At 44.4% G+C, this 500,908-nt stretch overlaps 2 protein-coding genes across 2 annotated transcripts; one reads left to right on the top strand and one right to left on the bottom strand.

Moving 5' to 3' along the window:
• Nucleotides 1–27,098: 27,098 nt before the first annotated feature.
• On the bottom strand, nucleotides 27,099–389,055 carry POLR1A (RNA polymerase I subunit A). The gene is made up of 34 exons (XM_069204279.1): nucleotides 388,639–389,055; nucleotides 382,455–382,659; nucleotides 362,169–362,318; nucleotides 356,987–357,094; nucleotides 356,162–356,247; nucleotides 355,149–355,261; nucleotides 335,954–336,040; nucleotides 333,024–333,132; nucleotides 315,555–315,717; nucleotides 292,965–293,138; nucleotides 268,039–268,161; nucleotides 224,216–224,443; nucleotides 213,993–214,247; nucleotides 209,990–210,181; nucleotides 193,270–193,419; nucleotides 169,901–170,084; nucleotides 168,363–168,445; nucleotides 163,634–163,792; nucleotides 162,559–162,657; nucleotides 161,911–162,063; nucleotides 157,769–157,851; nucleotides 152,488–152,653; nucleotides 115,886–116,107; nucleotides 96,179–96,393; nucleotides 75,221–75,388; nucleotides 69,787–69,922; nucleotides 69,287–69,444; nucleotides 67,196–67,322; nucleotides 63,271–63,387; nucleotides 58,220–58,531; nucleotides 50,357–50,557; nucleotides 45,647–45,764; nucleotides 44,142–44,306; nucleotides 27,099–27,564 (listed from the first exon to the last, which is right to left on the bottom strand). Exons 1-34 carry the CDS (start codon nucleotides 388,713–388,715, stop codon nucleotides 27,464–27,466), a joined length of 5,187 nt encoding a protein of 1,728 aa, XP_069060380.1. The 5' UTR covers nucleotides 388,716–389,055; the 3' UTR covers nucleotides 27,099–27,463.
• Nucleotides 389,056–389,452: 397 nt separating this feature from the next.
• Nucleotides 389,453–409,582, top strand: MRPL35 (mitochondrial ribosomal protein L35). Its single transcript, XM_069204291.1, has 5 exons — nucleotides 389,453–389,608; nucleotides 396,454–396,503; nucleotides 400,910–401,069; nucleotides 403,213–403,357; nucleotides 409,232–409,582. Exons 1-5 carry the CDS (start codon nucleotides 389,526–389,528, stop codon nucleotides 409,418–409,420), a joined length of 627 nt encoding a protein of 208 aa, XP_069060392.1. The 5' UTR covers nucleotides 389,453–389,525; the 3' UTR covers nucleotides 409,421–409,582.
• The last annotated feature ends 91,326 nt before the right edge of the window (nucleotides 409,583–500,908 follow it).

The raw sequence follows: 500,908 nt of genomic DNA on the forward strand, positions 1-500,908 counted from the left end.
CTGGGTAGGCCCTGCCTCTCCATCCCTCACACCCTAAAGAGGTGCTACTACAGTATCTCAGTGGAGGTGCAATAGGGCACACACATGTATATAAGCCAATATTGAACACACTTTAGGCCTTCTCAAGTTGCGATTTGGATGTCTTGATTTTATATGGGGGTGCTTGCGGACTCCCCAGTATTTGTGTGCAAGCTTGTTGTAACTGGTTATGTGTTGCACAACATCACCATACAACGGAGCTTACATATAGATCTCAACTCTGATCAATACCCAACATCCAGGTCAATGGGGTGGGGTGCAGAACAGAGGTGAGGGTCTGCAAGTGCAGGATCAGATGGTCCACTCTTTTTTCTTGAGAGGCTAGATTAGTTACTGCATTTATGTGGGTGGACAGTCTGTTGTCACTGAAGAAATGATGGACAACTAGCACAAAGTTCATAAATTCCATCTTGAGACAATTGTTTAATGTGTATCATGTCATCAGCTAACATGCTATGCTCAACGATATTGTTCTAGTTCACCAATATTGTTACACTAATCCACATCAACACACAGCCACTTAATTTTACATACTACATCCATTGTAAAGTAAAACATAAAAAGCATAACTTTACGCAGAAATAATCATTTCTTGACCCTTCTAAGCTGCATGGAAGACCCTCCATGCTCAGCTGGAAGAGTCTGAGCAGGAGAGAGAGGGTAAGAACAGGTATATTTGTATTTGGAAAATAGGTGTACGTGATCTTTGCGAGGTCTCTCCGATCATGTGTTCACTTAATCTTGTATTATTCTCTTTGACATGTTTTGTGGTTGTCTGAAAGTGTGGATCGATCACATTTCATAAGATGCATGTTTATTGTTTGTTTTCTTTGTCTTCAGTACTAATCGTGTTTGTCATTTCAGAAAGGCTTACATTGCACCTTTACGTCCAACAACATACGTTTACAATGTTTTATTACATACAATTACTGAACAATGTGATTAACGTTATTGCACAACTTGCAAATGCCATTTCAAACACCTTCACAATGTTTTGTAGGCTGGTGGCAACAATGTTACATTGAGGGTAAACAGTGTGTGTAGCCTGTTGTGAACCTAAATTTATATTAGGTGAAACTTATTTTTCACATAACAAAAACTCTTCTTAACCTTACACATACTTTGAATGGCGTATGTCAGCATTATTTTGAATCAGCAATTTAATGGATTCTAATTCACATAATTTTCATATGAAAGCAAAGGATAGTGAGTAATTTGGTAAAGTGTACACATTGTCAGCTATAATTAAAGAGATATGCATTTCTACCCAATGATTTAACAAAGTCTCTATTTCAGGGGACTGGGCTGGCCAACTGATAGTAAAGCAGGACCAGGGGCAAGAAAATAGATCCTTCGCTTGGAGGTGGGCAAGTTACCTTGATATATTCAGTTATGAGGAACCTAATATCAACATGGGCCATGTACCTGCTTGGAGAATACACTATCTTCCACCAAGAGACTCCGTGTGGAGGCTGAACAGTCTCCTGGGAGATCAGTGGAAGTGGGCACCTCAAACCAGCGGGACAAAGATGTAGATTCCTGGCCCTGACGAACAAGTGATGCCCCTCCAGCACCATATGGGCCTGACCCCAGCCCCTCCTTAACTCTTGAGGCCCCCCATTCCATCGGAGCCTCCCAGCTGCACCCCCTGTATCTACTTCTCCCAGTGCCTGCCTGAAATAACAAGAGTCGAGGGACAATTCTGTTCCTGATATGTAGCACCCCTCTTGCGATGCCCAATCCCTTCCAAATGAGTCTGTGCCAGTGGCTTCATTCAAGGAAGTGATGATGTCAAACTCGGGACATCAATGACTATATGGAAGGAGCCAGAATGCTCCCTGAGATAGTCTCTGGTCAGTTATAAACTTTAAGTGGCGCCATCACCTCCATAACTGCAACTACTATGCCATGTCTGCCTCTCCATCCCACCTCTGTAGTCTCGTCTCCGTCGTTACTTACTGCTTCGCTTGCTACTCCTTGTGTTCTTTCTTTCGGTAGGTTGTCTGGTCCTCCATCAGCCAGCCAATTTATATCCCCGTTGGAGGAGGATTTGAACATTGTAGTCAAAACTTAGAGCAAGGATGGCCATTGACTTTTGGTCTGTAAACGAGGACCCTGATTTGGACCCATACTCTGGCTTTTGGGGAGCGTGGGGTCTGACTGTTTTATACTTTGACTCTGGACTCTTCATTTTGGCCTACTGTGGAACTATGGCCATTTATTTTTACCCTTTGCATATAGACTGGTTTCCTTCATGCTTCCTGATTTTTTTTTTTAATTTGACCAAACCAGTTCAAATTTGCATTTCTCTTCTGGTGTAAGAATTAATTATTCAACTAGATAAAAAAATAGAACTCCAAAAAATACCTTTATTGAAGTTAGTAAACATGCTGAATGTTGCCTTCCATGCTCTTTCAGGGAAATGTCTAGTTGTTGTGAAAATGCTTTCTATATCTTTATTTTATTTTTAAAAGGGTATACTTTGAAAATGTACATATCGCAAAACTTACATACTACTACCTATGATGAAAATGAACAAAAACAATCTAAGCAGACGAAAAAATGACAGGTTTGTGGGGTAATAAGTGTTCTTTTTTATTTAAAGAAAATGGTGTGAATAAGTGAACACACTTATTAGAGGGTTTGTCTCCTGTTACTCTGCCAATGCAAAGCTGGTGGTGTGAGTCTTTGAGACTGTGAACCTGTTCCCAGTAAAGGCATTTGTCTCTGAGCCCTGGGAGCTCTGTCTTTCACCTTAGGGGGTCAGAAATGTGTCTGAACTGGTCAGGACCAGTCAATAAATGCACTAGCTGCTGGTAGGTTTTCAGGCGGCACCTCTAAGATGCCCTCTGGGTGCATGTATTGGTAATTCCAACACTGGCACCAGTGTGGGTTCACCAATAAGAGATGTTTGATACAAAACATCCATATCTTCACTGAAGCCATCATTTAGCTGGGGAACTTGTAGGGACCAGTGTCCAGCACATGTATTTAAAATGGCTTCCCTGGCCACTTACTATGTCTGAAAATTGACAAAGACATCGCAGGGGCATATCTGCACATGCAGATATGCCCTCACATGTAATATAATGCACCCTGCCTTAGGGCTGGAAGGCCGGTTATAAGGGTGACTTACATACATTGCTGTTGTGTTAGGGGGGCTGGACACACATGCTGTGTGCCATGTTGTGTTTTCACTTTGGTCTGCACCAAGACATGCAACCTGCAATGGCAGCCTGTCATGTGCTTGGTGAGGGGCTCCTGAGGGTTGCACAAGTCGTGCTGCAGCCCAGAGGGACCCTCTTTAGTAGCCCAAGCCCTAGGTAGCAGGGGTATCATTCACTAGTGACTTACATAGGGTGCTAAAAGTTTTGCTAGTTGGGGAAACAACTGTGCAGTTTTGAGGCAAGAGATGTGGTACTGGAGACCTGGATAGCAGGAACCTCAGTGCACCTTCAGTCAAAATTACATCAGATACCAAGCAAAAAGTGGGGAGCTAACCATGCAAAAATGGGTGCTTTCCTACAAATATTTTCCTGCAAATCATAATTAAAGCTATCAATTTGTTAGTCTAAGTCAACATATGGTTTGAAGGGCTGAGATTCTTAAAGCCCATGATATCAGCAGCTAAACCACCTTGGTCCTTGTAGCGGTATTTAATAAAGAATGTTGAGATCCAGCAGCTAGAAAAAGAAGATGTAAGTTCAACTGATGAAGTCAATAATTCTTCATGCACAAAAAAGCAGATATATCCAAGAACTTAGACATCACAATGAAATGCATAAGTTAGTGATTGTCTAAATTATGAGATGTAGAAGTTATGATCACAGGTTCCCAAACTTACCCGACAAACAGATCGTAGAGAACCTGACTGCCCCTGCTAGGATGTCCCTTGATGTCCTAGTTAATGATTTCTTCAAGGTTGACACCAGAGGTTGTTTTATGACAGACTCTGATAGTAGAAAGAGAGACATACTTATGGAATAAGCCCTTATAAGAAAAACAAGAAGATACTAGGTACTAGAGGCACACCAAATTATATTAGGCTATCTTGACCAATGCCTAACACAACTTGTATTCCTCCTTTCTCACATTGTCATAATTCTGCAAACAATTTAAAAACAATACAAATATCTGAAACAATAATGTGGCATACTGAGCATGTTAACAACAGGGATGTGTGAAAAAGACATAGAGCTACCCTGTCAGGAATAAAGGCAAGAAATTAGAGCCTTATGTAAAAGAGCTGATATAGAACTTACCAGTTTCAACCATCTGTCGGCTTGCGGTGCCAGTCCTGGTATGAGAGAACCACCAGAAGCAGAAGCTGCTCTTGTGGCAGATGATGGATGGGATAACATTACAGGGACTAATACATTTAAAAAAATAAACATTAGCATATATTATTGCACCACTATACACATAAAGGTTAGTTTTTACTGCACTTTAAAGATATGGCTAAGCATATATTGACATTTCCTTGTAGGTTTAGACAAAACATACACATTTTGTTAGCACAGGTTGTTGGTGGTATGCTTGCAAGACCTGCTCCGAGGGTTGCCCTGCTACAGTCACACAGAGTTCTGCACAGCAGAAGTATTCACCCTGGCTGTTTGAGGAATAGTAAAAAAAACTATTAACACAGCATGTAAAACATTAACATGTGTTAGAGGGTGTGTTTGAGAGATATATGTCCACAATAAATGGAAGTATCAGTGAAGCGCAGCAATGGATGCGTGCAAGTTGGTTCAGTTATAGAGAGATTGAATTACAGCTGGAACATTATCAAGGTCCATGAATGACTAGCTAGGCTATTCGCAGTTTTCTACTTAGAATTATGTGATTTGTAATGTTATCTAAAGTTTTTTTAAATTCAGTGCTACACGTCACATGCAAAACAAAAAAAAACATGGATTGGCTTACCTTGTCACACATGAAACGCAGAAAGATTGAAGTAAGGGAGAGTATGGGATGTGTGGGGCTAATATCTTACCTGGCACCGTATTTGTGTTGTCTGGAAGAGGCAGCCCATATAACAAGAGTGGAGAGGACATCCTTCTCTAGGTAACCCCAGGCCCTAATATGCCTTTGTAAAAAAAAAAAATGTGGTCAATAGATTTTCATTTTTGATTTGTGTTTTTGTATCATTAGAGAAGTTATTTAGCTTGGGTAGACATTGCTGATCCAGGTCAAATTTTTCTGGACGACATTTAAAAAAATGGTGGTTGTGTTGCAGTGATGATGTAATATTTCAGGAACCATGAGACCTATATGCTTCATTTTGGTGCCAAAACATAGGTTTTGGGGGTCAAGTAGTCTTATAGACACAGATGCAACAGACAGAGCAATCCTTCCACCATTTTCCAAAATGGCGGCTATAACAGAGAAAGAAGAGACATACGTTGAAATGAAACACATAATAATGGTTTTTAATCCTTTTATGTATACAAACAATGTTTATGATCTAAATATGAAAATAAATACTGTTTATCACTCCTGTTTTACACATATTTTCATAGCTCACTTTATTTATTTGTTTCAGCAATTGCTCGTGGTAAATTTGTAGAATGCTGAACATTTGAGAAGAGCATATCGACAGGGACATCTTTTTCTAGCACAGGTTTTGCAAATAAAAGTTCTGTGGGTAGAGGCTTTAGAAATTTCATAGGTTTTAGCACCCCATCAATATCTTCCCAACCAAATTCACACGGTTCTTTATCTACACATGCATGATTCAAAACATTTGCACATCTTCTGATCAAGTAGAATGCTTTTTTAATATGTCCACGCACAGAATATGACGTTGGTGGAAGGTCACTTAGCTGGACTGATCTGTTGAACTCACTATATTGAAGACCGTCAAATGTGTGACAGTCAGAACTTGTTTTCCACACACGCATAAGGTATTTTTCTATGTCTTTAAAGTCACATTCTTCTTTTGTCCCAGCAAATCATTTTAGAAACTTCACATGTTCGGCAGTTAAACCTCAAGCTGTGTTCCAATTTTGCTCATAGTGTCATCACCCATAAGACAATGTGACTTTATAAGAACACTGGGCATCTACGGATCAGATTTCTTGAACAGATTATGAAGCAGGATTAAGTGTCTTTTCTCGCATGTTCCATAACATATCAATAACTCTGATAATCCTTGACTTATGAACATTGCAACAAATCTAAGTAGGACAATAATAACATTTGTGTCATTTGACAGTACGAGTTGATTGGAACCATTTCGACATGTGGCACATCACGAAGGTCAGCTTCCTCCAGCTTGCTGTTAAGTTCTTGAACAATATGGCCGGTAACTTTTGAATATATCTCTGCAGGCACCAACTCCTCATTGAGAATCATTCCACTTGCAATATTTGGAAATTCAGTGTTCACTGAAGCATCAGCAATGTTTTTGCGAGTTAACATCTCCTAGTTCATCTTGCTCGATGTTGATGACCAGAATCTATCAAGTTGCACAGCTATAGTGGTCAAATTTTTGATGCAGGCAAGGTCAATTGTTCCACTTGTAGACATTCATCTAATTCCCTCACATTCTTTGACAGATAGTTCAAGCTAACTGTCAAAGATAATGTGCAGCTCTTCCAAGGTGCACACTGACTTTGACTCTATAGAACAGTCTGAACGACCTCTCCCAAGTTTTGCATGGATGAAATCTTGACCATTCGCAACTGTAACCTATAGACCACAACAACAGCAGTTTTCAATGAGGACACCTTTTCCGAATTGAGATTCTTCAGGTGAAAGTTTTTTTTCAAACTCTTGTAATGGCCTACATTTTTAGAAAGAGTTGTGCATCAGCTATGATGCACCAGTTTTATTGCGCCCCCCCCTTACTGGCACCTAACAACACCATGGTTGCGTCATATTTATAATACAGTGCACCATGGCGGTCGTTAGCACAATAGCATCAACATTTTTGATGTTATTGTGGTGCTTTGCTACACTATCGTCAATAAGTTTGACACTAGTGCAGCAATGTGCAAGGAGGCCCATAGGTTACTATGGGAGCGTCGTTTTAACGCCTGCTCTGAGCACAAATTAAAAATGATGCCAAAAATGGCGCAGTGAAATCTTTTACATTTCACTGCGCCATTTGTGTGGGCCTCCTAGTGCCAGAATGCCCCCCTTGCATACAGTATGCCTGGCGCAGACATAATATGGCATAGAGGGCTACAAAGTGGCGCAACGCATGCATTGAACCACTTTATAAATATAGTGCAGCAGAAAAGCCACTTTAGCGATGCCTTAGCATAAAAAGAAATGATGCTATGACAGCGCTAGGGTAGCGTTAGGGGCTCTTAAATATGCCCCAATGTGTTTGTTAGAAGAAGATCATGCAACAGAATGTCCTTGATAAATTCACCCCTTTCTTTTGCTATATCTAATGTGTGTTTGCAAAAGTTGTTTTTTTGTAACCTGTTTTGTAGTGGCTGGTTGGAGGAAACTCTTACTATGGCAATTAAAGCGTGGGAGTTTAGTTTTAGTGTTTAGGTCAAACAGCTTTTCTCTCCCAATAAAAATCTCTCCTGCTTCAGTTCTGCATATAGCTTCTATCCATGTTCCAGGACATCTAGTAGACGTGTCTTTATATCATTATCCACATATTGTTTGGTCACGAAGTTATGTAGTCGCACAGGCTCAGTCATTTCAAAGAGGTTTCCTTGCTGCTGCATGAAATGCAGAAGGCTGTTGATGTGTTTACTAAAATGTTCCCCTCTCTTTCCTACAAGTTCATGATGAGGAACAGTTTCACAGTGGCCCATTCATTTTGAATTTGTCATCTCTCTGAAAACATTGCAAATAGAAAGGACTTCATGGTAAACTAGCTGCCATTGAGAAACATATTCACTTTTACATGTCTGACCAACAATTCCCTGGATCTCTGGATCATCTGTTCCAGTCTCATATCTGGAGCCACAGCATTGAACCTTCCTTCTAAGTCTTTCACCACAAAATGTCTTTGGATTAATTTTCTGTAGAAGTATGGTTTTTCCACCTCTAGCTCCTTCACTCTTTCCAAATACCAGGACCCATATCTCAGGTAGTTTATGCAATCGATTTCTCGATATACAGTAATCAGTGACTCCACAGTCTTCACGTGCAGCTCCCAATCACCTTCCCAATCAGCATGTACCAAGTTTTTCACTAGAGCTATCACGTGTAAAACATTTCCCCAGTACTTCCAAAATTCTGATATTTCTTCACATTATTTGACAAACTCTACAAATGTGGTTTTCAGGTTTTCTGCCTGGCTTTGCATTATGTCTTTTGAATGAAGAGCACCCGGTGCCTTGTTCACCTCATGCGATAAGATATGCAAAACCTAATTTGTCATTCTTGTTCCATTCCAACACGTTTCTGTAGCCTCAGATATGATGAGCATATCTTGTAACAAATGAACATCATGACAAGACAGTTTTGCTTCCAAAGATTGCAGCCTTAATAAGTGGCATCGTCTATACCACATCTACTAAGATAACTTCCAGCACACCGCACTTTTATCATGTGGAAAAAGCCCATCATTGGATAAAGATCATCAAATTCTACTGGATTGCTCATAAAAATATTAGCTAAAATACAAAAAACACACAAAGTTGGCAGGACTGGCTGGTCTTCAAGCTGAGCACGCACATTTTGGAAATTCTTTAGAGCTGTGTATATTGTTGCATAGTTTGTGACTGGAGATGGTATTACTGGTAAAAACCCAACCTTCTTCAGTAGGAGGGTTTTCTGGGAGATCAAAGCATGAATTCCAGCCCATGGAGGAACTGGCTTTTCTTCATTCTTCAGTCTGCCCTGAATAAGCAATATGATAAATTCAGTTAAATCAGCTTTGTGGACTGCAGCATCAGGTAGAAGAAGAGCCATGTCCTCAACCACTTTGAAACTTTCTGGTAGACTGGGACATGTTGATTGCTTGTAGTGATTTTGCACATGTTGGCAAGGCAGTTGAGTTATAATTTTGCAGCTTCGTTTGTGTATGCTGGATCTTTCAGACAAAGAAGAGCTGTCTTCAAAATCAAAATTATCAAGAGCAGCAATTGTAAATCTTTTCCTGGTAAAGACACTTGAAAGTGGTGTGCTGTCAGATTCACACATTTTTACAACATGAGCTACTAACAAGTTCCTGCTCTGTACTATGTCATTATAACTTCTTGATCCACCAATCCTATTCATTGAAGTGATTAGCTCTCTGCTTTTGCACTTGTCATAAATTGCGTTGGCAGTCATCATGTGTAGCAGAGCTTTCTTTTTACTGTGATTTAATTCATAAAACATGATTTGGAAAATACAGTACATTTGCACAGCATATGCCTGTCTGTTCATGGGATTGTCTTACACTTCTTCGCTTATATCTTCAAAGCATCATCAATGTTGTCGGCTTCTGTTCCGATCTCAAGAACTTTAGTTTGTAACAGTTTTGCTTTGTTGATATTAAGCAATGATGTAAAAAAATTTAAGACAACATCAGTCATTCTTGTTGACAAACATGATTTGCAGAGCTCTGGGTCATTACAAAATGTGTCAATAAGTCCAAAATCTAAATCTTTCAGGACGTTTCTTAAAAATGGTTCCTGATGATTTTACTGCATCCTGTGATCTTATTTTGGCAGAAAGAACTTCGGAAGTCAAATCATCTGAGAAGACCATAAGTGGCTAATTCTTTTTGTTAGACTGACAAAAACGAATGCTGTCATTGTACATTCTCACCAGAAAAATCTTAATTTCATGATTATGGATCAATACAGTTTCATCAGTGTTGACAATTATTTCTCTGATCTCAAAAGTGGCTTTAAAACTTAATTTGCTTTTTCAAAGAGTGCAAACTTAACTGAAGGCTGGCTGTTACATTGCTGCTGGGAACTCATTGTACATCCATATTTTCGAATGTATGCATGCGTGCAGTTCAGGTGGGCATACAAATTCCTGCAGATACATTCACCTCACTGTTTAGACCAGCTACTCGGCTGAAAACGTCATCTTGGAAGCAACCAGCTGCAGATAAAAACATGTTTGCCCCTTGAAACTCACACACTCTTTTGTCAGTCCATTTGGCCCTTGTTCTGGCTAACCCGCAAATAACACATTAAAGATCCTCTGCTTTCTGATCAGTTGTTGGAGGTGGACGAGGAGTAGCCATCAATCTTCTAAGTGGATGGGCATTGGGTTTGGTTGTTGTCGCTTTCTCAGAAGACTCAGATTCTTGTTATGATTCACAGGTTTCTGGTATTTTTTTACTGTTTTTTTTCCAGGCTTTTTCCATTGTATACACCTTGAGGCACTTGTTGTTACAATAATAAAATATTTGATCCTCTTCACCTATCAGTTTCAATCTTTTGCGAACTTCATCTTACTGTATTTCTGCAGCATCTCAAACTCTCTTCCTCCAGCTGCAGTTGATGCTAGCTTTTCTTTCGACGCATGACATTTTTCTTTGTTGAAGGAGTCCTCACATTTTGTAGTTAGCAACACTCTGTCATGAGGTAACTATGATCTGCTACCACCTGCTTCGCTAGGTTTATAAATTGAATCAACAGAAAACCTGAAACAAAAACAATATTAAAATAAATTACCAATATGATGGCTAAAACATCATTATAGAGCCACCATTTTGGAAAATGGCAGAAGAATTGCTCTGAGGAGTTATTTTCTGTCTCTATACGACTACTTGACACCCAAAACATATGTTTTGACACCAAAATGAAGTATATAGGTCTCATGGTTCCTGAAATATTACATCATCACTGCAACACATCTGCCATTTAAAAAAAATGTGTTCCAAAGAAAAAATCAGCCTGGATTAGCAATGTCTATCCAAGCTAAATTACTTCTCTAATGAAACAAAAACACAAATCAGAAATGAAAATCTCTGGACAACACTTTTTATGGAGGTATATCAAGGGTCCAGGAGCTCAATCCTGGAGAACTGCTCTTTCACCTGCCTCCTCTCATCTGGCCATTTTTTCTTTATGTCCTCTGCATTCCTGACCTCCCTTCCCAATGTGTTTACTGCATTGGTCATCTAATGTCATAAGGCTGATTTCTGGGCTCCACTGAGGGAGAATGGCACCATATGATGTAGTTGTTTGCGGTTTTTCACCACAAATGAAACTACAAGAGCAGTCTACTCCCCAGTGAGATTTATCTTCCTCTGCAACACGGGCAGCATCCTTGTTTGAGTAAAGTTTCCAAACTGAGCTGCACACTAAGGAGGAGGCAAGTGCTGAAGAGCAAAGACCAAGATCCTAGGTTGTGGACAGTATATACGTTTTTGCAAGTGAATGTGTGTTAGGTGTGACTGATTTCTTTCAGGTGTATATCATTTTCCTTATCATTGATATGTGTAGGTCTCCTATTCACTACTATTTGGAGTTCCACATCTGCTGAGGTTCCGCCCCGCGTGCTAAGTTCTCCTAGTCACTGCCATGCGTGCGGAATCTCTGCCAGACATAAAATATGGTTGAACATTACTTGTAGTAACTCTATGGTTGTAACTTACGAGTATTCCGTTCCGGCAGTTACACTTTTGTACTAAATTTACACCTGGATTTTGTGAATAGCAAAAAGTAATAAATTTACTCAAAAGTGTAATTTACTCAAAGGTGCAAGTCACTGTTGTGAATCAAGCCCACTTTGCTTATTTTCACACACGGGGGATGATTGGATGGTAGATGTTTGTATCAGGCTGGGCATGCAAGGGTGAGCTTGTCGAGTGTGTTGATTAACGTTTTAAGAGCAGCACTGTCATTATCAAAGCATAATTCTTGTTACCAACACTGCAAGAAAGACCAAATGCTGTGTTTAGCTTTTGTATTTGTTTAGAGAAACAAAATATCCTGTAAATGAATTCAGCATTGTGAAGGATACCAAAAAGGGGATGGAGGGACAGACCAGACACAGTATCTCAGTCTTATTTCTTTCAATTTGAGATGATTGGCACTCATCCAGTGTTCAACTTAGATTAAAATTGGCTAAAGGGATCATGCATAAATTAATCAACAAATGAAGATAGAATAATCCCTGTGGAACACCACAAACCAAATGAAGACAATGAAAACTGGACAAACCTATCAGAACGAAAGAACACTGGAGAACAAGGGGAGTGCACGGCCCCTGGTTCTGATTTCAGAGTCTATTGAGGAAAGTGTGAAGCTCGACCAAATCAAAGGCTGCGGATACGTCAAAGAAAAATCGGGGGAGTGGGTAGATTTAGATCAAGACATCAACATAACTTGTGTAGCGCAGAGACAAATTGACGTTTCGTGCTGAAATCAGAACAAAAGCCAAATTGAGAAGGGGGCAGTTCTGCCTCTGTAGTTACAAGTTCATGAAGTTGCACTAGAACTGCACGTTGTAACTTTTTGCCCAAAAACAAGCGCTGGGATATGGGTCGTTAATTGGCCAAAACATCAGTGTCCAAAGAAGGTTTTATATTAAAATACGAGGAACGAGAGCACATTTGAAAAGACTAGGGACCAGATCGAAAGATAAAGATAAAAAAGGTAACGTTCAAGTAGAAGAAGCTGCATACTCCAATTTAGGAGGGAGTAGCTCTAGGGCATATTTACAAGCCCCTTTCGCCTCCTTGCGTCACATTGGCAACATTTTTTAATGCTAATGTGGCGTTAAGGAGTCATTTTCGTTGCACCATATTTACAAATTAGCGCAATGCATGCATTGCGCCACTTTGTAAACCCTTGCGCCACATTATGCCTGTGCCAGGCATAATGTATGAGGGGGGGGCGTTCCCCCACAGGGCGGCCCAAATAAAATGAGGCAATGAACATTACAAGATTTCACTGCGCCATTCTTAGCGTCATTTTTAACACCTAGGCAGGCGTTAAAGTGACGCTCTCATTGTTTGCAATGGGCCTCCCTTGACCTTGATGGCTTAGCACCATAATTTATGGCGCTGATCCACCAAAGCATCACAATAGCATAAAAAATGTTGACACTATTGGCCTAACGTGCGCCATGCCGCACCACATTGTAAATAGGGCACACACTTGGTGTTGTTAGGGGGACGGAATGGGGCCCAAGAAAAGTGACGCATCATCTATGATACGCCACTTGCTTGTAATATGCCCCTAGTGCTGAGACCGTCGCTTGATGCTTTGGAGAACTTACACTGCTCTTCATCAACAGATTTATGGCTGTCTCAGTATTGGTGGGAACATCAAGAGGCTTGAATAGACTCATACGATGATTGACAGCTAGTGAAGTGCCAGAAATGTTGTCAATTCAAAATCTGCACTTGCATTCCACTTCTCCTCAGAAACCTTCAGATCACGAGCAGAGTTGCAGTTTTGAGGTCGTCTATGACTGAAAAGATAGCTTTGATCTGGTTTAAGGCAGTAATCATTTTCTTAGCAAAAAAGGTGCTTTTACGTTTTTATTGGCATAATTCAACCTTGCGCATTCCACTTTTAAGGTTGGCTTATACTCACTTCTCCAGCAGAGCTCTGCGGCACAAAAGTGGTCCTTCCACGGGAGAGCAAACGGAAACGAGTATTGACGATGAGGAGTGTTAGATCCACCAAAATCAAGTGAATGACCCAGATAATGACTAGGGAAGAGGAAGTTCCAGGCAAACACAAACAGCTTTAAAAGTGCAGGAAATTTACCAGCCAGAAGTAACTTCGAATTTATAAAATGAGAATTTAAATCCCCCATAAGTCTCCCGTGAATCATCAAACGCCACTTGTGAGAGGACCGAAGCTACATGAGCCGAGGCCATAGTATCTCTGGGGGAGGTCTACAAATTACCACAAACGTCCAATAAGGTCCAGCTGAGCTTCTAAATGTCATCACCAGAGCCTCTAATGCAGGGCTACAGTAGGAATCAAGTTTACAATTATTCAAATTGCCTTTACCTAAAATACCCAATCCTCCACCCTTTTTACCTGTACAATGTGAGGTTAGTAAAGGAATAGTTTAATTGCATAAGATCACTGAAAATATATAGCATTTCGCTAGCCAAGTTTCAGTCAAGCAGCTAATGTCAAAACTACGGCCCCAAACCAGATCTTTAATAACAATCCAGTGTTTTAGAAGTCCTGACCGGACACTCAGTAAAAACGATTACGTCAGCTGGAGTTAGCAGAACACACAAGTGCGTGTGGAACAAGCATTGGCAAAGCCAACAGGTCTCGCCTATGCAAGTTAGTGGCATAGAGAATGGCCTGGAGTGTCAGAGTGGAATTGTGAACAGTGGAGTAGATTGGAGTGGCAGAGTGTTATGTACTGGAGTGGCATAGTGTGGAATACTGGCATAGAGTAGAGTGGCACTGAGTGCAGTGGCACTGAATTAAGCAGCGTAGAATGCAGTGGCATAGATTATAGTAGATTGCAGTGGTACAGACTGGAGTGGCACAGAGTAGCAAGGCACAGAGTAGTGTGGTGTAGAGTGCAGTGGCAGAGTGGTGTGGAGTGGCGTAGAGTTCAGTGATTGAGGGCAGTGGCATAAGTTGAGTGGCATAGAGTGCAGAGTAGCATTGAGTGGCATAGAGTGCAGTGGCGCGGAGTGGTGCAGAGTAGAGTATAGTGCCATAAAGTGCAGTGGGATAGAGTGAACTAGTGCAGCATAGAGTGGCATAGAGTTCAGTGACAGAGAGTACAATGTTGCAGCACAGTGTCAGAGTGCAGTGGTGTAGAGCGGAGCAAAGTGGCGTAGAGAGCAGTGGACAGTGACGCAGAGTAGAGTTTAATGGTGTAGAGTGCGGTGACAGTGCAGTTGTGGAGAGCGCATTGGTGTAAAGTGCAGTGGTTAAGAGTAGAGTGGCACAGAGTGCAGTAGAGTGGTGTACAGTGCTCTGGCATAGAGTAGATTGTTTCAGAGTAGAGTGAAGCGGCATAGAGTGGAGTAGTGCAGGGTAGAGTGCAGTTGTGTAGAGTGGCAGAGAGTGTAATGGTGTAGAGTGCAGTGGCACAGAGTGTAGAGATGCAGAGTAGATTAGAGTGGTGTACAGTGGATTGGTGTAGAGTGCAGGGTCACATAGTTGAGTCTTACAGAGTAAAGTGCATTGGCATAAAGTGTAATGGCATAGACAGCAGTGGAGTGAGTGGCGTGGAGTACAGTGGCATAGAGTTGAGCTGTGCAGAGTAGACTAGTATGCCTAGGCTGGAGGGGTGTAGAGTGCAGTGGCGAAGAGTGCATTGGTGTAGAGTACAATGGCGAATAGTGCATTGGCACAGTCGAGTGTTACAGGGTAGAGTAGAGAGGCATAGTATCAAGTGGCATAGAGTGGAGTGGTGCATAGTGCCTTGGCGTGGAGTGGTGTAAAGTCGAGTGGTGCACAGTAGAGTGCAGTGGTGTTGAGTGGTGTAGAGTGGACTGGAGTGGAGCATTCATGTTGTGGTAGCACACTGCCATTACAAGTAACACATTTTCAACTGAAATGACCATTACATTTGCACACATACAGTTTTATTAATAAAACTACACAGTGCACAGACAACAATGTATGGAAATTGCATCACCTAGTTTAATGATTTGTTTTGATAAAATTTAAGTATTTGTTTCCAATACACTTCAAAAATAACAAAAAATGCTTCATTTGTGCATTCATAATTCTGATATATTCTGAAATACTTACACAGTTCATTTAAACATTGTTGTGTGCTAGAAAAAAACTGTTTACATCCCCAGTATCCAGAAAGATTGTCACATAAATCTGCTCACTTTGAAGTCAGAGAAAGAAAAGTAAACAAGTGCCTTTGGAAGACAGCGCCTGACATTTGACCGCGGTATCTGAATGCACCACAAATATGACGAGATAAGAACAAGATTTAAAAGCATGTTAACAGAAAGCAAGTTTGTGGAAAGATACAGAAAACCCGGTTTAGGCAACGGGAGGGACGAACTGAACCTGGAGAGCCTAAAAGCAAATAAAGCCAGCAAATGGAGAGCCAGAAAATGTAAGTTACAAACCAACGAGCAGAATGCATTCCTAAGTCAACTTTCTGAAAGACCCCAATCTGTCTTTAGCTAATTTGAATTCCAAATACTTTATCTCTGGCAGCCCCATGGCCCTATGGCTGAAGACCTGGTAGAGAACCCTATAAACATAACCAATAGATTGAATGATGCCCTCTTTCGTCTGATTTCTGTGCTCTGTCACATCAGAGCACTGGCATCCACATTAAAACTTTCAAGGTCTGTTTGTGGCACTCTAAAAACTAAATTACTGCAATCATGTGTGATCTCTGCTCCTGTTTTGGGTTCTGGAGTCAAGAGATAACAGGACAACAGTGAATTAAAGTCATTGGCCATTCTAGCCCCAGAAACAGTAGGACAAAGGGCTGTAATATCCAATCGGCTGTATTTTGTCACTTTGTCTGGCACACCTGGAACAGTCACTGAGACCCACAGTACAATCTTTAGAATAGTTTTTGATCCTCAAGCCATAGACATTAGTGAACTGAAGTTGTCCAACGTTTCACCTATTGACTAATGTTGGAAATGGCCTTTCTACAGGGTTATCCCCAGACTTTTTGCTTTCCTCCCTCTCTTTTTCTGACCTAATTTTTGCTGGCTTTAGGACTCTGTGCACTTGACCACTGCTAATCAGTGCTAAAGTGCATATGCTATCTCCTTTAAACATGGTAACATTAGATCATACCCAATTGGGCAATTTAATTTACTTATAAGTCCCTAGTAGAGTCCACTATATGTGCCCAGGGCCTGTAGATTAAATGCTACTGGTGACCCTGCAGCACTGATTGTGCCAACCACTTCAGTAGCCCCTTAACCTTGTCTCAGGCCTGCCATTGCAAGGACTGTGTGTGCAGTTTCACTGCCAATTCGACTTGGCATTTAAAAGTACTTGCCAAGCCTAAAACTCCCCTTTTTCTACATATAAGTCACTCCTAAGGTGTGCCCCGGGTAACCCCTAGGGCAGGGTGCTGTGTAGGCAAAAGGCAGGACATGTACCTATGTAGTTTACATGTCCTGGTAGTGTAAAACTCCTAAATTCGTTTTTACACTGCTGTGAGGCCTGATCCCCTCATAGTCTAACATTGGGGCTGCCCTCACACATTGTTTGAGTGGTAGCTGCTGATCTGAAAGGAGTAGGAAGGTCATATTTAGTATGGCCAGAATGGTAATACAAAATCCTGCTAACTGGTGAAGTTGGATTTAATATTACTATATTAGAAATGCCACTTTTACAAAGTGAGCATTTCTCTGCACTTAAATCCTGCTGTGCCTTCCAATCCACGTCTGGTTAGGTTTAGTTGACAGCTCCCTTGTGCATTCACTCAGACACACCCCACACACTGGATACTCAGCCTCACTTGCATACATCTGCATTTTGAATGGGTCTTCCTGGGCTGGGAGGGTGGAGGGCTTGACACTTATATGTCAAAGGACAGTAGCCTGCCCTCACACAAAGGACTGCCACACCCCCTACTGGGACCCTGGCAAACAGGAAGGAACTGAAAGGGGATCTTGTGCACTTCTAAGCCACTCTTTGAAGTCTCCCCCACTTCAAAGGCACATTTGGGTATTTAAGCAGGGTCTCTGACCCTACCAACTTAGACACTTCTTGGGGTAGACACTATACCTCCCAGACACTTCATGGAGAATAAACTTGTAACCAGAACCTGCATCCTGCGAAGAAGAACTGCCTGGCTGCCCAAAGGACTCACCTGACTGGTTTCTGTGAAGGACTGCTCCCTTGCTGTTGCCCTGCTGATCTCTGGCTGAGGTGAAGAAGTGCTCTCCAAGGGCTTGGATAGGAGCTTGCCGCCTGTTCCCTGAAGTCTCAGGACCAAAAAGACTTCGGGCCTGATTTTAACCTTGGCGGACGGCGGAGGCCGTCCGCCAAGGTTCCACCGCCAAATGACCGCACCGCGGTCACAAGACCGCGGCGGCCATTCTAACATTTCCTCTGGGCCGGCAGGCGCTCTCCAAAAGAGCGCCCGCCGGCCCAGAGGAAATGCCCCTGCAACGAGGACGCCGGCTCAGAATTGAGCCGGCGTAGTTGCAGGGGTGCGACGGGTGCAGTTTGCACCCGTCGCGTATTTCAGTGTCTGCATGGCAGACACTGAAATACTTTGCGGGGCCCTCTTATGGGGGCCCCTGCAGTGCCCATGCCATTGGCATGGGCACTGCAGGGGCCCCCAGGGGCCCCGCGGCACCCCCTACCGCCATCCTGTTCCTGGCGGGAGACCCGCCAGGAACAGGATGGCGGTAGGGGGTGTCAGAATCCCCATGGCTGCGGAGCGCGCTCCGCAGCCATGGAGGATTCCCCCGAGCAGCGGAAAGTCGGCGGGAGAGCGCCGACTTTCCGCTTCTGACCGCGGCTGAACCGCCGCGGTCAGAATGCTCGTGGGAGCACCGCCAGCCTGTTGGCGGTGCTCCCGTGGTCGGTGGCCCTGGCGGCCACCGGCCGCCAGGGTCAGAATGACCCCCTTCATCTCTTCAAGAAGGACTCCTTGTGCAGCGAAATTCGACGCAGAGCCTGCCAGAAATGACGCACAGCCTGCACCGCGGTGAAAATTTCACTGCATGCCGAACCGGAACGACGCAGCCAGACTTTGCAACGAGAAGATCGACGCAGCACCAGCGTAGCGACCGGAAATTCGACGCAGCCCGACTTCCAGAGAGGAATCGACGCAGCGTCTGCCGTGCAGCAGAAAATTAGACTCAGTGCCCACCGGATCGACGCAGCTCCTGTGACTTCATCCTGCCAGCGCAGGAAATCTATGCACCGTCCCCAGGGTGTCTGAAAACCCCGCAACCTGAAGGGGGACCACGCGCTGGAAATCGACGCACAGCCGTCCCTGCGTGAAAACTAAATGACGCATCGCCGTGTGCGGCCCGAGAAATCAACGCACACCCCTTTGTTTCCACGCTTCTCCTCCTTTGCGGTTCTTTGCAGAGGTTTTTCATGCAAACCAGGTACTTTGTGCTTGAAAGAGTCTTTGTTTGCTTTTGAAAGACACTTCATATCACTTTTCAGTGATATCTCAACATATACTTATTGCATTTTAATCGTTTTGACCTGCATCTTATCAGATAAATATTATATATTTTTCTAAACACTGTGTGGTGGATTTTTATGGTGCTATATGGTGTTATGGTATGATTTATTGCACAAATACTTTACACATTGCCTTCTAAGTTAAGTTTGACTGCTCAATGCCAAGCTACCAGAGGGCGAGCACAGGATAATTTGGATTGTGTGTGACTTACCCTGTGTCTAGAGTGAGGGTCCTTTCTTGGGCAGGGAGTAACCTGACTGCCAACCAAAGACCCCATTTCTAACAACTAACATTGGCCATAGGGCCCTATGCCAATGGTGCTTAACCTTTTGACTTCTGTGGACCCCCGACTTTATCATTACTGAAACCCAGGGACAATCACTGAATCATAATTGGAATACCTTGGACCCCCCCCTCCCCTCCCCCCCTCATTACAGGAAGCCGGGGCCCGCGGCCTGGACATTGTCGAAGATTTCGAACTGAAAAACAATACACAAAAAGACAGAAACAAGCATTTATCACACAAATAACTCATTTTATTTAATTTGCAAACAAATAGAAATAAAAAATAAACACTTTAATTTTAGTAGGAAGATTAGAGCTTTTCTAAATTCAGTTGAAGGCACACATCGCCCATACTGTTCTTCTGTTGGATGCACCTGCACACTGCTCCCATAAATCAATCTGAGGACACTAGTTTAATTTTAGCCTCCAATTTCAAATTTCTTGATATTTATAGTATGTTTTAAAATGTTCAGTTGTACTTGTAGGCACTCCCTGTATACACACTTTATTAAACTGTTAATATTATTTCATTTTCTAAGCAGTCACTGAACCCCTGAGGAGGGTTCTTGGACCCCCAGGGGTCCCCAGGACACATGTTGGGAACCACTGCCCTATGCTATTTTGTAGCACCCAGCGATTAAACAATATGATAATAATGTTTGCTAACAACGGCACCTGCCAGCATAATCTGCTTTTTGTGTGCGTTCTAACTGCAAGTGCCTTATTTTAGTTACCTGTACATAAAGACCTTCCTATAAGCAATAGCTCCAACAGATCAATGAGTTTGCCTGTTGTTTACAGTTGGGATGAACTATCTGTGTTTCTGACCCACCATCCCATCCTAGGGTGTGCCTTGACTGCTCTATTACTCTACCTCTGGAGGTTGTAGTAACCTGATCATCAAACAGGAGAGCCACAATATTTGTAGCATTGAGGCACCAGTGACAAATGACACTATTTGCTGGGAAATTACCCAGTAATCACTGACCGCCTCGCGACCCAAGGACCACTCACATAAGCATCCGCCAGTCCTCTGCCTTTACTTTCCATCGGATCCCTGACTACCTTTGTTGTGGGCAACCCCATAGAGATCTGGTTCTCTCTGATCTGATCACTCCCTAGACCTTCAGCTGTTATTCTCTGTCACACCCTGTGATCTCTGCTTATCCTGCCTCTTTGATGCTGACATACCTAACATCCATGTTTGAAGAGCATCCTTCTAAGTGTCTGATGGCTCATGCGTCAGCTTTAGTGCCCTCAGCATGCTCCATCCTCAAGCAAAAAATAAAAGAGTGATGGGAGGAGCCCAGGAACTCAAGTCTGGGCATACCCATGGCACTTAGGGAATAAAACTAAGAAAACATAAAAAGACGTAAGGATTGGTTTGGTTAATCTCAGCCATAGGCCTGCAATCCACTACACTGTTTTTTTTGCCCATCATGCCACCTCGGAACGGAGCCATCAATATGCAAATGAGCCCTTGTCTTGCTCCAATAGGAACAGTCCAGCCTGAACCGCCAGCCCACGAATGGGAGCAGAAGCAACCACAGGCCTATTCCAGGCGTATTCGTCCCATAAGGCATCAACCTCTGCAGACTTCTCATGGCTTTTTCAGTTTGTGGGGCACTAAGAAAGCACATCCGTAGCTGTAGAATAAGCATGCAAAGTGCTTGTTTACTTTTTTCATCACAAGTACATATTAGCACAGACACATCAAAACAAGTGTCAGTGTTCTAGTGTCTGCATTATTCACGCCCACTGCGATCTGCGCTTAAAATATTTCTGTTGAAAGGTGGAAAGCAGGGGTGTTTGTATATAGCTATGGCTTTTGCAGTCCCTGGGGCTAGGAGCCAAGAGGTGAAGTTATTTTCCTGCGTTGCCTGCACCAGCCGACGCGTCCGTGCACTTCCCACGTGGAAGGGTTGACTGATGACTCCATCATGCTGGATCAGTGCCACTAATTATAGGATGCTGCAGTGTACGAGGCCATGGAAATAATGTTTCCAATGCGGGTGGATGCAGGTATGATTTGGCCCACTTTTTGGAAGGCGGCCACTCTTTCAAACAGATGCACGGGACGTGTAGGGAACTTCAAAGAGCCCCACAGTTAAGAGAGTAGTAACTTCACAGTACAACAAAAGACTCGATAAAAAGTGCACCTGCTTAATTGTAAACGATCCTGAATTATAAATCCCTCCCTTGGCCAGCCCTCAACTGCTCTTCCTAGCAGGTTCACGTTCAGCAGCGTGCATTCATGTATGCATACAGGGTATAGAGCTATTTCTGAGACCTAGGGGTCTCAGAAAGTATAGATGGCAGTCACCTGCATCAAAATACAGGAACCGATGAAAACATGTCACCTCGTTTTACAGGTGTGTGTGTGTGTGTGTGTGTGTGTGTGTGTGTGTGTGTGTGTGTGTGTGTGTGTGTGTGTGTGTGTGTGTGTGTGTGTGTGTGTGTGTGTGTGTGTGTGTGTGTGTGTGTGTGTGTGTGTGTGTGTGTGTGTGTGTGTGTGTGTGTGTGTGTGTGTGTGTGTGTGTGTGTGTGTGTGTGTGTGTGTGTGTGTGTGTGTGTGTGTGTGTGTGTGTGTGTGTGTGTGTGTGTGTGTGTGTGTGTGTGTGTGTGTGTGTGTGTGTGTGTGTGTGTGTGTGTGTGTGTGTGTGTGTGTGTGTGTGTGTGTGTGTGTGTGTGTGTGTGTGTGTGTGTGTGTGTGTGTGTGTGTGTGTGTGTGTGTGTGTGTGTGTGTGTGTGTGTGTGTGTGTGTGTGTGTGTGTGTGTGTGTGTCCCCTCCAAGATTCCCCTCCCTGCGGTGTAGCGCTCCTGCCTGAAACTGCTCGATTTTGGACACTTGGGGGATTCCTGTACTGTCGAAAGCCTGGGCGTTCGCGATGTGTGTAATCTGAGGTACCTTTGACGCTTGAACCCCGTTTCCTGTCCTGTCTGGCATGCAGGAACTTTGAACCATATCTGGTGCTGCACATTGGAATATTTGCCCATCAGTCTTCCAGTGATGTCAATTCCACTGGACAGGTAGGCATGATTTACATATGTCCAAGAGTGAGTGTTATCAAGGCTAGATTATGGCAGGTTTCTACATGCTGTTGTGGCTAATGAACTCTAGTCCCCCTGAAAGGTGGCCTTCACATCATCACAGACCAGTCACTGGACTAAAACTGTCAATCAACCATACCAAGCATGACCATGTCTGGGTCTTCTTGGACCAATATGGTATCTTCAACTTCCTGTGCATTACCTACAAAGCCCATTGCCAAATTCTACCAATCTAACCAGATTACAAGGTTAGTGCAGAAGTGAAAAACCTGCAGCTAGAAAAAATAACAGCCTAATATAGAACTAGATGGCAACAAAACATCCTAGGGTTGTATGTATGTAAAGTTAATTATATAAGGCAAACCTACCTAAGGTGCAAACGAATGATGAACATCACCAAGAACCCCATGGTACAATTCAAAGTAATTTACAATAGCACAGATACCAGAGGCATATCCTGCGAGATGGCTGTGCTCCTTGAAGAGAATGACTCTCCAACTTATTACTGAGCTGCATGAGAGAAGAAGCAGTTCTGATATCAGTGGAAATGTTGTTCCACATCCTGAGTGTCAGATGGAGAAGTTCTGCTTTCTGTTTTTTTCCTTCTTGTATTTCTCCATCACAAATCTGGAAATACCCCGACTCTTAGTACATAGGTGGCCACTTAAGGTGGTCATTTTGTCTGTCATTTATTCAGTGGTTCTGCTATGGAGAGCCCTGCAGCTGAGGCAACAGTTGTTGAAGATGAAGGAAGCTTTAATTGGGAGCCAACATAGTTGCTTTAACGTTTGGGTGATATATAGGGGTGGGCATAATTAGAGTAATTTAGTAATTCTGTGTTACTCATGTAATGCAGAACTACTAATTAATTCCACTGTTTCGCCAGGCGGAATTAAATTAGCACTGTAAATGGTTTTGAAAAAGGGCTGGAAGAGGGAAAAATCCCTCTGTTTAAAAGCCCCTGCAGATAAAACTTTATTCTGCAGTGATTTTTAAACATAGAGGGACTGCACCTTCTTCTACCCTTTAAAGTACAACTGCAGTGCAGTGCATGCCCCTTGGCGCCCTTGATAAGTAGGTAAGGGAACTGAGCAGTTGACCTGGCAAAGGTAAGTTTGATTTAAATTTCTTTTATAAGGGAGCAAGGTAGGGATGCCCTGACCCCCTAGACCCTAATAGGCGAACCCAGAGGAACCCTCCCTGGGGCCAAAACTAAAAAAGCAGCAAAAAATGCTGCAATCCTGCAGCCAAGCCCTGTGACCAACCCCCTTCCGTGCACGGCTGAAGCCAGGCGCAGTGTGGGGTTGACTGCTTTCATGGGAGTTGGCCACAGGGCCTGGTCGGGCCGCAGGCCAGGCCTTGTGGTCAACCTCTCACTGTGCATGGCTGAAGACTGTGCACAGCGTGGGGTTAGACCAGGCCCTGCAGCCAGCTCCCCGCATCACTGATGACATCATCCAATGAGTGTCTTAGTTTTTTTTATGGTTTACACAGTGGCAAGTAACTACCATATTACTATTCTACCTAATATTGTACAGCATGTGCCCAGCTAGTGGGTATAAGTGTTTACAAAAATGCATGTGCTCCTAATACATCTTAGGTGAGTAGAGGTCTTGAACACATTATAAATCTGTGTATTGAAGAGTAACTGTGGTGCAGGTGACAGTTGACGATTTGTGTTCATTATGTTCCACATAAATTTTCTTTATTAGTGCAGAAAAAGTTTCCAGCAAAGGAAATATTCTACGTACTACATATTGCAAGCAGCCTCGAGGTATTAGCTAACCATCTCAGCATGACAATTTCAGAAGACTGTGTCCACTAGGTACTGAGCTATGTACATGTGCTTGATTTCCTTCAGAATATGGTTTATCTGTAAAGTTTTCATCACAGTTTGGAAGCTGCAGGTAGTATAATCATTAGCACCTTCAGGAGTTAATTATTTTAAGTGAATATTGTTTTTTTTTGCCAAGTGTCGCAGAGTGTAGACTCTTCTTAGCAGATACTATGTAGTGTATTTTTCATTAGAATCTCTTAGTCTTCAAACAGTCTGGTATAGGGTAAACTCTCTCCATACAGTGAATCCTGTTTACAGTAGCCATGTCTACTCATATTAACTTCATTTCTCAATGTAGGTTTGGTGAGGGGTTTGAGAGAAATAAAAGCTGCCCATTGCAGGCCAGTCCTTTTGGAACAGACGTTCATTATTTTTAGGTACCTGGCTTTCTCTGAACAGTTGTCTACAGACTGAACACTGTATGCAAAGAGGATTTCCAGCATATATGTGGTTAGTTGTTAATGTGAACTACGCTACCCTTGAAGTGTATGGTATAGGGTCAAGGTTAACATAAACAATATCAAAGGGTTGACTGTAAGTTAATCCAGTCACAAATAAATCAATACTAACAATAATATTCAGAGATATGGGTGCAGTACAATAATCCTTTAAGTACAGATTACACTTAAAGCACTACAGAAGGATCTACAATAGGCACTACTGCTCTGTGAAATAAAGTGATCACACAGTGCAAAAGGATGCAGTGATTAAAAAACATAAAAATAAAAATAAACTGGGTAACAGACAATAAAGTGGACCGTTGAAGGGCTAATACAATGAATGGCTAAACACAATAATGGAAGAATCCATCAATTTCTCACTAGCTCCTGGTTGACCAACTTGTTAGCAAAATGTCTTTATGGCCCCAGAAATCAATGGCGTTTCGACCCAGAGGACTGCTTCAGGGTCCTCATCAGGACAATAGTCAACTTTTGGAGCACAGGTAGATCCTATAAAAAATAATAATGTACTAGTGAGGCATATAAAAGAATGGAATTACACTGAGTTCAGGTCTGAAAGAATTTTCATAGTTACTCCATTCACTTGAAAGCTGGCAATATTGATTAGCTTGAGGACTCTCTGCATGTTTCCCCTGCTAATCAGTGGTAACGTGCTTGTGCTTTCTCTTTAAAACATGGTAAAATTGGGTTAAACCTAATTGCCACAATTAATTTACTTGTAGATCCATGGTGAATAATACTACAAGTACCCAGGGCCTACGAGAAAAACAAGGAAAAGGTGAAAATCGTGAAGTTTGGGCTCTTTGTGACCTCAAATGGGCCTGTTCACGCCTAAACACTGCCGCCCGCAACAACCTCCAATACGAAACTCCAGAGAGACCAGATATTTGAGGGGACAGCGACCGTCTGTAACAACCGGCAATGCAAGACATGCACTTTGCTTTGACAGCAAACATTAGGGGTGATCAATCAACCTGAAGCTAAAGCAACAACCGCCTCTTCACGCTACAGCAATTACCACCATCCGTGCCCCTTGACCTGCTCTTTATGCCAAAAGCCTTCTCCTTGCAGTCTTGGAACTCTTCTCGTGGGACTTGGGAAGGTATCTCTATAGCAGGACTTACTTGGTCCCTGTATCCAACCCATGCTCCACTGCGGTCTGAAGTTGTGACTTTCTCTCAGTCTTGCGTAACCAGATAACAGTGAGCAGCGCTTCTGCTTCTTGGTGCTATTTTCACTAAAACTTTAGAATTCAATATCTCTAATTCTACTGATCGGATTTTTGTCTTTCTGGTATACTTTTGTTTATTAAAATGTAATAAATTTTTCTAAATTGGTTTGGAATTTTTCTTATACTTTATTTTCACTTTATTACTTCATTGGGTGCTGCATAAATACACATTTCCTCTAAGTTAAACCTAAGTGCTTGTGTGCCACGCTAGCAAAGAGTTAATTTTGTGAATTTTATGGTTCAACCTGATTGTGGTTGTTGATTAAGCGGGGCTTTTATCCCCCTCAACGAATAAGCCAAATTCATACAGACAAGTTTTTATTGGAAGATAAACATCTGGATTATTTCATTGTTGCAGGAAGAGTTAGCTTGCGGGAACGCCTGGAAGCATTATTGCATTTGTATGACACTATGATGTAACTGGAACCAGACAATTAGGAATGGTCAAGTCAGGTTGTGACCTTTTTGGGTCTACAACTGGACACAATGAAAATGGAACCAAGAATGCCAAAATAAATCTTTGAGGTGTTGCAGTTGCTGAAGCAAGTAGTTGGTGCTAAGACGTTGGTGTTCAGGAAAGTTTGTTTTGTTGGGAAATTTAAATTTGCTTATAGAGATTTACGTCCAAGGATGACATTTTACATAAACTTGTGTTTTCTATGGCAAGAGCTATTATGCTGCATCACAAGATTCACTTGGGTGCGGGTTGAGTTGAGAGACGATTTAAGGATGTGAATAACTTTCCTGAAGCATTTGCAAGGTCTATTCTGATGCTGAGGGCACCAGGGGATATGATGTTTTCTAGGATTGGAAGTGGTGTGCTAAGAATGTTTATTGCTATCCAACTCAATGGTACTCATTTATCAACATCAGAAGGATGTAAGGCAGAGTAACATTTAAAATTCAAAAACAAATAGTGGTGACAATGATAATAACTTCCTTTCTCCTGCAAAGCTGGTCTGCTCACTCCTTGAAACTCTCCAAACAATAGCAATGAATCAGTAAAATAAAAAGAAACCTGGCTTGGGCAGGAACCATCTTTGCCTTTTTGAGCGTTTTTTTGGCCAATCCACAGTGAGAATAAATTCGGAAGGCTGAATGTAATAGACAGGCTTTCTTGGCAGTTTTGTTTATTTATATAGTACAGTCTGCATGTAATTTAAATATAGTGCTCCAAAAAAACACACATACATTTATTTGTCAGTTGTTTTTTAATAAAAATACTTTACTTTTCTTGGCAAGCCACTAACTGGTATTGGTTTGCCACTACCTTTCACATCTGTTTAAACATGTCCATTGTTCAAAATTGGACTCCAACACACTTCCCACCAGTGTGCCCAGCTTCATTTGCAAGTTCTGATACATTTTAAAAGGATTTAAACTGAGTCATTAATCTATACACAGGATACATTCATTCAGCTTTCAATTCATCAGAGATTTTGTTTATAAATATAATATTTAGGTATATGGTACATACTGGCATGTACATATGGCATATATAATATATCTTTGAGGGCTCCAGATAATCTTCCAGTCATATTGATTTTTATGGGCAACCTATTTTAAAGGTTGTTTAAGGTCAAACAAGCCAGTGCCTCCTTTCACGACTTTTCCTACAACAATACAAGCAGAAGGGGAGCGAAGCTCATCATGGGCACCTAAAAAAATAAAAAAATAAAATCAACAGAAGTGAAAACTTGAACAACAACGGAATAAGCATGCATTACAAGTTAGATGAACATTTAAAAGGTGTTTAGGAAACCAGGACAAAATTAGGATTTGTAAGACTTTTGAAATACAATGCCATATTTTTACTCTAAACTCGTCTTGCTGAAATATGATTGTGGTTAGGGCTTGAACTCAGATTTCTTAATGATCAGAGGTAGGAGAAAGTTCAGTTACTAAGTAAGAAATATTGGCAGCTCTGTTTCCTCAGTTCCTAATTTTATAACAGATAGGCATCTGGTTGTTCTTGTTGTGACTAAACATGATACGTTAATGGCTTAGAAGTGCTCAAAGTCCAATTTGTGCCCAAGGCAGGTGGAGCTTGGGCACTAGATAAGCTGGAAGAACTATAAAACTCAGTGTTGAAAGACAAGGTGAGACATCATTAGAGCAGGCCATGTGACAACTTGGAGAATTTGTACCCTACCTAGGAGACCGCAATACTCCATGATTCCGCATAAAACAGATAAGCCTAACAAATGATCACTAAATATTTACTCTTATGCCAGAAATAAATTTACAGCAACTAAATCTAAAGCAACTGTAGCAGGAGTTCACATTCCTTTGAGGACACATTATCTACAAGACAGTCAGCCCTCTTCACCGCTTCCAGCGAAACCTCCAGGTTTGAAAGCAGAAATGTGGGTATTTCAGACATTGATGTTTTTTTCAGGATTCTCAAACTGCAAAGGTCGGCCGTACGCAGCTTGATGTGGATGGCTACACAAGAGCATCTGGTGGGGGGAGACCAAATACTGATGACGGTGGCAAACAGATCGCAGTAGGAACTGGTAGGCACCTGATGAGTGATAGCAGTCGGTCTCTGTTACTTTGCCGAATCCAAAGATTACGGAAAGTTAATGACAGCAACCTTGGATAATTTTCTTATGGATGAAGAAAATTTGTTAATTACCTGTAACTTGAGATCTCTAGTATTGGAAGCTTTCATAGATTCACATGTTTGAATCATTCCCTGTCGTCGAGATGGGAGCCCCGGTACATTTAACCAATAGGTTTAAACCTAAGGTCCCTTAGGCCTCTTAATTTAACACTCTATCAGAGTCATTTTGAGGAAAAGGACCAAACTTCATAATCTACCACCAATCAGGCGATACCACCCTTTAGAACCTGCCTGAGAGACGCTCCAACACCTCAGATTTTCAAAGCACAATTTCGTAAAATATGTAAAAGAAAAAAAGAGAGGTGAAGGTGAGCTTCTCCGGGAAGGCAGGCGAGTCACATGTGAATCTATGAAAGATTAGAATACTGGAGAACTAAAGTTACAGGTAACTAACTAATTTTCTTACTCCAGTTTTGGAACTTTCATAGATTCAAATGCTTGAATCAGAGTAGTAAGCAGTATAAATGTACATTGTAAAACTCCTCCAATTTGTTCAATGCATACATTGAAAGCATGTTAACATACACCGATATATAGATTTTTTTTAAAAACATTATAGGGACACCGCAAAAAGAATTTAGCATGAATCTCAGAAGTCTAGTCATAGACAATCTGCATACCTGAAATTAGGATGGTGGGATGAAAGAAGTAGCTCACCTTCAGTGGAAAAGATTCCTGAGGACTGCTTGTCCAACCGGTACCTCTCCATGAGATAATGCTTCCAAGCAGAAATGTCTGGTAAACGTACGGCAGCTCTTCCAAGTTGCTGCTCTACAAATGTCTTGAAGCGGTACACCAGCAAACAGCGCTGCTGAAGAGGAAATTGCCTGCGTTGAGTGCGCACGGACAGATGAATGCAGTGGCTTACCCGCTGCCTGATGGCAAAACTGAATTGCTGAGGAGATCCAGCTAGCTATGCTCTGTTTAGAGAGCGGTTGACCCCGTCTGGGTGCACTGTAAGCTACAAATAGTTGGTTGGTTCTGCAAGATGGTTTAGTCCTGCCTAAATAGAAGTGATTACATCTTTTAATGTCTAACAAGTGTAATGTTCTCTCCGCTAGAGGAGTCGGATTTGGAAAGAATGTCCTGAAAACTAAGGGCTCATTCAGATGAAAATCCGAAGGGACCTTTGGAATAAAATGCAGATTAGTGCGCAAGATTAGTCTATCCTTTTTAACCTGCAAAAACGGCTCCTGTATGGAAAGCGTTTGTATCTCACTGACTTGTCTGGTTTATGTCAGGGCAACAAGTAAGGCATCTTTCCAGGGGAGGAATTTCGTAGAAGCTCTATTAATTGGCTCAAAAGGCTGCTTCATAAGTTGCGCAAGAACAATATTTAAATTCCAAGACGGAGAAGGAGGTCTGAATGGTGGAAACACTCTGAAAAGCCCTTTCAGAAATCATTTAATCAACCTAGAGGACCATAACAAAGATGAAGAGTCTGAGCTTCTATAAGATGCAATCGCCTCCAGGTGAACCTGTCAGCACCAGGACAGTGCGCGCTCTACGGGCATCTAGAATGCAAAAACCCAACACTTGCAAGATAATGTAATTTATGCATTGTGATGATATGTTATTGTTTAACCGTTTGCATTGCAGAATTCCATCCAAAAGATTAATTTTTAAGGTGCTTATAAATACTGTACATTTGCAATGTATTGCTGCAGACATTCAGAGTGTGTTAGGGTGTGGTCCCTTTCCAGGGCCTTCTAGAGACTTTCCCTGCAACATGCCTGGTCGTGGTTCTAGGCTGGGCCAAGACTCTATAAAAGAGTCAGCCCAACTTCCAGTGCTCACTATTCAGAGGTCCCGGTGCAGAGCAGCAGCTTCTTCCTGAGCTCCTGTCCCGGTGGCCTATTTGGATTTTCCAGTCTTCTGCGCTCATCTCTCATTGGTGATCACTGTTTCCAGGCGGTAGGACGGTGTTTGGACATTTCCCAACACCGTAATTGAGAATTTTCATATTCTTGATTTTAATTCTTAAATGAATAACAGATTACTTGTGTGCTGCCATTTTTTGACATTTGTATGGTGGTTTGCAAATAGGGAGGAGGCGCAATTTATTCCATAAAGATTTGACTTCGTTATTACATTGTTGTTTATTGCGCGCTGATATTTCTTGACATTTACATGATGTTTTACGAGTTGGCAAGACGTGCAACTCGTTTCATGAGCATTTAATTTTGTTGTTCATTGCGCGCTACCATTTTCTGGCACTTACATGGTGGCATTCGAATCGGCAACACGTGCGATTCTTTCCTTGAGTGTTTTTTCATGTTATTCATTGTGCGCTACCATTTCTTGGCATTTGCATGGTGGCATTTGAATCTGCAAGACGCGCAATTCTTTCCCTGAGTGCTTTTCATGTTGTTCATTGTGCGCTACCATTTCTTGGCATTTGTATGGTGGCATTTGAATCGGCAAGACGCGCAATTCTTTCCTTGTGTATAAATAATGTAAATTACTGTGTGCTACTATTCTAAGACATTTTCTTGGTAGCATTTCAAGTTGACACGTTGTGTGATTTATTCCTTGAATCTACGTTGTGTGATTTCATGGTGCATAATCCTTTAATGGTGTTTAATACTCATATAAAAATCTGCAATGTGCGCAATTCACTTCCCAATGTTTTTTCTGAGATGAACACAACAATACCAGAGTTCTAAATGTAATGCTGTGTGTTCCTGATATATATTCTTAAAAGGAGATTCATATGGTTGTTTAGAAATTGCTCAGAGTGTTTCCTGATTCTCATGCTAAAGAAAGTACTCGAATCTGAAAGTCCTATTTAACTTTTCCTGTTTCCTCCTCAGGCATTCTGTCATCTAAAGCCTAGTCAGTTTTAGGACTATTCTAGGGTTGTTCATGTTTTTCGGAAAAGACCAAGCTTAGAGTTGTAGCATGGTACTGATTTCATGAGATGTAATTTTGATGTTGTGTTTTAACCTTTTGCTTCCTACAGGTCTCCTTCCCAGCTGTTCCCGTCCTAATCCCCTTTTCCCCACTTGGACTCTCTTAGACTCTGTGATAAATCTAATCAGAGTATTGGAGCGGTCTTGTGGTGGAAGTGTTGGGAACGTGCACAGACCCCGAGGATCTGGTGACGCTGACAGAATAGTGAGCCCACAAATTATTATCCTCCTGGTTTGTGTATGTTCTCAGCATGGCCACACTGGACGAGCTAGTCAAGGCAATCACCCAGCTCCAGTCAGAAGTGGTATCATCAAAGGATTTGACAAATAGTCTAGCTGAGAGGGTGAGTCAGTTAAAGAATAAGGTTGAGAAGAAAGAACAAAGTCCCACAGGTGTGTCTTGGCCAGGTACTTCTTCTCAGACTTCTGGAGGTAATCCGACTAACATTTCCCTCAATGTTCCTTCAGCCATTCCTTTAGATCCCCCAGAATGCTTCTCAGGTGATCCCTTGAAAGCGCAATCGTTTCTGGTTCAAGTGGAACTTCACTTCACCTGCAGACCACATACTTTCCCCGATGGGCTATTCCTCTTGTGCGTAAAAATAGTCCCCTGTTGTACAACTGGAAAAAGTTTGTTCGTGAATTTGAGAGAGTTTTCGATCGTAGAACTGTAACACAGTCAGCAGATCGTGAAATATTAGACTTACGCCAAGGGAATCAGGACTTAGTGTCATATTTAGCCAACTTTAATCGGCTGGTCGCTGAGACATCCTGGCCTGAAGAAAAACAAGCGGCCTTGTTTTACAGGGGACTCAAAGAGGAGCTAAAAGACATCTTAGCGCAAATCGACCCACAACCTGAAAACTGTCAAGATTTAATAAACCTTGTCTTGAGGCTTGATCATCGTTTAAACGAACGAAAAGGAACGCGTAAAAAGACTGAAAAACATTCTAGGCATGCTCATGATAACAAATACTCAAGAACTCCGAGAGAAAGAACGTCGGAACCGATGGAAATTGGAACCATCAGGAGACCTTTGACCAAAGATGAAAAGGACCTACGCAGAAAAAATGGGCAATGTCTCTATTGTGGGCGGAAAGGTCATTTCGCCAAAGATTGTCCAATCAAAACATAGAGCAAGCGAGGCCCAGTTCAGAAAGTTGCAACCAATGCATCAGTCGAGTCGGAAAATCTAAAGCACCCAAGTTGCAGAGAAGGGTTGCTCTTGGGTGTCACCGTGGATCCTTCACAATCCAAACATCAAAAATTGGGAATAAGAGTTCAGGTCAATAAAAAGACCTATTTCAAGAAGGCTCTAGTCGACTCTGGGGCTACCGGAAACTTTGTTGACGCCCAATTGGTTCGTGCATGGGGGATCCCATGTATTGAAAAGAAGACCCCAGAAACCATCCAGGCAGTTGATGGAAAACTCTTGACTGGAGGTCCGATAATTCTTCAGACTGTCCCCTTGACAATAATTTGTGAAGGTAAAAATCAAAGAAAGAAACATAAAGAGGAACTCATCCTTGACGTGATCCATGCTCCCCAGTATGGGATCATCCTTGGCTTGCCATGGTTAACTCATCACAATCCAGAGATTAATTGGGCAGAACGAAAGATTGTGTTCTCATCAGTGCTATGTAAAGAACATTGTCTCCAAAGGACTCAAGAATCGGAAGTTCGCCATTCTTACATAGCTACCGCCGCAGAGAAAGAAGTTCAGTTGCCCAAACAGTATTCGTCTTATGAAGATGTATTTGATGAGAAGGAAGCAGAGAACTTACCTCCTCATAGATCTTATGACTGTCAAATTGATCTAGTCCCAGGGGGGATACTTCCCAACTGTCGTGTGTATGCCCTGTCAGAACATGAAAATCAACATTTACGAAAATACTTGGACCAATTCTTAGAGAATGGTTTCATCCGCCCCTCTAAGTCTCCCACAGCTTCTCCTTTGTTTTTTGTTCCAAAAGCGAACGGAGAGCTTCGAACTTGTATCGACTATAGGGGCTTGAATAAAATCACCATCAAGAACAAATATCCTTTGCCTCTAATTCCGGTCTTACTGGAACAAGTAAAGAAAGCAGAAATCTACACGAAGCTTGATCTTCGAGGTGCTTACCATTTGGTCAGAATGAGAGAGGGTGACGAATGGAAAACGGCATTCAAAACAAGATATGGCCTTTTTGAATACACCGTCATGCCTTTTGGTCTGTGCAATGCTCCAGCAGCATTTCAATTTTTCTTAAATGACGTTCTTAGAGAGTACCTCGATATCTTTGCCATAGTTTACATTGATGACATTTTGATCTACTCAGAGAATGAACATGTTCAACATGTCAAAAAATTTTTGGCAGCCCTTCATAAACACCATTTACATTGCAAGCTAACCAAGTGTGAGTTTCATGTTACCACAGTTGAGTTTTTAGGGGTTATCCTTACCCCCCAAGGTATGGTGATGGCAGAAAGGAAAGTAAAAGCCGTATCAGAATGGCCCATCCCAAAGACTGTTCGTGATGTACGTTTCCTGGGCTTTGCAAATTTTTGCCGGAGGTTCATCAATCATTTCTCCCAGACAGTGGCTCCAATTACTAAGTTATTAAGAAAGAAAGAAAAATTTGTATGGTCCCCAGAAGCAGACCAAGCCTTTTCAACTTTGAAAGAAGCTTTCTCCACTGCCCCAGTCTTGACTCATCCAGATGCGGATCGACCTTTCATAGTGGAAGCTGATGCTTCAGATGTGGCGATAGGAGCAGTCTTGTTACAACGAAACAAAGACACTGGTCAGCTTCATCCTGTAGCTTACATGTCTCGGAAGTTGAACGAAGCCGAACAGAACTATGTCATTGCTGAAAAAGAGCTTCTGGCGATTCGTGATGCCTTTAAAGAATGGAGACATCATTTGTTGGGAGCTAAATATACTGTCACAGTATATACTGATCATCGCAATCTTCAATTCATGAGTTCTGCCAGACTTTTGACTCCTCGGCAATTACGCTGGATGCTGTTTTTTGCCGAGTTTGATTTTGTGGTAACCTTCCGGCCTGGTAAAGATAATCGCAAAGCTGACGCCTTGACCCGCCAAGAGTCTACCACATTGTCTGCAGTTCAAACCTCCAGAGCTATCATTGCTCCTGACAAGGTCCTATGTATTGTAAAAACAGAAGATTTCTTTGAAGACATCCGCAATTCATTCACTGTTGAAAAATGGCAGACGTGGGCCCAAGCAGATCCGAAAAGATCAATCAAGCAAGGATTACCCTTTCACGATGCTCGTTTGTTCGTGCCCACTACCAAACTTCGCAAGATAGTGTTTCATTGGTTGCATGTTATACCTACAGCAGGTCACCCTGGTACTCCTAAAACTCTTGAATTAATCCAACGCTATTTTTGGTGGCCTACTTTAACAAAGGATGTAAAAACAATGGTAAAAAACTGCAAAGTCTGTGCTCGCACTAAAACAAGTCATTCAAAACCGAAAGGGTTGTTACACCCACTCCCAACCCCAAGTCGTCCGTGGGAACACATCTCTTTAGACTTTATTACAGGTCTGCCAGTGGTTCAACAGCATTCAGTATTTCTGGTGGTAGTAGATAGTCTCACGAAATATGGACATTTCATTGCCTGTAAGAAATTACCCACCTCTAGTGAACTGGCAACTATCTTACTGAATAGAGTGGTTCGTTATCATGGACTGCCAAAAGTGATCCTCTCCGATCGGGGATCGCAATTTGCCTCCAACTTCTGGAAGACATGGTGTAAAACACTCCAAGTGACATCTACCCTATCTACTAGCCACCATCCTCAAACAGATGGTCAAACGGAGAGACTAAATCAGACTTTAAAGCAATACCTACGTGCTTACGCTGAAAAAGCACTTAATTCATGGACATCAATGCTCTCGTTAGCTGAGTTAGCCTACAACAACTCCTTCCACACGTCTACTGGCGTTACACCCTTCGTTGGTTTGTTTGGCTATCATCCTGACACCTTGCCCATCACAATTCCTCAAGAAAGTTCTCTCACTCCAGCTGTGTCAGAAATCATTCAACATTTGCATCAAACTCAGAAATCGATTCAACAACATTTAGAAAAAGCCCCCAAAAAATACAAAAAGCATTATGACAAGAAACATTGTGAGGGACCGCAGTATCAACCTGGTGACAAAGTGTGGCTCTCCACAAAACATATAGACTTCAAGAAGAAGCACATGTTCAACCCCAAATTTATAGGTCCTTACACTGTTCTTCAGCAAATCAATCCTGTGACCTATAAACTACAATTGCCAAAATCATTACGGATTCATCCAGTGTTCCATACTTCCCTCTTAAAAAAGGCAGTCCAAAAGGTCCACCCTCATCCAGCTCCTGTTCTAGTACAGGGGGAAGAAGAATATGAAGTCAAGAAAGTGTTGGACTCTAAACTGAGAGGGCGTAACCTATGGTACTTAATCTCATGGAAAGGTTATGGCCCTGAAAGTAATTCATGGGTTTCCGCATCTGATGTTCATGCTCCAGTACTTGTGAGACGCTTTCATCGTCTCAATCCAGATAAACCAGGCCCTAGAGCGCGCCTGGGAGAGGGGAGTACTGTCAACACCAGGGCAGTACTGTCAACACCAGGACAGTGCACGCTCTACGGGCATCTAGAATGCAAAAACCCAACACTCGCAAGATAATGAAAATGTCACTTACCCAGTGTACATCTGTTCGTGGCATCAGTCGCAGTAGATTCGCATGTTTTGCATAGCTCGCCATCTGGTGTTGGGCCGGAGTGTTACAAGTTGTTTTTCTTCGAAGAAGTCTTTCGAGTCACGGGACCGAGTGACTCCTCCTTTTGTCTCCATTGCGCATGGGCGTCGACTCCATCTTCGATTGTTTTTCCCCGCAGAGGGTGAGGTAGGAGTTGAATTGTAGTAATAGTGCCCATGCAATGGAGTGACTAAGTATGCACCTATTTAAGGTTGAGATGATACATATACAAATAGTTGAAGGTAACTTCCAAACTGCTACAGGCTCCCGGGGAGGCAGGTGGGCACATGCGAATCTACTGCGACTGATGCCACGAACAGATGTACACTGGGTAAGTGACATTTTCAGTTTGATGGCATCTGTCGCTGTAGATACGCATGTTTTGCATAGACTAGTAAGCAGTTATCTCCCCAAAAGCGGTGGATCAGCCTGTAGGAGTGGAAGTAGTCTGAAATAATGTTCTTAATACGGCTTGACCTACTGTGGCTTGTTGTGCGAATAACACGTCTACACAGTAGTGCTTGGTGAATGTGTGAGGCGTAGACCATGTGGCTGCCTTACATATTTCTTGCATTGGGATGTTTCCTAGAAAGGCCATGGTAGCACCTTTCTTTCTGGTTGAGTGTGCCCTTGGTGTAATGGGCAGCTGTCGTTTAGCTTTAAGGTAGCAGATTTGGATGCATTTAACTATCCATCTGGCTATACCTTGTTTTGATATTGGGTTTCCTGCATGAGGTTTTTGAAATGCAATAAATAGTTGTTTAGTCTTTCTGATGTTCTTTGTTCTGTCAATGTAATACATCAATGCTCTTTTGACATCTAATGTATGTAGTGCCCTTTCAGCTACGGTATCTGGCTGTGGACAGAACACTGGAAGTTCCACTGTTTGATTTAGATGGAACGGTGAAATAACCTTTGGCAAAAATTTAGGATTGGTCCTTAGGACGACCTTATTCTTGTGTAGTTGTATAAAAGGTTTCTGTATTGTAAACGCCTGAATCTCGCTTACTCTTCTTAGGGAAGTAATGGCGATGAGAAATGCCACCTTCCAGGTTAGGAACTGTATTTCGCAGGAGTGCATGGGTTCAAAAGGTGGACCCATAAGTCTAGTTAGGACAACATTTAGGTTCCATGAAGGAACAGGTGGTGTTCTTGGTGGTATAATTCTCCTAAGGCCCTCCATGAATGCTTTAATGACTGGTATCTTATATAGGGAAGTTGAATAGGTAGTCTGCAGGTATGCAGATATTGCTGCAAGGTGTATTTTAATGGAAGAGAAAGCCAGGTTAGATTTTTGTAAGTGAAGCAAGTAACCCACTACATGTTCTGGAGTTGTGTGTAATGGTTGTATTTGATTAATATGGCAGTAGCAAACAAACCTCTTCCATTTACTTGCATAGCAGTGCCTGGTGGATGGCCTTCTGGCTTGTTTTATGACTTCCATACATTCTTGGGTAAGTTCTAAGTGCCCGAATTCTAGGATTTCAGGAGCCAGATTGCTAGATTCAGCGATGCTGGATCTGGGTGTCTGATCTTTTGGTTGTGTTGTGTCAACAGATCTGGCCTGTTGGGCAATTTGATGCAGGGTACTACTGATAGGTCTAGCAGCGTTGTGTACCAGGGTTGCCTTGCCCAAGTTGGTGCTATTAATATGAGTTTGAGTTTGTTTTGACTGAGTTTGTTTACCAGGTAAGGAAGGAGAGGGAGAGGAGGAAAAGTGTAAGCAAATATCCCTGACCAGTTCATCCATAGGGCATTGCCTTGGGACTGTTTGTGTGGGTATCTGGATGCAAAGTTTTGGCATTTTGCGTTCTCCTTTGTTGCAAACAAGTCTATCTGAGGTGTTCCCCAGAGTTTGAAATAAGTGTTCAGAATTTGGGGGTGAATTTCCCATTCGTGGACCTGTTGGTGATCTCGAGAGAGATTGTCTGCGAGTTGATTTTGGATCCCTGGTATAAATTGTGCTATTAGGCGAATTTGGTTGTGAATTGCCCAACGCCAAATCTTTTGTGCTAGCAGGCTTAACTGAGTGGAGTGCGTCCCCCCTTGCTTGTTTAGATAATACATTGTTGTCATGTTGTCTGTTTTGACGAGAATGTATTTGTGAACTATTATTGGTTGGAAAGCTTTTAGTGCTTGAAAAACTGCTAGAAGTTCTAGGTGGTTTATATGCAGTTTTGTTTGATGTACGTTCCATTGTCCTTGTATGCTGTGTTGATCGAGGTGTGCTCCCCACCCTGTCATGGAAGCATCTGTTGTTATTACGTATTGTGGCACTGGGTCTTGGAAAGGCCGCCCTTTGTTAAAATTTATGTTGTTCCACCACAGAAGCGAGAGGTAAGTTTGGCGGTCTATTAACACCAGATCTAGAAGGTGACCCTGTGCTTGTGACCATTGTGATGCTAGGCACTGTTGTAAGGGCCTCATGTGCAGTCTTGCGTTTGGGACAATGGCTATGCATGAAGACATCATGCCTAGGAGTTGTAGTACCATCTTTGCTTGTATCCTTTGTGTTGGATACATGCGTTGTATGATGGTGTTGAAATTTTGAATTCTTTGTGGACTTGGAGTGGCTACTCCTTTTGATGTGTCTATTATGGCTCCTAGGTATTGTTGTACCTTGCGCGGCAGAATTTTGGATTTTGTGAAGTTGACGGTGAACCCTAGTTTGAAGAGGGGTTGTATGATATGATTTGTGTGATTTGAGCACTCTATTAACGAATGGGCCTTGATTAGCCAGTCGTCTAGATATGGGAACACATGTATTTGCTGCCTTCTTATGTGTGCAGCGACTACCGCTAGACATTTGGTAAAGACTCTTGGTGCGGTTGTTAATCCGAAAGGCAGTACCTTGAATTGGTAATGTATTCCCTTGAATACAAACCTTAGGTATTTCCTGTGCGATGGGTGTATTGGTATATGGAAATAAGCATCCTTGAGGTCTAAAGTTGCCATGTAGTCGTGTAGTTTTAGCAATGGCAATACTTCTTGTAGTGTGACCATGTGAAAGTGGTCTGATTTGATGAAAGTGTTCACTATTCTGAGGTCTAGGATTGGTCTCAGCGTTTTGTCCTTCTTTGGTATCAGAAAGTACAGTGAGTAAACTCCTGTGTTTATTTGTGTGTTTGGCACTAATTTGATTGCATTCTTTTGCAATAGTGCCTGCACTTCTATCTCCAGGAGATTGGAATGATGTTTTGTCAAATTTTGTGCTTTTGGAGGTATGTTTGGAGGGAATTGTAGAAATTCTATGCAATAACCATGTTGGATAATTGCTAGAACCCAAGTGTCTGTAGTGATTTCCTCCCATGCTTTGTAATAATGACTTATTCTTCCCCCCACTGGTGTTGTGTGGAGGGGGTGAGTGACATGTGAGTCACTGTTTAGTAGTAGGGGTTTTGGGGCTCTGAAATCTTCCTCTATTCCTAGGGAATTGCCCTCATCTATATTGTCCCCGAAAACCTCCTCTATACTGTCCCTGGTAACTGGACGGTGTTGCTTGTGAGGTGCTGGCTTGTGTGCTCTGACCCCGAAACCCCCCTCTAAAGGGTGTTTTACGGAATGTGCTGTAATTCCCTCTGCTCTGCGGGGAGTAGAGTGAGCCCATGGCTTTGGCAGTGTCCGTATCTTTTTTGAGTTTCTCAATCGCTGTGTCCACTTCTGGACCGAACAGTTCTTTTTCGTTAAAAGGCATATTGAGTACTGCTTGTTGAATCTCTGGTTTAAATCCAGACGTTCGGAGCCATGCATGCCTTCTGATAGTTACAGATGTATTAATTGTCCGTGCAGCTGTATCTGCAGCGTCCATGGAGGAGCGGATCTGGTTGTTGGAAATGGTCTGTCCCTCCTCAACCACTTGTTTTGCCCTATTTTGTAAGTCCTTGGGCAGATGTTCAATGAGATGTTGCATCTCGTCCCAATGGGCTCTGTCATAGCGCGCAAGTAGTGCCTGGGAGTTCGCGATGCGCCACTGGTTTGCAGCTTGTGCTGCGACTCTCTTACCAGCTGCATCGAACTTGCGGCTTTCTTTATGTGGGGGTGGTGCATCTCCAGATGTGTGGGAGTTGGCCCTTTTCCTAGCTGCTCCTACAACGACAGAGTCTGGTGGCAGCTGTGTAGTGATGAAAACCGGGTCTGTAGGAGGCGCCTTATACTTTTTTTCCACCCTTGGTGTGATTGCCCTACTTTTGACCGGCTCCTTAAAGATTTCTTTTGCGTGCCGGAGCATACCAGGGAGCATAGGCAGGCTTTGGTATGAGCTGTGGGTGGAGGAGAGTGTGTTGAATAAAAAATCATCCTCGACCTGTTCTGAGTGGAGGCTTACGTTGTGAAATTGTGCTGCTCTAGCCACCACTTGAGAATACGCGGTGCTGTCCTCTGGTGGAGATGGCTTCGTAGGGTATGCCTCCGGACTGTTATCTGACACTGGGGCGTCGTATAGATCCCATGCGTCTTGATCTTGGTCACCCTGGCTTATGGTGGTGTGAGCTGGGGAGTGTGATGGAGTTTGTGCTGGTGAGACGTTAATCACGGGCGGAGGAGAGGGTGGTGGGGTAACTCTTTTCACCACTTTTGGTTGTGGTGTCTGTTCAGTTTGGAACTCCAACCTTCTCTTTCTTCTAATAGGGGGAAGGGTGCTTATTTTTCCTGTCCCCTGCTGTATGAAAATACGCTTTTGCGTATGGTCCACATCAGTTGATTGTAGCTTTTCCTCAAACCTATGCTTTTGCATTTGTGAGGTTAGCGAGTTCTCTTCTGTATAAGAGCCTGAAGCTGGGTCGGTTGCAGTTTGTTTCGGGACCGAAACCCTGTCTGCGTCCTTTTTCGGCTCCGAGGTGACTTTTTTCATTTTCGGGGCCGAAACCTGTCGGCGCCGATCTTCTTCGGGGCCGCTGTCTCGGCGTCGAGCCGTGTCTACACCGGCATCTCGGTGTCGATGCTTGTCTCCAGCACTTTCTCGGTCCCGAGAAGGCTGCGTGCCGGTGTCTCGACCGGAGTCGGACGATCTCGGCACTGTTTGGGCCTTTTTCGGTGCCGACGGTCGGTCACCGAATTTATGGGTGGAGCCATGGCCTGGTGGCAGTGGCGTCCCCTGGGCCTTGTAAATCTTCCTCTGAGTGGTTTTAGACGTCTTACTCACGGTTTGTGTATCGTCGAATCCTTCGGAGTCTGAGTCTTGGATCGAGAAGGTACCTTCCTCTTCTTGTTCCTCGAACTCTCGGTGGGCTGTCGGCGCGGACGCCATCTGAAGTCTTCTGGCTCGACGGTCTCGGAGTGTTTTTCGGGACCGGAACGCACGACAGGCCTCGCAGGTGTCTTCACTGTGCTCAGGTGACAGGCACAGGTTACAGACCAAGTGTTGGTCTGTATAGGGGTATTTATTGTGGCATTTGGGGCAGAAACGGAACGGGGTCCGTTCCATCGGCGTTCTTCAGCACGCGGTCGGGCCGACCAGGCCCCGACGGGGGATCGAAAAAACTACCCCCGAAGGGCACCGGAGCTCTTCGATCCTTTGACGCGGTGTTGAATCTAACTACGCCGATCCCGAACGCAACAATACCGACGGCGGAAAAAAAACAATCGAAGATGGAGTCGACGCCCTTGCACAATGGAGACAAAAGGAGGAGTCACTCGGTCCCGTGACTCGAAAGACTTCTTCGAAGAAAAAACAACTTGTAACACTCCGGCCCAACACCAGATGGCGAGCTATGCAAAACATGCGTATCTACAGCGACAGATGCCATCGAACTGTAATTTATGCATTGTGATGATATGTTATTGTTTAACCTTTTGCATTGCAGAATTCCTTCCAAAAGATTCATTTTTAAGGTGCTTACAAAAACTGTAATTTTGCAATGTATTGCTGCAGACATTCAGAGTGTGTTAGGGTTTGGTCCCCTTCCAGGGCCTTCTAGAGACTTTCCCTGCAACATGCCTGGGCATGGTTCTAGGCTGGGCCAAGACTCTATAAAAGAGAGTCAGCCCACTTCCAGTGCTCACTATTCAGAGGTCCCGGTGCAGAGCAGCAGCTTCTTCCTGAGCTCCTGTCCCGGTGGCCTATTTGGATTTTCCAGTCTTCTGCGCTCATCTCTCATTGGTGATCACTGTTTCCAGGCGGTAAGACGGTGTTTGGACATTTCCCAACACTGTAATTGAGAATTTTCATATTCATAACCTATGTACTGTTAGGATGCATCTCAAAAATACCAGTTGCAGGCAGGTCACAGAATGATCTTCTTAATGAATATTAATTAGGCAAATGGTGCAAATGTTTGTGGTCTCAAGCCACTGATACATACTATAACGAATCGCAATTTGGAGGGGACGCCCTTACCCAATTGTAATTCAGTACAGGTGGGTAAACTCATTTTGCGAGTTGGAAATGTTTTTCCGCCTCAGAAAGTGGTTATGATACAAATCAAAAATGTATTTTGTTGCTGCAAGCTCTGTGATTTTGCGAATCCCGGGAGTTGAGACCACAAAATGGCTTACTACATCAGGACCACAGCACATTGTCCGATGCTTGCAACAGTTTTACTTAACCAAGCAATAAAGACTGAGATTGATTTATTTAGTATGTCAAGTATTTTATTCTCTGCTCTTATGGACTGTGGTCATCTCCAGCAAGTGGAAGGATGGAAGAGGGTATGTAGCTGCGTATCCGAAGTGATCAGCAGCAAGTACATGCTGAAAGTGTTAGGCAGGAGGAGCACTAGTACCCTGGTGGTAGGTAGCAAGAAGAAACGCACTGGAGGAAGTGGAAGGATTGCTGGAAAGTTGAACGCGGAGAAATGTACTGGAAAAAGTGCAGAGCAGGAGGTTGCTGGAAGTGCAGGGAGCAAGTGTGTGCTGAAAGTGCTAGTGACTGTACATAGCGATAGTAGGAGAGTCTAGCCATAGAAGGATGCAGAAGTTGGCAGAGGGTGGAGGCCACAAGATGAAGATGGCGGTCAATAGTCGAGGGGTTGGCGCATAAGGAGGCGGGTGAAGTATGCAAAGGGTGGGAGAGTGTCAGGTGCAGTAAGTAGTGAAGAGACTAGAAGCAGTCAGCAGCAATCAATGCTTTAAGGTTGTAAGCAGCAAGGGGATGCTGGGACCGTGAGGCTGCAGGAGGTGGGGCAAGGAATAGATGACAAACAGAAGTGCAGCAGGGCGAGGCCAATGGTACATGCGCAAGGCAACACTAGGCGCTAGAAAGAATAGGTCACAGCCATATGTGCCAGGCAGCAGCCACGTGTCAGGAACAGGACCGCGCAAGGTGTTGTAAAAAGGATAGTGTAAAAACGTGTGTATGTATCATCAGGATGTTGGCGGTGAAGAGCAGTAAAAACAGTGCTGCTGGCAGCAGACAGATGAAGATAATAGGAAGCTTTGTCACTGCAACTCAGCCAAGTGTTGTTTGTGGAGGCAGGAGGAGGCCCAGTGGTTCCAATGGTAGGTAGATGGGGTGACATCTGTGGTTAGTCATAGGCGATGCACTGGTGACAGCTGGCTGGTGGTATCCCAGAGGCAAAGGGCAGCAAGACAAAGCGAAAGCTGCAGGAGCCAAGCACTCCTGTCACTCAGATGTCTGTGGGCCCTCACCGTGGAAACGCAAGCCCCAGCTCTGGAATATGGCAGCGCGGGACATGAAATAGTAATGCGAATTTGACAACAATATAGTGGAAACGGTAGAAGAGAAGCCAAAGGAGCCTGGACTCGATATGAATGTACCTAGAGGTACTAAGTGAAACTGAGCAGTGTGTGCTCCTCCCCCGAGGGGCAGCACTGTTACACTCAAGCACTTCTTCACACTATTCCAGCACTTAGAAGTCATGCGTTAGGCTATCACTTACGCCAGCTATTCATTCTTTACAATGCAAGACACTGTAGAGCGCTCAAAATATTATCCCTGCAGAAAGGGTCCTCATTCCACACACAATATAAATGAAGCAAAGTTTATTTACCCATCATGGTCGCTTGCTTCAGGAACTTGTAGCTGGTTTCAAATGTCATCTGCTGCAGAGGAGAGGAGTTGGATTGCATTCCCAGGCGATTTAATGGCTTATAAACACCTTCGAAGCACATGTAATCTGCCACAAGCGACAGGTGTCGAGGATCTACTTCAATACCTGTATTAAATAATAAAAGGGAGCAGTGAAGCAGAGCAGGAGCTGTGTGTCTTGAATTTCTGCACTTGTTCTCCTCACAATACAAAATCCTCGAAGTTATCATCGATCCCAGTCTGGAAAACATCAGGAGTTTTCACACTTTGCAACATCATTTTATTTTGTGACTAAGGTCATGTTTATGACCAGAAACAGGATATACATAAACCATAAATTTCACATTGGTCTTGAAACAGTTCACCTACCAAAACATCTTCAGGCAGCTGCCAACAGTGCACCCGTGAAGAGTAAAAGACCACTGGAAACATGAAATGCAACGGGCCCACAAGGGCTTCTGGAAGTCTACACACAGGGCCCAGATTACACAATAGTTCAGATAACACCATTTTGGGGCGGGGCGCCAGGTGTGCATTATGGTGCTTGGTCTGCACACTCAGCAGCTCATGCTAAACATTTGCGCGCAGTGAACTGGGGAGGGTGGGTTTCTGCCTTTTGTGATTGGCCGCTGAAAACTATCCGTTATTTCTGATGCAAAGTGCTTTTTTGCAACCTTTCTAAGTGTAACTGCTTTGAGACATATGCAAAGCTGAAGCGTCACTCAAGCACAAAGATTCACATGTTTGAATAACCTAATAAACAGGCAATAATTCTTGAGTTTTGCCACTGTCATGAATTAACAACAAAATAAGACAGCATTCCATTATGGAGGGCAAAGTTAACACGTAATAACACACACAACACCCCTCTGCTGTAATCGTGGGTTTCGATTGTTTACGTCTAACGCAGGGTCCAAGAAAATCTTCAGGAGTAGAACACTTCTGGAGAAGGAGCTCAATGACCTTAATTTGTAAGAAGCACCTCTCCTTCTTGAGAGACTTGCCAGCTGCTGGTGCACACATGTGTATATAGGTATGGGGATTTACAGAAAATGAACCCTAAAAAAAACAAGCACAATTCAAAGCAAAGGGAACATTAGAGGGACGGCTGTCAAAGGATCATAGCAGAGTAGCAAAGGGGGTAGGGAAGGTTGACAGCCTATCAAACCTGGAACAGGAACAGTACGTAAGGCCAATCGCTCTTAAGGCCGATGATCCGGCATTACACATCCCGAGGTACAGATTAGTAAGGTGCTGCTTGAACAGCTGTCATGAACTCTTTTCTGAAGTGAAGACGTGGAGCCTGGCACTCACCTACTGGGATGAGTGTGGGTATGTGTGTGTGTCCCACCCATGAAGGACATGGGCCACTCAACCCTATCTTCTCTTCAGAGTCTCTGCAAAGAAGGATGCTGTTTACCGTTTGAAATTCCCAATGGTTTTAAAAGAGCTCAACAGATGACTTACCATAAACAGCAAATACATCTTTGATCTCCTTTTCGATAACCCTGAGAGCCGCTTCGATTCCATAGGTATTGGCCATGGCGTGGATGTCATTGGTATAAAGTCGTCTGAGGTCCAGAATCTAGAAGCAATATGGAAGGAGCTGTTAAGTGAAGCTTTCAATCTTCAACACCCTGCTCAGCCAAAAGGTATCCACAGAATTAGATGTGCTCCGGAAATACTGTGACTACACAGACTTGTGGACCTCTAAAGGTAACTATATAAATAAATATAGTTTAATGTTAAAATATATATAAAATAGGACATATTTATTATTTAATTATAAAATATTTAATGATTCATATAATTAAGTACATACTATGTAATTCTAAAATATGTAATACATAGTTTTTTTCCACACTGCCTAGTCCGAATTTAAGAGAGTAAGACTCATATCGCAAGGGGCCACACAGACTCAAAAGCAGTCAAATACAAAAAGGACACATTACTTAGCTTTGGTAATGCTCTTTTTGGTGGCTAATCCTCACCTCAGAATATTGCCTAACCGCCAGCCTGGATCTGGACACTTTTTCATAGAAGTGCTTCTGCACACCCCTACATGCTGTTAGTTTCTTATCTTTTTACGTTTCCCTGTCCTCAGACGCATAGTGTGAACAACTGGAGGTTAATGTGTGCTGAGCACTAGGTGGATGTGAGGGCAGTGAGGAATCTACGTAACTTATCCTTCTAACGAATACTTCTAACCACAGATTCCTCACCTTAAAATAGATACAAAAGCAGTTCATGCTCAAGGAGGAAGGTCTGTGGAATGGACTCTGGCCAAAACGTCTTACAGAACTGTGTGGGCAACGTGCCCTTTCTGCAAGACCTGGCTGTCATGGCAGTAATATTTCAAAATGTATATCAAGGATAGATGCTCCTCCCGCCAATGCAGTGGTAGCAGCCTTAGGCCTGGTGGAATGGGCTTGTAGACTTTCCAGTGCTGCTTCTTGACCAATGATTAGCAGACCTTAAAGCAAAGGACTAACCTCTTTGATAAGAGATAAAAGAGATTCCTTTCTTTGCTCTGGAGAGCCCCACTCAAAGCTACTTTTCCACCCAACAATCTATGGTATGATCTTATGGAAAAGCTTAGCACATTTTTAGGATCCAACCGATGGCGCTCCTTCCTCCTGTTTGAGAGATAAGTGGGAGCAAAGAAAACTGGTAGAGTAATGGGTTTACAGTCACAACTTTAGGGAAGAAGGCCATCCGAGACCCTAGCACTAAATTGTTGGGTAAACGGTTTTCTATGAGGTTTGTACTGAAACTGCTTGTCATTCACTCATACGACAATCTATCGCTGTAAGGAAGACAGTCTTCAACATCAGGAAATGCAAAGGGCAGCTATGCATTTGCGCAAAGAGGTACACATGAGAAATGTCAAAACCAAGTTAAAGACCCACTGTGGCATCACAACGGCTTGGGAGGAACTGTGTGTTAAACCTTTAATGAACCTCATCACAGCAGGTGATCTGAATGAGGGCGGCTGGTCAGGCAAACGTAGAAAGGCAGAAAGGGCAGACAAGTAACCTTTTATAGTGCCCACCGCAAGGCTTTGCTGGGCCAAAGACACAACAAACAAAAAAGGGGCATATTACAGCTTTGTCAGTAGGAGGCCTGTATGTTGGGCACCAGGTCACAAATGTATCCCAATACCCGGGAATAACAGATTTTCCGGAAAGGCATCTTGGTGTGAGGATGACATCCACCACTTCAGGCAGCAAATCAAAAGCAGTTAATTGCTGCCACTCATTCTCCATGCCTGGAAGTATAGATTGTATAAATTCAGGTAGATGGCCCTGCACTGTAGCTGAGGCAGCAGGTCTTCTTGAAGTGGCAGCCTCAACAGAGGGCAGATGCTCAACCTCAGGGGGTCCGTATACCACACTCTCTTGGCCCAAGGCCACTAGGATGATCGTTCCTGTTCTTCTCAGAAATTGGGTCGGGAGAGGAAGTGGCAGGAAGGGATACAGGAGTCCCTGGTTCCATTCCAGACAAAATGAGTCTCCTAAAGAGTGCACTTGCTGAAATGCCAATGTGCAAAACTGGTGACACTGCTCTTTGACGGTGGCAAACCGATCTAGCCAGGGGTCTTCCCACTGGCAGAAGATACCCTGCTCCACCTCGAGATGCAGCTTCCACTTGTGAGCTGCCAGAATACACCTGCTTAGTTCTTCTGCCCTAGAATTCATAGACAATATCAGGTGATTGGCGACTAAGAAGAAATCCCGGGGCTCAAACCATCTCCAGAGACATAAGACCTCCTGAGACAGGACTCCACCCCACCCTGCTTGTTGCAGTACCATATGGTGGTGCTGTCAGTGAAAATCTGCACCAGCCTTCTATTGATGGCAGGCCGGAAGGACCTCTGAGCCATACAAATGATCCACAGATCCAGAATACTGTAGTTAACCTAACTCTCCACTGGAGACTAGATTCATCTTTTCTCCCCCAGGTCACCCCCGCCCCCCCCAACCCAGCAGTGATGCATCCATCACCACTATCAGTTCCAGGTGGGAATGGGAGTGCGAAATGCTGCAGGACAACCTATGGTTGGGCAACCACCACTGGAGTTCCTGAACTATCTCCTCTGAGTCCTGGTTGTTGTTGGAAAGACGACCTCAGTGCTAGGCCCGCTGGGATTTCCGGCTCCACTACAGGGCTTGCATATGCCAAGAAGCCTCAGAGCTACTCCAACCTGGAGCCTGAAACATTGGGATCATAGCCCGAATGCCCTGGACTCACTGCTCAAAAGGGAAATCTCTGAATTCCTCTGTATCTATGTATCTATGTATCCAGGATTGCCCCAATGAACTGAAGCTTCTTAGTCAGAAACAAGTGGATCTTCAGCTCGTTTACAGTGAAGCCTATCTATGTCCAAAAAATCCACTGTCGTCCGGAGATGGCCTATGACTGACTGACGCAAACTTGCTTTCCTCAGCCAGTTACTGAGCTACAGGAATACAGTGGTTCCCCACCTCCAAAGATGGGCAGTAACTACTGCCAGTGCTTTAATGAACACCTAAGGGGCATTGGTGAGGTCAAAGGGAAGAACAAAAAATAGAAAATGCTCCTGGCCCACCTTCAACTGAAGGTAACGCCTATGGGACTGCAAGGCATTTACATGAATACAAGTGCCCCGTAAGCCCAGGGACACCATCAAGTCACCCAGGTCTAAAGCAGACAGGATCTGGGATAACATCATCATCTTGAATCTGTCCTTTCATACAAGGCACTGAGGGAACAGAGGCCTAAGACCCTGAGGATAGCCCTGAGGTCCCCATCCTTTTCCAGACAAGGAAATATTGAGAATAACAACAATACCTTTCTTTAAGTTCGGTACCATCTCTATAACACCTTTGGAGAGCAACTTGTGCACCACCACCTGTAGGAAGATGGACAGATGCACATCTGAAAGTTGTTCTGGTGTATGACGGACACTGAGCGGGGAGGAAATAACCATTTGGAATAATTTTTATGACCCATCTGTTGGATGTAATGGACTGGCAAACCGGGAGGAAGTGCTGGTCCTTCCTCCCACTGGGTGGGCATGAGCCACTGAGGGCACTCTAGAGTGGTTTGTTGGTGGTGTAGCAGGTGAGGAATTTTTGGAAGACTGGTACACTTGCTGACCTGCAAGTTGCTTGCTGAGTCTGTCTATTTACTAGCCCTCTGGAGTTGCTTCCAAATGTGGTGTCCACTTTCTCACTGAACCCACTGGACCTCATCCAGACTTGCCAATGAAGAATCACTCTGTTACCAACTGCTCTGCCAAAGTAATCCCTGGTATATACGCCTGGACAGATAACATATTTGGCAACGTCTTGCTCATTATATATCATCTGGTCCAAAGAGACCCTCAAATCTTCAAGGACTGCCAGCAAGATCTCACTAGCTATGTCTAAAAGGCATCAGTGTACTAGCCCAACAAGCAGCCGTTTGACAAACTGCAGCACCAGATTAGAAAACCTGTTTGCCGAAAGTGTCAATTCTCTTAGATTCCCTCTCTGTTTTTCATTCACTTTTTACTGTTTCTTTGATGATGATTCTTCTTTAGCACATCAAACAACGCTCGTGTTCCCTTTCCGCAGTGAAGGATGTGATTTTTCCTCACCACGGAGAGGAGATATAGCGTCCTTCACATGTGCTATAGAAGAAGAATCATCAGAGAAACAGTAAAAAAGTGAATAAAAAACTCTGAGGAAGTCCCGTCTAGAGGATGAAACGCATTGGCTGAGCTGATGCTGAATAATCATTAAAGGAATAAAGAAACAATTTTGGATTGAAACACAATATCATGGCTCCCACGTCATTGGATTTTTAAGAAAGACTGTATTTTTAAACAATAAGAATTAGAAGTCATGTTCTAGTATTACTAGAGTTTTTTTTAACGCTCAAAGAAATTTCTTTGAACTATCTTAGCAATACCTTTTATGTGTGGATTTTGGTATCGGGTATATGTTCTCTGAGCAATAGGACCATTAGGAGGTAGAGTGCTGTATCCTTACACTCTAAGCACTAACACCTGTGCAGCTGTTTGTTGGCCAATAATGCTCTTCCAGTGGTTTTTGTAACTAAAACAACATTGTGAACTGTCAGACTCAAAGGTGGTAATTCAGTTGCAGAAGGATCTTGCAAACTATCTGTATTCAACACTTAAAACCCACTTACATCAGCATATCTGAAGAGTTCAGGTAAGTTGATTCCTTCTGTGTTTAACATGAGTTCCCGGTCTCCAGTTTTGTCGGTAGATTCATTTAAAAGGCACCTGGTGATTCCCCTGGTCTCATAGACAACAGCAGTCTGAGCAAGCGTGAAGACAACAGAGGAAATGTCAAAGTGAACCTTTATCAAGGGAAGTTTCAGTGTGATCTGCAAAAAGAAATTGAACATTCGTAAGGATCACTACCAGTGCTTCCACTAGGATAACGCAAACCATGACTAGATGATGCATTCGCTATGTTACACACAAAGACACAAGTTCTTTATTTTGCAAGTACTTTACTTTTGTCCCCACCTCCACTTGATGCAGGGGAACACGCATTAATCAGTCCACAGCCCTCCAACACTAATCCCCAGCACGCTTAGTCTTCATTAAAATATTGATGCATAAAGAGATAGTCAAGGAATGGGTGGACATTAGTAATATTACTAGTGTACTCTACCATTATTTTATAGTACATATTCCTCACATTTCCCATGTATCTAAGAACTGATGAAAATCCTGTTTTCCCCCAGAACCCATACCTCAATAGGGGGAAGGAAACTAGAAATAATCTGAAGGCCTAGAGAAAGATTCCGAAGCATGGCTTCCCCAATGTGACGCTCACTTCTGTAAAAAAAATAATAATAATAATAATAATAATTCCTTCATTTTAATCACAGACATGGTGGTCTGCTGAGCCCAACAGGCCACCATCCCTGTGTTTTTAGCGTTTCCTAATGTGTTGCAAATTGCGACCTACCTCATGAATAATAATAAAGTAGGTCGCTTTGCAACCCATTAGGAAACGCAAAATGAAACTCCATGAGTTTCATACATTTGAATAGCGATTCCCTAATTGCGATTCACAGGGAATCGCAATTTTATAAAATGATACATCTGGTCCTTTATTGCTCCCCATGAATCAAGAAAGACCCATGTCACAGATAGAGTTGTGGTAAATGAAAGCTAGAATCCAATTGGCTGCTATCCCAAACGTATTCTTGTGAGGATCACAGCTACCAGGCACATCATCGCAGTGTGATGCTTGCCATATGCCAATTGTTATGTTATATTAAGAATGTTACTCTAGGCAACATTTGCAATAAGTGTCTGTTTGGTGCTGGTGGATGGAAAAACTGCTTTGTCAAGAAGGGAGGGCCAAGATGGAAAACAGTCTGGTGGACTACATAAAGAGATTACAATGGAAGTCTTTTATGAGTGCATAACAAGTGGTTCTGTAATTTTAACGCAAAGCAGGAATGGTATTTCTTTCCCATAAGTCACATTCTGTAGAGAGGGACAGATATGGGTGGCTCACTCAGACAGGTCAAGGAAGAACGCACGTCAGCACTTCATGGAGAAAGACTAAGGGCCTGATTTAGATCTTGGCCTTGTTACCACCAAGCTGCGTCAACAGCAAACTCAAGAAGACGGTCAAGTCGAAAGTGTTCTGCCCGCTGTATTTAGATGTTATAGCTCTGCAAGCGGAGGACTGGCGACGGATATCTGACGGAGGGAGATGGCGGTGGGCGCCAGGGGACTTTGTACAATGGCAGAGGCTATGGAATAGAGGTGACACACACACACATACACACACACTGTCCCTTAGCCATAGGTGTCCCCCTGCACTACACAACACACCACATACACACCATCATCCATTATAATCCCAAAACAACACGTTCCCTCCATACAGAAAACAGTGACATACATCCATTATACAATATACACACACCATTAACACTGCACCCACACATGACACAACCACAACAACCAACACAACTACACACTCACACAACTACACACATCACACCAACATCCGCCAAACAACAACCCTCACCTGAATGTGTCACATGGCAACACAACATCGATCTCAATTGCAAGTGACACACATACAGACACAACCACACCACCCATTCCCCCTCCCTCCACCTCAACCAGCCAATACACACACACAGACACACAAATAAACGTACTGACTCACATTCACAACAGAGAGCAACCAACCTACCTGTACAGGTCCCCTTGCAATGCACACACATGGACACCGTTTGTGCGGAGAGCCAGGTGCAGTGTTTTCCCTCCTAAAGCTAGTATCACTCACATTGCTGCCACTAGTATAATAGTTAGCATAGTTTCAATCTCAGGGATTTGGTGGATCAAGCTGATGGATAGGACCGACTCAAAAGGATCACATCAGTCTCATCCACACTTGTACCATAAAGGTTAGTGATGGCACCAGTTTGCTATTGTATAGTTTGTAGAAGGTGGCCACACACAAAACCATTTGTAATGGACCCCTCTGTGGTCCTACTTCGTCCATTCCTATAGTAATGTGAAATTTAAATTGTTGTGGAATATTGAGAGGCCTTTTAACAAAACGTCCTCCCTGGTGTAAAGCTGTTGGTGTTTGGTTCGAACAATGGCATATCCCACTTTATCCCACCCCAGCCCTTAAGTCTAAATTTGAGTGCCTGAATTTTGCCCCTTAATTTACTGGAAGTGGTCCTTTAATGTTCTCTCCCTACGTCTGCTCATGTGCTTTCCAGAGAGAATCAGACGTCAGCCTGCACCCTCCTGGATCCCTGCTATTGTAATGAAGATGCCTCTAGTGTAAGGTTTGCTTTCAACGAGTGAAGGAAGACTGAAGGAAGAGTCATCCTGTGAATTGCTCTCAGTCCATATTTCATTATTTTCTCCCTCACCTTCAATCTGTTAATTTGGTTGTGAAGATGATAAACTGAGGCCAAAATGCAGTATCAATTGTGAAAGTGATCATATGTCTTATGGACTTAGGAGAAAAACATAAGGTCTATATAGTTTAGAAGTATCTCTTTTCATAAATTCGCAAATGCCACTTTCCGTGAGCCACTCTTGAAAGTGAGGGGTGGACCAACTACCGCTATCAAATTGTTGGTGTGATCTGCCCTTTATTGGGTCCATCACTATGTTTATTTCATTGCCAACACTTAGGTCACCCTGAATGTACTCCAAAGCTGTGGAAAGGGTTAGAAATGGTTCGTTAGTAGCATATAGCTTAAATATATTATACTCTCTCAAGCTCATTTGTATGATCATCCTAAGAATCCTGCCAAACTTATCTGGGAAAACTGCCTTTGATGTCCCCATAAATGCAGACTACAAAATATGGCTGCTACCGCTCTCTTCGCGGTTGGTGAGGAAAAGTGTTTGGCTGGTAAAAACTAGGATTTCTGTCTATGCCAATCCATCATTAGTAAGTGGGTCTCCTGCAGTAGACACAGGTCTGCACTAAAATATTTCAGGATTGCCAATCTTTTAGCCGGTGTGTTCTATCTTTTGACATTTAGGCTGATTAGCTGAATTTGTGTTGTGGTGTGTTAAGAGCTGTGACAACACTGACCCACATACTCCAAAACCTGTTATGGGACTGGTTTAGGAAAGTGAAACCTCCTCCGTCTGCTAGGGTGTTATCTGAGTGTGTCGACCTTCCCCTCCAATCCACCCTCGGGTCTAAGAGGCTACTGAGTGTAGCAGTATACAATAAGCCAACCAGAACTTAAACCCTCCTTACCTGAGCAACATCCTGTTGAAAGCAAATGATACTGGAATTTCCTGCTTATACCAAAATCGTGTTTGTCCAGATCTACTTGTAACTCTTAATTGAACCCCATCTTAACACAACTGCTCCTGGCACACCTATAACCACAAAAGCATCAGTCATTTTAAATCGGGTGTCTGCAAAGCTCTATCCTGCCATCATCTACTATGCCAAGTGGCCACCAGGTGGGCCTGTCATACCTACCACGCTCACTTTGGGCTTGCTGTTGCTGCCAGGAGACCAGTGTCTTTCTTCACCTCCCGCATTGCTCCCTGTTTAGCCTTTTCAATGTCCTGGTGTGAGGGTGCCAGGTTTTTCCAGCCTCTTTTCACCACCCTCCACTGTTTTTGGGCATTTTTCTCTGGCTGAACAGAAGTGTTGTTGTCCTCTGGGCCCGGACTGTCAGGGATGCCGAGAATTCGTCTAGCCTTTGGTACAGTTTTAGTGAACTGTTTCGGCTCATTCAAATTAAAGATAAGTCAGAAATGGTGGTCCCATTGAAAGGGATTATTATTTACTCTGAGGTGCTCTGTTATATGTTAAATTGCTTTCCTGCGCTGTAAGGCAGCCGTTGCCAAGTCATTTTACAGTGACTGTCTATGACCCGCAAAGCTGATGCAATCTACACAATGAACCAGGACCTTCCTCCTCACTGAAAAAAGAACCAGAGTCAATTTATCAGGAGCTATTCTGCTCATATTTGTCTGATGGGTTCAATCTAGGCAGATAGGAGGATCCTCTGGGCGAATGATGAGGGAGTCTCTGGGGAAATGCATGCAGATCTGGACCTTCTGCTCCTCTTGGGCCTCAGAATCTAATATTTTTACGCCCTGATCTGTTTTCAATGTCCTCCTGTTTCAAGGCAAGATCATCACAGCATTCCTCCAAGGTCAACACACTGATGCTTATGTAATTGATCTCCTCAGGCTTTTCGTCCACTGTCATCTTTAGACTATGGATTCTGGTGCCTCGCTCTGTAGTATCTTGTTGCACCTCTTTTCTATAACCCTACAGGTCTGTTCTACTTGTACCCACCTCTTCTGTGATCTCTTTAAGGAACTGTGCAAGTACTCCTGTGACATATTGAGCCTCGAAGAGGGTTCTGCCATCCTCTTAGGGGAGGATCTTATTTATCTGCTCTAAGGGGTTTATTAGTGAGCGTCTCCTCAGCTAAGGATTCTTTTGGACACATACTGGCAGGTATGCCCAACAAGTGCTGTGAAAGCTTTTTCTCACCTCTGAGCAAGAACGGCTGACAGATCAGCGCTTAATTTGTAATAGAATAACTGCTGGTGCCAAATACTATGCTGAAACGCACATAGCAGGTGCTATTAAATGTCAGAGCGCTGAATACTAAGGCTGAGTAGCCTTGAACCCACTTCTTTAATCACTGCCAGGTACTCTCTGTCCCTCTACCCCTCTCCTGCTGGTTCCTTCTTTCTCCCTTTGTAATGGTTTTTCCATCTTTCTCTTCTTCCATCTTTCTGTTTTGTGTGTGTTTTCCCTCGCTTGTCTTCGGAAAAGTCTGAAAAGGGGAAATAAGTGCCGGTCCCCCAAAATGAGTGCTGGTTCCCCCCACCGGCTCAAATTAAGCACTGGTGACGGCTGGTGAAGCCCGCCAGATCCTGGGGTCTAGGGAGTGACTCATTGGTAGTCCCTTTTCCTACTGGAGTAGCACTGTCCTTGGGAGTTACACCCTTGTATCTGCTGTGTGACGCTATCTTGCCAGGAATTAGTGAGGGCTAGTTTAATCACTTATGCTTTCTACAATCTGTTCTGGGACGTGACTATTAAGGTAAAACCTGGCTATCACTGCAGTGCTATTGTCTTCAGCAGTTTGAAATCTCTTTTCCTTCTTTAAAGGTCCTGCACCTAATGTGTGGGCACCCTGTGGCAAAGTGTCAGATCTCTTCTTCTGGAACCTTCAGATGCGCCGCCGTCAGGATAGTCTGTCCTCTTCCTTTTCAGACCAGACTTCCTTCAATGTCATTCAGTGGTCCAGGATCTGGTAGCTGTGGATCCAGGATAGTGTTCCATTTGCCCTTGCACCCCTTAAGTGTTTCCTTAAAAAAAAAAAAAGTGGGGGGTTCAGAGGGAGAGCATGGCACTGCTTGGTTACCAAGCAGTGCTGGGGTCTGGGCACCACTGGTGTGTACTCCATTACTGGGCTGCTAGGTCTGGAACAGCATTGAGCCCTGCCTCACCTGACTTGAGCCAAAGCTCAGACCAATTTCTCAAAATGGTGGCCGCTAGTGGCCCTGCTGAAGCCCGCAGTAAAGTGCTGACTCCTCACTATCCAAAATAACAAGGTGATGGATGGAATGCTTGAATTAATCTCAGCCACTGGCAATCACTTGCAGCTGCATCCTAATCGTTTTTTTTTTTTTGGTCACTGTGCACCGTAGTTTGGACCCAGCCATATGAAAATCCTTCTTGAGCCTGTTCCCCATGGGAACAGTCCAGACCAAACTGCCAGGCCAAGTCCTCCCTGAACCGGAAACAAGCATCCTGGGACCGGTTTTAGGGGGTCACCCCTCATCAGACAGTCTAGTTTGAATCAAGTGGCACATTAAGCCCAGGTCCCACGCCTGAGCATACCCAGTGTACTTAGGGCAGCAAATGCAAAAACAACAAGGTGATGGATGGAATGCTTCAACTAATCTCAGCCACTGGACTGATTTGTAATTGGAATAGCTTGGCAAACAAAATAACAATGGATTTAGGCCCAGATCTGTGACTGTGGTGAATTGATATTGTTCATCATTCCGTCCATCATCTGATCTTTTTACAATTGTCGCCCTAAGTGGGAAGGGTATACCCATGCTAGCTATGCCACTGAATTTATGCTAACCTGGGTGATGAGGGGTGATGTCCTGAAACAAGTCCCAGGATGCTTGTTTTTGGTCCAGAGAAGACCTGGCCTTGCAGTTTGGGCTGGACTGTTACCACGGGTCAAGACTTATTTGCTGGGTCCAAAGTGGAATGACATGGTGAGCAAGTAAACAATGGATTTAGGCCAAGATCTGTGAATGGGGGCGAATATTTGACATTGTTCAGCAATTGACTCCTCACTATGGCCAGGTTTTACCCGATTGCTTGAACTAGTATAGTACATCCGTCATTTGTAGGGGACACACTGGAGTACCAAACACAAAACTGACAACGTATAAGTCAACATAGATGACAAATGCACCACAATAGCCACTCTAGAGGAAAATTCAAGAATATGTATAGAGAGATTTAAGTAGGTTGTGCACTTTCATGTGATAATTGTATTGCCCAGCCTACCTCAACAGACGACTCAACTTCTACACCCCATCCTGCCAACTCCGCTCTCGCTACCGTCCCCCGCATCCGAAGAGCCACTACCGGAGGCAGATCCTTCTCCCACCTCGCCGCCAAGACCTGGAAAAACCTTCCCCTGCCCCTACGACAGACCGAAGACCTGCTGACTTTCAGAAAGCGGCTCAAGACCTGGCTATTCGAGCAGTAGCAGCACCTCCCACCCCACCCCACCTTAGCGCCTTGAGACCCTCGCGGGTGGTAGCGCGCTTTACAAATACACTGATTGATTGATTGATTGATATTGACCTAGTGAATCAGAGACCACAAACCCTTAATATCTTATCTTATACCTGGGCTGAGTTCTTCCCACTCTTTTGAAGCTAGCTCACCTGGTGAGAAGAGCTTCGCTTAAGACAGGACAAAGTGTGGGTAGGCCCTGCAAAATATCTCATCATTCTGATGCCAAATTCAGTGCTCATCTGGCCATTGTGTTTGATATAAAAATCAATATGGGTAGCTGCAAGATTTGTCGTGCACCGTATCCACCACTAAAGGAAATACCATGTTATCTATGAACAACAGGTCCCAATTAGTCAGTTGGTGAAAGCAAGTGATCCACTGTACACCTGTTCATGGGTTCACAGCCTAAATTACCACTTCTTGGCAACCTGGATTCTTTAAATCCAAGCATCCTGGTTACAGAACACCTATTTGCATGTTGAGAAAAAGTTATATAGAATGAAACTCAACAAATATGTAAGAAATCATGAGGCTATGACCCAATTCTAGTCCAAAAAAGCTAATGAAGGCACATTCAAATGCTATGTTGAGGGCACATGCATGCATCGCGAGAAAATATCAACTGCTGATTGGGTCCTCATTCCCGTCTTCGCCCACCTGTACTATTGAGAGTACAGACTTTTGAAAAACAAGATGTGGAAACCCATAACACTGCTCCACTTACCTCGCACCACAATCCGTTTTCTGTGTCATAAGTATAGCTCTCCACAGCCTGCAGACCGCTCAGGACAGCATTTATTCTGAGTTCCTTTGCCTCTTCAGTGTGAGCTGCCCTGGTGCCCCCCTTCTTTGTTGCTTGACAAAGTAAAGAAGTGGTTTCAAGATGCTCTTCACTAATGGCTGCACCATTGTCCTCATCTCCATTCTCAGCATCGGAGCGGGCCCGCCTAGTATGGGACGGTGGGTCATCCTCATTCAGTTCTTCTGCATTCTCCTCATTGCCATCATTCTCTTCTTCCTCGCTCTCATAGTCAATCTACAGGGGGAGAAAGTAAACAAAATATATCTATTTTATTTAGTAAAGGCAGCTTGAAAACCATTATAGGTATTGGAATGGAGGAAACAGTTCAGGAATAAAGGCTTGTTATGTATCTTTACTAACGGTTTTGGAGCTAAATGTCAACAAGGTCAATTTATTGTTTCTTGCTTTTAACAATCCTTTCTTTGAAATCTTTGCAAACCAGGAACTCCAGCTTGAAAATAATAACCTGTTCTAGCAATCCATGAACACAAACAGAAGCTACTGATGTTCAACTTCAAAGCCCGCTTTTCTCCACTGGCTTCAAGGCCTTGGGACCAACAATGGCATAGCCTGTGTTTCGGCATTCTACTGTGGCCGGATGAGGTTAACTCCCTTTCATCTTTAGGATGTAAATACGAATTGATGTTCATATTAGGACACGTACATAAGAGTTGCAATCCTTTTGTTTGTAGTACAGTATAACAATTGAGCTTCTCTTTGTAGAATATATTTAGCTCCTTGACCATCTCTCAAAGGGGAGTGTACTCCAGAACAACATTTAGCGGGCTCACGTACGGCTGCAGCTGAGGGTAGTGATCCAGTTAGGTACTACGAGTATATTACACTAAGCGGTGTATGTACAGATCATCGTAACACAATCGGAATGTCCTACATTAGGAAGAAAGAATTAATACAGCAAATGGCGTCCAGCTCTTATCTGACTCAAAATATTGAAGTGTTCACTTTTTCTGGAATGTTTCAGTGATTGATATGTTAGACTCATCCTACTATAAACATGCTCTTTTAATACTGTGACATAAATGTTGTTAAAACACAGTGAACAGTTCAATACAATCTCCAAACATCTGATTGAAACACCTTTTAAATAGCTACACTGCAACTTAGCTAGTTTGCTGAAACTACACAGATAAGTTTTCTAACTTCATGCTGTGAACATCAGCATGAAACAACTATATAAACGCCCTGTGCACCCACCTGCCAGAATATGGGACGGGCAGACTCCATAGTGGACTAGATGAACGAAACTTTTTTGTGTTTGAAAATGGTCCGATCCACAGAATTGGGCCGTTTGCGAACGCAAAAATGCTTTTAGGTATGTAACAAGCCCAAAATGTGACTCGGTAACTTGTTACTGAATCACTATCTGGGTTTTTTGAATCAGTATTTGGAATGGGCATCCCTTCTAAATAACGATTTGCACTGGTATGTAAAAGTGTTGTGGGACTGAAATGCAGTTGCAAAACATTTGCATTTTACCACCAACCCAAATTTGGTGGTAAGCCATTGGGTAAAAAGAAAGGAGTCCCCAAGGTACTTCTTCCCAATTGAGAATAAAAAAATATATATTTTTAAGAGCAGGCAGTGGGTCCCACGCACCACCGCCTACTCTTCAAAAATGAAAACAAAACTTTTCTTATAAATAAATAAACAAAGATTGCTTTATTTAAAAGCGATCACAGACACAGTGGTCTGCTGACCGTAGCCATTACCAAATGACGAAGAAACACAAGAATTCACTATTTGGTAACCGCAAACACTAATCTTTGTACATCTGGCCCTTTCTTCTGACCCAGCGACTTGTTCAGACAAGCTCCTATATCTCATCAGCCGCCCCCCCCACCCTGTGACTCAAAAGCCTGCAACCAAGTTAACTTTCCACAGAGGCAATAAGGGCCGGCTCCAGGGCGGTGCGAACAGTGCCACTGCACCGGGCGTTGACTTCGGGTGGGGGCACCATGTTTGCTAGCATATTATGATTTTAAAAGCATCTGCTGCCACGTTCCTTGCCATAGGCAATTTTCAAGCAACAATCAAAATGTCAAGATAACTCCTGTGACTAATGGACCTGCTGAAAAGAGAGAGATCGAGTTTTGTCTAGTAGGTTATAACTCATAAGGTAGGGCAGAGGGTTAATGTGCCTGCTGCACAGAACGTGCACTATGCAGATCACAAAGTGCATATAATACAAATAGGTCATTGGGTTACTGGAGAGATCCTTTAGTTACTTGCAGTTTATGAGCTAAAATCCTAACATAGAACAGTGAGCTAGAAACTCCCACCAAAGAGCTGCGTGAAACTGCAAGGTACAGGTTAGAGCGGTATGATCTTTTGCCCAGTCTTTCAGTATGCTAATGTTGCAAAAAGGGTTCATTTTGGTAGAAATCAATTCTTATTAGCAAAGACAACCCCCAACCACGGTGGTACTTTGTGAATTATGAGTTTCTGCTTCTCCAGATCAAGCACTCTCAAACTTTACTGCCCACCGGTATGGATGACGTGACCCCTACACCTTGGCGTCCTCTGTCTTATGTCACATTTCCTATACACTGATGTAGACACATATGATAGATCTGCCTCTGTGTAATGTGTTTGTGATGTAAAGTGCTATGACACGCTACACAAGTATCAGTGGTGCTACACCAGGTGAGAGATAAGAATGTATTTCGGCAGTAAAGCAGAGCCATAAAAACACAGTACACATTTTTAAAACATGATAAAAAGTCATATACAATCAGTAGGTGAAAACAAATACGTAATAAAACAATAAAGATAAAAACATGCGGAAGATACCAGCAACACAAATTCACATTATTAACAGGCCATTCGTTTTCTCTTGGCAAGGGCACACTTTGAAAAAAACAAGCACTGGCAAAGCCAAGAGGTTTCGCCTTTGTTTTTATTTCTATTTAAGTGGATTGTAAAATATTAGAAAAAAGTTATAATAATTTTTATTTCAAATTTGATAAACCGTTAATAGTTTATCAAATTTTTAAACAAACGTTATCATAACATTTTTGTAATATTTGTATTCCAGTTAAATAGAACGAAGAAATAAAGGTGAAACCAAATGACATGACGCAAAGAAGACAGAGAACCAGCACCCTGTATTCTTGTACCGATACGCTTTAAGTGCCCTCAACACACGGCTCCCTCTATTGTAGTACCTTGTACTACTGACACGCTTTACGTACCCTCAATACGCACCTGGACACGAGAGAGAGAGTGGGACAGAGAGCGAGGTAGTTGTAGGTAGAGGTAGGTGTGGGTAGAGGTAGGCAGAGGTAGGTAGAGGTAGGTGTGGGTAGTGGTAGAGGTAGGTGTGGGTAGAGGTATGTAGATGTAGGTGTGGGTACATTTTTTATGAGTCCATTGGCAGTGTATACCGAGCTTGAATATTGTTTAGGTCTCAACGTTTTTTGCTGTGAACAATCTTTCGACCCTTTCCAGGATGCAAAGATCTCATCAGGACATTAGTAATGGGGGACCGTCTTAGAAGGCCAGTGTGATGCAGGTGATATGGAAGAGTTGGTCCTAATGTCCTAATTGGTGGTACATGGGATGGTACACAATGGTGAACAAAAATGAAACTCATTCACTCAGGGGTATATTGCAATGACCCCTGAGTCTCAGAACTGTAGAGCCATAAAATGAGAGATTTTTGACGGCAGGCGTAGTGCCGCCCAGAGAAGAGCAAAGTGCCCTCGGATGAGGCAAAGTAGAGGTCTCTTTGAGGTTTCCAACACGCAGTCTGTGTGGTGTATAAACTGCCTCTCTGGAGTCTACTTGTAGGCAGCCAGTCCGCTCACCGTCATTGTCAGTTCAAGAACTCTATGTAGCAGCAAGGCCTGGAACTCACTCTCCGTTACTGTCTGTGCAGACTCTTACTTACCAGCTATCACCTACTACTGAAGATGTGGTGTTTAACCAGGATGTGGCCTGGCTAGCTGGATTGTGCCATGGTATTCTACATAGCTGTAGTGTATGTTCTGAGCACACACACAAACACACACACACACACAAAGATGTCCCAAATACACAGAAGCGACAACCCAGTATCATTTGTTTGTGCAGGGGTAAAGAAAGAGGGGACATTAGGGGTAGCCCATTAAGTATACATTTCTTCATTGTCATGACCACAGTTTCAGTAGTTTTGGTTCAGCTCTAAAACCTATGTATGAGACTATTTTTGTTATTTCTTCAATTCGAAAAATAAATGCAGTATTCATTTCACTTACGTTCACTACATCATCTTTAAAGAGGTGGAAACCTATTAGAAAGGTCTCCTGCCCTTTCAAATCTAATGTTCATACATCTCTAGTTCATTAAAGATTTACCAACTGATTTCAGACTCAAAATGTACTGAGTATCTTCATCAAACAATATAAAGGAATAAGACACTTCTATCATGATTAATGTGAGATGTCATTCAGTTTGTCCTCCAAGATGGCGATCTCACAGTATAGTCACGGGCTTGCTGACTCTCATTCACTGGTTGTGTGTTGAACAGGCATACCTAATGTAGTAAAAACTGGCCAAGTTTTGCAGCCTCCAACTGCTAAGGCAGAGCAATATAAAACAATACAGTGTACATCAGACTGCACAAGCGACCAAGAGCCATAGATAATGAGGCTGTCAGGAACATAGTATATGCAAAGGAAAACATTATGAAGCAGCTTTGAAAGCAACAGTATAATCCGCACAGTAGACATAGAAAAGCATTAAGCAGGACCACTGTAAAATTAACTGTACTGGTGGCTTTTCACAACACTCCTGAAACATGATAATGATGTTCTATCTTTTCAAGTCATTAACTTTCAGTATCATTTTTGGAACACTTTACACATCACTTTACTGTAACCACACTATTTAAGTAGTGTTACAGGAACCCATACGCAAAGCCAAGCATTGGAAAAAGAAGCGCTTGCTGTGAAAATATTAGACAAAGTATTTACCTCATCATCCTGTTTCTCTTTTCTTTTAGCTTCTGTGGCGTCATCATCCCCCTCATCTGCTTCTGCGTCTACAATCCGGACTTCATCGTCCTGCTCGGCTTCATCATCATCTTGAGGCTGATACGCAAGGACATCTTAGAATTAATCACATTTGTAGTTCCAGTTCACATTCCTGCAGATATCCGCTTTATTTGATATGTAGTGCGAATTATGATTGCTCTTATAGGACAGGATGGTCAGTTAGTTGTTAGTGGGCAAAATTAGGCAGTAATCAGTGTGGGTACCACTCTTTCAATCAAATGTCCCACAGCCATAACAATATTGCGCTCCAATTAGTTAGCCAAGTTACACATTTGGGGCACTTGAATTTCTCAGAGTAGCGGAGACAAGCTGTCAAGACTGACTCTAGGAGTAGGTAAGGGTTAGAAACTCAGAATCAATATGACATAATACACAACAGTCAATGACATCAAGATACTTTCAATATTTAGCAAGTAATTTCATACTTCAGTTTAAAAAGAAGATATCAATCAACCAGTCAGTCTTTTTAGAGTGCACTACTCACTCATAGGGTCTCAAGGCGCTGTGGGGTAGTCCTCAGGGTTCAGTAGAAGAGCCAGGTCATATGGTCCTTCCTGTATTGAGGTAGTGATGGAGACTGTCTGAGGTGGAAAGGTAAGGTGTCCCAATATTTTGCTGCAAGGAAGGTGAACGATGTTCCTCCAGCCAAGGACTTTTTAAGTGGGGTACGGTGGTGAGCAACTACTGGGAGGGGGGGAGAAGTCTGGCAGGTGACTAAAAGGTGATACAGAGGTTGAGGTAGCAGGGCCCAAGGGTGTAGAGGGCCATGTAGGTGTGTATGAGGAGCTTGAAATTGATACTCTTCTCGATGGAGAGCCAGTGGAGATCTCAGGTGTCCTGTGATGTGGTCTCGGCGGGGGATGATCAGGATGAGTCTGGCGGAGGTATTCTGGATTTGGTGTAGCTTGTTCATGTTCATCTTGGTGGTTCCGGCATAGAGGGCTTTGCCATAGTCATTTCTGCTTGTGATCTGGGCGTGTGTCACGGTTTTGCGGCAGTCACTAGGGATCCAACTGAATATCTTCTGTAGGAGTCAGAGGGTGTGGAAACAGGTGGAGGCGACAGAGTTGGCCTGTCTTGTCATGGTTAGCACTGAGTTGAGGATGATGCCGAGGTTGCGTTCGTGGTCTGTGGGGGCTGCCACGTGTTGAGGGCCACCAGGAGTCGTCCAAGGCTGAGGAGCAGGGTCCCAAGATGAGGATCTCGGTCTTGTCGGAGTTCTGCATAAGCCAGCTCTCCTTCATCCAGGCAGCGACTGCTTCCATCCATTCTTGGAAGTTCTTCTTGGCCGTTGAAGGGTTTTCAGTCAGGGAGATGATCAGCTGGGTGTCATCAGCGTAGAAGACGATGTTCAATCCGTAGTTCCTGACGATTGGGGCGAGCGGGGCCATGTAGATGTTGAAAAGAGTGGGACTCAACGAGGATCTTTGGGTATTCCACAAATGATCTCTATAGGCTCTGGCAGGTGTGGTGGGAGTCTGACTCTCTGTGTTCTGCCTGTCACGAAGGAGTGTATCCACTGAAGGGCTTTGCCGCGTATGCCTGCTGTGTGGAGTCTGGCACATAAGGTGTGGTGGGACACTGTATCGAGGGCTGCCAAAAGGTCTAGTAGGATGAGGGCTGCTGTTTGGCTGCGGTCGAGGAGAGAGCGGATGTCATCTGTGGTGGCAAGCAGGGCAATTTCGGTGCTGTGATTAGTTCTGAATACTGACTGGCAAATGTCCAGGATGTTGTTGTCCTTGATGTGTTGGCAGAGTTGAGCTTCGAGTGCTTTCTCAACGACCTTGGCTGGGAAAGGCAGCAGCGAGATGGGGCGGTAATTCTTGAGATCCATTGGGTTGGTTGTGCGCTGCTTTAAGAGTGGGCCGATCTTGGCATGCTTCCAGTCATCTGGGAAGGTGGGTGACTCTAGGGAGCAGTTGATGGTCTTGCGGAGCTTGGGTGCGATCGAGGCATGTATCAAAGCACTGCCCTTGTAGAAGATATAGTGGGGACAAGGGGCGGTGAGGGTTCCGAAGTGGATTCTGCTCATGATGGAGCAAGTCTCGTCCGTCGTGATGGGGGTCCAGGCATGCAGGAACAGTGGGAGTTCAGTGGGTCCGGGTTGGGGCGTTGATTGTGAGTTCAGAGAATCTTGAGGTCCGAAGCTGTTGTAGATATCCATGATTTTCCAATGAAAGGAGAAGACATACACAAAAAGCATTGCCTGGGTCTGATATACAATCACAAACATTATAATTGTGTCTTAGCATTAGCCGCGCGATTACAGATAACATGGACCCTATGGCTCTGTCAACCGAACTGGCTGAGTTTAGCCAGTCACAAAAATCTTTATAAGCGCTAAACTCTCATATAAAGGCTGAACGTTAGGCAAACGGCTGCAGATGTCTTAACTTTTGTCCCTGCCTATTTCTTGGGTACCAAGGTATCACTCCCTAAAATAGGAAAGTGGAATAACAAAATAGGTCAGTTCTAAACACCGTAACCTAAAAGCCCACCATTTAAACAACTGGGACCACACCCAGCTTCTGGTGCTCCAGGTGAGGATATCCTAGTCACCCAATTATCCAGTCACTCCTGTCTGGCTAAAGAGATGTCTCAAAAGTCTCAAGTCTCCAAGTGCCCAACAGGTAGTGCTGGTATTTGACAAGGACCAGACAGAAGAGTGAGCAAGTACTCATTATGATGTTCTTGTTGTCTTACTTTCAGGGCCTCTTTCTTTAACACTATCAATTGTGGTAACATTTTTAGGCTTTGCCTACTAGACAAAGAATGCGCTGCCTGCTGCAAGACCTATTGGCTTGTCCCACCCACCTCCATGTTGTCCTTGCCCTCATGTACTAACCCTGTTGCTTTCTCAGCAGTGTGTTACTCCTTGCCAGCCCCGCGTTGCTCCATTGTCACCCTCTCCTCTTGCTCGTTGCTTCTCCTCCACAGATTCATAATCCCCGTCTTGCCAGTTCTCCCTTGTGCTTCTTCCTCACCCGCTCCATGCTGCTCTCTCAACCGTTGCTTCTTCTCTCCCCATCCACACCCTGCAATGTTGCCTCTGCTCCCTTCTTTAAAAAAAATGCTTTTGCGCCTCTTGTTCTTTTTAATTACAATTTATCTTGGATCGGCAACTAAACAAAATCAATACGAGCCTGCATCATCTTGTAGGAGGGAACAAGCATGGGGCGTGTGCCTACAAAATGACACTGGAAGCCATGTCAACAGCTTTTTTTTTTCTTTTGGCCAAGCTGCTGAGCATAGGGGATGCTATGCAGCATGGCTAAAAGCCATTGGCTAAGCCAACAGGTCCCAAAGGCAAGACCTATTGGCTTTGTCAATGCTTGTTAAGATAGTGAAGGTGCCAAATAGGACCATGGGAACTCGAGTTAGCCAGTTCACCAATTACCAACCAGGATCTTCCAGGGACAATATGTCTTTAATCATCAATATATCTGGAACCCCAAAGGATAGAAACATGGCTTAAATCATTCAAAAATTATGGCAACCTCTACCATTTTAATGACACATCTGGAGATGAAAGACAATGTATAGTTGCCTGGATGCCGGTTGTGCAGGAAAACAGTGACGATTGATATGCTTTAGAGATATGCACTGACTATGTACAACGCTATGAATGATACTGACTATCCCTGTGGATGTTTTTGGTAAGGATTGTGAAATATAATTGGTTCACAGTTTTTTTTTTTGCTTGCTCTGTACTATAGTTCATGTACAAATCTGTAAAATTAAATAAAAAGATCGGAAAAACAAATGCACACAAATAAATCAGAAACTTATTCGTACTAACTGAAATTATGGAATAGCAAACACTCAACAGGTTTCATTTTCCTACCCGAATTCCTTGGGAGTCTTCTGCACTGTCTAGATCCTTTCGCGTGGCTTTGCGAGTGTTCACCACTCGAAGTGATGCTGCCTTTGCACTTTTTCTCTTTATGACATCCAGTAAGAGCTTAAAGAACCTAAAAACACAATAAGTGTTTAAGTGTCTATTTTTCCCTCCTTCATAGAGCAATGCACAAAAAACAAGCAGGCCCTGCATCACAATCAAACATGTTAGTAAACTGGCAGGCATGGCTTAGAGACCCTTTTCCAGACTACATTAACAAAGGCTCTGTGGACTGAAAGGACCTGGTGTTGCTGTGCAGAACTGCAGCCCTCGATTGCTAAAATGCTGAACCTAAGCAGTCATGGATGGGGGGCGAGCACAGATCCCAGGTACGTGCCTTCTCATGGGGTGAGTGGAGTGCATCAAGTCTCCTCTCGCCTCCACTGTTTCTCAATCCCTGTGCCCTCGATCTGCAAGCAATGGGATGAGTCTGGCGACATTCCGCTAGCTTGTAGCTCAACCTAGTCGATGGAACCTTCTGTTGTTTATCTAAAACATAGTTATTATGTTTCTATAATTTGAGGCACAGCAAATACAAACATAGCTAAATTGACTGGCCACTCATTACTCACCAGAACACCGATAACAGTGTACTCTGGGAGCCATTTTTTAAAATCTTCGAGCAAAATAAATATTGGGAATAATAGTTATACCAATGGCCTTTTTTTTTAACTCTAAAGCACAGACATGGAGTCATAGGGAGGAGGAAACTCCTCTTCAAACACAATCAAGCAGTCTACCAATGCCCAACTTTTACTAACTGCAGAAAAGCAGTAGGTGTGTACCTATCTGTAATTAATAGGTCAAAACTTTAAAATGTTGGTCACTGGAATGTCAACCTATCTGCTCTCTAACATGTATCTGCAGAGCCAGCAAGTGCCACTGCCAACTGCAATGATCAGGTGTGAAAAGTAGGGTCTTTGTTAGTTGCCAATCTGGTCTTGGAGTCTGATCACAACAGTTTTACAGCGCCTTGCTTAGTTCAGCTTAACTTCAGTAGAGGACAGTACAGAGGTTTCTCATATAGAAAACAAGACACTTCAACAATTAACACTAAACCCATAAGATGGCACTAGAAAGACTCTAGATCAATTTAAAGGGAATAACTGGGAACTACTCTGCACCATTCACAGTAACATCAAGAATGCTATTCCTCCACAGGACCTCAACATTGACAAGCCACCAATGCTGATACTCTTTCCCACATCTACACTCAGACAATGAACCCTTGTGACTCAGTCTTGCCTAAAACATGAAGTGACTACCTCAGGGAGCACATCCCTTCTACTATCAAACAAGGTACCCGTCTTGCAGATGTCCTTAAAGCCAAAAACACAAAGGTCACCGAATAGCTAACAACGAGACTTACTCAGATACAACCCTGGTTACATTTTAAAATGAAACTTCAAGAGACAACCTCCCTATAGTCACCCAAAATGTTGTATCATCACTCATCGACTACTACCTGGCTCTTTGAATAATTATACGACGGCCTCACACCCACACACCTGCTCAGGGCCTGGATACCCTCATGGGTGACTAGAAAGCTCTACAAAATGACTTAATATAACACAAATATAACTCAATAACAGCTGGTTTATAAGGACCAGGACTCATATTCTCTACTGTCTGTTTGGAGAACAGCCTTTATGATGGTCGCTACAGTCTCTAGACAGGAGCATGCTATTTCCACATTTAACCAGCAGAGCTACCTAATTCTTCAGTCTGAATCAATAGTCAATATATGTGTCCAATCTGCACAAACCTCTTAAAAACGGCCTCACTATCACAAAGAAAATCTCACCATACTTGGAAACGATCACTGTTATTAGCCATCATTACTGTCCCCCTAAACATACTGATCCTGGGAGTGTACCTCAATAATGCAGATGACTCCTCATTCAATCCCTCCCAGCACACAGACACATAATGGAAGAATCTTTGAAATTTTGAACAGAATTTTAGAAACATATTCTAAAAACAGTGTTTTTTAAACAATTTCACCCTCCAAATGTAAAAAAAAATAAAAGTACTCACTTGGTTTCCATGTAGCGTAAAATATCATCTGGTCTCAGGCACTTTTCCTGTTGATAAAATCCATGTGGCAAGAAGTGGAATTTTATCCGGCACACATTGAATTTGCTAAACTTGCTTTCCACACGGAATGTGTCCTCCACATCTACCTTCTCCAACACCTAAAATAATACACGGAACACCATTACATTTTCAATAATACATTGGATAGTCTAGTCAGAAATGTAACCAGTGGATTTGTAATGTTTATGTGACCTCCCATGCTGTGTGAGAATTATTGGAAGATGCTATCCAGAGTGAAGACAGAATCAATGCAAGATCAGGTACAGGGACAAAGCCTCAGCATCTAGGAACACTTTTCTCGTTGACTCTTGCCAGAACACATCTTTGGGTTGTATGTTGCTATCATGGTATTTAAGCTGTGCAAGGAATCTGAAACTAGGGAAATGGTGGTAGGAAGCACAAAAGAATTAAAAACTAAACATCAAAGGTCTGAAATTTACCTCTGCCAGACAAACCCGGGTGAGCTTTTTCTTCAACCTTTTCACCTTCTTCAGGGCTCTCTTAGTGTTGCACACAGGCACGCTCATCATAGGAGTTTTAATGTTTGCACTTGCTACCATAAGGATCTCCCTCAATCTAGGAAACAAATGTGATATGTTATGTATGCAATTAAGTTACCCGCTCAATATTTCATATATTTGATGACATCATCCCCTGACTTAACATCTTTTTTACTATAATGTAGGACTTGAGTATTTTCTCCTGTCTTCCAAGCTGGGAAAGTTTTACATACATGCAAGAACTGTAAGGAATCTTGGGCCAGATGTACTAAGCATCTTAATGGTAGCAAAATTCAGCACTTGTAACACTTACAATATCTTTTCCATAAGTACTAATCCCATTTTAGGAGTCAGAGACGTTTTTGTGACTGTAATTTTGTCACAAAACATTGAAAATCTATGGACACTTTGCACCTCTTTCCCTTTGTAAATGTACAAAAAAACTTTAAAGATTTGGATAGTGGTCTAAGAGATCACTGCAGACGCAACCAAACTTTAAAAAAACCTTTAATTTTGAAATAAAAAGCTTACTTTATTTGGACGCCATCCTAGACATTGTGGTCTGCTGGCCCCTGCAGCCCACCCATCCCTGTGATGGCCTCCAAGCATAGCAATTCACATTTTTTAAATCTACCTCATCAATATTCTTGAGGTGGGCTGAATTAAAATTTTAAGAACCAACCTATAATTTAACTTATAATACAACTTATTATAACTGGGTTCCAGTACTGATAAAGTGGGGGTCCACAGACTTCTGAAAAGTTTGGGAACCACTGTTGTAGAGGACAAAACTGTGACAATGTATGCTGCTACTGCATTATCCCTGCAATATGACACACAAAACGCATTACTGGGAAGTAATGTCGCAACTTGGAAAAAAATGCCTCCTGCAGAATCAATATTTCTTCAGGCGGTATTATTGCTCCCAATTCCTGAGCCACTCATACTTAGAGCCAAGGTGTCTTCTCTGGTTTGCCCTTTCCAAATGCCTTTACCTAATTGATTTTTGTTCAGTCTTATATAGCCTTAGAACCCGCCGTAGCGGGCTCTACCGGCTATTAAAGGCCCGCTCCCCGCGTTAAATGCCCGAGCCGAAGGCGAGGGCATTTAACAAGGGAGAGGGAGTTTAATAGCCGGTAGAGCCCGCTACGGTGGATTCTAAGGCTATTAGAACATTCTGCCACTCAGGGCAGAATGTTCTATTAAAAAAAAAAATTCACGGAGCCCGAGTGGATTAAAATCCCCTCGGGCTCCGTGAGGCTTTGTTCACAGCTGTTGCTGTGAACAAAGCGAACATTGGAATGTTGGCGCTGCGGGCTTTTACGGGCCAGTAAAAGCCCGCAGCACTCCATTGTTTTCAATGGAGCTTCCAGCATTCCAATGTTCTAATAAATGTTAACTTTTAACTTGACTGTTATGAGATCATATCATAAAGGTTTCTGTCTCCTGAAATACTTCTAGCAGAAAGGAAATGGATGTAATAATGATGATCAAAATAAATCCGATCACATTTCCACCTTCACTTATATAAAATTGCTCACTTCTACAAGCGAATTAGTCAAGCTACAAATATGGCAAAGGACCTCTTTTATGTAGTATCTAAGTAGTACTGGAATCACAGGCACCCACAACCATGTAAATTCAGGTTGTGCCATCCCAATGACTTTGTGACACATTTCATGATTTTTTCAAGGCAAGATCTCAAATATCATAATGGAGGTTGAGGCAGAAAAAATGTCTCCTTATCTAGAAGCAAACAATAAAACAGATTGGAATAATGCTTCTCTTTAGAAGAACTTCTGCCCGTCATTGAATAGCAGTTAAATAATATTATACAAAGCTGCCGTTCTTCAGGGTCACCTCACGATCTATCTTCGGCTAACATCATGAAAAACCCACCATGCCTTAATAAGGATCTGTTTTCTATTTATAACAGTTCTTTGGCTCAGCCCATGGGCGATCCAGCTGTGAATCCTTGTCTGAAAAGGCTACAAGACTTTGAGAATTTTTTGTCATATTTCACTTCTGCCATTTTTATGCAAACTCCAGGAAAAAAAGTTGCCTTTAATCAACTTCAGCAATATGCTGAAGTGAAAGGTCTGTTGCACAAGCGCCAAGTAGCTTCTCTACACAGTTTCAGTACAGAGCTGCCCTTGGCAACCTGAAGAGGTCAGCGGTTGGTGGTCGTATCGGAGCCTTGTTCCTGCTGGACCTGTGTCAGTGGCATTCAACACCATTGTCCACAGCACCCATTTCCACATGTTAAACAGTCTTGGATTTTCAGGTACAGTGAAAAAATAGATCTCTTCCTTCCTGTCACATAAGTCGCAGGTTGTAGCTATGCTTCCATTTACTTTGGGAATTCGCAAACTGAACTATGAAGACCCACAAGGCTCTATCTTGTCAGCAATCCTGTTCAAACGTTAAAGCTCCTTGACTAACTCCGGGCTCTTCGACTAACAACAGCAGCATGCGCCTAGATACCCACTCGGGTGAGAAGCTGCGCTATACAAGTACCACCTGATTGACTGGCTGAATGCAACACTTGGCAACTCTACTCCACCAGGCAGGGGAAATATTCTATGTTTGCTAATCAGCCCATCGGCTGCCAGAACACTAATAACATGTTAAAGTGTTTTTCTATTGACAGATGGTGAACAGCAATAACGTTTGTCAAATTAAATCCTTTTAAAACAGAGACCTTTTTCCCTTCACTCACGCTCGTATGACTGGGGTCTCGCCACTAGGTCCACTTCCATGGCCTCTCCTACAATCCACTTCAAAGTAGTGTGAAAGAAAGCTCGGTGTTCAGATAGATCCAGGGCTTACTCTTGCCCCCTACATTTCCAGGGTTGCTGCCTCAAGTTTCAATTGCAGACTCTCAAGAGAATCCTTATTTACACTGACAAAAGATCTCTCCGCTCGTGTTGTAAATGCGTTTGTTCAATATGGAATGGATTAAACAAATGCTATCTACCTCGCTTCGCCTCAGGAGCGCCTTCATCAACCACAGCTTCTACAAAAAGCAGCAACCACATAAATCACCAAGACCTCACTTCAATCCTACATCACCCCTGTTTTGAGATCTTTACACCGGCTTATTTCAAACCCGAATTAACTTCAATGCAAAGCAGTAGCTGGCAATTATTAAAACTGACTTTTCAAGAAATTTACTCTGCACACTCTCTTCATGTTTTATAAACTTTATTCCTCAATCTATTCAGAGATCCCAAACAGTCGCATGTGGAGATTCAGTTTTTTCGGTCACAGCAGCCAAGCTTTGGAATATGATCCTTCCTTCAATTCTTTTGAGCAGAAAACATTCTGCAATTATTTTAGTTTTTTTTAGATTAATATCATTGCTCTCTTCCATCTTCCTTTAGTATTTAGCTTGGCATAAAGTATTTATGTATAGAGATTGGAAAGCTATTCTTCAAACATGCGCTAAACATATAAAACTAACATAAGATAAAAACCGTCTCTGCCACACAGTGGACTGACAGGAATGGGTTAATTGCCCGAATAACTCAATGAGAATTTGGGCACCTATATTCTCAGGAAAAAATTGGTTCTCTATAGGCTTTCTAGACAGGGGTAAGAAAGCTCTCTATTTCGACTCTACAATAGAGACAGCGTTCACTGATGCATAACAAAGATTTTTTCATTAGATCATCCCCCTCGAATTTGCTTTACTTTAATATTGAATTCCCGCACTGTGAACAAATATTGATCCAATACTGGACATCAACAAAATAGTAGACAACACGTACATAAATTCATAATTGACACTTATTATCCCAGGCCTTGTTTAAATCTTGTGACACTTATGTGCTCATTTACTAGTGTGTCTCGAATAATTTTTCAAACAAAGTCCACTCTTATGGTAGTTCCCATAGTGGCGTAAAAAAAAAAAAAACGCAGCCCCTGCGGTAAGGGGGACCCCTGTGCTCCAGTGGATCCCCTTCCGGCACTGTGCACGGCCGGGTATGCCTGGTTGAGTGCTCCTGACTGGGTCCAGAGTGTGGGGGCCCCCTTCATGTATTTTGCAGGGGAGCCACCTCTAGTTTCGTTACACCACTGCTTTCACAAAAGGTCCAAATCTGGCCCTACTTGATAATGTATGGTCCTATATAAAATAAAACCCACTAATGTTAAATGTTTTCATAAATTAAGGAACTCCACATGGAGCAGCTTAACACTGCAGCAGCTTAATACGTGGAGTTCTTTAATTTGTGAAAACATTTAACATTCATGGATTTATTTACAACGTATCCTATGACTATACATACATGCTGAAACGTACATCGCTCCAATAGGATCCAGATTAGAGTGTTAGTGCTTTCTGGTGCCTTATTCGTGGGCAATGCACATCTCTGGCTAGGCTAGAACAAGACTTTGATATTTAACAAATTCCTAGTTTTCATGTTAACCCAAAACAAAGACATAGGATAGGTAGGAATAAAGCAGACAAGCAGCAAAAAGTGAAAACAGTAGATGGGGGGGCACCTCGCAAAATGGGAGGCCAAGGGTGGTCGGCCAACCACCCCATCCCAACCGGGTTACAATAGTAAATAAATAAATACAAATAAAAGGCTATAACGTAAAAACAATGACTGTAATTGTTTAGTGTTCATACTCGTAAACAAATGAAGGGGTCTTTTACTGTTGTTTTTTACTGCTTGCAGACTTTGTGTTCTGATGGTGTCATTCACCCTAGAACAAACTTTGGGGTCCAACGACCGCGGGAGCACCGCCAACAGGCTGGCGGTGCTCCCATGGGCATTCTGACCGCGGCGGTACAGCCGCGGTCAGAAGCGGGAAACCGGAGGTCTCCCGCCGGTTTCCCGCTGCCCATGGGAATCCTCCACCATGGGGATTCCGACCCCCTTACCGCCAGCCTGGTTCTGGCGGTTTTGACCGCCAGAACCTGGCTGGCAGTAACGGGTGTCGCGGGGCCCCTGGGGGCCCCTGCAGTGCCCATGCCAATCGCATGGGCACTGCAGGGGCCACCTAACAGGGCCCCACCAAGATTTTCAGTGTCTGCCAAGCAGACACTGAAAATCGTGACGGGTGCAACTGCACCCGTCGCACCCCTTCCACTCCGCCGGCTCCATTCGGAGCCGGCGTCCTCATGGAAGGGGGTTTCCCGCTGGGCTGGCGGGCGGCCTTCTGGCGGTCGTCCGCCAGCCCAGCGGGAAACTCAGAATAACCGCAGCGGTCTTCTGACCGCGCAGCGGTATTCTGACGGCGGAGGCCGCCCGCCAAAGTCAGAATGACCGCCTTTATCTTTGGGGATGGATGATATTTGTTGTTTGCTGCAAAATTCAAGAGAAATTGTGCTGAAAGGATAACAATGGGAAATCAGTCTTCTAACCTAGGAATACCCAGTGTGACGTTCATTTCACCACGACCTGCGAAGTGGAAGGTGTTCAGTGTCATCTGTGTGGAAGGCTCCCCAATACTCTGAGCGGCAAGGAGCCCCACTGCCTCTCCGGGGTCACACAAGGCCCGCTGCCATTTCAAATGAAGCAACGTCTTCAATCTGAAACACAACAAAAGAAAGGCATGTAACCATATGGGCAAGACTCACATCAACACAAGGCCTTTAAACAAATCCCTCCACATTTATACCTTTTAAATTCTTCCGCACTCATGTTTTTGTGCACTCTGATCCAGCTCTCTGTTTATGCAATTTTGCAATCCATTGATTTTTAAACCACTTTTCATTTTGATTAGAGTTTTTGCAGGTGACACTCAGTTCAGGCAGAGGGACGGTAAGGATTGGGGAGTTGAGGCAGAGGCTTGCATGGGTAGAAAGCATCAAAGCCTCACAGGAGAGAAGCAAAGACAGGAGAGTATCAGAAAATGTAAAGCTAGAAGAACAAAACTGCCTGAAACTACTACTAAAAGCATATTCTTCTGCTAACTAAACTTCAAGATGAACAAAAATCACGTCCTCCTTGAGGGATCACCAGAGATGGTACAAAAGGCAATGGAATACCTTCTGGACTTCAACACCAAAAGACCTAAGTGTAAAATAATATTATAACACCTACAAACCTCCAAATCATTAGCAACTCTTGGCTAACCAATCAGGTGTGCCAATAAAGCAACATATCACTGAATTTAAAAGGGTGGTAGTGGGAGGTGAGAAAACAGTACAGAGAAAGAGGAGACAACACAAGCCTGGGAGGCAGGGGGCTTGAGCAATTTGGTCTAGTAAGGAAAATAAACAAACATTTTACAATAAAAATTAACTGCAATAAAACACTTAAAACTCTAAATATGGATAAGAAACAAGGTTGTAAAACATTGCACATTAAAATAACTTGACAGAGGAACAAAGTGTTTTGAATGAAAGATTAAATACTAACACCGTGGCTCCAAGTGGGCTGAGAAAAGCTGTAGTATTTATCACAACTGGTAAATACCAATACTACAGATGCACAATATGCGCATTCGGTGGTTAACTACCAATTTCCACATGTATCAGAATGTTTTCACACACATTCTCTAAAACACTCATCAAGGGAAAATTTACCGCAAAGCTCGGAATTCTAATCCCCGCGTAAACTCTGCTGGGCAAGGATCAGCATTTACCCCTTCTCATTTGTAATTAGGTTCATAACTTTGAAACAGATGACTAGTGTGAATGTACTAATATGCTTGTCTATGAGTATTTCCCATACTTTAAAAGAAGAAGTGAAGGGCACATTTCTAAGCAACTTGAAGCTAATCTTCAAGAAGACCACTGGCACAGCGAATTATAAACTATGAAAAACAAATCAAAAGGAGTATAAAATGAACTGAGTAGTTTTAAACATGCAAGTCATAATCTTATCCCAATAAAAAAAGCGATTGTTACCATCTAATATTTTATAGGAGCGGCTTAGAGAGGATAGACTTATGTCACAGAGGTTTTTAAAGCACATAAGAATCTCAGATTGACATAATATTTCTCTCTCATGGAAAGCACTCCCTACTTGGTGAACTTCTCCGAGAGCAAAGAGGAGAGAAAGCTAGGGAGTTGGCCATGCAAAAACATGATAAACCAATAAAAACTGAAACTTTCTTGTGAAACATACACAATCAATGCAGTTTTTAACAAGGAAAAACATGACAGCCACAAAAAAAATCTAGTTAACGTATTCAGATTATACACTATAATATGCAGGACAAAGCGGAACATTCAGTGTACACAACAGTGAAGGAATACATCTAGGATAGTTCCTGAATTTACAACAAGCAGATAACTAATTTTGAAGGACGTAATCCAGATAATAATTTCTCTGGAACAGTAATGCCTAATAGTAGATCCTAAAATTCTTGGTGCACCACATATGGCAAGTCGAAAGCAGAATTAAAGCATCCGTCCTCATCACGACTGGGTGAGGGTAGACATTTAAACTGCAACTGAGTGTCTTGGAAAAGGGTAGCCCCAAGAAGGGTCTCTTCAGGCATAAAAGTGCTAAATCACATGCAGACAACTGAGGCAGCCCAGGGAGAAAAATTAACGTCAATAGGTACTGAGTATAAGTAGGGCACATGAACCACTAAATCGCATGCAGTAGTTTAGTGTTGCTGAAAGAGAAGGAATCAGGAGATCAGGTGCAGACTGACTACTGAAACAACTATAAATCTCACTGGCTTAGTCAAGTTAGATCTAGAGGGACCACCAATGTTTGCAGTGTATGTGTGATGGTAAGCTCGGATCAGTCTGCAGACAAGTTAGCTCAGCATCACGCTGCGGGCAATGATGGTGAGCGGAGCCTCACGCCTGCCTTACGTTGTCAAAAAAAGGACACTCATATTGAATGTTTTACAAAGTATTGTTTCATATGGATTGACAAACGTGTCTTTTTCCTGGTAAGAAACTGCACTGAGTATGCTTTGCAGAGTAACGGGTAACTCTTCTGTCACATACGCACAGGCATACTAGTGCCGAAGTAGGGTGGAGAGCTTTGCATTGGATGTGAAGCCACATGACACAATGCATGGATCACAGTAGTGCAAAGCTTACATCAGTGCACATGACACAATGCACTGGTCATAGTAGTGCAAAGCTTACATCAGTGCACTGATGCATAACAGTGCACGTGACATATCAGTGCACGTGACAATGCATGGGTCACACTAGTGCAAAGCTTACATTAGTGCACATGACACAATGCATGGATCACAGTATTGCAAAGCTTGCATTAGTGCAATAACAATGTGGAGACGAAGTTGCAGTAGGTCATTATTGAACAGAAGATCGATCAATAACACGCAGAAGTGAGGGTTAAACAAACTTTCACACTGGACCTTAGGGAGAGGGTTAGAAGGGGAGCCCTTTTAGTGATGAACAGGGACACTAAAGGTGAAAGACTGCCTGCCGGAATAAATTATGTAGAGTTAGTCGCAAAATAATTCCAGAGGTAAGAAATTAAAGATCTGTGAAGAAAGAATAAAATCTGTGAATAAGTGAGAGATTTACAAGCATAAAAAGAGCCTAATGAAGAAATGGTGAGGTGAGAACAGAATCTTTTTAAGTGATAAACAGATGCTAAATGAAACAGGAGAATACACTGGAGGAAGATGAACTGAAAAAGAAAGGAGATGAAGACAAACAATGATTTTGATCAGAAGGTGAAGGTGTGTCAGAGGTTAGGCTGAGGGTGAAGGAACAGTAGAGAGGGTGGGGTAACTCGCAAAATTCACAAAAAAAAAGAGAAGTTGGAATAGACATTATTCCAGCTTTGGTGGCAGTTGAGGTGTAGACTTAGAAAGAACTTGGTTTTAGACAGAAGGTATAAATGGAAAGAGTAGAGAAAATAAACGATAAAGCAACAGCTATCAGAGAACTAACAAAGACACAGAATGGAGCGAGCAATACATCCTTGCTGGATACAGGGTATTGGGTTAAAGAGTGAGACGACAGACACCGTATATGTTCATTGAACATACAGGAGCAGGCAAAGACAACATCTGCAGAGATTGCAAAAAATAAAAAAGACTTAGGACACAGTGATCTGACACTCAAAATCTGTTCTAGATTGTGGAAGAAGAGCACAATGTACAGATTAACATATTTGTATAATTCTTTATAAGTATTTAAGGGAGAAAGATGGGCTGACGTATAAATAAAAGACAAGAAGGGGAAAAGGGCTAACAAGAGACAAGAATAAGAATAAGAATCAGACGGGTCCAGGATAGAGTGCACTAGAAGGGTAAGAACAAGAGGAGCTGTATAAGTTTCAGATGGCTGCAAAAACTCCCTAATTAGTAATCACAGAATTGGCATGTACAATTGAAGAGCTCACCAAAGCACATTTAGCACAGGAGTTAGAGGTAAGGTCAGATGTAGTAGGAGATGAGGGTGAAATCATATTAGATGTGAAGAGAGGTGAATATGGAACCATGGCACATAATCAAAGTTAGCTTCTACAACTTAAAAACACCATATATGTGAGTTTGAAGAAGGAAGAGCAATTAGCAGATGACCTTAGGTTAAGTTAAAGATCAGAGCGAAAAGAGTGGGGAGTGGTTATAGCTGATAGTTTTATGAAGGGCAGTTTGGTTCAGGCCACAAAGTAATAAGTGGTGAGAAAAAGCTTTGGTGATCACAATGCATAATTGTGAGAGAGTCATCCTTTCAGCATGTTCACCCCCATTTTTTCTGACTGACACTGAGTGTGCCTTGGGATCTGCTAACTAGGCCCAGGGCCAGTGTTCTGATCAAAAGGTATATGGTAGTGTGGTACAATTACAATTGGCAATGCCAGACTCCTGTGAGCCCCTACTATATAATAGGGCAAGGGGATTCAAACTACCTATAAATCCCTAGTATTTAATAGGGCAGGGAGGCTTAGAGGCCCAGTGAATTTCCTTCACTGCTATGGTGCCTGCTGTCATTTTAAAGGTAGCCCTGCCTTGCAGACTGTCTTTAAAAAGTGAAATGTGTGCAAAATCAACTTTGCAATTAAAGGTGCTTTCAACGTGATAATCAACCTCATTTTTACATACGTCACCCCTAAGGTCTCCCCTAGGTGCCCCAGAGGTGGTGTGCCATGTAACTATAGGCAGGGACATTATAAAAGGTGTTTTATATGCCCTGCCCATTTCATTTTATCCCATTGTATATACTTAGCTCCATAGACTAACATTGAAATATTTCATAAAGGCATAAATATTGCTAGGAAGGAGCTAAATGTATCATTCAAGGACTCCAAAGGTCGGTAATAATAAATCCAATAACTTGCCACTGTTAAATGTATCCTAAATAATACAGAAGAGAAGTCACAGGACTTTCTTTTCTGTATGCCAAAATCCAGCCCGCTAGTAGCCTCTCCTGATTGGTCAGCCTTAACAGGATTAGCCAGGCTGCTTTGATGAGGTGATAAGTGGCCAGCATAGAGCAGAGGTTATCTGGGGGAAGGGAGCTCTGCAGCTGCGGGGCTCAGGCCAGGAAGGGGCCTGGGTAAATCAAACTGGGCTTCAAAGAGCAGGACAGCTAGGAATGCCAGCCAGGCCTAATCCTTCTTCCTGTATCCCTCAGACAGATGGCAGGCCAGAAAAGGAATTTGCTGAGGATCTGGAGGGGAGTGTTAATGGAAATGAGCCACAACAGTAGGTTTGTTTATTGTCAACATCACAGCAGTGCGCTCTTTAGGACCTGCTCCTATCTGGTATCCATCATCAGGACGGAGGTTACCTACATGCCGTCATGTCTAAATATCTAAAAGAGCATACTATGTTTGTAATGACTAGTTTTTGGTTTGCTCAGGGTTCGAGAATTGTCTTTGAATTCAGGTGTCTGCGCACTATGTGCGCAGTGTTTGGAGGAAGCAGGTGAATGTTTCAAACGCTTTGTGCGCGCCTTTGTTTCCTCCTCAGAGTGCGGGAGGGGACCCTGAGTCCCATTTGTTCTTGCAGCGGCCATCTTGGGCAGGGCACCTTGGACGTGGCTCCATGGGCGGGGCACCTATATTTAAACAGCCACACCCAGTCCTCAGTGCTGACTATTCTGGAGTTCTTATGAGGATTGGAGCTCCTGATTTGGAGTGCTTCAATTTGGATTGAAGCTCTTCTTTTCTGACAACATCTGGTTCCTGAAAATCACCTGGAATTTCCTTGCCTGGAGTTTTAAAAGAGAGTTTGGCCTAAACTCTGGACGGTAAGACGGATGGTGGTCTTTTCTCAAAAGTTCCATCATCCGTTTTCTTGTTACTTTGAATTCAGTCAAAGTTGTTTTTCTTAGGTGACATTACCTGTCCTCTAGTGAACAGTCGATATGTAATAGCTACTTTAAAAAGGTCAAGTTAAGGTTATTTTTGCCATTAGCAAATACATAATTGCCGTCTTTTCTCTCAACCACGCAAAACAAAACAGGTTTCAATTTGAACTCTCTCATTTAGCAGCAAGAAGAAAAAGGAGGCAAATTACATAACATTCAAATTCACAGAGAATTCTAATGTGTAAATAAATGTTAAAGTTAAAAGCCTGTTGAATGCAATGGCAAATTGTTTGGTGACCAATACGATGTAATGCTACAATTTGAAATCGTGTTGTTGAATTACTGGAAGTATGAATTAACATTTCTTTTAGGGAATTCTAAACCAACCCTCCATTCAAGAGGATTACGAAGGGTAATCATTTATGGTCTACAGATTTCTTTTCAAAAGAATCTATGATTGATATTTTCTGTTTGGTATCTGTGTTTCTTGTCTTCACAGGTCTACTTCCCAGCTGTTCCCTTCCCCCCACTTGGCCACTCTAAAAATCTGTGCTTTTATAGCTGGTAGAGTTGGAGCTGCCAGAAGATGGGCCTATTGGCAACAACGCATACATCCCGAGGATTTGGTCTCATTGACATTTAGCTAGTTCTTACTCTGCTGGGGAGAAATCATCAATCTTAGATTTTAAAGTGCAGTGCTTTGTGGGACAAGAAAATGCCACACTTTGGAAAAAGCTGTCATTCTTTTGGTAGCACCGTGCATCTCATTGGACATGGATGCCACCCTGCTTGTCCCCCAAGACGATTGATCTGCTGCCTGAAACAAACCACAAGGAGAGGAAGGACTGTTCTGCTGGAACCCTGGTCTGCACCCCAAAGGATTGCACTCTTAAGGATTGCTCCTGTTGCACACTGGAACTACAGCCCTAAGGACTTTGCCTTGCTTATAAAAGGACTAAGGAGTGGACTCCCTGAAAGCAATAGGTTAAGAGAGCTTCCCTGCACTAACTTCCACATTAAGTCCTGAGCCTGGAGTGCGTTTAGTCGACTTTTAAGAATCTGGCCAGGTACATTGTGGACACTTTTGTCTAAAACCTTGGTGTTTTAGAAGGGGATGCAGAAGTATGTAGGAGTCTGGAGAACGTTTGTGAAAAAGCTCCATAAGGCCAACCTATTGATGGGAGTCAAGCCTCCAAACTGCGAGCCGACCTGAATTTCAAGTTCGTTCTCCAGGAGCTGCGGAGCTTTTCCCTGTCAAGAAAACTTCCAGGATTTGGCCAGGGCTTAGCAGAAAGTCAAGCCGGTGATGTTGTATCAGATCCCTGTCTGAAGAGGAGTACTGTCCAACGACGAGAGAAAAAACAACAGAAAAACGACTAAGTTCAAAGGTAATACTTTGACCGAGACCTCCCGCTCAGTGTATCCAAGCAGGGCTCCATCGTAGTTGGCCTCAATCATTACCTGGTTGCGACTTAGCCCCGGTTGGCGCTATTGGCTTTTAAGCACTAGAAAACACATTTTGATTTAATCTTTAAAAATTCATATCTCTGGTTCCCTATGTTGGATTTTTGTCGTTTTGGTATCATTTTAAAGATAAAAATATTTACTATTTGGAATCTTTAGTATATGATGTGCATTACTTATTTACTGTATTGGTGTATTTAAATGCTTTACACACCTGTCTCCTACGTTAAGCATGCCTGCTCATTGCCAAGCTACCAGAGGTTGAGCCAGGGGCTGATGCTTTGAGACCTTGACTGGACCTTATGTTGGGGTGTTGGCCTTATTGCTAGTGGAAGGTGTATACTTATCCCTACTAATAACCCAGCTTCCAACAATTATCAAATTCATAAGTGGGTGATTGATAAGGATATGGTGATGCTGTACTAAATAAACATAGTAGTGTATGAGTTAAAATATGTATGGCTAGTCCAGCATATTTCAGAAAATTCCTGTTCATACATCATTACTAAGGGCAGTAACACACGTGCCCTGAGAGTGCAACAGTTTGTGCCTTTTTTGCACCTTGGAGCTCTTCAGCAATAAAGTAGCGACAGCAGACGTTTATGGGGCCACTTATGTAATACTGACTACTTCTCGCACCAGCGCAATGTCACGGAAGCTCTTCCTCATTTGCACTGAGCTGAGACTCCATTCAAATGAATGAATGAGTGACATGGGCACCTAGGCAAATAGGCTAATGTGCCACCTGGGACCCATAGCGTCTAGAGGGCAACCTAGAAAGCAAAGCACAATTACTTCTCTTCCAAAGGAATCTTTTAGGAGTGGGTGAAGGGTGCTAGTGACAGCCCACTAGCGTTCCTCTGTTAAAAGGCAGTCTCATGCTGCGCATCCTTGCAGGGAACGTCTAGTTCCTCTTTGCAATGAAACACCAAAGTGCTGGAAGGAATGCTTGAATTAACTAACCTCAGCCAGTATTACCATCAGGACTACATTTCAGTCCACCGTTGGGCACTCTATATGTCAATCTAGACAGAAATCTGGCATATGCAAGTAGCCTTGGTCCTGCTTCAACACGGACAGTCCAGCCCCAACTGTCAGACCCACATCTGCACTAATGGTATCTACTACAAAAAAGTGATGAAAGGCAAAATGATAGAAGGAATGCCTGAATTAATATCAGCCACTACTAATCACCCAAGGCCGCATTCTAGTCCATCGTTTTCACCCATTATTAAACATGCTGCTTGTGTGCTTATAATTCAATAGGCCTGGTCTCCGTTTCTGATGGTAACAAGTCAACCAAACTAACACTTCTCTTTCACAGATATCAGTACCTGGGACCATTCCATCTATCTTATATTAACAGGTTACTAATAAACAGTAACATTGTGACTGCCATAAAAGGAGTTAAAAGGCTTCTCATTTGCAAGCAAGCTGTAATGCAACTCTACACTGCAAGATACAGGCACTTCACAACACATGCCAGTCATCTATGGACTGGTGTAATGTGTTGGTAAAAGGCTGCATGTTCAGGTCTGCCATGATGGACTCTTACATGACAGTGTGTATTTTTATGCCCTGCTAATTATCTACCAGTATCTTGGAGGAGGGCCCACCAAGAGCATGAGCTTTCGCTGCTGTCACAGGCGGTATACACCTACTGCGGTCTCATACTGTAATAAACACACTTCAAGGGACCTTCAAGAATTCTTAATAAATGAACCATATTTTATCTTGCACATCTTCCCTGGATTAGACTCATCACTGGTAAATTCATTTAGTTTACCTTGCTGTGTGTTTTCTTAAGCACGGAGGCTGTGGGCAAACACAAAATGGACCAAGAGCAGATATAATACGCTTTCGACTAAGACCGTTGTAATGATAAGCCAGATAACTAAACTTTAAACAAAAATGCTAGACATGGTGAAAATTAACTTTGAATGCCTCATGCCACGCCTACCTAGTTGCACAAATAGACTGCTTATTTATACAGAGTGATAGGCTTTGACTGGCACCAAGATAATATGTCTGCAGCCACCAATTGTCCTTCCGGTTTGTGGAATTGTCAACAAGCACATGTACAGAAGACAACTTTGCAAAACAATGCAAACCACTAATGACTAAGGCAGAGATCAATTAAGAGATATAAATCTGACTTCCTTACAAACAGTGATCAAATGCACACAATGAGGCAACGTCATAGTGCACCAATTATTAATTCGACTACAAACATCTACACCATGTACAGATTAATAGTGGTACACAGTGGTATAGCTTATCCACTTGATTGATTATGATAGGACAACCATGGAGGTGTATGTACCTTTACAATTGGAATTAGAATACAGATTTGTTTTGTGGTAGCTACAAGCTGCAACTCATGGAAGCAGTGTGGTTGGGGAAGGCTTGATATTTCAGTATGTTTCCCCATGGACAGTGACATCTCTTTGGCCACACCCTGCAATGCCCTTGGCAGAAGGAGCATTGAACAAGACAATATTGCAAATTATTACACATCACCTTCAAAACAACTGTGACAATTAATAGTCCAAAGGCCACATAGAAACCACAAGGTACGTCAATAGCAGCTTAGTAAAGCAATTTAATCTGCTTTAAATGGATAGCAATATAGATCATTACATATCATGACATGTGCCAGCACAGATGGAGTTTCCTTCCAATCATACATCAGAAACGCAGGTTGTCTTGCTATTTAGACCAAGTTCATATTTTGGAAATGGATTCTGGGATAAGATATGATGCCTTCGAAAGAGGTGGACTGTAAAAGGTTAAAGCCTTCCTTCAGTCCCTAAGCCTTGAGAAAGAACTATGATGAGATGATAACTGTTCAGCCATCATGATTAGTAGGGTGGTCTCAAGTCATCAAGACAAATTGTACAGCCTAATATTAGAATTTGGCTTTTTTACACACTGCTAACTTATATGCACATTACATTATTTCCGAGAAGAAAAACTACCTATAAAGGTGTGACGTCAGCATTTCTATAAAGCTCTTTTGAAAGAGATATGTCTTTAGTCCTGACAAAGTTTCAACAATCAGTAACTGAAGGCCGTTTATAAAAAGATAAATACATTTCTAGACTTACAAAGGGCCTACCCGTAACTGGATTACCATTTGTGAGGATTTAGAAAATGCCTAATTATTAGCACAACACATTAGGGGAGTAGGGTACGAAGGCCCTTAATTGGAACCTCAGAAAACTATCAACATCCAACACTGGAGAGATCAACCTTTTGATTTAAACCTTGTTATCTAATAAAAACACATGTAAAAAAAGCTTGTAATGTCTCCTTATTAGCTGAAACTTCAACCTCTCTGCAGATCAATCAATATTATCTTCAACAATCAGTAAAGTAGATCAACTCTACCAATTCAGAACAGCTATCCAGGTTGAACATGGGATGTGTGGAAGAGGGGAAGAGAGATAAAGAAAGAAGTTCTCTCTGTTACAGTTAACAGTTACAGATATAACTCATTACGTCTGTTACTGAACACAACTTTCACGAGCTTTCACATGCAGAAAATCATGGCAAAAGCTATCAGAAAGTCAGGCGTCTCAATGGGTTATGAAGCTGGGTCAGATCTCAGACTATGGTGGTTGGTTTGGCCCCTTTCTCGAGGCAAGAAACTACAGCGCAACTCCAGGATTAGGAGAAAAACACTTCTACTCTTCCTAGCATCACAGGGCACATGGCACTGAAGACCTGGAACTCATACACCATAGAGTCCCACATCAACATGCCTTTGCGGCCAGTCTAGTGACAATTTCACACAGCCTGATATACCCTGGTTCTGTTAACACTGTATCTTTAGTCATCTAAAACATAGCTCTACAAAAACTGTTTGACCTCTGATTTCAACACTGCCACCATACAGGGCAAGTATTCCCAGAATTAATATACTCATCCATTCACTTTATTTGCCTTAAAGGAGAATACACAATCTGCATATCTCCAGTCCCAGGGCATTAGCTCCACTTTCCCATTCCTGACACTCGATTGTTCAGGGTCCTGACCTCACTTTGTGAACTCAGTGCAGTTTTCATATGTTCAAGACATCTTCATTTGCATTTTGTTTGTGGAAATGATATGGGGCTCACATCACATGAGGGCAACACCCACATTAGCAGGCCAACATTGACTTTGTCTATACATTCTATGAGGGGCAGGGTCCATCAGAGACATGAATCTCCCTCAACAATCATTGCTTATTCTCATTGTAAAACACATTTCTTTGTCAATCACTGTTAGTGCTAATATTGGTAGCTTCTTGTGATGTCAAATAAAAGGGCTAGTCCTCATTCCATGAAGCTCTGGGCTGCATCACAGCCCTCTAACTCCATATTCCTGTCCATCACTCTACTGGCACATCAGAGACACTACCATCTCCTCCAATGAAAGTTCCCTTCAGAATCCAGTTCAACCAGGATGGACTCACCTGAGTTTCCAGGACTCTCAATGTCGATGCCAGAACACTAGCAGGCTAGAAGTCCAGGAATGATTGCTGTAATCTTATGTTTTGAGGGAGAGGGTGTTACTAGGGATCTGAGGGAGAACCCCCAACACCATCCTAAGTGTTTTTTTAAACTTTATTTTCATTTTCAAAAACCATACATCATATCATGATATGGTAATCACTGGAGAGTAACACCTTTGACAAATGTTAACAACACAGAGGGTCTGGTAACATGTTAGTAGTCAGAGTCCAATAATGCATGGCAGTTCCCATAGCAAAATACAGCAGCAGATCAAACATGTGGGTAACACAGCATCCGCATCCTCCAACCTAGGGAGGCTCAGTGGCCAATCCCTTTACAGTTCTCACAGGCACCCACACACCGATGTGGCACAAACATCACTCAGGGCAGCAACACATGGGACGAACCACATAGAGCCATTCAGTCAAAAGGCATCAATCATTAGGCCTGTGACACATTCGTAGTCCCCACTGCGTTTTATCCTGCAACAGCTGTGTCATAATCACTCGGTCTGGTAAGAAATACTTGGTATATCCCCCAAATATCCTAAAGACGGCTGCAGCTTCCCATAAGATCGTGATAAAGGCCAGATTAAGTATTGCGACATTCCATAACTGCATGAAATTCCTGTAGCGTAGAAAGCGGACCCTTCACCCAGCACATCACAATCCTGAGCTTCGCAAGCAACAAACCAATGGGCACTAGGTTTCTATAGGTCTTTGGGATGCCTCAATCGTAAGCCGGCAGCTCCAATAAAGGAGCAGATGCAATAGTCTCGCCCGTAATCACCCAGAGCACCCACAAGACTGCGGCCCAAAAAGTGTTCTACACCAGGGCAGAATCAAGCCACATGCACGAAGCCCGAGCCATCCGCTCCGCAGTGAGAGCAGCAGGTGTTATCGTGCAGTCCATAACAATACAGTCGAGCTGGGGTATAGTACACTCGATTAAGATACTTGAAGTGGATAAGCCGGTGTCGGCTGTTTAGAGATACAGTCCGAAAAACAGAGCAGCAGTAAGTCCATTGTTTCTCGCTAATTGTCAAGTCTAAATTCTCCTGCCAGTCCTGACTCTACTAACTCCTGGGTTGCGCCCCTCCTGTGAGCAAGAATACAACTTGGCTATAATGCACTGTGCGTTAATGCTTGCAGTAAGTACATCAAGGCAGGCAATTCAGATGGTTTCGCCAAGGTATCACCAAGTAAATCTAGCATCGTGTGGCATGCCCTATGGTAGTGGAACTTAGATAGGATGGTAGGCACGTCAGTCTGTGCGCTCACCTGATCCCAGATACAAAGAAGCCCATCAGTGGAAAAAAAAAAAATCTCCCATGCAGTGTAAATCCAGCTCCTGCACTGTGTTCACCACTGTCTTTTCTTCACCTAGAGAGAACCATGTGTACCACTTCAGATGGATCTGTTTTGAGTGAAGTGAAGGCCCAGCTTGTACTTCTGTCAGTTTCTTCCACGACTATTGCTTGGTACCTAGAAGGTCCACAGTATATCGGGCGCCAGTCTATGAAACAGTTTTCTGGAAAAAGTGAGCGGTAGAGCTGCATCGCGTTCCAGCCAAAGGAGGGATAGATCCCTGGGTCCATGTATCCAGTAATGGGACAACATGCACAGTGTGACTCTAAAGTAAGCCTCCAGGTCTGGAACATTCAGGCCCTCCACAGCATAGGGTAGAGTAAGCCTGTTCCAGCTCACTTGTGGCTGCTTACCGGCCCAAGCCAAGCGTACCATTACAGTTTACAAGGTCCAAAAAACTGTACTTGTCATAAGAATCAGGATTTTAGCAAAAAAGAACAGGACAAGCAGCACTACCATCTTCATGATGGCGATATGGCCACACAGGGATAGGGGTAAGCGTATCCAACGCTCGACTGCTTCTGTGAGGCACTGCACCGTCCTTCCAGAACTGTCCACCAGAACTACAGCCGGATCTCTTTGGACTTGTATCCCCAGATACCACACTGAGCCCGCTCTCCACTGCAGTGGATACTCCAGCTGTACTTGTGTTGTGGCAGGAGTGAGAGGAAATCTAAGGGATTTGTCCCAATTAATTTACAGTCCAGAGTGCCCACTAAATAGCACAACCTCCCCAGGGGAAAGGTTACGCTCTGGATTTCATATATAAAGAAGTGTATGGTCAGCGTATGTAGACACTATGAGGTTATAGTGCGGGACCGTGTATTACGGTGTGTGTGATATTCACAGAGCCCAGCAGCCAAAGGCTCCGCCACTACCGCATTTAAGGCTGGCGACAAGGGGCACCCTGTCGAGTGCCCCTCGAGATGACTATAGGATCCAAGACCATCCCATTGATATGGACGCGGGCAATTGGCTTAGTATACAGCACCTGAACCAGTTGTAGAAACATGTTGCCCACCCCCACTCGTCGCAAGTCAGAAAACATAAACCCTCATTTGACTGAGTCAAATGCGTTTTCAGCGTTGAGAAAGACTGCAGTGGCACGCACATTAGGATCAATGCAGGAAATCACTCGGCAGAGGGTCCTAAGATTATACATCAGAGATCGACCAGGTATAAATTCCACCTGCTCTGGCCCCACTAACTCTGGGTGTAGGGGTATCAAGCGATTCACCAAGACTTTTGCAAAGATTTTAGTGTTGGTAATCAGTAATGACAATGGGTGGCAGGAAGAGCAGCAGTCTTCTGGCTTACCTGTGTTTAGTAGAGTGACAAATAACGACTCGTGACCCGTAGAGGGCATGTGTCCCTCTTTTAACATCTCCTCAAACAATGTGACCAGATGCAGGACAAGTTTAACCTGGTAGGCCTTATAAAAGACCACAGTCAGTCCATCTGTACTCAGTGTATTCCTGCCTGGCATATCTTTCAGTGCCGCCACTATGTCAGAGGACTGAGTGATGCCATAAGTTGTTCCCTATGCGCCGCAGGATACCACTTCATATCAATAGGAGCTAGGTAATCTGCCGTGGACTGGTCATCATGCGGAAGGCGCAAGGCGTACAATTCCACACAAAGAGGCGCACCATGTTCGTCATTGACAGACAATACCGCACTGTCTTCACATTGAAGCCTAACAAGAGCTGACTGCGTAGCACTAGGTCGCTCACCCTCTCCATACACCTTGTTGTGTATATTCCCATATGCGTAAACTCGCTCAATGTCGCTTTATCATACTGATCCAATTGGGCCTTGATATTCCCCAACAGACTGTTCAGCTGTCTCTCTATGCGATCATTCTAGTTCAGCGAGTTCTGCTTTCAACCACGACAGACGGCTACAAATTGAGCGGAGGACTTCTGCTTGGTTGCATATGGTGACCACCGGATATCAGCCTTAAAGGATTCCTAGACAGTGGCAAACTTCTCAACCTCCCCCGCGCTGGCAGAGAAATATTTGTCAATCGCTTGTGCAGGTTCCTTGTGAAATACAGCATCTAGAAAGGAGCACTGGGGAAACCACCGGGTGAACGAAGGGGCAAAAGCTTTCCAGTCCCACAACCAGCTGCACCAGGGAATGATCTGAAAAGGTTTGTGGTAAGTGGTCGCTCCTCGGAAACCAAAGCGCTAGGCTCCGTGCCAGAAGCCAGTATTCTATGCATGTGTGCATGTTGTGTACCATGAGTAATGAGCATAACTTGCCCCTGTGGGGAATCTATGCCGCCATACATCCACCAGCTTGCATTGGTCAGCGATATCATTAAGAGGATGGGCCGCAGCCAAGGGCCACCATGGCTGGCTCTCGGAGTGATCCCTATTGGGGCATAAAAGGCAACTAAAATTTCCACGCCAGATATGGGGCAACTCCCAACAATGTGCAAGTTTAGTTCATATACCAATTAGCAACCCTGCAAAGTGATTTGTGTGACAGCGCACTATGGTAAAGTGAACGTTGGGGTCCGCAGAGACTTCCTGTGTCCTAATACTAGAGTCGTGCCTACCCCAATTAACAAGCTGCGAGCATGCGCTGTGAAGCCCGCCTCAAAACAAGCACCCTCATGCACCCCTGTGTGATCAGCCCGCTCCCAGGGATGAGGTGTGTTTCCTGGAGTATGGCAACATCTATGCTATGTCGCTGTAGATACAACACCACCTTGCACACCTTCCTGCAGTCATTTCAACAGCAATGGGCGCTAGGTATCTGCACCCACATCAGTTGCACTATCAGACATCACTGTGCCTCTCAAACTGCACATACCAAGCGCATTGTGGATCACTTTGCGCGGTCAGCACTAGCCAGTGCATGCTGAATATTTACATAAAACCCGACCACCCGACTCACTCTGTGCTTCCTTACAAACTACACAGTAAAACATTGCCCACCCTGGATCCACCCCAGACCCAAATACAGATCCCCAACAGAAAATGTGTGGTGCACGCATGAGGAGAGATGATGCCCTGCTGAGCACCCCTTCAACACAAGTGTGCACAGGGCTGCACAGTGAGTATAGCGAGTGCTGTAACAGCTATAACCAGAATCCAGTTTGAAAGTACATGCCACCTCCACTCATTTACCTGCACATAACTCATCATACAGTCGAGTTTCTGCACAGTGTCAATATTGTTTCCCACCCATAGTGACAATAATTCAGACCCACACAGGGGAGACCGGCACATCTAGGCCACCGACAGGTTCTGAGCCCATCACCACAAACTGACTAAACATCACGCAAATCGCCCCTCCTCACTCCCCCGAGCCAAAACACATAATAACCCAACATTACAGAGGAGAGACATTGCAGAAGAACCACAGGACCATTAAGTGAGACAGTAAGGATACTACTCCTGCTCCTCAAAGTCGTGTGGGATCTACCGTCCACCTTCTTCAGATCTCGGTGAACGCCGTTGACCACCAGCAGCTGCATGTTGCTTGATGAACTGCTGCAAAAGTTTAGGGTTGCTGAAAATCTTGGCCTTCCCAATAACAGACACTCATAGGCAAGTAGTAATAGCATATTGCAAGTTCAGTTTTCGTACCTTGCGCTTAGGTAGAATAAACTGCCTCTGTACCGCCTATACCTGCTGTGTAAAATCCAGGAAAAGGGGTAGTTTGGTGCCCTCATGGTGCAGTACCTGTAGCTCACAGGACCGGCGGAGCACTGCATCTGTTGATGACTGGGCGAGGCCTTGCTTCGGGAACAGGTTGAAGTGTGAAGGAGTTGTGGGCACGCTTCACCACAACGACGTCCGAATAAGTCTCTTGCCCCAACAGAATAGTAAGTAGTTGTTCCATGTGTGTCTCAATGTTCCCGGTGTTCGCAGATTCAGGAAGGCCTACAATATGGAGATTATTTTGGTGTGATCGGACTTCAAAATCCTCTGCCTTGACCTGTATGGAAGAGAGCGCCTACTCCATCTGCTTCTGGGATACTGATGCGGTAACTTGTTCATCCTCCGCCTCATACACAAGCGGTTCAACCATGTCCAGGGATTCCGTGTGCTTGTTCAAGGGCCCTGACATCCTATCCATCCGGAAGGTGAGGGCATCAATCTTGGTGTCAATTTTAGTGAGGTTGGGTTGCATGGCAGACAATATTTGATGAAACACACCACTCACCTATGACCCCTGAGTGTCTGAACCAGCCTCAGTGCCACTGCGCCCTCCTCACAAGGCCTGGGGGTCTTCTGTAGTTCACATTGCAGCTGAGGCTGTGTCATGCCAGTTTTGCCCTTTGTGGTCAGCTGTCCCTCACGCTACACCTAGAAGCCGTGCCAGCAGTGCGTTCGCCGTAAAATACCGGTCTCGAATGACCCAACAAAGATACACTACACTCTGTGTCCTTCAGTGCTTAGGGGTCCGTCTTTCTATTTATACAGTGCAAGTGGGACAGAATGTTCTTAGGAGCACCAGTGGGCCTAACAGAATATGTCAGTGATGTTCAAAGCAATGGGCTGCTCACCTCTGCCCCCCCACTCCTCTCCTCTCCTACAGGGTGATCAAGCTCCGCATGAAAACTGGGCAAGGAACTGACCGGTTCCAACACCACAGCCACGACGCCGCAGTCGACGCTAAGGGAGCCAAATGTGCCGGGGAAGCCCCAAGACTGGAACAACACATCTCCGTGAGGTTTAGGGCACTTGCTTCACCCCTATGCCTGCCAGAGCACTCAGGCTGCCACCAGTGTAGAGGCTGTGCAGCACCACTAAACACCGCTCTGTGTTCGCACTGCAACCAGGGCCCCCAGCGGCCTCAGATCGTGGATGACGGTCCAGCGGACCCCAAAGTGGGAGGTGCGCCCCTGCTGAAGTTTGCAGCATTGCAGGGTTCTCACACAGCGTCCCGGGCCCTGATTACTTGAAGGCAAGGCCTCGTCTAGATTCCATAGAGCTGCTGTTGGCTCCACAGCGTGCCCTCGACTCCAGTGGCACAGGGCATTGAGGTATGGCAATCATTCTCCCGTCGCCCCGTACAGTGAAATCTCAGCTGCCATGTCGATGCTGCACTTACTAAGCATCAGGAGGTGAACAGGGAGGCAAATATTAGAGATTCAGTGGTGGATGAAGCAGGATTGTCGTGTTGCCAAAGGAGATTGCCTATCTTCGGGCCAGGCAAGCTCTCCACTCCTCCCCCACACCATCCTAAGTCGACCACAACTTCCAACACTGTGGTGAGTACCATGGCTGGGTTTTTACCCATCCAGTTAAAATCAACTTCTCACTTCCAGCCACACAGCACAGACCCAAGGGTGACGCCACTCCAAATTTCACCTGGAAAAGGTTGTCTTGGTGCTAAGCAAGTTTAAAAATCAGCTTCTCCTAAAGAAGGATAACCTTTTGAACTCTGGCCTTTGTTATTCCTGGTGGAACTAATTCTGGACTAACTAAGCAGATGCAAGTAGAATTCTAAACTGAGGTGCATGGATAGCCACCAGCCCAATAGACTTTATAAGCTGGTGCTCAGGATCCAGACCTTGTTACCTAAAGATGCTTCCCAGTGCTGGAAAATGAAGTTTACAGTAACCACAGGCACCCAAACCAACTTCTGCACATAAAGAAAACAGTATCTATTCACCAGCACCTGGACAATACCCAACTTTATATACAGATATCCACTTGCGACATGTATATGATATATTGCCGCACCAACATCCAAGATTAGATGTTGTCAATGTCTTCAAATTAAAATTGGAAAAAATGATTTATTCTGATCAAACATCCACATTAATTCAACCCCAATAACAAATGGTTTGAAGATTTGGTGTTAGATGGTTTCTTGGCAATTTAGTCAGAGAAGGTCAACTCCTGAGGCAGGTGGACTGACCATCATCTATTGCCACCCTTCACACTGAGAAAAACACTGAAGCAGTTTTTGCAGCCATACAATTTTTGCCTCATTGTAGAGTATTTGGTACGCTCTCATATTGATTACAGTAATTCCAACCTAGCCAGCATCTCATCTGCATCATTATGCGCTTATGGGTGATAATCTGGTCAGCTGCTAGACTAATTTCTGGATCCCAAAAATATGATCACATCACTTCTGTGTTGAAACACCTCCGCAAGAAGCCAGAATAAAACTGAAATAGCCTTGCATCACCTACAAAAACACATTTGGGCAACACCTAAATACCTGTGTTCCTTAACAGTTGTCTCAAGAAGTCAGCAGCATTCAACATTTTATCATAGATGCAAAAAACACAAATACAACAAAGAAGCATCTGAAGCCTTCTTTAATACCAACCCTTCAATCTAGAGCTCTACTATCATCAAGACCAGAACTGCAGAGACCCTGACGAGCTTCAGGAAAAAAAAAACTCAACATAAATCCTTCTAATATGTATCTAATCTTCAGTTTGGGATGTCCTCTCTGTTTAACGCCTATCTAAATTCTTTATTATTATCTCTCTTCCTACTCATTTTACAGCTGACCCTGCTCATGTTTCCCCTTTTCTTCCTTGTTTATTACTTTTTCACTCACTAAAGGTCCTTATCAGTTGTATTCTCTCTAATTCCCTAGTTCTCAGTTCTACTTAGCCTCCAGTTTTCTTTCACTCTCACTACATATTTAGGATGAAGACTGCTTATCGTTTTTTTGTAAGTAATGCTTGTTGTCATTTTAATTCATTGTAAACTGTGTAACTACCTTTGGGTGGAGGATGCTATAAGAAATGCAAAATAAATACACTCTGGATATACACTATAAAGTTACAAGATACCTAAAACAGATTGATAGTAGGCTTCTTTGACCAAAGATGCAGATTTAGGCAAAGCGCAGTGATAGGAAACTACCACAAACAAATCAAACCGCCTTCAACAGTTGTTGTAATATAAACTTAAAAATTATCCAGACAGTCATATGTGCATTGGGCAAGGCCACACGTAAAATATGACACATTTAACTGGACACTGGTGTCCGAGTCCCTCATTACCACAGACACTTTGCTGGATCTTTGGGAGAATAAGATACTCTACTGGGGTGGTACCATCAGGATGGGGTTCTTTTTGTTTGCATAGAGGTGCTAAGCACAAGGAATTTTAGTGCACCACTTTTCATTTTTTTTCCCCAAACTTAAGTATTTGAGGCCCCTTAGTTATGCATGGTGATATCCAAGGTAGCCAGAACCAGATTTGAACCCTCCTGTAAGTATAATTTCCACAAACCTGGAAGTCCTCAAAAGAGATGAGAAACTGAAGTATTTACAATGATCCCTAAGGTGATTTAAGCAAAGCCTTAATGGACAACATTGGCAATAAAACCATTGTTATGGAAAATATACTGTCTAGCACCCAGGAGATTAACTAATGTTTGGGGTTGTAACTTTGCCCCAAGACGGTGCTAGCCTATATGGAACTGATCTATCTCCCTATTTGATAACATAAGTCCCTTTCTTCTTAAAAGATAAACACTGACAGGTCCACAACGTTACTGAGTGTTATTTATTGTGTCCTACTGTGTCTTAGTCTATAAACTGCAGTACAGTAAGCACGGAAGGCTTCTCCTCACTACTTCTCCTCACTACTTGGATAGAGCCAAGAGCCCAGAGGTGGATGCGTTATAATTTGTACTGCCAACCAGAATGTTAAAATGTTGGTATGGAATTTAGGAGATAGTGTTCATGATCAGCCATCTTCTTGCAGTCAACCTTGAAATGATATTCCTTCAAAATGTTACAGCTGTAAAGTTTTACTACATTTCAATCCTTCAGAAACACAAATAAATATTACCTTTCTAATGACAGCTCCGAAGAGACACAGCTTACACTTTTCTCAGCATCCCATTCGCCGATATAGTCATCAACTTTGCTTTCAAATGTTTCTGATACAGAACCAAAATAAATATCAGGTTGAAGGACTGCCAGGCATGGAACAGGCAAAGCAGAAGCTCTTTTAAGATATTTCCTTCTGCTCTTCTCTTCCAAGGAATACCACTTTTCCAACAACTACAATTAAAAAAGAATGTAAATTGTTATTGTAGCGCTCTACAGAGGATCTACAGACGATCTACTTACAAATGTTCTAATTATCTTTTGGGAGGCCGTTGTCCACTAGAACAGGTTATTAACTATAAACACATTCTAGCAGCTCAAAAACGTCAGCAGCCTGAATCTACAGTGCTCTTGTGCATTAGGCGATCTGCACCCCTTTTGTCCATCTCATCTTATAGACTGTTGAATTAAGGAGAGAATCAGTTACAGAGACAGTGCAAGAGTGGAGGTAAGTGGCTAAAACGTAGGCCACAACCATTGGTAAATCCAACAGCTTCTGGCTCCTTCTCACTACCAATCACAAGATATATCAAATTGCGAGATCTGGTATCAGACGCAGAAGCCAACCATAGTCAATCACACCACTCTTCTCCTCCTCCATAAAACTTGGCATTAAGGACTTCTCTTTGTTCCAACTCATAGTCTAATGCATGTCCACCACCCTCTCCCTAGTCTCTGGCCTATAGTCTTCCCACGAAGTTGGACTAGTCCTTGTTATTTTATCAACATATATGTTCAACTCCTAGTCAAGAATACTAACACATAAAATAATTATTTATTAAGTTGTGCGGATAGAATGCATGTTATTCTGATGTTGCAGGGTCCAGGCAGTAGTTCAACCTCCCATTCAGCTGGGTGCCCGCAAGAGACTGCTGGAAGCAATAATTAACTAAAGCTAAACTTCAGTAGCAGAAGGGACTGAATATATGTTACTACTGATTCATCAATGTTTAACTATTGGAGGTCACCCACGTGCACCTGTCTGAACCTGACAACCACAAAAACAATTGTGGTGTTCACCTTCCCAGCCTACCCCTCTCAACGGAAACCGCAAGCAGAACTTAAGACAGAAGATCTTTAAAACTTATGGATATAGATTTCACTTTACATATTAGACCCAATATCCTAATTTTGGTGAATCTCAAACATTGTAGCAGAAACTAAATTAAGAGTTGTATTATGGATTTTTTAGTAGCCGGATTCAAATCAATATTAGCCACCGCTAAGTGAGACCCAAATATTAAGTTCTAATTTTCTCGGCAGTAAGGCACCCTCAGACAAAGCAGATAAAACACCTCAAAAAGGTTTTTCCGAGGAATCTTCAGGCTACAGATAGCCCCGGCCTCCAGCACTTACTCCTTGCAAGAACAGTCTCTCCTCTGCTGCTCCAGTGACTCTTTTCCAGGTGTACAGTGAGGCCTCACTGCAACTTACTGTGCCTACTGCCAGTGGGTTGCCTGTGGGGGTTGTGACTGCTTCTCTTGGCTCCCCCGAATGCGGAGGGTCAGCCTGGACTCCCCTCCAAGGGGTCGAGTCCCCTAGACCCTGCTGGTCCTCTTCTTCCCTGCAAATCTTCTTTTGCTCCAACTTGCATTTGCCAAGGTTTGTTGGTGATTCTCCTAACCACTGACCATCTATGATCCGGCAACCGGTGTGCTACATCATCTGCATGACTCCAAGGACCTCTCTGCAGCTCCTTGGCAACCCTGTCGACCCGGATCTTCATCCTCCGAAGGATGGGTAGTGGCTCCTGCCCCCTCTGGACACACCTGTGGGGGCTGGCCTCTGTCCCCTTCTTTTTCAAGTCCTCTTCTTCCAGGATCCACCACTGGGTTCCACTGGACTGGTCCTTGTCTTGCAATCTTCCTCTTTCCAAGTCCCCTTGTTAGTCTTTGGGAGGACCAAGTTCTTACCTCTGCTCTCCTCGTCGCTGGGGGTAACCTAGGTACTCACCTCGAGGTCCTGAGTTGACCCAGCTCCCCTATAACTACGCCACATCCTTGGGTGGGGGACCTCACTTCACATTCCATTATTTTAGTATATGGTTTGCCCGCCCCCATAGGGCCCTAACTATTTTTCAGTAATTTTTGCCAATGCTTTTTATTCCTATGTGCTGATTCCTAATAATTATTGTGGATATATAGTGTTTACTTACCTCCAGTTGAGGAACTTCCTATAAGTAATCTAGTTCAGTGTTACTATAATAAACTATCTTTATTTTTGCAACACTGTGTGGTACCTTTCAGGTGTGATAAGGTGCTGTGTGACTGCTGTGGTATTGCAAGTGCTTTACACTTCTAGATAAGTCTTGGCTGCTCTCCACAGCTACCACTAGAGAGCCCTGGCTTCCTAGGCACTGTCTTCATTCATAGGGGTTGCCTGGACCTGGTATAAGGTGCTAACATCATAGGTGTCCAACACACACCAAGCCAAATTCCTACACATGTTGCTCTACTTTTCTAAATTCTTTTTGATATGTTTATTGTTTTGCATTTCGACTTGATTACTGTTTTAGTAATGCATAAATCCTTACACATTTACTTTACGTTAAGCCTCTTTGTTCTGTGCCATAGCTACCAGGGGGTTGAGCTCAGGTTTATTTATTGTCTTTAGTGGTTCACCCTCACAAAGATTGTGATTATGACTTGGAGTGGGTACTGACCTCCCAACTAATACCCCAATGTCTTACAAGTAACAACCACACAAAAATTAAACAGCCTTACATTTTTTCAATTAAATTGAAATGTAAGTATATTTTGGGGTGCATTCAGCAAGTTGGTAAAACTTCAAGTTTGTGAGGGAAAGCAGCTGAGTTAACCATTTTGGTGTCCAACGCTTTACTTCTACTGCATTTCTATTGGCTGCTTAAGACTCAAGACATCCACCTGTTTTTCCCAGAGGATTCCCCCAATAAGAATAGAGATGTGCCCCCCTCCCCTCTGGGAGGAGGCACAAAGAGGGTGTAGCCACCCTCAAGGACAGTAGCCATTGGCTACTGCCCCCCTGACCTAAACACCCCCCCAAATGTAGTATTTAGGGGCGACTCTGAACCCAGGAAATCAGATTCCTGCAACCTACAACAACAAGAAGGACTGCTGACCTGAAAGCCCCGCAGAGACAATGGAGATGACAACTGACTTGGCCCAGCCCTACCGGCCTGTCTCCAGACTAAAAGAACCTGCACAGCGATGCATCCGACAGGGACCAGCGACCTCTGAGGACTGCCCTGAACCCGAAGGACCAAGAAACTCCTGAGAACAGCAGCACTGTTCAAAAACTGCAACAAGTTTGCAACTTCAAAGCAACTTTTAAAGAACTCTCTCTTCCCGCCAGAAGCGTTAGACTTCACACTCTGCACCAGACACCCCCGGCTCGAGTTCAGGAGAAGCAACACCGCAGAGAGGACTCCCAGGCAACTACGACGACGTGGGTACCCCGAGTAGACCCCCCTGCACTCCCACAGCGACGCCTGCAGAGAGGATCCAGAGTCTCCCCCTGACTGCGACTGCCTGGTAACAAAGGAACCTGACCCCTGGACCAAGCACTGCACACGCAGCCCCCAGTACCGAGAGGAACAACCTACCAGTGCAGGAGTGATCAGCAGGCGCCCTCATCCTAGCCCAGTCGGTGGCTGGCCCGAGAAACCCCCACAAGATTCAAGATTTTTCTTGAGCAGTACCCCTGAGCGCCGTGAGGTGGTGTCGGTCGGCTCCGTGTCCGCCGTCTGTGTCATGCGCACCAGATATGACGTCACAGGACCTATAAAGGCGCCACCTCTGCGCGATGATGTCAGTTACTTTTCACGCCAGAAGGGCAGAGCCATAATGTACACTGACCACTGTTGCGTCAGAACTAGGGCACTGAAACAAAGTCTCTGTCCCTAGAAATCAGTTCACAGAGCTGGGAGGATGGGTGGGACGGTAAGGAATTTTCAACTAGACTATGCCTCTACCAGAGAAGGTGTTAACGAAGGTAAGTAATTTGTTCATCTGATAGAGACTTCTAGTTGCAGATTCCTTACCTTTTGAAAAGATACGCAAGCAATACCATCCCGAGGTGGGTCTGCGAACCAAGATCATACTTGGAAGTCCTGCAGGTCCTAACGGGCAAAGTACCCATCCCTTCAGACCTGACCCTCCAGGCAGTAGTGTTTAGTGAACGTAGGCAAGGATGCCCACGTTGCTGCCTGTCCAGGACTGGAACTCCACGTGCCAACGCAGTGGTTGCAGCTGTCGCTCTAGTACAGTGAGCATGCAAGCCCTCTGGGGGTTGCTTTTTACCCATTGCGTAGTAAATTTTAATGTAGAGAATAACCTATATAGAGATGGTTCTCTTCTGCACTCCCTGATCTTTTTTCACACCCACATACCCAACAAACAGTTGACCATCCACCTAGAACTCTTTAGTACGATTAAGACAGAACACCAATCCTCTTTTTGGGTCCAGATGGAGGAGTCTCTCCTCTTTCTTAGAAGGAGGCGGGGTGCATAAAAAGTAGGCAAGGTGATAGATTGGCCTAAATGGAAAGGCGTAACACTTTCAGAAGAAAGGAGGCCTGTGTGCGAAGCACCACTTTGTCAGAATAGATGGTAAGATAGGACAGCTTAGATGACAGTCTGTAGCTCGCTCACCCTACAGGCAGAGGTAATTGCCACAAAGAAGGCTGTCTTAAGTGTCAAAAGCCTGAGAACACAATTACAAAGAGGATCAAAGGGAGCACACATAAGGAATGTTAGAATCAAATTTAAGTCCCAATGACGCATAATAAATGGTGAAGGAGGAAATGTGGGTAAGACTCTTAAGGAACCTAACAATCGGAGATTTAAACAAGGAGGTTTGATCTGGTATTCTCAAAAAGGCAAATATAGCAGACAAATACCTTTGAGGGTGCCCAAAGCAGAACCCTGCTGAGTCAAAGAAAGTAAGAACAAGAGAACCTCAGAAAGAGGGGCATAAAAGGAGTCTACAGTCATGTCTGTGCACCATGACACAAATTTGTTGCATCGACAGGCGTATACCGTTTTGGTGGAGGGACGCCTTGCTGCCAAGAGGACGTTACAGACTTCGGGAGGAAGGTCGAAAGCGGTCAACTGCCGCCGCTCAATTTCTATGCAAGAAGGCAGAGAATGGACAGGTTCAGGTGAACACTCCCCTGCTGCTGCAACAGAACATCTTCCCAAAGGGGCAGTCTGATCAGAGGATCGATGGCCATGCTCAATAGCTTGGGATACTAGACTCTTTGAGCCCAGAAGGGAGCCACAAGGATCACTTGGGCCCGTCCATTCTTGATCTTCTAGAGAACTCTGGGCAGAAGTGGTATGGGTGGAAAGAAGTATAAGAGGCCTGAGCTCCACTCGAGATGAAAAAAATCACCAAGCCAGTGCCCTCTTGGAAACTCCAAAGCACAGAACTGCTGACACTGCGCGTTCTCTGCGGAAGCAAACAGATCTAAGGCTCTCCCAACTGCTGAAAGAGACCTTGTGCCAACTTCAGATGGACACGGCATTCATGATCAACCAGGCATTGCCGGCTGAGTTTGTCCACTCTGGTGTTCAAAGACCCCACCAGTTGTTGAACCACAAGGGAAATGCCATGATGTTCAGCTATGTCCAGAGGCGCAGAGCCTCCTTATTAAGAGTCCACGACCCCACCCCGCATGTTGCAGTACCACATGGTGGTGGTGTTGTCCGTGAACACTTGCAACACTTTCCCTTTGAGAGGGAAGGAATGCTTTCAATGCCAGCCTGGTCGCCCTGCGCTCCAAAAGACTGATGTGGAACCAAGACTCCGCCGGAGACCAGACGCCTCTGATCTACGCCTCTACCATGTGGCCGTCACTAGGAGTGATGCATCTCTCACTACTGTGAGATCTGATTGGGGAAGGGAGAGGGATCTGCCTCTGACTCAATCGCGGTTTAAAAGCCACCACTGCAGATTGTGTGCAGCCCCCTCCGAGATCGGGACCATGTCAGAGAAATTCCCCTGAAGCTGCACCTACTGGGACTTCAGGTCCCACTGCAAAGCCCGCAATTGCCATCTGGTATTATTTATAAGCAGGATGAAGTAGGCCATGAGGCCCAGCAGCCTCAGAGTCATTCTCAGTGAAATCCAGGAAAGAGGCTGAAACATCGGTATCATATACTGAATATCCTGGACTCGCCGCTCAGGAAGATAAGCCAGAAACTGCACTGTATCCAGAACAGCTCTGATGAAAGGGAGCCAAAGTCTGGAGGTGGGAGACGACTGCCTTGGGTGAGTCCACCTTCAACAGCCAGTCGCTGAGGTAGGGGGAAGACTGAAACCCCTGACCTGCCCAGATAAGCTGCGACCACTGCCATCACATTGGTGAACACCCAGGGGGCAATGGTAAGGCCAAAGGGGAACATGGTGAACTATAAGTAGCGCTGGTGGGCAGGCAGGACAGGTATGTGAAAATAAGCATCCTGCAAGTCTAACGCTACCCATCCAGTCTCCTGGGTCCAGGGCAGGAAGAACCTGAGCCAGGGCAAGCACTATGAACTTCTCCTTCCTGAGGAAGAGATTTGTGGGACCAATGGTCTAGGATAAGGTGGAGGCCCATGTACTTTTTGAGAAAGGACAGTAGCGGGAATAACCATGACCTACTTCTGGCACAGGGACCCCGTAACCGCCTCGCAGAGAAGTGTCAAGTGATCCTCCGTCATGCGATCGTAGAATGGTGGCATGGAGGGAGGGGAAATCTCGAAGGGGAGGGAGTAGCCCCTTTGGGCTATTTGCCAAAACCCACATTTTTGAAGTGATGGACTGCCAGCAGAGCAGGTGATGGCGAATCCTGCCTCCGACTGGTCCCTTAGGGGAGAGCGTCAGACTGGGAAGGCTTTGGGGGGTGCAGTGGAGGGAAAGTGGGGGGGTGGACTGGCTAGACCGCTGGCTTCTTAAGCCACACAAATGCGGAGTTCCGCATCCTCGGCCACACAGAGACTGGGCAGCAATGCGTGGCTGGAGGGGAACAAACGTGGTTGTGTGCCCCTTCCGTAGCCATGAAAGGGACGAAAAGCAGACAGAGGGGGTGAGGGGCAGCAGCGAGGCCTAAGGACTGGGCCATAGCTGGGGACTCCTTAAAGCACTTAAGTGCCTAATCTGCTTTGTCTCTGAAGACAAAGGTGCCATCAAAGGGCATGTCCATAAGGGTGAATTGGACATCCCACGAAAAACCGGACGTCTTCAACCAGGTGCGGTGCCTCAAGTCCACCGTCTAAGCAACCGATCTGCCCAGAGGGTCAGAAGTGTCCAGCCACATCTGACTGTGAACTTAGCTTTGTCTCTCCCATCAGCAACAACTTGGGAGAGAATGGCCTGGGCCTCCTCCAGGACCTGTAGCAGCACTTGCGCCACTGTGTCCCATAAACTATGGGAGTAACAGCTGTAGTAAAGTGACACTGTTGGCATGGTCCCCCCCCCCACACTTTTTGCCTGATATTGATGCCAACTTAGATTGAAAGCGTGCTGGGATCCTGCTGAACAGGTCCCAGCACCAATGTTCTTTCCCAAACTCTGACCTTTGTTTTCACAACTGGCACACCCATGGCACACAATTAAGTCCCTTGTAAAAGGTACCTATGGTATCAAGGGCCCTGTGGCCAGGGAAGGTCCCCAAGGGATGCAACATGTATTATGCCACCCTGGGGGACCCCGCACTAAGCATATGCACACTGCCTTTGCAGTTTGTGGGTGCTGGTGGGGAGTGTTGGAATTTTTCCCTTATGCAGAGTCATCCCCAATCTTTTTGCCTCCTTCCTCCTATTTTTTCTGACCAGTTTGTGCTGGCTTTAGAACTCTGAGCACTTTACCACTGTTAACCAGTGCTAAAGTGCAAATGCTCTCTGTGTAAATTGTATTGTTGATTGGTTTTTCCCTGATTGGAATATTTGATTTACTAGTAAGTCCCTAGTAAAGTGCACTAGAGGTGCCCAGGGCCTGTAAATCAAATGCTACTAGTGGGCCTGCAGCACTGGTTGTGCCACCCACATTAGTAGCCCTGTAATCATGTCTCAGACCAGCCACTGCAGTGTCTGTGTATGCAGTTTAACCTGCCAATTCGACTTGGAAAGTGTACCCACTTGCCAGGCCTAAACCTTCCCTTTTCCTACATGTAAGACACACCCAAGGTAGGCCCTAGGTAGCCCCAAGGGCAGGGTGCAGTGTATGGTTAAGGTAGGACATATAGTAATGTGTTTTATATGTCCTGACAGTGAAATACTACTAAATTCGTTTTTCACTGTTCCAAGGCCTGTCCCTCTCATAGGTTAACATGGGGGTACCTTTAAATATGATTAAAGTGTAGATTCCCTTTGGGAGCGGATAGACATGGAGTTTGGGGTCTCTGAGCTCACAATTTAAAAATACATCTTTTAGTAAAGTTGATTTTTAAGATTGTGTGTTTGAAAATGTCACTTCTAGAGAGTGAGCATTTTCTTGCTTAAACTATTTCTGTTACACTGCCTGTTTGTGGATTCCCTGTCTGGGTCAGTTTGACAGTTGGGCTGGTTGCACCTCACACTAGACAGTGACACAAAGGGAGCTGGGGTGTAGTCTGCATTTCCTGATGAGCCGTCTGTGCTAGGAGGGAGGGGAGGAGTGGTCACTCACACCTGAAAGGGCTGTGCCTGCCCTCACACAATGCAGTATCCAACCCCCGGTGTGTGTCACCAACAAGAGAGACGTTTCTTTGCAGTAAGCCTACTTCAAAGGGTTAAATGGGAATAAGAAGAGCACTCAAAACCACAGACTTTAGAACACTTCTGAAAACCAAGAGGAACCTCTGCCTGGAAAAGAGCTGAAGAGCCAGAGGAAGAGGAGCTGCCCTGCCTGTGACTGTGCTTTGTGGAGCTATCCTGCAGTTTCTGCTTCTGCCCGTGGTAGAGGACAAAGACTGGACTTTGTGTGCCTTCCTTCTTGTGAAGAACTCTCCAAGGGCTTGATTTAGAGCTTGCCTCCTGTTTGAAGCCTCAGGGGCAGCAAAGACTTTTCTCTGCCAGCACCTGGAGCCTCTGCTGAGACTCCTACTCTGCCAAGAGGTGCCCATCCAGTTCCTGAGACACTGAAAGGAGAAGCTGGCTGCCCAAGAGTGAAAAATCCATGCACCGACCGCCGTGCGGGGAAAAGATCGACGCAACTCCGATCCGCGGCTGAAAAATTGACACGCCGCCGGCTTCGCAGGTGAAAATCAGCGATCGCCTGCAGTGTGGCTGGAAGATCGACACATGCGCCTGGAAAAAAGGCACGCAGCATCGCTGACGGAGGCTTGTGAGATCGCAACCCGCGCTGCATAGTTTTTGGATCATCGTGTGGCAGGATTTCTGATGCAAACATCGCTGGGTGTGTAAAAACGATGCAAGGCCTGCCCGGACCCGAGAGTGCGGTTCGAATCGACGCATAGCTCTCCTGCGGAGAGAAGAAACGACGCACACCAACTCGACTAAATGAAAAACGATGCACGGTCTCGCTCATGAGTGATATCGACGCATCGCAAGCCCTTTTGGACGCACACTCGCCCATCCGGGTTTATTTTTGATGCCCCCAGGTACATTTCCACGCTAACAGCGTTAGCGTTGTGTTTAAAATTACATGAAGACTCTTTTTGGTTTTTAATTGATAACTTGACTTGTGTATTGTGGATTTTTGTCGTTTTGGTCTTGTTTTGTTTAGATAAATATTTCCTATTTTTCTAAACCTGTGTTGTGTCTTTTTGTAGTGTTTCCGTTAAGTTACCATGTGTTGGTACAAATACTTTACACCTAGCACTCTGAAGTTAAGCCTGCTGCTCGTACCAAGGGGGTGAGCGGGGTTAGCTGAGGGCGATTCTCCTTTACCCTGACTAGAGTGAGGGTCCTTGCTTGGACAGGGGGTAACCTGATTGCAAACCAAAGACCCCATTTCTAACAGGGAGCAAAAGGCAAAGTAGACATGGCACCCCTTTCAGGGTGCCTTGCCCCACAAACCACTGCCTGTGGCATAGGTAAGGAACCCCTCTAGCAGGCAGGGTGCACTATACCACAGGTGAGGGCATAGCTGCATGAGCAATATGCTCCTACAGTTTCAAAGTCATCTTAGAGATGTCCCCTCTATGTTAGCCAAACTGTTAGTTCAGGACTGACCAGTCTGTTCCAGCCTCCCACTTTCAGACAAGTTTCTGACCACATGGAGTGAGAGCCTTTGTGCTCTCTATAGCCAGAAACAAAGCCTGTCCTGGGTGGCGGTGCTTCACACCACCCCCCTGAAGGAACTGTAACACGTGGCTCAAGCCTCGGGTTACTGTGCCCCAGGACACTCCAGCTAGTGGAGCTGCCCGCCCCCCCGGAAAAAGCCCTACTTTTGGCAGCAAGTCTGGTGGGAAAATTAGGGAAAACAGGGAGGAGTGGCCACCCCAGCTAGGACCACCCCTAAGTTGTCCAGAGCTGAGGTGACCCCTCCCTGCAGAATCCTCCATCTTGGTTTGGAGGACAAGGACCAATAGGGTTAGGTTTGTGTCCCCCTCCTCAAAGGGAGTGGACACAAGAAGGGTGTAGCCACCCTCAGGGACAGTAGCCATTGGCTACTGCCCTCTGACCCCTAAAATGCCATTAAATTCAGGATTTAAGGGCCTCCCTGAACCCAGCTCACCAGATTCCTGGCGACCCAGCAAAAAAGAAGGACTGCTCAGCTGAACCCCCAGCAGAGAAGAAGGAAGACGCAAAACTGACTTGGCCCCAGCCCTACCGGCCTGTCTCCTGCTTCAAAGAACCTGCAAAAAGAAGGCGACACATCCTGAGGGAACAGTGACCTCTGCTAAGGTCCAGAGGACTGTCCTGCACCCCAAAAGACCAAGAACTCCTGTGGACAGACGGCCCTGTCCAAGAAGAAACTACTACCAAGGGACTCCAGAACCTCCCATGATCCGCGAGTCCTGACCACCCTGCACCCGATGCCTGTGGCCAGTGGCCAGTGTCCAGGTGGCCCAACCAGCTAGAGAGAGTCGCCAGGCGATTGTGAGCAAGTGCCTACCCTGGGTTGACCTCTCCACCCCTCCAAGACGACGCCTGCAGAGGGAATCCAGAGGACCCCCGTGACGCAAAATCTCAAGGTGAAGATATCCGACGCCTAAAAGACTACTGCACCCGCAGCCTCCAGGCCTTGGAGAACCAGACCTCCGGTGCAGCTACGTTCAAGCAGGCGGCCCTCCTCCATGTCCAGCCTGTGGTTTGCCCATGTTGGCCCCCTGGACCTCACCTGCTGCTTGTGAGTAACCCCCGGGGTCCCCTCATAGACCAGTATTGAAAACCCGACGCCTTGTTTGCACCCTGCACTCAGCCGCCCCAGTGGTGCTGAGGGTGTGTGTTAGGTGCCTACTTGCCCCCCCCCACCCAGTGCTCCTCTAAACTCCCCAGGTCTGCCCTCCGAAGTCACAGGTACTTACCTGCAGGCAGGCCTGATTATGAGTGCCCCCAGTCTCCATAGAAGCCCATGTTAAATTTTCTTCAGCTTTGCACCCAGTGTTGCTGGTGGTGGGTTGCTGGTGCACCCAGTGTTGCTGGTGGTGGGTGTTTGGGGTTAACTTGAACCCCGAACTGTGGCCTTCTTAACCTTGGGAGGCTGGAACTGTAAGTCAAGCACTTACCTCTAAAACGTTCTAACTTTTCTTCCCCCTAGGAACTGTTTGTGAAAATTGCACTGTCAACTTTTAAAACAGATAACTGCCAATATTTTAAAAACTGCTTAACTTATTGATTTGAAACAAAGTAATATTGATATATGTGTGAAATATGTATCTATTGAAGTACTTACCTGCAACTTGAATCTTGTGGTTCTAGAAATAAAGAAAATATATTTTTGCTATATAAAAACCATTGATCTGGAGTTAAGTCATTGAGTGTGTGCTTCCTTTATTGTCCGTGTGTGTACAACAAATGCTTTACACTATCCTCTGATAAGCCTAACTGCTCGACCACGCTACCACAAAAGAGAGCATTAGTATTATTTACTTTAGCCTATGTGGAACCCCTGGACTCTATGCACACTATTTCTCATTTTGATATAGTATATACAGAACCAGCTTCCTACAGCAGCCCAAAAGGCACGTGGTGTTCACAGACTGCAATGCCAGGCTGAAGGAAGAAAACATCTTCCCAAGGTGATCAAGCCTCTTGCATTCCCTATCTGGGGGTGCAAAAGGGAAAGCGTCATGGGACTTGGAGGCTTTGATAACCAAACTCTCAGGGGTGGGGTGTTGCGTCAGGAACACTGGGTCATTAGGCGCAGGCCTATAGCAGCGGATATTATCATGTTTAAGGATACCCTGTGCCACGTCTGGACCAGGTCCCCAGCAGGACATCAGTGAGGGCTTTGCTGAAGGGCAAAAGGGGTTCAGAGGTGGAAGCCCCAAGTTGAAGCACCTCACTCAGGAGGTTAGTCCTAACAGCCGCTGAAAACGGCTCAAGGCCTAAGTCCTCGAGCGCTCTCCTCACCACCAATGAATAGGACAACCCCTCCTCCGTCACCAAGGTAGGGGAAGAAAGCATGCCGATGTCACAGGAAGTGTCCAGACAACTGGTTTCACCCAGGTCCACAGCCCAGTTCGTAGGGTATTCAAGCTGGTATTCTAAAGGGTCCAGCAACCCCTCGGCATCTGCGCTGTGCGATACCGGCCCGCTCCGTGTCGGAGGTGGCAATGAGAATGGGATCGATGCAGACCGTGGACACAAATGGTGTCAGGAGCGCCGGCGTCAGAACCATCATAGAGGAAGGTCGAGGTGGCACGACCAACACTGATTTGGATCTAGAAATGGATCCCTGGTGCCCTCTGGAGCCGAGGCTGAAGCCACCAGCACGGAAGCCAAGGGGGCTCCTGCCGACCCCGTAGGACCTGAAGGCACTCCAGCGGGGTCGGACTGCTCAAAGATGGAGCGCATGGAGTTGGGCAGAAGTGGCTCCGGCTCCCGGAAACTCAAAGAGGCTCAGTCAAGTCAAGCTATCTTCAAGCCCATAGGAGCTACTGTATTTAAAGTATCAACATAAATAGTGTACTATGATATCAAGTCAGAGTTCCATGTTTATAGTATGTTGGTAGAGTGGTGGAAGGATATGTCTCTGAGAGAGGCCCATACAATTGAAGCACTTTTGGTAGCATGAAGATAGATCATAAAATATTCAGGAATTTATTACACAGACAACTATTCTACAAAGGTTAACTTATTCTATTTAAGCAAAGCAGGCAAACCTAAAAGTATTGAGCTATTTCCAATGCATTACCAAACTAATCAATTAACCAGTGGCACTACTTAGTTTGGTATACTCAAAAAGATTAAAGGAGCCAGGTCATTAGGTAGCATCTACTTGATCAGGGTGGGCTGTCTGTTGTAATACACTGTTGGGTTACAAAGAGCATAGAAGGGCTTGGAGTCCCCCACTGTTTACCATAGGCTTGCTTTCCTGTCACTCTCATTTGCTTGCTTCTTATTCGATGGCTTAACTTGCCCATCTTGTGTCTGTTTCTCCTCTGCAGCATTGCCAAATTACTCCTTCCAATTCTTACTTTTGTAGAGGTACTTTTTTCTTTTATCTTAAGCACTCACGAGAGTCCGTGCATTGTCCACCCATCTCACTAGTGGACTTCTCTTACCCACTGCAAGTTGATCTCTCACCTGGGTTTGTGTCCCCCACCTGCTCCACACTGCTGTTGATTTTGCTAAACCACCACTGTCCTCCTTGTTTCGTAGCCCGACCTGTGTCCTCATCCTCTCTCACCCACTTTTCTTTTCCCCAACCTCATACTTCCCCCATCGCGTGCTCTCCCCTGTGCATCTCCTCTACCCACCCCATGTTGCTCTCGCTGTTGCTTGTCCAGCCCACTCCAATCCTTCATGCTGCTTCCCCCTACCCGTGCCCTTCTCTCTCACCCTTTGCTTCTCCCCCCCCCCCCACCATCACCCTCTGTTTTGCTTCTGTCGCCACAGCATTCCTTTCTACCACCCCCCGTTCTGGTGTTTCCTCTTCCCACCCAGCCTTCCGTCTTGTCCGCACCCAACCCCTAACCTGGTCCTTCATGTTGCTTTACTCCCTGCCTTCTGGTTGCTCGCCCGCCATGGGTGCTTCAATGTTCAATGGAAAAAAATGTTTTTGTCATTTTGTGCGAGCACGCATGCCTGGTGCTCGCATGTGCAAAATCACGCAACTGCAGTGTCATAGCACCTTTTGTTTATCCATGCTACACAGCATCAAGGATGCTCCACAGGATGGCTAGAACACTGAGAAAGCCAACAGATCCCAAAGGTATGTCCTACTGACTTTACCAATGCTTGTTTTTGAAGTGCGCTATTTCATGTCCAGAATGTTAAGTGAATGCAGTGATTGGTGCATATAACTTTTTCTGCCTATGCTTAAAGCACGTTTCTGGAGGTAGTCATGGGTGGCATTTTTTGTGGTGATAACGTGTTCTGGTTTTTGTGCTGCAATGAGATGTTGCCTTACGTTCTGTTTTGACACTTTTATTGTGTTTTGGCCTATGATGTTTTAATTGGATTTTTACTTTGCTTGCGTATGTTACTCTGCAATATTCTATTGTTTACTTTAGATACGTCAATTAATACAGCTGCATAAATCAACCATTTCCCACAAGAATGGTAAAATACCGCTGCTCCGGCTCTTCCAATATGTTAGACACCAGTCAGCCCAAAACTATGGCAGAGAAATAAGCACTTGTAGTGTTCACTTTAACAATACGACCCAATGAGTTTTTAGATGTCGTCAAATGGCCGTTGAGATTCCCGAACAGGGACAAATTTCAATCTTTCACCATATGCAAAAGCTGAAGTACAAGGCAGTTTTAAATGTACATATTTATGCTTGTTTTTCACGCCGCCAGCGTAGTGTGTGCAGCTGTACCAGCAGGAGGGACAGAAGACTCAATTCTATGTCAGGACTGGAGGCTCCAATTATGCTTCTCTTTCCATGCCTTTATTTTTTGGCAGCCAATAAGAAAACAAAACAAAACGTCACATCCTGTGACACCATATCATATGACAACCATAGAGCCTAGCCCTATGTAAGCACAAAATGAACGGAACACCTCCTCTTTCTTTGCTGCTTCGCAGCCCGTTAAGTGTATACATATTCTTGATACCTTATGTGTGTTGGAGGAGTGTCGCATAGAGCGAATTTTGTATATTTTACTTCAAATAACCACTCGCTCGCAATGCGCTCCTTTCGGCCCGACTTTATTTATTTTGTTGCTTTAACGTATCACGTGCCCACGGCATGGGGAGCGTCTTTCCTCCCAGCAGGGGTTTTTGTTAACCCCTTGCGTTCTGAAGTGTGGAGCAGGAGGAGGGCGAGGACAGCACGTCTTGCTTGACGCGCTGTCCTCTTTCTAGTCTAAGAGGTGCCTGCATCACGCGAAAGCGAGCGAGCCTCCCTATTGGCTCATTCTCCCACTGGGGCTTTGAACACGTGAGAGACGCGTGTTCTCGTCTCTAACAGGCTGATCCTCCTGCTCTCCGTATTACCCCAGATTGCTTTTAGCTTTTGGGCTGGAATAATTGCTGATTATAGGCCTTGCCTTGTGTTTGCACTTTAGTGGAAAAGATTTCTAGTGAAAGCAGGCCTCCCTCCACGTCCTAATCATTTGCTTGAGGCTGTACCAGTGCATAATTTGCCTGCTTGTAAAAACTTACTGCAAATTACCTCCCCACTTCATTTGAAGTTCCTCTTGGCAGATCTCCTGCCCATTTAAGGTCTTTTTCACTGTTGGGGACCTGTTTTTTGTGAGCCATGGCTGGCATTAAGGAGAATCGGGGGAAGGAACCTTTTATGATGACTCCGTGGAGTCGTTTGAGCATGACTTGGTCTACGCCCTTGATGCTGGTGTGCGGCACACTGTCAAAGTGGCCTTGTCCCAGGCTATTCAACCGATTAGGCATCACTTATTGGGATTTGCTGAGCAGCAGGGCTGGGTCCCTCAGTCTAGCAGCCACGAAGAGCTGCCTTTTTCGCAAGATTCAGGCTCATATTCTGGGGCAAACCCTCATCAAGCTGATTTTGAACAACTAGTTCAAGCCTTGAATAAAGAGCATGTTTACTCATCCTCTCAGTTGCTTCATCCAGGAGATGAGAGTAAAGGTGATTCGGATGCCTCTTCCTCCAATAGCCCAGATAGGGACTCTGATTCTCCTCCTCGGAAGCGCAAGGCCAAATCCCGTCATTCTGCAGTGTCTTCGCAGCCTTTGAAGGTGCTTACTTATGAACCGGAGGAAATAGTTCATCCTAGATCTTCCTTCTGGATGCCACCTTCTGAAGTGGCTGAGTATGTTCAGGCGCATATTCGCCATTGCTTTGATAAAGATGTCTGGTCCTGGTTAAGATCGGAACGTCCTAGACCGGATTTTCCCTCAAAGGTTACGGAGACTCCGGAGATAGATCCCACCCTGGTAACTTATCTTTAAAAATTCTCTAAAGATCCAAAGAAGGGCATTGATTGTGCCTGGCGAGGTTGTCAGGACAAACTCCTGGACGTTTCAGGTCCGCTCACCAAGATTTTGGAGTTAGGTTTCTTGCTAAGGCATTAGTTACTCCTGTTAATCCCGAAGTGCTGGTTGGTTGGGCTCAGAGGGTCTTATGTTTTTTGGGAAACGCTAACTGCGCCATTTCCAGTGAGCGGCGGCACTCCATTTAGCTTTTTAGGTCTCCCTTCCTCAAGGAATTTTCGAAGTTCACGTACACTTATGCTAATCTTGACAAGGCCCAAGGCTCCATAAAGAAGGTTCTGCGGCCACTTTTTTCCAGGGCCGGACGTTAGAGAGGGCGAGCCTTCAGCAGTAATTATTATCAAGGCCCCCAGTGAGGTTCCTACCAACATCCCAGGGGAGGTTATCAGGATTCCGATTCCACCTCCACCTTCTACCCCACCAGGTCACGCGGGGTCGTAATCGAGTCAGGAAAGGAAGATCTAAAGGATCCTACTCCGCCTATCAGGAGCCCGGTACTACAGGTGAGAATTATTTCATGTTCAGAGGTAATTATGGGAGGCAGGACAGCTTTGTTTGTTCACAATTGGCACAACGTTACGCAGGACCCAGGGTTCTGGAAATCGTTCAGGGTTCCAGGCTGGAATTTTACAACTTGCCTGTTCAGGGGGATCTTCCCCCGGAAATGTTTTTTTCCCCACAAGATCGGGAGTTCATCTCTCTGGAAGTCTCAGCGCTTCTGTGCAAAGGAGCCATAGTGGCCTCCTCTCCTCATCCATACGGCTTTCTTAGTCCAATTTTTCTGGTGGAAAATAAAGGTGGCGGTGTCCGTCTCTTCAATCTATAAGATTTCAATGGCTGGATCATTTACCGCCACTTCAAGATGGAGGGCATTCATTTGTTAAGGGACATCCTAAGAGAAAAAGATTGGATGGTCAGCATAGATTTAGAGGATGCTTATTTGATCATTCCTATTTTTCCCCCTCATCGAAGATTCCTGCAGTTCCTTTGGCAAGGCTTTTGTTACGAATACAAGGTCCTCTCCTTCGGTCTGTCATCAGCCCTTTGGGTTTTCACGAAAGTGATGCACCCAGTGGCAGAATTCTTTCGGGCCAAAGCGATTTGTCTGATCATTTATCTCAACGACATCCTCATGGCTCAGTGTCCTCTCCTTCTGACGACCCATTTAGAGTAGGCAGTCTTTCTCCTTCAAGATTTGGGCTTCGTCCTCAACAGTTATAGGTCCATCCTGGTTCCCTCCCAGAAAATAGAGTTTCTGGGTTTTCAGGTAGACTCAGTTCTAGCTCAATTGATCCTCTCCCCTTCCAAAGTCCAGAACATAAAGAAAGAATTGAGGAAATTACTGTCCAAACAGATGGTATCTTTGAGGTGCCTTGCACGGATGGTGTGCCTCCTTTCCTCGTCCATTCAAGCTATTTTCCCAGGTCATCTTCATTATCGGGCCATTCAGCGTCTGAAGATCTCTCATCTTCAGAAGGGCCTCAGCTATGCTGCCCGAGTTCCCCTCTCACTCGAAGCCAGGACCGTGATCCGTTGGTAGCTCAATCATCTGGAGGCCTGGAATGGCAGAGCGATCGTTGGCTTGTCTCCGGAGATCGTCGAATCGATGCCAGCAGCTGGGGCTGGGAAGCTTGCTGCAGCTCAGTAGTCACCGGGGGTCGTTGGTCAAAGGAGGAGTTGGACATTCATATCAATTGCTTGGGACTCTTGGCGGGTTCTTCTGCGATTCGCAGTCTGTCTCCGGAAAGGTCGAATTGTTTCATTCTTCTCCGATGGACATTTCAGAAGTACGATATGTCAACAAGCTGGGGGGGACCAGGTCTCGCCTTCTGGTGGAGATCGCCAAGGATTTTTGGCACTTCTGTCTTCAACATCGGATTTCAGTAATTGGGGAGTACTTGCTGGGTCAGAGCAATACTGTGGCCGATGGCAGTCTTGCTATCTTCGGGACTTCAGCGATTGGAGACCACACCTGAGAATATTTCATTCTCTCCCATGTCTGTGGGGCCCGTTTGCGGTAGATCTTTTTGCGTCTCGCCTCAACCAAAAATTGGATTGTTTTTTCAGTTGGCGCCCAGATCCGGAGGCTCTAGCAACAGATGCATTTCTGCAGACCTGGTCCCAATTTCTGGGATATGCGTTCCCTCCATTCATGATGATATCCAGAGTTCTCACTCAGGTTCGTCGTCAGAGAGCAGAATTGGTGCTTGTGACTCCCCTTAGGAGGGCTCAAGCGTGGTTCCCTGTGGTTCTGGAGATGGCCTTCTATGTCACAAGGAAAGAGCGTCGTCGAGAGTCAGGAGGACAGATCACCCACGAGAAACGTGAAACCTGACAATACGTACCACACGCGCGTCACGTAAACCGCAGGCCAGCGTGAGCAGCAGAAATTGATAGGCACTTTAGGGAAGCGCAAGTCGCTGACGGAGGCAACTAAAGAGAAACCGGAAGCAGTGGGGACTGTGATGAGCCAGCACTGCGTGGAGCTGCCAATCTGGAACAGGCCGCAGCGGGAGGTAAGAGGACAGTCACTGGTTAACAATTAGAGGAACTGGTACTGGTGTGGATGGTAAGATGGTGGAGAGAGTAGGCACTGCGAGAATCTCACAGGGGGGCGACAACTGCACCCTAAGTGTCACAAAAGCCTCCAAAGGTTTCAGTTTTGAAAGAAGCGCTCTGAAGTCATTGATGTGACCCCAATAAGCTCAATACCAAGCAAATAGCATTATTTACCTTTCCACAAAAAAGTGCACCATGTAATCCTGTTCTGTAGGAAGACAGCCTGTGTTCTCCAGGAGCCTTGTGTCAAGGCAACTTTTTTGCCAATTCTCACCCTCACCGAAGCAACAATCACTGTAAATACCAGTGAAAATAGGCAGTTGATATATTTTCTAAAAGTCATGTAAAACATATGGACTTTTTTTAAGAAAAAGGAATAGGTTTTTCAAAGTATGTTAAAACATGAGCCACTCAAGGCATTTTTTACCCTTAGGGAAGCAAGACATAAGGTGACACACTTAAAAGGCAGGAGACATCCTATACTACATCCGTCTCACTGTCCCAGATTAAGACCATCCAGTATTACTAAGAAAGATATAAGGGGAAAAGTGGTTGTGCAGACAGCTGTATACATTTTACAGACACCTCACAATTAGGCATATAAAACATACCTCTTGAGTGGCAAAACTTCTGCCGTTTATGAGTTGTCCCGTCTGGTCCTCAAGCTGGAGCTCAGCCATTTTTTTCTGACTATACATCAAAAATGCACCTTGCCGGGATACACACACAGGATTCTTGGCCTTCCACCGCTTGATGAGTCTGAAGTGTTTATTAGCCTGCTCTGGATTCATTTTGGCCAAAACTTCATCTAAGTGCTTAGACATTTTTATTACCTAGTAAACAGGTCCAAAGAATGAATGACGTTAATAGTGAAAAGTGAAAAGAAACTTAATTACAACCTGAAATGTATTTTACTGCAATAAATGAATGCTTGGTTCCAGGACATGTCTCATTGCATGTACAGCTACTTAAATCTGAATACATTACTATCTAGGTTGATAAAAGCCAATTACAATTTTATTCACAACGTGAAAGAGAAAAAAAGTTAGGAGATCCATAAACAAAGAGTTGAATCTTGTAACTTCTGCACACACATCAAGTATTTCTCGTTTTCATCAAGTATGTAGTTAGCCTCCTTACTTTTGTGTACAATGTCCATCCATGACCGGCCTCGTGAGATTAATTCTCAAAGCATAGTTATCTGGCAATATTGCAGAATGTGCATCCCCCAACTAACAAGATACATTCTGGTGTAGCACAGAAAGTTACTGTCCATATGGCATTTTTGGTGATTTTTTTATCCGCATTATTCAGATAGTCAGGAATATTCTACTGATGAAAATGTTACTCATCTTTGGCAACTATGTTACATGTGGACACCATATTAACCCGTAGATTCCTCACCTTATGAATATTCCAAGGCCCTAGACTTGATCCAGAAACTTTTTCTATTGAAATAGCTTTCCAGCTTTGCCAGGTGATGCTACACAACGCGTCACAGTCCAGCTCATGCAAGAAGTGACAACTCTGGCATTTATATGGCACAGTCTGGAGTCAGTGCCTTACTCTTTTTCTGCACACAGTCACGGTGTATGGAGAGCAACTAAAAGAGCCTGATGACAGCAGACAAAACAATCATTTGTAATGCAATGGGTCTTGCGTTTGCTTGAGTTAGAGCTAGTAGCTTTGTAAATTCCTAACTGGACTTTTCTTGCCACATACATTGAAAATGAAAAACAAAACAATTAACATAAGTGAGCCGATTTAAAGCGCTATGGCTGCCATGAGCATGAGCAGGAAGGAGAGACACAAAAGGAAAAGAAGTTAGCTCGTAGTCAAACATATCGGCAAACATGCAATTATCCATGTAATAGGGTCAGTGTCCAAGGTGGTAACAAAACAGCCCCAAGGAGGAACAAACATAAAGCATTTACCAATGATAACAAAGGATTTTTGAAAGGCAAGCCCACGAACAAGTGAAAGTGATGGGCATGAGGTGGGCCTTGTTAAAAGTCCACATAGATACGAAGACGTCGGAAAAGCAGCTCTTGCACGCTGCTACGCTCGACCTAAACAAGGATGAGCAAAGCCTATAGGTCTGTCCTGTAATGGCCGCGCAGAGCTACTGGTGTTACCAAGAGTTGTGAACATGCAGGTGGCCATTTCATAATGCTTTTTCTCATATTTTATTATTATTCTACTGTTAAAAATGGGGTCTCTAGTTGGCAGTCAGTGTGCACCCTGTCCAAGTTGGGACCCTCACTCTAGTCAGGATAAGGGAGATACCCGCTCAGATAACCCCTGCTCACCCACTTGGTAGCTAGGCACGAGCAGTCAGGCTTATCTCAGAAGCAATGTGTAAAGCATTTGCACATAACACACAGTAATACAGTGAAAACTCTACAAAAGGACACCACACAAGTTTTAGAAATTTAGCTAATATTTATCTGTGTAAACAAGACCAAAACGAGAAAAATCCAACATACATTAGTAAAGATGTGAATTTAGCAAGAATTACTTAAAAATAGAGTTCCTTGAACTCAATAGCTCTGTCTGGGGCTATCATGGCGTTGTGATCAACAAATCCAACAGTTCAGGCCAGCTACGCCGTCGAGTGCCAGCTACGGTTTGGAGAAGAACCGCAAACAGAACCTTGGAAATGCAGGGCGTCAGATCCTCTCGATGAGGTCCGGAGATTGGCGTTGCGGTGTCAGTGCCAGAGGTTGGTGCAGGGGTCGTCGGGCCCTTGAAGTCTCACGCCTTGCAGACTGAACTCCAGGTTGATGAAGTCAGGAGCGCTGGTGTGGATGCCGTTGGGGCTGTGGTGCGAAGAGGGATGATGCAATGTGTGGTGCCCACAGGTCACGGTGCAAGCAGCAGCTCAGTGACGGCATTCAGCAGTGTCAGTGAGACCAGTGCTGCAGTGTGAAGCAGGGCAGGTGCGACGTGTGGTGTCACCAGGTCACGGTGCAAGCAGCGGCGGCGTCGTTGCTGAAGCGATGTCGTCGGTAGGTCCAAGTCGGCGGTGAGGGTTGGGACAGGCTCCGTGCGGGGTCCACGGGTCGCAGTGCAGACAGGGACGCCTGGTGACGATACTGGAGTCTATAGGGCTGGCGTTGATGGACCGGAGCTTTGTGTACCTCAGGAGCAGTGTCCACAGGGCACATTGCAGCCCGTGGCGCTGGTGTCAGCAGGAGCGTCAGCCATGCCCAGGCTGTTGTGTGAGCAAGGCAATGCCAGAGTGCGGGCCCACAGGTCACGGTGCAAGCAACAGCTCAGTGGAAGCGTCAGATGGCATCGGCAGTGAGGTCAGGGTTACGGTGTGAAGTGGGGCAGTGTGGCTCCGTGTGGCTTCAGCGGGTCACGGTGCAGGCCAGCAGCATTGTTGGCGGCGTCGCAGTGGTTTTTCTTTTTGAACAGCACAGAACACACAGCTCCCAGTGCTGCAGACAGATAAAACTGAAGTCTTTTTATCCCAGAGACTTCCATCAGGAGGCAAGCTCTACTCCAAGCCCTTTGAGAACTTTCTCAACCAGGATACACAACAAAGTTCACCCTTTGCTCTCTTTTAAGGCAGAGGCTTCAACTGCAGGCCAACCCAGCAAAGCACACATAACAAAGGGGCAGTACTCCTCCGTCAGCTCTTCAGCTCTTCTCCTTGGCAGAGGTTCCTCTTGATCCAGAAAGATTCTACAAGTCTGGGGTTTTGGGTTCACTACTTATACCCCTTTCTGCCTTTGAAGTAGGCATACTTCAAAGGAAAGTCTCTTTTGTTCACAAGATCCTGCCACGCCCAGGCCTGGCCCCAGACACACTCCAGGAGGTCGGCGACTGCACTGTGTGAGGGCAGGCACTGCCCTTTCAGGTGTAAGTGACCACTCCTCCTTCTACTCTAGCCCAGATGGCCCATCAGGATATGCAGGCTACACCCCAGCACCCTTTGTGTCACTGTCTAGAGGAAAATCACAACAGCCCAACTGTCTGTCTGACCCAGACCTGGAATATACAAGCAGGCAGAGGCACAGAATGGTTTAAGCAAGAAAATGCCCACTTTCAAACAGAGAATTTCAAAATTAACTTTACAAAAAGATGTTTTCATCTTGTGATTTCAGAGACCCAAAGCTCCAAATCTCTATCTACAGCCAAAGGAAAACTACACTTTAAGGGATATTTAAAGGCAGTCCCCATGTTAACCTATGAGAGGGATATGCCTTGCAATAGTGAAACCGAAGTGAAAACAGAAATTGGCAGTATTTCAACATCAGGACATGTAAAATACATCAGTACATGTCTTACCTTCTAAATACACTGCACCCTGTATAGGAAGATCAATCAATCAATCAATCAAAACATTTATAGAGCGCGCTACTCACCTGTGAGGGTCTCAAGACCCTTGGGGTGGGGGAGGGGGGATGAGGGGGGGGAAGGGGAGGATGGGGGGGCGGTCACTGTTCGAACAACCATGTCATGAGGTATTTTCTGAAAAGCAGGAGGTCTTTGGTTTTGGGGAGGTTGGTGGGGAGGGCGTTCCAGGTTTTGGGGGCGAGGTATGAGAAGGCCCTGCCTCCTGTGGTGGTTCGTTGGATGCGGGGGACTGTAGCTAGTGCGAGGTCGGCAGATCAGAGGTTGCGGGTGGGAGTGTGGAAGTTCACTCCTTCGTTGAGGTAGGTTGGGCCGGTGTTGTGGAGGGATTTGTGTGCGTGGATGAGGATCTTGAAAGTGATTCTCTTGTCTATGGGGAGGCAGTGAAGTGATTTGAGGTGTGGTGAGATTTGTTCGTGGCGGGGGAGGTCCAGGATGAGGCGTGCGGCTGTGTTCTGGATTCTCTGGAGTTTGCATTTGAGTTTGAGTGTGGTACCAGCAGAGAGGGCGTTACCGTAGTCTAGCCTGCTGCTGATGAGTGCATGGGTGACTCTCTTCCTGGTCTCTGTGGGAATCCATTTGAAGGATTTTTTCAGTGTGCGGAGTGTGTGGAAGCAGGAGGAGGTTACTGCATTGATTTGCTGGGTCATGGAGAGGGAGGGGTCCAGGATGATGCTGAGGTTGCGTGCGTGGTTTGCGGGGTGGGTGCGGGGCCTAGGGCGGTGGGCCACCAGGAGTTGTCCCATATGGTTTTGTTGGGGCCGAAGATAATGATTTCCGTTTTGTTGGAGTTAAGCTTGAGGTGGTTTGTTGTCATCCAGGTGGCGGTGTCAAGGAGTGCAGCGTGTAGGTTGGTTTTAGCAGTGGTGGGGTTCCGGGTGAGGGAGAAGATGAGTTGGATGTCGTCTGCGTAGGAGAGGATGGTGATTCCGTGTGGTTGGAGGATGTTGGCGAGGGGGGTCATGTAAATGTTGGAGGGTGGGGCTGAGGGAGGACCCTTGGGGGACTCCGCAAATGATTTTGGTAGCATTGGAGTGGAAGGCGGACTCTTGGGGTCCGGTCGGTGAGGAAGGAGGTGAGCCAGTCTAAGGCTTTGTGACGAATTCCTGTGTTGTGGAGACGTGTGCGGAGTGTGTGGTGGCAGACAGTGTCAAAGGCCGCAGATAGATCTAGGAGGATGAGTGCGGCGGTCTCGCCCTTGTCGACTCTGGTTCTGATGTCGTCAGTACATGCGATGAGGGCGGTTTCCGTGCTGTGGTTCTTGCGGAACCCGGATTGGGAGGGGTCTAGTGTGTTGTTTTCCTCGAGAAAGAGGTATAGGCGGGCGTGGACTAGTTTCTCAGTGACCTTGGCGGGGAAAGGGAGGAGGGAGATGGGGGGGTAGTTGGAGAGGACCTCCGGGTCGGCTTTGGGCTTTTTTAGGAGAGCGGTGATTTCTGCATGCTTCCAGGGGTCTGGGTAGGTGTCGGTGTCGAATGAGGAGTTGATAATGTTGCGGAGTATGGGGGCGATGGTTGGGCTGGCTTTGTTGTAGATGCGATGAGGGCAGGGGTCGGAGGGGGATCCAGAGTGGATGGAATTCATGGCTTTTTCAGTTTCTTTGTGTGTGGTTGGGGCCCAGGTGGTGAGTTTGGTGGTGGGTCATGAGTGGGGTTTGAGTTGGGCGGGTGAGGGTTGTGTGTGGTGGGTGTGTGTGGTATGAAGCTGTTGTGATGTCCAGGATTTTGTGGTGGAAGTGGTTGGAGAGGGCGTCACATGGGGGCTGTGTGTGTGTGTGTGGGGTCTATGTTGCTGGCTTTGGATTTGGATAGCTCTTTAATGATGGCCTGGTGTGTGGTGGGTACCTAAGGTACTTACACCTTATACCAGGCATCCCCTCTTAGTGAAGTGTAGGCAGTGTCTAGAAGCCAGGGTCTCCAGAGGCAGCTGTGCAAGAGCAGCCAAGGCTTATCGAGGAGACATGCAATACCACTCCAGTCACACAGCACTTATACACATGAAAGGAACCACACAGTGTTACAAAAATAAAGGTACTTTATTTTAGTGACAATACCAAAATTACTCAAAAGGGCAATACCCCTTGGGAGGTAAGTAGACACACTAAATATGTACACTAGTAATCAGAAATAGGCATAGAAAGGGTTAGAAAACATTAGCAATAACCAATAGCGACCCTAGAGGAGCCTAAACCATATACTAAAAATATGGAATGCGAACACAGGACCCCCACACCTAGGTAAGTGGAATGGGTAGAGAGGAGCTGGAAGTACTAGAAAACCACTGGGGTAAGTAACACAGTACCCTCCAATGACCAGGAAAGCAGGTGTAAATCACTGGAATTTCCCCAAACCACCCAAAATGCAGAAAAGAAGAAAAAGAAGACACCTAGACAAGACTGCAAGAAACCAGCGGTGGATTCCTGGAGACGAAGACCTGTGGAGAGAGGGGACCAAGTCCAAAGGTGTCAGTGGAGTACAGAAGGAGTAGGAGGTACTACCCACCCGGCTGTACTTGCAGGAGTTGGTCGACGGTGAGGAAGAACAGGTCAGCACTGCAGCCCTGGAGCCGGAGAAGATTCCTGATGGATGCAGAAGATGTCCCACACTGGAAAGTAGATTGCAGACGGATGTCGGTGCAGGAATTCCACCAACAAGCCTTGGCAAAGGCAAATTTGCAGTTAGTGGAAAGGTGGAGCTGCCGGGGACCAGCAAGGCCCAGGAGGCCGCAACCCAGGAGGGGGAGTCACAGGGGGCCCTCAGCAACAGAGAGAACCCACAGGAATCCCCCAGGATGGGCACACAGAAGCCGCAGGAGCCCACGCAGCACTGCAGAAAGAGATCCCACACCACATGAGAACCACGCAGAGGGCTGTGCTTTGCAGGTAGGAGTGCTGGGGTCTGAAGCTACACATCGCCTGAAAATCCTTAGAGGAGATGCAGACAAGTTTTGGCAGCTGCAAGAGACGCGGTGCACGGGGTAATGTCCTGCGTGGGAAGGCAAGGGCTTATCTCCACCAAAGTTAGATCGCTGGCAGAAAGGACCAAGAGGACTACTCCGGACCACCAGTCATGATGCAGGATCCACGCAGTTCAAGAGGAGGGGAGATCTACGCAGCCAGACGTCGATGCAGGGGAGTGAATTCTTCACTCCAAGGGAGATTCCTTCTTTCTTCTAGTGCAGACTTAAGACACACTGCCCCGAGTGGATGCACAACCGGTGGAAATGTTAATGTTGCAGAAGAGTTCTTCTTTTTGGAGGCAGATTGTAGGGTCCTGGAGGTTCCAGTCGCAGTTCCAGACCCCAGAAGTTGAAGTAGAGGTTGCAGAGGAGTCCTGCTGGAATCTTGCAAGCGAACCTGAGGATCCACCCAAGGGAAAGACCCTAAATAGCCCTAAAAGTGGAATTGGTCACCTAGCCAGGTAAGCACCTATCTGGGGGGGGGGGGGCTCTGACGTCACCTGTCTGGCCTGGCCAATCAGATGCTCCCAGAGTTCCCTGCTAACCTTGGAAACAAGACGGCAGAACCCAGGGACCCCCTGGGGGAGCTTTGAGCACCACCCCTGGGAAGGTGATGGACAGGGGAGTGGTCACTCCCCTTTCCATTGTCCAGTTTCGCGCCAGAGCATAGAGGTGGGGGGCCCTGAACCGGTGTGGACTGGTTTATACACGGAAGACACTAAATGTGTATTTCAAAGCATACCAGTGGCTTGGGGAGGCTACCCCTCTTAAGCCAGTCACACCTATTCCCAAAGGAAGAGGGGGTGTTACCTCCCTCTCCCAAAAGAAATCCTTTGTTCTGCCTTCCTGGGCTTGATCAGATCAAGCAGCAGGAGGGAAGAAACCTGTCTGAGGGGCGGCAGCAGCTTTGGCTTCCCGGAAAACCTTGCAAGACTGGTGGTAGCCATGCTGGGGTCCTCTAAGGAGCCCCCAAAGTGCATGGAATCATACTTCTAATACTTGCAACAGTATTGGGGTATGATTCTAACATGTTTGATACCAAAAATACCCAGGTTCGGAGTTACCATTATGTAGCTGGACATAGGTAGTGACTTCTGTCCAGTACACTTGTAAAATAGCATCTCTGCACTCACAAAGTCCAGGAAAATGGGCCTGGAGTTTGTGGGGGCAATTCTGCTAGTGCAGGGGTGCCCTCACACACAGGTACCTGCACCCTGCCCTCTGGGCAGAGAGGGCCCACCATAGGGGTGACCTGGTACCTGCACATGCACCTGTTTCATGCAGACTGCAATGGCTGGCCTGCAGAACCCTTTCTGCAGGCCACCCTATGGGTGGCAGAATAACCACTGCGGCCCATAGGGATCCTCTGGTACTCTAGTGCCCTGGGTACCATATACTTACAAGGGGGGACCAATATCCAAATTGTGGGAATTAAAATGTACAGTTACCTAACTTTACAGGAGAAAGCATAACCACTGGGGTCCTGGTTAGCAGGATCTCAGTGGACAGAGTGAAACACACTGACAACAGGCAGAAAATCGGGGTAACTATGCCAAGAAAGAGGGTACTTTCCTACACCTTCCCGATGCGGCTACCTAGGGCCTTCCTTAGGGATGCCTTACATGTAGTAAAAGGGAAGGTTTAGCCCTGACAAGTGGGTACACTTGCCAGGTCGAATTGGCAGTTTAAAACTGCTGACACACACTGCAGTGGCAGGTCTGAGACATGTTCACAGGGCTACTCTTGTGGGTGGCACAATAAGTGCTGCAGGCCCATTGATAGCATTTGATTTATAGAACCTAGGCATCTCTGGTGCACTTTACTAGGGACGTACTAGTAAATTAAACATGCCAATCAGGGTTAAACCAATCAGCAATACAATTTATAAAGGAAGCACTTGCACTTTAGCACTGATCAGCAGTGGTAAAGTGCACAGAGACCATAAACCAGCAAAAACAAATCAGAAGAAATAGGAGGAAGAAGGCGAAAAGTTTGGGCATAACCCTGCAAAAAGGGCCATTTTCAACATCTACCAACCAAGATGACTTAAGTTTTGAAAGTCATGTGTCAGCCCCCTTAGACTGGTGAACCATTGAGAAGTATGGGACAGAACACCGAGAGATGACTTCCCTTGTTCGCACATGCAGAGGCCGCAGTCTGAATGCTGCTGTCATACTGTATTACTTTACCATCCCGAAAAGGCCATAATGATCAATGCTTTTAGAAGCAATGTCCATCTTTGAATGGTAAAGCAACGATAAAATATGTTAAATTCATACAAGGTGGGGTCAGCCGTGATTGTGCACATGCAAATATTGAGCTTTCTACATGAGGCCTAACTTTTAATGGGTAACTGATAGTGTAGTATGGAAAAACATTTTAAGTGGGCCGCTGGTAAAAGCAGGCCATGCGCAAGTGGCACAAGCAGCATGGTGGCACTGTGCAGGAAGCGGCTAGTCCCAGCAAAAGAAAAACAAAAAAAAAAACTTACAAAAATAGTTTAGATATAAACTTATAAAAAAAGGACTGGCTCATCAGCCATGGCACTTAAGTAGACTATTTTTGTTTAGATCGATGTGCATAACTGCTCAAACAAAAAGCCATGAGTCAAGATGGGGTAAGCAATGGCTAAAGAAGGCTTACCCATTCTACCATACTGTCTGCTTTGACACTATTTGCAAAAGAAACAAAATGTGAATTACAATTTGATACATCAGTGCATGAAGAGTGTTGATAGCAATTCCCTCCGTGTGTATTTTCTCTATGTGAATATAACAGATCAATATATGAAAACTGCTGATAATTCCTTATACGTGTACCTTATATATGTATGCATTTTATTAAAGATTTTTTACAACAATATTAGTCTGGTAAGCCAGCTAAAACTCTCTTAAAGGCCAGACCTAAAAGCCTAAACTACGGAGCACACTGATTTGCCCATTTCACATTTGAAAAATGTAAAAATGCACTATAATATCATTTGTTCCTTTCCTTATTGCACAGCAAGGTGGTGCATATTTTTTTTACATTTTCCAGTATAGCCCAGTACTTGGTAGGGAGCTCTTCAATCTAATTTTCAGTGGCAGTACAGAGAAGAAGAAGGGACATGTAACAACATCTGGGCAACTAAATGAACTGCTTACCTATTGCTGCCAGGTCCTGGGGCTTCCAAAATATGCTTTTCTGCTAAAGCAGTAATATTTAGCCTTAAGCTTCTCCTAAAATTAAAGAACGCCCACTGAATGGTATTGAGACTGCCAGGCCCAAGGCTACACCGCCAAGGAAAATGCACAGCTTCCATCAACATCTGGATATTAAGAATGTGCATTGTGAATAGAGGGTGTTGTGCAACCTAGTGAGTAAGGTCGAGGTTGTGTCACAGCAGAGATGTTGTAGAGCACATATATATATATATGCTTAAATTACAGCTTCATAGAAAAGAGAAAATACCACTAAGCCCCTACACCGTTGGTAGTGGTGCTCCCAGATAGCATGTGGGGTGCAATATTTGTGCAGAATAGCGAATCCTGCAAGTATGACTATGATAATGCATCTGTAAAGGGCTTGAGTTACTAGTTTAAAGCTAATACCATTGCACAAATACAACCGACTGAAATAGCTTAGGAGAGTCAGTGCCTGTTCAAGGATTGGCATGTCTCGGTACATGATTGAATCCTGACATGGCCAATGTAGGTAATCATTCTCCAGAGGTCAATCAACGACCATGGTTTAAATGGGTTTTAGATTTGATTATACATCTCTGGGCATGTGCTATATAGTACTTGTTGTATAATTATTAATGCTTGGATGGGATTGTGACAATGTTTACGTCACGCCATCACAATAGGCTGGAAGCTATCTGTTTTCTGCCACAATAGAGATTAAACCACAGTGTCCCTGTAATCACGACCTTCCCCAACAATTAAAGCTGAGGTTTCCTATAAAAAAAAAATTAAAAAAAAATTAACCCAACAATGATATTGCTGACGCATGACGCTACAAATTACATCCTTTTGGTCTCTACACAATAGTACAATTTAACATGTAATGTCCCACTCAATTGGTTTGCAAGACAGTGGTCCTTAGCAAGTGAAGAGCCTCTAATAAACTACCTACGAGCAGAACAATTAAGGGACACTTTTAATCACGAAAAATGAAACGGCGGTCGAGTTCAGACATGATAAAGTTAGTTATGGTAATTCCCCTATTACGACACATCGGGGATCGTCGGATTGCCACATGATTTTTTCATAAATTGAATGAACTCACAAAAATCCCAACTCTGGTTTGACTTTACACCGAAGTGCATGGCTTGGCACAGAAACTTTGTTGCCTGAATCCTAACAAATTGCCTACCAAAGAGGACATAAAGAATAAAAAAAAAACAGAAAGATAAAAAAAAACAAAGATTGCTTTTCTGAAGTTTATCAGAAAGAAAGACTGCAGGGTGACAGACTGACCCATGTTTAAAGTTGACCCCACGTTCTGCAAGTAGATAGGACCAGCTTGTCTGGGTAGAAGACAGTAAATGGTGGATGGACTGACAGGGTTTACAACACTCCGCCCCAATGATTTTAAGTAATCATCAACAAAAAGACACTCTTGTGGGTGAAGAGGAGAATAGAGCAACTGGGGACCAATTTGAATGGCGTTGCCATGAGAAAAGTCAGAACCAAGCGTAAGTCCTGCTGCAGAACAACAAATGGCATGGGCAGAAAAATATACTGCAAATCTTTCAGGAGACAAACCACAGGGGAGCTATGAACAAGGAAACATTGATCAGGGAACTTAAAGGCAGGCCGTGAAGCTATGTATAACTTTACATTAGCAATCACCACTGTTGAGCGAGGGAAAGCGCTTCAAAAAGGTTTTAGCCTAGTGTCTGGCACCAAGACAGAAACTTGTACTGATGCTCATCATAAACAAACTTGGTGGCCAGTTTTTGTGTAGTTAAGACAACATCCGCTACTTCTGGTAGTGGCTGGAAGTCTCTGATTAGTACCACTTTAGCACCGCGCTTGTAGACAAAGCATTGGAGGACTGAGGTGATGGACATGACCATCCTGCAGACTAAAGGGATCTACTCTGTCATGGAGCAGAACAGGAGGCCAAAATATCTAAGTTCCAATAGACTGTTGTACCAAATCCTCTTCGCCCATTCAATGGTGTTGAAAATCAGCTCTGTGCCATCCTCACACTTACTGTAGAGCCTTCGAGATCAGTAGATTGGAGGGAAGGCATAAAATCAGACTCAGTGAGTCCTAAGGAGATCTGCAGAAAGCCACATGGTGGGAAACGCAGGGCACAGAGCAATTGGCATTTCTTAATCAGAACCATGGCAAAGAGGTTGATGCAGGGAAGCTCCAGCTGGGACAAGGTCACACCATTCACATCAGGGTTGAACGCCCATTTAAGATCCTACTAGGTAAGCGGTTAGTGAAAAAACACACATCATAACCCACTGCCCCAGCATAGAGTCCTGAGGCCACCAGGTGTGACGAAATAGTGTATGGCGGTAGTGCTGTCTTAAGTGACCTAACCAGCAGAGCCTGAGATGTAAGGAAAAAGAAAATGAGTGCCTGGAGAACAGCCAACAACTCCATTACACTGATGTGCATGCTTTGTTCTGATGAGGTCTCGTACCACTATCATCTGCCATAGTTGAGAGCCCCAGGTCAGCAAATCATCTGTAACAACAGTGGCCTAAAATTACAGATGACAGAAGGGACAACCCAATGTGAGGTTGGAGGGACACAACCACCAATTGACGTCTGTAAGTGCAGATTAGAAGATCATCAGTCAAGGGGAGAGACACCAGTGATATTGAAGTAACTGCTGTCTGAGGAATCAATGGAAGTAACTCATTCTACACGAAGCAGATGGCACTAGAAGGATACACAAGGCCATTAAGCCCAGCAGGCAGTGAACTTTCAAAACTGGAATAAAAGTTGAAATACAAAACATCAAGATCATATCCAGAATGTCTGAGATCTTCTGAGGCAGAGAAAATGCATGTATTCTTAAAGTTCTGCATAAAAGTCGTCAATGTCTGAGGAAGATCAAGTTGGGACTTCTCCAGGTCACTGGAGTACCAGCCTATGAAAAGCAAGGGAGCAATTCTGCAGGTCACTGGAGTTCCAGTCTATGAAGCAGGGTCAGGGTGCTTTCCAGCTGGTTCGAAATAGGGCAGGGGAATCTTCCTTTACCAGCCAAACTGCAGAATAGAGAAACACTGACTTTTGAAACTGTCTGCCGCCACAGACAGCACTCCGCAGAAGAAACACTGAGACCAAAAAGCGGGGCGGGCCTGGATGGGGACTTGCTGACATGTCCTCCCTAAGTTCAAAGGATCAGGCTATCATTGAAGCCCTCCACCAGCAGAGAAACACCCCATAAAAAGAAACCAATAATAAGGCGGTGAATGGGAAAATGGGAGGAAACCATTGATGAAAAGGAGCATGGAAGAAGTCATAACATAGGTGGGCAAATTCAAGACTGCCACTGTGTCAATTTGAAAGAGCGAGACTCTGCTGTAAGAGGACCACATACGCAACAAAAAAAACAAACAGAGGCACCTCAAGAAATACTGGTGGGTGTCCATAGGTGACTAGAGGCAATAGCCTCAAGTATCTATGGTTGTTAGAGCCTGACATCAAAGAGTCAAGAAAGCTGAAGTGAAGTCTACAAGGCTAGGAAGAGGAAACAAACTCTGAGGCTTATAATATGACTCTAAATCGATAACCAAGATGGCATTGGAAACAACGGCCCCAAAAATGGCATTCATAAAATTTATGCTGCATCCCCAAAAGCCAAAGCTCAAAGTCAAGATGTGCAGAGTCCCACCAGCCTAGCAAGGATGCTTATTCCAGACCCCATGTGCCTGCCAAAAAAGGAGACATTCAATGGCTACTCTCAGACTTCAAGTAAGACATATCGTACCTACTGCAGGAATATGGTAAAGCCCTCTGTCATCTGGATCATTCTCTTCAGAAGGAAGAGATGAGATTAGATCATACTGAAATGACTCACAGGAGTTGAGAAGAGCAAGCAGCCAAACAAGACACTCTTGGTATAAAGCAGAGAAAACAGTTCGATAATGATATCAAAAAGCGCTCCAGAAGGTACACTATCAGGCAAGATAAGAGGCATCAATAGTGATATTAATAATGGAGATTTGGAAACTCATATACAAGCCCTATACAAACACCTCTTCCAATAGCCTGATGACAAAGACATCTGCTTAGATCACACCATAGTGTTCTCGCCTTGGCAACAGTGACAGAATCTGCCTCCCACCATAACGACACAACTATATTACTTTGCAGAATAGGAAAGTATTCTATTTATTCATTTTAATAATGCATTTTCAAATACATAACAAAACAATGTGCAGTGCCATTAGTTGATTGTGCAATACCACAGCTAATCATTGTCATTGGATCACAATTAACGGAGTACACAACACATTACGTAATCAGCCTTTTCAGCAGTACCAGCAAACCCAGGCTGTTAAGTCTCACCTGGAAGCGTAAGCAAATGAGCAGTGAAGGGATTCCACATGTTTGTTCTCCAGGATGCATTGGGCGAGCTCTTCTGCATAGTATTTGAGTTGATCACTAGAATATGCCATAACTTGCAACCCAGTGCTGGTGTTTTGGGGGGTAGGAGGGGTTGGGGGCTTTTTTGCCCCAATATATTGAAACCCTCCTCTTGGCGAGAAGCAGCTCTACTGCTGTCAGTTTATGATTGGGAGGTCGTAGTGGTTTAACAAGGCCTAAGAGACGCATCTGAGGGGTCCCCATTTGTCAAGTAAGTCTGTCAGGAGAGGGTGCCTATCACTTTGGGATGCACTGTACAGTTTTGTGTCTAGGTTCTTGCAAGTGTCACTAGTGAGCAATATTTGTAGTAGTCCTAGAGTTGGTGGCACCACTAGGAACTGTGGATATAACTGTCGGAGTGCAGCCCATAGTCTATAGTATAGAAACACTAGGATGAGGAATATACAGCTTTTATCCCGAATGGTTTGACAGTGATAGAAACTTCCCTTCAAGGTAAACACCTCCCAACGTGTTCAGGCCAGCCTCCCTCATTATAGTTAACGCCCCCAGCTCTTCTGCCACCGAGAGCTCTGAATGGTATAAAAGAGGCAATGGCGAGGCATAGAGTGATTTTGCCACTGCTCGCTTGCCAGTGTCTTCCATGAGTGGGTGGTACATTGCGAGGAATATCTGTGCGTGAGTGTAGAATCGTAGCTTTAAGTGGGATGGGATATGCATCATCGCTTTCCAGAGCCTCATGCGGGGCATACTTCGGTGGAAAATGCCAATAATGAGCAAAGTGGGTGTGGCGGTCCAATGAAATCCAGATGCGGAAATGTACTGACACTGGACCCCGGGGGCATGTTCCACAGCCCGATCAACGTTGTTTGTGATGATGACGCCTGTTTGCATGTTAAAAGGGGCACCACCTTCCAGTATGGCGGTATAGATTCCGTGTAGAGAACAGGAAAAGCCAAGCGCGACAAGCGGGGACATCTGGCAACGGAAGAAGAAGACGAAGTTGAGAGCAGCGTATCAGGAGAAACTGAGACACTCCGTGAGGAACCAGCCAATGACCAGGAAGAGATGACCACAGAGGGGAGGAGTGTGAAAAGCCTGACGCCTACCTCGGAGACAGGCTGGCAGGATGAGGTCGCCATGGCTCGCCTATCAGGCAAAGTACCCTTTAACCCTTAAGAGGCTCAGTGAAAGACGTGTGTACCCAGGAGGGAAGATTGACCAGCCTTCAAGCACCATCCTTACATTGCTGTGTGTATATATAGATATAAACTATGCAAAACCTAATAAAAACAGTTTTTCAACACTTCGCTGGCCCCATCTCATCTGTCCTCCTGTGATGGTAGGCCTGGACACATAAATAATAGATGTGCAGATCCGGCGCCCAAACCCCATCCCGGCCATATGGTAGTGAGAGGTCATCCCAGATGATTCTATGTTGTCTACCTGCCCAGGCTGATCTAATAAGTAGGGAGCGTAGTTGGTGAAAAAAAGCATGTGTTAGAGGTATAGGGATGTTCATAAATAGGTATAGGAATTTCGGTAGTATTATCATTTCATAGGCGACACTCTGTCTGCAGGAGACAGAGGGAGCCCTAGACCAACGACTTACCTGGTCCCCCAACTTAGAAACAACCCTACCATAATTATAACATAGAACTAGTCAGGCAACTCAGTGGGCCCACTGTTTTGCTTTCCTTTATCTTATGACGGAGCTGACAAAACTTCTCTGGAATGCAATTCTTAGTTTAAAGAAGACATTTATTATTATTACTTTACCACGAGGTTCCTGAGAGACGAGATTAGTAGGTTGGAAGCACACGTTTAAAAGTAGTCACAGCAATGAAAGCAAAATATATCAAAGTACTTCTCAATTGCAATGTACACAGCAAATACATGTGATTATATTATAGCATAACTTCAAAGCAAAGAATAAAAGTCAAAATTCATCACCGTAGGGCCTATCACTCCTCGTCATCTTTCTCATGCCTGCAAGTTGATGACTCCTGTTCAACTGCGAGAAAGAGAGGTCAGGCAGCTGACGTCCGCTCCTGACTGAAGTCCTGGAAAATTCCCCCTTGCTGCTGCCCAGGGACACCGTAAAAAGCATGCTAACAGGCCCCTTCCTCTCAGAGTTGGGAAATAAACAAGGCATTGGAGATTGGCCAGATCTCCCAAACCTCGCCTCTTCCCAAGGCTGAGTAGAAAGGAAAACACAAAATATACGCTCTCTTATCACGCTAGGGTTCGGTGTGAAGACAATACGAAAAACACAGCTTGGTCTATCATGTGGAAAAACACAGCTCATCTGCAATGTCAAACTCCACGATAAAGCCAATAGGCAGCTAAACTGATTACAGAATGTAATGTCTAATGCCACGTTAAAGCCAATAGGCAGCCAAACTGAATACAGAATGTAATGTGCCACTGATGAACATTGAACAACTAATATGCGCAGTGGTGAAACACAAAGTCATTGGTCAAACACAATTAATGTCATAACACCCATACTCCCAAGTATTTCACAGGTTCTTCACACAACTCAAGAGGGTATTCCATCGGGTGCGGTCTAGTATGCTGTGCTAAGGGGAAAATTATTGACTTCACTTCAAACACTTCCCACAAGGTGTCTGTACCATCCACTGAGTGCTCTCGTATCAATGCCCTCGTCCCCTCCCTGAAGACTTGATCCAATAAAGATGTAGCTTGCGTTCTCAATTGAAATTGCGGTGGAGTATGTGTCGGTATTGTGACATCCAAAAGGACAGGTGAATGGTCTAATAACGTTTTGAGCAGGTGTTTAAGGGCATTTGTCCATGCATTTACCTCTCTCATCATTAGCCAGTAGTCCCACCTAGACCATGAGCTATGAACGGTTGAGTGCAAAGTGCCCTCCCATCTCCATAAGCCGATGAAACCATGTTCTTGCATACCCTCACAGATCCCGCTTGTGGCCTGCATTCCACTCCCCAGTGCAGTGGTCCCTCCAGGAGTGCAATGACCTGTTAAAATGGATGGAGCAGCTAGAGTAGACTGTGCCAGATTTGTACATTAAAATAGGGGTCATTGACATTGGGGTCGTACACATTGACAATAGTTATCAGTGTACCACAGAGTTGCCCCTGCATTATTATACTTCTACACTGATCATCTGTATCCGAGTGTGTCAAGTGATCAGCATCATTACCCCTCGTGAGTAGGATGAGTCTGATAAGATCACCCTGAGACCAGCCCATCTGGAGCTAATTGCATGTCTCTTGGATTAGCGCAAATTGCACCGCATGTCTATTGAGATATGCCAATACCTGCAGCGTTTTTTTAGGGTTCTTGAGCCCTCTGGCATTCCATGTAAGGAAGCTAATGTGTCCTGCTGCTGTGACTCGTGTGTTACGACCTAATAAGCTAGCCAGTAGCTATAAATGAAAAACCTATGAATGGTGTTGTGGCAGTGTAACATGTCTGGTGATACATCAGCATAATGGCATAACAATTAAGCAACAAAAACTTCCCCCTCCACCCAATTCAGCATCTCAATTATGCCGAGGCCAACCCCAGTCGCCTTTAATAACCAACAAACTCCAAATACAACATGGTAGATCTTGACTGCACAACCACCTAATGCCACTTAATGTGAGACATAAACCTTGCGGGACGCACCCCCTGAAGGCTGCTGAAGCCTAGTTCCCTACCCATGTAAGGGAGGTGGCCACGGCTGTATATGTGGACCCATTGTCCTATAGTGACCCAGAGTGGGCCAAAACCATTTGTATAATTATGCAAAATATAAAATTAAATCATGCACTGAAATGCATAAACAATATTCGGGGAAGCAATATTGTGTCACTTCAACCATAAATGTTAGACCCTACCTCAATTAACTGTTGCAAAAAATCAAAGATCAGTCAATAAACGAAGGGCTGCCATAAGGCACCAGGCCCAACATCACAGTTCCTTCGGTATAGTGTCTATGCCCTTTTCTTCTGAAATATTCGCACAGGCCACCATGCTCAAGTCTCGATGTCATCTACTTCAGATTCAAGGTGTTGCACGCCAGAATGGGCAATGCTTTGATGAAGTTCATGGCTTGTTTTGGTGTTGTGAACACGTTTGGCTTGCCTTTGTGCTGGATCCTCAGGCAGGCCAGGTATAGAGCAGCATACTGTATAGTCAAGGTCTGCAGTTTATTTTTTACTGACAAAAACTCACATCTGGCAGCTTGAACTGCCACTGTGAAATCCGGGTAAAACGCCACCTCATTTCCAGGTCGTGCATTGCATTTCAAGCGCTAGCAGAAGCGCCATGTCTCGGTTGCAGTAATTTTGTAATTTCTCAACAACAGGACGCAAAGGCATCCCTGGTACTGGTCAGGCTGCGAGCGATCTGTCTGTTCTTTCGACAATTAGACCTGAAAAGAACTACTGCACACTGAATAGTTCCACCAGCATGCATTCCACATACTGTTCTAGCCTGCCGGTATTCGTGGATTCTAGCACGCCCATGATCTGAAGGTTATTCCAGCGCAATCTAGCTTCTAAGTCCTCATTTTTGGCTTGAATAACTGCCAGCACCTTTTCCATACTGAGGCACTTATTGCTAACAGAGGTTAGGCCATCCTCTGCTGTGGAAATACTTTGTTCTGCTTCAGTGATGTGGGTGACCTGATGGTCTAATTTGGTTGTCATATGGTCCATACGGAGATTCAGCGAGTCTATTTTGCCATCAATTGACTGCAGACTTTGTTGCATGGCCAGCTGTGTTTTTTCTAGGGGGAGGTGCCCTGCCACGGCAGACCTTGTTCCACATTGGACATCGCAGTTTGTTGAGCCTTCGAGGAGTACTGAGATTAAAACATGAGCCAAGACTCCGGTTTGTCAGCTTTCCCCATCTTGAGATGGAGCATCAATGGCTTTCTGACCCTTGGTTACCAGAGGAGGGCTAACGTCTACCAAGTCAATGTTTCCCATGGTCAATCGTTCTTAGGCCGACCAGGTCTGCCCCAATTCGAAAAGAGAGCGACCTGCAGTAAGGACCCCCCCTCTGGTCCCGAGCTAAGGGGTGCATTGAAGGAGATTCCACCACAGTCACTCATATACGATGTGGGTGAGCGTTAGGTTTCAGTACTGGGACATAGTCCATTTCCAGTTACGCCCAATGCAAGCAAGAGAGTGCATAGGCCGATCCCGGCCCAGCGGGTTTCTTCTCAGCCAGTGCCATTTAGCTCACTCTCCCAGGTGCAGGCCTGAGCAGCAATAGAACTTGCGCAAATGGGCACCCCTGGGGAGCCAGTTATAACCGCAGATTGTGTCTTTTTTTTTCAGCCACTCCACTCCGTCTCGGTGTGTTTTCAAACCCATCATTGCGCAGCACTCATCACTTGTCGAAGTCTCCCTATTGCTACCCCGCAGGATTGCAGCTCGATCTCGCAGTGCAGCTTCCCCCAGGTAAGTTAGCCGTCCAAGGGCCTACGGGCATTACAGATTTCTGTGCCAGGTAGCAACTGCAGGGACCATCCAGAACCGACAGCCCTCAGCAGTACAATGGTAGAGTCTAGACCCAGATATTCGTGCTACTCAGAGGTCGCCAGTCTCAATTATGCAGCCAGAGCAGTCACTAATTCCCTCAGTGCCTCTCAAGCTGTGTGCATGTCTGCCACGGTGATTTCAGGCCTGCCATCAGAAGAGCCAGGGAGGGCCCGCATGGCTGACACCCCCATTTAGCGCCACTAGAAGAGTGGCGCTCCTTGAATAAAATGGAGTGGCCCAAGCAGGTTCACTGCAGCATAGCGGCTCACACCCTCGCTGTCGAACCTTAAAACACCAGCCAGCGCAGCAGCTCACCCTGTTCTACTTTGCGCACCTCTGGCATGGACCTCGTTTAAACTCGGGTGTGCTCCAGCCCAGCGCAAGGTTCCACTGTTCGAGACCAGAGCCAAGGCTCTAAGGTGTCGCTTTGCTCATTTCACGCATCAGAGACAGGGCGTAAGCCCACTCTCCCGGTACTACAGTTGGAAGGAGGCACAACAGCCCTTTCTCCTCCAGCTCATTGCTGCAGCTGCGGGCTGGCGGCCACCATTTTCTAACGCCATGGAAAGCAACGTGGACCCCGCTGCAGGGCTCGGTTGGACTGCAATCCAGCGCAACGAGGTGTGTTCCGCCCACACTCCAGGTCACATAGCTTTAAGGGATAACAAGCAGCCCTTCAGTGCGGCCGATGTCGGTCCGTTCTAAGATATTTAACAGATTTGTAGCCCTGGCAGGCACAGCTGCACCAGAGAGCGGCCATCCTGCCATGGGCTCTCTAGCGCCCCAGGCATCACTACTTCGAAGGGCTTATTTTATTTATGTGTGCATGTAAGGGTACAGCACAATCCTATATTTGAAGCAATGGAGAGCTAAATAAGGGTGAGAGCCCAGAGCTATGCTTTACAGTCATTCAGAGAGGGGCAAATATTCTTTGAATCTTTTTTGTGGTTGAAGATAGTATTCTTTAAAGCTTCTTGTTGAATTCCAGGACTGGTGGGAAAGTTAAGATGTCCACTGGGATACTGTTGGATATCCTGGGCAGACCGACGCAGAAAGCTTGCTTTCTGTGCGTTTTCATTATTAAACCTAAACGACGTCCTATGGAAAGCTTTGGCTGCTTGACCCTGCTACTCTGAGAGACTCAAGTGCTAAAAGGAAGTATCTCACCATTCTGTGTCAGTGAAGCAGTATTCTGGCTGCAGGGCACCACTGGTAAAAGAGAGTAACTCTAACAGTTACTGACCAGTAACCTCGGGCTGCCCAGAATGGTACAAGACAAGTCTGTAATGAGAGGCCCTGAAAGGCAGTCTGCGGAAGGCTCGTAGATTTTTAAAGTATTCATAAAAAAGTGTTGTTATGCCAGGAAAGAATAGTACATTGCAGTTACAAAACACATCTATCATAGAATGATTAAATTACTTTTTACTACCACTTAGGCTGACGACTCAAAACCTGGGAATAAAGTATATGGCTAAGGTTTTGACAAAAAGAAAACTAAAAATGTTTAAATACATTTACATAAGCACATCAATTAAATACTATCTTATAATTGCCACCAGACGCAGTTTTGTAATGAATATGTCCAGAGTAGAGGATCCTACAAGCTCACTCTCCTATGAAGCTCAGATAATAATGATATCACTGTAAGCCCTCAAGGGGATGCATGTTCGGTCTCGCCTGATGCAATAACAGGACATGCAACAAGCACCGTCGAATAGATAACACTACTTGTGCCTCCTTTTATAACTTGTCTTTCTTCAAACAATATCACTAGAGCATTGTCAGTTCTTTTTACATGAAGATAAGGTAGACATTAACCATCTACTAGTCCACATATTAATTTGCTGAACAGACCAACTCCCCAGTACGCCTTGCACACAGACTCTCACTTTAATTCTCTCAGTCCTGCTGCTGCAAGGAAAATCAGGTGCTCTGCATAGGATTCAAAGCGTCTCTGCGTCAGTGTCATGTGTCCCCAATGTTATCATATCTCAGCAAAATAGACAGCTGGAGTGTCTACAGAGAGTCTCGTGGGTCGTCTTGCCTTCAACAGCAGGGAGGAAGGCCTAGTGATGGGACAGGTAGCTAGGGAAAATGCACACATACGTCTCAAGGGAACTAAGACACAAGCAGCCTTAATTAAATCGTCTTTGGCATCATGCCAGGTGATCAGAAGCATTGAGGAAATAAGAGTTGGCATCTGCTACAGAAACATTTGGGCACACCCTGCCACGGTTGCAATGACACGATGCTCAGCATCAACAGTTGCCCAAGCCTTATCTAAATAATGCTGCCTTAAGGGAAAAAATGATACAGGCAGGATAATGTCCACTAGAATTATTATATCCCACAATCTTGTACAGCTTAGTTGCTACAGATTTATCATGAATACACTATGTGATACATACAAGCAGAGGTGTATCCATTCTAGTAATTTATGAGCTATGCATAACCAATCCAAAAATTCCAAGAGACCAAATCATTCTTTCTACACACCCTCTATGAGCAGATATACCTACCCTTGTCCACCACAATTATGCCCTCCTGCAACTAGCCTGTTCTGGGCTCAAAGAAGCAGATTGTGGCACCAAAGGCTACAGTTCACATCCACCACACTGGAAGTGATGGACGTTTGTAAAATAAAAAGAAGACATGGACACCCGTAGAATGCATACTTGTTAAACTAAAGAGTTTGAACACGTTCACAGAGCCAAAAGACCTGGAATCAGAAATAATATTGAAAACCAGTGGCAAAACAGGACATAGTTAACAGTGGTGCCTGTTTGTAAGGAAATGCCTCCTTGGCATGGTTACTCCCTGACTTTTTGCCTTTGCTGATGCTAAGTTATGATTTAAAAGTGTGCTGGGACCCTGCTAACCAGGCCCCAGCACCAGTGTTCTTTCCCTAAACTGTACCTTTGTCTCCACAAGTGGCACAGCCCTGGCAGTCAGGTAAGTCCCTTGTAACTGGTACCCCTGGTACCAAGGGCCCTGATGCCAGGGAAGGTCTCTAAGGGCTGCAGCATGTCTTATGCCACCCTAGGGACCCCTCACTCAGCACATGCACACTGCTTCACAGCTTGTGTGTGCTGGTGGGGAGAGAATGACTAAGTCCACATGGCACTCCCCTCAGAGTGCCATGCCAACCTCACACTGCCTGTGGCATAGGTAAGTCACCCCTCTAGTAGGCCTTACAGCCCTAAGGCAGGGTGCACTATACCACAGGTGATGGCATAAGTGCATGAGCACTATGCCCCTACAGTGTCTAAGCCAAACCTTAGACATTGTAAGTGCAGGGTAGCCATAAGAGTATATGGACTGGGAGTCTGTCAAACAAACTCCACAGCACCATAATGGCTACACTGAAAACTGGGAAGTTTGGTATCAAACTTCACAGCACAATAAATGCACACTGATGCCAGTGTGCAATTTACTGTAAAATACACCCATGGGGCATCTTAGAGATGCCCCCTGAAAACATACCCGACTTCCAGTGTGGGCTGACTAGTTTTTGCCAGCCTGCCACACACCAGAAATGTTGCTGGCCACATGGGGAGAGTGCCTTTTGTCACTCTGTGGCCAGGAACAAAGCCTGTACTGGGTGGAGGTGTTTCTCACCTCCCCCTGCAGGAACTGTAACACCTGGCGGTGAGCATCAAAGGCTCACCCCCTTTGTTACAGCGCCACAGGGCATCCCAGCTAGTGGAGATGCCCGCCCCTCCGGCCACTGCCCCCACTTTTAGCGGCAAGGCTGGAGGAGATAATGAGAAAAACAAGGAGTCGCCGCCCCTCCCCCCCCCCCCCCCCCCCAGTCAGGACAGCCCCTAAGGCGTCCTGAGCTGAGGTGACTCTTACTTTTAGAAATCCTCCATCTTGTAGAAGGAGGATATCCCCAATAGGATTAGGTCTGTGCCCCCCTCCCCACAGGGAGGAGGCACAAAGAGGGTGTAGCCACGCTCAAGGACAGTAGCCATTGGCTACTTCCCTCCCAGACCTAAACACACCCCTAAATTCAGTATTTAGGGGCCCCCAGAACCTAGGAAACTAGATTCCTGCAACCTAAAGAAGAAGGACTGCTGACCTGAAGCCCTGCAGTGAAGACGGAGACCACAACTGATTTGGCCCCCGCCCCACTAGCCTGTCTCCCTACTTCGACGAAAACTGGAACAGCAACGCATCCAACAGGGACAAACGACCTCTGAAGCCTCAGAGGACTGCCCTGCATCCAAAGGACCAAGAAGCTCCCGAGAACAGCTGCCCTGTTCAACAAACTGCAACTTTCTGCAACAGAGACTCCACGTTTCCCGCCGGAAGCGTGAGACTTTCCACTCTGCACCCGACGCCCCCGGCTCGACCTGCGGAAAACAAACACCTCAGGGAGGACTCCCCGGCGACTGCGAGCCCGTGAGTAACCAGAGACGACCCCCCTGAGCCCCCACAGCGACGCCTGCAGAGGAAATCCAGAGGCTCCCCCTGACCGCGACTGCCTGTAACAAGGGACCAGACCCCTGGAACCAACACTGCACCCGCAGCGCCCAGGACCTGAAGGAACCGAAATCCAGTGCAGGAGCGACCCCCTGGCGACCCTCTGCCTAGCCCAGGTGGTGGCTACACCTAAGAGCCCCCCCATGTGCCAGCCTGCATCGTTGAAGAGACCCCTGGGTCTCCCCATTGCTTTCAAAACAAAACCCGACGCCTGTTTGCACTCTGCACCCAGCTGCCCCTGTGCCGCTGAGGGTGTACTTTCTGTGCCTGCTTGTGTCCCCCCCGGTGCCCTACAAAACCCCCCTGGTCTTCCCTCCGAGGACGCGGGTACTTACCTGCTGGCAGACTGGAACCAGGGCACCCCTGTTTCCATTGAAGCCTATGTGTTTTGGGCACCTCTTTGACCTCTGCACCTGACCGGCCCTGAGCTGCTGGTGTGGTAACTTTGGGGTTGCCTTGAACCCCCAACGGTGGGCTACCTTGGACCCAACTTTGAACCCTGTAAGTGTTTTACTTAACTGTGAACTTAACATTTACTTACCTCCCCCAGGAACTGTTGATTTTTGCAGTGTCCACTTTTAAAATAGCTTATTGCCATTTTTGTCAAAACTGTACATGGTATTGTGATTATTCAAAGTTTCTACAATACCTGAGTGAAATACCTTTAATTTGAAGTATTACTTGTAAATCTTGAACCTGTAGTTCTTAAAATGAACTAAGAAAATATATTTTTCTATATAAAAACCTATTGCCCTGTAGTAAGTCTGAGTGTATGTTCCTCATTTATTGCCTGTGTGTGTACAACAAATGCTTAACACTACCCTCTGATAAGCCTACTGCTCGACCACACTACCACAAAATAGAGCATTAGAATTATCTATTTTTGACACTATCTTACCTCTAAGGGGAACCCTTGGACTCTGTGCACACTATTTCTTACTTTGAAATAGTATATACAGAGCCAACTTCCTACACTGTTGCAATGCCAAAGCGTGCCTGAACTATCTGAGTCACGAGCTATTAAGGATACATACTAAGCATTATTTGAATCTTCTATGGAATGCAGACAATGGCACAGCTAATCACAAGGCTTAGAAATGAGCACTGACTATTTTTAACATTCATTAGAAAATATTTAGTAACTACTGTTGTTGCCCACATTCTAAGCTCAGGGAGCGTGTGAAGTAAGGAGCTATAGCAGTCAGGGGCTGTTTGGCACATTAGGGTGTTTAAGTGCCAATAGCCCTATTTCCAGCATGCTGTTGAGGTACACCCGAACTATATAACATCACAATAATATTGCATCTATTACATTAGAGGGTAGGTACAGGTAAGTTGAGGTGAAGGTAAGAAATAGCAATTATATACTGACCCTGTGCTATAGCGGTTAGGTTGGTGTAGCGGCTATGATATTGCTGTAGGATGACATTATTGATCTCAACACAGCATCATATAACCACTGTCTAGCATTGGCTATCTGCCCTACCCTCATTATGTTCTTTCGCCCACGGACTGGGCTATAACTGCAAGAAAATCAATTAATAGCAGGTAACGCTTTCTGCAGAGGGTGTTAACAACAATTAAAACGCTGAGACCTCAGGAATAAGGCTTAATTCTATGTTTGCTTTCTACGTTTACTAAAAATGTGGCACAAAGATTTGAAACAGATGAGGGATGCTGGCATGCGGCTAAGCTAGATTTGGCAGACTGGTGACAATAACCGTATTGCCTGAATGCTGCATGCCTATAACTCAGCACATCACATAAATAGCAAAAGAACACTGATCCGCTTCTGGGACTTTGAAAAGGAACATACAGTATTTGGAACTGCTTTGGGACCAAGTCCCTTTTGGATCGATACCTGGATTAACACCTGCTTGGTAAAATATTAAAGAAATGAATGGGAAATATTGAGACAGAGTTTTGATCCAGAAACTGGTCTTATCATACGTCAGAGTTTAGACCATTAGTGCTGGTTTCTTTCAGCCATTCCTAGGGATCCCAAAAAGATATCTTTATGGCACTCTTAGGTGCCATAACTAAATGGTGGGTATTCTATCTCTTACCTGTCGGTAAAGTCCCCACTTCACACACGGGGCACTTCCCAAGCTTCCCAATCACCCCCCTGCAAGTCAGAAACATACGAATCCTAACCACATACCTATGATTTGAGGGCATTTACCACTGTCAGAGTCGCAAAAATCTTCTGACCTGCTCACCTTGTAGCTTTTTTTTTATTTTGTACCGGTTTGCAGGTGAACAATCAGCAGCAATAAGTGTGGTAGATCTGTGCAGCAGCAGGATCACCTTTGTCTTACTGTTTCTTATTACCAGGAAACACTCTCCCTCTTATATATAAAAATTCCTTTCTTAGACCCTTCATAAAAATATGGTGGGTGGCGGGGGGTTGGGTAAAACTGTCCACGTCATTTTTACACTCAATAAAGATGCTACACAAAAAAGCAATAGGACAAGATAAGCAATACCTTCTCCTCTTCCGAGAAGAGGCTGCGCCCAGAGACCCGGCTGGGAAGGTTAGCCGCTAGGTGTCGCTAGCCATCTCCCCAGTTAGTTTCCAGGTCTGTTTTATACATGTGTTTTATTAGGAGTAGCTATTAAGTGCAAACCTAGCACCAAAGGCCTCCGAGTACTGTGCACTGCACCATGATATATATCCAATATGCGAGGATAGAGGAATGTGCCGGTGCACTGCACAACAAGAACTCAGGAAAAATAAACACATTTGAAGAAAAATAACAGTATCACAATAAGGGGGGATCCAAGATGGATGAGATCTAGTTTCAAGAGGATAATCGTTAAGTTCCCTTTACATACCCGCAGTGGAAATCAACCCTGTCCAGCCATACAACTATCCCCCGCAACTCTAGATTCCGCCTCATCCAATTTTATAATATCCACAGAGCATACCTTACTCCGGCCCGCATTAATAGATATTTTAACCGTACTGATGCGGCCTGCCCCCGCTGTAAGCAAATAAATGTGGATCTTCTCCACATGCTGTGGTCCTCCCCCTCCTTACATATCCACTGGAGCACTATCACGGCATGTCTGTCAACATACAAGTCGCGTCCGCTGCCCCACAAATGGGAAACCTGTATAGTAGGCCTATTTCCTAGAAGCAAGAACGGCAAGGCTACCACAAGATTTCTAGACCTTGGGCTTTTAACAGCCAAACGATTGATACCCCGGAGATGGAAACCTGCTGAGTCACCATCTGTGTTAGACTGGAAGCACTCCTTTCTGACATGAGCGGAGGCTGAAGGGGTGGCGCTGAGGCACGAGGATACAATAGGCCTGCGTAAATATCCCCTATCTGTTAGCTGGGAAATGATGTTGCCATCTTTGCGTGATTCGGAGGCAGATACTGACTCCAATATAACAACCCAACCACTTACAGCAACACAGCAGGAATAGATTTTTTTAGCATGTTGAGAGTGTCATTGGTAATTTATTTATCTACTACACTTCTATACATGGATCTGGGACAATTTACCGGTGGCAATCTATATTTAGACACAAGCTAATTTTTGCACGTATAATCATTTATGTAATTATACCGGGGAGCTCCTTGCTTACGGGGGTATTGAGACGATTGTTTTGGGCTCCACGTTCAATTGTATTACCTCGTTATTGTATTTAATTGTTTTGCTTCTCATTGCCTTAGAATCCACATTTATAAACAAATCCATAGCAACGCTAACTACCACTTAGCAGAGAATGAAAATGTCACTTACCCAGTGTACATCTGTTCGTGGCATCAGTCGCTGAAGATTCACATGTTGTGCATAGCCCGCCATCTGGTGTTGGGTCGGAGTGTTACAAGTTGTTTTTCTTCGAAGAAGTCTTTTGAGTCACGGGACCGAGTGACTCCTCCTTTTGTCTCCATTGCGCATGGGCGTCGACTCCATCTTCGATTGTTTTCCCCGCAGAGGGTGAGGTAGGAGTTGTGTTGTAGTAATAGTGCCCATGCAATGGAGTGACTAAGTATGTACCAATTTAAGGTTTAAATAATATATTTACAAATGTACAAAGCTTAAGCTAACTTCCGAACTGCTACAGGCTCCCGGGGAGGCGGGTGGGCACATGTGAATCTTCAGCGACTGATGCCACGAACAGATGTACACTGGGTAAGTGACATTTTCAGTTCGATGGCATCTGTCGCTGTAGATACACATGTTGTGCATAGACTAGTAAGCAGTTATCTCCCCAAAAGCGGTGGCTCAGCCTGTAGGAGTGGAAGTAGTTTGAAATAAGGTTCTTAACACGGCTTGACCTACTGTGGCTTGTTGTTCGGATAGCACGTCTACACAGTAGTGCTTGGTGAACGTGTGAGGCGTAGACTATGTGGCTGCCTTACATATTTCGTGCATTGGAATATTTCCTAGAAAGGCCATGGTGGCACCTTTCTTTCTGGTTGAGTGTGCCTTTGGTGTAATGGGCAGCTGTTGTTTTGCTTTAAGGTAGCAGATTTGGATGCCCTTAACTATCCATCTGGCTATACCTTGTTTTGATATTGGGTTTCCTGCATGAGGTTTTTGGAATGCAATAAATAGCTGTTTAGTTTTTCTGATGTTCTTTGTTCTGTCAATGTAGTACATTAATGCTCTTTTGACATCTAATGTATGTAGTGCCCTCTCAGCTACGGAATCTGACTGTGGGAAGAATACTGGTAGTTCTACCGTTTGATTTAGGTGGAATGGTGAAATAACCTTCGGTAAAAATTTAGGATTAGTCCTTAGGACTACCTTATTTTTGTGTAGTTGGATAAAAGGTTCTTGGATTGTAAACGCCTGAATTTCACTTACTCTTCTTAGAGATGTGATGGCGATGAGAAATGCAACTTTCCAGGTTAGGAATTGTATTTCGCAAGAATGCATAGGTTCAAAGGGTGGACCCATGAGTCTTGTTAAGACGATGTTGAGGTTCCATGAAGGAACGGGTGGTGTCCTTGGTGGTATAATTCTTTTGAGGCCTTCCATAAACGCTTTAATGACAGGTATCCTAAATAGTGAAGTTGAATGGGTAATCTGCAGGTATGCAGATATTGCTGCGAGGTGTATTTTAATGGAAGAGAAGGCCAGGTTTGATTTTTGTAAGTGTAGTAAGTAGCCCACTACATCCTTTGGAGATGCGTGTAATGGTTGAATTTGATTCTGATGGCAGTAGCAAACAAACCTTTTCCATTTGCTTGCATAGCAGTGTCTAGTGGATGGTCTTCTAGCTTGCTTTATGACTTCCATACATTCTTGTGTGAGGTGCAAGTGTCCGAATTCTAGGATTTCAGGAGCCAGATTGCTAGATTCAGCGATGCTGGGTTTGGATGCCTGATCTGTTGTTTGTGTTGTGTTAACAGATCTGGCCTGTTGGGCAACTTGACGTGGGGTACTACTGATAGGTCTAGCAGTGTTGCGTACCAAGGTTGCCTTGCCCATGTTGGTGCTATCAGTATGAGTTTGTTTTGACTCAATTTGTTTACTGGATATGGAAGGAGAGGGAGAGGGGGAAAAGCGTACGCAAATATCCCTGACCAGTTCATCCATAGGGCATTGCCTTGAGACTGCCTGTGTGGGTATCTGGATGCGAAGTTTTGGCATTTTGCATTCTCCTTTGTTGCAAATAAGTCTATTTGAGGTGTTCCCCAAAGTTTGAAGTAAGTGTTTAGAATTTGGGGGTGAATTTCCCATTCGTGGACCTGTTGGTGATCTCGAGAGAGATTGTCTGCAAGTTGATTCTGGATCCCTGGAATAAACTGTGCTATTAGGCGAACGTGGTTGTGAATTGCCCAGCGCCATATCTTTTGTGCTAGAAGGCTCAGCTGCGGTGAGTGTGTCCCCCCCTGTTTGTTTAGATAATACATTGTTGTCATGTTGTCTGTTTTGACAAGAATGTACTTGTGAGTTATGATTGGTTGGAATACTTTTAGTGCTTGAAAAACTGCTAGCAGTTCCAGGTGATTTATGTGCAGTTTTGTTTGATGTACGTCCCATTGTCCTTGTATGCTGTGTTGATCGAGGTGTGCTCCCCACCCCGTCATGGAAGCATCTGTCGTTATTACGTATTGTGGCACTGGGTCTTGGAAAGGCCGCCCTTTGTTTAAATTTATACTGTTCCACCATAGAAGCGAGAGGTATGTTTGGCGGTCTATCAACACCAGATCTAGAAGGTGACCCTGTGCTTGTGACCATTGCGATGCTAGGCACTGTTGTAAGGGCCTCATGTGCAGTCTTGCGTTCGGGACAATGGCTATGCATGAGGACATCATGCCTAGGAGTTGTAATATCATTTTTGCTTGTATTCTCTGTGTTGGGTACATGCGTTGTATGATCTTGTTGAAATTTTGAATTCTCTGTGGACTTGGAGTGGCTAATCCTTTTGTTGTGTCTATTATGGCTCCTAGGTATTGTTGTACTTTGCACGGCAGAATGTGTGATTTTGCATAGTTGATGGTGAAACCGAGTTTGTAGAGGTTTTGTATGACCTGATTTGTGTGGTGTGAGCACCTTGTCAGTGAGTTGGTCTTGATTAGCCAGTCGTCTAGATACGGGAATACGTGTATTTGCTGCCTTCTGATGTGTGCAGCCACTACTGCTAGACATTTTGTAAAGACTCTTGGCGCGGTTGTTAAACCAAACGGCAATACTTTGAATTGGTAATGTATTCCTTTGAATACAAACCTGAGGTATTTCCTGTGCGACTGATGTATTGGTATGTGGAAATACACGTCTTTGAGATCTAAGGTTGTCATGTAGTCCTGTTGCTTTAGCAATGGTAACACCTCTTGTAGCGTGACCATGTGAAAGTGTTCTGATTTGATGTGGGTGTTTAGTGTTCTGAGGTCTAGGATTGGTCTCAGTGTTTTGTCCTTTTTTGGTATTAGGAAGTACAGTGAATAAACTCCTGTGTTTATTTGTGTTTCTGGTACTAGTTCTATTGCGTTCTTTTGCAATAATGCTTGAACTTCTGTTTCCAGAAGGTCTGAATGTTGTTTTGATAAATTCTGTGCTTTTGGTGGTATGTTTGGAGGGATTTGTAGAAATTCTATGCAATAACCATGTTGGATAATTGCTAAGACCCAAGTGTCTGTAGTTATTTCCTACCATGCTTGGTAATACTGACCTATTCTTCTCCCCACTGGTGTTGTGTGGAGGGGATGAGTGACATGTGAGTCACTGCTTGGTTGTAGGGGTTTTTGGGGCTTTGAAATTTTCCCCTATTCCTAGGGAATTGTCCTCTGTATTGGCCCCGAAAGCCTCCCCTCTGGTACTGTCCCTGGTAGCTGGACGGTGTTGTCTGTGAGGTGCTGGCTTGTGTGGCCTGACCCCGAAACCCCCCTCTAAAGGTTGTCTTGCGGAAGGTGCTGTAAGTGCCTCTGCTCTGCGGGGAGTAGAGTGCGCCCATGGCTTTAGCAGTGTCAGTGTCCTTTTTCAGTTTCTCAATTGCCGTGTCCACCTCTGGTCCGAACAGTTGTTTTTCATTGAATGGCATATTGAGCACTGCCTGCTGTATCTCTGGTTTAAAACCAGACGTTCGTAGCCATGCGTGCCTTCTTATAGTCACAGATGTGTTAATTGTTCTCGCAGCTGTGTCCGCTGCGTCCATAGAGGAGCGTATCTGATTATTAGATATGTTCTGTCCTTCCTCAACCACCTGCTTCGCCCTCTTTTGCAGTTCCTTGGGTAGATGCTCAATGAGGTGTTGCATCTCGTCCCAATGGGCTCTGTCATAGCGCGCAAGTAGTGCTTGGGAGTTAGCGATGCACCACTGGTTTGCAGCCTGTACTGCGACTCTCTTTCCGGCTGCATCGAACTTGCGGCTCTCTTTATCTGGGGGTGGTGCATCCCCAGATGTGTGGGAGTTGGCTCTCTTGCGAGCTGCTCCTACTACGACGGAATCTGGTGGCAGCTGTGTGGTGATGAAAACAGGGTCTGTGGGAGGCGCTTTATATTTCTTTTCCACCCTTGGTGTTATTGCCCTACTCTTGACCGGCTCCTTGAAGATTTCCTTTGCGTGCCGAAGCATTCCTGGGAGCATAGGCAAGCTTTGGTAGGAGCTGTGGGTGGAGGAGAGGGTGCTGAATAAGAAGTCATCCTCGACTGGTTCTGAGTGGAGGTTTACGTTGTGGAACTCTGCCGCTCTAGCCACCACTTGTGAATAAGCCGTGCTGTCTTCTGGTGGTGAGGGCTTTGTGGGATACGCCTCTGGACTGTTGTCCGACACTGGGGCGTCGTATAAGTCCCAAGCGTCTTGGTCCTGGTCACCTTGGCTCGCGGTGGTGTGAGCCGGGGAATGTGATGGAGTTTGTGCTGGTGAAACGTTAGTTACAGGTGGAGGAGAGGGTGGCGGAGTTACCTTTTTCACCATTTTTGTTTGTGGTGCTTGTTCTGTTTGAAACTCCAGTCTCCTTTTTCTCCTAATTGGGGGAAGGGTGCTTATTTTCCCTGTTCCTTCCTGTATGAAAATACTTTTCTGCGTATGGTCCACTTCGGTGGATTGCAACTCTTCCTCAAATCTATGCTTTCGCATCTGAGAGGACAGTGATTGCTCCTCTGAATAGGAACCGGTAACTGGGTCGGTTGCGGCTCGTTTTGGCACCAAAACCCTGTTTGTACTCTTTTTCGGCTCCGAGGTGACTTTTTTCTTTTTTGGAGTCGAAACCTCTCGGCGTCGATCTTCCTCGGTGCCACTGTCTCGGCGTCGAGCCTTTTCGGCACCTCTATCTCGGCGTCGATCCTTTTCAGCAGCACTGTCTCGGTCCCGAGCAGGCTGCGTGCCGGTGTCTCGACCGGAGTCGGACGATCTCGCCACTGTTTCGGCCTTTTTCGGTGCCGACGGTCAGTCACCGAATTTATGGGTCGAGCCATGGCCTGGTGGCAGTGGCGTCCCCTGGCCCTTGTCACTTTTCTTGTGTGTTGCCTTCGACGTCTTACTCACAGTTCTTTGATCGTCGGAGTCCGATTCGTGGATCGAGAAGGCTTCTTCCTCCTCTTGTTCCTCGAACTCTCGGTGTGCTGTTGGCGTGGACGCCATCTGAAGTCTTCTGGCTCGACGGTCACGGAGTGTCTTTCGGGACCGGAACGCACGACAGGCCTCGCAAGTCTCTTCACTGTGCTCAGGCGACAGGCACAGGTTACAGACCAAATGTTGGTCTGAATACGGATATTTGTTGTGGCATTTGGGACAGAAACTAAACGGGGTCCGTTCCATCTGCATTGTCTGACACGCGGTCGGGCCGACCAGGCCCCGACGGGGGATCGAAAGCTACCCCGAAGGGCACCGGAGCTCTTCAAACTTCGATGCGGTGTCGATTCTATCTAAGCCGATCCCGAACGCAACAATACCGACGTAATCTTCCGATAGTTAGCTAACTTTCCGTTCCGAAACTCGGAGCGACAGGAACACGTCCGAACCCGATGGCGGAAAGAAAACAATCGAAGATGGAGTCGACGCCCATGCGCAATGGAGACAAAAGGAGGAGTCACTCGGTCCCGTGACTCGAAAGACTTCTTCGAAGAAAAACAACTTGTAACACTCCGACCCAACACCAGATGGCGGGCTATGCACAACATGTGTATCTACAGCGACAGATGCCATCGAACATAGTTACTAGATATTCCAATATATGCTCCTGAACCCAAGCAGACAATCAATCAATGTATCAGTTACCACTACTGAGGCCCCCACAGGCACAACTGGATACAATATGGAGTTCGCATACTTTAGTAGCCAACGTTATTGTTCCTCACTCCAGTCACTGTTTATTATACTGTTAGAAGAGACGCACGAGACACATGAGTTGTGTGACCAATTTGTTGATGTGATATTAGGAACAACATGAATGTAATGTAATGTTCTGTTAATGTCGAAAACGTAACAATAAAAAGATTCATGAAAAAAAAAAATGAGGAAAATCGTAAAGCGGTCAGTCTTTAGAGAATAGATGCATTACAACAACGAAGCAACAAGTCTAAAGTGCAATGGGTTGGGGGATTTTCTAGAGTGTTGGTACAGATACAGAGAAAGCCGATTTACTTATGTGTTTTTACCAGTCTTTTGGATTTCAAACCTGGCTGGGGATGTTTTCCTAGTAGTATGTGCACCCACCAGAACTGTTGCCTTTAGAGGTGAGGTAGTCAGGCTTTACTCAATTGGAGGATATTATAGATCACACAGCAAACTTTGATGTGGATTCTGAGAGGGAGTCAATGCATTTCTTTCGTGGTAAGAGAAGTGCTTAAACTTTCTTTAGTTGGTGATTAGTTAAGCAATGGCTTACGTCTACTTTTGATAAGACGATGGCTTGGACTGCGAACTGTGGATGAAGGTTTATAGAAAGGAGTAAGGACTTCATTATGCTTTGTAATATGAGCTGGAAACGTGCTATTTTCCTCTTTTGAGGGTTCTGACCACAACTCTTTCCTGCCATTCTGCAAACTGGGTGGCTGGAAGTTGGAGAATGCCAGTCTTGCAAACCCAGGAACGTGAAGGGTAAATATAAAAAGAGCCAGGAATCTGTAGGTCTTCATTTTATCTAGCAAAACCATGCAAAAAATGATACCCGAAGTGTTGAAACCTTTCAAACATTCAACAGGTCTGGGTTTAATCCATCGTTATTTTGCATGTCACATTACCCCAGTTTGGACCCAGCCATATGCAAATCAGTCTTGACCCTGCTACCCATGGAAACAGTCCAGCCAGAACTGACAAGCCAGGTCCTCCCTGGACTGGAAACAAGCATCCTGGGACCGATTTCAGGGTATCACCCCTCATCAGCCAGGCTAGCTTGAATCCACTTGCTCAGAGAGCAAGGGACCCACGTTTGGGCATACCCTTGCCACTTAGGGCGCACATAGCAAAATCAAAATAAAATGATAGACGGAGTGTTGAAACTTTTCAGTCACCCCCAATTCCATCTACACGTGCCTCATAGATTTTGGCAGCAACAGAGGGAGTCCGTGCAGACAACTCTACATGCTCTCAGCTTCTCTCTCCCACAAGGAGCATTACTTGCCAGTCTGAAAGACCATCACGCTCAGCGCATACAACCAGCTTGGGTCAGAACCAATTCAGAAAAAAGTTGTGCCCTATGAACAGAGTAAGAATAAACCTTTAGCAATACTGCTTTGTAGCTCAAAGGGCTTAATGCCTACCTAACTACTTGAAGGTCAGAATAGACTCTAGCATGTGCTATGTCAGAAGTGCCCATTAGGTGACAATATTAGCGTGTTACAAACCATAGTAAAAGATATGTAAATAAACACTGCTTTTATCATGTGGTTTATTACCAGCTTACATAAATGATGGACAAAGGCCCTCTTCCGCTCTTACTCATAATAAATGATGGCTTGTCCTAGAACGTGGTACGAACCCTGGAATACACAATAGTACAACTTCCCACATGAATGTTTAAAAACGCAGCCCAAATGATGACAGTGCCACACGTGAAAACACTACAAAGGGTCCTAACATAAATGGCAACATCCACCTCACATACATTATACGAAGTCTGTTCCTCTAAATTCTGGGAAACAAGATGGCTACAATTACCACAAAAACAATGCAAATGTTGTCAAACAAATGATGAGCACAAGAAAGATTCAAAGAGATTTTATCTGCGCTAACATGGTAATGGTGTTTTCGTGTCTATAAGCAGTTTGTAACAATCATTAACATTGCTGGCATATGAGATGGCACCCGAAGAAGGATGGCATATTTACTGGCACTGAATTATTTACTTACTGTGACAGATTCGAATCTGTTGTTTATTGACATATGACATCGAACTGAACCTCGAACACATGAATTCTGAGAGGGTAAGTATGTCTTCAAAATATAACTTGGTAAATGACTGTTTGACACCTCTCAATCTGCCTCTTATAATGTGTCATGCATAGATATGTACCTGTGAGCTACAAGAATAAACTAGTACTAGAAATGATAAGTAATTTGTCAACTTCATACGGTAGTATCTAACTAATCATATGCATTACTGGTTCAAAACTCACTCTTAGAAGACATTAACTGCAGATTACAAGCAAATCGAAAAGATAAGAGCTCTGATGGCAGGAGTAATAGAGATCTTCGCTGTAGACAACTAAAGTACACCGCACGTGCGGTAACAGGAACCCTTTTCATTCATTCTTAAAGGGATTTCTTTGAAATGTGCTGCTGAAAATAATCACAAACCCACATTGTCTATCTCCCGCCACAAGACTGGATTATGCTCGGGCTCTGGGGCCGCCTCCGCTCTTGGCTCATGTTTGTCTACGGCCTCGCTCTCTCAAAGAACTTGCATGTCTGGCTAGGCTTTACCTCGTAGTTTTCAGCGATGAAAGGAAACTGTTTGGGCTGCAGAAACTGCGTCTTTGGGATGTCCAAGCCATCTTCACCATAAAGGAACTGAACCACACTTCCGTCACTGTCGCGTACTGTCAGGTCGTACTGTACCACCAACCCTTCCAAGTGTTTTATGATGCACCTGATGGACAACAACAAGGTTTCGCTTTAGAATGAAACACCATAAACATAGCGCCTGATATCAACAGATTAGCAAGAGTATATTAGCCACATAAATCACACAGTCTGGTCCATTGCTCACAGTGAGACGTCCATGGATACACAATGGAACAGGTTAACATCCTTGAAGGTATCACAACAAGAAATACATTCCTTTCGTGCCCTTATTAAGACAGGTCTGCATCCAACACAGTTCCTTGTCAGAAGATGCACATTAAGTCAGCATTCACTTGTAGAACCTGTGCGCTGCCCTTAATCAAGTATCAAAAGTCACATTTGAGTCACACATGCGTTATCACTGCATTTCACTTCACTCATTGTATAACGTGATTGCAAGCAGCCATCCTCAGTGAGCAATCTTGCGCATCAGCATTTCAGATGTGCCATGATGGCAATTCTAACAATACCACAAAAGTTTGTTTCTTCTGACCAAAGAGAGTAGGTACAAGAGTCGTCACAACAATAGATACAAGGTCACGGTCAGCTACACTTCATAATTTGTGATTAAGAAATGCATAGGGGACAGAGGTTATCCCTTCGCACATCTGCATAGGTTCTACAGGTGCCTGGTACTTTTACAAGGTGGTGAAGAAAAAGACTGGCAGACCAGTTTAGTGGCCCATTTGTTAACCTCTTTTAGTAGCACGAGATCCATTACCTCTTCTAGCAAAAAGATACACAACTTGTTTGTTTTTAACCTGACCCAATCCACAAATCAAAAGGTCCTTTGTGAAGCACAGAATTTCCCAAATTATTTCTCCTACCTGCCCACTAAGTCGTAAATGTTCAAATCAATATTTTTATTGATTAGGGCTGGCTGGAGGCAGCTCAGGTCCACACAAATCACAACAAGCACTGGCGAAGCCAAAAGGCTTAGACTTTGAAAGGCACCGTCCAACGTTTTGGCTTTGGCAATGCTTGTTACTGAAGCTGAACAGCAGCAACAAAAAATCCAGCATGCATCCAGGTATGCATTCATGTTTCTACTTTTAATTTACTGTTCCAAAATTGGGGGTGTCCACCTTGGAGCGTTAAATAAAAAGTGCCCAAAAGTACATTATAGACAAAAGAATGCAAGAGAAAAAGGCAACTAGGGCACTCCAAAATATTCAGTCCGGGATACGTAGAGTCGCAGGAATTGCTTTAATCCTTTGTATTGGAAAAATTCCAATATCTGCTCAATGATAATCACGTCCACATGTTAGGAAAGGCATAACATGGCAAAGAAACAGCCAACACCTGTTTCGTCCACACGGACTTTTTCAAGGCACGAAAGAATGAGTAATCCAGCAGTCTATGGAGCCGTCCCTTGCAGTATAGGGAAAAGGTGTAGTCCTCCAAATCAGTATAAACTGTAGGCCTACAATGTAGCCAATGTTGCGAAAACCCTGTGTGATTGGCCACAAATTAGAGCCAGCCTGTACTCTCCATGTCGGAGAGTCAGAAAGCAAAGCGTGTCTGTTCCGGTGCAACGCCTGATAACGCTGCCATTATTTACAAGTAAAAGACAAAAGAATAGTCAGTAAGCAAATTGAAGCTGCCATATTCCATAAAAAGAAATATAGGAAAAATTCAGGGAGTGAGGCAGAGAACAATCAATGTCTGCAAATGACAAAACTGAGCAGGAAGGGGGCTTGAAGCAACAAAGTTGCTGGGGTTGCGTGGTGGGAAATAAAGTGGGAAAACTGCCAGTGGGAAAGTAGCCACGCTGTAGGGGAGGTACAAACCAAAGTAGAGGAAGGAAAGCCATCACATAAGAAGCAAAAAGGAATGAGACTGACAAGTAAGCCACCCAATGAACCAAAGTCCATTTTATTGTACACGACAGAGCTTTTGCCTACAGCAATACCTAAAAATGGGCTTTGGGTCATTACCCTTCAGCCATCAGTTGGTTGCAACACCTTTCACATTTGGACCACACCACTGGAGTATTTGGCAGCTATCTTTTTATTTACAGGTGCGTTTTATTCACAGTTTCTTTCTCTGGACCTGCCATGCATTTTAGTGAGCTGAAAGGTGCTCCAAGTGAGAGCTGCATCACTTCTCTACATATGAAACTGCTGGGCTGTTTACCATCAGGGAAAGGACACGTATAACACTCTAAGCAGTGATGACCATACCCAAGAGACATTTTAGTATGTCCCAATATTGTCGTGAACTCACAAGACACCTGAAAATACCCCACAGCAATGGCTGTGCAGAAAATGTAAAATGTTGATAAGAATACATTTTAGGAAAAGCTGAAGCGCAGGGACCACGGCCAAGCTTCAAAGAAAACTCCAGCGAATCCAGAACGCAGCGGCATGTCTCATTCTCAACCTCCCACGCCACAAACACATATCCACCCACCTCAGATCCCTACACTGGCTGTCCATCAACAAAAGGATCATCTTCAAAGTCCTCGTCCACGCTCACAAAGCCCTCCACGACACTGGACCGGCCTACCTCAACGAACGAGTAAACTTCCACATGCCAACTCGACAGCTCCGCTCCCCCGACCTCGCCCTCTCTACAGTCCCCCGCATCCAACACACCACCTCCGGCGGAAGATCCTTCTCCCACCTCGCCGCCAAGACCTGGAACTCCCTCCCCACCAACCTACGCAAGACCCAGGACCTCCTAATCTTCAGAAAGCACCTTAAAACATGGCTTTTTGAGCAGAAACTGGCAACGCCACCCCCACTGCCCCCCCCCCCCCCCCCATATACAGCGCTTTGAGACCCTAACGGGTGAGTAGTGTGCTTAAGAAATTATTTGATTGATTGATTGATTGAAGCCAAGGAAAACTTGTGGCCACTGTCCCCAGCATTAAACAAAATGGACTTATTTGGGACATGTACTGATCCCAGAACAGTGTTGCAGAGATCGAATTAGGCATACATAGACACCGTTATTACACACAATCTGAGCAGATATTTAACAAGCAGTCAAACTGCTGACAGCCATGAAATTGAGGCCAGGATTAATGCAAGGATGGGAGGAGACTGAAAAGGGGCTTCATTTCTCAGTCAAACAAGTGTAGACCAGTTTAAAATAAGGTAATTTTTTTACAACCCACTATTCTGTTTCATTTTCACGATGCACCAAATGCTCCTACTTATCCACGAACTAAGATTACCACATGATTGTGTGCCAAGCTGAGAAATCGTTTCCAGTCCTTGGTTTTAACTTATTACATCAGTGAAGTCTGGCAATTGTAGTCTTGGTTTAAGTTAATGGAACCGACAGAGCAGCCGCACCTAAAACCAATTATTAATGTATGGAATGTCCAGAATTGAGAACCACGAGTGCCCTCGAGCATGGAGGCAGAAGGTAAACCTGTTTAAACATGAACTGTCAGAAGTTTATGCATGACACCCTAAGATAGGCTATAGGATGTGGTTTAATTCTTGGAAGCTCAACAGCGATTTCCATAAAGATGGTATAAATTATTAAAAAAGAAACAAAGATTTTCAGAGGTTTTTCTTTGGATAAATGTTTTTGCTAGAAAAAACTCTTTACAATTTCACAACGTATGTAAACTAATTAGAAGATTTAAATGGAACAGGATGAAATGCCAGTTTCCGTTGCTCTTTTTTTTTTTTTTTTTTAAGTTTTTCATGTGTTTAACACCAATCATGGCATCTAACCTCACAACAGTTCCGGTTTAATTTGGAATTCTGCAGGGACAGGGCTGCCTGAAAGCTGCTTATTTTTCAAACACTCCATTTCATGACTGGTTTCAGCATGTTCCGCTGCTTTAAATCTCTTTGCAGGTTATTTCGTTTTGACTCCTACTGTCAGATGTACGCCGCTAAAGAACAGCTGCAGGCGGCCTGGTATTCACCCCGTGCAGTCTGCGACTATTGCAAAGATTTGCTAAAAACGTGACCGAAAGTTTTGTCCTCACCGGAAACACCTCTGCAAGCGGAAGTAGCAGATAGGCTGCTTGGCAGCAGTGTTGCTCACGCGACAAAGGCCTCGAGAGTGTCCTGTGAGGGGGACCTCGGGGTTCAGACAGTTCAATATTCGGGGAGCAGTGCTGCTTACTCACTTTACCAGAATCGCGTCTGTCTTCAGCTGCAATGCGCATTTATTTGAGGCTGTGGTGAGATTACAATTTTGAATCTGGGATTGCACACCGCGAGTAATAAAATACTTACAACCAGAGAGCAAACCAATATAAGTATAACGCAAACGACTGAATATTGTATCTGATATAAGCCCATCTGGTCAAAAAGCACTTTATTTCTCCTGATTACCGCCCTTCTTTTTGGTGATCGGACTCTGCTAGTGTATTAAATTGAAAACCTACTGAAGCAAATTAGCATCATTATACTTAAATGACCATTTCCATGGAGCAACTGGAATTAACCGCAATTTTGTTCATGGGCATACACTGCTAAAGGCACACAACATCACAAGAATATACAGACACACTCATAAACGTACCCATAAACATTTTGACATGACCACTAGCATACAGACACACAGACGTATGTACACACATAAACATGACCACATCAAAAATGTTAAAAAAAATAGTATTTATTTAATAATTGGTCATTTTGTGTTTGTGTGGATTCTTAAATTGATGAAGGCAAAACTGGGCCAAATGGTGGATGAATTAGTGCTGTTGGTTGCCTGGATGAATGAGTGAGTGAATGAGTGAGTGCGTGAGTGAATGCAGGGTCACATGGTAGTCCAAAGTCATGGCTGTGGGAGATAGGGAGGCTACTCTCCACTTCTGCTGCTCACTCACTCACTCAAAAATGCACTCACTCAGGCATCCATGAATCAATCAGCACTCACTGGTATACACAAACACGTTACTTGACTCCCCATGCATATAACCTTAAACTCACGCAAACTCACCCACCAGTTACCAAGCACCTTTACAAATAGAAACCCAGTCCTAACTACACTGTTGGTACTTCCTTAACATGTATTACCGCCTCTGCGAAGAGAACTTGAAAGGTTCCGTTTACTAGCAATCGCCAGGTTATGAAAGGAAAGGATCCCTTCAGAAGCTTAATGCCAACCACAATTCACAACAGATCACACAAATTCGGGGAGGGTGGTGGGAATGAGGAATTACCTCTGAAGATATCCAGAGCGGCTGGTTTTCACAGCTGTGTCCACAAGACCTTCTCTACCAGCCATGCAATGAAAGAAGAATTCCTGAAACAGATAAAAATGCAGTTACCGTGGCAGGTTCAGAATTGCTTTACAATCTCAGGGTAGAGTTTTTACCCTTTGAGTACTGGTGATGGATATCGTGTCACTACAAGACTAGAACGGGGAAAGTTGGAAAGACGTGACGTGGGTTAATGTTGTAAAGCACTCTAAATGAGCGCATGCGCTACCTCCCACTACCACTTGTTGGGCACTCAGAGTCCTAAGGAGACAATGCCCCCTAGCTTTGAAAGTCCGGAAGGCCAGGATAGCACATGCCAGGATGATGCTCTGTAGCCAGGACACTTGATGTCTGTGCCCCCTGCACACCTCATCATCTGCCCTTACAGTGAATCCACAAAGTCAAGTATACACGTTTTATGCATGGATCCCCGCTCACCACAGAGCAAAGATACACTGACACTTCTATTCCAATGCTCCAAAGAAATCTGTGTGGTCCAAATAATTCACAACCTCCTGTACATGCTAAACATTGACTACAAGAACTGCAGAACTGGTTCTTTCAGAGCGAATTTCAAGTCACATCTCAAAATACTGGTAATATAGACACCCACTCACACACTGCTTTAAATGTTGACTGGGCACACATGTACGCTCTACGGAGCTAGAAGATTCGTAACTTCCTAAAAAGTTAGGTACAACATGTGGGTGCGACCTGCTGCCTGTTAACTACCAAACTGTTCTCCAGACCAGTCGAGTACACCTACGCATCTACTGGAAGAGTCAACGTTTTAAAAAAACCTATGAAGAGAGCACATGGTCAAAGTGATTACTGATGGCCAGCATAGGTCTACATGAGGAAAGGCTGAACTTCAGCTTCTTCAATACCCTCCAGTTTACATTTGTCTGCCCTCAACCCTAATTCACTGGGCTGGAGACATTATAAGCCACATTGAACTGGTCCATGGCCTCCGGGTCTGCAATAATATACAACAATATTGAACTGATTTTTGGACCAACATGAGATATGCTGGGGGTTAGGACTTCAAACATCTAGCCTGCTAGTACCACTCCATGATGTGGCTGCGAGCAATTTGACAAGCTCTCCAGGAACCTAGTTTTAGTTGTCCAACATATATAGAACATACAAGATTTTGTCTTTATATAGTGGTTCATACTGTTGTTTCTGCAACATTTAAGTGCTTGAAATAATTGGTGTTACTATTACCGAATGTTCTTTTATAAAGATGAAGATGAAGATGGGCTGGTCTGAGGGAGGTGGAGGCAGGACACTCGGTATATAATTTTATAGAAATGAGAGGCAGAGGAGTAAGATAGTAACAAAGACCATGTTGCGTGCAGCTCCCTCATAACTCCTCACCCTTTACACAGGTGATCCACAACATCATTTCACATGGGGGGCGAATGGGGAGCATACACAACATACATTTGTGGCTGTGTAGCTGTCCATAATGTGGAGTTTTCCATCAGTATACACCATAGAGATTAATTATTGCAGTACATAATGTCACTGGGACCCACTAGTAAAAGAAGTCCATTACGGGCAGTTACATGTATGTAATTCTATATCATATCCACACTAATGTGATGTTTGAAGAAAATGTATAGTTTTGTAGTGTTGTAAGTTTGAAAAGAAAATGAGAACCACTTAGAAAGGCCTAATTTCCAACAACACAAGAAGGAAGAGTCAAGAAGGCATTAATGTAAAAGGATAAAACCAAGAGCACCCAAGTCTTGATGAGACCTGCTTGTTAAGGCCAAAACAAATCACACTGATAAACATCAGTAGCAGAAAGCAGCCATCTGGGACGTTGCAGAAAAGTTAGCTATTTGGCTATCAAACAATCACATTGGGTAGGAGCATGAATAAACAACCGTGGAAAGGACAAAGCACACAGCTCATGTGAGAAACACAATAAAGAAAGTTAATAAATTGAAAACAAATTAAAAAGCAGAAGCTAAGCTAAGAAAAGTTCAGACCGAAATCTGCAGATTTCGCACACGTGTATAAGTTAGACAGCCAGACTACAAAGAAATGGGACATATTGCACAGTTATCTCACAATGGCCTTTATGTTAGGCTTTCGCTTGGTACTGATCTTTGTAAAGTTATTATGTTGTCTCTTTGTGGGTGCATTATCGGGCCACCTGGTTTTGCTGACTGCACTACAATTAGGAACTTCTTAAACTGCCTGATTAAACCTGCAGACGGTGGTGAGAAGTCTACAATTGTCTACAATTGTGGTCTTTAGTCAGTTACATCTGACTCAAAACTGATTGCCTTCGCCACAGTCACCAAAAGACTTGAAACATAGGGGGCCACCACAAAACTTTGTGTTGCAAAAGTTCATAATTAAGTTAAACCTGACAGAAAGGTCACAAGTCTGTTCTTAACAGTATACATTTTTCCTCATCTTCTAACTGATGTGAATAGAAGTCTTAATAAATATTTTTCTTTGATAACAAAACCAATATCTACAGGGAGTGCAGAATTATTAGGCAAATGAGTATTTTGACCACATCATCCTCTTCATGCATGTTGTCTTACTCCAAGCTGTATAGGCTCGAAAGCCTACTACCAATTAAGCATATTAGGTGATGTGCATCTCTGTAATGAGAAGGGGTGTGGTCTAATGACATCAACGCCCTATATCAGGTGTGCATAATTATTAGGCAACTTCCTTTCCTTTGGCAAAATGGGTCAAAAGAAGGACTTGACAGGCTCAGAAAAGTCAAAAATAGAGAGATATCTTGCAGAGGGATGCAGCACTCTTAAAATTGCAAAGCTTCTGAAGCGTGATCATCGAACAATCAAGCGTTTCATTCAAAATAGTCAACAGGGTCGCAAGAAGCGTGTGGAAAAACCAAGGCGCAAAATAACTGCCCATGAACTGAGAAAAGTCAAGCGTGCAGCAGCCACGATGCCACTTGCCAACAGTTTGGCCATATTTCAGAGCTGCAACATCACTGGAGTGCCCAAAAGCACAAAGTGTGCAATACTCAGAGACATGGCCAAGGTAAGAAAGGCTGAAAGACGACCACCACTGAACAAGACACACAAGCTGAAACGTCAAGACTGGGCCAAGAAATATCTCAAGACTGATTTTTCTAAGGTTTTATGGACTGTTGAAATGAGAGTGAGTCTTGATGGGCCAGATGGATGGGCCCGTGGCTGGATTGGTAAAGGGCAGAGAGCTCCAGTCCGACTCAGACGCCAGCAAGGTGGAGGTGGAGTACTGGTTTGGGCTGGTATCATCAAAGATGAGCTTGTGGGGCCTTTTCGGGTTGAGGATAGAGTCAAGCTCAACTCCCAGTCCTACTGCCAGTTCCTGGAAGACACCTTCTTCAAGCAGTGGTACAGGAAGAAGTCTGCATCCTTCAAGAAAAACATGATTTTCATGCAGGACAATGCTCCATCACACACGTCCAAGTACTCCACAGCGTGGCTGGCAAGAAAGGGTATAAAAGAAGGAAATCTAATGACATGGCCTCCTTGTTCACCTGATCTGAACCCCATTGAGAACCTGTGGTCCATCATCAAATGTGAGATTTACAAGGAGGGAAAACAGTACACCTCTCTGAACAGTGTCTGGGAGGCTGTGGTTGCTGCTGCACGCAATGTTGATGGTGAACAGATCAAAACACTGACAGAATCCATGGATGGCAGGCTTTTGAGTGTCCTTGCAAAGAAAGGTGGCTATATTGGACACTGATTTGTTTTTGTTTTGTTTTTGAATGTCAGAAATGTATATTTGTGAATGTTGAGATGTTATATTGGTTTCACTGGTAATAATAAATAATTGAAATGGGTATATATTTGTTTTTTGTTAAATTGCCTAATAATTATGCACAGTAATAGTCACCTGCACACACAGATATCCCCCTAACATAGCTAAAACTAAAAACAAACTAAAAACTACTTCCAAAAATATTCAGCTTTGATATTTATGAGTTTTTTGGGTTCATTGAGAACATGGTTGTTGTTCAATAATAAAATTAATCCTCAAAAATACAACTTGCCTAATAATTCTGCACTCCCTGTATATATGAAAAGAAACATGGGACTATATTTTGTTTCACTCACATAAGGCTTAATTCCAGTAAGGAAGCGACCAGTCACAAAACCTCCTGATCTAGGCGAGAAGTCATACGGCTGGAAGCAGGGCAAAGATTTACCCGATGCCATCAGTGGGGGACGCCGGCCTTCTAACTCAATCTGACCAAGCAGGCATGAAATCTGCACAGGAGAAAAGGAGTACAACTCTTAAAAGAATAATTTAAACATGAATAATGTGTTTGCCTTTCAAGCTTTTTTTCTTAACTAAGAGTCGGAGACACAAAAGCAAATACATGCACCCTGTCGTCTAGGTCAATTGACAGATATGAACAAAAGCAACAAAATGTTATAGAAAAAATAAAAATACAAGTAAAGAGCCACAACAATCAATCAACCAAGAATATCCTACTTTACATATTGTGAAGTACAGTCAAAACAAGTTTCAGGATATGGCAACTACAGCCAGCAGCTGAATCATGCTGTGATTTGTAGATCCATACTTTCCAAAGGAAAAAAATCCTTTCACTAGTAGAAAAACGAAGAAAGCCTGACAGTTAGCCTCATGGCACGCGTCCATTAATATGAAACAACACTGAACCAATGAGCTCCAAATCTACGTACACACAAACCCTGATTCTGTTATGTTAAGTTGACAGCGCAAGAAAAACACAGTACCTGCATAGTATTCACAGTTGACCCCTTGGCTCCCGACTGCACCATCATTTGTAGGTTGTTCTCTGGGAAGGATCTGTGAAGCCCCAGGGGCATGCATACCTAGGTTTAATGATAAACACAGGCAATGTTGGTTAAAACTCCATGCTGCCCACTCGGTGAAAATCAGCTGTCTAGAGCTGAACACCAGCAAGACCAAAGTGATGATCTTCAGGAAGATCACGTCACTGTGGGACTCCTCTGGGTGACCAACAGAGCAAGGACCGACACCCATCACCAACACCAAGATTCATCATCACCAGCAAACACGACATGACTGCCTAAGTCAATGCAGTCACCATCTCATAATTCCATGCCCTTAAGATGCTGAGGAAGACTTTCAAATGGCTTCCAATAAGCACCCGCAAAACTGTCACACATGCTCTGGTCACAAGCAAACCGTACTACGGGAACACCCTTTACGCTGGGCCCAACAAACACCTCACCAGAAGGCTGCAGATCATTCAGAACTCAGTGGCCAGAATCACTCTGACACTCCCGCACTCATATCAAACCACACCTGAAGGAGCTTTACTCACTCCATGTACACAAATAAACATAATTCAGACTCCTCACCCGCACTTTCAAGGCACTACATAACACTGGCCCCGCATACCTCAACAATCACATCAAGTTTGACAAAGGTTTCAGACTCTTCCGCTCATCTGGATTCCTGATTACAAACATCTCACTGATACGGAAAACCAGATCTAGCGGTCCAGCCTAAAGTGTGGAACTACACATAAGAGCCTCCTCCTCACTTGAATTCTGCTAGAAGCTGAAGACCTGGCTTTCTGAGTAGTCCCACTAGGCCCTTTGTTTGTCTAGATTCTCACCTGCTCATAGCCAAGATACCCATCAGGTCATAGTGCACTTTACAAATCTGCGTAACATCCCAGTGCAGATTACAAGGGTGTTCCAAGAATGTACACTATCCAGTGCTACTTCAAAGTCTAACTGAGACAATTAAACTACACATATATAAAGTCTGTTGCATATAAACAGATTTTTAATTGCACTGCAACCTGCACACGCCAACCTTGTTAATCTCATTGCTGAAATGGTTGACCTCCTCCTTGAACTTCAGATCCACCATGTTGAAATCCCTCTGTTCTTTGCTAAGATGGGCATCTTCCCACTTCCCTTGGAGCTCCTCAGCTGACGCTGTTTCTGGCAGGTTGAACGCAGCTCTCACAGCCTGAAAGAAATGGTTGACTTGTCTGAATCACGAGTATTGGGACATTCTGGCATATAGTCCCTAGATTATATACCTCATCCAGTCTGCACCCCCAGAGACAGCAAAAGAAAACCTACAGACCTGTGCTGGCTCAGTGGCCTTCCACTTTTCCAGTGGACGAGAGCACAGCCTATTTTATTTGACTATCTGCAGAAGGCTGAACAATTGACTATCTTTGATGTGTGAACCCAATATACATCCCAGATCATCTGGTGCTCTCTACCACCCCCTTGTGTTTTTCTGGAAAATACAGGAAGAGCCCAATTAAATCGATCAAATGGCCACCTAAATTTCCAAGGTCATGGCCCCTCTGATTAGGCACTAGGTTTTCCCTCTAGAGCACACAACTTACATTTAAGTCCTAAGGTCGTAGCACTTGCAATTAGGACAGTAAGGCTTAGCTGCATAACTCTTTCTGCAACTCGCAAGGTAAGGACTAGAACTGCAGAGCCATCCTGCTGCAGTAATTTGCAAGGAAGAGACAACAGGCTGCTATTAATTGATAATAGGTGGCCCTGAACCGGAGGTGAAAGTCAAATGGCAAAGGATCCATTTAAGAATCTACTTGAGGAGAAAGATCCCACTCAAAACCAAAAAATTATTTGCTGAGCTGCCAATAAAGTAAGAACAAAGGTAATCAGGACAGAGGCAAGAGGAGGAGCTCTTAAAGGCATTATCTACTTGTCGAATCCAATTCCCAGCTCAAGTAGTCCAGAATTTGACAAGTTGTGCTTGCATATTGGTATTGTCAGATTGTGGACTGGAGGACCTAGATCCCACCAACCTCCTCTAGTGGAAGAGAATTGCTCAGAGTTCTGATAACCTCCATACACCTTTTGTGCAACACCTCAGAAAGCCCCTCTGTATCATTGTGCATTTTTAAACAAAGGCTCTTCAAGCGCCCAAATATTAAATGCAGCGCTATTTTGTCCTAACCCGTGACTTACAATTACTTTTATGCCAAATTCACACAGACCCCAAGGAACTTCAAAGGAGGATGGTCTAGTGGTTCCTACTGGGTTATATGTTTGCTTGAGGAATTCAAGCTGCTTGCAAACATCACTGACCCTGACTGCTGCGTCACTCGAGTTTGCAAACTTTCTCCCACTGTGTCTGCAAGGGCAATTTGCCCAGAGTATGTGTTCTACGTAATATTTTGTAAATCTTTTAAATTGGTATTCCCTATAATGGAGCTTTCAAAAGCAGTTAGGCCTGCAGTAGTTCCATATCACTTGCATTTTGGAAGCCCTGTGCCTTATCAACCATTAATGAAAACTCTCTCTGTAATAAGCCCTCTGTGAAACAAATGCAGCATTTAAATGCAGTTGGCTTCCCTCCACTTAGTAATTTACCTGCTGCTAAGACCAGGATGCAGGCATGACTGCCACCCAAGAATAAGAAGTGCAAAGATAGTTTCTCAGCCCCAGTGTAGAACCTCTCTAGTCCTCTATTCTCAATGCAGTCTACAAAACCAGAGGCATATAGAGCTTACTGCATAGCTTTATTCTTTTCAAACCAGTGCCACCTCAAACAGAGGATTTTCTCACAATGGGTGGCTATATTACAACAGGTGTGGTCTGTATCCAGCTGAGACCATGCAATTAAATTGAAAATCTCAATTGTTTGGTAATAACAAAGAAGATGAAGGACACCTAGACCTTCAGTGCTTGTGCTATGTGTGTCCTGTTTCCAGCTAACCCTGTCCCTCTAATACTTGCATTTAGGTTCTGGCTATGCCTAGAGCACAACAGCTTTGTGAGAAGGACTAGAATGGTGACCAATTCTACCATCTAGGGTAGTCTTGCCATGTGTTCCTTGACACATTAGCTCCCTGTTTCATGTCTAACCTTGCTCTGTAGGGCTCAGGGTCACTGGAATATGTGTCTTTACTAATCATTCTGCTATTGTTCCTTGTGACAGCTAAGCAGGACTTCTCTTGGCTTCATACAGATCAGCCCAAACCTAACTGTTAGGCTGAAACCTGATCAGATATAAACCATTTGTGAACACCAACAATCTCCCAAAGCTACATGCCTGGTCCTGTAGGGAGCTAGGCAAGCTCCATTATGTCATAGCAATACTAGCGTTCCCCATACAATGTACCTTCTGGCGGAGAAAATGACATACTGATTTTTCCCATAATTATGCTATTTCCCCTGTGGTATGCTGACTTTGTAGCAGGATGCTTAACTGCAAAACACACTGATTAGTTCTTCAGGAAGGGAATATGCAGAGTATGTCTTCTTTTAAAATGCCAAACGTGATTACTGTGGTTCTCCAAGTTTCGATGTAGACATACACACCCCTGTTTAGACAGCAAGTCATCTCTGGATGGATGCTTCATAGGCAATCTGGATTTCGCTAGGTCTGTAGCGATCATAATGAAGATGCCTTGGGATACTTTTTAAATATTGAATAACCTTTGGGACAACAGAGAATAGTGGAAAAAATAATAAAATGTTTAAGTCCAGACTATGCACAATACATTTCTACCTGAAGGCCCTTGTGAAAACAACTGCAAGCAATAAAGAGTACCCTCTTGGTTTGCTCAGGTGACATAAGTCCACCAATGAAATGCACCCTATGTTAAATATCTGCTACACAATACCCTGAAGGAGATCCTTTTTCTGGTTGGCTGATATCATTCTATTTAAAGCATCCGCTCTCACATTATGTACAACAGTAGATGCTCTAACTTTTTTTTCAATTGTCCTCCGTCACTTCAGCTTGACAGGCTTCAACTCGAAGCTTCATTTAGTACTGAAAGCTTCTGCTGGATTTGAACCCTAAGATTGGAAACAGGAATCTGTCCAAAACAAAGAGGGTGTCTCTTCAATAAAACCATTATTTCTTGTTTTGGGAAAGCTATCCCCTAAGTGCCATAAAATAATTGAGTGTGTAGAGGGAGGACCACTGAGGACTTTCCTATATTCAAAGAAACCCACAACTTGAGCAAATTACAGCACATCCAACTAAACATCCAGGAAAGGTACATGAACTTGTTCTCTGTGATGGTGAGCGATCAACAACAGCATCTCCCCTTGGTGAAGACCACACGGGCACAGGAAAGACCAAAAGGTAATATCATAAGCGGATATGGTTTCTTTCCAAGAAAAGTTCTGAGGGACTTTGCAACAGGGAACCTTACTAGCAGTTTCTCTTAAAGCCACCATCAAAGGGAAGGTCTATTAGCCTGGACTGTATATCTCCAGAGGATTTAATGGAATAGATATCTGACCATAACAACCCCTATGCCAATGGACCTAGCCATAATGTCCATAGCAATAGGCTGTTTCCTAAACCCAGTCTTAAAGCATCATGCACGTTTTCCAAGTTGGGAGAATGTGAGTTGTTGCAAGACTGACCATCTCGCTAAATGTTCAGAGCATGGCAAGGATGAAGCTCCTAGACGAAAAAACTTGGAATACGTGTCTCTTATTTCCCACAAAAAGGACCTGATTTCAGCTTTCTCAATGTAGCGTCAACTACAAAGTGTTCTGATGCAGGATAAGAAGTGAGAACACCACCATTAACACCATCACAGACACACCACTTTAAGTAAATTGACTGGTGGCCATAATCCGGAATCCTGAAAGTACTGTAGCTGGAGAAAAAGTACGGAAGAAGAACGGACCTCACCTGCCACTGAAGGTGTCTGTGCTGTCACATCGCTGAAATGCACCCATTAAGGGTGACATTAACCTGACTAGGCTTCAATGCATTATTTGAACATCCAAATATTAAACAATAGCCATCTGAAGGCCTCTATTAGGCACAGAATCAGTAGGTGAAAAGCTTACTCGCTGAAAGTGAAGTTTCAAAAGAACAGGTCTGTAGTTTTATGAAGAATCAGACTGATCTTTCAGGGTTCCCTATCTTTATGGGTACATCTTTCCTGATGGTCTAGGCAGTGGTACTTATTGCAGCAAGGATGGTAAATTGATCCTTCCCTGTAAGGAATGGCTCACAGTACTAGTTGGTTTGCCATGTGAAGTGCGAGACTTCGGCCTAAAAATCCATTAAAATGTTTGCCTCTCTGTGGTCTGTATGAGACTGCAGACCAGCGGTGCCTGCAATATGCCCTTGTCCCAAACCTCACACACTGGGAGAATTGCTTGGACACAGCTATTTACCTCCTGCCTTATGGACAGTCTGAGGATTTGTACGACAACAGAGTGTGAGTGTGAGTGTGTGTAACTGTTTTGTAGATAAAAAGTTTTAGAAACAACAGAGAAAACGCTTCTGTGTGCCTCTGTCTGTGGCATGCAGACAAAGCCTGTCATTAACCATACCAAGGTTGTCCTTTATGTACATGCAACTTCATTATCTGTCAGGGTACCTGACAGATATACAATAGATGCCACAGCAACACTACCTACCGCCATAGAGGTGGATTACTTGAATACAGTCTGCTATATGGAGACAATGCAAGTTGAGAAGTCCACTTGAGTAAGCATCTATTATAAAGTAACATAAGAAAGACTCAACAAATTTCTAAATGCAAAAGAGATATCTTTAAGAAAAACTTTACCCGGGCACCACAATGCATGGATTCTTCAATAATTTTTCGTCTTTTCAAATTTGCTCTGCGTCTGACTAAAATGTCTTCCACGTCTGTGATAATAAGAAGAAAATCAGAGGATTAAGACTGAAAATTGCCTTATGCCATTACAACGGCTTTTTAAATGCCTGCTAAGTTTAACAACTATGCTTTACACAAAATTCCTTGAAATTGACCTGTGTTACTTTTCACATCTGATACTAGACTACAGCCTAAGGGCACTGTGTCATATAAAACCTGATGATAATGCTGCGGACTAATACATCCACTTTGTGCAGAGATCTTATGCTGGCTTATCCAACCTGTTACACTTCCGCCATGGGAATTGTAGTCCCATGTTTATAATTCCAACAGCAAAATTAAAAGTATTGCAATGCAAAGAATAAAACCAGGACTGGAAAAGTTACTGGAGCTTCACACTGACACAACAGTTTATGATGTTTAACAAATTTGGAAATTTTGATGTTGGCAAAAAAGACTCAAGCCCTCATTCCGACTTCGGCGGTCTTCTGGTGAGACCGCCGAAGTCGCGGTCGCCAGAGGACCGCCAGTGCTGCCAGTCCTCCGACCGCCATATTCCGAGTACTGAAGGACTTCTGCCTCAGTTTGGGTGGAAATCCTCCAGTATTCGTGCTGGCGGTCTGTGGTGCATAGGCAGGCCCACCGCCGGCCCCACCCCGCCAAAAGGACTCCACCAGCCGTATTATGACCTGTAATATGGGCTGGCGGTGTCGTGATGGCGGTGTGGGGCTGGCGGTGGGAGAGCCGGGTCCCATCCCCTCAGGGAGGAGCACCTCGTCAGACTAGGTAAGTGTCCTCCGCAAGGGAGGGGGTAGGGTGTGTGAATGGGTGTGTGTGAGTGTGTGTATGCATGTAATGAATGGGGGGTGGGAGGGGAGTGTTTGTGTGTACGTGTGTGTGTGTCTGGGTATAATTGTGGTGATGCGTGTGTGTGTCCGCGTGTGTAAGAGTGTTTTGTGTGTGTCAGGGTGTGTGTGTGTGTGTATTTGGGGGGCGGGTTGCAGTATGGGGATCGTGGTGGAGGGGTCTCTACTGGGGAGGGTCTCTACTGGGGGGGAGATCGACCGACAACAGGAATGCAAATTCCTGTTACCGTCAGTCTTTCTGCCAGGGATTTTGGGGCGGTGCTCCTGCCACGGAATCCCTTGCGGAACAGGGACTCGGAATACCGCTGGTTGTATTGGGTGGCGGTAGCAATAGGAATATGGCAGTTTGGCACAGGCGAAACCGCCACACTCATTATTTGGCAGTCTGCACCGCCACCCTGGCGGCAGTCAAAAGACCGCCGATGGCATGGCGGTTCAGGTTCCGTCAAAGTCGGAATGAGGGCCTCTGTCATTCATCTTTCCGGAGATGAAAAATGAGTCAGAACTGAACTGTTTGGTAACAGTAGTTATGTGGGTCATCATACAAATCTGCCAGACTTCACTTAAGCTGAAAATTACTATTTTTAACCACCAATGACAAAACTTCCACTCTAACCTTACCCATTGTAAATCCTCGGTAGAGCTGCAAGTACGCCGTGAAGAGTCGAGCTAGACATGTAAGCAGCTTACCGCTGGTTTCACCCCCATAGAGTTCATAGCAACAGTGCACCAAGCCATAAGCTGAGCTGCCATAGTGTGCTTTGTCCAGAACACCGCAGAGTAACTCCCCTTTTCTAATAATAACCTGGAGAAAAGCAAGCAAACAAATGTATGGGACTTAAGAACACGTGTACGCTTCATCTACAGAAAAAACATGCAGAATATATGATAAACTGACATCAATAAGACAAAATATTTTTTTAAAGGTTTAAACTTCAAGGATGATAATGTAGAAATGGAAGTGTGAGGACAGATGAGCACCTAGAATCTACTAAGGTAGGCTAACCAAAGGCAGGCATCTTGCTGTGAGCTCATTCTCTGAGGCATAGAAGATAAACAAGCCGCAAGATGGCCGCCTTGGGGTGGTCTGATTTGGTGTTGCAAGTGCCATCTATACTATAAAGGTGGCTAACAGATGAAGGCAGTGAGTAGTATATCATCTAGTCACAGAATGGTACAGAACATCTGTAACAAAGCCTCTCCTGAACAGACAAAATATGTGATCAGAGGATTTTCCTTCTCATACACAGTGCATTTTAAAAAACAAGATACAGGACTGAAAAAAGGTGACAGCTGTAGAAAAACATTTGCAACTAAATGATGGGAGATTTCTGATGTTGACAAATGGTTTCCCCCTTGTCCAGTTTGAACCTAGCAGTTCAGGTTTGGGCTGATCTGGACAAATTCGAGAGAATGCCTGCTCGGCTGTGGCAAGGAACGATGAAGGAACTGACATGCTCTCGAAACATGTATCGCCAAGAACAGAAAAGGAACACAGGAACAGGTAGACGAGAGAACATGTGCACAGACTAGTCAAAGCAGTAAGTGTGGCAAGTGTTTCCGGCAGGTAATCTAATGCTAGGCCCAAAATAAAGATGTCCGATCAAGAGAATCTAACACATAAACTGCTCCCATCACACAGCCAACACCAAAGAGAGTGCGGCATTAACCTGTATGTTTTTTTAAGGTTAGAAAAGCCTACATGTTCACTGAGTAGACAACAGACTTGGCACTAGTTAGGTTAAGCATTATGAGATTCGCAGTCACACTTTAGTATACTCCAAACTCATAACTGAAAGACACCTCATGAGTTTAATTGGCAGGTCCTCTTGCTCACCCTCTACCTTCAGAGCACAACGACATGGTAAATCCGCCCAACAACCACCCGAACACATCATACTGAGCAAGGTCTGTCCACAGGCACCACCAGTGCAACCTGCTTCTTTGGGTATATCCACAACCACAAACATATACCTTGGTATACTAAATGTGGCAACTAATTGGTGTGTATGCCCATTTAAATACTTCATAACATATGATGCGCCCGGAGAGGTACTTGTAACTGGGTATTTTTCCAGTTCTAGGATTTATTTTTACACATCATACTGCCAGGCGGATTAGTGTAATTGGTCCAACTGAGCCGAAGCAAAGACTTTAAGAATTATACATTAACAAACTGCTACTTGAAGAGCTCGACTCTCTTAAAAGAAAACCCTGGGGCAGGATACATGATGTTCAAGTGTTGTTGTTACCCTAGGCTTAGCGTATTTGTCTAGCTGAAAATGTTAATGTGTTCATGCCTTGCTTGAACGAGTGTTAGCTGTATTTCCTCAGGATCCTGACCCAGGGAGGTCCAACTGCTCACTCAGTCATTTTGTGCTAGTGGTAAATGCAAAGCTGAGCCCTAAGGTCCAACATGGCTGCCACTCAAAGCCGTGGATCCTGCTATCCTAAAACCAGAAACCGTAAACGCACAGGGGTCTGTATTACAACTTATTTACTAAGGTTGTTGGGTGGCCCATTGACTCCAGGGACGCAATGCTCCAGTCTTGATATTTTCTTTAACAAATCACCTGTTTCAGGTGTGTTAGTTTTAGTGCATCCACTGAAGTAAACCACAACTCCCAGAACGCACAGGGCTAGAGAACCGTGCCTTCAGTGACATTGAGTGTTCTAGTAACCTAGCAACCCAAGAAATGTACTAAGTTGGATGAGTGCTTAGCTACACCAACAATACACTAATCCGAATCAGGGGAATATTCCAGTGTGCTAAACAATAATCTTTGATGAAAACCTTATGAAAGTATGGTGGATCTTCATGTGCCGGAGTCATATGACCCATGGGCGATACTGAACAAAAGGATGTACAAAAGAAAAATGTAACAGGGATAATCCAATGTCTCATGCAGTTTTATGAGGTCGTACATGGAGAAAGGCAACCAAATCACAGAAATATGAGCCACAGCGCTTAGAATACCTTTTTAGGTTTGACTAGATGCTCTGTCTTGAAGAGACGTGTTGTGTTCTATCTGTAGGCTTACAGCCCGCCCATAGCCTACCATTGGTAAACTTCAGCGTCGATCTCATTTTCTTTGATGCCATTCGTCGTAGCATCGGGGAGTCATGCCCTTTTCTCGTGTTTGACCCTCCCATACAACATGGACCAAGTACACGTCTCCTTCCACTGCTCCCGGTTTTCGAAGCTTTTTTATTTGTTTTTAAGCACTCCATTGGAGTACTTGTCCTTTCAGGCTCTCTACATTATCCGTGGTGCTGCTTTTCTTTCTCCCTTCTGCCCCAGTCTGTTTCTTCTCTATCCTTCCTCCTCCTGCCTCGATTTTGTTTCGCTTTTCCCCACCCGTCAGCCTGCTTTTTATTACACTTATTGCTGGGTGAAGCACTTCTCCGCCGTGCGACTGGCCAAGCCCAGTTTCCACCGAGCGCCTGTTATAATCCTGCAGCATATGTACCAGGCAGAGTCAGCTGTAAAGGCATACTCCCTCTGTTTTATGCCACCCTTCCATGCCAGTTGCAGCTGTAATTCATCCCTGTTGCTGCTTTTCCCTTTCACCCCTCTGCCCGTCTGTTTCTTCTGTACCCTTCCTCGTCCCACCCAGTGCTTTAAATGGGCCGGTACTGAGTAACAGCACTTTTTTATTTTGAGGGGGAGAGTACCGGCACATCTCAAGAAAATTTTAATACTTTTAATTGGAGAGTATTGGCACTTCTCAGAAACAAGCAGGTACTCTGGCATAGAGTACCTGCACTTTAATTTTTCCATTGCAAGCACTGGTCCCACCCCTGCCCTTGATTATGTTCTGCTTTTCCCCACCCGTCTGCCTGCCTTTTATTACACTATCACTGCATGAAGCACTTCTACGCTGTACGATCAGCCAAGCCAAGGTTATAATGAGCGTCAGTTATAATCCGGCAGTGTATGTACTGGGCAGAGTCAGCTATCAAAGGCATGTTCCATACACGTGGTTACAAAACATTTACATTCACAACACCAATAGCTCTTGCCAGGACCTATTGGCTTAGCAAATGCTTGTTTAAAAAAAAAAAAAACATAAAATGGCGCTTGTGCCAAGGGAACAGACTCGTCGACCTACTGCATGGCCAAGTTTCATTTAGGTGTGTCAAATGTTTCACGTGTGTGTAATGACAGATCTGAAGTTACAGAAAGTTCACAGACAGAAGCAACTAGTGCAGAAAGTCTGCCCGTTTGACATTTTTTTTTTTACAGCTGAAAGGGACGAAGAACGCGGATGTTCAAGGGGAAGAGGCAGTGGGGTGGGCACTGTCAGCGTTGTGACGACTCACTAAACAGCAACTTAGGCATTCCCTATAGCTTTTGACATGAAACTGAGCCCTGATGATGAAAACTGTGGATAGTGTGAAATGGACAGAGACATCTTGTAAGTTTAAGGGACTATAGGGAAAGACTTTTCTCCGCATAGAAAGATGTTTCCATGACAAGAAAGTTAAATGTGCAAATGCACATTAACACGCTTACCTGTAGGGACAATCCACTGGAGGAGAGCAGGAGTATTTATGGAAATGTGCGACACATGTACCTTTCTGTGCATACTATGGCAGACTTCACCCAATCACTTAAAAAGCCGGAAAGCTACGCAACTCTCAGAAGCAAAATCTATGATAGAAAGATTTGCAATTTTTTCCAGTGTGAATTGGACCCAAAAGTATGTTGCAGTAAAGTGTCAAAACGAAAAGACAGAATGAAAGGCACTACCAAAAATCCAAAGTGCGGGGTAAGTTAGGGGGCACATAGGGAATTATTATGTTTACAGGCAAAGCAAAAAAGCTGATTGGTTGGCTTATAAATAAGTATTTTATGTCCATTAGGAACAGTGTGATTCATTTCAGGTCTGCACTGCATATACATTTAGAACTACAAGCACCAGCATCCCAACAATAAAAGAGGCCTGAATGAGTTCCACGTGGACTACGGTAATTCACGAGCTCTGAGGAGTGCACGGAAAGGTGGTGCTCGGATGACACAGCACGTCCCCGCCAGTGGAAGTAGCTTTTATTTTCCGGCAGTTGAGCTCGACACGAAAATGAGCACTTTACACGAACACCAATAACATCACACACATTCATGTTCATATTTTTTTTAGGCACGGGGAAATTATGTGATTTGCTTAGAATCACAGGATGATGAGCCGGCGCCAAGACTCGAACCTGCTTCCCTAGTTCCTAACTTGGTAGGCTTAAAGCCACAACTACTACCCCCCCCCCCCCCCCCACCTTTCTAGAAAGTTCTTTTAAAAAACGCAGCAATAAATTAACCAAGCATTCATGGTATAACTTTTTGCAGACGATGGCCGCCTTGGTTGCTGGTTTTGTGTTCCACATCTTCACTTTTCTTTGAGTTTCCCTAGCAACTGATCGGAAAGAGACCCTCGGTGCCGAAGACTTTGATGAAGCTACCGCGTGCTGAAAACAAAGCCACGCGCGAGCAAAGCGGGCCCTTCCGGTGCGTGCCGGGGCCCCGCGGTGGCGGCCCCCAAACCTCGGGACCTGAGTAAACCCCGGAAACAGCGACGAGCAGACAAGCCACATGATGCCTTTTACTGCTCTCTTCACACGGAACGGAACCACTAGATGTCCGTCATCACCGGGGGGTTGTTGGTATCCAAGGTTTGTGGTTCTAACACAGCTGAAGACAGGCTGCACAAATGAGTCAGAGCACCACAAAAAAGATTTTACAACCACAAAGCACGAGACCGTATCAGTCTAGCATGAAGACATTCACACAGCCGAGGACGGTGAACTCTCCACTGCTTGTGGTGTAAACCTACCATCTGCTGGAAAGAGCAAGCCCTCCTATGGGCCAAAAAGCAAAAGGTATTTACTGGAAGCTCGGACGTGGTATTCATGGAATATTTCACGTCCTCTGGGTGCAGATGCAAGCGTTACTACGACAGTGGTTCCCAACCTTATGACTTATGTGGACCCCACTTAATTACTACTGGAACCTGGGGACCCCCACTAAAATCGACCCCCCCCCAACTGAGTCATTACTGGAAGCCGGGAACCCAGGCCTATACGTTGATGAAATAAACCGCAAAACAATACACAAAAATACATAGACACATTCATCAAACGCATACACATATACCAACACATTCTATATAATTTGCAAACAAATACAATAAAAAATAGACATTTTAATAGGAAGGTTGAAGATTTTCTAAATTTTTATTGAAGCCACACATCGTCTATGCGATGTTCTGTTTGATGCACCTGCACTGCTCCCAGGAATTAATTTGAGGACACTAATTTAGTTTTTAGCCCCTAATTTCACATTCCTAGACATTTACAGTACTTTTTACATTTTCATTTGTACATTTAGACACTTTATTCATATGCACTTTATTATTTCATTTTCTAAGCAGCTGCAGACCCCCTGAGGCGTGACTAGGTTTGAAGTCTGGTTTGAAGTCTGGACGGCAGCATCCAGGCTGTTCTGGACTCGGAGGTTCCCACTACGCAGACACCAGTCAGAAATGTATTGACATTCATCTGTCACTATCGTACCTGTGTGTCCAGCTATCGGACCATCCCTGGCACAGCCCAGACGCTGCAGACTGAAAACGTTATCTGAGCTACTGGACTACAGGCTGTTCTACAGTGTAACGTCCATTCTTCTGACAAAGGAACTGGTACGGTCATGTAAGGTTAACAGCAGAGTATAGACCTGGTTGATCCTGCCAGTAGCTTGTCTCACAGATTAAGCCATGCACGTGTAAGTACATACGGCTGGTACAGTGAAACTGCGAATGGCTCATTAAATCAGTTATGGTTCCTTTGATCGCTCGGCTGATTCTTTTGTGTCGTTACTCCGGACTCATTATTGATGTTATCTACTTTGGAAACAATTTGTTCTACCTACAAAAATAAAAAAAAATAAAAAAATAAACAAGGAACTAGTGGATCAACTATGATGTACTCTTGTTCACCCTACTTTTCATCCAATTTAAAGTATTTGGACTTTTCGGCAAATACTTTTTTTAGAGGGACTTTCCCACAATTCCAGAGTATAGGGCATCAAATGGAATTTGCCAATAGCAGGTTACTGACTGAAAATAAGAACAGGTTTGCGACACCCGCATGTGCACCACATGAAGCAATGCCACTGATCCCCACGGCACACCAAAGAACACCAATACTGTATGTCACTGGAGGGAAGAGAAGAAACACAGACACATGCACACACTCGTCCAAAGTGCTGCATGGGACAGGCTTGAGTAGGCTATTACTTCTGGGATCAGCTAGAAGCATCAATTAAGCTTTGAAAGACCACCAAACAGGCATCCAAATGCAGACTGGGAGACCTGACAAGCACACACAGGCTACATAAAATGAAAACCATATCCATTCCACATTTTGATAAAGATCAACAGGTATTAGGTGCATTGTGCAATGAAGGATTACGACTGGGAGCAGAAGGTAGATTTTCAAATGCATATGCAATCTCTCTCAGATGAAATGGATAATGTATATCTATTATAGGTGAAAAAGCAAGATTCTATTCCCAGGCTTGCACTTTGGAAATACAATTGTAAATATAAGAAACTGGACCAATATACTTGGATTCTCAACTTCAATGCATTCAGTCAAATCTCTACCTCTGCTGGAATTCTTCCGTGCCTGCAAGCTAACAACATCAAACTGCTCATTTATCAAATGCATCTACTCATAATGCTAGTGTTCCAGTTCAGAGAAGACTTGGTTTTCTAGTTTGGGCTTAACTGTTCTTACTGGAGCAGGGTCATGACAGATTTGCATATAGCTGGATCTAACCTGAAGTGGCATGCTGGGCAAAAGAACAATGGATTGGAATGCTAACCCTGCCACTGCCAGTGGTTAGACCTGTTGCAAGCATCCTCCCATCACCTTTTGTGTGCTTGATCTACTCAGAATAAAGCCATCCATACCACAAAAATACTTTTCAAATCCCACACAAACAGACAGAACACCCTTCTTGCAGATTTAACCGAAGGCCTAATGATTGTGGGCCCAATGATACCTGGAGCCAAAAATAAGATAACAATATCCTATTAAGTAATTGAACCATTAAGTGCTAAGCCTTTTTTGATGTATGGGGCTGTTCGGTCTGAAGCCTTCATAATTGTTCTTCCACAAAAGGTATGTGCGTCACATTTGCGTCCCCCCCTTTCACCCCACATGATGGGTAACCTAAATACATGCCTACGGAGAAACCAAGAAAATAGCTAGAATGTAGTAGTTTTTTAATTTTGGAACAATGTGCCGTTTTTAATTAAGAACTTCATCAACAAAAAGTTTGCTGTTCTAAAATCACCTTGTAGGAAAGTGCTCTCTTTATTGGCATGGTTACCCCCATTTTCTGCCTGTTGTCAGTATGTTTGACTGTGTATGACTGTCTACTGGGTTCCTGCTAACCAGGACAACTGCAGTTTTGCTCTATCCTCTAAATTGTACCTATCTGATAGAGACGTTTAGTTGCAGATTCCTTACCTTTGAATTCCCCCAGTCGTCAGCCTGGATCTGGAGGTTTTTCTTCAAGCAGTACCACTGCGCACCGTCAGGTGGCAACAGTAGACTCCACTGGCGTCGTGTTCCCATGATGATGTCACGGTCGTATATAGGCGCCACCCCGGCACGCTGACATCAGTTCTTTTTTTCTGAGCCAGCCTACACGCAGATCCGGAGAGAGCTACTGCAGTCACTTTTTGACAACATTTTTGTCGAATTCTTTTTGACGAGGACGTGGATGCGTCAAGGGATGTCCCACAAGACCGGTTTTAAGCCCTGCGACTCCTGTCACCGAATGATGTTGGTGACAGATCCGCATCTTGTGTGTCTGGGGTGCAATCACAACCCGAGAGGAAGGTCTCAAGACCAGCCACGGAGTCACCACCATTCTTCGTCCTCAAAGTCATCGGATATTCGGGTCATAAGAAAAGAAGTCGAAGAAGGACAAGTGTTCTTCGACTTCACCCAGTCGCTTGGATGATGCGGCGTGGAAAGATTGTCAACGCTCTAGGCCTCCGTCCTCGGAGCCTTCATCTGGGTCCGCTCTGTGCTTCCCTGACTTTCCAGGAGCTGGAGCCACCCCTGCCCAGCTCAAAGAGTTTTATGAGAAAATGTGCCTCATTTTTGGGAAGACCGACCTACCTTCAGCGCCCTCGAGCACAGGTGAGTTGGTGGGCCCCCTCATGTTCGAAATCGTCAGCTTCGGCCATGGCTCCAGGGGGCTCCTCCGGATCCAATCCGTCCCGATGCCGGTCGTGCCACATCGACCTTCCCTGGCGTTGGGTCAGACATCGACGCTCCCGACGTCAATCCCATTCTCATAACCGACGACCTGGAGCTGGAACGACATAGCTTGATGCCGATTCAATTCTCTATGTGCTCTCCTGGGTCCAGGGGTGATCGAGACCCTTATGCTTATAGGTATGGGTACTAGGAGAGTTTGGAGGGGACGCTGGACTCTTTAGAATACCAGCTTGATCTCCAAATGGACTGGGTGCAGGATTTGGGTGATGCTAGTGGTCTAGACACCTCCCCTGACACTGGTATGCTCTCTCCTCCTACCGTGGCTACGGAGGAGGGTGTCTCATACTCCATGGTGGTGAAAAGGGCAGCTGAGTTCTTGGACCTCGAGCTACCTTCTGTGGAGGTTAGGTCTAATATCCTAACTGACGTGCTTCACATGTCTTCCACATGCCAGCTCTGCAGTGGGACCTGAAGTTCCAGTGGGCGCAGCATATGGAGAATCTCTCCGACAAGGTCCAGATCTCGGAAGGAACTGCGAGAGACCTGCAGTGGTGCTTAATGAATCAGTATTGAGTCAAAGGCAGATCTCTCTCCTTTCCCCAACCAGATCTTACAGTAGTGACAGATGCGTCACTCCTGGGATGGGGCAGCCACATGAAAGAGGCGGAGATAAGAGGCCTCTGGCGGAAACCAGGTTACACATCAATCTTCTGGAGCTCCGAGCGATTCAACTAGCATTAAAGGCATTCCTTCCCTCTCTCAAAGGGAAGCAGTGCAGGTGTTCACAGACAACACCACTGCTGTGTGGTAATGCAACAAACAAGGCGGAATGGGTAATGGACCCTTTGTCAAGAGGATTGTCGCCTCTGGACTTGGCTGGAACATCAGGGCATTTCCCTGGTGGTTCAACAACTGGCGGGCTCCTTGAATTCCAGGGCAGACGAACTCAGCTGACGATGCGTGGTCGATCACGAATGGCATCTCCATCCAGAGGTGGCGCAAGGTCTCTTCCTTCAGTGGGGAGAACCTTGGTTAGACTTGTTCTCCTCTGTAGAGCACGCGCAGTGTCAGCTGTTTTGTGTGTTGGAGTTTCCAAGGCAGCACTCGCACAGCGACGGTTTTCATCACAAGTGGAATTCATGCCTCCTGTACACCTTTCCGCCCATACCACTTCTGCCCAGAGTTCTGAAGATCAGGCAAGACCTGGCCCAAGTAATCCTGGAGGCTCCGGACTGGGCATAAAGAGTCTGGTATCCCAAGCTGTAGAGCATGGCCTTAGCTCCTCCGATCAGGCTGCCTCTTCGGGAGGAGCTTGAGCAGAGACAGTTGATATCTTTTGACCTGCCACCCGAAGTCTGTAAAGTTATTTTGGCAGCCAGATGTCCCTCAACCAAAACCATATACGCCTGTCGTTCCTCTATCTGCTCCTCTTTCTCAAGTCCTCCTCTTTATTCTTTCCCTTGCCCAGTAGGGCTCTACCCTGGGCACTCTCAAGGGATATCTTTCTGCTATCTCTCCTTTCTTGAGGTTACCAGATCAGCCTTATTTACTTAAATTTCCCATTGTTGGGAGGTTTCTTAAAGCCTCACACATCTTTTTCCTCCATGCCCCAATGGGATCTAAACCCAGTATTAACATACCTTGTGTGTGCCCCATTCGAGCCGCCTCACAACTGCCCTTTAGGGCTCTTAACCATCAACCATCAAGACTATCTTTTTGGTTGCCATCACCTCTGCCCGCAGAGTAAGTGAGCTCCAGGCTCTTTCATCTAAGCCACCTTGCCTGGCAATACATCTTGACAAAGTGGTACTTCGCACAGGGGCTTCTTTCCTACCTGAAGTAGTGACACCTTTCCATGTCGGGCAGTCCATCACCTTGCCTACCTTTTATGCACCCCCCACATCCCTCACATGAAGAGGAGAGATTCCACCGCCTGGACCCAAAAAGAGCGTTGGCGTTCTACCTTGATCGTTCCAAAGACTTCCGGGTGGACGATCACCTCTTTGTGGGATATGTGGGGGAAAAGAAGGGGAAGGCGGTGCAGAAGAGGACCATTTCACGATTGGTGCTCTTATGCATCAAAATGTGACTAAGAAGCAACCTCCTGAAAGTTTGCGTGCTCACTCCACCAGAGCTACTGCTGCTACCACAGCACTAGCACGGGGCGTTCCAGTCCTGGACATTTGTCAGGCAGCAACATGGGCATGTCTGCACACTTTTTCCAAACACTACTGCCTGGACAGTCAGGTCCGCAGGGACAGCTACTTTGGCTGTTCGGTCCTGCAGGACTTCTTGGTGTGATCTTGGTTCACAGCCCTCCACTGGGGGATGGTATTGCTCGGGTATCTATTCAAAGGTAAGGAATCTGCAACTAGAAGTCTCTATCAGATGTACAAGTTACTTACCTTTGGCAACAATATATCTGGTAGAGACATATTCTAGTTGCAGATTACTTAGCGACCCGCCCATCCTCCCCGCACTGCAAACTGATTTCTAGGGACAGGAACTTCCCTTTAAGAGCCCCAGTTTTGGCTCACCACTCTCAGTGTTCTTCATGGCTCTGAGCTACAGGCGTGGAAAGTCGTGAAAAGAAACTGACGGCAGCGTGCCGGGGTGGCGCCTATATACGACCGCAATGTCATCACGGCAAACACGACACCCGCAGAGTCAACCAACGCCACCTGACGGTGCACAGATGTACTGCTCGACATAAAATCTCCAGATCCAGACTGACGCCTGGGGGAATTCAAAGGTAAGGAATCTGCAGCTAGAATATGTCTCTACCAGATATATTGTTACTAAAATTAAGTAACTTGTACTTTTCTTCCCACAATTGGCACACTGGACACCCCATGTAAGTCACTAGTATATGGTACCAAGGTACCCAGGCATTTGGGTTCCAGGGGATCCCTATGGGCTGCAGCAGTTATTCTACCACCCATAGGGAGCCCATGCAAAGGGGTCTGCAGGCCTGCCATTGCAGCCTGCGTGAAACAGCTGCATGCACCCATTTTCACTACAGTTAACTACACCAGGTCACTATAAGTCACTCCAATGGTAGGCCCTCGCAGCACACAGGGCAGAGTGCAGGCACCTGTGTGTGAGGGCACCCCTGCACTAGCAGAGGTGCCCCCACAAACTCAAGATCCATTTTACTGGACTTTGTGAGTGCGGGGAGGCCATTTTACGTGTGTAATGGACATAGGTCACTACCTATGTCCAACTACATAATGGTAACGCCGAACCTGGGCATGTTTGGTATCAAACATGTCGGAATAATACCTCAATACTGTTGCAAGTATTGGAAGCGTGATTCCATGCACTCTGGGGGCCCCTTAGAGGACCCCCAGCATTGATTCCACCAGGCTTACAGGACTTTCCGGGCAGCCCGGCTGCTGCCACCCCTGAGGCAGGTTTCTGCCCTCCTGCTTCTTTATATGATTGTAAGGAAATGCCTCCTTGGCATGGTTACCCCCTGACTTTTTGCCTTTGCTGATGCCAAGTTATGATTTGAAAGTGTGCCGAGGCCTGCTAACCAGGCCCCAGCACCAGTGTTCTTTCCCTAACCTGTACCTTTGTTTCCACAGTTGGCACACCCTGGCATCCAGGTAAGTCCCTTGTAACTGGTACCCCTGGTACCAAGGGCCCTGATGCCAGGGAAGGTCTCTAAGGGCTGCAGCATGTCTTATGCCACCCTGGAGACCCCTCACTCAGCACAGACACACTGCTTTCCAGCTTGTGTGTGCTGGTGGGGAGAAAATGACTAAGTCGACATGGCACTCCCCTCAGGGTGCCATGCCAACCTCACACTGCCTATGTCATAGATAAGTCACCCCTCTAGCAGGGCTTACAGCCCTAAGGCAGGGTGCACTATACCATAGGTGAGGGTATAGGTGCATGAGCACTATGCCCCTACAGTGTCTAAGCAAAACCTTAGTCATTGTAAGTGCAGGGTAGCCATTAGAGTATATGGTCTGCGAGTCTGTCATACACGAACTCCACAGCACCATAATGGCTACACTGAAAACTGGGAAGTTTGGTATCAAACTTCTCAGCACAATAAATGCACACTGATGCCAGTGCAAATTTTATTGTGAAATACACCCCAGAGGGCATCTTAGAGATGCCCCCTGAAAACATACCCGACTTCCAGTGTGGGCTGACTAGTTTTACCAGCCTGCCACACACCAGACATGTTGCTGGTCACATGGGGAGAGTGCCTTTGTCACTCTGTGGCTAGTAACAAAGCCTGTACTGGGTGGAGGTGCTTCTCACCTCCCCCTGCAGGAACTGTAACACCTGGCGGTGAGCCTCAAAGGCTCACCCCCTTTGTTACAGCACCCCAGGGCACTCCAGCTAGTGGAGATGCCCGCCCCCTCTGGCCACGGCCCCACTTTTGGCGGCAAGGCCGGAGGAGATAATGAGAAAAACAAGGAGGAGTAACTGGCCAATCAGGACAGCCCCTAAGGTGTCCTGAGCTGAGGTGACTCTGACTTTTAGAAATCCTCCATCTGGCAGATGGAGGATTCCCCCAATAGGATTAGGGATGTGCCCCCCTCCCCTCAGGGAGGAGGCACAAAGAGGGTGTAGCCACCCTCAGGGCTAGTAGCCATTGGCTACTAACCCCAAAGACCTAAACACACCCCTAAATTGAGTATTTAGGGGCTCCCAGAACCTAGCAAGATAGATTCCTGCAACCTAAGACGAAGAAGGACTGCTGACCTGAAAGCCCTGCAGAGAAGACAGAGACACCAACTGCTTTGGCCCCAGCTCTACCGGCCTGTCTCCCCACTTCAAGAAAAACTGCAACAGCGACGCGTTCCACAGGGTCCAGCGACCTCTGAAGCCTCAGAGGACTACCCTGCATCTAAAAGGACCAAGAACTCCCGAGGACAGCGGCTCTGCTCCAAAGAAGAAACATCTTTGCAACAAAGAAGCAACTTTTAAAGACCACACGTTTCCTGCCGGAAGCGTGAGACTTTGCACTCTGCACCCGTCGCCCCCGGCTCGACCTGCGGAGAAACAACACTACAGGGAGGACTCCCCGGCGACTGCGACCCTGTGAGTAGCCAGAGTTGACCCCCCAGCGACGCCTGCAGAGGGAATCCAGAGGCTCCCCCTGACCGTGACTGCCTGCTTCTAAGAACCCGACGCCTGGTAAAGACACTGCACCCGCAGCCCCCAGGACCTGAAGGATCCGACCTCCAGTGCAGAAGCGACCCCCAGGTGGCCCTCTCCATTGCCCAGGTGGTGGCTACCCCGAGGAGCCCCCCCCCCCTTGCCTGCCTGCTTTGCTGAAGAGACCCCTGGGTCTCCCATTGAAACCAATTGCAAACCCGACGCCTGTTTACACTCTGCACCCGGCCGCCCCGTGCCGCTGAGGGTGTACTTTTTGTGCTGACTTGTGTCCCCCCCAGTGCCCTACAAAACCCCCCTAGTCTGCCCTCCGAAGTCGCGGTTACCTACCTGCTGGCAGACTGGAACCGGGGCACCCCCTTCTCCACTGAAGCCTATGCGTTTTGGGCACCACTTTGACCTCTGCACCTGACCGGCCCTGAGCTGCTGGTGTGGTACTTTAGGGTTGCCCTGAACCCCCAACGGTGGGCTACCTTGGACCCAACTTTGAACCCTGTAGGTGGTTTACTTACCTGCAAAACTAACAAACACTTACCTCCCCCAGGAACTGTTGAAAATTGCACTGTCTAGTTTTAAAATAGCTTATTGCCATTTTTGTGAAAACTGTACATACTATTTTGCTGATTCAAAGTTCCTAAGTTACCTAAGTGAAATACCTTTCATTTGAAGTATTACTTGTAAATCTTGAACCTGTGGTTCTTAAAATAAACTAAGAAAATATATTTTTCTAAACAAAAAACCTATTGGCCTGGAATTGTCTTTAAGGGGGTGTTCCTCATTTATTGCCTGTGTGTGTAAAACAAATGCTTAACACTACCCTCTGATAAGCCTACTGCTCGACCACACTACCACAAAATAGAGCATTAGAATTATCTCTTTTTGCCACTATCTTACCTCTAAGGGGAACCCTTGGACTCTGTGCATGCTATTTCTTACTTTGAAACAGTACATACAGAGCCAACTTCCTACAATGATCAAGCCCCAAGAAGGCAGAAGAAAGAATTTCCTTTGGGAGAAGGAGGTAACACCCTCTCCCTTTGGAAATAGGTGGGACTGACTTGGGAGGAGTAGCCTCACCAAGCCACAGGCTTGGTTTGAAGGGCACATTTGGTGCGCTCCATGCATAAATGAGTCCACACCAGTTCAGGGTCCCCCAGTCCCAGCTCTGGCACGAAACTGGACAATGGAAAAGGGAGTGACTACTCCTCTGTCCATCACCTCAGGAGTGGTGCTCACAGCTCCTCCAGAGGGTCCCTGGGTTCTTCCATCTTGATTACAAGGTTGGCAGGGAACTCAAGGAACATCTGAGTGGCCAGGCCAGGCAGGTGATGTCAGAGCCCTCTCCTGATAGGTGCTTACCTGTTTAGGTGACCAGTTCCCCTTTCAGGGCTATTTAGGGTCTCTCTCTTGGGTGGGTTTACAGATTTGGCTTGCACAATTCGAGCAGGACTCCTCTGCAACCTCTGGCCCCCGAGACCGAGAACTGGAACCTCCAGGACCTGACAAGTTGCTTCCAAGAGGAAAGGACTCTTCAGCAACATTGTTTCCAGGGCTCCTGCCACCTTTGCAACAGTTCCCTCGCCGTGCATCCTCAGAAGACTGCAACTCTTCAGCCTGCACAAGAAGAAGGAGGAATCCCCCTTGGAGTGAAGGAGTCACTCCCCTGCTACTGCAGGCAACAACGTCCGGCTGCGTGGATCCCCTCTCCTGCTGAGCTGCGTGGATCCTGCATCACAGGTGGTGGTCCGGAGTAGTTCTCTTGGTCCTCTCTGCCAGCTGTCCAACTTTGGTGGAGGTAAGCCTTTGCCCTCCCACGCAGGACAGCACCCCTGTACACCGTATCTTAAATTTATACCTCATAAAATGCATAAACAGTTGAATTCACTCCTATCGCAATGTCATCCAGATGATCCATGGAGAAAATGTAATCCAGATAATAGGGAATTTTAATTTTTCTTTCCACCCCATGGCTGCTTATCTAGACTTGATCATATGTTTATTTTAAAACTGCTCTCCCAAACCCTTATTAGTTCCACCATTGAATCTATAGCCATAACTGATCATGCGCCAGTCATTACAAATTTCGATTTACTCACCGTACATTCCAAATCTAATAGGTGGAATTTAACAGCTCTCTTTTGTTTGATACTACCCTTTCCTCATCTTTGATTACTTTTGCTGAGGATTTCTTTCATATTAACAAAAATTCTGATATCTCCCCTCGGTTGTTATGGGATTCATTTAAGGCTACAGCATGTGGATATATTAATGATTTTGTTTCCAAAAAGAAATTCGGGCAGTGAAATGTGCGACGGGGCTGTCCATGGGGGCCCCCGACACACCCTTTCCGCCAGCCTTTGCATGGCGGTGAGACTGACATGCAAAGGCTGGCGGAAAGGGAACTCGTAATCCCCAGGGCAGCGCATCTTTGGCGAATTGTGACCACCCAGACTGCAAGGCTGTCGACAGCCAGCAACCTGGCGGTGCCGGCGGTCGGACCATGGCACATCTGCCACGGTCATAGTAGGGCAGTTGGAACGCCCTGTCTGCGGCGGTCCGATCGTCACTTGGGACCGCCACACTTGTAGTGAGGGCCTAAGCGCTTAGAACATCAATATAATTCTTCCTCCACTAATCCTAATCTGAAAGAATTTATTTGAGCAAAGTTAGAGTTTAATAAAATCTCTATGGATAATGCTTCTTCTTTTCTTCTGGTAGCAATGCCTGCTGTTATGGGGGTCGAAATAAATGGGGAAACTTATTGCTAATTATTTAAAAATTCAGAAACAATGCCACACAGTGCAATCTATAAACACTGGTACAGGTAATTCTATTTTTAAGGATAACGAAATCTTGGCTGAGTCTGTAAACTCTCTAGGTTCAAAATCATATTAAGAATCTACTTGATTTTTCTTCCTTCAAATCACGTATATTTCTTTGTCAGAGATTCTTCAAGCCCTTCATTTTATTAAAAAAAGGTAAAACTTCTGGACCGGATGGTTTCACAGTGGAATTCTTCCTTCACTTTTTCGAATATTTTACTTCCCAGGCTTCTACATCTCTTTCAGTTCTTCTCAAACGCAGGATCTGCAGGGCGTACTTTTCAAGAACCTACCATTTGTCTTATTCCAAAAGAAGGTAAGGACCTGACCTTATGTAAAAACTACAGACCAATTTCTCTGGTTAATGTGGACTTCAAAATCTTTGCTAAATTGTTAGCTTTATGTCTTGATCCACTTTTCCCTTTAATGATAGGTACGGAGCAATCTGCATTTGTCAAAGGTAGACTTGCTTCTGATAATTTTAAAACATTCTTTATGTACTAATCAAAGTCTCTACTATTTCTTATTCTTTAGCTGCAATTTCCATAGATGCTGACAAAGCTTTTGATAGTACAGACTGGTCGTTTTTGTTAAAAGCTTTATCCTTGCATGGTTTGGGTCCTCATGTCATCTATTTTATTTCTTTGCATTACCAACCCCCAATGGCATCTGTCCTGGTGAATGGGAACATTTCTAGGTATTTTTCATTATGTTGCTGCGTTCCTCAAAGCTATCCACTATCCCCTCTTCTGTTTATTTGGGCCCTGGAGCCCTTTTTATCTTGTATTAGAAATATTAAAACTGAAGGATTCCAGTAGGGTGATAAACATTTGAAACTTTCTGCCAATGCAGATGACATATTCTTATATTTTTCTAATCCTGAACTCTCAGTACCTGCTCTACTTCAAGAGATAGGTGATTTTTCGTCAGTTTGAGGATATAAGATAAATTCGGGTAAAACTGAAATCCTCCCTCTAACTAATATTTTGTTTTAGACAATTGTTTGGTGTCACCAATTTTCTTGGGAATATATCCAAGAATAAATACTCAGGTGTTTGGTTTACCTCTTCCATTAAGGATTCCATTGACGCAAATATATCGGATTGGTTAGATAGGTTCAATAGAACTATTATGTTTTGGAATCCCCTATATTTATCTCAGTGGGGTCGTCTTCAGTCCATCAAAATGATGATTTCTCCCATCATACTATATATTTTATCCATGATTCCAGTTCCTCTATCAGCTACTTTTTTCAAACAACTCGATTCAAAATAATTAAAATTTCTTTGGAGCAATAAGAAATCTAGAATTTCTCTCAGTCATCTCTGCCATTCTAAACAGGAAGGTGTAACTAACTTTCCTGGCTTCCGGCTCTATCATAAATCTTTTTGTCTATGTCGGGCCTGCAAATCTGGATGTGCTCTAGTAAAGAACTCCTAAGCCAATCATCTGCTTTTGCAGGGACCAATGTTTGTTGTAACCCCATAAGAATGTTTTACAAATACCAATGCTTGTTTACAAAGACCAATGCTTGTTGGAACCAATGCTTGTTTAGGACACGTTTTGCTTAAGCCTCCAGCATCCCTATGACTTAGACTGGGTGTGGCTGGATGCAGCAGGTTTTTAAACCACACCCGACCTGAGTGAATTGCTTGGTGTAAAGGTCACCGACTGAAGAGAAGGAGTCTCTGCTTGTCTACATTAGATCTTTATGTTCTCTCCTGTATCCTGGATGCCGCTTCTAAGGAGTTAAAGAGATCAAGAGAACTGACTACTAAAAAGGTGGTAACGAGCTGTGGGCGCTCGAAAAGCATTTATTTGTGAAAACTTGATACTTGTTGACTTGATATTTGAAAGTCAGATGTTTCAGAGCATCATGCGCCTAAAAAGGCACATCATTGGTGTTTAGGGTCACTGGGATGTTCCCCGCTAGTTGCTGAGTAAGAACGCTTATCGTTGTTGCTTCCTATATATCGCAGAAAGGAAGTTCTTTCATGCAATTATCATAAAAACGATGTATTATGAATAAGTTTGTTAACGCTAAGTTTAATATGACATTTGCATAATTGGTGCTGGTGATACAGAACATTCTGTGAATGGCATGAAAGTGTCATTCCTATGCTCAACTTATGCTGTGATGTAACAGTGATAAAACCAATCACTTGTGTTATTGATACTAACCCTATGTTCCCAGAGTGTTACAAACATTGCACTGTGATCTTTTGATGGTAACTCTATGTTCCCAGAGTGCTTCAAACATTGTTCTGTGATCTTTTGGTATTAACTCCATGTTTCCGGAGTGATGCAAACTTTGTACCGCAATGTTTTGATATTAACCCTATGTTTTCAATGTGATCAAAAGGATCCTTGGAATTCTACGTACAGTGCGTAAATTAACCCATGAATGTCTTCAAACCTAATTACCTGACAATTTGTTGTCATTATTTGTTACCTAGTTAAATATCTATGGAGTAGAGTGAGCCAGCATCTTAGGAAATCTCAGCAAGGTCGTCAAACAAGATATCCACGGAACTTCAAGTACATTTAGGTAGGAATTAATTAAGGTGACATGGGATCAATCTGGGGTCACAGTAGGAGTAGTCATAGATATTATAGGAGGTTCAAGGCTCTTATGTAATTACAGATAATCCATATTAATTCCCGAAAATTCCTAGAGAGAGGGAGAGTCATCTAAAGCGGTAAATGGGAACCTAACAGGTACACCTAGCTTGCACATAGTAGTCAGAGACTATTATATACATGGTTACGAGTTATGAGCTGTTTGACTGATACCTAATATAGCATAGGCAATCGCGGCTCTTCAAGGACCATCACCGGATGTTCGGATCCGGACTTGTGGCTCCAGTATCTCTCTCTCTCTCTCTTTCTTTCTTCCATCCCCTTCCCTCCAGGCGTTCCGATGCAGATCATGTGCATTTAAGTGGGAGGAACGTAACGTCTAGGAGGAATTGGGGAATAAGCAACTTGGTCAACATTGTGTCTCCGTGGAACAAACCGGTTAGTGCTTGGCAGTCTACGGCAAGCTTCCAGGTGGATTCCCTCGTCAAGATCTCCGTTTACCCCTTTATGGTTGAATACTGAATGCTCCTTTCTTCTTTTTCTCCTCTAGAGGTGTTGTCCTTTTCTTTTATTATCTCTATTATATCTTTCCTGCTTCTTAAACATACGTGTGCTCTTCTAAGAACTTACTATTTATCACAAACTGTAACTTATACTACTTTTCTACTTTCTCCTCTTTGGCATAATAAACTCATTACTATAAATAAAAAAACATTATTTTGGAAGTCTTGGAGACAAAAAGGTACAGCGTGGGTCAAAGATTTATTCTCGAATGATAACTCCTCTTTCCTTTTCACAGTTCGAACAATTATTTAATTGCCCTAGTTCCTTTATGCCGAGGTATCTTCTTCTTATAAATATCCTTCTGGACTTCTTTTCATTGCTAATTCTCCCACCTTCTTCGCCATCGCACTAGTCTTTATCTTCTATTCTTACCTCATTTCCCAAGGCATCAATTATTTACAAACTTTTTTGTTCTCCTCTTCTCAGAAGGCCTAAGTCTAGAGTAGTAACTCAATGGGAACTGCATTTGGGATGTACCTGGACAATTACTTTCTGGAATAAGATATGGGACAGGTCACACAGAATTTCTAAATCGGCCTCCACTTCACTTGTTCTTTTAAATTTCCATGTCCTTTACTTCAAAATGTTAGTCATGTGACCACCCCAATGGAGACCTCATGCATATCCTCTTCAAATGCCCTCCTGCGGCCTCCTTTTGGGAAAAAGTTTGGCTCCAACTTACCTCACTTTTTCATATATGTTCCCAATTATCTCCCTCCACATTTTTTTTTTTAGGTGGTCTATCTGAGTATATTGATTCAGACTTTGATAACGTGAGGTTGTTAGATCTCATGCTAGCTCTAGCCTTTCAAAAAGTTACTCTTAATTGGAAAAAATCTTCCAATGTTTCCTATAAAGCTTGGTGGTATAATGTTTGTCATTATCATAGGCTGGATACTGCATTTACTTCTCTGTGTTGTCCTTCGATTAATAGATATATACTGGTTGCCTTTAACTTCTTGATATTGTTGCTCGCAAATGTAATAAATGTACTTTGTCTGAAAATGTAAAGCTGCCATAGGATGTTTAGTTTCCCTGTCATTGGTTCTGAATCTCAAAATTTTGCTCCATGATTTCAATACAACTAACATTTATCTAGGATTATAAGATACAGTGTTAGTCTTTATAGGTCTTGTCTCCTTGTCACTTTTTCCCTGCCTTTTTCTTTTTCCTTGTTTACCCCCCCAATACTTTCAAAATGTTAATCAGCTTTCCCCTTCTTCACATTTTTTGTAAACTTAAGGTTTATCTTTGAGTTTACCATTAATTACTGTTAACATATGTTTCTTCTATTTCTGATTTAAATAAAGCTTATTTACCTTAAAATAAAATTGACTTGTGGGTTAATTCCGACTACTTCAATTTATTTCCAATGTTGGGAGTACTCTTCATAATGGATGTTTGATCCGATCTTAGTCATCCATTACCTTGCCAAGAAGGAACATTTAATGCTGTAGCAATATTTTAGGAAAGCAGCATTATAGATAAAATCTTGCATTTGTAACTCAAATTCCAAGAGGGTCTGTGAACAGTTTGTGGATTTTCAGAGACAAAATACTTCTCTGAAAATGTTGCACTGTATTTTATCTAATTATGGGCCAGTTTTTGCTTTGCTGGAAAGATGGGTAGCCTGTAAGAGAGAGATGGCAGGAACTTTGCCCTAATTACCTTGAGAATGGCGTCTACAGATGTTTCAAATTCATTCTGCAAAGTGCAAAAGTCAAGGCATCATCGTTTTTTTTAATGCATGAAAACGTTTATCTCCGTGATTTATTGTCAGATATCCAAATTCTGAGGTAATAAGAAAAAGGTGAGTAGTAAAAGTGGCTTATGCTGTTGAGGCCACTGAGTGATTATAATCAAGGCAGATTCTCCAATATTTTACCATGGGGATCGATAGAGGAGAAAAACGTTTACACATAATTGCAGGCAGTCATACCAGAACCCTCCATCAAGATTCTGCGTAGCTCAGTGTACAGGCTGAAGAGGACCAGAGATAGAATTGAACCGTGTGAAACTCCACATTTAATGTAGGTAGTCTTTGATTGTGTCCTCCATAAATTCCATTTAGAAAATAAGTAAGAAATTATCCTCCACTAATCTTCCAGTCTTATTCACAGTTTTTTCTACCCCACTAGGCTGTGGTCTGATTTTTGCTCCCACCATTGATAACTGAACGACACTGTCACTACTCTAATGCAGCTGAACACTCTTTCTTCACTGCCAAAGTGCATGGTGGACTCTGTAGAAATGTGATCAGTTATAATAGATGATGCATATTCTGCCTCCTCAGATGTCTATGTGTGTTTCTGAAACACCATAGGTGGTGTTCCTAGTCCTGTTTCATCCTAAAACCACCCCTCTGATTAAGGCATGTGGCAAACATTGTTAGAAGAGACAAAATAAAACAACTGGTGAAAGCTGTACAATTCCATGGGGTTTGTACTTCATCCCACAGTTAACTCAACTAGTAGTCACCTTCAAACTCCCACCTACCTGTCTACACTACTTCTCCTAAACTACATCAGAACAGGAAGCCTTAGCTTTTGTGATTTGCCTGTATACTGGTGCTTTGATTTTTAAAGACTTGCAAAACAGTGATTGACTCTTATATATGATCTTAGTCCAAATTACATTGTAAGTAGGGCCCACTGACTTCTGCAAAGACACATTCTGTTCCACTGTTACTGATAATGTTTACTGCTTACCTTTGATTCAAGTTTCATTCATGATTTATTTATTTACAAATGATTTATGACAACATTCCTTTCAGGAATGTTTAATAAGCTAATTTCCTATATTTTGTGCATGAAGTTAGCCATAGGGTTGTCCAGTATTCGTTGCAAATTGTGCAGTGCTGCTTGAGTAACTGAGGTACTCTCAGTGCTTGCCTTTGTCGTATGCATGCTATGTCATTAATTGTATCTTGCATTTTTCTTTGCAGCACTAACTTTGTAGTCTAAGATCACTAATTTACGCCACTGTTGAACTGATTTGAGGATCAGGATTTCGTTGTTCTTAATCGGGATCAAAGCAGTCTTTTGCATTTTCTCTGCAGTGTCTCACACAGGTCTGTTGAAAAGCTGATTGCAGTTGGGCAGCCTCCCAGATGATTGCCGTGTCTCCTCGCAGGATTTCATGGTCTTGCAAGGACTGCTTGTGATTGGCCATTAGCTACCGACTGTACTAATTCATTTCAACTTAAAACGCACAACGCTAAATTATAAATATATGTTACTAGAACTCGCCCTAGATGCTTGGCACTGTGCAATGAAGAAGTGTACCTGGTCCTCCCAAGGATGTGCCAATGGTGCTACACCGAATCAACTATACATTTACCAGGCTCCCGGTTGTAAACCCAGTCAGCGGGAGAAGAAACTAACAAACCAACTTCACACACCACAATACCACATGAAAGGCAATGCTCACTGACACACTATACACAAACCAGTCAGCATAACGTAACAAACTGAGTATATCAAAATCATCCAAACACTAATTACACAAAGGCAATGCAATGTTGTAAATTGATGAATCATAAAAACAATGATGAATCTGTGTTTCTGAATATACCTTAAGCAATACTCTAACAGTACCCACCTGAGATTCACTCATGGTCTCGGGGTCAAATCCAGGAGTTGCACGAGGATGTCCCTTCACCCATGCCTTCCCACTAATTTTCGCTCTACCCGTCAAATTGAGTGGAACATGATGCTCTGGGATGACATTTAAAAGCAATGTGGAAACAACCTGAAAAAAAGAATAGGTTTAAAACACTCTACCAAATCTTTAAGAAAAAAAAAAAAGACTACAAAACAATTACGCTTGATGAAAAACATCAATTCAAGATGATCCAAGTGTTCAAAATGAGGCTTCAGATTTGTACACAAGTGTTACAGGATTTGAAAAAGACAATTATGGTAAGTCCAAGGAATTTTTATTCCCTATCTGAAATGAAATTTTGACACAATCAAAAGGTTCTAGGTCAGCTGGTCTACAAGACAGTGACTTTCAATTGTCTTGAACTTTAACAGCATATCAGAGAAGATTAACTTTGTTAAAGCAGAAAATATATAGGGACAAAGATAACCAAAGATGATATGATCTGGTTTGCTCATCCCATGTCTGGGGAAGACCACTGACTTTAGCAACACAACTGAACAAATTAGTTGGTACTGAACAATCTCCATGCACAAACTTTGGTCAGGACACTCTTCTGGCTGTGGCACCAGAACTGCCACCTTATGAACAGAGAATGATGTGCTCTGTATACCAGGCAAAGGCAAGGTGTGCTTATTCATTCTCCCCAATGGCCTGCAATACCATGAATAATTACACCCTTCTTAGTATGTTACATACGCATTCAGATATTGGAGGTTAAGTGTTCAAATTATTTGGATCCGACCTTAAATGTCACTACCAACTTGTAAAGTTAGACAAGCATGCAATCCTAACTCTAAACCCACCGTGGTCCTGCAAGGCTCTATCTTGTCCTAACATTCTTCAATATCTACAAGGACGCTTAAAGGAATTCACATTCGACTTGGGCATACCCATACATTACTAAACTAGATGCCAGTCTCATAAAATCCAGGAATAGATGGCTGAAGTTCTTCTAAACATAAATCTCAAAAACCTGGAGTTATGTTTCCTTTACTCTTCTTTTCCTTAGGGTTTTTTTAGCATGCAAGCAAAGAGATGCAGATTATATACGCCTTTCGGTCTAGTAATTTTTACAGGCATACTGCAAATATGCAACAGTGTTTACAGGAAGAACGCAGTGTGATGTACTGTATTATATATAAGATACTCCATGAAAAGATGTGCTTTTATTTATTTCCTGAAGTACATTTCTGTTCAAGAGCAGAGAATACTAGACTGTGGAACCACATGCAGAGGCTAAATGCTGACGTATTTCTTGTTTTCTAAATTTACTGATTGTGAGACAAAATAAGATCCATTCTATGCTGCATGCTGGCAAACGTTACAAGCTCATTCAGTCAGAGAATTGTTGTGATCTGCCGTGAGGGTTAGGAATGACATCCGAAATGGAAAGCATGTCATAAAGGGAGGTGTGAAGAAAGATATCGACCTTGTGGTGAAGTAGTTGTAGTGGTGTATCATCACGTGAGTTGTTGCATAGTGGACAGCTTGTAGGAGATTTGTCTGTGTTTGTGAAGGCCACTTAATGATGCATTTCCATAGACCTTCGTACATATTATTAGGACTTGACCTAGCAAAGTTCTTTGAGGTCAAGTATGATCTTGCTTACCAGCAGGTGCTTGAATTGTGCTGCTAATATGCTGTTCCAGACGACTCATACTTTCACCTAAAACTCCCACAGAATATGCTCTGTAGCTATAGTGGAGCACTTAATATTAACAACTGTTTAGTGTTGTAGGAAACAGGAGAAAATGTTTAAGAACCCTATCGATGTAGCATGGCTATGAAGGTGGCCATTCTCGTCTGAGCTCTGCCACTAAACCTCAGTAATTCCCTAATATCCTCTCCATCTAATATATGCTGTGCCCACCCCGACAGGAGGAAAATCTACCAACAACAGAGTGGCCTCTCCGTGCCTGCTTTGGTGGACCCGAAAGTGTATTTGGTGCCTGCTGTTCCACTCAGCCTGTGGTGTACTGAGTCGTGTGCTTTTGTGCCACCCCGAGAGGCTTGGATGATGCAGAGAGGCCACCAGCCCATCAGGTGGTAGGTGGACTGTATGGATGGCATGGCAACGCTGCCCAGTGACGGCAAGGATCCATAACCAGAGGGAGGCATGACCAGTCAGCATTTTTCGAGGGACAACCCAGATGCTGTGATGCTGCATGTAAAGCAAGAACTGTCACCTACACCTGTGCCCCCCCCCCCCCCCCACCGAAAATGGAAGTAGATCCATGCAAGCCACAGCCTGTGGGGTATTGTAAGGGCCATGGCAAAACAGCAGAGACTTAGAGTATCCCCCCTTTGGGTAAGGGAGTGGGGGGCTGCAGAGGAGAGAACCTGGCGCTGTGCATGCCCTCCAGCTGGGCCAGCATTTTGCCACTGGTGTCCGACGGGCCTCTTTTGCTGGGATGACTTAAGCTAGGGCCAGCCTTAAGCTCCCAAGCACAGTACAATGAAGAGAGGCATTTTAGGGGTGGTGGTTCCAGAGCTAATCAAGGATTTGAAGGTGGCCATCAAGAGGCCAGTGGTGGGACGGGGAGGCAGAATAGGCCCATGACTCATGGCCAGGAGGTGAGTGGGGCAGCACCATATTGATATAGGGTAAAAGAAAAACACGACCCAGACCACAGGCGGACCTACATCTGAGAGAGGTATAAAGGAGGTAAAAGAGGGTAGCCCTCCCCAACCACCTCAAACATATACAGCAATCTGAGGCCCGTAAGACTGAATCAACGCACTATGCAGAAATGCTCCCACCAACGAGGTAGAGTGACTCCCAAATAGGTTGAAAACATCGCCATACTATACAGCAATCTGAGGCCCGTAAGACTGAATCAACGCACTATGCAGAAATGCTCCCACCAACGAGGTAGAGTGACTCCCAAATAGGTTGAAAACATCGCCATACTGAACGGCGAAGGCGCCCCTTGAGGGAATATTTTCCCTGTCCACAATACACAAAATCCAGGCTTGGGGTAAACCACACTTAACAACCCTCCCTCATTTTCCATCCTCTCTCTTCCCACCCCCCTTTTCACAGATGATCAGCGAAAAGAATGACCCCCCCACCCTCGTCCACAAAGGGGAAATCAATAAATATACCAAGTCCTCAGGCGTCATCGAGCTGCAACCACCGGCAATGCCTCCACAATGTTGTGGATCACGCAAGAAAGGCAAAGAAGGTCTCAGAATAAAAATATCAGGAGTGTAGGAATCAGAGGTCCACAAACTGTACAATTCATATCAACGTGGCTGTAAACATGATTTCCAGCAGAAGAGGTGTCCCAGTGTTTTGAAGTGGAGACGGTGTATTGATCGCTCAATAGCCCCGAGACCCCATGGGAAGCCCCTCAACACCAAGCCTTTAATCCCTAGCACCCTCAATTACATGGACTGAGATACAATACAAAGACTCATTCAAAGTAATGTTTTTTTTTTCCTGACAACATATTCAAGATTCAACAGCAACACAAATCATTCAAAGAAGTAAAACAAAAACTAAAAGCCATGGAAGTGAGTTGATGCTGCTTTACCTGTTCAAACTCAGGTTAATGCATGACACTAAATCTTACTTCTCTGAAGTACCTGAAAGCGCGTGGGACTCCGTAGAGGATAGGAGAAACCTGAGGCAGGTTGGAAAGGGAGGGGACCATATCTGGAAAGTGCACTTCACCAGAAGAATGGGATCCAAAAGGACAGAGGGCTCAACGGGGACATAGACTCAAACTGACAGCGCACAATACCTGAGACACAAGCAAAGCTCAGCATACACTCAGAGCAGAAGACGACCCCTGGCTATGATATGAGGTGCCTGCCATAGCCGGAGTTGCGGTCTTCAAGTAATACCATTTTTCAATGCTCCAAATATTTTTGCTTAAATCTGGGCAACACACTGAGGCTCATGCCCCCCAATCAAGACTCACTCGTATTGTTAATTCATTTTGGTTAACAGGATTTTTTCCCCCCCAATGTATCATTGTTCGGACAACAGATACTTCTGAGTTGGAAGTGCTTAGGAGATGGGAACCAGTTTTGTAACCAGTCCTTTAACTAGTTCTTTGCAGAAATGTATGCTAGACAATCACTCCTTAACACCACAGATCATAGCATAGGAACTCCTACGCCCTACAAAATTCTCGAATGGAATGTTAATGGGCGAAAGACGATGGCAAGAGATGCAATCCTGCAAAATAACAAATGCCTACCCTCTGACATATTATTTTAACAGGAACCTAATTTAAGGGACACAAACCATTCCTTACTAGGTGGATAAGGATACAGCAGCGTCTTCCACCCAGGTTCGAGACTCGCTCCAGGGTGCATCAGTACTTCAACACAAATCCCTCCCCCTACTGCTAGACCAGGCACAGACAGATTATCAGGAGTTAGATTGTAGTGTCCAGCTGTATACAGGCTCAGAGATGGACACTCAAGAAACATATTACAAAATTCTATACAAATTCCAGCACCCGGCCACTGAGGTAAAAAAGCTTAGCCTATTAACTAAGGACCTATCAGTCGAGAGGTTAAACCCCTCCGAACGTGAAGACCTGGATTCATCCATACGTCTGACACAGAGGCAGCCACAGGAATGCAAGAGATAAAGCACCAGGTGCCAATGGTCTCTCACTCACAAACCCCCATTTATTATCCCTATTCAACAAATCCATTCAAAATTATATACTGCCACACAATCTAAACAGGGCAACCATAGTTTTTATACCAAAACAGGGTAAACCCTCCCAGCTATGCTCCTCTTACTAGTCCATATTCCTGATTAACTCAGAAGGCTGGTGGAGATGCTGGCAAACAGATTGGTTAAATTAATCACATACCAATAATACATGGGGGCCAGAACAGCTTCTTGGCTGGCCTTAGCACCAGTCGCAGCACTAGCGAGAGGTCACAATTTCAGGGGACCTCTCGCATTACTCTTACTCTTTGATTCCATAAGATGGTGCCTCTTCTTCAAAATCCTAAATAAAATGAGCTTTGGACCTTGCATCGCATAACAGATTCTTGATTGAGCGAGGAACACAACAGGGTTGCCCCTTCCCCACTGCTATTCACCTGGGTAATGGAGTTAGTGGGTCAGAAAAGACTTATATCCTTGTACGCTGATGAGGTTCTTCTCTTCATGCAACGTCCTCTCCATTGCCATGCACGAGGAATGCACACACCTGACTTAGAAAAGAGTGCCTCCAGCCTGGCCATAAACAAGGACAAATCAGTCCTGAATCAGGTACTGGCAGAAACGGAGGCAGCACGTTGACAAAAAAAACTTCAGATGGAGATCAAAAGTTTCAAATACCTAGAAATTCATAATTCCTACCCCTGGCCTGAAAAAGCTGGCTCCACCTGGTGGACACATAGAGATGAACTGTGCAGACGGTCTACCTTATCCCTGTGAATAATGCCCCTTACCAAAGTACATAAAATGACTGTTCTACCAAGACTACTTTAAACCCTCCAAAACTACCCAAGCATTATCCCAGAACACTTTTCTGAGGAACTGCATGCAAACAGACACAGGGTTATCTGTGATGGGCAAACAGCCTAGATTGCACTCTCCTGCATTGCAGAGAATTCAAAGCATTTTCCCTGGGGTCTTTAGACTCAATACAGAAAAGACAGTTGAATATATGATTTTCAAATAGTTTTTGGGTTTTGGGAGAAGTTGCAGACTTTGACAATCCGCCATTTGAGACAGGCTACTTCAGCCTTAATTATGGATTTGGCATTAATTTTGTTTCTTCATTTATCTCAGTTTGGGATGTACTTTGTTTTCTTTCTAGAGCAGTGGTTTTCAAACGTTTTAATGCCGCGCCCCCCAGCCCCTCCCCAGGTGAAAGAAAAAAATTATCAGGCCCCCCCCTTCAGAATTTTTTCACAATCATTCTACTAAGTTGGCAATATTTAAATATGTCTAAATCTATTTAAACATTGTAGTAAAGTTGTGTTACCTTTTTAAAAATGCTATAAATTATTTTCTGCTTAAGAATCACTTGTGCCCCCCCCCCCCTAAGGAGGCCATCCCCCAGTTTGAAGACCCCTGTTCTAGAGTCGCATCTTTTACAGGACCATCACTCAGTGATATCTGCTAAAAGGGCAACCGGAGCGCCTGAATCTGCCATGATGGTGCCTACCGTTCCATCAATAGTCAGTCGCCTGATAGCATGGTCCTTCGATTTCTCTCTGTGATTGAGAAACGGGAATATGTGACCCTACTGTATCGACGGTCAACAATACATTAGCAAATCTGTCAATGCAGTCTTGAACATCTCCAGTTTTTTGGTAACATTTACTTTGCTGATCTTCACTCTGTCCGCATTAACAACTAAACTTTTGCAAACCGCCTGGAAGTGACCAATTTTATGGCAACGCATACATCTTTTGCCAAGTTCTGAACACGAGGGAAAATTTCCCAGGTGATTTCTTGAACCACATTTAAAGCAGATTGTAGGATCTTTCTTTTTTGCTCTACTGTTCCTACCAATAACACATATAGAAGAATCATCATTAACTGAATTGATCGGTGACCAACCCTCTTGGTTACCCCCATGTACTCCGCTCTGATTAGTTAGCACTTGTGTCGTTATAATAGATCTCTCAGTGGCCTTCGCTATGTCTGTTGTCTCTGATAACGTGGAATTCCTACACGTTAACAGACATTCTTGTATTTTCTTTGAGTAACAACTGAACATGAACTGGTTTCTAATATAGATGTCTAGTCTGTTCTCGAGTTCACACCTAGATGCTAAAACTCTTAAAGTCGCAATATATTCTTCAACTGTCTTGTCTCCACCTTGCTTACACTTAAAAAAAATGACATCTTTCCAATAATACACTCTGATCTTCTAAATATTGCTTGTCCATCCTGGCCTTTGCTTCTAAGTACACATTCCACGAAGCTCCTTCATCAGTGGGCACAGGTATTACAGGCAGATTATCAAAAAAAGCTCTTTGCCCAGCAATTCCTAAATGATTAAATAACAATGCCATTTTCCTTGCTGGTGAGTAGTAAATAGCATCTATGGCTGCCAAGTAATTTTCAAAAACACACAGCCATTCTCTCCATTTAAAGTCAAGTTTGCCTGCCCTTTGTAGGAATGGAAGCAGCTGCACTGCCTCTTGAACTGTAGCTATAGTTACTGTTCATAAATGAGCAAAAATAAAATTGCGGCAAATCTCACCTGTTATTATGTTATTACAGTGTATAAAACACAATGGTACAGATTATAAGGTTCACTCGACTTGAACAAAAGTAATAATTATGCATTAGACAATTGCCTGAATTTCAGATCCGTAGTCGTTGCCTGAAAATCCGATCCATATTGGATCTTGTACTAGAAAAATTGCCGCCCACGTACAACGCGCTGCGTGGTGTACGCTGTGACAAAAGGAAGATGTATCACTGCGGCGCTTCTTGACGTATGCACGATGCAGGTTAGCATGTCGCTGCAGAACTGCGGAGTATCCTGGAAACAGGCGCTGACAGAAGTTCGAGGTGACAAAGGAAAAGGAGCATGTGTTGCTCCGGTACATCGAATGCAGGATATCAAAGGTAACCACCAACCCCCATATAACCGTTGTTTCTTAAACAAGTAGAAACGGTGCACAAAGTGGAAAAATCCAACATTGAAGTCTACTTGTAGAGCAAATGTACGCTAGGCAAAATGTCTCACCGCATAAACGAGAAGGTGGTGGCTGATGTTCAGTCGGTGGGTTCTGGGTAGTAGGAAGCAGCAGATACAAATCACACCACTCCTAGTACCAAATATGTAGTGCGGGTAGGAGAAGACTTGCTCCACACTCAAAATCTTGTAAAAGCACTGAAGCAAGGTTATAAATATTGTGCTTCTTTAAGGAGTTACAAAGAAAAAAAAAACACGACCAGGAAAGCATCCAATGGACAAGCAAACTGATGGTCAAGTGCCAACATTCTCGTCACCCACTGAATGTTCCATAGAACATGGTGACATAATAAATACAATTAAACAACAAGAAAAGACTATGCATACATACAATGTGTAAAGAGTATACTACAACTTCATATAGTGGATGGATGAGAACTATGGTGGCAACTGTTTACTTCCTTATTTCTTTTCCAACTTGTTGGTGTATGACATTTCTGGGTACATACTCTGGTTGCTTTATATATTTAATTGTAGTGGTTGATCAAGAGTGACTATATTAAGATTTCTGAGGTCTCATACCCAATTTTATTAAATTGGGGTAGGTCATTTTCAGTAAATTCTCAGAGTTATGAGAGCATATGTTTTGGCAATGGCTAGACCAGACGACTAGTACTGGTTTGTGATATCTCCGTTTATGTTATTCACATATGAGGTTCCAATGTTTTCCACCTTTTGGCTGTTGCCTAAAATACGGTTATCTCTGTATTACAAGCTGTTTTACCTCAAAGATGTCCCCATGATAATTAGAACTTTTGACTGGTAGAGGCATATGTGCTTCCTCCGGATGTACAAGCGCCACACCTGGCCGGGTCCTGATGACCTAGCTTGAGTGCCTTGCCTTGGATGTTTGGTAGGACATGCGGAATCAGAACCTTTTCATCTAACTCAACATCAGACAATTGTCTGATTCTGAATTAGCCTGGGATCTTTGCCATCCAAGAAGCTAAGTGTTTTCAAATGGAGTTTGGGTGACTAGCAAGGGTGTCTACTGCTTGGCACACCAGGCCATAAATACGATACAAGGACTTCTTTAACACTCATAAGGGGAGTGGTCATCCATGCTGAGGATGTCCCTTTGGTGGAAATACTAGTAGGTGCATGGTACGAAAGATGGGTCACTGCCAGGTCTACAGCCCACCGTGCATTGAAGAGCTTGGGCATTCTGGTGTCCTCGAGTGGAATAGGCCGGTGATGTTACCAGCCTAGGCCTAAAAATGGATGTAATATCTTTTGAGGTCATCAAGACCACTTGAGCTCCACTAAGTTCATTTTTGGAATACAGTATCAATCTACCCAATAAAGTACTTATGTAAAGGTTCCTAAAGTGAGTGTGCACCTAAACTCTGACTGCAATCTGTGGAAAGTCATGAACATAGAACCAGACTGACTTGGAGTAACTACAGACTCAGAAGCGCCTGGTGGTGTTCTCAAGGAATGGACAGAAGGTCTGTTTGTCGAGTTATCTTTCCAGTAAGTAGGTCACTCAAAATGTACAATGTACACAGCAGCATGGTCTGCAAGCAGCCCCCTTAAGAGTCCTGCTTTAATTCTGTCAAACCCCTCTCACTACTGGCTGCGGGGCGAGGCAGAATGCTGCTGAACACCGCCGACCCCAGACTTGGACTTACCTCTGACATTAAACACTGAAATTTTCCCCTTATATGAGGACCAGGGGATTGAGAATTTAAGAAGTGAGACACGACCCTACAGGTCAACGTGGTTGTTAAACTGTAGAACCGATGTTACAGCGGTGACTGTCACACAGGACTGCCCTGAGCCCCAGTGAACAAGAGTACATCCTACCTTTGTGCTGATTAAAGAAAGCAGGCAGGGTGAGGTACAGGTGAGGAGTGGAACTGCGGCAGACCTGGTGCAGTGATATGGGACTCTTAGTGCCACGGGAAGAGAAAGGCGCCGTGGCAGACGGGACTCAATGTGCAAGCCACCAGGAGGGACCGAGAGGCCGCTGCTCTGCTGAAGTGCCAGCTTCACCCAATAGCATACAAGCACATTTATTATCTTTTGCCTCTATGGCAGGCGGCAGTCTGAGGCCATGGCCCGGGGAAGGCTACACACCAGGCTGCCAGTACTGAAGGTGAAATGAGGCAAGAATGCTTGCCAAAACAAGGAAGAACGCAAGTTTCACTGCTTCAACACCTGAGAAGGTGGGCCTTTCAGGTGCACAGAGAAAATTTAATAACCAGTACAGCACATTTTAAAGACGCTGTCACTAACAGCGATTGTCACTTTTACATAAGACAAATTATCTTGGTGCATTTAACAGCTAGGTGATAAAGAATGGGCAAAGATGGGTTTGTGGTGGCAAAATGGATAAATACAGAGTTCCAGCACCTGCAGTTAGGGAGCTATCAGGGAATGGGGCATTGGTTAGCGTCAAATATGGCCGGCCATCAAGGATATGCTAGAGGTAGTGTGCAAGTCCAAGAACTACTTCAAGATTTAAGGGCCTGGCCAATGGAGAGAAAACAAGTCTACCTAGCTTTACATCAGTACAATGGACATTCCAGAAAGTCCCTTTCTTTGATTATGTCAGTTGGGGTTTCGAGAAACACTGTGGCGTCGTGCACTGGAAGGCCTCTTTAAAAAGGCCTTCTGAGTCCAGATGTGATGCAGGCACCAGACGCAGCGAGGGGGGGGGGGGCGTAGCGCCGAAAATGAAAGATTGCATTTACAGTGGAGGGGGCAACGAGCCTTTCTGGAGGGCATTAAAAGCTGGGAGGTGATGTGGGAGATTAAAGAACAAACCACAAGCCATCTCCAAGGGATGGCCACTGTTGATGGGTTGAATCAGACAGAGTAGGGGTGGACTGTTAATAAGTCTACAGGGAATTTTTATGAGACTTTTGTAGATGAGCTCAAGTAAATAAAGAAGTGATTAACGCTAACAATTGAACAAGGATGCAATTAACTGGCCACCAAAATGAGTAAAATAAACGTTGGGCACGAGTATAAAAAAAAGAACATCGCTTTAATAATGTCCGCTCACTACTAAGAAAAGAACTCAGCATGTGAAAGGGGAATCTTTACAGCCAATCACTGAAGCCATCTGGGTTACAGAAACATTTTAAGACGAAGTCTCTCAAAGGAAAAAAACAAAGCTAAAGCAACGGCACGTGAACAACCAATAACCCAAGGTTTGCAACCCTTCCGGTCTGACTCATCTTTCCATCTTTCTGATGCCGGTAAATTGCGTACCGCTGAGTTGGATAATAGTAACGCCTGACTGTTACAGAGCTAGAAAATGGAGAAAGTGTGCGACCCTGCCTACGCATAGAACGAGATCATCATTATTACACAGAGCAACCGCAATAAGTCCAAAGAAAAATAGTACAACAATGACAACGTTGTATAAAAAGTATATCAGTTATTGTGTGGAAAGCCCGGGTGGGATGACGAGACCTCCAAGCAGTAAACCAATGAAGAAATTAACTGGGGCTAGACGGGCTCAGGGATCAACCAGCGAATTATCAAATGCAAGCTTTATTTTAAAGCCCCTTGGTGGGTTTGCAAGGGCCATTCAGACAATGGTAAAGCCCCACTGGAAGCACTTGTATGAAAGGATTACGTATGCTTCAAGGCGCACCGTCCATCAAGTGAAATGCGAGGAGTGGGAGGAAACGAGACAAACTGGTGCACCTGGTGCTAATGCAGTCAGACCAATTAGAATCAATTATGCGGTTAACGCACCAGACACGGAGGGCGGCGTAATTTGAGCTTCAGTTGAAATATTACAGGACCGCCGCCTATTTTTATTGTACCAATCACTCGAATAAGTGCCATTTAACTGGGTAATAACCCGTCTCTATTTACAGGCTTCATAAATACAGCAGCGTGAGGGAAACAGCTAAATAATCAATATATCTTGAAAAAAACCTCAAGACGTCATACATTCGGAAACATTAGGAGTAACAGTTATCTAAGATCGGCTTTATTTCTTGACGAATAGATATGGCCACCACAAATGAACAGTAAAACATACATTTCTCATTTACGTCACAGGCAGTCAACAAAGCCGAGCACTGCTCAGGCCTGGGGCAGAACCAGAGGGTCCCAGGCATGGAGCTCCTCTTCAGAGCCCACCTGCAGCCAAAATACCCCCAACAGACTGGTCCTCTCGTTGGAGGTCCGGGTCGCCTCATTCCGAGACCATCACAGATGTCGGACCCAAACCCTCCGGCCAGACACTCACTCACTCACACAAGCAGCAGCATCGAGAGACAAGCTCTACTCTTGGTCAGAGGGTTACAGCTGTCAGGCCTCGCTGCTGAGCATGGGAGATCTCCAGAGACACTGGAAACTTCTAGAGAAAAGCACACTGACAGCCAATGAGCCGCAAGGAGCAGGTATAGTGGCCATAGTGGGAGGAGGGAATCAAGGGAGGGGTCCAGCAAACCACTGAAACAGAGAAGGTCAATTCCCACTGAGTCTATAGCCACATCCGAGTAGAGCAGGCATGCAGAAATGAAGAAAAAAGTTACCAGAAAAGAAGGGTGAAGAAAAAGCCGGACAATCAATAGCCTACCAAAAAACTTATATACAGAGCGGGGAAAAAAGGTGGGAATTAAATATACTAAGAATTCCCCACAACGCAGTAGAACTACTGAGTACCACTGTCAGCCAATGCTACCCAGACAAGGCAGCATGGAAAGATGTGAAAACTCTTTCCATGTAGGAGGCTCCCAAGGAAGGCAGCACACTGCTGAACACCCTTTGAGAAGTCTAGAGCCCATGGGAAGACAAGAAACGCATAACGCACAATTGAGACAGCAAAACTGTAGGAGGCTCGCTCTCTATAAAGAGCACTAAAATGAAGTACACTGTGCAGAGTCCAGTGGACCCCCCGTTGGTATTGCAGAGGCAAAAGCAGATTGGACTAATGCTCTATTTGTGGTAGTGTCGACGTGCAGTTAGGCTTATCAGAGGGTAGGAGTAAGCATTTATTATACTCACAGAGGCAATAAATGAGACACATACTCAAATAATGAATGTGAGACCAATTAGAAAAATAATTATTTTTATATATGTTGCAAACCCAAGAACTACGTAATCAGGTAAGTAGACTTTTAAGCATAAACACTTTGCAGTTTCAAATATAGACAGTGCAATTTTCAGAGTTCTCTCAATCTTATCCTATGGAGGAAAAACAATGATCAGCAAACACAAGGTTAACGACTTACAAAGCCAACCTCAGGGAGCTAAGGTAAGTACTGGGCACTGTTCAGAACCACACAAACAGGTCACACTGGGCGGCACTTAGGCAGCCGGGTGCAGAGGTGCAGTAAGGTGTCGGGTGCCCAATGGTTTTCTATGGGAGATTGACCCTGGAACAAACAGGCTGCAGGCTCTGGCTGGAATGCCAATCGGGGACAAAAAACAGGTAGGTAGGAGACCTGGGGTGCTCGGGGACATGGATACACCTTTGGTCCTCTTCTCCTGTGCCCAGGGGCGATGGAAGCAGGGGTGTCTTTTGGTGTCACGTTTTCTCGTCCAGGAGCACACGCGGACAGAGGGTCCTGTGAGCTGAGGCTGCGGACCCAGGGTGGACTCGAGCTCTCAGGAGTCGGGGTACGTTGTTGGCACAGATGACCCACCTCAGCTGGTGTCAGGGGTCACGGGTGCAGTGGTTGCTATAGGTGTCAGGTTTTTCTCTCACCACCAATCTGGTGGAGAGGGGGCCTGCATTCAGGGGCTGCAGGCAACTTGATTGAGTCCAGGAGGGGTTACATTCAGATGGACTAAGGCTCAGGACAGCTGGGGAGCCCTGCTGGCACTGTTGGCGGGCTTCTCACCGGGTAAAGGTCGTCAGGTGCAGAGGTCAATTTAGGTGCCGCATTTCCAGGCTGCAGAGGCCTTGTTGGATACTTTGTCGCTGAGCAGGTCCACTGCTCATGGGAGGCTGAGTCTTTTTAGAAGGCAGACTGGCTTCCTGGGTTTCTTGAAGCTGCAGCTGAGTCTTGTGAGGTTAGTAGGCAGGTCAGAAGGGCTGATACCAGCTGCTTCTTCTTACTCTTCCTCTGCGGGGTCGACACTTCTTTGTTCTTCTTCGTAAGTATTCAGGATCTGAGTTCTGGGGTTCAGGGGTGCCACCTAAATACTCAATTGAGGGGGGCTACAGGGACTGCCAGGGGGTAGCCAATGGACTGACCACCTTTTAGATTGTCGGCACCCTTCTTATGACCACTTCCGCTGGGAAGTGGGATTAACCCTACGCCTAGTGGCCTAATTCCTTCCAAGCAAGATGGAGGAATTTAAAAAGTAGTGTCCACTTTAGCTCGGCCACTTTAGGGTTGGGATTGATATGAAGTGGGTGCTCCTCCTAATTTAACTAATTTTCCCGCATGTGTGCCACCAAAAGTAGGGTCAGGACGGAAGGATTGTTTATCTCCACCATCTCGAGAACCCTGGGTTGCATTTCAAAAGGCGGCAAGGCCTTTGAAGCTCCCTGCCTTGGAATTTCCATCCTGCTCTGGATGAGGCGTTATCACCTCCACCAAGGGCAGGCCTTTGTTCTGGGCCTCCGAGAGCCTTGGCCCTCACCTCAGGGGGCCAGAAGTCTAGGGTGGCTGCACTGGTTTGTACCAGTCAGTGAACAAACCAGTAGCTGGGTAGATTTTCAGGAGCCACCTATACGGTGCCCTATGTGTGCATTTATTAATAAATCCATCTCTGAGGTTAGTGAGGGTTTATTATTGTGAGGTGTTTGATACCAAATATCCCAGATTTCAAAGAAGGTATCATGTAGTTGGGGAACTTGTAATGACCAGTGTCCAGCACTATGTCTCAGAATCGACAAAGACAGAGCGGGCCATATCTGCTCATGCATATATGCCCTCACATGTGCCTGGATGCACCCAGATTTAGGGGTGACTTACACCTGGCACAAGCAGTGATAGGGAACCTGGCATGCAGGTGCGTGTGACAGGTCGTGTTTTCAATTTAGCCTCCACCAACAGACGCAGTCTGCAATGGAAGCATTGTGTGGGTTAGGTGAGGGGACCCAGAGGATGGCACAATTGGTGCTGCAGTCCTCAGAGACCTTCCTTAGTACCCCAGGCCCTAGGTACTAGGGGTACCATTAACTAGGGATTTACAGTGGTAGCTAAACAACTGTGTAGTTTTGGGGAATAGATCTGGCTCTGGGGACCTGTTTAGCAGGGATCCAGTACATAAATAGTCAAAGGTCACATCAGAAGCCAGGCGAAAGGTGGGGACCAACCATGTCATAAAAAAAGTTGTGCTTTCCTGCAACACCCATGAACTCCAGTGGATCAGGAAGGAGATATGAAAGCAACCATCAAACATGTCCATGGCAGGTACAGAAACCACCAAGAAGAACATCAGAAAAATCTTCTTACGGGTTAACATTCAAAAAGCAATTGGTGTGACAAACCAAGAAATACTCAGAAGTCAACAATCAAGTGGAATTCCCCCAAAGATTTATCACAAAGAAGAAAGCATACATCCCATCCCCTACTCATCCTTGGCAGCGGGGATGATGGCCACATTCTTGTGATCCAGTTAACGCTCCTTGGGCCAGGGGGTCTGAAGTAATGGAAACAGACAAGCCAAAAAGTCTTGAGAGAGATCCGGGGACCTATACTGATCACATTCTGTCCCTAAAAGGCTGTAAACTGTAGCCTTCCCAAAGTGTCAAGTGGTTTTGGAGAGCTAACGTAGGAACTAGGAGACCAAAAATAAAGAACACTGTGAACCGGACGAAAAGGGCAGATTGGCTCGATCTGCATAGGCGAAGTCCAACTTCCACCTCCATCACAAATGAAAACAAGGCCTGGAAAATTTACACCTAAGATGTGGAAAACTATGGGTCTTCTTCAAGACTGGGAATTGAGGAAGGGCAACAGTGAAACCGGATTTGCCACATAATAACAACAGACAGTGAATAACAGTCAGAGACCTATTCTAGTACTAACAGTCAAGGCAGTATGTTCTTTGTACAGAGTAAACTCCACCTCCCTATCAGCTTAGTTCAATGTGAAAAGAGCCACAAACTAATATCTAACTCAAAAGAGAGAAGTACACAACAAATCCTTCTAAGGAGTATGTTTTAGGCCAAATCTTGCTAGGGAGGAATGCCCTGTCAGGACGTTTCTACCACCAACATGACTATGAGAATCCTCTGTTGAAGAGTAAGAAGGCCAGTAACTGTCAAATGTATAAGCCTGTTGAGTACTTACCAGTGACCAGGAGGGAGACCCAAAGGTCCAAAAAGCTCAATTAATTCATCCTCCATCACAGAAATGAGCTTCAAAACATCCCCAAGGTCTTGCTCTAATTAGAGTACCTTATGGACACAATGTGAGGGATGATTCTACAGGCCGTAGCCCCTACCTATCATCAAAGTGCTCAGTATCAGCCAACACAGGAACTGGCCTAGAGAGAGCAAGGCCATGAGCATGTTTTGTCAAAATGAAGAAAAGCAGATAGGAATGCATTGACAGCCCAAGGTGCCAGGGCTGGTAACAGTGGGGTGACAACCAGAGGTGTAGGAGGAACAGGGGTCATGTTGAAGGCACTGGCGGCACTTGTGGCAGTATCTGCGCCCTGCCCCCCCCCCCTCCCCCCCCCCCCCCCCCCCCAAGAAGAGAAAGGAAAATATCATCTGTCCTCCAAAGTGCACAGTGGTCCTTTTCAATCGTCTGAGACCCATACACCCACCCCAAAGCACAAAGATCACATGGGCATTATATCATGGCAACACAATTTAAAGATGTGTAGTCCCCACAATAGAAACACATGCCTAGCATCTCACTGCTGCCCTGTTCAGTACAATTATTTTGACACAAAACTTGCTAAGACATAATGTTGAATAATATAAACAATATAAACATCTTTGAAGTATATTAATTACAACACAGCACTTCCAGATACAATAAAAGGATTAACATCTGCAAACTCTAAGGACATTTTGGTATTACCTGTTTTCCTGTCCATAGAGGAAATGGTTTCAGAATAGCAGGGGCCAGCATTTTTACACGCCCCTTCTTGTCAGTCAGTCCTCGGTAAACCAGAGCCATGTACTGATCTCTTGAAAAGAAGCATCCTCGAATTGTCATGCTCGTACCAGAAACCATGTGATCTTGAATCAAACCTGCCAGTGGCTTTCCATCCTAGGAGACATAAAGCAGGTAAATATGCTAGTTGAGTATGAGGAAGGGGAAAATGTATATGTACATGTTACACTTCTTGTCAAAGCCATTAACAAACATTGCCAATATCTGTCACTGATATTAGAGGTATTGGTGATAAGCAGCAAAACCCTGGCATCAAGACAATGTAGTAATTCCACCACCGATTTTATAACCTATTTACTCCTCCATTCACTTGTCTGCTACCATGTTCAGTGCTCTGCTGCTTTTCGGCTGGTTCTGCGCTAGTCAAGTACCACATACACACCCAAAGCAGCAGCAGAACACTGGGACTGGTGACCATCGGTGGCCATCCCTGTAATGAACCCTTTCTCTGGGGGCATATGTGAGGTTATGGTCAGTGGCATGGATAACTCTCAATGGAATTTGTGGCATGCCAGCTACCGTCGGTGGGACAAACAATAGCTAATACTGTATTTACAGAGAGTTAAATACTGCAACCACCTGTTCTAAAGCCCATCCATTAATCTACTAATTGAGGAGATGTTGAATTTTAACCTATAAAATTCCTTTGTGTCCAAAATGTGAATTAGTGCCCACCAGGGTGGCATTACCACAATCTTAGCTGACCTACTACAAGAGATATATTCATACCAAACCCTCATTGCACACACCACCAACTTTCATGGAAAAAATCTTCCTGTAACTCTTATCCCTCAAACCATACACCTTGATAGCTGATCTCAGATTTCAAACTTAAATCTGCTGCTGCATTAAAAAACACCAAATTCCTTGGCATTCTAAAACACTGTCAAAGGTCAATCAATCAATGGATCCGTATAGCGCACTTGTCACCCATGAGGGTATCCAGGCACTGAGATACTGCTGAGATCTAGTCGAATATCCAGGTCTTGAGTCCCTTTCTGGTGTCCAGAAAGGGAAGAGATGTTCTCAGGTGGGATGGGAGGCTGGTCCAGACTTTGGCTGAGATAAAGGAGAGGGTGCATCCTCCGTAGGAGCTGCGGGGGTGTGAGTGAGTGAGTGAGAGTGCTGCAGCTCAAAAGTGCCTGGGGGGTTGGTGGAAGTTCAGTCGGTGGTTAAGCCGGATGGTCCTAAGTTGCGCAGGGCCTTGTATGCGTAGGTCAGGATCTTCAATTGGCAGAGCTTGTTTATAGGCAGCCAGTGGAGGTTCCGTAGATGGGGAAAGATGTCTAGGGAGGTCCAGGAAGAGTCTGCCTGCTGAATTCTGGATGACTTGGAGTTGTTTCGTGAGGTGTGATGAGGTTCCTGCGTAAAGTGGATTGCCGTAGTCCAGGCAGCTGGTGATGAGGGACTTCATGGCTGTTCTTCTCATAGTGGCCGGGATCCACTTGAAGATTTTCCAAAGCATTGTAAGCGTGAGGAAGCAGGTGGAGGAGATGCGTTCATCTGCCATATTTAAATACTTGACTAAAAGCCTCAGATCAACAATCAGCCCTACACACAAACCTATGGATGGACTACTCTGCAATTCTCTTATTAACACCATTTTATAACGTTTCTTGACAAGCACCCACTGGACCAGCTCTGTAAAAAAGATAAACCATATCACTCTCCCAACAGTACAAACCTACCCCAACAAAATCACAGTACTGTCAAACTTATCTGTTGTACTCAATTTAATTCTTTCATAATACAAATTGCAGAAACTATTAAACTCCAAGGCACTCTCCAAAAAGAAAAACAATTGGTGCAACAGGACTGAATCACTTGGCAATGACAAAAACACAACCTGAAATTGTACATAATAGTCCCTTCAGAACAGAACCAAAACAAAATAAATATAGTCCTTAAGCTATTCAAAATCGTGATCCAGTCAACAGGTCAACACAGCTTGACTAACAAAGTCAGCAATAGTCATTTTTTAACAGGGTCACAAAACATCAATACTTTAATTGAAAAAAACGTGAAGGTTATGCTTTTGTAATGGGCGAGGGAGGATGGCATGGCTACTCTGGCAAGATTCACACCTTGCTACCTGGCACCATCAAGCTTCATCAAAGTCTTCAAAGCCTGCACTAATGCCAACTTCACTAGTTAACATCTCACTTCTTCAAGTAGCCATACAAAGAGAGAACATCTGTGGTCTCTCTCAAAGTAAACCAGACTCACTAAAACAACCATCAACAATAAATTCACCATACAACCAAATCCAACATTCATAAACAACCAATGCCTTCCAAGCGCTAGAATCAGCTCTACAATTAAAGCTTCTTCAACCATCTACAATACACCTTCTGGATGGATGATGAAACTGACAGACACTCAATCAAAGCCTGGGTTAAAGCTCTTAAAGTAACGACAAGTGCGTGCCTTCTTATGGCAAGAGCTCAATATGACCTTTATCACCAGAGAGATGCAAACCTCTCCAAAGCAGCACAAATTATGAACAGCTCCCTCCTTAGTTGGTCTATCTAATTTATATCAGAGGTTAAAAACGTCATTCTTTCCGGTCCACCTCCCATACGGATGAAAATTCACTGAATCTATGGAGAAACCAATGGGAAAGTCTGACATAAGGACTCAAATATATTTAGACAGCTACTAGAGTGTGTATTGAAATTAAGTTGTACCAAAACAGAACTTCTATTCAGCAACACCAAAGACTACTAAACCTCCCTGTAAATCACTCTCATCCACTTCTTAGCCTGTAAATCGCCCAGTTATCAAGGTCAAACACCTTCTATTCAACCTCAAATCAGAAATTATATTCATTGCCCACATTAAATATGTGACCGGCATACCCCACTACTCAATTTTCACACTCTTAAATATGCTCCTGTTCTTTCCAACCAAAGGTAATTCTATCAACTCTGCACCAACTAACTTTACTTCTGCGTGCCAAAACACCAAATCAATAATCACTAGGTGGTACAGAACACCATAAGCAAACCGGTATAAGAAAATGTAAGTCTATTATTGACATTCAGCACACTGTCTCCATATAAATTAATACATCAAATTGAAGGCTTGATCTCTGATCTCTTTGAAATGCTGTGTAGGTGAGAAATGAGGGTGCCATGTCACAATAACTATTAGTATCATTATTGGTGTATTCATTAAGAAGTGTTCTAAAGTGTGCCAATGCTCAGAAAAAGGGCATCCCCAGACTATATTGATAAAATAGAAGAGGCATCGGATACACATTAGTGACCTCTAATTACAGCTTAAAGGAGACAATCACAGTTTTTTGATCGCTCAGTTATATGACACTGTGTGGCTGCAAGCATCAGGAAGGATAAGCTACCCATTTGACAGTGATGCACTTTGGAGACTATCAGAAGTTTGGTCAAAGGCAACCTCAGAGTTTCAGCTCTGGCAAAAAACGTATGCTCTATCTAAGAACAAAGGTAGAGCCAAGGTCAGAGAAGGCTCCATGACTTAAAAAAAGACCCCTAAAAATGGCCCATTCAACCGCCAAGAAGCAATACAGAAAAATAAGATGGCTGGATATGTGGTTCCATCTTTTAAGTTCAAACAGAAATTAAGCTGCTGAATTATAAGTTAATTGTGCAGCAGCAGAGGAGGTATTGAGGCAGATATCCAGCTTAGTCTAACCATCACAAAGCACTTCTTTTTTGCGCTTTAACGGGAATGGTAGATGTGGAAGCTAAATATAAATAAAAAGTAGAGGTCTTGTTTGAATAATGAAGGAAAACATAAGGCAACAACACACAATCCACAATATTCTCGGTTTAGAAGAAACATCCATAGTAATGTTTGCTGGTCCAACTTTACAAAGGGCCTGTTAGTTCAACAGGGAATCAGTAGGTGAAAACAAGAAAATACTTGCCTTGGGAACTAAATACTGTTCATCTGTGCATGCCAAAGTATAGGCTTCAGCCCGCCCCAGCTCGCTCTGCGGAAAGTGAGCGTTCATTTCATCACCATCAAAGTCAGCATTGTAAGCCTTGCAGTTGGCATAATGCAGCCGCAGAACTTTCTCTCCAGGCAGGACTCTGGCACGGTGGGCCTGGATGGAGGGTCTGTGCAGGGTGGGCTGCCGATTTAGTAACAGGACATCACCGTTCTTTATATGGCGGCACACCTACAAAAACAAACATCAATAAAGCACCATTGTTTACAATACATTTAAATAAGATTATTTTAAATTTTTTGCAAATACAGGTTTCAGAAAATTAAATAGCTATACACTTTAGATATATATGTTTGGTCTGAATCAAAATGTAACTTAACTCCTTAAAGGTTGTCTGCTATCACAACACTGCCCCTCTCATTGCTGAGCACCTCTGTTGTATGTAGATGTTTTTTTAGACATAAAAGTAATCATATATAATAGTGCACTGTTAAGTTTCAAGTTACTTATGCAACTCAGATGAGTGTATAGCATTGTCCATAACATTTTTCTATTAAAGAAAGAACATTAAAAAAAATGGATGGGCAGGTGAAGCGTAGCGTGTCATGAACGCATCCCAGTATGTAACCTAAATCTGTGTCCTAGGCTCAAAAACATGAAAAACCAATGACAATATGGAAGAAATAAAGTAAGTGGGGCGAGTACAGTTGGTGTTGCCTCACTCAGACTGAAGCATCTGAGACCCAATTTGGCCAGAGTTCTTTCCATCTCAGACGTCAGAAGACCATTCAAAACATCTCCCCACAACATCCCTTTTGGAAATCCCAGGTATCGCTCTTTCTTTCCCTCCTGGTTGTGGCTGTACCGCTCTCCTGCCATGGGAGGTTATATGTGATGGTCTTGTTAAAGGAGGTGAGGACATTCGTGACCAAGATTGGTCTGAGCTAACTAGGGATGTTCTCCATGTTGGGGGGTGGTGGTCAATGAGTCTGGGTCATTCCGGGCCTGTGTTTCCCCTGTGTGAGTATTACTTAGAGATATGAAATTGCCTCAGACCAAGATGAATTTCTCAATCCGGTCCTGGACCCGATAGATCACCTTTTCATATGTGGTCGCGTGAAGGTTCGGGGGGTTCCGGGGCCCTCCGTAGTTGCACTGTGCAAAGTTTCAAAAGCGCTGTAGCAAACCATCTTTGCTTCTGGTGGGTGACCTCTGGATAGTCTGTGCTATCATGCAGAAGTGCAGAGGGTCCCTAGTGTCCTAAGCATTTCCTTCCATACTTCCTGCCAAAAGTGATTCAGGAAGGGGCATTCCCATAGAGTATGTACCTTGTCGCTCTCCACAGAGGCGCGCCTTCAGCATGATGCCCTGGTGTGAGAACAACTGCGTGGAGCAGTTGCGGGGCCCACTGCCATCTGAGCACTATTTTATAGTAGTTCAACTTCAGCTTGGCGCCCCTCAGAGCTTTATCATGTCCCAAGATGACGTAACACCAATGCTCGTCTGTGTAGTCCCCTTGAAGGTGTTGTGACTACCAGTCTTTAGGCTGCTGTGATGTAGGGAAGGGGAAGGAATGATCATTGAGTATGTATTATATGACTGACAATGTACCCTTATGTGTCCCCCATTTCCGCAAAATTTGTAATATGGTGAGTAAGGGAGTGGTGCCAGCGAGTAATCGGGCAGGGCGGTCAGGCAGTGACTGAGTCTGTGGAAGTCCCAGAATGAGTGAATTCCAGATGAAATTCAACATGGGTTTCAGCAAAGGTTAGGAGCCATTCACCTGTGGGGAGATGGCTGAACGTTTTTATGCCTTTGGCTATGAAGTGTTTCCATCGTGGCTCCGTACAGCCTATGAGTATTTGTCTGTTATCCCATAATGGGGTTCCCCTGTGCAGCATGTAGTGTTCACCCATGATTTTGTGGACTTTTTTTTTTCACCAACGGTAATATCAAATCTCCCCTGGGAGAGTTGATATTAATGTTTATAACAGTGCTCTGTCCCCTTAGTATGTGGGGCCCTCTCTCTTATTTGATAAGTAACCAGGGTTTGTAGATTCGTCTGGAGGGAACAAAGAAAGTAGCCAAAATCTAGCAAATTTGTGGGTGTTTTTTAAATGTGCTAAAATCACCCTCTTCTAGCGCTAAACAAATTACAACTGCTTTAAAAAAAAATGTGTTAGTTCATTTCAACTATTTTCTGTAGTTTCTACCTATTTTGAGGTTTGAAATCCAAGGATGGAATGCAACACGTTTCAAACAAGTAGACAATTCTGAATTCAGAGACAAGTTAATTGGATACATGGCCATGGTTTTCCTAATGAAACTAATCATTGAAATCAAAATGTACACAAAATAAGTTGGAAAAAATAGGACCGTGTTTTAATCTGTACTTTTTCACCCCAATGACCAATTTACAGAAGTAACATACTATTACATCCACCAGACACATCTAGTTGCAGGGGTATATAGCGTGTGTTAGTTTTCCAAAAACATGCGATGTTCAGAGTCATAAACTGAGTTCAATTTTTTATTGTGTAATGATCATGCACCATTTCACATGGTAAAATCTAAAGAATAAAACATTTGTATGAAGAAAGCATGTGCATTTTTAATATGTGCCCTAGATAATTAATTTAGGAATAGAGGTTATCTATTCATCTCTGAGTTTAGGGTTACCCATAATATCCTGTGAAGCAAAGGGCATTTTGCAAAATGTTCTCTTTGTTGCACAGTGGCTTACATTCGGACCCAAACATAAAGAGAAATGTATTTGATAATAACAAATGTTCTATTGTTCTGTGTTCTTGCATTTCTCTTGTGAAAAAAACCCTACCCTACGATTGTGAATGGGTCTGTCACATGCAACTGGAAAGTCCCAAATATGCAAGAAGCAAACATCAACACTTTAAGAAAAAGAAAAAAAGAAAATCACACGTTCTGACGATGTGGTTAGCTGCATTATTTGCACCTGGCCTCGGTCGCCACTCATGGAAACCTACCAGATCCAGACTTTCTGAAGACTAGACACCTATGGGAGTCCAGAGTGATGTGACATGCAGAGATACTATTATGTTTTCTTACCCAAAATGCCCTTTTCCTCACATTTTTGTGAAAAAAGTTCTGTTACGTGCAAAGCTGACCTCCAAGCACCCAGAGTTCCCACACCTTGCCAGATAAAAAAAAAAAAAAAAAAAGTACCCCATCTTTGGGCATCAGTAGCAATTTATTGTTCAGTTAATTAAAACTATTACAAGAAAGCACAGTGGATAATATTTGCATTAAAATTTGGTAACATTTAAAAAGAAAGGAAGGAAGAAATGGAAGAGGAAAACAAAAACATGTTAAGAAGGAGTTACTGTTTGTCTCTGTTTTCAGCAAGGGGCGCTTAGGTTTCCTTTGGCCCCACATGCACCGTTCTGGCCGTCCCCACTGACTGGGCTAGCAGCCACCTGAGAATCGTCACGTATTTTGCACATCTAGCCAAGGCCCAAGCAGCCGAATGTCAAAAACAGAGACTGGGTGCCTCCATGCAAGTCCGCGCCCCCCGAGCCAAAGATTCTGGAATTATTAATAGTCTTGTATCGGCTGCTAATATGGGGCAGCAGTACAGAAGGTGTAGCCAACTTTCATGATGGTAAGTACAGGCTCTTTTGTACCTATATGCAGACCAGGAAGGATTAAAGTCCTTGATTGGCAGGACTAATGTTCGCATATACAAAATCTGGTGCGAAGTTACTGCGTTTATTGCTTCTAGGAGGTATGGTTTAGGGGCTCCGATCAAATAAGAATTTTTTTAACGCTAGCACTGTTGATGGTGATTTGACGGACAGTAGATCATGCTCCCTTGAGAGTTCCTTTGCTCTTCTGTTGATTGTTTTTTTCCAAGCACTGAATGTCACATTGTCTGCCAAACTGAATGGAGTCGCCCGTTTCAAAGGTCTTCAGTGCTTTACTTAGCTGCGTGAACCACAGGTTGCCAGAAGTTTCAAAAAGTTCTCAGGTGGTGTTTTAATGTGAGCGAATTGGCCTTCCTGAGCGTGATGTAATATTTCAGGATGGCAGCTTGACAATCTATTGCTTCAACACTAGGCCCATTTCCAATCTGAGCCTTGAGCGATATGTGTACTTAGGTTGTTGGAAATTTTTTAAATATGCTCTACAGTGAGCTTGTTCTATGGTGGGTTCTAAAGACCCCGGAAATGCCAGGTAACCGTATTGCATAGCAGGATGTAGGGTCACCTTTATTACCCTCAGTATTGGGGCTGCCAAAGCACTTCTAGGTTGGTTACTCAGTTGGGAGATTCCATATGAGATGGCAACAGCTTCAGGTCTGATCGCGCGTTTCTGTATCCCTGCCACGTTATTTTCTGTGAACCACACCCCCAGGTAATTATATTTCCTGGCTGTGCTAATGGTCTGGCTTCCCATCTGCCAGGTTATGATCTTTTTGTTCTTGTACCTTCCAAATATGAGGACTTTTATTTTTTCCTAGTCAACTTAAATCTGATTCGCCATGTGGAAAGTGTTCAGGGCGCTTAGAGCTCGCTGTAGGCCAGTTTTTGTGCAGTCAATTATCACAATGTCCTTGGCATATTGGATGATATGGAGTTTTGTGGGGCCAATCTTTGGTAGAACCAGGCTGCTGGCCTTCAGATGTTTCTCTGAGTCTGCGGTGTACACATTAAACAGTAGTGGGGCCAAAATGCAGCCCTTCTTCAGGCCTCTATTGGTTTCTTTTTTCCATTATAATGTTCCTGGACCTGCTAAAACACAGACCCAAATGTAGGTGTACAGTGAGATGATGGCTTATAGGAGTTCTATGGGAATGCCCTATGCTGACAGCTTTCTCCATAGGGTTTCATGGTCTACCCTGTCAAAGGCCGCACTGTAATCAACAAAGCAGCAGAATAGGAGCATGTGATTGGTGTTAGCTGCTTGATGCTGCAGATAAGAAAGTGCCACAATGTTGTCCACTGCTGAGGCCGCAGGTCTGAAGCCAGATTGGAAAAACGGCTGGATTTGACACTCCTGAACGCAGGCTTCCAGTTGGCCCAACAGCAGTCGAGCGTATATTTTTGCCTCCACAGCTCTCCTGGATATTAGTCGATAGTTTGAAGCTACTGAGCGCTCCCCCTTTTTGTAGATTGGGCAGAGTATAGACTCTCTCCAGGAGTCTGGGACGGTGATCAGCTGATACGCACTTTTAAAGAGCTGAGACAGCCTCTCTGCCAAGTCTGACAGAGAGCTAGAAACTGGTGGCTCTGGTTTGGAGGTCGTGTACAAGACTGCAACGTGAGAGACCCATGCAGTCTCTGCTACACCATTCTCCCTTGACTTGTGGCCATACCGTAGCTTGTTTACATGCTCCCAGAAACAGCTATGATTTGGGTCCTTTAGGAGCTAGAATATGGTTTCCCATTCTTTCCAGCCTTTTGCCACCTTGTGATTCCATATTTGTTTCTTGAGCGATCTTCTGATTTTTGTTATCTGAGCCGCTGTGTCCTGTTTGGGCTTTTGTTTATGCATACGTTGGACTCTACGAAGTGCCCGCCTTGCCTTGAGAACATTTTTGTCCAGTTGTAATGTCATACTTACACAGGCGGGGCAACCTGAGTAAGCACCTGTTGGCTTACCATGCAGAATGATTAGGTCGTCCACCGACTTCACCCACCGTTCGACGTTCTGGTTAGGCTCCAGAGGCTGAATTTTTAACCATAAGGCTATTTTAGATTAATGCTCTGGTCTCCATTTAATTATTCTTGCCAAGTGTACCTTCTCTGAGCTCGCTGAGGCCCCTACCACGGTGTACTGCTCTGCTGCCTGATCTTGTAGGTAAATGATGCATTCAGAATATTATGATCACTCTCTGCCCTCTCAGTTACTTCAAAGTGGCTAAGTCTCTGCGTGAGCTTTACTGAGAGGTACACGTAATCAATAGTCGAGCTGAAGGACGGGGGGAAAAGGGGAAACCTTTCAGATTGTTTATGAACACCTGGCGGGTAGAAGATAATCTGAAAGTTGTAAGAAACGTTTGTAGTAGTTGACGGCCTCTGTCCTGGGGGGAGTCCTCTAGTTGTGCATCTAGCCCACTTACGTTAAAAACTCCCAGCATGACTATTTCGTGGCCAGGGTGACTGAAGATGACAGTTTCCAGGTTCTCCAGGAGTTCGAAGATTGTCACTACCTTTGATTTCCTTGGAGCGTTTATGTAGCAGTTAATCTGTATCAGATCTACTTTTTCTCGATCAATGTTTACACTGCTAATGGTGATTACTTGGGCCATTTTGCTGTTGATGGTCAGCTCAGTGGTTGCCAAACAGACTGCATGCTTGATGAAGGTGGATAAGCCACCAGAGGGCCGTCCAAACATATTTGGGCGAGTGGCTATCTGGAAGATCTCTTAATAATCTGGCAAGCAAGATGGAGGGCATTCCCACGTTTCTTGCATAAAGATGATGTCGTTAGAGCTTAAATAGGACATTGCCTCGCTGGATCTGCCGATGCTCCTGAGGCTGGCCACCTTCCATGACAAGATTGACAGGAATTTGGATGGGCACAAAGGGTTGTGCTCTACGCTCCACTTAGTGCTAGGACCTATACCTTGGTTCTACCCGGGCCCTCTGCTTACTTTGTGGGAATGATTGTGTGACCATGTGGACCTCTCTTCTGTTTTGTGTGCAGACTATGGTTATAGTCTGCGGGCCTTTGTTGTAGGAGTCCAGTTATTCCTCCCCAACCTTGAACCTCTTAAGACAGTTTTTAGCCTGTCTCGAGGGGCAGTGTTTAAAAGGATAAACAGGTATTTGTTGTGGGTGGGCCTACTGCTGTCAACAGCTACCAGTCAAAACACAGACCACATGAAGTCAACTGGATGTCAATAAGGTGTTTGGACAGTTACCGTTTTATTATGTTCCTGAGAAACGTGTTAGGATCCACACAAGGAACAGCACCCCAGATTCCACTGGATCTCTAGGTTTCATAATGCCCAGGTGTAGTAGGGCTTCCTGGTTAATCCCTTCTCTGCAGGCCCAATATTTCAAAATAAGACCCAAAATAATCCAAATTCCCTCTTGCTTGTCATTGGCGATGACTGCAGTATTTGGTTTCCAGGACTATTGGGCAGGGTGGAAAGGCTATTGGGGTTTCAGAGGCCGGGGTACACTCGGGGCAGGCATCCCCTTTTTAACCTATCCTTGGCATCCAGCAGGCTTTGTGACTACTCCCCCTGTTGTTTGGAGTAGCCAGCCCTCACCCCATTTTTTTAATATACATAAAAACAGCCCCGGTGTTTAGTGGGCTTTCTGCCAGGTACAGTGGGTGAACGTCCCTTCTTATGAACAGCCCTCCTGAGGTACTTCTCCTGTGGTGAGCAGTGTTTGGGGGCTGAGACATGATGCCCCTGAACACTAATCACAAGAAAAGGTCTTGAAGTTAAAGTCATTGGCTTCTTTAACTTTCAGAAGCAAGGACGTCAGCACACATAGCGGACTGCATGTCACTAATGTAAAAAAAAAAAAAAAAAACTTGGGCTGCGATGGAAGCTCTTCTTTCACACCCCGAGTTAAATTTTTTAAAAAGGAAGCTTGCACTAAAGGAATTTCTTTCCTTAAGTGGGAGGACAAAACATTCATATCCTCTCCACTGACACAATAGCATGGAGGACTTGAATTTAGAAACTGCGGTATAGTGTACTCTCACTCCCTAGTTTTACAAGGATTGCTTTTTTTAAAATAAAGGTTAACTATTTTGAACGTACTATGGGAGCTCACATATATGATGGACATTCCATATTAAGGAATAATGATGAAGATTCCATGATGGAGAACCTGGTTTACGATTGCCTCTAAACTAGGCCTAACTCTTTGATTTTGTCTATTGGCGTGACTGGGAAACAGTAGTTAATTGGTTGAAAAGATGCTTTAAATGGTCCGTACAAATTAAGTTAACAAGTGAATGACAAATGTAAGTAAAATTACATGCACTAGAAATTGACAAGATAGAAAAAAAACTACATTCCAAAACATTATGTGGTTTCTGGTCAATGACATCAGAGTCACAAATCGTCACAATAATGGTTAACGTCTGACCCAATGATCCATTGAGTGGTCCTTCTACTTCATCACTCACATCTCACCTCTTTTATAACACAACCATCTATTTAAAGCCAAACCTGTAGTTAAAGAATCACTGGGTTAATGCTGAAAGCTGTTGAACTCACACATTCTCTCTCCTCTCTGACCTTCTCTCAGCATCACTGGTTATTGATTTCCTTTTCTCATTTCCATTACCACAAATGTAGTAATTTACTTAAAGAAGACATCATACCAGCTTCACCAAATGGTAATTAAAAGAGCCCCCAAATAGCTTGGATAACAAGGTAGAGTGGATGAGCAATGGAGATTGGACAGGAAGGACTCAAGCCCATTTAGTGGGTAAACTAAATTGTGCTTTGTGTGATCAACGGATGATCCCTACTAATAGGCTCACATACATAGCGAACTAGACCATACATCAAGTCCCCTTGAAAGAACATACATGTTTTCTTACCCCGCTACAGTGTACGTTGCAAACAAAACCATACATTTTACGGAATGTGTCAATGGAAGATTCAAACATGCAAATACACTTTATAGGATAAGGATCAATGGCATCTCTTTCTGTAGAAGATCAACCAACTGAAACTGACCAGTTATGAAACTAGCCAGTTTTGGCTTCTGGAAAATCAATTCAAAGCTTTTTAGGTTACGCATTTGACCTGAAGAGAAACCTTTGGCCCAGAAGTACTTTGCTGTTCCAGAATTATTAGCTGGTAGCTGCTAAACGATTTGGTAAACATTTCGGGTTTGTATACATATATAAACTGCAACCTATTGTATGCCAAATACAAATAAGAAGCATGGAATAATTTAATGTAGTGCTAAACAAATGTCAGTTCCAGGCACCAAGACTTTCTGTCTTAGGACTGTTGCAGATAGGAGTCACGCAGCAATAGCATTAGGAAAGCATATGGGATGGATTAGACACCAAACAACCTAGACTTAAACAACCTGTCTTTCTTGCAAAGCAGTAATGAATCAATAAATGCCTATTTCCCAGAAGCAAACACAATTCATAGTGTACAGAAACATTTTCCTGCTTCAGAAACTTGCCTCGGAAGCAAGCAGTACAAAGGACAAGAATGAAGGTCAAGGTGGAACTATACATTAAAAGCACCTGCAACCTCCCCTCGGCTGCCTAATGCAACATGAACAGAACAATATGCACTTATTAGAAGTATTTTACATGGCACTGGGCATCGGACCACTGACAGAAAGGAGGGGATGGTTAATGGGGACAGAGGTACATTAATTATCAAGTGTGTCGAGCAATAACATCAGTTCTTTCTTGGCAGTTGGCAAGACGGCTAATATGAAGAGGTTCATTCAGAAGGACTTGGAATTCTATCCGGTGATATTAAGACTGAGTTGGGAGACACTTCAGATGGGAAAACCTTGTAATGTGGAGCGGTCTTCTTTGCTTGACCCGTTGAACAGCCAGAAGGCCGTAGGAGGCTGGTCTGCATTATCTGACTAACATGGCAACCTCTGCGCCCTCTTTGTAGCTTTCCCAAAATGCAAACAAAAGTACCTGGTGCTCTGCCACCCTCTGCCAATATTCATCAGGGCTCCAATCCCCGACAGGTTCCTGTGCAAACCAAATACCTGGTCTCCGGTCACCCTCCTACATCTCAACCATCCCCATTCCTTCAATTAAACAATATTACTTGGCATGATGGCCCCGAACCCCACCAGACTTCAGAATATTTGTGGGTAGGACTGACCTGAATGCTCCAAGGTGTTAACTAAACCTCTAAAGATAAGAGTGGAGATCATTTGCCCATTAGTGTATCATTGCTTTCACATGTCATTGCTGTCACAGCAGGGATATACTTTTGCCTAATTAAATAGCAAGCCTGAAGGACACAGAAGCTACAAGAAAACAGGTAGAACGCGAACTCAATTCACAAGTTACAAGTTTTGGAATTCTGTACCGAAGGCTTATAGGGATAAGAAAAATTAGTAAAAACAGGTTAAATGAGAAGTATTTTGCATTCTTTGCTGCCTAGCACGTCACATTTCATCAAAATTTCTCACACTACGAACAGCTGTGTTTAACTATTTGAGAGTTCAAATGTGTACAAGACAGTAAATACTTACAACTTTCATCCCGGTTATCTGGACACCTGTCGGAGGGGTCAGGAGTTGCTTGGCGATGGCCTCTCTCTGTGCCGGGTCTGTTGAGCTCAGGGCTGTACGAGATCCATCTTCGTTGATCACCATGGTGGCACCGGGATGAATATTTGGACCATTTAGAACTGCTTTCCGCAGCTCTTGAGCATTCCAAGGGGTTACGGGCTGCGGGTATGTCAGTTTGGTAGCAAACACCTGCAATGAGTAAGAGTATCCACCAGAACAGAAGGCTTTACTATGACACAAAGAACATACAATTGACAACTAACAAAATTTCATCTGCCTCAAACGAAGTATATAGTTTCTTAAACAAAAATTTATTTCGGTACATTTTTTTAAACTTCACAACAACATAAACAAGCCAACATTGTAATAGCCATAACCTTTCTTCAACCCAATTTACAAGAAACAATTCAAATGCGCTTTACTAGAAGACTTAAAAAACAAGCAAATCCCATAGCTAGAGCCTTAAACTACATTCTCCATCAGCATTTCTCTATTCTGTCCAAACTGTTACAACATGATATAAAAGAGCGGGATCAGGATAAATTTGCATTATGAAAGGAATAATGACAGCCTGTAACAAGATCTTTAGGCTGCTTTTCACATTCATGCTACAAGCACACTTAATCTGCATTTCATTCATATTACAGATAAAACATGGATTACTCCATCTAAACGTAATCTATCAGCAAACAAGGAGAAGCTCTTCGCTTAACAAAGGGTCAAAAGATTAGTAAAATAAAGAAGATAGCTGTCAAGAGCCTCACATGTGAATCAAAAAAGAAGGTTTGTTAGATAGCTAATATTTATATGTCTGCATGCTTGGTTCCAAAGTTTTACATTTCAAAAATAGTTTTTAGTCTTACAACGAAACCGATCATCCAAAACAGTTACACCGAACATGCTTTTAGCTGCAGACATTTGTTCCTCATCTTTTTTTCACCCATCTACATATTTCAGCCTAAGGCCGAGATTTTGTTTGGGATGGCTGTTTTCAATGTCACTGCACCAATGCAGGAACAGATGTGACAATTCAAAACTGTGCAGAGACTAAAACTATACACATAGTAAACATATGTGTGGGTGGGTGTAACCTCTGGGAAAGTGGAACAAACAGGTTGTTGGGAAACACACACACACTGTTCTAGTTTAAACAGGTCAAGACCTCAAAATCACTACCTAGGCCGGTGATACTCAAAGTACGGCCCGGGGGCCGCATGCGGCCAACCTGACCTTTACATGCGCCCCCCTCAGCAACAGCAGTACTGGACTCGACTCAGCAGGAACATAAAAAAAAAAGTCAAATAAACAGACAAGCATTTATGTAAAGGTTAATTTAAGTTAAAGAAATGAAGTAACTAGTGTTCTGCACACCTTAAATTTAGGAACACCTTTATTTTTAAAGTCATTTTGCAGCAAAAGAGTAAAATTATGATAAAGTCTGTAAAAGGCAAGTCACTTGTTATGTGCACTAGTGGGTAGCCTTGGTTTATATTATACATGAACAACATTATGGTTCATTAAATCAAACACAGGAGAAGGTTTTGTACAGCACACATCATGAAGTCGTGTATTTTGAGATGCTTGTTTGTAATAATAAAGAAGGGGAGAAATGAAATAATACAATTGCCTAGGATCACACAATTTAGTAAAGTGGAGAACCAAGTTTTTGGTTCACATTGAACAATTCAGACACTAGATGTATATGCTTTGCTTCCCCTACACCCACCTTACTGCCAATCCCCCCCAATCCCTGACCACCATCCTGCTGGCATCAATGTGGCCCTCTGTCAAATCATAGACCGAACTTTGTGGCCCCTGGGAAAATGTTTGTGAGTACCCATCGCCTAGGCCCTTATGGAACAAGACTACCTTAAAATGAGAATTAATAGGTAAAAAGAGGTAACCTGAAAATTTACCAGGTACTCAACTGGTTATCCCCTTGAATCATTCTGAAGGCCCACATAACTCTGGTGCAGCTCTTTCAACTAATTTCAACATAGAATCTTCTAACCTGAATAAAGTAACACCAGTTGAGTTTGTGTCATCAAAAGATGGCCCACAAAAAGAATGAACAAAAGTAAGCACTAATGTTTAATATTTGTAAATGTTAAATGATGTAATGTTGCTAAAGATGTGACTCCTGCAACTATGAATGCCTAGCAATACTAAGAGTCATATATACAGATCAACAGTAAACAAAAAAGGAAATTGGGAGGCTGCCTGGGTACAAGATCAAGTGAGTTCAACAATGGAAAAGTAGTGATTCTTGGGTTGGAACAGAGTTAAAAATTCGGAGTAAAACAAATTGACTTGCAAGAATCGTCATGAGCTGTAATACACGGAATGGAAATACAGAGGCTGGGTAATGAAGTCTTTGATGAATGTGTATGCCCCTACCAGGTCATGTACAGTTGCCATCGACCCAGCGTGGAAGAGAATCAGAGATTCAAACAATGCCATTACCAGCAATTTTCTGTGATTTCTTGGAATATACTGCATGACAAGAAAATGGAACTTCGTTTGTGATGTAGTTTAATACTAGAACATAATTGATTATATTAGCCTGGGGAGAAACATGGAATAAGGCCTCAGTTTCTGTTATTGTTGTTTAATGTTTTAGAGCCAAATCAACATTTGGTAGATTCAAAGCTGCGTTTAGTGTTAACTAGATGTAGTATGAATTGGATGGACTAAATTCTGCATTAGATCTTGATATATTGGTCATGCATATGCTCACTAGTTTCAAACTGAACCAACAAGGAGGTTACTTTTTAGAAATGTTGACTTGTTTAAGTGACAGACACTAGATTAACTGTAGTGGAAACCAGTTTCAGTCGCCATCTGTTTACTCTGGTTGACAGTGGAGAAAAAAACAGGTTAATCACCTTGGTTAACAGTTTTTCTGGTGGATGCTCTACATAGTCCTCATCTTGTGAGTATCAGGAGGCACCAGACTCTATCTGGAAATTCTAAAGCAGTGCTCCCGCTCATTAGTAGGTGGCACTATTCGACCCTGCACCAACATCATTCTGCTCTGAAATAATGACCTGGGATTCATGTAAGCCCCACCCATGTGTGTTAACATCAGTTTCTTTCATGAGCTTGTCCGCATACTCCGACGAGGAGACGTCAGCAAATCGGAATAACCGATGTACAGAGTCCTAAACTGGGACATTTTAAGATGGAAGAAACACAATGGGGAGGCGGAAGGGTGGTGAGGAATCTGCTGTTACTTAAGAGTATCCACCAGAAAGAGAATTACCAAAAGTAAGTAACTTGTCCTTCTGATGGATACTTTTAAGCACAGATTCCTCACCTTGTGAATAGATGCCAAAGTAGTACCTCCCAAGGTGGTTGGTCTGTGGAATAGCTCAGACTAAAACATCCTGCAGGACCAAGCAGGCAAAATGCCCAGCTAGACAGACTTGGTTTTAGAGGCAGTACTGCTCATGAACATGTGCACTGATGCCCACTGTAGGAAAATACCTCCGCGTGTGATCACTCCCATTTTTTAGCTAGTTTTTGTTGCTGATTTTTTAAACCGGCACACTGGGACTCTGCTGTCCGGGTCTCAGTGCATGTGCTATGACCCCTAAAACATGTCGAATTTATCTACACTTATGATTGGCATATTTAAGTTACCTTTAAGTCCCTAGTATATTGTACAAAAGTGCACCCAGAGGCTGTAAGTTAAATGTCACTAGTGGGCTGTAGCACATATGGTGTCACCACTAAAGTGACAATGCAAAGCATGGCTCAAGGCCTGCTCCTGCAGTCTAGTTATGCAGTGTTAAAACTGCAAATGTGACATGACATAATAAACCTTTTGCCAGGCCTAATCCTTCCTTTTAAATACTTAGGACTGACCCCTAAGGTAGGCCATAAAATGTCCACAGGGCAGGATGCATGGTATTTAAAAAGTAGGACATGACTATTTTACGTACCACATGTCCTGGCACTGAACCCTATCCCCCCCCCAGTCATTTCTCACTGTGGGAAGGCTGTCTCGCGTATAGAAAAGCACCAAATTACATTATAACATCTTCTAATTCTGAACTTAAGTTTGGTAGTAGCTAGAAAATTATTCAAGGACTAATTTTAATAATAATGTCAAACCCAACTTAATGGTCAAGTTAGATTTTATATTACTATTTTCAAAATGTCACTTTTAGAAAGTTGCCATTTTCTTGCCTGAGCCAAATGTACCTTTCTGCTAGTGTTCAGCATTACCCAGGAGGTGAATGGCTCCTTGATTAGGTGTGAGGTGATTCCCAGATCTCCCCCAAATGGAGAGGGGTTCATCCTCCCCTCAAAGGATGGCTATCTGGACTGTTCCTAGAAAAGTTATTAACTTCAAAGGGTGCCTATTCTGTCATTGGCAGATGTAGCTCACACCTGGGCCTGCCCCCTCTGCTGTCCAGAGCAAGCCAGGCATCTCTCCCAGTGGGGGTGGAGCTTCCTCAAGAACTGGTTTTCACTGACCACAGCGGAGGGTTTGCCCATTATCATAGCCACACCTCTTGGTGGCACAGGGAGCTCTGCACAGGGGAATAAAGGTTGTGCAATGGTGGTTTTAGAGAGGGAGCTACTGTGGCAAAGTTTACAGTAAAACAGCCAGGAAATGCTGAAAAGTGGATAGGATCATCCCTGGGAATTTTTACCCCATAACTTAGGGATGGACAACAGTCTGGGCATAAATGTAGCACCTTCTTCAGAATACTACTGGACCTGTGGAAGACAGAAGGACTACACCTGCTGTGGTGACCTGCAGCCAACCTGCTCCTGCTCGTACTCAGGACCAAGAAGTGAACTCCAAAAGTCACTTTGCTGACGTCCTGTTAAGTTAAATGGACTTAAAAGCTGCATAAAGCCGACTTTCCTGAAGAGCCCAGCTGGCTAGTTCCAACTAGATGTCACCTGGACCCTGATGACTGCTTCTACTGGATAGAGTGCTGACCCGTAAGTGGTGTCCATAAAGTCCCGGAGCCCTAAAATAAGTGTCAGAGCGTACTCCATCTGCCTAACCCTAAAAGCTGGGACTTAAAAACTTTTTCAAGACTTTTTGTCTGGCGAACCAACAGAGGACTAGGACAAACCTACCAAGTCAATCAGACAAAGGTGTGTTGCTGCGGGGCCAAACATTCAGGATGGTCCCACTCATGTCTTTCCCACAGCAGCAAATCTATTCCAACTGGACGTCGGTGAGAAGGTATCCAGCCCCATATAGCCCTATTCAGTTACAACTTGCAGCCTTGCCTCAGTGGAGGAATCAAAAGTATCCTCTTGTTAAGGTACCTTCCTTGGGTACGAATTCTCAATTTCTCATGCTCTGAGCTTTCTCGGCACAAATCAGTGGTTTTACCAGGACTCTGTCCAACCGCTAAGGCCTTGTGAACCTAACTCAGCCACAGCCTACAGCCTTGCCTCCCTGACTATTTTTAAGTTCCATATCAGAGACTAAGGGGGTCATTCCGACCCCGGCGGTCCGGGGATGCGGGAGCACCACCAACAGGCTGGCGGTGCCCCGCAGGGCATTCTGACCGCAGCGGTTTGGCCGCGGTCAGAAAGGGAAAACCGGCGGTCTCCCGCTGGTTTTCCGATGCCCTCAGGAATCCTCCATGGCGGCGCAGCTTGCTGCGCCGCCATGGGAATTCCGACACCCCATACCGCCATCCTGTTCCTGGCGGTTCATCCGCCAGGAACAGGATGGCGGTATGGGGTGTCGTGGGGCCCCTGGGGGCCCCTGCAGTGCCCATGTCAATGTCACTTAGGGGGTCTGAATGACCCCCTAAGTTAGACGGTAAGACTTCCAACCAGGATGAACCTGGTCTCTGCATCTGACCCGCGCTCCGTTGTGGCTGGCCTAAACTCGCACCTAGGTACTGGTCAAGCACAATGAGGTGACCACGCTTGACACTTAACACTGTTTGGCTATATTTTTATCAAAAACTTTACAAATGCATATCCCCCAGTCTACTTGTTGGATGTTTGTTGTTTTTATGTAATTATGTACATTAGAATATTCTCTATTTTTATGATTTGGAGTAGGATTAATATTCTGTTGTGCTTTCTACTTTTGTAACAGTTTTTAGTATTTCCAAATGCTTTACACATTTGCTTAAGTTAGGCATGTCTGCTCTGTGCCATAGCTATCAGGGGTCGAGCACAGGTTTAAATTAATGAAAACTTTACTGGAGCTCACAATTATTACTTGAGGAGGACTTCCATCCACCCCAACTAATGATCCACTTTCTCACACCCACGTAGCTTCCTGACAGGTATTCAAGACAGGCACTCCGCATGCCAAGGCTGTGGTAACAGACTTGGCCATGGTGGAGTGAGCCCTCAGACCTTCTGAAGGCGGCTGCTCCACCAATGCATTGCAGATTTTAGTGCAGAGGACTATCTAACTACAGATGGTGCATTTTGCACCGCCTTGCCCTTCTTTCCTCCAGGGAACCCCACAAAAAAGCTGATGGTGTGATCTATATAAAAACTGAGGGCCTGATTACAACTTTGGAGGAGGTGTTAATCCGTCCCAAAAGTGACTGTAAAGTGACCGATATACCACCAGCCGTATTACGAGTTCCATAGGATATAATGGACTCGTAATACGGCTGGTGGTATATCCGTCACTTTACCGTCACTTTTGGGACGGATTAACACCTCCTCCAAAGTTGTAATCAGGTCCTGAGTGTCGTCCTGCGGTTCAAACTCTCTCCTCCTCTTTCAAGGGCTGACATGGAGCAAAGAGGGTCAAGCAGGTGATTCCTTGTTCCACATGAAAAAGCATCGCCACCTTCTGTAGGAAAGCACCCGAGTCCTTAACACCAGTTTGTTCCCAAAACAATATGGTATAGGGAGGCTGGGCAGAAAATGCATAAAGCTCACTCACCCGGTGTGCTGATGTTATCACAACCAGAAAAGCAGTTCCTAAGATGAGTAGATGCAATGGGAAAATGTGCATTAGATTAAATAGGAAACATCACAAAACTGAGTACCAGATTTAAGACCCTCTGTGGCATCACAAAGTGTTTGGACATAAACATATATTGTAAAAAATCTTTCATGAATCACATCACAAGCAGTGATTTGAACAAGGACTGTTGGTCTGGCAAACGTAAAAAGGACAAGAGGGCCAAAAGGTAACTTTTAACTTGGCCAAGAGCCAAACTGTGCAGGGCCAATATCAAACCAAATAACAAAACAACTCAACGGCTTTGCCTGCAAACAGGTGCACCTGGCGGGTGCCGCACCAAGCCACAAACTTGCCCTGCATACACCGATTTCATGGAAGGGCGCCTGGCTGCCAGGGCGACTTCATGAGGAAGATCAAAGGAGATCAAGTGTCACCATTCAATCTCCACGAACGTAGGTGCACATTGCGTGGGGTCGCACACAAGACCCTGCGCAGCTACTGCGACAGAAGGTCCTCCTGAAGCAGCCAGCCTTATTGGAGGACCGATGCTCAAACCCTCAGTTCCCTGATGTCATGCTCTTTTGGGTCAATTCAGAGCCATTATAATGAAAACATGGGTCAGGAGACATAAAAGCAGGCGGGAAGGCATAGAGGAGACCCATGCTCCAATCTAGGGAGAATGTGTCTCAGAGAGAGAGCTTTCAACGAAACTCCAGCATGCAAATGTGCTGACATTGTGCGTTCTTAGCAGTAGCAAAAAAGAACAAGCCAGCATTCTCCCCATTGTTGGATGGGGGCCTGCGCCACCTCTGGGTGCAACTGTCTGTCATTCGTCATCTGTCAGGTGCCACTAGCTGAATTCATCCACCCTGATATTTAAATATCCCACCACAGAGGTACAGAGCCTTTTGAAACAGGATCCAGGTCCCCAACCTACTTGTTGCAGTACCACATGGCGGTGGTGTTGTCCATAAGGACCTACACTTGCCTTACTTGATGGAGGGCATGAAGGCCTTCAACACTAGACAAATCTCCTGCAACTCCAACAAAATGACGTTTAGACGGGTCTCTCCCAGGGACCAGAATCCTTTCACTTTCACTTCTCCCAGATGACCAACCGAACCCAGTAGCAATGCTGAGGGATTTGGCGGATACAACTGCAGTCGCGCAGCCACCAATGCAGATCTCTTGCAGTCTCCTCTGACACCTGATTAGAATCTGTCAGGTTCCCATGGTGCTGGGTCCACTGAGACTTCAGGTCCCTCTGCAAGGCTTGCATGTACCATATCAATCACTTCAATCTTTGTAAAGTACGGCTACTTACCCGTGAGGGTCTGAAGGCGCGGGGGGAGGGGCCTCATCTGAAGAGCCACGTCTTGAGGTTCTTCCTGAAGATGGTGAGTGATGGGCTTTGACTGAGGTGCAGGGGGAGGTTATTCCAGCTCTTTGCTGCAGTGTAGGTGAAAGTTCGTCCTCCGGTGGTGGTTCTGCGGATGCAAGGGACGGTGGCCAGGGCCATCTGGGCGGAGCAGAGGGATCTGGCGCAGGTGTGGAAGGAGACGCGGTGGTTCAGGTAGGCTGGTCCTTCTTTGTGTATGGCCTTGTACGTGTGGGTGAGAAGCTTGAAGGTGATTCGCTTCTCGACCGGTAGCCAGTGGAGGGTCCTCGGGTGTTGGGAGATGTGTTCTTGGCGAGGTAGGTCCAGAATGAGTCTGGCGGCGTTAAGGATGAGTTTACGTTTTCTGATGTTCCTAGTTGAGGTGCATAGAGGGCGTTGCCGTAGTCGAGCTTGCTCATGACTAAGGCGTTGGTGTCTGTCCTGCGACAGTCTGCTGGGATCCATCTGAAGATCTTCCGAAGGGTGCGGAGTGTGTGCCAGCAGGAGGAGGCGACAGAGTTTACCTGGCGGGTCATGGATAGGGAGGAGTCGAGGATGATTCCTAAGTTGCGGGCGTGCTCGGTCGTGCAGGGGGGGCGCTGAGGGATGTGGGCACCAGGAGTCATCCCAAGATGAGGTGGTGTTTCCGAAGATGATGAACTCCGTCTTGTCGGAGTTGAGCTTGAGGCAGTTTTCTCTCATCCAGGTGGCAACGGCTTCCATTCCTGGGTGAAAATTCCTTTTGGCCGTGTCCGGTCTTCGGTGAGGGAAATGATGAGTTTTGTCTTAATGGCATATGACGCAATGTTCATACCGTGGCTTCTGACGATGGCAGCAAGAGGGGCCATGTATACGTTGAACATTGTGGGACTCAGTGAGGATCCTTAGGGGACTCCACAGTTGACTCCTGAGGGTCTGGAAGTATATGGCAGGAGTCTGCATGGTTAGTAAGCAGGAGGCTAGTGGACCAAAAGCTCAAAGTCATCCTCACAGACCCAGGACAGGAGCAGAAACATCAGGATCATAGTTTCAATGTCCTGAACTGGTTGGTCAAGAGGGAAGGCTCGAACGTATACAGCATCTAGAAGGGTTCTGATGAAAGTGAGGCTCTAAGGACTCAGGTGTGACTTCAGCAGGTTACCTGAGAACTCTAGTGATGTCAAGTGATTTGCTGGCGGTGGTCTGCGCCCGACTATGGTGAGCTTGCCTTAAACAGCGAGCGATCAAAGTAGGGGAAGACTTTGTTCATCGCTTCCTGGAGCAGAATGGGGTAGACGCAGAGTCGAATGGTGCTACCTACTGGCGTTCAGGAGCACTGCTGTTGAGTTTCTGGATCAAGTCTGACACCTGGGGATATCCACAGGGTGAGCAATCTGTGGTTAGAAGTATCCATCACAAACAGAAATATTAAAATGTGCTATTAAATACTCCAAACAGCAATGTCCTAAATGTCAAAAGAAATATGGATGTTGGTAATTACCTAGATTACATAGTTGGTTATTACCTAGATTACATAATTGTGACCAGGCGTGACACAGCGTGGGCCTGGGGTGCAAGGTCCCCTCCCCGGCTGGAGGAGTCGAAGTATGACCTGAATGGTCCCGAAGGGCAGAGCAAGTGGTCTATCAGAGTAGAGGCTGTCCGAAAATGGGACAAAGTGTGGGGTGATTGGTGTGCCTATTGTGGTGAATAATTGATTGGGGGAGGGAGAAGAGGGCGGGTGAAGGTGATGTAACAGTTCGAAATCTAGATGGTAGGCCAGTACTAATTTTACATCAAGGTGATGCTTGATGATTGCTATACCTATGACTCCTTAGTCGTCTGCTCTCTTCCCATGAACAATGGGAAATGTATTAATCGCTGCACTTCTTGTACTCTGAGCATAAGTTTCTCTTGTTTTTCAATGAAAAGGTTTATTCAAAAATATAATACATAAATCACAAACAAGGTCTCTGAATGTCAGGCTTGTGATTGGTAAAGTAAAGTGCTGGACTACTCCTTTACCAACTTTAAAAAAAAACTTTATTCACTGTCTTAACAGTAATTTACAATCATACAATTCTTCATTGTTGGGTAGAGATTGGTTAGAGGTCCATTTCGTTACATATGGCATATCACAGATCACACGTGATGGCATCAACTGTATACTTTAGCAATATTCAACATACCTAATCATCTTACACAGAGGGCATCAAGCATTACAACCAACATATCCCATCTATTCCCCGTAGGTATATTGTGTGACCTTAACAATATAATGTCTTCAGCTTACACACTATATCATACCTCTAGGTGACTACATTATACTTCCCGGAATTAACACCACATACCTACCAGCGAACTGCCCTAAGTGTCATCTGGTAAGTATACTTTCCCCCCACTTCTGTCTGCATCAGAACTGCCCCCTCGGACCTAGGGTCTTGACTTGCTCCCACCAGGTATGCCTGGAACAGTCCCCAAATATCCCAGGGCGACAACAGCTCTGGAGGAGTTCACTGTACGTACCTGACTGCGTATTACAGTATGTCATATCTCACAACCATTCTTGTAAAGTCGGTAGGGGTACCTTCAGCCAGCGCATTGCTACTCTGCGCTTCGCTAATAAGAGCGCTACGGCAGTCAGTCGTATAATTACTTCTGGTAATCCCTTGTCGTACCTCAGTAGGGATAGAAAGGTCTCTAGCTCTGGCTGTTCCCTCACAATATTGCTTAATTCCCTGAATATGTCCTGCCAAAAACTATGTATACCTTGGGAGGACCAGGCTATATTTTAGAAACCCTGTGCCCAGCTCTGAACTTCTGAAACATGAGGCACTACCACGGATCCTACATCTGCGCAACCTTGTTGGAGCGCAGCATACTCAGTTGACGTATTCGAAATGTACTACTCTGTGTCTGCTATTGAGTGATATTGACTTTGTCATCAAGCAGCACTACATCCACTGTTTATCGTCTATGAGTGTTCCTAGATCACCCTGCCAGACCAGCCGACCTTTCATTATTCCGGGTCTGCGCACTTCTGGGGCACACGCATATTGTCTAGTTATTATATGTTGGGGCGCAGGCGTTTGTAAAAACTAAGGCAGTGCTAGAACTGCAGGTGGCTCCAGCATTTCCTCTCCTAACAGCTCTTGCAATGCACGTCGCACCCTATAGTAATGAAAACGCACTAGCTACTCCTTCACCAACGTATTATTATTCCATTTTATTCTACAGACTGTACAAAGGAAAGCAACTATGTCCTCCAAAGATTTGTGATGACATTAAATAATAGTACGGTAGCTACAATAGCTGAAACCAGTAACCGGCTCTGAAAAGACGGGCAGCAGTATAAAGTGAACTACCCTTATCATAGTCAGAACTTCTAAATGGTTTTTGAATGGAAAGCTTTTACATCAGCTGGACAGTGGCAGTCAACTAAGTGATGCTATCTTACAAAACATGCCTCACCTTTGTGATCAATATAGACAAGGTTATTTAATTCAGAGATGCTAATTACCAAAAGGCATACAGTAAAGACCATATGCCTCTAAATAATTGGTTTGATATTTCACTCCATGGGGTGAGGCATCTACTCACCTCAGCAATCAGGAGCATGAATTAAAAAATCTTACAAGATCAACTCAGATAAGAAGATTCAAATATTGTGCAGGAAATATTTAAAAAAAAGGTTACTGCAAAAATGGTTTCAGAACACAAATGCTGGAAATTATGAATGAGGTAATTAAAGGATTTTGAGATTCAAGAGTCTTTTGGACAATGGTTGCTAAGAGTGCCCGGTGTACGTTCCATGTGGTAAAGCATCTATTCACCTCCACAATAAGAAGAATGCATTAAAAAAATCTTACAAGATCAACTCAGGTGAGAAAGTTAAAATATTATGTAGGAAATATAAAAGATTACTACAAAAAATGTTTGAGAAAAACACAAATGCTGGAATCCTTGAATGAGGTAATTAAAGGAATTTGAGATTCAAGACTCTTTTGGACGGCGGCGGCTGGACGACGGTTGCTAAGAGTGCCTGGTGTACACAAGTGACATTGATATCTTAATCCAAACATGTTCTTTTTCCACACAGCCAGGGAGCAAAAACTGTAATACAATCCTGGAAGCACTTTACCTTATTAACACAAACTTCGATAGCTAAACAAAACACTACATCCCTCCTGTACACCTCGTCGAAAGTGAATTCTGACTGGTCCTATGACACTGAGGGCCTCATTCTCACCCTGGCGGTAATTACCGCCATGGCGGAGGTCGGCGGTAGCACCGCCAACAGGCTGGCGGTGCTCCGCCGGGCATTCTGACCGCGGCGGTACAGCCGCGGCCAGAAGCGGAAAGCCGGCGGGCTACCGCCGACTTTCCGCTGCCCGTCTGAATCCTCCATGGCGGCGGAGCGCGCTCCGCCGCCATGGGGATTCAGACACCCCCTACCGCCATCCTGTTCATGGCGGCTCTCCCGCCATGAACAGGATGGCGGTAGGGGGTGCCGCGGGGCCCTTGGGGGTCCCTGCCGTGCCCATGCCAATGGCATGGGCACGGCAGGGGCCCCCGTAAGAGGGCCCCAAAAAGTATTTCAGTGTCTGCCCAGCAGACACTGAAATACGCGACGGGTGCAACTGCACCCGTCGCACCTTCCCACTCCGCCGGCTCAATTCTGAGCCGGCATCCTAATGGGAAGGTTGATTTGCCCTGGGCTGGCGGGTGGCCTTTTGGCGGCCGCCCGCCAGCCCAGGGCAAATGTCAGAATCACCGCCGCGGTCTTTCGACCGCGGTGCGGTGTTCTGACGGCGGTACCTTGGCGGACGGCCTCCGCCGTCCGCCAAGGTCAGAATGACCGCCTGAATCTGGCCCTAATTTATTATAATTACTCTTGTATTTCAACAATGGACTACCAAAGCATGGAATCTAGACCCTTGTCATGGCAACCTGTTAGCTCCCATTTACAATAAAGGAGCTAGAAACTGCCCAAATCATTTCTGGCTTACACTCTCTTAGATTGGAAGTTAGCCAAACTAGCATTACAGCAATTTAGGGAAAGGAATAGCACACACCTAATATCATGTGTATTGACCAAGCAGGATTTCTTTGCACACTAAGCAGGGTCTTTTCTGCAGAACCAAGCAAAAAGTACATTAAATTAGGCAATACACCATCATTGTACCCCATTAGGGATTTGCAATCAAACAAAAAGGTGAACATAAGAAATAGAAAGATAGGTTAAAAGAATACAACTATGAGTGGATTTAAGCAGGGCTGTGTACTTATATCTATTCTATTCAATTTTAATACTGTTCACTTAATGTAGGAATTAAGAATTAGGTAAAGCAAAGTGTTAACTACAAGTTTTGATGACAGGATAAAGATGAATTAGCATCAACTGGTATTCAAACACCAAATAACAGGAATAAACGTGAATCATTCGGAAAGTGATCCGAACTCAGTGTTTCATATGCTGGAATGGCTCGCACGCAGGAAATTTTAAATCATTATCAACATCTTGACCTTACGCCTGCTCCAGCTGGCAAATGTACTTAAAAGGAAGTTAGGAAAAAGTACTGGGTGCCACATTTGGATTAAAACTATTTCTAAGAAAGGGGGTTGTTGTTAGGACCATTAATTGGAAACTATAAAAGGTAACGTTGCTTTAATCTTGACTTACAACTAATAACAACGAACGAAAAGTGAAGGGTGGCATGTTTTCATTAATCTCAGCCATTGGTAATTACTCATGGCGGCTTTGCAGTCCATCTTTTTCCAACAATGTCACTTCCGTCGTGCTGCGGCAGCTAGTAGACTACTGCTCTAAGTCTTTACAAGAAGTAGATGGATTTGTTTGTGGTCTGAACAAAAGCAAAGCTATTGGAACGAAAAGGAAAAAGACCCCTCTTCCAAAGCTTTCAGCAATACTCTTCCCCAACACCTCAACACAGATTCTCCCTCAACTCAGCTGACATTGTCATCACTCATCTTGTCCCGTCTAACTTCTTCCCTCTTCACCATTACAACTACCCCACCCTCGTACCACCGCCGCCCTGTGCAATCTCATTAGGCTTTGCAGCTCCTTACAACATTTCTCCCACCCAGGGTTGGAAGTGAGTATGTCCTAAAACTCACTTTGAACTTTGTCCCTTTGGGCCCCTATATTCATGTCCTTAACTTTAAAAGTTAAAGCAGTGATCTATTTCTCAATAATGACTGTTAAAAAAATAAGGCAATCCATGTAAAGCAGTCTGTTTACATTTCACATATTTTACTTTTGCTTTCTTTATCTGAATATCTACTTTTTCCACATTACCGGATGCCCATAAATTTTTATTTTGGAATTAAACCATAACGATGACAGGTTGTGGATCTTTATTTTGGAGTGGTAGCCCATTCTCAGCATAGCATTTTTATATTGTTCATAATGTATTTAGAGTGGGGGAGGTTGTAGTTGTCTAATGTTAGGAATGCGTAAATGGGTTTGTTACCTAGTAATGATTTCTCTAGGTTCATCCAGACTGGTAGGTAGTCTAACCCATCAAGAAACTAGTTAGCCCCCATTTCAACAAGTATGCTGTTTGGTAGTTTCTTAAGTTTGGTAGGCCTATACCACCTTTATCTTTGGAGAGACTAAGGGGGTTATTCTAACTTTGGAAGAGGTGTTAATCCGTCCCAAAAGTGACGGAAAAGTGACGGATTTACCACCAGCCGTATTACGAGTCCATTATATCCTATGGAACTCGTAATACGGCTGGTGGTATATCCGTCACTTTACCGTCACTTTTGGGACGGATTAACACTCCTCCAAAGTTAGAATAACCCCCTAAGTTTTTTGAGTGAGATTCTTGGTTTGCCCTAGTAATTTGTTGACGTTATTGTCTATTTTAGATAAGAAACCGTCAAGTAGTATCATGGGGAGCATACTGCTTACATAATTACCTAAAGATGTTATCATTATTTCAAGGGTTTTGGCTCTTCCCCACCACGAAAGAAATTTGGGAGACCATTCACCAAGGAGTTTGCAGATCTTTTTAAGTGTGACTCTTCAATATATTTCAGTGTGCGGATGAGATTGTTGGAGAATTCTATTCCTAAGTATTTAATACAACTCGTTTGTCAGGTGAGACCTGAGTTACCTAGAATTTCTTTATTACCAATGTTATTCAGAAGTTTAATCTCCGACTTGTCTCTTTTAAGTGTATAGCCTGATACCTCTGCAAAATCTTGAATCAAAGTCATTAAAACAGCAATGGAAGTGGGGGTATCTTCGGCGGTAGTTACAATATCATCAGCATATGCAGCTATTTTTATTGTGGTGTTACTGAAGGATACTCCGGATATTCCTACATTTTCTCGTAGGTGATGGAGAAATGGTTCTAATGCTAGAAGGAAGAGGGGAGGCGAAAAGGGACAGCCTTGTCTAGTTCCTTTCTTGAAGGAGAATGTGTTAGAGTTGGTCCTCCAGCTCTAACTCTAGCTATCGGAATTGTAATAGAGTGCCATTATCATCCGTATTAAAGATTCACCCAGCTTAAACTTCTCAAGGACGGACTTTAAGTAGCGCCAATCTATCTTGTTAAACGTTTTTTCAGCGTTTAGTGTTACGGATACTGCAGGGGTGTTTGATAGTTTGGCTTTCTCAATAACGTGGCAAAGTGACCTAGTATTGTCACTGGAGATTCTGTTTAAAAGACCAACTTGTGAAGGGATGAATATATGACTTTTGAATGTAGAACGTACTGCGGCGAGTGACCCATTCAAGATATTAGCTTCTGTTAATTTTCAGTAAAACATCTGAGTGCACAACTAAATTAATCGGGGCACTAGTGATGAATATTAATTTAGTTTTGTGACCAGCAGAATTTTACTGATTTGAAGACAAATGCTTGCTTTTATTGTGGAATTAATATGACTATTAAGTGTGTTGAATCAATTAAATATACCAAATTATAAGAAATATGTTCAATTAGCCAAATGACACAACACATAACATAGAAGTCATAAAGTATGCCCAGACATAAGTCCCGTAGCTCTGGCTGTACTTCACTGATTAGACCGAACAAGACAGAAATACAAACACGTAGTTGCTTGTCTTCCTGCATAGAGGAGTTTTGACCTAGCAGTTCAGACTCAACTGTCCCTTTTTAAGCTGACCATAGAAGCTTGCAAGCGCTGCTTTTCTGACGTGTTGGTATCTATTTGGGCTTTTAACCACGCCCATCACTTTCACTTGTTTGTGGGCTTGCCTTTCAAAAATCCTTTATTGTCATTGGCAAACACTTTACGTTTGTTACCGCCTTGGGGACCAACCCTGTTACATGGGTAATTGCACTTTTGCAGATATGTTTGACTGCGAGTTAACTTATTTTTCCTTTTATGTCTCTCCTTCTCACTCATGCTCATGTCGGCTCATGTCGGCCAGGGCGCTCTGAATTTGCTTGCTTATGTCAACTAATGTTTTTCTTTTAATTTTCTGGCTGAGAAAGTCGTGCACGCACGGTACGTGGCAGAAAGCACACTTGCCGTGGTGGCCGTGGCGCTTTGAATTGGCTCGCTTATGTCAACTGTTTTACTTTTCATTTTCAATTTATGTGGCAAGAAAAGTCCAGTTAGGAATTTACAACGCTAATAGCTCTAACTCATGCGAACGCGAGACCCATTGCATTGCATTTCAAATGCTTGTTTAGGGTGGGCATAAGACTGATTTAGGCTGGCCCCTGCCTGTAGTTTAGTTGCACTGAAAGCAAGAACATTATGTAATGAACATGAAACGGACATCTCTTTTAGCAGAAAGGTAATGTATTTAATCATAGCAAAGCAAAAATATTTTTTTTTCTTGCTGCAAGCACAGACTTTAAGTGTTGAGTCACTGTAGATGTCTTGGCCACAGGACAGACTTTTGTGGGGCAACATTCCATGCACACTAACCCACCTGTATTCAGCCGAGCACGAATAGCTCAGAGCCTCAGCAAGAAAGAGAACATAACGCAACAAACGCAGCACTGAATACTATTGAAATGGCTTGTGCTAAACAGGATGACCAAACCACAATAAAACAAGTATCCTCCTTGCTACCCTTGCCCTAAAACAAGGCATTATCAAATACTTATCCAGCGACAGATTTGGCTTAGTAAACACATATTACATCACATCACATTTCAACTCAATAACATCAAATAAAGTGACTATATTTACATGATGATAGTAAGATATGCCTGGTGTTGTTGTAAATGCAGTTTTACACTCTCAAACATGGCACCGCAGTTTGCCTTTATACCATGCCCGCAAACATTACATTATCTGTATTCTGCATCAAGATTTTAGTGCAAAGGTAATAAACACGAAAAAGCAACATTGTGCAAGAAAATGCAGCCACTACCACCGCAATCCAAGATTGCCTTTTACGGGGTTCCGGTAACATCATAAGCAACAAGGCAGAATGTCAATGTCACCAGAACCCCAAGATGGAAATATAGGATCATATTACCAGTTATCGATTAGGTACTTTTTATAATGGATATTTATTTTGGGGAATTTCACTTGAAAATGTTTTCTTCAAAACACAGCTTACAATGAGCACCGATTAGAATAAAATGCTTAGGTTTACCTTTCATTAAAACATTTCTGACACAACACACAATGGTGAAGGCCAGTGGGTTTATGCAGTTCTGTGGCTTCTAGGATATTTGCTACGTAATCTGCAGATTGCTTACAGCTCAACAGGATGAAAATAATATGGCTAGATAATATGCCACATAATTTGCCTTTTTTGAAGCCTAATTTAGATAACGTTGCTGCATTATTTGGATAACCTTGCCAACATAATCCTAGTAGCCAAACAATGGTAAAACTCGGCTGAGAAGTTTGGGGGACGTCATTATGAGGATCAAACCCATATTTCACCGGGAACCAAAAATATTTCCATATTTCCTAGCTCCTTGTAAAATAATGGTTGTATACCACTGGATTTTGTGCAGTAAATCCTATATTCTATTACTTATTCTCCCCCCCCCCCTAACAAAAAAATAAAGGTTAAAGTGATGTTACAATTAGATGGAAATTTCAGTGACAACGTAACATTTTAAACTAAAAAAAAGAAAAAACTGAGATTTACCCGTTCTAGATGTTTCTAGCAACTATAACTTGCCTTAAGATAACTATAGATTGTGCCCCCGCCATGCCCAGACATCAATGATGGTATTTTAAATGTTGAAGTGGTGTTATCATTCATGTCTTAGAACATGTCATGAATAATATAATATGTGGAGCAATTAGCAGTCCATGTTAAGGCAGCCAGCTCCCTGCCATGCCACTACTGGCCCCAGGGACCAAAAAATATATTATTAGCTCACCCACCTCCCAGAGTCTGTAGAGGCCCCATGGACCCCATCCCCTGGGGCCCAAATGAGCATCCCACCCCCTCCCTGAGCCCAAATGGGATCAGGGGACCCCATCCCCTACCTGGGCCAAAAACATTTATTTTAGTGGAGAGGGTGTGCCCCCACTCTCTGAGTCCAGATGGGCCCCAGGGACCACCTCCCCTGGAGCCAACGAATAATAATAGAGGAAGGGGCCAGGTAGCCTTCCTCCCGAGTCGTAAGATGCCCTGGGGACCCCATTCCCTGGGGCTAAAGTCTAATTATAGGTGCGTGGCCCTCCTTCCCAAGTCAAAAAGGCCCCAGAGACCCCATTTCACAGGTGCAAACACTAGTTTTAGGGGAGGGGGACGAAAGTTTTTTTTTTTTTGTTTTTTTAACATTGCGGTCCCGCAGGAGTCTCCCAAGATCACAATTTTTTTTTTAAAGTATATATTTTGCCCACTCCCTCATTAGGATCTAGGGGGCAGGGTTTCCCTACCCCACTAACTTATATTATTTTTAGTTTTTAGCTTCAAGACAGGGCACCAAGTCACCGAGTGCTTTAATGGATGTCAGCAACATTTTTCTTCAGAGCGCTCCCTTCCATGGGAGAATCTCTACTGTGTAAGCGAATTGATCCGAGGGAAATAAAAAATCTGATGGCCTAATCAGAACACTACATTTTTTAAAACTGAGTTTGAGGGATTCTTGCGAGAGTCTCTCAAATCCAACCATCTAGATATGCGAATATTATTGACCCTTAATACCTCAAAAACTACTAAACAAAAAAATTACACCAAATCACAAAAAGCGCATTTTCTGGACCAAGATCTAGCTTCCTGCCAAATATGGTGTAATTCAGTTCAGCAGTTTTTCATCACCATAGGTTTTCAAAAACGTCTACGGGAAATGCATGGGGATTTTGAGTTTTGGGACCCACCTTTTCTCTCGGCCCCCACTTGACAGATCACTCCGAAACATTCCAGGAAGGAGCTGAGATGAATTAACTTTTTTGGAAAGTTTTGTGATGATATATCTATAGTAGGGACAACTGAGCACCATGACCATGTCACATAAAACTTTGTTTTTCTTTTCACGAGTGGGGACTTCTTCTTACATTAAGGAAATCAGCCGATAGGAACTATGCTATGTAACTTTAAATGTTTGGGACAGTGTACGCGAAGATGCACCTGGCAATTATTTATTCAGAGGAGAAAGTGGACAATGAGTACTCCTACCACAGTCCTGCCACAGTGGATGGAGCGGGTTCTGCCCTCCTCACCTGGTTGGACGCAGCTCACAAATACCGGCATCCCTTGGCATGTTTGCCACGTTTACAACTTGTGCCACAGATCAAATTAAAATTTATAAAATGAAACAAAACCCAAACTCAAAGCAATATAAAAAACAGGTTGTAAATGTGCCACACAGTTCTGGAAGGTAGTAAGGTCCACCCACTGGTTTTGGTTTCTCAATAGGCACATTTTGTGAGAATCAATGGGATTTATCGCTCACAAATGCCATAATACCACTTGCCGTGTGCAACATAATGAGCTAAGACTGTGCTTTTACGCTTCCTGCTTACAAAATGCTGGGATTTGGGGCCTTTATGTATAAATACTAGAAAAAGCAAAACTACAAGTTGCACGATACAATAGTGTTGATGGCTAAAACTTAAGGTCTGCCTGAAGAAACTTTGTAGCTTTCTTACAATTTTAAATCATGACAGGGAAGCAGACGAAAGGCCTTTTAGTCATAGTAGTGAGTATCGCTAAACTATCCACATACAGTTTTACTTTATGCACCTCAGTGTGCATCACATGGGAAAACCTAGAATTTCTTGAGCTTCCACAATCCTAATTCCCAGGTCCTTGAAATCAAGTGTGGGCGAAAGAAAACATAATTGTTGTGTTCTTCGATTTATAACAAAATGTCCATGTTTATCCATCTGAACTGCAGCAGGTACATAGGAGTACAGTGCTTTAACAGGTGAGATAAACTGTCAAAATGTGTCTGTGTCAGTAAAACCCACAAATAATTCCAGTTTGCACACGTAAATGCTTTTTCTCTATAAACTGATCATATCTAATGCTGGTCCTAAAGTACCTGCAACGTCAATAGCAGAAAATATAGAAGACATTTAGACCAATCTCACTCCGATGCATATACCCTGCTACCCCTTGAGCACTTCCGAATGTATTAATTTAAAGAGTCGATTATCAATGCTAGTGTTTGATCAGTGATGCAGGTCCCTAAGGGAGATGTTTCAATGTATCCTTGTCCTTTATTCCTATGACGACGATATTGAACTGTCTATAGCAACGTGGACTATTGCCAATGTTTCTATATCATGAAAAACTTTCAGTAGTCGTTGAATAAGAACCTTATACAGGGATTTAAAAAGGTTATTAGTAAGACCACAAGGTTCTGTTTCTTTGCCATTTTAATAGCATAAGTCACTTTATCAGGTCTAATAGGTTTCTCAAGCATTTCTTGGTCTTAGTTTAACCCCTTAGCTGCTGGGCCTTTCCCCCCCCAGTGCTGAGCCCTTTTTTGGCTATTTGGGGTAGTTCGCGCTTAGGGCTTCATAACTTTTTGTCCACATAAGCTAACCACGCCAAATTTGCGTCCTTTTTTTCCAACATCCTAGGGATTCTAATGGTACCCAGAGTTGGTGGTTTCCCCTGGAGGAGACCAAGAAAATAGCCAAAATACAGTGAAAATTTTGTTTTTTCCAAAAAAATGGGAAAAAAGGGCTGCCGAAGAAGGCTTGTGGTTTTTTCCCTGAAAATGCCATCAACCAAGGGTTTCTGGTGCTGAAATCACTATCTTCCCACCTTTCAGGAACGGGCAGACTTGAATCAGAAAACCGAATTTTTCAACACAAATTTGGCATTTTACTGGGACATACCCCATTTCTACTATATTTGGTGCTTTCAGCCTCCTTCCAGTTAGTGACAGGAATGGGTGTGAAACCAATGCTGGATCCCGGAATGCTAAACATTTCTGAAAACTAGACAAAATTCTGAATTCAGCAAGGGGTCATTTGTGTAGATCCTACAAGGTTTTCCTACAGAAAATAACAGCTGAAATAAAAAAATATTGAAATTGAGCTGAAAACAACAGCCATTTTTCTATGTTTTACTCTGTAACTTTTTCCTTCGATGTCAGATTTCTGAAAGCAATATACCGTTTTGTCTGCTGGACTCTTCTGGTTGCGGGGATATAAAGGGCTTGTAGGTTCATCAAGAACCCTAGGTACCCAGAGCCAATAAATAAGCTGCACCCTGCAGTTGGTTTTCATTCTATACTGGGTATACAGCAATTCATTTGCTGAAATATGAAGAGTGAAAAAGAGGTATCAAGAAAACCTTTGCATTTCCAAAATGGGATCAAGATAAGGTTTTGAGGAGCAGTGGTTATTTGCACATCGCTGAATTCCGAGGTGCCCATACTAGCATGTGAATTGCAGGGCATTTCTCAAATAGACGTCTTTTTTACACACTCTCTTATATTTGGAAGGAAAAAATGTAGAGAAAGATAAGGGGCAATAACACTTGTTTTGCTATTCTGTGTTCCCCCAAGTCTCCCGATAAAAATGATACCTCACTTGTGTGGGTAGGCCTAGTGCCCGCGACAGGAAATGCCCCAAAACACAACATGGACACATCCTATTTTTTTTATAGAAAACACAGCTGTTTTTTCCAAAGTGCCTACCTGTAGATTTTGGCCTCTAGCTCAGCCGGCACATAGGGAAACCTACCAAACCTGTGCATTTCTGAAAACTAGAGACCTAGGGGAATCCAAGGAGGGGTGACTTGCGGGGCTCGGACCAGGTTCTGTTACCCAGAATCCTTTGCAAACCTCAAAAAGTGGCTAAAAAAACAAGTTTTCCTCACATTTCGGTGACAGAAAGTTCTGGAATCTGAGAGGAGCCACAAATTTCCTTCCACCCGGCGTTCCCCCAAGTCTCCCGATAAAAATGATACCTCACTTGTGTGGGTAGGCCTAGCGCCCGCGACAGGAAACGCCCCAAAGCGCAACGTGGACACATCAAAATTTTTGGAAGAAAACAGAGGTGTTTTTTGAGAAGTGCCTACCTGTAGATTTTGGCCTGTAGCTCAGCCGGCACCTAGGGAAACCTACCAAACCTGTGCATTTCTGAACACTAGAGACCTAGGGCAATCCAAGGAGGGGTGACTCGCGGGGCTCGGACCAGGTTCTGTTACCCAGAATCCTTTGCAAACCTCAAAAAGTGGCTAAAAAAACAAGTTTTCCTCAGATTTCGGTGACAGAAAGTTCTGGAATCTGAGAGGAGCCACAAATTTCCTTCCACCCGGCGTTCCCACAAGTCTCCCGATAAAAATGATACCTCACTTGTGTGGGTAGGCCTAGCGCCCGCGACAGGAAACGCCCCAAAGCGCAACGTGGACACATCAAAATTTTTGGAAGAAAACAGAGGTGTTTTTTGAGAAGTGCCTACCTGTAGATTTTGGCCTCTAGCTCAGCCGGCACCTAGGGAAACCTACCAAACCTGTGCATTTCTGAAAACTAGAGACCTAGGGCAATCCAAGGAGGGGTGACTCGCGGGGCTCGGACCAGGTTCTGTTACCCAGAATCCTTTGCAAACCTCAAAAAGTGGCTAAAAAAACAAGTTTTCCTCAGATTTCGGTGACAGAAAGTTCTGGAATCTGAGAGGAGCCACAAATTTCCTTCCACCCGGCGTTCCCCCAAGTCTCCCGATAAAAATGATACCTCACTTGTGTGGGTAGGCCTAGCGCCCGCGACAGGAAACGCCCCAAAGCGCAACGTGGACACATCAAAATTTTTGGAAGAAAACAGAGGTGTTTTTTGAGAAGTGCCTACCTGTAGATTTTGGCCTGTAGCTCAGCCGGCACCTAGGGAAACCTACCAAACCTGTGCATTTCTGAAAACTAGAGACCTAGGGCAATCCAAGGAGGGGTGACTCGCGGGGCTCGGACCAGGTTCTGTTACCCAGAATCCTTTGCAAACCTCAAAAAGTGGCTAAAAAAACAAGTTTTCCTCAGATTTCGGTGACAGAAAGTTCTGGAATCTGAGAGGAGCCACAAATTTCCTTCCACCCGGCGTTCCCACAAGTCTCCCGATAAAAATGATACCTCACTTGTGTGGGTAGGCCTAGCGCCCGCGACAGGAAACGCCCCAAAGCGCAACGTGGACACATCAACATTTTTGGAAGAAAACAGAGGTGTTTTTTGAGAAGTGCCTACCTGTAGATTTTGGCCTCTAGCTCAGCCGGCACCTAGGGAAACCTACCAAACCTGTGCATTTCTGAAAACTAGAGACCTAGGGCAATACAAGGAGGGGTGACTCGCGGGGCTCGGACCAGGTTCCGTTACCCACAATCCTTTGCAAACCTCAAAAAGTGGCTAAAAAAACAAGTTTTCCTCACATTTCGGTGACAGAAAGTTCTGGAATCTGAGAGGAGCCACAAATTTCCTTCCACCCGGCGTTCCCCTAAGTCTCCCGATAAAAATGATACCTCACTTATGTGGGTAGGCCTAGCGCCCGCGACAGGAAATGCCCCAAAACAGAACGTGGACACATCACATTTTTTCATAGAAAACAGTGCCTACCTGTGGATTTTGGCCTCTAGCTCAGCCGGCACCTGGGGAAACCTAGCAAACCAGCACATTTTTGTAAACTAGAAACCCAGGGGAATCCAAGATGAGGTGACTTGTGGGGCTCGGACCAGGTTCTGTTACCCAGAATCCTTTGCAAACCTCAAAATGTGGCTAAAATACCACGTTTTCCACACATTTCGGTGACAGAAAGTTCTGGAATCTGAGGGGAGCCACAAATTTCCTTCCACCCAGCGTTCCCCCAAGTCTCCCGATAAATATGATACCTCACTTGTGTGGTTAGGCCTGGTGCCTGCGACAGGAATAGATCACACAACGGTCAATGTTGGTCCTTACGATAGGCAGCTGTTGACCCTGGGGTGATCCATTCCTGACACAGGCACTAGGTGTAGGCACTCAAGTGGGGTAGTGTTTTTATCAGGACAGGTGAGGAGTCACTGGGTGGTAGGAATGTTGTGGATCCCAGCATATTCCTGTAGTTTGTGTGACAGAAATGCGAGAAAAATAGAGTTTTTTCTCAACATTTCAGCTTTGCAGGGTATTCTGGGTAAGAAAACTTTGGGGAATCCACACAAGTCACACCTCTGTGGACTCCCCCGAATGTCTAGTTTCCAGAAATGTTTGGGTTTAGTGTGTTTCTCTATATGGCCGCCGAATCCAGGACCAAAAACACAGGTGCCTGCCTTACAAAACCAGTTTGTTTTGCCATAGACAATTTTGATGTCTCCACAATATGATTTGGGTGGTGGAATTTGGGGCTGAACTAAATTGGTGAGCTCCCAAGAGAGCACTCTCTCTCTGCTTGCCGCCGCATTCACCTGCTCTCTGGGTTGGCCTAACCCACTATTACCCAGTTGCACGAACAGCTTGCGAAGGGACAGCAGGACTGTCCTCATCACCTCCCTCATAATGTACTGGAAGAGGAGTTTTCGAATGGGACTCCTCTGACTGAAAAATCACTCCCAGAGTCTGCGCCATTGTCCTATCCCTCAGATGCTGTCTCAGTATCTGATGTCTCAGTCTCTGATCCTATGTCAGAGCGGTCCTCTATAACCCGAGTGCAGGCAGCAGTCATCCATCAAGATGCCATCTCTGCTATTGGCTAAACTGTTGCTCTAAAACACTAGCCTACGTAGACAGTCACAAAATCGATGGTGTGTGTGAGATACGTGCAACAGTAGAGGCCACCTTACCTGCGCTTCTTCCCTCAATCAGCACGTACTTTCAAGACACTCAAAAAACACCTTGTCACATACCATTCGTCACAGTCTTTAGCACCTCCTGCGCCCAGTCCAACAATCATTATTGGTGCTCCCACTCCCTCCTCCTCGGATTCCCTCATTACCACCCAGCAAAAGTGCCCTTCATCTCTCCATAGACTTTACTAATGTACTCAGCTATTTACATAAAATACAGATGTGCTCTTTGCAGTAGGCATATAAACCTTCTGCGCTTCTTTATGGCACTAAAACTGCCACTAGACAAGTCGGACCCTTTTCCCCCCAGGGAAACCACACACATATTGACAAAAGTGATGTATATATGACAGCCAACCACCTGAAACTCAACTCAAGCAAAACCGAAATAATCCTCTTTGGCCCTCACCAAAAAAACCTGGGACCCCCCATGGTGGCCCACCACGCTAGGCCCTGCACCCACCCCCGCCAACTATGCACGCAACCTCAGCATCATCCTAGACTCCTCCCTCTCTATGACCCAACAAATCAACGCTCTTACCTCCTCATGCTTCAACAAACTCCGTATACTGAAAAACATTAAAATGGATCCCCACAGAGACCAGAAAAACTGTCACTCACGCACTCATCAGCAGCAGGCTTGATTACAGAAACGCCCTCTACGCCGGCACCACTCTAAAACTCAAGTGCAAACTACACGCATCCAGAACTCAGCAGCACGACTCATCCTCGACCTCCACCGACACGAACACATCTCTCCACACCTCAAATCCCTCCACTGGCTCCCCATTGACAAAAGGATCACCTTCAAGATCCTCATCCTCACACACAAATCACTCCACAACACAGGCCCTGCCTACATCAACGAGAGTCACCTTCCACACCCCCACACGAAACGTCCGTTTAGCTGACCTCTCTCTCGCCTCTGACCCCAGCATCAAACACACCACCACCGGGGGCAGATCCTTCTCCTACATTGCAACCAAAACATGGAACGCACTCACAACCCACATTCGCAAGACCCAAAACCTACTTCTTTTCAGGAAGGGCCTCAAAACCTGGCTTTTTGAACAGTGAACCTCCTAGCCCCTTTCCCTCCCCCCCGTCCCCCCCCCAGCGCCTTGAGACCCTCACAGGTGAGTAGCGCGCTTTATAAATCTCTTTGATACAGATCTACCTATATATATATATATATAAATATATATCTACATAGATATATCTATAGATATATCCATGTACCTAGATATATCTATCTACATAGATATATATATATAGATATATACATATATTTTTTTTTAGTTGTTGTATGGTTTCCTTGGGGGCCAAAATGGCCCCCAGGGAAACCCTACAACATCTAAAAAAAAAAATTGCCCCCACAGGGGGTCACCCTGCCTACGGGCGACCCCCTGTCATTTCATTTTTTATTTTTTTTTATTTTTTTTTTGAAGAGATCGCGCCCCCCCCCCCCCCCTCCCCAGGGGGCACCTACCTTTTTATTTTTTTAGGAAAATTATCCGGGGGGGGGCGGCCCGTTTTCCGGGGGGGGGCTGCCCCCCAAAAGTGAAATCCCTGGTGTCTAGTGGGGTTTCCTGGCCCCTGATCGCAGCTGTGCTGCGATCGGGGGCCAGGAAACCGTTTCAGAAGGCCTCATAAGAAAGGGGAGACTCTCCCCTTTCTTACGAGGCCTTCTGAAACTGTTTCTGGCCCCCGATCGCAGCACAGCTGCGATCGGGGGCCAGAAACAGTTTCAGAAGGCCTCGTAAGAAAGGGGAGAGTCTCCCCTTTCTTACGAGGCCTTTTCAAAATGTTTCCTGACCCCCCCGATCGCAGCTGTGCTGCGATCGGGGGAGCCAGGAAACCTGAAAGTGTTTCCTGGCCCCCGATCGCAGCACAGCTGCGACCGGGGGCCAGGAAACACTTTCAGGAAGGCCTCGTAAGAAAGGGGAGTGTCTCCCCTTTCTTACGAGGCCTTCCTGAAAGTGTTTCCTGGCCCCCGATCGCAGCTGTGCTGCGATCGGGGGCCAGGAAACACTTTCAGGAAGGCCTCGTAAGAAAGGGGAGACTCTCCCCTTTCTTACGAGGCCTTCCCGAACGTGAAAAAGGCCGTTTTCCCCATGAAAGCAGGAAGCGGCCGCAAGGCTGCTTCCTGCTTTCATGGGGAAAACACCTTTGCAACATCAGCGCGCCTCGCGGCGCGCTGACGTCACAAAGGGGCGGGTGGGGGGCGGGGGGAGACACGGTAGCTTCCGTGTCTCCCGGGGGGGGAAAAAAAATAAAAAATAAATCCTCGGGTGCGACGCACCCGAGGATTTATTAATGCCCTTCCTGGTGTCGGCCACTGGTCGTGACCCGCACCAGGGAGGGTGTGTGGGCGTCGGCCAGTGGCCGACGCCCGCATTTAAGAGGTTAATTGCGCAGGAATCAGCATATGCTAACATAAACAACGACTCTGGTGCTTATCATATTTTGCGTACGAAGATTGCAATATTTGTGGGTGTTTTTGAATTCACACCTAATTCAGGACAAGCACCGGCTGGTCAGTTGCTGGAGAGCTAAAGCAAATTAGCCCCCAGCAGCTTCGGGTAGGTAACAGATACCTTTCTGAAAATATGAAAAACTGGAGGTCATCATACAAAAAGAAATCACTTTGCAACACAAACGTAATATACCGTGAAGCATGTCTGTAGAAGCCATTGCGCACGAGCCAGCAAGATCCTAATATAAGGATGTAATCTTACATGAAGCCTTTTTTTCTTTTTACAGAAATAGCAATTCTTCTTGTGCACCTAGCCTTGCACTCTGCAATCTGTGTTTTCAACCAACTGCATTTCAATAAGTAAGCTTTATAAAGGACAATGTGTGGTTCCTGCAGATAAAAGATTTCTGAATTTAAATAGCATACTGAATAGTCTCTTTTGCCACCATTATTTTGCCAGTCAGTATTTCAACTTGCAAATTCTACTCTACTACACATATTTCCGTAAAGTGCGTAAGTTCTTGAGAAGCTTTATAGATAAGGGTTTTATATTGTTTTTGTACCACCACAAACATTTCTTGTGTCCCCTCTCAAACCACACTTGATTAACCTTGACTCTTCTCCCATACCTCCTGGGGAAGCCCAATATATGTACCCGGACAGTGGCCTGAATCCTAGAGAAGGTCTCCTTGTATGTTTGTTTGGAAAATCCTCATGTATGGACAATGTTAGAGGCAATATTAAAATGTATAGTTGGAATGGGCACATTGTCTGTCTGCAGCCAAGTACTTCCCGAGCCCCCTTCACAGTGCAACTGATGTACCTGGTCTGCAGCCATTTTTAACAGGTTCTGCGCATAGAGCTTGGCTGAGAAGAGGGTTTGCAAATCAAGGCACAGGACCACAAATCACACAGAATAACAACTGCTTGTTTTTAAGGACAGTGGCTGCTCCCTCTGTCCTCTGCATCCTCGTGGGGGGCACAAGAGATGCTTCTGTGACCTCTTATTCCCCCAGCACATTTTTTTCAATATGCAGGCCCTGGTGGCTAACATCCTGTAAAGACACTGCAACAAAGATCTCCGGTTGCAAATAGCCATTCAGACTGATGAGGTCCACGGGCCGGGTCAGAGTCCTCAGAGCCACCTGACAAGACATCTGTTTAACCCTTTGAAGCCCGTCAAACACCTTTGTTTAAACACAAATATCTCAAAATCTGCTCTACTGAGTTACACGAAACCACAACAAGCATTGGCACAGCCAATAGCGCTCACATTTTAGATGTGAATGCACTATTTTTGCATTTCTATTGTGTTATTGTTTAGCATCTCGCATTGCCACTAGAAGCAAAAAAATACCCCTGGATATGTGCATGGCGCGCACTCACACGTATTGAAATTATAAATGTTCAGAGCATTAGCAAGCTCATTGTGTTAGACTACCGGTATGCTTTCTGAATGACATACAACTGCCCGCTGTGTCACAATCAGTAAGTGCGGGGTGGGGACAGAGAGAGAGATGTAGAGGGGGAGGTTAGAGAGGATGAGAGGTAGAGGTAGAGAGAGAGCGAGAGAGAGGTAGAGGTAGAGGGGTAAAGAGGTAGAGAAAGAGAGGGAGAGGGGAGGGGAGAGGTAGAGAGAGAGTGGTAGAGAGTTAGAGGTGTAGATCTAGAGCGGTATAGTTGTAGAGAGAGAAAGTTAGAGGTAGAGAGAGTGGTAGAGGTAGAGAGAGTAGAGGTAGGGAGGGAGGATAGAGGTAGAGAGAGAGGGAGAGAGGTTGAGGTGTAGAGAGGTAGAGGGATAGGGGTAAAGGTAGGGTAAAGGTAGAGAGGTGGGGTAGAGGTAGAGAGAGAGCTAGAGGTAGAAAGAGGGATAGAGGTAGAGAAAGGGGGATAGGGAAAGGGGTAGAGAGAGATGGATGGAGAGATGGAGAGAGAGAGAGAGAGAGAGAGAGAGAGAGAGAGAGAGAGAGAGAGAGAGAGAGAGAGAGAGAGAGAGAGAGAGAAGAGGGGTAGAGGTACAGAGCGGTAGAGGTGTAGAGAGTTAGAGATGCAGAGAAGTAGACGTGTAGACAGCGATAGAGAGGTAGAGGTATAGGGAGGTGGAGAGGTTGTTCGAGGGAGGAAGAGGTAGCGGTGGAGGAAGGTAGACAGGCAGAGGTAGAGAAAGGTGGGGGGAGACAGAAGTAGAGGTGAGGAAATGTAGAGCGGTAGAGGGAGAGAGGTAGTGGTAGAGAGGTAGAGAGAAAGGTAGAGGTGTAGCGAGATGGAGGTGTAGAGGTGTAGAGGTAGAGAGAGAGGTAGAGGTACAGAGAGAAAAGCAGAGAGATATAGAGGGAGAGGGGGTAGAGAGAGAGGTGTACAGGTAGAGAGAGGGGTAGAGAGACGGGTAGAGGTAGAGAGAAAGGGGTAGAGGTAGAGAGAGAGAGGGGGGTAGAGGTAGAGAGAGAGGGGGTAGAGGTAGAGAGAGAGGGGGGTAGAGGTAGAGAGAGAGAGGGGGGTAGAGGTAGAGAGAGAGGGGGGTAGAGGTAGAGAGAGAGGGGGTAGAAGTAGAGGGAGAGAGGGGGTAGAAGTAGAGGGAGAGAGGGGGTAGAAGTAGAGGGAGAGAGGGGGTAGAGAGAGAGAGGAGTAGAGGTAGAGAGAGCGGGGTGTAGAGAGAGAGAGAGAGAGAGAGAGAGAGAGAGAGAGAGAGAGAGAGAGACCCGAAAACAAAGCACAATCAGTGCGCTCGAAGTGGAGAGAGAGAGAGAGAGAGAGAAAGAGAGAGATCCAAGAACAAAGCACCATCACGATGCTCGAAGTGGAGAGAGAACAAAGCGCCATCACACACAAAACCTGAAACCTTCGGTGTGCTTTCACTTGTGCAGTGTGAACACATTGCTGTGGACAACCAAAAAAGAACACTAAGGCTGCAATGCCCAGACAGGAAGATAGAGGAAGAGCCATCACACGATGTAACAGGAGGACATGTGAAGTAGTGTGATGTTTAACAAAACTGTTCTCTTAGTGAAATCGCCTGGGGGGAATTAAGCACACAAAGGAGTGACATTTAGAAACATGCACCAATAAAAAGGAAGCATTTAAGACGAGCACAAAAATGAACGAATGGCAATAGTGGGTGTGGTTAAAGCCCATACACTGATTACAGCATGTCTTGCAGACAGCACATGCGTGCTGCCTAGGCTCGCCCTAAAAATCACACTTTGTGAGTGAAGTATTTAGAATGTAGCAGATCCCAGGGAAAATATGAACAAAGTGATCAAGCCATGCATGCTCGCAATTAAAACAACAATATGCAACCGAGGACAAGATCCCAACAAATCAAATCAAATCAAAAACATTTATAAAGCGCGCTACTCACTCGTGAGGGTCTCAAGGCGCTAGGGGGAAGGGGTTACTGCTGCTCGAGGAGCCAGGTCTTGAGTTGCCTCCGGAATGCGAGGTGGTCCTGGGTGGTCCTGAGGTTGGTGGGGAGGGAATTCCATGTCTTGGCCGCCAGGTAGGAGAAGGATTTCCCACCTGCCGTGGTGTGGCGGATGCGAGGGACGGCGTCAAGTGTGAAGTTGGCGGAGCGAAGTTGACGGGTGGGCGTGTAGAAACTGAGGTGACGGTTCAGGTATTCGGGTCCCTTGTTGTGGAGGGCTTTGTGTGCGTGGGTGAGGAGCCGGAAGGTGTTCCTTTTGTTGACGGGAAGCCAGTGCAGGTGTCTCAGGTGGGCGGAGATGTGGCTGTTGCGGGATATGTCGAGGATGAGGCGGGCGGAGGCGTTTTGAATTCGCTGCAGGCGATTCTGGAGTTTAGCGGTGGTTCCTGCGTATAGGGTGTTGCCGTAGTCCAGGCGGCTCGTGACGAGGGCGTGGGTCACGGTCTTTCTGGTGTCGGCGGGGATCCAGCGGAAGATCTTTCGGAGCATGCAGAGGGTGAGGAAGCAGGAGGATGATACGGCGTTGACTTGTTTGGTCATGGTGAGAAGTGGGTCCAGGATGAATCCGAGGTTGCGTGCGTGGTCTGAGGGGGTTGGTGCGGTGCCAAGGGCCGTGGGCCACCAGGAGTCGTCCCAGGCGGACGGGGTGTTTCCGAGGATGAGGACTTCCGTTTTGTCTGAGTTCAGTTTCAGACGGCTGAGTTTCATCCATTCTGCAACGTCTTTCATTCCATCTTGCAGGTTGGTCTTGGCGCTGGTGGGGTCCTTGGTGAGGGAAAGTATCAGCTGAGTGTCGTCGGCGTAGGAGGTGATGTTGTGTTTGCGTACGATGTCGGCGAGGGGGCTCATGTAGACATTGAAGAGAGTCGGGCTGAGCGAGGAGCCTTGTGGGACGCCGCAGATGATCTCAGTGGGGTCTGAGCGGAAAGGTGGGAGGTAGACTCTTTGGGAGCGGTTGGAGAGGAAGGAGGTGATCCAGTCCAGGGCCTGTCCTTGGATCCCGGTGGAGCGGAGGCGGGATATTAGGGTTCGGTTGCAGATGGTGTTGAAGGCAGCCGAGAGGTCGAGGAGGATGAGGGTGACTGTTTCTCCATTGTCCATCAGAGTTCTGATGTCGTCTGTGACTGAGATGAGGGCGGTTTCTGTGCTGTGATTGGCTCGGAATCCGGACTGAGAGGGGTCGAGTAGGTTGTTGTCTTGCAGGAAGTTGGTAAGTTGCTTGTTGACGGTCTTCTCTATGACTTTGGCAGGGAAGGGGAGGAGCAAGATGGGGAGGAAGTTCTTCAGGTCGCTGGGGTCCGCCGTAGGTTTCTTCAGTAGGGCGTTGACTTCTGCGTGTTTCCAGCTCTCGGGGAAGGTGGCAGAGGCAAACGAGCTGTTGATGATGGTCTGGAGATGCGGGGCGATGATGTCGTCGGCTTTGTTGAAGATGAAGTGTGGGCAGGAGTCCGAGGGGGCACCGGAGTGGATGGAGTTCATGGTGGCTTTGGTCTCTTCTGTGTTGATGTGAGTCCAGGCGTTGAGGGTGATGGCTGGGGTTGTAGGTTCTATGGTGGTTGGCTGGGTCTGATGTCCGAAGCGGTCGTGTAGGTCGGTGATCTTACGATGGAAGAAGGTGGCGAGGGAGTTGCAGAGGTCTTGTGAGGGCGTGATGGCGATGGCGTTAGGGTTGGAGAGCTCTTTGACAATGTTGAAGAGTTCTTTGCTGTTGTGAGTGTTCTTGTCCAGTCTGTCTGTGAAGGAATTTCTTTTGGTGGCGCGGATCAGTTGGTGGTGTTCGCGGGTAGCGTTCTTGAGGGCAGACATGTTATCTGCAGTGTGGTCCTTGCGCCAGGCTTTCTCGAGGGTGCGGCAGTTTTTTTTAGATTCCTTGAGGGTGTCTGTGAACCAGAGGGGTTTCTTGGTGTTGGTCTGTCTTGGGAGGCGTCTGAGGGGAGCGAGGTTGTCTGCGCAGTTGGTGATCCAGTGCGTGAGGCTGAGGGCTGCGTCGTTGGGGTCGGTGGAGAAGGTGGGTTGGTTGTCGCTGAGAGTAGAGAGATCTGTTCCGCAGGGATTTTGTTCCAATGTCGGCGTGGGATGGATTGTGTGCGGAGGTGGCGAGTCTCGCGTTGGAAGGTGAAGTGGACACATCTGTGGTCGGTCCAGTGTATTACGGAGGAGTGGCTGAAGGATACGTGGTTGCTGGCGGAGAAGATGGGGTCGAGCGTGTGTCCGGCGATGTGGGTGGGGGTGTTCACCAGTTGCTTGAGACAGAGGTTGGCGAGGTTGTCGAGCAGGGCGGTGGTGTTGGGGTCGTTGTTCTGTTCCAGGTGGAAGTTGAGGTCACCGAGGAGGATGTAGTCTGGCGAGGCAAGGGCGTGCGGGGAGATGAAGTCAGTGATAGAGTCGCTGAAGAGGGCGCGAGGTCCAGGGGGTCTGTAGATGAGAGTTCCTCTGAGGGTGGTCCTGGGGTCTGTGTGGATCTGGAAGTGCAGGTGTTCGGCGGCGAGGGGGGTGTCTTCTGTGGAGGTGGTGACGTTGATGGAGTCCTTGAAGACGATGGCGAGCTCTTCTTAGAAGAGAACTGTTGTGACATTTTACTATTTTCTTATGAAAGGTGAAACAGCGACACCATGGACGAGACGAAAAAGAGAAACAACTGCTAAGCCATATTGATATTTCGTTTTGTGCAATGTATTGATTTTTGTCTTTCATAAGAAGCAGACTTGCTGAAGTCAAGCTTCCCAAGATCTACCCAAATTAGATCTTGTGTCTAGATGGAGGAACAGACCTACACAAATGCTTTGCTAAACATAACAGTTTTAAAAGGATATATTAAAGGTAAAAGTAGTTTCCATTTCTCTTCAGACTTACAGGAGTTTAACCCATATTATAGAAAGTGTATAGGGAAGCCCAAATGTCAGTCTCTTTAACCTGATTACAGAAACTATATAAAAAATGTCTGTATAGTTTGACCTGCGAGCAGATAGAGTGCACTTCTAATTCAACCCTATAGTACACACAACCTTTACCACCAGTCAATATTTGAAATTGACACAGCTGTTTAATAGCATGCAGGCACTGGGCTGATCTCCTGCTACCCTCCTTAGCTTCTAAAATAATATGCAGTAAATATGCATTGCACAATAATTAAGTTTTGATTAAATTCTTGGTTAGGGATAAGATGTTTTCCTCTTTGAGATGTCAAATAATCCTGTGGGTCTCCCATGGACAAAGCTGAACCTTGGGTGACGTGCAGGCGTTTTCCTGGTTCTACACAGTACTGGAGCAATCAAGTGCTGGAGTTGCAGAGCTTAAGGACATTGGATACAGTTTTTTTCTGGATACATTTCCAATGGTCACCTGAAAGTCCCAGGTAAAGCGGTTATAGGAAAACCGAGGAACCCTGATGCTGGAGGTTTAATCCATATGTATGAAGGGAGGAGCACAGAAGAACATTGTTTTCCTACTTGACACACTGAGCCTGAGTCCCAGCAGGCCCTCCTGCCCAAGGGAGAAGCAGTTACAAACATCTCAGAACTTGTGTAGCAGAAACTAGTAATTAGCAGTGAACAATAAGATGTAAGAGTTACCATTCTAGTCACCTGGGTCCCGGAGCGGAGACCTGCCGGTCCACCGGGAAGGAATTATGACGCTGTGCTACTGAGAGGAAACACGTGCCTTCTTTACAGGAGACTGCTAAACCTGCACAGGCACATTTGTTTCACAAATGAACAAGATAAAAAAGCAGGAAAGGCTAGGGCAAAACAAAGTAAAGAATACAACATTTAGAAAGGTGATAGTGGACTGAAATGCGTAAAAATAACCATTAAAACATTAAGGGGAAAAACACTGAATGATGGTTTCATAGTTGGGGATCTAGCACAGGATGGCATGGAGGTGGAGGGGATATATAAGTATACCAGAAACACAAAAGGGGAGAACAACAGGTGCTAGAGTACACAAAAACAAAGACCACATTACTGAAAAACAAAGAAAAAATAGTCAGAAGAGGGAGTGGTTTATTGAGAATATAATGATTCCGGAAATATCTTTAGTACAGGAGATACAGTAGCACTGTTCCAATGGGTGAAAGGGGACTCTGCCCATAATATGGTTTTCTTTTACTGCCCAGACTGTGGGTAGGGGCTCATTTTCTCTGCTTGCATTAGAGTCCATAGCACGCTTTTTACTTCACAGGCCTCGACCACCTCCGTACCCCTAACCCCAAAACCCAACAAGGGAAGATCACACCTCTGCTCCCAATGCAAAACTTGTGATAAATGGAAAGATTCAGGTTTATGACAGCGACTGCTAAAATAGTTATATACCAGGCTTCTCCAAGGGGTAGCTCGTGAGCTACTGGTAGCTCTGCCGCTACCTGTGAGTAGCTCTTTGGTGTGCAATCCAGCTTACTAAATTAGAAGCTTTTCCTTGGATAAATTAACATATGTATACCAAAATTGAGAGTTTGTATTTGAGACAAAAATGTGTGTATTTTCAGAATGCATGGGCTAACGTTTGGAGGAAAAATTGTTGAATATCATCCAAAATATATTTAAAGCTAATATTTGAGTGATAATCACGTGACATTGGGAGAATTATCACAGGTTTAGTGCCAGAGGCATGGAGTTATGGCTGCTATGTATTACCTTGGTAGAGAAATTTCAAACTGACCAAGCCCTTTCTATTTACTTTACTGCTGGCACTCTGCCTGATGCACTGAAGCGATCAAGGCTTGCATTAGCCACTATTGTAATCTTATGTGGCCACTTTTACAACACTAAAAATATATATAAGAAGCTCTTATTACAAAAAAGATTGCTTACTTATCCTTCGCGAGACAGAGTTACTGATCCAGTGAACAACATTAAAACCAACAATAAACAAAAGGGTTAGTTTACAGTGTTAGCTGTGTTTCTTTGCTAGGTCACCGAATGAATTATGTAGTCTTTGGTGGCCACAAACTTCTGTAATCCCTAGATAGATTGTTACCCAACATTGCAGATCTGAAACAAAGCTCCACCAGGTATCACAGACATGCAGGCCCTGGCCAGGGTTGGAAAAAAACACAAGCAGCTTGGCTCGTGTACAGTAGGTGCATGTGCAGTTCAGATCAAGTGCAGCACTGAACCACACTGGCAGACTGCCTAAGCACACAGGAGGGAGCATGGTATGACTCTTGTTGTCAGGAGGGGGTTACACAGGAGCTTACATCGAGATAAACAAGCTTCTAATAAACGAGAAGCGTCATATGTATTGCACAGGGGGTGAGGTAAGGCCTTGCAAGCCGTGTGGATGAGACAACCAAAGAGCAAAAGAGTTCCACGAATACAAAGGAAAAAAAACACACAATGCCACATTAGTGAAACTCCTAACACAGGTGAAAGAATAAAGGAAGCAGAAGGTTTCTCGCAAACAAAAAGCTTACAGAAGCAAACACATTAACACCATCAGATGACGTAAGAAAAGCAAGGATCATGTTTAACTACTGAATAAAAGCACAGCTAAAGAAAAAAAACAGATGGGCACAGTGCTTCCTTAGGCCACGAGCAGCAACAGAAAGGTTTCTGCCGCCATACAGGACCAGATTAAAGCTTTTCGTGTTTTTAAAAAACGTTGCCAGCTTTCTTCTTTGCAAAGGATTGAAGTTTAAAAATACGGTGCAATAAGCAGAGAAACTTAATTTAGTTTTCAGCATGGTGATTTGTGCATCGCAGTAGCAGGTACTAAACTCTGTGGACTTCACACCTCTCCCCAGGCCTGAAGGTGTCATATGTGCTAATCATTAAAATAAACGATAAGGGGGAGCATGGAGATGCACGTCCATTTGAAAAATGATGGTGAAAAATCTTTGCTTTTCAGTTCTGAATGGCCTTGCGTGGATCAGGGGAATCCTTGGTTGGCCCACCCTCTTGGGTAGCCCACCCTCTAGAACTCTCATTTCAATTCTAAATGCAGTAAACTAAAGCCGAGGAGGCGGTCGTAGCTGTCGCCTCCTAGTATGTTTACTATAACCCCCCCCCCCCCCCGCCTTTACTCTAAGAACTTGTTCGATAAAGAACCAGAGACGCTACATACACCGAGCCCCGTTCAAAGGCAAGAACTCAACGGTACACCCAGCACACGTGAGTAGCGCCGGCGCGTGATCCTTGCGGTTTCTGCAGTGTCACGCACACGAGGAGCCTTGCGGGGCTCTGCGACAGTCCTGCATAAAGGCCGAACAGTAGAGGATGTTTGCAAGGTCGCGGTACGCAGGTCTCTGCTGCCCCCTGCCGCCCACACGTCAGATTGCCTCTGCATCTCGCACACAGGGGATGCGAGATTCTGGGTACCAGAGGGAGTTAACCACAATTGAACAGCTGCCAAGCTTCCGGTTTGGTTTATGAGAGATCTGCATGGCTGGTTGAGGGTGACATCTACTGCCTCGTGCGTCGCACTCTGAGTGATTCTTTGTCATGAGCTAAACATCGTAAAGTCTGCGTAATCATCATACTTTCAAAAATTATATTTTTGTGCTCTGTAAAGGCCTATAACGGGCCATGAGCACGGGCGACATACGTAATGTACTTTACTCACCCTCATGAAAACCATGGGCGCAACATACCAAATATACTCATATAATTTGTTAATGTCACTTTAGCAGAATAGGGATTGCTGCCTGTAAACCACGCCCATGAGTTGTCACACGGGCGGTTACCAAATGGCGAAAAAACCTTCTTGCCCAGGGACAACTATCTACTCCCAACTACAACATGCTTCACGTGACCGGCGTGGTTTAGTGCTAAAGGTTTACAGAAAAAGTAACTCTAACGCAGAGATCTTCTTAAATAACTTAACATGAATTCATCAAAACACAGTCCCAGTCAACAGGTCTCCCTGTCTGATGAGCGTTCATCCATCAAATATCATGATGCTTGCGCCACTGAGGACAACGCACGACTCAACAGGCACAACTAGAAGCCTTTGCACGGAAAGTCCAAACAGCGCCACTGCGCATCAGCGACGCAGAAGCTACGTACAAAGTGCCTGTCAAATGACACTGTTTTCACATTTAGAAACCATAGGCCTGGCAAACGTGCCACAGCGTGAAAAAAAATCTAAATGCACATCGTGGGACTGGGTGTACCACAGAGAGGGCAGCGCGGCGGGATACACGAGGAGCGTGGTTCCATGCCTTGTTAATATTTCATTGAGAATCCACTGCAAGGCAATGAAGGTTAGGCCGAGGCTTTACACGGGCACACCAGATATGTAGGTCTATCTAATTGCCATCTTGGAATGGGGGGTTATGAGTCTACATTGGCCATTGCTTAAGCACGTAGGGCCCGTCACTTCCTTGAATAATTAAGGAACTGCGTCGAAAAAATGAAAGGTTACGAGAACTGCAATGGTACAGCAGCAGCGACAGCATCTGAGAGAAAATTAAAAGACGAGTATTCACCAGACAGAGACTGCAATGCATTGGGGGCGTTATTGGCAGTTTTTCATGAAATGCTTATCACAAGGTGCATTCGGGCTTTACGTGGTGTCCTTCAGGTTAATTAAAAAAATGAGATTCCCACTCCTTGGCAGCGCAACATGGCGGCTGCATAACTGCAGAGTTCCTGGATGGACACCGCAATATATGGAAGTCATTTAGGGGTCACCAAGGGGCACAGCTGCGACCCTGGCTTGCCCCTTGCAAACCCTGCACTGCATTTGCGACCCCTGGCCTCAGTGGTGGTAAATTCAGTGCCAGGAACACAGGGGCAGCTTGCCCTAATGGACATCGGTTGGGGCTGCAATCGCCTTTCTTTTTATCAGCTTTTATTACACTAATAGTGAAAAACACTATATTATTCACTTTTAGTATAATACAAATGGAGCACAATTAGCTAGAATATGACCATCCCTAGCAGTTGAGGTAAGTAAAACATGCTTTTAAATGTATGTTGTGTGCATGCATTGCAGGTGAGTGTTTATGTGAGAGGGTGTGCATATGTGCGATTGTGTGTGATGTCACTTCCGCTACCCCTGGACTTTTGGTGAATTGGCGTTCATGCGCAATATCCTCCATTATCCTGCTGCTGTAGACACACCTGGCAGATGTTCGCCGCCCGCATTTGCCCAGGGCATCCCCCGGAGCAGAACAGCCATCGGAACCGGCCGGGATCCTGTACTGCCTGAATTTTTGGGGCAGAGGGGCAGGGCTCAAGCCGGAGGCCGCAGTATAGCCAAGCACGGCTGCAGTGAAATGTAAAAGGCAGATGACTTCTGGGAGACTCCTGGACTTGGGGCTCCTGCTCTAGATAGGTGTGTGTCCGACCTGTCTCCTTGTGTGCAGTTCTTACTGCGTCCAGGTCCGTGGTGCTGCCTTTGGGGTCCGGACGAGGGCTTCTCCATTGCCACGGTCGGGGATTACTGCCTCCGATCTTGACGGGGAGGTCAGTTTGCGCAGTGCGGGGCCTGCTGTCCCCGGGAGGAGATACTGGGGGCCAGTGCTCACTGCTGAGAGAACCTGGGGGCGACCAAAGCCGCGAATCAGTGCTCCTTAGACTGAGTTACTGCCTTCGGGGAGCTGAGGAGTTTCTCTAAAGCGCCCTTCTTTAAGGGACTGGCAGGTCTGCTGGGGGGATACATTAGGCCCAATACTCGGAGGGGCTCAAATGCGAATACACCATAAAGCCCACACGATGGTCTAGGACCAAAGTGCCTCCAAACTGGGCAAAATGGACAGATTTGCTAAACCTATCCAGCCTGACGGAACCCACTGGTGGCTCTGCCACTGCAGCTGAGCCAAAAACACATGATGACTGCAGGGAGGGAGTCTGCTCTAATATAGGGACTATTCTGCGGGCCATTCAGTCTGGCCTTAGAAGAGAACATTGGTGAGGTGGGCGCAGACGTGGCCATCCTCTGACAAGATCTACATAATAGTACTGGTGGAGTAACTGAGGCCGAGAACCACATCTCCTCACTGGAGGACACGGTCAAGGCCCTACGCTGCACACTGTAGAAGTTACAAAGCACCACACGAGAAGAGGCAGCCAGATTTGAGGACGCAAAGGGCTGCTCCAGATGGAATAACTTGCGCTTTACAGGTTTCCCTGAGGGCAAGGCCCACAACCAGAAAAGTTCCTGGAGACTGGGCTTTGCACCTTTCTGCCCGCAGATCAGATCTCTCCATGTATCAACATCAAAAGCCGACCTGGTGCTACCCCCGGACCACCCATCACCCGCTTCCTGAATCATAGAGAAAGAGACTTGGTTCGCAGCACGGCAAGGGAAAAAGGAGAAGTTAAATAGGACTCGCGCAGAATTCTCATCATTCCTGATTACACTAAGCTGGTGCAGTGGGAGAGGAGATTGTAGAAACAAGTCAAACAAGCATTTGCAATACAATGAGTCTCGCACACTTTGAACAAGTTGGCATCTTTTGACAACAGCACCTACGAGCAAAAGCAAAAAATATAAAAACAAGTGGAAACTGAGAAAAAAACGACTAAACAAAATAAAATAAAGTTTGCTTTAAAAAATAAAAAAACTTTGCAATTTTGTTTGTCCTGCAGGGCACGTTTTTGCCAGTCACAAGCCTTCTGTTTGCAGGGCACTGGAAGTTAGAACAAAATAGTACCTCAATCAGGTCGGGAGCAGCAGACGGGCACTACTTAAGTTGAAATCAATTAGTGCTTGATCCCTGCTCCACAGAGAGGAACGGAAATGATGCCGGACATGCCTCGACGAATTACGAGGCTGTAAAGAAGAGTGCCACACAAACCAACAAATGGTGAGCGACAGGCGGCCTCCAAGCCCCTTACTGAACACAAGAGTGTCTCCCAAGCGAGACGCATGCACTCGCGCATTGCACTCACAGGCTCAACCCTAACAAAAAAAAAAAAACAGTGCACTGGAGCTTAAATATATTTTGCTGTATCCGGGTAAGCTAAAAGACATCCATAAGGAGACCACTCTGAACTTTGCTCATCCAGATAGAAGGTGGGAATGGCTGGAAGAAAGACCTCTTTTACCACGAAAATCAGAGCAACGACTAGAAGTGGATGATAATCTTTGAGTCTCCGCCTGATCATGTCAAAGATAATGTGGCTGGGGCAGAGGCAATCTGGAACAGAAACATGTCGTGGCAGCCCAGAATTGCGACCAAGGGACACACTCTAGAGATACTCGGGGTGATGGCCACTCAGAGCCCCTAAAGGGAGGTACACACACTGCGCTGCCCCCCTTCGTACTCCGTATGAATGGTCTGCATTGGCTTTCGATACCTGACTAAGAGGCGTCACCCCATGTTTATCACTGCATAGGGTATTTGCTAGTTTGGTTGGGTGTTACCATTAAGTTGGGTGGAAAATGCTACTGGGGTGGAAGTGTAGGGAATGAGGATTGTTCTTTTACTTATTTTAATTGTGTTATATGGTTGAAGTGGGCACTAAGCATATTTAAATCCAAGATTCTTTGTATGTAGAGATGCCACTTAACACAACTCTTGGGCAGCACAAAATCATATCGCTGAATGTTAACAGGCTCCTTAATAAAATCAAACGAGAGGTGGTCCTCACATACGTTAAAAGACAATCACCTGAAGTTCTCCTTATTCAAGAAACTCATCTCCTGGGCATCAGATGCCTTTCCCTCGAGAAATATGGTTATTCAAGAGTCTACCATGTAGGCTACACTAAGGGCTCTTGAGGGGTGGTGATTACCCTTGCCGTCACCAAAACACGCACAGAGGAGCTGGGTAGATTTGTTATAGTAGCAGGAAAACTGAAGGGCTCCCTATGGATGCCCTCCAGTGTTTATGCTTCCCCTCGCTAGAAGCCAGCACACTTAAGGCATTGGCAGCTGAACTGCTATATGCTGCAGAGGGGGCCTTGCTATTTTTGGGGGACTTTAACACACTAATGGATAATACCCTGGACAAAGACTCACGCACAGCAGCTAAAAGCCCTCACTCCCTTGCAAAGTAGGTAGCTTCTATGAGTGTGATCGATGTATGGCATGCCTGGCGTTTTGATTACTGATAATACACGGATTACTAATCACATAACTGTAACTCGAGAATAGACTACTATTCGTCCCAGCAACATGTATTGATTGTGCGACCGGTATCCACATTCTTCCTAGAGATCTCTCAGATCACTCCCTGATTACAATGAATCTCAACTCCTCCTTAGGTGGCACCTGGGGCATTAGGTAGATGAACAACTGTGGTTGGAAAAAAAAGGGTTTCACATAATCCATTTGTGAAATAATCGAAGCATAGTTTGATCTTAATATACCTTTGGTGTCCTATTAGATTAGCCCCTGGGATGCCTTTAAAGCAGTGATATGGGGTATGGCTCTCTCCCTAGTAAGGGAAAAAGAAAGAAACAAGGAGCAGGAGGTCAAAGAATTGGAGGCACAGATCCTCAAATCCTGAGCACACACTGGCCTCAGGTTGACGAGAAGAAACTAAGGAGCTCCTCGAAGAGTTACATACAACCCTCAAACATAAGCTATTAGATACAGCTATAAAGGCTAGGACAATGTCCAAGTTCCAAATACGAACATGGAAATGAGGCCAGCAGACCTCTATACTGACCAGCTCAAAAAGAGGAAGGGACTAGGATAATGCACTCGGTCTACACACCTAAGGGACATATGGTCTGCCAATCCCAAGGTCCCCTGAAATATTTGCTGACTATTAAGCTGATCTTCACCGTGAACGTACTCCCCCTCCTCAACCAATTACTTGGGCAGATGCATCCCATAATAAAAGGCATCTCCCTTCGGGCCCTTTCGGCGGCAGACGTTAATCGCTAGACACCCAACTAACGCAGGAGGGGAGACAGACGACAATAATGGCCTCGCCCTCTCACAAGACCCTAAGGCTCAATAGCTTTCACGTGGAAAGATTTTATAAGGTTTTCATCGATACTGACACACCACCTACTCAATCTTTACATCTCGATGGATGACTCAGGCCAACTACCTGATGACCTTCGCTGTGCAATATTTAAGTTATCCTCAAACTAAATAAAACATCTCATGACTGTGCCTCGTACCACCCTATATTACTTCTTAATGTAGTAGAGGTTAAAATCTTAGCTAAGTTGTTGTCATCCCAGTTGTACTTGGTGGTAGGAGCGTTGGTCCATGGAGACCAAAGCAGCATTATGTCAAACAGAAGTATGAGACTTTGTCTATGAAGGCTCTGTAGCCAACACACCCAGAGGAACTACAGCGCCAGGCGCCACTGCTCCTAATAGACTACAGAAAACATTTGATACAGTACACAGGCCCCTTGCGGATTCACATTCTCCATAAGATGAATACTATCCCCAGATGTACAGCATTGGTAATCTTTACAATGCCCCACGGTACTGCCATATCATGTGACACATGTATGCAACATGGATATTAATATCCTACCAACAAGGCCATTGGCAGGTATGAGCACACTATGTTTACTTACCATAGGTATCCCAATCTCATTGGTGTTTATGTACATGTCAGGGCAAATAACTGAGCGTGCCGCGTAGTCCACACGCTTCCCCATCATGTGCTTCCTGAACAATCCTTCCTTCTTCTCTAAGATCTGCAAGAGTAAGAAACAGCAGTGAGAGAAAAATCACACAAACAGCACAGAGCACAACGGTGTCTTGCAACTGAACCAGCTCATCAACAGTCCACTTACAAAACCCTACTCACGAGTTCCTATTAATATGAACTTCTCACTTGGCCTACAAACTTCATCATTTTTAATAGTCCGCATATCCCCCGCTATCCTCTGCATATAGTTCTGTACTAGCAATACAAGGACTGCAGTTTTAATTCTGGATGCACTACGTGAACATAGATTCTCTTTTTAAGGTGTTAACAATTTGTTCAAATGTGACTGGATCAGACTTCAGGCAGCACAGGTTTCATGCAGCAGCCCTCAGTGTGGACAAGATCCGCTAGGATAACTATGGCTCATGACAACAAGCTTTGGCAAAGCTAGTAGATATCACTTTTGAGACCTACTGACACAAGGTGTGCGCATGTATGATGACTTATGCATGTGCACTTGTCAAGATGCACATGCCTATTAAGTTTTCATTCGCAATTCAAGATAGATCAGAAAATATAACATGCATTTGCAATGCAATGAGTCTTGCGTTTGCGAGTTAGAGCTATCAGCGTTTTACATTTCTAACAGGAGCTTTCTTGCCACACAAACTGAAAATCAAAAGTAAAACAGCTGACATAAGTGAGCGATTCATGCCGCCGTGAGTGCGAAGAGAGAGACAAAAGGAAAAAGAAGTTCACTCGCAGTCAAAGTTATCAGCAAACGTGCAATTATCCATGTAACAGGGTCGATGGGCAAGGTGGTAACAAAACTGCCCTAAGGAGGGACAAACGTAAAGCAGTTACCAAGGAAAACAAAGAATTTTTGAAAGGCAATCCCATGAACGAGTGATCGGGTTGGGTGTGCGTGGTTAAAAGCCCAGATACATACAGACACGTCAGAAAAGCAGCGCTTGCGCGCTGCTATGCTCAACCTATAAATGAAATTAATGCTTTTTTCCGTAAGGGGAAAGCATTGACAGAAATTTACTGCCGCACCCCCAACAAATGTTTTGAAAATAATTAACATAAAAAGAACCAACAGGGGTACGAAGGAGAGAGAAGGGGTGCAGGTGGTGAAGACGTAACAAGGAACGGGCAGAGAAAAAAAAATAAAGCTGATTGGGGGAAAGACGGGAGACTAAGCACACAAGGAAGAGAGCAAAACAGAGAGGGGTGAAGAAACACACACAGGAGAGCAAACAGCACACAAGGGTAACAGTAAGACAGAGTGCAGGAGATGGGTATTCGACTGTGGCAGAAGCAAACAAGGGAGAGAGATGGAAAATGCATAAAGTGCTTAACAAAGAAGAAAAGACAAAAGTAGTTCCCTAAAATTGAGCAGGGTTAGAATCCAAGTCAGCCAGTCCAAAGGACCGTAAAGAGGCTGTGCTCCATGGACGGGACAAAAACAAAATGGACAAAATGAAAGCCACTGAATACAAAACAAGCAAAGAAGCGTGTCAGTAAAATCAATCAATAGTTAACAATGGGCAGGGTGTAAGTCCACTGTAAGTACAGGGTAAGTCCACAATAGGTCTTTCACAACCAGACAGCTTGCACTGTCTGGTAGACGAGACCTAAAACATATGCTGATCTTCCACTATACAATACATGCTTCAACCGCTTCTATAACAACCAAAGTTCAGTTGTCTTAAAACAGGCTTTTGTATTCTTGTGTCAAGTTTGAACACAAATGTTTTGGACACATTGCTAGTGTTGACTTTATTGGTGAAAAAGAAATGCAGCACACCAGTACCAAAAGAGGAAATCTGTTTGGCATACCATGCTTTCTAAAAGAGAAACTGCATCCCTAAACACAGTACTCCAGGCTTTGGTAAGCTCAAGTCTGCATTATGGGGATGCCCTCCTCAAAGACCTCAAAGCAGCTCAACATGAACTAGTTTGGCTGATCTCCAGCATGTGCCATCTAAAGCACATCTCCCCGGCTCTGTTCACACAGCATTAGTGTTATGTTGCCGCCGATAACACTCCAATCCAAGTGAAGATGAGCACAAATTATTTTTCGACTTCTGGATGTGAAACATTAAAACATGAACTTCACACCTGGGCAGCCAGATCTCCAATTGCAAATGTTGGAGCCTCAGTGAGTACATGACTTCTTCAGTTCTAAGTATGACAGTAAGATGACTTCACTGCCCAAGCCCATTGTTAATCCACAACACACACACACCTCCCCCTATAAAACTATCATACACAGTTACTACGCTAACCTACACATAAAAGCATGCAAATTAACTAAAAAACGATAAAAGTTATGCAGGAATAAGTTAAGAAACTATCACTATAGAAAAATAATAATTCCTCTACAAAGCCCACCCACCATTTTGGCTTCCAGCACCTCCTTTTACCAAGTCTATACCTTTCATCACAGATATTCCTGGAGTATGATGATCAGAAGATGTCCTTGTGCCTTGAACCACCTCTTGAGATTGTAGCTTTGTATCAAATTTTACCAGCCTGGGCATGCTGCACACACCACCTGTGTCAAGAACCAGAACATTCCTACATACACCTCCTTTATAATGAAGGGTCCCTTATATGTGGGATCTTCTTTTCTAAGTGAACCCTGTTTTTCACGAGCAAAAAGTCATCTACTCTCCACAATATTTGTTTCACACACTTCTTGTAAATATTCAGGCTTTACATAATCTCTGAAACACTCTTCTCCCGGCAACAGTCTCCCTTTCAGCTGGCATTCTACCTCCTTATTCTTCCTACTGCTGGTAACCTGCTAATCTGGGCTGAATGGGGAGGATTGTTAAAAGTTGTTTTTCTACGAAGAATCTTTTCGAGTCACGCGATCGAGGGTGATAGTGAGCATGGGCCTTGAGTCCTTTGTTAGATTGTTTTCCTGCAGGCGGGTGAGGTAAGTATATATGTATGTAAATATATAATATAATATATGGAAAATGTCACTTACCCAGTGTACATCTGTTCGTGGCATTAGTCGCTGCAGATTCACATGCTGTGCACATCCCGCCATCTGGTGTTGGGCTCGGAGTGTTACAAGTTGTTTTTGTTCGAAGAAGTCTTTTTTCGAGTCACGAGGCCGAGGGACTCCTCCCATTTCGACTCCATTGCGCATGGGCGTCGACTCCATCTTAGATTGTTTTCCCCGCAGAGGGTGAGGTAGGAGTTGTGTATGCTAGTAATAGTGCCCATGCAATGGAGTGAATACGTATGTACATAATGAAGTTTAAAGTAATATATTTACAAATTTACAAATGTTCAAGATCAACTTCTAAACGGCTACAGGCTCCCGGGGAGGGGGGTGGGCGCATGTGAATCTGCAGCGACTAATGCCACGAACAGATGTACACTGGGTAAGTGACATTTTCCGTTCGATGGCATGTGTAGCTGCACATACACATGCTGTGCATAGACTAGTAAGCAGTTATCTCCCCAAAAGCGGTGGTTCAGCCTGTAGGAGTTGAAGTTGTTTGAAATAATGTTCGTAGTACAGCTTGACCTACTGTGGCTTGTTGTGCCGTTAACACATCTACACAGTAGTGTTTGGTAAATGTATGCGGCGTAGACCATGTTGCTGCCTTACATATTTCGTTCATTGGAATATTTCCTAGAAAGGCCATGGTAGCACCTTTTTTTCTGGTTGAGTGTGCCTTTGGTGTAATAGGCAGCTCTCTCTTTGCTTTAAGATAGCAGGTTTGAATACACTTAACTATCCATCTAGCAATGCCTTGTTTAGAAATTGGATTCCCTGTATGAGGTTTTTGGAAAGCAATAAATAGTTGTTTTGTTTTTCGAATTAGTTTTGTTCTGTCAATGTAGTACATTAGTGCTCTTTTGATGTCTAATGTATGCAGTGCTCTTTCAGCTACAGAATCTGGCTGTGGGAAGAACACTGGTAATTCTACCGTTTGATTCAAGTGGAACGGTGAGATCACTTTTGGTAAAACATCTGGATTTGTCGGTAGAACTACTTTATGCTTGTGTATTTGAATAAATGGTTCTTGTATGGTAAATGCTTGAATTTCACTCACTCTTCTTAGAGATGTGATGGCAATCAAAAATGCAACTTTCCATGTTAAATATTGCATTTCACAAGAGTGCATGGGCTCAAAAGGTGGACCCATGAGTCGTGTTAAGACAATGTTGAGGTTCCATGAAGGAACTGGTGGTGTTCGTGGTGGTATAATTCTCTTTAGGCCTTCCATAAATGCTTTTATGACTGGTATCCTAAATAATGAAGTTGAGTGCGTAATTTGCAGGTAGGCTGAAATTGCGGTCAGAAGTATCTTTATTGAAGAGAAAGCTAGCTTTGACTTTTGCAATTGTAGTAAGTATCCTACTATATCTTTGGCAGATGCGTGTAAGGGTTGAATTTGATTATTATGGCAGTAATAAACAAATCTTTTCCACTTATTTGCATAGCAGTGTCTAGTGGTAGGTTTCCTAGCTTGTCTTATGACCTCCATACATTCTTGTGTGAGGTCTAAGTGTCCGAATTCTAGGATTTCAGGAGCCAAATTGCTAGATTCAGCGATGCTGGATTTGGATGTCTGATCTGTTGTTTGTGTTGTGTTAACAGATCTGGTCTGTTTGGTAGTTTGACATGGGGTACTACTGAGAGGTCTAGTAGTGTTGTGTACCAAGGTTGTCTTGCCCATGTCGGCGCTGTTAGTATGAGTTTGAGTTTGTTTTGACTCAATTTGTTTACTAGATATGGAAGGAGTGGGAGAGGGGGAAACGCGTAAGCAAATATCCCTGACCAGCTCATACATAACGCATTGCCCTGAGACTGATCTTGTGGGTACCTGGATGCGAAGTTTTGGCATTTTGAGTTTTCTTTTGTTGCAAATAGATCTATTTGTGGTGTTCCCCACATTTGGAAGTAAGTGTTTAGTATTTGGGGGTGAATCTCCCATTCGTGGATCTGTTGGTGATCCCGAGAGAGATTGTCTGCTAACTGGTTCTGAATTCCTGGAATAAATTGTGCTATTAGGCGAATGTGGTTGTGAATCGCCCAATGCCATATTTTCTGTGTTAGGAGACACAACTGTGTCGAGTGTGTGCCTCCCTGTTTGTTTAGGTAATACATTGTTGTCATGTTGTCTGTTTTGACAAGAATGTGTTTGTGTCTTATTATGGGTTGAAATGCTTTGAGCGCTAGAAATACCGCTAACAGTTCTAAGTGATTTATGTGAAACTGTTTTTGCTGTATGTCCCATTGTCCTTGGTTGCTGTGTTGATTGAGGTGTGCTCCCCACCCTATCATGGAAGCATCTGTTGTTATTACGTATTGTGGCACTGGGTCTTGGAAAGGCCGCCCTTGGTTTAAATTTATACTGTTCCACCATTGAAGCGAGATGTATGTTTGGCGGTCTATCAACACCAGATCTAGAAGCTGACCCTGTGCTTGTGACCATTGTGATGCTATGCACTGTTGTAAGGGCCGCATGTGCAACCTTGCGTTTGGGACAATGGCTATGCATGAAGACATCATGCCTAGTAGTTTCATCACCAGTTTGACTTGTATCTTTTGATTTGGATACATGGTCTGTATCACATTGTGAAATGTGTGAACTCTTTGTGGACTTGGAGTGGCAATCCCTTTTGCTGTGTTGATTGTTGCTCCTAAGTATTGCTGTGTTTGACACGGCAGAAGGTGTGACTTTGTGTAGTTGATTGAGAAACCTAGTTTGTGGAGGATTTCTATGACATATTTTGTGTGTTGTGAACACCGTCTTAGCGTGTTGGTTTTGATTAACCAGTCGTCTAGGTACGGGAACACATGTATTTGCTGCCTTCTGATATGTGCAGCTACTACTGCTAGGCATTTTGTAAAAACTCTTGGTGCAGTTGTTATTCCGAATGGCAACACTTTGAATTGGTAATGTATCCCTTGGAATACAAACCTTAGGTACTTTCTGTGTGAAGGATGTATTGGTATATGGAAATATGCATCCTTTAGGTCTAGTGTTGTCATGTAGTCTTGTTGTTTGAGCAGTGGGATTACGTCTTGTAATGTAACCATGTGAAAGTGATCTGATTTGATGTAGGTATTTAATGTTCTGAGATCTAGTATAGGTCTCAGACTCTTGTCTTTTTTGGGTATCAGAAAGTACAGGGAGTAAACTCCTGTGTTTATTTGTTGTTTTGGTACTAACTCTATTGCTTCTTTCTGTAGCCTGAACTTCTAGTCCTAGAAGATCTATATGTTGTTTTGACATATTGTGTGTTTTTGGTGGGATGTTTGGAGGGAATTTGAGAAATTCTATGCAATAACCATGCTGGATAATTGCTAAGACCCAAGTGTCTGTTGTTATTTCCTCCCAATGTTTGTAAAACTTGGTTAGTCTCCCCCCCACAGGTGTTATGTGTTGGGGATTTGTGACCTTGAAGTCACTGCTTATTTGGAGGAGTTTTGGGACTTTGGAACTTTCCTCTATTCCTTTGAAATTGTCCCCCTCTATATTGTCCCCGAAAACCTCCCCGCTGATACTGGCTCTGGTAAGTGGGCTTTGTTTGTGAGGTTGTGGCTTCTGTGGTTTGCCCTCGAAACCACCCTCGAAATTGTGTCTTTCGAAATGTGCCTCTGCTCTGTGGGGAGTAGAGTGCGCCCATGGCTTTGGCCGTGTCAGTGTCTTTCTTAAGTTTTTCGATCGCAGTGTCCACCTCCGGTCCAAACAACTGCTGTCCGTTGAATGGCATATTCAGCACAGCTTGCTGTATCTCTGGTTTAAATCCTGATGTACGCAGCCATGCATGTCTCCTTATTGTTACTGCTGTGTTGACAGTTCTAGCAGCTGTGTCTGCAGCATCCATTGCTGACCGTATTTGATTATTGGAGATACCCTGTCCTTCTTCTACTACTTGCTGCGCTCTTTTTTGGAACTCCTTGGGTAAATGTTCAATAAGGTGTTGCATCTCATCCCAATGGGCCCTATCATATCTGGCTAGCAAAGCTTGCGAATTTGCAATACGCCACTGGTTTGCTGCCTGTGCCGCCACCCTTTTGCCTGCAGCATTGAATTTTCGACTTTCTTTATCTGGAGGTGGTGCATCTCCTGAAGTATGAGAGTTGGCTCTTTTGCGCGCTGCTCCCACTACAACAGAGTCTGGTGTTAGCTATTGTGTAATGTACACTGGGTCTGTTGGTGGCGGTTTATATTTTTTATCTACTCTTGGAGTAATGGCTCTCCCTTTAACAGGCTCCTCAAACACTTGTTTGGAGTGTTTTAGCATTCCGGGTAGCATAGGAAGACTCTGATATTGGCTGTGTGTGGACGACAGTGTATTAAAAAGAAAGTCGTCTTCAATGGGCTCTGAATGAAGGCTGACATTATGAAATGCCGCTGCTCTTGACACCACCTGTGCGTAGCCTGTACTATCCTCTGGTGGCGATGGTTTAGCTGGATAGCATTCTGGACTATTATCTGACACTGGTGCGTCATAAAGGTCCCATGCGTCAGGGTCATCTTGACTCATTCCTGTATGAGTTGGGGATTGCATCATTGGTGGAGTGGCTACCGGTGATGGTTGCGGAGAGTGATGTGGGGATGGTGGCGGTGTTACTTCTTTAGCCACCTTTGCGTGTGGCTGTTTGTCCTTGTCTTGGAAGGCAAGCTTGCATTTCATTTTGACTGGAGGAAGAGTGCTGATCTTCCCTGTATCTTTTTGAATAAAGAGCCGCCTTTGTGTGTGATCTGGCTCTATTGCCTGTAATTCCTGTCCAAATCTATGTGTCTTCATTTGTGTGGACAGTCCTTGTTCCTCAGTGTAGGAACTTGTTTTCGGTTCCGAGGCCGGATATTTCAGTACCGAAACCTTTTCGGCTGCTTTTTTCGGCTCCGACGAAACCTTTTTTATTTTCGGCATCGTGCTGTCTCGGTGCCGACCCGTTTCGGTGCCGAATCTTCTCTGAGCCACTATCTCGGGCCCGAGATTGCTGTGTGCCGGTATCTCGACCGGAGTCGGATGACTTCGACACCAGCTCGCCCTTTTTCGGTGCCGATGAACGGTCACCTACTTTTCGGGTTAAGCCATGGCCTGTTGGCGGTGGCGTCCCCTGGGCTTTAGCGCTTTTCTCGTGAGTTCTTGGTTTCAACGTCTTACTCACGGTTTTAGGCGTTTCCTCTGGATCGATCTCCTCAGAGTCCGACTCCTGGGAGGAGAATGTTTCTTCCTCCTCCTCGAAACGCTCTTGTCCTGTCGGCGCCGACGCCATTTGCAGTCTTCTTGCTCTTCGGTCCCTGAGTGTCTTCCTGGACCGAAATGCTCGACAGGCCTCACAAGTATCCTCCTTGTGTTCTGGTGACAAACACAAGTTACAGACTAGATGTTGATCTGTATATGGATACTTGTTATGGCATTTTGGACAGAAGCGGAATGGGGTCCGTTCCATCAGCCTTGAAGAGACACGTGGCCGGGCCGACCAGGCCCCGACGGGGATGGAAAAAAACCCCGAAGGGCCACCGGAGCTCTTCTTAATTCGGTGTCGATCTGTTGTAACTAACCCGATACCGAACGCAAACAATACCAACGATTTTTCCGAGATTCTAACTAACTTTCCGAACCGAAACACGGAGCAAAAATGAACACGTCCGAACCCGATGGCGGAAAAAAAACAATCTAAGATGGAGTCGACGCCCATGCGCAATGGAGTCGAAATGGGAGGAGTCCCTCGGTCTCGTGACTCGAAAAAAGACTACTTCGGACAAAAACAACTTGTAACACTCCGAGCCCAACACCAGATGGCGGGATGTGCACAGCATGTGTATCTGCAGCTACACATGCCATTGAACATATAAATATATATACAGATAGATAGTAGCAGTATATATACATATGTTCAATAATTGTAGAAGAATTTTACTACAAAGGCTACAGGCTTCCGGGGAGGAGGGAGTGTGCATGTGAATCTACAGCACTACATGTCACAAACAGATGTCTACTGGGTAAGTGTCAACACCAGAGCAGTACGCGCTCTATTGGCGACAAAAATGCAAAAACCCAGCACTCTCAAAACAACGTAATTTATGCATTGTGCTGATATGTTGTGGTTTAACCTTTTGCATTGCAGAGTTCAATCCTGAAAACTTATTTTTAATATGCTTACAAATACTGTTCTTTTGCAATGTATTGCTGCAGGTTTTCAGAGTGGGTTAGGGTGTGGCCCCTTTCCAGGGCCTTTCAGAGACTTTCCCTGCAACAAGCCTGGGCGAGGTTCTGGGCTAGGCCAAGACTCTATAAAAGAGAGCCAGCCCAACTCCCAGTGCTCACTATTCAGAGGTCCCGGTGCAGAGCAGCAGCTTCTTCCTGAGCTCCTGTCCCGGCGGCCTATTTGGATCTTCCAGTCTTCTGCCCTTCATCCTTCATTGGTGATCATTGTTCCAGGCGGTAAGACGGTGGTTGGACTGTCCCGACACCGTTACTGAGAATTTTCATATTCTTGGTTTAATTCTTAAATGAGTAACAGATTACTTGCGCGCTACCATTTCTTGACATTTATATGGTAGTTTACAAATAGGCAAGACGCGTGATTTGTTTCATAAAGGTTTGACTTTGTTATTCATTGCGTGTTACCATTTCTTGACATTGGCATGGTGGCTTAAGAATCGGCAAGACGCGCAATTCGTTTTAGTGTTTAAACATTGTTGTCCATTGCGCGCTACTATTTCTTGACATTTACATGATGTTTTACGAATTGGCACGACGCGCAACTTGTTTCATGAGGATTTCATTTTGTTGTTCATTACGTGCTACCATTTCTTGACATTTACATGGTGGCTTAAGAATCGGCAAAAGAAGCGCGATTCGTTTCATTGTACTTTGATCTTGTTATTTATTGTGAGCGGTTATTTCTTGACATTTACATCGTGTTTTATGAATCGGCAAGACGCGCAATTCGATTAATGATGATTTGACTTTGATATTCATTGCGTGCTACCATTTCTTGGTATTTTACATGGTGACACTCGAATCGGCAAGACGCACGATTCTCTCCTCAACTTTATTTCATGTTGTTTATTGTATGCCACTATTCTAAGATATTTATTATGTAATATTCGAGTTGACAAGTTATGTGATTTGTTTCCTGAATCCATATTGTGTTATTCATGGTGCACAATCCTTTTATGGTGTTTACTATATATATATATATCTGCAATATGCGCAATTTGTGTTGAAACATTTTAAGAGTACACAGAAGGCCAGAGTTTCTAGATGCAATATTGTATGGTCCTAGTATACATTCTCAAAACAGTATTTATATGACTGGTTGAAAATGTAGTCAGAATGTTTTTCTGATTCTCATGTAAAGGAAAGTACTTGAATTAGAAAGTTTTCATTTAATTCATCTTGATTCCCCTACAGGTATCCGGCCATCTTGAAACTTAGTCATTTTAAACTTAACTCTTAGATTGTTCATGTTTTCAGAGTGACTAGGCTTAGAATCATAGTCTAGTATTGATTTCAGTAGATATAATTTTCATATTGTGTGTTCTAACCTTTTTGTTTTACTACAGGTCTCCTTCCCAGCTGTTCCCTTCCTAATCCCCTCTTCCCCTCTTGAACTCTCTCAGTCTCTGTGATTTATCTATCAGAGTCTTGGAGCTGTTCAGTAGTGGACGTGTTGGGAACGTGCACAGACCCCGAGGATCTGGTGACTCTGACAGTAAGTAACATTTTCCGTTCAATGGCATGTGTGGCTGTATTTACACATACTTTGCATAGACGGTAAAGCAGTCCCCTCCAAGTAAGCAGTGGCTAGCCTGTAGGAGTTGGAGTGTCTTGAAAAAGTGCCCTGAGCACTGCCTGGCCAACATTTGCTTGTTGGCGAGCTACAGCAACTACAGAATAGTGCTCAGTGAATGTGTGTGGTGTAGACCAAAGTAGCATCCTTACAAATATCTGCTATTGGAATGTTTCCTAAAAAGGCCATAGAGGCCCCTTTTTTCTGGTAGAGTGTGATTTAGATGCTGTAGGTAACTGTCTTTTAGCTAATAAGTTTGAATACACTTGACTATCCATCTTGCTATTCCATTTGTAGAAATTGGATTGCCTTTGTGAGGCATTGAAAATGCTACAAAACGCTGTTTAGATTTTCTAAAACTTTTAGTCCTGTCAATGTAATACATAAAAGCTCATTTAACATCTAGTGTGTGCAAAGTTTTTTTCACAACAGAGTCTGGTTGTGAGAAAAAAAACAGGAAACTCAACTGCTTGGTTAATGTGAAATGGTGAAACTACTTTTGGGAGAAATTTAGGGTTTGTCCTAAGGACTACTCTATCTTTATGTATTTGGAAAAAGGGTTCTTCTAAAGTGAAAGCTTGTAATTCACTTACACGTTGTAGAGAAGTGATAGCTACTAAAATGCAACTTTCCATGAAAGAAATTGCAAGGAACAGGAATGCATTGGTTCACATGATGGACCCATAAGTCTAGTAAGGACAATATTGAGGTTCCATACTGGAGCTGGAGAAACCCTGAGAGGAATAACCCTTTTAAGTCCTTTCATAAATGCTTTAATTACAGGAATTCTGAACAAATAAGTATGTTGTCTGTTTTGGAGGTAAGCAGCTATGGCTGCTAAATGAAGTCTAATAGATGAGTATACTAAATTTGCCTTTTGTAAATGTAGCAGATAGCAAATAATGTCTTGCACTGATACTTTGAGTGGATCAATGTGTTTAGGTTGACAGTAGCATACAAAACGTTTCCATTTTGCAGTATAACACTCTCTAGTTGTAGGTTTACGTGCCTCTCTAAGAATGTCTGTACATTCTGATGGAAGTTGTAAATATCCAAACTCTCGACTTCAGGAGCCATATTGCAAGATTGAGAGTTTTGGGACATGGATGTCTGATTTGACCTTGCTTTTGAGTCAAAAGGTATGGTCTGTTGGGACATTTTTGGTGAGGCACAACAGACAGACCCAATAGTGTTGTGTATCAAGGCTGACGTGCCCACGTGGGGGCTGCAAAGATCATGGTGAGTGATGTTTTTCTCAGTTTGTGAACCAAAAGTGGAATGAGTGGGAGAGGCGGAAAAGAGTAAGCAAATATCCCTAACCAATTCATCCATAGAGCATTGCCCTTGGACTGAGGGCTTGGGTATCTGGATGCAAAGTTTGGGCATTTTGAATTTTCTACTGTGGCAAGGAGATCTGTCCTCTGGTGTTTCCCCAGAGGTGAAAGTATGGGTGAAGTTCCTATTCATGGACTTGTTGCTGCATCCTGCTTAGTAGCTCTGCAAACTGATTGTCCATTCCTGGGAGATATTCTGCCAGTAGGTGTATGTGATTGTGAATTACCCATTTCCAAACTCTTCTAACTTGTGCTAGAAGGACAAGTTAGAAGAGTGTGTCCCCCCCCCCCCTGTTTCTGCAGATAATAGTTTGTCGTGTAGGCTCTTATTATTCTAATGAGACTACTGGATTTTGAGCAGCAAGATCGTCCACAGTGTGGGAGACTGATTCTGACCCACAGTGTGTGACACCTGTCGCTCTAAATCTGGGTTTTGCTCCGGCTAACTAGCAGTGCCTCGGCTCTCCCGAAAGGTAGAGACAATTGAGCAGCCGAGCGCATGACATATCATACTTCTCAGGGAAGTCGTGGTCACTCAGGTCGCATCCGGTTCTCTCATTCACAATTCGGTCTCATATATAAATGACAACGCAAGCAATATAGGTTTTAAAGACTGGTTTAATTTTAGATAGCAAAGAGTGAGCTGCAATAACCAGAATGACACAACATAACAATATTAAAATGGTGACGAGAGTGAAGCATAAGAATAACGCTATCATATTGCCACTAGAATCAATGGACTATTTTCTATCGGAATCATAATTTGAGCACAGCATGTTAAGCTCTAATCCTGCCTTTCAGGTTCCCAAGGGAGGACATCGACCCTCATACCTGAGCAAAGGCCTGTAGTCTGCGTTCGCATCTGCAGCGAAGCATTCAGCATACAGTTGTGGTCCCCTGGCTGGAATCTCCCTCTTAACGTGTAATGGGACTAGGAAGTGTTTTTATAATAACACAGCTAATGTTCTAAGAAAATGTCCCTATGTAAGGATGTGTATTTTCTACGAATGTTGGAGACTAAACTTCTACCACGTTCACCGGCAACGTACCAAACTGTAGCCTTGACTGAAGCACAAAGTGATTAAGAATGTCTTGTTTGAGAACACAGTGCTGGGCTAAGCAAAACAGTTAGATAGAAGAAATTAAAACAAGACCGTAAAACTAGTTATTGTAAAAATAACAATGCGAAGCCAAATAAAATATATCTAGGTCAAAGTGCACAGCGGCCTAGTGTATTAAACTAACGAGCATGGAGCTACAACTAAAATGGCTACACAACAAGTTGTCATGTTGTCTGTATGGACTAGAATCACTTTGTGGGAGAGTTATGGCAGAAATGCTTTGAGTGCTAGAAAGACTGCTAGTAACTCCAAGTAGTTGATGTGATAAGTTTGTTGAATGGGATCCCATCTGCCTTGTATTGTGAGGTTGTTGAGGTGAGCTCCCCAACCTATCAGTGATGCATCTGTAGGGAGAGTGATCTCACAAGACCTCTGCAACTCAGTCTCCAACTTCTTCCACCGCAAGATCACAGACATACATGGAAGCTTCGCAACGCTGTACCCCACCGCTACCACCATGGTCCACCCCATCGTACCCTGCTGCACCAACGTACTGAGCGCCTGGACCCCCACCAACGATGAGGAAACCACCAAAACCATGAGCACCATCCACTCCGGCTCCCCCGCAGACCCCTGCCCTCACCAAGTCTTCAATAAGGCTACCCAAATCATTGCTCCCCAGCTCCGGACCATCATCAACAGCTCCTTCTAGACCGCCATTTTCCCGGAAAGCTGGAAACACGCCAAAGTCAACGCCTTGCTCAAAAAGCCCAAAACTGACCCGGAAGACCTAAAAAACTACCGACCTATCTCCCTACTCCCCTTCCCCGCGAAGGTCATAGAGAAGATAGTCAACAACCAACTTTCCCGCTTCCTGGAGGACACCAGCCTACTCAACGTCTCCCAGTCTGGATTCTGCAAAAACCACAGCACTGAGACCGCCCTCATCGCCTGCACCGACGACATCAGGACCAGGCTCGACAAAGGTGAAACCGTTGCCCTCATCCTCCTCGACCTCTCCGCAGCCTTCGACACCGTATGTCACCAAACCCTTCGCACACGCCTCTTCAACGCTGGTATTCGCCACAGAGCCCTGGACTGGCTCACCTCATTCCTCTCTCCGATAGAACAAAAAGAGTTTGCCTCCCCCCGTTCCGGTCAAAGGCCACCAAGACCATCTGCGGAGTCCCCCAGGGATCTTCACTCAGCCCCACCCTCTTCAATATCTACATGGCTCCGCTCGCCAACATCGTCCGATCCCACGGCCTCAACATCATTTCCTACGCAGACGACACTCAGCACATCCTCTCCCTCACGAGGAACCGCACAACCGCCAAGAACAACCTCCACACCGGACTCCTCGCTATCGCCAACTGGATGACAGCAAGCCACCTCAAGCTGAACTCAGAAAAAACCAAGATCATCATCTTTGGCCCCAACAAGTCAGCATGGGACGACTCCTGGTGGCCGGCCACCCTGGGGTCACCCCCAACACCCACCACACACGCATGCAACCTCATTTTAACAAACCCTCACTGACTGCCTTGTTGATTTATTAATACATGCACCCAGAGGGCAGCTTAGAGGTGCCCCCTGAAAATCTACCAACTACTTGTGTGCTGACTGGTTTCCACCAGCCTACCACCAACAGACAAGTTTCTGACCCCAGGGGTGAAAGCCTCTGGCAGTCAGGAACAAAGCCAGCTCTGGCAAGGGTGTTACACACCCCTACCAACAGGATGACCTGCAAATCTGCATTCCAGGACATGGGGCTTCAAAGAGCCCACCACCTTTGGTATGCAGATCCAGCTTCCCTCAAGAGATGAGGGATGCCACCCCTCCTGGCCATGGCCCATTTAGCAACTGGCAAGTGGGAAATTAGCTATGCAGGAGGTGTGCTGCACTGGCAGGCTGGATACACCTCTGAGGTGACCAGCCTGAAGTGAACACAAAATTAGGAATTCCACCATCATGTGTAGTGGAATTAGGAATTCTTGGACAGGGTGATGCCCACTCCCCAAAGGAAGTGGTCATCTAGGGGCATAGTCATTGCAGGGGTAAGTAGCCCATTGGCTAGTACCCCTCACTCATCTTAATGCCCCTAAATTGAGTATTTAGGGGACCCCCTGATACCATGACTTCAGATTTCGACTGATACAAATGAAGGAGTGGACTAAGAAGACAGTTGACAAGAGATCCAAGGAGCATGACTGAATTGACACCAATCCCGCCAGCTTGTCTGCTGCACCCGACCCTCAGTGCAGCCACTGTGCAGACTCCAAAAAACCTGGAGAGTTGCCAGTGCTTCGCCATTTGCCAGAAGAATCTCCCTTGGAGCAGAGGAGCTGCTTTCCTACATCTGCAGGCACCACAAAGTATGGTACTCTGCCCCGTTGGCCATCAGGCCCTCCGAGGGATCAACAAGCCAGGAGAAGACTACTTGGTCCAGGAGCTTACTGCTTATGTGCGTGCAATACATGCTTAGCACTACACTTTGATATGCCTAACTGCTCGACCACACTACCACAAAAAAGAGCATTTCAAATGTAATTTGTGCCTCTATAATTCCTTTGAGGTTTGCCTGGACTCTGCACAGTGTACCTCTTTTTGGTCCACTATATAAAGAGCCAGCTTCCTACACATATATACTGGGGATGCTTGTAATACCAATGCAGTAAAGAGAAACTTTTCTCCTTGACTCAGATCCAACTGAATATGCAGTAGCTACTTACTGTGTGAGCTTTTGGGTACCAAGAGTCTTAGCCTAACCCTCCCACCCTCTTTGATTTTGATAGTTGTCTATTTTACTCTCACTTTTCTCCCTCTGTCCACCCCCTTGATAACTGCCTGCTGACCACTTCATATCCAGGTTCTCCTCTGCAAGTGTAAGCTCAACTGTAAGATGGCATACAAGGATGTGCAATATACTCTCAGACATTGAACTGTAACCATTTATAGATCGAGCGCGTAGGCGCTCTTACCTGTTGTAATCTGTATGTGGGCTTTTAACCACGCCCACTGCACACCCATCACTATCACTCGTTCCTGGGCTTGCCTTTCAAAAATCATTTACCATCATTGGTAAATGCTTTACGTCTGTCCCTCCTTGGGGCAGTTTTGATACCGCCTTGGCCATCGACCCGTTACATGGATAATTACATGTTCGCTGATACATTTGACTACGAGCAAACTTTTTTCCTTTTGTCTCTCTCCTTCACGCTCATGGTGGCCATGGCACTTTGAATCGGATTGCTTATGTCAATTGTTTTACTTTTCATTTTCAATTTATGGTGAAAGAAAAATCTAGCTAGGAGTTTACAACGCTACTAGATCTAACTCAAGCAAATGCAAGACCCATTGCATTGCAAATGCTTGTTTCTTCTACCATCAAAAATGCTATTCAAGCAACTTTATGACCATTCAGTGTAACCTCCTTCACACAGGTATATAATACAGAGGTAGTTGCTTAAGAATATCTTAACCTCTAGGTCTCCCTTTGTTTCCATTCATCTAGGATTCAAGAATCACATCCAATTAATATTGTAGTGTAACAGATAAAATTAAATACAATTTTGACTTTTTTGAAAATAATTCATAGTCATGAATTGAGAACAAAACTATTATAATACATGCTCACTTATATTGCTGTAAGATAAGCTATTACATACGTGGATACAATTATAACTGAAATAAATATAATAATTAATGTAAATAATATGAATATAGAATCACAGGGCCTTTGCTATCATAATTAACTGAATCTAGAATACAATACAAGGGGAAACGGACATGGCAAAGACAGAACAAAAAGGGCGCTGGCAAACAAACTCTATGGTAACACCAACTGTCTACGGATTCTAAGAATTACTTTCTGTGACCTAGAGAAACTCTTGTTAAAATGGTTACACCCAATAACAAAAACACTCCTTCTAACCTTTGTAAGGTGATTAGGCGAACTCACTGCTCACTAAAAAGTCAGTTTTTAAGACAGGACATCCACAATTTTACCACATTCAGTGAGGGGGGTGTTAAGGAACTGGAGCGCTGGGGAAAAGAAGGATGAGTGATTTTTAACAGTGGGCTAGGCGAGTGGGGGTTAACACATTATTCTGCTTTTTCTAATTGCATGTGGGGTGGATGTCCAATCATTCAGGCACCTTTATTCATCAATATGCACCTACACACACACACACACACACACACACACACACACACACACACACACACCCCCCCCCCCCCCCCCCCCATTATTAAAACTAATGTATTGATTTGGTCCAGTAAAACTACACTCTTGGAGATTAGATAAGTTATTGAGTCTCGGCCTTCAAAAACGAGAATTCCTCCTCACCTCACCAAAACACAGATTCAGATTTGACACTTCTCTTAAGTAGCCTGGCTAGGGAAAGCTGCTCACCATTACCATCTCACATAATAAAATCCTTCCTTTGACATTAGTCTTTACTCTTAGCCTCAAAGTGGTCAAGTCTACAAATGTCTTCCTTAGTGCATGGAAAAAGTCAAGTACTAATTTCCCAGGCCATCTGAAAACTGCTTTTCAACTGTTATTTTTTTACTTAGGGCTCGATTTAAAAAAAAAAAATGCTATTTTAGAAGGTGGCACACGGGTTTCTCTCTCCCTACTCAAAGCAGTTGCACATTCAGCAGCTAGACTTGTTACGGATGCAAAGAAAATTGACCGTATCACCCTGTTTCCCGGTGATCTACAATGGCTTCCTATTCCTACAAGAATTACATTAAAATTATGCTTCGTCAAGTATAAATCCCAGCATTTAAAGAAACCCAATTATTTGTCTGAGCACTACAACTTTTCAGGCAAATCAAGGGATTCAATAAGTTACCACTCAGTAGGACTGATCCTTCCCCACTTCAAAAGTTATCATGCTCAAAAACATTACTTCTCCAGTGCAATAGCCTCTGCTTGGAACTCTTTGCCCCCCCAAAGATCAAAACCAAGCTCTTCCACATCACATTCAGAAAATCACTGAAGTCTCACTTGTTCAGTTTTATCTGAAATTAAATGACTTCTCCCCTTTATTCTCTTCACCACTGAGCACTATTTATCTGACTGACATGATTACTTTGTAGTACAGACAGAGACTTCTTTGCTCTACTGTTGCAACGAAGCTCAAACTTGTTCTTTGTAGAGCACCCAATAAACCGTGTGGGGATGTGATCTACACAGGGAATTCCACATTCGAGCAGCTTAAAATGAGAAACTTCATCTGTCAAGAGTTTGGAACAGATCTGACCACTTGTTGGTTCAAAAGTACTCTGGAACTAATCTATGCGGGGCAAGGGAATGCTCATATTTCAATAGCAAGCAAGAAGTTAGGGTCTATCAACCAACAGACATCCTAGTCTGCGAGACATGTTGCATGTTGTAAGGCCTTCCCTTGTAACGATTCCATGATCTGTTGAACTCACTTAGGTGGAAAAACAAGGGATACTGGTGACAAGGAAAGAAAAATTATTTTCAGGTGAGGGAAGTCACAGTGTCTGCTCTTGAAGCATGAAACAAAGCATTTGCTTTCTGAACACATCCTATTTCATCCTTGCTTTCATGTCTGTCAACAGGGGAGAGAATACTTGTGGGCCCATATCAAATGCTATACAAGTGCTGGGCACCAACTAACAGGTGTTCAAGAATGAGGCACAGGTTTCTTGTCTGGTTTAGGGCTTCTGGTGCTGGTGGAGCTCTGGCAGCTATAAGGATGTCCTCTTTCCTAGAGAGATGGCAGAGACCACCCGGGTTAATCGAGTGCTCAGAACTCTTTGTGCCTCAGGCGTCCGACACAAAGGCCTCAACATTATTTTTTTGCTGAGACTCACTGAAAAAATATTTCCAAAGTCGGACAGGCATTCAAAACTTGAACATTGATAAGGTTGAGAAGGCAGTGGTGGGCCTTATTAAATTATGTGGAGGCTGGTAACAAAAGGTGGAAAATATGCAAAAACCTATTTTTTCTCCTTTATAACAATAACCTAAACGAGGAGATGCTTCGGAAGCCATTTCTTTTTGTATGGCAGTGCTGTCTAGCTATCTCTAAATATATATGAAAGCAAACAGGGGCAACACAGGCAACAAAATGGAGCCTTTTCAAAGTTGATGCAAGATGCATACTTTACAAACTTTTGAGTCTCCAAAAAAGGTGCTATTCAGAAGTTCTGAGTGGTGAGCCCATTGAAATCAATGGAAATTGATGCTTGTTTTTGAAGGTGACGAAGCCTTTCTGGGCGGGTGAGCTCACTGAGGGCATTGGTAGGTACTTTGGTTGTTTGCAAGGTGAAAAGGAGTCCTAGAAGGGTGGCACCCTCCAAAAGTGTGAGGTATGAGGTCCACCCATGTAACCATGGGTGGAGAGAAAACACGGATCTTAGTTCTGCTTTTCTTCACCAGTGTATTTTTTAGGTTTCGCTTGCACACACGCGAGCTGTGCCTGCAAAATCTTTTGTGAATAGGAAAAAAAAATCTTAAAAGGGGCTTGGACCAGTCCCTTACTTACCTGTATTTACCAATGGCTTAGTTCAACGTCAATCTCATTTACGTGCTTCTGATTGGCCAGCACACCATTTGCTTTCACTTCTGCTGCTTTGCCATCCTGCTGTCCCCCCTGAGATGCTTAGATTTTCCCAAGCGACCCCAAAGGTTCGTACAAGCACTTAAAGGAAAGTTTGTTGAATAAATAAATGAAATAACTCGTCACTGTGCAGTAAAGGGGCAACGTCCTTAATGAACCATAATCCAGAGCACAGTGCCTTTTTGAGCTGGAGTGCGTGTTATCTCAGTTCAGGGAATGCAAGGGACACCCAAGTTATCATAGTGGCAAAACTGTTATCTTGTACCTATTCAGTCAATATTCTGTCTAATGTTTTGGTCTTCGATGGGTGTGTATAGGTTTGGACATACAGGGATGAGATCATCTCGGCTTTACAAGGTAAACCTCTGGCGCCACCCAGCGGTCAGAGCTGCGAACGTGCCATTGTGGAGTGTTTTTCCTCTTTGACGATATTTCATTATTATTGCAATAGCTGTGGGGCAGAGCCGCGGAGGCTCTGGGAAACGGAAATGAGATATTAGCAGATGATGTCATACAAGGCACTGAGACGTTTCCGTTACAATCGCAAGAAAAAACTGTAATCAACACAAAAGAACCCCATTACTCACAATTAAAAAGATCCTATAGCAGTTTAGGGTCAAGGATGTAATTGGTATTTCTTACAAAGAAGCTATGCCTGGCAGAGCCGCATCACTTTACTTTATCTTTTCTACGCTTTGATCCTATCAGCGTGTCCAGATATCTGGTTGCAGAAGGCAAACAATGCTTGAGAGCTAGACACACCCAGTAAGAGGCCCAAATGCCTACCCCCACCCTCGTGTAAAGCAATCTTCAGAGAAAGTTAAAAACGGTTAAAGGATCCCCCCACCAAAAGATAAAAACACATAAACATAGCAGCGTGGGCTAAATTTTTTGCAGTAAGGATCAGTAGAAGACATGGCAAGTGTGCTTTCCGCCACATACCGCGCTTGCACGGCTTTCTCAGCCAGAAAATGAAGTATAGAACATTAGTTGACATTAGCGAGCCAATTCAAAGCGCCACGGCCGCCGTGAGCATGAGCGCAAAGGAGAGACACGAAAGGAAAAAAAAAAGTTAGCTCGCAGACAAACATATCGGCAATCGTGCAATTATCCATGTAACAGAGTCAGTCTGCAAGGCGGTAACAAAACCGCCCCAAGGAGGGACAAACAAAGCATTTACCAATGATCAAAAAGGATTTTTGAAAGGCAAGCCCACGAACGAGTGAAAATGATGGGCGTGGTTAAAAGCCCATAATGCTTACAACAGGTCAAAGAGCTTGCGAGCGCGCCCCAAAAAGGGGAATCCTATTAGATTTGCCAGTGCTTGATATTAGTAGCCTTTTCCCTGCGTTCACAACACTTTATTGAATAAAGTATTGTGAGCACGGCCATTGGTAAAGAAAAGCAACACCAAGATCTGACGCTTCTCCATTTATGCTTCAGCAGCTCTAGCATCAGACACAAGATAGGTAGGCCATCTAGTAAGAGGCAAGCAAACTAGAGTTTTTGTTAAAATAGCCGATCTGTTTCTGCTGCCTTTTATGAGATAGTGTGCCGTCTGTAGATGTCAATCTCAACTGATACAAGGTAGGCCAACATGTTGCGGCAAGCAGAAGCTGTATACATCTCGTCCCTTCTCTATAGGCCATTTCTCTGAGATCTAGAGCAGACAGTTTCCACTGCCTATTTCCTTCAAAAAAGGCACAAGCATTGTCAAAGCCAGTAGTTCTCAACTTTGAAATGTACTGACTTTGCAAAGTCCTTTTGCTCATGTAGTACAGTATCAGCACAAATGCAAATGCTGTACTGTAGTAAACTGTGTTATTTTGATGCAGTGCTTCCCCCCCCCCCACACACACACAATTTGTGCCTCCTTTTTAGCCACTATATGCTGGTTTTCAACTCTGACAATGCACTAAGGCCTGCCAATCAGACCTCAGTGCCAGAGTTCCTACCTTTAAAACAATGTATGTCTGATTGTTTTACAAATGGCACAGGACTTTAGCACCCTTGTAAGTCCCTAGTAAATGGTACCCCTGGTACTTAAGGCATGGGTAATAAAGTGAGTCCCTAAGGCTGCAGCATATCTTATGCCGCCCTAAGGGACCAACATACAAATTGCACACAGTCTGCCATCGTAAACTGTGTGTGATAGTGCAAGCCAGGAGTACAAAACATGACGTGGCATACTCATTGAATGCCATGCCAAAGTCACTGCATGGATTATATGTAAATCACCCCTATAGCAGGTCTTAAGAGTCCTAAGGCAGGGTGTATTCTAATACATTTGAGAGCATGTCTCAATGAGCAGATATGCTACTGTAATTTCTAGTACCATTTCTAGATATTACAAATCAAAACTGAAGCAATTTTAAGGTACGTACTGGGCCCTGGTCAAAACGAGTTACCCGGCTACATAATGGCTTCACTGACATCAAACACCACGTTGATTCCAGTGTTGCATTTACTAATACATGCACCCAGAAGGTACCTTAGAGGTACCCCCTGAACCCTACTGGTCCGTTTGTGTGCTGGCTGACTGGTATCAACCAGCCTGGCACTGCAAATGAGTTTCTGACCCCCGGGAGGTGAAAGCCCGCACTCTCAGAGGTCGGAAACAAGGTCTGCTCTAGCAGGAGGAGTTATCACTTCCTCCAGCAGGATGGCTATTAAATCTGCATACCAATACTAAGGCCCACAAAGTCCCTGCCGCCTTTAATATGCGATCCCAGCTTCCCATAAGACCTGGGAGTGGCAACCCCCTGCCCTGAGGCCCATTTGGCACCAGGACAGGTGGGAAATTAGATATGCAGGAGGTACGGTACACTGTCAGGCTAGTCACACTCACAGGGTGGGCTACCTGAAGTGAACCAGAAAAGGAGAATTACACCATCTTGTGTGTGGTGCAGTTAGGAACTCTGGGACAGGGTGATGCCCACTCCCCACAGGAAGTGGTAATCTAAGGGGTGTAGTGACCCCCAAGGGATAGTGGCACATTGGCTACTACCCTTCACTCTCATTAACGCCCCTAAAATGAGTATTTAGGTGCCCCTTGACACAAGGAAATCAGTTTTGACTACTGGGAAGCAAGGAAGGAAAAAAAGCACTGAAGAGAGCGAAAACTGGAGAGCTGGCAGAAAACCCTCCCAGGCTGCTTGCACTTCAACGATCGCTGGGACTGACTTCGCAAAGAGCTGGAAATCCTCCCTAAAACCCTTGGAGGACTGCTCAGCACCTCAATAATCAGGAAAGATCTCCATTGGAGCACAGGAGCTGCTCTCCTGCATATGCAGACACTGCTCACAAAGTCCGGTACTCTGTCCCGTTGGCCATCGGGCCCACCCGGGCGCCCCAGTGCGACCCGAGGTGACCTATTGGCGTTGCCTTGGACCTTGCCCTATACTCACCTTAAGTCCAGGAGAACAGTCTTGCAAGTCATTGCTAAGTAACCCTATACAGTATATGTTTCTTCCCCATAACATTACAATTTGAAGCCCACAGTAGAAGTGTATTTTATAGTGATTTAAAACTGATAATTCGAAAAATGTACTTACCCGATTACTATGATCTTGGTGCCTAAATTCATATACAAATCAGTGTTATTTTTATAAATTGGTGTCAGATTTCTTTATGGAGTGTGTGTCACGCTTACAGGTTCTGTGTGTCAAGTAAATGTTGAACACTATCCTCTGATAAGACTAAACTGCTCGGCCACACTGCCACAAAAGAGAGCATTTGGGATTATTATTTTAACCTCTGTAAACCAATAAGGGTCGCCTGCATAATGTCCGCTTACATTCAGTACACTACATAGATAGCCAGTTTCCCACATGTCGGGCATGACCAAAAAGTGTAATGATTCAGCCGCATCTGGGCGCATCATTTTGCAGTCACGCACATTCATCATGTGCATGACATGGGTGATAGGTTTTGTATCATGTTTCACTTAATGCAATGCCCCAAGGGCAGCTAGAGTTTGCAGCTGCCCTTGGGGCACCACATTAATTGTAACAAAGCACACTATCCCTGTGTCTGCCTGGCGCACCTGCTTAAAGGAGCAGGTGGTACAAACAAGGACAGTGCACCCTATATGAAATACGTGCCCAGGTCACACTTCCAGGCTATCTTAATGACCAGCCAGTGCCACCTACTTTGACCAGGGATGTGCGATCTCCTGCAAAGTCGGCTATACCCCAAAGTTTGAAGACCACTGTTCTGCAGACATCATCTGTTAAACTAGAGATTGACAGTTTGGGACTATAATGTTAAGAACTTTCAAGGGGTTTAGCAGTAATTGACAAGGTTTCTACAAATTCTGCAACACTTAAAGACTTATGATAAGACAAGGCATCACTTAGAGGGTGGTAAAATAATTGATATCTAGGTCTTTGAGATTGCAGCCGCGCACAGATCTTGTTATTTTTTGTGGGGGTTGAGTTACGATGAGCTCCTCCCACATAACAGTCCACAAGACGGCCATTAGGATGTATAGGCACAGGAAAGGTAGGAAGGGGGTGGACTGGTATGTTTCTTTTGTTTGCAGAAAGGCTTGGTCATGTCACAAGATCAATCCTAAACTGAAATCTAGCTTATGCTTTGTTGTTAAATATTCTGAGGGGTGAGTTCCAGAAGGGGCTTGACTTCATTCCTTTTATATGGTCAGCTAGTGCAAACTGATAGAACATAAACCTAATAGAAAATAAAATGCTGCATTATTTTCGATATCTAATACCAGCCAAAATTGTGAGAGCTTAGAAAAAGCTAACCTTGAGGAGCTCAATTAAAAAAGGGCAGGTGGGAAAAGTTGTACATCTATCTATGTTTGTGAAAGATTTAAAACTTAAATGGGGTTCACAAAAAAAGCCTATGATACACATAGATTTCCAAAAGTATTCCAGCTCACAAAATGTATTTATGTAGATTTTCCAACAGATGAGAAATCTGCATAAAAACATTTTCACAAGTAACTTCATAGCTTTCTCCACATGAGAATATTTTCTAAATGTGCAGAATCCATTGCCCAGCAACCCAAAGAATTATAGGGGTGTTCAGTTCCTCACCTGGCGAATCCCTGGGTATTTTTCAGTCATTAATCTATCCATGTCGCTGTCAAATACAATGTTTGCGTGGCTTTGTAGATGGATCCAGGCACTGTACAGCTTGTCTGTCAGGGTCACCCCTACGAGATTGGCCAGGAATGCCCGATCCATAGTATCCAACTCTTGACTCTCTACCTGTGATAAAAAGGGAAACAAAAAGAGTCACTACAAGCAGGGACCAAAAACATTTCACCAGAACAAAGAACAAAGAACCACAGACTGGAGTTCATTGAATATAGAGTAAGCAATCATGCATTTCAAGGCAATCACCTCCAACAATTCTCTCGTCACAGCATTGATGCTACAATCAACATGAGCCACTAGCTGGGGAAAGTGACTCAACAGACAACTTGCTCATCAAATTTTTATAAATCATTGCAATAATCCCTCTTCTGTGGCTGTTGTTTCAACAAAATGCCAGGGCTAATAGAAGTGAAATCATGCAGCCTTTGGCCCAAATTACAAGATTGATCCTTGGTAAGACCCTTATGCCCTCAACAGCTTCCTATTTGCTGTTAAAGGGCTACAGAAAGGGCAAGGAGTGGAAACTACTCAACACAAAGAGGGCTCTTAGCTTGTGTTTTTATTGCTGTAGTATTGACTTCAGAGACCAGGAAAAGGAAGTACAGTGCTCACCAATCCAAGGGCGGGTGAGGAACAGCTTTTCCAAACAGATGTGTTTTAGCACCTTGTGTTTTAGCACATCTCTAAATTTGGTGGAGTTAACACTCTTTCACATATCCATTGGTAAGGCTTTCCACACCACCATGCGCCAACAAGTTAAACTCCACTATTTGTTTTGTTTCAAGTGGACCATTTTATTGACGGTTGCTGGTCTCACTTTGGGTCTAAGTGATCATCTTACGGTTAAACTCTGTCTCCCTTTCTCTTTTTCCAATGTGGACAAGTCTTGCTACATATTTTGCACATCTTTTAAACTGTGCAGTAAATGCACTGTCCTGCATGCATATGCAACACTAAGCCTAGGGGTGTAAGAGATTACCTACAGAAATGAGAGTTCATACATCATGACACCGGAAGCACACGGATGCAGCGAGATCTGCGGTACTGAACCTTGAACAAATGTTAAAAACAGAAAGCTTACACTGTTATACCATTTAGCGTGATATCAAATGAATGAAAACACAATCACATAAATTCCAGGATCTTCAAGGACAGCATATCAGCAATAGGCCCAATCCCCTGACGTCTAGGGGTCAAGTCAAGTCTCACAATATTTCAACAGCAGCCTGTAGTAATAAACAGATGACTGGAGTGCTTTCACATGCTTATTTGTATTAGATGGCCATGTGTGGTATAGGTCCTGTTAAATTACACTTAAATCACATTGTAAATTTAAAAATAATAAGATCTGTAACATGTAATTGCTACACATAAAATTTCTATTGAAAGAAGAGGGTAAATCATGTAAGGATGGCCGAGCGTGTGTGGAGTGAGTATTCAATTTAATGCATTTACACTAAATAAACAGCCTGTACTTAATATAATGTATGTGGATGACTCTGATCATCACCTCTCCCCTTCAGCCATGTAAGAACACTTTTCAATTATTCAAACACAATGTTATATAATACTAAAGGTTTGCCTACCTCCTATTAGTGTAAACAATTCCAGTCAGTTTAGGATAGAGTACTGCGACCTTATTTCCTTGAGACTATTACAGCGACTGAACACCACATCAACCTGACCACTCTATGAATAATGACCATTACCTAAACTTGGCACTGGCACTCAGATGGGTAGCACTGTAGGTCTGCTGAGTAAACATAATGGCAAGCCTAAGTAATGGTCCTGGCCCTGGTCAAGGTATTGGCCAGGTACATGTAGCGATCAGTCACTGTAGTAGAGATCAAGACTGACAAACATTTATCCAGAGAACACATACCAGTATGGAAGATGCATGGCCATGCGAGAAATGATGCAATTGATGATTAAACAAGAAATGGAACAATCTTAACAGGTTCAATGAGGAGTCTCTAGAATCTCAGCTGTTCCTGGCTCTGTAGTTTTGCAAACCTTATCCTCATAGCCTCATATAAGAGAGAACTTTGATGCACATCCTCCTGATCAGATAACTATGCCTCTTTATACTTAAGAGGGCAAGTTTCAGGGAGGGAAGTGGGTTTGAAGGATGGTGTAGTTCCAGTGTAGATTGATCATGACATGGAATGTTCACTGAAGCTTCTACACTCATTTACAAAGGGTTTCCACAAAACGTTTTACAGCTTTCTTCTACCTTACTAACAAGATCATTGTGATGCACTCTTGGGTCATAAAGGAGCCCTACCTTTTATGCGAGCCATCTTAATGAATGGTCTTGCCAAAATGGACAAGGGAAAGGGAACAAAAAGATACTATGGGGGTCATTTCAACCCTGGCGGTACAGGACCGCCAGGGCTGAAATGACAGAAGCACCGCCAACAGGCTGGCGGTGCTTCCAAGGTCATTACGACTGCAGCGGAAGCGCCGCGGTCACACCGCCGGGGCCGGCGGTTTCCTGCCACAATGGCCCCGGCGGTAGTAATCTGCCAGGGCAGCACTGCTAGCAGCGCTGCCCAGGGGATTACGAGTCCCCCTACCGCCGGCCTTTTCCAGGCGGTTTGAACCACCAGGAAAAGGCTGGCGGTACAGAGAGTTGCGGGGCCCCTGGGGGCCCCTGCACTGCCCATGCCACTGGCATGGGCAGTGCAGGGGTCCCCTGACAGGGGCCCCATGCGGCTTTTCACTGTCTGCTCTGCAGACAGTGAAAAGCGCGACGGGTGCAACTGCACCCGTCGCACGGCCGCAACACTGCCGGCTCCCATGATGCGGCCCAGCGGGGATGTCATAATGGGCACCGCAGGAGTGCGGCCGCATTGGCGGCAGCACGGCGGTTGTAATGAGGGCCTTAATCACATACTATCATGAATCAGAGACAACAAAGATAGATAATGATAAAAAATGAGAAAATCCTGAAACGTGGAAGACCATGGATTCATGTTACACCAAAGACTAGAACAATGGACAACTAGCCTTCTTTCACCAGAGTAAAAATATCGATCTACTGAGGAGCCAGAGCCCATGCAAGAAACTACGAGCTGCTTTGCAGCAAAGGAAGAAAAAGGTGAGGAGGTAGTCACAAACACAGTAACCCATACTACAGGGAGCCAACATTTCCTGGTAGAGAAATGCCATGGTGTAGATCAAAAGACAGAACCTGCTGGAGTCTGCAGCTTATTTTTGATTATCTGTGTACTAGGGCCTCCAATTTGTATACTGCACTTTAATTCTGACCAAACAGTGACACAGTTATACATTCTCAGTACTTACAGTCAATGAAGGATCTGCCACTCCTGGGATCAATACATCAAAAGACTTTTTATTGTGGAGGAGATGCACAATCCCTCTTTGACTAACACAAACCCTGCCACACCACAAGGGGGAAGTGGTTTGGGTGTCCTCAGCATCCATCTGTCATGTATCTACACTATGATGGTTGTAGCTATCCATCACTTCCTGCTCGCTTTCATACTTTGAAAGTTGCTATGATCAGCAAATGATAGAGTTTACTTACTATCAGGGAAAAAACATGACCACTTCATCTTCTATCACACCCTATCAAATTAATTCTAATACCTGCACAAACAATTCAACGGGCTAGTCCCTTCTCTTTATTTTGGCCAAGTAATGTAAAGGGCTTTGCAATATAGGAAGGATAAACCTCTGAGGAGCTATAACAAAGAATCTGAATTATGGTTTTGCACAACGGTCAACACAACTAGTTGTTGGACGGAGTGCTGAAACTTTTCAGACACTCACCTCTAGTCACAGATTTGGGTTGAATCCACTATTCTTTTGCTCACCATGCCACACCAGTTTGGACCCAGACATATGCAAATCAGTCTTGACCCTGCTCCCCATGGGAACAGTCCAGCCCGAACTTCAAGGCCAGGTCTTCCCTGGAACGGAAACAAGCACCCTAGGACCAGTTTCGGGGTATCACCCCTCATTAGCCAGGCTAGCTTGAATCTAGTGGCACAGTAAGCAAAGGACCCACGTCTGGGTTTACCCTGGCCACTTACGGCCAACAGAGCAACACAGCAGTCACCTGTGGCTTTACCCAGCTGTACCCAAGTCATACCTATTAGCAACAATTATTTTACAGACTGTATGGTGTGTTTTCATTACCTAACTCTTTCCCAGATGCAAACGAGAATCATAATCAGTCCTCTGGTGGAAAGGAACATGAAAAGCCAACTACATCTGCTCTATGAACGGATGGTAAGGGTAATTAGTAAAGGGGGGTCCTCCCAATAAATATATATATATATATTTTTTTCTTTCTTTAAATGGCGGGGTTTAGGATGTGTCCCCTCAACAAAAATGTTTTAAATACATATATTTTTATTTCACTTACCTTATTTAGACTTAACTGTGTGTTAAAGGCTTGGCCTGCTGGAGGAGATGCACGCAACGGGTGGGTGTAGGACCGGCTTACTCTCCTGCATTACCATTGTTGGTACCAACGTTAGACATAGTAGACGGGAGCCAAACGGGTGCTGGACTGGGAGCATGGACGAAGGTGGGGGTGGAGACAATCTGAGGCCTCTTCCGCGATGGGGTGCTGAGGCCATTCACTGACTTGATGGATAGCAGCGGGATACCGCGTGGACAGTTCCTCCTGTATCAGAGGTTGAGGTATAACTTAAAGGGGCATTGGAACACGGTTAACGCGGAGCCCGCAACACACCAAGTGCTACACCTCCTGCTGACAGCGGGAGACGATGCTCACTTAATAACTAAGCTATATAGAACACAAGTCGAAAGTGTGTTGGACCCACTACAATCCCAGAGGGAAAGGTGGGAGAGGGCATTGGGCCGGGATCTCTCGGATACGGAATGGTGGAAGGCACTGGCATACCCACGGGGGGTCTCGAGGAACACACGCTTAAGATATATCCAATACAATTAGATACACAGGACGTACCTTACTCCACATCGTATGACACTAATATACGGAGGAGCTCCCAAGGCGTGCCCCAAATGTAGTGAATTGGACGCTGACTTTGACCACATGGTATTGCACTGTCCCGATATCCAGAGGGGCTGGGGGGCAGTGGTGACCGAATTGAAAGAACTGCTTGGGATGGAGACGACCCAGACCCCAACCATGTGTCTACTGGTCTTGAAAACTGGCTTAGCAATTGGGAGGGTAAATGAACGCTTCCTGGACCTGGCTCTGGTCCTATTCAGGAGATTAGTTGCACAGGGCTGGACGTCAACCAAGGGCCCCTCCTTGACTGAATGGAGACGAGATGGGCTGAAATGGGCCAGAGCTGAACTACAAGTCCTGAGGAGCGAAGAGGCATGGGGCCTGCGACAGACACCCATTGCTCCGGTGTGGGAAGAGACTGATGAAATGGGAACGTATAGTGAAGGGCGAAGGAGACACTGAGGTGGGGGAGGTTGACACATAAGGTAAGATGTGGAGACATAGGAGACACAAAACCGTAATGTACGTCACATGAACTGTGAGGAAGGATCTGGACCAACTATGGACGTGGGGTGGGGTAACGGGAGGTCAGAATCAGACATAGGCCTTCAAAGACTTTGTATTGAACGGGTTGGGAGAGTTATTAAACATCAATTGGAGTGGCCCCTGACACACTGACATATGAACCAAGTGATGGAGACGGAGTTAGGAGCCGGGCCCCCTCCCTGGTATGGACACACCCAAGCATCTCCCAGCAACTAACCCTAGCATGTCCCCAAGCGCGCCATCATGTTATTATGTTATTCAGAGTTTGGTTAAGACTGTTGAATGGGGAAGTAAATGATAACATGGTACATGACAGACATCATCATGAAAGGCTGCACCTAAAGTACATTGCTGAGGACTTATAAAAGCGAGGCACTGATATAGGGATAAAGTGTTACAAATATTAGACCCTAAAGTGTGTACAGGAGAAGCAAACAATGCCGTCCAATGATATGATAAGAACCTGTCAATGCCATATTTTTATCTGTATGTACGCAATAGCAAAATGTTAATAAAAACATTTATAAAAAAAAAAAAAACTGTGTGTTAAAGGCAGATGCATGTTAAATGCATGTGTTGTAAAAAATGTGTGGTAAAGGCACAAGTGTTAAAAGCATGCGTTATAATGTTGTACAGTCATGAAAAATCAATCCCATATTGTGCCATTAAATATTTATCCAGTTTAAATTAATGCCTCACTGAGAGTTATGTGATGTTGGGATGGAGAATATTGTTCCTTGTTGAAGTGTTGGTAGCCAATCAGATCTCAGCATGAGATCGGGAGGGTTCATGGAGCCTTTGTGCCCCTATATATATACAAATTAGTTTCTTCTTTAATTTCTCATAAACTACTGAACAGATTTACACCAAATAACAAACAGCTTTCCGGACCAAGAGATGTATTTCTGCCAAATCCGGTGTAATTCTGTCCAGTGGTTCGAGCGCTATTTCTGTTCAAAATCCCTACAGAAAATGCATAGGGAAGAAGCGTTTTAGGACCCCCTGTTTTCTTGGCCCCGCTTGACTGATTACCCACAAACTTTCCAGGCCGCAGCTGAAATAAGCGTCATATTTTTTGGGGAAAATTTCCAGAAGATTCATCAAACGGTGCCAGTTATTAGCAAGACAAAAAGAAAACTTTTTCTATAGAAACTAGGCCCTAATTTTAACTACCTAGTGGTGACTGCCCCTAGGTTATATATGTATATGGGTACAGGTTTTGGGTGGTAAAGGAATTTTTAGGTTTTAGGATGGGTATGGGTTTTTGAGTGGTAAGGGAAATTTTAGGTTTGGAGTGGGTATGGGCTTTTGGGTGGTAAGAGAAACTTTAGGATTTAGGGTGGTTATGGGTTTTTGGGTGGTGAGAAAATTTAGGGGTGGGAAGAATTTTATTTCATGGGTTGTTGGTTAAAATACATATTACGACACTTAGAGTCACAGTATATAACTGAGCTTCATTTGGATTGAATAGTGAGGAAGAGTTGGCCATTCATTTGGGGTAAAAATATAACTATAAATGTGATTATGAAAAGAGTGCCCACTCAGGGCGTTATAGTTTATTAAATATGTACAATTTAGGTAGAATGATGGAAATACGAAGATTCGGTAATGTGATGCATTAACTCAAGAGGGTGCAATTGCTTACTTTTTATGTATTTGGATGGTATGTGGTTCATCTCCCTTTCATCCTCCAATAGAACTAAAATAAAAATAAAAATAAAAATAGATTGATCATGACAACATGATGTTAAATGAAGCCATCGTCATTAAAAGTATGGACGGGATAGAGTTATTAATTTAAATTGCACATCCAGGGCGTAATAATGTTTTGAGTGTAATGGAGATGATGAACTGAAGGTAAATTGATTTAGTATTGTGAAGAAATGTTGTAAGATGGCGGATGGTGTTTCTCTAGAGGTTATGTTGCAATATGCTATGTTTATTTGCCTGTCTTTTTTATTGAAGACAATACATTAACCAATCATGTGTATAAAAACATATTACTTGCTGTGAAACGCCAACGAAGGCGCTCACCGAGTGTGGTCTCATTCTGTTTTGTGAATATATATATGTGTGTACATATATATATATATATATATATATGTACATATACATATATATATATGTGTGTGTACATATATATATATATATGTGTGTGTACATATATATATATATATGTGTGTGTACATATATATATATATGTGTGTGTACATATATATATATATATATGTGGAAAATGTCACTTACCCAGTGTACATCTGTTTGTGGCATTAGTCGCTGCAGATTCACATGCTGTGCACATCCCGCCATCTGGTGTTGGGCTCGGAGTGTTACAAGTTGTTTTTCTTCGAAGAAGCCTTTTCGAGTCACGAGACCGAGGGACTCCTCCCATTTCGACTCCATTGCGCATGGGCGTCGACTCCATCTTAGATTGTTTTCCCCGCAGAGGGTGAGGTAGGAGTTGTGTATGCTAGTAATAGTGCCCATGTAATGGAGTGAATGCGTATGTACATAATGAAGTTTTAAGTAATATATTTACAAATGTACAAATGTTTAAGATCTACTTCTAAACGGCTACAGGCTCCCGGGGAGGCGGGTGGGCGCATGTGAATCTGCAGCGACTAATGCCACGAACAGATGTACACTGGGTAAGTGACATTTTCCGTTTGATGGCATGTGTAGCTGCAGATACACATGCTGTGCATAGACTAATAAGCAGTTATCTCCCCAAAAAGCGGTGGTTCAGCCTGTAGGAGTTGAAGTAGTTTGAAATAATGTTCTTAGTACAGCTTGACCTACTGTTGCCTGTTGTGCAGTTAACACATCTACACAGTAGTGCTTGGTAAATGTATGAGGCGTAGACCATGTTGCTGCCTTACATATTTCGTTCATTGGAATATTTCCTAGAAAGGCCATGGTAGCACCTTTCTTTCTGGTTGAGTGTGCCTTTGGTGTAATAGGCAGTTCTCTTTTAGCTTTAAGATAGCAGGTTTGAATGCACTTAACTATCCATCTAGCAATGCCTTGTTTTGAAATAGGATTTCCTGTATGAGGTTTTTGAAAGGCGACAAATAGTTGTTTTGTCTTTCGAATTAGTTTTGTTCTGTCAATGTAGTACATTAGTGCTCTTTTGATGTCTAATGTATGTAGTGCTCTTTCAGCTACCGAATCTGCCTGTGGGAAGAACACTGGTAATTCTACCGTTTGATTCAAGTGGAACGGTGAGATTACTTTTGGTAAAAATTTAGGATTGGTCCGTAGAACAACTTTATTTTTGTGTATTTGAATAAATGGTTCTTGAATGGTAAATGCTTGAATCTCACTCACTCTTCTTAGAGATGTGATGGCAATTAAAAATGCAACTTTCCACGTTAAGTATTGCATTTCACAAGAGTGCATGGGCTCAAAAGGTGGACCCATGAGTCGTGTTAAGACAATGTTGAGGTTCCATGAAGGAACTGGTGGTGTTCTTGGTGGTATAATTCTCTTTAGGCCTTCCATAAATGCTTTTATGACTGGTATCCTAAATAATGAAGTTGAGTGCGTAATTTGCAGGTAAGCTGAAATTGCCGTAAGATGTATTTTAATGGAAGAGAAAGCTAGTTTAGATTTTTGCAAATTTAGTAAGTATCCTACTATCTCTTTTGCAGATGCGTGTAAAGGTTGAATTTGATTATTATGGCAGTAATAAACAAATCTTTTCCACTTATTTGCATAACAGTGTCTAGTGGTAGGTTTTCTAGCCTGTTTTATGACCTCCATACATTCCTATGTGAGGTCGAAGTGCCCGAATTATAGGATTTCAGGAGCCAAATTGCTAGATTCAGCGATGCTGGATTTGGATGTCTGATCTGTTGTTTGTGTTGTGTTAACAGATCTGGTCTGTTTGGCAGTTTGATATGAGGTACTACTGAAAGGTCTAGTAGTGTTGTGTACCATGGTTGCCTTGCCCATGTTGGTGCTATTAGTATGAGTTTGAGTTTGTTTTGACTCAACTTGTTTACTAGATATGGAAGAAGTGGGAGAGGGGGAAAAGCGTACGCAAATATCCCTGACCAGTTCATCCATAGTGCATTGCCCTGAGACTGATGTTGTGGGTACCTGGATGCGAAGTTTTGGCATTTTGTGTTTTCTTTTGTTGCAAATAGATCTATTTGTGGCGTTCCCCACATTTTGAAGTAAGTGTTCAGTATTTGGCGGTGAATTTCCCATTCGTGGATCTGTTGGTGATCCCGAGAGAGATTGTCTGCTAACTGATTCTGAATCCCTGGAATAAATTGTGCTATTAGGCGAATGTGGTTGTGAATCGCCCAATGCCATATTTTTTGTGTTAGGAGACACAACTGTGTTGAGTGTGTTCCTCCTTGTTTGTTTAGGTAATACATTGTTGTCATGTTGTCTGTTTTGACAAGAGTGTATTTGTGGGTTAATATGGGTTGAAATGCTTTCAGAGCTAGAAACACCGCTAACAGTTCTAAGTGGTTTATATGAAACTGTTTTTGCTGAATGTTCCATTGTCCTTGGATGCTGTGCTGATTGAGGTGTGCTCCCCACCCTGTCATGGATGCATCTGTTATTACACATTGTGGCACTGGGTCTTGAAAAGGCCGCCCTTGGTTTAAATTTATACTGTTCCACCATTGAAGCGAGATGTATGTTTGGCGGTCTATCAACACCAGATCTAGAAGTTGACCCTGTGCTTGTGACCACTGTGATGCTAGGCACTGTTGTAAGGGCCGCATGTGCAACCTTGCGTTTGGGACAATGGCTATGCATGAGGACATCATGCCTAGGAGTTTCATTACTAATTTGACCTGTATCATCTGGTTTGGATACATGGCTTGTATTACATTTTGGAATGTTTGGACTCTTTGTGGACTTGGAGTGGCAATCCCTTTTACTGTGTTGATTGTTGCTCCTAGGTATTGCTGTGTTTGACACGGCAGAAGGTGTGACTTTGAGTAATTGATTGAGAAACCTAGTTTGTGTAGGGTTTCTATGACGTAATTTGTGTGTCGTGAACACTGTTTTTGCATGTTGGTTTTGATTAACCAATCGTCTAGGTACGGGAACACATGTATTTGCTGTCTTCTGATATGTGCAGCTACTACTGCTAGACATTTTGTAAAAACTCTTGGTGCAGTTGTTATTCCGAATGGCAACACTTTGAATTGGTAATGTATCCCTTGGAATACAAACCTTAGGTACTTTCTGTGTGAAGGATGTATTGGTATATGGAAATATGCATCCTTTAGATCCAGTGTTGTCATGTAGTCTTGTTGTTTGAGCAGTGGGATTACTTCTTGTAATGTAACCATGTGAAAGTGGTCTGATTTGATGTATGTATTTAATATTCGGAGATCTAGTATAGGTCTTAGAGTTTTGTCTTTTTTGGGTATTAGAAAGTACAGTGAGTAAACTCCTGTGTTTAGTTCTTGTTTTGGTACTAATTCTATTGCGTCTTTTTGGAGCAATGCTTGAACTTCTAATCCTAGAAGATTTATATGTTGTTTCGACATACTGTGTGTTTTCGGTGGGACTTTTGGAGGGAATTCTCGAAATTCTATGCAATAACCATACTGGATAATTGCTAGTACCCAAGTATCTGTTGTTATCTCCTCCCAATGTTTGTAAAATTGCCTTAATCTTCCCCCCACAGGTGTTATGTGATGGGGATGGGTGACTTGTGAGTCACTGCTTATTTTGAGGACTTTTGGGGCTTTGGAATTTTCCTCTACCTCTTTGGAATTGTCCCCCTCTATATTGCCCCCGAAAACTTCCCCGCTGATATTGGCTTTGGTAAGTGGGCCTGGTTTGTGATGTTGTGGTTTCTGTAGGTTGTCCTCGAAACCCTCCCCTAAAAGGTGTTTTGCGAAAGGTGCCTCTGCTCTGCGGGGAGTAGAGTGCGCCCATGGCTTTTGCTGTATCAGTGTCCTTCTTGAGTTTCTCAATAGCAGTGTCGACTTCCGGCCCAAACAACTGCTGTTCATTAAATGGCATATTTAGCACGGCTTGTTGAATTTCTGGCTTGAAACCTGACGTGCGGAGCCATGCGTGCCTTTTTATTGTTATTGCAGTATTTACTGTCCTTGCAGCCGTATCTGCTGCATCCATTGAAGACCGTATCTGATTATTAGAGATACTTTGTCCTTCTTCCACCACTTGTTGTGCTCTTTTTTGGAACTCCTTGGGTAAGTGTTCTATCAAATGTTGCATCTCATCCCAGTGCGCTCTGTCATATCTTGCCAAAAGCGCTTGTGAATTGGCAATGCGCCATTGGTTTGCTGCTTGTGCTGCAACCCTTTTGCCTGCAGCATCAAATTTGCGACTCTCTTTGTCTGGAGGTGGTGCGTCTCCCGAGGTATGAGAGTTTGCTCTCTTACGAGCTGCCCGACAACTACTGAGTCTGGAGTTAACTGCGTTGTAATATAAACAGGATCTGTTGGCGGTGGCTTGTATTTTTTCTCCACTCTTGGAGTTATGGCTCGGCCTTTAACAGGATCTTGAAAGATTTGTTTTGAATGTTTTAGCATTCCTGGGAGCATAGGTAGTCTTTGGTACTGGCTATGAGTGGAGGTTAGCGTGTTAAACAAGAAGTCATCCTCAATTGGTTCTGAATGCAAGGTGACGTTATGGAAAGCAGCGGCCCTTGCGATCACCTGTGTGTAAGATGTACTGTCCTCAGGAGGGGGCGGCCTGGTAGGGTACGAGTCTGGGCTGTTGTCCGATACTGGAGCATCGTAAAGGTCCCATGCATCGGGATCATCTTGACTCATGGCAGTAAGAGTCGGGGAGTGCATCAGTGGAGGAGTTGCTACTGGTGATGTGTGCACTGAGGGTGGTGGAGAAGGTGGTGGAGTTGTTTTCTTTGCCACCTTTGCCTGTGGCTCCTTGTCCTTTTCGTGTAAGGCAAGTTTTCTTTTTATCTTAATTGGAGGAAGAGTGGTTATCTTCCCTGTGTCTTGATGAATGTGGAGCCTCCTTTGAGTATAGTCTGGCTCTACAGCTTGAAGTTCCTCTCCAAATCTCTGTTTTTTCATTTGGGAGGTCAATCCTTGTTCCTCTGTATAGGAACCTGTTTTCGGCTCCGAGGCTGGATGTTTCGGAACCGAAACTTTTTCGGAGGTCTTTTTAGGCTCCGAAGAAACCTTTGTAATTTTCGGCGTGGTGGTGTCTCGATGCCGAATTTGTTCGGTGCCGCTGTGACGGTGCCGAAATTTCTCGGAGCCGATGTCTCTGGTCCGAGATTGCTGTGTGGCGGCATCTAGACCGGAGTCGGATGACTTCGACACCAGCGTGCCCTTTTTCGGTGCCTTGGCTCGGTCACCGCTTGTTTGGGTTAAGCCAGGGCCTGTTGGCGGTGGCGTCCCCTGGGCTTTTGTTGACTTCTCGTGAGTCTTATGTATCGATGTCTTACTCACGGTTTTCGGCGTTTCTTCGGCCTCGAGCTCTTCCGAGTCCGACTCTTGGATAGAGAAAGCTTCCTCTTCTTCCTCGAAACGCTCTTGTTCTGTCGGCGTCGACGCCATCTGCAGTCTTCTGGCTCTTCGGTCTCTTAACGTCTTTCTGGACCGAAACGCTCGACAGGCCTCACAAGTATCTTCCTTGTGCTCTGGGGACAAGCACAAGTTACAGACCAGATGCTGATCCGTATACGGATACTTGTTATGGCATTTTGGACAGAAGCGGAATGGGGTCTGTTCCATCAGCCTTGAATTCACACGTGGCCGGGCCGACCAGGCCCCGACGGGGGATCAAAAAAACCCCGAAGGGCCACCGGAACTCTTCTAAATTCGGTGTCGATCTGTTGTAACTAACCCGATACCGAACGCAAACAATACCGACGTCTTTTCCGAGATTCTAACTAACTTTCCGACCCGAAACACGGAGCGAAAAGGAACACGTCCGAACCCGATGGCGGAAAAAAAACAATCTAAGATGGAGTCGACGCCCATGCGCAATGGAGTCGAAATGGGAGGAGTCCCTCGGTCTTGTGACTCGAAAAGGCTTCTTCGAAGAAAAACAACTTGTAACACTCCGAGCCCAACACCAGATGGCGGGATGTGCACAGCATGTGTATCTGCAGCTACACATGCCATCGAACATATAAATATATATTTATTTTTGTTTGTTTTGTTAAATGCTTACATTTCCATGGTAAAGACTTTCGTTTGAAAGGCATATTCATTATAATAAATGTTGTTGTAAAAGCCTTTCATTGTAAAGGCATTTTCATTAGAACGCTTGCGTTATAAAGCCATTCGCTACAATGGCATTCCGCATTCCGTCATACATCAACAATCTAGGAATGATACCTTCCAGGACAACAACTGGAGGGGGTAGAAGTGGAGGGGTTTAAACAGAGGGCCCATTAATCTTGCAAATACAGTACTGAGATTCCAAGTATGAGCTGGTGGTACCCTGGGAGGAATGACTCTTTTAAGGCCTTATAGGAAGGCCTTGATGACTAGGATCCTAAATAGGGAAGTGTGCTGTCTGTTTTGTAGATATGCGGCAACTGCCGCTAGATGTAGCCTTATAAATGTAAGAGGTGTTTATATATAATAAGCAACAGACAATGTCTTGAACTTTGGCTCCTAAACCATCAATGTGTTTGGAATGTCAATAGTGAACAAATCTTTTCCACTTTGCAGTGTAACAGGCACGAGTAGTGGGCATGCGTGCTTCTTTAAGAATGTCCATACAGGGTTGTGGCAGATTCAAATAGCCAAATTCTAAGATTTCAGGAGCCAGATCGCAAGGTTGAATGACCGGGGGTCAGGGTGTCTGATTTCTCCATGGATCTGTTCTTCACTACCTCGTGGGGAACCACTGAGAGTTCTAGAAGAGTGGTGAACCATGGTTGTGTGCCCATGTGGGAGCCACCAGGATGAACGTGTTAGATGTCTGCTGAAATGCCAAATGGAAGCAGTGGGAGAGGTGGTAAAGCGAAAGAAAATATCCTGGGCCATCTCACCGATAGTGCATGGCCCCTGGACTGTGGGTGTGGGAACCTGGAGGCACAGTTTGGGAATTTGGCATTTTCTGCTGTGGCGAAAAGTTCTATGTCTGGTTTACCCCAACGCTGGAAGTATGGGGAGAGAACTTGTGGGTGGAGTTCCGACTCATGGACTTGTTGGTGCCTCCTGCTAAGGAGATATGCAAAGATGTTGTCCGCTCCCAGGAGGTACTACACGAACAGGTGAATGTTGTTCTGGAGGGCCCACTTCCAATTGGTCTGAGCTAGATGAGAAAGCTGAGGGGACCTGGTGCCCCCTGCTTTTGGAGATAATACATGGCAGTCATGTGGTCTGTTTTGGTCAGGGCTAACTTGCCAATCAGGTGAGTAAGGAAGGCTTTGAGTGCCAGGTGAACAGCTAGCAACTCCGGCTGATTGGTATGGCGATGTCTCTGGCTGGGTGTCCAGCATCCCTGGACAGTTACATCTTGAGAATGCACTCCCCAACCCATGAAGGAGGCGTGCGTTGTTATGGTTCTCTGCGGAACTGGTCTAGGAAAGGCCGTCCTTTGAGGACATGGTTGGTGTTCCACCATTGCAGAGTGGTAAGCTTAATGGCTGACCAACAGTAGAGCTTCCCATTGACTCTCCGCTTGGGTCGATTGGTGCACTAAGCACTCTTGAAATGGACACATGTTCAGTCTGGCATGAGGTACTATGGCTATGCATGAAGCCATCATACTTAGGAGACGCATGGCTTTCCTCACTCTTTTGGGGGTGGAGCACCTGGAAAGAAGGAATCTGGGCAGCAGAAGGGTAAGCTATTCCCCGTTGCGAGTCAAAGATGACCCCCAGGTTTGGTTGCATTTGAAGGAGTTGGAGGTGGGATTCAACTGTGTTGATGGTTATGGTGGCCTGAGTGTGTTAAAAGCACTTCTGACGAGTCACACATTTGAGGAACCAGTCGTCTAGATAAGGAAAGACGACTACAACAAGGCATTTGGTGAAGTCTCTGGGGGCGGTTGTGACCCCGAAAGGAAGGACTCTGAATTGGAAATGCTGCCAGCTTATTAGAAACCTGAGGAATCGGCGATGTGCCAGGTGAATAGGAATGTGGAAATAGGTGTCCTTGAGGTCGAGTGCAGCCATGAAGTTGCCATGCTGCAACAACAGACTGACATCTTGAAGAGCGACAATGTGAAAGTGCTCTGAGAGAATGTATAGATTTAGGGCTCGGAGATCGAAGATTGGAATCAGTGACCCATCCTTTTTGGGAATAAGGATGTAGAGTGAATCGACTCCTGTGCCATGCTGATGTAACGGTACGGGTTCAATGGCCCTTTGGTGAGAAGTGCCTGAACTTCTTAATTCAGTAAATGTAGATGTAGTGTTGAAAGTTTTTGTTTGTGAGGTGGATTGTTTAGGAGGTGTGGAAATGAGCTCCAGACAATAACCATGTTGGATAATATCCAACACGCACTGGTTGGAGGTGATGTTCCGCCAGGTGGGACAAACCATTGCATTCATCCCCCAAGGTTGCTGTATAGTCACGAGGGGGGAAAGCTGGGGGATCTGGGAGGTTTGGGGATGGGGTGGTAAGGCAAGGTTTGGTGGCGTATGGTTTAAGGAAACTGCCCTTCCCTCTACTTCTGGAATTGTTGCCCCTGTAGGAGCCTTTGTCGTATCCCTTGGGTGAGGCGGTTCATGACTGGGGACACTGATAGGAGGTGGTTGTAGAGGTGGGTTTCATTCCTCCATGATAAAAGGAATGCCAAAAGGAACAGCATTGTGAAGGAGTTTGCAACGCTCCCATGGCTTTGGTAGTTTCAATGTCTTTTTTGATTTTCTCAAGTAGAGTGTCTACCTGAGGACCAAAGGGGTGTTCCCCATCAAAGGGAAATGCAAGGATGTTTTGCTGCACTTCAGGTTTGAAACTTGAGACACTCAGCCAGGTATGTTGTCTAAGGAGAATGCTAGATTATATGCCTCTAGCTGCGATGTCAGCCGCGTCGAGGGCGCAGCGAATCAACGGCGTATTTGCAATTAGTTTGCCCTCAGAGGCAATCTCATATGCCTGTTTCTTGTATTCTTCTGGGAGATGTTGGAGGAGTCCCTCCATCTCATCCTAGTGGGCTCTGTCACAGCGGGAGAGGAGCTCAAAGAGTTGGCGATCCTCCAGTGGTTGGCAGATTGGGCATCTAGCTTCTTGCTTTACTTATCTGGTGGGGACGCCTCACTATATGTTTGTGAATTTGCTTTTTTCCTTGCTGTGGCAACCACTAAAGAGTCTAGTGGTAGCTGACCCTTTATGTATGTATGTATGTATGTATGTATGTATGTATGAATGAATGTAGGGTCGGCAGGGGATGGTTTGTATTTCTTATCGACCCTTGTTGTGAAGAAACAGTTCTTGAAAATAACAGGTATGTGTCCGAGCATGCCTTTGAGAATCGGCAGGTATAACGCTGGCTGGAGAAAAGGGTTTCAAATTAAAATAAATCATCCTTCAGTAGTTTGATGTGGAGCTGAACCTTGTGATAAGTGGTAGACCTACCTATGGTGTCTTGATAAGTGGTGGTGTCATCTGGAGAAGAAAGTTTGTCTGGATAGAGATCTCGGTCTGTGTCATAGGTGTCTCACGGGTCATCGTGTGGTGGAATGGGGAATTGATGTTGGTCATCCCGTCTCCTCAGAAAGAGTGGATGGAACCCCCTGGAGAACAGGTGGTGGTGGTGGTGGTGGGCTGAGTCGTGCTGGGCTTATTGCCTTATCCACCTTTTTGTCCTGTGCTTTGGTGGGACTGGTGTCTACAAAGCTTCTTTAAATGTTAATTGCCTCTTGGCTGGTAGTGCTCCAGTATAAGGAGGTCTTGCCAGAACAAGACCAGTGTCTGAGTTTATGACTAGGCGTTTCTGCTTAGAGTCTGTTTCTTCCTGCAACCATTGGAGCACAGATTCCACAGATTCAAGGGTCTGCTTGGAGAAGGAGTAGGATGTCTGCTCTGACACAGACTTTGGTGCCGATGGTTTAAATGGTGAGGGTCTTGGATCCGAAGAAGCTGCTTTCAGTGCCGAGGTAGAACTGTGTTTCAGCGCCGACGCTCTCAACTCAGAGTTGGCGCTACTCCAATGATGGGGGAGTTAGCTGAGGAGCATGAGTATTTTGCTTATCTTTCGGCACCGGGGCTGGGTGTGTTCGATGCAGCTGTTCAGTACCGACCATGGCCCGAGGGCAGTGGTTGCCCGTGTGAAGACTTTGGTCAGTTGGAACTGGAGAGGCGACCCTTTGGGACGATTTGCAGGGGTTGGGGCTGGGATGGAGGGGTCACAGTACTCAGTTCTTGGCCTAGTGGTTGGTCCTGTCTTCATGCGAAAAGATATTGTCGTCTGCTGCCAACACTTGGGCATGAGCCTCTTGTTGAAGGTCTTTGGATCCAAAAAGACTGGTGTGTCTTCGGCGCTGAGGCAGGACATCTCAAGTTGTCGAGCTTGTCGGGTCATGCAGTGTCTTTTTGGACATAAATCACTTGCAGGCCCCGCAATCAGCTTCCGGATGTTGTGGAGAGAGGCACAAGTTACACACTTAATATAGGTTGGTGCGTGGAAACTTGGTGTGGCAGCGAGGGCAGAAACGGGAGGCTTTCATCAACAGCTGGACATGGCGTGGACAGGCTGACGAAAAAAAGAGAACTGCCCTGAAGGGCTAAGGCCCACAGGGCCCGCGTTCGATTTGAGTCGCACCAACAAGACCGACATCGGAGAATGACCGATCTAGAAATAACCACGATCAAAGCAATACTGATGTTAAGGGCTAAATGCTAGGAAACAGCGGTGTTGAGATGAAGCAGAGAAACACACGTCTGAACCAGACCACACAATCTAACAATGGAGCTGATGACCATGCGCATTGCCAGCAAGAGGAGAAGTCACCGTACCTCATGACAGAAAGTCTTTCTTTGAAGAAAAACAACTTGCACATATCCAAGACCAACACTAGATGGCGGGATTATGCTAAGCATGTGTATCTACAGCCACACATGCCTCAAACATTATGTTTTCCCCCGATCCCGGCACTTTCTTAAATCTTGTTATTAACATCTAGCACTAATCCATAGGTTTTCAAGTGACATCAGTTCCTCTGGTGACTTTACTCTTGGAAGTATCCCTTTCTGTGTGAACAATGTTTGTTCACATCCCACTTACACTCATGATACAGCTGTGTAGAGAGTTTACCAGTGCACCACTGACCCAATAACTTCTACATGTTAGGAGTTTGGAGCAGGGATGTTGGCCTAGCTCACAGAAATTATATGAACAAAAGTAAACTATTGTTTCAGAAGGTCATAGCTTTGGCAGCTCAAGAAAATACCCAGTTTATGGGTAGAACCTGGAGAAGGGTGCTGAAAGACCTTCGTCATTATGATATTCCTACTTTTATCGTAGAATACTGGACACCCCTAGTTCATGATGAAATTATTTTATTTATGTTTCACATTGTGCTGTGTGTCTTTTGTACTTTAGGGTTTTAATAATTATCAGGCTTAGAGCTCTCATGCTGATCAGTGTCACACCTTGTGCAAGATTACCACATAGCCACATCTGTATTCCTGTACACATATAATTAGAAGAACCCTGGTGGAATTAGTGTGGAGAAAAAAATGAATTTTTGCATCCCGGAATATGGCAAAATATGTGGTATTCACCTATTAGGCCCAACTGCCCAGGAAAAACCCAGTATCGGTAATTCCCTGTGAGGTATTAGTATATAGTTTTACCAGGACACTGGGAATGATCCCTTAAGTATATAGCATCATATCATTCGCAGTTTCTAGACCACAGTTTCTATCATTGTCTTAACCCAGATATGTTTGGGGAAATAAGCAGCAACTACCTGTGCACTATCCCTCTGTCAAGATAAAACATGCAGGAGCACAGACTTGGTAACTGAGCACATGACAGTAGAATAAACAGTGGGTGAAGACATAGAGCATGATTTAGAACTGGGAGGTAATGAAGAAAGTTATGTTACAGGTTTATTAAACAAAGTAATGAGTTAACTTCTGGGCAATCCAAAAGAATGTAGTGGTGATACAGCCTAAACTGGCTGCCAACCTGATTCACTAACAAGCATCAGGGCAACATACAAATGATGCAATTCTCAAACTGCATTGAATGGGTTTGCTCTGCCTCTGGAGTCCACTGCACATAGCACTCACCAAAGGGATATACAACATACACAGGCCAAGCCTCAGCCCCTCACACCTGCAACTGTCCCAGGAGACATAGGGGTGCAAATAATTGCAGAGGTATGGTCACAAGGCCCACTACATTGTGGACACATTTAGAATGATTGCAGAGGTATGGTCATGAAGCCCCCTCATCTGGGCACATTTTATCAGGTGATTTAGAGTACCAAAACCTTTGGGTCATCCTCTTACCGCACAGAGCTATGTACGGTGTCTGCAGCTGGCACTGAGGCACCTGCGTTGTCTGCTATTGTAGACAAGTTATTCTTGTTTCTGGAGTAAGTGCTAAATTGAAGAACTATCAGCCTGTGGAACTTTCTACTGTCAAACTGACTCATATTATCCCCATGATGCAGGCAATTCTGCAAGGGGATTCTCCATCAGCAGAGAATTTACCAACAGATAATTTACTGATTCTGCCAAATTGCTGAATTTTCCTTCACCACCCAAATCTAAATGAGGCCCCTCGCATGTAAAAAATAATAGGTGTCCAAGGATGACTATTTTTAGGTAGAAAAGTGAAATCAAGTGCTAATGTATTGACCTCCAATACTACCTTGAGAAGAAGTGGGGTTGGGGAAGAGTTAACACATCATGCAAAAAGCCATTTGAAAACATGTTTTTCATTCCTAGTACATGGAAAATATTTTTTTGAAAAAAACAATCAATTTAGGTTTTGTGAAAGTTAGTACAAGATATTACACCATAAATAAAACCCACCATTCATTTAAAAAAAGATTTTTAAAAAACAATGATTTATACGGGCAGAATGTCATCTGTAAAGACATCTACGGAAGACAGAAAACAATATATATTGTATAACCAGACCAAAATCACCTCTATAATTTACATAGATTAATACTGGAACTCACAAGGTAGATGTGACGTGAGGAAAAAAAAGACTAAAATCTTTGGTACCAACCAAAGAATACCAGGGATTAAAGAACTAGCACATTTTCTTGTCTGTATTCCATATGAGACCCATGTCTAAAATGTAAGGCTAAAAAATAACAAAAAATAAATATAGAGTACTTCAAGAATGTCTTGGGGCCAATTGATATCCCTGGTGTCCCATATTTTGGGATTGTATATTTGGCTTGAACTGACATCACTCAGTTTGTAAAATCCTGAGAAGGGTACACTGTCAAAGAACGCAAGTCCTTAAACTATTTGTCTAGCTCATAGGACATGGTTTGGGCTTCTCTATACCGAATTTCCTATCCCTACATCTGAGACTTGAGGATGACTTAGTTAGTTTCAACAGATCCTTAAAGGTAAACCTATGCTCTCTGGCATTTTGATGATCCTCTTTAAGTCAACCCCCATTTGGTTCTCAAGGTCCTGGCTAGTCAGGCACCCAACAACAGCATGCCTCCGAAACCGCTGGCATTCAGGGCCGTGTCCTTCAAGGCACCATCATATTTCCAGGGACATCTGATAGGTTGATGAATATCCAGGACCTCCCTATCTGATGGACAACCTAGCTCTTCGTCACTAAGCTCTACAAAGCACTATCGTGCTATCTGTCAGTTTTTGTTTACACCAACATTCTAACGTGCTCTTAAAGCCTCTGCTGAGTGGTTTTTAGAGCTTTACTAAAAACGAAAACATAAATGAATAAATGAACCAGTCCAGTGAGGAAAACTCAAAGTTGAACTCTTTGGCTGAGCTGAAAACAAATGAGAGCTAACCAGCAAACAAACTGCAGCCAAGCTAACAGGAGTCAGACGCACATGAGCTAGCCTCACATATTTCCAACAAACATTGGCTAACCCTCTGACGGAAATCAGAAAATGTGTGGTAACCATCCGAAAAGAGTTAAAAACAAATGTAAACCAACTAGTTGTTAGAAGATACAAGTACATTTTAAAGAACAGCTGACGAAGCAACTTCAGGACCCCTCAAATTGTGAGCATCGATATATCTGGTTCAGAAAACTTCTAGTCGACAAAATTAGATAGTCTCAAAGCGACTTAGTGCATCTTGTTATGAAGTCTGTGTATTTTTTTCTATACTTACCTGGTTATTGTCATTGCCAGCTCCAGTTTGGATACTGAGACTAGAATGGGCAATCCTGCACATAGATCATGTTTGGAAACACTATTTAGCATAGGGTAGCTTTCAAGCAGGCTTGTCTGATTTATTAAGGCTTTGACTGCGGGCATAGCATTCTACTACATAACAACTAGTCCTACTATCATAACAGGTCACTCAGTATAGATCATACAACATATTTAAGGATTTAAACATTTGCAAGGCCTTCCTTAAGTGCCAGAGCATCCTCTTTGGCAAGCCCTGCAATGGGTAAGTACACCTGAGGTTGTTGATTTCCTCTTGCTTTGACTAGAACTGCTGGAAAGTTTTGTTGAGGCATTGCAGTGCTATATTCTTTTTCACTCTCCACTAATCAAAAAAATATATTTGAAAAGTGTGAAAAAATGATATGCATATAGCATGTGTCTGCAAGCATCAATGCAATTGTTTTGCAATGCAGGGTGGAATTAATTAGCAAACAACTGCAGGTGGTGTCACCATACAGAGTTAATAAGATTACGTTTCTCAAGGAGTGCAGCCTATTGTGTAAACAGGTCTATGGATGAATCGTCTCATTAATAGAAACATACGAGTATGGGATTGTGGAATTATACTGTGTCGTAAGCCTTATCCACGAGGGAGGGACAACACAGGGATCTGAAACATGTGTTTCCACTCATTGCCAGGCTACTATCACATCCAAGCAGCAACATAAAGACATTCTCTCTTCACAGATTCTACTCTCCATCAGTTTAACCCCTGTCCCCCCCTTACCGGCTGGATTTCTGTCTCCGTCATTTCTGGTGGCTGGGTCTGCTCCTTAGCCATGAGTGCCAACAGCTTCTGTATCACTGCAACATCCTTCATGACAGCTTGCAAATTCACAGTCTGACCATTGGTAAACATCTGATCCCCCATGCGGTTCACAGGACGATACCTGAAATGGAGGACAGCAATTCATTCCTTCAACTCATACAAATAGTCTTTATGAAAAACAGCTTATATTTAGCAGCACATCCCAAAATGGTGACAGAAGATTTCTCTCTATTTTTCAAAGCTATACAGTCTTTGTTTTTCACTCACTCTTGCCTACAGAGGGGCATTCCTTAAAAAAACTTTTCCAATAAATGATTATATTTTGGACTTGTATTGGCAACTGAATGTGCTACATAAATATTTCAGGTGCATGCTGACTTATGGGGGTGCTCCCTTGGAGAGGTTCTTTGTAGTACATAATGGAGGAACTACATTAAAGGACACTTTAGCCAACCGACTTGAAAAAACAAGTTATTTACATTTGTTAATGTCTCTTCCTGGTAGAAACTCTATGTAGCTGCAGGTTTCTGACCTTTTTAAAAATTCCCCAGGCCTCAGACTGGATCTGGAAACTTTTCAGCAGTGCCGCCGTGCACCAGTAATTGGCATCATGTGGCTCCATAGGAACGACGTTCAGCTATGGAAATGATGTTTGGAGCCTATATAGGCAGCACTCCCACACGCTGCCGAAGCTTGCTTTAAAGACTGTCTGCACCCCAAGATGCAAAGTCCCCAAATCAAATCGGTGTGGCCGGGAAGCATCCCGAACAACGAGTCCTGAACAACAAAGTCATGGAAAACTAAAGCGAAACAACGCTTTCGTTTTCCACGACTTCCTTGTTCAGGGCCTTAACCACGCATGTGCTGAACCACATACATGCGTGGTTAAGGCACAGAAGAAGGGAGTCGACGCGATCAAGGAGGAGGTAAGTTGGGCTGGGACTGGGGCTGTTTTCTTGGGGGTGGGGCGGGGGGCTCAGGGTGATTAAGGTTTAGGGGCAGGGGAGAGGGGGGTCAGGGTTTAGGTTTTAGGGGTGGGGTGGGGGGTTGGGGTGCTTTAGGTTTTAGGGGCGGGGAGTCGGGGTATACTTAGTTTTTGGGGGTGGGGTGGGGGCTCGGGGTGATTAATGTTTAGGGGCGGGGGGAGTCAGGGTTTAGGTTTTAGGGGTGGGGTGGGGGTTGAGGTGCTTTAGGTTTTAGGGGAGGGGGGTCGCAGTAATTTTTAGGGGTGGGGGGCCAGAGGGGACGCATGCTGGAACCATGCATGCCATTCACTAATGATTTACCAGGAATGCCTTTACAACGAAAAATCGTTGTTAAGGCATTCGGGGTAAAGGCATTAGTGGTAACAACGAGGTCGCTGTTCCGACCCCGTTTTTCAGGCATGGGTGGTTCAAGCACTCGTTGTTCCAACATATAACCGGTGTGGCCAGTATGCAGATTCCCAAACCTGGAATCTTATTAAAGGACAGGGTCCTAATTACAGGAGACAGTCTAGTCACACAATGGAGAGGGTAAGAGGGTCAGTGAGGAATCTGCGCCTAGATAGTGTCTACCAGAAGAAGTGTTAGCAAAGGTAAGTAATTTGTTCTTCTGACAGAGACTTCTAGTCACAAATTCTTCATTGTTTGAAGAGATACTAAAGCAGTATAAAATTGGAGACGGGTCTGAGAATGGACTCAAACTAGAAAGTCCTGTAGAACACAGCGGACAAAATGACCCTCTCGATGATCCCGAAAGTCTAGACTGTAGTGCTTTGTGAATGTATGGAGGCATGCCCAAGTAGCCTACTAGCAAATGTCTAGGACAGGGACTCTGTGTGCCAAAGCAGTCGTAGCAGCTTTTTCCCTGGAAGAATGAGCATGCAGTCCTACTGGAGGCTGCTTTTTGCCCAGTGCATGGCAGATCTTTATGCAGAGCACAATATAGCGGGAGATGGTTCTCTTCTGCACAGCCTTGCCCTTTCTCTCTACAGAGACCCCGAGCTGATCGGCCATCTGGTGTTCTTTGGTACGATCTATACTCTCCTGATCTCCAAGCACTAGACTCGTTCCCCCTTAGAGAGGTGAGATGCCGTATAGAAACATTTGCTAAGAAGAATGCTAATGCCCGCAGAACCAGTTTGTCTGGAAAGAAGGTGGTGTATGGTGGATTGACACAGACAGCTTGAAGCTCACTCACCCGCCACATGGTTGTAGTGGTGAGGAGACACACTGCCTGGAGAGTGAGAAGCCAGAGTAGTGCACATCAGGAAAAAGAGATCTCAGTTAAGAGCCCACTGTGGTATGACAAAAGGAGAGTGAGGAAACAAATGTTGTAAACTTTTTAAAAATGCATTACAACTGCAGACGTAAGCAACAAAAGCTGATTTGACAACTGCAAAAAAGCTGATAGAGCAGTAAGGTACCCTTTAACAGTGCTCAAAGCAAAGCTTTGCCAGGCAAGGGACAGAACAAACAACAAAAAATCAGACAGCTTTGCCTTGAAGGGTTCTATCTAGCAAGCACCCCACCAATCCACAAATTTGTCTCAACAGATGTATACAGTTTAAGTTGAAGGACTCCTGGCTGCCAAGATGGCATCAACCCCTTCCGAAAGAAATCAAAGGTGTTCAGCTATTGCCGCTCAATATCCTAACATGAAGGTGGAGATTGCTAAGGCTCAGGTGCAGAGCCCTGCTGTCTTTCTGAGAGACAGCAGATCCTCCCAGAGGGGCAGCCTGTTCTGAGGTGGTGAACCGATCGAGCTATGGTTCTTCTCATTCACAGAAGATACTTTGCGTCACCTCTGGGTGTGACTGCCACACGTGATCTGCTAGGTGGCAAGAGCTGAGCTTGTCTGATCTGGCATTTAATGATCCTGGCAGGTGTTTCATCACCAGGAAGAGCCCTTGGTGGTCCGGCCATTTCCAGAGATGCAGGGCTTCCTGGCACAGGGTCTGTGACCCCCCACCCTGCCCTGTTTGTGGCAGTAACACACACTGGTGGTGTTGTCCGTGAGCAATGGCACCAGCCTCCCTTTGATCAGCAGCTAGCAAGGGAGGCTGGGGGAGGTGCCCCCATGCCCATTACTAAGATCTACATTATTTCATGTATATTTAAAGCCACTAAGCATATTAGATCTTTTGGCATAAAAATTGTGAATTATTCTGATGACACTCAACTAATCCTCACTTTGGATAGTACCTCACAATTTCCAATGACAGCTTTCCATTAATGCATGCGAGATGTCTCACAGTAGTTTAGAGCTAACTCCATGAAGTTTAATGGACACAAGACTAAGGTAATGGATTGTCTTTCAGTGTCTCTTTGGAAACCTTTGGCAGCCAAATTTTGGCAACTGGAGGAAAGCTCCGATTGGATAATAGTGTCAGCCATTTGAAATCTAGGAGTTTATATGGATAATGGTCTGTAGTTCTCCACTCACGTTAACAAATTATCCTCCACTTGTTTTGGGCTAATGAGGGTACTCAGTAAAACTCTACCTCTGCTGCCAATGCATCTCTGCCCTCTTGTACAAAGTATTATAATTTTCTGTACAGGCGGCATGCCTATGAAACGGTATGCCGGACTCCCTTTGTTCTGTTAGTTATCACTATGCCTTTAAGAAAGCATTAAAGACCTAGCTCTATAAGCTCTAAAGTTCTTCTATATCTAGATGGGCGTTTGTTTAATTTAGCTTCAGGATGCCTTTTTTAGGCAACAGTTTTGAACTTTATAAGAAGGAGAAGGAGCAGAAGGAGAAGAAGCAGGAGAAGAAAAAGGAGGAGAAGCAGAAGAAGAAGTAGAAGGAGGAGCAGCAGAAGAAGCAGAAGACAAAGAAGCAGAAAAATGAGGACGAGGAGGAGGAAGAGGAGGGTTTTCAACACCAAACCTACGTCCCTCAGCTCCAGAAGGTTGATATGGATCCAGGACTGAACTCCACCTACCCCAGGTGCCTGTCCCAACCAAGAAGCAAAGCTTCTGTCACTACTGTTGGCTCTGAGTGAAGCAGAGAGAGGGGTCCGCCACGGACCCAATCACGGGCCAGTAGCCACCACTGCATGTCTCTTGCATTCTCCGCAGAGATTTAGACATGGTAAGACAGGTCCCCTTGATGTTGGGACCAGAGACCTCAGGTTCCACTGCATCGCCTGCATAAGCCACCTGGCATGCTCAACCAAAAGGATGCAAATGGCCATCAATCGCAGCAGTCTGAGAGGCTAACTCTCTAAAATCCAGGACAGATGCTGAAAGACCAGGATCATAGACTGAATGTCCTGTACTCCCTTTCCTGGGGGAAAGGCATGAAACTAAACCGTGTTCAGAATGGCTCCGGCTCTGTGACTTTGGCACGCTGATAGTGGACCGCCTAGCCTGAAGCAACTACGCCTTCAACAGCCAGTCTTCGAAGTAGGGGAAGACTGGTACAGTACACACCTGACCTCCGGAGATGTGCTGCCAAAACCATCATCACTTCTGAGAACTGGTGCTGAGGGGCACTGGTGAGACCAAAGTGGAGCACAGAGAAATGAAAATGCTTGTGTCTGAACATGAACCACAGATAGCGCTGATGGGCCAGCAGGATGCATATATGAAAATAGGCGTCCTCCAGGTCCAACACCACCAGAGAGACTTCAGGATCGAGAGCAGATGAGACCTGGGACAGGGTGAGCATTCAGAATTTCTCCTTCTTGAGGAAGATGCTGAGAGGGCACAGGTCTAAAATAGGACGAAGGCCTCCGTCCTTCTTGGGCACCAGCAAGCCGTGGAAATAAAACCACAACCTAATTCTGGTGCTAGTATTCTAGATAGCCCTGTTGACCAAAAGGCCTTGTACCCCTGCCTCAAAATGGAGATATGGTCCTCCATCACTGGGGGAGGAAGGCAGGATAGTGTAAAATGTAACAGAGACAAGTGGAAGGTTAACGCACAGCCCCTGCAGGCAATATGTGGGAACCACATGTCTGAAGTTATTACTCGACAATCCAGGAAGAATCATTGGATCCTGCCACTCACCAGGTGGCTGTGCTACACTAACGCCATGTTAAAGGTGCTCTGGATGTGGGGCTATAGAGGAGGGACAGTGGCTTGCACAGCCAGTTGACCTTGGCTATGGGGACAATGGGCACCACAGCCTTGACTGCAAATCTGTTGAGTTCCTTGCTGAGGCTGGCAGTAAGGAATAGTTCTAACAAATCTATTAACAGAACGGTAAGGGTGGTGCAGTTGTGTGAGATGGAGAGGACCAGAGAGCGTGCAGAACTCCTGCTTTCCTTGAAAAGCTCTGAAGCAGAATCAGCTTTGTCCCCAAATAAATGAACCCCATCAAGGTGCATGTCCATAAGGGAGGGCTGGACATCGCCAGGGAACCCAGTTGATGGGAGCAGGAGGACAGGTGTTTGGGTTAGACCTGCCTGTGGACCTTTGAACCACAAAACTTCAGGGAAAGATACTAAGAGAGTAATGCAAGGTCACCAAGAGCAGGGCAATGCCATCTCACAATTTGTCTGTTGGGTGGAGGGCCAGTGCAAGGTTTGGCCCACACTACCGACAGGTATTTGTTTGTGCCTCATTGAATGGTTAAAGGGGCTCAGAAGATGTCTGTCCCAGCTGTGGAACCTCTGCCAATAAATTAGTTTTGGCCTCCAAGGTGAGGAGTTGGAGGTCAGGGACTTTGTCTCCTGTACCCATTACAATAGTATAGAAAGCGGATTCCTCTGTGGCTGGTCCAGGGAGGGAGAGCAGGCCCATTTCAGCAAAGGCGGAGACAACTAGCCTCCTGTAAGCCATGATACCAATTATCATTTTGGTAGGGCTCAGCAAACTCATCACCCACATGAAGATCACTGTCCGAGTCAATGCCAAAAAGTGAGTGTAGGGTGCGTTTGGCAGATCAAGTGAAGGCAGAGGCACCTCAACTGTCATCAGACACAACTTCGGTCGAGGTTGGATAACCACCACTCAGAGTTGGACAGACTATTGGTACCTTTTCATCCAGCGTTGATTGATTCAGTGCCATAGTTTCAGGGGCCCGCGTGAACCATGGTGCTGGAAGTATAGTCAAAATTAGAGCTGGGGGAGTTGTGACTGGCTCGGGGGCTCCAAATAACACCGAGGGCAAAGCTGCTGGCGGTACTTCAGATGAAACGCATCTCTAGGGCCTCAAGGCACGCCAGAAGGAATCAACAAGGATCCAAAGAACAGGAGCATGGCTGCACAAAACTCTTGTTGTTGGTTTGCTGAGAAGTGACAGACAGCCCTAGAAATGGGTTGTGATGGAACCAGTTAGACGGTTGCCTCCAAAGTCAGAAGACTCCAGGAGCAAGAGCCATGGTGCTCCCCCCCACTCCTGCTCATGAGAATGTGAGTGGGAAGTGGGGGCTTAGTTCCACTTCACTTTCTGGTGTTTCTTTTTGGCAGATGATTTGGAACCCAACAAAAACATGAATCTGGAGATGGCTGACTTCTTGAGTGGGAACCGGCCCGAGACAAAACCTCAGGCTTTGTGGTCTCGGATGGCTTCCAGGTTCATCACTGAGCAGCCACTGCAGTTCTCGGTGTTGTGACTCAACCCCAGACACCACAGACACACTTGATAGAGATCTTTTACAGACATCCCCGCCCCCCCATCCCCTGTGCCCCATCAGATAATCCAACCAGTATGGCTCAATGTCTCCCTAAAGAGTCCTGCTGTGTCCTCCCAGAACTGGAATGTTCGGCCCAGCCTCCCCACCCCTCAAGTGCTGCCCTCAATACACCTCCAAGAGTGCTCATGTCAAGGATCTCCCTTTGTTCCCCCAACAGAACCTCCATGTGGGGATCCATCATCCTCGGGTGATTCGGGTTGGAGGGTGAGGGGGTTTGGCAAATCAGGGCATGTATCGTAGCTCTCCACAAGATCAGGTCATCAGCCAATTTCTCATCCCGGTGCACTTTTTTCACATGGACCTCCTCTGCTCCCATCCATTCTATCAAATCACGCTACCATTCCACTGCAATGGGAGGTTTCAGGCTCAGCTATATAAAATGGCAATGCGCCGCTTAGCCAGAGTCAAACCGAGCAGCGTAAATTTCCTACTCAGCTTCTTATTTTTCCTTTTGGGTAGCAGACCCAAGAGGCATTGCCAAATCGTATTGGGAATGGCCCCAACTGTGGCCCTATCGAGCTGTTTGCTAACCTCTATCGAGAATTGCATAACAAGAGGAGAGCACCACACCCCATGGATAATACCTGCCAGTACACTCCTACAGTGCATGCAGCCTGGGTCCCTAACTGGCTTTATAGCAGGTAAATATTAGGGAATAGATGGGCGATGTGGATGATACTGAATTGTATGAGCTTAAATTGTGTATTGATCAATACCTCTCGCACTACTCTGTGTATTCTGGCCCAGTCCTCTGCCGTAACATGGTCATTACTAAACTGTTGCCAAGCCTTCTCAACCTTCAAGGGCATCTCTGGCACATCAGTCCACACTGCCCGATACAAGTGTGTAACGAGCACCCGGCTCCCTGTCATGGTTAACAAAGTGACCAATGTTTGTGTGGGTTCATGGGCATAAAGGAACGTAGGCCAGCTCTCTCGGACTGTGGCAGCAATTCTTGTGTGCTGAACAAACTGTCAAGGCTGCAGGCCAAATGTTTTGAATGCATCCCTGTTAGAAATGGGGTCTCTAGTTGGCAGTCAGTTTACACCCTGTCCACATAGGGACCCTCACATTTGTCAGGGTAAGGGAGACCACACCTTAGATAACCCCTGCTCACCCCCTTGGTAGCTTGGCTCAAGCAGTCAGGATTTTTGTCGTTTTGGTCTTGTCTTATTCAGACAAATGTTGGCTTTTTTTCTAAACTGGTATGGAGTCCTTTTGTAGTATTTTCACTGTGTCACTGTGTGTGTCTGTACAAATACTTTATACATTTCCTCTGAGATAAGCCTTGTAGGAAGCTGGCCTGGTGTTTGGTGAGCACCTATGGTGTTATCACCCTATACCAGATCCAGGTATCCCCTATTAGTGAGGTGTAGTCAGTGTCTAGAAAGCCAGGCTTTCTAGAAGTAGCTGTGGATGAGCAGCCAAGGTTTATCTAGGAGACATGCAATACCACTTATAGTCACACAGCACTTACACACGTGAAAGAACCACACAGTGTAAAAAAAATAAAGGTGGTTTATTTTAGTGACACAAGTACTAGAATACTATATAGGCAATACTCTACTAGAAGGTGAGTAAACCCAGTATTAAATAAATCTTAGTTGTCAGGAATGAGCATAAAAAGTAATAGAAAACAGTGCAATAACAATAGACAGTAGTGACCCTAGGGGGAGACCAAACCATATACTAAAAAAATGTAATGTGAATGATTCCAGATTCCGAGGTAAGTGGAATCTGTAGAGGAACTGGGAGCCCCAAAAGGTAAGTACCAGAGTGTCCGCCAGCGACCAGGAGAGAAGAGGTAAGTACCTGGTTTTTCCCAAACCCACAGAGAAACTTTGTGAAAGGACCCAAGCAAGAATGCAAATAACAGAAGGTGGATCCAGCCAGAAGAGGACATGCAAATGAAGGGGACCAAGTCCAGTTCCACTTGGAGTGTCCAGTTGGGGCAGGAGCCACTACCCACCCTTCTGGAGATGCAGGACTAGGACGACAGTGAAGACCAGAAGTCAGCTAAGCAGCAGAGGAAGAGTTCCAGAAGTGATGCAGTTGATGTCCCACATCCAAAGAAGGGCTGCAGTCCATCAACAAGCCTAAGGAGCCCCCAGAGTGCATGGATCTTACAACCAATACTGGCAACAGTATTGGGGCATGAATCCGAAGTGTTTGATACCAAACACACTCAGGATCGGAGTTACCATTATGTAGCTGGACATTGGTAGTGACCTATTTTCCAGTAAATATGTAAAATGGCGTCCCCGCACTTACAAAGCCCAGGAAAATGGAGCTGGAGCTCATGGGGGCACCTTTGCTCCTGCGTGGGTGCCCTCACACACAGGTACCTGAACCCTGTCCTCTGAGCTAGGAGGGCATACCATAGGGGAGACTTACAGTGACCTGTAGTGAAAAGGGTGCATGCACCCTTTTACGCATGCTGCAATAGCAGGCCTGCAAACACACTTTGCATGGGCTCCCATGCGTGGCATAATGCATGCTGTAGCCCATGGGCAACCCCTGGTGGCCCAAAGCCCTGGGAACCTAGGTACCACATACTAGGGACACAAATGGGGGCACCAGTATGCAAATTGTGGGGAGTAAAAAGTTATGGACAACCAAATCCAGAGGGAGAGAGCACAGTTACTGTGGTCCTGGTTTGCAGGATCCACAGTCAAAACACACTGACATCAGGCAAAAAGTGGGGGTAACAGTGCCAAAAAGAGGGTAATTTCATAAAAGCCTGACTGCTCGTATAAAGCTACCAAAGAGGCGTGCATGGCTTATATTAGCTGTGTGGCTGGCTTACCCTGACTGGAGTGAAGGTCTCTGCTCGGACAGGGTGCAAACCACTGCCCACTACAGATCCCATTTCTAACAGACCTCTCGACCTGTCCAATCTCTGACAGCCAGAATAGGCTGTGTGTTATGCCCGTGCTCAATCAACCAGTCACCCTGCTCTAGCTCCCTCCATGTGCAAGCGCCGTCCATAGGAGAGCTGCACAGGTTTCTACAGATAATCCAATAGGGAATACACACATTGGTTGGCTCTGCCCCATTCCTGGACAACTTCCTAATTATGTCGGAGGGCTGACACTAATGCAATCATTTTCCCTTCCTGGATAGTCAGATCTCTCTCTCTAAGGTTTGACGTATAGCTGTGGAAGCAGCCATACACACTCCTCTCAGCACCAATCTCACAGCATCCCACTCCACCGCCCTACGCATGGTACTCTCCCAATTGTGCGCAAAATAATCATTAAGGGCTTCAGCTATTTCCCCCTTAAAGACCAGGTCCTGCTCTCATCCCCCACAGCAGCACACAGCATATGGGTCTAGCCAAGGAGTCGCTCGACAGATATCTATGCAAGTATGCCTTGTCAGTCACTCTCAGCGCTACGTCTGCCTGTATCAGGAAGTAATCCTTCAGGCTGCTGGCGTATAAAGGGAATATGTGCATGCTCAATGGTTGTTGGGCCTGCCATGTATCTACCAGCGCTATACCTGCCATAGCCTGCTTGAGGGCTTCAGTCATATTTGGCTTTGTGCCCTCCCGTGGGGGACATATAGTTAAATCCCCATCCAGAACACAAGTAAGGTCGCCAGCTAGTACAATCTCAGTAGGCATGTAACCTTGTGCTGCTGTCACTACCTACCCAAAGTAGTCGGCACTATCTGCATTGGGTGCAGAAATGCTAATGGGACAGATTTCAGGAGCATCCAATACTGTATAACGTACCTCTCCTCCAGGTCCACACACACCTGTGTCTTCCGAAACAGGATCCCAGTGGCTTTCCATACAAGGGCCCCTCGTGCAAATCCAGAACAGGAAGTAGCATACACTTGCCCTCTCCATTTTTTCCACAGGCTGGCATGCAATCTCCCCATAATAGTTTTTTCCATGCAAGAATGTGATCGCAATACCATATCTTTTTAAGTAGGTATACACTCTATAGAGTTTTTCCGGTCTATTCAGCACTGACCCATTCCATGTGAGGAACTTGGCACTAATCATGTGTTCTGCATATCTGTGGCATTCAGGTATCAGTGCCCCACCAATGGGCCTCAGTGCCCACTGTATAATATCAGTCAGTCAGTCAAATAACTTTATTCGGCGTATTGCCATAAAAGTACACATGCATACATATACATCATCATAAAATACAATACTTATTGCATATTTCAAAAAGCAAGACTCTTCAATCTACAGGTCTATGGTACCTAAACGTGCCACTTGAACCTACTAAATATAAGATAATAAATACTTATAAAATAATGTACAGCAATAAAACAATACCTAGATTCCATTAATAAATAATCACATTACTGATTCATATCGATTCCTAATAATAATAGCAGATTTGATAAAACTTAAAATGGAGCTACATATTTGTTTGGACGAGAGGCTTTGAATGCCAATCAATCCTTCTTTATAAGATGAGGTGTGCAAATTACGCAAGATAGGTAGTAAAAAAGTTTCCCTAGTAGCTGAATAGAGTGTACAAAATAAAATGAAGTGACTGTACTTTGTTTCAAAAATTGTCACAAGGGTATGATGGTAATGTTTTTTCCCACACGCATTTTGTTGGAAACGCCAATCTAAAATGTATCATATTGAGTCTAAAAAGTACAAGTAAAGAGTATAGGGAGGGAATTGGAAACCAAACAAAATAAGGTTCTAACAAATTTGAGGATGGAATTTGTACATATGAAGCAAAAGAACTCAATTTCTCTGCCGCTTGATATCTAGAATTCATAACATACTCTTTATATCGAAATGTAACAATTTCCTTCGCATTGGCGGGCAAGAGCTCTGGTTTAAGATACATAGACTCCAAGTCCAAGTTTCGGAAGCAGTTATGAACAAAGTTTAACCATGGAATTTTGTTATGGTTTGCTAATGAAATACAGTCTTTTACACACTCATGTGTTAAGGTAGCCACCGGATTTAACCATACTTTTATCCATAAGAGAAAGGGGGCAATATCTATCAAATCTGTAATGTAACCAATCCCCAGCTCCTCATGGCATATAATATTCGCTACGTTCTTGGGTACCATAAGTAGCCGGTGAAGAAATGTATTCTCTGCCCGTTGTAGAGTAATTGAGCTGGTATATCCCCAGAGGCCATCCCCATAAATTGCCGCCGAGACACATTTAGACTTATAAAGCGTAATGATCTGGTGTACCGGTCTATGCCCCAGTCAGCGAGCGAAGCGAAAAATTACTTCGACATTTCTTTCCATTTGTTGAAGTTTAAAATTCAAATGGAATTTCCATGACAGAGAAGAACTTAGGTGCAGACCTAAGTAACAAAAATTGTTTACCTTTGTTAGAGTGTTCCCTCCCATTATAAAACTTTTAGTGCGTGTGTTCTTGGAACCGCAAATCATAACATGCGACTTTTTAAAATTGACTTTCAGATCGAGATCCTGAGTGTGTGTTAAAAAAAGGTCCAAATGGATCTGTAGGCCATTAGCCGTGCGAGCAATTAAAATGGCATCATCAGCATACAATAAAATCGGCAATTGTCTAAGACCTACCCTTGGAAAATCCTTGCCATTTTGAGATAAATAGTTATACAAGCCATTTATGTACAACAGAAATAAAAAAAGGAGCCAAAGTAGAGCCCTGCCTGACGTCCCGATTAGATGCAAGGGGTTGTGATCTTTCACCATGTTGTCCAAACTTAATTGTAATAGTAAGGTTAGAATATAAGCGTTTGATCAGATCCAACAAATCTTGCTCAACCCCCATTGTGTCCAATATTTCCCACTGTATAATATCAAATGTCCATCTGGCATATGGACCACCCCACTAAAACATATCAACAGGACGTAACATTCCCTCCAAATACCCCTTCAACCTCCCATCCCTAGGTAATATACACAGAGCTCCTTTCGGCACAAACATCAGCCAAAAGGGTACTGATCACCAAATAAAAACCCACCCACCACAACTAATGCAAACTAAATTAAACCCTGGGTGTGGTCAAAGGCTAAGGAACCTTGTCCCCCAAAGGTCGCAAGACCAGTATAGGTACTCAGCAAACCTCTAGAGGACGGGTCCTCAGCCACTCTCGCTGTGGAGCAAAAAAAAACATTACATATTGGGATTATTTCCATGTCACCTGGGTATTTAGGAGCAGTAACGGCCACAGCAGGGGTCAGGTCATCCATGACACAGGAGATTATACAGTAATTTATCACTTCAACATTTGTCTGCAGTGGACACAGTACCCCTCACCCAGGTGCAAGGGCCAACCTGTACAGTGAGTTCCGTGTCCATATTTCAGGGCTCCTTGTGTTCATTCATTGTCTTCATCCCTCACTCAGATCAGCAATCATCTCCAGCTAATCCCCATATGGCAAACCAGGTCCTCATCGAGGGGTCTGGATCAACTAGCCAGCATCCATGCTTTTGCTCAGGATATCAGGTAATAGTCGAGTTTGTGGAAAAGAGATTTGGGCTGAGGGTCCCGACGTGGCAAACTATAGAGTTCCATCCGGGCATACTAGGATCCCATCCCCTTCATCAGCCTCCGAGTTCTTCCTCACCACCGGCAGAGATCTCCTGCTCCTGCCAGAACGTCGCACAGGCCAGTTTCAGGCCCCCCTCAGCATAGGAGATCCCGAAGTATGGTTGTATCCCAGTGTGTCCAGATAATCTATGGCCTCCTGTGGAGATTCCTAAAAGTGGGCTTGCCCATCATATTGGATTTTGAGTTTGTCAGGAAACATCAGACTATACTATACTATACTAAATATTTTGTTCTCTCAGTTTCTTTTCAACAGGGAGGAAATTCTTGCAGAGATCTTGGATCCAAAGGGTGAAGTCTGGGTGTATGAATATTTGTGTGTCCTCGTAAATCTAGGGGGGCATGCATACGCACAAGACGCAGTATGACATCTTGGTCGCTGTAATTAAAAAGCCAAGCTATTATCATTCTAGGCGGTGCCCCGGGCTGCGGGACCACCGGCAGCACCCAGAGCGTAATTTCAATTGTAAAAAACTTACGAGTTACTGGGGCTTAATCGTGATCACAATCTAGTCTTCCAGGAATAGTTATGCTGAGGGGCCCTCTGCATGTTCCGGGAAGCCCACAAGAAGGTTGCTGTTCCAACAGGATCACTCCACAGGTTCATCCAGGCGCTTCTCCATACACATAGCACTCTTACGTCCAGCCACTGCAACCCTCAGTGACTTAACCTCCTTTTTTAATACATCCACATCATCTTCCACAGCTGTAGTTCATAGGTCCACATGCAGATGCTTCATTTCAATGACCATCAGGTCCATTTTCCCCTCCTGTGCAACTCGGGACTGTTTCATAGCCACGAGTACTGTCACAGTGGGGGGCAGGGTCCCGGACTCCAGCACGCTGCTCCTGCCCATGTTCCAGCACTGGTGCATCAGGCAGAGTGATCGTATACTGGTCTATTTTGTTAGATAGCGCTGCCCTTGCCCCCTTCACCTTACCCATTATGGCAGCACTGTGGCAGCTTGCCCTTCAGAGCACTGTCAACTCTCCTGTTGGTCCACTATCTGTTGTCAAACAGCTACGGTCACCCTGTCACAGCCCGCTGGCCAGCAGACCCACAACACTGGACTCATTTCTGCTTCAGTCGTCATCGCAAGCCCAACAGGTATTCGCATCAGCACTGGACCCGTGGTTTTACCTGCTCATCATCCACAGGGCCTTCCGCTTCAGCCCGGTCTCCGGGGCAGGTTTTTCCCAGGATGGGCAGAAGGGTGTCAAGTGCCACCGCCTTCCCTGCACTGGCCGACCGGGATACTCTGATCCCAAAGTGTGCTTGACTGCAATACACCGGGGGCACAGCCAGCACACAAGGATCCAGTGCATTGCACCATGGTAGCTTCACTTCAGCCTCTGCCCCAGTAGCCCCCATTGTCTCTGCGGTCTGGTCATCAGCCAGCGCCCCTCCAGGTCTCTGGTACTGTTCCACTTGGGCCCAGCCCGTAGCACCTGGCGGCCGCCATCACTCTCTGGGCCCTTATGGGTGCCTGTTCATGTTGCACACTCTGCCATCTTTCCAGCCATATGGCACCAGGTGGTGGTGGTGCTTGCTTGCAGCTCCCCATTCAGAGACCGGCCGTCCTAGGTGCAGTCCTAGCAACTGGGCCTCTCAGCACTTCCCCAGTACTCTCAGGACATTCGGGGCTTGGGCCGCTGCCCACCGCCAGCATCTTCCTCTCAGCGTCTCTCACTATCTCGACCCTGGATGTAGGCCTTGCCTCTAGAGGTCCCAGCAACCTCAATCAAGCTCTCAGTCACCGTCACCTCTCCTTGGCGCCATAAGAAAGCAAGATTCCATCTGCCTACTTGCCCCTGCTATCTTGCATTAGGGCTCGGTGTTCCCGCCATGCCGGCCATCAGGTTTCTCCAGCTGCGCCCTCCACGGCATGCTGATCCCTGAGGGAGGGAGATGAGCCTTAGCTCCGGGGCCCAATCCCCCTTAAGGGCCCCCTGGTCCATAACTGAAGGTGTGTTTCAAACGACACCAGGGCCTGCTATCCGCACCTGCGATTCTCAGACACTGCCACCCGGGGCAAGGCACAATTTAAAGTTTATGGGGGCCGCTTGCCATCTGGGCAGCAACAGCACCCCCACAGGGGACTCAGCCATGCGGATTATGGCCACAGGGCATTCAGCCATGCAGATTATGCAGAATTTGTTAGGATTATAATCTCCACAGTGGGAGTAGCCAGGAGTCGTGTCTACGCGGCCACTTGCCAGGCTATGCCCCTTTCACACACATTTGTTTGCAACAGTCCCTACAGGGTTTGAAACCCAATGTTTTAGGGAGTGAGCACTCTTGTACACTGAAGAAATTTTGAGGAACATATTGAGGTAAGTGTTTCTAAAAGACGAGATCGAGCGTAACAGATCCACGTTTAGTGGCGTGAAGAGAAAGAAACTGATGTCAGTGTGCCAGAGTGGCAGATATAAAGACTACGAACATCAATTCCAGAGGGAACGGGGTCAGTGCAGAGCAGCACAGTAGCACCTATGAGTGCGCAAAGGTATCGCTGAACAGTTTCCAGTTCCAGTCTCACGCCTGAGGAATAATCAAAAGGTGAGGAATCTACAGTTAGTAGTCCCTCTCAGAAGATGGCTATATTCTAGGAAAAGCAGGGGCCAAATATCAACACAGCATTTTGCCTGGGACTCTGAAAATATTTGCACTGGCGCTGGGGATAACTTACCTCCTCAGGGAAGTGCTCAATTGCCCATCACAGAAAGATGGGTTGATGGGCTCTTTCTTTTGCTTTTCCACCCAAAGCCATATTCATAGAAAGGTCCAGATCCAGGTCAAACTGTGCTGAACAACTTCATGGACAAGGAAAGCTGACATGGCAGCTGACCGGATTAGCTATCTATGTCAAATGTGCTATAATGACGGAAGGCACAGCTTGCAGGTAATTTTGAAGCTTTATACTGAATACCAGAATATGTACATCCATCAAGAAAATGCTGCTGCACCTCCTCATCACTCACCACCAACTGCCACCCGCCAAACTTCCCGGCTCCTCACGTCAACCAGCACGCTACCACAAGATGTTCCCCTCCAAGTGCTGCTTGAGGTGAGCACAATCTGAATTTGTCATAATAGCTCATCTTCAGGACTAGCTGTCACTGCTGGCGGGCAGTTAAGGGAGAGGAGTATATATAACTCCATTAATGACTGATGCAGAAGGGAAGTTGTGATTCTCTGCTGTACCCTGTTTTGGATCTTCCAGACACTAAAAAGGCTCATATGACATTTTGCATTGCCTAGGACGGCCCAGGGGGAGCACTTTATCTCCTCACTCATGCAAACCAGTGGCCATTGTATCCCACAATATATATTATTTTTCTGCACTGTTAAGGATATTTATGATTTCCTTTCTGTGGTGTTGTCTGTCTTCCGAAGATTTGAGTATGCATTGTTTTGTACATCATATTTCATCATGACCAGCACTTGGTGTTTATGTTCATAAATAGGTTGCCTGTCAAGTTTTCACAGTACAAATCCTCCAAAACTGTAAGCCTTTTAATGTTCCTTACTGTTCCAGCACTGATCCCTTGCTTCTGCTTTCATCGTTTCTTCACTCCTAATAAATGTTTTCTGCCTTTGGGGACAAGATAATTGCACACGCTGGAACATATGCAAACGTCTAAAGCACTAGTAAAACTACTTCACGCTTAAAGTGTCTCTACAAAAAGGTGTTCTGCTTGGGCTTTAGAATCTTTTCAGCCCCCCTCGTATTTGAATATTTTATAGGTTTTCAAGTTTTTCACTGTGATGTTTATGATTTATAAGACCTTTATTCAATCTACTCCCGGAGAAGGCTATCTGATGCATTGTGATGCCAGTTTGGTCTTGTAAACGTAAAAGTGGAAAATTATTGACAGTTAAAAACAAATGTCATGTTAAAATATACACTTTCAAAATAAAGACCATCAATAGAATGACTCGAAATGGTAACCTGCTGCAAAAACAAAGGCCACACAAAACATCTACCTAAACACTTTACACACTTTACTACCTTTTAAAATTGTAAATTCCAGCAAAACTCAGACCTGGCTATTGTAGGACTGTAATAAAACAAGATTAGTCCTAGTATATTTGGGGACATAAACGTGGCTGTTGAAATGGGTGCAGATCGAACTTTACATAGGTAGTTATCTTATATGGTCTCTATTTTTGCAGTCTGTAAATTCCCCATGAGACATAAGAGGAAGGTAGTTAAATAAATATAATTTCTTCAGTAAATGGATTAAATAAATACACGTTTACCTAGCGGGTGGAACAGCAATGAGGTCAAGAAAGAACATATCGGGACTGAATTCAGACTCCAAATTTCCACTATTTTCAAGTCCAGAAAAGATGCGATTCAGAAAAAACCCTAGATAAATAAAACAAGGTTACTTGGAGAAACTGTAAAAAAATCAAAAATTTGACAGAGTGGCTCTGAAGAATACATACAAGACAGCATTATGATGTATACTATTGAGTATTACTTAATAACGGAAACAAGAGTTTTTTTAATGAAATAAATGGGTTTTAAAAAGTCAAAAAGTTCACACGTTAAATGGAGTTCTTTTTCCAAGTGCAATCTAGCCTTTTTCGAGGAGATTTCACAAAAGATCTGTAACAGAACAGGGTGACCACGACAAGCTGGGATGCACCTAAAAGTCGGATTGCTTTTTGTAGAGTCGAAAGATGTATTTTTGGGCAACCATGTTTGCACAATAAACACTTTCAATTTCCACCTCACAAGTAAGATAGCAGCGTTAAGCACTGTATGAATTTGCCTTATCAGGCCAGAGAGGAGGAATATGTGTTCTAGAAGACTAAAGATGGGATTTGGGTAGAACGTTTTGCAAACCCATAGTCCTTGCTCGCAAGAAGGATGTACAGTGTGTGAACTCTGTAGGGACAGTGCCTATTCCACTTCCTCTTGTACACCTTAACCTTCAGATGCCATCTCAGAGTTAGACGAAGAGCTGGTTTTAGAAGGCTTTGACTATAGAGCACTGTTGGAAAATGGGATTACAGAGGTAGGAGCTGTGATGCAAGCCAGTCAGTCTGACCCAGAAGTACCTCAAACCCACCACAGAATTTCTGAGGTCTATGGCAAGCTTAGTATTTCAGTGTATGACCTGCATTATCTTATTAGTCATTTCATAAGCTACCTTAGTCTCCGAAAGTCACCTTCCCCCGAGTCAGCAATGAGTATCAACAGCAGCATGCTAGAGCAAAGAAGGAGGTCAGCCAGGATTGAAAATATCCCAAACATCCATCCAACACTGCATTTTTTTTCACAGACACTTTATACTTTTAAAGCTAAATGCATGCGAACTGGCCCTGTCCTTGCATCTATAAATGGCCCAAGGGTACTAGACTGACAAGACGTTTTTTTAGGCCGATGCTTGTCGGAGCCACATCGGTTGTTCATTCTCTCTCACAAGTCACACCATGTAGATGAGATTTGCTCCTCCAGACCCTCTTTAAAAGGTTGTTGCTCTCCATAGGGATTGCTATTTTGATAAGATGCTTAGCTCATATGATGTGCTGTGAAATAAAGAAGAATATCTCAGCCTGCTGCAAAAACATTTCAGACAGGGATACAAATAATGCTGCCCTCTGTTTTTAAAAGGGATTGTTCTAGGGAAGTTTCACAGCTCAATTTATTTTTGATAATTTTTCATTTATTTTCGAAACATAGTAAATATTACAGATAAACAACTATTATGTTCCTTCAAATCAGTAATTCCGTGTATCATGTTTATATGATCACCTAAGAGCTCACTAATATGCAGCAGGCTGGGACACCCAGTTGAAGCATTTTAGGGCCTCTGGTAACACCTAAGGGCCATACAGGGGTGCCCACACCCTTGTGCCCATTCCTGGGGTGAACAGTATAAATACCAGTGCATTTGTACTGACGCCCATAAGAGGCCCCAGGTGAAACTAGCATTGGCAAAGGTCTTGCCTTTCTGACACACTGACTTTGCCAATACATAAAAAAAAACAAGAGGGAAACAAAGCGCAAGGACATGGACACTGCTGGCACACATGCTCTATCATGTATGTCCATAAATGCCTAAATATGAGCACAGGTGTCACTGGGCAAATGTAGGTCTACTGGGTGACGCAGGTACAATTTTCTTTTATTTGCTTTGAACAAAGATGACAGACAACACTTGAAACAGTAAATGTAAGAAAAAACTAAATTGTATTTGTACAAAAGAACTTCTTGGAAGGACCCTGTGGCAATTGGTAGCCTCCAAAATAGTACAAATATAAAAGAAGACTGCGAGAAGCAGTAAAGCAATGGAGGAGCAGACGAGGGAAGCGAGGGATTGAGGAAGTAAAGGAGGTACTCAAATCTGGGGAAGTAAAAAAACAAAAATATGCAGACTGGTAATGAGTCCGGGGAGCAACATGGAATACACGCTCGGGTTGGCATGTTGCTTGGAAAGAAGCAGCACAATAGGGAGAGAACTAGAAAAAATTTGCACTTTTATGGAGTGGTCAAAGACAAATAAAAAGTAATTCCCTGATTGTGAGCAGTGGAAGGGTACAAGTCATCCAATCAAAACAATTGTAAATACAAGTTATGCTTCATGGAGAAACACACAAACAGAAAGGAAAGTGATTAAATAAGGAGCAAGCAAATGAGGCTGGCAAGCAAGCCAAACACCAATAAGCAGTGGGCTAGGTGTAAGCCCACTGTACGTTTTTGGTATGGCTCACAAGAAGTCAATTGTGAACAGACAGCTACAAGCTGTCTGTTGACAAGACCTAAAGTGCACCTTGCAGGACAATGCTGATGATGGAGAAGGAGATGCAGAAATGGGGGCAATGTGACCAAATTTAGAAATCCTTTGACCATTACTCATGACAGCCAGACCATACCGATGACAGACCTCCCGCTATGTCCATCAGATTCCCACTAATTAAGTTATAGTGGTCACGGCCTTGCTTCTTGCTACTATTCCACCTACCTTGAAAACCAATTTGATCTTCTTAAAAAGGATTTCAGTGAGTACAGCACATAAAATTAAAGATTACTACACTGGTTATCTGAGTTAAAACATATTAACCTAAATTATGGAAGTCTTGCAAGCATGAACAAAATGGAAAACAAAATATTCAAATTAGAAATTTTATAAAGATGTTATAAAAGACAATAAAAGCAATAGCAGAGGCTATAAACATACCTTCATTTTCCCACAAGGAGATGATGTGCTCCCTGGCCGTGCTTGGTGTTAAATAACCTCGCTTGCCCAATTGTGTGTTGTCAATCGCTAAGGAAGAAATATTTAAACAGTTTGCTCAAATTTTCCATCTAATAAGCAGTCAGATTTATCAAAAGTAATGAAGAATGTTACCAGCGCTCGATTTCAGTACATCACACAGACCAAATATCAATTATGAATTATTTGCAATTTCCATGATATATGTGGCATATTTTCTACATAACCTCAAGGCTTCCTTAGACCTTTACGTCATTATTTTGTATTTTTACTTTTCCTACCCCTGTTTGAGGCTACTGTTTTGTAGCATTTGTCCATCAAAATAGTCACCTAGAACAATGGTTCACAACCTGTGGTCCCCTGGAGCCCTGGGGGTCCGCGAAGTCTCCTCAGGGGGTGCGCAACTGCTTAGAAAATTAAATAATATCAACAGATTAGGTCCCCAGCTTTCAATATTGACTCAGTGGGGGGTCCGCAGATTCCAATATTGATTCAGTGGAGGGTCCCTGGGTTCTAATAATGATATAGTGGGGGTCCACATAAGTAAAAAGGTTGGGGACCAATGACCTAGAAATATACTGTAATGACAACATACTGGTGGATAAACAATTATTTTTAAAAAATCACACTAGTACCTTCAATAGATCAACGAATTAGGCAACTGTGTCCAGGATACAGAACCAGAACCAGACAGCTGGATAGAATCATGTGATCATTCGTGTCTCTGTTTTAGGCACTGCGTGTCACTGTTTTTCATGGTCTGTGCACTTGATTTTTGCCATGGTTGGTCACCGTTTTTTCCACTGTGCGTCACTGCTCTCATTGTTTGTGCCCTAGTTTTTTGCCACTGTTTGGTACTGTGTTGCCATGGTTTGTCACTGTTTCACGACTCGTTTGTGTCCTATGTTTTGCCTCTATTGTGCATCATGCCTGCTGTGCCTTCCTGATCTTTTAGCACCTCCTCCACTTTACACCTGTTCCTCAAGCAGTTGCTGGCTCCCAGCCACGCCGATACACCCCTGAACGCCTTTCTCTTCCCAGGATCTTCTTAATGGAGGCCACAGCGCAGATGCATAGTGGACATGCCGTTAGCATGCAAAAGGTGCAAAAAAGGCAAGCCTGCCAGTGCCTGTTGAGGCCTTAACTGTGCCCAGCACCAGGAGCCCAGATTCTTCCTCAACAGATAACTTTCTCTACTATGTTCCTCCACACCCTCAACCCCGGCCACCGCTCACTCTATTGCTACCATGCCGCACCAAACAACACAGAAGGAGCCTTCACCTGCTCCTCCTGCTGCTTTACCTGCACACCCACACTCCTCACTCATCACTCCAACACCCACCACAAACGCACCAACAATCCCAGCACCCAACCTGCTCAAGCACACTAAAACCAGGCTCCATACACTCCATTCTGATGCATACACCTCAACAACTGCTCACCCATCAAACATACCACAGAGACTTGGTACCTATTGAACTACTCTGCTCTGGACATTCTTTAATTCACAGAATCATGGCTGCTCCAACATATGGCTCCAGACTTTGCCACAGGCATCCCCCCGCCAGATATAAGATCATCAGGCAAGACCACCAACACTGGACGTAGGAGGAATCACTATAATTTTCAAGGATACGATTTGCTGCACCACTACATGGACTTTGAGTCCAACTACATGAAGCACCTCACCTTCAAGCTGCATATCTCATTAAACTTCACCTTGTGCGCACCCTTGTTTACAGTCCCCCGAAGACCCTGTGCCAACTTCACCAACAACATTGTAGACTTCGTCAACCCTTAATCACCAACTCCAGTGCCTACATCCTCTTTGGAGAGCTCAGCTTTCACCTAGACGACTTCACAGACCCCAACTCAATTGCACTTATTGAAAGTCTTGAATTCACCCAACACGTATCCAAACTCACCGGTCACTCTGGACACTGTCGTCTCTTCATTCAACAATATCACAATCAACAAACCTACACCCTTCACTCAGACCAACCACCTGGACCAACTGGACAGTTTCAAATTCAACATCCCACAACAAAGAAGAAGAACAACCATCGTAGGCCTCCCTCGCAGATGGTGGAAAACAATAACAGGAAAAGACTGGGATTCAGCCCACTCCCAGAACCTCCTAGAGAACAGCGGCAACCTACCAAACAACAACAAAAACTTTAATCACTGAATCTCTACCTGCACTGGCACTCTGGCCCCTCAAAAACGTCTACGGTTTATTTTTATTTTTAAGGTTGAAAAAGCACCAGGGATTCTTTTTATATATAAACGTAAGATAGTAAAGGGTATAATTAAGCTAAACACAATGTTTGCTCTATAACTCAAGGTTATTTATTTCTTTTCTTTTTTGACTTGAGATGGATGTTTTTTGTTGGAGAATACTGAATCCTGTGGACTTGCTGTTCTGAATATTTTGATAATGATTGATTTGTGTGCCGTATTTAAGGCTCTTGCATTCTGGTAAAATACCATATATTTCATTATTATGGCTCTTCTACCCTTTAGAGTATTTTGCAATGTGTTGTTAGTGAATTAAGAAAAGATAAAATGCAAGGCTGTTACTGTTGAAGATATGTTAGGTACTAGGAGTGGGTAACATTAATTGATTTGTTTGCGGTAATGTATTGTAATTGGTATTTTTAGATTGCATTGAATGAATGGTTGATACGGTGTATATGGGAGATATTTGGAACAAAATAGAAATAGGTAAGTTGGTTGGATTGAAGGTAAGTTTTCTTATTTTTAAGGATATAAGTTTGATAGATAGAATAGATGTGGAATGTCTGATTTGTTTTATTTGGTTTAATTTTTTAGATTTAACTGCTTGGCAAGTAGGAATATGTAATAAGTGACGGGTTCAGAGGATATGATAGGGTAAGTATAGTTTGAAATTGTAAGTCAGCATAGGTGACAAGGTTGAATGTTTTGTATTCTGATTGAATTTTTGGTGATGTTTTAGGGACTCCCATCAGTTAGTCCTGAAGAAGACCCATTGTGGAGCAGTGATTTGGCCCAGGATATAAAGGGGTCTAAACGTCGGCGTATAGGTTTCAGTCTGGTTTGGTTTCTGCATAGGATATTAAAGAAGGACATAAAAAATATTTATATTCTTTGATGATTTGGAATGGACTCAATGCAATAAAAGAAGAACCAACCAACTGTTTTTATTCTTATGTAGTTTTTGGATTTATTGGGATATTTATTATTCTTTTTTCTTTTATTATCTATCATGAGCACTTTTTCCTCACACTGGTTTGTCCTTCCAGTTTTTTGATTATGAGATGGGTTGTTCCTATGGGATGTAATAGAAATATTTTTTTAATATGTATATGTAAATGAATAAACAGACTGTTGTATGTTCACCTATGTTGCTTTATGATATGTGTAAATAATTTCTGGTTTCCCCTTAAGGGCAGTGTTGTCTTTAATATTTAGTTTCCACCCAGCCCCTTGGGGTTTATGGGTCACCCTGTGTGGTCTATAAGTACTCTTAGAGCAGATACCGATCTGCGAAGGTTTTTTTTGCTTGATCATTGTTAATGGTCCTCAAGATTGAATAATATTTCCTTTTGTAATATGGCTTCAGACAGGGAGACCTTGTCATAGAGTGAAGACTATATAAATAGGTTGATTCAAGGTCAAACGGGTTTAGAATTCTTAGGAAATTCCCCGTCAGCCATCGATCTATCATTGAATGAGAAGATCAATAAACTAGAAAGGCTGGAGAAACAATCGGTACGCACTCGTCTACATGGACACTCGTTAACTAAACATTTACAATCCAATAACACCCCGAGGGGCCTACAAGTGAGAAATGAACCAGCAATCTTTGTAGACAACCCGAAATTTAAGGAAGGATTTAGTTTTGTAGCAAATAATTGCTCACGACATTGGATGGTATTGGGAGTGGAAACAGCACTAGAAGAGGTGCAAAAATTGATAAAGGAAATTACTGAATTGAAGAAGGAGATCATAGAGAACAAGGCTTTAGTTAATGCTAAAGAGGCACTTGATCGGCTTGACAGGAGTATGAAGGATTTTGATACTAACACTCAGATGTATAAACTTAATAAACTGGCGAGGGATATTAGTATTTAAGATAATAAACAGAATTATCCGTACTTATTGGAAGACTATTACAAGCAGGATACAAGAGGGAGATACTCCACGAGGGGTCGTAATAGACCCAGGAGATATGCTACCTTTTCTGAATCATCTGGTACAAGAGAAGGAGAGAGTGATACTGAGCAGCCCAGTACTAGCACAGCTCCACATATTCAGGAAGCCCAACAGGTGGATTTGAGCTCAGGCCCTTTTTTAGGCCCTATTCCATGGCCACAAACCAGGGGAGGGGGACGTCCATGGAACAGAGGCTTTCCCAGGGATCGAGGATGGGGCAGGGGTCGGCACAGGGGGAGGAGACAGGTACATTTCCAACAGGAGGAACATGGGGAAATACAAACACAGAGACAACATTACAGGTGGTAAAGGTATCAAATCCAGTAATTAATCTATCAACACACCGGTTGTCTGAAATGGAATGTCAAATTTTATCCAAGGGGTTATTCTTTGTTCCTACAAATTTACCTGACTCTTTCAATTTGAAGATGGAACTATATCAGTTTTTTCGTAAAATCAGATTGAGATATTTTTTCAATAAGACCTCATCATGTGCCTCTCCTTCGGTGACTGGTTTCAGGATACCTTCCACTTTTACACCTCCTGCCCATACAATGACACATAAGATCCTAGCCTTTGAACAGGTTGTTATGAGGGATACAATCAATCTGATCTCAAGAGGCAGATTTGTAAAATATAATACCACTGAAGCAGAAAAGGATGCCCTTTATAATTTTCAGAGCCAATAAAGACATAGTTATAAAGGCTGCGGACGAAGGGGGAGTACAAACTTTTCAGGATTATAAAGAGGAGATCCTATTGCAGTTGGCAGAGGTAGGAAGTTATGTGACACTGGATCGGAACCCAAAAAGAGTCACCGATGGGGGCTTAACTAAAGGTTTCCTGTCGGAATTAGAATATGACTTTTTGAATAAGAAGAGTCCCCGGATCCCCACCATCTATACTCTTCCCAAAGTACATAAGGATCCGTTGAGACCCCCTGGTCGTCCCATTATATCGGGATGCGGTTCAATTTTGGAACCGGTTTGTAAATATGTTGATTTTTTTCTTAAACCTTTGGTGAATGAGACAAAAGCATACATAAGGGACACTATGGAAGCTATTACAATGATTGATGACCTAGATTTTAGATGTGAGACAACTTTTGGTAACAATGGATATTGTCTCATTATACACTAATATTCCCCAGGGACAGGCGTTACAGGCTATGACAGAAGTACTTGATAGAAGAGTTCAACCTACACAAGTACCCACAAGTTTCATAATTGAATTGTTAGAAATCGCAATGGTTAAGAATTTTTTCTATTTCCAGGGTTATTACTATTTCCAAACAAAAGGAGTTGCAATGGGAGCCACCTTTGCCCCAGATGTAGCTATTCTGTTTATGGATGCCTTTGAAAAGCGATACATTTTTGATGAATCTTTCCCCTATTTTGCCAACATAACAACGTGGAAAAGATACATTGATGATGTGATGATGATTTGGACAGGTTCTGAGAAAGATCTACTGGACTTTCATAATTGGTTGAATAATAGATCTAATGACATTCAATTTACTATCAAATACAGTTCTTTTGAAATTGACTTTTTGGATTTAACTATTAAAGTGGAGGAACAACATTTATATACCACTCTATATAGAAAACAAAGTGAGAAGAATTCTTTATTACAGATTCGAGTCACCATCCACAAAATCTGCGGGATAATTTACCTTATGGTCAATTCCTCCGAATTTGGAGGAATTGTTCCCGAAAACAGGATTATTTTTTGGAATCCGATGATTTGGTAAATCGTCTTGTGATACGTGGATATCCGAGAAGTCTAGTCAAAAAGGCACGCAAAAGAGCATGGTTTTGTCACAGAGAAAACCTTTTGATACCAAAGCAAAGGTCTGAGAGTGAGAATGCTAGATTAATTTGTGTTACGACTTATTGCACTAGAAGTACAGAAATAAGAAAGATCATTAATCAGTACTGGAATATGATTTCAGATGATCTTGAGATAGATGATCCACCTAGGTATGCATTTAAGAGGGGTAAAAATATCAAGGAGTGGGTGGTTAGCTCTTTGTTATTTGAACCCACTAAACCCTCTCTGATATCAATGTTGAATCTACCAAGAATTGTGGGCCACTACAAATGTGGATCTTGTAAGGCATGTTTACAGTGTATGGAGATGAAAACGTTCAATTATAAAAATGTTTCTGTGACTTTGAAAGAGCATACGAATTGCAATAGTAGTAATGTAATCTACATCATTAAATGTCCCTGTGAAATGCTGTATGTGGGTCAGACTAAACAGAAAGTTAAGGCACGGATTCTGCAACATTGCAGCCGTATTAGATGTAAAACATCAGGAGCACCCTTAGTGGACCATTTTACTGCATTGAACCATCCCACTGATTCTTTACAATGGACGGTGATTGAGAAAATCAATCACAATTCTCGAGGAGGTCATTTAACAAGGGCTTTGAATCTAAGAGAATGTAAATGGATCCATTCTTTGACTTCAGTGGAGAATGGTTTGAATGAGTATGAGGACATTTCCAGACAAACGGCTAATTTGGCCAATGGTTGAATTTGCTGCAGAATATATTCGAATTTTGAATGTTATTCTGAAATGAGCAGTATTTTGAATACTGTGGTTTTGAATAAGATATGTTTCATGTAAATTGTTGGGAAATATGTTGACAGATTCCCATTAAGAACGGGGTCTGGTAGTAACGTACTTATAAGTGTGGTTTGTTTTGATAATAATATTTCCACACATAATAATTTTAACATGATTGTTAAGAATGTTTGAATTTTGAGGTGGGACCAATGTTTTGAACACTGTGTTGATGAATAAGACTGGTTTCATCTGTAACGCGGGGAATATGTTGAGAGATTTTGGATGACAATATTGAAATACTGTGGTGTGAGATATAGTGGGGAATGTTGTGTCCGGCTATTTCTGAACTGGGTTGTGGAAATAAATGTGCCTGGCTAAGGTTTATATTAGATTTGGTATACATGATAGGTTTTGGAATAAACAGCGCTTGAGTTTCTTTTGTGAAGGATGGTTGATGTGTTTTATTTTGAAAACGTGTTTGTAATAACAGTGTTTGAGATTTATTAAGAAATGACACATTCGATTAATATGTAATTGGGTGTTGGGCTATGAAAGAGGACGAGCATTGTTGGCGGCTGTTCGCGGCTCATAAAGTGTATTGGGAGCGTGTGTCGTGTTCTTGAGGTGAGAAGGCTCCGTTTTTGCACACAGAGGTTTTTCCCTTGAGACCACATAGAACGGCGAGTGGATGTCTGGTTTTATATATATAGCATTGCATGGGGGACGCGCCGTTTCTCTTTAAAGTTTGAGAGCAGCAAGTGGAGCTGTTGAGATTCCGGGAGATTGCACTACCGATGATAACTGGAAACCAGGGTGGATTAATTGACCCAATTATCATCAGAGGCAGCCCGCAGCTGTCTTGTGTTTTACAGGGAGGTTACGTGAAGTACGAAACTTAGGAAACTATAGAAGCGCGTATTTTGAGACGCCGCGGTTTGCTCATGAAGTGATCGGTTATACGAGGGCATACACACGTACAAAGGTATAGTTTACTGTGACTGAATTAGAATATGGGTGTTTCGTGTGTTTGTTCAAGACGGTTTCTTTTTCTTTTTAAGGTTGAAAAAGCACGAGGGATTCTTTTTATATATAAATGTAAGATAGTATTGGGTATAATTAAGCTAAACACAATGTTTGCTGTATAACTTGAGGTTATTTATTTATTTTCTTTTTTGACTTGAGATGGAGGTTTTTTGTTGGAGAATGCTGAATCTTGTGGACTTGCTGTTCTGAATATTTTGATAATGATTGATTCATGTGCCGTATTTAAAGGGTAGAAGAGCCACAATAATGAAATATATGGTATCTTACCAGAATGCAAGAGCCTTAGAGTATTTTGCAATGTGTTGTTGGTGAATTAAGAAAAGATAAAATGCAAGGCTGTTACTGTTGAAGATATGATAGGATACTTGAAGTGGGTAACATTAATTGATTTGTTTGCGGTAATGTATTGTAATTGGTATTTTTAGATTGCATTGAATTATTGGTTGATACGGTGTATATGGGAGATATTTGGAACAAAATAGAAATAGGTAAGTTGGTTGGATTAAAGGTAAGTTTTCTTATTTTTAAGGATATAAGTTTGATAGATAGAATAGATGTGGAATGTCTGATTTGTTTTATTTGGTTTAATTTTTTAGATTTAACTGCTTGGCAAGTAGGAATACGTAATAAGTGACGGGTTTAGAGGATATGATAGGGTAAGTATAGTTTGAAATTGTAAGTCAGCATAGGTGACAAGGTTGAATGTCTTGTATTCCGATTTAATTTTTGGTGATGTTTTAGGGACTCCCATCAGTTAGTCCTGAAGAAGACCCATTGTGGAGCACTGATTTGGCCCAGGATATAAAGGGGTCGAAACGTCGGCGTATAGGTTTCAGTCTGGATTGGTTTCTGCATAGGATATTAAAGAAGGACATAAAAAAATAAAAAAAGAGATTTATATTCTTTGATGATTTGGAATGGACTCAATGCAGTAAAAGAAGAAGCAACCGACTGTTTTTATTCTTATGTGGTTTTTGGATTTATTGGGATATTTATTATCCTTTTTTCTTTTATTATCTATCACAAGCACTTTTTCCTCACACTGGTTTGTCCTTCCGTTTTTTTGATTAGGAGATGGGTTGTTCCTATGGGATGTATATAGAAATATATTTTTAATATGTATATGTAAATGAATAAATAGACTGTTGTATGTTCACCTATGTTGCCTTATGATATGTGTAAATAATTTCTGGTTTCCCCTTAAGGGCAATGTTGCCCTCAAAAACAAAGCCAACCTCCAAGAACATGCACCCAGGCCAGCTGGGGCATAAAAGAACTCAGAATGAACAAGCGGCACTGCAAACAGCTAGAAAGGAGGTGGAAACAAGTCAGTCCTGAGGCACAACCACCAGCAAATTTGGGAAATCAAACAAAAGGCCTTAGTAGAGCGCATCAACAACAGTTCCAACTGTAGCAATAAGATCTTCTCAGTTATCAAGTACTTCACCACTCATACAGCCACCATCTCAAGAACTGTGCAACAACCTCTCAGACTTTTACAGCTGCAAAATCATAGCCATATACAGGCCTCGAAAAATCATAAAAATGTTACCAGACCTTCAGGACTAGTGAATTGAATAATCCACTCTATAGTCCGGGCCCCCTGGAGGTCCGTAAAGCCTATTCAGGGTGTCCGTGACTGCTTAGAAAATTAAATAATACTAACACATTAATAAAGTGTATATAAATAAAGTGGCTAAATGTACAACTGAAAATGTAAAAATGTACTCTAAAATGTCAAGGAATTTGAAATTAGGGCTAAAAATTAAATTAGCACCCTCAGATTCATTTGTGGGAGCACTGCAGGTGAAAAACAGAATGTAGTATGGAGAATGTGTGGCTTCAATTGAAATTTAGAAAAGCTCCAACCATCCTATTAAAATTGTTATTTTATTTGTTTGCATATTAAATATAATGTGTTATCATATGGTATGTGTTTGATGGAGTGCTTGTTTGTGTATTTTTTCCTCATCTATACTGTACTTCATAAAAGCAGGAGTCCCTCAAGGTTCTCTCATCGCACCCATGCTTTTTGAGCATCTACATGAAATCATTACTAGCAGTGATCAATGATTTTCAGGTCACATGATATCACTATGCAGATTACACACAGATACTTCCTACAAACATACAAGTTCATCATTTCTTCTGTACAAAAAAACCTGGTTTGGTTTAATAGACTAAACTTTTGATCCATGGATCATAATAATCTAGCCCACGTAAAGAGTACACATGATCCCTGCATTCCTCTTAGATCACTATAAGCATTTTCAACAGGACGGGGTAGACATTTTTCTCAGTTTATGTTTGAAAACGTACTTTTAATAATTATATTACTAAAACATGATGCAGTAACACACTGTCATTTACAAACACCACATTTTCCGTTGAAATGGCCACAAATATTCCCACTAACATGCAGCTTTACGTTTAAAACTGTATAGAGTATAAACAATATGTTGAAACTGGGTTCCAGCCAAAATATTTATCATTTGCACATCACTAAGTAAAGTATTCTGATCTGTTTTCATCCTATTAAAATCTTTTTTCATCCAACAAATACAAAAATGTGCGTTCAGTTACTAAAATGCATTTTGAAATGTTTGCAAAGTTAATTTACAAGCTTTTAAAATGTTGTGGGTTATAAAAAAAACTGACATCCCACAGCCTTTGGTTTTGCATGGGTTGTCACAAAGGTCACTTTACAAAATCTTCAAATTTTGCAGTCAGAAAAAGAAAAGTAAACACCAATGTCCAGGATAAAGTAAGCAGGAAATTGTGAGAAGAAAGAAACTGACATTTTACTTCTGTATCTGAACTAGAGCAAATTTCGTAAGATAAAAACAAGATTTAAAGGTTTCTTTACTGATCATTTACTTTTTGACTGAACAGAAAACATGTTCTTTGTCAGCGTGCCAGAACAGACCAGGAGGCCCTCAAAATAGCCTGTCCTGATAAAATTAAACTCGTCAAAGTAAGTAGGCAATTAGTTTTCTTAAGGCCTGATATAAAACAACTTCAACTGTCAACCTGACCCCTGCAACCTCCCAGTCAGCCTGCAGATCTCAGATGAAGAACACATCTTGACCTCATGAGACACCATCACTACAAACAAAACCACCATAATCATGAAGACTATCCACTCCAGGGCCTTTTCAGACGAAGGAGTCTACTCTATCCCCACATCTTCAAAAAAAAATCCACCCCTATCAGCGCAGCCCTCACCCAGATCCTCAACATCTCAAATAAGACAGCAGCATTCCCGAACGCCTGCAGCTGTCAACGTTCGCCTGTAGAAGCCCACAGCACACCTGGCCAAACACACAAACTACAGAAGGATCTCTCTCCTACCATAACCAGCCAAAGTCCTAGAAAAGGAAATCAACAAACCCCTCGCCGACCACCTTGCCAACCGACAGCTTCTCGACACTACACAGTCAGGCTTTAGACCCAACCACAATACAGAGGATGCCCCGATCACAGCAACAGATGACATACAGAGAATCCTAGTCAGATTAGAAACGACAGCTTTCATTCTACTAGACCTCTCATCAACCTTCAGCAAAGTCTCCCACCCATCCTGATCAGACAGCTGCATGAGACGGACATTCCAGGACAGACCCTCCGATAGATTCTAACTGGAAGAACCCAACCAGTAAACCTGGCATCTTACTTTTCAGAAGCCCGAGAACTCATCTACAGAGTACCTCACTGCTCCTCCCTTAACCCACCCTTTTTCAACATTTACATGACCACTCTTGCCGACATCATTTGCCCACACATCAACTTCCTATTCTACTGGGATGACATAAAACTCATACTGTCCCTCTCTGACCAATCCCCCAGCACAAGAAACAACTTCACCACATGCACGATGGAAGTGTCCACCTAGATGAAGTCCAAATGTCTCAAGCTGTACGCCGACAAGACAGAAGTGGTGATCTTCAGAAAAGATGCCTTGCCCTGGGACACCATTTCGTGGCCTAAGGACCTTGGACCCACACCCAACCGGCAAGTGAGGAACCTCACAATCGTCAATGACAACACCCAAGTCAACATGTCCATAACAACCTGTTTCCATTCCCTGTGGATGTTGAGAAAGTTCTAAAAGTGCCTACCGAACAGAACCAGAAAAACCGTCACACAAGCCCTCATCATCGGCAGGTTGGACTATGGTAACTCCCTCTACATTAACAGACAATAGACCATCCAGAACACAGCAGCCAGACTTGCCGTCAACCTCCCACACTGATCTCACATCACACCACACCACACCACACCTGCAGAAGCTTCACTGACTCCTGATACACAAGCCAACGAGCGTGCACACTTCCAGCATCTCGTCCACACAAAGCCCTACAATAACTAGGCCCCAGCCTACTTCAACAGAATACATTTCCACCAACCCCCCCACCACATCATGATCAACAGACTCCACCATATCGGGATTCAAGGAAACGCCCTCAAATGGACTGTCTCATAATTTACCGGCTGAACCCAAAGGATCAGTCTCCCACTGTTCTCCTCAGAGCCCGAGAGGATCACCTGTGGAGTCCCCCAAGGATCATCCCTCAGTCCGACCCTCTTAAACACCTACATGACCCCTACCACAGGCCGTCACCGTCAGATCACACAGACTCAACATGATCTCCTACGGTGAAGACACACAGCTCATCCTCCGACTGTCCGAAGATCCCTCCACCCAAAAAGCTAACTTCCACAGATGCATGATGGATGTAAAGGACTGGATTAAGGACAACTGTATCAATCTCAACATTGAAAAAACAGAAGTCCTTATCTTTGGGAACAACACCTCACCAGGGACTGACACGTGGTGGCCTGCAGAGCTCAGCACACCTCCTGTCCTCAACAGCCCACGCCGGCAACCTCTGCATCATCCTGGATAGCAAACGATCCATGAAGAAACAAGTCAACACAGTCTCATTGGCCTGCTTCCACACCCTTTGTATGCTCCACAAGATTTTCAGGTGGCTCCCAGGAGACACCAGAAGGACTGTCATGCAGGCCTCCATCACCAGCAGACTGCACTACGGAAACACTCTACGTAGGAATCACAGTATGCCTCCTTAAGAGACTCCAGACACTACAGAACTCAGCAGCAAAACTCGTACTTGGCTCCCCAGAAAGACCCACATCACACCCCATCGCAAAAAACTACACTGGTTGCCAATTTGGAAGAGATGTCAGTTCAAGATGCTGACCCACGCCTACAAGGCCAAGCACAATGAAGGACTAGCATACATCAACAAATGCCTAACCTTCCACCAACCGACCAGACACCTCCGATCAGCTTCCCTCTCCTCGCAGCCACCCCACAGATGCGTCAAGCCAACAACGAAGGATGCTGCTCCTCGCACCTGGCACCCAAGACTTGGAACAGCCTCCCCTTACCCCTCAGGAAAGCACCATCACTCCAGCAATTCAGAAGAGAACTAAAAACCTGGATGTTCAAATGATCATTCCTCCACACAGCAGAATACAGCTCCAGCGCCTCGAGGCCCTCACGGGTGATTTGCCACGCTCTATATATGTTTGATTGATTGATTCCATAGAAAGTTAAAAGAAGCAAACATAATTGCACGTAAGCTAAACAAAAAATATGAAAAATGTACAACTTGGCAAAAACGGATCATACTCAAATGTATGCAGTATTTAGAGGTGGTGCCTAAGTTCCTATGAACCAAGTTATATTTAGAAAAAGGCCCTTCTCAGAGGAAAAAATCTCCTAGTGTAGTGGGTCCAAAGGCTTCACCCGACAAGGGCACCACAAGGCCAGACAGGTTTCTTGGGTGGATGTCTGAAGAAGAACAGGGCTGCAAAGGTACACAACCTGGGGATCAACATATTAGCTAGTAAAGTTGCTGGATTACTTGTATGATAATATTCTCCATCGCATATAAAACTGATTCAGTCACAGCCTGAGCCCTGATAAGTTCCAGCTGGTCTAGGAACTACTTTAACACACCTCTGAATGGGATTCCCTTTAACCATAAGGGGCGTTTTAAATGTGTGCTGCAACCTAAGCTATACATCATTGATATTCATTGTTTGAAGTGAATATTTCAAGTCCACAAGAACATTTAACACACCATATAAATAATAGGGTAGGACGATGTCTGGTGGGCTGAAAATGTGCAAGAGTATACCGTGCATTCTAAATCGCATTTGCAGTACTCCTTCTTAAGTGTTTACCAATGCCATGGCAAACTTTTCCTCGATCTAGGAATCAGACATTTCACAGGGCTCTACTATCCAACTGTGTCTTCATTACTTAGTAGGAGATAGAATCTAAAAACGAGACTGTGCTAGCCCAGTGGAGGAGTAACATTAAACTTGATAACTTGATTACTTTGATTCCAGTTCTGACCCTTTCTTTTTTTTCTAATTGTTTTATTTATTGTTTTTTCAACAAAAGCTATATACCCACTTATATACATTCACTAGAAAAAGCAAAAGGTCAAAGTGAAGTTATGGTTAGCTTTAGATATAAGACCTCAACATATATTTTAAAACACTCAAACTCACTTACAAAATTTACACACCACAATCAATGCTGATGAACACACCTTATTGTTCCCGACACAACTACAAATGTAAGGAAAATGTTACTTATCCTGTAACCATCTGTCCATAGCGTGTAGCGATGTAGACTCACATGTGTTTCTTACTCCTGCCATCTAGTGTTGGCCCCGGATGTTTGGAAGTTGTTTTTTTTCAAAGATGTTTTCAGTCACAAGACTTGTTGAGGCTCCTACCTTGGTCTACAATACACCCCAGCTCAGAATATGTTCTCACACAATGGGTGAGTAATGGAAGTGGAGTGTAAGTGTCTAAGACAAGGGTACTGTGCATTGTGAAAGGTATGATGAGAAGAAAAGAGTAAAAGCAACTGTGATCATTGCTGACTTCCTGGGTGGATGATGAGCTCAAATGAATCTGCAGTAATACACGCTATGAACAGATGGTTACAGGGTAAATTACATTTTCTGTTTGTAGCATCTGTGGCTGTAGCTACATATGCTTTGCACAGACCGTAAAGCAGTTTTCCCGCCAAAGAGGTGTTAGCAGACAGAGGATGAATAGTTCTTAACACTGTCTGACCAACTAAAGCCCGATGAGTGGCTTATATATTAGCACAGTAGCGTTTTATGAATGTGTGTGCAGTTCATCAAATTACAGCTTTACAGATGTCTGCTGAAGGGTTGTTACATAGAAATCCAATGGTGGTTCCCTTTTTCCACATGAAATGTGCTCTAGGAGGTGCATCTAATGTGCACTTACTTTTGGCATAACAAGTTCGAAATCATTTAACAATCCATCCCGCAATTCCTACTTTGGAGATGGGGATCCCATGCGAGTCTTTGTAAAGGCTACAAAGATTTGTTTTGTTTTATGGAAGGACTTGGCCCTGTCAATGTAATACACAAGCTCCCTTTTCATACCTAATGTGTGGAAAGCTGTTTTTAGTACTGAGTCTGTGGGCAGAAAGAAGATGGGCAAGTTAATAGTTTGATTAACGTAAAACAGTGACACCATCTTTGGCAGTAATTTGTGATTGTCTTTGACACCATCTTTGGCAACTGACCACCCTTGTTAAAGCCTGTAACTCACTGATGAGTACAAGGGAGGTGGCTGCTATTAAGAAGGATAAATTCCATGACAAAAACCAGAGACATCAGAAGTGCAGTGGTTCAAAAGGTGGGCCCATGAGCCATACTAGAACTACATTTAAGTTTAAACAAAGGCTCGGGGTGTTTTAGGAGGTTTAGCTCTAAGTAAGGCCTTCCACGAAAGCATTAACAACAGGGATTTTGAAAAAGGAAGTGTGTTTCCCTGCTCTGCATGTATGCTGCGACCGCAGCCAAATGGAGATGAATGGAAGTGTATACTAACCCAGCCTTTTGGAGATGTCTGGCTTTAGCACTCTGCGCACTTTACCACTGCTAACCAGTGCTAAAGTGCATATGCTCTCTCCCTTAAACATGGTAACATTGGGTGCATTCCAAATTGGCATATTTAATTTACTTGTAAGTACCTAGTAAAGTGCACTACATGTGCCTGTAAAGTGAATGCTACCAGTGGGCGTGCAGCACTAATTGTGCCACCCAAATAAGTAGCCTCTTAACCATGTATCAGGCCTGCTATCGCACTTTGACTTGGCATTTAAAAGTACTTTCCAAGCTTAAACTCCCCTTTTTCTACATTTAAGTCACCCCAAGGTAGGCCCTGGGTAACCCATAGGGCAGAGTGCTATGTAGGTAAAAGGCAGGACATGACATATTTGTTTTATATGTCCTGGTATTTGAAAACTCATAAATTCGTTTTCCACTACTGTGAGGCCTGCTCCTTTCATGAACTAGCTTTAGCGCTGCCCTCGTATACCTTTTGAGTGGTAGATTCTGATCAGAAAGGGGTAACCAGGTCATATTTAGTATGGCCAAAATGGTAACAGAAAATCCTGCTTGTTGGTGGGGTTGGATTTAATATTACTATTTTAGAAATCCCACTTTTAGAAAGTGAGCATTTCTCTCCACTTAAAACCATCTGTGCCTTATAGTCGGTCACCAATCAACGTCTGGTCTGTGCTGGTTGACAGCTCCCTTGTGCATTTCACCCAGACAACCTCAAACACAGGACACTCAGTCATACCTGCTTTCATCTGCATATTGAATGGGTGTTCCTGGGCTGGCGGGCCTGACACTCACATTTCAAAGGCCAGTGGCCTCACACAGTGAACTGCTAAACACCCTACTGGGACCACGGCAGACAGGACTGAACTGAAAGGGGAACTTGTGCACCTCAAAAACACTCTTTGAAGTCTCCCCCACTTCAAAGGCATTTTTGAGTATATAAACTGGGTCTCGACCCCAGCAACTCAGACACTTCTGGACCTACACCTGCACCCTGTCAGAGGAGCTGCCTGGTTGCCCAAAGGACTCATCTGAACTGCTTTGCAGAGAAGGACTGCTGGCCTGCTGTTGCCCTGCTGGCCTCTGACTTTGGTGAGACGGACTCTGCCTTCCCCAAAAGTGCTCTCCAAGGGCTTGGATTGAGCTTGCCTCCTGTTTTCTGACGTCTCAGGGCCAAAAAAGACTTAGGGGGTCATTCCAATATTGGGGTGCGGCGGGCGCCGCCCGCCAAGCGGAAACCGCCAATTGGCCGCTTTGCGGTCAAAAGACCGCGGAGGCCATTCAGACTTTCCCGCCAAGGGAGCGCCCGCCAGCCCAGCGGGAAAGGCCCTGCAACACAGAAGCCGGCTCCGAATGGAGCCGGCGGTGTTGCAGGGGTGCGACGGGTGCAGTTGCACCCGTCGCGATTTTCACTGTCTGCTATGCAGACAGTGAAAATTATGCTGGGGCCCTGTTAGGGGTCCCCTGCACTGCCCATGCCAGTGGCATGGGCAGTGCAGGAGCCCCCAGGGGCCCCACGACACCCGTTCCCGCCATCCTGTTTCTGGTGGTGAAAACCGCCAGAAACAGGCTGGCGGGAAGGGGGTCGGAATCCCCATGGCGTTGGCGGTGCTTCCGTGGACAGCAACCCTGGAGGTCTATGACCGCCAGGGTTGGAATGAGGCCCTTAATCTCTTCAGGAAACTCCTTGTGCGTCAAAAATGGCGAAGCTGGCATTGCGACAGAGAAATCGCCGCACAGCCGACCGGAAAAACACAGCCCCGAGTTCTTGACTGGAAATTCGACGCAGCGCCTGCCTTGTGACGGAAAGTTCGATACATCGCCTACTGGATCGACGCAGCGCCCGTGCCTTCTCCCAGTGCTTCAAGGATTTTCCCTGCATCATCCCCGGGAGTCAAAATATCCCCGCACAGCAGTGAGGAACTAAGACTGCGTGCCAAAAAATGAAACAAACCCCTTGCAGCGTGGAAAGATACCATGCATCGTCTGTGCTACATTGGAAAATTCGACTTAGCACCCTATTTTTCCACACATGTCCTCCTCTGCGGTCTCCGTGCGTCGTGTACCAGGTACTGTGTTTAACAAAGAGACAACTGTTTATTTCTAAGGTTTAAGACTCTTTTAAAAGTGATAATTCAACTTGTGCTTATTGGATTTTTGTTGTTTTAACCTTATTTTCTTGAGATAAATATCTATTTTTCTAAACTTGTGTGGTGTATTTTTGTGGAGTTTTCACTGTGCTACTGCATGATTTATTGCACAAATACTTTTCACATTGCCTTCTAAGTTAAGCCTGACTGCTCAGTGCCATGCTACCGGAGGGTGAGCACAGGATAATTTGGATTGTGTGTGACTTACCTTGACTAGGACTGTGGTCCCTACTTGGACAAGGGTGTATACCTCTGCCAACTAGAGACCACATTTCTAACAGGAGACTTGTCGCTACATACAGTGATGAGCCAAACATCATTCTTGACAGTGCCAGAGAGTTTTCTTGCGGCAAAGGCTGGACAGGGGCTACCGGGGACCAGTTGTTCTATGGCGATAGACAGAGTTTGCACATTTCATGGTGGAAGGTGTGGGTGCTGATCGCAGTACAGTGATCAAGGTGCTTGACCATCAGTGAAAACCCTCTGACCGGGTGTAAAATGAGCGGCCATTGTTATGAAGTCACTAGGATGGAGACCTCGAAGGCTGCTCCCAAAGAGTCTGATGAAGAACCTGTTGGTCCCAGAGCTGGCAGATGAATGTTCAAAGCCAATGGCAGAAGAAAACAATCTGAGGTAGAGCTGTTGTCTTAGTGCATTCTGGACCAAGGAAAAAGTCACAAGAAGCAGCATGACACAAAATGTCTTTGAATCTTTGAAGACATCCGTACCCAACAATAGATGACAGTAGCATGCACATCATTTGTATCTACAGCCACACATGCAACAAATATAACCTTGGACTTTGAAAGAGACAGCTATGAATGCAGTATTATTTACTAGTTTGACCATGTGTTAATTATTTGTGGGCAGCAAGGTTGACTTAGCGCTGATTTAATCTCTTAGCTAAGTCCCTTGCAGGTCATAGAAAGCACTAGCTTGTCCTGTAACACTTGGAGCCAAACCATTTTTGCTGCTAAGAGTCAGACCTTCACTTGCAAATCCCCAAAGCATAGGAGGCAGTCTGAATTGCCATTAGCACCCCTCAGCGATAAGATCAACATAAATAAGGGAGCAGTTTCTACATGTGTGTTATTTTGGAGCTTTCTGTACGTTTATTTCCCAGTTTAAAAAAAAAAGAAATGAAAGACAATGGTGCACCCCTCACAGATATGGAGGCCCAAAATAGTCATAGGTCTTTCTTAGATATCAAGAGCTTAAATATGGCAATCACATGGAGGGACACATAAAAAAATCAAACTCCCTTACTGTCCATCTGCTGAAGCCCTCCTTTCAGATTCTTCTGTGATTTTTGGACAGTAGCTGGATATGTGATGGTTAATTTGCTGTTGTGTTCTTTTCTTACAACAGATCTTCCACTCCTGACAAATAAAAAAGGAAAGGAAAACGTTAAGAGTATTCTACAATATTAATAGACCAGTGCCTTCTCTAATTAGCATCACTTTCAGCATGTTAACTGGCACACTGAACCACATTACCAACTTTATCTGTATTCATTCTGGAGCTGGTGCTCATTATTTGAGTTGAGATCACCAATCATATTTTTCAGGGTCTTTAACAGCTGTCAAACAGATCTACTGCTTTACACAGACCGAGCTTTGGGGAAGCCCCTGATAACCGATGCCTTTTTTGGAACAGCCTCTTTCAGCCATTGGCTTAAGACTTTGTCAACCACTTCTTGGTTTGGCTCAATGAAGCATTCATCTTGCACTTTATACTATTGGTTGTTCGACTGTATCATTCTGCCTCTAACTAAGTGCTTGCAATGAATTGCATGAGATACTGCTTTACAGCTGTAGCCCCATCTGTTCTCTCCTGCTGCCTGTAATGCGCTCGATATGCATGCACTGGCACATTTACATCCAGACCTGTTGGTTTTGCCACTACTTAGCTTTTAGAAACTAAGCAAGAGACTCAGAGAAGAAAGAAGGAGATGAGCTAATATCAACATAATTGCCTCAAGCCTCACTTTCTCGCCCTATTTGAGGGTACATCTAGGATTCCAAGTGCATCTGATTTCTGGGTCTATTTGTGCAGTATAATCAAGTTATTGTGGCCATTTCCGTGGCTTTCTCAGGCGAAACAAGTACTGAAGTCATCCTGACCAGAGTTGTGTGGCAAATCACTGCTGTACCACTAAGCAGCAGTGACTAAATATATCAGCACTAAACATAACAAAATGAATTATGGTTTTAATATTTAGAATTGATATTGAATTACTCCATGGTTTGCAAGCAAAAACAAACATTTGCAACACTTACTTGCAGTGCGGACACCTCTTCGCGTTCATATGTGCCTTCCAAAACTGCCCAACCAGATTGCTTTTGCACTCACAGACATTTTTCACCTGTTAAAACAAAGAAACATTTGCTTTTATCCTAAAGTTGTTAAAATAGGGATTAAGGCATTAGAAGGGGAAAAGCTGATTCCTAATTCTGCACTTTGCAGAACCCTGCAGAACCTTGCAATTAATGCTGACAAGGCCCAATTGCAAGTTGGATGAAAAGGCAAAATGGCACCAAAAGAAGTGCTGGCCACCTACGATTCCAACTATATCTCGAGGTAGTTGGGATAGTTTTGCTGATAGGTACAAATAATATGGCAGAAAGAATAAAATACATGCATGAAGAACATGCCTGCATACTAAAATAACTTTTGGGATGCTTGACAATACATATTTGTGCCCATAACCAAACGTGTTGGGGGGCAGACAGACTACAGTACTCTAAGCAGCTGCCTCACAACACTTAACATGAATTTGATGTAAACGTAATGAAGGAGGTTTAAAACTCCAGAAGCAGAAACTTATTCACTAACTGAACCTCACAGGTTGAAATATTTGAAGGTATGCCAATGTCTTTCATACACCTGCGTCATCCTCCATGGTCAATAAATTCAGTATTATTGAATTTAGACAGTTTATGACAATATTGCTCTAATATGCCTATTTTTACTGCTTTAAAACATGTTTTCTCTTTTTATCTACTGCAACTTCAATACTCCGATAAAAATAATTTTCCTTTAAGATTATGTAGTTGGACAAATAACATCCAAAGGCAAGATAATTTCATAAAATGATCGCTTACTTGTAAACTCTGGAGACCAGAGTCGTGGTTCTGTAGTATTTCTGATGTAAACGCATCTAGTTCTTCCTGAATGTCATTGCCAGAGGCATTTGGATTTCCTTCTAGGAACTAAAAAAGAAAAACATTGTTACGAAATGAGTAATTAACCTCTATATGGAGGAAGTATTGAGATATAATTGTTACTCCTCTTAAGAATGGAACAAAGATAATTTGAAAATATTTTTCTGTACAGATCACAGGTACCCTAGAGTAACAAGCATTGGCATTGGTTATGGATGCAACGGAAGAGTGGTTGGGGAGTGGGTGCAGAGGAAGCATAGGAAATGAGTTATTAAAGAAGGGGGAAGCACCAAACAAGAGACAGCAAAAAAACCTGCACTCTCATGGGATACCTAATAAAAAAGAAAAGCAGCTCTTAAAATGTGAGCAGTGGAAAGGTACAAGGCAGCCAAACAAAAGGACTGTAAAGAGGTTATGCTCCGGGGGCGGGACAAACACAAAAAGAGGAAAGAAAGACATAAGCATAGAACACAAGAGTCACAGGCAAGCCAGCCAATAATAAGCAATTAGCGGGCTCTAAGCTCACTGTTAGTTTTCGGTATGGTCCACATGTTCATTCTCAAACAGACATTTAAGAGCTGCCTCTAGGCAAGACCTAAAAAGGTCCCAGGGATTTAAGTCAGCACCTTTAAATCTGGACCACTGAAGTTCTTCGACTACCACCTGAGAGTACATTTTCAAATAAATGCTTGGTCACAGTAGCTACCACTTCAAAGAAAGGAAAAGTTTTATTAATGTTTTACTGTGGGCAAAGTCACATGCATGCTATTCATTCTGACAGACCTAGGAATACTGATGCAGAATTCCCTTCACCCCTAATTACTAATTCCACAGCAATCTCGTCAAAGGTGCAGGAATAATGTGGTATTTAGAGTTTTACCTTAGCACAGTGGTAAGTAACCGGAAGTCTGCGGAACCCCACTTAATAATTACTGTAATTTGGGAACTCCTACTGAATCATTATTGGATTCCCGGGACGCCAACTGAATCATCACTGGAATTCAGAGACCCCTGCCTACACAATTTCAATGATTTGGAGCACAAAACAATACACAAAAGTACAGAAACAAACACACACACAAATTATGACATTTTATTTAATTCACAAACAAATATAAAAAATGGGAAGGTTGGAGCTTTTTTAAATTCAACTTAGGTGACCTATCAACTATATTATATTCTGTCTGATGCACTTGCATTGCTCTCACGAATCAGTCTGAGGATACCAACTTAATCTTTAGCCTTCATTTTCAAATTCCTTCACAATTACAAAACATTTCAAAAATGTACATTATTCTTTATTACTGTATGGTTTAATACTATGTTAATAATATTTAATATCCTAAGTAGTTGGCGGCCTCTTAAGTGGGCATTGCAGACCCCCAGGGGTCACTGAACTGGAGGTTAAGAATCACTGTCCTAAGAAATAGGAAATTATTATGGGAATCAGTGTTTCCACACAAGGTTACTGCTTTAACTCCTACTTTCCAGACTATTTTCCACTATTTTTTCTTTATTTTTCTTGAGACATGTCCCTGGGATGCAGGGACAACTGAAATGTGTTTTTGCTTTGTTACTTGTAACTACGATTCAAGTGGTACCTGCCTGAATGAGTACTTACAGCTGAATCCGAATGACGGCCTTAGTGGCAAACTACAGGATTAATACCTCAATCAGAAACTACCTGGATCTTTTAGCTCATTGTAAAAGCTCCCGCACTGTCCCCAAGACCACAAACAATCAGCGCAGCTCAAAGACAAGCACTGATAATGGCAATTATTTTAGATTTAGTATAGAAAAGATTTGTACTAAGCTTCACAGCCACACAACACTGGTGCAGCACAGGCAGCATCAGTGCAGGCTTTGCTAACAAAGAACCAATGTAAGGTGTGTGGCAGCAGAAGCGGTTGAAGGTGCTCCTGCAAACAAAGAACACGCACTGCATGTACACTGGGAGTTCAAGTGTCTGAAATACACACAGAAATGATACTGTAGTCAGACGCAGTGTACATTGATCTCCTTTAGGAACAAGTATGGCATGTGCAATCTTACAAGCTCCTCTTAAGTACATATAACAATAACAGTACACGCAGCAGCAGTACATATTTCCTTGCATACAGAACAGGTAGAGAGATTGTGTGTGGGATAATGTGTCTTTAAGGGATGTGATATGCAAACATTTTACAAAACCAGTACAATGTGTTTGTCTACAGAACTAGCAGAAAATACAAGTACACTTCTTGCGCCCCCTGGATCAATAACTCCCTTCCTTTGTCTCCTTAGATCAAGACTCTAGGGCATAGGTCCCAAAATCCAATAGCCAGTTTGGTTCCTTCTCACTATACAGCAAAGACCAGTCCGCTATCGTCAGTGGGTGAAACACCTTATAATGTCTTCGAGCAGAGCTGATGTCCTCTCAAGTATGTTCAACCATTTCCTGTCCTGTAGGAGCAGTAGCTGTGAGGATCAAAACACTGAGGAGTAGTTCCAAAATGCACACATCCTACTAGTATCTTTCTTCTGTTTCATGACTTTATCCTTTATGTGATGCATGGATGAAAGGACAGATGACCCTAGTGCATGATACCTTATCACACAATGAGACCAAGTGGTTCACCCTGGGTGGAAGTTGATCATTTCCTACGGTACTGCTCTTATTTTCAACATTTACAGCCATCTGATCTGTGTAGGAATTTAACAGGCATATATACAGGCATTAACTGGATCGGTCTTTGAGAAGAGACGGCTGTACTGTATGCAATGCTTAAGGTTAGTCTTCATTTAGCCTATATTACACAGTGGGTGTCACCATTGTGTAGTTATGGTTCAGACACACTTTCCATTGAAAAGGCATATTTTGATTTGCCTATTGCTTATGACCCGGTTGACAGATTTGCACAAAACTCACCAATCTGCTATCTAAGTCAGCAACATTTCAGTGTTCCAAGTTTTGTGAAGGACCGACCACGGACAAAAAATTAATAAGGGTGAAAAAATTTGTAAAATTTCCATTTTAGCACCCCTTATGAACTGCTGAAGAAATATAGAGCAAAAAAAGCTGAAGAGATAGATTTACACCAAACTTTGCACAAACGTAGACCTTTACTCACAAAGTGTGTGTTTTTTAACTGGCTGAGTTGGTGTAAATCTGTTCAGTAGTTTTTGAAATATCTGCATTTAAAAAAGGTGCCAGATGATATGTAAAGGGGTTAACACAATTGTATGTCTCAGCCGTGTAAACTAGAGTCAATCCTGTCAATCACATTTTCTTTGCTAACATTTCTTAGTTAAAGTTTTGACATCAGGATTGTGCATTAAAGATGCCTACCCTTGCCGGACATCTTACAGAAAACTACATTTATAACAAATACATTAATAAGGATTTTCTATTCATTTCCATGAACCATAGTTGATCATTGGTTAAGATCAGGTCTAGAAGACAATCATGTCAAAAAACAATCTAACATTTCAGCATGTCACCTCCATATTTGTCGATTTATCAAGACGTATCGGAGTCATTGTTTGTTTGGCAGAGTATATCCACCTCTGCATCCTTGCAGAGGACCAACTGACGAGAAGGCCACATTCTGAGACAAACAGAATTAGCATAATAAACAGCGGACAACTAATAACAAACAATGAAGCCAAGAAGGGAGAACTACTCCTTATACATTTTACCCACTGAGGTATGATAGAGGAGAAATGTACGTTGTCCGTCCCCCTGGGGTTCACCCCTGCAAAAATATAGATTTTGGCCAAACCCTGATCTATACAAGGAAATTGCATCAATCACATTTTTAATGTTTAAGACAATGCTATTGTTTGGATTGGGGTAAAAAATTATTTTGTTGGTCACTTCAAAACTCATGATTTAAAAAAATAATAATAATAATAATCGGCCATCCTACTTTCAAAGTTTGAACCTGTTCCTGGGGGCCCTTGCTGCAACGGGGACCAACGCCGAGCAACATAGTTAATAAAAATGAGCAGCACTGTGGTCTTACAAGCCTTGTCCCCGAAATTCCCCCGTTATGGTTAGCAACAGACACAACACACGTCATAACATCCATCACCCACCATTGCACCATAATGTTTTCTTGATCGCTCCTATATTTGTTTCTGTAATTTTGCCAAATTGGTGTGTTTAGCATGAAAGGTGGCACACGTTTTGTGTATTCTTATTCATAACTGTCAGTAGTTTGGTGAGTTTGATCTAGGACCATAACCTACTTTTTGGCTGTGTTTTGCAGTTACTACATATATTTTACAAATACTACTGTGGGCCTATAAAATGAGTAATGCAAAAAGGAATGCACCAGCATCTAGCAGATATGTAATCATTTTGGCAGCTTTTACAAGGTGGAAGCTTTTCGTAAAAGATAAGTGCTACTTCTACCTCAGTGACTAGAAAGGATATAGTATTGGTAGTTCAGAGCGCTGGTGCCTAAGAACACAAGAGGTGTAAGATTCCACACTAGAACCATGTTTGTCCATCTCGGTGAGACTGATGTTCGCAGTGACATAAACTTGAGCGCTCTGCACAGATCAATGTTAGGTCAGTCAGGTCCATCTGCAATCTTACTAACTGAAATTCATTGGAGCAGGGGTCAGAAATACTGGTGATTGCTGATCAGGCTTACAATGAAGCATGCAAACAAGAGCTAGGTGTCTAGAACTGTAATGGCGAATGTGTGCTGCTATTTTAATAAAAACTGGAAACTCTGGCTGGCAGCTTTAAGGCAGTTCTGAAAGGCAGTAACATAGTACACCACCATATCTTTGCAGAGACCACTACTTTCTACTGGCACTGCAATGTTTCTCCAGGACATGCACATCTAGCTACTAATACAGACAGAAATGTTTTTCAATTTAAGTGCAGGCGGTAGTCAAGCGTACTCCCTGCTGAATAGCGAATACAAATCATTTAAAGGTGGAGATTTCCACTTGTTCAACAAAGGCAGTATTAGACCTGCAGTTCATAATACCCACCAGTTGTGACAATCTGTTTCTTGGGCCCTAGCATACGTTAATGTAATTTGCAGATATGCAATCACAGTATAAAGTCAAAGTAACAAGGGCGTTGTATGACTGACCACTTAGTAAACTGTAAAGTTACTCCTACCCTATTAAGTGCAGCTTCGATCTCATACACTGCATGAAGATTTCCCGCATCCAGTGCTTTCAGCTGGTTCAGCAGCAAGTGGATCACAGCTCGCGGGCACGTCAGCATATGGCAGCTGAAACAGGAACCACGCACCAGTAAGTACAATTTCTGAAAGGAACAAAATGTGTGGAATAAATTAATATAATTAAAAGTGTGCCTGGCTATTAAAATGCACATTCACCACTCAAACACTTATGGCCTTGTTAACCAGTAAACATAATCAGGACAAGACACAACCGGACCAACAATTTAATATAAATAAAATGTAGAGTTTTCATTCTACATAGAATTCAGAGGTACTTTCATGTCGTTACTCAAGATGCTTGTGACCCAATATTAATGAAGGCAGTTTGGAAGTGACATAGGTCAACACCACCAATTTTCGAAGACTGGCAAGAGGGCTAGAGTGCTACCGTCCCGTATTGTTGTGGTACGACTAGAGCTAAGTACTGCTACAAAGTTTTGCTAAGAGCATGATGAATTCTCTAGTTGTTCTTTAGAACACTGTCCATTACCACAGCTGATGTCCGCACTGTAATAATTCAATAAATTAAAGACAAGGAAAAAGCTTTCCTCCGCCACCAGATATAATACCCAGGGCTTATTTTCTTGGCCGATAGAGAAACCGAGATTGATAGAGCACAGTTTGAACCTTCTAACTTTGCCCTCATAGAGACAGAAACATTCACTTTAGAAGTAAATAGCAATGATTAACGAGTTAGAATGTAGCAGCCAAGCTTTTCTGTGGTAGCAGAGGGTGCTGCCACCATGTAGTGGATACGCTTCAGGATAATGGAAGAGAGATTTACTGAAAATTAAAGGTTACCAGCATAGCTAGCAGATTACCAGGTAACCACACAACGAGTTAGCACATAGACAGCAAGGCCCTTAAAAATTCACTGGCACATCACAAACATGATTGAAAAGCATGTGTATTAAGTATTTAAAAATGTTATGTTCCAAAATCATCAACAGAGCATGTACATTTAAAGTTTATTCTAACCATTAGCATTTAGAAATGAACTTCACTTCGAGTCTATTGCAGTCAACTGAGTGTAACTATCACAGCATGTGCACATGTAGACATAGATTTGTCATACTTATCAATAGGTAGAACAATTGGAGACTGGGCGCAACAAAGGGATTTGTTCGCAGAAGTACTGGAAATTGATGGTGAATACACATAAAAAAAATAAAAAGGACCGCAACAAACTGTTATTTAGCGGAAGAAAAAAACAGATTCAATAGACATGCACTAACCTGCAATTCTTCGGTTACCGATTGCCAAAGCAGAGTGGAGGGCTAAACAGTTGACTAATCATTTTTCTGCCACTTATGGTGGGAGTGGCTGCTAACATCACTATCTCGAAGCTATGGATATTTCAGTGACTGCCATTTCAAAACGTTGGCTCCACTGCTGTGTAGTTCACAGCTACTGAGTGGCTTCATATCATGTAGGAAAGGAACAATGACATCGGTGTTCTTGAGTGGGATGTCTGGTCACATGGCCTTGCTGCCTCTCCAAACAAAACACCTAAGAGTCCAACAAAGTTGTCACAAAAATGCCTCTGCACATTGTAGTGTGTGATTTATGTAAAGGTCAAATCTGCCTCATTCACATTGGCAAATAGGTGTAGATGTTGCACATTCAAAGGTTCTCCATTTGTAACACATTTACATTAAAAGCAAACTAGTGTGAAACAGTGGATGTACCTAGGCGAGTGGCTACGGGCAAACAAAGCAATTAATGGCCTATTTACACAGACAAGTACACCCCACCGTAGACTTGCTGATTTATGAATCTGCACATAATGTACAAGCTTCCAAGCATAAATCATTAGAACAACACAACGTAGACAGAACATAAATAATCTGCACAAAATTTCATTTTGAGGGCTTAAGTGGTTGGAGCCTGGATTCAAGTCTAGTGCTTACATCTAGTTACCCCATTCTGATGAGGCCTCCTTTATAAGGGCTTTTGCTGTGTGTTGACGTTTGAAGTTTGAATACTGAATAAATATTGCACACTTTTGTTTTTTACCACCACAGTATTTGTGTATCCCTATAACCTTGTATAGATTAGCAATTTTCATACTGTTGTTGTGTACCAATAAAAAAACGATTTAAATAATAAACTAAATTGGAATTCATTTTTAGGGGTGGAGGTTATACTCTAAACCAGTGGTACCCAATGTGTTGCTTGGGAACAACATGTTGGTCGCAGCACCCTGACATGTTGGTTGCCAGTGGTTCCATACCTCGGTTTTATTTTCATAATACTACACAGTAAAAATGTTTCTTGTGCAGTAGAGCGTATGGAGCCTTTCCATATTCCATCCTTGCAGTGGCTACTATAAAACATGTTCCGCAAGGGATGTAAGCCGTGCGACTGAACGCCCTGTACTGGGGGCAGGCTCGTCACCAGGCTATATGTTGGCATGCAGGAGAAGGCACCGGAGCGGATCCTTGGTGCTAGACAGGCATGGGCTGATGCCCTTGCAACTCCCACTCTATAGGATCAATGGTGTTTCTGTTGTGCTCAGGCCAGGGCACTCTCGCCCAATTACCAGCTTCGCTTGGTGCACTTTAAGTAGCTCCATAGACTCTACCGCGCCCCGGAGCACCTGCACAAATGGACCTTCGGGATGATCAATGCTGCACACAATGCCCGTACCGTGTGTTGATTTATTACACTTAGCTTGGGACTGCTCTGGGGTGTGACAATTCTGGCACAATGTCTTCGACATCATCAAAGAGATTATGGGTCTCCTGCTGGAGTGCTCGCTTCAGGTCGTGCTGCTAGGGTATGTGAGGGAGGTTCCCCATGAGATGCAGAAGTTAACTGCAATCCTGCCTTTGCTTGCTAAGTGGCAGGTGGAGATACATTGGGGTCACCACCTGGTGCCATGGATGCCCGAGTGGCCCCAGGATGCAGCGTACGGTCAGGACCACCTAACTGCCCACTGAGAACTGATGTCTGTGAGGTCCAGTCCTACAGATATTTGGTTCCCCTTGAGATGTATTTGAGTGGAAGAGTTGAGGAGCGGTGCAGGTCACTGCTTCTGACATGCTAGAAGTAGATTAGATTGCTTGGTCTCTAGTGTAGCTCCTGCAGAGGAGGGTTAAGTATGATGCATGTTGAGCCCAAGTAATGTCCTCATGAGGGCTTGAGTGCAGTCACTACTACGTAATCCCCATCCACTCATGTCCTGATGGGTAGCCATCTTTCCACACTGTCCTAACACTTCCTTCTCTCTCCTAATTACTTCGGCGAGAGATACAAGCACTGTAAGGCTATTTATGTAATGTATGATCCAATTCAACTTGAAGACCAATCTGTGCTGTACTTTGACATGGGTTGCAATGCTGTCCTTTGTATCTGTCTGAAAAGTCAATAAAAAGAACTAAAGAAAGAAAAAGAAGATCTGTAATGGGGAACTGATGTCTCTAAAAGGGAACCACAAGCTTCTTGCTGAAGCCTCAGATTGAGTCGGCAAGATCCATCAGGCATGAGACAGTAGACATGTGCAACTCCTTTTCATGTTTCTGTGTAAAGATCATAAAGAAAATGTGATGCCAAGGGGGGGGAAGACTGGTACAGACTAATTATTACCAACCTTCAGGATATACTAATCAAATGTACTACTTTTCCTTATTACCACACAATGATGTAACATCCAGGCTGGGTTCCAATAAAGAGTATAGTTAGCCAAAGCCCAGCAAGGCAGAGCCAGAAAAAGATCAGTTTCTGCTAATTGCAGTATTTTAAGATTAAATGTGTACGAGAGCTTGTTCGCAACCCTATTCTAATATGGCAGGCGTGAAAATGGGACTGTTGAATGATGAAATGTTTAGAGTCCTCTGTCTGGGACTATGATTAACTGTGAAATAGCTTTGCTGGATGTTTATTACCTCTGGAGAAGAAAACAATATTGTGGTCGGAGGAAGGTCTAAATTAGACCGAAAAGTGTTACCTATGCCTTAACAAAAAGCTATGCTGAACGTTTTGGAAAAACAATAAAATGTTCTTAAGAAAAAAGAAAATAAAATGCTATGTATATTTCTGGATTAAATATTTAAAAATTGCGTGCCACTAAAGACTTTTTGGGGTCCTTGAGTGAATATGCATAAACACACACACATATATATATATATATATATATATATATATATATATATATATATATATATGGAAAATGTCACTTACCCAGTGTACATCTGTTCGTGGCATGAGACGCTGCAGATTCACATGTGGTGCATTATCCTGCCATCTAGTGTTGGGTTCGGAGTGTTACAAGTTGTTTTTCTTCGAAGAAGTCTTTTCGAGTCACGAGACCGAGGGACTCCTCCCTTTCGGCTCCATTGCGCATGGGCATCGACTCCATCTTAGATTGTTTTCCCCGCAGAGGGTGAGGTAGGAGTTGTGAGTATACTAGATGTGCCCATGCAATGGAGTAGGTATGTATGTACATAATGTGTAGTAAAATAATGTCTATTTACAAATTTACAATTTTCATTCAACTAATAACGGCTACAGGCTCCCGGGGGAGGTGGGAGGGCGCATGTGAATCTGCAGCGTCTCATGCCACGAACAGATGTACACTGGGTAAGTGACATTTTCCGTTCAGTGGCATGTGTAGCTGCAGATACACATGCTGTGCATAGACTAATAAGCAGTAATCTCCCCAAAATGCAGTGGCTTAGCCTGATGGAGTTGAAGTTGTCTGAAATAATGTTCTTAATACAGCCTGTCCTACTGTGGTTTGTTGCGTTGCTAACACATCTACACAGTAATGCTTAGTGAATGTATGAGGCGTAGACCAGGTGGCTGCCTTACAAATTTCCGTCATAGGTATATTCCCAAGAAAAGCCATTGTGGCGCCTTTCTTCCTAGTGGAATGTGCTCTTGGTGTAATGGGTAGATCTCTTTTTGCTTTAATATAGCAAGTTTGAATACATTTAACTATCCATCTGGCAATGCCTTGTTTGGATATAGGATTACCTGCCTGAGGTTTTTGGAAGGCTACAAACAATTGTTTTGTTTTACAAAATGGTTTTGTTCTGTCAATGTAATACATTAGTGCTCTCTTTATGCCTAATGTATGTAAGGCTCTTTCGGCTACTGAGTTTGGTTGCGGAAAGAAGACTGGGAGTTCCACTGTTTGGTTTAGGTGGAATGGTGATATGACCTTTGGTAGGAATTTGGGATTTGTACGGAGAACCACTTTATGTCTATGTATTTGTATAAAGGGTTCTTGAATAGTAAATGCTTGTATCTCACTTACTCTAAGTGATGTGATAGCTATTAGGAAGGCTACTTTCCAAGTTAAGTATTGTATTTCACAAGAGTGCATGGGTTCGAATGGTGGTCCCATGAGTCGTGTTAATACAATATTAAGGTTCCACAAAGGTACTGGTGGTGTCCTTGGGGGTATGATTCTTTTTAGTCCCTCCATAAATGCTTTGATGACTGGGATTCTAAAAAGCGATGTTGTATGTGTAATCTGCAGATAGGCAGATATTGCAGTGAGATGTATTTTAATGGAAGGGAATGCTAGATTAGACTTTTGTAAGTGTAATAAGTAACTTACAATGTCCTTTGTGGAGGCATGTAGTGGTTGAATCTGATTAGTGTGGCAGTAGTAAACAAATCTTTTCCATTTGTTTACGTAACAATGTTTTGTCGTAGGTTTTCTAGCTTGTTTAATGACCTCCATACACTCTTGTGTAAGGTTTAAATGTTCGAATTCTAAGACTTCAGGAGCCAGATTGCTAGATTGAGCGATGCTGGATTCAGGTGTCTGATCTGTTGTTTGTGTTGTGTTAACAGATCTGGTATGTTTGGTAATTTGAGGTACTACTGATAAGTCCAACAGTGTTGTGTACCACGGTTGGCGAGCCCAGGTTGGTGCTATGAGTATTAGTTTGAGTTTGTTTTGACTTACTTTGTTGACTAGATAAGGAATGAGTGGGAGAGGGGGAAAAGCGTAAGCAAATATTCCTGACCAACTGATCCATAGTGCACTGCCCTTGGATTGAGGGTGTGGGTACCTGGACGCGAAGTTTTGGCATTTTGCGTTTTCTTTTGTTGCGAATAGGTCTATGTTTGGTGTTCCCCAGTGGAGGAAGTGATCCTGTAGGATCTCGGGATGAATTTCCCATTCGTGAGTTTGCTGGTGATCTCGACTGAGATTGTCGGCTAACTGGTTTTGAATGCCTGGGATGTATTGTGCTATCAGGCGAATGTGATTGTGAATTGCCCAATGCCAAATTTTTTGTGCTAAGAGACACAGTTGTGACAAGTGTGTCCCTCCTTGTTTGTTGAGATAATACATTGTTGTCATGTTGTCGGTTTTGACAAGAATGTGTTTGTGGGCTACCAGTGGTTGAAATGCTTTTAATGCTAGAAACACTGCTAGCAGTTCCATATGATTTATGTGAAGTTGTTTTTGTTGATTGTCCCATTGACCCTGTATGCTGTGCTTGTTGAGGTGTGCACCCCACCCCATCATGGAAGCATCTGTTGTGATCACAACTTGAGGCACTGGGTCCTGGAATGGCTGCCCTTGGTTTAAATTTATAGGGTTCCACCACTGAAGCGAGAAGTGTGTCTGGCGGTCTATCAACACTAAATCTTAGGGTTGACCCTGTGCTTGTGTCTATTGTCTTGCTAGGCACTGTTGTAATCTTGCGTTTGGGAAAATAGCTATGCATGAAGACATCATGGGGGTGATTCTAACATTGGCGGGCGGCGGAGGCCGCCCGCCAATGTTCCCCCTCCAAAATACCGCTCCGCGGTCAAAAGACCGCTGAGGGTATTTTGGGATTTGCCCTGGGCTGGCGGGCGGCCGCCAAAAGGCCGCCCGCCAGCCCAGGGCAAATCGACCTTCCCACGAGGACGCCGGCTCCGAATGGAGCCGGCGTAGTGGGAAGGTGCGACGGGTGCAGTTGCACCCGTCGCGTATTTCAGTGTCTGCTTTGCAGACACTGAAATACTTTGCGGGGCCCTCTTACGGGGGCCCCTGCAGTGCCCATGCCATGGGCATGGGCACTGCAGGGGCCCCCAGGGGCCCCGCGGCACCCCCTACCGCCATCCTGTTCCTGGCGGGAGACCCGCCAGGAACAGCATGGCGGAAGGGGGTGTCAGAATCCCCATGGCTGCGGAGCGCGCTCCGCAGCCATGGAGGATTCTGTAGGGCAGTGGGAGACCGCCGGTTTACCCTTTCTGGCCGCGGCTGAACCGCCGCGGTCAGAATGCCCTTGGGAGCACCGCCAGCCTGTTGGCGGTGCTCCCGTGGTCGGTGACCCTGGCGGTCACCGGCCGCCAGGGTCAGAATGACCCCCCATGCCTAGAAGTTTCATTACAAACCTTACTGGGTAGTGTTGGTTTGGCTGTATGCTTGATGTTATATTTTGGAACGCTTGGACTCTTTGTGGACCTGGAGTGGCAATCGCTTTTTGTGTGTTGAGTGTTGCTCCCAAGTATTGTTGTATTTGGGATGGCTGCAGATGCGATTTCTGGTAATTTATAGAAAACCCTAGTTTGTGTAGAGTTTCTATAACGTATTGCGTGTGAAGAAGACACTGTTGTTGAGTGTTGGTTTTTATTAGCCAGTCGTCTAAGTATGGGAATACGTGCATGTGCTGTCTCCTTATGTGAGCGGCTACTACTGCAAGGCATTTTGTGAATACCCTTGGGACTGTTGTTATCCTGAACGGTAACACTTTGAATTGATAGTGTACGCCGTGTATTACAAACCTTAAGTATTTTCTGTGAGAAGGATGGATGGGTATGTGAAAGTAGGCATCCTTGAGATCTAATGTTGACATGTAGTCCTCCTTTTTTAGTAAGGGAACCACGTCTTGAAGTGTTACCATATGGAAGTGATCCGACTTGATGAAGAGATTCAGTGTTCTGAGGTCTAATATAGGTCTTAACATTTTGTCCTTCTTTGGAATTAGGAAATATAGTGAGTATACGCCTGTTCCTTTCCGATGGTTGGGTACTAACTCTGTTGCTTGTTTTTGTAATAATGCTTGGACCTCTATTTGTAATAGGTCTAAGTGTTGTTTGGACATATTGTGTGCTCTTGGGGGCACATCTGGAGGGAAATTTGTGAATTCTATGCAATAACCATGTTGGATAATGGCAAGGACCCATGCGTCCGTAGTAATGTGTGTCCAGTTTTGATAGTATGCGGTAAGTCTCAACACCAGTGGGGGGGAAGTGTTGGGGTTTTGTGACATTGAAGTCACTGTTTGGTTTGGCCTGTTTTAGGTGTCTGGAACTTTCCCCTTCCTCTTGGGAATTGACCACCTCTATATGAGCCACAAAACCCTCCCCTCTGGTATTGTGCCCAATAGGTGGGTCTGCTTTGTGAGGTGGAAGGCTCTGGTGTTTGCATTCGAAATCCCCCTCTAAATTGTGGCTTTCTAAATGTGCCTCTGCCCTGTGGGGAGTAGAGCGCGCCCATGGCTTTGGCCGTGTCCGTGTCCTTCTTTAGTTTTTCAATTGCTGTGTCCACTTCCGGGCCAAACAATTGTTCCTGGTTAAAAGGCATGTTCAACACTGCTTGTTGGATTTCTGGCTTAAATCCAGAGCTTCGTAACCATGCATGCCTGTGAATGGTTACTGCAGTGTTGACCGTTTGTGCTGCCGTGTCTGCTGAGTCTAATGAGGACCTTATTTGGTTGTTGGATATTGCTTGTCCTTCTTCCACAACCTGCTGGGCACGTTTCTGGTGTTCTTTGGGCAAGTGCTGTATAATGTGTTGAATCTCGGCCCAGTGTGCCATGTCGTAGCGAGCAAGTAAGGCTTGTGAGTTTGCGATTCGCCATTGATTGGCTGCCTGTGCTGCCACTCGTTTGCCCGCTGCGTCAAACTTCCTACTCTCTTTGTCAGGCAGTGGAGCGTCTCCTGACGATTGAGAGTTTTCCCTCTTTCTTGCTGCTCCTACAACCACCGAGTCTGGTGTAAGTTGCTGTGTTATAAACACACGATCCTTTGGGGGAGGCTTGTATTTTTTTTCCACCCTAGGCGTGATAGCCCTTCCTTTAACTGGCTCCTGGAATACCTGTTTTGCATGTTTGAGCATGCCAGGGAGCATTGGCAGACTCTGGTAGGAAGTGTGGGTGGATGCCAAGGTGTTGAACAGGAAATCATCCTCTATTGGCTCAGAGTGCATTACTACATTGTGGAACGTAGCTGCCCTTGATAGTACCTGCATATATGCAGTACTGTCCTCTGGAGGTGACGGCTTTGTTGGGTAACAGTATGGACTGTTGCCCGACACTGGTGCATCAGACAAGTCCCATGCATCAGGATCATCCTGCGTCATCCCTGTATGCGTACGTGACTGCATAGGAGGTGTTCCCACCGGAGACAACTGTGGTGAGTGTAGTGGGGAAGGTTGTGGAGAAAAACTTGGTGGTGGTGTTTTGTCTCTGCCCACCTTCGCCTTTGGCTGCATTTCTGACCCTTGAAATGCCAGTTTTCTTTTTGTTTTAATTGGAGGAAGAGTTTGTATTTTTCCAGTCTCTTTCTGGATATGCAACCTTCTTTGCGTATGGTCTGGCTCAACCATACTTATTTCCTGCTCAAATCTGTGTTTTTCATGCATTTGGCTGGAAAGTCCTCGCTCTTCTGTGTAAGAGCTTCTTTTCGGCTCCGAAGCTGCTTTTTTCGGTACCAATGTTTCCGATAAAGTCTTTCTCAGTTCCGACGTGATTTTTCTCACCTTGGGTGAGTCGAACTCTCAGTGTCGAGATCTTTCGGTGCCAGAATATCGACCAGAGTCGGAAGTCTTCGGCAAATCTCTGGCCTTTTTCTGTGCTGATGTTTGTCACCTCCTTTTCGATGGGTTAAGCCATGGCCTGCTGGCGGTGGTGTCCCCTTGGCCTTAACGATCTTTGTGTGAGTCTTGGACGGGGCAGTTTTACTCACTGTTTTCTGCATCGTCGCGGTTCGCTCACTTTCGGAATCGTCAGAGTCCGTCCCCTGGATGGAAATTCTTTCCTCCTCCTCTGCGTCGATTTGTTCTCTCGGTGTCGACGCCATCTGTAGTCTTCTCGCTCGTCGATCACGAAGGGTCTTTTTTGATCGAAACGCTCGACAGGTCTCACAAGTATCCTCTCTGTGTTCTGGTGATAAACACAGATTACAGACCAGGTGTTGGTCTGTATAAGGATACTTCGAGTGGCACTTCGGACAGAAGCAGAAGGGGGTCCGATCCATTAGTCTTCGTCGATGGATGCGTTCGGGCCGACCAGACCCCGCTGAAGTGCGGAAGCCCCGAAGGGCCGCCGGAGCACTTTTGCGATCAGTGCCGATACGATAACACTAACCCAGTACCGAGCGAAAACAATACCGTTTAATTTTCTATATTTAGCTAACTTTCCCGATTCGAAATACGGAGCGAAGAGGAACACGTCCGAACCCAATGGCGGAAAGAAAACAATCTAAGATGGAGTCGACGCCCATGCGCAATGGAGCCGAAAGGGAGGAGTCCCTCGGTCTCGTGACTCGAAAAGACCTCTTCGAAGAAAAACAACTTGTAACACTCCGAGCCCAACACTAGATGGCAGGATAATGCACAGTATGTGTTTCTGCAGCTACACATGACACCGAACATTTATATATAAATATAATAATATGTCATATCCAATTTATATATTTAACATACATAATAGTATGTCGATATCTGGATATATTAAAGTTTAATTCATGTTTCTATCAATTTACCAACACAACTATGACAGTAAGTTCTCCCACAAAAGATTTCCTTAAAGATCTAGACTCTAAACCATTTCATTGCATAGCCATTATACATTCTCCATCATCTTCTACCCTCTTCACCTTTCACCTAAGAAGATGTGCCATAGAGTGCACTTTCCCCAAGTAGGACCATAGGGTTTCTACAGTCTTCCATGTTGCTTCTGTATACCCCACCTGCTTAAAAAGATAGAACATAATTTGCAAGAGAACAGCTGTCTTCTCACTAACTGGTAGGAAGGCCTGGATTTTATAGGGACCTACCAAGGCTGATACTCCTGTTTCATATCCATCCCCATTTCTTAATGGTGTGCCTCCAAGGGGTTTCTTCCCTAGTTCATAGTCCCGTTCCTACTGGTAGCACAGAAAAATTGGGCATGCCTGCTTTAAAGAGAGGCTTGCCCCTTCCTCTGCTGGCGGTCAGCCCCTTATTTGCAATGGTGTTCTGGTCACAGCTGGTTTCTCTCCTCATCGAGTCCTATCAAGTCCCAACAAGACGTAAACAAAGGGGCAAAGTTATGGTGGGTAGCGGGCAATTCTCCCAATCTCAACCAAGTCTACAGCTGTGCTCACCAGCATAATCAGCAATGCAATGTCTGTCGTATGTGTCACATGGGATCGGGTGTTGCTGTAATCCCCTGCAGTGGTGGTGACAAACCTTTCCAGGCCCCCCAGTGGGAGGTAAAACCAGTGTGCAGACAAGTATCTGATCTGGCCGGAAGACTGCTCCTTAACCGTCCAATATACACCTCCATACTGGCCAGGGAAACTGGGGCAGAATTGACCAGTCCAAATATGCAAAGCTCAGGACGTCAATCAAAAACTCACCAGTCTCAATGAAGTATAATCACAAACACCATATACTCTACTTTTTTCATTTCACAAATGCACAATAAAGCAGAAAAATAGTGCCTGTGAGCTACGTAGTCTGCAGACGCTATCTGAATTTCCAGGTAAATGTAGCTCTGATGACAGTATAATCTGAGCTTTCCCACAATCAATCACTGTCACAACCGCTGCAATGAAACCAATAATGTGTGATTATTCAAACCTTACTAAATAATGAGCTGGCAATGTACATGGCTAGTAGCAATATATACAATTCAAAATGAACATCGGTGGCCTTAAAGAACAAGCACTGGCAAAATCAACAGGTCTTGCCTATGCAAGAGCTATTGGTTTTGCCAATAAGTGTCAGCCATGCCGTACTCCAGCATGGCCGATGTTCAGGATGGCTAAAGGTTAGCGGGTAAAGGAAAGTGGCGTGGAGTGTCATAAAGTGAAGTAAAGTGTTATGGAATGGCGTAGAGATGAATGGGCTGGAGGGAGTGGAGTTGAGTGGCGTGAATAAAGTAGAGTGTTGTAGAGTGGAAGGGAGTACAGTGTTGTAGAGTGGAAGGGCAAAGAGTGCAGTTGAGTGGCGTGGAGTCAAGTTTCAGAGTGGAGTAGAAGGTCACAGTGTGGAATGGAACAAATGTTGTGGAGTGGTGTAGAATGGAGCGGTATACAGGGTGTTGCATAGAGTAGAGTGTTGTAGAGTAGAGGAGCCTACAACAAAGTAGACTTTCAAAGTGGAGTGGCATAGAGTGGAGTAGTGTTGCAGAGAGGAGTGTCATTGAGTGCAGTGGCGGAATAGAGTAGAGTAGTTTGTCATAGAACAAAATGGGGTAAAGTGGCATGAAGTGGCTTAGCGGAAGCTGTGCATAGCAGAGTGCAGTAGTGTCGTACAGTGAAATAGAGTGGAGTACATTGTCACAGTAGAGTAGAGTTTGATGGAGTAGAGTGTCACAGAGTGGAGTATCAGAGAATAGTGTAGTAGAGTGGAGAAGAGTGGCCTATAGTGAAGTGGCGTAAAGTACAGTGGTGCAAAGTAGAGTGCAGTGACACAGCGTGGAGTGGAACTGCATAGTGTACAGTGGTGTGGGGTGGTGCAGAGTAGAGTGCATTGGCATAGAGTACAGTGTTGCAGAGCAGAGTAGTACAGAGTGGAATAGCGCCAAGTGGAGTGGTGTAGACTGCAGTGGTGAAGAGTGGGGCGGTGCATAGTAGAGTAGTGTGGGGTAGAGTACATTAGCAAAGAGTACAGTGAAGCAGAGTGGAGTAGAGAGGTGTAGGGTGAAGTGGTGCGGAGTGGTGCAAAGTAGAGTGCAGTGACGCAGTGTGGCGTGGAGTTGCATAGTGTATAGTGGCATGGAGTAGTGCAGAGTAGAGTGGGGTAAGGTGAAATATGCACGGTGTGATAGCATTCTGCCATTACAGACAACATATGTTCAATTGGGGGGATGTCATAGACTAGAGTGAAGTAGAATGGCATTGAGTGGAGAATAGTGTTGCAGAGTGGAGTGGCATACAGTGGAGTAGTGTCAGAGTTGAGTAGAATTTGATGGAGTAGAGCATCATAGAGAGGAGTATCAGAATGTAGTGTTGTAGAGTGGAGTTTCACTGAGTGGAGTAGCATGGCCTAGAGTGAAGTGGTATAAAGTACGATGGTGCAGAGTAGAGTGGCACTGAGTGCAGTGGCGTAGTGTGCACTGGTTTTGAGTAAAGTGGTGTTGAGTGCATTGGCATAGAGTGTAGTGATGCAGAGTGCCATAGAGTAGAGTGGGGCAAAGTAAAGTGCAGTGGTGTAGAGTGCAATGGCATACTGTAGATTGTTTTAGAGTAGACTGAAGTGGCACAGAGTGGAGTAGTGTAGTGTTGAGCAACGTGGTGCAGGGTAAAGTGCAGAGGTGAGAGTAGGGTAAAATGCAATGGTGTACAGTAGAGTGGTGTACAGTGGCATCGAGTGCATCGGTGCAGAATAGATTGGAGTGGCATCGAGTGATGAAGAGTATTGTGACGCACACCGCACTGGTGTAGAGTGCAGTAGAGTGGCATAGATTTGAGTGGTGTAGAATAGAGTGCTGCAGGGTGCAGTGAAGTACAGAGCAATAGTGTAGAGTAGTATAACGTGCAGTGGCATAGAGTGCACTAGTGCAGAGTAGAGTGGCGTTGAGTTCAGTGGCAGACAGTGCAGTCTTGCAGAGTAGAGCATCATAGAGTGCAGTGGTGTAGAGCAGAATGATGCAGAGTAAAGAAGGGAAGAGTAGAGTTGGGCAGAGAGCAGTGGTTTAGAGTGCAGTGGTGTAGTGTTGAATAGAGTGGTGCAGAGTACAGTATAGTGGTGCATAGTGCAGTGGTGCAGAGTAGTTGCCTGGCATAGAGTGCAGTGATTTAGAGAAGTGTGGTGTAGAGCACAAAAGTGTAGAGTGGTGCAGAGTACAGTAGAGTGGCATAGAATGGTGCAGAATGGAGAGAGTGCAGTGGCACAGAGTGCTGTGGCTTATAGTAGATTGTTTCAGAGTAGATTCAAGTAGTGTAGAGCAGAGTGGTGCAGGGTAGAGTGTAGTGGCATAGCTTGTATTTGCATAGAGTGTAGTGACAAAGAGTGCAGTGGCACAGAGAGGAGTGCAGTAGTGCATAGTAGAAAATCAGAGTAGATTCAAGTAGTGTAGAGCAGAGTGGTGTAGGGTAGAGTGTAGTGGCACAGAGAGGAGTGGAGAAGAGTGCAGTAGTGCACAGTAGAAAATCAAAGTGGTATATAGTAGAGATCAGAGTGGTATAGAGTAGCGAGGTGCACAGTGAAGTGGCATAGAGCAGTGTTGTGCAGAGTAGAGTGCAATGACGCAGTGTACAGAGGAGTGGCATAGTGTGCAGTGGTGCAGAGTAGACGGCAGTGGTGTGGTGTGCTACAGAGTAGAGTAGAGTAGATAGGGGTAAAGTGAAGCATGCATGGTGTGGTAGCGTACTGCCATTACAGATAAGACATCTTCAATTGGACTGTGTTGTAGAATACAGTGGAGCAAAATGGCATGGACTGGTATAGAGAGTTGCATAGAGCGTTGTAGAGTAGTGTTGAAGAGTGGATTAGAGTGTTGCAAAATGGAGTGGCATACAGTAGAGTGTCAGAGCAGAGTAGAGTTAATGGACCAGGTCTTCATACAGTGGAGTGTCGTAGAGTGGAGTAGAGTGGCCTAGAGTGAAGTGGTGTAAAGTACAGTGGTGCAGACCATATCGGTGTACAGTGCATTGGTTTTCAGTAAAGTGGTGTAGGGTGCATTGGCGTAGAGTGCAGTTACAGAGTGGTGCAGAGTAGATTGTTTCAGGGTACACTGATGTGGCATAGAGTGCAGGGTAGAGTAGAGAGGTGCAGTGAAGAGTGCAGAGCTCTAAAACAGAGTGGTGTAGAATGCAGTGGTGTAGAGTAGAGTGGCGTTGAGTGCATTGCTGCAGAGTAGTTAAAAGAAGCATCGAGTGAAGCAGAGTGCTGTCACAACTTCATCTTGTGCCCTATGTGTGGTGGGGTTTTACTTCCCGGGCTCATGTCACCCTTCCCTTGTGGCGCCCCTCTGTCCGAGTTTCATAGTCATGCTTCCTTTGTGGTGCCTTCCAATCGCACCTTCAAGTTTCGAGCACTCCATTGCCACCCTTCCCAGGAAACCTGAACCACTGACCCTCCTTTTCTGTTGCTACGCAAGTTTGGTCTATTGTGCACCTGCAGATATCACAAGTCTGTTTAGAACAGTTATGTTATCAACTGTGAGCTACTAACTTGTTCTGAATTGCCATTTGCACCTGTAAAGCCTCATATCCGTTGTACGCAACATGTGATCTTCCCCAGGTTCATTGGAATATTCCACCCTTCCATGTGGGACACGTGCCTCTTGTTATTAGCACAGTATACCTGCATAATGAGGTCCAGAGAGTCCTGATCCTACCGGGCAGTGCACGAGACAGCCAAGCAGTTCCCTCAGTGACACGAGTTCATCTTTTCTTGTTTTATTTTATCCTCCTTTCCCGTCTGGGGGCAGTTTTATTTTTTTTTTAAAGACCAGACAGTTGTTATTTGTTTCATTAAGCTGCTCCAGCTGAGACTGGAGGTCCAGCATCATCTCTGCGGTTGGAACCAGGTGAGTGCGTGAAAGGTTTAGTGGCATACAGTGAATTGGCAAAGAATGCAGTAGAGTGGTGTAGAGTTGAGTGGTGCCGAGTAGAGTGGAGTGGCTCAGTACAGTGGCACAGAGTAGAACAGAGCGCCGCAGAGTGCAGTGATGTACAGCGCAATGGTGTAGAGTGGCAATGCATGCAGCGGAGAATGCAGTCTTCCAGAGTAGAGCACTGTACATCGTAGAGTCCAGTGGTGTACAGCAGAATGGTGCAGGATACAGTGACAAGGACTGCAGTGGTGCAGAGTAGAAGAGTGGTGTAGATGCAGTGGCGTACAATGCTGCAGAGTAGAATATAGTGGTGTAGAGTGCAGTGATGTACAGTAGTTGCCATAGAGTGCAGTGCATAGGTTTTGAGTAATGTGGTATGGAATGCATTGGCGCTGAGTGTAGTGGTTTACAGAAGAGTGGCGTGCAGTGCAGTGGCGTGGAGTAGATAGGTGTAGAGTACAGTAGAGTAACGAAGATTGTCGCAGCGTAGAGTACAGTAGAGTGGAGTGGCAAAAAGTGGAGTGGCACAAAGTGGAGTGGAGTGGCATGGAGTAGATTGTTTCAGAGTAGAGTGATGTGGCACAGAGTGGAGTGGTGCAGGGTAGAGTGCAGTGGAGCAGAGCAGACTGCTGTGGAGCAGATTAGAGTGCAGCGATGCACAGTGGAGTTGAGTGAGGTGGGGTGGGGATTTATTGTTTCAGAGTAGAATCGAGTTGTGTACAGTGGTGCAGAGTGCAGAGTAGATTAGAGTGGCGTATGGTGGATCGGATTGACAGAGTGCACTGGCATAGAGTGGAGTGCAGTGGCAGAGAGTGCAGTGTTGTAATATAGAGTAGCATAGAGTGGAGTTGTGCAGAGTGGTGTGGTGTAGAGTGCAGTAGTGAAGAGCACATTGGTCCATGGGAGAGTAGTGTGGGAAGAGTGCACTGGCATAGAGTACAGTGTTGTAGAGTAGTAGCAAGGCACCAAGTGAAGTGGTGCAGAGTAGAGTGTAGTGATGCAGTGTGGAGTGGAGCAGAAAAGACTGTAGTGGTGTGGAGTGGTGCAGAGCAGAGAGAAGAGAGGTAAAGTGAAGTATACATGGTGTGGTAGTGCACTGCTATTACAGATAACACATCTTCAATTGAAATTACCTTTACATTTGCACAAAAATAGTTATACTCAAAGTATAAAGCGCATAAACGATAATGTGTGGACCTAATGTACTGATTTGTTTTGATCGTATTAAAATCTGTTCCACCACACTTTAGAATTACCTAAAAATGTGCTTCATTTGTGCTTTTCTAATTCGATTTATTCAGAAATATCTGCACAGATATTTACAGACATTTTTTTTTTCTGGCAAATGGCAAAATTTGAATAACATCATACAGCCTTCCTCAAACACACCCCCAGCAACCAACAGGATTGCCACATAAATTCTCTCACTTTGAAGTCAGAGAAAGAAAAGTAAACACCAAACTCCCTGGAAAACACAGGCTGACATTTGAACCTCATCTTTAAATGCACAGCAAATGTGACAAGATAAGAACACGATTTAAAGGCCTGTTTATAGAAATCCAACACTGATGGATAAACACAGTAAATAAGGTTTGGGCAACGGAAGGGACCGACCCAAGATCGACAGCCTAAAACAAACAGAGCCAGCAAATAGAAAGCAAGCGAATGTGATGTACAAATCAGTAAGCCAATGGTAAGCAATGGATGGAAAGCATTCCCTGGGAAGCTTTCCAAATGTCCCCAAGATGTAGATAGCAAACCAGACATCTCCACTGTCTGGTAGGCTTTGACCTAAAAATTAGAGAAATTCTTTACACTTTATGAAAAACTATGGTGAAAATACACTACAATATTAAAATGGAATTGTAGGCTTTTCTATATGGTCTTTGATTTAGGCAACAAAAGTGCACATTAGGACAGGCTCTACAGAGTGACTGCCTCCTGCCAAGTTTTTTTCAAGGACATACACAACAATCTCAAGAAGGAGGATTTGAAAAAGGAGCTGTTGGCACTGAAACACCCATAACGGTAAATGGACAAGAAATAATTCACAAATTAATCAATACAATAGAAAGACACCTGGGATAGCAACAAATGATGTATACATACTACACTAACATAGACTGTACTTAGTAGAGAAGCATAGAGTATATAATGACACTGCACAGACAAAAATGAATAATTTTACCTTGATAATTCCCAATACAAAAGCTATTTTTCAAACGCGGTTAATAATGAAATTAATCTAGATGCATATAAAGCATGTATTGAAAAATGAACTAAGCTCATAACCCACTTATCAAAAGATTGTCATTTAAACACATTTCCATGTTAAATAGAATATAGAAAATTAAAAAAAAAAAAAAAAAAAAAAGACAGGAATGCTTTACTCGTGAACTTTTAAAGACATAAAGTCATCTCTTTGAACACAAATTATTATATATTACAATGGCTTAAATTTTTGGATATCTTAGTCCGTCTTTATAAACATAAACACTTTTTTTAGATCAAAAGGCTTAGCAATATCCAATGTATGCATGCTCCAGGTTTCTACATTTAAGATTTTTGTCAGATTAAAGATCTAAAGCCCAGGGAACTAACACTGGAATGAATACATTTTTCTTAACATGGTTGGCTTATTTTACCCATGTAATGTTGATGAAGTCAGAGGTTTGTGCATTAAAAAGCCCTGTTACAGACACGGTTTGAAAAATCTCAGATGTGTTCACTAGATTGGTAAATCCAGAAATATGGAAAGGGGAAATGAAACAGATGTGCTAGAGTGGTTGAACGTGCAGGGGTTAAGGGATGGCTCAAGCATTTCCATACTTCGATTTTTCTGGCCTCATTAGCTATCCCCTTTAGCGGGACATACATGCTGATATGTGTGTTTGCAGTGTCTACAAACTTAATCTCCCTCATTGATGAGCCCCAAAGAAGTCAAAATGAATCAGACACTGCTTGTGTTCACATGGAAAAGACACAGAGGTTGGCAATAGAGGTTAACGGGCTCACAGGGAGCAGATCCAATAATCTGCATATGGTCATGTTTCTTCTGTAATTGAGAAAACAATGTAAAAATATAACACAATGGAAGGTATCTAAACACATTCCAAATCGTTAACAACTAACAACTCTAGTGTTGTCATCCATATTGTCTTGGTTGTCTCAAGGAGTTCAGCAGTCTGATCAACTTGATCAGGCGTGAATAATGGTTTGGATTTCTCAATTACTGCAGGATGCCTGCAGCAGTCATTACCAAATATGTTTAAACCAGTCTTAGACACAGCACAGAATTGCAGATCTACATTCAAAAAGTGCTGATTTTAATGATTGGCAATTTTAACTCAGGGATAAAAGTCCTTTGTGTGTCTTCTAGAGTCTGGCAATTGTGCACCTCCACATGGGAATATCATATAAAAGAGGTCTAGACACAGAAGATCATCATACTACTGGTGCTTTCATCCAAATGTGGTGAAAATGGCATGTGAATATGAGTGATACAGAGCCAAGAGACCAGTCTGGTTGTGCATATGCTATACAAACAAAAAAAACTGTGTAATTCAAATAAATATAGTGTAGAAAAATTGGTTTCATGTCTGAAGACCATCTGAATTTTACTAAATCGCTCTGTCACATTATTTACAAGATTACTAAGTTTAGTAGACTGGACTATGGCAACGCGCTCTATGCAGGAACCACAGCCAAGCTCCAGAAGAAAGTGCAACGTATACAGAATGCCTCCGCACACCTCATCCTCAACATCCCACACCACGACCACATCTCAGCCCACCTCAGAGACCTACACTGGCTTCCCGTCACCAAGAGAATCACCTTCTAACTCCTCACCCACGCCCACAAAGTTCTTCACAACACGGGCCCGGCCTACCTCAACGAGCGAATCTCCTTCCACACTCCCACCCGCCAACTCCGCTCGGCCAACCTTGCCCTCGCCGTCGTCCCTCGCATCCATCGAACTACAGCTGGCAGCAGATCCTTCTCTCACCAAGACCTGGAACCCCGTCACCGCCCACCTACGACAGACCCAGGACCTCCTGATCTTCAGGAAATGCCTCAAAGCCTGGTTATTCGAGCAGTAGCAGTCCTTCACAACCTCCCCACCCCCCAGCACCTTGAGACCCTAGCGGGTGAGTAGCGCGCTTTACAGATGATTGATTGAAGTTTAATTTTATCCAAAGTTAATCACTCTTTTACGATTCCAAAAAATTGACACAGTCTGCATTGGGAGGGAATGTTTATAAAAGACTTTTAATGTGGACATAAGGGATCGGTTTTAGAATTAGCTAAATATTTAGCCTCCAACTGAGTCCATACATGCACATTCAACAAAACCCCCATCTCATCTTCCTCGGATCAGAAGACTGGAACTCAAGAAACCTTACTGAAAACTAAATACAGGAGCTAAACTCTGCAACTATAACACAATAACAAATACCAGACCAGAGAAAGATTTTGCGCCATGGATAAAACACTTACGTCAAAGAAGAGGGGATTGTAGACTGGAAGTGGGAGATCAATGTGTCCCATATGTCCAGGGCAGTTATGAAAGCCCTGGGCGCATGTACTGCAGACTTCCTTGTTGTCTGCAGGGCCCAAAGACAAGTCATAGAGTCCATTGACTGCTGGATTGCCAACATTGTCCAAGTATCGTGGGTTAGTTATGGCCTTCACACTCAATTTCCTGTGAGGGTGGAAAAAAGTAAGTGTTAGGTTGACCAAAAAGACATTAAACTCCATCAAAGGGATCACAAATAAATTAAGCATCATTCAATACGTTTGGCTTCTGCAAAGTGCATGCATGAAGAGGCACATAACATACTGGCACCCACAGCATGCATAAAAAGACACAGTCCTCAATGCACACTGACCAACAATCATGCATACTAATTCTGTACATCAAAGAACACAGATGGAAGCACTGCAGGGGACAGATGAAGCACAGCAGAGTCTCACAAAGCAGTGCACAACGGGGACCACAGGATGATGCATCTCACTAGTGCAAGGAGTGAGTCTGTGATGGAGGAACTGAGCAGTATGTATCCAGTGATCTCTGGAGTATGTACCGGTCAGGCACACATGTATGTCTAAATTACAGAGGCACAGCTGATGTGCAGCAGAAGCACATGATAATGTACAATAATGACTGTAGGAACTCTGCCTTTTCTACATACTCACCCTGGACCCTAGTCTCTGGTGTACCCTATTTTTGTTCCTAGCTTTAAAACAGTGTACCACTAGCAAGGTGCTGATGCCATCCCATCACACTTTAAACATGGTTAAATTGGTTTAATCCTAAATGGAATCCTTAACGTGCCTACATGACCCTAGTATATTGTGTAGAAAGTGTACCCAGGGTCCAGAAGTTAAAATGGCGCTTGTGAACTGCAGCACTTATTGTGTTATCTACTACAGTGGCAGTACAAACATGGCTTCAGGCCTGCCTAGTGTAGCCGGACTGCTGTAGTGCAACCTGTAGCCTGAACGGTCAAAAAAAGCCTGTTCGACAGGCGAAAAACTACATTTTAAATATTAATAAGTCACCTCAAGTAGGTCTGTAGCCCACAAGGCGAGGACTATGGTATATTAAAGTGAAAGATGCAGAAAATTAATATTACCATGTCCCTACAGTGACAAAAGGCTATTTTCACTGTGGCAGGCCTGGTTGTCTTATGTAGAAAATCAAAGTGCTGATTGAAACACTGATCTTACTAACTCAGAAGAGGGACCAGCTAGAAAAACAAACAATAGGAAGTCTGAAAAATACATAAGATCAAGTGAGAGCTGAAGTTCTGAGAGAAGCCGAGAACTAGAGACTTACTACAGAAGGTCCCAAAACAATTCCCAGGAAAAGAACTTGCAAGCGGAAACATTGTGAGCCAAAGTTGAAGACAGGAAAAGAGTTATCCTGCGAAACTAATGGGAGTAAAACATTGACGGGTAAAATACCAAACAGGAGAGCTCCTAATCGTAAGTATGCTTCACCAGCGTGTGTATAGCTGGCTATAGTAACAGAGGATGACACAGAATTACTTGCCACTGAATGAGTGCCATGATTACTATGAAAACGACCAAGATCTAGAATCTGATACTAATACTGAAGAAAAAAACGCTTGAGGGTAAATTAGAGACTTTAAAATATTGTATTTTGACAAAACCCAAGATAAAACAGGGGAATGCTGTTTAAAGTTTGAAAAGACTGAAAGAGATTACATGCAGAGAAATCCTATGAACTGATGTAGTATAAATGATTTTGACTTATCACATCAACAAGAAATGAGCCCTGAAGCTGAAAGAAAAGAAAAAACGGGAAAAGAGACTAAATGTTTGGTTTATTTTTCCTGCCTATGCTATAAGAGAAGAAGATGAAGAAGAATTTGATTTTTGCTACAAGAGTGTCGTTTTTGCTTTTGTTTTACATGCTGGTCAGTAACATGAAGATGGGTTATAGCACCCGCTATAAAATTTTAGGGATGACATTATTAACTGTTATATTAGTTGGTGTGCTTAGTAAGAATATTAATTTAAGATTTCAAGTTTACACCCAAGATTGAGAATGGAGAGAGAGAGGAGAGGTGAAATGTGTGTAGTAAGGTGTAGTCCTATGAAAAGAGGTAAGGCAGAATTTGTTGGTGAAAGCTAGTGATAAAGCCTATGAAGTTAGTGAAGAGTTTCTGACTGGGAAAAACCCTGCAGTGAGGGGAATTTTTTATGTCTGTGAGAAGACTGTTTTATTTTCCAAAAGAATTGGCTAGGTTTGTGTTACTTAGCTTTAGTTTTCCCTAGAAGTTATCAGGTGAAAGAACTGAACGAGGAATATAATTTTAAAAGAATGAAAAGGCGTTTTGGGCAAGTGGTTCTTGACATATTTGGGGCTAGTATTCCTCCTATGGGAATATTTGTGTATGATGTAAAGACCAGATGGTTGTCTAGAATTGTAGATAGTCTTGTCATGGATCTGGCAGGGTACTTTAAGCTGGTGAATGTAGGAATGTTGTCAATTGGAGCAATGGTAAAACAGACCATCTCGCCCTAGATATTATTTTGGTGCCGGAGGGCCGAGTCTGTAAGGTAATTGTGGCAAAGGAGTGCTGTACCTATGCCCCTGATGATAGTGGAGTGATTGTTTTATATATTAGTAACTCATCTAATATATGAAATTAAATCATTAGAAGAGTCAGGTGTCAGAGAAACAGTAGAGTCCTGGATAAAGAAATTAGAGAATGGTTTTGGAAGAGTAGGTGAGTATTGGTGATTGAGTTCTGCAACCTGTCCTAACATCAATAATGTTGATTTGTGAAATATCTTTGTTATTCTTATTGGAAATAATAAAGTGTACAGTGAAGGATATGATAAGAAAAAAGAAACAATGTGATAGGAAATCTTGAAAAGGAGGAGACCAGAGGACTATTCTGAGTTGGATAATTATCTAAATCAAACGTGCCAACATATGAGATGAATGGAGGAGGATGCTTGGAGAACTAAAAAGCTGAAGACTTCAAAGACTAATGCTTTACATTAATGGGTTGTTTAGTGATTATTAAAATAGTCAGAAGGGGGACTGTTATAGCATTTTTCAAAATATGAAAGTGAGCAAATATTGTGTTAAAATTATTTTTGAATAATTGGAATTGTACTGATTCATAGAATCGTAATAGATAAAGTAATAAGGTTGCACCTGAAACAAGTTACCTAGGTCACTTAGAGTGTTAATAATGCTATGGGTATTATTGCCACATTTTCATGTAGTATGCCATTTTATTAAAACTAATGCAGTTTCTTGAGTTCTCATGCTCATTCCCAATCAGTGTCCCGCTGCAAAGCCATATCTCTCCTTGTTTCCACAGACCATCAAGAATATTACATCAATATATTACTGATGTACATTTGTTGGAAAACGTTTACTGTGAATGAAGCTTTCATGATGTACCCTAAGTATCCCTTTCAAGGACGTCTGCTGGAAGTTCATAATTCTATGAGCCATTGTTTAAGAAAAGTTTAATTTGCATCATACGTCTCTGGAGTGCATTTACTGAGGAAGTAAGTGAAAGATTTATCTTACCTTAAGAAATGGGTTAGTCTAAATCACTTGTAGTTTTATTTATTACGTTGTTTCTGATTTACCAAATGTGAGCCTAACCATGATCATACCTTGCTGAATGTGCAGAATCTATTACTAGCTTGTGTGATTTTTCTATAAAACCTCTGGGATTCTGTTTTCGTGGGATTATTTTACCATTTTGCTCATAGGTGACTTGTCATGCTGTTAGTGAGTCTGACACTTAGAATTTTTGATTTAGAATCTGCCAAACTGGGAATTGTGTAGATTTGTGATTCTGTACCCATCTGCACTTCTGTACTGGGCCTTTATGGCAATCCCTGCGTTTCTTCCTCTGTACCACATTTTTGATTATTCGGAAATAAATATTCTTTTTGCTCTATTTTTTTTTTTATCTAAAACTCAGTCCTTTATGCATCTAATATTTTATTCCATTTAACTGCTAATTTGTGTTTTTCCTGCTCGGAGTGTAGTCCCTAACTGCTAGATCAAAAAGAGACTCTGGAAAAAATTATAATTTTGGGGTGATAAAATATTGGGGCTCAGGTGATTACTGGGGTTTGGATCCAATACCTGTAAGCATTTGTGCCCCTATCCCCCACCCCCAAAAAAAACAACTGGATTAAAGATAGCGCTGTAGGCCACCCACACAATACTAAACTTAAACAGCATCAGATACTTCAAAGCAGAATAAAGTCCAGGGTGAAAAGCACTGTTGACCATAACCCTGCAAAAACAGTCCAATATCCAAACGGCAATCCTTACATAATAACATTGTACCCATCCTCCACTCTCATGAAAATAAAACAGGTAATTGCGTCAAACACTCAATGATACTGTTGAAAACCGAAAACGGGTGGCCTTGGTACAGAAGCTGCCAAAGAAGCCATTATTTTAGACGCCCCCAAAAGAACAATCAGGCTGTCAAATGAAAGAAGCAGTTGAACACATCAATCTAAAATGATGCAAGTTACTTACACTCCTTTTATCTCTGCTTCTCTTTCTTTTAATCTCGGTTTTTATTTCAGACAGTGATCCCTCAAAGTGTTCTCCACTGCTGTGATGCACGGCAGGCAAAGAGAGATCTTACTACTACCAGCCTGGGACAAATACAGGTATGAGAGACCATTTTTGAACAGTGACGGGTACTCCTCATGTCTTAACCAGCCCATCCTGATATTTCACAGAGTTCTGGAAATCTAAATAGCAGTTGCAACAATCAAGGCTGTTCTAAAAATACGCAGCTATTTAGTAACAAGTGACGAATTGTCGCTCGAGCAATCATGTTTCAAAGTGTGGATTTGATTTACCATAATAATGCATTTTGGGATTTCAAGTAGTTAACTCAATTAAGTGAATTAAATCGCAAGTGACAATGTTGAAATGAAAAGCCAGCATTTAACCAAACGTAATCAAATTAATAGCCATACGCATTTGGCACAGTCATGGCTCTATGCTTCGATAATTGCAAGAACGGGAGAAGTTGTAGCTACCCGGGCGAAGTACAACAGTAACCAGACAGAGTAGTAAAAGCAGAGGTGATTTTAAAACAGGTGAAGGCAATGTGCATAACAATAAAAACTCCGCCACCTGGAAACTGCGCTTTTGCTCTGCTTTGAGGATCAAGCACTGACCAGGGATTGACAGGTCTCGGCGTAGTTCCACCCCTTTGCATTTGTGACTTAATGACCTACAGATAGTGCTCTGGGACTTCCAGAATCATACTCAACCTCGAAAGCACATACATGTGGGCAATATTTCTTGTTGGTGTAGGGGTATCCTAAACAGCGAAGGTACAGTTGGGGACATTTCCTTAAATAAAATGCTCGAGGCAGAGACATTCCTATTTTCAGGAGAGATAACATGTTAAACAAGTTAGGAGTGCGCCACATGCAAGATAGTTTGATTTTGAGGACAGCCCATCAGTGGCTATAATGTTGGATAGTTTCAGCTATGAGGACTCCCACCTTCAAGAATAGAGAAAGTCAAGAGCACTGCAGGTAAACAGCCTCACAAAGCGGGCAGCGTAAATGACACTCGCTTGGCTTTTGGTAAAGGGTAGGTTTGAAATAATATTGTCCCCTCTTCAAGTGCTGTAAATGGGTAGGTCTAGGGTTGCCACCTGGCCAATTTATACCGAAATGACAGGTATTTTGATGTCCCTGTCGGTGCAAAAATTAGGAAAAATCACCTAAATCCGGTAGGTTTCCCTGCATCAGTGCAAACTTTAAACAGTAAATGTAAAAAGGAGAACGCTTAAACAGCTGCATTCATTACCACTGACTGATAATAAAAGTAAACAAAACTAAATGTCATGTTAAAATAAATACAAACAATCAGAGGAAGTTTTGCTTAAGAACCACGACCTTTGAGACTCTCATAACGCGAACAGATGACCGGTATTTTCTCTGGGAGAGGTAGCAAGCTTGGCAAGAACTGATGCCCAGTGCCCTCACTTCTTAATTTTAGAAGGCATAGTACCGGCACGTCTCAGCACTGCTGCAGTGATTTTAATGGGATAGTGCCTGCACTTCTCAGCAACAAACAGCTCCGTGCCAAGGTGTACCTGCACTTCTAGATTTCAAATCCAAGCACTGCCCTCACCTGATCTCATTGGCTGAGTAGATCCCGAATGAGATCCCTTGCAAGCGTCTCCAAGGTACTTCTTTGCCGATCACCATGGTGGCAGCCGGCGTTACACTCCTCGGGTTAGACTCACAGGTTTACATGCTGGAAGTAAGCAACACCATGCCTGGGCACATCCACATGGAGCTATGGGGCCGGACTGGACTGCTCCATCCTGTACATGCACCGCGGGGGAGCCTGTTATGTCCTCTGACACATATAATGAAAGTAGCGCGACAATGAGTTTATCGACGGTGGTGCTGTACAGCACAATAATCTACGTTTGAGTGTAATAATAAAGGGCTGTGAAACCCTCATGTTATGGCATTTTACATCGCGCGCTCTTTGAATTCCCCACCCCGCCGTCAGAGTAGATAGCTGGGCCCATGACTGTATGGCCTATTAACACATTCATAGACATAGACAACAGAACCTAAGAATGAGAAACCAAGAAGCTACCCTCGGCCCTTTCGTACATTTAACGGCCATATTTAGTTATGTCCAGATCAGCTAAAAGTAAACTATGTTCCCTTCTATTTCAACAAATATTTGAAGACAACATTTCTGATTAAAAAAACTGCACAGAATGTCAATTGTAATCAATAATTGGCAGCGTTTTGAATGTGCATATTTATTTCTTATGTTAACCCTCAACCGGAAACAGTGCGCATCCTAAATGTATATTCCATTCTTTTTAAACTACATTACATATATTTTTCAATTTTTGATGAAACAACTGGGGGATATACGCCCTGTAGGGCGACTGCAATATTTGCGCTCTGTGGTTCCACTTCATCCAATGTTTTGTCGACGCGCTTATCGGATAGGTCAGACGACGTTTCCCGGCAGGCTGTGCGGCGACAGGCATGGCGGCGGCCGGTGCAGTTCGCCACGGCTTGCTGCTGAGCGGAGGTCGGCGCTGGTTGCAGGCTTTGGGGCTCGGCAGCAGGTGAGCTTTTTAACTGGAAAGGGGAGGGGAGAGGTGTTACAGTACATTAAGGGTTGGCCTGGTGCAGATGTGAGCACATTGTAGAAACTCCTTAGAAGAGTGGGTGACCTTTGCTTTACTAGCTCCATGGCTGTCAAATTATACTCCACTATTTATATTGCGCAAGCTACCTACCCCTAAATTGGGTGCTGAAAAGGGTGTCTCCTGTACCGTGCATGTTTGGAGCAGCGCTTCAAGTGGAAATACGGAAGTTTTGCTGCTCGCTATCCAGTGTGCGTGTCTGCTTTTTAGGCAGTGCCGGCACTTTAAATGTATTGCTCCGTAGCTCAGAAGTCCGGGTTATTTCCCACTCAAATTAAAGTTGAGGTACTCACCTGATAGTGTCTGTCAATTTAAAGCGCTGGTTTGGAAGTATTTGCTTCTAATGCTGTGTGAGGACTGTTTCCATGTTGTGTTTGTCAGATATCATACTCCTACAATATGTGTGCGCTTCAAGTCAGTCTTGGAATCCTCTTCATTTTCTCGAAGAGGCCAGGACGCAGTATCCTAAAATTACTTATTGTTCCGCTCTCCTCCTTATGTCAAAAAATACCTGGTGTCAGGCCACCCATGCCGAGTAGGATTGCCACTTCTCCAAAAGAAAATCTTTTGCCATTTGTTGTATTAAGAATATGCAAATGCCCGGACTTGATACTAAATAGGATTTTAAACAAAATCGTATGTATTCGTTTGTAACATGGCTTCTCTGCCCTTGTTTAATTATTAGTCTGGGATTAATACAGCTCTAGGACATAGTTCCAAGTGCTTTCTTTTTAAATTTGTTGTGTGAAGGCTTTTTCCAAAATTGCATACCAATATCATTGTTTCATACGGGGGCAATTGAATGATATAAGAAAATAAATATATATGATCACAAGAAATAAAGAAGTATATGCACTCCACCACAAAATCACTAGTGTAAACCCATTGACCATAAATGTATAGAATATAAGCAAAGTCATCACGCATCTATAAAAGAGCCAAATTGTGTGTTAGTTTATAAATTATTTTCTCAAAATTAGTCACATCAAACACATCTTCAAACCATGGATGAAGAGTTGTACGTGCGGGACATTAAAATACCAGTGGTGCCAGAAGAAAACCGGCATGTGGCAATCCTATTCCCAAGTGATGTTATCTTTATCCCTGTAAGGGAGCAGGAACCGTGCCCTGTCATGGTTGCCCAGTGAATTGAGGTTGAGGAAATAGCTACGTAATGAAATTCTAGTAGACTTCAAGGTGGAGTTTAGTACCCTAGTAAGGATCCTCCTGGGATGTTCATCAACCCCCAGAATCCAGTGTCGCCACCTTCACCGCATTGTCTAGCCATCATATACTTCCCCAAATACCTAATTTGATGATCTGCTACCTCTCATAAATCTTGTAGTTTCGATTAAATGTTTGTGAGTGGTGTCATGTCTGCAATAGCGATATGTGCCTTCTCCGGTTTCCATATTATTTTCCCCACTATTCAACCTGCCTGTAATTGATTTTTAAAATACCCGCATGCTTGACTGTACGTCCCCATCACCCACGCCCACCCAGGCCTTAAAAAAGGCTTCCCATAGCACTGTGCTGCTAGTAACAGATCTGGAATTTAATTGGAAAAACATAATTATTTTTGTCCACAGTTTGTAAATGCACTATCTAGATGTGCTTCTCGGAACTTCCATACCCTATTATTACGTTTCACAGTAGGCATAGTTAAACACTACCAAAACCAGATCATGGTCTTAGAAAGTGTTCTTAAGGTGGGGGTAATACGCTACCTAGTGACAAACAGCACACCAGAAACCTATAATTTAGTCCTAAGTATACCCCATGCACTGTAGTATGAAGTATAGTGTTTGTCATTGTGATACTTGTCTGCAAATGTTTTCCAGGTTTTCATGAGATGGGTCTATACTGAATATGAAATGCTTCTTGTCTGTGGGAATGACTGATATGTTGCCTTGTGTAGAATGGACATTTTTATCATCACTGGTTTTGTTCCTATACACCCGACCCCGCACAGCGACCCCCAGCTTCTAGTGCCTAACCTCGAAATAACCATATTATTGTAAATTAGCAATACAGAAATGTTTATTTAGTAAATATTTGACTGATACCACTAAGGGTCCGGATTGCCAAGTACCTTACCTTCTGCACGCAGTGCCCCCTCATGGTATTGCGGTGTTTGTGTGCCATTCAGTTGCTGTGTTGGGCACTAGGTCATCATTTACCTTGTTGCTGTAGTATTGTGCATGGTGAGCTAAAGTCACATTCACAGCATTTTACAATCTAGTAAATTAACTTTCACCAATTAGTTTAGTTTAAAAGTTTAGACAATAGAGACAATGTTAATTAAAGTGAAAGGTGGCTGGTTAGGTAGCGCCCCAGGTGATATAAGAGTGTTCCAGAGCGCCCAGGATGATACATAGTTCTTTACAAGAGTCAGAAGCGTTTCACCACGCCTCCTTCTGCACCACTCCCTGCCAGTGACGTTGCAACTGCACCTCCTCCTTTCCAAATCTTCTTCAAGAAGGCAGCTGCTGCCCAAGCATTCGGAAACTGGTGTACTTTGCTGCGCCATGTAACTCTTAGCCTCGCTGAATAGAGCATCGCTTAGGGCATTTGGATTGTTTGCAAATTTTTCTTTGCATTGATGTTTTTGCAGTGGGCCTCCTGTAACTCGTGTAATCTCTAGGTAGAATGATATCTGGGATCCAGCATATTGTATATTCCCTTATTCTCTTACCAGTCTGAGAATTTCATCCCCGTCTTTTATAGTTTAGAAATACGAGCATTGATGGGCATTGAATGAGATCCATGTATTGTCTCAGCGTCACACTTCCAGATCCTCGTTCTTCAGCCTAATGGTTTGAGGGCTGTTTTTTACTGTCAGCACTTTCTCATTTTGTGCAGTGGTGTAGTCTTCCAGATCAGAAACCTTTATTTCCAGCTTGTCTATTATGCTGGCTTACTTAGCTAAGCATTCTGTTAGCCTGTCTACTCTTGATGTGAACTTGTCAATTTTTCCATCAATGTTTTGCAGGCTCATGTTAATTTCTTTAAATATGCCTTTGACATCTTTATAATTTGTAGCATCTCTACCGAGGATACAGTGTTGACATGTTGGTTTCATTTTCTGCAAGTCGTCATAGCCTTTTGGGATCAAAGGCCAATCTAGTTTCCCTGTGGTCAGTCTTTCCCATTGTGCATGCAGCTGTTTTAGTGGCGCTTGGTGTTTCAGACTGCAGTGTAGCATGTTAGTACATTCCTTTCTATTTAAGAGACCACTTCACTGTATGCACATTCCCACTGCTTTCTACTGAACTTTAGACTGGATGGCTTCAGTAGTCTTTTTACAGCTGATGAGAGCATGCAAAGACTTTTACAATCTTGCTGCCTTGTGCACATGGCACCCCCTACTTGAAGTGTTTTGGCATACCACTCTTCTCTAGCTTGAGTCTGTTTTGTAGTGCTCAGGCGCAGAATTCAAGGTATCCTAATAATTCCTATTACAATGTTTCAACATGTACTAAAGTATGTTTGTCTCTTGGACTATTATCCATAACACTGATATCCCTCTTTCTTGACCTCCATTTAACTATATGAGAGAAACTCATAACGTCCCACTGCATGCTTGCATTGTCTGGCGTACCTTAGGACGATTCTGTTGATCAGCTGCAGCCTTGCCACATGCTTCCCGAGGGTAATAATGAATTATTAGTCTCCTGCCTCTCCACCACTTATAGCATCTGGTTCAGTGCTCGCTAGGCCCTCTGTGCTTACAGCTCCACTGTAAGGTGGACACTTCCACACTTTTTTTTTTTTAACAGATTAACAGAACAATTCAACAAAACACCCCAGCATTTGATGGATTATTAACCTAATTCGTTTATGGCCTGTTACTATCGCAATTCATTTCATTCGTGTGATATGACATTTCTTCTTTTCAGAGTCCACTTTATTTGTGAGAGGTAATTGAGTGGCACAAATGTCTCAAACCCATCACCCTATGTACACACATGACCAAACCAATGCCCATACTTACAAAACATTCTGTCAATAATAAAAACATTTCTTGAAACAAACAAAAAATGTGTTAAGAATGAAAGCGTTTGGCAGAAAAACCATCACAGTTAATAGATGCAGAGGACTGGCATTACTCCTACAGCTGCCTGTGTGAAAAAGTCCAAATTTGAGTTGCATTGAAGGTGCAGAATTATTAATGCAATCACAACTATTATTTGCTTTTTGTTAATCCTGCAGAAAATTATTGTCCATAATGATTTTACACACCCCTCTGGATGATCTAGTCTCCACATTGCATTCCGGTCCCACTTATGGGACTAAATTCATCAGATGACTTCATCAGGACAAAAATGTTTTTTTCCTGCATTGCCAATATAATTAAATGCATTGGCAGTCACAGGCCAACTTTATTGAAGAGTCTGTGTTTATTGCAGGTTTCTCCCATCTCTGAGGTTAGACTGGAGGTAATCACTAGATTCTCTACCCTCTGTTGAATCCGGCCTTACCAGTAGATCAGCGTAATCTTTCTCCTCTGTACTAGCAGGTACACTGGGTTGACCTATGTCAATGCTGCCCTTTCTATTTCTTCTCTCGTGCTTGCAGTATCTTCATTGGTGGATCAGAGTTTTTGCTCTCCTTGGGTCAGGGGCAGAAAAGAAAGCCAGCGGGAGTATATGCATAGCGCTTTACCAATTTACATGCTTGCAGAAGCAGATGTATTTGAGTTGGTGCCATTATCCCACCTGTGAAGTTGGAAACTTCGTTCAGTGCTCAGAGCATCTTTAGTAATACAATACAGAAGGAGAATAGAGCATAGTATGGATTGAAGAACAAATGTGAGTTGTTTTGCCTTCAAGAAGGACAAACACCTTGACTTTGTGATCCTTTTCACTGGCTTTAATGATATCTCACATTTCTTTCGCCCCTCTCTCCTGTCCAGTCGCAGCCATTTGCAGCAGGCCTCAGCCCTAAGATATCTTTTTTGAGCAAGCGCTACACATATCCACCTAGAATAGCATTGAGGTGGGTGTATCCAAGAATCTAGAAAGTTATCTTGATAAAGCAATATCTCTGGATATATGAAGAAATGTGAGTGACTCTATATAGCCTGCTGGCATTCACACAAACTGCATGAGGGGAGGAAATGTCTTCTACACCTTCAATTTTAGGTTTTTCTTAATAGACAACACATTGCAACAAAGTTTGTTGCAAGACCTGTTATTAGCTTACAGTGGGTTTGGAGCCCACCCATTGGTTGGCTACATTGTCACTCTCATTTGCATGCTTTTTGTGTTAGCGTGTGTGGGCTTTCATTCCTCTTCTTGTGTTTGTGTCTTACTTGTATTATTCCACTTCTAGCTTTCCAAGCAATAATTATTTTTCTTTTTGTTTTAAGCACTCCTCCAGTGTATGTTTTCCAGCTCTCTCTCTCTTTGATACTTCTCTCCACCATGCTCGGTGTGCTTAATACCAACTCCCCCACATTGCTCTCCCGCCCACGTGCTTCTCCTCCCCATCTCCACTTGCTTTCTTGAACAGTTTCTCCCCCAGCACTCCACTTTGCTTTTCTCCACCCTTCTACCTCTGTTGCCTTACCCACCCATGCCCCCTATGCTGCTTTCTTCCCCCGCCTGCATTTCTCCCACCAGCTTAAAAAAAAAGTTGCAGCTTGGTTTTTTTTCTTTTTAATTTCAAATCAAACTCTGATTGACAAGTAACAAGATTTATGCATGCACATTTACATTACCCGTCTGGCTGTTCCATATGGCTTAAAAAAAAGAATCTTTAGTTATACTACATAGCATTGTGATGCAGTGTGGCATGGCGAAAAAAAACAATACTTCTTGGTTTTGTCAATACTTATTATAATTTTTTGACTGGTAATTAAGCAGTTAAGGTTTCAAACGACTAAAATGACCACTCCTGAACCCAGAGCTATGGAAACAGGAGGCCAGATATATAATTGCACCTTTGCTACTTTGTTTTGACTAGCTCCTCTGTCCTATCAACTGTAGCATGAGAGGACTATTTGTTAAAAAAATAAAATAGAAAAAAACCTGACAAATCCTACTCCTCAGTGTTGGTCTAAGCAGATCCATCTTATAATAACATTGGCTATAGGGCTAACGGTATGGAAAATCTAGCATCTGAGGTTCAAATCGTGTAAAGGTTTGGAGCTATATTTGTGCTCTAGAAGGTGCTAGAACCTGCTTCCTGTATCTTATTTATTCTTCTCTATTTTATCGACGAATAAAAAACCTCATCTTTAAACATTTGGCACTGGCTGATCCATAAGTATTTACAGTGTCATGCTGCATCTGAGGTTTTAGACACTACCGCCTGCTTGGGTAAACTTTCAGCGCTCAACTCTACTACCAAGAAGGTCAAATGCCTAAAGGGATTAACTTTGAGTCCATTAGTATTGCACAACGTGGCATATTGTTAGTAAACAGTGCTCAAGTATGATACTGGCCAAGAGCTATTGACTGCTGCTGAGCCCAAGAAAAAGGCCTCAGAGTAGACCTCTAATTTCGGGGAATGGTTTGGCAGGGTTGTCTGCTCCCACTTCAACTGTGACACTAGATTAGAAAAGGTATTTCTATCGGTGGCAGCAAGAGATGTGTGAAGGATCTGGATTAAAGATGCATATTCAGTGCCATTTCCTTTAGTGCACCATCACTACAATTGTATGAGAACTTACTGCGAAGAATCCGTATGATCTGTTGGAGCATTATTTTACTGCCTTTCTCTGTAAGAGTATTTGATTGTATCTTTTTGTTGTTTTTTAGGCTTTGCTCTGGAATTCCAAATCTTCAGACAAGGGCAGCGGTCCTAAGAGGTATTTTATCGTAACGCAGTGATGGAGTTTTATATCAGTGGTTTGAAAACTGTGTCCATAGGTTAACAATGATGATAATAACTATGCAAGAATAATTTGTCATCAAACAAAACAAAAAAAAATTTTTGTGTCCATTTTACAAGGACTTCATCAGCTCCTTTAATTTTGCTTTGCCAGATTATTTATACTTAAAACCTGTAGCGTTTGGCAGCCTGTGGTAAGGCGTCATAGCCATCGAAAGAGATGGACACACTCATATTTAATGACACTCGTGTGATAAATGAGGCCATTGCAGACCTATCCCTTAGCAGTGCTGCTAAACTAATAAGGGCTATTTAGGCGAAAGCCATATTGACGTTCAAGTGATCAGGGCTTGGTTTGAACAGTGAATAAATGTGTGTAGGCAGGCTGGGAATTTTGAATACTGCATGTTTTCCCCATGTTCTTTCTGGGTACATCTAAGCAGAGCCCTGTACTTTTGTCCAGTTGCTTTGTGGCAATTGATGATGTTTACGTGTCCCCCGTTTGTTCTTTACAGTAATCCTGTTAATCCTCATCCCTCTTTTCTGCTTCTCTTCCTCACACCCTCACCCCCTGACCCTCTTCCATCATATTACAATATGATGACATTTTACAGTCTACTTTTTAGCTCACTGTTATCTTCTCAACTGTTTCATGTGCTGGCTTTGTAACACTGCAAGTGCCCCGGAATTCTAGTGTGCTATGTAAGAATATTAAATACCCAAATTAATAAAATAAATTAGTGTGAATATGGTGCCCTCTCCCCAATCCCTTTGGTCCCCCCCCCCCCCTTTTTTTTTATTATAAATTGCATTTCAGATTTGTAATAACTATGTTGGATCTTGGGGAGCATAAGTGATTTTTACAAATGACCAGGCATTTTTTTGAAAGGGAGAAAGTAATAAAGAGGAGGCGTTGATCAAATAGGAGGGTTATAAGACAACATCAGTTCAGATGGAGACAGAGCAGATGAGGTTTTAGGAGCTCTGTGAATACAAGCAGATCTGGTTGGACCTAGAGGGCAATGGAAAGGAATGGCAGAGACTGGTCACTGCTCCAATAAAGGGTTGCTTGGAAACTAGTGAAGTGTTCAAAATTGGTGTTTGTGGGAGGAGTGAATCCTTCTTCTGAAGCCCCCTTTAACCTCCAGAGATAGCAAGACGTGACGCTCGGTAGAGACCTATCTAGAGAAAGGGCTTTGTGAGTCAGACAGTAGTTTTTGAATTGTATTCTGGCTTGGATCAGTAGGCATTGAGTTTCTTCAGCACAGGTTAAAGGGGTCGAATTTCCTCTTGAACAAGATCAGCCATGGTGTGAAAGCCCATGTGAATGGTAGAGCAGGAGGATTCTGGGACCCAAGCGCAAACTGCATTGCTAGTGAGGGATGATTAGTGCATAGACCACCATTTTCAATTGGCCAGGAAACGTTTGATTTTTGGCAAGGCATTAGAGAATTCATAATGTCTCCCTAGTTGCACACTATCCTCCTTCAGTAGAATTCCTTTACAGTTTTTTGTTTTTTAAACCATGGTTTATGTTGTCAGTAAATGCCTGATTGTGCATTTTCCAAACGTCCTAAAAAAAGAATAATCTGAATTTCCCTATAATATTATTTGTTTATAAAGGCTAGCTCAAGAAAAAAAGCCATTGGATCCTGAGATTCATGTATTTCTTTAGAGTGACTTAGAATGGGGCATTCAGAGTCCCCCTGAAGTGCTGCAAAGCTGGAGTTCCATTTGTTTGTCTGAATTAATAGCTTATCATAACTTAGTTAAAACTGTGATTGCCACTTGAAAGTGTATGAGGAGCTGTGTAGTTTAGCTCCAGGTGCTGTACTTTTGCATATCCTTCTATATCTCTTCACTTATACTTGGACTCCTCCTTGTGAAGCAGTTCTTTCCTAAGAATCCGTCTGAGGTGGAGGTGGTGGTGGAGGTTGCTTGCTGCACTGTACGACTTTTTCAAAAAGTCGAAGTACAGCGCAGCAAGCTCCACCACCACCACATGTTGCAAGCACAACACCAAGCAAGCTATTTATTTATTTTATTCCTTATTTTTAAATTGTTGTGAGAAAGTCTGACCATGGTTTCAGCGTTATCTTTACACATGTATTGAAAAGACTAACAGCGTGCCTTTCTCATCCTCACAGCCTAAAAACAGTACTGCCATTTTCTTTATTTGCAAAATCCCACTGCAGTACTGTAATAGCCTCCTTTACCGCCTTCCCACTAATCCTTTGAAAACTAAGAAAGTCCTCATTTGTGCCACCCACCCACTTTTCTCAATCTCATCCTCTTTAGCCATCAAGCACAATGGCACTTTATGTATATGACACATTGTCATTTATCGTTCTGCAAGTTTTATGTTTTAATGTTAAAATTATTTGATAGCTTTCACCACCCTATTATGAAGACTACATCCCCGTATCTTCTGGCTATACTCATTGATTTCATGAAAGGTACGTCACACCCTGATAGTCATGATGTGTCTCCTTGAGAATCTTTCCAAATTCCTTTTACAATATCCCTCAAACTGCTCCTCCTTCAACTTCAAAATACCCCTAAATGTCATCATTGGCCCAGAGTTAATTATGATGAATCCTTCCAGTTTAAATTGAAATTTCATTATAAAAACCAGACAAAACAAATTGCCATTTTCGATTTAAACTGTATTGCTCACCGTCTCAACATTCCAAGATGGTTCCTGCACATGCTTTTTGGTCATGTAGGCTATCAGCAGTGCCAGGGAAGGCTGCAGGGAAAGCATGATACAGTATGCTGCAGCCCTTGAAGTGGAAAATTCTACTCTGCGTGATCATTCACTGCCACATACTTTGACTCTCAAAGACAGTTTCTGACTTCAATCTCTGAACTTTTCCTTTGTGGTGGACAGCTCCCCAAACTGTGCTGCAGGCCATGTCTCTGGGTTAGGCCACAGAAGTTAACCTTGTCTTCTCGACAGCTGCCTGCAGCCGATAGTGTCCGCTTTTGCGGGTTCCTGCAAGCGGCAACTATCCACATGCTTGTTTTTGGATTTTCATTGTTTTTCTCTTGCTCACTTTCCACCTAAAATTAAGCTCTCAATTTCTACAGTGTTGCGCACCAGACACACCTAGTGCTGGTACTCTGCAGTGTGCTTCTGCTGAAGTGGGATCACCTCATTCACTTCCCCAAATAGATATGTAATTGTGTTACCTGTTGCTGCTTGAGGATGACAAGATTGGATCAATAGAACATTGGAGGGGTCAGTGCCAGGGCATGATGGATTGTGCAATTGAGGAATCAGCTGCTACGGATGTAGAGGACGTCTAAAGGTGGGGCCAACATGAAAGGAATGGTGAATGTTGGAAAGCAGAGAAGGTCATTGAGTGAAGGGCAGAGTGGACAGTGGAAGAAGGGGTGGGTGTTGATGGTCTGATTGGAGGTAAAGGGCAGAGAAGGAAAGGAAGAGCAAAAGGAGCAGATAAAGAGAGAGGGCATTCATAAAGGAGAGGCTAGTGGAATTAGGAAAGAAAGTGTGAGAGGATGAAGAGGTAAGGATGGGCGAGATGAGGACTTGTGGTGAGAGATGGAGGATGATAGAACAGGATGATTGGGTGGAGGGGGTGTGAGGATGGAGGGAAGAGGTAGTAAGATGGGAAAAGGTGAAGAGCAGGTGGGAGTAGAGGAAAAACTATTCATAATGGAGGGGAGGATGGAAAGCGTAGGTTGGAGGATAAGGGGGGTTGATAGAGTCCTATAGGAGGGAGAGAATGGTTTCAATTGATTGATCTCACAAGGGTAAAGATAATGGGATGCATTTTCGTTAAAATCATAATATTAATGTGTAATTTAGAAACCTAAAAACAATCTCTTTGGTTTATTGGGCACATTCTTCTCAGACACACTAAGTCATATAAAATAAACACTGAAAACATGAGACCCTAGTCATGATCATTTAGTGGATTCAAATGTATAATTGTTGATTTGACATATAGTTAATAAATGGTGTCCTACTGCCACTGTCTTAGGAATCCTTCCTCATCCAGAGCTTTTAGAAAATTAAATGTGGACTCGGCCTGCTTGGAACTGTTTTAATTATTAAACACCAGGGATTTTCAATTAGGTTTACTTACTACACAAGCAGTGGCACAGTCGTGCTATCCTTCCCTTCTAAAGCAAACACACTGTAAGATAATTTAGACTTTTCTAGGAGAGAGAGGGGTCTTCTAGAGGATTTAAAAACTGAAGGGAGTTTTGATCTGTTGCAGTCCTTGCTTGCACATGCTTGGCAAATACAACCAAGGAAACGTAAGTTTACTTTGTGTTCTCTGTTAATGTTTAAATTGATTGATTACTTTTCCAAATATTTTTACTGAATGAAATATTGCACGATTTTCTTTATAGGATGTTCAAAATTGATTCCTCTGACACATAATAACATTCCACATGGTGTTCGTTTTGCTTCTGGATTTTCCCCTCTTCTCTACAAACCCAGCACATCCTCAACTATTTGGGCAGCTACACATCTGAACCTAGTGACGGGGAATGTGCCAATTTTAAAAAGGTATGTTTTATTTTTATTAAAGTTACAGATCTGCCCTTAGTAGGATCATTGAGTACAATTTTGAAAAGGAAATAAAAAAAGGTATTTATTCTCCTGCAGCATTTTGTTTCTTAAACTTCATATTGACGTACCCTGGCAGATATAACAATACTATGTTAAAACCAAAAGCAAGATTGTGACTCTAAGATGTAACAACTATTTTACATTGTGAGTTTTTTGTTCATCACCAGAGAAATGGGCTTTACATTGTTTAAGGCTGAATGACTTTGTACCACACCTCTAGTTCCAGATGGGTTAGAGCAGCAGTCTCCAACCTTTTTTGAAATAGAGCTACTTAAGTTCAATAAAAATCCTCCATAGCTACTATGACTAGAGATGCAGTAGTAACCACATCAGACAAGCCTACATTAGTGGCCACCGTTTGCAAGATTACCAGCAGCGATCACCTCTGCACATCAGGCAAAAAAATGCTTGGTCAATGTGGAATGCCTAAATATAGGTAATATGAAACTGCCATAGGTGCCATGCCCCTAGCACCTACTTAATAAGCATTATTCATAGTCTCTCCAACACTATTTGTTTGTTTTTCACTCCATTATCAGCTTTCAATATGTTTTGGAAAGGAAATGTAGTCCTTTTCTCCAAACGTCATCTAATTCTGAACAAATACACATTTTCATTTCAAAACACAATTTTCTATTTTGGTAAACATATATTAATTCAGCCAAGCAAAAGCTTCTAATTTAGTCTACTGAGCTGCCCACAGAAAAGCTACTTACAACTAGCTGGAGAGCTACCAGCAGCTCATGTGGTACTCAATGGAGAATATGGGCTAGAGAGCTTTCATTTTTATTGTGTGCATTTTGAAATTATCTGTTAAGTGTTTTGTTCTGCGTGAATTAAGATACTTAAAAAAAAAATAAAAAAAAGTAAAAGTGTTTACTGAACATTGATTTATTAAAAGTTGTGTTCCTTGCAGAGTTCTAAATTTTTACCCCCAACTCCACGAAGTAATCATTGAACTGTTCTGCCACGCTGCTACCTTGAGAGTCCAGTCCTAAACTGGTGTTCTTGATTCTCAGTTTGGGTTCATTAGAAAAGTGGTCCAGTGGCTTTGGCTCCTTTGGTCTTCTCTAAGGGCATGTGATTGGGCAGCATATACATTTTTGCTATTGCTCACAACCCTAGAGAGATCATTAATGTAGACCCTGGGTCAAATACAGTATACAACGGTGTTGCTTGGTGTGACAAATATAGTGTGAATGGGCTTTACATTGTGTACTCTCTGACAAACTGAATAGGAAGGGGGTTATCCATTGGGAACTTTAGACAGATAAATTAAAAAGATGTTTTACGGTGTGAATTCCATATTAAACTCCATTGGAAGTAGCTTTACACTGTTCATCATGGAGACCTTCTAGTAAAGTAGTGACTAGAGAGGTCTGGTTTGAATTGTGTACATTTGTAATTATATGTGCAATTGTGTGTAGATTTTAAATACATTTTTCAAGTAAAAGTGAGCATTGGCTGAGTTTTGATTTTTTAAGCGTTATTGAGTGCTTTGCAGAGATTGAGTTCTAACTCAACCCTACCTCACCGAGTAAGCCTTAAACTGCTCTTCCTTGCTACCAAGTGTTGGGTGAGCAGCATTAATGATAAATGTGTTTGTGGCATATTAGGTTGTTCAATAGTGTGAGTACGAGGTTGTTCTTAAAGTGATTGCAGCTCTTTTTTTTTTTTTTTAGATAGTTGAAAGAGAAGGACAGTGTGTCAGCTGTGGTGATTATGTTTTTGCCATGAAACTCGGAGCATAATGGCAAAAATGTTCTTGCAGCTTAAACATGTTGCGTTGAGAAGAGTAAGCACAGAACATAGAAAGAGCTTTGATTTATATCTGTGTGGGCCTGTGTTATACCTGGAGGAAGCGCTGTCTGTGATTTTTATCAACACCAAGAATGTCTTAGGAAACCATTTTGCATCCCAATACTGCTTGGTAGTAATTGCAATGACTCTTTAAAACATTGCTTCTAAAACAGTTGTTGCCATCAGCTGTATATTGTGACAATTGCCATTTTAATGACCTCAACATGACTATCCCAAAATGTGTTACTTTGTCCTGATTTATCCTGTGTTCTAATTTCAGTGGGACTTCTCCACTCAACAGCATTATCCAGCAGCCAGTAAGAACATTAACATATTTTGGTTTCCGTAAGGGAAAAAGAAAAACGGTGAAATCTGTTGTCAAAAGGTTCCTTAGATTGCACTGTGGTCTTTGGATTAGGAGAAAAGTAAGTGCATTTCTCTGTTATTTGTAGCACTACGGAGCCCATATTCTAATTGTTTTCAAGTCATTGATACAGAAATCGTACCAGTAATAAATATGGTAATATTTTGCTTGTGTATTGTTGTAAAAGAGCTTGAATCTATTCAGCTGTTGGAGAAAATCAAAAGTATTTTCGTACACTAGGTCAGCAGTTCCCAACCTTTGGTCTGCGGCCTCCCCCAGGAGTCTGACACATTCCCAGGGGGTCCGCAGACCTGGGCTGGCAGGAAGGCACTTCTCCAGCTGGGGCCCCTGACACACATGCTTTTTAAATATTTCTTACTTCATTTGTGCAGCAGTTTTAAAAGCACTGCATAGTTCCTTATACATCCAGCAGCTTTCGGGCAAAAATAAAAGCGTCCAGATAACTCTGATGAATAACGTACCTGAGTTGGTAGTTTTTCTAGTGGCAGCTGTGACACAGCTAAGGTAGCGCAGATGGTTTATATGCCTCCTGCAAAGAATGTGTATCATGTAAAGAATAGTATATTATGTGCATAGCACAATGGGTTACTGCTTTTGTTAGATTCTTTTTTTTCCTGTGCAGTTCATAAGTTACAATCATAATCTAGCACACTGAGCTGTGAACTGACATTAAAAAGCTGCATGCAAACTGCACGGTACAAATTAGAACGTTTTGTGGTATTTTCCCCAGTCTTTCATTTAACTTCTGCTGCTAAAAGAGGTCTGCTTGTGTAGAAATACGTCCTTATTATTAGTCAACGCTAACTACAAATGTTATTAATTCTGAGTCTGTGCTTCTCCAGACCAAGCACTCTTAGAAAATACCTACCAGTGTGAATGAGCTGTGAATCCTACACCTTGTAGTCCCCTACGCCTTATGTAACATTTTCTATACACTGATTTACACAGGTTTGATTCATTGTCTAGGTAGATGTGTGATGTGAAGTGCTCCGCCACCCTACACTGGTATGAGAGGTATGATAAAACTTATGAAATACATGTGACAGGCTGTGGAGAGGTAAGAGGCCCTTATGGCTTTACTTCCTTTCCCCACCACATATTTATGTGAAAAAACTTCTGTTTAAGTGGTGCGCCCCTTGACCCACTCAGTAGTACACTTCTGGATCCCACAAGAACGTGCTGGAGCAAAGACTGCTGTGTGCCAGGATCGCCACCTGACTGTTCCCAGGAACTGCTACAGCTGAGCTGCTATGCTACCTACTGATCTCTGCCCACCCACTGATCTCTGCCCGCCCCCTGTAACAGTTGCAACCAGGCAACACCAGGGTAACTCCAGGGCCTGCTTGGTGTGTGCCCTGTCTTCCCCAACTGACTATGCCCAACGAGGCAGGGAGCAGCACCGACCGACCGTTGCCAGGAGGCCACCATTGTCCACTCCCTTCATCCACAATGTCTAATGATTGCTGCTGGTTGTTCCCCACTCCCCCTGCATGGCAGGGGCTTTGCAGAGAGTACGGGGGCCCACCGCTGTGACCGCGACCAATAAGAAGCAGAACCCACCCCCTCGTCTCAGCAATCTCTCCACCCGCTCCGAGGAGGAGAGCATGACCTAGAGAATTACCTTAATCTCCTGAGGGGAAGCGCCTCCAAATTCCCTGGCCGCCCCGTCCTGAGTAGGACTCCAGTGAGGTGCCTTGTCCCGGGCGCTTCAGCCAGTAGAGCGTGCCCCACCCGGATCCTCCATCTGCACTGCCGCCCAGTCTGGGATCAAAACTCCAAGCCAAAGCATTTCTTTTTTTCCAGCCGCTTAGACAGGCAAGAGCGCGACCGGAGAATACTGTAATATATCGATGCAAAGTGCCTCCAACTTCCCCTGCCGCCCTGTCTTCAGCGGGACTTCCGTGGGGCACCTGTGCCCGGTTTCTCCAACCAGGATAGTGTGCCCGGCCTGGGAACGGACACCAGGCGCGAGGTGCCCCCACCTTCACTGACACAGTGCCTGGTGATCAAGCACCAGCAAAACGCACTCTTTCCTGGCCGCTCAGGGAGTTATGAGCACAACAGGTAGAAGGGTACCATATTCCTCCAGGACAAAGCACATCCACAAATCGGCCCTGAGCCCCGTGAAGGTACCAGACAACCTGCTCAAAGGAACTGTGATCATATGACCTATTCTAAAATACTGTTTAATCGTTTTTACATAATGAAGCATATTTATATATATACATATATATATAAATATAATAATGTCAACAGTTTGATAATCTTCTAAAGACCTATTCTAAAATACTCTTTAAGCACAGCATTATCTGTTTTACATAACAAAGCAAATATATGTATTTTTAATTGATGTCATCAGTTTGAGAATCTTCCGAAATATATAAAGTAACCCATATTTTTTCTAACTAGTGTGAAGTCTTTTTGTGTTCGTACGTTGGGTCATTGTGGGGACAAATTGCACAAATACTTTACACACTGCCTTCTAATTTTAGCCTGCCTGCTCTGTGACAAGCTAACAGAGGGTGAGCACAGGTTAGCCTAAGTTGTGTTCCTGACTAGAGTTAGTGGATTCTGCTAATGGATGAGGTATCACCCCTAGTCAATCAGAAGCCCCATTTCTAACACCCTGTCATTAATTTTTCCATCTGTAATTCTATCTTTTGCAATCTCCTTCGGACCCTGTGGCGGTAAATGTGTTTTACTCTTGGGTGGGCCGATAGATGACTCCTACAGGTTTTACTTTTTTTTTTTTTCTTTTTTTTTTTTTTTGACCTTTTCATATTTTTTTCAGTGACTCGTTTTATCTCTGCCAAAATGTGGCATTTTTTTTATTTGTTCATGAGTTTTTCTATAGCATAAACCTCATATCTGGTGAGTATGAGTATTGCTATTCCATTGCCTGACAGTTTGGGATGTAAAAAACAGCATTGAGTACAAAACATTCAGACAGAGAAGTATGAGAAACTGTTAAGTAAGTGTTAGAGAGAAATATAGGAGTACCAGAAATATAGGTAGGTATGTGACTTAGCACAAACCTAGCAACGAAGCAACAGACCACCGTACATGTGGGTAATATAAAAGAAAGGAACAGTAAATGTAGGTGAGCGAGACATTAGTGTAAGTGTTCCTAGTCAGGGTCAACAAAACTATTCATCACCTCCACCCCCCGGTCCCATAGCAGTTGTCTTGTCACTGCATCCATTGCTCTGAAGAAGGTCCTCATCTATTTCATACATTGTATTTTGCAACATACATAGAAATTTGGGAAGGCTGGTCATTTTATCAAGGGATGCTTCATCCAGTAACGATATTGGGAGTTTCCGCTGTTGTCAATCAATCAAAATAATTTGTAGAGCGGCCTACTCACCCGTGAGGGTCTCAAGGGGTGTGCGGGGGGGCATGGAGGGTCACTGATCGAACAACCATGTCTTGAGGTTCTTTCTGAAGAGCAGGAGGTCTTTGGTTTTGCAAAGGTTGGTGGGGAGGGAGGTCCAGGTTTTGGGGGCAAGGTAGGAGAAGGACCTGCCTCCTGTGGTGGTGCGTTGGATGCGGGGGACTGTGGCTAGGGCGAGGTCAGCTGATCGAAGGTTGCGTGTGGGAGTGTGGAAGTTCACTCTTTCGTTGAGGTAGGTTGGGCCGGCGTTGTGAAGGGATTTGTGTGCATGGATGAGGATCTTGAATGTGATTCTCTTGTCTATGGGGATCCAGTGAAGGGATTTGACGTGTGGTGAGATCCGTTCGTGGCGGGGGAGGCCAAGGACGAGGCGTGCAGCTGTGTTCTGGATTCTCTGGAGTTTGCGTTTGAGTTTGAGTGTGGTGCCGGTGTAGAGGGCGTAACCATAGTCCAGTCTGCTGCTGATGAGTGCGTGGGTGACTGCCTTCCTGGTTTCTGGGGGAATCCATTTGAAGGATTTTTTGAGAGTGTGGAGTGTGTGGAAGCAGGAGGAGGTTAGAGCATTGTGAGGTTATTTTAGCTTCATTTTATGGGCATGTTATTTTAGCCATAGGCCTTCAGCTTGTGCCCTTTAGCCTATTAGTAATTCATTTTAATTCACTTTATTTTCTGCGCAGAAGCTTTATTCTGGGGGTTATGTTTTTTTCTTTTATCTATTACACTTTTAGCCTAGAGACTGTTCATTTCTTGGCACAATATCTTTACTCAGTGCTTGCTCAAAGCTGTACAAGATAATGTTGTCTGTACAAAGTAGAACATCACATTCCCTGCCACTTCACGGAGACATACGTGTTCTTATGTTGGGGCCGTTTTCTTAGAACACCGGCTGTTTTATTATAAAACACCTCTCTGCCATCTATACGTTAGTGGGAAGTTCCAGCCGGAAACTGCCATTGCATGCTGTTGCCTCATTCTAGCTGTCTCCTGAGACTTGTCGACTTTTCTGCCTACCTGGGAGAGGAGACTGTAGACCAACAGCCCTTTTCACTACTACTATATTTAGGTATGGGGGATGATGTCTTCCCAGTGGTCCTGAAGGGCGGATTAGGGCTAACACTGCTGTGCTCTAAAATAGTACTTTAGCGGCATAGATAGGAATCCCCATACTTAGCATTGTGACACTATGGTGGGACTGTTCTTATGTTTCACTTTCTTTGTCACCGCTCTACTATTGTTATGTTGCATTTTCATAATCATTGCAGTACATGCCATTTTATCTAGAGTGCAGTTGATTCAATAAAATACATTGAAGCAAGTCTTGCTTCTGTTTGTCTTTCCATGTGTGAGACAAATGTAACTGAGAGAAAAGTATGAGATCTGTTCCACCACGATTTCCCTGAGATGTCAGAATGTCATGTGCACGGCTGCCACAAATCACCACCACTTTCGGGTGTTAGTGAGTTACTGCTAGCTGGGCGGAAGGGTTAGGTTGACAGTTGTCACACGGTGTGGAATTTGACTCCGTTCCCCACAATCCAGTGGTGGTGGTACTGCCTTCATTCAGCTTTCTCATTGGTGCAGTGAGAGCCAACACAACACCACCAATGACTTGCATCTAATTTAGAGTCTTCCAATACCCTTCATATGTTGCATCGTTGGAGCTCTGCTGGGTCCAACATCACATATAGCCCCAGGTATGAAAATGCCTTAAGTGACCACTGTATTGGGAATTTCCACGAAAGCCACAGCCTTACCCTAGTTATTGTACACCCCTTTCCTAAATACACCCAGAATCTCCAGGGCTCTAATTATGGAATGTTTTGGGTGTGCTAACTAAAGGAGTATGTCGCCTGCATAAAAGGATATATCATCAGCCAGCCCCAAGGTCCATTTTAGTCCGCAAATTTGTGCATCTACTCTTACACAGTTCGCCAGTGGCTTGGCTCATCATTTCTGATTCACATGATCTTTACTAATGTCTCAAAATGCTTTATGGTGCTTGTAATCACTGAGTCTTTAAATCAAAATTTATCATAAAACTGTCATGGCTGACTAATCAGAAGGCAAGTAGGTGGCCAATAAAAATCGCATATTTTTTTTTTTCTTTGGAGTTTTTAGGAAGGCTATTTATTTGTATTACACAATGTGTCAAAACACATTTTTGAGCGATTGTTTTTTTTTTTTTTTCTTCTTATAACTAATCTGTTGCTGTAAGCATTGAGAAATCCTTAACCAAATTTATAAATAGAAAATTCCTCAGTGAGATAAGTATTGCTCAACCTAAGATAACTGGGTCTTCTAGAACTCTCCGGCCCCCTTTATTTTTGGACAAGCAATAAATTATCCCCCAAAAATTAAATAATCGTAGGGTCATTAAGGGAGAGGCAACAATATTTCTTTTGTTTCCGAATTTATTTTCTTTTTTTCCATGTTAAAATATAGGCACGGTTGTTTCCCCTATATCTTTTGGTAAATGGTGGTGTACCATTTTGATTATTCTGTACTTTTTATTTTCAACAGGCTGGTTACAAGAAGAAGTTATGGAAAAAGAAACCTGCAAGAAAGAGGCGCTTACGAGAAATTGTCTTCTGCAACAGAACACAGAGCAAGCTGTTGGATAAAATGACCACTTCCTTCTGGAAGAGAAGGAACTGGTATGTGGATGATCCATACCAAAAGTACCATGATCGGACAAATCTAAAAGTTTAGACACTGCTTGTTAAACACCGGTTGTTATATTTAAAACCTAATATTGCAGTTGTTGGCCAAAGATATGGATGTGTGTGTGGCTACTTGCTACATTTAAAAACACTGTATGTGAAGGCTGAATACGATTACTCATGTAAATAAAATCTAAATTCTAATTTAAAATGCTCTTGTACAGGTACATGAAAGAAACTGGACAGATGTTTAACAGTGTGCCATTTGGAACCATGGCTGATTTGTTTTACTTTACAGTGCTTATTGTAGAAATCGATTTTTTTATTCAGATTTTGACTGCATATAAAGTATTACACGTTCTTCAAAGTAGAGTGATACAGGTGAGTGAATAATTACAACTAACATATGTTCTTTGTCATTTGCATGCTCCCCATTGTGTGTGTGTGTGTGTGTGTGTGTGTGTGTATATATATATATATATATATATATATATATATATATATAAATAAATATCTGGGCAGTCATATTGCATGCTTTCTCATTTTCAGTAGTACCTGGAATGGGGACTCCTGCTTTGCACCGACTTTGAGGCTGTACCTGTCTTCATTGTTTAGCTTCCAGTATTATGACCTGGCACGGGAGCAGAAGGGTGCATCATCCGATATGTACTCTGCTATTTGTAAACCTTAGACATTTCCTGAAGTTTAAAAGCTCCTTTTAAATGAGTACAATGTTAAACAAATTGGTACTGGTCAGAACGCTTTAACTGTGCAGTTACGTGCATCTGTACAGCTGCATAAACAAGCATGGAGAATAAAGTGCGCATATTCACATAATGTTGATGCATAGAAAGGCCAGATGTGCCCCTTAGCTAGTGTGCTGCTTCCACAGCTGGTCAGATCTGTGAAACGTACTCCTTGTTAAAGTTACAGCGTGCGGGGTAGATTGTTTAATTCCTTCACCGCTGGCCCGAGGCTTGTGCCAGACCCCGGCGATTCAGATGCGATAGGTTTATGAAGGGGTCTCATACAGCATAGAATGTAACATGTTGAGTTCAGAACTCCTTTAGTGATGCGGAGCTTCAATTAGTACCCTAAATAATGAAGTATTTATGAAAGAAGGTGAGCACATGTCGGGTGACTATGAAAGAGAAAATATATAACTATTTTGTTGATTAGAGCCCGATGTGTCACTGAAATATGTGGTAGCAAAGTCTGTTTGTAAAATCGCTGGGTTTCCTGCTGCAAACTGCGAGGAGGCCATGTATAAAAGCATAATATAAGCTGGAAAAATCTTGATGACTTGCTACTCTCATCCCTACTTACAGTTGTGAGATGGTGCTATAGGGGCTTCTCCTACTTTGTTTAAACAATGTTTATTATCTCAATCAGCTCACAGGAAACCTAACTTCACGATGTGCCACTGTTACATCAGGGAGGTCTGGCCCCTACCCGTCAGGAGCTTTAAAATTAAACAGTATTACCAAGATAAATTTCGAAACGGAAACATATACAATCTGTGCAGTATCGTCTCCTACATCTATTGTGTTGGGCATCTTATCTACCTGCATTACAATCTTGCTTATCTGTCCAGTGGTTGGTGACTGCGGTTGTGGGTGTAATTCATTTATCAGATACCACCATCAAAGTTGGGGTGATATTTGATTTGCAGCGGAGCACCTGTCCCCCTGGGACAGCTTCCCTCTCTGTGATTCAGGGCATGTTGCCTCTAAGAGGGCGATGGGGAAGTTGGATGTCTAAAGGAGTTCATGACCTAGGAAATTAACCTAGAGCAATGTCCACTTGGGTATGGATAGCAGGAAGCCTTGCAGCAGAGAAGAAAGACTTAGATTGAATTTATCAAGAACAAGGCAGGTGGGAAGGTTCACGCAAGTGCACGTGTGGGAATTTTTGGGGGAAATAAAGGCTGAGTATGTTTATTTCACAGGCTCTGAAGGATGAGTCCCGGTGCCAGAGAACATAATGAAGGAAGAGGTTTTGGCAAAAGTGACTGTGACTTCTGAATGGAGAATCACGATTTTATGACTGTGTTGGTGCCCAATATTATCATAATGTATTTGCAAACGTGGCTTTATCACATGGCAAACAGTTCATACTTTGGTTGTGGTAGGCAGAGAAACTGCTGCAGCATAGCATAGCATGGCTTGGCTTATGGCTAAAAGAGCATTATAGGAGCACATGGCGAGACCAGGGAGATCAAGCCATGGTATGGGGACTTGGGTAGAAGAGTCAAAAGAAGTGATGTATGTCCCAGAAATGAAATTAGTATAGTAAACGTGGCATACGTTACCAGCACCCTGCTCCCTAGGAGAGCAGTTTATTTACAACCACAAGCTGCTTCCTGTATAGTCTTACCACCAACAATGGCATCTTCACAAGTCAGATTCACGCTTTGGAGAAGAGATTTAGTGCCTGCATACTCCTGCTGGAACTAGTTATCGGACTAGTCTACTGGATACATCCTGTAGATATATCATCCCATTGAAAGTGAGGAGGTTGGGCTGCAAAATCTGGATAGCGTTCCCACAAATCTCTATGTGCAGGGGATCGAGTGTAACATCTTTTGCATGTTCTGCAGTTCTCGTACAGAATCCACAGTGTATGTTTTCCATCATTGTACGGTATCGGAAGGGTTGCGGTGGAGTTAATCTGTGTTGCAAGTTCACCTGAGAACCAAAACTTAGAACTGCTGACAGCTTGACAAATCTTAGATGAACTTGTTTTTGTTTATAAAAAAACAAACAAAACAACAGGTTATTATACACTAAAATTGCAGTTGTAAATACCAAGCTTTCTATTACTTATATCCAACATCACCTTTGACGAACTGTATCCTTAGACTGTTCATGCCTTTTGCCTCTTAACTCCTAGAAGCACCCGACTATTTGCAGATAGAGAAATGTGCAAAAGTACAGACTTCAGCCTAAAATAGGTTAGAAAGGCCCTCTAAAAGAAATGCAGGTTTGAGATACTAAATATTTTTACTTTGCATACCCCATTGCCTCCGAGTGCCTCCTTTTTGAGTTTCCATTTCAGAAAACACTTGCTCTAAAATAATTTTAATCTGTAATAAGTTTCACTGCACTGTGCTGGGTATTTGTACAGCATTATAAGCATTTCTATGTTCCTGATTCAGACATGTCTCAGCACAGAAGACGACTACAGAAAGATATGATGCTGGTGGCATCTCTGTGCCTGGAATGTGTGGCAGAGACTTTTATTAAAGTGTTTGTGAGGAGACTGGTGTATGTACAACACTACATACCTCCCTCGTTTAAGGAACCTTTTTTTTAAAGCAAGATGTTCCTGGTGTGCTGTCACCAAGTTAAAATCTGAAACAATCCATTGATGAAATTTGAGTGGCAGTCTGAACTCTGCAATTGTTTGATTACTTAGCTCCTGTAGGTTTCCAATCCTTTCTTGTTAATTCCTCCCTGGAGCATGCACCAAGTGCATGTGTTCATCATTGTCGTTTTTAAAATGCACTATTTTTATTTATGAGTATTTCGGTATTACTCCTGGATGTGCAATGTGCTTTTCTTCTGTTAACACAGGCATATGTCTTAATATTTATGTTGCTTTCACCCGATCTTCTGTCTCTATTGACACTTTAGTTACTTACACCTCCAACTGTACTACTCTATGCCACTGTACTCTATGCTGTTCCACGCTACAACACTCTACGCCACTCTACTGTATGCCACACCTCTCAATGTCATGCCAATCCTTTTAACACCACACAGTGCCTTTCTATGCCGCTCCACAACAGCCCACACCTCTCTATGTACTATATTCCACTCGATGCCACCCCACTCTGCACTCCACCACTCTATACTACTCTACTGTAAGCCACTCTACACCGTTCTACTCTGCACCAATATAATCTGTGCCACACCACTCCACGCTGCTGCACAACATGGCTAAAAGACATTTGCAAAGCCAATAGCTCCCACAAAGCAAGACCTGTTGGCTTTGCCAATGCTTGTTACCTGTACGGTGTTGTAGGTGGCCTCCTCATCAGGAGTTTGGAATCCAAGTGGGGGTGATAGGTGTGAGCAACTATCCTGTTGATGCTCAGCTGGAAAGAAGGACATCCCTCAAGAACAAATAAAAGTGCCTACTCCAGGTTTTGACCGGCAGCATGAGAACGTTGTTGAGGCTAAGCAGGAGACTTTTGGTTTTGCTAAGGAGTGTTGTTTCTTGAGTGATCCAAGAAACATTTATCTTTTTAAATGTAGTCCATTATGAGTGGATGATGTATTTGACAGCCCGTGTTTCTAGCGCCACCATGGCTTCTTCTGCAGAGGTGATTGGTGCCGCCTCTGCTGCTGGATAGCTGAAATAATCATCAGGGACAACCAGGAACGGAAACAGCCTTTACCACACAGAACTTTTATCAGGCAGCTAAGTACCACGCACGTAAAGATTTGCATCTTTACCATGCAGTACTTTACCAAGCAGTTACTTTTTTTCTTCTTATTATTATAACATAGTTTTAATTATTTTAATGTTATTTTTTAAAAGTGGTTTAGGTGGGTAAAGGGAGGCAAGGGTGATTTTAAAATGTACGGGTGGGTAGTGGTAAAGGGTGATTTTAGGGTTTAGAGATGGGTAGCAGTAAAGGGTGATTTCAGTGTTTATGGGTGGGCAGATGAAAACGGAGAAAAAGGGATGATTTTAGGGTTTATGGGTGGCTAGAGATAAAGGGAGGTAAGGAGTTAAAAATTTTTTTTTAAAATATATTTGTGTCTGTGTATACACACAAACATATCATCGGAATGCTCCTTTCTTGGTTTGTAAAAAAGGTGTACCAGCACGCCAGAGATACAGCTACCCCTGAGTTTTTATTGTGTTTGCGTGTGTGTATGTATATATATATATATATTATATATATATGTGTGTGTGTGTGTGTGTGTATATATATATGTGTATATATATATATATATATATAGGAAAAATCCGATTGAGTGGGTGTCTTAGGAAAGTTAACCATCGCTCATGTGGATGTGGTTACATTTATGTTAGACTCAAGCTTCTGAGACTGAGTGCTCGCAATGCACAGCTATACCTATTGAGGTGCAGCCAACGTGCTTGGTGAGGTGTCCGTCTTAGGTTGTGGGACGTTTAAAGGATTCAATAAAGTTTTTAATTATTGGAGCATACTGGTGTGCCTTTCATCACATATTGGTGACGAGAAGGAAGACCATGTTGCACTACCATCGCTCACTTAGTGAAACCAAGTGGCTTATTCTTTTATCATCGTATGAAGCCCTGCAGGTGTCCGAAGCGGAACAGATTTAGTCTACACTCTGCCGCTTGCTCCGATGTCCCCCTGTGTAAGCCAACATCTCAGAACTTGCAGAGTTGTTGGAACAATGTTGACTTTGGAGTGAGTGATTTCAACCCAAGTGCTTACTGGCATAGCGCGATCTGCAGGTTGTTCTTAAGCACTGACCAGCATAGCAGTGAGTCATGTACTGTTCTGAGTGAAAAAAGAACAGATGATAGATGGAATGCAGAACAAATCAAACCTTCGCCCCACCCCGGTCACAGATTTTGATTTTTTTTTTTGCACACCATCCAGTTTGAACTCCGCCATATGCAAATCAGTCTTGACCCTGCTCCCCGTGGGAACAGTCCAGCTCGAACTGCCAAGCCAAGTCCTCCCTGGACCAGAAACAAGCATCCTGGGACTGGTTTTGGGGTATCCATCCCCCCCCCCCCCCCCCAAATCAGCCAGGTTATCTTGAATTTCGTGACATAACGAGCACGGACTGACATCTGGGCATAGCCTTCCCACTAAGGGCAACAAAAGCAAAAAACAGATGATGGATGGAATGCAGAACAAATCAAACATTCACCCCACAGTCACAGATCTGGGTTTAATAGATGTTTGTTTTTTTGCTCGCCATGCCATTCCAGTTGGACCCAGCCATATGCAAATCAGTTGTGGTCCTGCTCCCAACGGGAACAGTCCAGCCCAAATGCAGGTGCACAGACCAGAGCATATTTCAAAGATGTCCACACGTGTAACATCATGTGCAACAACACATGCAACTAGGCAGTGTTGGTTCGTGCACAAGGATTGTTACACACACCCCAACAATCAAACCAATTAAAGAGTGTGGCCTTTTTTATTTAGGATAATTTCAGATTTTCCTGAGGAATACGGTTGTAGGGAAACCTTACAACTTCAACTACATTTAAAAGGAGTGTGTTTTACGTTAATTTAGGATTCGCATTTCATGCAAGTATTTTCATTGCGTTTCTTGGGAATGGCTTCTTTGCAGCAGTTTGTCCAGCCTCCTCCTTTCCTCCAGTCACCAGTGAAACCTAATATCAAGTGGAGACAGTGGTTACAGATGTTTGAAAATTATTTAGTGGCCATTGATGGTAGAGTGTTTACACCTGCGCGCAAGTCAGCATTCTTGTTTGGGACCCTAGGACAAGCAGTGCAGGAAGTTTTTGACAATTTACCAGAAACACCAGCACCACCAAACATCTAGGGAGGTAATGATTGGAATGTGTATTCAGAGGGAATTGCAAGGCTACATTACTTTGAGGAGCCTAGCATTATGTTAGAACGCCACAGGTTTTTTCAAGCGCAAACGATCCATGGAAGAAATTATTGAGGAGTAGGTCTTGGCATTAAGGATTTTAGCTGCGACATTTGAATATGGTGTCTGTGGACAGTTCGCGACTAGTTTCTTTTTAATTGCTTTGCAAGGATAATTTCAGAAAGACTCAAGTTGTAGAAACCCATCATTATCAGAGGTGTTAGACCTGGCAAAGGGGATTGAAAGGTCAATGGTATCGTACAAAGTACTACACGCTAAGGTTCCCATTGATTCAGTTAAGGATGTAGACTTGTGTATTGGTGATGAGTCAGTGTGTTTTTGGTAAAGTCAACTGCAAAGTATGGGGAAGCCATCAAGAAAAAAATACTGGTTATGCATGTTATAGGTAGAAATCACACCTTAGTAATAATCTGAGATGTCCTGCCATAAGGTAGTATTGTTTGACATGTAAAAAAGTAGGTCATTTCCAGGTTATGTGTAAGAGTGGAAAAAGGTGTGGTTAGTGTAAACAAGGTGGATGTAGATGAGGATATGCGTCCTGAAAAGTTAAGCAACATTGTGTTGATAATTGCTTGTTATGCTATATCCCTTATTTGCAAAGGAAAAGGGCTGTTGTGTGCAGCAAGAGTGGGCGAGGTCACTGTCCAGATGATGGCAGATTCAGGATTGCCCATCACTATTTAGAGAGCACAACTTGCCGTAAAAACTGGGGGAACTGCTTTACCCTCATGCCAATGAATGTTCATCCCAAAGCATTTGGAGAAAAGGACATCAATATGTTGGGTTATTTTGAACTAGAAATTATATGTTTGGGTAGAACTACTAAGGTGTATGTCGCACTCAAAGGCAAATATATAGTGGGTAGGAGAGATTTGGCCAAAATGGGACTCTATCTCAAGCCAGGTGTGGAAAATCCTGTAGTCTTAGGAAAGTTAACCATCGCTCATGTAGGATGGGAACCCGAAGTCGCAAATTTTGAGGCCATATTAGAGAGTTGTAGTGAACTTATTTCAGATACAGAAGAACTGGTCAGAGGATTTGAACATCGGATTTGTGAGGATGGTTTACTTCTGCTATGTGAGTCGTCACAATGGGTGTCCCCAGTAGTAGTGGCACACAGGAAGTCGGGTGAGGTAGGCTATGCGCAGACTCGCATTCCCTAAACAAATATCATTATTGATTGTCATACCCAGGATACATGACTTGTTGGCAAATTTAGGGAGAGTGAATGTATTTTCCATCATTGACTTATACTCAGCTTATCATCAGGTGCCCTTAGCAGAAGAATCTCAAGAGCTGACAGCATTTATTACACCTTTTTGTCATGTATAAGTATGAGAGACTGCTGTTTGGACTCACGTCAGCGGCTAATGTTTTTCAGAGACTAATGGAACATCTTTACAAACTGGTGCAAGGAGTCAAAGCATACCAAGATGACTTCTTGGTGTTTGATGAGAGTACAGAAAAACACAATGAGATACTAATGGAAGTGTTAACCGTACTGACCAATTCTGGCATGACAGTAAGACGTGATAAATACAAATTTGGGACATGCGAGTTGGAATACTTGGGGCACATTGTTTCAAGCAGTGGGACTAAACCCAAGTTTTGCTTATCAAAGCTATGAAAGATGCCAAACCACCCAAAAAGAAAAATGTACTTCACTCTTTCTTAGGCTTGACAATACTACGAATGATTTCTGCACGGGTTTGCCCAAGTGGTGGAACCACTCAGAGCCTTGCTAAGAAAAGGAACTAAATTGGAGTGGTCTTCAAGTTTAGATGAAGTGTTCAGTACTGTGACGAAAGTGATTGTGGAGGCTCCTGCCTTGAGCGCTTTTGGAGCAGGATACAAATGCTCAATAACAGTAGCTGTCAGTCTTGGGGGCTGTTTTGACTCAATAGCAGGCATAGAACAAACTGTGGCATTCACATTCAGAATATTAAAACATGCAGAATGTCACTATAGCAATCAAAGCGTGAACCTCTAGCATGTACATGGGCAGTGCAAATGTTCAAGTCGTACATCTAGGGTGTAGAAATTGTAACTTATAACAGATCATAAGCCCTTAGTTCTCTTGCTTTAGAGTGGTAATCTGTGCAAAGTGTCCACAAGATTGGTAAGAGTGCTGTCAAAGCGGTTTGTTTATAAAGCATGTTTCTGGTGGGAAAAAAACTACAGAGCAGATTACCTATTTAGAATGGCATTGTATGATGCTGAGAAGAGTAACCTGGATACTGATGAGTGTGTGGCTACTACACAGACCACAACTGACTCAGGGTTGTTGTGATTCAAAGAGACAATGTAATAAGACGTGTAAATTATGAGAACTTGTTTAAGGTGAAGAAATGTATTGTGGAAGGATGGCAAGAAAGTATGAATTTGACAGGTGACCTAAAGGTGTTTTCACTGGTGTCTGAAGAACTATCTATTGTGGGTGGCTTGAAAATGTGGCATATCTTGTTTGTGCTACCAGAGGGGTTGAAAAAAATGCTTGATTACGTTAGCTCATCAGGGACACCAAGGTGTTAGAAGAACTGTTAAGTGGTTAAAGCAACACTACTGGTGGCCTTATTTGGATGCACAGGTGAGCTCTACAGTAGACAACTGCCGTGAATGCCCACTGTCTCAAGCATTGGAAGACTATGAGCATGCCATTGCAGCCAGTTCCCTTTCCTGAAGCACCTTGGGATAAGTTTGCAATGAACTTTGCTGGTCCTTTTTCACTTTTTCCAAGTGACATGAGGTATCTTGTCATGTTGCTCAATCATAGGATTTATAAAGCGCACTACGTACCCGTGAGGGTTTCAAGGTGCTGGGAGGGGGTGGGGGGGGCAGGGGGGAGCTGGTGTTACTGGTCGAAGAACCAGGTCTTGAGGAGTCTTCTGAAGGTGAGTAGGTCTTGAGTCTGTCGCAGGTTGGTGGGGAGGGTGTTCCAGGTTTTGGCGGCGAGGTATGAGAAGGATCTGCCGCCGGAGGTCTTTCTTCGGATGCGGGGGACGACGGCGAGGTTAGAGGAGCGGAGCTGATGGGTGGGGGTGTAGAAGCTGAGTCTGTTGTTTAGGTAGGCTGGTCCGGTGTCGTGGAGCGCTTTGTGAGTGTGGGTAAGAAGCTTGAAAGTGATCCTTTTGTTCACTGGGAGCCAGTGAAGGTTTCTCAGGTGGTGGGAGATGTGGCGGGGTACGTTGAGGATCAGTCGGGCAGAGGCATTTTGGATGCGTTGGAGGCGTAGTAGGTCTTTCGCTGGGATGCCTGTGTAGAGTGTGTTGCCATAGTCCAGCCTGCTGCTGACGAGGGCCTGTGTCACCGTTCTTGTTTCTGTCAGGATCCACTTGTAGATTCTGCGGAGCATGCGGAGTGTGTTGTAGCAGGAGGAGGAAACTGCGTTGACCTGTTTAGACAAGGTGAGGGAGGAGTCGAGGATGAAGCCCAGGTTGCGAGCGTGGTTGGTCGGTGTCGGTGGGGTTCCTAGTGCGGTGGGCCACCAGGAGTCGTCCCAGGCGGAGGGGGTGGATCCGAGGATGAGGACCTCCGTCTTGTCTGAGTTCAGTTTCAGACGGCTGATTCTCATCCATTCGGCGATGGATTTCATCCCCTCGTGGAGGTTGGTTTTGGCTGTGCGTGGGTATTTGGTGAGTGAGAGGATGAGCTGGGTGTCGTCGGCGTAGGTGAGAATGTTGAGGTTGTGTTGTCGGGCCACTTGTGGGAGGGGGCCATGTAGATGCGTCGGGCTGAGGGATGAGCCTTGGGGGACGCCGCAGATGATGTCGGTGGCTTCGGAGCGGAAGGTGGGGAGGCGGACTCTCTGGGTTCTGCCGGTGAGGAATGAGACGATCCAGTCGAGGGCTTTTCCTAGAATTCCGGTTTCATGGAGGCGTGATTCCAGGGTGCTGTGGCAGACTGTGTCAAAGGCGGCAGATAGGTCCAGGAGGATGAGGGCTGATGTTTCGCCGTTGTCCATTTGGCGTCTGATGTCGTCTGTGGCGGCGAGAAGGGCGGTTTCGGTGCTGTGGTTTCGTCTGAAGCCGGACTTGGAGGGGTCTAGGATGCCGTTGTCTTTGAGGTGGCTGGTTAGTTGTGTGTTGTAAGAAGTTGGCTCTGTATGTGCTATTTGAAAGTAAGGAATAGCATGCACAGAGTCCAAGGGTTCCCCTTAGAGGTAAAATAGTGGTAAAAAGAGATAATACTAATGCTCTATTTTGTGGTAGTGTGGTCGAGCAGTAGGCTTATCCAAGGAGTAGTGTTAAGCATTTGTTGTACATACACACAGACAATAAATGAGGTACACACACTCAGAGACAAATCCAGCCAATAGGTTTTGTTATAGACAAATATCTTTTCTTAGTTTATTTTAAGAACCACAGGTTCAAATTTAACATGTAATATCTTGTTTGAAAGGTATTGCAGGTAAGTACATTAGGAACTTTGAATCATTTCAATTGCATGTATACTTTTCAAGTTATTCACAAATAGCTATTTTAAAAGTGGACACTTAGTGCAATTTTCACAGTTCCTGGGGGAGGTAAGTTTTTGTTAGTTTTACCAGGTAAGTAGGACACTTACAGGGTTCAGTTCTTGGTCCAAGGTAGCCCACCGTTGGGGGGTTCAGAGCAACCCCAAAGTTACCACACCAGCAGCTCAGGGCCGGTCAGGTGCAGAGTTCAAAGTGGTGCCCAAAACGCATAGGCTCCAATGGAGAGAAGGGGGTGCCCCGGTTCCGGTCTGCTTGCAGGTAAGTACCCGCGTCTTCGGAGGGCAGACCAGGGGGGTTTGGTAGGGCACTGGGGGGGACACAAGCCCACACAGAAATTTCACCCTCAGCGGCGCGGGGGCGGCCGGGTGCAGTGTTAGAACAAGTGTCGGGTTCGCAATGTAAGTCAATGAGAGATCAAGGGATCTCTTCCGCGCTGCAGGCAGGCCAGGGGGGGCTTCCTCGGGGAAACCTCCACTTGGGCAAGGGAGAGGGACTCCTGGGGGTCACTTCTGCAGTGAAAGTCCGGTCCTTCAGGTCCTGGGGGCTGCGGGTGCAGGGTCTTTTCCAGGCGTCGGGACTTAGGTTTCAGAGAGTCGCGGTCAGGGGAAGCCTCGGGATTCCCTCTGCAGGCGGCGCTGTGGGGGCTCAGGGGGGACCGGTTTTGGGTACTCACAGTCGTAGAGTAGTCCGGGGGTCCTCCCTGAGGTGTTGGTTCTCCACCAGCCGAGTCGGGGTCGCCGGGTGCAGTGTTGCAAGTCTCACGCTTCTTGCGGGGAGTTGCAGGGTTCTTTAAAGCTGCTTCTTGAAACAAAGTTGCAGTCTTTTTGGAGCAGGTCCGCTGTCCTCGGGAGTTTCTTGTCGTCGTCGAAGCAGGGCAGTCCTCAGAGGATTCAGAGGTCGCTGGTCCCTTTGGAAGGCGTCGCTGGAGCAGAGTTCTTTGGAAGGCAGGAGACAGGCCGGTGAGTTTCTGGAGCCAAGGCAGTTGTTGTCTTCTGGTCTTCCTCTGCAGGGGTTTTCAGCTGGGCAGTCCTTCTTGTTGTTGCAGGAATCTAAGTTCCTAGGGTTCAGGGTAGCCCTTAAATACTAAATTTAAGGGCGTGTTTAGGTCTGGGGGGTTAGTAGCCAATGGCTACTAGCCCTGAGGGTGGGTACACCCTCTTTGTGCCTCCTCCCAAGGGGAGGGGGTCACAATCCTAACCCTATTGGGGGAATCCTCCATCTGCAAGATGGAGGATTTCTAAAAGTTAGAGTCACCTCAGCTCAGGACACCTTAGGGGCTGTCCTGACTGGCCAGTGACTCCTCCTTGTTGCTTTCTTTGTTCCCTCCAGCCTTGCCGCCAAAAGTGGGGGCCGTGGCCGGAGGGGGCGGGCAACTCCACTAAGCTGGAGTGCCCTGCTTGGCTGTGGCAAAGGGGGGAGCCTTTGAGGCTCACCGCCAGGTGTTACAGCTCCTGCCTGGGGGAGGTGTTAGCATCTCCACCCAGTGCAGGCTTTGTTACTGGCCTCAGACTGACAAAGGCACTCTCCCCATGGGGCCAGCAACATGTCTCTAGTGTGGCAGGCTGCTGGAACTAGTCAGCCTACACAGACAGTCGGTTAAGTTTCAGGGGGCACCTCTAAGGTGCCCTCTGGGGTGTATTTTGCAATAAAATGTACACTGGCATCAGTGTGCATTTATTGTGCTGAGAAGTTTGATACCAAACTTCCCAGTTTTCAGTGTAGCCATTATGGTGCTGTGGAGTTCGTGTTTGACAAACTCCCAGACCATATACTCTTATGGCTACCCTGCACTTACAATGTCTAAGGTTTTGCTTAGACACTGTAGGGGCACAGTGCTCATGCACTGGTACCCTCACCTATGGTATAGTGCACCCTGCCTTAGGGCTGTAAGGCCTGCTAGAGGGGTGTCTGACCTATACTGCATAGGCAGTGAGAGGCTGGCATGGCACCCTGAGGGGAGTGCCATGTCGACTTACTCATTTTGTTCTCACTAGCACACACAGGCTGGTAAGCAGTGTGTCTGTGCTGAGTGAGGGGTCTCTAGGGTGGCATAATACATGCTGCAGCCCTTAGAGACCTTCCCTGGCATCAGGGCCCTTGGTACCAGAGGTACCAGTTACAAGGGACTTATCTGGATGCCAGGGTGTGCCAATTGTGGAAACAATGGTACATTTTAGGTGAAAGAACACTGGTGCTGGGGCCTGGTTAGCAGGGTCCCAGCACACTTCTCAGTCAAGTCAGCATCAGTATCAGGCAAAAAGTGGGGGGTAACTGCAACAGGGAGCCATTTCTTTACACAAGCCCCCCCCAGCCCACAGGCCGGGAGACTCAGCCAAAGCTGGGAGAGTCTTCCTAGTCTGTCAGGCGAGGAAGAGTAGAGGAAATAGGCTGGTTTGTTGCAGGGCCTACTCTGCCTTACATCCTCCTGTTCAGGTCATTCCCTCTGGGGAACTGACCTACTTCCACAGTGATAGGACCTAGTCTGAACTGCCTCTTGTCTGTGCTTTTTATGTCTTCACCCATTCTCTCTATTTTGGGGTTAGAGGTATCCACCTCTGCTAATCTTATCTTAGCCAGGGTCACCCCTAGCTTACCCAAAGAGGTTACCCAGAGCTGGAGTAACCCCACCATGACCAAGAGGGTCAGGGGGCCTAACTTGCTATTTGGCATGGGGTCTGACCACCATGCCAAGGATAGTGCAGCCATAAAGGCTAACACCCAGCAGAGGCCACTGACAGCTGTCAGTGCCCAGAACCACACCTTTAGCTCTTCACCTACAAGGGAAGGGGCTAAGTTACAGGCTTCTTTGGGTTCAGGGTGCCTGTCTGCTGTATTAGAGTGGGGGGTTACCACATCTTGTAGTAAACACCCTTCTTCCACTCTTTCTTCTGTTAGCTGAGGAGCCACCCACTCAGGCTTAACAGTTGCCTGACTAGCCAGGACTTCTTGTGGGTCAGGTTGGACTTTATCAGAGCCACTTTTGGAGTTCTCCTCTACTGGAGCCAAATCTCCTTGGCTTGCTGGAACCTTGGCTAAAGGTTGTCCACCTTTCCTACTCTGTTTCCTTTTCTTTTTCTTCTGGGGCCTACTTGCATTTACTGCAGAGGCAGGCACTCCAGAATCCTTGGGAGAGGACTGGCACTGGACCAGTTCCTCTCTTGGGCTCTGACTAACCTCTGGGTAGTCATTTCCAAGGAGACAATCAAGGGGGAGGTCTGTACTGACTACCACCCTTCTCCAGCTAAAAGTCCCACCCACTTCTATGGGCACAAAAGCCACTGGCCTACAAGTGACCCTGTCTGGGCTAACTCTTACTCTGGCAGTCTCACCTGGGATGTACTGGTTTGAGAACACCAGCCTGTCATGCACAATAGTGTGACTGGCACAAGTGTCTCTCAGGGCAGTGGCTGGGATTCCATTCACCAGTAGGTGGTGGAAGTGTCTACTTCCCTCTGGAATCTTCAACTCACCTGTTGGGCCCTTTTTCCAGTTGAAGGCTATGAAGACCTCCTCATCTGAGGAGTCATCCCCCATGGCTACACTGGTCACCCCTGGAATTTTGCTAGGGGGTTTGTTTTTGGGACAAGAAGTGTCCTTGGTGTGGTGCCCTGTCTGTTTACAGTTATGGCACCATGCCTTAGTGGCATCCCAGCTCTTACCCTGGTACCCACCTTTGTTTTGGGTTGTGTCTCTGGGCCCACCCACCTGGTCTGGTTTTTGGGGGCCTACAGGGGACTCTTTTTCTTTGTTTCTAGTGTCACCCACTTTCTCCTGGGGAGGCTTTGTAACCCCTTTCTTTTGGTCACCCCCAGTGGAAGTTTTGGTTACCCTAGTCTTGACCCAGTGATCTGCCTTCTTTCCCAATTCTTGGGGAGAAATTGGACCCAGGTCTACCAGATACTGATGCAACTTTTCATTGAAGCAGTTACTTAAAATGTGTTCTTTCATAAACAAATTATAAAGCCCAACATAGTCATACACTTCATTTCCAGTTACCCAACCATCCAGTGTTTTCACTGAGTAGTCAACATAATCAACCCAGGTCTGGCTCGAGGATTTTTGAGCCCCCCTGAATCTAATTCTATACTCCTCAGTGGAGAATCCAAAGCCCTCAATCAGGGTACCCTTCATGAGGTCATAAGATTCTGCATCTTTTTTAGAGAGTGTGAGGAGTCTATCCCTACACTTTCCTGTGAACATTTCCCAAAGGAGAGCACCCCAGTGAGATTTGTTCACTTTTCTGGTTACACAAGCCCTCTCAAAAGCTGTGAACCATTTGGTGATGTCATCACCATCTTCATATTTTGTTACAATCCCTTTGGGGATTTTCAACATGTCAGGAGAGTCTCTGACCCTATTTATGTTGCTGCCACCAGTGATGGGTCCTAGGCCCATCTCTTGTCTTTCCCTTTCTATGGCTAGGATCTGTCTTTCCAAAGCCAATCTTTTGGCCATCCTGGCTAACTGGATGTCCTCTTCACTGGAGTTATCCTCAGTGATTTCAGAGAGGTTGGTCCCTCCTGTGAGGGAACCAGCATCTCTGACTATTATTTGTGGAGTCAGGGCTTGAGAGGCCCTGTTCTCCCTAGATAGGACTGGTGGGGGGGAATCACCCTCCAAGTCACTATCTTCATCCTCTGTGTTGCCATCCTCAGAGGGGTTGGCCTTTGCAAACTCTGCCAACAGCTCCTGGAGCTGTAGTTTGGAAGGTCTGGGGCCCATTGTTATTTTCTTTATTTTACAGAGTGATCTTAGCTCCCTCATCTTAAGATGGAGGTAAGGTGTGGTGTCGAGTTCCACCACATTCACATCTGTGCTAGACATTATGCTTCTAAAAGTTGGAATACTTTTTAAGAAACTAAACTGGTTCTAGAATCTAATTCAAACTTTTAACAAACTTTTAAACTCTAAAAGAAATGCTAACAGGGACTAACACAAGGCCCTAGCAGGACTTTAAAGAATTTAGAAAACTTTTCAAATTGCAAAAATCAATTTCTAATGACAATTTTGGAATTTGTCGTGTGATCAGGTATTGGCTGAGTAGTCCAGCAAATGCAAAGTCTTGTACCCCACCGCTGATCCACCAATGTAGGAAGTTGGCTCTGTATGTGCTATTTCAAAGTAAGGAATAGCATGCACAGAGTCCAAGGGTTCCCCTTAGAGGTAAAATAGTGGTAAAAATAGATAATACTAATGCTCTATTTTGTGGTAGTGTGGTCGATCAGTAGGCTTATTCAAGGAGTAGTGTTAAGCATTTGTTGTACATACACACAGACAATAAATGAGGTACACACACTCAGAGACAAATCCAGCCAATAGGTTTTGTTATAGACAAATATCTTTTCTTAGTTTATTTTAAGAACCACAGGTTCAAATTTAACATGTAATATCTTGTTTGAAAGGTATTGCAGGTAAGTACATTAGGAACTTTGAATCATTTCAATTGCATGTATACTTTTCAAGTTATTCACAAATAGCTATTTTAAAAGTGGACACTTAGTGCAATTTTCACAGTTCCTGGGGGAGGTAAGTTTTTGTTAGTTTTACCAGGTAAGTAGGACACTTACAGGGTTCAGTTCTTGGTCCAAGGTAGCCCACCGTTGGGGGTTCAGAGCAACCCCAAAGTTACCACACCAGCAGCTCAGGGCCGGTCAGGTGCAGAGTTCAAAGTGGTGCCCAAAACGCATAGGCTCCAATGGAGAGAAGGGGGTGCCCCGGTTCCGGTCTGCTTGCAGGTAAGTACCCGCGTCTTCGGAGGGCAGACCAGGGGGGTTTGGTAGGGCACCGGGGGGGACACAAGCCCACACAGAAATTTCACCCTCAGCGGCGCGGGGGCGGCCGGGTACAGTGTTAGAACAAGTGTCGGGTTCGCAATGTAAGTCAATGAGAGATCAAGGGATCTCTTCCGCGCTGCAGGCAGGCCAGGGGGGGCTTCCTCGGGGAAACCTCCACTTGGGCAAGGGAGAGGGACTCCTGGGGGTCACTTCTGCAGTGAAAGTCCGGTCCTTCAGGTCCTGGGGGCTGCGGGTGCAGGGTCTTTTCCAGGCGTCGGGACTTAGGTTTCAGAGAGTCGCGGTCAGGGGAAGCCTCGGGATTCCCTCTGCAGGCGGCGCTGTGGGGGCTCAGGGGGGACCGGTTTTGGGTACTCACAGTAGTAGAGTAGTCCGGGGGTCCTCCCTGAGGTGTTGGTTCTCCACCAGCCGAGTCGGGGTCGCCGGGTGCAGTGTTGCAAGTCTCACGCTTCTTGCGGGGAGTTGCAGGGTTCTTTAAAGCTGCTTCTTGAAACAAAGTTGCAGTCTTTTTGGAGCAGGTCCGCTGTCCTCGGGAGTTTCTTGTCGTCGTCGAAGCAGGGCAGTCCTCAGAGGATTCAGAGGTCGCTGGTCCCTTTGGAAGGCGTCGCTGGAGCAGAGTTCTTTGGAAGGCAGGAGACAGGCCGGTGAGTTTCTGGAGCCAAGGCAGTTGTTGTCTTCTGGTCTTCCTCTGCAGGGGTTTTCAGCTGGGCAGTCCTTCTTCTTGTTGTTGCAGGAATCTAAGTTCCTAGGGTTCAGGGTAGCCCTTAAATACTAAATTTAAGGGCGTGTTTAGGTCTGGGGGGTTAGTAGCCAATGGCTACTAGCCCTGAGGGTGGGTACACCCTCTTTGTGCCTCCTCCCAAGGGGAGGGGGTCACAATCCTAACCCTATTGGGGGAATCCTCCATCTGCAAGATGGAGGATTTCTAAAAGTTAGAGTCACCTCAGCTCAGGACACCTTAGGGGCTGTCCTGACTGGCCAGTGACTCCTCCTTGTTGCTTTCTTTGTTCCCTCCAGCCTTGCCGCCAAAAGTGGGGGCCGTGGCCGGAGGGGGCGGGCAACTCCACTAAGCTGGAGTGCCCTGCTTGGCAGTGGCAAAGGGGGGAGCCTTTGAGGCTCACCGCCAGGTGTTACAGCTCCTGCCTGGGGGAGGTGTTAGCATCTCCACCCAGTGCAGGCTTTGTTACTGGCCTCAGAGTGACAAAAGCACTCTCCCCATGGGGCCAGCAACATGTCTCTAGTGTGGCAGGCTGCTGGAACTAGTCAGCCTACACAGACAGTCGGTTAAGTTTCAGGGGGCACCTCTAAGGTGCCCTCTGGGGTGTATTTTGCAATAAAATGTACACTGGCATCAGTGTGCATTTATTGTGCTGAGAAGTTTGATACCAAACTTCCCAGTTTTCAGTGTAGCCATTATGGTGCTGTGGAGTTCGTGTTTGACAAACTCCCAGACCATATACTCTTATGGCTACCCTGCACTTACAATGTCTAAGGTTTTGCTTAGACACTGTAGGGGCACAGTGCTCATGCACTGGTACCCTCACCTATGGTATAGTGCACCCTGCCTTAGGGCTGTAAGGCCTGCTAGAGGGGTGTCTTACCTATACTGCATAGGCAGTGAGAGGCTGGCATGGCACGCCATGTCGACTTACTCATTTTGTTCTCACTAGCACACACAGGCTGGTAAGCAGTGTGTCTGTGCTGAGTGAGGGGTCTCTAGGGTGGCATAATACATGCTGCAGCCCTTAGAGACCTTCCCTGGCATCAGGGCCCTTGGTACCAGAGGTACCAGTTACAAGGGACTTATCTGGATGCCAGGGTGTGCCAATTGTGGAAACAATGGTACATTTTAGGTGAAAGAACACTGGTGCTGGGGCCTGGTTAGCAGGGTCCCAGCACACTTCTCAGTCAAGTCAGCATCAGTATCAGGCAAAAAGTGGGGGGTAACTGCAACAGGGAGCCATTTCTTTACATGTGTTGATGATTTTTTCAATCACCTTTGCTGGAAAGGGGAGCAGGGAGATGGGTCGGAAGTTCTTGAGGTCGTTGAGGTCTGCTTTGGGTTTCTTGAGGAGGGCACGGATTTCGGTGTGTTTCCATTTTTCAGGGAGTGTCACTGTTTCGAAGGAGATGTTGATGACCTTTCGTAGTTGGGGGGCGATGGTGGCGTCGGCTTTGTTGTATACGTAGTGGTGGCAGGGGTCTGACGGAGATCCTGAGTGGATGGAGTTCATGATCTTGCATGTCTCTGTGTCGCTCACGTTGGTCCAGGAGGTCAGGTGGTTTGCACAGGTGGAGTGTTCGAGGGTGGGGTCTGGCGTGGGAGTGGCGTCAAAACTGTTGTGGCTGTCGATGATCTTCCGGTGGAAGAAGGTGGACAGTGAGTTGCAGAGTTCTTGGGATGGAGGGATGTCGTTGGCGCTGGGGTTGGAGAGTTCTTTCACGATGCTGAAGAGGTCTTTGCTGTTGTGTGCGTTGTTGTCCCGGCAGTCTTTGAAGAGGGATCGTTTGGCTTGTCTGATGAGTTGGTGGTGCTTGTGGGTGGCGTCTTTGTGGGCTGTGAGGCTGTCAGGTGTGCATTTGAGGAGCCATTCCTTTTTTTAGCTTCCGGCAGTCGCGTTTGGAATTTAGCAGCTCGTCGGTGAACCAGGTGGCTTTACTTCTGGCTTGGTTGTCGGTGGGTTTTTTGAGTGGCGCGAGGGTGTTGGCGCAGTCGTTGATCCACAGGGTGAGGTTGTTGGCGGCGGTTGATCAATTACCACTCCAAGTGGATTTATTATTCCTTTGTCAATGCCCCCAGTACTGACTCTGCTGTTAAATTCTTGAGCACAGTATTGTTTCTAGAGGGTTCATCGATAAAGATTGTTACGGATAATAGTACTCATTTTGTTTCCAATAATATTTACAAGTTTTTGGAATTACATGATGTTAAACACATCAAAGTGGCCTTGTATTCGCCAAATTCTAATGGCCGTGTGAAGCGGGCTAACAAGTTTGTTAAGGAAGGTATTCAGACAGCATTATCGTCAGGTCAAGATGTTAAAGAAGTTGTACATAGAAAGATTTGGGGTTATAACATGTCTTCCCGCACCACGACAGGTGTTGCACTTTTCTTTGATGCGGGACAGAAAAGCACACACAAATATGTACCCCACATTGTTGTCACTCAAGGGTGGGTGTCTAATAACAACTGGTTCCAAAGAATCGCGTAACAAGGTATTTAAAAAACAGACTGACATTAAATAAAGATTTGACAGAAGTAACAGGCAGAAGTAGCTTAGGTTTGGAAGTCAATGATTGGATGCTGATAAGGAGACCCACATGTGTGAAAAGTGGGGAGTCCAAATATTTTTACCCTGTACAAGTAAAGAAGGTCAGTAAAGAGGCAGCACTAATTGAAGGGACAGGTTGGTGAATCAAATGCATTTTGGCACAAGTGACTGAATCAAGCTCTATTGATACAGAAAACAATGTCAAGGAATGTTTGCATTTGTGTTGGGTTTCTTTAAGTATTTTCCACAACCTCTGCACAATGTCAAGGAATATGATTGGTCTGTGTGGTTGCTAAACAAAGATGCAAATGCCGGCAATCATGGTCGCAATCATCCAACTGTGAATAATAGTAGGCCGAATATAGGTACAAGTGATCAGCATGATCAAGAGCCAGGCGTGTCAGCTCACAGACCCAATGTAAAGGAAAGAATGGTGTTGCGTGACACAAACTGCTTAAAGGTACCTTGCAAGATAAATGACCATGTTATGAATTGATGCAAATTTTTATGCACTGTAGAGTTCTTTTAGTAGTGGAGAACAAATATGTTTAAGGGGGAAGGTGTTGTAGTATGAGTTTTATAAGTTCACATGTATGTGTACTCACATTTATGTTAGACTTATGGTTCTGGGGCTGTGTGCTCACAAATGCACAGCTACAACTATTCAGTTGCAGCCAGTGTGCTTGGTCTGTCTCAGGTCAAAGGTAGTTTAAAGGATTCAATAGACTTCAACTGTTGGAGCATATACTGGTGTGCCTTTCATCACAGTGGTTTGCAATGTATTGCCAGGTGTTGTAAAGATCAACACATGGTGATGTACATCCCCAGTGAAACTCCTTAAGTCAGGAAGACCACCGTCTGCACTGGCTCAGATCTTGGGGTGATATGGAATTTTCTCAGTGATGATGGACTGGTGGATCTGGTGATCCAGCTGCTTTTCACAGTTGATATAGTCTTATCATGATCTCTACTATATAACCTAGTTGTTGAAACCAAACTTTGGGCCTGAACTAGATCTCACCAATCTAAATATGGTATTTAAATTTCAGTGGACAGGATATCCATCACCATTGTGATGAGTAATTCCTCTGCTGAGATCTAAATCAGGCTCTTTGTTTCTTAGCCTGGTTTTGTTTTCACCAGTGTGGGCTAGTTGAAGGACCCGGTTGGTAAGAGCTGAGAGGATAATAAGAGAGGTGCCTCTCAGGAGCAGCCTATCATGGGTCACTGATACTTCATTTTTGACATGATGCAGAGATGTGAAAATGTGTTGGGTCATGAATAATGAAGACTAATATAGAGGGGGTGAGTTAAAACCATATCAATGGCCATACATAGTCAAAGACTAAGCTAAAGCATATGTACCAGAGTGTCAACAGACAGATAAAATATGTTAATCACAATACTGAACCATATTAAAATCCATCAATGTAAAATCAGACCTATTTTGCAGATGTCAATACAGAAATCTAATAAAGGGAGGGCGTACCTGAAGCGTCAAGATGGCGGATGTGTCTTGATGCTACGTTGACCTCCTCCATCCATCATCTGATCACCATGACCCCCTTTTAATTATATTGGAATCTCCATCCTGCTCTTCGAGGATCTGACGAGTGGCAGCTGACACGTGATTCCAGAGTTTGCGGTATCCGGGGCAGCTGAGGTGGTGATGTTCGTACCACACAACTGGCTTGGTACCTGCCTCACTGCTCCGCCTTGTGGTGTCCCTGGTGAGCTGCCTGGAAACCCCAAATGCTGTGGCACACTGCCCACATGGAGACCTGGATGAGAGGAGACCTGGGACCCCTGTTGCGGTTGCGATCCCGACTCAAAGCGGCTGTGGTATACAGCTCCCTTGCCGCCAGACCTTGCTGCTGGGTGCTTTCCCCTCCCCGTCTCTGAAAGGGAGTGAATGCAGGGGGTGCAACTGCTGGAAAGTGGGGACCTGGACTGCTCTAGGTATAGAGCCTGGTGCTCCTGAAACCTGAGGGGCGCAGCAGCCCTGGACTTTCCCTGTGAGATACTTGTTACATTGGGGTCCCTGTGCTATATGACCACTGATCCTGGTCACGGACTGGGACACCGCAGACCTGTGGATGCCCTCATGGAGACAGGCATTGTGGTGGAGAGACCCAGGCTGCTTGTGCTGCCACCCCCTGACCTTGGGGGGGAGGGGGGTGGTGGGGGGGGGAGGCAAGGGGGCCATGGCCAGGTCTTGATGGGCCCCCCTGCTGCAGTGGGCCTGCCTGGAGTCTGATGGAGACAGCCGTTTGGCTGCGGCAAGCCACTGTTTGTGGCACAGACTGAGTGATTGGAACACCCCCTTTCCCCCCCAAGAGGATGCCTCTCAACCTCGCCTACTTGTGCTGCCCGAACTGGAATATTGGACAAGAGGGCAGGAGTGCGCACTATACCCATTCCTTGCCGGACCTGGTTGCACACGGCCTGCACGGATTCTGCCTGCCCTGGTCCCACCCCCTTGCCCTGTTGCTGCTACCTAGCCTTCATTGTTAGCCTACTGACAGCAGCAGCGATTGCACTGGCTACAAGCAGTGACTATGGGGACTGACAGCGTCCCAGGCACAGGGGCCCAAACCTGCCACTCTGGACGCACCAAACAACAAGTGGCTGAACCTCAAGGCCCTGGGACCCCTCCAACTACAGACATAGCTCAAATTCTGCAGGCTATCCAGACCTCCCAGGAGGGACGGTATCCACACTCAAGGGTGATTCATCTGACCTTAAAGTTAAAATTAATTTGCTCCTGTCCACTGTCCATATTCTCAAGTCCAGGGCAGAAGACGCTGAAAATCACTCTAGGCAGAGCAATGTGCGCATCAGGGGCTTCCTAGAAGGGGTTGAAATCCCCACCATGAGACATTTATGGGGACCTGAATCAAATCCCTGTAGCCCTGGTTTGTTGTTGATGGGTGCATCGAGCATTGGTGCAGCACTACTCCCACCGCCCACCTACTCCCCAACCTCCAACTCCCCACCGCCCAAAGCGGCGCCCAATCATTGCTAAAATTTTGAACTTTCTCATCGGGACACTATCCTGCGGCAGGCGTGCGCCCAACATATACAATCTGTGCAGTATCGTCTCCTACATCTATTGTGTTGGGCATCTTATCTACCTGCATTACAATCTTGCTTATCTGTCCAGTGGTTGGTGACTGCGGTTGTGGGTGTAATTCATTTATCAGATACCACCATCAAAGTTGGGGTGATATTTGATTTGCAGCGGAGCACCTGTCCCCCTGGGACAGCTTCCCTCTCTGTGATTCAGGGCATGTTGCCTCTAAGAGGGCGATGGGGAAGTTGGATGTCTAAAGGAGTTCATGACCTAGGAAATTAACCTAGAGCAATGTCCACTTGGGTATGGATAGCAGGAAGCCTTGCAGCAGAGAAGAAAGACTTAGATTGAATTTATCAAGAACAAGGCAGGTGGGAAGGTTCACGCAAGTGCACGTGTGGGAATTTTTGGGGGAAATAAAGGCTGAGTATGTTTATTTCACAGGCTCTGAAGGATGAGTCCCGGTGCCAGAGAACATAATGAAGGAAGAGGTTTTGGCAAAAGTGACTGTGACTTCTGAATGGAGAATCACGATTTTATGACTGTGTTGGTGCCCAATATTATCATAATGTATTTGCAAACGTGGCTTTATCACATGGCAAACAGTTCATACTTTGGTTGTGGTAGGCAGAGAAACTGCTGCAGCATAGCATAGCATGGCTTGGCTTATGGCTAAAAGAGCATTATAGGAGCACATGGCGAGACCAGGGAGATCAAGCCATGGTATGGGGACTTGGGTAGAAGAGTCAAAAGAAGTGATGTATGTCCCAGAAATGAAATTAGTATAGTAAACGTGGCATACATTACCAGCACCCTGCTCCCTAGGAGAGCAGTTTATTTACAACCACAAGCTGCTTCCTGTATAGTCTTACCACCAACAATGGCATCTTCACAAGTCAGATTCACGCTTTGGAGAAGAGATTTAGTGCCTGCATACTCCTGCTGGAACTAGTTATCGGACTAGTCTACTGGATACATCCTGTAGATATATCATCCCATTGAAAGTGAGGAGGTTGGGCTGCAAAATCTGGATAGCGTTCCCACAAATCTCTATGTGCAGGGGATCGAGTGTAACATCTTTTGCATGTTCTGCAGTTCTCGTACAGAATCCACAGTGTATGTTTTCCATCATTGTACGGTATCGGAAGGGTTGCGGTGGAGTTAATCTGTGTTGCAAGTTCACCTGAGAACCAAAACTTAGAACTGCTGACAGCTTGACAAATCTTAGATGAACTTGTTTTTGTTTATAAAAAAACAAAAAAAACAACAGGTTATTATACACTAAAATTGCAGTTGTAAATACCAAGCTTTCTATTACTTATATCCAACATCACCTTTGACGAACTGTATCCTTAGACTGTTCATGCCTTTTGCCTCTTAACTCCTAGAAGCAACCGACTATTTGCAGATAGAGAAATGTGCAAAAGTACAGACTTCAGCCTAAAATAGGTTAGAAAGGCCCTCTAAAAGAAATGCAGGTTTGAGATATTAAATATTTTTACTTTGCATACCCCATTGCCTCCGAGTGCCTCCTTTTTGAGTTTCCATTTCAGAAAACACTTGCTCTAAAATAATTTTAATCTGTAATAAGTTTCACTGCACTGTGCTGGGTATTTGTACAGCATCATAAGCATTTCTATGTTCCTGATTCAGACATGTCTCAGCACAGAAGACGACTACAGAAAGATATGATGCTGGTGGCATCTCTGTGCCTGGAATGTGTGGCAGAGGCTTTTATTAAAGTGTTTGTGAGGAGACTGGTGTATGTACAACACTACATACCTCCCTCGTTTAAGGAACCTTTTTTTAAAGCAAGATGTTCCTGGTGTGCTGTCACCAAGTTAAAATCTGAAACAATCCATTGATGAAATTTGAGTGGCAGTCTGAACTCTGCAATTGTTTGATTACTTAGCTCCTGTAGGTTTCCAATCCTTTCTTGTTAATTCCTCCCTGGAGCATGCACCAAGTGCATGTGTTCATCATTGTCGTTTTTAAAATGCACTATTTTTATTTATGAGTATTTCGGTATTACTCCTGGATGTGCAATGTGCTTTTCTTCTGTTAACACAGGCATATGTCTTAATATTTATGTTGCTTTAACCCGATCTTCTGTCTCTATTGACACTTTAGTTACTTACACCTCCAACTGTACTACTCTATGCCACTGTACTCTATGCTGTTCCACGCTACAACACTCTACGCCACTCTACTGTATGCCACACCTCTCAACGTCATGCCAATCCTTTTAACACCACACAGTGCCTTTCTATGCCGCTCCACAACAGCCCACACCTCTCTATGTACTATATTCCACTCGATGCCACCCCACTCTGCACTCCACCACTCTATACTACTCTACTGTAAGCCACTCTACACCGTTCTACTCTGCACCAATATAATCTGTGCCACACCACTCCACGCTGCTGCACAACATGGCTAAAAGACATTTGCAAAGCCAATAGCTCCCACAAAGCAAGACCTGTTGGCTTTGCCAATGCTTGTTACCTGTACGGTGTTGTAGGTGGCCTCCTCATCAGGAGTTTGGAATCCAAGTGGGGGTGATAGGTGTGAGCAACTATCCTGTTGATGCTCAGCTGGAAAGAAGGACATCCCTCAAGAACAAATAAAAGTGCCTACTCCAGGTTTTGACCGGCAGCATGAGAACGTTGTTGAGGCTAAGCAGGAGACTTTTGGTTTTGCTAAGGAGTGTTGTTTCTTGAGTGATCCAAGAAACATTTATCTTTTTAAATGTAGTCCATTATGAGTGGATGATGTATTTGACAGCCCGTGTTTCTAGCGCCACCATGGCTTCTTCTGCAGAGGTGATCGGTGCCGCCTCTGCTGCTGGATAGCAGAAATAATCATCAGGGACAACCAGGAACGGAAACAGCCTTTACCACACAGAACTTTTATCAGGCAGCTAAGTACCACGCACGTAAAGATTTGCATCTTTACCATGCAGTACTTTACCAAGCAGTTACTTTTTTTCTTCTTATTATTATAACATAGTTTTAATTATTTTAATGTTATTTTTTAAAAGTGGTTTAGGTGGGTAAAGGGAGGCAAGGGTGATTTTAAAATGTACGGGTGGGTAGTGGTAAAGGGTGATTTTAGGGTTTAGAGATGGGTAGCAATAAAGGGTGATTTCAGTGTTTATGGGTGGGCAGATGAAAACGGAGAAAAAGGGATGATTTTAGGGTTTATGGGTGGCTAGAGATAAAGGGAGGTAAGGAGTTAAAAAAAAAAAAATTAAAATATATTTGTGTCTGTGTATACACACAAACATATCATCGGAATGCTCCTTTCTTGGTTTGTAAAAAAGGTGTACCAGCACGCCAGAGATACAGCTACCCCTGAGTTTTTATTGTGTTTGCGTGTGTGTATGTATATATATATATATATATATTATATATATGTGTGTGTGTGTATATATATATGTGTGTATATATATATATATAGGAAAAATCCGATTGAGTGGGTGTCTTAGGAAAGTTAACCATCGCTCATGTGGATGTGGTTACATTTATGTTAGACTCAAGCTTCTGAGACGGAGTGCTCACAATGCACAGCTATACCTATTGAGGTGCAGCCAACGTGCTTGGTGAGGTGTCCGTCTTAGGTTGTGGGACGTTTAAAGGATTCAATAAAGTTTTTAATTATTGGAGCATACTGGTGTGCCTTTCATCACATATTGGTGACGAGAAGGAAGACCATGTTGCACTACCATCGCTCACTTAGTGAAACCAAGTGGCTTATTCTTTTATCATCGTATGAAGCCCTGCAGGTGTCCGAAGCGGAACAGATTTAGTCTACACTCTGCCGCTTGCTCCGATGTCCCCCTGTGTAAGCCAACATCTCAGAACTTGCAGAGTTGTTGGAACAATGTTGACTTTGGAGTGAGTGATTTCAACCCAAGTGCTTACTGGCATAGCGCGATCTGCAGGTTGTTCTTAAGCACTGACCAGCATAGCAGTGAGTCATGTACTGTTCTGAGTGAAAAAAGAACAGATGATAGATGGAATGCAGAACAAATCAAACCTTCGCCCCACCCCGGTCACAGATTTTGATTTTTTTTTGCACACCATCCAGTTTGAACTCCGCCATATGCAAATCAGTCTTGACCCTGCTCCCCGTGGGAACAGTCCAGCTCGAACTGCCAAGCCAAGTCCTCCCTGGACCAGAAACAAGCATCCTGGGACTGGTTTTGGGGTATCCATCCCCCCCCCCCAAATCAGCCAGGTTATCTTGAATTTCGTGACATAACGAGCACGGACTGACATATGGGCATAGCCTTCCCACTAAGGGCAACAAAAGCAAAAAACAGATGATGGATGGAATGCAGAACAAATCAAACATTCACCCCACAGTCACAGATCTGGGTTTAATAGATGTTTGTTTTTTTGCTCGCCATGCCATTCCAGTTGGACCCAGCCATATGCAAATCAGTTGTGGTCCTGCTCCCAACGGGAACAGTCCAGCCCAAATGCAGGTGCACAGACCAGAGCATATTTCAAAGATGTCCACACGTGTAACATCATGTGCAACAGCACATGCAACTAGGCAGTGTTGGTTCGTGCACAAGGATTGTTACACACACCCCAACAATCAAACCAATTAAAGAGTGTGGCCTTTTTTATTTAGGATAATTTCAGATTTTCCTGAGGAATACGGTTGTAGGGAAACCTTACAACTTCAACTACATTTAAAAGGAGTGTGTTTTACGTTAATTTAGGATTGGCATTTCATGCAAGTATTTTCAGTTGCGTTTCTTGGGAATGGCTTCTTTGCAGCAGTTTGTCCAGCCTCCTCCTTTCCTCCAGTCACCAGTGAAACCTAATATCAAGTGGAGACAGTGGTTACAGATGTTTGAAAATTATTTAGTGGCCATTGATGGTAGAGTGTTTACACCTGTGCGCAAGTCAGCATTCTTGTTTGGGACCCTAGGACAAGCAGTGCAGGAAGTTTTTGACAATTTACCAGAAACACCAGCACCACCAAACATCTAGGGAGGTAATGATTGGAATGTGTATTCAGAGGGAATTGCAAGGCTACATTACTTTGAGGAGCCTAGCATTATGTTAGAACGCCACAGGTTTTTTCAAGCGCAAACGATCCATGGAAGAAATTATTGAGGAGTAGGTCTTGGCATTAAGGATTTTAGCTGCGACATTTGAATATGGTGTCTGTGGACAGTTCGCGACTAGTTTCTTTTTAATTGCTTTGCAAGGATAATTTCAGAAAGACTCAAGTTGTAGAAACCCATCATTATCAGAGGTGTTAGACCTGGCAAAGGGGATTGAAAGGTCAATGGTATCGTACAAAGTACTACACGCTAAGGTTCCCATTGATTCAGTTAAGGATGTAGACTTGTGTATTGGTGATGAGTCAGTGTGTTTTTGGTAAAGTCAACTGCAAAGTATGGGGAAGCCATCAAGAAAAAAAAACTGGTTATGCATGTTATAGGTAGAAATCACACCTTAGTAATAATCTGAGATGTCCTGCCATAAGGTAGTATTGTTTGACATGTAAAAAAGTAGGTCATTTCCAGGTTATGTGTAAGAGTGGAAAAAGGTGTGGTTAGTGTAAACAAGGTGGATGTAGATGAGGATATGCGTCCTGAAAAGTTAAGCAACATTGTGTTGATAATTGCTTGTTATGCTATATCCCTTATTTGCAAAGGAAAAGGGCTGTTGTGTGCAGCAAGAGTGGGCGAGGTCACTGTCCAGATGATGGCAGATTCAGGATTGCCCATCACTATTTAGAGAGCACAACTTGCCGTAAAAACTGGGGGAACTGCTTTACCCTCATGCCAATGAATGTTCATCCCAAAGCATTTGGAGAAAAGGACATCAATATGTTGGGTTATTTTGAACTAGAAATTATATGTTTGGGTAGAACTACTAAGGTGTATGTCGCACTCAAAGGCAAATATATAGTGGGTAGGAGAGATTTGGCCAAAATGGGACTGTATCTCAAGCCAGGTGTGGAAAATCCTGTAGTCTTAGGAAAGTTAACCATCGCTCATGTAGGATGGGAACCCGAAGTCACAAATTTTGAGGCCATATTAGAGAGTTGTAGTGAACTTATTTCAGATACAGAAGAACTGGTCAGAGGATTTGAACATCGGATTTGTGAGGATGGTTTACTTCTGCTATGTGAGTCGTCACAATGGGTGTCCCCAGTAGTAGTGGCACACAAGAAGTCGGGTGAGGTAGGCTATGCGCAGACTCGCATTCCCTAAACAAATATCATTATTGATTGTCATACCCAGGATACATGACTTGTTGGCAAATTTAGGGAGAGTGAATGTATTTTCCATCATTGACTTATACTCAGCTTATCATCAGGTGCCCTTAGCAGAAGAATCTCAAGAGCTGACAGCATTTATTACACCTTTTTGTCATGTATAAGTATGAGAGACTGCTGTTTGGACTCACGTCAGCGGCTAATGTTTTTCAGAGACTAATGGAACATCTTTACAAACTGGTGCAAGGAGTCAAAGCATACCAAGATGACTTCTTGGTGTTTGATAAGAGTACAGAAAAACACAATGAGATACTAATGGAAGTGTTAACCGTACTGACCAATTCTGGCATGACAGTAAGACGTGATAAATACAAATTTGGGACATGCGAGTTGGAATACTTGGGGCACATTGTTTCAAGCAGTGGGACTAAACCCAAGTTTTGCTTATCAAAGCTATGAAAGATGCCAAACCACCCAAAAAGAAAAATGTACTTCACTCTTTCTTAGGCTTGACAATACTACGAATGATTTCTGCACGGGTTTGCCCAAGTGGTGGAACCACTCAGAGCCTTGCTAAGAAAAGGAACTAAATTGGAGTGGTCTTCAAGTTTAGATGAAGTGTTCAGTACTGTGACGAAAGTGATTGTGGAGGCTCCTGCCTTGAGCGCTTTTGGAGCAGGATACAAATGCTCAATAACAGTAGCTGTCAGTCTTGGGGGCTGTTTTGACTCAATAGCAGGCATAGAACAAACTGTGGCATTCACATTCAGAATATCAAAACATGCAGAATGTCACTATAGCAATCAAAGCGTGAACCTCTAGCATGTACATGGGCAGTGCAAATGTTCAAGTCGTACATCTAGGGTGTAGAAATTGTAACTTATAACAGATCATAAGCCCTTAGTTCTCTTGCTTTAGAGTGGTAATCTGTGCAAAGTGTCCACAAGATTGGTAAGAGTGCTGTCAAAGCGGTTTGTTTATAAAGCATGTTTCTGGTGGAAAAAAAACTACAGAGCAGATTACCTATTTAGAATGGCATTGTATGACACTGAGAAGAGTAACCTGGATACTGATGAGTGTGTGGCTACTACACAGACCACAACTGACTCAGGGTTGTTGTGATTCAAAGAGACAATGTAATAAGACGTGTAAATTATGAGAACTTGTTTAAGGTGAAGAAATGTATGGTGGAAGGATGGCAAGAAAGTATGAATTTGACAGGTGACCTAAAGGTGTTTTCACTGGTGTCTGAAGAACTATCTATTGTGGGTGGCTTGAAAATGTGGCATATCTTGTTTGTGCTACCAGAGGGGTTGAAAAAAATGCTTGATTACGTTAGCTCATCAGGGACACCAAGGTGTTAGAAGAACTGTTAAGTGGTTAAAGCAACAATACTGGTGGCCTTATTTGGATGCACAGGTGAGCTCTACAGTAGACAACTGCCGTGAATGCCCACTGTCTCAAGCATTGGAAGACTATGAGCATGCCATTGCAGCCAGTTCCCTTTCCTGAAGCACCTTGGGATAAGTTTGCAATGAACTTTGCTGGTCCTTTTTCACTTTTTCCAAGTGACATGAGGTATCTTGTCATGTTGATCAATCAATCAATCATAGGATTTATAAAGCGCACTACGTACCCGTGAGGGTTTCAAGGTGCTGGGAGGGGGTGGGGGGCAGGGGGGAGCTGGTGTTACTGGTCGAAGAACCAGGTCTTGAGGAGTCTTCTGAAGGTGAGTAGGTCTTGAGTCTGTCGCAGGTTGGTGGGGAGGGTGTTCCAGGTTTTGGCGGCGAGGTATGAGAAGGATCTGCCGCCGGAGGTCTTTCTTCGGATGCGGGGGACGACGGCGAGGTTAGAGGAGCGGAGCTGATGGGTGGGGGTGTAGAAGCTGAGTCTGTTGTTTAGGTAGGCTGGTCCGGTGTCGTGGAGCGCTTTGTGAGTGTGGGTAAGAAGCTTGAAAGTGATCCTTTTGTTCACTGGGAGCCAGTGAAGGTTTCTCAGGTGGTGGGAGATGTGGCAGGGTACGTTGAGGATCAGTCAGACGGAGGCATTTTGGATGCGTTGGAGGCGTAGTAGGTCTTTCGCTGGGATGCCTGTGTAGAGTGTGTTGCCATAGTCCAGCCTGCTGCTGACGAGGGCCTGTGTCACCGTTCTTGTTTCTGTCGGGATCCACTTGTAGATTCTGTGGAGCATGCGGAGTGTGTTGTAGCAGGAGGAGGAAACTGCGTTGACCTGTTTAGACAAGGTGGGGGAGGAGTCGAGGATGAAGGCCAGGTTGCGAGCATGGTTGGTCGGTGTCGGTGGGGTTCCTAGTGCGGTGGGCCACCAGGAGTCGTCCCAGGCGGAGGGGGTGGATCCGAGAATGAGGACCTCCGTCTTGTCTGAGTTCAGTTTCAGACGGCTGATTCTCATCCATTCGGCGATGGATTTCATCCCCTCGTGGAGGTTGGTTTTGGCTGTGCGTGGGTATTTGGTGAGTGAGAGGATGAGCTGGGTGTCGTCGGCGTAGGTGAGAATGTTGAGGTTGTGTTGTCGGGCCACTTGTGGGAGGGGGCCATGTAGATGTGTCGGGCTGAGGGATGAGCCTTGGGGGACGCCGCAGATGATGTCGGTGGCTTCGGAGCGGAAGGTGGGGAGGCGGACTCTCTGGGTTCTGCCGGTGAGGAATGAGACGATCCAGTCGAGGTCTTTTCCCAGAATTCCGGTTTCATGGAGGCGTGATTCCAGGGTGCTGTGGCAGACTGTGTCAAAGGCGGCAGATAGGTCCAGGAGGATGAGGGCTGATGTTTCGCCGTTGTCCATTTGGCGTCTGATGTCGTCTGTGGCGGCGAGAAGGGCGGTTTCGGTGCTGTGGTTTCGTCTGAAGCCGGACTTGGAGGGTTCTAGGATGCCGTTGTCTTTGAGGTGGCTGGTTAGTTGTGTGTTGACGATTTTTTCAATCACCTTTGCTGGAAAGGGGAGCATGGAGATGGGTCGGAAGTTCTTGAGGTCGTTGAGGTCTGCTTTGGGTTTCTTGAGGAGGGCACGGATTTCGGTGTGTTTCCATTTTTCAGGGAGTGTCACTGTTTCGAAGGAGATGTTGAGGACCTTTCGTAGTTGGGGGGCGATGGTGGCGTCGGCTTTGTTGTATACGTAGTGGTGGCAGGGGTCTGACGGAGATCCTGAGTGGATGGAGTTCATGATCTTGCATGTCTCTGTGTCGCTCACGTTGGTCCAGGAGGTCAGGTGGTTTGCACAGGTGGAGTGTTCGAGGGTGGGGTCTGGCGTGGGAGTGGCGTCAGAACTGTTGTGGCTGTCGATGATCTTCCGGTGGAAGAAGGTGGACAGTGAGTTGCAGAGTTCTTGGGATGGAGGGATGTCGTTGGCGCTGGGGTTGGAGAGTTCTTTCACGATGCTGAAGAGGTCTTTGCTGTTGTGTGCGTTGTTGTCCCGGCGGTCTTTGAAGTGGGATCGTTTGGCTTGTCTGATGAGTTGGTGGTGCTTGCGGGTGGCGTCTTTGTGGGCTGTGAGGCTGTCAGGTGTGCATTTGAGGAGCCATTCCTTTTTTTAGCTTCCGGCAGTCGCGTTTGGAATTTAGCAGCTCGTCGGTGAACCAGGTGGCTTTACTTCTGGCTTGGTTGTCGGTGGGTTTTTTGAGTGGCGCGAGGGTGTTGGCGCAGTCGTTGATCCACAGGGTGAGGTTGTTGGCGGCGGTTGATCAATTACCACTTCAAGTGGATTTATTATTCCTTTGTCAATGCCCCCAGTACTGACTCTGCTGTTAAATTCTTGAGCACAGTATTTTTTCTAGAGGGTTCATCGATAAAGATTGTTACGGATAATAGTACTCATTTTGTTTCCAATAATATTTACAAGTTTTTGGAATTACATGATGTTAAACACATCAAAGTGGCCTTGTATTCGCCAAATTCTAATGGCCGTGTGAAGCGGGCTAACAAGTTTGTTAAGGAAGGTATTCAGACAGCATTATCATCAGGTCAAGATGTTAAAGAAGTTGTACATAGAAAGATTTGGGGTTATAACATGTCTTCCCGCACCACGACAGGTGTTGCACTTTTCTTGGATGCGGGACAGAAAAGCACACACAAATTTGTACCCCACATTGTTGTCACTCAAGGGTGGGTGTCTAATAACAACTGGTTCCAAAGAATCGCGTAACAAGGTATTTAAAAAACAGACTGACATTAAATAAAGATTTGACAGAAGTAACAGGCAGAAGTAGCTTAGGTTTGGAAGTCAATGATTGGATGCTGATAAGGAGACCCACATGTGTGAAAAGTGGGGAGTCCAAATGTTTTTACCCTGTACAAGTAAAGAAGGTCAGTAAAGAGGCAGCACTAATTGAAGGGACAGGTTGGTGAATCAAATGCATTTTGGTACAAGTGACTGAATCAAGCTCTATTGATACAGAAAACAATGTCAAGGAATGTTTGTATTTGTGTTGGGTTTCTTTAAGTATTTTCCACAACCTCTGCACAATGTCAAGGAATATGATTGGTCTGTGTGGTTGCTAAACAAAGATGCAAATGCCGGCAATCATGGTCGCAATCATCCAACTGTGAATAATAGTAGGCCGAATATAGGTACAAGTGATCAGCATGATCAAGAGCCAGGCGTGTCAGCTCACAGACCCAATGTAAAGGAAAGAATGGTGTTGCGTGCCACAAACTGCTTAAAGGTACCTTGCAAGATAAATGACCATGTTATGAATTGATGCAAATTTTTATGCACTGTAGAGTTCTTTTAGTAGTGGAGAACAAATATGTTTAAGGGGGAAGGTGTTGTAGTATGAGTTTTATAAGTTCACATGTATGTGTACTCACATTTATGTTAGACTTATGGTTCTGGGGCTGTGTGCTCACAAATGCACAGCTACAACTATTCAGTTGCAGCCAGTGTGCTTGGTCTGTCTCAGGTCAAAGGTAGTTTAAAGGATTCAATAGACTTCAACTGTTGGAGCATATACTGGTGTGCCTTTCATCACAGTGGTTTGCAATGTATTGCCAGGTGTTGTAAAGATCAACACATGGTGATGTACATCCCCAGTGAAACTCCTTAAGTCAGGAAGACCACCGTCTGCACTGGCTCAGATCTTGGGGTGATATGGAATTTTCTCAGTGATGATGGACTGGTGGATCTGGTGATCCAGCTGCTTTTCACAGTTGATATAGTCTTATCATGATCTCTACTATATAACCTAGTTGTTGAAACCAAACTTTGGGCCTGAACTAGATCTCACCAATCTAAATATGGTATTTAAATTTCAGTGGACAGGATATCCATCACCATTGTGATGAGTAATTCCTCTGCTGAGATCTAAATCAGGCTCTTTGTTTCTTAGCCTGGTTTTGTTTTCACCAGTGTGGGCTAGTTGAAGGACCCGGTTGGTAAGAGCTGAGAGGATAATAAGAGAGGTGCCTCTCAGGAGCAGCCTATCATGGGTCACTGATACTTCATTTTTGACATGATGCAGAGATGTGAAAATGTGTTGGGTCATGAATAATGAAGACCAATATAGAGGGGGTGAGTTAAAACCATATCAATGGCCATACATAGTCAAAGACCAAGCTAAAGCATATGTACCAGGGTGTCAACAGACAGATAAAATATGTTAATCACAATACTGAACCATATTAAAATCCATCAATGTAAAATCAGACCTATTTTGCAGATGTCAATACAGAAATCTAATAAAGGGAGGGCGTACCTGAAGCGTCAAGATGGCGGATGTGTCTTGATGCTACGTTGACCTCCTCCATCCATCATCTGATCACCATGGCCCCCTTTTAATTATATTGGAATCTCCATCCTGCTCTTCGAGGATCTGACGAGTGGCAGCTGACACGTGATTCCAGAGTTTGCGGTATCCGGGGCAGCTGAGGTGGTGATGTTCGTACCACACAACTGGCTTGGTACCTGCCTCACTGCTCCGCCTTTTGGTGGCCCTGGTGAGCTGCCTGGAAACCCCAAATGCTGTGGCACACTGCCCACATGGAGACCTGGATGAGAGGAGACCTGGGGACCCCTGTTGCGGTTGCGATCCCGACTCAAAGCGGCTGTGGTATACAGCTCCCTTGCCGCCAGACCTTGCCGCTGGGTGCTTTCCCCTCCCCGTCTCTGAAAGGGAGTGAATGCAGGGGGTGCAACTGCTGGAAAGTGGGGACCTGGACTGCTCTAGGTATAGAGCCTGGTGCTCCTGAAACCTGAGGGGCGCAGCAGCCCTGGACTTTCCCTGTGAGATACTTGTTACATTGGGGTCCCTGTGCTATATGACCACTGATCCTGGTCGCGGACTGGGACACCGCAGACCTGTGGATGCCCTCATGGAGACAGGCATTGTGGTGGAGAGACCCAGGCTGCTTGTGCTGCCACCCCCTAACCTTGGGGGGGTCGGGGGGGGTGGGAGGCAAGGGGGCCATGGCCAGGTCTTGATGGGCCCCCCTGCTGCAGTGGGCCTGCCTGGAGTCTGATGGAGACAGCCGTTTGGCTGCGGCAAGCCACTGTTTGTGGCACAGACTGAGTGATTGGAACACCCCCTTTTCCCCCCAAGAGGATGCCTCTCAACCTCGCCTACTTGTGCTGCCCGAACTGGAATATTGGACAAGAGGGCAGGAGTGCGCACTATACCCATTCCTTGCCGGACCTGGTTGCACACGACCTGCATGGATTCTGCCTGCCCTGGTCCCACCCCCTTGCCCTGTTGCTGCTACCTAGCCTTCATTGTTAGCCTACTGACAGCAGCAGCGATTGCACTGGCTACAAGCAGTGACTATGGGGACTGACAGCGTCCCAGGCACAGGGGCCCAAACCTGCCACTCTGGACGCACCAAACAACAAGTGGCTGAACCTCAAGGCCCTGGGACCCCTCCAACTACAGACATAGCTCAAATTCTGCAGGCTATCCAGACCTCCCAGGAGGGACGGTATCCACACTCAAGGGTGATTCATCTGACCTTAAAGTTCAAATTAATTTGCTCCTGTCCACTGTCCATATTCTCAAGTCCAGGGCAGAAGACGCTGAAAATCACTCCAGGCAGAGAAATGTGCGCATCAGGGGCTTCCTAGAAGGGGTTGAAATCCCCACCATGAGACATTTATGGGGACCTGAATCAAATCCCTGTAGCCCTGGTTTGTTGTTGATGGGTGCATCGAGCATTGGTGAAGCACTACTCCCCCCACCCACCTACTCCCCAACCTCCAACTCCCCACCGCCCAAAGCGGCGCCCAATCATTGCTAAAATTTTGAACTTTCTCATCGGGACACTATCCTGCGGCAGGCGTGCGCCCAGGGCAAGCTTCACTTTCAATCTGCCCACATCATGATTTTTCTGGACTATACCAAGACCCTGCAGAAACAATGTAAGTCCTTTGATGTGGTTAAGCAGAATCTCAGAGCGATGTCCATTACATACATGCTGCTTATTCTGGCATGACTCAAAGTTCTCCATGACTCTCATTACCATTTTTTCAACACTCCTGAGGAGGCATGGAAGTGGACCACCAAGCAGAGGTCATTGCGGCACTACGTGCCCCCAGATGGCGTGGCAGGTCCAACTCAGAAGCAGTCTGTTCAGAACCCTACCCACTCTCAGCCCCACAGGAAACCCAAGCCTGAAGGGAGGTGTGGTAGAGACGCTCTCTGTACTCTGCAGACATAAAGCAGACCAACTCCCAAACTGCTGAAGTTCCTCTCCCCGCTTCACTCGAGCCAGGTGAAGTCCAGAGGTCCACCTGGGAACATACTTCTGATGAAGGTGGCTCCATTGGGGGACGGATATGACTGCTTGAATCCCCATATTCTGTTCTTTCTGCTTCATTGCTGCCCTAGGCCCAGGTCGTACTTTGACTTTGAACTTGAACCCTGATATTCAAATCCTGATTCAGGAGGAGGTCCTCCCTGAATACGCCACCATGTGCTTTGTGTGTTTTGTTAGAGGGTGTTGAGTGACAGATGCTTCTATGGTGGAAGTGTGGGGTGGGGTGGGGTGGTTGTCGTTAGGGGGTGTTTGCGGGCTGTTTAATTTGTTTTTTTACTATTGTTGTTTTTCTGCTTTTGCTTTCATTGTTTTTAAATGTGTCTCCTACTGCCTGCCATGCTATGTGTGGTTTCTCCACCCACTAACACCTGACATTTCATACTCTCCCCATGGCCCCCTTTAGCCTTCTTTCATGGAATGTTAAGGGCCTCCTGGATCAAGCGCAGTTCATTCCTCAGATCCCTCAAGCTCAATCAGCCGAGCGTGGTGCTACTACAGGAAATCCACCACCTGGGAACTCAATGTCCCTTTCTTCACAGAATTGGGTACAACCAAGTATATCCTTCTAGCTCCAGAAGGGTGGCGATTTTACTCTACAAACACTTCCCTCTTGTGGTGGGCCAAGTTTTTCATGACTCCCAAGGTCTATATATTGGGGTGGTTGGTATGCTGGAGGGGAACCCTAAAGTGTGTTAAGTGTATAAGATTCCATACAGCTACATAGACAAGCCTTTCAAGATCTCGCAGTGGTGGTTGCACTTTTGCCCTATGGGACACTACTGGTTGGAGGGGACTTCAATGCAGTTCCTGATCCCGGGGTTGACATCTCTTGCTCCCAATTCGCTTGGGTGCTGTCTGGGGTGCTGGTCTCTTGGATGAGCTCCTTGGGCCTATGCAACGTCTGGCAGCCATGGCACCCCCCCAGGAAAGGACATCCACCTACATCCACAAAGGCCCTATCACGCATTGACCACATTCCACTATTCAGTTGTTACCATGGGGAATATCAGATTAATCCTCTCTCTTGCGCCAACTGGGAGCACCTGTGCTGTATCGCTGTCCTATGTGGCAGCTTGATGCCTTGTTCCTTACCAATGATAACTTTCTTGACCACCTGAAGGAAGACCTGCAGGCCTACTTTAATACCAATGAAGCTACAGTCCGGAGGGCGAGTACCCTATGGGGGGCAAGCAAGGTCACGTTCTGTGGGTTGGCCAAGATCTACCTCAGGCACACAGACAGGAATTGCCACTGCCAGCTGGCGGAACTCCAAGGTCGTATACTTTCCTTGGAACCCGCAGTGGCAATTAACCCACTGAATCCCTAAGCCCAAATCTGGAACTAGATCAGGCATCACTAAGGCAACTGGCCTTCCACAAAGCTCAACAGTGCTGGCGTGCCTCCATCCACAGGGTTTACGAGCATCAGAACAAATGTAGTACCCTTCTTTACAGGCTAGTCACCAGTGATGCCGCCTCTCAACTCTTTCCTTCATTCAAGACATGACCGGGCTCCAGTGAACACCTCGGAGGTTACTGCAAATGTTTGCCAACTACTACGCACACCACTACACCCAGCAGCTGCGACATTGTGAGATTGCACAGCCCCTCTTATCTGATATCCCTTTTTCCCACCTCACTGCTGGTCAGCTTGTGGCACGGGATTCCCCCATTATGGAGAAAGAAGTCCTTGCAGCCGTCCACGATTTGAAGCCTGAGAAGACCCCGGGCCCTGATGGATTTCCTTTAGAATGCTACTCCAAACTCTGCAACATTGTTAGTCCTCGCTCTCTACAGCTGTATAAGGAGGCCAGAGACAAAGGCTCCTTACCCTCAGATGTTGATGTGGCTACGACTGTGGTTATTACAAAATCAGATCGACCTACCCTGGGATGTGCTTCTACCGCCCAATATCCCTGATCAATGCAGATGTCAAAATACATGCCAAGATCTCAGCAGACACACTACAACGAGTCCTTAGTGCTCCGATCCACCCCAATCAACGTGGCTTCATGCCCAGCCAGAGCACAAGACACTGTATTTGCCAAGTACATGGAGGTTTGGTGAACACCCGTGACCCGGGGTGGGGGAGATAGCTCTTATGTTGACTGCGTTTGAAAAGGTAAGTCCATATGATAAAGGTGAAAGTGCCTGCATCCCCAGTGGAATAGGTGACTGGGAACTATTCTCCATGTTTGGTTTTTGAAGGAGGACAGCCCCAAGCACAATTCAGTTTCTTTAGCAGATTAAAAATAGTGAAGCATGGTATTTGCTGCAAGGCCTTTTTCGTCACCTGAAAAGCTTGCTGATGCTCACCTGTGTACTCCCAGGCTGACAAAGATTTGGAAAGGTCTCTGAGCGGTTTGGTGGGTTAGGTGAGGTTTCAGATTGTGACCCTGTCCAGGAAGCTGCATATTTCATATACTTGGGATGATGAAGCAGCAGATGTGATGTCTTGTTCTTTAGTTGTATCTGGTGCCACGCCTCCTGATGAGGCATGCAAATCAAAGAAGTGTGTGTTGACCCTGAGGAATTCATAATTCTAATTATTTAAGATGAGGCTTTAGTCTCTGATACAAGTTTGGAAAACAGTAGCAGTAGAGATGCCAAAGTTCAATCTCTTGTAGTCCAACATGCGTCATAAAGGCGGTGAAGTCTCAAAGCCAATAAGCAGCTGATGATATGCTGACTTGAGGTTCAATTTAAAGAAAGAGCTGGAAAGTCCCGGGCTCACTGTGCCACTGGATTCAAGCTAGCCTGGCTGATGAGGGGTGAAACCCCGAAACCGGTCCCAGGATGCTTGTTTCCGGTCCAGGGAGAACCTGGCCTGGCAGTTCGGGCTGGACTGTTCCCATGAGGAACAGGGTCAAGACTGATTTGCATATGGCTGGGTTCAAACTGGGGTGGCATGGTGAGCAAAATAATGGATGGATTAAACCCAGATCTGTGACTGGGGGTGAATGTTTGATTGGTTCTGCATTCCGTCCATCCAGTTACGCTATCCCACAGCGTTTGTGTTTTGCCTTGGATCTGTTGACTTCAGCAGCTCGATCGTAGACTGTAGGTATAAGATGGCGTTTGTGCTTAACCGGAGTGTTGGAACGATGCATATCGAGGGAAATGCAGACTTCATCTGGTTGCTTGGGCTTCTTGGCTACTGTGATCAGGGAGCGCAAAGGGGTTTGTTCTTCAACCTTTTTAATGGGTGCAGCATTCTCAAGTTGAGTTAGCTCTGCTTTGATTTTAGGCCGCACGTGGAATAAAACACCAGCAGTGATGTGCCAATGTGTGGAGTCAATATAGAATTGCACCATTGTGTCCTATAAGGAGGGCAAATTAAATCATGCAGAAAGAGAGCACCAGATCATGCGGCAGGGTTGTCTGAATGATGCAGCAAGAAAAGGCAAATTATGCTACATAATGTGGCAGATTTTTTTATAGTGTCACTTCATTATTTTGTAATTTATACACATGGCAATAGCGTCTGAATACATAGTTCACCTCATTAGCACAAGTTTAACAACAAAATACATATATAGGCAACTGAAAGATGAATTATGCAGCAGATGATTACGTGGCAAATCCACAACTATGTGAAAAAAGCTTCAGCCGCAGAATCGGATAATTCCAGTGACCCTGCCTATAAGCCTTTGAAGCTCTTGAAAACTGACATCAAGTCATTGAGAATGTTATTCAGTGTAAAGGTACTCATAATCATAGTGCACTCAATGAGACTGAGTTTCTCAGCAGTATGACAATTGATTAGGGTGCCAGCTCCAGACTTGGCGTTAAACACTTTGGTACATATTTTGTGATCTTTGTGAGTAACATGAGCAGCAAATAGCCTGTAAAGTGGGACGGGTGCAGTGTCCCCACATGTGACAATGCAAACTGTGGTGAGTGAAGGGTTAGTGGTGGTTTGTTTAGAAGGTATAGTGCTTTCAGCATTGCAGTCCTGAAAACCAATGTATCCATAAGGAAGGTTACAGGCTGGTCACAGGTTTGTCTCATTCCTTTAATGATCTTTACATATACTGATTGTATATGTTACATGTAGAACACTTTCTTTCTTCACCCTCATCTAACTCCACTGCAGACTCATCTAAGACTTCTAACTGGCAGCGAGAGTGTGGGAATGGTGACCCAGACTTTCTCAGTTGGAGAGGTAGTCTGTGATCCGAAAGGCCTTTGGGGACTCGACCGACAACAGACCTTCACATAGCGACTCATCTTTCTGCGTGATGGACACATCGTCCCACCTGTAGTGAACCCTTGAGAGTGAGGGTAGGTGATAGGTTCCAGCACAGTAGCACTAGGTAAACATCTTGGTGGCAAGAGCAGTCCATCAAATAGTTGGTTTGGAGATCTCATTGAATGGCTCAGTCTTTGTCATGGGTTACTTGAGTCTAGCTTTGGTGCGAGGCTCTGATATTTGAGAGTTCAAGAAAGAGACCTAGTGTGAGTATGTTAGGGATCAACATTTCTGGTTGTCTCCTGATGAGCCACCACAGTATGACTGATGCGCACCCTTTGTGCACAAATGTCTCCAGCATCATGTCACGTGACTGGTATGGCACGGGTCTTTTCCTGTAGTATTTCCGGGTAAAAGAAAAACACCACGATACAGGATAGTGGCCACCACAAATCATAAAGATATTGTTCAGAAAAGCCGCACCCACTCTTGTGGCATGCTTCATCATCGGTCAGTCCAACCCACCATGTTGAGATGATACTAACATGGTGGCCTCAATGTCTTTGGGGAGGGAGATCAGAAAATAATGTTCTGTTCATATGTGCAGTCCAGTTCATCATAAAACAACCTCAGTGGAAACCTAGGAATTTCCTTACTTGACTGGTAAATTTGGTTGGATTAAAACAAAAGAATGCTAATGAGACATTGTCTCGGCCATCATATCAGAATTTGATTGGCAACATGTTTCAGTCTCACAATAGATACCTCAAAGGCGATTCTCAAGCCTACGTCAGGGCAGTCTAGGTACCCCTACGATCAGTTACTCATGCACCTTCTGAGTGCATGCTGGTAAGAAGTCCTACCAGTCCTTTTGCCTTCACCTCAGAAAAGAGACATATGAGAGAAAAATTATATGTGTGAAGAAGACATATGAGAGAAAAATTATATCTAAGAAGGCCTCCTCATAATGTCACTTACCCTCAAATGGCCGGATGTTGTGCCATTAACACACACCGGGGAGGAACCTCTCCTGTAGTCACACACGTGTGAGAGAAGTATAGGTCAGAGCCCATCACAGTTCAAATTAAAAACAGAATTTGGGACAAACGAAATTGTTGTATGTCATGTCTTATATCTATCTCCACATTACTCCAGTAATGGAGTAAATATGTGGTAATTGTTTCATATATACAGGTGAGGTCTCCTTCAGTTGTCCTTTCGTCATATCTGATTATTGGTGGTATTTTGCTTATTTTAATTCATATCACTATACCTTCTGTATTTTGTCATTACTGGCATGCTGTAGTGTATTATGTGGCCTATGTTACGTGCAACTTTATTTATTATCTTTTTTTATTATGTGGAAACAATTGTCATTGTTAAATGTCAGATTCTTCCAAAGGGCTCTTCTTAAGTTCCCTGCTGTTTTCAAGAGCCATGGTTGCAGTCTAAATCTGTGTTTCACTCCGTACTTCCTAGGTGAGTGTGTATCACATACATGTTATTGCTGCCAAATGGCAAGTGGGCCGGAATGTAGCCATACTTTGGCCACTGTAGTGATGTATTGGTTTGTATGTAAAAGAAGAATGCTATGACATCAGGGGCAGTGGAATGTTGGGGCAGTGGTATGTTGGGGCAGGCTGTGACTGGGGATTGGAATGTTTTCATATGAAAGGTTGGAGTTGTGCCGGTTTGGGGATGGCGAGCACATGTATCTCTGTCTGTACATTATAACTGGAAATAAACTTGTAAGGAAAGAACAAGAAGAGCCAGTGTACTTACTTCACATGGCGACGAGGATGGGATCGTAAAGTAGCAAGCATTGGACTAAGAAAACTGTATTGGAAGGCAACGCTACAGACATCAGACTGAGGATTGGAGAGCAGCTATTTTCGGACCTGCTTTGTTAAAGGCAACTTATTTTAAGCAAGTGAGGGAAGTTTTTTTTATTTTTTATTATTTATTCATTTTTATTTTTCTCTTTCTCTAATACAGTTGCCGTTTGTTTACTTTGTTTGAGGCGCGTATGTACTGCTCAAACGTTAGATTTTTCATCGCGTCGGTCCTCGCGTGCACCCCAGCATGGTTACTGGTTGCCTGGACAACATAATGCTTAATAACAATGTCTTGTGAACGTGCTGGTTCTTGCGTTGGAAGTTACATAGGAGCAGGAACAGCGCCCTTTTAATGTTAATTAGTACCAAGTACATGGTATTATTTTTACTATTCTTAACTTTTTAGCAACTTCATTGCTGAAGTTTATCCGGCACAAAGGAAAACTAACAGAAATTATTATAACAGAGATACATGTCTTGCTGAAGAAGTAAGCTAAAGAGTTATATTTTACAGCTATAATTTTTAGTACACTATGTCTTCGAGTGGAGATTCTTCTGGTACAGGAACGTCGCTTTCTTTGCAGTTGAGTACACCAAAGGAATTTTTAGCGTCTCCTGGTGAACCAGCTGGACAATGGAAGGAGTGGAAGGAATATTTTTTGAATTACATCACAAACTTAGAAGATTGCAATGGTTTAATCTCTGCTGAAAGAAAAAAAAGGATCTTAATGCACTGTTTAGGCCCTGAAGGTCTTCGTATTTACACTCAACTACAAAAACACGATAGAGGCGATGAAGATGTGTTTCAAAGTGCTATTTTGGATTTAAAGGATACTTTTTCTCCTGCTGTTTGCATTGCGGTTACTCGTCACGCCTTTTTCCACAGGAAACAAGAGAAACACGAGGACATAGAGACCTACGTTTCTGCTTTAAAACATTTAGCTAGCTCATGTAGGTTTGCTGGTCTACATGATGAACTGGTACGGGACCAGATTGTAATGTATACTAAAAACAAATCTATTCAAGAGAGGTTGTGGATTGAAGGCAAATCCAGTCTAAAGGATATTATTGCTTTAGTGAAGAAAGCAGAATTATCCGAAAGATGTGCGAAAATCACTTTGGCACAGGATAAGAACTTTGAAGAAGTTGTTGCCAAAGTTAGTGATCGCAAGCACAACAAATGGTCCATGGATAAGCGGGATAATGACTTTAAAAAAGAGAAAAATCAAACTTTTGCAAAGAATCAAAAATCTAACATGTCTGATCGATCCAGAAATGAGTGTTTCCATTGCGGGAGTTCCTTTCATTCTGCAAAATTTGATGGGTGTCCAGCTAAAAATGCTAAGTGTTTGGAATGTGGAATTGTAGGCCATTTTGCTAGGGTGTGCAGGAAGAAACAAATGAAGAAAGTGAACAGTAAAGTGGCCTGCATTAAGGAAGTGGTGGAAGACTGTTCTGATGACAGTGATGAAGACATAAATTATAAACTGAGGGGTCACAAAACTGTGGTTTTGAACATTTCAGGACAAACGTCAAACAAACCCTTGTGTTGGGTATCATTTGGGGGAGTTATGCTGCAGGTGGCAGCAGACTCTGGTTCCCCATACAGTATTGTTTCAGAATGCACATGGCAAAAACATTTTGTACATAGTTTAGGAGAACATTTAGAAACCTCTGACATTTCGCCTGAAAGTTACACTGGTGATAGAATAGATATTATTGGTTTTAGATTGCTGGTATTAAATTTAAGCAAAGACAAGCCATATGTAAATTATATGTGGCTAAGGATGGTCCGTCGGTATTAGGCTGGAAAGACCAAAAGAAACTGCATATTGTGCTTGATCCTAACAGTGTAGAGCAAGTCTTAGTAATGTGTGATGAAGACACAAAAAAATTGGTCACACAAGAGTTTCCAGGAGTGTTCAATGGGCAAGTAGGTCAACTGAAAGGCTTTATACATCAGATTAGACTAAAAAAGGATGCCAAACCAAAAATTCATAAGGTACGGAATATTCCGTTTATTGTCAGGGAAGAGGTAAAAAAAGAGTTGGACAGGTTACAAAACTCACAGATTATAGAACCAGTTGAAGCTTCTGAGTGGGTTTCACCTTTGGTTGTTGCGCGTAAAGCTAATGGCAAAGTGCGTTTGTGTGTGGATTTGAGAGGTTTGAACAATAATATCATAGTAGATCAGTTTCCTTTGCCTCGTATTGATGAGATGTTGTCTGCCACGAGAGATGCTAAATGGTTTTCCACTTTTGACTTGTCGTCTGCTTACCACCAGGTTAGGTTGGACTATCATAGCAGACATCTTACCACTTTTTGTACACCATGGGGTTGTTTTCGTTTCAAACGTATGCCATTTGGTTTGGCGTCGGCGGCTGCCGTCTTTCAAAGGTTGATGGCGCAGTTATTTGGACATTTGCCTAATGTTACATTCTTTCAGGATGATATTTTAGTTATGGGAAGTAGCAAGAAACATCATGATAAGGAATTGAAGAATGTTTCGAACATCTTCCAAGAAAAAGGTTTGACCGCAGAGATCAGTAAATGTAGATTTGCACAGAGAAAAGTAACGTATTTAGGACATGAGATTGATCATGAAGGCATAAGACCTAAAAGAAAGTTAGTGGAAGCTATTAAGAATGCCCCATGCCCCACATCTAAAGATGATTTGAGATCCTTTTTAGGTCTAGCCGAGTTTTATTCTAAATTTGTAGACATTTTTTCAGCTAAACCCTACCAAATGAGACTGTTACTAAAAAACAAAGTGAAATTTGAATGGAATGTAAGTTGTCAGAAGGCTTTTCAGGAAATTAAGAATGCAATTGTGAGTGCTCCAATGTTGCATGGGTACGATCCAAAAGCTTGTTCTATTATCACTACGGATGCGAGTGGTAAGGTCCTTGGTAGTGTATTAACACAGAGTGACAATGTGGGAAAAGAATATGTGGTTGCATTTGCATCCTGTTCTTTGTCTCCCACAGATGAAAAATACTCTGTAATAGAGAGAGAAACTTTGGCATGTGTATGGGCATTAGAACACTTTCGGAAATTTGTTTGGGGGCAAAAATGCATCATACGGACTGACCATAAGCCTCTTACTAAATTGTTAACTACAGAAGGTTTATGTAGAGCATCTGCGAGAATAGCTAGACTATCTATGAGACTACAAGATTTCTTATGTGAAGTGCAGTATGTTCCTGGGGTAAAAAATGTTACTGCAGATTTTTTAAGTAGAATGTCCTTACCTTTAAGAGAGTTGGATCAACATCCATGGAATGACTGATGTGTAGCTGTTGTGTTTGATGAGAATACTTTAAGCTCATTGCAAAAAGAAGAATGGATCATGGAGTATGAGAAAGACGAAGTGTTGAAAGAAGTTAAAAACAAAGTGATGTTCGGCTGGTATAATGACAAGAAAGTCAAAGGCAGTGATATGTTAAGAGCTTTTTGGGAAGTGAGAGATGAATTGAGTATTGAAGGTGATTTTGTGTGTAGAGGTGGGAAGATTATTCCCCCCTGTGGTATTATAAATAAACTTATCGCTATTGGACATGAAGGTAATTCAGGAATATCTCACACCAAAAGAGGAATTAAAGTACTTTATTGGTGGCCAAAAATTGATGTAGAAATTGAGAGATATGTACGTGACTGCACGGAGTGTGAGAATAGTGACAAATCTCAAAAGACACTTAACCCGCCAATTTCTTCTTCAAGTTGTCCTAATATACCATGGGAAGAAGTTGCTTTAGACATTATGGGTCCTATTACGTGGCATGATGGGACTTCAAAGTTTATTTTTCAAGATTTGTTTTCAAGGTGGATTGAATTTTCTGTGTTACAAAAAATTGATACCAAGGCAGTGATTTATTTTTTGGAGGAAATATTTTTGAGGGAAGGATTTCCCAGAATTTTATTGACGGACAATGGTGTTCAATTTAAATCTGAGGAAATGAAAACTTTTGCTAAAATGACTGGTATTGAACACAGTTTTACAGCTTTATATCATCCCAGGGGGAATGCTGTAGTGGAACGTATAAATAGGATTTTCAAGGGCATCATTCAAATTGCAAAGCATGGAAACAAAAGTAATATAGATTCTGAGTTAAGGAAAATGTTATGGGTTTATAGAGTGACACCTCATGAGACAATAGGTCAAAGTCCGTTTGATATAATGCGAGGTAGAATTCAATTTTCGAAGATTAACCCTGGTTGGATGCAAAGAAGCAGACAAGTACTTTGGAGCAAGGAACATGTAAGAAAGTGCATAAAGAGTTCACAAGAAAAGAACAAGAAATATTTTAATAATAAATATGGCACTAAAGAAGCACATTTGAATGTGGGAGATTGGGTGAGAGTGAAATCCGTAAGGAAAGTGGCTAAAGGTGAGAGCAAGTTTGGCGAGCCTATAAGAATTAAGAAAGTGATGAGAAATACTGTCATTTTGGATGATGGCAGTGTATGTCACATGAGTCGCGTTGCTATTGCTAAGCCTGGCAAACAACAATTTGTCCAGTATGATTTGCTGGAAGGTAATAATAACAAATATTGGTGGTTGGAGTGTGATATTGATGGTAACAAAGATTCTAGAGTTATTGGAGAATTGGGAGCTAGGGGCTGTCAGGAAGGTGTCCAGACTCGTATTAATATGGGAGAATTTGAATGTAATGTGAATGAGCGTGAACAGAATAAAAATGTAGCTTGTGGTGAAGTGAAGAAAAGTTGTTTCGGCAGGGTTTTGAGAAAACCTAAGGTATTAGAAAATTTTGTGTATGATTAAATAAAAATATATATATTTATTTATATACATATTATTATTTTTTCTTGTTTTTTTTGTTGTTTTTTTTAAGGGAAGGGGATGTGTAGTGATGTATTGGTTTGTATGTAAAAGAAGAATGCTATGACATCAGGGGCAGTGGAATGTTGGGGCAGGCTGTGACGGGGGATTGGAATGTTTTCATATGAAAGGTTGGAGTTGTGCCGGTTTGGGGATGGCGAGCACATGTATCTCTGTCTGTACATTATAACTGGAAATAAACTTGTAAGGAAACAACAAGAAGAGCCAGTGTACTTACTTCAGCCACCAGCTGGCCCAATACTGTTACTTCAGGCCAAAATTGTACTAAAGATTGTAAAAGGTGCTATTTTACACGGCTAATAATGGTCACAAACGGCTAATAATTGTCACTCAACAATCACTCCCCGACATACCACACTGAAAAGGAACCACCTCAAACCTGTTCCGAAACTGTAGGTCAACATCAGCTGTTTGTGAAATCAGTCAAAAGGTGGGAACCAAAGCATCCCAATTGTTTCCAGTTCGCAGTTCTTCTTGACCAATTAAAGCAGTGCTTTGCAGAGTACCTGCAGAAGAGTACCTGCAGAACTGCAGTGGCCCAGAGCTAGAGTCTGTTCTGTTTGACAGCCAGTCTGAGCAAAGTGCTGGTGATCTATGGGTCTGCCAAGCACCTGGAAGTTTGCTAACTTGTCTGCTTAGGAGGTGAAGCAGGATGCCTGGCCCTCCAAGACAAGAGGCTGCCCAGCCATGTTCCTGACGTGTGAAGCACCCAGAGGAGCAGCCTTGTTATCAGAAGTGTGACCAGGGCTGACCCAAGATTTGAGGGATCATCCGTCCTCCCTGTGTGGCACGTGCTGAACTGTGTGAAGTAAAGACAACAGCATTCTGTCCATTGTGACTAGAGAGACCGGTTCTGACGTTGCCTCTGACGTGTTACACAGAAGGACTCACCACCAGCCTGGAGGCTGCAACTGCAGAAGAGGTGTGACTGTGCCGAGGCCTACTGTTGCTGTTCTTTCCCAGCAGCAAGTTCTAAGAGGCGGGGCCACTGCCAATGAAACCACATCCGCTGGCATAGGCACTCAGTGAGTGACTACCAAGGGTGCATCATCAATCTCTGCACTGAGCTTATAAACTCAAAAGGCAAACTACCCACAACACCGTTGGGCAGATACGCACAAAAGATGGAACCTTGATTGCATCTTCTGATAACAAACAAAGGAATGTTTGTATTTTTACACACAACTCTATAAAGCTTACAATACAAAATATATATTTAGCAGACATTACATTTGCAGAAATTCATATGGAATTTTTAGAAAAATTAGAGGAACTCATATCCTCACGGAGGATCTACGGACCAGGTAAGTTGATTGTCCGTTAGGGGAGAGGGGTGGGGGGGCGTTGTGTGTTGTGTACGTGCATGGGGGTGTGCGTGTGAGTATGAAGAGGGGGTGTGTGAGTGCGTGTATGCATGCGGGGGTGTAGTGTGTTTGGAAATGTGTGTGTGTGTTCCTGTATGTATGTCTGTATGGATGTGTGCGTGTATGTCTGAATGTGGGTGTGCATGTATGACTGTGTGTGTGTCTGTTGGCATGTTTGTTCGTGTGTGTGCGGGTATGTGTGTTGGTGGTGTCTGCATGCGTGTCGGGTGTGTGTCTGTGTAGTGATGTTGGGGGTAGGGGTGGGGAGGGGGGTCCTGCCACCTTTGGGGAAGGACTCGGGGTGGGGGCTGGGGGAGACCCATATCAGTGCCAGGGAAGGGATTCCCTGGCACTGATAGTGCTTACCACCATGGATTTCATGGCGGTTCCCAACCCCATGAAATCCATGGCGGTCAGCCGGGTCATGATACCGCCGGCAGTCTTGTGACGGCCGCCTGGCTGGAGGATCAAGTCTCCAGCCCAGCGGTCGTCTCCGCCCTGGCGGTCGGTTCGGAGAAGTGGCGGATGACTATGGCGGTAACTGCCATGGTCATAATTCCAATTTTCTTTACCTCAGCCAGTTGGCAGTAAGACCGCCACTTCTCTGGCAACCGCCAGGGTTGTATTGAGGGCCTGTGTCTTGGACTCAGAAAGATAATCCTGCATGTTAGGGAGAATAACGATTGCCATTCTGAACTCTGTTAGCTCAAGATACATAACAAACTGACCTACAGGACACTGAGCAGAACCACTGCTCACCTAAGCCTAATTGTGGGCACAAGCATGTGCCTAATTTCTTTGCTACTAGATCCCTGTAGCTTGTGTGAGAATTGTAGAACGGGTCTGGTGCAGTGCCCTATAGGGTTCACTGTAGGGCTCTTTAGCTGAATCCCCATTATTGGGTGTAGTATTTAATTTTGATTTGTTATTAAAGTATTTATTTTTTCATTACCTTAAGCAGTGGACCAGACAGCTCAGTTGTTTGACTGTTGAATACTGATCTGCTACCCCCCACACTAGCTTCCTAAGTAGCCTTCGACTGATGACCCTTGCTACCATGACAGTCAAGAGCAGAGGAAGTGTACTTGGGCAAGTGTATAGAGCTGTAGTAGGACAAACCCCACAACAGGAGGGGCAAATGACCTGAACCACCAAGGTTGTGGCCCGGTAACTCCTTTCTGCCCTGTAGCACCCACCCACGTCCACCAAAAGGGGACTCCTACGAAGGAGAATTGATCATTTTCATCTAATCTTCAACCTTTACAGTTGAAAAGTGCATCCCTGGGGGCATGGTTTCGCCGGGCCGCAAGATGGCCGCTTTATAGAGGGGCTCCACAGGTTGGTCATAATAATTTTGTAAATCTGCAAAAACCAATGACATTGAGCCCACTGAGCGCAGGATACAGTGCCTAGAGGCTGAGACTGTGAATACAAGGGGTCACTGATGGCTGGGCGCGGCCTGGTAGGGAACCCGGACATCGGCCTGGACTGCGGCATCCTGCTGTGCTGAAGGGAGGGCCGCGGCAGCTACAAACCCGCACTAGCCAGCTCACTGGAGCAACGTCGGCAAAGCGGAGGAATAAAAAGAGACTAGCAGCGTGACAGCCTAATCCATCATCACACCAGAGCCTGAACCAGCGGCAGTGTGTCGGGCCTGCACCTGGCGGCTCTAGGGCACCCCAACGGAGGCGGCATGATCTGGGAGGGGGCTCCGGGCCTCTGAAGACGGGGCCCAGTGGACGTTGGGTGATTATTACTGCCCCCCCTCCTCAGGGTTGCGACGTAGGCCCGGACCTCCGGGCTGTGTGTCGCCCCGGCGGATTGCCCCATTAGGTGGTTTCAGGTGGGGGGGGCAGTGAAGGAGCTGACCAGCAACACACTTGGCGTGGCACCCCCTTGGGATCACCCGTTACTGGGGAAGTTGCGAGGGCCTGCTCCTGCTTCCTGTCCTTGACGGCGGGGTGTGGTGGGGGCCATGCGGCTGTGGCATTCAGGCCATAGGACTTGCGTCTGTGCCCGGTAAGAGTGGCGACCCCCATAAAGTTGTGAGCCGATGAAAACTGTGACAGCAGGTGCATGCTGACCCTTCTGCCCAGACGGCGCTAACTGGCTAAAGGCATGGGAAAAACAGAGACCAAGCAGGCAAAGCTCACCTTTGAGGGCAAAAAACGCAACCAAAACACTGAAGGTGAGAAGTCCCATGGCGCAACCATGAACTCTCAGACAGCAGAACAGCCCAACGAGCTCGACCTTAACCCCTTCGCTGCCAGGCCTTTTCCCCCTCCTGTTCCAGGCCTTTTTTTTGCCTATTTGGGGCAGTTCGCACTTAGACCCTCATAACTTTTTGTCCACATAAGCTAACCAAGCCAAATTTGCGTCCTTTTTTTCCAACATCCTAGGGATTCTAGAGGTACCCAGACTTTGTGGGTTCCCTTGAAGGAGGCCAAGAAATTGGCCAAAATACAGTGAAAATTTCGTTTTTTTCAAAACAATTGGAAAAAGTGGCTGCAGAAGAAGGCTTGTGGATTTCCCCCTGAAAATGGCATCAACAAAGGGTTTGCAGTGCTAAACTCAGCAGCTTCCCAGCTTTCAGTAACAGGCAGACTTGAATCAGAAAACCCAATTTTTCAACACAATTTTGGCATTTTACTGGGGCATACCCCATTTTTGCAATTTTTTGTGCTTTCAGCCTCCTTCCAGTCAGTGACAGGAATGGGCATGAAACCAATGCTGTATCCCAGAAACCTAAACATTTCTGAAAAGTAGACAAAATTCTGAATTCAGCAAGGGGTCATTTGTGTAGATCCTACAAGGGTTTCCTACAGAAAATAACAGCTGAAAAAGAAAAATATTGAAATTGAGGTGAAAAAAACATAAATTTTTCTCTACGTTTTACTCTGTAACTTTTCCCTGCAATGTCAGATTATCGAAAGCAATATACCGTTACGTCTGCTGGACTCCTCTGGTTGCGTGGATATATAGGGTTTGTAGGTTCATCAAGAACCCGAGGAACCCAGAGCCAATAAATGAGCTGCACCCTGCAGTGCGTTTTCATTCTATACCGGGTATACAGCAATTCATTTGCTGAAATATAAAGAGTAAAAAATTGCTATCAAGAAAACCTTTGCATTTCCAAAAAGGGCACAAGATAAGGTGTTGAGGAGCAGTGGTTGTTTGCACATCTCTGAATTCTGCGGTGACCATACTAGCACGTGAATTACAGGGAATTTCTCAAATAGATGTCTTTTTTACACACTCTCCTATATTTGGAAGGAAAAAATGTAGAGAAAGACAAGGGGCAATAGCACTTGTTTTGCTAATCTATGTTCCCCCAAGTCTCCCGATAAAAATGATACCTCACTTGTGTGGGTAGGCCTAGCGCCCGCGACAGGAGACGCCCCAAAACGCAACGTGGACACATCCCATTTTTTTTAAAGAAAACAGAGGTGTTTTTTGAGAAGTGACTACCTGCAGATTTTGGCCTCTAGCTCAGCCGGCACCTAGGGAAACCTACCAAACCTGTGCATTTCTGAAAACTAGAGACCTAGGGGAATCCAAGGAGGGGTGACTTGCGGGGCTCGGACCAGGTTCTGTTACCCAGAATCCTTTGCAAACCTCAAAATTTGGCTAAAAAAACACATGTTCCTCACATTTCTGTGGCAGAAAGTTCTGGAATCTGAGAGGAGCCACAAATTTCCTTCCACCCAGCGTTCCCCCAAGTCTCCCAATAAAAATGATACCTCACTTGTGTGGGTAGGCCTAGCGCCCGCGACAGGAAACGCCCCAAAGCGCAACGTGGCCACCTCCAAAATTTGGGAAGAAAACAGAGGTGTTTTTTGTGAAGTGCCTACCTGTAGATTTTGGCCTCTAGCTCAGCCGGCACCTAGGGAAACCTACCAAAGCTGTGCATTTCTGAAAACTAGAGACCTAGGGGAATCCAAAGAGGGGTGACTTGCGGGGCTCGGACTAGGTTCTGTTACCCAGAATCCTTTACAAACCTCCAAATTTGGCTAAAAAAACACATGTTCCTCACATTTCTGTGGCAGAAAGTTCTGGAATCTGAGAGGAGCCACAAATATCCTGCCACCCAGCGTTCCCCCAAGTCTCCCGATAAAAATGATACCTCACTTGTGTGGGTAGGCCTAGCGCCTGCAACAGGAAACACCCCAAAGCGCAACGTGGACACATCCAACATTTTGGAAGAAAACAGAGGTGTTTTTTGCGAAGTGCCTTCCTGTAGATTTTGGCCTCTAGCTCAGCCGGCACCTAGGGAAACCTACCAAACCTGTGCATTTCTGAAAACTAGAGACCTAGGGGAATCCAAGGAGGGGTGACTTGCGGGGCTAGGACCAGGTTCTGTTACCCAGAATCCTTTGAAACCTCAAAATTTGGCTAAAAAAACACATGTTCCTCACATTTCTGTGGCAGAAAGTTCTGGAATCTGAGAGGAGCCACAAATTTCCTGCCACCCAGCGTTCCCCCAAGTCTCCCGATAAAAATGATACCTCACTTGTGTGGGTAGGCCTACCGCCCGCAACAGGAAACGCCCCAAAGCGCAACGTGGACACATCCAAAATTTTGGAAGAAAACAGAGGTGTTTTTTGCGAAGTGCCTACCTGTAGATTTTGGCCTCTAGCTCAGCCAGCACCTAGGGAAACCTACCAAACCTGTGCATTTCTGAAAACTAGAGACCTAGGGGAATCCAAGGAGGGGTAACTTGCGGGGCTCGGACCAGGTTCTGTTACCCAGAATCCTTTGCAAACCTCAAACTTTGGCTAAAAAAACACATGTTCCTCACATTTCTGTGGCAGAAAGTTCTGGAATCTGAGAGGACCCACAAATTTCCTTCCCCCCAGCGTTCCCCCCAAGTCTCCCGATAAAAATGATACCTCACTTGTGTGGGTAGGCCTAGCGCCCGCGACAGGAAACGCCCCAAAGCACAACGTGGACACATCCAAAATTTTGGAAGAAAACAGAGGTGTTTTTTGCGAAGTGCCTACCTGTAGATTTTGGCCTCTAGCTCAGCCAGCACCTAGGGAAACCTACCAAACCTGTGCATTTCTGAAAACTAGAGACCTAGGGGAATCCAAAGAGGGGTGACTTGCGGGGCTCGGACCAGGTTCTGTTACCCAGAATCCTTTGCAAACCTCAAACTTTGGCTAAAAAAACACATGTTCCTCACATTTCTGTGGCAGAAAGTTCTGGAATCTGAGGGGACCCACAAATTTCCTTCCCCCCAGCGTTCCCCCAAGTCTCCCGATAAAAATGATACCTCACTTGTGTGGGTAGGCCTAGCGCCCGCGACAGGAAACGCCCCAAAGCACAACGTGGACACATCCAAAATTTTGGAAGTAAACAGAGGTGTTTTTTGCGAAGTGCCTACCTGTAGATTTTGGCCTCTAGCTCAGCCGGCACCTAGGGAAACCTACCAAACCTGTGCATTTCTGAAAACTAGAGACCTAGGGGAATCCAAGGAGGGGTGACTTGCGGGGCTCGGACCAGGTTCTGTTACCCAGAATCCTTTGCAAACCTCAAAATTTGGCTAAAAAAACACATGTTCCTCACATTTCTGTGGCAGAAAGTTCTGGAATCTGAGAGGAGCCACAAATTTCCTTCCACCCAGCGTTCCCATAAGTCTCCCGATAAAAATGATACCTCACTTGTGTGGGTAGGCCTAGCGCCCGCGACAGGAAACACCCCAAAGCGCAACGTGGACACATCCCAAATTTTGGAAGAAAACAGAGGTGTTTTTTGCAAAGTGCCTTCCTGTAGATTTTGGCCTCTAGCTCAGCCGGCACCTAGGGAAACCTACCAAACCTGTGCATTTCTGAAAACTAGAGACCTAGGGAAATCCAAGGAGGGGTGACTTACGGGGCTAGGACCAGGTTCTGTTACCCAGAATCCTTTGAAACCTCAAAATGTGGCTAAAAAAACACATGTTCCTCACATTTCTGTGGCAGAAAGTTCTGGAATCTGAGAGGAGCCACAAATTTCCTGCCACCCAGCGTTCCCCCAAGTCTCCCGATAAAAATGATACCTCACTTGTGTGGGTAGGCCTACCGCCCGCGACAGGAAACGCCCCAAAGCGCAACGTGGACACATCCAAAATTTTGGAAGAAAACAGAGGTGTTTTTTGCGAAGTGCCTACCTGTAGATTTTGGCCTCTAGCTCAGCCAGCACCTAGGGAAACCTACCAAACCTGTGCATTTCTGAAAACTAGAGACCTAGGGGAATCCAAAGAGGGGTGACTTGCGGGGCTCGGACCAGGTTCTGTTACCCAGAATCCTTTGCAAACCTCAAACTTTGGCTAAAAAACACATGTTCCTCACATTTCTGTGGCAGAAAGTTCTGGAATCTGAGAGGACCCACAAATTTCCTTCCCCCCAGCGTTCCCCCAAGTCTCCCGATAAAAATGATACCTCACTTGTGTGGGTAGGCCTAGCGCCCGCGACAGGAAACGCCCTAAAGCACAACGTGGACACATCCAAAATTTTGGAAGAAAACAGAGGGGTTTTTTGCGAAGTGCCTACCTGTAGATTTTGGCCTCTAGCTCAGCCAGCACCTAGGGAAACCTACCAAACCTGTGCATTTCTGAAAACTAGAGACCTAGGGGAATCCAAAGAGGGGTGACTTGCGGGGCTCGGACCAGGTTCTGTTACCCAGAATCCTTTGCAAACCTCAAACTTTGGCTAAAAAAACACATGTTCCTCACATTTCTGTGGCAGAAAGTTCTGGAATCTGAGAGGACCCACAAATTTCCTTCCCCCCAGCGTTCCCCCAAGTCTCCCGATAAAAATGATACCTCACTTGTGTGGGTAGGCCTAGCGCCCGCAACAGGAAACGCCCCAAAGCACAACGTGGACACATCCAAAATTTTGGAAGAAAACAGAGGTGTTTTTTGCGAAGTGCCTACCTGTAGATTTTGGCCTCTAGCTCAGCCGGCACCTAGGGAAACCTACCAAACCTGTGCATTTCTGAAAACTAGAGACCTAGGGGAATCCAAGGAGGGGTGACTTGCGGGGCTCGGACCAGGTTCTGTTACCCAGAATCCTTTGCAAACCTCAAAATTTGGCTAAAAAAACACATGTTCCTCACATTTCTGTGGCAGAAAGTTCTGGAATCTGAGAGGAGCCACAAATTTCCTTCCCCCCAGCGTTCCCCCAAGTCTCCCGATAAAAATGATACCTCACTTGTGTGGGTAGGCCTTACGCCCGCTACAGGAAACGCCCCAAAGCGCAACGTGGACACATCCAAAATTTTGGAAGAAAACAGAGGTGTTTTTTGAGAAGTGCCTACCTGTAGATTTTGGCCTCTAGCTCAGCCGGCACCTCGGGAAACCTACCAAACCTGTACATTTCTGCAAACTAGAGACCTAGGGGAATCCAAGGAGGGGTGACTTGCGGGGCTCAGACCGGGTTCTGTTACCCAGAATCCTTTGCAAACCTCAAAATTTGGCTAAAAAAACACATGTTCCTCACATTTCTGTGGCAGAAAGTTCTGGAATCTGAGAGGAGCCACAAATTTCCTTCCACCCAGCGTTCCCCCAAGTCTCCCGATAAAAATGATACCTCACTTGTGTGGGTAGGCCTAGCGCCCGCGACAGGAAACGCCCCAAAGCGCAACGTGGACACATCCAAAATTTTGGAAGAAAACAGAGGTGTTTTTTGCGAAGTGCCTACCTGTAGATTTTGGCCTCTAGCTCAGCCAGCACCTAGGGAAACCTACCAAACCTGTGCATTTCTGAAAACTAGAGACCTAGGGGAATCCAAGGAGGGGTAACTTGCGGGGCTCGGACCAGGTTCTGTTACCCAGAATCCTTTGCAAACCTCAAAATTTGGCTAAAAAAACACATGTTCCTCACATTTCTGTGGCAGAAAGTTCTGGAATCTGAGAGGAGCCACAAATTTCCTGCCACCCAGCGTTCCCCCAAGTCTCCCGATAAAAATGATACCTCACTTGTGTGGGTAGGCCTAGCCCCTGCGACAGGAAATGCCCCAAAGCGCAACGTGGACACATCCCATTTTTTTTTAAAGAAAACAGTGCCTACCTGTGGATTTTGGCCTGTAGCTCAGCCGGCACCTAGGGAAACCTACCAACCCAGTGCATTTTTGAAAACTAAAGACCTTGGGGAATCCAAGATGGGGTGACTTGTGGGGCTCGGACCAGGTTCTATTACCCAGAATCCTTTGCAAACCTCAAACTTTGGCTAAAAAAACACATTTTCCTCACATTTCGGTGGCAGAAAGTTCTGGAATCTGAGAGGAGCCACAAATTTCCTTCCACCCAGCATTCCCCCAAGTCTCCCGATAAAAATGATACCTCACTTGTGTGGGTGGGCCAGGTGCCTGCAACAGAATAAGGCCCAAAACTTGAAGAGATAGAAGGGATAGCACAGCGAGTTTATAAGGGCATATTCTTTTATACATCTTTAGACGGATTCTGCTTTGGGGACCCACATAAGTGAGGTGTCATTTTACTAGTGAGACTGAGGGGAAAACTGGGGAGTAGGAATTTTCTGCTGGAGCGGTGATCCTACTAAGAAAAGTCAGCAAAATATGCTTTTTTATGCAAATTTTGAGGTTTACAGAGGAGTCTGGGTAAGAAAATGTTGGGGGAGCCACGCAAGCAACACCTCCCTGGACTCCTTGGGGTGTCTAGTTTTAAAAAAATTCTGGGTTTTGTAGGTTTCCCTAGATGAAGGCCGCACCCAGGACCAAAAACATAGGTGGGCCCCGCCCCAAAAAAACAGGTATTTTTGTAATATATCATATTGATGTGTGCACATACGTCCGTGATGTGCCAAACACTAAAATTGTGAAAAGAAACACACTTAGGTTATGTGAAGAAGACCCCTCACCCACCAACCAAGTTGGTGGCATGCTTCATCATTGGGGTCCCACCCGAGGCACCTAGCGTGTCACAGGTGTGCTGCGACGCCTGATTACAGCAGAGCAGGTTTTGTCATTTTTACCACACATACCGGTTGGATTTGGCACGAGGGTGAGTGATGGTTCAGTGGATCAAATTTTAATAACAAGAGATTTCACAAAAATGAAATGCACTGCTAATAACTGAAAGGCAAAAAACTGAACCAATGACTCACAGCTCGTGAGCTGTAAAGCCGCGACAAGGCACCAACCGCTTTACAGTCCATTCACACACCTTTCATACATGACACGCACAAGACCATTCACACCGCCAGCCACGGGCCCAGCACATTACAACACTCACATCGACAGACCGCGCCACTCAAGGGCCCATCACTTACATACGCCCACATGCCTGATACAAGAATCACACCAGCTGATGGGAGTGTGGACTGCCGTTTGGCTGGCACCGCCAGCCAAGCGCCACCCCACGCACACCGCCAGCCAAGCGCCACCCCACGCACACCGCCAGCCAAGTGCCACCCCACACACACCGCCAGCCAAGCGCCACCCCACGCACACCGCCAGCCAAGCGCCACCCCAAGCACACCGCCAGCCAAGCGCCACCCCACGCACACCGCCAGCCAAGCGCTACTCCACGCACACTGCCAGCCAAGCGCCACCCCAAGCACACCACCATCACTTTTTTTGTTTATAAACAACAAAGAAACCACTAATTATAAAATAAGCACAAAACTACAAACACAAAAGCTCTAACTAAATACATGACAGAGATGCCAACCGTGAAACATATGAAAATATAAAACAGACAGCTTACGCTCAAGGTATTTCCCAGAAATTCTTTTGGGTATGGTAACTTCTGTAACAGCTGGGAACACACAGCCCAGGCTTTGAAGGGCATTCGGGGCAGTACATCCGGCTCTCCCTCCGGATTAATCTCCGGGCACATCCTCTACATTTCTTTGTGGGCATGTCTTTTTTGGGAGTGGGAGGAATGTGATCTGGAAAGTGCTGATCTTTCAATCTAGCCACATCCTCCACCACTTCTACTCTAGGAACTCTTGCCGGTTCAACCACAATAAGGCTTTCTATCACCGACTCCTGAAATTTAACAAATGTCATCCTTGACTCAGGTGAACAATCCTTGTATACAATAAAGGCATTAAAAGTTGCCAAATGAAATAAATGTAGGGCCAACTTTTTATACCACACATTAGACTTACGAAGAGCAGTGTAAGGTTCCAACCTCTGATCTACTCTATCAACACCACCCATGTGCCTATTGTAGTCCAAAATGCACGCAGGTTTGTGCACTTCCGCAACCTGACCCCAAACAGCCACAGGGGAAGTACTCTCATCATGGATGGTCGATAGCATGTACACATCCCTCCTGTCTGAAAATTTCAGAGCTAGCAGCTCATTATTCCGCAAGGCACTGCACTGTCCCCTCTCAAGTTTTTTACAGACAAGCTCCCTTGGATAGCCTTTCCGGTTAGAACGGATTGTGCCACAAGCAACAGTGTCCACCCTAAACAACTCCTTGATCAACTGCACTCCAGTGTAGAAATTATCTACGTACTAATGGTGACCTTTGTTAAACAGCCGTCTAGCAAGTTCCCACACAATTTTTTCACTAACTCCAAAAGTGGCCGGACAACCAGGAGGGTCAATACTGGAATCCCTACCAGTGTAGACCCGGAAATTATACACATATCCTGTACTGCTTTCTGACAGCAGATACAATTTAATCCCATACCGTGCCCTCTTACTAGGAATGTACTGCTTAAAAACTAAACGCCCCTTGAAAAGGACCAAAGACTCGTCCACACTTATCTCTTTGCCTGGAACATAGACCTCTGAAAACCGATCTACAAAATGATCAAGGACAGGCCTAATCTTAAAAAGGCGGTCACAATCAGGGTGATCTCGTGGCAAGGCTAAAGCATTGTCTACAAAATGCAGCATACGAAGAAGAAGCAAATACCGATTACGTGTCATAGTTGCAGGAAATATAGCAGTTGCCATCAAGGAACTAGTAGACCAATAAGAAGCCAGTGACGGCTTCCTGATCAACCCCATCAAAAAAGACAAACCTAAAAACCTTTTCATCTCTTCCAGATACGTGGGAACCCAATGAGTAGCTCTAGACTGAGGCTTAAGTCTGGCAGCGTTGTCCCGCAAATATTGCTCTGCATACACATTTGTCTGCTCCACAATCTCTTCCAAAAATACATCGTCCATAAACAAGTGAAAGAAATGGACAGGCAGAAAGTTTTCCGTATTAACTCTACACCCTGGGAGACCAGTAAATGCAGGTAACTGTGGCTGCTCCATGTTTGGGGCAATCCAGGTGTCAGGTCTTCCAATGGGAAACCCTTCAGCCCCAGGCTGCTGCACTCTTGGCACATCAATGTCCTCCTCTAACACAGGCCCTTCATCTGCACTGAGAGTAGCTTCCTCATCAGAATACTCTCGGACAGAAAACTCACTTCCAGAATCTCCTGCTTCCTCCTCTGCCTCAGATGCAGAGTCAGTGTCGTAATCATGGTCTGAAGACGACTCAAAGAGCATGCAAACAACCTGCTGAGCGGTCACTTTGCGGCTAGCCATGATCCTAACAACAAATGGATTGCCAACAACAACTAGCACTAAAATAAGTAATAAACAAAGTGTAGCTTTATCACAAAGAGTTATGTACTACAAAAAACTATACCACTCAGTTGCCTGAAATAGCTACTCACCAAGCAACTACTCTGCACAGACACAGCAATCACCAATGATATCCCACTAAAAAGAAAAAAGAAAAAAGCAAATTAGACATATGACAACACAAACATCACTGTGCTCAAATCTAAGGACAATGTCAAACACACAATACTGCATTTAGTACACCACCTACAAACATGTCATTCATGCATGTCAACAATACTCCTTTGAAGTAAATTGCTTTCACTTACCTAAAACATGCAACTATGCAAACCACAGGACAACTACTGCCAAAACCGCAAAGATCCACAGCAAAGGAAGCAAAAACGTTGAACTAGAAGAAAAAGAAGAAATAAATTGTTATAATCACAAATACAAATACTTTGCCAGTTGACAAACACCCCACCACCAAGAACTTAGAAGTTGTCCCTGGTACCTAAGTGGATCCTGCCCCCCTTGGGGGTAGATGGGCGTAAACAAATTGGCCAATCTGCCCCCAAGGGGGGCAGAAATGGGCAACACCTCTGTGCCCCCTTTTAGGGGGCGACCCTTCCCAAAGGGGGCACCCCCAGCACCAAACAAAAAAATCCCTGCCATATTGGTGGTTTCTGCCCTCCTTGGGGGCAGATGGGCCTACAAAATTAGGGGCAGAGATGGCCAATACAATTTTTCCCCACCTTAGGGGGGCAACCGTTGCCCAAGGGGTGCCCCCAAACACATACCACACACACACACACACACACACCCACACACACACACACACACCACACAATCCCTGGCGCCTAGTGTGCTTCCACCCCCCCCGGGGCCAGATCGTCCAAAAAATGGCTGGTCTGCCATCGGGGGGGGGGCCGAAACAGAAAAAAAAATAGCTCCCCAGGGGAGAGACCCTTGCCCAAGGGGTTGCCCCCAAAATAAACAATAAAAACAAAATCCCTGGTGTCTAGTGGATTTCGCCCCACCCCTCCCCCCTGGCGTCAGATCAGCCCAAAAATTGGCAATCTGCCCCCGGGGGGGGGGCGAAATACAAAAAAATAGCCCCCCAGTGGGGCGCCCCTTGCCCAAGGGGTCGCCCCCCAAAAAAACTTTACAATAAAAATAAATCCCTGGTGTCTAGTGGTTTTCGCCCCCCCTGGGGACATATCCGCCGAAAAATCGGCGGATCTGCCCCCGGGGGGGGGGCCAAATACCCAAAAAAATTGCCCCCGGGGGGGGCGACCCTGGCCCAAGGGGTCGCCCCCAAAATATACACAAAATATAACATCCCTGGTGTCTAGTGGTTTTCGCCCCCCCCCCCCCCCCCCCCGGGGACAGATCCGCCGAAAAATCGGCGGATCTGCCCCCAGGGGGGGCGAAATACAAAAAAAAATTGCCCCGGGGGGGGGGCGACCCTTGCCCAAGGGGTCGCCCCCAAATTACAAATCAAACATAAACATCCCTGGTGTCTAGTGGTTTTCGCCCCCCCTGCAAAAAATCAGCGGATCTGCCCCCAGGGGGGGGGCGAAATAAAAAAAAAAATTGCCCCCGGGGGGGGCGACCCTTGCCCAAGGGGTCGCCCCCAAAATAAACATAAAAAACAATATCCCTGGTGTCTAGTGGTTTTCGCCCCCCCCGGGGGCAGATCTGCCCCCGGGGGGGGCGAAATACTAAAAATAATTGCCCCGGGGGGGGCGACCCTTGCCCAAGGGGTCACCCCAAAAATAGACAAAAAAGAAAATCCCTGGTGGCTAGTGGAGATTCCTGCTCCACGATCGCGGGCCCTGCCCGCGATCGTGGAGCAGGAATCTTGTGAATACAGGCACAGGGGGAAAGGAAAAACCCTTTCCTTTCCCCCCGTGTCTGTTTTCACCACCCCCGCCCCCCAAAAACGGAGAGGACTCACCTTTTGGGTCCTTCTCTTAAGACGCGCTGGAAGCAAATGGCTTCCAGCACGCCAGGCAACACTAGATGACGTCAGCGCGCTGAGCGCGTGCTGACGTCATCAGATTGCCGTGGGGGCGGCGGGGGTGGAAGGGGAAGGTCTTCCCCTTCCATCCCTGCCTGGGGGGGAGGGGGGTACACGGGGGGGCGCGCTAGCGCTCCCCCAAGTTCCCCTGTGCCTAGGACGAGATGATCTCGTCCAAGGCACAGGGGAACTGTAGCCTTGGACGAGATCATCTCGTCCAAGGCACAGAACCGGTTAAGGGAATACTCTTGAATGTGAAAACTAGCCTCAGGACCATTGACAGCAAGCTGGACCTCCTTACAGCTCACCTAGACCAGGTCAAGCAGCGTGTGCACACTCATGAATCCAGACTGGATGGCCTGGAGAATCGAACGACCAACAGTCCGAATCCAGGGAGCACCTTTTAAAAATTGACAAGATACTAGATGTCATAAGGCCAAGAATGAAGACCTGGAGGCTAGATCACGACGCTGCAACATTCGCATCACAGGAGTCCCAGAGTCCACCTCAATATCTAAAATGGAAGACTTTGTCGAGTCTCTGCTGCGCATCCTGTTTGGCACAGACCTATCACCAGTATTCATTGTTGAATGTGCCCACCGATCGCTGGGCCCTTGACCACTGCCGGTGGCGCCGGCCAGGACGATAATCACCAAACTACTGAATTATCGGGACAGGGACACGATCCTGCGATTGGCCTGTGAAAAAGTCCAGATACAGCACCATGGCAGTGCCATATCCTTCTTCCCTGACTTTAACCAGAGTGTGCAGGCCACACACCGCAAATTCATACCAGTGAAAAAACTCTTGCAGAATGCTGAAATTCCATACGCTTTACTATACCCCGCCAAGCTCCGAGTCTCCACGGAGGCTATACCACACTTTTCCACAGATGCTAAGTCGGCTATGAAGTTTGCCAGGAGTGTAACCAAAAATGATGTATGGCGGGGGTTGCCTGGATCAATCGAGCGCACGCCCCTCAGTGACAATGATTCAGCAATACATGAGGCCCCTCACTTCCCATTATCTGTATATGTACTGTGTCCTTAACGGTCCTGAACACTATCTCTAAGTGGACTCGTATACGTGTCCGGCCACCCAGCCATCTGGTTGGGTTCATGCCTGGAGTCACTTTGCCCCCAGGGTGGTCTCCCATGTTTATTTTCCTTTTTAAGGGTATGGGGAAGCTAGGGTGGGGGTAAGGTACTGAATCTCAGCCAAGTTCAGGGGTTGGAGCGGGTAGGGGTAGGATGGGATGTTTGTTGTGAAGTTTCATTACCTGTTTGCTTTCGTATCTTCCACTGATGTACACAAATAGTATTTCCCCACACATGACCTGTGACACTGCACCACAACATGGGCCTCGTGGATCAAGGGCCCCTCAGACTGCACAGATCTCACTGCTATGGCCACCCTGAAGTGCTTAACCTGGAATGTACGCAGCCTTAATGACGCCAGAAAAGCTCGCCTTGTGCACTCTTATCTCAGTAGACATAAAATTGACATTTGTTTCCTACAAGAAACACACCTGATTGACCCACAGTCCCCTCCGCCTATGAGCCAGAGGCTGGGATGCTGCTTTCTCATCCGCATACTCTAACTACACCGGGGGGTCGCGATAATTCTACATAGAGGCTTTGCCTGGCAAGTGATTAATACAGTGCTTGACCCTGAGGGCCGATATGTACTCCTTGCAGGATCCCTGGGTGGGAATCCAGTCCCACTGGCAGCCGTATATGGACCAAATGTAGACGACCCTGAGTTCTACTCCGCACTGTGGTCCAGGATACAGGGGTTGGGTCGGCAACGTCTCATACGGGGTGAGGACTTCAACGCTGTTTTAGAGGACCGATGTGGCAGATCGGGCAGATCCCAGGATCTCCATCCTCGTGCCTCAAAAATGCTCCATACGATTATGATGGACAATCAACGACAGAATATTTGGAGGCTTACACATCCGCACACACTTGAAGGTACATGCATCTCCACATACCACAGATCGTGGTCCCGAATAGATTTTTGGGTGGTATCCCCAGAGGTGGGGATGTGGTTGGTTGGAGTCACACATCACCCTCACACCCTATCAGACCATACACCGGTCCTGCTTGTGCTCCAGCTCCCTCAGTCCATGCCCAGGCCCTTCTCCTGGCGCCTACCACTGGGTGCGTTACGTGACGCTGTATTCTGTGAAGGGATTCGTAGGGGGATTGTGGAGTTTTTTGCCTATAACATAAACTCTGTCAACTCGCCCTCCACACTGTGGGAGACCTTCAAGGTGTACATTAGAGGCACATGCTTGGCACATCAGGCAGGTGTTCTAAAATCTATCTGTATGTCACTGGCTAATCTTGAATGTGAGATACGTGCTCTAGAAACTCGCTACTTTCATCTTAAAGTGCAGATCTGTTGGTGGACACCCACGCCAAATTAAAAGAATTCCAGGAAGAAGCTATCTGGGAGACTCACTACCTGCACAGTGGCGCTTAAGCACACAGATATGGCGAGGGCGGCCGACGGGGGTAGAACTCTAGCGAGATTACTACGCCCCACTCCAGCCTCCTCCCATATCGCCAAAATTTCTGATTCTGATGACAACTTAGTAACCACCACACCGGAGGTGGCACAGGTCTTTCCGACATGCTATGCTAAACTGTATCAAGGGACCCCAGTGCTGGATGACCCGAATCTCACAGAATATCTAGACACTATACAATTGGTATGGTTGGACCGTGGCCATCGCGCCTACTTTGAGGCTCCTACCATGACTGAAGAGATTGCTCGGGTGTTAGCGGACCTCCCAGGTGACAAGGCACCGGGTGGGGATGGCCTTACTATTTTGTTTGACAAAGAGTTTGCTCCCTTGCTGACCCTACACCTCCTGCCCATGTATCAGGAATCATTAGAAATGGGTTTCCTCTCTGCCTCGCTACGTGACGTCCTGATAGTCACCTTACTCAAACCGGGCAAGCCAGCTTCAAATTCAGAATGTGACTCCTACCGACCACTATCCCTAATTAACAGCGACAATAAAATATATGCCAAGGTTCTAGCCAACAGATAACTACCTCTCTTACTGAAACTAATTAGGCCAGTTTTATACCGGGCCGCTCCACCTCCCATAACCTCCACACAATTTTCACCATCATGCATCATCTCGCTCTCACTGCATCCCTACTGGACACCATCAAGGCGTTTGATACGTTGGAGTGGTCCTATCTCTTCCCCCTTCTGTCCAGAATAGGCTTTAGCCCACTATTCATAAAACAGTATGATTGTACACCAACCCACTGGCCTGAGTGTGCACAAACAGATTTGTTTCAGATCCCTTCCCAATAACTCGGGGGACAAGGCAGCGATGCCTGTTGTCACCCCTTTTATTTGCCATTGCGATGGAACCATTAGCTGCACTTGTTGGGAAGCTCCATGCCCACAGGGGCATTGGACTCACCACAAGAGCCTTGGTGGTCCCCAGGTACGCTGATGATATTGTACTCTATACCTGTAATCCAAAAGAAAATCTGGACCCACTGATATGGGAGGTGATCCGATTCGGTTGTTATTCGGGGATCCAGATAAATTGGGGAAAATTGACACTATTCCCTCTTACAGTCGAGACTCAGCCTTTCCCATCAGAGTTCACCCTTCAGTGGGCTGTAGAGTCAGTACGATATCTCGGTAAATGGATAAGCTGTGATATAGCCACTTTATGGCAGGCAAACTATGGAAGGGCTATGACCTGGCTGGAGGACAGGATACCACTGTGGACTCGCCTGTTTCTATCCCTAACCGTCCGTATTTCAATAGCGAAAACGGTGGTCCTCTCCAAATTCCTCTGTTCATTAATATCGCTATTCCTATGACGGCCGCTTTCTTTAAATACTTAAAATCCAACCTAAGCACCCTGGTCTGGGTGGGCAAACAACCTCGGGCATCCTGGGAACTCCTCACCTTACCGCTAGACAGAGGAGGATTGGGTGCACCAGACATGACCGTATACGCACACTGCGCACAAGCTCAGTACCTGCATTTTTGGGTACATCCCACCCTGTTTCAACCACATACTGCCATTGAGGTGGATAGAGTTGCACCATGCCCTCTCAGGCCAGCACTTTTCAGTCCCTATAAGAAGCCTAGAGCTGATATAGATACCGTTACTTGTGTCCGTTGGGCATGTGAGGGGCTGCACAAACACACCAAATTGTCTATGCTGTACACGCTGTCCATCTCCCTGTTTAATAATCCAATGCTCTTGCCCCTTCAAGAACCAGGTATTAAAGCGCGAGCACTAAAGTGCAATGTTTTGCAATTTGCAGATTTGTATCCTAACGGCCATTTCATCACACAATTACCAGAGGTGGAGGGAACATGCAACACCCCGCTAGATACACTGACATATTACCAACTTAGAGCAGCATGTCGCACCTTGCACCCCACTTTCCCATCTGCCCCCCAACTATGACACCCCTAGAGATGGTGTTCAGGTCCACACCACCTAGACTGATCACACGCCTTTACACATCCACCCAAGCTTCCGCTCCGCTTGCGACCTCAAAAGCCAGGGTGGGGTGGGATGAGGACTTCTCTATCACAATCGCAGATGAACAGTGGGCCTACTGTTGCGACCAATTAAAACACCTTTCCCCAACTACAGACTCGGCCTCATTCACTTCAATTTTCTGCACTGCCTTTACAGACACCCTTTACACCATTTCAAAATTAGCCTAATTTCAGATGCAAGATGCGGAGACGCGAGAGCCTCCTTTCTACATCTGGCTTGGCTATGTCCACGAATTCTGTCTTTTTGGGACGAGGTGTTTAAAGTCATGCAAGAAATGACAGGACACCGGCCCTCCCAGGCGCCACCGGTGGCAATATTGGGCCTTGTTAAGGAGGTACCAGATGAGAGCAGACACCTCATTGCCATGCTACTTCTGCTGGCGAAGCGTAGGGTGGACATGCATTGAGGGCGGCGCCCCGCTCCCACAGTGACTGCCTGGATACGTGACGTCACGTATTTCCAGGAGCAACTAGACGCATACTGGGACTTAATGCTCCCGACCCAGAGATATTTTCGGCCCCTTCCATTCATACTTACACGCTCACAATATACCTAAATCCCCCACTGCTACGACACCCACCGCCACTTTGTCGACGAAGGGATAGATAACCGTGCATAAACGATAACCACCCACCTCACACACTATCCCTAAAGCTATGAAACAGCATCCTCAATCTAATGTGTTAGCTTGTACGATGGAATTTATTTAAAATATTTTAACAAAAGGAATACGGGGCATAGGTTGGCAACCTGGGTTGGTGGCTGGTTGTAATAGTCAGATTGGTGGGCTATCGCCAAGAAAGGCTGACTTGTGCCTGTGCGGGTGCTATGAAGTGTTCAACATGCACATAAGTGTTCCCAGGGCCATTTCTGGTTGCTCATTTACAGTGCTAGAAACATCAGGACCCTCACAAGAGAGCAGGAGTGGCAGATCATGCTTCCTCTGAGTGAAATGAGATCTGGAGGACTAGGCATTGCAGCTTGATCTGACATACATGCACGCACACTGTAGAAAGCTGACTATAGGAAGATAGCTCTGTATATACTATATCAAAATGTGATATAGTGTGCACAGAGTCCAGGGGTTCCCCAGAGGCTTGAAAGAGGCTAAAGTAGATAATACTAATGCTCTCTTTTGTGCTAGTGTGGTCAAGCAGTTAGGCTTAACAGAGGGTAGTGCAAAGCATTTGTTGTGCACACACAGACAATAGAAGAAGCACATACTCAAGGACTTTACTCCAGACTAATGTTTTTTCTATATCAAAAACCCACCAGCTGGACAGGGAGGAGGGACGCCTGCTGGACGATGCTGCACCAGGGGTCAGTTTCTCCTAGGCCCGGGGGCTGCGGGTGAAGTGGTTCTTCAGGCATCGGTTATCTTCGTCTGAGGCAGTTGCAGTCAGGGGGACCCTAGGGATTCCCTCTCCAGGCGGCGTCGTGGAGGGGTCGAGAGGTCAACCCAGGGTGTGTACTTGCTCCCAATCGCCAGGGGACCCTCTCTGGCTGGATGAACCACCTGGACACGGGCTGTGGGCGTTGGGTGCACAGGGGTCAGGACTCACTCATCTAGAGTGAGGTGGGAGTCCCTGGTTGCTTCTTTTCTTCTTTTCTTTTCATCAGACAGGGCCTCTGTCCACTGGTCTTGGTCCTTTGGGGTGCAGGGCAGTCCTCTGTAACTTGTCAGCTGTTGTTTTTTTCCAGGTTCTTTGAAGCAGAAGCCAGGCCGGTAGGGCTGGGACCAAGTCAGTTGTTGTCTTCTTTCTTCTCTGCTGGGGGTTCAGTTTAGCAGTCCTTCTTCTTCTTGTAGGTCACCAGGAATCTGACGAGCTGGGTTCAGGAAAGCCCTTAAATCTTAGAGTTAGGGGCTCTTTAGGGTTCAGAGGGCAGTAGCCAATGGCTTGAGGGTGGCTATACACTCCTTGTGCCCACTCCCTTTGGGGAGAGGGGCACAAACCTAATCCTATTGCCCCTGTCCTCCAAACCAAGATGGATGATTCTGAAGGGAGGGGGTCACCTCAGCTCTGGACACCTTAGGGGTGGTCCTGGCTGAGATGGTCACTCCTGCCTGTTTTCCCTAATTTTCCCGCTAGACTTGCTGCCAAAAGTGGGGCTTTGTCCGGGTGGCGGGCAACTCCACTAGCTGGAGTGCCCTGGGGCACTGTAACCCGAGGATTGAGCCTTTGAGGCTCACTGCCAGGTGCTACAGTTCCTGTAGTGGGGAGGTGTGAAGCACCTTCACCCAGGGCAAGCTTTGTTTCTGACCACAGAGTGCACAAAGGCACTCACCGCATGTGGTCAGAAACTTGTCTGAAAGTGGCAGGCTGGCACGGACCGGTCAGTCCTACACAAGCAGTTTGGCTAACATACAGGGGGCATCTCTAAGATGCCCGCTGTGTGTATTTTTCAATAAACCCCACACTGGCATCAGTGTTGGTTTATTGTGCTGAGAAGTTTGATACCAAACTTCCCTGCATTCAGTGAAGCCATAACGGAGCTGTGGAGTTCGTAATGACAAAATCCCAGACCGTATTCTCAATATAGTTACACTGCACTTACAATGTCTAAGAATGGACTTAGACACTGTAGGGGCATATTGCCCGTGCAACTATGCCCTCACCTGGGGATATAGTGCACCCTGCCTTAGGGCTGTAAGGCCTGCAAGAGGGGTGACTTACCTATGCCACAGGCAGTGGTTTGTGGGCATAGCACCCTGAGAGGGGTGCCATGTTGACTTTGTATTTTTCATCCCACCAGTACATACAAGATGCTAGGCAGTGTACATGTGCTGGGTGAGGGGGTCTCCTAGGGTGGCATAATACATGCTGCAGCCCTTAGAGAACTTCCCTGGCCACAGTGCCCTTGGTACCATGGGTACCTTTTGCAAGGGACTTAATTGTGTGCCAGGGCTGTGCCAATTGGGGGAACAAAGGTAGTTTTGGGAAAGAAGACTGATGCTGGGGCCTGGTTAGCAGGTTCCAAGCACACTTTTAATCAAAGTTGGCATCAACACTAGGCAAAAAGTGGTGGGGTAACCATGGCAAGAGTGGCGTTTTGCTACACTAGCTCTTTATATAGTGGACTTAAAAAAGGTACACTGTGCAAAGAGTCCAGGCAAACCCCAAAGGTATCTCAGAAACATAAATTACATCCCAAATGCTCTCTTTTGTGGTAGTGTGGGCAAGCAGTTAAACATATTAGAGGGTATTACAAAGCATGTACAGCACACACATAGGCAGTAAGTAAGACATTCACTCAATAAGGAAATCCGACACCAATTTATGAAAAAAAAACGGTTGCGGTGAAAGGGGTGCCTGGAGAAAGAGGCTGCAGATGCCGTTGGGAAGTCCACAGTCAGTGAACTCAAGGTGGGCTTTGTCTCTTGAGGGTCTGGAAACCACGTTGACACCAATGGCCCACTTCAGCTCTGGGCAGGCGGCTCGGGTGTAGTGGTGATGTCCGGGGTCAGGTTTTTGCTGGTCTCGGTCCTCACAGTTTTTTCTTTAGTTGCCTGTAGATGCAGGGAGTTCTTCTTCGTGATTTGCTAAGCAATGGCAGCTCTCCTGGTTTCTTGGAGGCTGCAGTGGCAGGACAGGTCAGTTACTCCTTGAGGGTTGAGTGCAGCAGGCAGGCTAGCGGGGTTGGCACCAAGTCTGTCATGCACCTCAGTTCTCAGGTTCAGCAGGTTTCTTGTCCACTTTTGTGTGCAGCGAAGATGTTTTCCTGGTGTCAGGGAATCCCCTAAATTCTCAATTTCAGGGGGCTGTGAGGGAGTGAAGAGTAGTAGCCAATGGGTGTCTTACCCTTGGGGGGTCACTTTGACTCCTTTCCCCCTGTAAGACCACTTCCTTTGGAGAGTGGGCTTCACCCTGTCCCAGAATTCAATTCCTAATTCCACCACACACAAGATGGTGGAATTCCTAAGGCTATGTTTACGTCCGGCTGGTCACCCTAGAGGTGTGTCCAGCCTGGAAGTGCAACATGCATCCTGCATAGCTAATTTTCTTACCTGTCCAGGTGTCAAATGGTCCCTAGGGTATGGGGGTTGGCATCTTTCTTTGATGAGTGCCAGATCTGCATACCAAAGGCGGTGGTCTTCTTTGAAGCTTCCTGCCTTGGAATGTAGGTTTTCAGGTCATCCTGTTGGTAGGGGTGGGTAACACCCCTTCCAGAGCAGGCTTTGTTTTTGACCTCCATAAAGCAAAGGCTCTCACCTTTGGGGTTCAGAACCTCGTCTGTTGGTGGCAGGCTGGCTTGAACTAGTCAGATTTCCCACCAGCAGTTGGTAGGTTTTCAGGGGGCACCTCTAAGGTGCCCTCAGGGTCCATGTATTAATAAATCCAGGGTTTATTAATTTGAAATGTTTGCTACCAAACATCCCTAGTTTCAGTGAAGCCATCATGGCATGTACTATGTTGAAGAATCAACAAAGACATGAGGGGCATATCTGCACTTGCAGCTATGTTCACACATGTAATATACTGCTCCCTGCCTTAGGGTTGTAAGGCCTGCTGTAGGGATGGCTTACAAATATTACGTGCAGTTTTTAGAGGACACAAGCAGTGTGCCATGTCATGTTTTCACTTTTGGTAGTACCTTGTCACACAACCTTCAATGGCAGCCTGCATGAGGTTTGTGCTGGGTCCCTTAGAGTGGCAAAAGTTATGTTGCAACTCTTAATGACCCTCTTTAGTACGTAGGCCCTAAGTACCAAAGATACTTTTTACTAGGGACTTACAGAGGTGCTTAAGGGTCTGGCCACTTGGGGATGAAGTGACCAGGTGTCTTGTTTTGGGGTAGGGACACTGGCACTGGGGACCTGATTAGGAGGAACCCAGTGCACTTCAGTCACTTCAGTCAAAGATGCATCAAGAACCAGGCAAAACTTGTGTGTGTGGGGAGGTAATGCAGCCTGAACCCAGCCTCCTACACACCCGATCCAGGCAGGTGACTCATAAGTTTTAAAGTTAAAAATGGCTTTATTTTAGCTGCATCCCACCAAAAACTGCTGCCAGCTCAATGTAAGTTAAAGGGGAAAATAGATGCTCTCCAAACATTTTTTTCAAAATGTCAGTCTTTACTGTTTCCAAATTTTAACATGTCTTTACTAAGGAGCTCAGGTCTAAGGGCACCAGCAGTCTGCCAAAATGGCCAACACATGACCACTGGCAGTCCCAGCATACCCCAGGAGAGAATGGGCAACACACAGAAACCGGCCTGTACCTTGTCACCAATCCTGTGTTCCTGATCACATGCATGTATCCCTGTGCGGAAGGACAACACACATACACAATTGTGGGTTGGTGTTTGAGTTAGGTGCCTGGTACGTGTGGCTGAGTCTTTTTTTCAACCTGACCATGTCACAAAAGTAATCAACATGGAAGACCCCCCCCAAGAGCATTTTTATGGCACATGTGCAACACTCCACAAATAAATAGGGTTTCCCTCTGACTAGTATTTTGCCATGCCAAGACGCAATGTACGCATGGCATGTTGTATTGTGACACAAGTGGTGCCAGCATCATTTAGCAGGTGCACACGTGAGCTGGCGTATGTGCAGGCCTACTAAAGGATGCAAGTTCCACTTTATTTATGTTTTATTTACACAATTCAAGTTTGCAGGAGCAACTTGGTGTGATATACAAAACAAGTTAAGAACAAATATTTTGAATTACACTAAGGTGTATTTCAGGAAATGGAGTGACCCAGCAACAAACTGGAGCTGCTATCCCCCACAACAAATCTTTTGAAAAAGTTTTTAAAAAAAGACTGTGGGGGCATGCGGGAATAAAACTGAATTAAATGAAAACTGTATTTGGGAGAAAGAATAAAGGAGGGGGAAAGCAGCACACGAGGGAGAGACAAAACAATGTGCGGGTTGTACTTGGCAGCGGGTAGAAGCACATGAGGGCGAGAGCTAGAAAACACATGCACTCTCCGTGTACTTGATAAAAAAAACGCAGTAGTTCCCTGAAAGAGAGCAGCAGAAGGCTAGACGTCAGCCAATCAAACGGAGAGTAAAGAAGATGTGCTTGAGGGGAAGGACAAAAAGAGGAAGGAAGACTATGAACTAAGAAGCCAATGTACCAAGAGTGACAGTAAAGCCAACTAATGAATCAGTGGGTGGACTCTAAGCCCACTGAAAGTTCTCGGTATAACCCACAACATGCTTTCATCTACAGACATCTAAAAGCAATGACATACATCAATGCAAATGTGTGCTTTGCATGAGCAGCTTCATATATGCAACGAGGTAGGAAAGAGAGAAAGAGGAGTCAAGCTAGTCTAGTGGGAAATAAGGAAGACGAGGAAAGAAAACCATTGTAGGAGCTGTGGAAGGGAGAGAGTGCTCACCAGTGGGTGAGGGCAAGGGGTGATATGGATAAGGGAGAGGAAGCCAATATAGAGGCTTAGGGTAAAGAGAGAGAGAGAGGGGGGGGAGAAAGAGAGAGAGAAAGATTGTGTTTCTGGGTCTGTCTGTGTCTCTGTATGTGTGGGGGGATGACAGAAAATGTCAGCAAATTAAGATTGAAATAAAATGGGATAGGAAGCTGTTTTAGGGATAATATGGAGGAGAATGAGAGAGATATGATGCCAGTGTGACAGACAGGAAAAAGAGAGCTAGAGAGGAAGGGAGCAAGATGACCAGAGGGAGAGGGAGGGAGTAAAAATACAGGAAGCACAAATTGGGTATAGGCATACATGTATGCAAGCACCAAACATAAAAAAACAAAACTTACCTCCACTGCAGCTCTCCAGGAGGGAAGCTTCAGAGGTCCCAGGAGAGCTAAAACTTCTGCCTTCCCCCATTGGCAGACCTAAGGTCAGCCAATGAGGGAAGGTAGCAGTCCCTCACTCATCACAGAGTGCGATGGGGGTCAATGAGACTGCTGACTCCACCCCGCTCTGTGAGGAGGTGTCACTGACTGACACTCGTCCCTGGGCACGTCAGGGCTTCTAATTGAAGCGCCCAGGTCCAGGGTAATCAGTGATGCTCCCCCTCATCACAATGGGGAGAGCCTTGAGGCACTTTTGCCAGGCTGAAGACGGCACACCCAGAGGGCTGTGAAATCCTCAGCCTGGCAAGGTTCCGTTTAGGCAGCCAGGAGCCTGCACATTTAGCACATGTCTAGCTCCCAGCTGTAGGAAACTGTCTAAGGGGAACTATTAAGGAGACAGAAAGAGAGAGGAAACCAGTTTAGTCAATAGGATAGGGATATAGGCAGACAAAGAATGACCTAGACCAAGAAACCTGGTTTGAGGGGGTGGGGAAGAGAGAAAAGAGAGTGAGGGAAAGAGAGAGGGTGACAGCGAGAGATAGAGAGATAGAGAGAGAGAGAGAGAGAGAGAGAGAGAGAGAGAGAGAGAGAGAGAGAGAGAGAGAGAGAGAGAGAGAGAGAGAGAGAGAGAGAGAGAGAGAGAGAGAGAACTGGGACAGGTGAGGGAAAAGGTATTCTGTTGCAGAGCTCAGAAAGAGAAAAGTGAAAGTGAATTGAATTGAGTGAATGTAGGACCTCTAGACAAGTGAGTGCATGAGGGCAATAGAAGAGAGAGTGAAGCACCTGCAGGCAGGCTAGGAACGAGCAGTACGTGGGAGTATAACCAGACACCAGGCAATGGATATTGGAATATGCACTGCCCAAGAGGCAGCAACGTCTCCGCAGCAGGCCTGGCTCCAGGATTCAGGATCAAGGAGTGCTCTAAATGTTTGTACAGAGGCAGCATCACTGGCCTGGACTGGATTATATAGAGCATGGTTATGAGCATGCACAAGATTTACAAAGACATGGTAGCCATGTGAATTTTAAAGAGACAATAAGAAGCAGTGCAACGTTTTAACATTGTGGATAGTGCCTACTGTTGTACATTTCCATGTAGAAGTAAACAAAGTTGGAGAACCAACCAAATATCAAATATAAGCCTATTTCTATCCATAGCTGCCCAATGTGTCAAGAGCATAGCTTCTGAGGTTCTCATCTGGAGTTCTCATATGGTGGTTATTTTCTCAAATAATATTTGGTTGTCAGATTAATTTATTTTAAGGGGAACAAAAATGACAGTACAGCTAATGTGAGTGCATCAAATCTGAAATGTTTCTCCTAACAGGTGGCTGTCATGTTCCTGCCCCTTTTATGTTCCCTTCCTCTTTCCAGTAGTCTCTCTTAGTCCCATCACCCTCTTTTCCTTTCTCCATCCCTGTCTGCCCCCTTTGTTCCGCCAGTCTTGTCCAGTCTCTTCACCCTCCTTCTCTGGTCTCTCCCCATCACTGATCGTGTGTTCATCACTCTTCTATCTGACCACCTTCCTTTCTCATCATACTCATCCTCCACCAGGCTCATCCTTTGCCTTCACTTTTCCCTCTCCTTTCCCTGTACTCACCCCTCATTGCCCCCGCTCTCTATAATGCGTACTCATTGCAGTACTCCTAGCAAGCACTTTGCTCATCATTCTACGGCTTCATCCTGTTCTATCGTCATACCTCTTCCATTTCCTTCATCCATCTCATAATGTTTTTATTCCCTTCTCTTCTTTGACTTTCATGACCCCCCTACTCCTATCTATCCAACCCTTTCTGTCATGATATTTCTTCTTTTCCCTCCTACTCACTCCTTCACACTTATTTTATCCAACCCTTTCATTATTGTTCTTTTGTCTTATTCCTTTTCTTTATCTAATCTTTTCTATCCTCACTCTCTCCTCTAATCACTCTCCTTGTTTCATCTCTGTGCCCCATCACTGTTTCCCGTCTAGATCCTAGAATGTTAGATCATGTGGGCTGTCCTTTAGCACTACAGGTGTGAAAACTGTGGCTTTGTATTTTTAAGACTTCTACTGAAAGGGCACGACCACGTTCATAGCTTCTACTTACTCAATTACTCAATAGCTAATAACATTTAGTGGTCCAAATGAGTTATCCACTCTACCTTTCAAAATGCCCCAAAACATCACAAGTATTAAAAACTCAAGTAAGTCTGTTTATCCAGATAAGGGACACCTGGCACATCAGAATTGTTATATCGATGACACTACATACAAGTTATTTACTGAGCCTGCTGTCATACTTTTGTGTCGAAAGGCTGAGTAGCAAGCTTTGAATTTGTGAGGCCACAAATTGTAGGAACATCGTCGTAGCAAGTGCAGTAGCCCACTATATTATTTTATCACTTTATTGCCTGTTACAGCAGTATTCTCATGCTACTCTTATGAGCAAAAGACAACTTTTTAGGAGAGACTAAACGCACAGTCAGCGGTGCCTTAATGTGGTGTCTGAGCCGCAGGTTCCTTAAAATTGTACTAGCAGACTCTGGATATTGGAAGCAGGCAGAACAGCTGCAGCATGTGCTGTTGTGCAAAGTGGCAGCATGCACCATAGGACAGCCACCAGTGCTGTTCAGTGAAACTTGGCTAAAGCCTATTCACTTTACAGATCAGGACGTGTGGCATTATTTTGGCAGTATTTCTATATATAGGGCTGCAGATTAAGCATAGATTCCCAGCAGGAATAAAAAAAAAAGCCACTACATACATACATATCTACATACATACATATATGCGCAAATGTTCAAATACTACTCCTGGGATAGCAAAATCCAATCCAATTGTTTTTGCAATATAGTGTGTCTTAGTTGCTATGTGATATGAGTTTTTACTCGGTCTCTTGATGTAGTGGGAGTGTCACAGGGACCCCTGCTGTTCACACTTGCAATACAAAAGCCACCATCCTGACTGACTTCACACATAACCAGGAACTTCAAGCAGCCTAGGGCATTGGTGTTATTCGTGAAAGCCAATCAATTAAGGTGAGGAAGCGAGACTGCAGGCCCAGATGAATCAATAAGGGAAAAACAAAAGCTTATTTTCTATTTGTAAATGGGCCTTGGGTGGGCCATGAAACTACCGTGGGACAGCCTGGTCCACCTGGCCCTCCTTATAGAACTGGGCTTGTCCTGCAGAAGAGAGACTGCACCTAGAACATGCACGGGGTTAACCAAACACTCAGTATTAAATAGCCAGGTGTCTTATATGGGGCTAAATACTGGTCTTATACTGAGCTAAAGCTGGAGACCTGTCAGGGTCTGAGGTGAGCAAGTGGTTGCAGGATCGATCACCCATAAGATTTCTATCTGTTCCAAGTTGTCTTTGAGATATCGATGCATGTGATGATTCAACCCTGTGATATTATATGTTCCACTCTGCTTCTATGCGCCTGACATGCTCTCTAAGACACAAAATAATAAACCACTTTGGAACCGCCACTAGCCGTTTGGTGTTTCCTGTCAACTTTCTGGTAACAATATTTGCATTTGTTATAACATTTGTAAGGTCTGCTCATCAGCCTAGAACCCTGTGCTTCAGTTTGCTTCATTTTGCCTTGCCTGCCCCGACATGCTCTTGGGTAACATTTTAGCACAAGCAAAAGCAGCCTTCGCTTTCTATATTCGGATGCATAAGCATATGCTTTGAAGGGTTCTTCCTCAAAGTGATGGAGCGCTATATGGCGAGTAGCACAGTACCCTGGAGCCCAAAGTTAATAATCAGTCTACTAGTTATTGGGATCGGTTTTGCATCCTCATTCCATGTAAGCAGAGTTGCATTTACAAAATAAGGGATGGAAGTAAGTCGAGTTTCATTGTTCATACAGGATTTTAATGAAGATAGTATGCAGAAACTTTTGCATGCAATTTATGGATGTAAACCTGTTGAAATAAACTTTTAAATTCTGCTCCTAAGGAATGTAGCTTATACAACCTTTGTAGAAGCATTTTAAGAGGTGATACAAATACTTCCCGCAGTGAATAGGGAAGTCCAGTGCCTGTTGAGATCACTGTAGGAGTGACTCGTCAGTGCGACAAATAAGCACATTCCATTACCAGTGATTACAATTTGAGCACACCCCAGAGAGGCCCCTTTTATATGGCCATTACATCAACATATTCAATACTATAAAGTATTGTTTCATTTTGTGCAAATCATATGCACCATACATAAACTATATATGTAATAATGCAAAACATATGTTAGACACCCACAAACTTACAAATATAATAAGACAATTGATAAACACATTGCAGCAATCATTAGTATATTTAATGCATGTTTGTAACCCATTCAATGCCTGGTTCGGAAGGTGGTGTCCCTTACGTCCACTTGAAGAGCACCAACACAGAACAGACACCATGTCCACCAGAATGGATGTGTCTGAGGTCACTTTCACTTTTACCTTCCACCTTGCCTCGTAGTGGTACTGTCGTACTTTTTTCTAAACTAGAAGCATTATCATACTAAACACCAGCACTAGGCGCTTTCTAAAAAGGGTGATTGTGCTGTTCACATTGAAGTGTCTGGCAGTGATTCAGTTAGGTGTGTTGCATTGCACAAGGCTCCTCTATTACATCAAAGTCCAAGGTGACAACCTAGGACAGATCTTTCAAGCCCGATACGTCTACCAATGATAGCTCAGTGGGTTGAATGTCTGCTGTGCAGACCTGAACGTATAATTAGAAGGTTGTAGGCTTCTTATATTGACTGTACCTTCTCCCTCAAGAAGTCAATAAAATGAGAACCAATAACCAGACTGATTATAAGCAAACAAGAGGCAACACAGTTTGGTGTGGGCATAAGGTGATGGGGACTGGCATGTAAGAATGAGGATAAATATCTATTTTATTATTGGTTAAAATCTGTATTTTTCAGTACATTGTATATTTGTTTCTGTAAAGTAATTGTTTTTCATTTTAGTAAAGCGGTATGCTGTATTACTCATTGACCCTGTTGAAGCAGATATGCTAATTAAGAAAATTCTGATGACTAATATGTTATTGTTAATGAGAAAATGTGTAGAGAAAATAATCGTAGAAAAATAATGTGCGCATTTGAAAATGTGCCCTCGGGGGATGATCACCATGTGAATTAAGATGACTAAAATTGTACGAAATAATGAAAATATATGAGAAAAATGAAATAATATGTCATAATGAGACGCATAACCTCTGTTTTGTATTATTAAGTTAGCTAAACTAAAGACCTAGACCGGGCCTTGCACACTCTGAACATGAAGAAACCGAACGCCTTGCAAAGGACTGGTAACCAGGGACTGCAACCTTGAACCACTCAAAGTTCACATTACTTAGCTAGAATTTTCTGCAATGTACCGACGGACAGGAGATGATGAAGACAATTTGATACAATTATGTGTTGAGCAGGCTAAATGTACTTTCCCAGGACTTGAACAATGGAGGCACTGACTGAAGAGCCATATGCAACAATTTCGATACCTGGAGGGCCGGATTATGAGGGCATCGCATGAAGAACCAATCGCTTTCTGTAATTTGAAATGCATGAAAATTAGAAGATTTTGTAAACAAAAACTATAGGTTAAAAGTTATATCTGCAGACTGACCAACCAATTAGAAATTAGGGGGATGGACTGGGAGACCCTAATAAAAGGTCATGACAAGGGGCTGCGAGAGCAGATGCAAGGAGAAAATTGATGACGTCAGGAGACGCTGTCCGAGGGTCTGATATTGGGCTCACACTCTGTGAGCCTGATCTGTAGCTTACTCTTTAATGACCTGAATACGAAGTCTGATTTGTTGCTGGTCCGTCCTGGATAGGTAGCTATGAAAATGTGATTGACAATTGTATTGCCTTTTCTTCTAGGTAACAACTGCGCTGTTATAGAGATTCACACTTAGGTAGAATTTTTCTAAATTAATGTTTCTCTAAATTGTTTTCGCATGAAGACCCACATGCTAATGCTAATCTTGGTTAGGTAGGCTGTTACAGGTGACGTTGACAGTGACAAATGACTGACGATTCTAATTGCTAAATTACATTATTAATGCTGGTATTCATAGCTTAAGGTTTTACATTGTCGCATATGTTGGCTTAAGGAATAATGTCCTTTGACTAATGAATTAATAAAGAGTTGATTTGAATAAAGATTGAACTAACGAATGCTTTAAATTGTAAGAAATAGTGAAATAAAATTGCTAACTCTTTCCTGTGTAGTGGTTATTCTTGATTAATATGGTTCAAAGCTGTTTTTCATAGAATGTTTCTTGGTTATTGATGTTAGCTACCATACAGTGGTCACTGCATGACTAGGATACTCCATGCGATTAAAAAGGTTCATCTGCCTATACGCGTCCTCTTGTAAGTTTACTTACTAAGGACCAGGCGCGCTTACAGTTTTTGGTAGCAGCTTGATGGTTAGTTTCCTTGGGGAACTAGTTATGTGGTGATTATCGGTTATGGTGGTAGTCTAAGTAAGGATTAGTTGTTCAAATTTTATGAGGTTTGAATGTTGTTTTTCTGAAGTGACAATGGTAGCAAAGATGAAGTCCCCTTCAGCCCAGAAATGACTTTCCCAGATCCTGGATCCTACTAGAAAAGTTGGGTATGTTCTTGGCGTGTTTTGAGATAGTGTGAAAGTGGTAGGTTGCGCTTGCACAGGCTTAAGCAAACCACAGGTGAATTGTGATAGTTGTGAGGTAAGGTAGGGAGTCTGCGTACTCCAATTCAGGTAGGTGGGAGTGTGCGTACTCCATAGTATGAGAGTAGGGAAGTCGTCGAACTTCACATGTGTGTGGCGCTTTGTGCTAAGAAATTATCCACATGGTTGTTGGTGCAGTATGGACCCTGCGTGGTCTAAGACTCCGGAGTATATTGACAAGTGTAGGAGACACTTGGTTATATGCTGTAGTCTGTTTGGTTTAGTAGGTTGATCAGGCGTGGTCAACAAATCGGTGAGTAAGTTAACTGAGTAAATGGAAAATTTCGACTGAGATTTTGCGAGTTCTATGTGCACCAGGACAGACCCATTGATCAGTTGAGAGTAAAAGTTTGAGGGTTGAATTTTGCTTGCAAATGTGGGAGACTGAGAAAGAGGAATAGCTATATGAGCAAAAGGGCCATTAGTGAAAATCCATAAAGTGTCTAAAGCAATTGTGTCCTTTCCTGTAGTAAACCAGCAGGTTTGTTTTAGTTATTGGTTTTAGTAAGTGCTCGCAAATAATGTGCATTAGTTGTGTGAATTGAGTTGAAGTAGAAGGACGAGCCGCAAGACTTTGTCAGCCGCTGTGTGTGAGTGTGACGTCGGAGTGAACTGCGCTGGGATAGGATGGTTGATGAGAAGAGTCGCGAGCGGATTGGCAGCTGTCCGTAAGAGGCAATTGGTTGAGTAAGCAGGTGAAGGGAATCTTGGGAGTAAAAGTCATTTAATTATTGAATCGAAGTAAACAAGATAGGCAAAATGAAGTTTTTCAAGGAGTTTAAGAGTGCGATGAAGGGTGATTCTTACATTAAGGCGTCAGTAGGGGAGCCGATCCCACCGGTAAATTCTCCGGCTTACATTGTGATGGAGGAGCGAGGTGTAGCACTGTGTTTGTGGTTGAAACAATGGTGTAAGCTAACTAAGAAATAAAGGGTCTTTAGCATTTCCGGAGCATGGAATGTTTAATTTGAGAATTTTAGATCAATTGCGAATGTCATTATATGATATGAAACTGTTACCAAGACCAGCATAGTTTGAGGCTTTAGCGGTTTGGGAGCTGGCGGCCAGACATCAACAAGAAATGAAGTTAAAAAAAAGAATGAAACGAGTAGAAAAATCTTTAGCTGAAGCTAGATGGGATTGGGAACAGAAGAAATGGAGAGCAGTGACACTACAGGATGTTAAATTGTTTCCTGCCATTAGAGAGGAAGATGAGACAGAGAAGGAACATAGTGCTAAAGAGGATGAGAGTGCTGGAAGAAAGAAAAAGAGAAAGTCCTATGTTGATGATAAAGATTCTGATGTTGAGGATCTCATTACGCAGTTGTTAAGGGATCGACCTCACTCCCTTTGCAACCTATTCAGGGGGTCCAGGCACTAAAGTCGGTACAACTGCTCCAGCACAAGTACCGTGAGCTGAGGGAGCAGCGCAGACCGATAGTGGACAGATACCAAGGGTAGTACATAGTACGCCCAATGTATGGGCTACTGTGGTCCAAGCGCAGATGCATCCACCTTCGGTACAGAGAATTTATCCAGATGTGCCAGTTCTTGAGACAGTTTTGAACATAATGGTGCCAAAGGAGCAAGTACTCCTGAGGCCAATGCTAGTTCAGACAGAACCGACTCCTATGTTATTGCCTCCGGCACAGTCACAGGGGTTGCCGAAGATTACACCGATAACAGGAATACAGTCAGATGTTACACCAGTCATGAATCAAGCAATGGGGGTGACATTCCCACAAGGTGCGAGTATCAGGGCAGCTCCAGATGCAATATCGCTACTGATTACTGTTGATCCAGTGGTACCCTTATTTGCGCAAAAGAAAGTAAGTGCAGGAGATCAGACTGAAATATCACAGAGTATTGTGAGAAGGGGAGTGAGTGATCCTGGGCAGATGATGTCATCTGTGGGTCAGATTTTCAATGGCTCTAGACCACTAATGGATCTTAGTCCACTTGAAGCACTTCCAGGTGCAGTGAATGGCCCGAATGTGAGTCAAAGTTTGAAACTTTTGACGCCGCAAAATCCAGGTGCAGCGATGCAACGGGTACCAGTGCCAAATGCAAGTAACATTTCATTACAGGGATTGTCAGCGCAGCAATTGAGTGAATGGTTAGACAGTTTAAATACACCTCAAAATGCATCCAAGGGTGAGGAGCAGATAAATTGTGTAAGGTTAAACATAGAAGCAACCAAGATGGTTGAGGGAACAATGGGCGTGAACAGGTTAGGATCCTACACAGAAGAGCTAAGGTATTTGTGTCCAAAGATTACAAAAGAAGTGAGTAAAATACATCAGAAATTGGCAGAACAAGCAGAGAAACATGACGTTGAGATTGAGAAAATGAAGCATCTGAAACAAAGTTATAGGCTAGATTTCGAGGCAAAGGATTTTGAACACATGAGATCAGCAGGAATAAAGGCTCATTTGAGGGAATTGTTGCAGAATGCTCGGATCTGGGGCGCATTGGAGAAGTGGGAAGGTAGATGGGCAAAGAAGAAGGATAAGCGGAAGCGAGATTCGCAAGAAGGGACTGAAGATGTTCAGGTGGAAAGGGAATCAGTAAAGATGCTTCCAATTAGAGAAATTCCAGGAGGACAGTTTGTTCATGTTCCATGGCACAGGAGTGATATATTGTCATTCACGAATGATTACCTGAAGCTGAGAGAAAAAACGGTCGAGTGGTATCAGCAGACAGATAGATTTGTGAAACTCTCCAAGTGTCTGTGGGAAGACTTAAACACATTGTTGGAGATAGTGGTTCCGGCTGACTTGTGGGTTGAGCGTAAGAGAGCAGTGGACTGGCCAACAAGTGAATCAGAAAGGGATAGAGTAATGGGTGCACCTTCACCTGAGGTGATGAAAAATTATTATAATGTGATTGAGTTCCTGAAGAGAAGAATTTCCCCTAAAAACATTGATTGGCAGAGAATTGATAGAACAGTTCAGGAATCTAGGGAGTCAATACATACCTACTATGAAAGATTGTTAAATGCGTTCAAGGAGTACAGTGGCAAGGAAGCAATTGTACCGAAAGACATGTTGCATTTTGTGTTCAGGTTCGTCAAAGGATTGAGACCAGAAGTAGGGCAGATGATTAACAGTCATTTGATTTGCTGGCAAGCAAAGCCGATTGACGAGGTATTGCAGTATGCAAAATACTGCAGTGACAAGATTGAATTAAAGCAGAAAAAGCTGAAAGGGAAGGCGATGGTCATGCAAATAAAGGCAGCTCAAACCGGAGTGCAAAGAGCTATAGTACCGCCTATGCCGCCGCAGAAGAGAGCAGTTATGTTTCAGCCTCAAGTGAGGGGTAGAGGACATGGAGTTGACATGATGCGTGGTCAAGATTTAGGGACTGTGGTTGTTCAGAATGACATGCAGGGGATAAAAAAGATGTTGGTGTGTCATTTGTGTGGAAACGTGGGACACTGGAAGCGGGAGTGCCCGTTGATGGCGCAGGATGGTGTGGTTCAGCAAGGTGGTATCAGTACATTTCAAACTGTGAAAGCCCCAAGAAGGAAAGGATTTAGTCCTAATGTTCAGAATCGAGGACAGAATTTCTTACCGGTGAGGCAAATGCAGGTGCCACGTACACTATCTACACAATTGCAACCAATACAGCAGCAGGTTCCCATGGTACCTAGACAGCAAATGCAGATACCTCAAGCCCCAATGGAGCAGCAACAGGTCATGCTTACTCAGCAGGTCACAGGTCAGAGACAAGACAGTAGTAATAACACAGTGCACCAATTTCCATTTTACAGTGAGGCTGAAATAAATGAAGAATGGATGAGTGACAGTTCAGATAAAGGAGCTTGTATGCTTGCTGCTTCCCTAGAAGTACATTAGAGAGGACCTTTTGTGAAAGGAAAAGTAATGGACTACAAGGTCTCATTCTTACTGGATACAGGAGCTACGCGCTCTACTGTAAGAAGCACAGAAGTCCCAAATTTACCTCTTTCAGGCAGGACAGTTCAAGTTGTGGGAGTGGAGAATAGACAGTTGACAAACCCAATCACAGAACCAGTGCAGGTTGAAATTGGAAATTACCAGGGACTACATAGGTTTGTGGTGTTTGATTCGAGTCCCGTATCCCTGCTGGGAAGAGATTTACTGTGTAAGACAAGATGGTCCATTAATTGTTCGGACACTGGAATAGAAGTTCAGACAAATAGTGATGATGAGGAAGAACATGTGACTGAAATGATGGTTAACAATGCCAATGAAGAATACCCATTGATTGAATTTTTTCCAATGTTTACTGTGATAGAATTGCATGCACACTTGCAGGGAACAATGAAGGAAGAAATCTGGGACTTGACAGGAAAAGAAGTAGGTCTGATTAAGGGGGTAGAGCCGATCACAATCACTCTGAAGCCCAATGCAGTATTTCCATAGCTTTCACAGTATAATATGCCACAAAATGTTCTAATAAAGGTGGCACATATAACCGGAGACTTTCTTAAACAAGGAGTTTTGAAAGAAGTGTTGAGCAGCCCCTGTAATTCACCAATAATGGGCTTGAAGAAGCCATGTGGGAAAGTGCTTGTTGTGCAGGACTTGTGAAAAGTGAATGATTTGGTGGTCAAGTGTTGTCAAAAGGTGCCAAATCCAGGAGTGATACTGTTTCAGATTCCTTGCAATGCAGAGTGGTTCACAGTGGTAGATCTGTCACAAGCTTTCTTTTCTGTGCCTCTCCACGAGGATAGTCAGTTTCTTTTCAGTTTCAAAATCCTGACAGAGCCTACAAGTGGTGCAGTCTTCTACAGGGGTATACAAAGTCACCATCTCTGTTTAATCAGAACCTGAAAAAGAATCTGGAGTCATTGGAATTGCCATACCAATCAACTCTAGTGCAGTATATTGATGATTTGTTGATCGCATCCGGAACAAGGGACGAGTGTAAACATGACTCGATTGCCCTGTTGAATCATTTGGGAAAATGTGGACATAAGGGTTCACCTGTGAAATTGCAGTATTGCCAGAATTCAGTAAAATACTTAGGACATCAGATTGAGAAGGGGATAAAGAGAATCTCCAGGGAGAGAATCACGATCATTCTGCAGAGAAGTCCCCTGACTTCACAGAAATATGTCAGGATGTTTCTGGGAATGGTGGGGTACTGCTGACAGTGGATTCCGAATTTTGCAGAGATTGCTAATCCCTTGCGCAGTTGACACATAAGGAAGTTACAGATCCCACTATTCTAAATGAAGACCAGGTGGAGGCAATCACTGAATAAAGAGGAAGTTTGTGTAGAGCTCCAGCGTTAGGAATGCCTGATTACACAAAGCCTTTCACCTTGTTTTGTCATGAACGTGATGCTTGTTCTTTGTCTGTCTTGACACAGGTCCACGGAGGTGCTTATCGCCCAGTAGCCTGTTTTTCAGCTACCTTGGACCCGGTTGCAGCAGTTTTACCAGGTTGCCTGCGCTCAGTACCTGTAGTTAGTCAAAGTCTTTCCCAATGTGAGGGAGTAGTCATGGGATACCCTTTGATAGTAATTGTATCACATTCTGTTGAAATTTTACTGACAGGGACTAAAACGCAATATTTGATGGGTGCAAGACTGACAAGGTATGAGACGAGTATATTGGGTGCTCCAAATGTAACATTAAAGAGATGTACAGTGCTGAATCCAGCGACACTGCTTCCAAGTGATACTGCTGAAATTGAAAAGGAAGAAGATGTTGAGTATGATTGTCTTGAGGTGACTGAACTATGTACAAAACCAAGACCTGATATTAGAGACACGCGTTAAGAAGAAAATGACCAAATTGTCTTTGTTGATGGTTCGTGTCTCAGAGATGGAACAGGCACATTAAGAGCGGGATATGCAGTATGCACAATCACAGGCATGTTAGAAGCTTCTTCACTTCCAGGTGTATACTCTGCACAGGTGGCAGAATTAGTAGCTTGTACTAGAGCCTGCTATGTTTCTGCAAGATTAAGAGTCTGTAAGGATCAAGGCTGCGCACGGTCCAGGTTCTACCCGAAGGTCCGCTGCTCGGATTTGCGGCACGTTATGCGCACCACTGGTCATCCCCGCATGTTCCAAGAATGGCCAGCAACGTCGCATGCCCTGTGGGAAAACCCACATAGCTGCAGGTTCTGGCCATTAGTGGTCAAGACGCACTTATCAGTGCTATTCTATGAAAGGACTACATTACCCATCTTTTTAGAGGCAGCAGCCATCTTGGGGTGTGGCTGGCCTATAAAGCCCAGCCACACCCAACCTCGTGGCTCACTATTTTGAAGACTTCGATGCAGGCAGACCTCAAGGGACCTTCCTCTGGAGCAAAGCAGAATTTCTTCAAAAGGCAGCATGGCAGAAACTCGAAGGTTCCAGTTATTCCCTTCAGGGAATTCAGACATGAGTAGGTCGTACTCGTGAGCGGTAAGGTCGTGAAGAGCCCAAGTCAAAAGGGAGTTGTTTCTCCCTAACTGTCAGCATTCCCCTAGACTAGCGAACATGGCGTTTTAGGCTGCTTCAGTTCACGGCAGCAAACGCGTCCAGCTAGATGCTTCAGTTCACGGTGACAAAATGCGCTCAGCAAAGTGCTTCAATTCACGGCGACAAACGTGTTTAATAAAGCGCATCAGTCCACGGCAGCAAACGCGCTCTGTAAAGCACTTCAGTCCACGGCAGCCAACGCGCTCAGAAAAGCGCATCAGTCCACGGCAGCAAACGCGCTTTGTAAAGCGCTTCAGTCCACGGCAGCCAACGCGCTCAGTAAAGCGCTTCAGTCCACGCAACAAACATGCTCAGTAAAGCGCTTCAGTCCACGGCAGCAAACGCGCTCATTAAAGCGCTTCAGTCCACAACAGTAAACGCGCTCAGTAAAGTGCTTCAGTTCATCGCAGCAAGACGCGCTCAGTAAAGCACTTCAAGTCACTGAAGTAACGCGCTCCAGTAAAAATGCTTTTCATGTACAAAAGAATCTTATTGAAAGAGGGTTACAAAGATTAAGGGCCTGATTACAACTATGGAGGAAGGTGTTAATCCGTCCCAAATGGGACGGATATACCACCAGCTGTATTACGAGTCCATTATATCCTGCTAACGAAGTTAGAGAAAGGATTGGAGAAAAGGACTTATAAAAATGATTATGCTTACACTGCTATTAAAACACAAGGGAAATTAGCTTTAGATGCATTACATGTAGGAAAGCTTCGTATATATAGGTCAAAATCACGCACAGATACGTTATTTGTGGGTACGAGTGAATGCAGGCATGTGTTTTTGTTCCAGAGTAAATGGACTGTTATGCTGAATGGTCAGGACCCTGCAATTACTGGAATCTACTTTATTTGTGGACTTAATGCTTATTACCGTCTTCCTAGAGGATTATATGGGACATGCTATTTGGGTATAGTTTTCCCAAAGATTTATCGGATCGACGATTTAAAGAAATTCCCGAAAGTGACTGAATTACATCATAAGCGACAGAGGAGGGAAATTGTGGGAGATATTTCTGGTGCAGGAATTCCTTCTGTAGGAGTTATTTTGAATGCAATTAAGACACAAAAGTTGTCTACTATTGTGGATAACATGCTGACAAACTTCACAGGGGCAATATCCTGCTAGATACTGAATTAGCTGCGGATAGAGCTATGACGCTTCAAAATAGGCTTGCCTTAGATATACTTTTAGCGAAAGACGGCGGAGTCTGTAGAATGATTAATGCTAGGCACTGTTGTTCATATATACCTGATATTGATAAGGAGATAAGAGATTTACTTACTAACTTAACTAATTCAAGCAAGGATTTAAAAGAACTGAAGGAACCAGGGGTTTTGGAAAAGGTTGAAAATAGATTTGCTTCTATAGGTAACTGGTTTAGTCAAATTTGGAATGGGCTATTATGGAAAATTGTACAGGGAATATTAATTGTAATTGTTTCTATATTAGGATTATGGGGGGCATGCAAATTGTGGCAAAAAATAAAATTAAGGAAGTCCAAGAATGATCAGAGGAGGGAAGAACAGCCTAGGAGAAGAATCTTTATGGAAAATTTAAGGAGAAGTCCAAATACATCGGAAACACAATTGTAAAATTATAACAGGGGAAGGTGTTTAGTCATCAGAGGAGGGACTGTTGAAGCAGATGTGCTAATTAAGAAAATTCTGATGACTAATATGTTATTGCTAATGAGAAAATGTGTAGAGAAAATTATCGTAGTAAAATAATGTGCGCATTTGAAAATGTGCCCTCGGGGATGATCACCATGTGCATTAAGATGACTAAAATTGTACGATATAATGAAAATATATGAGAAAAATGTAATAATATGTCACATTGAGACGCATAACCTCTGTTTTGTATTACTAAGTTAGCTGAACTAAAGGCATAGTTCCACTGAGCCTTGCACACTCTGAACATGAAGAAACCGAACGCCTTGCAAAGGACTGGTAACCGGGGACTGCAACCTTGAACTGCTCAAAGTTCAAGTTACTTAGCTAGAATTTTCTGCAATGTACCGACGGGCAGGAGATAATGAAGAGAATTTGATACAATTATGTGTAGAGCAGGCTAAATGTACTTTCCCAGGACTTGAACAATAGAGGCACTGACTGAAGAGCCATATGCAACAATTTTGATACCCGGAGGGCCGGATGGTGAGGGCATTGCATGAAGGACCAACCCGCTTTCTGTAATTTGAAATGAATGAAAATTAGAAGATTTGGTAAACAAAAACTATAGGTTAAAAGTTATATCTGCAGACTGACCGGCCAATTAGGGGGTTGGACTGGGAGACCCTAATAAAAAGTAATGACAAGGGGCTGCGAGAGCAGATGCGAGGGGAGAATTGATGACATCAGGAGACGCTGTCCGAGGTGCTGATATTGGGTTCAAACTCCGTGAGCCTGATCCGTAGCTCAATGATTGATGACCTGAAGACGAACTCTGACTTGTTGCTCATCCATCCTGGATAGGTAGCTATGAAAATGTGACTGACTTTTTTATTTCCTTTTCTTCTAGGTACCAACTGCGCTGTTATAGAGATTCACACTTAGGTAGAATTTTTCTAAATTAATGTTTCTCTAAATTGTTTTCACATGCTAATGCTAATCTTGGTTAGGTAGGCTGTTACAGGTGACGTTGACTGTGACAAATGACTGACAAATCTAATTGCTGAATTACATTATTAATGCTGGTATTCATAGCTTATGGTTTTACATTGTCGCATATGTTGGCTTAAGGAATAATGTCCTTTAACTAATGAATTAATAAAGAGTTGATTTGAATAAAGATTGAACAGAGGGATGCTTTAGAATTGTAAGAAATAGGGAAATAAAATTGTTAACTCTTTCCTGTGTAGTGGTTATACTTGATTAATATGGTTCAAAGCTGTTTTTCATAGAATGTTTTTTGGTTATTGATGTTAGCTACCATACAGTGGTCACTGCATGACTAGGATACTCCATGCGATTCAAAAGGTTCCTCAGCCTATACGCGTCCCCTTGTAAGTTTACTTACTAAGGACCAGGCGTGCTAACAGTTTTTGGTAGCAGCTTGATGGTTAGGTTCCTTGGGGAAATAGTTATGTGGTGATTATCGGTTATGGTATTAGTCTAAGTAAGGATTAGTTGTTCAAATTTTATGAGGTTTGAATTCAGTTTTTCTGAAATGACAATAGTAGCAAAAATTATGTCCCCTTAAGCCCAGAAATGACTTTCCCAAATCCTGGATCCTGATAGAAAAGTTGGGTATGTTCTCAGCGTGTTTTGTGATAGTGTGAAAGTGGTAGGTTGGGGTTGCACAGGCTTTAACAAATCGCAGGTGAATTGTGATGTATGTGAGGTAAAGTTTCTTTAACTTCTCCTTCAATGCCTTTCTTCTATCATCAGTATGCCCTATGAAGCTTTTCTCTAACGGAGTTAGTAAGCAAGTTAGATTATTCTTGTGAGCGTACGCGATGCCAAACGTTAGTGTTGGTTCAAAGAAGCCTCTAACTAATACTATATCATGCTCTTTAGCTACTTTACTCAAATATCTAATAATAGGAACAAAGGAAAACACAAGGTCATAGTTGGAATAAAAATACTGAATATACTCCTGGTTATAGAATCTGGTACAGAAGTGACAGTCAGGAAGCTAGCTCAGTGGGATAATGCACCTGCCGTAGAGTATGTAATAACTTCATGATTAAAACTGGACAACATGTGTAACTGTTAATCACCTAACTTTTACGCTACAAAACAGTTAGAACGACCAAACAACGAGGCAATTTTAATAATATATATATATATTATTACCCAGCATAAGATTTCTGTGGGTGTTATATATATTAAAAGCTTTGTAAGTTCAGCTTTGATGACGAATCCCAGATGTAAGAATCCCAGATGTAAGAGGTGTAAAACTGCAATACAAGTAAAGAGGAACAACGTTCCTATATAAAATAGAAAAATAATTAAATATTGAGAATCACAACCTGGGGTTTTGTAAAAGGACAAAGTCAATGCAAATTTGAAGAT

This window comes from Pleurodeles waltl, chromosome 1_2 (assembly GCF_031143425.1).
Source record: "Pleurodeles waltl isolate 20211129_DDA chromosome 1_2, aPleWal1.hap1.20221129, whole genome shotgun sequence".
NCBI classification, from domain to species: domain Eukaryota; kingdom Metazoa; phylum Chordata; class Amphibia; order Caudata; family Salamandridae; genus Pleurodeles; species Pleurodeles waltl.

Coding starts and splice junctions, on each gene's coding strand:
- POLR1A (XM_069204279.1), bottom strand. CDS start 388,715: ATGGTGATCGGCAAAGAAGTACCTTGGAGACGCTTGCAAGGGATCTCA. Junction 333,133..335,953: donor CTCCTTGTGGGAAAATGAAG/GTATGTTTATAG, acceptor TTATTTATCTAG/GGTTTTTTCTGAATCGCATC. Junction 293,139..315,554: donor CGGAGACAGAAATCCAGCCG/GTAAGGGGGGGA, acceptor TTTTTATCACAG/GTAGAGAGTCAAGAGTTGGA.
- MRPL35 (XM_069204291.1), top strand. CDS start 389,526: ATGGCGGCGGCCGGTGCAGTTCGCCACGGCTTGCTGCTGAGCGGAGGT. Junction 389,609..396,453: donor GCTTTGGGGCTCGGCAGCAG/GTGAGCTTTTTA, acceptor GTTGTTTTTTAG/GCTTTGCTCTGGAATTCCAA. Junction 401,070..403,212: donor AATGTGCCAATTTTAAAAAG/GTATGTTTTATT, acceptor TTCTAATTTCAG/TGGGACTTCTCCACTCAACA.